The sequence below is a fragment of the Urocitellus parryii genome, chromosome 16 (genome assembly GCF_045843805.1).
Source record: "Urocitellus parryii isolate mUroPar1 chromosome 16, mUroPar1.hap1, whole genome shotgun sequence".
NCBI lineage: Eukaryota > Metazoa > Chordata > Mammalia > Rodentia > Sciuridae > Urocitellus > Urocitellus parryii.
The window spans coordinates 17325703-17873560 of record NC_135546.1 but is presented as its reverse complement, the minus strand read 5'-3'; the positions used below and the strand labels follow the sequence as shown (position 1 = coordinate 17873560).

The 547858-nt window shown below is 44.1% G+C and overlaps 10 protein-coding genes, 2 long non-coding RNA genes and 1 pseudogene across 13 annotated transcripts; 7 read left to right on the top strand and 6 right to left on the bottom strand.

The window, feature by feature from the left end:
• Positions 1-9571: 9571 nt before the first annotated feature.
• LOC113177529 (vomeronasal type-1 receptor 97-like) lies at positions 9572-10525 on the top strand. Its single transcript, XM_026382076.2, has one exon. It carries the CDS (start codon positions 9572-9574, stop codon positions 10523-10525), a length of 954 nt encoding a protein of 317 aa, XP_026237861.2.
• Positions 10526-28189: 17664 nt separating this feature from the next.
• On the top strand, positions 28190-29158 carry LOC144250602 (vomeronasal type-1 receptor 53-like). The gene has a single exon (XM_077793507.1). It carries the CDS (start codon positions 28190-28192, stop codon positions 29156-29158), a length of 969 nt encoding a protein of 322 aa, XP_077649633.1.
• A 21505-nt stretch (positions 29159-50663) lies between these two features.
• Positions 50664-51617, top strand: LOC113177615 (vomeronasal type-1 receptor 53-like). The gene has a single exon (XM_026382173.2). The coding sequence runs from the start codon at positions 50664-50666 to the stop codon at positions 51615-51617; it is 954 nt and encodes a 317-aa protein (XP_026237958.2).
• A 58648-nt stretch (positions 51618-110265) lies between these two features.
• Positions 110266-209676, bottom strand: LOC113177613 (uncharacterized). The gene is made up of 3 exons (XM_077793506.1): positions 209618-209676; positions 180882-181516; positions 110266-111194 (listed from the first exon to the last, which is right to left on the bottom strand). Exons 1-3 carry the CDS (start codon positions 209674-209676, stop codon positions 110266-110268), a joined length of 1623 nt encoding a protein of 540 aa, XP_077649632.1.
• Positions 209677-225474: 15798 nt separating this feature from the next.
• On the bottom strand, positions 225475-340122 carry LOC144250601 (uncharacterized). Its single transcript, XM_077793505.1, has 5 exons — positions 339988-340122; positions 239754-239801; positions 237974-238096; positions 228744-228786; positions 225475-226760 (listed from the first exon to the last, which is right to left on the bottom strand). The coding sequence occupies exons 1-5, from the start codon at positions 340120-340122 to the stop codon at positions 225475-225477; spliced, it is 1635 nt and encodes a 544-aa protein (XP_077649631.1).
• A 25317-nt stretch (positions 340123-365439) lies between these two features.
• Positions 365440-402470, bottom strand: LOC144250600 (uncharacterized). Its single transcript, XM_077793504.1, has 6 exons — positions 402372-402470; positions 387892-388018; positions 387651-387711; positions 385716-386553; positions 385088-385295; positions 365440-365570 (listed from the first exon to the last, which is right to left on the bottom strand). The coding sequence occupies exons 1-6, from the start codon at positions 402372-402374 to the stop codon at positions 365440-365442; spliced, it is 1368 nt and encodes a 455-aa protein (XP_077649630.1). The 5' UTR covers positions 402375-402470.
• Positions 370798-370912, top strand: LOC144250652 (small nucleolar RNA U3; annotated as a pseudogene).
• Positions 402471-415290: 12820 nt separating the features above from the next.
• Positions 415291-423796, bottom strand: Chchd4 (coiled-coil-helix-coiled-coil-helix domain containing 4). Its single transcript, XM_026383033.2, has 3 exons — positions 423594-423796; positions 418493-418591; positions 415291-416508 (listed from the first exon to the last, which is right to left on the bottom strand). The coding sequence occupies exons 1-3, from the start codon at positions 423613-423615 to the stop codon at positions 416192-416194; spliced, it is 438 nt and encodes a 145-aa protein (XP_026238818.2). The 5' UTR covers positions 423616-423796; the 3' UTR covers positions 415291-416191.
• A 190-nt stretch (positions 423797-423986) lies between these two features.
• Tmem43 (transmembrane protein 43) lies at positions 423987-438307 on the top strand. Its single transcript, XM_026383019.2, has 12 exons — positions 423987-424169; positions 426699-426848; positions 427568-427702; positions 428544-428638; positions 429513-429562; positions 429803-429872; positions 430476-430546; positions 431268-431389; positions 431606-431680; positions 432605-432706; positions 435102-435219; positions 436204-438307. Exons 1-12 carry the CDS (start codon positions 424158-424160, stop codon positions 436404-436406), a joined length of 1203 nt encoding a protein of 400 aa, XP_026238804.1. The 5' UTR covers positions 423987-424157; the 3' UTR covers positions 436407-438307.
• Positions 438308-439331: 1024 nt separating this feature from the next.
• Xpc (XPC complex subunit, DNA damage recognition and repair factor) lies at positions 439332-463679 on the bottom strand. Its single transcript, XM_026383108.2, has 16 exons — positions 463478-463679; positions 459470-459668; positions 457255-457370; positions 455290-455419; positions 453795-453879; positions 452891-453048; positions 452259-452379; positions 451701-451790; positions 449249-450112; positions 446367-446527; positions 444695-444776; positions 442852-442986; positions 442602-442771; positions 442071-442164; positions 441095-441184; positions 439332-440195 (listed from the first exon to the last, which is right to left on the bottom strand). Exons 1-16 carry the CDS (start codon positions 463575-463577, stop codon positions 439980-439982), a joined length of 2811 nt encoding a protein of 936 aa, XP_026238893.2. The 5' UTR covers positions 463578-463679; the 3' UTR covers positions 439332-439979.
• Positions 463680-463795: 116 nt separating this feature from the next.
• On the top strand, positions 463796-471013 carry Lsm3 (LSM3 homolog, U6 small nuclear RNA and mRNA degradation associated). Of its 2 annotated transcripts, none has more exons than XM_026383050.2 (4): positions 463796-463879; positions 465894-466004; positions 467658-467753; positions 470635-471013. In XM_026383050.2, the coding sequence occupies exons 1-4, from the start codon at positions 463859-463861 to the stop codon at positions 470713-470715; spliced, it is 309 nt and encodes a 102-aa protein (XP_026238835.1). In that variant the 5' UTR covers positions 463796-463858; the 3' UTR covers positions 470716-471013. The 2 variants fall into 2 exon arrangements, with proteins under 2 accessions (XP_026238835.1, XP_026238836.1); XM_026383051.2 differs by lacking the exon at positions 470635-471013 and adding an exon at positions 467924-468248.
• A 2200-nt stretch (positions 471014-473213) lies between these two features.
• LOC144250590 (uncharacterized) lies at positions 473214-476192 on the bottom strand. Its single transcript, XR_013342517.1, has 3 exons — positions 475714-476192; positions 474411-474632; positions 473214-473461 (listed from the first exon to the last, which is right to left on the bottom strand). It is a non-coding gene; the product is annotated as an uncharacterized LOC144250590 (long non-coding RNA).
• Positions 476193-480514: 4322 nt separating this feature from the next.
• On the top strand, positions 480515-492727 carry LOC144250588 (uncharacterized). Its single transcript, XR_013342516.1, has 4 exons — positions 480515-481209; positions 481692-481832; positions 482429-482561; positions 491604-492727. It is a non-coding gene; the product is annotated as an uncharacterized LOC144250588 (long non-coding RNA).
• Positions 492728-547858: the final 55131 nt, after the last annotated feature.

Below are 547858 nucleotides of genomic sequence, written 5' to 3'. Positions count from 1 at the left end.
ATAGGACTCAGCCAATTCTATGAGACTTTCAAAGAAGAACTAACACCAACCCTCCTCAAATCATTCCATGCAACAGAAAAGGAGGGAACCTTTTCAAACTCACTCTATGAAGCTGGTATCACCCTGATATCAAAACCACACGAAGTCACATCAAGAAAAGAAACCTCAGACCAATATCCCTGATGGACTTAGATGCAAAAATTCTTAATAAACTTCTGGCAAACTGCCAACAAAAATATTTTAAAAATCTAGTGCACTACAATCAAGAGGGGTTCATCTAAAGGATGCAAGTTTGGTTCAATGTAACGGAAATCAATAAATGTAATACATCACATCAATCGACTTAGAGACAAGAATCGTATTATCTCAATAGATACAGAAAACACTTTGATAAAGTACAGCAAGCATTCATGTTCAGAATTGTAGAAGAACCAGGGAAATAAGGAACATATATTGTAAAAGCTATATATGCTAAACCCAATGCCAACATCATCCTAAATGGAAAGATTGAAAGCATATTCTCTGAAATTCTAGTACAAGATAAGGATGCCCTGTGTCACCACTTCTTATTCCACATCATCTTGAGACTCTAACCAGAGCAAGTAACAGAAGAAAGAAACTAAAGGGACATGAAGAGAAAAAGAAGAACTCAAACTATCCTTATTTGCTGGTGACATGATTCTATATTTAGATAAACCAAAAATCTCCACTAGAAAACTTCTAGAACTCACAAATGAATTGAGCATAGTAGCGGGATGTAAAATCAACACCTATAATTCAATTGCATTCCTATGCATCAGTGATCAATTGCCTGAAAAAGAAAGTAGGAAAACTACCCCATTCACAGTAGCCTCAAAAAAATATTTTGTAATCAATCTAACAAAAGAGATAAGAGACTTCTACAATGAAAACAAAGAACCCTAAAGAATAAAATTGAAGAAAACCTTAGGAGATGGAAATATCTTCCATGATCTTGGAGAGACAGAATTAACATTGTCAAAATGGCCACACTACCACAAGTGCTACACATATTGAATGCACTTTCTATTAAAATCCCAGTAACATTTTCCATAGGAATAGAAATAATCAGTCATGAAATTCATTTGGAAAAAAAAAAAAAAACAAGAGGCCCAGAATAGCCAAACCAATCCTGAGCAAGAAAAATGAAGCAGGAAACCTTACAATAGCAGACCTGAAATTACACTACAGAGCTACAGTATGAAAAACGGCATGGTGTATGGGCACCAAGCAGACAAGTAGACTAATGGTAAGAACAGAAGACACAGAGAAGAATCCACTGAAGTACAGTGACCTCATACAAGACAAAGGCGCTGAAAACACACCTTGGAGAAATGATAACCTCTCCAAAAATTAAGTGGGGAAAGCTGGAAATCCACATGTAGCTACATGCAACAAAACCCCTGTCTCTCTCCGTGCACAAAACCCAACTCTAAGTGGACCAAGAACTTAGGCATTAGACCAGAGACCCAGAGGCCCAAATCTACCTCATGTTGGCTTAGGAACCAACTTCCTCAGTAAAACCCCTAAAGTGCAAAAAGTTCAATCAAGAATAAATAAATGGCATGAAACCAAACTTAAAGGCTTCTTTACAGCAAGGGAAATGATCAAGAATGGGGAGACAGGGTTTACAGAATGGGAGGACATCTTGGCCACCCACATCTCAGAGAGAGCACTCATCTCCAGGGTATAAATCAAAAAACTGAACAAATAACCCAATCCATCAATGGGCAAAGAAAATGAGCAGACACTTCATAGAGAGAAAAATACCAATGGTCAACAAATATAGGAAAAAATGTTCAATATTTCTTGAGTTTTTTTTTAGTTTTTCTAGCAATTAGAGAAATGCAAACTAAAACTATACTGAGATCTCATCTCAAGCAGGTCAGAATGACAATTATGAAGAATACAAGTAACAATAAGTGTCGGTGAGGATGTGGGGGAAAAGTTCCACTCCTCCATGGCTGTGGGACTGCAAACTGGTGCAAATCTGGAAATCAGGGTGGGGATTCCTCAGGAAACTGGGAATGGAACCGCCATGTGTCCCAATTACCCCTCTCCTCAGCACACACCCAGAGGACTTAAAATCAGCGTACTATAGTGATGCAGGCACATCAATGTTCACACCAGCTCAACTCACAATCGCTCACTGTGGAACCAGCACAGGTGTCCTTCACCAGATGAATGGGTGAGAAAAATGGGCTACATACACACCGTGGAGTATACCCAAACTAAGAGGAGTGACACGCATGGCCAGTCAGTGGATGGAATGGGGGACTGTCGTGCTAATGGGAGTTATTCAATCCCCCAAAACTAAAGGCCCAATGCCTTCTCTAGTATGTGGATGCTGTCTCACAATAAGTGGGGGGTAGGAAAGAATGGAAGTACATTGGATTTGTCAAAGGGGAATGAAGGAAAGGAGGGGCGATCTGAATATAGAAGACAGTAGAATGAATTGGGCAGATGAATAAATGACCCATGTAATTCCATATCATGTGCCACCAGAAGAGGGGGAACCTGGAAAAAAAATGGAAATCCCATGATCTACAAACCTAAAATAAACAAAAGAATTTTAAGTGCATTTTGCAGTGTTCCAGGTATTGGAATTGGATGATAATTCTCTAAAAAGACTGTGATCAATGTCATAATATTTCATACAGATATACAATAGATGAAAAGATTAGTTATTTCCTGAGAAAATGGAAAATTAAAGGTATCAAATGAAAATGCAAAGAAGTAAAAATAGAGTATCTACAATGTGCAATTTCACATTTAGCTGGGCGCGGTGGTGCACACCCATCATTCCAGTGGCTGGGGAGGCTGAGGCAGGAGGATTGTGAGTTCAAAGCCAACCTCAGCAACAGCAAGGCCCTAAGCAACTCAGGGAGGCCCTGTCTCTAAATAAAATACAAAACAGGGCTGGGGACGGGGCTCAGTGGTCGAGTGCCCCTGATTTCAATCCCTGGAACAAACAAAAAATTCACATTTACTGGACTGGACAGATTGGAAACTGTAGAAGAAAGCTTCTGGGAACTGCAAAACAGGTTACTATGCAACCATAGTCAGGGTGAGAAATTAAAATTAAAAGTTTAGGACCTTGGATGTAGGTTGGTGGTAAAGTCTGGGCTTTGCATGACCAGGCCCTGGATTCAATCCCCAGCATCTATCTAAAAATGTATATAAAAAAAGATCTAAAACGTGAAGTGATCTGACGTGCATAAGCATTCTAACTTACAGATCACTAGAAAGCTGAAATGGGGGCTAGGACTATGGCTCAGCGGTAGAGCACTTGCCTAGCATGTTCACTACCTGGGTTGAATCCTCAGCACCACATAAAAATAAATAAAAATAAAGGTATGGAGTCCAACTACAATTTAACAAATAGATATCCATTATTTTTTATTTATATATGACAGCAGAATGCAATTCAATTCTTATTATACATATAGAGCACAATGTTCGTATCTCTGGTTGTGTACAAAGTATATTCACACCAAATTGTGTCTTTATGCATGTGTTTTGGATAATAATGTCCATCACATTCCACCATCATTAATAACCCCATACCCATTCCCTTCCTCTCCCTAAATGTCAGGAAACCCGGTGGCCCACGTGAAAATGGAGTCACAGGGAGAGGATCTACAGAGCCTCAGGTGGATCTAGGGACCTCTCATCCCCAGAATCCAGGCATCACAACATGTGGAAAGGGTATGGGTTAATTTGAACTTTGAATCCAACTAAGAGAACTTGGAGTTGTCTACAAGATTGGGATGCACTTTTTTTTTTTTTTTTTTTGTCCAGGGAACTCATAGGAAATTTTGAGCACCTCTCCCCAGATGGTTGTTATCCAGAATAGAATCAAATCAAGGGGACAAGCGAAATGTTCCACTGGGGACTCCATAGTTCTGTGCTCCCCAGTGGGATCTTGTCACCTTAGTAGAGACACTAAAATTGCAGGCTGCAGAGAGATGAGCTCACAGCACCTTTCCTTAGACCCATGCAGGTTTTGCTCAGGTGCACCAAGTGCCCTGCATCCATCCAGGTAAGTGCCTCTCCGTTCCACAGAGATAGTGAGTGGGTACCTGGGGCCTGTAGAAGGAGGTTGCATGGGGTGAACTGGGTCTAGGAGTGAGGTTTTTGGTAGCTTGAGACAGCCAGCTCTCAGCCCTATATTTAAGAAGACTAAGGTGCTCTGTGACATGTAGGAAGGAGATCTTCCATGTTGCATCATCTTTGAGACTCAGAAAGTCAGGTGCTATTTTCAGTAGGAAGTGCCAATTATCTTAGGAGAGACACTTGCAGGCTTAGGTTTCTATTTAGTTTTATTGTAGCAACTGTAGCAGTGCTCATGTTACATATGCATTTCCCTGTTTGATATGCTATTTACTCCTAAACCAATAATGATGGATGTAATAAGTCGCCTTGTCTGCTTTGAACTAAATATACACAGGTTCCCTTCTCTCACCTTCCTGAACAAACAGAATATTCCTGCTCTGTGACTACTTGACTTTGAGGAATTAAAAATCATGATTTTATATAGCCCAGAAGGTAATGAGGGCAGCCTCACATGACCACAGGCATCTATTTAACTTTCTCATGCAATCTTTGTTGTCCTACATTTAATAACACAATTTAAAATGGAATGGGGCCACTCCATAGTGGGTGCTGCCCATGAGTGAATTTCAAGTGAGAGGACAGTGGTCCTGTGTCACCATCCCAGGAAATGACTAGTGAATCCGATTGTGGTGTCTTTCTCTTTGCCCCAATGACAAGATAGTTAAGAATATTTGTCCATAGCTAGGTAAGAAGAATATTTGTGTCCATTAATCTTCTTTCTTTTCATTATTCACTTAAAAATTCTCTTTGCCCTTTCCTTAATAATGAAGGTGTCTGAAAGGCCGTTGATTATATATGCCACATTTTTCATCCATGCATCCACTGAAGGGCATCTAGGTTGGATCACAGTTTAGCTGTTGTGAACTGTGCTGCTGTTAACACTGATGTGGCTGTGTCCCTGTAGTGTGCAGTTTTTAAGTCCTTTGGGTATAGACCGAGGAGTGGAATAGCTGGGTCCAATGGTGGTTCCATTTCCAGATTTCCAAGGAATCTCCATACTGCTTTCCAGATTGGCTGCACCAATTTGCAGTCCCACCAGCCATGTATGAGTGTGCCTTTCCCCCACATCCTAAACTCACTCTGTCCTGGTGTATTTTCATGTCCTATTTCATGCAAATGCACTTCCAGAAAAAAGTGAACCTATCTTCTTTTCTTCTTCCTAAAGCAAACTGGACTTGCCTCATGTCATCAGGGGTACAGATCCTCCTGCAGGTAAGTTTGGGTTTCCCAGTGATGACAGCTTAGGGTCTGTGATGAATCTAATTTGCTGTTCCCTATTGTTGTTAGAAGACTAATTTTTCTTTTAATGATTCTGAATACAGACTTTAAAATATTCTCAGGGTCTATCTGTAAGTGTGAACCCTGAGCTGTACTTAAATCCTTCCAAGATACAGAAACAATGGATTATTTTCAGGAAATAGCTGCCATTCATTCACCCAAATATTCTCCAGGATTTTCTCCTCCTTGGTCCTGTGGCTTATATATGTCACCTTGGCTCTGCACCCAGCAGGGCACCTGACTGTGGGTGGCTGTGCCCTCCCTGATGTGCAAGCTGTTTCTCCCTAGTGCTCTTCAGAGTTTCCCAGCTAGATCTCTGCCACAGAGAAGAACTTCCTTCCCAATTTTTCCTGAGATCCTAACCCACTTAAAGCAGGATGATTCCCTTCCCAGATTTCACTTGTCCATCTTACGTTAGCCATGGGCACCGTGGTGGTGAAGTTGAACTAAGTAGCAACCGTGAATCAAAGTGTGCTCCTTTGCTGCTGCTGGTATCATTATTATTTTGGTACCAGGGATGGAACCCAGGAGTGCTTGACCCCTGAGCCACAACCCCAGAACTTTTCACATTTGATTTAGAGACAGGGTCTCAATAACGTGCTAGGGCCTCTTTAAGTTGCTGAGGCTGGCCTCAAACTTGTGATCCTTCTGTCTCAGCCTCCCAAACTGCTGGGATTACAGGTGTGCACCACTGCACCTGGGCCACGTTACTTCCCCTATGACTTATGTCCCTCTGTATGAAAGGGGCAGTCTTTCTAATGTAGTTTGCTTTGACCAGCGTGTTAACCAGACACCATCACATTGCTAAGAGCCACAGCTTAGGAGGCCCCTTGATTACCCTGCAGGGAAGCAGAAATCTCCATCCTGGTCCTGAGCCTCCGGGCTCTTCTGTGCTAGACAGGTGTGAGTGGCAGGTGCAATGGCTGGGAGAGGACACGCTGGACAATGTCTTTTAGCTCATTTTTATGAAGGGTTCTGATTCACCAGAACTCATTCTAATGTCACTGAGCTGTTAACAGAGATGTAGCGACACACTTTTTAAAATCACTTACACATTGTCTGACATTTAAGTGAATCGGTATTCTGTATTGATGTATGATTTGCTGATACATTATGATGTGATCTGAAATTTAGATGGAGGATGGGAATGGTAATCCCAGGGTCCTGGAGGCTGAGGCAGCAGGGTTGTGAATTCAAAGCCAACCTCAGGAAATTAGCAAGGCCCTGGGCAACGTAGTGAGTCCCTGTCTCAAAATAAAAATGAGGATGGACCTCAGGCTGTGTATCAGTGGTTGAGGACTCCTGGGTTCAATTCTTGGTAGGAAAAAGAAACTCTTTGGTCACAGCTGGATAGATTTAGATATATGTAATTGTACCTGTAATTGTATTTTAGTTGTTGAAAGTGTTTGGTCATTCTCCTTCATGCTTTGGAGAAAGGAGACCCATTTTCATGTTGCTACTGTGCAGTTTTGCCTTCAGACAAATAAGACTTTCTGGTCATTTTAAAGCAAATATAAACTGAGGTCTTAATTTCTGAATATTTTGGAAAACTCCTGCCTTCTTCTAATCACTACTTTTCCTAAAACTTTCCTGTTTGCACGACTACATTTTTTGAAGTAAGATTGAAAATCATGTCCTTGAATGCTCTGATCTGAAGTGGTTAGATCATTTAATCATGTTACTGAAAGTTTTACAATGCTGTGTGCTTGCCTTGCACGATTTAACATGAATCAAACACAACGAAAGCAAAGTCTCCATTTCACACAAATGGTTAAGAGAACACCATTTTAGAACTAAAATTTTAAATTTTTATTTTAAAATGTTGTACATAAACAATTATAGTTAAACATAGATGTTTAAGTTATTCTTTAAAGCTTCTTCCGTATATATGTTACCTACATGAAACAGTTGTATAAGAACAGATGTATGTAATTTTATGTATGAAGATGTCTGGGAATAACATCTGTGCCTGTGACCATGTGTGCCTTGTGGAAGATCTTCCTAGTGTCATTTCTGGGCTTGTCATGGGAGCAAACCTGAATATACTGAATAAGTGAAAGAATAAAATTTTATTTTCCCTGATCACCACATCTCAGAAAAGAACTTTTTCCCTAATGGTGTAGAGAATTTCTCTTTTAGACAAACACTGCATGTTCTTACTCACATAGGAAACCTAAAAAAAGCATTGGACACACTCTCCAAGAAATGTTGTTCCAGCCGATCATTCAACAAATTCTCCAGCATAAACTTCAGTCTTGGGCATTTGATTCCAGAAAAATGTCACCTTGAACGTGTAACAGAGATAACATCTTAGACCTCATCTTTCAGAAATGGGCTGAAATTTCAGGAATTAATTTTCAGGAATTAAAACCTTGAAACACCAACTCTGTTTTAAAACAGCACCAAGTCTGTTTTAAATGTAGTTCTATTTACTACTCTGACTGTAAAGTCTTAAAAAGGGAAAAAAAAAATAACTATGCTCTTGGTAATAGTTCCAGAATGTTCTAACATAGGCTAGTTATTCTGGCCAGAGGATGCACAACAATGTGACATGTGTAGCCACCTCAGAGGATTCCAAGGATAGTCATAAAGTTTTGAGTCTTCAGAATAGGATTGTGCAAATGTTCTACTTTGTAGGTTTTTCTATTTTTTTTTCTAGAGTTTGAACACAGGAGCAATTAACCACTGAGCCACATCTCCACCCTCTTTTCATATTGTATTTAGACACAGGGTCTCGCTGAGTTGCTCAGAGCCTGTGTAAGTGGCTGAGGCTGGCTTTGAACTCACATCCTCCTGCCTCAGGCTCCTGACCTGCTGGGATTACAGGCGTGCACCCACATGTCCTGCGGTAATTCCTTTCTACTCTTTCTTTTCAGGCAGGGACACAGCTGATCTGTTATTAAAAGAACTGCATTGATTCTCCCAAGTCTTGTGCATAAAAAACTGTAGAATACTAAAATGAGAAGCCAACATTTCTGAAGAGCTCATTATGTGCCATGAACACTTCCAAGGTTGGTAGGCACACTTTCCTTTTTCCCACACAGTCTCTGCAGGATCCACATAACAGGACTCTCTATGTGGACAGCTGAGATGACTGGACCTCAGCATCCCAGGGTGCTTAAGAAGAACTTATGGTAAATGGCAGCTCTGATTCACAACTTCAACCCAGTCCGACATCAGAGTTCACAGCGACATTTGCTTGTTTATATATTACAAACATTTGGTCTGGTGGGAAATAAGCCAGAGTTAACATGGTGCTGACATGAAGTAACTCCCTGCAAGTCTGGTCTGTAGACACTCTTGTTTGGGAGGGTCTCGCTTCCAGTTTCTTGCAATCAACCCCCTGAAATTTGGCCCAACTTGTAGACCTCCTATGATGTACCTGAAAGACAAGATCAGGAAAATGCAAGTCAGGTAAGCTCCTGTCTTGCCCCAGACAACCTCAGACATGAGGCATTAGGAAGGAAAAATATTCTAAGATAGATGGCACTTGTTTTGAGCCACGATTTTTAAAAAATTCCCGGCTCTTCTTATTTTTCCTTTTGAGACAGGGTCTCAGGAAGTTGCTTAGGTCCTTGCTAACTTGCTAACATTAGCATTGAACTGGTCATTGTCCCATCTCAGCCTCCTGAGCCACTGGGGTTACATGAGTGCACCACGGTACCTGGCTGACAATTCTTAATGTACAAGAAAACTGAAGTATCAATATGTATGCTGCTGTGGAGGTCCCAGTGAGATTGGAAGGCACTGAGATAAGGCGGTTCGTGGAGATGTGTTCTCGAGGGTGTGAATAGAACCTAGTATTTTTTTTAATTTTGTGCTGAGGGCTGCTTGGTGGGTAAGTGCACCAGCCCCAAGTTACACCCGGTCGTTTTGACTCTGTATTTTGAAACAGACTCTCACTAAGACGCCCAGACTGGCTTCACCCTTGTCATCCTCCTGCCTCAGTGACTGGAGTCACTGGGATTTCAGGTGGACACCACTGTGCCCGGCACCAGAACTGAATTTACATGTGGAATAAAAATACAGTTGGATGAATCTTCTTTTTTTCTTCATGGAAGTGGGGTTCATTCGAGATTGGTGAAGGAGATCAGATTTGCAAAAAAAGAGACATTTTTTTGAGTTACTGTGTTCAGGATATTTCTCTTTTCTCCATAAGATGAACAAAGCCAACACACTGTACAGTAATATTCACATGAGAAACACCGTGTACACCGTGACTGGAGTTGGGGTCATGGCCAACACCCTTCTTTTCCTGGTCCACATCTCCTTGCACATTACTGGGCACAGACCTAAGCCCACTGACCTGCCCATTGGTCTCCTGGCCCTGATCCACCTGGTAATTCTGCTCATCAATGGCTTCATAGCTTCAGACATTTTTATGCCTCAGGGGGGCAGGTGGGACGACCTGATGTGTAAATTGCTCATCTACCTGTACAGGTTGATGAGGGGCTTCTCCATCTGTGCCACCTGCCTGCTGAGTGTCCTCCAAGCCATCACCCTCAGCCCCAGGAGCTCCTGCTTGGCAAGGTTCAAACATAAATCCTCTCTTCACAACCTGTGTTTCCTTCTCTTCCTGTGGGTCATCTACTCATCCTTCAGTAGCCACCTCTTCATCTCCATTGCTGCTACCCCCAATTGGACCTCAGACAACTTTATGTACATCACAGAATCCTGCTCCTTCATCCCCATGACCTTCTTCCTCCGGCACAGCTTGTCCATCCTGCTGACCTTCAGGGAAGCCTCCTTTATAGGAATCATGGCCCTCTCCAGTGGGTACATGGTGGCTCTCCTGTGCAGGCACAAGAGGCAATCCCGGCATCTCCACAGCAGCAGCCCGTCCCCAGTGTCATCCCCAGAACTGAGGGCCACCCAGACCATCCTGCTGCTCATGAGTTGCTTCGTGGTCATGTCCATCTTGGACAGCGTTGTCGCCTATGCAAGAATCACACTGAAGGATGATCCAATATTTTACTGTATCCAGATCCTGGTGACCCACAGCTATGCCTCGTTCAGTCCTTTGGTGTTCATTTGTACTGAAAAACGTATCATTGTTATTTTCAGATACATGTGGGACAAGACAGTAAACGTTTCAGTAGCCAGTGGTGGATAAGTTCTGTTTAGGCGAGAATTTGCACTGAATTTGGGGTGATTTATCATGACAGCATGTGTAAAGTCTTTGGTTTCAATGCAATGCAAAGTCTCGCTCCCTCTGTTGAACCATCCAGTTGGACATGTGTGGATGCAACAACAGTAAAGAAAGCTAAACCATGTGCCTCTCCAAGATATTATGGGGATGTCATGTTTCTCACCGGATCCTTAATAGGGTCCTGTGAGTTGGATGTCACTTGTCATAACCTGGATTATTGCAAAGTCTTTTTAGAATAACAGTCCCAATGCTTCTCAAATATTGCATCATCTCCATTATCTGTATTTTTCCAAACTACATTTGTAAACATATTCTACCATGAAATATCACATGATCCAGCGCACACACACACACACAAACACACACACTCACACACACACACAGGTTCTACAGGCAGGAAGTCAAACAATTATTTCCACATTACTGCTCCTAAAACCATGCTTTAAATATTCAAACACAGAAACAACACCTACAACCAGAAGAATATGTAAACAATACACAATGACCTCTGCACACTCTGGAATATCATCAACTCTTAAAATGGAAAAATATTCTGGAACATGGGACCGCAGAGCTGAGTCCTCAAGTTCCTCTACTCAGTGAAGCTGGTTTAGTCAGAAAAGAACAAACATTGTATAAATGTACTTAAAGAAGGTGGGAGTTGGAGTGGGCAGAGTGACAGAGCAGGAACATAAGGGTGTCCAGAGACCAAGACAAGGCTGCAGCGGGGCACTGTCCCTTGGTACGTGGAGAACATCTATTCAGTTAGGAAGTGAGCGCTCTCGTGGGTGGTGGTGACTGTTGTGCAATAATGTGAATAGATTCCAGGCCACTTGACTGAATGCTAAAACATGTTCAGAATGTTTATGTTATATATATTTTATCCTCATAAAAGTGTTTTTAATGATCAACTCAGGTGTGGAAAGCATTCTTTCTGAAACTATAACATAAGGGATAAGACTCTAAACGTGCCGCAGGGTCATTTGGTGAGATTTGAAACATCAGAGCTGATTTGTTACAGTGATTTGAAGATTGGTTTTGAGTAGCTCACTTGGGATCTCGCCTGTCCCAGGAGAGGTGTTCTCCATGCGGATGCTGTTCGGCACCACTGTGGGCCGCTCAGCCTTCTAAAGACTTTCAGCATCGTAGTGGGTAGCTCCCATGTTGAGGCTTCCTGGGTGAGAGGTGCATGTGGTCAGAACACCAGGTTTCGACATGGTGAAAGATCCCACAGAATTCCTTTCAGGATTCTGACAGGCATTCAGCAGAACACAAAGGCAACATCCCAAGGATTCTGTTTTGTTTCTTTACAATTGCCACAAAATATGTGAAAAGAAAATTCAGAAGACAATCCCCACAATAAACCATTATAAAGAGCAAAATACCGAAGCATGAATTTGACCAGAGAAAGAAAACACTTGCACCCTGAAAAGTATAATGATGCAAGAAATTAAAGCAATCAGTCAATCAGAGGAACCATGCATCGTATTCATGATGCAAAGAATCAGTATAAAAATGTCCATAGTTTCAGAGTTACATACAGATCAGATGCAATCCCTTTTCCAAATCTCAGGAGGATATTTTACAGAAATAGGAAACAAGGTAGCTAAAATCCACATGCAATCATAGGAGACCCTGAATAGGTAAATCAACCCTGATAAACAACAAAGCTGATGGAACCACACCCAATTTTTAAATATAATATGAAGTTATAGTAATTAAAACAGTGTGTTAGGGCTGGGGATGGATCTTGGAGATGTAGCACTTGCCTAGTGTATGTGCACAGGCCCCGGGGTTCATCACCAACACTTGAAAAGCACACCTGCATACAAAAGAAATAAAAAAGGAAGAAAAAAATATGGTATAATTACATAATAGTGAACCTATAAACTAGTGGAACAGAACAGGGTGTCTTGGTAAACATCCTCATACAATGTCATGGAGACATCTTTCAAAGCACTGCCATATATAGCCAATGTAGTGTGAATATTCTTGTCAACAGATATTTGTATGCAAAAGAAAAATGATGGAACACACAAGGATCAAATCGAGGTGGATTGAAGAAGTAGATGTGAGACCCCCCCACACACAAAAAAAATAGTTGGAAATCTTCATGGCATTGGAATAGGAAATGATTTCTGGGATATCACACCCAAAGTACAGGCAACAAAGTCAGCAACATGATGACATGAAACTACAAATCTTCTGTACAGAAAAGTCAACAATCAGCTGTTAACAGACGACGTATGGGATGAAGACAACACTTTCGGATCATATATCAGGAAAGAGGTTGATTTTCAACGTTTGGGGCTGGGGATGGAGCTCAGTTGGTAGAGTGTTAGCCTTGTAAGCACAAGGCCCTGGGTTCCGTCCCCAGCACCACACACAAAAACATCAACCTTTATTAAAACCTCAGAACTTAGTAAAAAAATAATAACCTCATTAAAAACAGCACAAGATATGAAGAGATATCCCACCCAAGCAAAAACACATATGTGGCCAATGAGCAATGAAAAGATGCAACATCCATCAATTCTCAAGGAAATGCCAATCAGAGCCACCACGAGGTGGGGTCCTGTCACAGCAGTCAGGAGGGCGTGATGTGAAAGGAAAGGTCACCATGACTGTGGAAGGTGCCTTGTGCCTGGTTGGATGCCTGCCGCAGTCTGGCTGGGCACAATTCAGGAGCCACTTGTCAAAAGAAACGAACTTTATTTTTAGAACCACACACACCAAACAAAACAGCTCCTCAGGAAAAACCCTCAGAGCCCAACTGCCACCACCGGCTTCCCACAAGCCTCTCACACACCAACCCCAGCCTCTTTTCCATTTTTTCATGAGCGCTCATCATATATGATATATGGACATATGTACATTCAAACATATAACACAAAACACAAGTGTGCACACATAATATAATACATACAACACGTGACATAATAGTAAAGGCCTCATAACTTTTTACAGGTGAAATCTTCATTGCAATGTTTAAAAACTCTATAGTCAAAAAAATAGAACTGATCAGCAAAACATTAACCTAGGTCTGTGTGAGCTCAAAAAACAAAATAGAACTTCATGATATAGGAAAGGGCAATAATGAAATAGATATTGAAAAAAGCATCCTGGTTCTGTCGCAGATGTAAGGATAGCCAAACTGGAGTTTTGGATATCAGCTGTTATGGATTTGAGCCAAATCATCTTCTTTTGGTCTGTAGAAATTGCTTTAGTTAATCTCTCTGGAATCCAAATCGGCTGCTGTTCTTCCTGTGGAAACACACAAACAGACCCCCGACTCCAGGCAATCACTGGGTCAGGACCTTTCCATTGTCCTGTTAGAATATCTTTCCAAAGTACCTTGGGCTTATGTACATTTTTTGGACACATATGCCTTTCTGCAGCACTAAGTCCTGATGAATCCAAATTTAAAAAGTTTAGAGTAAAAAGGCTTATTTTAAGTTTATCTTTGGGGAATATATACCTCTTCCCAATTCCGTCTTTTTGCTTTAATAAGTACATTTTAATAGTTTGATGAGCTCTTTCAACTATGCCTTGTCCCTGTGGATTGTATGGGATTCCTGTTATATGAGTAATGCCAAATGATGAGCAAAATTGTTTAAAAGAGGTAGAAGTATAACCAGGGGCATTATCTGTTTTTAACTGTTTTGGAATGCCCACAGTGGCAAAATTTTGTAAGCAATGAGCTATAACATCTTTAGTTTTTTCTCCTGCATGAAGGGAGCCCATCAAAAATCCAGAAGAAGTATCAACCGTAACATGCAAATATTTTAATTTTCCAAATTCTGGCAAGTGTGTGACGTCCATCTGCCAAATATGGTTAGGTATCAATCCTCTAGGATTGACTCCAAGATTAACTTGTGGTAAAAAGGTCACACAATTTTGACATTGTTTTATTATTCATCTAGCTTGTTCCTTAGTTATTTTAAAACGCTTTTGTAAAGTATTAGCATTGACATGGAACCTTTTATGAAAATTTATAGCTTCTTCTAGTGTAGAGAAATTATGAATGTCATGTGTAGATTTATCTGCTAAATCATTGCCCAAACTAAGGGCTCCAGGCAATCCTGTATGTGCCCTGATATGTCCTATAAAGAATGGATCTTTTCTGTCCCAGATTAAACTTTGTATAGTGGAAAACAAGGAGAAAACAGTAGAAGAAGGGGAAATCCTACCAGCATCTTCAAGGGATACTATAGCATTAACTATATACTGACTATCAGAAAATAAATTAAATACAGAATCTTTAAACATCACAAAAGCTTGTAATACTGCATTAAGCTCTACCTTTTGAGCTGATTGTTTGGGTACTAAAAATGTAAAAGTTTGATCAGGTGTAACTACTGCTGCTGTACCATTATTTGACCCATCAGTGAATATATTTGAAGCATTCATGATAGGTGTTTTTCTTGTCATTTTTGGAAAAATTACAGGATGCAATGACCAAAAAGACAATAAAGGATTAGATGGTAAGTGGTTATCAAATGAAACATTAGATTTGTACATGATTATTGCCCAAGTATTTAACTCATTAGCTAATTCATCAATTTGATTCATAGTATATGGAGTAATAATTTTATTGGGAGAAATTCCAAACACTCCTTTGCTGTTTTTATTCCTTTGAGTATTAATTGTCCTACAGCCTCAGGATACCTAGTAAGATTAGTGTTAGGAGAATAAGATAAATGTATCCATAATAATGGACCTTCTTGCCAAAATACTCCTGTAGGAATATTTTTTGTTGGTAGTACAATAAATAATAAAGGCAAACTTATATCAATTCTATCCAAATGCATATTTTCCATATATGTTTCAATGATTTTTAATGCCTTTCTTGCTTCAGGCATTAACATTCGGGGTGAATTTGGATCTGATGGACCTTTTAGGATATCAAATAAAGGTCCCAACTCTCCTGTTGGTATACCTAGATAAGGCCTTATCCAATTTATGTCTCCTAATAACTTTTGAAAGTCGTTAATTGATTTGAGTTGATCTACTCGTATTTGAATTTATGGTGGACGGACCATGTTTGAGGATAATAGAACTCCTAAATAATTAATTGGAAAATTCAATTGTACTTTATCTATTGCTCTCTCTAGATTATAATTTTTTAATAAGTTTGTAAGTGTGGCATAACATTCTATCAATGTGTTTTTAGCCTTGTGTGCTAATAATACATCATCCATATAGTGAAATATTTGTAGTTCAGGATTTTGATTTCTAAGTGCCTGGATTACTTTGTTAACATAAATTTGACACATAGTTGGGCTGTCAGCCATCCATTGAGGGAGTACTTTCCATTCATATCTCTGATCAGGACCTTCATGATTCAGTGCAGGGATAGTAAATGCAAAACGTGGACTATCCTCAGGATGAATTGGAATTGAAAAAAAAAATAATCTTTAATATCCATAACTAAAACATACCAAGTTTTTGGCAAAGCAGACAATTGAGGAATCCCTGATTGAGCAGGTACCATAATAACCATCTCATTATTTTTTAAAAAATATTTATTTATTTTAGTTTTCGGCGGACAAAACATCTTTGTATGTGGTGCTGAGGATCGAACCCAGGCCGCACGCATGCCAGGTGAGCGCGCTACCACTTGAGCCACATCCCCAGCCCACCATCTCATTATTAATGGCTCTTAAATCTTGCAATAATCTCCATTTACCAGATTTCTTTTTGATGACAAAAATGGGAATATTATGGGGAGATACAGAAGGTTGTATATGTCCTTCCGCTAATTGTTCTTTGACCAGATCATGGGCTGCTTGTATCTTTTCTTTAGTCAGGGGCCACTGAGGAACCCATACTGGTCTTTCTGATTTCCAAGTAAGTTTTATTGTCTCAGTGGCCCTTTCTGAAAATCCAACCCATGTCTGTCCGTTCCTTGATCTATTTGTATTGGTGTTGCTATACCTTGTTCTTGTTTTTCTAATCTTTTTCCTTTCCTAAAACCTTGTCTAGTCATAATAGTGGGTGCATTTTGGTTGATGTTATTTGTTAATGTCAAACCTAATTGATCTAGGACATCTTGTCCCCATAAATTTACGGGAAGATGATCCAATACATATGGCTGTATAGTTCCTTCACATCTTTCAGGATCCTTCCAATCTAATACCATTGCACTTCTATGGGGATTAGTTGCCACTCCTAGGCCTTGAAGCGTTTGAGTGGCTTGTTGTAATGGCCATAGTTTTGGCCATTCTTGACAAGAGATGATGCTAAGGTCTTCACCTGTATCCAGTAGCCCATTAAATTCATGTCCTTGAATATTTAGTTTTAACATGGGGCAAGAATCTAAGTTTAAAGAAAGCATAGCCCATACTACACCTGTGGAGCCTAATCCCTTGGAACCTCTCTCTACAGCATGACTGGAAAATTTATCATGTAGGCTGGGTATTATTAGTAACTGTGGTATTCTATCTCCTGGTGAAATTACTGATATATCCTTTGGAGAACCGGCTATAATTTTTATTTCACCTTCATAATCGGGATCAATTACCCCAGGACTTATCATAAGTCCTTTTATAGTAGAAGAGCTGTTCCCAATAATAAGCCTACTGTTCCTTTGGGAAGAGGTCCTTTTATCCCTGTGGGAATGATTTGAACTCCCATCTCTGGAGTTAGTACTGATCTGGCAGAGGCACATATGTCCAACCCTGCGCTCCCTCTGGTTTGTCTGATGAGGGATCTGATGGACAATGTGTCCTGGGCACTACCATGATGGGGTTGCTGGGTTCCTCCAGTGCTCTGTATATTTGTGGTTTTTGGGCCCTGGAGCATTGGGCCCCCCTGTCCATTTTTTGGCAATAGAGCCCGATGCCTTTCTCCATGATATCGTGGATAAACACCTGGTCCTTGTTCATTTTTTGATAATGGAGTACCCTCTATGGTTGTTTGAGAACGGCATTCATTAGCCCAATGTGTCCCTCTACGGCATCGTGGGCAAATACCCAGTATTCTACTCCTTTGATACCTAGTTTTGTTAAACCCTCCTCCTATGGGGCAATTCCTTTTAAAATGACCTGTTTGTTCACAATTGTAGCATGTTCTTGGTCTGGCATCTAAAGCCTGTTTTACTGCAGCTGCCACACTTTGCCCTTGTTCATTAATGTCTCTGGCATCTAAAGCCTGTTTTACTGCAGCTGCCACAACTTGCTCTTGTTCATTAATGTCTCTACATAATTTAAAATATGTGTTTAAATCTTCATGTTTCCATGGTCTAATGATATCTCTGCACCAATGATTCGCTTGGTCATAAGCCAGTTGTTTTATTAATGGCATTGCTTGTTCTGTTTTCCCAAAAACTCTGGTAGGTGTTTCAATAAGCCTATCTACAAATTCAGCATAAGGTTCATTAGCTCCTTGTATTACCTTAGATAATTGACCTTGTAAACCTCCATGTCCTTGTAAAGTCTTCCATGCCCTAATCGCCTCTACAGCAATATGGGAGTATATGCCAGGATCATATGCAATTTGTTGCTGCTGATCCTCATAAGGTTCCTTTCCTAACAACATATCTAGATTTCTCTGAGGATAACCAGCTGCTGCATTTCACCTAGCCGTGTCCTTGCAAAATTCCTCATTGCCAACCTTCCATAACAGGTATTGACCTCCATTTAGCACAGCTTTACACATTCTAGCCCAATCTGCTGGCATCATGTTCAAGTTGTTAATGGATTCGACTAAGCTTACAGTGAAGGGTGCTTGAGGACCATAGGTTGTTACAGCCTCTTTTAGCTCCTTCACTGTTTTGAAAATTAAACCCTGGTAAATTCGCTGCCCTCCTACCTCAAATACAGGGCATGTTAATACTTGAGATCCTGTCTCAGGATCCCAACTATCAACTGCGGGGGTTGGGAGCCTCCTAGCATATGGAGGTGGTGCTGTGATTGGACACTTATGCCCTCTGGTGATAGAATGCTGTTAGCAGCAGTCTCCTGTAGAGGTGGTGCTGTTGGTTGGACACTTACGCTCTCTGAAAGAAAGGTGTTATTAGCAGTCTCCTGTTGTAACTTTTCCCCTGGCTTTTTCTGCTTTACACTTTTTCCTCTGTCTGACTAGTTCGAAAGACCTTCTCTTTTACTTGAATCAATATGTCTTCTCCTTCCTCTAACTTTGTCTGAACTGAAGGCTTTGGACTAAGCAAACCAGATACGAACGTCCACAATGGCAATGTGCCAACTGGCAGAGTCCCTGGGTTGTTCTTTTCTATTCTTTTTAAATCTTCACCATGATGGTCCCACTGTGATATATCTAACAACTCCTCCTTTAAAAGCCATGGGCTACATCTTTGTATTGTATCAACGTATGCCCTGACTGCTCTTGATTTTACTGGGATGCCTCCTTCCTCTAACAATTTACTTAACAGTCTTTCGGTTTGTTTTTTACTAATTTCTGATCCCATATTTCTACTATAATACAATCCAACAAGATGACGCCAAACAAAACTGAGACAGAATCCAATAAAAATGGAACAACAAAAATTCATTATAGCCTTTCTATCCTCCTGACGTGTGCATTGGTCATTTCTCCCTGTCTGTTTCTCAGACACAAATAGTTTTTCCTCAGATCTGAGCGGTTTTTATTCTGTCTCACTCATCTCCAGGGACAGGCAACTTAAAACAAAAATGAAGCAAAACAAAAGAGGAAACATAGAATGGCTACCCATCCTCTTGCCCTGCCCCCTGGGGCGAGCAGTTTACTTACCCTCAGTCGCTCCCGTGGGAGCCACCAAATGCCACAGTCTGGCTGGGCACAATTCAGGAGCCACTTGTCAAAAGAAACTAACTTTATTTTTAGAACTACAAACCCAAGCAAAACAGCTCCTCAGGAAAAACCCCTCAGAGCCCAACTGCAACCATCGGCTTCCACAAGCCTCTCACCCCCACATCAGCCTCTCCACCTCCCACAATCCTCCTGCTCTTGAGGCCGATTGGCTGGGTCGTGTGGGCGGAGCCAAAGACGTCCCCCAATGAGCAGCTGTGTGGTCTGAATAGGCAGGGAAACAGCCCAACGAGCAGCTCCGTGGAGGAGCCAATCAGCTAGATGTTGCTGGGGCCGCTGTGAGCCTATCATCAGCTGGCACTCTGAAGGTCAGGGAAATAGCCCAATGAATATCACCTCAGAGGAGCCAATCAGCTAGATGTTGCTGGGGCCACTGTGAGCCAATCATCAGCTGGCAGCTGGAAGTTTGCTGGGGCCCCTTTGGCTGTGGCTCTCAACACATGACATTCATTTGGAAAACTCAAGAGGCCCAGAATAGCCAAACCAATCCTGAGCAAGAAAAATGAAGCAGCAAGCATATCAAGACCAAACTTTAAATTATACTACAGAGCTAGAGTATCAAAAATGGCATGGTGTATGGGCACCAAGCAGACAGGTAGACCATGGTAAGAAAAGAAGACAAAGAGAAGAAACCACTGAAGTACAGTGACCTCATACTACACAAAGACGCTGAAAACACACATTGGAGAAATGATAACCTCTCCAAAAAATGGAGTGGGGAAACTGGAAATCCACATGTGGCCACATGCAACAAAACCCCTGTCTCTCAACCTGCAAAACCCCAACTCTAAGTGGATCAAGAACTTAGGCATTAGACCAGAGACCCAGAGGCCCAAATCTACCTTATGTTGGCTTAGGAACCAACTTCCTCAACAAAACTCCTGAAATGCAAAAAAGTTCAATTAAGAGTAAATAAATGGCATGAAACCAAACTCAAGAGCTTCTTTACAGCAAGGGAAATGATCAAGAATGGGGAGAGAGGGTTTACAGAATGGGAGAACATCTTGGCCATCCACATCTCAGAGAGAGCACTCATCTCCAGGATGTAACTCAAAAAACTGAACAAATAATCCAATCTATAAATGGGCAAAGAAAATGAACAGACACTTCATAGAGAGAAAAATACCAATGGTCCACAAATATAGGAAAAAATGTTCAATATTTCTTGAGTTTTTTTAGTTTGTCTAGCCATTAGAGAAATGCAAACTAAAACTGTACTGAGATTTCATCTCACACAGGTCAGAATGACAATTATGAAGAATGCAAGTAACAATAAGTGTCAGAGAGGATGTGGGGGAAAGTTTACACTCATCCATGGCTGTGAAACTGCAAACTGGTGCAAATCTGGAAATCAGGGTGGGAATTCCTCAGGAAACTGGGAATGGAACCGCCATGTGTCCCAATTACCCCTCTCCTCAGCATACACCCAGAGGACTTAAAATCAGCATACTATAGTGATGCAGGCACATCAATTTTCACACCAGCTCAACTCACAACTGCTCACTGTGGAACCAACACAGGTGTCCTTCACCAGATGAATGGGTGAGAAAAATGGGCTACATACACACTGTGGAATATACCCAAAATAAGAGGAGTGATACGCATTGCCAGTCAGTGGATGGAATGGGGACTCTCATGCTAATGGGAGTTATTCAATCCCCCAAACTAAAGGCCCAATGTTTTCTCTAGTATGTGGATGCTGTCTCACAATAAGTGGGGGGTAGGAAAGAATGAAAGTACATTGGATTTTTCAAAGGGGAATGAAGGAAAGGGAGGGGCGATCTGAATATAGAAGACAGTAGAATGAATTGGGCAGATGAATAAATGGCCCATGTAATTCCATATTATGTGCAACCAGAAGAGGGGGAACCTGGAAAAAAGTGGAAGTCCATGACCTACAAACCTAAAATAAACACAAGAATGTTAAGTACATTTTGCAATGTTCCAGGTATTGGAATTAGATAATAGTGCTCTAAAAAGACCTGTGATCAATGTCATAATAGTTCACACTGGTTCAATAGATGAAAAGATTAGTTATTTCCTGAGAAAATGGAAATTAAAGGTATCAAATGAAAATTCAAAGAAGTAAAAATAGAGTATCTACAATGTGCAATTTCACATTTAGCTGGGCGCGGTGGTGCACACCCGTCATTCCAGTGGCTCGGGAGCCTGAGGCAGGAGGATTGTGAGTTCAAAGCCAGCCTCAGCAACAGCAAGGCCCTAAGCAACTCAGGGAGGCCCTGTCTCTAAATAACATTCAAAACAGGGCTGGGGAGGTGGCTCAGTGGTCGAGGGCCCCTGATTTCAATCCCTGGAACAACAAAAACAACAAAAATTCACATTTACTGGACTGGATACATTGGAAACTGTAGAAGAAAGCTTCCGGGAACTGCAAAACAGGTTACTATGCATCCATAGTCAGGGTGAGAAATTAAAATTAAAAGTTTAGGACCTTGGATGTAGGTTGGTGGTAAAGTCTGGGCTTAGCATGACCAGGCCCTGGATTCAATCCCCAGCATCTAAAAATGTATATAAAAAAGATCTAGAACGTGAAGTGATCTGAAGTGCATAAGCATTCTAACTTCTGGATCACTGGAAAGATGAAATGAGGGCTGGGACTATGGCTCAGCGGTAGAGGGCTTGCCTAGCATGTTTACGGCCTGGGTTCAATCCTCAGCACCACATAAAAATAAATAATAAAAATGAAGGTATTGTGTCCAACTGCAATTAAACAAATAAGTATTTATTATTTTTTATTCATATATGACAGCAGAATGCATTTCAATTCTTATTACACACATAGAGCACAATTTTCGTATCTCTGGTTGTGTACAAAGTATAGTGACACCAAATTGTCTTTATGCATGTGTTTTGGATAATAATGTCCATCACATCCCACCATCATTTATAACCCCATACCCATTCCCTTCCTCTCCGTCAATGTCAGGAAACCCGGTGGCCCACGTGAAAATGGAGTGGGGAAGAGGGCGTCCATCAGACGTCACAGGGAGAGGATCTACAGACCCTCAGGAGGATATAGGGACCTCACACCCCCAGAATCCAGGCATCACAACATGTGGAAAGGATATGGGTTAATTTGAACTTTGAATCCAACTAAGAGAACTTGGAGTTGTCTACAAGATTGGGACGAACTTTTTTTTTTTTGTCCAGGGAACTCATAGGAAATTTTGAGCACCTCTCCCCAGATGGTTGTTATCCAGAATAGAATCAAATCAAGGGGACAAGCGAAATGTTCCACTGGGGACTCCATAGTTCTGTGCTCCCCAGTGGGGTCTTGTCACCTTAGTAGAGACACTAAAATTGCAGGCTGCAGAGAGATGAGCTCACAGTACCCTTTCCTTAGACCCATGCAGGTTTTGCTCAGGTGCACCAAGTGCCCTGCATCCATCCAGGTAAGTGCCTCTCCATTCCACAGAGATAGTGAGTGGGTACCTGGGGCCTGTAGGAGGAGGTTGCATGGGGTGAACTGGGTCTAGGAGTGAGGTTTTTGGTAGCTTGAGACAGCCAGCTCTCACCCCTATATTTAAGAAGCCTAAGGTGCTCTGTGACATGTGAGGAAGGAGATCTTCCTTGTTGCATCATCTTTGAGACTCAGAAAGTTAGGTGCTATTTTCAATAGGAAGTGACAATTATCTCAGGTTTCTACTTAATTTTTTTTTCTAGAAACTACAGCAGTGCTCATGTTACATATGCGTTTCCCTGTTTGATATGCTATTTACTCCTAAGAATATAATCAGGGATGTGATAAGTCGCCTGTCTGCTTTGAACTAACTATACACAGGTTTCCTTCTCTCACCTTCCTGAACAAACAGAATATTACTGATCTGTGACTACTAGACTCTGAGGAATTAAAAACCATCATTTTATATAGCCCATAAGGTAATGAGGGCAGCTATTTAACTTTCTCACGCAATCTTTGTTGTCCTACATTTAATAACACAATTTACAAGTGAATGCTGCCACTCCATAGTGGGTGCTGCCCATGAGCAAATTTCAAGTGAGAGGACAGTGGTCCTGTGTCACCTTCCCAGGAAGAGACCAGTGAATCTGATTGTGGTGTCTTTCTCTTTGCTCCAATGACAAGATAACACAATTGTGCATAGCTAGGTGAGAAGAATATTTGTGTCCATTAATCTTCTTTCTTTTCATTATTCACTTAAAAATTCTCTTTGCCCTTTCCCTAATAGTGAGTGTCTGAAAGGCCTTTGATTCTATATGCACCATTTTTTTTATCCATTGTTCCACTGAAGGGCATCCAGGTTGGCTCCACAGTTTAGCTATTGCATAAACATTAATGTGGCTGTGTCCCTAAAGTGCTGTTTGTAAGTCCTTTATGTATGGACTGAGGAGAGGAATAGCTGGGTAAAACTGTGGTTCCATCCCCAGTTTTCCAAGGAATCTCCACACTGCTTTCCAGATTGGCTGCACCAATTTGCAGTCCCACCAGCAGTGTGTGAGTGTGCCTTTCCCCCACATCCTAAACTCACTCTGTCCTGGTGTATTTTCATGTCCTATTTCATGCAAATGCACTTCCAGAAAAAAGTGAACCTATCTTCTTTTCTTCTTCCTAAAGCAAACTGGACTTGCCTCACGTCATCAAGTCAATGTATCCTCCTGCAGGTAAGTTTGGGTTTCCCAGTGGTGACAGCTTAGGGTCTATGATGAATCTAATTGGCGGATCCCTATTGTTGTTAGAAGACTAATTTTTCTTTTAATGATTCTGAATACAGACTTTAAAATATTCTTAGGGTCTATCTGTAAGTGTGAACCCTGAGCTGTACTTAAATCCTTCCAAGTTACAGAAACAATGGATTATTTTCAGCCTTATTTTCTGGAAATAGGTGCCATTCATTCACCCAAATATTCTCCAGGATTTTCTCCTCCTTGGTCCTGTGGCTTATATATGTCACACTGGCTCTGCACCCAGCAGGGCACCTGGCTGTGGGTGGCTGTGCCCTCCCTGATGTGCAAGCTGTTTCTCCCTTGTGCTCGTCAGAGTTTCCCAGCTAGATCTCTGCCACAGAGAAGAACTTCCTGCCCAATTTTTCCTGAGATCCTAACCCACTTAAAGCAGGATGAGTCCCCCTCCCAGATTTCACTTGTCCATCTTACTTTAGCCATGGGCACCGTGGTGAAGATGAACTAAGTAGCAACCGTGAATCAAAGTGTGCTCCTTTGCTGCTGCTGATATCATTATTATCTTGGTACCAGGGATGCAACCCAGGAGTGTTTGACCCCTGAACCACAACCCCACAACTTTTCACATTTTAGAGACAGGGTCTCCCTAGCATGCTTAGGGCCTCTTTAAGTTGCTGAGGCTGGCCTCAAACTTGTGATCCTTCTGTCTCAGCCTTCCAAACTGCTGGGATTACAGGTGTGCACCACTGCACCTGGGCCACGTTACTTCCCCTGCGACTATGTCCCTCTGTATGAAAGGGGCAGTCTTTCTAATGTAGTTTGCTTTGAACAGCGTGTCAACCAGACACCATCACATTGCTAAGAGCCACAGCTCAGGAGGCCCCTTGATTACCCTGCAGGGAAGCGGAATGCTCCATCCTGGTCCTGAGCCTCCAGGCTCTTCTGTGCTAGACAGGTGTGAGTGGCAGGTGCGATGGCTGAGAGAGGACATGCTGACAATGTCTTTGAGCTCATTTTTATGAAGGGTTCTGATTCACCAGAACTCACTCTAATGTCACTGAGCTGTTAACACAGATGTAGCGACATACTTTTTAAAATCACTTACATATAGTCTGACATTTAAGTGAATCGGTATTCTGTATTGATGTATGATTTGCTGATACATTATGATGTGATCTGAAATTTAGATGGAGGATGAGCACGGGAATCCCAGGGTCCTGGAGGGTGAGGCAGCCGGGTTGTGAATTCTAAGCCAACCTCAGGAAATTTGCAAGGCCCTGGGCAACTGAGTGAGACCCTGTCTCAAAATAAAAATGAGGATGGGCCTTGGGCTTTGTATCAGTGGTTGAGGACTCCTGGGTTCAATTCTTGGTAGGAAAAATAAACTCTTTGTTCACAGCTGGATAGATTCAGAAAAACGTAATTACTCCTGGGTCTACACTGTTTCTGTTGTTGAAAGTGTTTGCTCACTCTCCTTCATGCTCTGGAGAAAGGAGACCCATTTTTTCATGCTGCTACTATGCAGTTTTGCCTTCAGACAAATAAGACTTTCTGGTCATTTTCAAGTAACAATGAACTGAGGTCTTGATTTCTGAATATTTTTGAAACTCCTGACTTCTTCTCATTCCTACTTTTCCAAAACTTTCCTGTTTGCACGACTACATTTTTTGAAGTAAGATTGAAAATCATGTCCTTGAATGCTCTGATCTGCAGGTGATTTAAACATGTTACTGAAAGGATTTTACCGGTCTTGGTGCTTGCCTTGCACATGTTTTAACATGAATCAAACACAACGAAAGCAAAGTCTCCACTTCACACAAATGGTATAAGAGAACACCATTTTAGAACTAAAATGTAAAATTTTTATTTTAAAATGCTGTACATAAACAATTATACTTAAACATAGATGTTTAAGTTATTCTTTAAAGCTTCATCAGTATATATTTTATCGACATGAAACAGTTGTATAAGAACTGATGTATGTAATTTTATGTATAAAGATGTCAGGGAATAACATCTGTGCCTGTGATCATGTGTGCCTTGTGGAAGATCTTCCTAGTGTCATTTCTGGGCTTGTCATGGTAGCAAACCTGAATATACTGAATAAGTGAAAGAATAAAATTATATTTTTCCTGATCACCACATCTGGGAAAAGAAGAACTTTTTTCCTGATGGTGTAGAGAATTTCCCTTTTAGACAAACACTGCATGTTCTTACTCACGTACGAAACCTAAAAAAGCATTGCACACACTCTGCAAGAAATGTTGTTCCAGCAGATCATTCAACAAATTCTCCAGCTTAAATTTCAGTCTTGGGCATTTGATTCCAGAAAAATGTGACCTTGAACTTGGAATAGAGATAACATCTTAGAGCTCATCTTTCAGGAATGGGCTGGACATGTGTCCTTTAATCAAAACCTTAAAATATCAAGTCTGTTTTAATTGTAGTTCTATTTACTACACTGATTATAATGTTTTGAAAAGGAAAAAAAATAACTATGCTCTTGGTAATTTTTCCAGAATGTTCTAACATAGGCTAGTTATTCTGGCCAGAGGATGCACAACAATGTGACATGTGTAGCCACCTCAGAGGATTCCAAGGACAGCCATAAAGTTTTGAGTCTTCAGAATAGGATTGTGCAAATGTTCTACTTTGTAGGTTTTTCTATTTTTTTTTACTAGAGTTTGAACACAGGAGCAATTAACCTCAGAGCCACATCTCCACCCTCTTTTCATATTGTATTTAGACACAGGGTCTCGCTGAGTTGCTCAGAGCCTGTGTAAGTGGCTGAGGCTGGCTTTGAACTCACATCCTCCTGCCTCAGGCTCCTGACCTGCTGGGATTACAGGCGTGCACCCACATGTCCTGCAGTAATTCCTTTCTACTCTTTCTTTTCAGGCAGGGACACAGCTGCTCTGTTATTAAAAGAACTGCATTGATTCTCCCAAGTCTTGTGCATAAAAAAACTCTAGAATAATAAAATGAGAAGCCAACATTTCTGGAGAGCTCATTATGTGCCATGGACACTTCCAAGGTTGGTAGGCACACTTTCCTTTTTCCCACACAGTCTCTGCAGGATCCACATAACAGGACTCTCTATGTGGACAGCTGAGATGACTGGACCTCAGCATCCCAGGGTGCTTAGGAAGAAGTTATGGTAAATGGCAGCTCCGACTCACAACTTCAACCAGTCCGACATCAGAGTTCACACCGACATTTTCTTGTTTATATATCACAAACATTTGGTCTGGTGGGAAATAAGCCAGAGTTAACATGGTGCTGACATGAAGTAACTCCGTGCACGTCTGGTCTGTAGACACTCTTGTTTGGGAGGGTCTTGCTTCCAGTTTCTTGCAATCAACCCCCTGAAATTTGGCCCAACTTGTAGACCTCCTATTATGTACCTGAAAGACAGGATCAGGAAAATGCAAGTCAGGTAAGCTCCTGTCTTGCCCCAGACAACCTCAGACATGAGGCATTAGGAAGGAAGAATATTCTAAGATAGATGGCACTTGTTTTGAGTCATGATTTTTTAAAAAATTCCCGGCTCTTCTTATTTTTCCTTTTGAGACAGGGTCTCAGGAAGTTGCTTAGGTCCTTGCTAACTTGTCATTGTCCCATCTCAGCCTCCTGAGCCACTGGGGTTACATGAGTGCTCCACGGTACCTGGCTGACAATTCTTAATGTACAAGAAATCTGAAGTATCAATATGTATGCTGCTGTGGAGGTCCCAGTGAGATTGGAAGGTACTGAGATAAGGCGGTGTGTGGAGATATGTTCTTGAGGGTGTGAATAGAACCTAGTATTTTTTTCCTAAATTTTGTGCTGAGGGCTGCTTGGTGGGTAAGTGCACCAGCACCAAGTTACACCTGGTCCTTTTGACTCTGTATTTTGAAACAGAGTCTCACTACCACACCCAGACTGGCTTCACCCTTGTGATCCTCCTGCCTCAGCATCTTGTGTCAGTGGGATTACAAGCAGACACCACTGTGCCCGGCACCAGAAGTGAATTTTCATGTGGAATAAAAATACAGTTGGATGAATCTTCATTTTTTCTTCATGGAAGTGGGGTTCATTTGAGATGGGTAAAGGAGGTCAGATTTTCAAAAAAGATATTTTTGGTTGCTGCTGTGGTCAGGATATTTTTCTTTTCTCCATAAGATGAACAAAGCCAACAGACTGTACAGTAATATTCACATTAGAAACACCGTGTACACTGTGAGTGGAGTTGGGGTCATGGCCAACACCCTTCTTCTCCTGGTCCACATCTCCTTGCACATTACTGGTCACAGACCTAAGCCCACTGACCTGCCCATTCGTCTCCTGGCCCTGATCCACCTGGTAATTCTGCTCATCAATGGCTTCATAGTTGCGGACATTTTTATACCTCAGGGGGGCAGGTGGGATGACCTGACGTGTAAATTGCTCATCTACCTGTACAGGTTGATGAGGGGCTTCTCCATCTGTGCCACCTGCCTGCTGAGTGTCCTCCAAGCCATCACCCTCAGCCCCAGGAGCTCCTGCTTGGCAAGGTTCAAACATAAATCCTCTCTTCACAACCTGTATTGCCTTCTCTTCCTGTGGGTCATCTACTCACCCTTCAGTAGCCACCTCTTCATCTCCATTGCTGCTACCCCCAATTGGACCTCAGACAACTTTATGTACATCACAGAATCCTGCTCCTTCATCCCCATGACCTTCTTCCTCCGGCACAGCTTGTCCATCCTGCTGACCTTCAGGGAAGCCTCCCTTATAGGAATCATGGCCCTCTCCAGTGGGTACATGGTGGCTCTCCTGTGCAGGCACAAGAGGCAATCCCAGCGTCTCCACAGAACCAGCCTGTCTCCACTGTCATCCCCAGAACTGAGGGCCACCCAGACCATCCTGCTGCTCATGAGTTGCTTCGTGGTCATGTCCATCTTGGACAGCATTGTCGCCTATGCAAGAATCACACTGAAGGATGATCCTGTATTTTACTGTATCCAGATCCTCGTGGCCCATAGCTATGCCTCGTTCAGCCCTTTGGTGTTTATTTGTACTGAAAAACGTATAATTAGTATTTTCAGATACATGTGGGACAAGACAGTAAAAATTTCAGTAGGCAGTGGTGGATCAGTTCTGTTAAGGTGAGAAACTGCGCTGAATTTGGGGTGATTTATCATGACAGCATGTGTAGAGTCTTTGGTTTAAATGCAATGCAAAGTCTCGCTCCCTCTGTTGAACCATCCAGTTGGACATGTGTGGATGCAAGTACATTAAAGAAAGCTAAACCATGTGCCTCTCCAAGATATTACGGGGATGCCATGTTTCTCACCGGATCCTTAATAGGGGCCTGTGAGTTCGATGTCACTTGTCATAACCTGGATTATTGCAAAGTCTTTTTAGAATAACATCCCAATGCTTCTTAAATATTGCATCATCTCCATTATCTGTATTTTTCCAAACTACATTTGTAAACATATTCTGCCATGAAATATCACATGATCCAGCACACACACAATACACACTCGCACACACACGTTCTACAGGCAGGGAGTCAAACAGTCATCTCCGCATCACTGCTCCTAAAACCATGCTTTAAATATTCAAACACAGAAACAACTCAACACCTACAACCAGAAGAATATGTAAACAATACACAATGACCTCTGCACACTCTGGAATGTCATCAACTCTTAAAATGGAAGAATATTCTGGAACACGGGGCCGCACAGCTGAGTCCTCAAGTTGCTCTACTCAGTGAAGCCGGTTTAGTCAGAAAAGAACAAACGTTGTATAAATGTACTTAAAGAATGTGGGAGTTGGAGTGGGCAGAGTGACAGAGCAGGAACACAAGGGTGTCCAGAGACCAAGACAGGGGCCATCGGGGCAGTGTCCCTTGGTACGTGGAAAACCTCTATTCAGTTAGGATGTGAGTGCTGTCCTGGGTGGTGGTGACTGTTGTGCAATAATGTGAATAGATTCCAGGCCACTTGACTGAATGCTGAAACATGTTCAGAATGTTTATGTTATATATATTTTATCCTCATAAAAGTGTTTTTAATGATCAACTCAGGTGTGGAAAGCATTCTTTCTGAAACTATAAAGTAAGGGATAAGACTCTAAACGTGCCGCAGGGTCATTTGGTGAGCTTTGAAACATCAGAGCTGATTTGTCCCAGGGATGTGAAGATTTGTTTTGAGAAGCTCACTTCTGATCTCGCCTGTCCCAGGAGAGGTGTTCTCCATGTGGATGCTGTTAGGTGCCACTCTGTGCTGCTCAGCCTTCCAAAGAAGTTCAGCATCCCAGTAACTCCTTTCCCAGGTGAATGGTGCATGCTGTCAAAACAACAGGTTTAGATAGTAAGCAGTTTACCAATCATGACAGCAGTGCTGCGAAAATTATGCACTTGTCACATATTCTATGTAATTAGAAAAAATTAGCCAAATATAAAATATTCTCAAATCAAAGATCTTTATAAAAAATTTAAGTATTAAGGGAAGCAAAGAATATGAGACTAAACATTTTAAAAATCTTAAAAGGAACATAGAAAAGAGGAGAAAAGGGCATCCAGAAGATTACAGGACAGAACAAAGTGACTGTTTAAGTTATTATGAATACATGTTAAGTCTGAATCAATGAAACTCCTCAATCAATTGATATTGTGCTGGTGGCAGGCCTTCCCTGGCCCCTGGGGCTCAGCCCCGAGTTTCTTGTTCTGCATGTCAAAGTGGCCAGCTCACAGGGTCGTGAAGCAGGCTTGCGGTTTCATGTTTATCTGCCTCAGACATATGTGCCTTTTTGGGAACATCTTGGCCTTCTCGGAGCTTTCTGATAAGGGACGGTCATGGTAACCCAAGAGTAGCAGGTGTTATTCCTCTCCTGTTTTGGCTAAATTTCCACTGCAGTTATAGAAAGTATATAAGGGAAAAAACTTGGATAATAAACGGCACACATGCCTCCTCCTCGATGAAGAACCTTGGTGTCCTGTGATTTTTTTTAATTTTTTAACCTCGACGTCTCTCGCCGGACTCGGTTTCCGTTAGCCGGACGCGGCAATATTGGGCAGCTGCGATCACAATAACAGCAACACAATCTTAAGGCTGCACATCAAGGTGTAGCTGTAAAACAAGACCAAAGGACCCAAGAGACATGCAGAACATCCCAGCAAGGGCAGAATCCACTACTCTGATGTGCTCAGAGCAGCACTCACAAGAGGACTCACACCAGGTCACAAACAAGCCTCCTGGATCTTAAGGACACTGATATCCTATCAAGTATATCAACAAGCACCATAGAGTGAAGATAAAATTAAAGACTGAAAACTGTCCATCCCAACTACGTGGAAATGCAACAACACCGTTTAACCAGTCACACATGGAGAACTCACAAGTGGAATCAGAAATTTCCTTGAGAAAAAAACGAGGATCAAAGTACCACCTTCTAGAACTTGGGGGTGCATCAGGAGGATGTCACAAAGACGTGAAGCGACACGTTTCAATTCACAACCAGATTGAAAAAGAGAACCCTAGACACACACAACCTCGGAACACTGAGGTTGGAAACTGGAACTAAACAAGTATTGATGGAGAAGAGTGAACCAGTCACACAAGACACCCCACCCCTCCAAAAAGGAGCCCAGAGACACGGGACTTCATGATGGAGGGCTACACATTGAACAATTAGCACAAAACCATCTTGATCTCCTCCAAATTCAACATGTTGAGGGCATCATCCATGGTGAAGGCCTGGGGTTTACCCATGGCACACGGGTGGCTCAGTACATTATAGGGACACCCAATAGCATACAAATTCCAAGGAAAGAGAGACTCTGTCTCATGAGTGACATGTTCACATATGTGTAAATACTAAAGATCCCACAGAATTCCTTTCAGGATTCTGACAGGCATTCAGCAGAACACAAAGGCAACATCCCAGGAATTCTGCTTTGTTTCTTTACAATTGCCACAAAATATGGGAAAAGAAAATTCAGAGAATAATCCCCACAATAAACCATTATAAAGAGCCAAATACGGAGGCATGAAGTTGGCCAGGGAAAGAAAACACTTGTACCCAGAAAACTATAATCATGCAAGAAATTAAAGCAAACATGAATTAGAGGAACCACACATCCTATTCAAGATGCGAGGAATCAACATCAAAATGTCCATACTATCAGAGTTATGTACAGATGCACTCCCTATCCCAATCTCAGGAGGATATTTCACAGAAATAGGAAACCAGGTAGCTAAAATCCACAGGTGACCCTACCAGACCCTGAATAGGTAGACCAACCCCAATAAACAACAAAGCTGATGGAATCACACCCAATTTTTAAATATGTTATGAAGCTATGGTAATTAAAACGGTGTGTTAGGGCTGGGGATGCATCTTGGAGATGTAGCACTTGCCTAGTGTACGTGCACAGGCCCCGGGGTTCATCACCAACACTTGAAAACCACACCTGCATACAAAAGAAATAAAAAAGGAAGAAACAAACAACAACAAAAAACCATTATGGTATAGTGGCATAATAGTAAACCTATAAACTAGTGGAACAGAACAGGGTGCCTTGATAAACGTATTCATACAATGTCATGGAGACATCTTTCAAAGCACTGCCATATATATCCAAAGTAGTATGAATATTCTTGTGAACAGATATTTGTATGCAAAAGAAAAATGATGGAACACACAAGGATCAAATCGAGATGGATTGAGGAAGTAGATGTGAGACCCCCACACACAAAAAAAAATAGTTGGAAATCTTCATGGCATTGGAATAGGAAACGATTTCTGGGATATCACACCCAAAGTACAGGCAACAAAGTCAGCAACATGATGACATGAAACTACAAATCTTCGTACAGAAAAGTAAACAATCAGCTGTTAACAGACGACGTATGGGATGAAGACCACACTTTCGGATCATATATCAGGAAAGAGGTTGATTTTCAACGTTTGGGGCTGGGAATGGAGCTCAGTTGGTAGAGTGTTAGCCTTGTAAGCACAAGGCCCTGGGTTCAGTCCCCAGCACCACACACAAAAACATCAACCTTTATTAAAACCTCAGAACTTAGTAAAAAAATAATAACCTCATTAAAAACAGCACAAGATATGAAGAGATATCCCACCCAAGCAAAAACACGTATGTGGCCAATGAGCAATGAATAGATGCAACATCCATCAATTCTCAAGGAAATGCCAATCAGAGCCACCACGAGGTGGGGTCCTGTCACAGCAGTCAGGAGGGCGTGATGTGAAAGGAAAGGTCACCATGATTGTGAGAGGTGCCCTGTGCCTGGTTGGATGCCTGCTGCAGTCTGGCTGGGCACAATTCAGGAGCCACTTGTCAAAAGAAACGAACTTTATTTTTAGAACCACACACACCAAACAAAACAGCTCCTCAGGAAAAACCCTCAGAGCCCAACTGCCACCACCGGCTTCCCACAAGCCTCTCACACACCAACCCCAGCCTCTTTTCCATTTTTTCATGAGCGCTCATCATATATGATATATGGACATATGTACATTCAAACATATAACACAAAACACAAGTGTGCACACATAATATAATACATACAACACGTGACATAATAGTAAAGGCCTCATAACTTTTTACAGGTGAAATCTTCATTGCAATGTTTAAAAACTCTATAGTCAAAAAAATAGAACTGATCAGCAAAACATTAACCTAGGTCTGTGTGAGCTCAAAAAACAAAATAGAACTTCATGATATAGGAAAGGGCAATAATGAAATAGATATTGAAAAAAGCATCCTGGTTCTGTCGCAGATGTAAGGATAGCCAAACTGGAGTTTTGGATATCAGCTGTTATGGATTAGAGCCAAATCATCTTCTTTTGGTCTGTAGAAATTGCTTTAGTTAATCTCTCTGGAATCCAATTCGGCTGCTGTTCTTCCTGTAGAAACACACAAACAGACCCCCGACTCCAGGCAATCACTGGGTCAGGACCTTGCAATTGTCCTGTTAGAATATCTTTCCAAAGTACCTTGGGCTTATGTACATTTTTTGGACACATATGCCTTTCTGCAGCACTAAGTCCTGATGAATCCAAATTTAAAAAGTTTAGAGTAAAAAGGGTTATTTTAAGTTTATCTTTGGGGAATATATACCTCTTCCCAATTCTGTCTTTTTGCTTTAATAAGTACATTTTAATAGTTTGATGAGCTCTTTCAACTATGCCTTGTCCCTGTGGATTGTATGGGATTCCTGTTATATGAGTAATGCCAAATGATGAGCAAAATTGTTTAAAAGAGGTAGAAGTATAACCACCGGCATTATCTGTTTTTAACTGTTTTGGAATGCCCACAGTGGCAAAATTTTGTAAGCAATGAGCTATAACATCTTTAGTTTTTTCTCCGGCATGAAGGGAGCCCATTAAAAATCCAGAAGAAGTATCAACCGTAACATGCAAATATTTTAATTTTCCAAATTCTGGCAAGTGTGTGACGTCCATCTGCCAAATATGGTTAGGTATCAATCCTCTAGGATTGACTCCAAGATTAACTTGTGGTAAAAAGGTCACACAATTTTGACATTGTTTTATTATTCATCTAGCTTGTTCCTTAGTTATTTTAAAACGCTTTTGTAAAGTATTAGCATTGACATGGAACCTTTTATGAAAATTTATAGCTTTTTCTACTGTAGAGAAAATATGTATGTCATGTGTAGTTTTATCTGCTAAATCATTGCCCAAACTAAGGGCTCCAGGCAATCCTGTATGTGCCCTGCTATGTCCTATAAAGAATGGATCTTTTCTGTCCCAGATTAGACTTTGTATAGTGGAAAACAAGGAGAAAACAGTAGAAGAAGGGGAAATCCTACCAGCGTCTTCAAGGGATACTATAGCATTAACTATATACTGACTATCAGAAAATAAATTAAATACAGAATCTTTAAACATCACAAAAGCTTGTAATACTGCATTAAGCTCTACCTTTTGAGCTGATTGTTTGGGTACTAAAAATGTAAAAGTTTGATCAGGTGTAACTATTGCTGCTGTACCATTATTTGACCCATCAGTGAATATATTTGAAGCATTCATGATAGGGGTTTTTCTTGTCATTTTTGGAAAAATTACAGGATGCAATGACCAAAAAGACAATAAAGGATTAGATGGTAAGTGGTTATCAAATGAAACATTAGATTTGTACATGATTATTGCCCAAGTATTTAACTCATTAGCTAACTCATCAATTTGATTCATAGTATATGGAGTAATAATTTTATTGGGAGAAATTCCAAACACTCCCTTTGCTGCTTTTATTCCTTTGAGTATTAATTGCCCTACAGCCTCAGGATACCTAGTAAGATTAGTGTTAGGAGAATAAGATAAATGTATCCATATTAATGGACCTTCTTGCCAAAATACTCCTGTAGGAATATTTTTTGTTGGTAGTACAATAAATAATAAAGGCAAACTTATATCAATTCTATCCTAATGCATATTTTCCATATATGTTTCAATGATTTTTAATGCCTTTCTTGCTTCAGGCATTAACATTCGGGGTGACTTTGGATCTGATGGACCTTTTAGGATATCAAATAAAAGTCCCAATTCTCCTGTTGGTATACCTAGATAAGGCCTTATCCAATTTATGTCTCCTAATAACTTTTGAAAGTCATTAAGTGATTTGAGTTGATCTACTCGTATTTCAATTTTGGGTGGATGGACCATGGTTGAGGTCCATAGAACTCCTAAATAATTAATTGGAAAATTCAATTGTACTTTATCTATTGCTATCTCTAGATTATAATTTTTTAATAAGTTTGTAAGTGTGGCATAACATTCTAGCAATGTGTTTTTAGCCTTGTGTGCTAATAATACATCATCCATATAGTGAAATATTTGTAGTTCAGGATTTTGATTTCTAAGTGGCTGGATTACTTTGTTAACATAAATTTGACACATAGTTGGGCTGTTAGCCATCCCTTGAGGGAGTACTTTCCATTCATATCTCTGATCAGAACCTTCATGATTCAGTGCAGGGATAGTAAATGCAAAACGTGGACTATCCTCAGGATGAATTGGAATTGAAAAAAAACAATCTTTAATATCTATAACTAAAACATACCAAGTTTTTGGCAAAGCAGACAATTGAGGATTCCCTGATTGAGCAGGTCCCATAATAACCATCTCATTATTTTTTAAAAATATTTATTTATTTTAGTTTTCGGCAGACATAACATCTTTGTATGTGGTGCTGAGGATCGAACCCGGGCCGCACGCATGCCAGGTGAGCGTGCTACCGCTTGAGCCACATCCCCAGCCCACCATCTCATTATTAATGGCTCTTAAATCTTGCAATAATCTCCATTTACCAGATTTCTTTTTGATGACAAAAATGGGAGTATTATGGGGAGATACAGAAGGTTGTATATGTCCTTCCGCTAATTGTTGTTTGACCAGATCATGGGCTGCTTGTATCTTTTGTTTAGTCAGGGGCCACTGAGGAACCCATACTGGTCTTTCTGATTTCCAAGTAACTTTTATTGTCTCAGTGGCCCTTTCTGAAAATCCAACCCATGTCTGTCCGTTCCTTGATCTATTTATATTGGTGCTGCTATACCTTGTTCTTGTTTTTCTAATCTTTTTCCTTTCCTAAAACCTTGTCTAGTCATAATAGTGGGTGCATTTTGGTTGATGTTATTTGTTAATGTCAAACCTAATTGATCTAGGACATCTTGTCCCCATAAATTTATGGGAAGATGATCCAATACATATGGCTGTAAAGTTCCTTCACATCTTTCAGGATCCTTCCAATCTAATACCATTGCACTTCTATGGGGATTAGTTGCCACTCCTAGGCCTCAAAGCATTTGAGTGGCATGTTGTAATGGCCAATGTTTTGGCCATTCTTGATGAGAGATGATGCTAAGTTCTGCACCTGTATCCTGTAGCCCATTAAATTCATGTCCTTGAATATTTAGTTTTAACATGGGGTGAGAATCTTAATTTAAAGAAAGCATAGCCCAATCTACACCTGTGGAGCCTAATCCCTTGGAACCTCTTTCTACAGCACGACTGGAAAATTTATCATGTAGGCTTGGTATTATTAGTAACTGTGCTATTCTATCTCCTGGTGAAATTACTGATATACCCTTTGGAGAACTGGCTATAATTTTTATTTCACCTTCATAATAGGGATCAATTACCCCAGGACTTATCATAAGTCCTTTTAGAGTAGAAGAGCTGTGTCCCAATAATAAGCCTACTGTTCCTTTGGGAAGAGGTCCTTTTACCCCTGTGGGAATGATTTGAACTCCCATCTCTGGAGTTAGTACTGATCTGGCAGAGGCGCAGATGTCCAACCCTGTGTTCCCTCTGGTTTGTCTGATGAGGGATCTGATGGACAATGTGTCCTGGGCACTACCCTGATGGGGTTGCTGGGTTCATCCAGTGCTCTGTATATTTTTGGTTTTGGGCCCTGGAGCATTGGGCCCCCCTGTCCATTTTTTGGCAATGGAGCCCGATGCCTTTCTCCACGATATCGTGGATAAACACCTGGTCCTTGTTCATTTTTTGATAATGGAGTACCCTCTATTGTTTTTTGAGAATGGCATTCATTAGCCCAATGTGTCCCTCTACGGCATCGTGGGCAAATACCCGTCTTCGATACCTAGTTTTGTTAAACCCTCCTCCTATGGGGCAATTCCTTTTAAAATGTCCTGTTTGTTCACAATTGTAGCATGTTCTTGGCCTGGCATCTAAAGCCTGTTTTACTGCAGCTGCCACACTTTGCCCTTGTTCATTAATGTCTCTGGCATCTAAAGCCTGTTTTACTGCAGCTGCCACACTTTGCCCTTGTTCATTAATGTCTCTGGCATCTAAAGCCTGTTTTACTGCAGCTGCCACAACTTGCTCTTGTTCATTAATGTCTCTACATAATTTAATATATGTGTTTAAATCTTCATGTTTCCATGGTCTAATGATATCTCTGTACCAACGATTCGCTTGGTCATGAGCCAGTTGTTTTATTAATGGCATTGCTTGTTCTGTATTCCCCAAAACTCTGGTAGCTGTTGGAATAAGCCTGTCTACAAATTCAGTGTAAGGTTCATTAGCTCCTTGTATTACCTTAGATAATTGACCTTGTAAACCTCCATGTCCTTGTAAAGTCTTCCATACCCTAATCACCTCTACTGCAATTTGTGAGTATACGCCAGGATCATATGCAATTTGTTGCTGCCTATCCTCATAAGGTCCCTTTCCTAACAACATATCTAGATTTCTCTGAGGATAACCAGCTGCTGCATTTCGCCTAGCCGTGTCCTTGCAAAATTCCTCATTGTCAACCTTCCATAACAGGTATTGACCTCCATTTAGCACAGCTTTACACATACTAGCCCAATCTGCTGGCGTTATGTTCAAGTTGTTAATATATTCGACTAAGCTTACAGTGAAGGGTGCTTGAGGACCATAGGTTGTTACAGCCTCTTTTAGCTCCTTCACTGTTTTGAAAATTAAACCCTGGTAAATTCGCTGCCCTCCTACCTCAAATTCAGGGCATGTTAATACTTGAGATCCTGTCTCAGGATCCCAACTATCAACTGCAGGGGTTGGAAGCCTCCTAGCATATGGAGGTGGTGCTGTGATTGGACACTTATGCCCTCTGGTGATAGAATGCTGTTAGTAGCAGTCTCTTGTAGAGGTGGTGCTGTTGGTTGGACACTTATGCTCTCTGATAGAAACGTGTTATTAGCAGTCTCCTGTTGTAACTTTTCCCCTGGCTTTTTCTGCTTTACACTTTCTTCCTCTGTCTGACTAGTTCGAAAGACCTTCTCTTTTACTTGAATCAATATGTCTTCTCCTTCCTCTACCTTTGTATGAACTGAAGGCTTTGGACTAAGCAAACCAGATACGAACGTCCAGAATGGCAATGTGCCAACTGGCAGAGTCCCTGGGTTGTTCTTTTCTATTCTTTTTAAATCTTCACCATGATGGTCCCACTGTGGTATATTTAACAACTCCTCCTTTAAAAGCCATGGGCTACATTTTTGTATTGTATCAACGTATGCCCTGACTGCTCTTGATTTTACTGGGATGCCTCCTTCCTCTAACAATTTACTTAACAGTCTTTCGGTTTGTTTTTTACTAATTTCTGATCCCATATTTCTACTATAATACAATCCAACAAGATGACGCCAAACAAAACTGAGACAGAATCCAATAAAAATGGAACAACAAAAATTCATTATAGCCTTTCTATCCTCCTGACGTGTGCATTGGTCCTTTCTTCCTATCTGTTTCTCAGACACAAATAGTTTTTCCTCAGATGTGAGCGGTTTTTCTTCCCTCTCACTTATCTCAAGGGACAGGCAACTTAAAACAAAAATGAAGCAAAACAAAAGAGGAAACTTAGAATGGCTCCCCATCCTCTCGCCCTGCCCCCAGGGGCGACCAGTTTACTTACCCTCAGTTGCTCCCGTGGGAGCCACCAAATGCCGCAGTCTGGCTGGGCACAATTCAGGAGCCACTTGTCAAAGAAACTAACTTTATTTTTAGAACTACAAACGCCAAATAAAACAGCTCCTCAGGAAAAAACCCTCAGAGCCCAACTGCAACCATCGGCTTCCACACGCCTCTCACCCCCACACCAGCCTCTCCACCTCCCACAATCCTCCTGCTCTTGAGGCCGATTGGCTGGGTCATGTGGGCGGAGCCAAAGAAGTCCCCCAATGAGCAGCTGTGTGGTGTGAAAGGGCAGGGAAACAGCCCAATGAGCAGCTCCATGGAGGAGCCAATCAGCTAGATGTTGCTGGGGCCGCTGTGAGCCAATCATCAGCCGGCAGCTGAAAGTTTGCTGACTGCTGGAAGTTTGCTGGGGCCCCTTTGGCTGTGGCTCTCAACACATGACATTCATTTGGAAAACTCAAGAGGCCCACAATAGCCAAACCAATCCTGAGCAAGAAAAATGAAGCAGCAAGCATATCAAGACCAAACTTTAAATTATACTACAGAGCTAGAGTATCAAAAATGGCATGGTGTATGGGCACCAAGCAGACAGGTAGACCATGGTAAGAAAAGAAGACAAAGAGAAGAATCCACTGAAGTACAGTGACCTCATACTACACAAAGACGCTGAAAACACACATTGGAGAAATGATAACCTCTCCAAAAAATGGAGTGGGGAAACTGGAAATCCACATGTGGCCACATGCAACAAAACCCCTGTCTCTCAACCTGCAAAACCCCAACTCTAAGTGGATCAAGAACTTAGGCATTAGACCAGAGACCCAGAGACCCAAATCTACCTCATGTTGGCTTAGGAACCAACTTCCTCAACAAAACTCCTGAAATGCAAAAAAAGTTCAATTAAGAGTAAATAAATGGCATGAAACTAAACTCAAGAGCTTCTTTACAGCAAGGGAAATGATCAATAATGGGGAGAGAGGGTTTACAGAATGGGAGAACATCTTGGCCACCCACATCTCAGACAGAGCACTCATCTCCAGGATATAACTCAAAAAACTGAACACCACAAAACCAAATCACCCAGTCCATAAATGGGCAAAGAAAATGAGCAGACACTTCATATAGAGAGAAATACCAATGGTCAACAAATATAGGAAAAAATGTTCAACATTTCTTGAGGGTTTTTTTGTTGTTTTTTTTTTCTAGCCATTAGAGAAATGCAAACTAAAACTATACTGAGATTTCATCTCACCCCAGTCAGAGTGGCAATTATGAAGAATACAAGTAACAATAAGTGTCGGTGAGGATGTGGGGAAGAAGTTACACTCATCCATGGCTGTGGGACTACAAATTAGTGCAACCACTCTGGAAATCAGGGTGGGGATTCCTCAGGAAACTGGGAATGGAACTGCCATGTGTCCCAATTACCCCTCTCCTCAGCATACACCCAGAGGACTTAAAATCAGCGTACTATAGTGATGCAGGCACATCAATGTTCACACCAGCTCAGTTCACAATCGCTCACTGTGGAACCAACACAGGTGTCCTTCACCAGATGAATGGGTGAAAAAAAAATGGGCTACATACACACCGTGGAATATACCCAAAATAAGAGGAGTGACACGCATTGCCAGTCAGTGGATGGAATGGGGACTGTCATGCTAATGGGAGTTATTCAATCCCCCTAAACTAAAGGCCCAATGCTTTCTCTAGTATGTGGATGCTGTCTCACAATAAGTGCTGGGTAGGAAAGAATGGAAGTACATTGGATTTTTCAAAGGGGAATGAAGGAAAGGGAGGGGCGATCTGAATATAGAAGACAGTAGAATGAATGGAATTTTATTTTCCTATGTGCACATGGATAAATAACCCCCACAAAAAATTTGTGAAATTAAAAAATAACTCTTATTTGTTAGGGGTAGTGTTTGATGTCAGTTCTTGTTTTGGTGCCCTGTGTCACAGGCTGGATAATGTGATCTCAAACTTCCTACATTCAAGTCCTAACTCTCAGACCTTGATTCTGAGGTGACATTGGAAGGCAGAACCTTTACCAATATAGTTATGGTACCTTCACACGAGTCACATGGCTTTGTCCTAAAACAGTGTGACTCAAGTCCTTGTAAGATTTGGATTCAGACAACGCTCAGAGGGGAGACCAGAAAAGGATACAACCCCAGGTGGCCATCTGCAAGTCAAGAAGAGAGGTCACAGGAGGAAGCAAATCTAAGGACACATTCATCTTGGATTTCCGACCTTTTGAGCTCTCAGTCTGTGGTATTCTGATCTGACAGCTCTAGCAAACCAGTCCACACAGTAATGCTAAATTTGTAAAATGGAGGATGGATTTCTCCTTCCCAGGGGGAAGATATTTAGGAAATTCCTCTGCTGTTTTGGTACATTTTATGTAAATATAAAAGTATTCCTAAATGACCCTTTTATATTAAATACCTGAATGAATCCAGGTTGGGTGGTGCATAACTGTTATTCCAGCAGCTTGGGAGACTGAGGCAGGAGGATCACAAGTTGGAGGCCAGCCTCAGCAACTTAGTGAGGCCCTAGGCAACTCAGTGAGGCCTTGTCTCTAAATAAAAATGAAAAGGGGTGGGGCTGAGGCTCAGAGGTTAAGCACCCCTGGGTTCCATACTAATGCCCAAAACAAAACAACAGAAAACCAACCAACTGACAATTGGAATGAACACCCTGCAGCCAAAATCCCTCCTCCCCACTTTTTTTTTCATTTCAGGTTTCTTTTAATGGATCGAGGACTTGGGAATAAAACCAGAGACCCTGCATCTAATAAAAGAAAAAGTAGGCCCTAATCTCCATCATGTGGTATGAGGCTCCAACTTCCTTAATAAGACTCCTATAGTGCAAGAATTAAAACCAAGAATCCACAAATGGGATGGATTCAAACTAATTTTTTTTTCTCAGCAAAAGAAACAATCTGTGAGGTGAATAGAAACCCTACATCTTGGGAGCAAATTTTTACCCCTCACGCATCAGATAGAGCTCTAATCTCTAGGGTATATAAAGAACTCAAAAAGCTAAGCACCAAAAAAACAAATAACCTAATCAATAAATGGGCCAAGGACCTGAGCAGACACTTCTCAGAAGAGGACATACAATCAATCAACAAATATATGAAAAAAATGCTCATCATCTCTAGCAATCAGAGAAATGCAAATGAAAACCACTCTAAGATACCAGCTCACTCCAGTCAGAACAGCAGCTCCTATGAAGACAAACAACAAGTGTTGGTGAGGATGTGGGGAAAAGGCACACTCATGCACTGCTGGTGAGACTCCAAATTGGTACAGCCAACATGGAAAGCAGTGTGGAGATTCCTTGGAAATCTGGAAATGAAACCACCATTTGACCCAGCTACCCCTCTCCTCAGACTATACCCAAAGGACTTAAAAACAGCATACTACACATCAATGTTTACAGCAGAACAATTCACAATAGCTAAACTGCGGAGCCAACCTAGATGCCCTTCAGTGGATAAATGGATTAAAAATGTGGCATATATACACAATGGAATATTAATCAGCACTAAAAGAGAATAAAATCATGGCATTTGCAGGTAAATGGATGGTGTTGGAGAAGATAATGCTAAGGGAAGTTAGCCAATCCCCAAAAAACAAATGCTGAATGTTTTCTCTGATATAAGGAGGCTGATTCACAGTGTGGTAGGGAGGGGGAACATGGGAGGAATAGACAAACTCTAGATAGGGCAGAGGGGTGAGAGGGAAGGGAGGGGGCAGGGGGGTTAGCAAGGATGGTGGAATGTGATGGGCATCATTATCCAAAGTACATGTATGAAGACACAATTTGGTGTGAATATACTTTGCATACAACCAGAGATATGAAAAATTGTGCTCTATATGTGTACTAAGAGTTGTAGTGAATTCTGCTGTCATATATAAATAAACAATAATAATAAATATTCATATTTTTAATTGTAGTTGGACCCCATACCATTATTTTATTTATTTTTATATGGTGCTGAGGATTGAACCCAGGGCCTTGAATATGCTAGGCGAGGGCTCTAGCTCTGAGCCACAACCCCAGCCCTCATTTCAGCTTTCTAAATATCCATAGGTGAGAATGCTTACGTATACTATACTACAGATCTTCATTTTCTAAATATTTTTTATATACACTTTTTTGATGCTGAGGATTGATCCCAGGGCCTGGTCATGCTAAGCCCAGAATTTACCACCAACCTATATCCACGGTCCTAAACCTTTAATTTGGATTTCTCATTCTGACTATGGATGCATAGTAACCTGTTTTGCAGTTTCCAGAAGCATTCTTCTACAGTTTCCAATCTATCCAGTCCAGTAAATGTGATATTTTTTGTACCAGGATTTAAAATCAGGGGCACTCGACCACTGATCCCCATCCCCAGCCCTATTTTGTATTTTAATTAGAGACAGGGTCTCACTTAGTTGCTTAGGGCCTCCCTGTTGCTAAGGCTGGCTTTGAACTCACATTCCTTCTGCCTCAGCCTCCTGAGCCGCTGGGATGACGGGTGTGCACCACCGCACCCAGCTAAATGTGAAATTGCACATTGGAGATTCTATATTTTTAGTTCTTTGCATTTTCACTTGATACCTTTAATTTTCCACTTTTCTCAGGAAGTAACTAATCTTTTCATCTATTGAACCAGTATGAACCGTTATTAAATTGATTCCAGGTCTTTTTAGAGCATTATCATCTAATTCCAATACCTGGAACATCGCAAGATATTCTTAAAATTCTTGTGTTTATTTTAGGTTTGTAGGTCATGGACTTCCATTTTTCCAGGTCTCATAGAACTTTCATATAATTTTGTATGAATTACATAAGAAAGAGGGCTGGGGTTGTGGCTTGATGGTAGAGCACTCGCCTAGCATGTGTAAGGCCCTGGGTAAGATCCTCAGCACCCCATAAAAACAAATAAATAAAATAAAGATGATATCGTGTCCAACTTAAAAAAATAAAGTACATAATAAACAAACAAACATTTTGATTGTTCCTTCCAGAGGAAGAGTGAGCCTTTCTCTTGACTCCATTGATAAGGATGAACCTGAGGGACGATCACTCAGGTTCCCAACAGAGTGGAGTCCAGCGCAGACTCTGCCTCACCTGCAACTAGGTGCCACCTGCCTGCTACTCCCTCAAGCCCAGCCTCCAGATCTGCCTCTATTTTTCTGTTTTGCTTCAAGAGCATTTTTATGTGATGCAGTGTGAATCCTGGAATTTTCTGTATGGAAATCATGGAGTACGTGAGCAGGAATGTCAGGAAACCAGGTGGCCCAGTGAAAATGGAGTCACAGGGAGAGGATCTACAGAGACTCATGTGGATCTAGGGACCTCTCATCCCCAGAATCCAGGCATCACAACATGTGGAAAGGATACGGGTTAATTTGATCTTTGAATCCAACTAAGAGAACTTGGAGTTGTCTACAAGATTGGGACGCACCTTTGTTTTTTGTCCAGGGAACTCATAGGAAATTTTGAGCACCTCTCCCCAGATGGTTGTTATCCAGAATAGAATCAAATCAAGGGGACAAGCGACATGTTCCACTGGGGACTCCATAGTTCTGTGCTCCCCAGTGGGATCTTGTCACCTTAGTAGAGACACTAAAATTGCAGGCTGCAGAGAGATGAGCTCACAGCACCTTTCCTTAGACCCATGCAGGTTTTGCTCAGGTGCACCAAGTGCCCTGCATCCATCCAGGTAAGTGCCTCTCCGTTCCACAGAGATAGTGAGTGGGTACCTGGGGCCTGTAGAAGGAGGTTGCATGGGGTAAACTGGGTCTAGGAGTGAGGTTTTTGGTAGCTTGAGACAGCCAGCTCTCACCCCTATATTTAAGAAGACTAAGGTGCTCTGTGACATGTAGGAAGGAGATCTTCCTTGTTGCATCATCTTTGAGACTCAGAAAGTTAGGTGTTATTTTCAGTAGGAAGTGCCAATTATCATAGTAGAGACACTTTCAGGCTTAGGTTTCTATTTAATTTTCTTCTAGCACCTACATCAGTGCTCATGTTACATGTGCATTTCCCTGTTTGATGTGTTATTTTCTCCTAAACCAATAATCAGGGATGTAATAAGTCGCCTGTCTGCTTTGTACTACATATACACAGGTTTCCTTCTCTCACCTTCCTGAACAAAGAGAATATTACTGATCTGTGACTACTAGACTCTGAGGAATTAAAAATCATAATTTTATATAGCCCAGAAGGTAATGACGGCAACCTCACATGACCAGAGGCATCTATTTAACTTTCTCATGCAATCTTTGTTGTCCTACATTTAATAACACAATTTAGAAGTGAATGCTGCCACTCCATAGTGGGTGCTCTGCCCGTGAGCAAATTTCAAGTGAGAGGACAGTGGTCCTGTGTCACCATCCCAGGAAAAGACCAGTGAATCTGATTGTGGTGTCTTTCTCCTTGCCCCAACGACAAGGTAACATTATTATCTATAGCTACATAAGAAGAATATTTGTGTCCATTAATCTTCTTTCTTTTCCTTATTCACTTAAAAATTCTCTTTTCCCTTTCCTTAATAATGAAGGTGTCTGAAAGGCCTTTGATTATATATGCCACATTTTCTTTTATCCATTCATCCCCTGAAGGCCATCCAGGTTGGCTCCACAGTTTAGCTATTGTGAATTTTGCTGCTGTAAACACTGATGTGGCCGTGTCCCTGTAGTGTGCTGTTTTAAAGTCCTTTGGGTATAGACCGAGGAGTGGAATAGCTGGGTCAAATATTGGTTCCATTCCCAGATTTCCAAGGAATCTCCAAACTGCTTTCCAGATTGGCTGCACCAATTTGCAGTCCCACCAGCAGCATATGAGTGTGCCTTTCCCCCACATCCTAAACTCACTCTGTTCTGGTGTATTTTCAGGTCCTATTTCATGCAAATGCACTTCCAGAAAAAAGTGAACCTATCTTCTTTTCTTCTTCCTAAAGCAAACTGGACCTGCCTCACGTCATCAGGTCAATGGATCCTCCTGCAGGTAAGTTTGGGTTTCCCAGTGATGACAGCTTAGGGTATGTGATGAATCTAATTTGTGGTTCCCTATTGTTGTTAGAAGACTAATTTTTCTTTTAATGATTCTGAATACAGACTTTAAAATATTCTTAGGGTCTATCTCTAAGTGTGAACCCTGAGGTGTACTTAAATCCTTCCAAGTTACAGAAACAATGGATTATTTTTAGCCTTCCTTTCTGGACATAGCTGCCATTCATTCACCCAAATATTCTCCAGGATTTTCTCCTCCTTGGTCCTGTGGCTTATCTATGTCACAGTAGCTCTGCACCCAGCAGGGCACCTGGTTGTGGGTTGCTGTGCCCTCCCTGATGGGCAAGCTGTTTCTCCCTAGTGCTCTTCAGAGTTTCTCAGCTAGATCTCTGCCACAGAGAAGAACTTCCTGCCCAATGTTTCCTGAGATCCTAACCCACTTAAAGCAGGATGAGTCCCCCTCCCAGATTTTACATGTCCATCTTACTTTAGCCATGGGAACCGTGGTGAAGTTGAACTAAGTAGCAACTGTGAATCAAAGTGTGCTCCTTTGCTGCTGCTGGTATCATTATTATCTTGGTATCAGGGATGGAACCCAGGAGTGCTGGACCCCTGAACCACAATCCCACAACTTTTCACATTTTATTTAGAGACAGGGTCTCAATAACGTGCTAGGGCCTCTTTAAGTTGCTGAGGCTGGCCTCAAACTTGTGATCCTTCTGTCTCAGCCTCCCAAACTGCTGGGATGACAGGTGTGCACCACTGCACCTGGGCCACGTTACTTCCCCTGCGACTTATGTCCCTCTGTATGAAAGGGGCAGTCTTTCTAATGTAGTTTGCTTTGAACAGCGTGTCAACCAGACACCATCACATTGCTAAGAGCCACAGCTTAGGAGGCCCCTTGATTACCCTGCAGGGAAGCAGAAAGCTCCATCCTGGTCCTGAGCCTCCAGGCTCTTCTGTGCTAGACAGGTGTGAGTGGCAGTTGCAATGGCTGGGAGGGGACATGTTGACAATGTCTTTGAGCTCATTTTTATAAAGGGTTCTTATTCACCAGAACTCATTCTAATGTCACTGAGCTGTTATCACAGATGTAGCTACATACTTTTTAAAATCACTTACATATTGTCTGACATTGAAGTGAATCGGTATTCTGTATTGATGTATGATTTGCTGATACATTATGATGTGATCTGAAATTTAGATGGAGGATGAGCACGGGAATCCCAGGGTCCTGGAGGCTGAGGCAGCAGGGTTATGAATTCAAAGCCAACCTCAGGAAATTAGCAAGGCCCTGGGCAACTGAGTGAGACCCTGTCTCAAAATAAAAATGAGGATGTACCTCGGGCTGTGTATCAGTGGTTGAGGACTCCTGGGTTCAATTCCTGGTAGGAAAAATAAACTCTTTGTTCACAGCTGGATAGATTCAGAAATACATAATTACTCCTGGGTCTACTCTGTTTCTGTTGTTGAAAGTGTTTGCTCACTCTCTTTCGTGCTCTGGAGAAAGGAGACTCATTTTTTCATGCTGCTACTATGCAGTTTTGCCTTCAGACAAATAAGACTTTCTGGTCATTTTAAAGTAACAATGAACTGAGGTCTTGATTTCTGAATATTTTTGAAACTCCTGACTTCTTCTCATTCCTACTTTTCCAAAACTTTCCTGTTTGCACGACTACATTTTTTGAAGTAAGATTGAAAATCATGTCCTTGAATGCTCTGATTTGCAGGTGATTTAAACATGTTACTGAAAGTATTTTACGGGGCTGGATGCTTGCCTTGCACGTTTTAACATGAATCAAACACAACGAAAGCAAAGTCTCCACTTCACACAAATGGTATAAGAGAACAACATTTTAGAACTAAAATTTAAAATTTTTATTTTAAAATGCTGTACATAAACAATTATACTTAAACATAGATGTTTAAGTTATTCTTTAAAGCTTCATCAGTATATATTTTACTGACATGAAACAGTTGTATAAGAACAGATGTATGTAATTTTATGTATGAAGATGTCAGGGAATAACATCTGTGCCTGTGACCATGTGTGCCTTGTGGAAGATCTTTCTAGTGTCATTTCTGGGCTTGTCATGGTAGCAAACCTGAATATACTGAATAAGTGAAAGAATAAAAGTATATTTTCCCTGATCACCACATTTGGGAAAAGAAGAACTTTTTTCCTAATGGTGTAGAGAATTTTCCTTTTAGGCAAACACTGCATGTTCTTACTCAGGTAGGAAACTTTAAAAAGCATTGCACACACTCTCCAAGAAATATTGTTCCAGCTGATCATTCAACAAATTCTCCAGCATAAATTTCAGTCTTGGACATTTGATTCCAGAAAAATGTCACCTTGAACGTGTAACAGAGATAACATCTTACAGCTCATCTTTCAGGAATGGGCTGAGATTTCAGGAATTAATTTTCAGGAATTAAAACCTTGAAACACCAACTCTGTTTTAAAACAGCACCAAGTCTGTTTTAATTGTAGTTCTATTTACTACTCTGATTGTAAAGTCTTAAAAAGGGAAAAAAAATAACTATGCTCTTGGTAATAGTTCCAGAATGTTCTAACATAGGCTAGTTATTCTGGCCAGAGGATGAACAAAATTCCAAGGACAGACATAAAGCTTCCAGTCCTCAGTATAGGATTGTGGAAATGTTCTACTTTGTAGTTTTTTTCTATTTTTATTTTACTAGAGTTTGAACACAGGAGCAATTAACCACTGAGCCACATCTCCACCCTATTTTCATATTTTATTTAGACACAGGGTCTTGCTGAGTTGCTCAGAGCCTGTTTAAATGGCTGAGGCTGGCTTTGAACTCACATCCTCCTGCCTCAGGCTCCTGACCAGCTGGGATTACAGGCGTGCACCCCCAAGTCCTGCGGTAATTCCTTTCTACTCTTTCTTTTCAGGCAGGGACACAGCTGATCTGTTATTAAAAGAACTGCATTAATTCTCCCATGTCATGTACATGAAGAACTGTAGAATAATAAAATGAGAAGCCAACATTTCTGAAGGGCTCATTATGTGCCATGAACACTTCCAAGGTAGGTAGGCACACTTTCCTTTTTCCCACATAGTCTCTGCAGGATCCACATAACAGGACTCTCTCTGTGGACAGCTGAGATGACTGGACCTCAGCATCCCAGGGTGCTTAAGAAGAACTTATGGTAAATGGCAGCTCCGACTCACAACTTCAACCAGTCCGACATCAGAGTTCACACCGACATTTTCTTGTTTATATATCAGAAACATTTGGTCTGGTGGGAAATAAGCCAGAGTTAACATGGTGCTGACATGAAGTAACTCCATGCAAGTCTGGTCTGTAGACACTCTTGTTTGGGGGGGTCTCGCTTCCAGTTTCTTGCAATCAACCCCCTGAAATTTGGCCCAACTTGTAGACCTCCTATTATGTACCTGAAAGACAAGATCAGGAAAATGCAAGTCAGGTAAGCTCCTGTCTTGCCCCAGACAACCTCAGACATGAGGCATTAGGAAGGAAGAATATTCTAAGATAGATGGCACTTGTTTTGAGCCATGATTTTTAAAAAATTCCCGGCTCTTCTTATTTTTCCTTTTGAGACAGGGTCTCAGGAATTTGCTTAGCTCCTTGCTAACTTGCTAACATTAGCATTGAACTTGTCATTGTCCCATCTCAGCCTCCTGAGCCACTGGGGTTACATGAGTGCACCAGGGTACCTGGCTGACAATTCTTAATGTACAAGAAAACTGAAGTATCAATATGTATGCTGCTGTGGAGGTCCCAGTGAGATTGGAAGGTACTGAGATAAGGCAGTGTGTGGAGATGTGTTCTCGAGGGTGTGAATAGAACCTAGTATTTTTTTAAATTTTGTGCTGAGGGCTGCTTGGTGGGTAAGTGCACCAGCCCCAAGTTACACCCGGTCGTTTTGACTCTGTATTTTGAAACAGGGTCTCACTAAGACGCCCAGACTTACTTCACCCTTGTCATCCTCCTGCCTCAGCGACTGGAGTCACTGGGATTTCAGGTGGACACCACTGTGCCTGGCACCAGAACTGAATTTACATGTGGAATAAAAATACAGTTGGATGAATCTTCTTTTTTTCTTCATGGAAGTGGGGTTCATTCGAGATTGGTGAAGGAGATCAGATTTGCAAAAAAAGAGACATTTTTTTGAGTTACTGTGGTCAGGATATTTCTCTTTTCTCCATAAGATGAACAAAGCCAACAGACTGTACAGTAATATTCACATGAGAAACACCGTGTACACCGTGACTGGAGTTGGGGTCATGGCCAACACCCTTCTTCTCCTGGTCCACATCTCCTTGCACATTACTGGTCACAGACCTAAGCCCACTGACCTGCCCATTGGTCTCCTGGCCCTGATCCACCTGGTAATTCTGCTCATTAATGGCTTCATAGCTTCAGACATTTTTATGCCTCAGGGGAGCAGGTGGGATGACCTGAAGTGTAAATTGCTCATCTACCTGTACAGGTTGATGAGGGGCTTCTCCATCTGTGCCACCTGCCTGCTGAGTGTCCTCCAAGCCATCACCCTCAGCCCCAGGAGCTCCTGCTTGGCAAAGTTCAAACATACATCCTTTCTTCACAACCTGTGTTTCCTTCTCTTCCTGTGGGTCATCTACTCATCCTTCAGTAGCCACCTCTTCATCTCCATTGCTGCTACCCCCAATTGGACCTCAGACAACTTTATGTATGTCACAGAATCCTGCTCCTTCATCCCCATGACCTTCTTCCTCCGGCACAGCTTGTCCATCCTTCTGACCTTCAGGGAAGCCTCCTTTATAGGAATCATGGCCCTCTCCAGTGGGTACATGGTGGCTCTCCTGTGCAGGCACAAGAGGCAATCCCAGTATCTCCATAGCAGCAGCCCGTGTCCAGTGTCATCCCCAGAAATGAGGGCCACCCAGACCATCCTGCTGCTCATGAGTTGCTTCGTGGTCATGTCCATCTTGGACAGCGTTGTCGCTTATGCAAGAATCACACTGAAGGATGATCCAATATTATACTGTATCCAGATCCTGGTGACCCACAGCTATGCCTCGTTCAGCCCTTTGGTGTTTATTTGTACTGAAAAACGTATCATTGTTATTTTCAGATACATGTGGGAGAAGACAGTAAACGTTTCAATAGCCAGTGGTGGATAAGCTCTGTTAAGGCGAGAAACTGAGCTGAATTTGGAGTGATTTATCATGACAGAGTGTGTAGAGTCTTTGGTTTAAATGCAATGCAAATTCTCGCTCCCTCTGTTGAACCATCCAGTTGGACATGTGTGGATGCAAGTACATTAAAGAAAGCTAAACCATGTGCCTCTCCAAGATATTACGGGGATGTCATCTTATGGGGATCCTTAATAAGGGCCTGTGAGTTGGATGTCTTTTGTCATAACCTGGGTTATTTCAAACTCTTTTTAGATATAGAACAGTTCCAATGCTTCTCAAATATTGCATCGCCTCCATTATCTGTAGTTTTCCAAACTGTACTTATTCTACATATTCTACTTATTCTACATATTCTACCATGAAATATCACATGATCCAGTACACAAAACACACACACACTCACATACACACACACTCACACACACACACGTTGTACATGCAGGGAGTCAAACAGTCATCTCCACATCATTGCTCCTAAAACCATGCTTTAAATATTCAAACAACTTAACACCTACAACCAGAAGAAAATTCTGGAACATATGGCCACATAGCTGAGTCCTCAAGTTACTCTACTCTGTGAAGCCGGTTTAGTCCATTATTTCTTCTACCTCTTATTCCCCTTTTTTTTTCTTTTAGTTTTGGATCTGTAATTATGCAAAGGTTTGAATGTTTATAGCTTATGCACACTTCTTATTAATTGATTATTTTTCTGTGAGTAGGAGGGATTGAACTCAGGAGCCCTCACCCCCCGAGCCCCATCCCCAGCCCTATTTTGTCTTTTCTTTAGACACAAGGGTCTCACTAAGTGCCTTAGGACCTCGCTTCTGCTGAGGCTGGCTTTGAACTCACGATCCTCCTGCCTCAGCCTCCTGAATTGCTGAAATACATGCATATGTCACTGTGCCCGGCTCACAATTATTTTATTTTATTTGTTTTTTTAAAATTATACATGGCAATCGCGTCTACTTTGACATATTTATACAACCATGAAGTAGGTCTTATTCTAATTAGGTTCCAGCCCTGTATTTGTACAGGATCTGGAGATTTACTACGGCGTATTCGTATATGTGCAGAGCAAAGTCAGGTCAGGTTCATGTCACTGTCTTTCCTTTTTCTGACCCTCTTCCCTAAATTTGCCCTATGACACTCTCAAAGGCATCTTGCAAAACGAAGGCTTTATAGAAGCAAGTGATTGATTGTGTGTATGTACATTACATGCCACAAATGTATACTTTAAATGTATACTTTAAAATGTATTTTTTAAAAGAGGTAAGGCCAGGTGGGACCGTGCAAGCCTGTAATCCCCGCAGCTCAGGGAAGCTGAGGCAGGACAATGACAAGTCCAAACCCAGTCTCACCAACTTACGAAGACCTTGTCTCAAAATAAAATACAGAAAAAAATGGCTGGATATAGGGGTCCGTGGTGAAGCATTTGTGGGTACAATCCCCAATTCCCCCCACCCCCTAAAAGAAATAAAGAAAAAAAAAAGGTGTCATCCACTATTATGATTTTGGATGCAATTTTATTTTCTGATTTCTTCTCAGATAGCAAGCCATACACAGGTTCATGCATTTGAAGTGAAACTTTTTTTTTTCTAGAAACCAGAGCACATGACTTGATCTTTCTGTAGTATCAGTTCAGTAGGACACTAATGGAACTTATCGGGTGGGGATGCTTCTGATTGAAATCTATTTCATGGCTTCTGAAAATCAGAACCCGAAAAAGAGAAGAAAATGGCCCCAACATTGGCGGGGATTCCAGAAGCCTCCTGGTAATGACAGTGGTAGGGAGAGGTCAGGCTGAATTCAGACCCTCGTCTCACTGGGGGTTCTCATTGTGTATTTTGCTTTCTAAGAAGATGGACCCCAAACACTCTGGGCAGAGTGTAATAATCCTCCCTTTCCTGGCGGGAAAATTTATTCCATGCATCAACTTCACTGAGTTACACTAAAACTAGTTGCTGCTCTTAAGAGGAATCCTGAAGGTTTTCCAGGAACCAGGCTCATGAGCCCAGAGCCCAAGGCTGTGGCTGCAGGGAGAGTTTACGCGCAGCTCCGGCGCCACCTCGTGTCCAATGCGCAGCTCAGCACGTCCAACAGGGGGAAATGACACTAAGCCCAGGGAGCAAGCACCAGGTGGGATAGGTTGACAGATGTCCTTGGAAGTTTGGGGGACTCTTGGGGACCCAACTGCAGAAGGCCAGCTCCTGAAGGAGGCCTTTATCTCAGGTAGGAGGGTCTCGGGGCAGCTGAGTGACACGGTGAGAGGTGACAGTGTGACAACTCAGCAGTGGAAACGTCCCCACCCACCGTGGGTGGCTCAGGTCATCAGGGATCTGAAGGAGCCGGCGCCTGTTTGGCGCCTGCGCAGGTCTGGCGCCACCTAGTGTCCGACGCCTGCCCAGCGCCTGGACTCTTGGGCCAGACCAGGAACAGCAAGGGACTCCCCGGGGACACGGGGACTCCTGGCCAGGGGTCTTCCCCTGTGTCCTCACTGTCCAGGGCGGAGCCTGCGACACGGAGTGTCGACTGTTTTATAGAGGACGAAACTGTCCACCTGTCCGTCTCCACGACATCGCTGTCACCCTTGCCCCCTCACCCCCTCACCCCCCGCCATACCGTCCCTTAGAGACCCCGGGGGCTGCGCTGGCCTCTGTCCAGCCTGAGAGGCGGCGTCTCCCGTGTCCTGCTCACAGCTGCAGCCAGTCCCCAAGGTCGCCCTGGCGGGGTCGAGCCCGCTCCCGTCCTCGCTTCTCGCCCTGCCCAGGGCCAGGACGCCCTGCCCGGGTCAGTGCGGGGGACCGCGGGGGCCGGGCCAGGACCAGCGGTGACAGCTGCGCCACACGCCACCCTCTTGGCCTCCAGGTCACGCCGTCTACACCGCAGGCACCAAGAGGGGTCTCCGCGACACGCCGGGACCACGGTCGCGCCCAGAAACCAAGTCTCCAAGGCGACATCCCAGGGCCCTCCCAGAGACCCCCGGACCCCAACCCACCTGGACACACGAAGAGTCCCCCGCGTCCGTGAGGAGGGACGAAGGAGGCTGCACAGCTGGTCCCCAGCCTCCCTCCGCGGCCTCCTGTGTGAGGGGGGAACTGCGGCCCAGCAGAGCAGACTCTGGGGTCACATTTTGGGCCTTGGATCCCCAGGGCCCGCTCCCCGCTGGGTCCACAGCGACCTCTGACGGGATTTCCAGTCACACCCGCCTGTTGGGGTCCTTAGCCTCGTGCGCATGCGCTCACCTCTCCCTCAGCTCCCCTAGAGTCGCCCTGTTCCCGCGCTGTGCTACTCTGGGGAGCCGGGGCTGGGTCACGCCTCCTAAGGGATTCTGCTGGCCCCGCCCCCCGCTGCTCTTAGGGGTGGGGCTCCACTCAGACCCGCTCGGCTCCGCCCCCAGTTCCACCCAATCCCTGGGCTCCCCTCGCTCTGCTCCGCCCCACCTGCTTCCTTAGGCCCCGCCCCGCTCCGCCTGCTGGGGGGGGCTCCACTCACTGTGCCAGGTTCCGCCCTCCGCTCTACCCATTGGCTGGGCCCCGCCCCGCCCACTGCTCCTAAGGGCTGGCCTCCCAGGACCGCTCTGCCCAGCACTTCGGCTCCGCCCAGCTCCTTTTGCTAAACCTGACAGCGGGACAATAATGCTTCTCAATGACTTCTCAGTGACCCTTCCACCCCAGAAGGAACTTGGAGAGGAGTCCCCTGCTCCAGGTCACCAGGTAGAGATGGGAGATGAAGGTGGTGGGAGCCTGCCTGTCTTCTGCTGCCAGTTTGCATCCACAAAGCAGGAGTGAAGCCTGCCACTGTGGTCCCCCAGGTGCTTCCTGGGTGCACTTGAGGTTTCACAAGGAAGCACCAGGGTCTAGACTCCTTATGGCATTACGGGGACTCAGGTATGATCCTTGCTTTGTGAAAGAAAATTTGGACAGAAGCTGGGCATGCTGGCCCTGACCCATAACCTTGGTGGCAGGGAGGTTAAAGCAGGAGGATTCCAAGTTCAAAGCCAGAGCTCAGCATTGTAGGGAGGTAATGTTGCAGGTAAATGGATGGCGTTGGAGAAGATAATGGAAAGTGAAGTCAGCCAATCCCAAAAATACATGCTGAATGTTTTCTCTGATAGAAGGTAATTGACTCATAGTGGGGTAGGGAGGGGGAGCATGGGAGGAACAGACGAACTCTAGATAGGGCAGAGGGGTGGGAGGGGAAGGGAGGGGGCAGGGGGTTAGCAAGGATGGTGGAATGTGATGGACATCATTATCCAAAGTACATGTATGAAGACACAAATTGGTGTCTTTATATACAGTTATGGAAAATTGTGCTCTATATGTGTAATAAGAATTGTAATGCATTTCACTCTCATATGTTTAAAAAGTAAAAATATTTTTAGTTGTCTATGGACCTTTTTTAAAATTTATTTATATTCAGTGCTGAGAATTGAACCCATTGCCTCACACATGCTAAGGAAGTGCTCTACCACTGAGCCACAACCCCAGCCCCATAATTTTGTTTTTTTATTTTGATTGAGTAATATTCCATGGTGAATATATACCACATTTACTTTATCATTCATCTGTTGGAGTGCAGTTCGGTTGGTTCCATAGCTTAGATGTTGTGAATTGAGCCGCTCTAAACATGGATGTGGCTGCCTTACTGTATTACAGTGGATTTTTTTAAAAAAATATTTTTTAATTGTAGTTGGACACAATAACTTTATTTTATTTATTTATTTTTTATGGAGTGCTGAAGATCAAACCCAGCGCCTTGTGTATGCTAGGCGAGCACTCTACCACTGAGCCACAACCCCAACTCCCTATACTATGTGGATTTTTAGTCCTTTGGGTATATATTGAGGCGAGAGATAACTGATTCAAATGATAGTTCCATTCCACGTTTTCTGAAGAATCTCCATATAGCTCTCTGTAGTAGTTGCAAAATTTTTTTAAAAACCCACCAGCAATGTATGAGTACAATCTTCCCCCTGCATCCTTGCTAACATTGATAATTGCCATTCTGACTGGATTGAGCTGGAATCTCCGTGTAGTTTTAATGTACATTTCTCTAATTGCTAGAGATGTTGACACTCTTTCCATGTTTGCTGACCATTGGTATTTCTTCTCCTGTGAAGTGCCTGTTCAGTTGCCTTGCCCATTTGTTTGGTGTCAAATAGATGAGTTCTTTGCATATCCTGGAGATGAATGTGTCTGTTTGAGGGGCAGATGGCAAAGACATTCTCCCATCCTGTTGGCTCTCTCTTTACATTCTTTTTAAAAAAATATATTCATTTTTTAGTTGTACAAAACACCTTTATTTTGCTCATTTATTTTTATGTGGTGCTGAGGATCGAACCCAGTGCTTCACATGTGCTAGACAAGTGCACTACTGCTGAGCCACAACCACAGCCCAAAATTCTTGATTGTTTCCCATTTATTGATTCTTGATCTTCGTTTTGCTCTTTAGGAATCTTGCTAATGGAGTCTGTTCCTATACCAACATGATATTGAGATGGGCCTATATTTTTCTTCCAGTGGACACAGGGTTTCTGGTCCAATACCTTGGTCTTTGGTCATTTTTGAGTTGAGTTTTATGTAGGGTGAGGAGGCATAGAGGTTAAATTTTTTTGTACTACATATGGATGACCAGTATTCCCAGCACCATTTTTTTTTGAAGAGTTGACCCTGGAGAATTCCTGAACCATGAAAAGAAATTGGCTTCAAATGTTTTTTTTGCTTCTTTGATATCGTAATAATGGATATTTTGTTATTTTTATTCACCTGAAACAGAAGTGAAATCCTGGGGCTGAGCTTCAAAGTCCCAGAAGACATATTACCCCAACCACAGTGTGAGAGTGGACCAAGGAAGATGGTCTCACATTTGAGAGAGAGGACCCCCCAGAGCCACTTGGAATCCATGGGAGGAGCCAGGAACCACCCATCCCAGAGTAGAAGTGTTATAATATATGACGTGGGTTTGACCTAACTTGAATATGGGATTTAAAAAGGGAGAGAGTGCTTGTGGGCTACAGGATTGGGAGCCTTCAGATCCCTCACACCGATGTGTCCAGGGAATTAAGAGAAAAGTTGTGAGTTCAGTTCTCCCCAGGTTGCTCCTATCCACCAGAGACTAAAGTAAGATTCAGGCGACAGGTTCCACTGGGGGAAGCCACGGTTCTGTGATCTCCAGTGGCATCTTGTCACCTTCTTGCAGAAGCTAAAATTAAAGCCCTACAGAGAGGTGAGTTAAAGACGTCTTTTCCTTAAAACACTGCAGGATCCGCTCAGGTCCCCTGACTCCCCATGCCACCTGCCCAGGTAAGTGCCTTTCTCCTTCTCAGATACAGCACCAGTGTGTGAGGGGGCTTCTGTGATGGTGATGAAGGATCCAAATAACCAAATGATACTTTAGGTTCTAACATAGCTCTAAATTATGCCTCCAGCTCTACCCACACTCAACAGCTCAGAGGACTTTTTACTCTAGAATTCAGAGGAAAATGTTCTTCTTACTAGATTTTGCCCGTTAATTTGGTGACTCATGAAAATTTGTTAATTTTTTAATAAGAAAAAATATTTTAAGTAAAGCATTTTCAGTTTCTATCCATTTCTCAGACTACAGGGAGTTTAATTTGCTGCTATATTGGTTTTCAAAGTGCATACTAATCAGGGTCCTGGTTATTTTCTGCTTCAGCCTTAGGAATCCATATTCCTATTCTCCCAGGAAGAGAGAAATGTTAACCCCAGAATTTTATTAAACACACTTGGTTTTTTTCCTTCTCTTGTCTCCAAAACTCAATCCAAAATACTTTAAGCATTTTCTTCTAATACTGAGATAGCGAGACATAATAATATATACCAAAATACCTTTTCATTGATCATAAGGAAATGATATGGGTTTTTTTGCAAATATGATACTTAGAAAGAAAGTTTATTCTCACGTTTCAGAGAAATAGCAAATAGCATTTTCTTATGCTGATGTATGTTGTCTCTGTTTTGATCTCACAAAAGTAAACCAATGGTGCTCTGACTGCCCAAAGGTTTTGAACTAGAGCAGGGACTAGGGGTGCAGTTGCTTAATATCACAACCAAGGGACAGTAGTGACCATCCCTTCCTGGCTTCCAAAGGTCCCATGGTGTCCCCCCTCCAGTTCACCAAGGAGACAGGGGATTATAGTGGAGAGGTGATGGTGGAGTTGATCTGTGCGATCACAACAAATGACATCTGCCCTTTCATGTATCGAATGCACATCAGGAAGTAAGGATGCAAATCACAGTATTTACAGGACGGTGAGGGGACAGGCTCAGAGGATTCCTTTTAACTTGCTTTTATGAAATGTCCACGTGTCTCAGGGTGTTTTCTAACAAAACTGATGAATTAGCACAGAAGTAGCAACCTTGCATTCTTTCTAAGACATCTACCTGTGAACCATGGAGGGCCCTGTGGGTCTCACTGATACACACGTGTGTGACCTGCACTGTGTGCAGACGGCCAGCTGCTTCTCTGCCTGCTGTGTCCTGGGGCTGCAGGGAGCTAATGCCTGTGACAGGGGACCCGTGACAGCATCTGACTCTGCCACTTCCCATGATCAGCACTTTACTAAAATGATAAGGTTTTCCAGCTGTAACCAGGAAATGTCTTCTATAGAAAAACTGTTGACAGCCACAGCCAAAGGGGCCCCAGCAAACTTCCAGCTGCCGGCTGATGATTGGCTCACAGCGCCCCAGCAACATGTAGCTGATTGGCTCCTCTGCGGTGATGCTCATTGGGCTGTTTCCCTGCCCTTCAGACTGCCAGCTGATGATTGGCTCACAGCGCCCCAGCAACATCTAGCTGATTGGCTCCTCTGCGGTGATGCTCATTGGGCTGTTTCCCTGCCCTTTCAGACCACGGAGCTGCTCATTGGGGGACTTCTTTGGCTCCGCCCACACGACCCAGCCAATCGGCCTCAAGAGCAGGAGGATTGTGGGAGGTGGAGAGGCTGGTGTTGGGTGGGAGAGGCTTGTGGGAAGCCAGTGGTGGCAGTTGGGCTCTGAGGGTTTTTCCTGAGGAGCTGTTTTGTTTCGCCTGTGTAGTTCTAAAAATAAAGTTAGTTTCTTTTGACAAGTGGCTCCTGAATTGTGCCCAGCCAGACTGCGGCAAAAAAAGAGTAATTTTTTCAGTTGTTTTCAGGCAATGCTCCCCGGAAACCCCAGTTCTCTACCTGTGTTTGCAAGTCCACGGCCCCTCCTGGCTCCGTCCCTCCCTCCTATGACCATGCATGCAGGGTGGCCACCCCCTGGCAGGGCTGAAACCAGAGTCCTGTGCCCTCCGTCCACAGATAACTCAGATGGACTCCTCCTCCCGTTTTTCCAGTGCTGTGCATTTTATTTTCTTAATGTAGTTCAAAGAGAAACCTGCATTGCATAACCCAACAGAAGAGAATCAAGAGTTATTTTATTTCCCATCATTTGTCAAGGGCACCTTCACCTGGTATATGTCTACCTGTACAGGCTGATGAGGAGCCTGTCGGTCAGCACCACCTGCCTGCTGAGTGTCCTGCAGGCCACCACCCTCAGCCCCAGGAGCTCCCATCTGGCCAAGTCCAAGCACACGTCCCCACAGTGCAGTGCGTGGACCTTGCTCACTCTCTGGGTGTTCAACGTGTTCTTCAATGTCCGCGTCTTGGTCTCCATGGGAGGCCCCTCCAATGACACAGCAGCTTTGAGGTTTGTCTCTGAGTCCTGCACTGTTGCCCCCACAGGTCACTACTTCAGGACCTTCTTCTCCCTGATGGGAACCTGGGCAACCTGTCATTTTGTCATCCCACATCATTTATTTCTAAATGTCCACAAACGTTTTTATGTTGGAAAAAAAAGGGGGGGCTGTTTTGTTACTGTGCCTGCACAAGGCTGATACCTTGCACTGTCCAAGTAACACTGCAGATTCTGTCATCGAAATCATACCTGTATTCTCCATGTATTTTTTTCAACTGCATTTTGTATTTTAATTTTGGTCAATATTATTTTATTTTCATCTGAATGATAAACCCATCGTGAGGGTAGAAAAGGAAGCAGTAGCCAATCTTAGCCTGGCTCTTGCACAAGGATTCAAATTTATAAAGCATGCCACAATAAAAAAAAAATAAGTAACAGGTATTATCTGTGCACGCACATTTTACATATCTATTCACCATTAATGACCATAGTCATGTTGAGAGGACAGGGTCTCGTTGAGTTGCTTCAGGCCTTGCTAAGAGGCTGAGGCTGGCTTTGAACCCATGATCCTCCTGCCTCAGCCTCCCATGCTGCTGGGATGACAGGTGTTGGCCACCACGCCCACCAATGACCTTTAGTTTAAGTCGCACACAGGAGTCACAGCAAAGGCTACAGAGAACCCGGAGCTAAAATGCCAACCCCAGTCCTGTCCCCTTCCATCTCTAAAGCACAGCGGATGGCAGGTTTTAACCTGTGGTGACGTGGCCTTAACTCAACAAGTCCAGCTGCTGGATTGAACCCAAGGTCAATGTGAAAGCGGTTCAGTGGCAGCATTTGTCACCCCCTGGTGGACAGCCCAAGACACCACCTTCCCTCTAACTAGCATTTGAAGACTCCAGCTGCATTTCTGGGGGTGCTGTGGGGGCCTCCCATGGTCACTGGTCCCCAAGAATCAAGGAGGCTGCCATTCCTCCTGACTCTCGAAATGTCCACTCTAACCAGAGGAAGAATGTCCGACATGGGGGACCTCCATCTTGCAAGTTACCAACCCTGTGCCAGAAGATACTCAGATATTGTTTTCTGCTTCTCAGGAGGAAATCTTGCTCTGTTGCAGAGGCCGGTCTTGAACACCTGAGCTCCAGGGAGCCTCCTGCCTCAGCCTCCTGAGTAGCAGGACCCACAGCTGGACCTGCTGGGCCCAGCTCAAACATTGCAGCAGATTCAAAGTTGTGCAGAGCCTACGGTATTGCCTGCCCCCCCAGCAGAGTCTTCTGACCTCACACCATGGGCTGTGCCCCTGCACTCCTGGGGCACTGGTGAGTTCTTTCCTGGGCTGGGGATCTAGCTCAGTTGGTAGGGTGCATTCTTTGCGTGCACAAGGCCCTGGGTTCAATCCCCAGCAACACACACACACACACACACACACACACACACACCTCTTTCCTTTTTAGCAATTGGGATAGCCATTCTGGTGATTAGGGGCACTTGGTAAGGTCCTTCCATCTCATCTGAAGCTTGTCTTCGTTACAGGTCTTGATTAAATCCACGGTGCCACGCTGCACGGGATGGATCGTGAACTCGAGGGGAGTTGTCTGAGCCTGAGTTCATAATGAACCCAAGAGCAAACAGACAGACAATCTCGAAACATTCACAGATCAAGTCTGCTCACGCAGGAGGTCAAAAAGGTTGTAGGTGTCAAATGGACTCAGAACAGATGGTGACTCTGAGGAAACTTGTTGTGATGTCCGTCAGGCAGGCCCCTAGGAAAGCCCTTCCTTCACCATCTCCCAGGGCCACTTACTATTGGGTGGACTGACACAAATGTCCATCTCAAGTCACTATCATCTGATCCCATGAATGCCCACGTCTGGCTGGGTGTGGTTGGACTCTCCTGCCAGGCGTCTGAGACCAAGTTGGACCATTTTCCTATCTACTCTGAGATTTGTGGGATTTGGTTTTAAGCATTGAGCAAGTCCGTTTCTGCAGTCTTGAAGAGGGAGTACTGGTCATCATTTCAGTGCATGTCATTTTATAGTGACCCCTTCAACTTAATTGGGGTCGTTGTTAATACTGGAAGTGGGTTGTATCTTCTACCTGAAGGCTGTGGTCTCGACTGAACTCAGGTGTTCTTTTAGATGCAGTGTTTCTGCAAAAACACCAAACAGGCAACAGCTACAAAGTTTTGCAAAGAAAATCCAAAATGAAATTAAGAAGAGTAAAAGCGTGTTCAGATTGTATAGTAGCTATGGACCCAAAAATGCATTTTATCCAAATCTTTTACTTACTTCCATATTATATCTCTGTTTTTTTTTTTTACACCTCAGGAATCTTTACAATAAAAAAAAATGTATCTTGGGAATGTAACATTAATTGTGCTTCATTCTGGCCTACTTTGGAGGCATCCTGACTTGGTGCAAGGTGAGAGGCAGAGCATTATCTCAGGGGAGGTGGGGTCCATGGCAAATTGTAGGTAAAATGCTTTATTTCTGCAGCTGATCTTTGCCTTAAATATTTTCAATGGCAGCCTTCAGCCATTTTCCCCTTGAAGGAGCCCGCCTGACCCCCACTTTGGAGAAACAAATCCCTGATGATTTTGCAGGATCTGGTGTACTCTCCTCTGAGCCCATCAATGTCCACCAGGTGAAGAGGCTTTTCCAGTGAACTTGAGGTCGAGACCATTGCATGGCCATTTTACACTAAGTACCCACGGGTGTGTGTGCACGTGCTTATTTGGATTTTGCTGGCATCAGCATCCCCGGGAGCAGGCCTTGTTCACATCCACATGGCTCCCCCCTCACCCAGTTCAGATGCAGCCCACCTGGGGTGTTACCTGAGCACGTGTGTTTCTAACAGTGTCCAGGAGATGGTGAGGGCCTTCCTTGGAGCCCATGGGAGGCAGGAGTGAGGTCGAGTGGGTCTCTGGCCACCTGACTCTGGAACCCCAGGCAAGCGCTTTGCTCTATCTGACTGCCACACTCCCAGCTGGTGGGATGAGAAGTTTGGACACGTCTAACGCCTCGTCCCAGGGAAAGAGTCAGCCCTGAGTCCCTTTATGCCATAAGGAGTCTAGGTCCTGGTGCCTCCTGTGTGACACCTCGCGTGCACCCAGGAAGCACCTGGGGACCACAGGGGCAGGCTTCACTCCTGCTTTGGGGATGCAAACTGGCTGCAGAAGACAGGCAGGCTCCCACCAGCCTCATCTCCCCTCTCTACCGGGTGACCTTGAGCAGGGGACTCCTCTCTGACTGCATTCTGGTGTGGAAGGGTCACTGAGAAGTCACTTAGAAGCACTGTTGCTCCTCTGTCAGGCTTAGCGAGCGCAGGTGGGCGGAGCCCAAGTGCTGGGCGGAGCGATCCGGCTGAGGCCAACCCTTAGGAGCAGCGGGTGGGGCGGGGCCTAGGGAGAGAGTGGAACCCGAGGAATGGGCGGAGCTGGGGGCGGAGCTGAGTGGAAAGCGTGGAGCCGGGAGAATGGGCGGTGCTGGGGGCGGGACCCAGCAGAGCAAGGGGAGCGCAGTGAATGGGCGGAGCTGGAGGGGCGGAGCCAAGCGGGACCAGGTGAAGCCTAGAGAATGGGTGGAGCTGGGGGCGGAGCCGAGTGGAAAGCGTGGGGCCCGGCGAATGGGCGGTGCTGGGGGCGGGGCCGAGCGGAGGGAGGGGAGTCCAGTGAATGGGCGGAGCTGGAGGGGCGGAGCCAGGCGGGACCAAGTGAAGCCCGGCGAATGGGTGGAGCTGGGGGCGGAGCCGAGCGGGGCGAGTGGAGCCCCACCCCTAGGGGCAGCGGGGGGCGGGGCCAGCGGAACCACGCGGGAGGCGCGCCCCGCCCCGGGCTCCCAGCTGAGCGCAGCACGAGGACCCGAAGCTGAGGGCGGGGCGGGCGCGTCCTTAAGAGGGAAGGAGCCTGACAGGCGGCGGGTCTGGGAGTCCCCCGTTAGAGGTCGCTGTGGACCCAGTGTGCGTTTGGGCTCCCGCGGCCCGAGATGTGACCCCAGAGTCCCCTCCACTGGCCGCAGTTCCCCCCTCACCAGGGAGGCCGCGGAGGGAGGCCGAGGACCCGCTGCGCAGCCTCCTCCGCCCCTCCTCACGGACGCCGTGGACTCTCCGTGTGTCCAGGTGGGTTGGGGTCCGGGGGTCTCTGGGAGGGTCCTGGGCATGTCGCCTTGGAGAGTTGCTTTCTGGGCGCGACCGTGGTCCCGGCGAGTCACGGAGACCCTCCTGGTGCCTGCGGTGTAGACGGCGTGACCTGGAGGCCGAGGGGGTGGCGTGTGGCGCGGCTGTCACCGCTGGTCCTGGGGCGGCCCCCGCGGTCCCCCGCACTGACCCGGGCAGGGCGTCCTGGCCCTGGGCAGGGGGAGAAGCACGGACGGGGAGCAGCCTGGACCCCGCCAGGGCGACCTTGGGGACTGGCTGCAGCAGGACGCGGGTGACGCCGCCTGTCAGGCTGGAGAGAGGCCAGTCCAGCCCCGGGGTCTCTAAGGGACGGTTTGGCGGTGGCTGGGCAGGGATGACAGCGACGTCGTGAGGACGCACAGGTAACATGTAACATGGTGGCATGACCAGGCGACAGGGGGACAAAAGTGGTTGGACCTGGTATGTTTATTTACAGTTACGTGCATGTTCTCCACACGTATGTTCTATGCACATATCCACGAGGCTGTGGGAATATATCTACAAACACGTTTATAATTTTGTCTCCAAAAAGAAGCGGGGATTTGTGACGGAGTGGTGTGGGGGAGGGGCCCAAAGACCAGGGACACTGCCTGAATCTTCATCTGGAGCCAGCTGGGGGGTGGCTGACCCCCCATCCTGGAAAACACTGCCATGAGGCTGAGAGTGACCTGGGGTGAGCACGGAGAGGCGCAGGGAGCCTGGCTGCGTGCCCGGGACCCACCTCTATGGAGTGACTCGGAGAAGAGGGCGAGTCTATAAAGGAGGCAGGGAGCAAGGGCATCCGGGAAGGGCCACGCAAAACTGGGAGATGGAACGACTCAGACTTCTGGGAAAGGCGAGGCCTCTTGTCCTGAGCCCACTCAGAAGTGAACTAGAGGGTGACAAGGACAGAGAGTTAGATTTGGTACCATGGAGGAGTCTGAGGGTCTCAGTGGCCCCCTGTCCGCAGGTGGTGGGAACTGAGGACAAATGAGGGTTAGGGAGGAAGCTGGCCCAGGGAAGGGCAGCAGCTGGAGCTTGTCTTTCTGATTGGAGAAGGTGAGACATGGGCAGGTGCTGACAGGGGAGGTCTCTATGTGGGAGGAGGCCATTCTGGAAAGTGCATTATTCTGTTGTTATAGAAGCTTCCTCCTGGGGTTTCATAAACTGACTTCCAGACCACTCACGTATAATTGACTCAAGCCTTTATTGAAGCACACCCGTGGCGCTGACCAGAACATAAAGCTGTGCCCCTGATCATCCCCGGACAATTGCAAGGGCCCTCTTTATAAGCCTGAAAACCACAAAAGGGATGTTCTGGGGTCCAGCCAATGCAAGCAAGAAGCGGGACAGTGCAGTCAAGCGGAGGGAAGCCTAACCAGTCAGTTAGCACAGTCACCCCAGTTACAGAAACGGAGCCCTGTTACCCTGGTTACAGAAACAATGCCCCATTAGGTAGTTCTGTGTCCTTAAGGTTTCTATAGCAAAAGGACAAGAACATGTTGCCCCAGTCCTGACCCTTGTGCTTGGCCTGGCTGTTTTACAGAATGGAGTCACATTTGCTTTTACTATCACATGGATTTAGTAGGTTTGATGTCAATCTTGCACATCATCAGGCCTCAGTTTCTTTCCTTCCTTCTGTGTCTAAGGGACCACTCTGGGCTCCCAAGCCCATATGTCGGACCTCACCTACATTCTTGTGCATATGGTTTAGGAGGGTTTTTAAGAGGCAGGATCCTACAGGAATCCCAATCAGGAGAAGGACTAGGGCCCAACTGTGGCTGAAATGATGGTACTCAACCAAGGGGACCATGAGAATAGGTTTTGGAACCAATTGCCTGAAGTGTTTTGTGCTTTGTTTCTTTAACCTGTTTCTCATTAGCACCAAACTGTCCTTGATCATCCCAGAGTGGTTTGTATAGAAACAAGTTTCTCCTAGGGCCCTACATTGTTTTAGAAATGGTAATTGTTTTAGGTCCTCCTGGTTTTAGAAAGAGACGCTCTAGACCTCATCTGTTTTGTAAGACTATTTCTGCCCACCTGGGTGGGCACCTCAATGATGGAAACAAAGACATGAAGGCTGAAACAAGATTAACCCAAAATAGCAGTTGTAGCCTCTGGAACCTGTCCACGAATATCATGAAAATGACAGAAATTAATAATTGCTTACCAGGAGGTGGAAGACCTGGGAAATTGTCCTCCTAGCAAGGCCTCTCAAAGCCTATCAAAGCCTTTTACCTTAAAGACTTTTATACCTGAAAGATAGGAGCACATTTAATCTGTAGAGAAGAGTAACGTGCCACACTTTGATTGATGTTTTGATATCGACCACGGTTAGCTTTTAAACAAATCTAGACTGTGTAATGTGTAGGACAATACTTTAAAATAACAGTTGCTGTCTAGCCACAGATGTACCAACCTTAATTTTTCCAAGATTACTTGCTCTAGGGGATAAAACTTAACACACAATGTAACTTATATTTTTAAAAGTTTGTCATTTGAACAAATAAATAGATCAGAACATTAATATTTGCCCTTAGTTAAAATTATTCAAGGTGGTTCCCTATTTGTGTTACATATATAACCAGCTTAGTTACATATAAACCTTTTAATATTTATCTCTTATTTGTAGATCTTTATATTATTAGACCCTTGTTGTTTACTTGGACGTAGTCTAATTATACTTTACCACATAGATTTTTTTTAACCTGGAAAACGTTTTTTACTAAATATTCTTATATTTAGGACTTTTTAATGATTTTAAATCCACTGATCCTTCTTGTTGTACCTTGAAATAACCCTTATGTCTAAATTTAGATAAATATTTTATTAAAATGGATTAATTTGTTATTTACAGTACTTTAATTGAACTGCAGTTGAAACCTCTTGACTCCTTGTATGTAGAATTATACCTATTGGGACTTTTAATTTATAGTAATCTTGTTTTTATGATAACACAAAATAATTTTAATTTTTTTTAGTTAAACAATGTTGGTGTTTTCATAAATTGTGTGTGTGTGTGTGTGTGTGTGTGTGTGTACACCTTATGGAATTTAAGGAGTTAAGAGTTCTTGATATTACATTTAACAGTTAGCATTTTAACTTTGTAAACCAATTAGATGTCTCTAACAAACACGTTCGTGATTAATTTCATATACATTTAAGTGTAATTTACGTATCTTTTTTTAAAAACGAGGTACCAGACAAGTGCATTAAATAGTATTAGTAATCTTTTTTCCTGTTAAAGAAAAATCCTAGAGACCATGGATGTCAGACACTTTATAGACATTAACATTTTAACAGCTGTTTAACCATCTAGAAACAAAACTGTGCATTAGTCACCTTAAAGACATTTGTACTTTTATTTATTTTTCCAATTTAAATTGAACTTTTAAAATCATATTAACCAAAGGTATTTGTACCCATTTTTTTTAAATTTTTAATTTATGAGCTCATATGCCAATTTTTTGGTACCAAATATATACGTCGGTGCACCCACACAGATCAAACAAACCAAAGCCTAGTAGTTTATATTTTAAAACCTGTTAGATTGAGTGTTAACCCTTGTAAGTTGGCCTTAGAATAAACCAGAGTGTAATCAGAAAAAAACACATTAACCTAGGCGTATTGGATCAAAATGATGAATTTAACAAATATAGAATTGTAAGTTTTTCTGACCTTTTCTACTAGGGATTGAACCCAGGGCACTTAACACTGAGCCACATCCCCAGGTCTTCTTATTTATTATTTTATTTAGAGACAGGGCCTCACTTGAGTTGCTTAGGGCCTTGCTAACTTGCTGAGGCTGGCCTCCAACTTGTGATCCTCCTCACGTAGCCTCCTGAACCACAGGGATTCTAGGTGTGTGCCGCTGTGCCCAGCTTCTTTAGGGGTTTTTACCTGGGTTTTGTTAGAGTTCCAGGGTTGACCTCTGTGAGACACGGTGCTCTTCTCAGGTGATGTGCAGGTAACTTCTCTCATTGTCAGCTGGATCCTTTTCTCTGTTCTTGCTTTCCTGGCTGTGCAGAAGCTGTTGGTTTGAAGTTTCACTTGCCTGTTTAGGCTTCTGTTCCTTGTCATAGTGTCAGAGCTAAGAGACCATTTCCTAAAGCAATGTTGTCAAACTTTTCTCTTGTGTTTTCTTTATATTTTTACTCACCAAGTGATTCTTTTCTTTCATTTTAGATAGAAACATCATAACTTGACCTGCTAATCAGTACAGCATGGTATTTGGATCCACATCACACTCTGTAGGGATCCAACTAGAATCAAGATGATACGCATCATTTTAGAAGGATGGGGAGAGATGGGTACATGGGGCCCCAGGATTTTCCTCTAGGAATGTTACAGATTCAAGTCTCACCATTCACATTTTTCCCTTTTGAGTTGGTCTTTGGTATGGGATGGTGGGAGATAAGGCTTTGATTTCTCTCTTCTGCATGTGGCTATCAAGTATCCTCAGCACCATTTGTCACAGAGACTGTCCTTTATCTATTATGGGCTCCCTGGTCAAAGCTGAGCATGCAGCAAGCCCTTGGGGCTCACCCTGGCACTGGTCTGTACATTGCCTACTATTTTAGCACCACAGTGTTTTAATTCCTATAGGTTTGTAATTCTTGGATTCTTTGGTTTTTTTTTTTTTGCATTTGTTATAGTGAGTTACAGTTGACAGTAAAACGCATTGACACATCATATATAAATGGGGTATAACTTCACATCCTTCTTGATATACAGGATGTGAAACTCCACCAGTCTGTGATCATATGTGCATGTGGAGTGGTAATGTCTGACTGGTTCCACTGTCCTTTCCCCTCACACCCCCTCCCTCCACTCCCCTCTCTACTCCAAACAACCTCCGTCACCTCCCAGTGCCTCCCTTGTGATTAGCATCTGCACATCAGAAGACATTTGCTCATATATTGGTTTATAGGTTGTGTTTCTTACTTTGTAAAGTGTCTGTTCAGTTCCTTTGCCCATTTACTGATCGGCTTTGTGTGTGTGTGTGTGTGTGTGTGTGTGTGTGTGTGTTTTGAGTTCTTTATGGATTCTTGAGATCAATGCTCTGAGGTGCATGTGGTAAACACTTTCTCCCATTCTGTAGATTCTCTCTCTGTATGACTGATTGTTTCGTTTGTTGAGAGGAAGCTTTTTACTTTGAATTCATCTCATTTATTGATTCTTGATTTTTGTGTGTGTGTGTGCTTTAGGGGTCTTGTTAAGGAAGTCGGCTCCTAAGCCAACATGGTGGAGATTTGGGGCTAATTTCTTCTTCCATTGGGTTCAGGGTCTCTGCTCCAGTGCCAAAGTCCTTGATTCGCTTTGAGTTGAGTTTGGTGCAGGGTGAGAGGGAGGGATTTAATTTCACTTTGCTGCAGATGGATTTCCTGGTTTCCCAGCACCATTTGTTGAAGACATTCTCTGCTTCAATGTGTGTTTCTGGTGCCTTTGTCTAGTGTGAGAACTGTGTCTATGTGGGTTTCTCTGTGTCTTCTATCCTGTTTTGTTGGTCTGTCTGTATGTCTTCATGCCACAACCATGCCATTTTTGTTACTGTAGCGCTGTGGTATGATTCAGGGCTCGTATTGACCCTGTTCTTGCTAAGGGTTGCTTTTGCTGTTCAGGGCCTCTTATGTTTCCAAATGAATTTCATGACATCTTTTTCTATTTCTATGCAGAACACCATTGGTATTTTAATAGGAATTGCATTCAATATGTACAATGGTTTTGGCAGGAGGGCCATTGTGACGAGATTAATCCTGCCCACCCAAGAATGTGGGAGATGGCTCTGTCTTCAAAGGCCTTCCTCAGTTTCTCTCCTTACTGTTCTGTTCTGTTTGACTTTCACCTCTTTGGTTGGATTAATTTGCCAATATTGTATTTTTCTTTCTGAGGCGATTGTGATGAGGCTAGTTTTCCCAATTTCTCTTTCAGAGGATTCATAAGAGATAACGTGGGAACATATTGGATTGATGGGTCTTGATTTTATGTCATACCATTTTGCTGAATTCACTTGGAGTTCTAGAAGATTCCTGGTGGAATTCTTTTGGTATTCCAGATATAGAATCATGTTGTCAGCAAATAGTGATGGTTTGAGTTCTTCTTTTCCTATTTGTATGCCTTTGATTTCCTCCTTCTGTCTAACTGTTCTGGCTAGTGTCTTAAGGATGATGTGGATTTGAAATGGTGAAAGAGGACATCCCTGTCTGGCTCTAGGTTTTCGAGGGAATGCTTTCAATTTTTCTCCATTTGGAATGATGCTGGCCATGGTTTTGGCATAGACAGCTCTAACAGAGTCGAAGTATGTTCCTACTATCCCTAGTTTTCCAAATGTTTTGAGCATGAATTTTGTTAAATGCTTTTTCTGCATCGATCAAGATAATCATAGGACTCTTATCTTCAGGTTCATTTATATGATAAATTATGTTTATGGATTTCCATGTGTTAAACCAACCTTGCATTCCTGGGAGAAACCCCACTTGATCATGGTGCACTATCTTTTAAACATGTTTCTGTATGCTATCTGCCAGGATTTTTTAAAAAAATATATTTTTTTAGTTGTACATGGACACAATAACTTTATATTTATTTATTTACTCTGTGGTGCTGAGGATCAAACTCGGTGCCTCACACATGGCAGGCGAATGAGTGCTCTACCACTGGACCCCAGCCCCTATTTGCCAGAATTTTATTGAGAATTTTTGCATCCGTGACCATCAGGGATACTGGTGGGGAATTTTCTTTCCTTGTATCTTTGTCTGGTTTTGGTATCAGGGTGATACTAGCCTCATAGAATGAGTTTGGAAGGTTTCCTCCTTTTCTGTTTCATAAAATAATTTGAGAAACTCAGTGTTAGTTCTGCTTTGAAGGTCTCATAGACCTTGGCTGACAGTCTCTCTAGTCCCAGGCTTTTCTTAGTTGTAGGCTTTGGATGGAATCTTGCATTTCATTACTTTAACCTGATGGGTTTAATCCATGTATGTCCTCCCGATTCAGTGTGGGGAGGTCACATGTCTCTAGTAATTGGTCAGTGTCTTCATGATTTTGCATATTACTGGAGTATAAACTTCCAAAACGGTTTCTGATCACCTTCTGTATTTCACTAGTGTCCACCATGATATTTCCTCTTGCATCACGAATTTTAGTAATTTGAATTTTCTCCCTCATTCTCTTTGTGGGTAATGGTTTCTCAATTTCATTTATTTTTTTCAAAGAACCAAATTTTTGTCTTGTCAATTTTTTTTGTTTCTTTTCAAATTAACTGATTTCTTACAATTCCATAATGAGGTGTGGTGTCTGCCATATTTCCTTAGGGATAGTTGGCATCTGCCTTTTGTTGAATTGTCTTTTAATATCTTTCTTTCATTTAAAATAATTTTATTCAGGTGAAACTGATAAGAATACACGAGACATATTTAATGAACAGCTTGTTAGGTCTGCCTCATACATACACCCACGGAACCGTCCCCACAATGAGGACGTGAAGACTAATTGAGTCTCGAAGGTTCCTGGAGCCCCTTGATCATTCCTCCCTTTCCCTCCTCCTCTGTCCGGAAATGACCCTGGACTGGAGTTGATTTTCAAAGACTGATCAGTCTATCAGAGCCCTGGTCTGCATGGGTGACCCTGGGACAATCAGTTTGGTTTCCAGCCCTTGTTTGTTCTCCATAAAGTCAGGATTCCTCCTGTAGGACCAAGACCACTGGGAAAATTAGGATCAAGGCTTAGGAAGAAGCTAGAGCCACACCTGACTCGGCAGAGTAGGTTCTCAGTTCCTGGCAGCCGGTGTTCCTCACAACTCTGAGTCGGTGGTCCAGAGTACGGTTGGGGTCTGCAGCACCACAGTGCCTTCCTGTCACCAGAGTTTATACCCGCCATCATTGAGCAGAATCCCAGCATTTTCAGGGTTTTTTTTTTTTGGGGGGGGGGTTGTTTTTAAATGAGATTCATTTCTCCCAATAGTGTCCATTTGAAAATCGGATCTAGTGATATTTCAAATGGTGCAATGTGATTACAACCTTTCCTTGTTGCACAGCTTTTAATAAACACCAAAGGAAACCAGGTGTCCCTCAGGACAGTCACTAACTGCCCTCCCAGGCCCTGGTCACCAACTTCTGCTCCGTGACTCTAGGGTTTCCATATTCTGCGTACCTCATAAGAGTGGAGTATACAATCTGTGGTTTAAAAAATTTTATTGTTTTTTTAAATACATGACAGTGGAATGCATTACAATTCTCATTACACACATACAGCACAATTTTTCATATCTCTGGTTGTATGTAAAGTATGTTGACACCAATTTGTGTCTTCATACGTGGACTTTGGATGGTGGTGTCCATTACATTCCATCATCCTTGCTAAGCCCCTGTCCCCTCCCCTCCCTCCCCTCTGCCCTATCTAGAGTCAGTCTATTCCTCCCGTGCTCCCCCTCCCTACCCCACTATGAATCAGCCTCCTTATATCAGAGAAAACATTCGGCATCTGTTTTTTTTTTTTTTTTGCAATTAGCTAACTTCACTTAGCATTATTTTCTATATACACAATGGAATTTTACTCAGCAATCTGTGATGTTTTTGTCTGATTTTTCTTAGCTGAATATTTTTGGGATTTATCCATATTGTTGCAGGTATCATTTCTCTTTATGGCAGAGTGATATTCTATCTATAAGTTATATATATACACACACACATACACATACACATACGTACATATGCTTGCATGTTTGTGTATATGGATATATAATGTGCCTGTTCATACACACATCCCCAGCCCCACTGCATTTGTGTATCCATTTTTTTTCTTTTCCTGTAGTTGCTGTGGATTGAACCCATGGCCTGGACCATGCTAGACAATATCTATTCTATTCTTGATGTGCATTTAGGGTTATGGCACCGTCTGGTTGATAGCCATGTTGTAGTCTTCTTTTTAAAAGAGTCTATTTTCAGACACTATAGGGAACAATGTGGCTCTAATAGAACTTCTTTACAAGAAGTTTTCATAAAACAAGAAGAAAATAAAAGGAGACTGTAAAAGTCCGTGGATGTACCTAAAGACACCGATGCAGATATCAAGTAAAACCATACACACGTCATTGTAGTCACATAGGTGACCTTGCCAGACAGAAAATCGGGTTCCCTAGCTGAAATCATTTCAGAAAGAAGTTTGTGTGGATACAGGGGTTTGTAAGCGAGAGTGGAGGAGCTGCTTTAGATGAGTCTTGTCACATCTGAGCTTTGTTCCTCCATTGGGCTCGCACAATGTTCAGGATCTGTGTGTCCGCCCTGAGCAGCACCAGGGGACTGAGCGTGCTGTAGCCGCTGGCCACCGCGTTGTGGATGCTCCCGAGCATGGGAGCAGGGAGAGCGCAGAGTCTCACAGTCCAGGGCAGCGAAGCAGCCGAGCAGCTGCAGGACACTGTGAGTGGCCCTGTGCTTGGGGGAGGTCTGGGGGAACAGCCCAGAGCCGTGGAGGGACAGGCAGCGCTGCTGATGTCTGTGCAAGAGAGTGGCCATTTACCCACTGGACACGGCCATGAGGCCCACGACGAAGATGTCTCTGAGCGTTACCAGGAGCAGAAAAACGCCCCTGTACCTTGGCAGGAAGGAGCAGAGGCTGTTGACAAAGAGAAGACCAGGCTGCGTGGCATTGGGGGTGGCCACCGTGCAGAGCAGCTGGTCGCTGGTAATGGCCATGGTGAGGACCCACAGGAACAGACATGCCCCCAGGATGGGGTTTGCAGATTTGACTTTGAAGTTGGCCAGCGAGGAGCCACTGGGGCTGAGGGTGAGGGCCTGGCACACACTCAGGACACAGGTGGTGCCGAGGGACAGTCCCCTCCTGACCTTGTGCAGGAAGACCAGCACTTTGCATTTGACGTCACCTGGAATGTCCTGCACTTCCCAGATGTCTGTGGATACCAAAGGGCCACAGTGAGGAGCAGGACGGTGTGTGTCAGAGCCAGGTGGGCCATGGGGAGGTCGATGAGCCTGGGCTTGTGCCCCGAGGAGGGCGGCCAGGCGGAGGCAGAGCAGACAGGTGTTGGCCGAGATCCCTGCCCCAGCCTGCAGGTGGAAGGCCCTTCTCGTGACCCTGAGTCCGGCATCTTGGTCCATCTTCATGGGCACATTGAAGCAAATGACGAGTTTCTGCAGAGAGAACCAGAAGTGTTTGACAGCAGCAGAATTTTGTCACTATGTCACATTTTACAGTCACTAGAATCATCATTTACTAAAAAAATTCTTTAGAAGCAGGATAGCCTCTTATTTCCATTATCAATTTAAATTCAAGGGATGGCGTGTGGCTCGGGGGCAGAGTGCTGGTCCAGCCCGCAGGAAACCTGGTCCACCCCAACCCAGACCAAGGAGAAATGTCAATTAAAAATAATTAACTGATTTTAGCTTGTGCACCACTCCTCCTTCAGATCAGTGATTTTGTAGCAGCCCCTCACCCCAGGGAGGTGGCGATGCCTTCCCCTCTGTCTGGTGGACCTACTGCGTTTTCCTTTAAATTATAAATTCCACCACCTCCTTTTAATCCCTCCCTTCCCAGTTCCTAAGATGTGGTCCTGTTCGTCCTGGGAACGGCGTCTCTGAAACATGGCTGCTACGGGGTCATCGCCCAGGGAAAGCTGTAGGCCCCCAGTTGGAGTTGGAGACGGATCCTCTAGGAGGACCACCCTCCTGCTCATCCCACTCCCTTTATAGAGTGCAGAATTGGGAGGAATCGTGTACTTATGTGTCCTGCCCCTCCACAGCTTCCTCTAATCCAGTCACCATCACTCACCCTCAGGGTCAGCCATGTTGCCCCATGTGAGGAATTTCAAGTCCGTTTGCATCCTGAGTCAAAGGGGGGAAAGGTGGCATTTGTGCCCTGGCCCTTTTGGTGTGAACCAGATTGGTGAGAGTCAGTCCTGTGACGGGCGAAGCCAGCATCCTTGTGTTGGAGCTGGGATGATTCCTACCCCAAGGTGTGTGTGTGTTTTGTAAAGTAGGATCAGGAGATGTGGAAACAGGAGTAGTCTGTCGCTCACCCCTTGCTGACATTAGCTGGAGATCCAGCCCAGGGTCATTTGTAGAAAGCAACAAAGGAGACTTTTTTGAGGAAGGGAACTGGTGCTTGGACCCGGGGGTGCCTTACCACTGAGCTACATCCCCAACCCCCAACCCTTTTTATTTATTTTTTAATCTGGGGACAGTTTCTCACTGAGGATCTTAGGACCTCACTAATTCCTTGAGGCTGGCCTTGAACTTGGCATCCTCCTGTCTGAGACTCCCAAGTTCCTGGATCTGTGGTCACATGTTTGCCTGGCACAAGGAGAGTTTAGCCAACACTTTAACTGTTTGCTTGCCTCTCCTCGGATGAAAGAAGAGGTCTTGCACACACTCTTTGTAAATGCAATAAAACTTTCAATTTCAAGGGAAATCAAGTATTTCAAAACTAAGCTCCAGGCACTGGTAACGGGACCAATGAAATTCACCCATCACATTCTAGTTGGCCTGTCCGTCTCCAAGGAGGAAAAGGGAATGTCTGCAATGAGCAAGGTGAAGTCCAGCTGCACGTCTTCCATTTAAATTGTTCCTGTTTGGAAGATGCTGGAACATTCCTGAGCTCAGAAACCTCTAGATGCATATTCACTCAGACCCCAAAGGACACCTGAGTGCTGGGAGCAGATCCATAAGCCATTGAGTGTCCTTCAGGGAATCTGCCCTCCTTTCTCAAGCTTTTGCCATCCTGCTTCCAATGCCTGTGTCCAGACGTTTGAGAACAAGATAGGAATGATCTCCACTATTGTGGTCTTATTGCCATTTATTTTCCTTTAAAATTACATGAATTCCTGTATTCTCTATAATTTGCCTTGATGAATGTGCAAATGTAAATTCTGTGATCCTTCACTGACTGGACAGAAACTGTACTTGGACTATATTTTTATGAAGATCATTTTCATTTCCAAGCATCATTCATCAAGATCAGCATGACGAGAACACCAAAAAAGCTTTAGAAAATGAAATATGTCTCATGGAAGACAAAATAAGTTTCCTGTAGATCATTGGAAGCTGCTCTTCTTTGCCACAGAAACTACAGTGAAATTACAGTAAAGATCTGGTTTATTTCTAGAGGTTTCAGTAAAACTTAACGGAAGCAGAATGTCTTACTCTTTCAGAAATCACTACTTACGCAAAAATTCTTGTCTAAAATTCTCTGTGCTGCCTCACGGATTGGGCATTAGTAAAGAATAAAGCTGATGCATCAGCTGGGGGAGAGGGCAAGGACTCTAGGGATGTTTAGGCACCGAGGAACCATGTGTGTGAACATAGAAGGACGTGAACTAGAGCCAGATCAGGGGCCTGAGGTTCTCTATAATAATATCACTTTGCCCAGTTATATAATTTCTAACTTTACCACGAATTTGAATTTATTCTAGTATTTTGAATGTAATTTTTAGTTATAGATGGACATAAAACCTTTATTTTTATGTGGTGCTGGGGCTGAACCTAGTGCCTCACATGTGCCAGGCGAGTGCCCTGCCCCTAGCCCCTGCCCCTAGCCCCTGCCCCTTCTTCTAGTATTTTAAAATCTCCTTTCATCCCTGGGATTTTTTTTAAATTCAATGAATCTACATGACAGAATTACTTTTTCTGGAAAACTCTGGGTTTAAATCCTGCCCTTTCTCCATGGTGTGCCTTAGTAAAGACTGTAAATCTAAACGTCAGCTAGTGAACCTGACAACAGGTGTCAAGGGACAGCATTTCCAACACGAGCAGGTCCCAACTGTCACCAGATGAATGTCCCTGGCTCTGTGTGCCCACACCACTACAGAGAGATCAGCTGTGAAAACATTGTATATTTTATTTGGTAACAAATTAAAATTTATTCTACTATTTGTCTATCTCTGTGCACCCTTAGGGATTTCCCTTTTTAATTTTGTGAAGTATTTTAACTGGTAACAAACTGTTAAATCACCCCTCTTTTTACTTTTTTGGGATATTATTTTTTACTGATTGTTTTTAGTTATTTATAACATCAGGATACATTTTGACAGAATCTCCAGAGCATGAAACACACTTTGTTCTAATTCAGTCCCTGCACTCCCCTCTCACCTCCCTTCCTTAACTCTACAGATCCCTCTGCAATTTATTTATAGTTTTTGTAAGTATGTATTGTTTAGTTGCAGGTGGACAGTCCCTTTGTTTTATTTTTATGTGGTGCTAAGGATGGGAACTCGTGCCTCACCCGTGCTAGGCGAGTGCTCTGCCCCTGAGCCCCAGCCCCAGCCCTGTTGTCTTTTTTGAGGATATTTTCAAAAGTCCTTAACATTGTCTAAGGTAAAAAAATAACAACTATGTGATAGTGAAGAAGAAATAATTAATCATTCACCTGTACTGAAATTGGGTACATTTTAAAAAATTAAATTTCATCAATTCTTGGTAAGTTTCCATTCTGACTAATATTAGATAGGATTTTTAGATCCTGTGTGTCTGATCTTATGAATTCAAATGATAGGTTTCAAAACATTTTAAGTCCTAGAGATTACTGTAGAGCTATCAATCTCCTGAATTATTACTCCTCCTGCACACTTATACTAATTTACTCATGAACAATAATACTGGTAATAATCTAAATCATACTAATGCTATGAAATAAAGCTGACGCCATAGCATTTCAAGTAAATAGCAATCCTGTGAGTGCCTGGGTTGCAGTTATAATGTGGCAAGAGTCTGACTCCAAAATGCCTTCCTGCAGCACCTCCCTGCCCCCCTGCCTCTGGACCATTCAGACGTGGAGCTGAGCCTCTAGGAGGAGGTTATATGGGACCCAGGGCCTGAGCTCACCCCCCAGTGGACTGGTGACCTTGGTGTATGTATCTATCTCACGTTTTCTTTATTTATTCCTCTGTTGAAGGCCACCTATGCTGGTTTCATACTTAGCTATTGTGACTTGAGCTTCTATAAACATGGATGTGGCTGTGTCACTAAAGTAAGGTGACTTGAAGTCCTGTAGGTGTATACCAAAGCATGGTGTAAGTGGCTCAAATGGGGCGTCCGTTCTCCTTTTTCTAAAGAATCTGCACACTGCTTTCTATACTGGCTGCACCAGTTTGCACTCCCACCAGCAATGTGTGAATGAATCTCTTTCTGCAATCCTCCTCAACCTTTACTGTCACTTAGATTCTTGATAATTGCCACACTGAATGGAGTGACATGAAATCTCAGTGTGGTTTCAGGTTTTTTTTTTTTTTTGGTGGGGGCGGGTATTGGGGATTGAACTGGGAGGCACTTGACCACTGAGCCCCATCCCCAGCCCTATTTTATGTTTTATTTAGAGACAGGGTCTCACTGAGCTGCTTAGATCCTCACTGTTGCTGAGGCTGGCTTTGAACTCGCATCCTCCTGCCTTGGCCTCCAGAACCACTTGGATCACAGGCGTGCACACTGCACAAGGCCTCAGCATGGTCTTAATTTGCATTTCTCTGATTGCTAGATGTTGAACCTTTTCTCATATATTTGTTGACTGTTCCTTTTACTTTTCTGGGAAGTGCATGTTCAGTTCCTTGGCCCATTTATTGATTGTGTGTGTGTGTGTGTTAAGTTTTTGAGTTCTTGGCATATCCTGGAAATTGATGCTCTATCTAAAGATCAGGTGCCAAGATTTTCTCCCATTTTTAGGCTCTCTCTTCATGTTCGTGATTGTTTCTTTTGCTTTGAAGATTTTTAGTTTTATTTCATCCCACTTATAGATTCTGGACTGTATCCTTGAACTTTAGGAGTCTTGTTGAGGAAGATGGTTTCTAAGCTGAGATGATGGAGAGCTGGGTCAACATTTCCTTCTAGAAGGAGCAGGGTCTCTGGTCTGCTGCCCACATTCTTGATCCATGTTGAGTTTGGTTTCTGTGCCAGGTGAGAGTTAGGGGTTCAGTTTCATTTGCTACATAAGACTTCCTATTTTTCCTGAAACCATTTCCTGAAGAGGCTATATTTTCTCCAATGTCTGTTTCTGGCGTCTCTGTCTAGTATAACTGCGCTTCCATGGGTTTGTTTCTGTGCCTTCTAACCTGTTCCTCGGTCTGCATGTCTGCTCTTGTGCCAATACCACGCTCTCTTGGTCACCATAGCTCTGTAGGATGATTTAAGGAACAAATTGTGACGCCTCTTGTGTCCTTGCTAATGATGCTTTTTGATGTTGTATGTTTCCAAAGGAGTTTCACGACAGCTTTTTATTTCTATTAAAAATAAAAATTGTAAGGAAATTTCAAAGAATTGTAAGAAATCTGTAGAGTGCTTTTGGTAGGTATGACCTTATTAATTCTGTCCATGGGAGAACTTGGTGTTTCTCTCCAGCTCCTGAGGTCTTCCATTTCTTTCCTTGGTATTCTCTAGTATTTATTGTAGAGGTCTTTCACCTCTTTTGTCCCACTGATTCCCAAGTATTTTAGTTTTGAGGAGATTATATATATATGTGTATGTATATATATGGGTGTGTGTATATATGTGTGTATATATATATATGTATATAAATAAAATTTGGACACAATACCTTTATTTTTTATTTATGTATTTTTATGTGGTCTGAGGACCAAACCCAGCACCTTGTCCTTGCAAGGGACGTGCTCTACCCTGAGCCCCGGGCCCAGCCCTTCTGAGGCTGTTGTGAATGGGGTAGTTTTCTGTCTCCTTCAGCTGATTCCTCATTGGTGTAAAGGAGCACTGTCGGTTCATGGTGTTGATTTTATATCCTGCTACTTTGCTGAATTTATCAATGAGTGCTAGAAGTGAAGTTTTTGGGGTCTTCTAAAGATAGAATATGTCGACAGCAAATAGGGATATTTTCAGTTGTTATTTGTATTCTTTAACTTCTTTTTATCTGAATTCTCTGGCTAGGATTTTAAAAGGACTATGTTTTTTTTTCCCCACAAAATAATATTCTTTATTCTATTTCATCTTTTTCGAAAATTCTGGTTGTAACCCACTAAATAGTTCAAGCCATAGGGAGCTCACCATGTGTAGTTTGGAAAATGATCAGTGACAAATGTGTGACTATTTTACAAATACAGGCCAATAAGTGAACTGCTGTAGGCATGGTTCCAGTTATTAGTTTTGCTTTTGGTTGCATCACTGTTTTTAAAATTTTACAAAGTTCTTTGGCTATTCTTTTTTTTCTTTTTTATTGGTTGTTCAAAACATTACAAAGCTCATGATATATCATCTTTCATACATTTGACTCAATTGGGTTATGAACTCCCATTTTTACCCCAAATACAAATTGCAGAATCACATCTGTTACACATCCACATTTTTACATGATGCCATATTAGTGACTATTGTATTCTGCTACCTTTCCTATCCCCTACTATCCCCCCTCCCCTCCCCTCCCATCTTCCCTCTCTACCTCCTCTGCTGTTGTTCAATTCTCTCCCTTGTTTCCCACCCCTTTCCCCTCACCATCTCTTATATGTAATTTTGTGTAACACTGAAGGTCTCCTACCATTTCCATATGCTTTCCCTTCTCTCCCTTTCTCTCCCCCCACTCGTCTTTGTTTAATGTTAGTCTTTTCCTCATGCTCTTCCTCCCTGTTCTTAGTTGCTCTCTTTATGTCAAAGAAGACATTTGGCATTTGTTTAAGGATTGGCTAGCTTCGCTTAGCATAATCTGCTCTAATGCCATCCATTTCCCTGCAAATTCTATGATTTTGTCATTTTTTAGTGCTGCGTAATACTCCATTGTGTATAGATGCCACATTTTTTTTTATCCATTCATCTATTGAAGGGCATCTAGGTTGGTTCCACAGTCTAGCTATTGTGAATTGTGCCGCTATGATCATTGATGTGGCAGTATCCCTATAGTACGCTCTTTTAAGATCCTCAGGGAATAGTCTGAGAAGGGCCATAGCTGGGTCAAATGGTGGATCCATTCCCAGCTTTCCCAGGAATCTCCAAACTGCTTTCCAAATTGGCCTCACCAATTTGCAGTCCCACCAGCAGTGTACAAGTGTACCCTTTTCCCCACATCCTCACCAACACTTATTGTTGTTTGACTTCCTAATGGCTGCCAATCTTACTGGAGTGAGATGGTATCTTAGGGTGGTTTTGATTTGCATTTCTCTGACTGCTAGAGATGGTGAGCATTTTTTCATGTACTTGTTGATTGATTGTATGTCCTCCTCTGAGAAGTGTCTGTTCAGGTCCTTGGCCCATTTGTTGATTGGGTTATTTGTTATCTTATTGTCTATTTTTTTGAGTTCTTTGTATATTCTGGATATTAGGGCTCTATCTGAAGTGTGAGGGGTAAAAATTTGTTCCCAGGATGTAGGCTCCCTATTTACCTCTCTTATTGTTTCTCTTGCTGAGAAAAAACTTTTGTTTGAGTAAGTCCCATTTGTTGATTCTTGTTATTAACTCTTGGGCTATGGGCGTCCTATTAAGGAATTTGGAGCCCAACCCCACAGTATGTAGATCGTAGCCAACTTTTTCTTCTATCAGACGCAGTGTCTCTGATTTGATATCTAGGTCCTTGATCCATTTTGAGTTAACTTTTGTGCATGGCGAGAGAAAGGGATTCAGTTTCATTTTGTTGCATATGGATTTCCAGTTTTCCCAGCACCATTTGTTGAAGATGCAATCCTTCCTCCATTGCATGTTTTTAGCCCCTTTATCAAATATAGGATAGTTGTAATTTTGTGGATTGGTCTCTGTGTCCTCTATTCTGTACCATTCGTCCACCCGCCTGTTTTGGTACCAGTACCATGCTGTTTTTGTGACTATTGCTCTGTAGTATAGTTTGAAATCTGGTATCGCTATACCGCCTGATTCATACTTCCTGTTTAGAATTGCTTTTGCTATTCTGGGTCTTTTGTTTTTCCATATGTATTTCATGATTGCTTTATCTATTTCTATAAGAAATGCTGTTGGGATTTTAATTGGCATCGCATTAAACCTGTAGAGAACTTTGGCTAATATCGCCATTTTGATGTTAGTTCTGCCTATCCATGAACAGGGTACATTTTTCCATCTTCTAAGATCTTCTTCTATCTCTCTCTTTAGGGTTCTGTAGTTTTCATTATATAAATTTTTCATCTCTTTTGTTAGGTTGATTCCCAAGTATCTTATTTTCTTTGAGGATATTGTGAATGGAGTGGTTTTCCTCATTTCCATTTAATAAGTTTTCTTGCTGATATGCAGGAATCCTTTTGATTTATGCGTGTTGATTTTATATCCTGCCACTTTGCTGAATTCATTTATTAACTCTAGCAGTTTCTTTGTAGACCCTTTTGGGTCTGTTAAATATATTATGTCATCCACAAATAGCGATAATTTAAGTTCTTCTTTTCCTATTTTTATGCCTTTAATTTCATTTGTCTGTCTAATTGCCCTGGCTAGTATTTCAAGAACTAAATTGAATAGAAGTGGTGATAGAGGGCATCCCTGTCTTGTCCCAGATTTTAGAGGGAATGCCTTCAGTTTTTCTCCATTTAGGATGATGCTAGCCTGAGGCTTAGCATAGATAGCATTTACAATGTTGAGGTAAGTTCCTGTTATCCCTAGTTTTTCTAGTGTTTTGAACATAAAGGGATGCTGCACTTTGTCAAATGCTTTTCCTGTATCTATCGAGATGATCATATGGTTCTTGTCTTTAAGTCTATTGATGTGGTGAATAACATTTATTGATTTCCGTATATTGAACCAGCCTTGCATCCCAGGGATGAATCCTACTTGATCATGGTGCACAATTTTTTTGATATGCTTTTGTATTCGATTTGCCAGGATTTTATTGAGAATTTTTGCATCCAAGTTCATTAGAGATATTGGTCTGTAGTTTTCTTTCTTTGAAGAGTCTTTGTCTGGTTTTGGGATCAGGGTGATGTTGGCCTCATAGAATGAATTTGGAAGAGCTCCTTCTTTTTCTATTTCTTGAAATAGCTTGAAAAGTATTGGTATTAATTCTTCTTTGAAGGTTTTGTAGAACTCCGCTGTATACCCATCTTGTCCAGGGCTTTTTTTGGTTGGTAGTCTCTTGATGGCTTCTTCTATTTCCTCCTTTGTTATTGGCCTGTTTAAATTGTGTGTGTCTTCCTGACTCAATCTGGGCAGATCGTATGACTTAAGAAATTTATCGATATTTTCACTATCTTCTATTTTATTGGAATATAGGGTTTCAAAATAATTTCTAATTATCTTCTGTATTTCTGTAGTGTCTGTTGTGATATTGCCTTTTTCATCCCGTATGTTAGTAATTTGAGTTCTCTCTCTTCTTCTCTTCGTTAGCATGGCTAAGGGCCTGTTGATCTTATTTATTTTTTCAAAGAACCAACTTTTAGTTTTATCAATTTTTTCAATGGTTTTTTTTTGTTTCAATTTCCTTGATTTCTGCTCTAATTTTAATTATTTCTTGTCTTCCACTACATTTGCTGTTGTTTTGTTCTTCCTTTTCTAGGTTTTTGAGGTGTAGTGTGAGTTCATTTATTTGTTAGTTTTTTCTTTTTTTGAGGAAAAAACTCAAAGAAATGAATTTCCCTCTTAAAACTGCTTTCATTGTGTCCCATAGATTCCGGTATGTTGTGTCTGTATTGTCATTTGTCTCTAAGAATTTTTTTTAATCTCCTCCTTTATGTCTTCTGTAACCCACTGATCATTCAGTAGCGTATTGTTCATTTTCCATGTGATGTACGATTTTTCCTTCCTTCTTTTATCATTGATTTCCAGTTTCATTCCATTATGATCAGATATGGTGCATGGTATTATCTCCACCGCTTTATATTTACTAAGAGTTGCCCTATGGCATAATATATGGTCCATCTTTGAGAAGGATCCATGTGCTGCTGAGAAGAACATGTATCCACTCGATGATGGTTGATATATTTTTTATATGTCGGTTAAGTCTAGGTTATGATTGTGCTGTTGAGTTCTATAGTTTCTTTATTCAGTTTTTGTCTAGAGGATCTGTCTAATGGCGAGAGCAGTGTGTTGAAGTCACTGATAATTATTGTGTTGTGGTCAATTTGACTCTTGAACTTGAGGAGAGTTTGTTTTATGAACCTTGCAGCTCCATTGTTTGGTGCATACATATTGATAATTGTTATGTCTTGTTGGTGGATGGTTCCTTTTAACAGTATATAGTGTCCTTATTTATCCCTTTTGATTAACTTGGGTTTGAAGTTGATTTTATTTGGTATGAGTATGGCCACTCCTGCTTGCTTCCAAGGGCCATGTGAGTGGTATGATTTTTCCCAACCTTTTACCTTCAGCCTGTGTATGTCTTTTCCTATCATATGAGTCTCCAGAAGGCAGCATATTGTTGGATTTGTTTTTTTGATCCAGGTTACTAGCCTATGTCTCTTGATTGGTGAGTTTAGGGCATTAATATTTAAGGTTACAATTGAAATATGGTTTGTACTTCCAGTCATGTTTATTTATTTTAGTTTGGCTAGTTTTTACTTTTTGGTTATTTTCCTCCCCCTTTACTGAGATACCTCCTGCTGTTAGTTTTGGGCACTATTTTTCACTTCCTCTTCTTGTAGTATTTTGCACAAAATGCTTTGCAGTGCTGGTTTTCTGGCTGCGAATTCTTTTAGCTTTTATTTATCGTGAAAGATTTTAATTTCATTGTCAAATCTGAAGCTTAATTTTGCTGGATACAGTATTCTTGGTTGGAATCCATTATTTTTCAGCGTTTGAAATACATTGTTCCAGGATCTTCTCGCTTTCAAAGTCTGTGATGAAAAATCAGTCGTTAACTAATTGGTTTACCCCTGAATGTAATCTGCCTCCTTTCTCTCGTAGCTTTTAATATTCTCTCCTTGTTCTGTATGTTGGCTATCTTCATAATTATGTGTCTTGGAGTTGGTCTATTACGGCTTTGAATGTTTGGGGTCCTGTAGGCTTCCAGGATTTGGCAATCCATTCCATCTTTCATCTCTGGGAAGTTTTCTAGAATTATTTCATTTAATATGTTGTCCATTCCTTTGGTTTGCATCTCTATGCCTTCTTCTATCCCGATGACTCTCAAATTTTGTTTTATGACATCCCATATCTCTTGAATAGATTGCTCGTGGGATTTAAGCATCTTTTCTGTGTTGACTATATTCTTTTCAAGTTGATAAACTTTGTCTTCATTATCTGATGTTCTGACTTCTACTTGATCTAGTCTATTTGAAATATTCTCGTTTGAGTTTTTAATTTGGTTTATAGTTTCCTGCATTTCTATGATTACTGTTTGATTTTTTTTTAAACATCTCTATCTCCTGGTAAAGCTCGTTCTTTGCCATTTGAATTTGTGTGTTTAATTCATTTTCAAAATATACTTTTATTGCTTGGACTTGCTGCCCCATGTCTTTAATATTCCTTTCCATCTGAGTTAGGTATGCCTTGAGTTCTTTCCCTATCCCTGTTTCTGATGCTTCTAGGTCCTCCTGTAGAGTTAAGTTGTCCTGCATTGTTTGTAATCCTTTTTTTCCTTGTTTTTTCATGATGTTCACATTACTTTCCAGCTCTATTTGATTGCTGTGTTTCTGCTGTCTTCTGATTTGTTTTGGTTTTGTATATCTCTGTTGTCTCTCCTTTGTGTTGGTAGACTATGCCTGCTAAAGTGGATTCCGCGGGGAAGGAATTCCGACAGCCGAGCTCCAGTGACGTCACCTCTCTGCTATGGCTGGTCCCAGGCTCCTTGCTGGGGTGTCCGAATGGGGGGTGGGACTGGACTGTTTTTGGTTGGTTTCAGCTCCCAGTTGCTGGTGGGCGGGTGGTCTCCAGCCATCCAGTTGTGAGGGCCTGGCCTCTAGTCCCCTGGTTTCTCCTGCTAGTCCTGGTTTCTCCCACTAGACCAGATTTCCCCTGAGTGATGCCTCTCAGCAGTTCAAACTGTACTCTGGGCCTGCCGTTTGTTGGGTGTGGAGGGTGTCTATTGGGAACCCCGGCACTCTATTGTTTTGATTTTTTTTTCCGCTTGCCCCTCCCCCAGCGCTGGCTAGACAGGTTTCATTTTGACCGCTAATGGGAGGGGGAGTTGAAGGTCAGGTGTCTCTAGTTTTCCCCGTGTCTTTATGCAGGCTCGCTCTGATAATCCCTCCCCCGGAAAGCCTAGGAAAGATTTTATGCGAATTCCCCCCTGTATGGGAGATGAGCTGGGTAACACACACCTGTTTTCTTGTTGCAATCTGTCGGAGAGTGGGGGTGGTTACTTCAGCTCTCCAAGATGGTGGCCGCTGGTTTCCTTGGTGGAGTTTCTGTTGTGGGGGATAGAACTGTCCCGCTTCCTTCCCCGTCTGAAATCCCGAACTCAGCCCAGGGCTCAGTGGGGGCTCAGCCGGCAGGATTCCACAGAATCCACAGCCACGTTTCTCCCTGCTTGCTGGTTGCTTCCCGGTGGTGCCCCGCCGTCTGTAGCCGCGGGACAGGCTGCGCGGATCAGTCAGCCCGGATCTCTGGAGGGAACTAAAAGGACTATGTTGACTAGAGGTGGTGAAAGAGGGCTTCCCTGTCTTGTTCCTACTGGGGAGGGACTGATTTCAGTTTTATCCATTGAGAATGATGTTGGCTTGGGGTGTAGCATATACCTTTTCCCATGTTGAGTTTTATTCCTGCTATCCTGATTTTTCTAGTGATTGGAGCAGGAATGGATGCTGTGTCTTGTCAAATGCTTTTTCTGCACATATTGAAATAACAATGGGTTTTGTCTTTAAGTCTGTCCATGGGATGAATCATCTTCATTCATTTCCAGGTGCTGAACTAACCTGCCACCCCTGGGATGAACCCCACTTGATCGTGGTTCATTATCATTTTAAGGTTTTTGTATGTGACAGGCCAGTCATTTTAACTTTATTTTAGTTAATTGTACAGGCACTTTGACACAGTGTACACAGACGGAGCACAACTTCTTCCTCTGACTGAACATGGTTCAGAGTCGCACCAGTGGTGTGGTCATCCACGTAGATAGGGTGATAATGTCTATCTAATTCCACTGTCCTTCCCATCCCCAGGCCCCCTCCCTCTGTCCCTTCTGTGTAATCCCCAGGATCTGACTCCCCAGCTGCCTTCAGGCAGGTGCGCATTAATCCCTGATGGCACCTGTCTCAGCTCCTGGCTGGTGCTGGGTAAGCTCAGGGCATCTTCCCTGGGCAGGTTTACTGAGTCCCACAGCCTCCATGTTGGCCAGGCTAGGCGGCCTTCAGTCTCAGGGTCTCCTGCACTAAGCCTGTTTCTAGAAGTTCTCAGCTTTTTCTGGCCTGTGTGGTATTCCTACTCCTCCTGCAAACAACTTTCTCTCTTTTTTTCCCTTTTTCCTCATTTTATGCACTCAAAGTTTGTATTTTTCTCAGGCTCTTCATCCACTATTGAGTATTAGTTCAATCCATTTCTCATCCACCTTGGGGAGAAGCAAGATTTTCACTGCTGGAGTCCCAAGCAGGTGAACTCCGAGAAACCCTGCTTCCCTGAACCCGCCACCTTGCCTCTCCCTGTGTGCATTATTGGGACTGGGGCTGACCTTCGAGGTGCCTAACTCCTGAGGCCGCTCCCCAGTGATTTTTTATTTACTTTTCATTTTGAGCCAGGGCCTCTCTAATGTGCTTAAGGTCTCACTAAGTTGCTGAGGATGGCCTCAAACTCGGAATCCTCAAACGCTGAATACTCAGCCTCTTGACCTGCTGGCATTAAAGGTGCCACCCTGCAGCCCCTCAGCTGGGCTATTCTTTTAGAGCCACTCCACATCATCTTCTCCTCAAGCCTGGAACACATTGTCCTCCATAGTTAAGGAATTACTAGGTACATTACTGGACAATTAGTAATCACTCTTGGGTGACAGAAGGGTGTGTGAAAATTTGGGGACCTAAGGAACTGGTGTGCTTCCTAGGGACTTTTCTTCATGTTTCTCTTTAATTTTTATATTTTCATTCTTTTTTAATTTGTTGGACCTACTAGTATAAAAGAATCGGCAAAACCTCAAGGGCAAATTCAGTAAACATGAGGCTGGGTGCTGTGCATAATTAACTCGGGTACAAAGGCGTCTCTGTGCCCTGGGTGAGGCTCGTTCTGCAGACGGGATGCTGAGTCCACAGAAGTCCCTGAGCATATCCTGTATGTTGCACTTAATCGACTTTATTTTTTTAATGAGATACCTGGACAGAAAAACACAGACACACTATAGAGTTCCCATACACCTATCCACCTTATTACTTACATCTTGCACTTCTGTCACATTTGTCACAATTACGGGGCCAATATACTAATATTGATGTGGATAGATCTTCATTAATTAAGCTCTTTGTTTTGTATTTCTATAAATAGTGACAAAAGCACATCATTGAGTAGCCGCCATGAGTAGCTTAGGGAGTAGGTCCACCAGGCCAGGCGTCCCCCTCTACAGATGTCCCCCTCCCCATTTCCCAGAATCCCCAGCAACCTTAATGTTTCCATGGTCGACTGTTTCCCCATTTTATTGGAGCCATACAGTTGGAGCCAAAGCAATGTGACATTTTGGACCAGCTGTTTCCCTTGCGGTGCGTCTATGTGCCCACGTGTTTATCAGCTCATCTCTTTTGATGGCTGTGGTTAATCCGGCCCTTGTCCCCCCAGAACTGAGGCAGAGCCCCCCAAGGGGAAATTCCGTGGGGTCGGGCTGCACCCTACTCCCCAGGTGCAGCTCCCTAGGAGGCTCTGGCCACCCAGGTTGGTGGGCAGATCATGGTTGAAGACCCACCCTGACACCTGCCTGTCCCCCATGACTTCTCTGTCCTCAGTGACAAGCGCTCCAGTAACTTCCAAGACATGTCCCCACGACCCAGATCCCCTGAGCCACCTGGCAACGTTTTTTGGCAAGATGTTGCGGTTTGCTGCCCGTTTGACCTGAACAGACAGGAGGTCGGGGTTGGCCCCGTGGTGATGGCCACTCATCCTCGTGGTCTTGTTCCTTCTTTGTAGATTCACACGACAGCAGGACGCAGGCTGATTCTGATTCTTGTGGTCCCACGTGTTGTGGAGTGTCACTGGTTGTGTTCAAGATGGAAATGGGGAGGCTGCGTCCCTTCATTGTCCCCTCTATCCTGTCCCCTTCCCTCTGTCCCTGTCCCTTCCCCCTCTCTCACCCAGGGGACCTCTGTCTCCCCACCCAGTAGCTACTTTAAAAGCTGGGGCTCTTGCTGGTGACTTGCAGCCTCAACAAGCCAGGGCACGTGTCTCCTCGTAGCGCAAAGTGACCCATGCCCCCCCCAAGCCAAAGAGATCAGGGAGCTTCAGACCGAGGGGGTCCCCAGGACTCGTGGGGCCTTGCAGGCCAACAAGGACCCCAAGGGGAGGGGCAGCGCCTTCCTGCGTTCCTCTGGGGCTTCCAAGGGTTGCTAGAAGCTTCCCTCAGGTCTCTTCCTGTGGCAGCCAGACTCTGGTGGTCCTCTTAGTCATGTCCAGGGCTCGAGGGGGAATCCCCCATCATCCGCAGCAAGTGGAGTCACCAAGACAGGAAGCAGACAGGGGCCAGGGGTCAGTGTGGCGTAACTTAAGTTAATGAGATTTTTTTCTATTAAATACAAACCACGTCATGGCGGGAGAGGGCAGGGAGCAAAACCCAGAGAGTGACAGAGAGCAGGGGCAGGGTCCCCGAATCCCACCAGGGTTTGCCCCCAGTGACCTGCTGGGCCCATCTTTTCTTCCCTCTGTGACACTCAGGATGGAGTAGCAGGCCCTTGTATGAGCTCGGCAAGTGCTCGGCCCTGAGCCACGTCCTCGGCTCCCAGGTCCCCCCCTTACGGGTCCCCCCTCCCAGCAGCTCCATCCTCGACCACACAGACATTTGGGGCTGATGGAGTTTAAATTCAGAGCTTTGCTGTGGCTTTAGCCAAGGACACCAAAGAGGGAACCGAGCACCCCCACCCCAGGCCATCCCCACAGGATGCCCGAGGGGCTCTGCCGCCTGTTGGGGGGTGACAGGACATGAGCAGAGTGGTCCCCAAGGGCCTGGGGGGTGCATTGGGTAGCTCCAGGGGAACCTCTGTGGACGGGCCTGTGGGAGAAGGGAGGCACAGGCTGTTTGCAGAGGTGACATACCATGAAATGTCACCATTGACAGAGCCACAGGGAAAACTGAAAGAAACCCCACAGGAACTTTCTCCACAGGAAGACAGTTGTCACCAACGCTCTCTCCAGCTTCCTGTGAGCTCATGGACCTACTTGGCTGTAGCACAGAGCTGGCTTCCCGGCAGCAGAGCCCCCAGCACCTGCGGCCACAGGTGGTGTCACCCCGCGGGACCAGGTGTCTGGGGGCTGACGTGTGGCTCATCTTTGCTGCTCGTGTTGGTGATCACGTGCTGGAATCCTCCTGGGCTAGTCGTCTCCTCCATGCCAGTGGGGCAGCCGCAGGGGTGATCACTGTGCAGCTTGGGGACCGCTGGACGGTGGCTCATCGACAATGACAGATGATTGTGACTATAATGAGGAGGTGATGCCATCGGTAGCAATGGTTTCGTGCCCCTGCATGTGACTTACCGACGTCTCCAGTACTGGTCCACTCCCACTGGGAACCAGACTAGAAACGAGTTTGCATTATATGATGGTGACGACGTTGACCGTCGGGCCTTAGTGCTCTACCCATCCTCCTCCTTTTTAAAAAGTTTATTTCATACATGACAATAGTGGAATGCATTACATTCATAATCACCCATTCACAGCACAATCTTTCATAATTCTCTATATAAAGTATGTTCACACCAAATTATGCCATAATACATGAGATCTTTTTTTGCATTACAATTCTTAATACACCATTATACCCCAATTTATCATATCTTTTTGTGTATAAGGTATGTTGTCACCAAATTCAAATCTTCATACATGTATTTTGTATAATGTCTAGCATATTCCACCATCCTTGCTAATCGCCTTCCCCCTCCCTTTCCCTCCCCACCCCTCTTCCCTATCTAGAATTAATCTAATCCTCCCATGATCTCCCTTTCTACCCCAATGTGAGTCACCCCCTTATATCAGAGAAAATATTCAGCATTTGTTTCTTTGGGATTGGCTAATGTCACTTAGCATTATCTTTTCCAACGCCATCCATTTACCTGCAAATGCCATGATTTTATTCTTTTTTAGTGCTGAGTAATATTCTATTATATATAAATGCCAGTTTTTTAAATCTATCCACTGAAGGACAGCAAGGTTGGCCCAGTTTAACTATTGTGAATTGTGCTGCTATAAACATTGATGTGGCTGTGTCCCTGTAATACGCTGTTTTAAAGTCCTTTGGGTATAGTCCAAGAAAAGAAATAGGTGGGTCAAGTGGTGGTTCCATTCCCAGCTTTCCAGGGAATCTCCATACTGCTTTCCAAATTGGCTGCACTAATTTACAGTCCCACCAGCAGTGTATGAGTGTGCCTTTTTCCCCACATCCTCACCAACACTTGTTGTTTGTCTCCATAATGGCTGCCACTGGAGTGAGGTGGTGTCTTAGAGTAGTTTTGACTTGCATTTCTCTGATTCCTACAGATGATGAGCATTATTCATATATTTGTTGGTTGTATATTCTTTTCTGAGAAGTGTCTGTTCAGATCTTAGACCATTTGTTGATTGAGTTATTTGTTTTTTTGGTGCTTGGCTTTTTTTTTTTTTAAAGAGAGAGAGAGAGAGAGAGAGAGAGAATTTTTAATATTTATTTTTTAGTTCTCAGCGGACACAACATCTTTGTTGGTATGTGGTGCTGAGGATCGAACCCGGGCCGCACGCATGCCAGGCGAGCACGCTACCGCTTGAGCCACATCCCAAGCCCTGGTGCTTGGCTTTTTGAGTCTTTATATACCCTAGAGATTAGAGCTCTATCTGAAGTGTGAGGGGTAAAAATTTGCTCTCAGAATGTGGGCTCTGTGTTCACCTCACACATTGATTTCTTTGCTGAGAAAAAACTTTTTAGTTTGAATCCATCCCTTTTGTTGATTCTTGGTTTTAATTCTTGTGCTATAGGTGTCTTATTGAGGAAGTTGGGGGCTAGCCTCACGTGATGAAGATTAGGGCCTACTTTTCCCTTCTATTTGCTGCACAGTATCTGGTTTAATCCCTAGGTCCTTGATCCATTTTGAGTTAACTTTTTTGCAGGACGAGAGAGAGGGATTCAATTTCATTTTGTTGCATATCGATTTACAGTTCTCCCAGCACCATTTGTTGAAGATGCTATCCTTTCTCCAGTGCATGCTTTTGGCATCTTTGTTTAATATAAGGTAGTTGTAATGTTGTGGGTTAGTCTCTGTGTTCTCTATTCTCTACCTTTGGTCTACCAGCCTGTTTTGGTGCCAGTACCATGCTATTGCTCTGTGGTATAGATTAAGGTCTGGTATAGCGATGCCACCTGCCTCCCTCTTCCTGCTGAGGATTGCTTTAGCAATTCTGGGTCTCTTATTTTTCCAGATGAATTTCATGATTGACTTTTCTATTTCTATGAGGAATGCCATTGGGATTTTGATCAGAATTGCATTAAATCTGTGTAGTGCTTCTGGTAGTGTGGTCATTTTTAATAATATTAGTTCTGCCCATCCATGAGCAAGGTAGACCTTTCCATCTTCTTTGATTTCTCTTTAGGGTTTTGTAGTTTTCATTGTATAGATCTTTCACTGCTTTTGTTAAGTTGATTCCCCAGTATCTTATTTTTTTTTGAGGATATTGTGAATGGGGAAGTTTACCTCATATCCTTCTCAGAGGCTTTGTCACTGATATACAGAAATTCCTTTGATTTATTGGTGTTGATTATATATCCTGCTACTTTGCTGAATTCACTTACTAGTTCTAGAAATTTTCTGGTGTAGTTTCTTGGGTCTCCTAGGTATAGAATCATATCACCAGCAAATAGTGCTAGTTTAAGTTCTTCTTTTCCTATGGTTATTCCTTTAATTTCTTTCATCTGTCTAATTTCCCTGGCCAGTGTTTCAAGAACTATGTTTAATAGAAATGGTGAGAGAGGGCATCCCTGTCTTGTTCAGATTTTAGAGGGAATACCTTCAGTTTTTCTCCATTTAGAATGATGTTGGCCTGGGGCTTAGCATAGAGAGCCTTTATGATGTTGATATGTTCCTGTTATCCCTAGTTTTTCTAGTGTTTTGAACATGAAGGGGTGCTGTATTTTGTCAAATCCTTTTCCTGCATCTGTTGAGATGATCATGTGATTCTTTAAGTCTATTGATGTGATGAATTACACTTATTGATTTCTGTATGTTGAACCAACCTTGCATCCTGGGGATAAATCCCACTTGATCATGGTGCACAATGGTTTTGATATGTTTTTGTATTTGATTTGCCAGAATTTTATTGAGGATTTTTGCATCTATGTTCATTACAGATATTGGTCTGAAGTTTCCTTCTTTGAGGTGTCTTTGTCTGGTTTTGGATTCAGGGTGATATGGACTCATAGAATGAGTTTGGATGTGCTCCCTCTTTTTCTATTTCCTGAATTAAATTGAAGAGTATTGGTATTAGTTCCTCTTTATAGGTCTTGTAAAATTCGGCTGTATATCCCTCTGGTCCTGGGCTTTTCTTGGTTAGTAATCTTCTGATGGCTTCCTCTATTTCCTCACTTGATATTGGCTTCCTCTATTTCCTCACTTGATATTGGTCTGTTGAAGCTGTGTGTGTCTTCCTGACTCAATCTGGGCAGGCCATATGACTTTAGGAATTTATTGATGCCTTCACTGTCCTCTATTTTATTAGAGTACAAGGTTTCATGATGATTTCTAATTATCCTCTGTATTTCTCTAGTGTCTGTGTGATATTGCCTTTTTCATTATGATGCTAGTAATTTGAGTTCTCTCCTTCTCTTCGTTTGCATGGCTAAGGGTCTGTCAATTTTATTTTTTCAAACAACCAACTTCTAGTTTTGTCAATTTTTCAATTGTTTCTTTTGTTTCATTTTCATTGATTTCAGCTCTGATTTTAATAATTTCTTGCCTTCTACTGCTTTTTCTGCTGATTTGCTCTTTGTTTTCTAGGGTTTTGAGATGTAGTGTGAGGTAATTTATTTGTTGGGTTTTTCTTAAGGAATGAACTCCATGCAATAAATTTTCCTCTTAGTACTGCTCTCATAGTGTCCCCGGGATTTTGATATGTTGTGTCTGTGTTCTCACTTACGTCTAAGAATTTTTAAATCTTCTCCTTGATGTCTTCTACAATCCATTGTTCATTCAGTAGAATATTATTTGGTCTCCATCTTTTGGAATAACTTCTATTCTTATCATTGATTTCTATTTTCATTCCATTATGATCTGATAGAATGCAGGGTAGTATCTCTACTCCTTTTTATTTGCTAAGAGTTGCCCTATGGCATAGTATATGGTCTATTTTAGAGAAGGATCCATGTGCTGCTGTGAGAAGAATGTGCATTTGCTTGTTGAAGGATGAAATATTCTACATATGTTAAATCTAAGATATTAATTGTCTTATTGAGTTCTATAGTTTCTCTGAAAGCTTTTGTTTGGAAGATCTATCCAGGGGTAAAAGAGATGTTTAAAGTCACCTAGAATTATTGTATTGTGATCCATTTGACTCTTGAAATTGTGAAGAGTTTGTATGATGAACATAGATGCTCCATTGTTTAGGGAATGATATTTATAATTGTTATCTCTTGTTGGTGTATGGTTCCCTTGAGGAGTATGACATATTATCGTTTGTCCCTTCTGATTAACTTTCACTTGAAGTCCACATTACTTGATAAGGATGGAAACCTCTGCTTGTTTCCACAGTCTGAGTGGTATGTTTTTTAATATTTATTTTTTAGTTGTAGATGGACACAATACCTTTATTTATTTTTATGCTGAGGATCAAGCCCAGGGCCTGACACGTGCTAGGTGAGCACTCTACCCCTGAGCCCCAGCCCGATTAATGTTTTTTTACTGTTTATTTTTTAGTTGGACACAATACCTTTTATTTTATTATTTTTATGTGGTGCTGAGAATCGAACCCAGGGCCTTGCACATGCTCGGCTAGTGTACTCCCACTGAGCACAACCCCAGCTCCCAAGTGATATGTTTTTTCCCAATCTGTCACCTTCACTCTGTGGATGTCTTTTCCTATGACATGAATCTCTGGAAGGCAGCATATTGTTGGGTCTTTTTTTTTTTTTAATCCAATCTGCCAGTCTGTCTTTTGATTGCTGAGTTTTGGAAATTAACATTCAGGGTTACTATTGAGACATGATTGGTATTCCCAGTTATTTCTGTCTATTTTTTGCATTTATCTTGACTTGGTTTCTCTTTGGTAGGTTTTTCCTTTAGTATAATACCTCCCTCTTCTGACTTTCATTGTTGTTTTTCATTTTCTCCTCATGGAATATTTTGCCAAGGATGTTCTGAAGTGCAGGCTTTCTAGTTGTAATTTTTTTTAAAATATATCATGGAAGGCTTTTATTTTGTCTTAAAGATAACGTATCAAAATTAAAATATAATTTGTAATCAAAATTTAGTTTTGCTGGATGATTCTTGGATGCCATCCATTTCTTTCAGAGCTTGGTATATCTTGTTGCAGGATCTTGTAGGTTTCAAGGTCTCCATTGAGAAACCAGAGATCCTAATTGGTTTCCCCCTATATGTAATCTGGTTCCTTTCTCTTGTAGCTTTTAAAATTCTCTTATTCTCTATGTTGGGCATTTTCATTATGATGTGCCTTGGTGTGGATCTGTTGCTATTTTGTACATTCGGCATCCTGTAGGCTTCCCTTATTTGATTTTCCAATTCATTCTTCATGTTGGGATTTTTTTCTGATATTATTTCAGTGAATAGAGTGTTCATTCCTTTGGTTTGGACCTCTATGCCTTCCTCTATCCCAATAATTTTTAAATTTGGACTTTTCATATTATCCCATAATTCATGAATCCTCTGCTCATGGTTTCTTACCATCTTCACTATGGTCAACTTTTTTTTTTCAAGGTTATATATTTTGCCTTCAATGTCTGAGGTCCTGTCTTCCAAAGTGATCTATTCAGTTGGAGATGCTTCCTATTGAGTTTTTAAATTGTTTTTATTTATTTTTCATTTTTCGGTTGACACAACATCTTTATTTTTATGTTGTGCTGAGGATCGAACCCAGTGCTTTGCGCATGCCAGGCAAGCGCGTTACCGCTTGAGCCACATCCCTAGCCCTCCTATTGAGTTTTTAAATTGGTTTACTGTTTCCTTCATTTCAAGGATTTGTGTTTGTTCTTTTCAGAATCTCTATCTCCTTATTAAAGGAATCTTTTGCTTTCTGTATTTGCTTATCTCTTTATCAAAATGATCTTTGCTGCCTATATTTGCTCTCTTATATCATCCTTTAATTCACAGAAAATTATGTACCTCCTCCACTCCTTCTGTCATTTCTCCTGCTGTTCTGACCATGGGTTCTAATAATGTAGCATCTTTGTTTGGGGCACATACTTGCTTGGTTTTTCATGTTGTTCATGCATCTTCCCTTCCAGCTCTGTGTTTTCGAGGTGTTACAATTTTTACCCTGTAGGCTTATAGTGTCCCCAAGGAGTTCCAATACCTTTCTTTTTTGTAAATTTATTTATTTTTTTAATACGTGGCAACAGTGGAATGTATTACAATCCTTATTACACATATAGAGCACAATTTCTTATATCTGTATATAAATTATGTTCACGCTAATTTATGCCATTAAACAAGTACTCTTTTTTGCATTACAATTCTTAGTACACATATATACCACAATTTTTAATCTCTCTATGAAACGTATGTTGTCACCAAATTCAAATCTTCATACATGTATTTTGTATAATGTCTAGCATATTCCACCATCCTTGCTAATCGCCTTCCCCCTCCCTTTCCCTCCCCACCCCTCTTCCCTATCTAGAATTAATCTAATCCTCCCATGATCTCCCTTTCTACCCCAATGTGAGTCGCCCCCTTATATCAGAGAAAATATTCAGCATTTGTTTCTTTGGGATTGGCTAATGTCACTTAGCATTATCTTTTCCAACGCCATCCATTTACCTGCAAATGCCATGATTTTATTCTTTTTTAGTGCTGAGTAATATTCTATTATATATAAATGCCAGTTTTTTTAATCTATCCACTGAAGGATAGCAAGGTTGGCCCAGTTTAACTATTGTGAATTGTGCTGCTATAAACATTGATGTGGCTGTGTCCCTGTAATACGCTGTTTTTAAGCCCTTTGGGTATAGTCCAAGAAAAGAAATAGGTGGGTCAAGTGGTGGTTCCATTCCCAGCTTTCCAGGGAATCTCCATACTGCTTTCCAAATTAGCTGCACCAATTTGCAGTCCCACCAGCAGTGTATGAGTGTTCCGTTTTCCCCACATTCTTGCCAACACTTGTTGTGTGTCTCCATAATAGCTGCCATTCTGACTGGAGTGAGATGAATCTTAGAGTAGTTTTGATTTGTATTTCTCTAATTGCTAGAATGATGGGAATTTTTTCATATTTGTTGATTGCATGTTCTCTTCTGAGAAGTGTCTGTTCATGTCCTTGGCCCATTTGTTGACTGGGTTATTTTTTATTTATTTTTTTATTTTATTTTGGTGCTTAGCTTGGTGAGTTCTTTATATACCCTCAAGATCAGTGTTTGATCTGATGTGTGAGGGTTAAAGATTCACTCCTAGGATGTAGGCTTTCTGTTCACCTCACAAATTATTATTATTATTATTATTATTATTTTGCTGAGAAAAAAAAACTTTTTAGTTTGAATCCATCCCATTTGTTGTTTCTTGTGCTATAGGTTTCTTATTAAGGAAGTTGGGGCCTAACCCCACATGATGAAGATTAGAGCCTACTTTTTATTCTGTTAGCTGCAGAGTCTCTGCTTTAATTCCTAGGTCCTTGATCCACTTTGAGTTTTGTGCATCTGAGTTTTATCTTATATGGTCTAATATAAGATAATTGTAGTTTTGTGGGTCAGTCTGTTTCCTCTATTCTGTACCATTGGTCTACCCTCCTTTTTTGGTTCCAGTACCATGCTGTTTTTTTTTGTTTTTATTATTGCTCTGTGGTATAGTTTAAGGTCTGGTATAGTGATGCCACCTGTTCTGCTCTTCCTGCTTAGAATTACTTTAGCTATTCTGGGTCTCTTATTTTTCCAGATGAATTTGATTGCTTTTTCTATTTCTATGAGCAATGTCATTGGGGTTTTTATTAGAATTACACTGAACCTGTATAGTTTTTTTTAGTATTGTAATTTTGATAATTTTAATTCTGCTTATCCAGGAGCAAGGTATATCTTTTCATCTTCTAAGGTCTTCTTTGATTTCTTGCTTTTAGGGTTCTGTAGTTCTCATTGTATAGATCTTTCACCTCTTTTGTTAAGTTGATTCCCAAGTACTTTATTTATTTTTTTGAGAATATTGTGAATGGGTAGTTTTCCTCATTTCCTTCTCAGAGGACTTGTCAGTGATATACAGAAATGCCTTTGTTTATTTTATATCCTGCTACTTTGCTGAATTCATGTACTAGTTCTAGAAGTTTTCTGGTGGAGTTTTTTTTTGGGTCTTCTAGGGACAGAATCCAATTGTCAACAAATAGTGCTAGTTTAAGTTCTTCTTTTCCTATACTTTTCCTTTAATTTCTTTCATCTAATTGCTTTGGCCAGTGTCTCAAGAACTATATTGAATAGAAGTGGTGAGAAAGGGCATCCCTGTCTTGTTCAATTTTTAGAGGGAATGCCTTCAGTTTTTCTGAGAATGATGTTGGCCTGAGGCTTAGTGTAGTGTAGACAGCCTTTAGAATGTTGATATGTCCTGTTATCCCTATTTTTCTAGTGTTTTGAACATGAAGGGGTGCTGTATTTTGTCAAATGCTTTTCTGCATCTATTGGGATGATCATATGGTTCTTTAAGTCTATTGGTGTGATGAATTACATTTATTGATTTCTGTATTTTGAACCAACCTTGCATCCTGGGAATGAATCCCACTTGATCATGGTGCACGATATTTTTGATATGTTTTTGTATTCGATTTGCCAGAATTTTGTTGAGGATTTTTGCATTTATATTCATTAGAGATATTGGTCTGAAGTTTTCTTTCTTTGAAGTGTCTTTGCCTGGTTTTGGGATCAAGGTGATATTGGCCTCGTAGAATGAATTTGGAAGTACTCCCTCTTTTTCTATTGCCAGAAATAGGTTGAAGAGTATTGGTATTACTTCTTTAAAGGTCTAGTAAAACTTGGCTGCATATCCATCCGGTACTTGGCTTTTCTCGGTTGGGAATCTTCTGATGGCTTCTTCTATTTCCTCACTTGATATTGGTCTGTTTAAGTTGTGTTATATCTTCCTGACTCAATCTGGGCAGATCACATGACTTAAGGAATTTATTGATGCCTTCACTCTTCTATTCTATTAGAGTATAAGCTATTAGAGTATACAGTTTCAAAATAATTTCTAATTATCCTTTGTATTTCTGTAGTGTCTGCTGTGATATTGCCTTTTTTATGACTTCTGGTAACTTGATTTCTCTTTCTCTTTGTTAGCCTGGCTAAGGGTCTGTCAATTTTATTTTTTTTCAAAGAACCAACTTTTAGTTTTGTAAATTTTTTCAATTGTTTCTTTTGTTTCAATTTCATTGGTTTCAGCTGATTTTTTTTCTTGTTTTCTACTGTTTTACCCGATTTTTTTCTTTTTCTAGGGCTTTGAGATGTAATGTGAGGTCATTTATTTGTTGGCTCTTTCTGTTAAGTTCTTTCTATTAAGGTATGAACTCCATGCAGTGGATTTTCCTCTTAGTGCTGCTGTCATAGTGTCCCAGAGATTTTGATATGTTGTGTCTGTATTTTCATTTATAAGAATTTTTTAATCTCCTCCTTGATGTCTTCTGTAACCCATTGTTCATTCCGTAGCATTTTTCGTCCTTATTGATTTCCAATTTCATTCCATTATGATATGATAAAATGCATGGTAGTAACTCTACTTCTTTGTATTTGCTAAGAGTTGCCCTGTGGCATAATATATGGTCTATTTTTGAGAAGAATCCATGTGCTGCTGAGAAGAATGTGTATCCACTTGATGTTGGTTGATATAGTCTATAGATGTCAATTAAGTCTAAGTTATTGATTGTGTTATTGAGTTCTATAGTTTCTTTATTCAATTTTTGTTTGGAAGATCTGTCCAGTGGTGAGAGGTGTGTGAAAGTCGCCCCAGATCATGTTGTGGTCAATTTGACTCTCGAACTTGAGAAAAGTTTGTTTGAACATAGGTGCACCCTTGTTTGGGGCATATATATTTGATTGTTATGTCTTGTTGGTGATGGTTCCCTTGAGCAGTATGTAATGTTCTTCTTTATATCTTTTGATTAACTTTGACTTGAGTCTACTTTATTTGGTATTAGTATGGAGACCTGCTTGCTTTCAAGATTCATGTAAGTGGAATGTTTTTCCCAACCTTTCACCTTTAGTCTGTCTTTTCCTATCAAATGAGTCTCCTGGAGGCAGCATATTGTTGGATTTTTTTTAATCCAGGCTACTAGTCTATGTCTTTTGATTGGTGTGTTTAAGCCACTAACATTTAGGGTTGCTATTGAGACAGTTTGTATTTACAGCCATCTTTGTTTATTTTTGCTAATTGAATTGTTAATTATTGTTTAATTTTTCATTTGTATCTACATATAGGATCCAGCATTTTAATTGAACATGTGTAGTGATCAAATCAGTGCAATTTCTACCTTCTGAAATATCATTTGGATGTTTGAAACCTGCAAAATCTTGTTAGAATGTCCAGAGTCTAATAATTACTTATACAATTCAAACTATGGGCTATAAAACCCTCTTAACTGCTTTTCGGCACTCTTTGCCAACTGTCTCTTATAACATATAAAAAGCTTTTCTCTTTTGTGGTGGTTTGTGATCAACTTTTTCAGCTTCAGCATATGAGTGCAAACATACAGGATTTGTAAAAAATGAAAAATCACTAGAAAAAGACAATCTCCTATGGTAAGTCCAGGGAAAAAAAACAATATAAATTTAAAAATTGTAAAATATAATCCCAGTGCCTTGGGAGGCTAAGACAGGAGGATGGCGAGTTCAAATCCAGCAACAGCAAGGCCCTAAGCAACTTGGTGAGATGCTGTCTCTAAATAAAATATAAAATAGGAGTGGGGATGTGGCTCAATGGTTGAGTGCCCCTGAGTTTAATCCTTGGTACCACCCAAAATATTTTAGGGTTCACATTTAATCACTAGGCCTTAGGTCTTTTTTGGTGAGATCTATATATAAATAGCATATGCCAATTCTTATTTATTTTACATAAGTCAAATATTATATAAATATTTTTTGTAGTATAAGCTTAAATAGATCTATATTAGCATGTAAAAATAACTTAAAATTGTTTTAGGTGAGGCTGAATGCCTGCAATCCCATTGGCTCAGGAGTCAGAAGATTGCAATGCCAAAGCTCAGTAACTTAGCAAGATTTTCCTCCAATATAAAAAGCGGCTGGTGAGATAGTTTAATGACTAAGTGCCCTGGGTTCAATCTGTGGTATACAAAGGAAAGAAACAGGGTTTTTAAATTGCCTTGTCTCAACACCAACGAAATGAAAAACTATTTAAAATGAAAAACTGCATTCTATCACTTTTCTGTGACACACAGAATCGCTTTAATTTGTTTTAAACATTTGAATCTTACACAATCCAAGTTTTCTAACACTCATTAAATGACATGTTTTAATCACGTGCATCTCAAGGCCATTGGATGAATTTAAGGTGTGACTGAGGAATCTGCAGTCATACCTACAGGAGTGTGCAGGTGCCATGAATTTGCAGTAATAGTCAAGAACTCATGGATGGATTGTTCATTGCCTTGAAACTGTTGGAAAATTGTTTTCTGATGGTAAATTTGGATAACTGTATCAGGAAAAATTTAGACCCTTTCCTGATAGTATGCTTCAAAGAAAGGGACACAATTTCATGCAATCATAAGGAGAACTAATCTTCATACAGGTAGTGCCAGGAGAAAGCAGTCTGCAGGATGACCAATCTCCAGTTTTGAACTACAATCATATCACTAAATAATGTGCATCAAGTATATATGATTAAAATTGTGTACATATATCATGGCAATAACGAGGAGAACTAATCTTCATACAGGTAGTGCCAGGAGAAAGCCCAGTCTGGTGATTCTGCTAGCTCCAGTTTTGAACCACAATCATCACTGATGTGCATCAAGTATGATTAAAATTGTGTAAATATATCATGGTAGTGATGTGAAGAGATATCTATAGTAATGTGCCTGCCTGAGGTTCCATTGTTGTTAGGAAGCATCCTGGGGAATGGGAATGATTCATAGATGACTGAAATCCTGAGCTATGTACCTTCCCAGCTGTGCACATTATGCCTGGCACAACATAGTCCAGGAGATCATGAGACATAACACAAGCTCTCTGACATCAAGGAGGTAATCTGAGAAACACCCCTCAAACAAGGGTCTACGGAGTGATACTTCCAGCTTGGTCCACGGATGCCCTATTGTACTGGGCACTCATGTCCTTGATGCACTGGAGAAATCAAGCTGCCCCCTAGAGTGGGCATTCTGTGTGGAAGGATGTGTAAATCACAGGGAATCAAACAGATTTCTGACACTGATTACATTTGAAGAATTCACATGGTAAGAGGAAGAAAAGGCCAAGTGAGGAGATGAGAAAAAACAGATCACACATGAAAAAGAAATTTTCAAAAAAACATCAGAAGTTTTGTTTGTTAGAGCTGATAGTAAAGACTCCCTTTAGTATCTGGATCCAGGAAGGAGTCATGTTAGATATGGTGCTGTCACTAAAGTCAGGGGAGGCTGTATGATACATGCGCCATCATCTGTGTTACAACCATCTAGTGAGGACTGCTCAGGCAGTGGACACGAGCTGGTGGTCAGGACAGAAGTAGAGAGAATTACAGGAGAAGGACACCCCGCTGCAAGTTAGGGTTATTTGGACCCTCTGAGTGGGCACATTCCAGGGTGAAAGTGAGAGGAAGAAGCATCTCTTCTCCCATATGCAGTGTGAGCACCATCCTGCTCATAGGGGTGACAGATCCTATTTCCTCAACCCTTATCAACTCAAGTGCACACTTACACCTTGGGGTTGTCCTCATCACAGAGCTCAGCTTCACCACTACTGCAAACCCTCCCCATGTCCTCTTGGTATTCACTAACAGACAAAAGGGAGATGGAGAATTAAGACTAGACTTGCTTCAAGCAAGTAGGATTGGGACTGATGTCAGCCTCGGCAGAAACCTCTGACCTGTGGCTCTTTGTGTGCTGGGAATCTATGAAGAGCACTAGGGAGAAATGACCGACATCTCAGAGAGGGCGACACCATCACCCAGCACCTCTGCTTCAAAACACACCCTCCAGTTACATGATGAGCAAACCCTGGGCAAGACTTGACTGAATGAATGGCAGCTCTTTGTGAGAAGTAGATATGAGAACCATGGGTTGCTTTTATAAATTGTCAGGGTTTTAAAATACAGCTCAGGGTTCACACGTACATCTATGGTATTTATATAACTATTATTTTAAATATCTCCTGAGAAAGGCCACTAGAAGAGAAATTGTTCTTTAAAGTCAAGAAAGAAGAAGCCCCAGAGGTGCTGCTCTGTGGGCACAAGTGCATGGAGTACTGCATACAGGGCATAGGTTAAGGGTGTCTGCATGGCAAGCCACTCCCCATGCTAGGGGTGTGAGTGGCAAACTGCTTACCCCATCGGCACAGCTCTGGGCGCGAGGCCATGTGTTACAGTCCCACTCCTTGATTGTTCACTGCAAGGACAGTTAGCAGACATTGCATTGGTGGCTGTCTATATTTTGCTTAGGCACTGCCTGAGTACATATACATGGTAACTGCACAATAAAATCAGGCCTGCTTCCTGCTTGGTCTCTGGAGGTCTTGATTAGAGACTCCACACCCACACTCTCCTCTACCCTGTTCTGTGGACCTCCTCAGGGTACGAGAGAGCCCAAGCACTTCTCTACAGACCCCAAGCTCTCATTACTGGGAAACCCACATGGTACTACAGGAGGGTCTGTTTTCCTGACTGATATTGCGATGGAAGATGTTCCAGTTGTAGAAATTGGAAGATAGTTCTTAATCACCACCATTATCAACATGTGAAGGGTTAGTACAGGCATGATAATGAATCAAACATTTGTTCTTTCTAGAGGTAACTGGAAATTTGGACTAAATGGAAATATATAAAATGAAAACTAATATCCACAGACAGAAATTCCACATGGATGGGCTGAAGGAGGTTGTAAAACTGAAGACAAAAGTCACAATAATTCCAAAGCATGAGAACTCCAAAACCACATGAGAGGGAAACATAAAATAGGAAGAGTGCAAGTCGTTGAACAAGTATTTCAGTATACAGAGTTAGGCAAGACACATCAAGGGTGGAGGAAAAGTATCCCCTCAGGCAGCCCCTATCCTGGACCAGCCACATGAAAGTTTTGAGCCTCTGACATGGGCTCTACCTTTAATCCATGGCATGGCCCAATGATCATCAAGGTGCCACCTGAAATACTGTCCCTCATATACACTCACCTCCTGGGAGGCTTCTGGAATGAGCATGGCAGAAGGTTGGATAATACTCCTAACTTTCTGGAGCCAAGAAGAGCTCTTTGGAGAGGTGGAGAACTGCAGACCACACCTTTATTATAATGTGGACTTGCTGTGTAACTAGGCGCTGTTGAATCCAATCTCTTTGTGTAAGTTGCCCTGATTTTTAATAAAGAGGAAAATAATTTCATCTTTAATTGTGAGGATTAGGCCACAATACACTGAACAAGTGGGTTCCAATCAGTTAATGAAGGCTCTCTGGGGAACTAGGCATGGTGGAACATGCCTGTAATCTCAGTAGCTTGGAAGGCTGAGGAAGGAGGATCATGAGTTCAGAGCCAGCCTCAGTGAAAGAGACTTACTAAGCAGCTCAGTGAGATCCTGTCTCTACATAAAATAGGGCAAGGGATGTGGCTCAGTGGTTGAGTGTCCCCAAGTTCAAACTTCATTGTCCCCCCTAAAAAAAAAAAAAAGTCTGGGGAGTGTGTCTCAGGCTTTGGATTTATAACAGCTTTCACGGAGGTTCTAAAATGTAGAACTAATATAGAATAAGTGTTATGGGCCAAGCTCTGGAGTGGATGTGCATGCATTTGAAATCAGGCTTTTATGTATTTTTATATATATAATAGATTTGATGTTGATCTACTGATGGAATATTTCCTACACAAGGCATGTATGTGCTTTAATTAAAGAGTCTGAAATAGTAGATATATATTTCAAATAATCTGAAGCTACATATTGAAAAATAACAGTCATCAGAAAATCATGCATGTGAAGCTAGATCATTTCATGACCCTTTAGAACATGTAGATCTATAAGGCAAGATAGTAAGAGAAACAATAAAAGTGAAACATTCATGAAATTGGGATGCCATTTAAAAATCTGAGGTAAATATTAATCCATAATCTGACATCCATAACAAGACCCCTACAGCACAAGAATTAAAAATAAAGAATCAATAAATGGGATAGATTCAACCTAGAAAGCTGCTTCTCAGCAAAAGAAACAATAATGTGAAGAGAGAACCTACAGATCTGTATAAAATCTATACCACATATACCTCAGATAAAGCATTAATCTCTAGGGTATATAAAGAACTCAAAACTTAATTGGTTTTTTTTTGTTGTTGTTGTTTGAATTAACAAATGGGCTAAGTAACTGAACAGACACTTCACAGGAAGAAATATAATCCATTAACAAGTACATGAAAAACGTTCAACACATCTAGCAATTAGGAAAATGTAAACCAAAATCACTTTAATTTTTTATCTCACTTTAGTCAGAATGGCAAAGATTAATAATACAGACAACAATAAATGTTGTTGAGGTTGTGGGGGGGAAAGGAACACTCACACATTGCTCATGGGACCGACTGCAAATTTGTGCAACCACCATGGAAAGCAGTATGGAGACTCCTTGCAAAACCAGAATGGAACCACCATGTGACCCAGCTATCCCTGTCCTCGGACTATACCCAGAGGACTTAAAAACAGCATACTACAGGGGGACAGCCACACCAAGGTTTATAGCAGCACAATTCACAACAGCTAAACCCTAGAACCAACCTAGGTTTCCTTCAACAGATGAATGGATAACAAAATGTGATTATATATATTCCCCCCACCAAGGGAATATTATTTAACCTTAAAGATGAATGAAACTATGGCATTTGGTGGTAAATGGATGGAGTTGGAGAATATCATGCTAAGTGAAATAAGCCAACACACACACCAAATGTTATCTCTGATAAGTGGATGCTAACTCACAATGGGGGGTGGGGAAGAATAGTTACTTTAGAGTAAGTAGAGAGGAGTGCAGGGAGGGGAGGGGATATGGGGATAGGAAGGATAGTAGAAACAGACATTACATATAATATAAATTATATATACACACACACACACACACGGATGTTAAACCACTCAACGGTGGGGGAGAGAATAGAAATTCACTAGATTATACAAAGTTGGAACGAAGGGAAGTAAAGGGAAATAGAAATAGAAATGACAGTAGAATGAATCAGACACAACTTTTCTATGTTTACATACAAACACACCACTAGTGAAGGTTCACACCATGTACACCTCAAGAATGGAATGCTAACTAGAATAAGTTTTACTCCATGTATGTGTAATATGTCAAAATTTGCTCTACTTTCATGTATACCTAAAAAGAATAAGAAATTTTAAAAATGATGAGGGAAAATTTGTATACAGACAAGTTTTGTGAGTGAAAAACTCTTCAATAAATGCTAATGTCATTAAGGTTAAATAAAAGTACCTTGAGCCCATACAAAATAACAAACATTGGTAAATAGTTGCACAGACTGACTTGGGCAACTCTATTATCACAAAATTTTTGGTTCACAACTCTTTTCTATTTGATTTACAAGGCAGCACAAGAACAATACTTACAAGTTGATCAGAGAGGAAACATTACATAGCAGTGTTATGAATACTATGAATAGTGCTGTGAGCACTCAAAGCATTCTCAATTTCCTCCCCCATGCAATAAAAAATCATGCAGTTGAAAGACACACTAGTTACAGATTAGATAACACATACATGTGTTTGTGACATTAAGTATGTGGGCAGCTGCTCAACTTGGCAGGTCAGGTCCAATAGATAAGGAAGACACTCTCTTCCCACAAGACAGTGTGAAAAGCAAGAGAAAGCAAAAATAACAGACACAGGCAACTGTATTGCCAGACTAGGAAAACCCCACCACTGAACCTATGTACTGGAAAGTCCCAAACAGCTTTTCAGGGTCCTGACTGGGAAGTGCTGGGCAGAGCATTCTCTCCACAGGTGAGAGTCTGAAGTCTTGTTCTAACTTGTATTTAAAGTGGGGCTGAATAAATACAAGTTAGAAACAGCTTGCATGACCTAGTGATCCCCTGAAGAACACTGTCAAGAACAGGTAAGATCTCAAGGAGGGAGTGATAGCCTTGAAATGACCAAATAAATTGGGGTTCCAATGACTGAGCCACAGAGCCAGATGTATTGAGAAATCAGCAATCTTTAGCTGTTTTATAAAGGATATGCAGACTCATACAGGCACATGAAAAGGGAATATTTTTAGTATTTTTCTTAGACCTCTAGTACTGAATCTTCCCTCTGGGCCTAATAATAGTTAAAACTCTCACATGTAAAATGAAGCCAGTTCTGTATAAAATAACATGGTGTGGAGATAAGCATGAAACCTAGAGATTTACCTCTTGGTATAAAGAATGGTGTGAATATTCTTCTAGAATTTATCATTTCAATATTTATTTTTCCAAATAAAGTTAAATGAAATGTTTTTGGATGGTGTTTTCTTGACCCAAAGACATATGCAGAGAATATTGTGTTTTTACTTTTTGAACAGGACTTGTAGATGACAGTCTAGAGGTTTATTTCAATCAAAATTGTGTTTCTCTGTGGTGTCATGGGCTCCTGGAGCTGTTAGATCTGAAGAGGGACAGGGTTAGTTTATAGTATCTTATAATTACTGGGTTGCAGAGGGGTCTGGGAGACCATGACACATGCTATCTATCGTATAATCCAATAAGTATAACAAACATTACATTGTAAGTAAGTAGAACAAAAACGGTCTACAAAATCAAAATATATAATGAAATGAAAAATGTGGGGGCATAAATGCTCCTATAGTATGTCTTTTTCTTTTTACAGTCATCATTTTACATGTATCTGGTTACACTTTTCTACTGGGTATTCAAGACTAAAGAGGTGGACCTATATTGTGATGTTTTTCCAACATTTGAGGTCAGTACAGTCTCCTCAGTGATGACTCTCATAGAATTTATGAGCAACTGCAAGGTTTCTTCAGTCCAAAAATCAGGATGGGCCTTTGGACCAGGGTTTTCCCCAGGAAACAATGAGACTATTTCCCCCTTCTGTAACCCTCCTTTTTCTACCTGAATATGCACGTTGGCTTCTACTCTCTTGGGTCTTTCTCATCTCCCTGATTGGGAGCTTGTGTAACTCTCCAGATTTGTAGAGCCTTTAGGGAGTACTGCAACTCTACAAGATGAAATGTTAAAGTTGTACAACTAGGGATATCTGGGCATTGTTTTAGTATTCCTAGGTCCTTCCTGTACCTTAATTTTTGCATAATTACAAACAACAGTATATAATTTACATAAATATTCCCCAAATAAAACTTGATTAAACATATGAAATAATCCATGGAGACGATGTAGGATTATTTACCCAATAGAATGTTTTGCTATATTTGATTCATTAGCAAAGTGAATAATGGGAGGTATGTGACCTAATATCATTAAATGCATGACAAGGTTAACATTAAGAAATTCACTTTATTTAGTAACAAATTGCATCCGTAAGGCAAATATAAGTAAAAATCCTCTGTAAAACGGACATGGTGGTCCATGCCTGTGACCCTAGGGACGTGAGAAGCTTTGAAAGTTAAAAACCATACCTTGGTGAGGCCCTAATCAACTTAGCAAACCCTATCTCTAAATAAAAATGAAAAAAAATCTGGGGATGAAGTTTACTGATTAAGTGTCCCTAAGTTTAAGTACAAAAATAAAAACTAAAAATTTAAAATTTCACATAACCTTAAGAGACTTCTGAAATAATCAACAATGAGAATTATGTTTTCTCCAGCTGTGAAAAATGAGAATATGTAGTAATTGTTGATTTCTAGTAAAATTATATTCTTTTAGGGATGCACTATTCTATGTTTGTATTTCCTTATTTCTACAATATCACCTAAAGATGTTAAGAAAATTTTCAGCAAATGTCAAAAGCAATTACCCATTTTCTACATTTAAATGATTTTTTCCCTCCTAGGTCCCAAATACTTCAAAGGATGGGCTATAGATAAGAAACTTACTACGAATTTTTATACTTGTCAAGGTGTTTTTGTAAATATTTTGCTGTTATCTAAGGTACATACTTTGGACAAATGGTATTCCACATTTTCTACAGGTATGAGGTAGGAAACTGAAAAATGTCTGAAATTTGAATACAGTCTTGGACACATTCTTTGGAGGATAGAAACCCAGTGTTTCAAAAATGTTTGATCAATGTCCAAAAGCTTTGCAAAAATTTTTCCACATGTCCTCTTACTTGTATGAATTCTGAGGTTTTGAGTAGGGAGTGAACAACTGTTGGAGACTCTGACACCTATTTTACACTTGTATAATTTCTGTGCTATCATCTCTCTGGTGTGAAATAGTGTTGAACTACTGTGAAATAAGGGTTGATTCATCCTTAAAGACACTGATGCAATGTTTTCCTTGTAAAACTTCTCTCCAGTATAAATTCTATAATGTTACTAAGATGTGATCTTCAATTTTAAAAGGTTTGCCATTCTTCATATTTATAGGACTTCTCTCTAGGATGGGTTTTCTGGTGTAGAGTAAGTGATGATTGTTGATGAAAATCCCTGCCACATTCTTCACATTTGTACAGCTTCTTACCAGTATGAATCCTCTTGTGGCAACTAAGACGTGAGATGCTATTAAAAGCTTTGCCACACTCTTCACATTTGTAGGGCTTCTCTCCAGTGTGGATTCGCTGGTGCTGAGTAAGTAATGATGATTGATTAAAACTCTTGTCACACAACTTACATTTGTAGGGCTTCTCTCCAGTATGAATCCTCTTGTGGCAACTAAGATGTGAGATGCGATTAAAAGCTTTGCCACACTCTTCACATTTGTAGGGCTTCTCTCCAGTGTGGATTCGCTGGTGCCGAGTAAGTGATGTTTTTTCACTAAAAGTTTTGCCACACTCTTCACATTTGTACGGCTTCTCACCAGTATGAATCCTCTGGTGGCAACTAAGACGTGAGATGCTATTAAAAGCTTTGCCACACTCTTCACATTTGTAGGGCTTCTCTCCAGTGTGGATTCGCTGGTGCTGAGTAAGTGATGATGATTGATTAAAACTTTTGTCACACAACTTACATTTGTAGGGCTTCTCTCCAGTGTGGATTCGCTGGTGCCGAGTAAGTGATGTTTTTTCACTAAAAGCTTTGCCACATTCTCTACATTTGTAAGGCTTCTCTCCAGTATGAATTCTTTTATGACGGTTAAGTTGTGAGATGCTATTAAAAGCTTTGCCACATTCTTTACAGTTGTAGGGCTTCTCTCCAGTGTGGATTCGCTGGTGCTGAGTAAGTGATGGTTTTTGACCAAAAGTCTTGTCACACAACTTACATTTGTAGGGCTTCTCTCCAGTATGAATCCTCTTGTGGCAACTAAGATGTGAGACGCTATTAAAAGCTTTGCCACACTTTTCACAGTTGTAGGGCTTCTCTCCAGTATGAATCCTGTTGTGGAGATCAAGATTTGAGTTTCTATTAAAACTCATGCCACACACTTTACATTTGTAGGGCTTCTCTCCAATATGAATTCTCTGGTGATTTTTAAGGCTTGGTTTTTGACTGAAAGCTTCACAAAATTGTTTACATATGTGGGGCATCTCTCCAGTGTATGTCCACTGGTGACAAATAAGATTGGAGCTTTTATTTGAAGTTTTTTCACATTCTTTACATGGCATATCTCCTGTATGAACACTGTGATGTTGAATGAAGTTCTTCAGTGTGTTGCATTCTTCAAATTGGTAGGTCTTCGCTGCAGAATAAATTTTTTGGTGTTGAGTAAGAGTTGAACAATCTTTTAAGGCTTTGCTATACTTTTTACATTTACATGTCTTCAGTATAAATCTCCTGAAGTTTAACAAGTTGTAACCTTTCACTAAAGGTTATTCTGCTTTCTTTTAAATTTGTAGGTTTTATCACTGTCAAAGTATCTGCTGTGTTTAAAGAACATATGAAAGTATCGGCTTGCTCAACATCTTCTAAACGTATAGGGCTCTCCTTCTCTATAAATTCTCTTGTATTGAGCAAGCTCTGCACTGTCATTAAGAGCCCTTTCACATACCTTACATGTGCACGTTTTGTCTTGACTATGAATATTTGGACGAGTAATAGCTTCTGAGCACTGAAGCAAGACTTTCCCACATTTTTCATTTTGGTAAATTTCCTTTAGAAAATGACTAGGAGTTTCTCTATATTCGTAATTTTTATCAGCAATGTAAATATCCTGGTAATTACTCAGGGTAGAGACATGGCTAATGGTGTTACTTTATAACATTATCTATATAGTGCACTTTCCAGAAATCTGTATCAGAATTGTCATTGAGCAATAGTGGGGAAGTAGGAACCTTTCTACAATTCTTAATATTGTTTACTTGGGCACAAGGAGAAATAACTGTTTTGTTGCAAAAAAAAAAAATGGACATTTTGTAAAGAAACTCTCCAAAGTATCACTTTAAGTAATTTGTCTTAAATATCTTCTCTGTGCAAATGTTTGACTGGAAGATTAATTTAGTGCTACATTAATAATTGGCCAAGTTAAAAACTGATGCATGGACCATATTTCTTTTCAAATTTTCCACATTTACTTTCAGAGGAAATATAGTCTTTAAAGTGACTGTGGTATATTCTTAAAGACATATAAAGCTCCTCAAAAGTAAGTGGAATAAATTGAATTTTTTTTCAGATATTAATTGTTCCTGGTGTGTTTTGACAATATAATTTTTATCATAAATAGGGACTACTAATTGGTTCTGTCTATTATAATATGATTTTTGAACTTTACTCTCACCTATATTTTCCCATTGTTTTCTTAGGTGTAAATGGTCAAGGTCACTCTTTCCATATCTTCCCTCTCTCTCTTTTATTCCCTGCTCTGGTAAAATTTCTTGAGGATGATGAGAAGTCATGGCTGAAATAAATAAAAATAACCATCTTGATTACTTACGATACGGGGCTGAGCATATTTTGCAAACATAGGAAATTACAGCAATAAAGGAACATCAGCAGGGGAGTGGATTATTAAATCCAAGTCCATCGTTACTGCAGAAATATATAAATCAAATAAAAATGTACACAGGAAATTACTTTGAGAACTTTCCAAACCATCTTAATGTTCACAGTATCCAAGATGAGTACATTCCTATGTAGAGTAATATAGTAGTGGAAGATAAATTGTGTTTCACAGCCTTTCCTCCTTCACAACATATTTTAAAAATCTACCAACTTTCTTCTGTTTCATTAAAAAAAAAGAAATATGAAACATGCAAATATTTGGGGACTGTTCAAAAAGGGATTCCTGCTTACCAACAACAAAAAAATAAACATGGCTAAATCAACTTTAAGTTATGAATTACTCAAAGGGAATAGTAAATTATTTAAAAGAAGTTTACTGAACTAAACCAACACACACAAAATTAAAATAAAGTTTAGTCAAGAATTGTTAATAGTAATAAGCAGAGAATGTGTGTTTAAAGTCTTTCTTTAGAAAATGTCTGAAAGAGTCAGGGGTGGTTGTACACAGCAACATAGGAGGTTGAGCCAGAGGATCCAAATTTCAAGGCCATTCAAAGTAAAAAATGCAAAGTGCTAAATCACCCTTAAGTTCTCTTTCTGGTACTAGTAAACACATTGCACAAAAGAAGAAAAATAAAACATCCAAGTAGCTCAATTATCTCCAAGTTTTAAAACTCAGACTATTGAGAGCATCCAAGAGAAAAAGATGGGTCACCTAGAAATGTGTAACTATATAATTGTGAAATCCTTAGTCGAAACTTCACAACACACAAAGGAATTCAGGGCTATTTTCAAGGGATGAAAGAATAAAATTTTCAACCAAGACATAATATTCACAGCTACTATCTTTCAAAAGAGAAGGAAAATGAAGACTTTGAATACATAAAAATGCACATGCTACTCATCAACACTAGATCTGTTCTCCACAAAGTACAAAAGGTAATCCTTCATACTAAAATGTGTGTACAGCAACACAAGTCATATGAAATTCTAAACATTTCTTGGCACAAACGATTCTATTTTATTGTAATGATGGGTCTCAAAACATGTAATTTTGCAATAGAATTTGAAAGACAAAAGCATAAAAAGGAAACTGTTGATAGGCATATATACCTGTAACAATAATTTTGAAAGGACACATAAATATATTCAATTTTTAAATAAAGTGAAGTCAAGTTGGTACTCAAAGTATGAGTAGGAGATTCTTTATTTTTAGGGTGTTTTCTTGTTGTTGTTGGCAAATGCAAGATGACAAAATTCTGATCAAAACAAACCTTGGCTATCTGAATTAATTCTAAAAATTACAACTGTAGGTGTATTCCACAGGATACTCTAAGTCTAAGGACACACACATGCTAAAAGCAAAGGGATATAAGAATGACACATACAAAAGTGACTGAAGAAAACCTAGGCTGTCTAAATTATAGTACACAAAACATAGTTTAAGACAGTTACAGGACATAAAGGTTTTTTAAAATGTAAAACATCTTCTAAGAGGCAAAATAGAGAAAAGGAACCTTTCCCTAGGTTCTGAATTAAGAGTAAATACATTCACAGTGAACATCCTACTTCCACACACAAAGAAAACATTGAGAGAGTTGAATGAAAACCAAGAATCACTGTCATCCTAGGAGACATCAATCCCCACTTACTGAAAAGGGAAATACAGTGAAGCAAAATGGTAATTGCAAAGCATAAGACTTTGAAAATATTTTGAAACTATTGTAGACTAATAGATCCCTGTTCTTAATCACAAATGGGATATTATGCTGGATAGACAAATTTTATGTATTAAAACAAAGGTTAATTAATATTTAAGTGATAGTTATTTTGTAACCAACATGGAATAAAAATTTGAAGTCAATAGGAATGTTCAAAAATCCCTAAATGTGTGTCAGTTGATTGAACACTATTGGGCATGCCGTTGTTAAAGAATTGAAAGATAACTTTAAGTAGTATAAACATCTTTTAATTTTATCTAAAGGCTCCAGGTAATATTCATCAAACTCCCATTGTTAAATTTTCTTTTACAGAGAGAAAAATTAAATTGTTATGAATATCCCCCAAAATGCAAATAAAATTAGAAGAATATTTTCCTGCTAAAAAAAATACTAAAAGTTACAGCATTCAATTGTAAATGCAGACATGGAGTCAGGTAGACAGACTTTGGAGTGAGTGTGGTAATAAGCCCTGACATCAATAGCAAATTAAAAATATTGAACACCAGTGTTGTACAATGTTATTCAACAGAGCCATCATGGGGGATGCAAACCAAATATCCCTTAAAGAGCCAATTTACAATATTAAACTATAGAACTTTGAAGTGAAAGAATTTATTCTAACTATATATCTTACAAAATGTATGTACACTTGGTTAACTGAAATATGTCACAGAAAGAATGCTGCAGAATTATATGAATATAACATCTCTAACCTAAAAAAGAAGCTTTCTGAAAAAAAGAATGGTTTTGTGATGGGGAGACAGAAATGAGCCCTTGCTTCCTAGGAATTGATTTTTTTTTTTTTGAGATGTAAACTTTTTAGAGATACATTGCATAACAATTTGAATTAATGTTACCGAATATTTAAAATTTTGGAGACAGTAAGTTTTATTGTGTGGTTTTGATTACAATGAAAGTTAAAGAGAACTGCAACATTTCTCAAAGCTACATTTAAAATAATGTGGTCTTTATGCTATAAATAAGAACAAACTCATCCACATACAAATGAGTGGCATGCATGTAATCTCAGCTACTAGGAAGTCTGAGGCAGGAGAATTGCAAATTCAAGACATCCTTAATAACTTAGTGAGAGCCTCTCTCCAAATTTGAGTGAAAAGGAGCTTGGGGTGTAGTTCAGCATGGAAAGTATCACTGCCATTAATCCCCTTTACATTTACATATAGGAAACTTCAATTTCCATGTACATGGGCAGAATGAAAAGCCACTCAAGATAAAATACAAAAGTCATAGACAAAAGAGGCTTAATATTTATACAAGCAAAAGCACACATAACATTATTGGCAATACAAACAAGAGTCATGCATAACTTAATTTGTGAAGCAATTAACTGATATGAGGAATCCCAGTCTATAACATGGATCCTACTGTACACAATGAAAAACTAAGGAAAAAACCCCAACCAACCAAACTGTAAATATCCATTGATGTAGTTGAATAAGAGGATTTGTAAAATAATACAACTTACACCAACTCTCAAAAGAGCAGTCTTTTTCCATCTTGACTTTCATTCCATGGCAGATAATTTCACAGAAAATCCATTACACGTATTCAGAAAGAACTCTGAGGAAGTTTTAGTGAAAAAAAAGTTATGCTTACCCACAAAGACCAGGTTGCTGTAGGTCTCCAAAATCACTTCTCTATATAAATTCTGCTGAGCAGGATCCAGGCATTCCCATTCCTCCTCAGAGAAATCAATAGCCACATCCCCAAATGTCAATGGCTCCTGAAATACAAATTGGTAGATCATATCTCTCTCTGTATCTCTCTCTACACATATCTCTGTCTATCTCTGTATCTCTCTCTACATCTCTGTCTCTGTATCTCTCTTCCTCTCTACATCTCTCTCAATATCTCTGTATCTCTCTACAATCTCTGTCTCTCTCTGTATCTCTACATATCTCTGTATCTCTCTCTACATCTCTCTCTACATATCTCTGTCTATCTCTGTATCTCTCTACATCTCTCTCTACATATCTCTGTATCTCTTTCTCTACATCTCTCTCGATCTCTACAATCTCTCTCTGTATCTCGATCTCTCTCTACATCTCTCTATCTCTGTATCTCTCTCAATCTCTCTCTCTACATATCTCTGTATCTCTCTCTACATATCTCTGTATCTCTCTCTACCTCTACATCTCTCTCCATCTCTATCTCTACAATCTCTCTCTACATATCTGTCTCTGTATCTCTCTCTTTGTATCTTGATCTCTCTACATCTCTTTCGATCTCTCTGTATCTCTCTCTACATCTCTCTCTCGATCTCTGTATCTCTCTCTCTACATATCTCTGTCTATCTCTGTATCTCTGTCTCTCTACATCTCGATCTCTCTCTACATCTCTCTCTCTATCTCTGTCTCTCTGTACAATCTCTGTATCTCTACATATCTCTGTCTCTCTACATCTCTCTCTACATATCTCTGTCTCTCTACATCTCTCTCTACATATCTCTGTCTCTCTACATCTCTCCCTCTATCTCTCTCTACATATCTCTCTCTATCTCTGTCTCTCTCTGTCTCTCTCTCTACATCCCTGTATCTCTGTCTCTCTACCTTTCTACATAGCTCTCTGCATCTCTCTACATGCCTCTCTCTCCATATCTCTGTATCTCTATCCATCTCTCTCCATCTCTACATATCTCTCTCTACCTCTCTGTCTCTCTATGTATCCCTCTCTACATCTCTCTCCATCTCTCTCTGTATCGATCGATCTCTCTCTCTCTACATCTCTGTACACATATATCTCTCTCTACATGTCTCTCTCTCCATATCTCTGTATCTCTCTCTACATCTCTCTATCTCTCTACATATCTCTGTATCTCTACATATCTCTGTCTCGATCTCTCTGTACGTCTCTCTCTACATATCTCTGTCTCTCTCTGTATCTCGATCTCTCTCCATCTCCCTCGATCTCTGAATCTCTCTACATGTCTCTGTATCTCAATCTCTCTCTACATATCTCTGTCTATCTCTCTCTCTACATCTCTCTCTACATATCTCTGTCTCTCTCTTGATCTCTCTACATATCTCTGTCTCTCTCTACACATTCTCTCTCGATCTCTCTACTTCTCTCTATCTCTGTATCTCTCTCGATCTCTTTCTCAATCTCTCTACACATATCTCTGTATCTCTCTCTACACATCTCTCTCTACATCTCAGTATCTGTCTCTCTCCATCTCTGTCTCTATCTCTCTCTGTATCTCTCTCTACATATCTCTCTATCTCTGTCTCTCGATCTCTCTACATATCTGTCTCTCTCTCAATCTCTGTATCTCTCTCTACCTCTCTCTGTCCCTACATATCTGTCTCTTTCTCTCTCTCTCCATATCTCTGTATCTCGATCTCTCTCTACATATCTCTCTCTACAATCTCTCTACATATCTCTATCTCGATCTCTCTACATCTCTCTCGATCTCTTTCTCGATCTCTCTCTCCATATCTCTGTCTCTCTCTGTATCTCTCTCTCCATATCTCTGTCTCTCTCTGTATCTCTCTCTCCATATCTCTGTCTCTCTCTGTATCTCTCTCTCTCTCCATATCTCTGTCTATATCTCTGTCTCTCTCGATCTCTCTACAATCTCTCTCTACATCTCTTTCGATCTCTCTCTGTATCTCTCTATATATCTATATATAGATATATAGATATATAATCAGAATTTTACTCACTAATAAAAGAGGATGAAATCATGGCATTTGCAGGTAAATGGATGGTAAGTGAAGTTAGCCAACCCCCCAAAAAAACAAATGCCAAATATTTTCTGACATGAGGAGGCTGATTCAAAGTGGGGTAGGGAGGGGGAACACGGGAGGAATAGATGAATTCTAGATAGGGATCAGGGGTGGGAGGGAAAAAGAGGGGGCAGGGGGTTAGCAAGGATGGAATATGATGGACATCATCATCATCATCCAAAGTACATGTATGAAGACATGAATTGGTGACATACTTTTTATACAACCATAGATAAGAAAAATTGTGCTGTATACAGTAATAAGAATTGTAATGCATTCTGCTGTGATTTCTTTTTTAAAATCAATAAAAAGAAAATAAATACACTTCAGCCTGCATGAGGATCAAGGAAGAATCTTTTCAACCACTCACCAAGACATTAAATTGCATTTTTGTTCTAGAGGTCAGCTGCAGGAAGAGCAGGAATATATGTGGATTTCAATAATGATACCTACTAGGATATATTTGGGTGAAATACGAGACAGAACATTGATGGTAGGAAAGGTGCAGAAAATCTGGAAGGAAGAAAGTTATCATGAAAGCAATCGAAATTCCCTCAAGCTCAGCAGGTAGTAGCTGTGATGAAATGTCAATCCCAGGCCAATTCTTCCTAGGTTAACACAGACCCTCACTTCATGCATGGGGAATACTGCTCATCAGCAGTTTAAGAAATGAAAGAATGGGCTGGGGATGTGGCTCAAGCGGTAGCACGCTCGCCTGGCATGCATGTGGCCCAGGTTCGATCCTCAGCACCACATACAAACAAAGATGTTGTGTCTGCCAATAACTAAAAAATAAATAAATTAAAAAAATGAAAGAATGATCAAAATCATCATTGGAGAAAATGCCCATTTATTGAGGAACAGCTCTGCATATTTATAGAGCCAGGGGTGGTTTGACAGTTGGCATGGAGAGCTTTCTGATTGGTGGGTAAGGATCATGTGAGCCAGCAAGGCTAGTCCGATTGGTGGGTAAGGATCATGTAAGCCCAGCAGGGCTCACTATTGGACGGCTCTTCTTGGGGGATGGGGAAGTTAGTCTTTGGAGCCAGGGAGACTCCCAACAAGAAATATTTACCCAAATTTAATATCCTACACAATGTATTTTGTTTGCAATGTACATTTTTATCTAAAAGATCACAATTTTTTACTTCAATATTGGTTATTTAATTTTTTGGGCATTTTTATGATTTTTAGAGTCAGCTGGATAATTTTTACAAAATGACTTTTGGGTTTTGGCTTAATTATATTGAATCTGCAGACCCACTATGAAATATTGTGGTTTTAACAAAATCCAATTTTGTTTCCATAGGGTTTTTTTTTGTATTTTACTTTCACCTTTACATTGCAGTGAACAGTTCTTAATACTTTTATTTAAATTATTTTTTCCTATATTTGTGAATGGATTTATGCCTCAATTTTAACACTGCCCATTGCTAGTGCATATAATTTACATGACTTAATGTTGAGCATTTAACCAATGACATTATTGAACCAATTTAAGTCTTATGTTTCATTAGTGCATGGAAATTGCTTAGAAACATAGATATAATAGAATCATCTGCATATGCTGACTTTTGATGTATAAAATTCTATTCAATGTTCTCAGAACAATATTTAGAAGTCAGAAAACCATACTTTTTTTTTCTAAAACTAAATTGTGAAACACTTAGGTTCTCACTATTAAATATGAAAACAGTTCATAGCTGTCCTTTAGTGGATGGAAAAAGAATTTTTCTCTGGTCTTATTTGGCCATAGGTTTTACAGTAATTTGGTAAGTGATCTGCCAAAAACTTTTCTCTATGAAAATGATTTTTTTGGAAACTGACCATATTGTCCCTCTTGGTCATGAAGTCCAATCTTTCTTTTTGTTGTTATTCTCAGTTTGCTAGGGGTTTGAATATCTGGGTCAACATCTATAGGAGGATGGTCTGCCATTTCTATTCTTATGCTGTGTTATCTGGTAATTCTGGCTTCACAGAAAGAATTAGTCCATTTTCTTCTATTTTTAGATGTCATCATGAATTACTGTTACTGATTCCTTATTACATGTTTGGTAGAAATAAACTGTGAAGGCGTCTTTTTAAAATATGATTGCTGTTTGGATTTTTGGTGGGTTATTTTTTTGGAGCTGGGTTTTTGCCAGGTTGGCCTCACATTCCTTAGCCCAAATCCTCCTCCTGCTGTAGCCTCACAGGTAGCTGGGACTAGTGGCATGGCTCCCATATCAGCTTTTCAACTTCTCAAAAATATTTGCAATTAAGTTAAATGTTGATTTGTAGGTTTATTTTATTTCTTCACATCTGGGTCTACTAATGTTTTCTATTGATTCCTGAGGTAATTTTCAAAGTTCATGGTTATTTAGCAATTTATCTATATTTGGTTGTTTTCCAGGCTTGAGACTTTCTTGGCAATTAAGGTGGAATGATGAGCAAGCATAATGTGGGGAAATGAGAACCTGGCATTTTGTGAATTGACCAAGGTATCAGGATGCCCTGTGCAGGACGGAGAGTGTGCACCCATAATACTGTGAGACAAAAGAATAAGAAAAGCTAAATTATCATTTTATTTAGACTTGTAAGTGATCTGGAGTCACTTTTATATGTCTTTACACACTTGTTTAATCTTTAGGGCAGAATCTAAGTATTTTACCATATTTAAATTAGGTTATTAAAGTTTTTTTTTTATTTTTTGGTGAGGCATGTAAGTTAACACCAAACAAAAACAACCCAACAAAAACAATCCTTGTATCTTCCTTTGATATTCTTTTTCTCTTTTCTCTCTCCCTCTTCTTCCACCCTCACATCCAACATTTGTAAAACCAAGAACTTCTCATGGATTAGGCTACTGAGGTCTGGGAGGTCTGAATAGTATACTACAGTTGTGTTGTATATTATTTTATCTCCTATTTCTACATTTTTAATTTAATTTTTATGTTTGTTTTTTGTTCTCTCTGTCTTCCCACCTCCATGTCTTCTCAAAAATCACTTTCTCTTTTCTCCTGCTAGTATCTAACTTCTTTAGATTTCTCTTTCACCCTTCCTAAGATCTAATAACTCTGTATCCTCACCTCCTGACCCCTCAACATCTCATCCTACACACCATTCCTGGTTCTCTCTTTGTCCACACTAGAAACTGCAGATCCTTTTGCAAACATATTGTTCATATTGTAGATATTATATTGTATATTGTGACAAAGCCATGAACACCTTAATAAGAGCTATTTGATTTAAAGCTGCATATTGTTTGTATTGGGAACTGTGAATACCAATCTTCCACTTAAAGGAGAGGTTTTGAAATCTGTTAGGGCACTATAAGCCTATAGGGTAAAAACTGTAACCCCTTCTAGCTCTGTTTTCAAGGTAAGATGCATGAACAACATGAAAAACCACGGGAAGAATGTGCCTCAAACAACCAAAAACAAAACAGAAGAAATAAAACATAAGGCTGCTGAACATTTATGTTTTCACTGTTCCAAATATTTGGGCAAATACTCCCAAGTTCACTTCATTCATCAATTTATAATTGAAATCTCTAGTTATTTGTTCGTGAGAGAAAAGAGAGATGTTCCTGAACTCTGCCATTCCTTTGCTAGTTTCTGCCATAAGCTAGGCAAAGATCTGCCCATTGTGATCCCCAGGGTACTATGGCTCAGTCCTTTCTCTTCATGCAAGGATGCACCTTGAGGAGTGGATGTTGGCTTGACTGCTCAAGTGGGGGAGAGGTAAAAGGGACGCAATGGTGTGGGCGGGGTGTGATAATGATGACTTCTGACCAAGACCTACCCATGATCATTATTAAAAATGTACCCACTAAAAGGTTTACTTTCTTGTGTCTTCTGTGATCCTATAATTAAATGTGAGGGAAACTGTTCTCCATACCCAGGTATCTGAGCATTGATTTTCTCAGTCTGCTGCCTCACAATTTTAAATACCTAGTGCCACTTCCTCAGAGCCTTGACCTCATGTCTCTTTTGCTTATGTTTTTTAAGATCTGGGAAATCTTCAAATTCTAAGTTGCAGGTGAACCCACATTTGATGTTCCCCTTCTAAGGATAAGGATAGAAATTTTCTCTCATTGTGGCCTCTACCTTCTACTCACAAAAATGGGAACATTATACAAGTTTGCCAACCTGTAATATTAAAGTCAGGAATGTAACCCCTGGTGGAGGGAGCTCAGGGGTAGAGCAGCTGCCTAGCATGTGTGAGGCACTGGGTTCCATCCTCAGCACCACATAAAAATAAATATATAAAATAAAAGGTACTCTGTCCATTACAACTAAAGAAAACAAAAAAGACTATAATCCCTGCCAGGGGCTGTGATGGCACATGCATGTAACCCCAGCTGCTTGGGAAGCCGAGTCTGGAGGGTCACAACTTTGAGTCTAGCCCCACTAACTTGACAGGACCATATCTCAAAGAAAAATAAAAATGGGATGATGATAGAGCTCACTGGTAAAACACACCTAGGTCCTATCCTCAGGACCATCACAGGGGGAAGTTTTTAATTCCTGTCTTCTTTCTATGAAGTTAAAGTACTACAAACAAGGAGGTGGCTTAGGGATGATGTTCTATTTTCTGAAAACAAGCCATGTTAAATGTTCAAGTGTTCACACTTCTTGAAAAACTCCCAAGCATTTCACTTTTGATATTATGGTCATTAAAACTGTCTCTTTAATTTTATGTTTGCTATTGATTTTCTTAGGCACATAAACAACTGATTGATCTTGAATTTTGTTACTGTTCTGAGCTCATCTGTTGCTTCTAACAGTAATTAGTGAACTCCCACTTTAAATATATCCATTTAAAACCACTTCTATCTCATACCTTATTTTGAAAACCAAAAACTCGAGAAAGCAAGAAACACAAGTAAGTTGCAATACCTCTTTGACAAAAGGCAGATACTGGTGAGAATATCAGCAAAACTATTCCCTACAAGTCAGAAACCAAGACAACAAGACCATACTCTGCCACAAACACATTACCAGGCAAGGAGATGAGAGACACACCAGCCAGCAAACTTCCTTTCTCAATTTAGAAGAAGACAGAATCAGGAAAGAATTCCACCCATCTCCAAAACTAAAACAAGTGTTATCAGGAAATCTATTTGATTATCAGAATTCCCCATGTTTAAATCAGGGTTTTTCACTGCAATTTTTTTAAAATGTCACATGGAGATTCAGAATATTTCTTATGGCATAAGTGATGAGACAGACTAATCAAAAGAGGGGCTATGTCCTCAGGGTAGAATATCATTCACATCTCTGATGAATTGCAATTCAGGAGAGAAGCATGAAATAGTAATACTTCATGTTGGAGTTGTCTGCCCAACGTCTTGCTGTTTGTTTAAAAAAAAAAAAAGAAACCCAATAAGCTGGTAACCTTCAACTATATTTTGGAAAAGATTTGCACCACTTTGACAAAAGCTACCCTGGATTAGCAATTGTCACATTAGCATGAGCATTTGGTCACATGGTTAATTTAAATTGCAGAAAATAGGGAGAAATCCAAGACGTGGGCTAGAGGGAGGCTGCATGCTATGTGACCTAAGATTAAGATTCAAGCAGTGGAAATACTGTTTCTGAGAGTTCTTAGAGGACCCCTGACCACCGCTCCCATGCAGGAATGCTGGCCACAAAGCCCACACAGGTCCTCCAGCCACCGTGCACAAGCGGGACCACCAGCATTGGCACCCACACAGGACTCCTAGCTGCTCACCATGCAGGAATCCTGGTGGTCACTGCCCCCCAGGGTCCCCAGCTACCACTCCTGTGTGGACCCCCATTACCAACGTCAGACACCCCTAGTTACCTCCATCTTGGAACAATGCAACCTCTTCCATAGTCTCCTACATGTGGTGGCCTATACCTGGGGACACTGGACAGGGTCTGGAGATAGCTGCCACTCACAACACTGCATGCCACAGAGCTGGATCCCAGAACATGCTACCCAATGCCACCACCAGGTCAGACACAAACAACACCCTATCCCTGAAAGCAGTTGTCTCCAACTTGGAACACCTTTGTTGCCATCTTTAGTTAGGGCAACTCCCAGTTTGGGACATAGGCTGGGGCCTAGAAGCAATATCAAGGTACCTATAGTCCCCAAATCCCCCTTTCTCCCCAGGAGCCAGTAACCCCGCACACTGATTGCAGCCACATGACCGGTCCATAGTTTGCAGAGCTTGGGCCTCATCTGCACCACAGCTCTCTGCAACAGGCGTGCAGCCCCCAGGGCACACCCACAAAACCTCTGGGGAGAGAGGTTTCTGATTAGGAAGTAGAAGTGGAGGGCTGAGTGAGAGTTCAGAGACTAAATTAGAGGCCAGGAATTGTGAGGTCTCCAGGTGGGCCCCAAAGGAGATCCTTAGGGTACAGTCTCCCATGGGGACTGGCAAGTGCTACACACCACTTCCAGGAACTCCACCCCCAAGACCAACCCTCCCACCCTAATAAATTTCACCATCCTGAGGAGGGAGACACCAGCAAACAGACAACCCAAACTAGTAGGTGAGAAAAGATGCAGGGAAAATACTGAACTCCAACAAAAACAATCATGTATCTTCCTTTAATAACTTTTCCCCTCCTTTGTCTCTCTCTCCTCCTGCCCTCACATCCCCAACGTTTGTAAAACCAAGAACTTTTCATAGGTTAGGCTACTGGGTTCTGGGAGGCCTGAATAGTATATTACAGTTGTGTTGTATATTCTTTTATCTCCTATTTCTACATTTTTCATTCATTAAATTTTATGTTTGTCTTTTGTATTCTCTCTACTGTCTTCCTACTTGTCTCCCCAAAATCACTTCCTCTCTTTTCTCGTTACTACTATCCAACTTCTTTTCATTCCTCTCTCACTCTTCCCAAGATCTAATAACTCTATATCCTCACCTCCCACCTCCTTAACATTTCATCCTACCCCATTCCTGGATCTCTTTGTCCACCACTAGAAACTGCAGACCCTTTTGCAAACCTACTGTTTATATTGTAGATAATAATTGAACTCACCATTTCTGTGCATTATGACAAAGCCATAAACATCTTAATAGCAGCTATTTGGTTTAAGGCTGCATATCATTTGTATAGGGACCTGTGTATATTGCTCTCCCCCTTAAAGGAGAGGTATTGGAACCCTGCAGGGACACTATAAGCCTCCAGGGTAAAAACTGTAACACCTTGAAAACACAGAGCTAGAAGGCGAGATACATGAACAACATGAGAAACCAAGGGAAGAAAGTGCCCCAAACAAAGATGCTACATTATTGGAATCCATGGCCAGAACAGAAGGAGAAATGATAGAGGAGGAGTTGAGGAAGTACATAATTAAAATATTCTCTGAATTAAGGATTATGTAAGAGAGCAAATACAGGCAAGCAAAGGATTATTTTGACAAAGAGATACATAAGCAAATACAGGAAGCAAAAAGATTACTTCAATAAAAAGATAGAGATTCTGGAAAAAACAAACAGAAATCCTTGAATTGAATAATAAAACAAATTAAAAACTCAATAGGAAGCATCTCCAACAGAATAGATCTCTTAGAAGACTGAACCTCAGACAATTAAGACAAAATATATAATCCTGAAAATAAAGTTGACCATAGTGAAGATGGTAATAAACCATCAGCAGAAGATTCAAGAATTATGGAATAACATGAAAAAGACCCAATTTAACAATTATTGGAATAGAGGAAGGCATAGAAATGGACAATCTATTCAATGAAATCATACAGGAAAAATTTCCAAACATGAAGATTGAATTGAAAAATCTAATACATGAAGCTTACAGGATGTCAAGTGTACAAAATCACAAGAGATACACACCAAGGCACATCGTAATGAAAATGCCAAGCATACAGAATAAGGAGAGAATTTTCAAAGCCACAAGATAAAGGAATCAGATTACATAAGGGGGAAACAATTAGGATCTCCACTGATTCCTCAACCGAGACCCTGAAAGCTACAAGATCCTGCAACAACATACACTGAGCTCTAAACAAAAATTGATACGACCCCAGAATCATATCCAGTAAAATTAAACTTTAGATTTTTATTTCAATATGTTATTTTTATGACAAAATTAAAACCTTCCATGATACACAAAAGTTAAAAGAATTTACATCTAGAAAGCCTGCACTACTGAACACCCTTGGCAAAATATTCCATGAGGAGAAAATGAAAAACAGTGAAAATCAGAAAAGGGAGGTATCACTCTGAAGGAAAAACCTATCAATGAGAAACCAAGTCAAGTTAACTACCAAAAATAAACAAAAACAACTGGGAATATAAATCATGTCTCAATAATAACCCTGAATGTTAATTTCTAAAACTCGGCAATCAAAAGACATAGACTGGCAGATTGAATGAAAAAAATGAAGACCCAACAATATGTTGCCTTCTGGAGACTCATCTCATAGAAAAAGACACCCTTGACTGAAGATGTAAGGTTGGAAAAAATACCACTCATCTGGACTGCAGAAGCAAACAGGGGTTTCCATTCTTATAGCAAATAAGGTGGACTTCAAGTGAAAGTTAATCAAAAGGAATAAAGTAGGACATTTCACACTGCTTAAGGGAACCATACACCAACAAGACATAACAATTATGAATATACATGCCCCAAACAATGGAGCATCAATGTTGAGCCAATAAACTCTTATGTTCAAGAGTCAAATAGACCACAACACAATAATTCTGGGTGATTTTAACACATCTCTTTCACCTCTGGATAGATCTTCCAAACAAAAGGAAAACAGAAACTGTGGAACAATAATATAATCAATAACTTAGATTTAATACACACACACACACACACACACACACAATGTTTCATTCTTCAACAAGCAAAGACACTTTCTTAGCAACAAATGGATTGTTCTATAAAACTGACCACATATTATGCCACAAAGCAACTCTTAGCAAATACAAAAAAGTACAGATACTACCCTGCATTCTATCAGATCATAATGAAATGAAATTAGAAATCAATGATAAAAATAGAAGCGACTCCAGCACCTGGAGACTAAATAATATGCCATTGAATGAGCAGTGGATTACAGAAGACACCAAATAGGAGATTAAAAATTTTTAGAAGTAAATGAAAACACAGATACAGCATATCAAAATCTCTGGGACACTATGAAGGCATTACTAAGGAAAGTTCATTGCATGGAGTTCATTCGTTAAAAAAAGAAAAAGTCAACAAATAAATGACCTAAAATTACATCACAAAGCCCTAGGGGGAAAAAGAATCAACATCAAAAGCAGTAAAAAAAAAACCAGGAAATAATTAAAATCAGAGCTGAAATTAATGAAATTGGAAAAAAGAAGCAATTTAAAAATGACTGGGAATGGAATCACCATTTGACCCACCTATTCCACTCCTTGGTCTATACCCAAATGTCTTAAAAACAGCATTCGACAGACACAGCCACATCAATGTTTATAGGAGCACAATTCACAATAGCTAAACTGTGGAGCCAACCTAGATGCCCTTCAGTGGATTCATGGATAAAAAGTGTGGCATTTATACACAATGGAATTTTACTCAGCAATAAAAGAGAATAAAATGTGATATTTGCAGGTAAATGGGATGGCATTTGATGGCATTGAAGATGGTAATGCTAAGGGAAGTTAGCCAATCCCCAAAACAAATGCAGAATGTTTTCTCTAATATAAGGAGGCTGACTCATAGTGGGGTAGGGAGGGAGAGCATGGGAGGAAGAGATGAATTCTAGTTAGGGTAGAGGGGTGGGAGGGGAAGGGGATTATCAAGAATGGTGGAATGTAATAGGCATCATTATCCAAAGTTCATGTACGAAGATATGAACTGATGTCCATATACTTTATATACAGAGATATGAAAAATTGTGCTGTACATGTGTAGTAAGAATAGTAATGCATTCTTCTGTCATTTATTTTTTTAAATCAATTAAATTTTTTGATGTACAAAATGAAAAGTTGGCTCTTTGAAAAAATAAATGCATTTGATAAGCCCTTATCCATGCTAATGCAGAGAAGGAGAAAAAAACCTCAAATTACTAAAATCCATGATGAAAAGGAAATATCATGAACACTACAGAAATACAGAAGATAATTAAAAATCATTTTGAAAATTTGTACCCTAATAAAACAGAAAATATTGAAGACATCAACAAATGTCTAGAATCATGCGACTTACCCAAACTGAGTCAGGATGATATACACAAGGGAAACAGATAAACGAAAGAAATCCACCCATCTCCAAAACTAAAACAAGTGTCATCAGGAAATCTATATGACTATCAGACTTCCCCTTGTTTAAATCAGGGTTTTTCACTGCAAATTTTTAAAAATGTCATATTTCTTATGGCATAAGTTATGAGACATAGACTAAACAAAAGAGGGGCTATTTCCTCTGATGAGCTGCAATTAAGGAGAAAAAGCAGGAAATATTAATAATTCAGGATGGAGTTGTCTGCCCAAGGTCTTGCTATTTTTTTTTTTAAATAAGATAGTAACCTTCAATCATATTTTGGAAAAGATTTTCATTTGGTCACATGGTTAATTTAAATTGCAGAAAACAGGGAGAAATCCAAGATGTGGGCTAGAGGGAAGCTGCATGCTTTGTCATTCTGTGACCTAAGACTCAAGCAGTGGAAATACTGTTTCTCAGAGTTCTTAGAGGACCCCTGACCACTGCTCCCATGCAGGAATGCTGGCCACAAAGCCCACACAGGTCCTCCATCCACCATGCCCAAGCAGGACCACCAGCATCAGCACCTGCACAGGACTCCTAGCTGCCCACCCATGCAGGAATCCTGGTGGCCACTGCCCTGCAGGATCCCTAGTCACCACTCCTGTGTGGATCCTCATTATCAACATGGGGATCCCCCATTTGCCTCCATCTTGGGATACTTCAACCACTGCCATTGTCCCCTACATGTGGTGGCCTGCACCTGGGGACATTAGACAGGATCTGGAGACAGCTACAAGCAACAACACTGAATGCCACAGAGCTGGATCTCTTAACATGTCACCAAATGCCACCATCCGGACCAACACAACCAACACCCCATCTCTGAAAGCAGCCACCTACAACGTGGGACACCTTTGTTGCCATCTTTAGTTAGGGCAACTCCCAGTTTGGGACATAGGCTGGGGCCTAGAAGCAATATCAAGGTACCTATAGTCCCCAAATCCCCCCTCCCCCCAGGAGCTGCTAACCCCGCACAGTGCCTGTGGCCATACGGCCCGTCCATAGCTTGCAGAGCCTGGTCCTGGTCTGCTCAACAGCTCTCCACAACAGGTGCACAGCTCCTGGAGCACAGCCCATAAGACCTCTGGGGAGAGGGGTTTCTGATTGGCAAGTAAAAAGGGAGGAGTGAGCGAGAGAGTACAGAGACTAAATTAGAGGCCAGGAATTGTGAGGTCTACAGGTGGGCCACAGATGAGATCATTGGGTGTAGTCTCCCATGGGGATTGGCACGTGCTACACTCCCACCTCCAGGAATTCCGCCCCTAAGACCAACACTCCCACCCTAATAACTTTCACCATCCTGAGGGTGGAGACACCAGCAAAGAACAGACGACCCCAACTAGTAGGTGAGAAAAGAAGCAGGAAAGATACTGAACTCCTACTAAAACAATCCTTGTATCTTCCTTTGAGATTCTTTCTCTCTTTTCTCTCTCCCTCTTCTTCCACCCTCACATTCCCAATATTTGTGAAACCACGAACTTCTCAAGAATTAGGCTACTGAGGCCTGGGAGATCTGAATAGTATATCATACTTGTGTTGCATATTCTTTTATCTCCTATTTTTACATTTTTGTATTTCTTAATTTGGGGGTTTTTTGTTCTCTCTACTGTCTTCCATTTACATATTTCCCCAAAATCACTTTCTCTTTTCTCTTGCTACTATCCAACATTTTATTCCTCTTTCACTCTTCCTAAGATCTAACAACTCTATATCCTCATCTCCTAACCCCTCAACATCACATCCTACACCCCACCCCTGGTTCTCTCTTTGCCCACACCAGAAAATGCAGACCCTTTTGCAAACCTACTGTTTATATTGTAGATAATGATTGAACTTGCCATTTCTATACATTGTGAAAACTCCATAAAAACCTTCATAGCAGCTACTTGGTTTAAGGCTGCATATTGTTTGTATTGGGATCTGTGAATATTGATCTCCCCCTTAAGGGGGGAGGCAATGGAATGTATTAGGGACACTATAAGCCTCCAGGGTAAAAACTGTAACACCTCAAATACACAGAGCTAGAGGGGAAGATGCATGAACAACATGAAGAACCCAGTGGAAAATGTGCCCCAAAGATGCTCCATTATTAGAAGCCATGGTCAAAACAGCAGAAGAAATGATAGAGAAGGAGTGGAGGGGTATAATTTTCTTTGAACTAAAGAATGATGTAAGACAGCAAATACAGGTAGCAAAGGATTATTTTGATAAAAAGCTATGTAAGCACATACAGGAAGCAAAGATTCCTTCAATAAGGAGATAGAGATTCTGAAAAAGCAAACAGAAATCCTTGAAATGAAGGAAACAATAAACCAAATTAAAAACTCAATAGGAAGCATCTCAAACAGAATAGATCACTTGGAAGACAGCGTCTCAGACAATGCAGACAAAGTATATAATCTTAAAAAATAAAGTTGACCATACAGTGAAGATGGTAAGAAACCATGAGCAGAATATTCCAGAATTATGGGATAACATGAAAAGACCAAATTTAAAAATTATTGGGCTAGAGGAAGGCATAGAGGTCCAAACCAAAGGAATGAACAATCTATTCACTGAAATATCAGAAAAATTTCCCGGCATGAAGAATGAACTGGAAAATTAAATACAAGAAGCCTTTAGGATGCCAAATGTACAAAATCACAACAGAGCCACACCAAGGTACATCATAATGAAAATATCCAACATACAGAATAAGGAGAGAATTTTAAAAGCCACAAGAGAACGGAATCAGATTACATATAGGGGGAAACCAACTAGGATCTCTGCTGATTTCTCAATGGAGACCCTGAAAACTAGAAAACTAGTTGTTTCAGGAAACAACATTAATCAAGCTCTGAAAGAAAATGGGTGCCAACAAAGAATCTTGTATCCAGCAAAATTAAGCTTTAGATTTGAAGATGAAATAAAAACCTCCTACAATAAACAAAAGTAAAAAAGAACTTATAGCTAGAAAATTGGCACTACAAAACATTCTTGGCAAAATATTCCATGAAGAGGAAATTAGAAACAACAATGAAAATCAGCAGAGAGAGGCAATACCCTAAAGGAAAAACTAATTAAAGAAGAACGTCAGATTAAATAACAAAAATACAGAAATATGGCTGGAAATACAAACCGTGTCTCAATAATAACCCTGAATGTTAATGGCTTAAACTCACCAAAAGACACAGGCTACCAGACTGGATTTAAAAAAAAGATGCAACAATATGCTTCCAACAGGAGACTCATTTACAGGAAAAGACATACCAGACTAAAGGTGAAAGGTTGGGAAAAATCATACCACTCACATGGACAGCAGAAGGAAGCAGGGTTTCCATCCTCATATGAAATAAAGTAGACTTCAAGCCAAGGTTAATCAATAGGGATAAAGATGGACATTACATACTGCTCAAGGGCACCACACACCAACAAGACAAAACAATCATTAATATATATGACCCAAACAATGGTGCAGCTATGTTCATCGAACAAACTCTTCTCAAGTTCGAGAGTCAAATTGACCACAATACAATGACCTTGAGTGACTTTAACTCACCTCTCTCACCACTGGACAGATCTTCCAAACAAAAATTGAATAAAGAAACTATAGAGCCCAATAACACAATCAATAACTTAGACTTAACTGATATATAGAATACTTCAACATGCATCAAGAGGATACACTTTCTTCTCAGCATCACATGGATCCTTCTCTAAAATACACCATATAATGTGCCACAAAGCAACTCTTAGCAAACACAAAAAAGTAAAGATACTACCATGCATTTTATCAGATCATAATGGAATAAAACTGGAAATCGACAACAAAATAAAAATAAAAATTTCTCCATCACCTGGAGACTAAACAATATGCTACTGAATGAACAATGTGTTACAGAAGACATCTAGGAGGAGATTAAAAAATTCTTAGAGTTAAATGAGAACACAGACACAACATATCAAGATCTTGTGGACACTATGAAATCAGTACTAAGAGGAAAATTCATTGAATGGAGTTCATTCCTTAAAAGAAAAAAAAAACAACAACAACAAATAAATGGGGATATTATATTCATTTGCAAACCTAGATATTATCCTGAGCCAAACTTTAACATGAAAGTCAAGAATGTGATCCCTGGGGCTGGGGCTCAGTGGTAGGGCACCTGCCTAGCACATGAAGCCCTGCATTCCACCCTCAGCACCACATAAAAATAAATATATAAAATAAAGGTACTGTGTCCATCTACAACTAGAGAAAACAAAAAAGCCCACAATCCCTGGCAGGCATTGTGGTAACACACACAGGTAACCCCAGCTGCTTGGGAAGCCGAGTCTGGAGGGTCACAACTTTGAGTCAAGCCTCACTAACTTGGCAAGACCATATCTCAAATAAAAATAAGACCAGGATGATAGATGTGTTTTACAAGTGAGCTCTAGGTGCTATCGTCATTACCACAGGGGGAGATTTTTAATTCCTGTCTTGTCTTCTTTCTATGAACTTAAAGTCCTCACAAACAAGGAGGTGGCTTAGGGATGATGCTATATTTTCTAAAAACAACCCATGTGAAATGTTCAAGTGTTCACATCTTTTGAAGAATTCCCAAGCATTTTGCTTTTGATATAATGGTCATTAGAACTGTCTCTTTAACTTTATGTTTGTTATTTGTTTTCTTATGCACATAAACAACTGATTGATCTTGAATTTTGTTACTGTTCTGAGCTCATCTATCACTTCTAACAGTACTTAGTGAACTCCCACCTTAAAAATATCCACTTTAAAACCACTTCTAATTCATACCTCATTTTGAAAGGCTTGTAGTCTTTGAGACAGCAAGAAACACAGTAATTTGCAATACCCCTTTGACAAAGGCAAAGATACTGGTGAAAATCTCAGCAAAACTCTATTCCCTACAAGTCAGAAACCAAGAGAGTAAGACCATAGTCTGCCACAAACACATTAACAGACACAGGAGATGAGAGACACCCCAGCCAGCAAACTTCCTGTTATCAATTTAGATGAAGACAGAATCAGGAAAAAAATCCACCCATCTTTAAAACTAAAAACAAGTGTTATCAGGAAACCTATATGAGTACCAGACTTCCTCTTGTTTAGATCAGGGTTTTTCATTGCAAATTTTTAAAAATGTCACATTTAGCTTCAGAGTATTTCTTATGTCATACGTTATGAGACATAGTCTTAAAAGGGGGGGGGCTATTTCCTCAGGGTAGAATATCATTCACATTTTAAATGAGTTGCAATTAAGGAAAGAAGCATGGAATATTAATTCAGCTCGGAGTTGTCTGCCCAAGGACTTGCTCTTAAAACACACACACACAACAATATTATAGTAACTTTCAACCATATTTTGGAAAAGATTTGCACAACTTTGACAACCAAGACCCAGCTTTAGCAACTGTCACATTAGCATGAGCATTTGGTCACATGGTTAATTTAAATTGCAGAAAACAGGGAGAAATCCAAGTTGTGGGCTAGAGGGAGACTGCATGCTGTGTTGCTCTGTGACCTAAGATTGAAGCAGTGGAAATACTGTTTCTCTGAGAGTTCTTAGAGGACCCCTGACCACTGCTCCCATGCAGGAATGCCAGCCACAAACCCCACACAGGTCCTCCAGCCACCGTGCCCAAGCAGGACCACCAGCATCAGCACCCACACAGGACTCCTAGCTGCCCACCCATGCAGAAATCCTAGTGGCCATTGGCCCACAGGATCCCCACCCATCACTCCTGTGTGGACTGTCATTACCAACGTGGGGATCCCCCAGTTGCCTCCATCTTGGAACACTGCAACCACTGCCACAGTCCCCTGCATGTGGTAGCCTGCACCTGGGGACACTGGACAGGGTCTGGATACAGCTGCCAGCCACAACACTGCATGCCACAGAGCTGGATCTTAACATGTCACTCAATGCCCCAACCTAGCTCAACACAACTGATACCCCCATCTCTGAAAACAGCCACCTCCAACTTGGGACACCTTTGTCACCATCATTAGTTAGGGCAACTCACAGCTTGGGACACAGATTGGTGCCTACAAGCAATATCAAGGTACCTATAGTCCCCAAATACCTCCTCTCCCCAGGAGCCACTAACCCAGCACAGTGCCTGTGGCCACATGGCCAGTCCATAGCTTGCAAAGCCTGGTCCTGATCCGCTCCACAGCTCTCCACAACAGGTGCACAGCCCCCAGATCACAGCCCACAAGACCTCTGGGGAGAGAGGTTTCTAACTGGGAAGCAGAAAGGGAGGGGTACATGAGACAGAGTTCAGAGACTAAATTAGGGCCAGGAATTCTGAGGTCTCCAGGTAGGCCCCAGACAGGAACCTTGGGGTGCAGTCTCCCATGGGGACTGGCAAGTGCTATACCCCATTTCCAAGAATGCCACCCCCAAGACCAACCCTCCCACCCTAATAACCTTCACCATTCTGAGGGTGGAGACACCAGAAAACACCAGACCACCCCAACTCTGTCTCTGGCATTGGCTTTTAAACAGCATGTTCCTGACATCATGCAGCTAGTAGACTGCTTTATATCATGGTACATAAGAAGCAGGAAAGATACTGAATTCCAACAAAAACTATCATTTTATCTTTGAGATTCTTTTTCTCTTTTCTCTCTCCATCTTCTTTCCCCCTCACATTCCCAACATTTGTAAAAACCAAGAACTTCTCATGGATTAGGCCTTTGAGGTCTGGGAGGTCTGAACCATATGTTACAGTTGTGTTGTATATTCCTTTATCTCCTGTTTCTACATTTTGTATTTCTTGATATTTATGTTTTTTTGTCTGCTCTGCTGTCTTCCCACTTACTTGTCTCCCCCAAATCACTTTCTCTCTTCTCTTGCTAGTATGCAACTTCATTCCTCTTTCACTCTTCCTAAGACCTAATAACTCTATATCCTTACTTTCTCCACCCTAAACATCTCATCCTACACCCCACCCCTGGCTCTCTTTGTCCACACCAGAAACTGCAGACCCTTTTGCAAACCTACTGTTTATATTGTAGGTAATGATTTCTGTATATTGTGATAAAACCACAAACACCTTAATAACAGCTATTTGATTTAAGGCTGCATATTGTTCGTATTGGGATCCGTGAATGTTGATCTCCCACTTAAAGGAGATGTATTGGAACCTATTGGGGACACTGTAAGCCTACAGGATAAAAACTGTAACACCTTGAAAACCCAGAGCTAGAAGGGAAGATGCGTGAACAACACGAGAAACCAAGGGAAGAATGTGCCCCAAACAAAGATGCTCCATTATTAGGATCCATGGTCACAACAGCAGAAGAAATGATAGAGAAGGAGTGAAGGGGTATAATTTGCTTTGAATTAAAGGATGATGTAAGACAGTAAATATAGGCAGCAAAGCATTATTTTGATAAAGATCTACATAAGCAAATAAAGGAAGCAAAAGATTCCTTCAATAAGGAGAGATTCTGAACAACAACAACAAAAAAACCCAGAAATCCTTGAAATAAAAAAAACAAAAAACCAAATTAAAAATTCAGTAGAAAGTATCTCCAACATAATAGATCACTTGGAAAACAGAACCTCAGATAATGAAGACAAAATATATAATCTTGAAAAACAAAGTTGACCACAGTGAAGATGGTAAGAAACCAGGAGCAGAGGTTTCAAGAATTATGGGTAACAAGACCAAATTTAACAATTATTGGGCTAGAGGAAGGCATAGAGGTACAAACCAAAGGAATAAACAATCTACTAAATGAAATGATATCAGAAAAATTTCCAAACATGAAGAGTGATTGGAAAATCAAATACAAGAGGCTTACAGGATGCCAAATGTACAAAATCACAACAGATCCACACCAAGACACATTATAGTGAAAACACCCAACATACAGAATAGAGAAATTTAAAAGCCACCAGAGAAAGGAATCAGATTACATATAGGGGGAAACCAATTAGGATCTCTGCCGATTTCTCAACCCAGACCCTGAAAGCTACAAGATCCAGCAACAAGATATACAAAGCTCTATAAGAAAATGGATGCCAATTAAGAATCATATCCAGCTAAATTAAACGTTAGATTTTGATTTAGATGTTATTTTTATGACAAAATAAAAACCTTCCATGATACACAAAAGTTTAATGAATTTACAGCTAGAAAGCCTGCACTACAGCACATCCTTGGCAAAATATTCCATGAGGAGGAAATGAAAAACAATGAAGATCAGAAAAGGGAGGTACCACTCTAAAGGAAAAACCGATCAAACAGAAAACAAGTTAAACCTAAAAATAAACAAAAACAACTGGGAATACAAATCATGTCTCAATAATAAACCTAAATGTTAATTTCTAACTCAGCAATCAAAAGACTGGCAGATTGGATGAAAAAAAAAAAAGACCCAACAATATGCTGCCTCCAAGAGACTCATCTCATAGGAACAGACATCCACAGACTGAAGGTGAAAGGTTGGGAAAAAATCACACCATACACATGGACTGCAGAAACAAGCAGGGGTTTCCATCCTCATACCAAATAATGCGAACATCAAGGAAAAGTTAATAAAAAGGTATAAAGAAGGATATTACATACTCCTCAAAGGAACTACACACCAATAAAACATAACAACTATAAATATATATGCCCCAAACAATGGAGCATCTATGTTCATCATACAAACTCTTCACAATTTCAAGAGTCAAATAGACCACAACACAATAATTCTGGTGACTTTAACACACTGCCTTTACCACTCATAGATCTTCTAAACAAAAGCTAAATAGAGAAATTATAGAGCTCAGTAATACAATCAATAACTTAGACTTAAATGACATATACAGAATGTTTTATCCTTCAACAAGTGAATAGACTTTCTTCTCAGCAGCACATGGATCCTTCTCTAAAATGGACCATATACTATACCACAGGGCAACTCTTAGAAAATACAAAACAGAGATACTACCATGCATTTTATCAGATCATAATGGAAAGAAATTAGAAATCAATGATAAAAATAGAAGCTACTCCAACACCCGGAGACTAAACAATATGCTATTGAATGAACAATGAGTTGCAGACATCAAGACATCAAAGAGGAGATTGAAAAATTCTTGGAGGTGAATGAGAATAGTGATACAACATGTCAAAATCTCTAGGACACTATGAAAGCAGTACTAAGAGGAAAGTTCATTGCATGGAGTTTATTCCTTAAAAGAAGACAAGGTCAACAAATAAATGACCCAACATTACATCTCAAAACCCTAGACAAAGAACAAATCAACACCAAAAGCAGAAGACAGGAAAAAATTAAAATCAGAGCTGAAATCAATGAAATTGAAACAAAAGAATCAATTAAAAACTTGACAAAATGAAAAGTCAGCTCTTTGAAAAGATAAATACATTGGATAAACCCTTATCCATGCTAATGTAGAGAAGGAGAGAAAAAAACTCCAATTACTAAAATCCATGATGAAAAAGTAAACATCACCATGAACACTACAGAAATACAGAAGATAATTAGAAATTATTTTGGAAATTTGTACTCCAATAAAACAGAAAATATTGAAGACATCAACAAATGTCTAGAAACATATAATTTAGCCAAACTTGAGTCAGGATGACATATATAAGTTCAACAGATCATTTTCAAGCAATGAAATAGAAGACACCATCAAAACCCTACCAACCAAAAAAAGCCCAGGACTAAATAAACACAAGACCTCCAAAGAGAACTAACACCAACACTTGTGAAATTATTCCATGAAATATAAAGAGAGAGAACACTTACAAACTCATTCTATGAGGCCAAAGTCACCCTGATTCTAAAACCACGCAAAGACACAAAGAAAGGAAACTTCACATCAATCTCTCTAATGAACATAGATGCAAAAATTCTGAATAAAATTCTGGCAAATCAAATACAAAAACATATCAAAAAGATAGTGCACCACAATCAAGTGGGGCTCATCCCAGGGATGCAAGGTTGGTTCAACATACAGAAATCAATAAAGTTAATTCATCACATCAATAGACTTAATGATAAGAATCATAATGACCTCAATGGATGCAGAAAAAGCATTTGACAAAATACAGCACCTTTACATGTTCAAAACACTAGAAAAACTTGGGATAACAGAAACTTATCTCAACATCGTAAAGGCTATCTACACTAAACCCCAGGCCAACATCATTCTAGATGGAGAAAAATTGAAGGCATTTCCTCTAAATTCTGGAACAAGACACAGATGCCCTTTTCCCACTTCTATTCAACATAGTTCTTGAAACACTGGCCAGAGCAATTAGACAGATGAAAGAAATTAAAAGAATAACTATAGAAAAAGAAGAACTCAAACTATCACTATTTGCTGATAACATGAATCTATACCTAGAAAATCCAAAAAATTCCACCAGAAAACTACTAAAACTAATAAATGAATTCATCAAAGTAGCAGGTTACAAAATCAACACCCATAAATCAAAGGCAATCTGTACATCAGTGGCAAATCCTCTGAAAGGGAAACTAGGAAAAACTACCTCATTCACAATAAACTAAAACAGAACAAAACAAACTTGGGAACCAACTTTATGAAAGAGGTGAAAGCCCTCTACAATTAAAACTACAGAACACTAAAGAAATTAAAGACAACTTTAGAAGATGGAAAGATCGATTTTGCACTTGGATTGGCAGAACTAATATTATCAAAATGACCATACTTCTAAAATCACTATTCAGATTTAATGCAATTCTGATCAAAATCTCAATAGCATTCCCCATAGAAATATAAAAGGCAATGATGTAATTATTCCCAGAAAAATAAAGAGACCCAGAATAGCTAAAACAGTCCTTAGCAGAAGAGTAAAGTAGGGGGCATCATTATACCAGATCTTAAACCACACTACAGAGCAATAGTAACGAAAACAGCATGGTATTGGCACCGAAACAGAGACTAACCACATAAATACAGTTATCTCATAGTAGACAAAGGTACCAAAAACATGCATTGGAGAAAAGATAGCCTCTTCAACAAATGGTGCTGGGAAAACTGGAAATCCATATGCAGCAAAATAAAATTAAGTCCCCATCTCTCACCAAGCACAAAACTCAACATCAAGTGGATCAAGGACCTAGGAATTAAACCAGAGCCCCGTACCTAAGAAAAGTAAGTCCAAATCTTCATCATGTTGGATTAGGCCCCTTATTAAGACTCCTATAGCATAAGAATTAAAACCAAGAATCAATAAGTGGATGGATTCAAACTGAACAGCTTCTCTGCAAAAGAAACAATCAGTGAGGTGAAGAGATGGCCTACATCCAGAGAGTAAATTATTACCACACACACGTCAGATACAGCACTCATCTCTAGGGTATATGAAGAACTCAATCTTAACACCAAAAAAAAACAAAAACAAAAACAAAAACAACAACAACCAAATAACCCAATTGATAAATGGACCAAGGAGCTGAACAAGCACTTCTCAGAATATAATATACAATTGAGCAACAAATATTTTTTTAAAGTTCAACATAGCAATTAGATAAATGCAAATCAAAACTAAGATTTCATCTCAGTTCAGTCAGAATGGCAGCTATGATGATAAAAAAACAAGTGTTGGCGAGGATGTGGGGGCAAAGGCACACTCATACATTGCTGGTGGGACTGCAAATTGGTGCAGCCAATATGGAAAGCAGTATAGAGATTCCTTGGAAAACTGGGAATGGAACCACCATTTGACCCAGCTATCCCTCTCCTCAGTCTATACCCAAAGGATCTAAAACAACATACTACAGGGACACAGCCACATAAGTGTTTAGGGCAGCACAATTCACAATAGTGGAGCCAACCTAGATGCCCTTCATCAGATGAATTGATTAAAAAACTGTGGTGTATATACACAACGAAATATTAGCATTGAAAGAGAATAAAATCATGGCATTTGCTAATAAATGGATGGAGTTGGAGAATATTATGCTAAGTGAAGTTAGCCACTCCCCCCAAATCAAAGGCTGAATATTTTCTGATATGTGGAGGCTGATCCATAATTGGGAAGGGGGATCATGGGAGGAACACAGGGACTTTAGATAGGGCAAAGGGGAGGGAGGAAAAACAGAGGGGGCATGGGGGTAAAGAAGCTGGTGGAATGAGATGGACAGCATTACCTCAAGTACATGTATGAAGACACAAATGGTGTGACTATTTTATGTTTAACCAGAGACATGAAAACGTGTGCTCTATATGTGTACTATAAATTGAAAGGCATTGTTCTGTCATGTATCACAAATAAGAAATCTATCAATAAATAAATTACAGAAAACACACTTTTGTATTACTTTTGAAAGAAAACATCACAAATGTTATCACTTAAAATAATAGTAATGCATTATTTTCTAACTTGAATGTTTTAGGTATCCTAACAATGAAATAATTTCACAGTGTTAACATTTACCCTCCTTCAAGAATTTGTAAAAACAAACAAACAAACAAACAAACCCCAGTTTCTAGTAACTTCTGGAATCTCCTCTCCATATTTTGATGTAGTTTTCAAAAGTGAGATGATGGACAAAGGTCCAACGATGGCTACCCTCAACCTTCACACAGCTTAGTCCCTCAGGAACAGGAGAGGGAAGGTCTCCAGTGAGCTTGTCCTTGCTCACAATATTTACCAGAAAGTCAGAAAATGCAGCTGTAAGCCCAGGGAAAAGAAAGCCCTGGTCTGCAAACTCAGAATGGCAGAGACAGATCCCCAACACAGTGAGATGGGAGTCACCTGCCTGGGACAGTGCCACCAAATACGTAATAGAGGATTTAGAGCTCTGAAAACCTGAAAATTCTCCTAGGAGGGAGGAACACCTAGAAGTTGAGCTGAGAATGGAGCCATGGTTAGATAACTGGTGGGACCGTGACCTCAACTACACCTGATCACCATCCCAGTTGCTGTAACCTTGGGTCAAACCACTTTGTGTTGTCCTCACCCACAGGGAACGTCCCTGGTCACCTCATCACAGGGCACATGGGCCACAGTATTCACCTAAACACTCCAGGGTTTGGATCCACTTCATTCTTCTGATTTTTTTTTTTTTTTTACTTTCTCTTTTCCAAGATTCCCCTCTGAATATTTCTAGGACTTCACCTCTGTGGATTCTACTTTGGTCATTTTAAGTCAGTGGATCTCAATGTTTAAAGGAAGATCTAGGAAGGGAGATGTTGTGCATGAACATTTTTAGTAAAGTGCCTAGAGTGCAGAATATTCAAAGTACTTCACATTTTGGGGGGGGGGACATCCTAACAGAGCCCAGCACAGATGAGAAATTTCAAAAGAGCTTTCACAAAGGAGAAAATATGCAGGTGGCAAATAAATATATGAACATGAGTATCGAGTAGGACTCTTCAAGGAAGCTAATAGTCCAGGCAGCAGAGACTACTGTAGATTCACCAGGAAGGGGAATAGTCACCCCACACACACACAACTGTAAGACTGATGGCCACAGGGACGTTGAGTGATTGGAAAGGCCAAGCCTGCAGTGGCAAAGGTAAATGGTAAAGCATCTTGGAAGATGGTGTGGTGCTCTGTACTCAGGTGTGTGCTATGAAAGAGCAACTCTACCCTAGACAGAGGAGGGGTGGGAAAGGGTTCTATGAGGGTGCTCCAACTGGCCCCCACCACTGCCACCTTTACCACTGGGAAAGGTCCTCCAGTGCCCCCACACTCTGCACTGCAGGACCCTTCTGTCCAGACACAGGGACCCAGTTTTCACACCAGCCCAAGCATGGCCCCAGCCCCAGCTCAGACAAGATCATGAGGCCGTGGTCAATTAGTGTCAAGGACCTGATGATAAGAGGTGAAGGATAAAGCTGGGAAGAGCAAAATAGAGACATGGAACAGAAGGGCCAGGGCTAAGGGGCAGGTCACAAGTCTGGCACGTGTGAGGCACTGGGTTCCATTCTCAGCACCACATGCAAATAAAGGCCCATCAACAACTAATAAAAATACAGACTTATGTTAGCCCTTAAATGACTAAGAATTTATTAGCAAATTATCTATATCAATACTTTGGAAAAAGTAAATTTTATGAAAATACATGTAGAGAAAAAAAAATCCTAAGGAAAGGAGCAAACTTAGAAGATATTGAAAATGAACATATCATAGAAAGAATTTGATGGCAACATTGGCACTTTTAAAGAACAAGCAAAATTGACAGAATCTGGTAGATCTGACAACTAAGCCTTATGTCAGTTATGTACTAGACAGCTGCATGACAATATGTTACATTATGTTAATAAATTGTGTCCCCATTTTACATCTTCTAAGTTTGCTCTTTTCCTTAGGATTTTCTTTTCTCTACATGTATTTTTTAGAAAATTTACTTTCTACAAACTATTGAGAAAGGTAATTTGCTAATGATGGAAATAAGCTCTGGAAAATTTATCCTAAGATGATTCTGCATTTTCCAAACCTCTGAGTGTGATGATAGGAACCCAAATGATACAGACAACTACAGGCTGGGGCTGTTTGCTGTAGCCAAAAAGACTAAACAATATGCTGCCTACAGGAGACTCATATGATAGGAAAAGTCATACACAGACTGAAGGTGAAAGGTTGAAAAGAAATCATACCACTCACATGGACCTCGGAAGCAAGCAGGAGTGTCCATACTCAAATCAAATAAAATAGACTTCAAGCCAAAGTTAAAAGGGATACAGAAGGACTCCACATACTTCTCAAGGGAACCATTCACCAACAAGTCATAACAATCATTAATATATATGCCCCAAACCATGGTGCAGCTATGTTCAAACAAACTCTTCTGAAGTTCAGAGTCAAACTGACCACAACACAATATTCTTGGGTGACGTTAACACTCCTCTCTCACCACTGGACATATTTTCCAAACAAAATTTGAATAAAGAAACTATAGAACACAATAACACAATTAATAACCTAGACTTAACTGACATATATTCTATATATCAGCCAGCATACCCTTTCTTCTCAGCAGCACATGGATCGTTCTCAAAAATAGACCATATACTATGCCACAGAGCAGCTCTTAGCAAATACAAAGGAGTAGAGATACTACTATACATTTTATCAGATCATAATGGAATGAAATTGGAAATCAATGACAAAATAAAGAATAAAAAATTCTGCATCCAATGGAGACTGAACAATGTGCTACTGAATGAACAATGGGTTACAGAAGATATCAAGGAGGAGATTAAAAATTCTTAGAGGTAAATGAGAACACAGACACAACATATCAAAATGTCTGGGAAATGATGAAAGCAGTACTAAGAGAAAAATTCATTGCAAGGAGTTCATTCCTTAAAAGAAGAAAAAGTCAACAAATAAATGACCTCACACTACATCTCAAAGCCATAAAAAAGAACAATTTAGAAGCAAAAGCAGTGGAAGGCGAGAAATAATTAAAATCAGAGCGAAAAATCAATGAAATCTAAACAAACAAAAAAATAATTGAAAAATGACAAAACTAAAAGTTGGTTCTTTAAAAAGATGAATTGACAGAATCTTAGCCATGCTAATAAAGAGAAGGAGAGAACTCAAATTACCAGCATACATGATGAAAAAGGCAATATCACAACAGACAATACAGAAATACAGAAGATAATTAGAGTATAAGGTTTCAAAATAATTTCTAATAAAATAGAAGACAGTGAAGGCATCGATAAATCCCTTAAGTCATATGATCTGCCCAGATTGAGTTAGGAAGATATACACAACTCCAACACACTAATATCAAGTGAGGAAATAGAATAAGCCATCAAAACATTACCAACCATCAAAAACCCAAGACCAGCGAGTTCTACAAGACCTTTAAAGAAGAACTAATACCAATACTCTTCAATCTATTTCAGGAAATAGAAAAAGAGGGAAAACTTCCAAACTCATTCTATGAGGCCAATATCACCCTGATCCCCAAACCAGGCAAAGACACTTCAAAGAAAGAAAACTTCAGACCCATCTCTCTAATGAACATAGATGCAAAAATCCTCAAAAAAATTCTGGCAAATCAAATACAAAAACATATCAAAAAGATTGTGCACCATGATCAAGTGGGATTCATCCCTGGGTTGCAAGCTTGGATCAACATACAGAAGTCAATAAATGTAATTCATCACATCAATAGACTTAATGATAAGAATCAATATGATCATCTCGAGAGATGCAGAAAAAGCATTTGACAAAATACAGCACTGCTTTATGTTCAAAACACTAGAAAAACTAGGGATAACAGGAACTTACCTCAATATCATAAAGGCTATCTATGCTAAGCCTCAGGCCAACATCATTCTAAACGGAGAAAAACTAAAGGCATTCCCTCTAAAATCTGGAACAAGACAGGGATGCCCTCTTTCACTCTTCTATTCAACACAGATCTTGAAACACTGGCCAGAGCAATTAGACAAAAGAAATTAAAGGAACAAATATAGGAAAAGAAGAACTTAAACTAGCACTATTTTCTGACGATATGATTCTATCCCTAGAAGACCCAAAAAAACTCCACCAGAAAACTTCTAGAACTAGAAAATGAATTCAGCAAAGCATTAGGATATAAAATCAACACCCATAAGTCAAAGGAATTTCTGTATATCGGTGACAAATCCTCTGAGAAGGAGATGAGGAAAACTACCCCATTCACAATATACACAAAAATAAAATAAAATAAAATACTTGGGAATCAACAAAAGAGGTGAAAGATCTGTACAATAAAAGCTACAGAACCCTAAAGAGAGAAATCAAAGAAGACCTTAGAAGATGGAAAGATATGCCTTGCTCATGAATAGGCAGAATTAATATTATCAAAATGACAATACTACCAAAAGAACTACCCAGGTTTAATGCAATTCCAATAAAAATCCCAATGGCATTCCTCATAGAAATAGAAAAAGCAATCATGAAATTCATCTGGAAAAATGAGAGACCAAGAATAGCCGAAGCAATCCTTAGCAGGAAGAGCGAAACAGGTGGCATCGCTATACCACACCTTACACTATACTACAGAGCAATAGTAAAAAAAAAAAAAAAAAAAAAACAGCATAGTATTGGCCCCCCAAACAGGCTGGTATACCAATGGTACAGAATAGAGGACACAGAGACCAACCCACAAAATTACAACTACCTTATATTAAACAAAGGTGCCAAGAACATGCACTGGAGAAAGAATAGCATTTTCAACAAATGGTGCTGGGAGAACTGGAAATCCATATGCAACAAAATGAAATTAAACCCCTCTCACCATGCACAAAAGTTAACTCAAAATGGATCAAGGACCAGAGAATAAAACCAGAGACTCTGCATCTCATAGAAGAAAAAGTAGGTCCTAATTTCCATCATGTGGGATTAGGCCCCAACTTCCTTAATAAGACTCCTATAGCACAAGAATTAAAACTAAGAATCAACAAATGGGATGGAATCCAACTAAAAAGTTCCATCTCAACAAAAGAAAATCTGTGAGGTGAACAGAGGGCCTACATCCTAGAAGCAAATTTTTACCCCTCATTCATCAGAGCACTAATCAAGGGTATATAAAGAACTCAAAAAGCTAAGCACTAACAATAATAATAACAACTCAATCAAAAGATGGGCCAAGGACCTGAACAGACACTTCTCAGAAGAGGATATACAATCAATCAACAAATATAGGAAAAAAGTTTCATCATCTCTATCAATTAGAGAAATGCAAATTAAAACTACATAAGATATCATCTCACTCCAATCAGAATGGCAGCTATTTTTAAAGACAAATCTATAAGTGTTGGCCAGGATGTGGGGAAAGGCACACTCACACACTGCTGGTGGGACTGCAAATTGGTGCAGCCAATATGGAAAGCAGTGTGGAGATTCCTTGGAAAACTGGGAATGGAACCACCATTTGACCCAGCTATCCCACTCCTTGGACTATACCCAAAGGACTTTAAAAGCAGCATACTACAGGGACACAGCTACATCAATGTATATAGCAGCACAATTCACAACAGCTAAACTGTGGAGCCAACTAGACGTCCTTCAGTGGATGAATAGATAAAAAATGTGGCATATATACACAATGGAATTTTACTCAGCAATAATAGAGAATAAAATCATGGCATTTGCAGGGAAATGGATGGCACTGGAGAAGATAATGCTAAGTGAAGTTAGCCAATCCCCCTCCCAAAAACAAACAAACAAACAAACAAACAAATGCTGAAAGTCTTCTCTGATATAAGGAGGCTGACTACAGTGGGGTACAGAGGGGGAGCACGGGAGGAATAGATGGATTATAGACAGAGAAGCAGGGTGGGCAGGGAAAGGGGTCAGGGGATTAGGAAGGATGGAGGAATGTGATAGACATTGTTATCCAAAGATGAAGACATGAATGGGTGTCAACCTACTTTATATACAGAGATATGAAATATTGTGCTGTACATGTGTAGTAAGAATTCTAATGCATTCTGCTGCCATTTATTTTTTTAAATTTTTTTTAAGTTTTTTTAATTTTACAAAATGAAAAGTTGGCTCTTTGAAAAAATAAATACATTTGATAAACCCTTATCCATGGTAATGTAGAGAAAGAAAAAAAAATCTCAAATTACTAGAAGCCATGAAGAAAAAGGAAATCTTACCATGAACACTACAAAAATACAGATAATTATTTTGAAAATTTGTACTCCAATAAAACAGAAAATATTGAAGACATCAACAAATGTCTAGAATCGTCTAAAATTACCCAAACTGAGTCAGGATGATATACACAAGTTACACAGATCATTTTCAAGCAATGAAATAGAAGACACCATCAAAAGCCTACCAACCAAAGAAAGCCCAGGACTGGATGGATACAAGACCTTCAAAGAAGGAATAACACCAATACTTCTCAAATTATTTCATGAAATAGAAAAAGAGGGAACACGTCCAAATTCATTCTATGAGGCCAAAACCACCCTGATTCTAAAATCAGACAAAGACACATCAAAGAAAGAAAACTCCAGAGCAATATCTCTAATGCAAAAATTCTGAAGAAAATTCTGGAAAATTGAATACTAAAACATATTTAAAAATATTGTGCATCATAATCAAGTGGGATTCGTCCCAGGGATGCAAGGTTAGTTCAACATACAGAAATCAATAAAGTTAATTCATCACATCAATAGACTTAAAGATAAAAATAATATGATCATCTCAAAAGATACACAGAAAGCATTCAAGAAAATACAGGATCCCTTCATGTTCAAAACACTAGAAAAACTAGGGATAACAGGAACACATCTCAACATCAAACAGGCTCTCTATGCTAAGCCCCAGGCCGACATCATTCTAAATGGAGAAAAATTAAAGGCATTCCCTCTAGAAACTGGAACAAGTCAGGGATGCCCTCTTTCACCATTTCTATTCAACACAGATCTTGAAACACTGGCCAGAGCAATTACACAGATGAAAGAAATTAAAATGATATGGATAGGAAAAGAAGAACTCAAGCTACCACTATTCACTGATGACATGATTCTATACCTAGAAGATTCAAAAAATTCCACCAGAAAATTACTAGAACTAGTAAATGAATTCAGCTAAGTAGCAGGATATAAAAATCAATACCCATAAATCACAGGGAATCTGTACATCAGTGACAAATCCTCTGAATGGGAAACTAGGAAACCCACCCCATTTACAATAGCCTCAAAAAACCCTGCACAATTTAGGAATCAACGTAATGAAAGAGGTGAAAGACCTCTACAATGAAAATTACAGAACGCTAAAGGAAAAAATTAAGAGAGACTTAGAAGATGAAGAGAGCTCCCTTGTTCTTGGATAGGCAGAATTAATATTGTCAAAATGACCATACGAACAAAAGCACTATGCAAATTCAATGCAATTCCAATCAAAATCCCAATGACATTCCTTATGGAAATAGAAAAAGGGATCATGAAATTAATCCTGGAAAAATAAAGAGACCCAGAATAACCAAAGCAATCCTTAGGAAGGAGAGGGAGGCAGGTGGAATCGCTATACCAGACCTTAAACTATACTTCAGAGCAATAGTAACAAAACAGCATGGTACTGGCACCAAAATAGACATGTAGACCAATGGTACAGAATAGAGAACACAGAGAATAACCCACATAAATACAGTTATCTCAAACTAGACAAAGGTACCAAAAACATATTGAAGAAAAAATAGCCTCTTCAACAAATGGTGCTAGGAAAACTGGAAATCCATATGCAGCAAAATGAGATTAAGTCCCTATATCACCATGCACAAAACTCAACACAAAGTGGATCAAGGACCTAGGAATTAAACAAGAGACCCTGCATCTAAGAGGAGAAAAAGTCGGTCCAAATCTTCATGTAGGATTAGGCCCTAACATTTTTCATAAGACTCCTATAGCATAAGAATTAAAACCAAGAATCAATTAGTGGATGGATTCACACTGAACAGCTTCTCAGCAAAAGAAATAATCAGTGAGGTGAAGAGACAGCCTACATCCTGGGAGCAAATTCTTACCACACACACGTAAGACACAGCACCAATCTCTAGGATATAGGAAGAACTCAATACACACACACACACACACACACAAATAACCCCTATAAATATATGGGTCAAGGAACTGAACAAGCACTTCTCAGAATATGATATACAATTGAGCAACAAATATGTATAAAAAAGTTCAACATAGCAGTTTTAATTTGCATTTCTCTAATTAAGATTTCATCTCACTCCAGCCAGAATGGCAGTTATTGTGCATATAAACAATAAGTGTTGGAGAGGATGTGGGGGAACAGGCACACTCATACACTGCTGGTGGGACTGCAAATTGGTGCAGAAAATATGGAAAGCAGTATGGAGATTCCTTGGAAATGTGGGAATGGAAGCACCATCTAACCCAGCTATTATCTTGTTGGACTATACCCAAAGGACTTTAAAACAGCATACAATAGGGACACAGCCAGATCAATGTTTATAGCAGCACAATTCACAATAGCTAAACTGTGGAGCCAACCCAGATGCCCTTCAGTGGATGAATGGATAAAAAAATATGTGGTATATATATACAATGGAATATTACTCAGCACTAAAAGAGAATAAAATCATGGCATTTGCCAGTAAGTGGATGGAGTTGGAGAATATAATGTTAACTGAAGTTAGCCAATCCCTAAAAATCAAATACCAAATATTTTATCTGATACATGGGGGGTGACTCGCAGTGGGATAGGGAGGGAGAGCATGGAAGGATTACACTAATTCTAGATAGGGAAGAGGGGTGGGAGGAAAATGGAGGGGGAAGGGGATTAGGAAGAATGATGGAATATGCTGGACATCATTATACAAAAATACATGTAAGAAGATTTGAATTTGGTGCCATTATACCTTATATACAAATAGATATTAAAAATTGTGTTATATATGTGTATTAGGAGTTGTGATGAAGAAAGAAATGAGTACATGTGTAATGGCATAAATTAGCATGGATATACTTTCTATAGAGAGATAAGAAAAATTGTGCTCTATGTGTGTAATAAGGATTGTAATGCATTCCACTGTTGTTGTGATTTAAAAAAAAAAATAAGTAAATTTTAGAAAAAGAAAGGTATAGGAACCTGTTGTGGACACTATAAGCCTACAGGGTAAAAATTGTAACACCTTGAAAACACAGAGCTGGAGAGGAAGATGCATGAACATGAAAAAACAAGCAAGAATGTGGCCAAACAATGATGCCACATTATTAGAATCCATGGTCAGAACAGCAGGAGAAATGACAGAGAAGGCGTGGAGGAGGTACATAATTTTCAGTGAATTAAAGGATGATATAAGAGCAAATACAGGCAGCAAAGATCATTTTGATAAAGAGCTACATAAGGAAATACAGAAAACAAAAGATTCCATCAATAAGGAGATAGAGATTCTGAAAAAAACAAACAGAAATCATTGAAATGAAGGAAACAGTAAACCAAATTAAGAACTCAATAGGCAGCATCTCCAACAGAATAGATCACTTGGAAGACAGGACCTACGACAATGAAGGAATAATATATAATCTTGAAAAGAAAAGTTGACCACAGACAAGATGGTAAGAAACCAAGAACAGAAGATTCAAGAATTATGAGATAATATTAAGAGACCAAATTTAACAACTATTGGGATAGAGGAAGGCTTAGAGGTCCAAACTACAGAAATGGACAATCTGTTCAATGAAATAATAACAGGAAAATTTCCAAACATGAAGACTGAATTGAAATATTAAGTACAAGAAGCTTACAGGACACCAAATGAACAAAATCACAACAGATCTACACCGATGCACATCATAATGAAAACACCTAGCGTACAGGAGAAGCAGAGTATTTTAAAAGACACAAGAAAAAGCAATCAGATTATATATGGGAAACAAATCAGGATCTCTAATTTCTCAACTGAGACCCTGAAAGCTACAAGATCCTGCAACAACATACACCAAGCTCTGAAAGAAACAGATGCCAACCAAGAATCATACCCAACAAAATTAAACTTTGATTAGCAATTAGATTTTGATTTAGATGTTATTTTCATGAGAAAATAAAAACCTTTGTGATACACAAAAGTAAAAAGAATTTACAACTAGGAACCTGCACTACAGCACAGCCTTGGCAAAATATTCCATGAGGAGGAAATGAACAACAATGAAAATTAGAAAACGGAAGTATCCCTCTAAAGGAAAAACCTATCAAACAGAAACCAAATCAAGTTAAATACCAAAAATAAACAAAAAATAACTGGGAATAAAAATCATGTCTCAATAAAAACCCTGAATGTTAATTTCCAAAACTCATCAATCAAAAGACTGGCAGATGGGATTTAAAAAGAAGACCCAAGAATATGCTACCTCCAAGAGACTCATCTCATAGGAAGACACCCTCAGACTGAAGGTGACATGTTTGAAAAAATATATCGCTGGGGCTGGGGCTCAGCGGTAGAGTGCTCACCTAGCACGTGTGAGGCCCTGGGTTCGATCCTCAGCACCATATAAAAATAAATAAATAAATGTACTGTGTTCATCTATAAAAAATAAATATTAAAAAACATACCACTCACATGGACTGTGGAAGCAAGCAGGGGTTTCCATCCTTATGTCAAATAATGAGGACTTCAAATGAAAGTTAACCAGAAGGGATAAAGGAGGACCTGTCATACTGCTTAAGGGAACCATACACCATCAAGACAGAACAATTACAAATATTTATGCCCCAAACAATGAAGCATCTATGTTCAAACAGACTCTTCTCAAGTTCAAGGGCTAAATAGACCACAAAACAATAATTCTGGGTGACTTTAACACACCCCTTTTACCACTGGATAGATCTGCCAAACAAAAGCCAGATTGAAACTATAGAACTCAATAATACAATCAACAACTTAGATTTAACTGACATACATAGACCATTTCATCCTTCAACAGTCGAAGACACTTTCTCCTCAGCAGCAAATGGATCCTTCTCTAAAATAGACCATATGTCATGCCAAAAAGCAACTCTAAGCAAATACAGAAAAGTAAAGGTACTACCCTGCCTTCTATCAGATCCTAATGGAATGAAATTAGAAATCAATGATAAAAATAGAAGCTACTCCAACACCTGGAGACTAAATAATATGCTAGTGAATGAACAATGGGTTGCAGAAAACATCAAAGAGGAGATTTAAAAATTCTTAGAGGTGAATGAGGACACAGATACAACATATGAAAATCTCTAGGACACTATGAAGGCATTACTAAGAGGAAAGTTCATTGCATGGAGTTCATTCCTTAAAAAAAGAAAAGTCAAATAAATGACCTAAAATGACATCTCAAAGTCCTAGGAAAAAAATGAATCAACACCAAAAGCAGTAAAGGACAGAAAATACTTAAAATCAGAGCTGAGATCAATGGAATTGAAACAAAAGAAGCAATTTAAAAATTGACAAAATGACTGGGAATGGAACCACCATGTGACCCAGCTATCCCACTCCCCGGTCTATACCCAAAGGATCTAAAAACAGCACACTACAGGAACACAGCCACGTCAATGTTTATACCAGCACAATGCACAATAGTAAACTGTGGAGCCAACCTAGATGTACTTCAGTGGATGAATGGATAAAGAAAATGTGGCATTTGTACACAATGGAATATTACTCAGCAATAAAACAAAACAAAATCAAGGCTTTTGCAGGTAAATGGATGGTGATGGAGGAGATAATGCTAAGTGAATTTAGCCAATCCGAGAAAAACAAATGCTGAAAGTTTTCTCTGATATAAGGAGGCTGACTATAGTGGGGAAGGGAGGGGGAGCATGGGAGGAATAGATAAATTCTATTTAGGGCAGAGGGGTGGGAAGGGAGGGGCCAGGGGGTTAGCAAGGATGGTGGAATGTGATGGACACCATTATCCAAAGTACATGTATGAAGACATGAATTGGTGTCAACATACTTTATATATGGAGATATGAAAAATTGTGCTGTACATGTGTAGTTAAGAATTGTAATGCATTCTGCTGCCATTTATTTTTTTAAAGAAATTCAATTTTCAAAATGAAAACTTGGCTCTTTGAAAAAATAAATACATTTGTAAACCCTTATCCATGCTAATGTAGAGAAGTACAGAAAAACTCCAATTACTAAAATCTGTGATAAAAAAAAAGAAATATCACCATGAACACTAGAGAAATATAGAAGATAATTAGAAATTATTTTGAAAATTTGTACTCCAATAAAACAAAATATTGAAGACATCAACACATGTCTAGAGTCATATAATTTACCCAAACTGAGTGAGGATGATACACAAGTTAAAAAAAAGAATATTATCTGTTTAAGATAATTTTTTAGTTTTTTCTTTTAGTTTTTGGTGGACACAACATCTTTATTTTACTTTTATGTGTTGCTGAGGATCTTACCCAGCACCCTGCACATGGCAGGTGAGCATGCTATCGCTTGAGCCACATCCTCAGCCAAAAAACAGATCACTTTCAAGCAATGAAATAGCAGACACCATCAAAAGCCTACCAACCAAAAAAAAAAAAAAAAAAAAAGCCCAGGACTCAATGAATACAACCTTCAAAGAACAACTAACACCAATATTCCTCAAATTATTCCATGAAATAAAAAAAGAGGGAACACTTTCCAACTCATTCTATGAGGTCAATATCACCTTGAATCTAAAATCGGACAAAGACACATCAAAGAAAGAAAACTTCAGACCAATATCTCTAAAAGACAGATGCAAAAATTCTGAATAAAATTCTGGCAAATCAAATACAAAAACATATCAAAAAGATCATGCACCATGATCAAGTGGGATTCATCCCAGGGATATAAGGTTGGTTCAACATACGAAAATCAATAAATGTAACTCATCACATCAGTAGATTTAAAGATAAAAATCATATGATCATCTAAATAGATGCAGAAAAGCATTTGACAAAATTAAGCATCCCTTGATGTTCAAAACACTAAAAAAAACAAGGGATAACAGGAACATATCTCAACATTGTAAAGGCTGTCTACACTAACCCCCAGGTCAACATTATTCTAAATGGAGAAAAACTAACGGCATTCCCTCTAAAATGTGGAACAAGACAGGGATGCCCTCTCTCACCACTTCTATTCATCATACTTCTTGAAACACTGGCCAGAGCAATTAGATGAAAGAAATTAAAGGAATAAGTAGAGGAAAAGAAGAATTTAAACTAGCACTATTTGCTGATGATATGATTCTGTACCTAGAAGACCCAAAAAACTCCACTAGAAAACTTCTAGAACTAAAATTCAGCAAAGTAGCAGGATATAAAATCAACACCCATAAATCAAAGGCATTTCTGTATATCAGTGACAAATCCTCTGAGAGGCACATGAGGAAAACTACCCCACTCACAATATCCTCAAAAAAGATATACTTGGGTATCAACAAGAGATGTGAAGGATCTATACAATGAAAACTATGAGACACTAAAGAGAAATCAAAGACCTTAGAAGATGGAAAGATATAACTTGATCTTGAATAGGCAGAAGAAATATTATCAAAATGACCAGACTACCAAAAGCACTCTACAGATCTAATGCAATTCTGATCAAAATCCCTATGGCATTCTTCATAGATAGAAAAAGCAATCATGAAATTCATCTGGAAAAATAAGAGACCCAGAATAGCTAAAGCAATCCTTAGCAGGAAGAGTGAAGCAGGTGGCATCACTATACCAGACCTTAAACTATACTACAGAGCCATAGTAACACAAACAGCATGGTACTGGCATCAAAACAGGCTGGTAGACCAACAGTACAGAAAAGAGGACACAGAGACCAACCCCAAAACTACAATTATCTTATATTAGACAAAGGTGCTAAAAACATGCACTGGAGAAAAGATAGCATCTTCAACAAATGTTGCTGGGAAAACTGGAAATCCATATGCAGCAAAATAAAATTGAATCCCTCTCTCTCACCATGCACAAAAGTTAACTCAAAATGGATCAAGGGTCTAGGAATTAAACCAGAGCATCTCCAAATAGAAGAAAAAATAGGCCCTAATCTCCATCATGTGGAATTATGCCACAGCTTCCTTAATAAGACTCCTATAGCACAGGAATTAAAACCAAGAATCAACACATGGGATGGAATAAAACTAAAAAGTTTTATATCAAAAATTAAAAAAAGAATAGAGAGCCTACATCCTGGAAGCAAATTTTACCCCTCACACATCAGATAGAGCACTAATCTCTAGGGTATATAAAGAACTAAAAAATATTAACACCAAAAAAACAATTAACCCAATCAATAAATTGGCCAAGGACCTGAAAAGATACTTCTCAGAGGAGGATATACAATCAGTCAAAAAATATATGAAAAATGCTCATCATCTCTAGCAATTAGAGAAATGAAAATCAAAACTAAGATATCTTCTCACTCCAGCAGGAATGGCAGCTATTATGCATACAAACAAATATAAGTGTTGGCGGGGATGTGGGGGAAAAGGCACACTCATACACTGCTGATGGGACTACAAATTAGTGCAGCCAATAAGGAAAGCAGTATGGAGATTCCTTGGAAATCTGGGAAAGGAACCACCATTTGACCCAGCTATTTCTTTCCTCGGACTATAGTCAAAAGACTTAAAAACAGCACACTACAGGGACACAGCCACATCAATGTTTATAGCAGCAGAATTCACAATAGCTAAACTGTGGAGCCAACCTAGATGCCTGGCAGTGGATGAATGGATAAAAAATATGTGGTATATATACACAATGGAATATTAGTCAGCACTAAAAGAGAATAAAATCATGGCATTTGCCAGTAAATGGATGGAGTTGGAGAGTATCATGTTAAGTGAAGTTAGCCAATCTCCCCCCATAAATGCCAAATATTTTCTGTGATATATGGGGATGACTCACAGTGGAGTAGAGAGGGAGAGCATGGGAGGATTAGATTAACTCTAGATAGGGAAGAGGGGTGGGAGGGAGAGGAAGGGGACAGGGGATTAGCAAGGATGGTGGAATGTGATGGTTATCATTATACAATGACATGATCGACACCATTATTCAAAAGACATGTATGAAGACTTGCATTGGGTGTCAAAATACCTTATATACAAAGAGAGGTGAAAAATTGTGATAAAAATGTGTATTAAGAATTGTGATGCAGAAAGAAATGAGTACATGTATAATGGCATAAACTGATGTGAACATACTTTATATACAGAGATATGAAAAATTGTGCTCTATGTGTGTGAAAAGGATTGAAATGCATTCCACTGTTAATTCTGTGTTTAAAAAAATAAAAACTATAATATATATATGTATATATATAAATTTAAATCATGACCTTAAAAAATCCTATAAAAAAAAGAAAAAGAAATAGTGAGATAGGATGCATGTGGTGCTGCAAACTGATATACCCAGTGGTCTGGAAGCTGAGGCAGGGGGATGACAATTGTGAAACTGACCCCAGAAACTGAGTGGAACCCTGCCTAAATTTAAAAAAAAAAATAGGCAGTAGTAATTTTAAAAAATTAAAGAAATAAATTAAAAATTTCAATTTTTAAGTAAAAATTTAAAAAGGGCTGAGGATATAGTTCAGTAGGACATCCTGGAAATTCCGTCCAGAAATAACCATTTCTGGCAATCAGCCACATTTTGTTTGCCATATTGCATACAGTTTGACCAATACTATGAAACACTGTGTCAGCTTTATATTGATGTCACATAAATGTCACATTTCACATATTAGCATGCTTTAAAAGGACACCTGCAGAATTTGAAAAAATACAAATACAGATCAGCACATAAGAGACTGAATCACACACCCTGGGAATAGATGATAGGACTCCTCATTATACAGAGGACGGCTTCCCTCAGGTTCATCTAGGATAACACCCCATCAAAATTTCACCATGGTTTCCTTTTCACCAAAGCAAACAGTTTGAAAATTCTCCTATTTATATTGATATGAAATGAGCCAAGAATTCTGAACTCTAAGAGCAAAAGCAGGAGCTATCATTTCCAGGCACTAATGCATATTATAAAATTATCATAATGCAGTAATTTGAGGACCAAAAAATTTGCACAGTGCAGAAATTTCATAGATGACTCCATATGTATGTAAATGTCATTTTTATTATGAAGTGCACTGAAAAGGCCTAGCTAAATGCCACCATCTCCAGCAGAGGATTTGATGTGAATGAACAAGGCAACCCAACGTGAAGGGAGGAGTGGGAACTGGAGGCGCAGAGCACTGGTAGGGCTTGGGGGCAGGATGTGTGTGGTACTGGATTACACTCCAGCATCCCAAAGAAGCACATAGAGGAGGATTATGTTTCAAAATTATACCAGAATAGGAGGCTCCTGGATTCTCTCCACACATGGATACACCCAATAAGCACCTACTTCTGTTTTGAGTCCCTCTTAAATAAAGTTATAATGGACTGAGAGACCTATGCATTGGACCACTCAGAAAATCTCTACATCCAAAGAGCAGGCAAAGTTGGGGGACACGTGGGCATTAGTCCTGCCTTGAGCAATGTGCCACATAATTGGGACAGAATACCCCCATCCAGTGTCACCCAAAGTAGAGGAAAACTGATTGGGGCCACAAATGAAGCACATTGGACACTAAATGACTTGTAGCTGGAAGCGCAATTCGTCTAGTGCTCATAGAACAAAGAGCTGGATATACTCAAGTATCAGGAAGAGAGAAAGGGGGTGGTTTTCTATGGCTGTGGAGGGTCATGAGCTTTATCCATGGGACCAGGGCAGAAGGGGAGTGAGATCAGGGTCCCAGTTTATCCCTAGAAGAGATTTGCAGCATGATCTGCAGACTGTGGCTGCTAACAGCTGAGCTCCTCTCTAGCCAGTCCCTAAGGGTAGACAGGACGAATGCAGTCCACCCAGCAGCCCTGCCTGAGCCCTCTCCCCCCTACCTCAGTAATAACTCCAGGCCTGACCAGTTCTTTCTAGAAGGAGTAAGTCCAGGCACTCAGGGTTCCAACATTTTTCCCATCTCATGGACTCCATCCTAACCCACCAACCTTTGGGAGCAATGGCAACTGTGCATGTGCATATCTCAGAAAGGAGGGGCTTCACATTAGTGTGCAAGCACTTCCCTGGACTATGATCCCCCCTCCCAGGAGTGAAGCAAAAGCTGTCAAAAGCACAGCTCCCTGTTTCTTTCTAGAATAGGCTCACACCACCTTCCTGCAGTGAGCACAGGCAGCCTGGGTTCTAACCAACTGCATCAGGTAATTCAGCCTCCAGCCAAGTAGGAGAGCTACAGCAGCCTGAGCCCAGCTGTGGGAAAGGCTCCTATCGAACAGGTGAAGGAACCAGTCCTCCAATGACATGGATATGGAGAAAGACCCGCTCACACGGGGCTAGAATATAAGCTCAGTGCAGACAGTTTTAAAAATAGCATGGAGTTCTTTAAAAGCTAACAGTAACGACCATTCTGGACGCATTTCCAGAGGAACTTGAACCAGTGTGTTCATAAATGGCTGCATGCCCATCGCTGCTCCAGGATCCACAGGAGTCAGAACAGGGAACTTCTGAAGTGGCTCTGGAGAAGGAGACTCCTCCCAGCCGCAGGGCAGTCACCTGCTCCCCTGAGAAACTACTTCCCCTCAATGCACCTGCTCATAGGTCCACAGGTGGCTGAGATGTACCAGACGCTCAGGAGACCTCAGATGTGCCAGGTGTGGGATCCTCGTGTCAGGCAGAGCCAAACCAGGACCAGGAAAATGTCACAGAGGGCATGAGACCCCTGGGACATGCAGTCCACAGGGGGGACCCTCAGCCCAAAGACATTCTGACAAGGTGTCTGGCCTGGGAGAGGAAGGGAGAGTACAAATGCACACACACACACACACACACACACACACACGTGCACGTGCACACACACAAACATTTTTCCTGGAAATGGGAACAGAGGACTGGAATTTGAGGAATTCATTGATACATGTGTACAGGTTTCTTCTGGGACATGGGATTGTCGATCTGAAACTTTGATTCCCTTACATTTAGAACATTCATGGGGACCCAGGCAGGAGGGCCACACCTGTAATCCCAGCCACTCGGGAGGGTGAGGCACAAGTTCAAGGCCAGACTCAGCCTCTGTCTCCAGATAAATGATAAGAAGTAGGAGGGATGTAGCTCAGTGGGAAAGGACCTCTGCATTCAATCCACTATGCCCCCCATGCGCCCCCCAAATAAAGTAAAGCTCAGGAGGAAGAAAAGCCTGAGACCCCTGCAGATCCCAGCCCCCTCGGGTCGGAAAAGGGCCCACGGACTGGTGATACTCACGGTCACGACACTCTGAAATCCACCCAGAAGAAATGCAGGGAGGAGACTTGAGCTGCCAATTTGCACAGGAGATACCCATGTGTTCCATAATGAGAATAAAAGAATCCAACATCTTTAGAAACCCAAGAAATGTAAACTAAAACCCGATCAGAGAGAAAATTAAATAGTATCAATGAAGATAGGAAACAAAAGAATTCTAATAAACTCAAGGAGTTTAACTGCTTCTTAACTATTTGTGGAAACTGTTTTGCTATTAAAGACACATGATAGTCCCCTACCACAGGGACTTGCTGCAGTCAGTTCATAGGACCAGGATAATACATCAATAGTCATGGCACATTCAGCTTAAAAATAGTATAAAATACCATGGGTCAGTTTTACAGGGTGCCATATGCAGGTGGTATTATGTGTAACTCTGATGCACTAATAAACCATCCAGCATGCTTTACTCTTAATGCAAGCACCCAGTCCTAAAATTCATCCACAAAGTTAAATATATGTAAACTTAACCAAGAAACTTTTGAATTATAAGAGAAAAAAAAAAAAAGAAGTGATTACCCAACACGTGCATTGGGAAGCTGTACTGTTACAATTGTCATTAAGCAATCAGGAGTCAACAAAGTCCACCCACGAACCCACGTGGATGTGAAAATCATGCACTTAATTGCAACGGAAAAGTCATTATCAATCCAACCCTCACCAGGCCACCCTCAGCAACTTAGCTAGACCCGCGGGCAGAATAAAAGCTAAAAACTACCAGGGACATGGCTGAGTGGAAAAGCACCTTCTGTTAACTACAAAACAAAACAAAAAACAATAAATTCCACGAAACTAGCTCAGGAATAAGCGAGGTCCCCGTTCTCCTCAGCTCCCCTCCTGCAGGAAAACGGGGTTTGGAGATTGGATTTTTTTTTGGGGGGGGGGTACCGGGCATTGAACTCAGGGGCCCTGGACCCCTGAGCCCCATGCCCAGCCCTATTTTGCATTTCATTTCCAGGCAGGGTCTCCCCGAGTCTCTAAGGGCTCGCCAACTTGCTGAGGCCATCAGCGCCCCGCCCCAGCCTCTGGGAGGACAGGTGTGCGCCATCGCGCGGCTTGGAGGTTGGGTAGTTCCAGTGGCGCCACCTGTCAATCACCGCAGCCCTGGAGACGCCTGGCACCGCGCTCCCTGCCACGTAGGACCTGAGCAGGGGCTGAGGCTGCCCCAGGGGAAGGGGAGGCTGCAGGAGTCTCCGCCACGGTCACGCTCCCCACCCGGCTGGCCAGGGGGACTGAGGGGCGCTGTGCCCCAGGGGCTCAGGCCTGCAGACGCAGAAAGCGCCCGGAGTCCGGGTCGGCCAGCTCGGGTGGTTCCCGCCACAGCCAGTCCCGCCCGATGGCCTCCCCTCCCTCGAGCCTCCCTCCCGAGCCTCCCTGTCCAGGCACCAGGTGCCACTGCACACTCACCATTTCCTGGTGCCCAGCAGCCAAGCCTGCCCTGGGGAGCTTCGGCCCCTGCATGGCAGGGCCACCCGGGGTCCCGGGCATGGAAGGAAGCCTGGAGCCCAACTGCAGGAATCTGGGGGGAACCGCGGACCGCGGAGAAATAAATTCCAACTTGAGCGCGGAAGCCCGCCCCCTGCTCGCTGGCTGCACTCAGGATTGGTCAGCGCTCAGCACGAGGGCTTCTGATTGGACAGGGCGTCCGTCAGTCTCCGCTCTCCCCAGCCTGAGCCCAGCGAGCCTTCTTTCTGAGTGACGGGCGGGTGATATCTGCTCCAGGCGAGGAGGAGGCCGGAATGGCAGGGTTGGGCTGCAGGTTTCTTCTTTTCCTTTTAGGGTCTGGGCATTGGGTCAGGGTTAGGGTGACCAGAATTCTGAATTCTGTTGGGTTTTGATGTTAGGAAATTGAAGTCATTTTTTGACAGTTTCACCACCTGGGCCTCCTCCTATAATACGACCACCCAGAACGTCCTAGGGAGGCTGACTTGTCCTCCGTTCATCTGTGCAAAATTCTCCAAGCAGAACTGGCCTTTCCCCCTTGGGAACTCCCCAGTGCATCAAGGCCAGCGCTGGGGGAGGCTCACGGGGACCTGGCAGGCGCCTTGGAGGAGGCTCCCATCCAGTTGGCAGCCTGAGAGCTGATGTTCCTCCAGCTGAGTTGAATCTGTGTCTGGGGCCCACATTGAGCCTGAGCAGAATAAGGAGATCAGCACAGAAGAGAAGCAGGAGAGCACAGAGCGGGGTAAACCCCAGCTGCACCCGGGCTCCCCCCGCTCTCTAGCCACTGGGGGTTGAAATTCAGAAGACCTCTGAGCCCCGTCCCCAGCCCTAGTTTGAATTTTATTTAGAGACAGGGTCTCACTGAGTTGCTTAGCACCTTGCTTTTGCTGAGGCTGGCTTTGAATTTCCCATCCTGCTGCCTCAGCCTCCCCAGCCACTGGAATGACAGGCGTGTGCCCCTCCCTCCCTCCCTCCCTCCCTTCCTTCCTTCCTTCCTTCCTTCCTTCCTTCCTTCCTTTAGAAATACCTGCGGTGGCCACAGGATAACAGCCTTGCACAGATCAAGGCCTCCCTGGTTCCTGACAGTCCCCTGGATCCCAGGCAATGGGATCCTGCCTCCTCCAAAAACCAGAGACCCCCTGCCCAGGTGCGCATCTTTAGTATCAGCTGAAGACTCTGCACTTGACAAGAAAAAAGAAAAAAAAAAAAAAAGACAGACCCTACCTGCTTGTCTTGATGCAAAAAAAAGCCAATGTGTCTCCAAAGAGAGCTCTGGTCTTGTCCCCCCAATTCAGTGGTGCAGAAAGTCACATAATACAGAGAAGACTTCTCCTTAAGAGGGGCTCAAGGGTCTCACTCTTTAAGGAAAAACAATTTGCATTTGATTGGGAGTCCAGGAAAGACAACTCCAGGTTTTCCTAATTTGGAAAATAACTCCATAGACTCCAATGCACCCTGCTCCTCTCTGCCTTAGTTAACCATGGAGGCCTCGAGGTTACCTGCCCCCTGGGACCCCTGCACCTGCAGATGAATGCGGGTGGGGGGGTCCTTTCTACTCCATGCAGCGCCCTGAACCTCCACCTTCGCACAGGCTCCAACACCTTTGACAGCATCCAATGGGGGAGCGGTTTAGAAAATTCTGGAATGTACCTGCAGACATTTCCTCATCCAGATAGGATGCTATCAATTTGGTCCTATGTTCCTTTTCAGTATGTTTTCTCTTTTTCTCTTTTATTGGTTCTTGTTAGTTATACATGCCCATAGAATCCGTTTTGGTAAAATTATCCAAACAAAAAATATACATTATTCTCCTTAGGACCTCATTCTTGTGGGTAGACAACAAGGGCAAACTCACTTAGGAATTTTCATATATTTAAATAGGAACATTATGGTCCATTCATGCTACAGTATTTCCTGTTCTTATCTCCCCTCCCTTCCTGTTGCTCCCCTTTGTCTAATCTACTGAACTTCTCTTTGTGCCAGTTCCCTTCCTTGTGATGTAGATAACACATACCAGGGTAAACATGTGACCTTTGGTTTTGGGGGATTGCCTTATTTTACTTTAGCATGATAATCTCCAGATCCATTCATTAACTGGCCAATGTTATGAGGTCATCCTTTTTTAAAGCTGAGTAATATTCCACCATGTATACATACCACAATTTCTTTATCTATTCATCTGTTCATGGGCATTTAGGCTGGTTCTGTAGCTTAGCTATTGTGAGTTGTGCTGTCATGAACATGGATGTGGCTGTGTCCCTGTAGTATGCTGAGTTTAAATCCTCTGATTTATGCTGAGGAGTGGGATAACTGAGTCAAATGGTGCTTCCAGTCCTAGTTTCTTGAGGAATCTCCATCCTGCTTTCCAGAGGGGTTGCAGCAATGTGCAGTGCCTCCAACAAGGTGTGAGCATTCCCTGTCCCCCACATCCTCACCAATTTATTGTTACTGTATTCTTGATAATTGCTATTGTGACTGGAGTGAAAGAGAAGCTCAGTGCAGTTTTAATTTGCATTTCCCTAATTGCTAGATATGTTGCCTTTTCAGTATTTATTTTTTAAAATATTTTTTTCTATTCGAGTCGGACCCAATACGTTTATTCTATCCATTTCTTTTTCTGTGGTGCTGAGGATGGAACCCAGGGTCTTGCACGTGCTAGGCAAGCACTCTACAGCCGAGCCTCAGCCCCAGCCCTCATTTTCAGTATTTTTTACATTTGCTTCTCAGTAACAGCAGCCCAGGTATTTGGGGAACCAGTTTTGCTGCATTTATGAAATGGGAACATTTCTCTTGAAGGAAAACTGAGAAGGTCAGGCACATGCCCAGGATTCCAGCGATGAGCAGTACACAGTTGTCTTCTCCAGGATGAGGAGAAGATTATGTGGCTGAGAAGAGGGAAAGAGCTGGAGACCCCCTAGGGCCAGAACCCCTTCTTCCCCCATGAGGGAAATGATTAATTTTTCTTGCTGTTAGTTTTCTTCATCAAAATGTGAAATTTTCCTAAACTACCAGTTCCACTAAATTTAGGTCCCTGGATGGAGCTCAGATTTGTCTTGAGAGGCAAGGAAAAGTGAATAACCAACCCAGTGGTTCCAATAACCAACAAGCTAGGCCTTGGGCTACTTGGGGACAAAACACTGGGTTTTACCCAATAATTAACAATCCAACAGCACCTGACATCCAATTAATGGGGGACGGAGAATTGGATCAGTGGGTGTGGGGGTCTGTGGGTGGCCAGCTGCAGGAGCTTCCATATGTTTCCTTTTCTGCATATCCTCTGCAGTATGTGTTACCTACCAACATTTTGAGGATTGAGCCCACAAACGTGTGGTTATATCTCATTGTGATATAACCTGAAAGCATAAAAATTCCAGAAGAAAATGGGAAAATTTTTTTGCCATTGGTGTTGGCAATGGTTTTAGATATAATATGCAGAGACTGGGCAAGGAAAAACGGCTGAGATATTATAAAGCTAAAAATGCTTCTATACAGCAAAGAAATCAATCAATGAAATGTAAAAGTAGACTGGGTTAAAGAAAACCGTTTCTAGCCCCATGTCTGAAAAAGCTCAACATCCAAAATATAAGAAACTTACACAACTCACCAAAATTTAATATAAACCCCTCATAACCTAATATAAATATGGTAAAATACTTGGATTCTGCCCTAAAAATTAAAAAAGCGTGTAAAGACATATGAAAGTTACTCAAGATCACGTATTAGGCTACATAAAATGATAATTTAGCTTTTCTGCTTTATTTGTCTCACAGGATTATGGGTGCACACTCTCCATCCTTCACGGGGCATATTGAGATCAATTAGCAAAATGCCAGGTTCTCATTTTCCCACATTATGCTTCCTCATTATTCCATCTTAATTGCCAAGAAAATCTAGAGCCTGGAAAACAACAAAATATAGATAAATTGCTAGATAATCATCAACTTTGAAAATTACTTCAGAAATCAATAAATACATTAGTAGACCCAGATGTGAAGAAATATAAAATAGACCTACAAATCAACATTTAATTTTACAGCTGCTCAAAAAATACTTGCAGTTATGCTGATTAGGGAGCACATGCCACTAGTCTTGACTACCTTGAGGCCACAGCAGGAGGAGGATTTAGGCTAAGGAATTTGAGGCCAACGTGGCAAAAACGCAGCTCTAAAAATTGACCCACCAAAAAACCAAACAGTAATAACATTTTTAAATGTGCCTTCCCAGGTGATTTCTACGAAACATGTAATAAGGAATCAGTTACAATAATTCATGATCACATCTAAATGTAGAAGAAGAAAACTGACTAATTCTGTATGACCAGAATTACCAGATAACACAGCATAAGAATAGAAATTGCAGACCATCTTTTTATAGATGTTGACGCAGATATTCAAAACCCCTAGCAAACTAAGAACAACAACAAAAAGTATTATTGGACTTCATGACCAAGAGGGACATTGTCATATGGTAAGTTTCCAAAAATCATTTTGGTACAGAAAAGCTTTTGGCAAATCACTTACCAAATTACTGTAAAACCTATGGCCAATTACGACCAGGGGAAAATTCTTTTTAAATCCACTTAAGGGCAGCTATGAAATGTTTTCATACTTTATGGTGTGAACTGAAGTATTTATCAATTTATTTTTAGAAAAAGAAAAAGTGTATGCTTTTCTAACTTCTAAATATTGTTTGAGAATATTGAATGGGATTTTATACATCAAAAATCAAATAGCATATGCAGATGATACTCTTATTTCTATAATGTTTCTAAGCAATATCCATGAACTAATGAAACATAAGCATTAGTTCAATAATGTCATGGGTAAAATGGTCAAAATTAAATCATTTAAATTATATACAGTAGCAATGAGCAGTGTTAAAATCGAGGCACAATCCATTCACAAATATAGGGAAAATAATCTAAATGAAAGTATTATCAAAATAACTGTTCACTGCAAAGTAAAAAGTAAAGGTGAAAGTAAAATGCAAAAAAGATCATGGAAACAAAATGGGAAAACCGTTAATATTCAATGATTAAAAGTTTGATTTTGGGTTTTAAGGGTCGATAGGCTTCCTCCAGATTAGCGCGTGGGGTGGGGCCAGACTTCCTCCTCCAATCTACTATGTATTCTATATATATGAGTTAAGTTATTAATTGTGTTATTGAGCTCTATAGTTTCTTTATTCAACTTTTGTTTGGAAGATCTATCCAGTGGTGAGAGAGGTGTGTTAAAGTCACCCCAGATCATGTTGTGGTCAATTTGACTCTTGAACTTGAGAAGAGTTTGTTTGAACATAGGTGCCTCATTGTTTGGGGCATATATACTTATGATTGTTATGTCTTGTTGGGGTATGGGTCCCTTGAGCAGTATGAGATGTTATTCTTTATCTATTTTGATTAACTTTGGCTTGAAGTCTACTTTATTTAATATAATATGGAGACCTCTGCTTGCTTTCAAGGTTCATGTCAGTGGTATGTTTTTTCCCAATATTTCACCTTCAGTGTGTCTTTTCCTGAGTCTCCTGGGGGCAGAATATGGTTGGATTTTTTAAAATCCAGGCTACTAGCCTATGTCTTTTGATTGGTGTGTTTAAGCCATTAATATTTAAGGTTATTATAGAGTCATGGTTTGTATTTCCAGCCATCCTTGTTTATTTTTGCTACTTGACTTGAAGTGTTAATTATTGTTTAATTTGTAATGTGTATCTACATATTGATACAAGTTAAAAATTAATTTTAATTGAACATGTGTAGTGATCAAATCAGTGCAATTTCTACCTTCTAAAATATCATTTTCATGTTTGAAACCTGTGAAGTCTTCTTAGAATGTTCAGAGTGTAATAATTACTTATACAATTCAAACTATGGGCTATAAAACCCTCTTAACTACTTTTTGGCACTCCTTGCCAACTGTCTCTTGAAACAGATATAAAAAAGCTTTTCTCTTTTGTGGTTCTTTGTGATCAACTTTTTCAGCTTCAACATATGAGTGCAAACATACAGGATTTGTGAAATATGAAAAATCACTAGAAAAAGACAGTCTCCCATGGTAAATCCAGAAAAAAACAATATACATTTAAAAATTGTAGACTATAATCCCAGTGCCTTGGGAGGCTAAGACAGGAGGATGATGAGTTCAAATCCAGCAACAGCAAGGCCCTGAGCAACTTGGTGAGATGCTGTCTCTAAATAAAATATAAAATAGGAGTGAGGATGTGGCTCACTGGTTGAGTGCCCCTGAGATTAATCCCTGGTACCCCCCAAATATATTAGGGTTCGCATTTAATCACTAGGCCTTAGTTATTTTTGAAAGATCTATATATAAATGGCATATGCCAATTTTTATGAATTTATTTTATGTAAGTCAAATATTATATAAATATTTTTATAGTATAAGCTTAAATTGATCTATATTATCATGTAAAAAATAACTTAAAATTGTTTTAGGTGAAGCTGAATGCCTGCAATCCCGTTGGCTCAGGAGTCAGAGGATTGCAAGGCCAAAGTTCAGTAACTTAGCAATATTTTTCCCCAATATAAAAAATGGCTGGTGATATAGTTTAATGACTAAATGCCCTGGGTTCAATCTGGGGTACAAAAGAAAGGAGGAGGGTTTTAAAATTGCCTTGTCTCAACAACAAAAACAAATGTGAAATTTAAAACCAAAAACTGCATTCCAATACTTTTCTGTGACACACAGAATCTGCTTTAATTCATTTTAAATATTTGAATCTTACACAATCCAAGTTTTCTAACACTCAATAAATGACATGTTTTAATCACGTGGGTCTCAAGGCCATTGGATGAATTTAAGGTCAGTGTAACTGAGGAATCTGCAGTTATACAAACTGGAGTGTGCAGGTGCCATGAATTTGCAGTAATAATCAAGAACTCATGGATGGATTGTTCATTGCCTTGAAACTGTTGGAAAATTGTTTTCTGATGGTAAATTTATATATCAGTAATGGGAAAAACTTAGACCCTTTTCTGATAGTATGCTTCAAAGAAAGGGACACAATTTCATGCAATAATGAGGAGAACTAATCTTCATACAGGTAGTGGCCAGGAGAAAGCACAGTCTGGTCATTCTGCTAGCTCCAGTTTTGAACCACAATCATCACTAAATGATATGCATCAAGTATGATTAAAATTGTGTAAATGTACCATGGTAGTGTTGTGAAGAAATATCTATAGTAACGTCCCTGCTGAGGTTCCACTGTTGTTAGGAAGCATCCTGGGGAATGGGAATGATTCATAGATGACTGAAATCCTGAGCTATGTACCTTCCCAGCTGTGCACATTAAGCCTGGCACAACATAGTCCAGGATATCATGAGACATAACACAAGCTCTCTGACATCAAGGAGGTAATCTGAGAAACATCCCTCAAACAACGGTCTACGGAGTGATACTTCCAGCTTGGTCCAGGGATGCCCTATTGTACTGGGCACTCATGTCCTTGATGCACTGAATAAATCAAGGTGCCCCCTAGAGTGCGCATTCTGAGTGGAAGGATGTGTAAATCACAGGGAATCTAACACAGATTTCTGAAATAGGTTACATTTGAAGAATTCACATATGGTAAGAAGAAGGAAAGGCCAAGTGAGGAGATGAGAAAAAAACAGATCACACATGAAAAGAAAATTTAAAAAAAAAAAAACAGAAGTTTTGTTTGTTAGAGCTGATAGTAAAGACTCCCTTTAGTATCTGGATCCAGGAAGGAGTCATGTTAGATATGGTGCTGTCACTAAAGTCAGGGGAGGCTGTATGATACATGCACCATCATCTGTGTTGCAACCATCTAGTGAGGACTGCTCAGGCAGTGGACACGAGCTGGTGGTCAGGACAGAAGTAGAGAGAATTATAGGAGAAGGACACTCCACTGCAAGTCAGGGTTATTTGGACCCTCTGGGTGGGCACATTCCAGGGTGAAAGTGAGAGGAAGAAACATCTCTTCTCCCATATGCAGTGTGAGCACCATCCTGTTCATAACGGGAGAGGAAATAGGATCTGTCACCCCTAACAACACATGTGCAGACTTACAGCTTGGGGTTGTCCTCACCTCACAGCTCAGCTTCACCACTACTGCCAACCCTTCCCATGTCCTCTTGGTATTCACTAACAGACAAAAGGGAGATGGAGAATTAAGACTAGACTTGCTTCAAGCAAGTGGTCTTGGGACTGATGTCAGCCTCGGCAGAAACCTCTTACATGTGGCTCTTTGTGTGCTGGGAATCGATAAAGAGCACTAGGGAGAAATCACTGACACCTCAGTGAGGGCGACACCATCACCCAGCCCCTCTGCTGCAAAACACACCCTCCAGTAACACAACGAGCAAACCTTGAGCAAGAATTGACTGAATGGCAGCTCTTTATGAGAAGTAGATATGAGAACCATGGCTTGCTTTTATAAATTGTCAGGGTTTGAAAATACAGCTCAGGGTTCACACTTACATCAATGATATTTATATTACTATCATTTTAAATTTCTCCTGAGAAAAGCAACTAGAAGAGAAATTGTTCTTTAAAGTCAAGAAAGAAGAAGCCCCAGAGGTTCTGCTCTGTGGGCACAAGTGCATGGAGTACTGCATACAGGGCATAGGTTAAGGGTGTCTGCGTGGCAGGCCACTTCCCATGCTAGGCGTGTGAGTGGAAAACTGCTTACCCCATCGGCACAGCTCTGGGCATGAAGCCATGTGTTGCACACCCACTCTTTGATTGTTCACCACAAGGACAGTTAGCAGACATTACATTGGTGGCTGTCTATATTTTGCTTAGGCACTGCCTGCGTACATATACATAGTAACTGCACAATAAAATAAGGCCAGGTTCCTGATTGGTCTCTGGAGGTCTTGATTATAGAGACTCCACAGCCACACTCTCCTCTACTCTGTTCTGTGGAGCTCCTCAGGGATGAGAGAGCCCATGCATTTCTCTGCAGACCCCAATCTCTCATTACTGGGAAACCCACAGGCTCCTGCAGGAGGGTCTGTTTTCCCTGACTGATGTTGTGATGGAAGAGTCAAGTTCTCCTTTCACTTTTTCTGCTTTATCATGTTCTGTGTGTCTTAGGGTCACATTTATCTGTGCATGCTAATGACATGAGAAATTGAGTTTTGGAAAAAAATTTGCAAGTGCCCAGGACAGGATGGATTTCAAGTGTCCTGATTGTTCCTCTAAGCAAAATTAAATTTACACATTCCCATTATTAGATATTACAAAAGGTTTTTAGTGATTAAAACAGAATGGACTAATACATAAAAATATTCTTCCAAATTCTTGTGAATTATATTCATAAGCCTATAATTTGGCACCATGAATTGGAACTTACCAGCACAATTATTTGATTTTCTAAAATATTTAATGTACTTCCTTCTGATCACAGTCCCTTGTTTGACATGTACCAACTGAAAGTTCTTAACCATGTGAGATTCCATTCTATAAAATGAGGTTTTGAACATAGAACCTCATTTCCCTCTAAAGATTTCAAAATGTACAATTACTCAAACCATAGTTTTACTATGAGTTATGAAGATGACCAAAGTAAGATTATCAATCAAAATATAAAAACTTATTAATTTCCTGGTAATAAGTATACAAATTGTAGTGTTTAAAATCTCTACATGACATACTATAGGTAAGTTATGTCCCATGAAGTTATTAAATTGAAAAATGGAGAAGTAAAACTGACATTCCCTGTAAGAAAAATTGACTCATTTTAGCAGGATCTCAAAGAAGCAAACATCTTTAGAAGACAATATCCTCATTACACCATACAGAACATGGTCCTCTGGGCTCCAACAGTCCTAATGAGCTCAGAGGGCCATGTTGTGTATGGTGCAATGAGGATATTGTCTACTAAAGATGTTTGCTTCTTTGAGAAGCAAAGAAGCTACTGGGAAAGCTCGCTAGTAAACTGAATTTCCTCCTCCAATGCTGTTTTTAGAATCCACACTAACTCTGCATCTGAGGACACAGAGGTACTTTGTCACCTGAATAAGCTGAGCAGAGCACAAACACTTGTAAGTTTTATGGAAAGGATGTGTTTAAGTTCTGTCTCTGCAGATTTGTAATTTTAATGTCTTTAGAAAGGCACGAAGTTCCCAATGGAGAACACAGAATTGTGGCTGCCCTAGTGGGACATGTCATCTCTCTTAATTTTATTGTCTTCTCTGATGGATAACAGCAATCCAAGAGATCTGGGCTTCAGACCCTTAAAGTTTCCTGGCCACATCTGGAAAAGGATCTTGATTGAGATCATTTTCTCATGCTGATAAGGAAACTTAAATTAGTCTAATTCTGGTCCTAAAATCAAATTAGTCCAAACCTGTCCCACAACTTATAATGCCTCTACTTTGATGTGAGGGACTCCTGGCACCCCCATAATTTCCCTGAAGACCTGAAGTATGTGATGGGCCCCTCTTTCCTAGTTTGAACGTTGAGCACACCTTCTTCTGGTTAGTGATGGTTTGGTAAGTCATCCTTTCCAAAGTAACAGTTCTATGGCTCATGCTCTAAGTGAAATGTTAAAATTAAAAAAAGAAGAGGAAGACCTATAGGTCACATGTTGTAGAAATCACAGGCAGATGGAATCTAGTCAGAGCCGAGGCAGAGTCCGAGCTGGAGTCCACTTTAAGAAACTTACATGATCAACTCCACCTTCTCTGAGAGAAAACCATGTAAAAAGCAGGCTCAGTCTCCTGGGTACTGTATATAAATATACATAAAAGCATTAAAGTGCTATATTAAAAAGGATCCATTATCTGGAGTCGAAAGAAAGGACAGTCATTTCAAGCAGACTCATTTATGTTCCAGTTGTAGAAATCAGAAGATAGTTCTTGAATGTGAAGGGTTAGTACAGGCATGATAATAAATGAGACATTTGTTTCTTCTAGAGGTAATTACAAACTTGGACTAAATGGAAATATATAAAATGAAAACTAATATCCACAGACAGAAATTCCACATGGATGGGATGAGGGAGGTTGGAAAACTGAAGAAGAAAGTCACAATAATTGTCAAAGCATGAGACCTCCAAAGCCACATGAGAGGGAAACATAAAACAGGAAAAGAGTGCAAGTCATTGAACAAGTATTTCAGCAAGTGAACAGTTGGGGAAAGACACTTCAAGGGTGGAGGAAAAGAATCCCCTCATGCAGCCCCCATCCTGGACCAGCCACATGAAAGTTTTGTGCCTTTGGTGAATTGGGCTCTGCCTCACTCCCTGGCATAGCCCATTAATCACCAACGTGACACCTGGAATACTGTCCCTCATATACACTCACTTCCTTGGAGGCTTCTGAATGAGCCATGGCAGAAGCTTGGCCAGTACTCCCAACTTTGTGGAGCCAAGGAGAGCTCTTTGGAGAGGTGGACAATTGCAGACCACACCTTTGTTGTAATGTGGACATGCTGTGTAATTAGGTGTGGTTGAGACCAATCTCTTTGTAGCCATGATTTTTCATAGAGAGGAAAATACTTTCATCTCTAATTGTTAGGATTAGGACAAAACATACTGAACAAGTGGGTTCCAACCAGTTAAAGAAGGCTCTCTGGGGAGGTGGGCATGGTGGTATTTGCCTCTAATCTCAGCAGCTTGGAAGGCTGAGGAAGGAGGGTCATGAGTTCAGAGCCAGCCTCAGTGAAAAAAATTTACTAAGCAGATCAGTGAGATCCTGTCTCTACATAAAATAAAATAGGGATGTGCCTCAGGGGTTGAGTGCGCCTGAGTTCAATATAAGCCATTAACAAATATATGAAAAAACATTCCACCTGTCTAGCAATTAGGAAAATGTAAATCAAAATTACTTTAAGATTTTATCTCACTTCAGTCAGAATGGCAATCATTAATAATACAGGCAACAATAAATGTTGGTGAGGTTGTGGGGAAAAAGGAACACTCACACATTGCTCATGAGATTGACTCCAAATTGGTGCAACCACCATGGAAAGCAGTTTGAAGACACCTTGAAAAACCAGAATGGAACCATCATTTGACCCAGCTATCCCTCTCTTTGGACTATACCCAAAGGACTTAAAAACAGCATACTACAGGGAAACAGCTGCACCAATGTTTATAGCAGCACAATTCACAATAGTTAAACCATAGAACCAACCTATGTTTCCTTCAACAGATGAATGGATCAATAAAATGTGATATCATATATATAATTTCCCCCACCAATGGAATATTACTTAGCTTTAAAGATGAATGAAACTATGCCATTTGGTGGTAAAAGAATAGAGTTGAAGAATACCATGCTAAGTGAAATAAGCCCCCCCACACTCACTCACTCACCACACACACACACACACACACACACACCACAAAGACCAAATATTCTCTCCGATAAGTGGATGCTAATTCACAATGGGGGTGGGGAAGAATAGTTATTTAGATTAAGTAGAGAGGAGTGCAGGGAGGGTAGGGAATACGGGGATAGAAATGATAGTAGAATGAAACAGACATTACATATAATACATAATACATAGAGATGCTAAATCACTCAAAAAGGGAGGGGGAGAGAATAGAAATTCAGTGGATTAGACAAAGTTGAATTGAAGGGAAGAAAAAAGAAATAGGAATACAAATGACAGTAGAATGAATCAGACACAACTTTTCAATGTTTATATATAACTACACCACCAGGGAAGGTCCACACCATGTACACCTCAAGAATGGAATGCTAACTAAAATGAGTTTTACTCCATGTATAATATGTCAAAATTTGCTCTACTATCATGTATACCTAAAAAGACTAATAAATTTTAGAAATGACAAGGGATAATTTGTATATCGAGAAGGTTCGTGAGTTAAAAACTCTTCAATGAATGGTAATGTCATTAAGGTTAAGTAAAAGTATAAAAGAGTACCTTGAGCCCATACAAAACAACAATGGTAAATAGAGTTGCCCAAGTCAGTCTGTGCAACTAGCTATAATCACAAAATTTTTGGTTTACACCTCTTTTCTATTTGTTTTACAAAGCAGCACAAGAACAATACTTACAAGTTGAGCACAGAGGAAACATTACATAGCAGTGTTATGAATAGTGCTGTGGGCACTCAAAGAAAGCATTCTCAACTTCCTTCCCCATGCAATAAAAAATCATGCATTGAAAGACACTCTAGTTACTGACTAGATAACACATACATGTGTTTGTGACATTCATTATGTGGGCAGCTGCTCAACTTGGCAGGTCAGATCCAATAGATAAGGAAGACACTCTCTTCACACAAGACAGTGTTTCCTTGAGTAATACTATGAAAGCAAGAGAGAAAGCAAGTGAAAGACACAGGCAACTGCATTGCCAGACTAGGAAAACCCAACCACTGAACCTATGTACTGGGGAGTCCCAAAGAGCTTTTCAGGGTCCTGACTGGGAAGTGCTGGGCAGGGCATCCTCTCCACAGGTGAGAGTGTGAAGTCTTCTTCTAACTTGTATTGAAAGTAAGGCAGAATAAATACAAGTTACAACAAAGAAAAAAACTTCATTCTAACATCTTTCATGACCTGGTGATCCCCTGAAGAACACCAAGTCCTCCCAAGAACAGGTCAGATCCTAGAGGAGGGAGTGATAGCCTTGAGATGAGTAATTAAATTGGGATTCCAACGACTGAGCCACCCAGCCAGATGCAAGGAGAAATCAGAATTCTTTATCTGTTTCATCAAGGATTGCATACATCATTCAATCAAGAAAAGGGAAGATCTTTAGTATTTTCCTTACACCTCTAGGACTAAATCTTCCCTCCTGGCCATATAAATAGTTTAAACTCTCATATGTAAAATGAAGCCAGTTTTCTGCATAAAATAATGTGGAGATAAGCATGAAATCTAGAGATTTACCCTTTGGAATAAAGAATGGTGTGAATATTATTCTCCTAGAACTTATCATTATATTTCAATATTTATTTTCCCAAATAAATTTAAATTAAATGTTGGTGGGTGGTGTTTTCTTGACCCAAAAGGCTCACATATGAAGAGAATATTGTGCTTTTACTTTTTGAACAGGACTTGTAGATGAGAGTCTAGAGGTTTATTTCAATCAAAATTGTGTTTCTCTCTCAGTGGTGTCATGGGCTCTTGGAGCTATAAGATCTGAGGAGGGACGTGGTTAGTTTATAGTATCTTATAATTACTGGGTTGCAGAGGGTTCTGGGAGACCATGACACATGTTATCTATCATATAATCCAATAATTATAACAAACATTATATTGTAAATTATTAAGTAGAACCAAAGGGTCTACAAAATGAAAATATATAATGAAATAAAAAATGTGGGGACATAAATGTTCCTATACTATGTCTTTTTCTTTTTACAGTCATCATGTTACATGTTTCTAGCTACACTTTTTTACTGGGTATGCAAAACTAAAGAGGTGGTCCCAAATTGTGATGTTTTTCCTACACTAGAGGCGTGTATAGTCACCTCAGTGATGAACGTCATAGAATTCATGAGGAACTGCATGGTTTCTTCAGTCCAAGAGTCAGGATGGGCCTATGGACCATGTAGATTCCCCAGGAAACATTAAGACTATTTCCCCCTTCAGCAACCCTGTTTTATTGCCTGAATACGCATGTTGGCTCCTACTCTCTTGGGTCTTTCTCCTCTCCCTGATTGGGAGCTTGTATAACTCTCCGGAGTTGTAGATCCCTTAGGGTGTACTGCTACTCTATAAGGTGAAATGTTAAACTCATAATTCAAACTAGGGATATCTGAGGATTATTTTAGTATCCCTAGGTCCTTCCTATAACTGTCTTAATTTTCCCATAATTACAAACAACAGAGTATATAATTTACATAAGTAATATTATCCAAATAATACTTGATTAAACATATGAAATAATTAATGGAGAGGTTATAGCATTGTTTACACAACAGAATGTTTTACTATTGCATCTATCCATTAGCAAAGTGAATAGTGGGAGATGTGTGACCTAATAACATCATTAAATGCATGACAAGCTTAACATTAAGAAATTCACACTTTATTTATGCCCCAAACAACGGGGCTGCTATGTTCATCAAGCAAACTCTTCTCAAGTTCAAGAGTCTAATAGACCACCATACAATAATCATGGGAGAGTTCAACACACCTCTCTCACCACTGGACAGATCTTCCAAACAAAAGTTGAATAAGGAAACTATAGAACTCAATAATACAATTAACAACCTAGACTTAATTGACATATATAGAAAATACCACCCAACATCAAGCAGCTACACTTTTTTCTCAACAGCACATGGATCCTTCTCAAAAATAGATCATATATTATGTCACAGGGCAACTCTTAGACAATATAAAGGAGTAGAGATAATACCATGCATCTTATCTGATCATAATGGAATGAAACTGAAAATAAAAGATAAAAGAAGGAAGGAAAAATCATGCATCACTTGGAGAATGAACAATAGGTTACTGAATGATCAATGGGTTTTAGAAGACATCAAGGAGGAAATGAAAAAATTCTTAGAGTTAAATGAAAACACAGACACAATATATCGGAATCTATGGGACACATTGAAAGCAGTTCTAAGAGGAAAATTCATTGCTTGGAGTGCATTCCTTAAAAAAAGAAAAAACCAACAAATAAATGATCTCATACTTCATCTCAAAATCCTAGAAAAAGAAGAGCAAAACAACAGCAAAAGAAGTAGAAGGCAAGAAATAATTAAAATCAGAGCTGAAATTAATGAAATCAAAACAAAAGAAACAATTGAAAAAATTGACAAAACTAAAAGTTGGTTCTTTGAAAAAATAAATAAAATTGACAGACCCTTAGCCATGCTAACGAAGAGAAGAAGAGAGAGAACTCAAATTACTAGCATATGGGATGAAAGAGGCAATATCACAACAGACACTTCAGAAATACAGAAGATAATCAGAAATTATTTTGAATCCTTATACTCCAATAAAATAGAAGATAATGAAGGCATTGATAAATTTCTTAAGTCATATAATCTGCCCAGATTGAGTCAGGAGGATATAGACAACCTAAACAGACCAATATCAATTGAGGAAATATAAGAAACCATCAAAAGATTACCATCTAAGAAAAGCCCAGGACCGGATGGATATACAGCAGAGTTTTACAAAACCTTTAAAGAGGAACTAATACCAATACTTTTCAAGCTATTTCAGGAAATAGAAAAAGAGGGAGAACTTCCAAATTCATTCTACGAGGCTAACATCACCCTGATTCCGAAACCAGACAAAGACACTTCAAAGAAAGAAAACTACAGACCAATATCTCTAATGAACCTAGATGCAAAAATCCTTAATAAAATTCTGGCGAATCGGATACAAAAACATATCAAAAAAATTGTGCACCATGATCAAGTAGGATTCATCCCTGGTATGCAAGGCTGGTTCAATATACGGAAATCAATAAATGTTATTCACCACATCAATAGACTTAAAAATAAGAACCATATGATCATCTCGATAGATGCGGAAAAAGCATTCGACAAAGTACAGCATCCCTTTATGTTCAAAACTCTCGAAAAACTAGGGATAACAGGAACATACCTCAACATTGTAAAAGCAATTTATGCTAAGCCTCAGGCTAGCATCATTCTGAGTGGAGAAAAATTGAAGGCATTCCCTCTAAAATCTGGAACAAGACAGGGATGCCCTCTTTCACCACTTCTGTTCAACATAGTTCTCGAAACACTGGCCAGAGCAATTAGACAGATGAAAGAAATTAAAGGCATAAAAATAGGAAAAGAAGAACTTAAATTATCACTATTTGCAGATGACATGATTCTATACCTAGCAGACCCAAAATGGTCTACAAAGAAACTATTAGAGCTAATAAATGAATTCAGCAAAGTGGCAGGTTATAAAATCAACACGCATAAATCAAAGGCATTCCTGTATATCAGCGACAAATCCTCTGAAATGGAAACGAGGACAACCACTCCGTTCACAATATCCTCAAAAAGAATAAAATACTTGGGAATCAACCTAACAAAAGAGGTGAAAGACTTATACAATGAAAACTACAGAACCCTAAAGAGAGAAATTGAAGAAGACCTTAGAAGATGGAAAAATATACCCTGTTCATGGATAGGCAGAACTAACATCATCAAAATGGCGATATTACCAAAAGTTCTCTATAGGTTTAATGCAATGCCAATCAAAATCCCAACGGCATTTCTTGTAGAAATAGAGAAAGCAATCATGAAATTCATGTGGAAGAATAAAAGACCCAGAATAGCAAAAACAATACTAAGCAGGAAGTGTGAATCAGGTAGTATAGCGATTCCAGATTTCAAATTATACTACAGAGCAATAGTAACAAAAACAGCATGGTACTGGTACCAAAACAGGTGGGTGGACCAATGGTACAGAATAGAGGACACAGAAACCAACCCACAAAACTACAACTTTCTTATATTTGATAAAGGGGCTAAAAGCATGCAATGGAGGAAGGATAGCATCTTCAACAAACGGTGCTGGGAAAACTGGAAATCCATATGCAACAAAATGAAACTGAATCCCTTTCTCTCGCCATGCACAAAAGTCAACTCAAAATGGATCAAGGAGCTTGATATCAAATCAGAGACACGGCATCTGATAGAAGAAAAAGTTGGCTACGATCTACATACCGTGGGGACGGGCTCCATATTCCTCAATAGGACACCCATAGCACAAGAGTTAACATCTAGAATCAACAAATGGGACTTACTCAAACTAAAAAGTTTTTTCTCAGCAAAAGGAACAATAAGAGAGGTAAATAGGGAGCCTACATCATGGGAACAAATCTTTACTCCTCACACTTCAGATAGAGCCCTAATATCCAGAGTATATAAAGAACTCAGAAAATTAGACAATAAGATATCAAATAACCCAATCAACAAATGGGCCAAGGACTTGAACAGACACTTCTCAGAGGAGGACATACAATCAATCAACAAGTACATGAAAAAATGCTCACCATCTCTAGCAGTCAGAGAAATGCAAATCAAAGCCACCCTAAGATACCATCTCACTCCAGTAAGATTGGCAGCAATTATGAAGTCAAACAACAATAAGTGCTGGCAAGGATGTGGGGAAAAGGGTACACCTGTACATTGTTGGTGGGACTGCAAATTGGTGCAGCCAATTTGGAAAGCAGTAGGGAGATTTCTTGGAAAGCTGGGAATGGAACCACCATTTGACCCAGCTATTCCCCTTCTCGGTCTATTCCCTAAAGATCTAAAAAGAGCATGCTACAGGGACACTGCTACATCGATGTTCATAGCAGCACAATTCACAATAGCAAGACTGTGGAACCAACCTAGATGCCCTTCAATAGACGAATGGATAAAAAAAATGTGGCATTTATACACAATGGAGTATTACTCTGCATTAAAAAATGACAAAATCATATAATTTGGTGGGAAATGGATGGCATTAGAGCAGATTATGCTAAGCGAAGCTAGCCAAGCCCTAAAATCAAATGCCAAATGTCTTCTTTGATATAAGGAGAGTAACTAAGAACAGACTAGGGAAGAAGAGCACGAGAAGAAGACCAACATTAAACAAGGATGAGAGGTTGGAGGGAAAGGGAGAGAGAAGGGAAATTGCATGGAAATGAAAGGAGACCCTCAGGGTTATACAAAATTACATACAAGAGGAAGTGAGGGGAAAGGGAAAAACAATACAAGGGGGAGGAATGAATTACAGTAGTGGGGGTAGAGAGAGAAGAGGGGAGGGGAGGGGAGGGGAGGGGAGGGGAGGGGAGGGGGGATAGTAGAGGATAGGAAAGGCAGCAGAATACAACAGACATGAGTATATCAATATGTAAATCAATGGAAGTGTAACTGATGTGATTCTGCAAGCTGTATATGGGGTAAAATGGGAGTTCATAACCCACTTGAATCAAAATGTGAAATATGATATACCAAGAACTATGTAATGTTTTGAACAACCAACAATAAAAAAAAGAAATTCACACTTTATTTAGCAACAAATTACATCTGTTATGAAATATAAGTAAAAACGCTCTGTAAAACTTGCATGGTGGACCATGCTTTGACCCTAGGGATGTGAGAAGCTTTTCAAGTTCAAAGTCAGGCTCCATAACTTAGTGAGGACCTATGCAACTTAGCAAACCCTATCTCTAAATAAAAAAGAAAAAAATCTGAGGATGTAGTTTACTGATTAAGTGTCCCTAACTTTAAGGAGCTCTGAAAATTTTAAATTTTAAATTTCATATAAATCTTAAGAGACTTCTGAAATAATCAACTCTGAGTATTATTATTTCTCCAGTTGTGAAAAATGAGACTTTAGTAATTGTTGATTTATACTAAAATTATATCCTTTTAGGGATGCACAATTCTATACTTGTATTTCCTTATTTCTACAATATCAGCTAAAGATGTTAAGAAAATTTTCAGCAAATGTCCAAAGCGATTACCAATTTTCTACATTTGAATGATTTTTTCCCTCCTAAATCCCAAATACTTCAAGGGATGGGCTATAGATATGAAACTTACTACCATCTTTATATTTGTCAAGGTGTTTTTGTAAATGTTTTGCTGTTATCTAAGGTACACACTTTGAACAGATGCTACTCCATATTTGCTACAGATATGAGGTCAGTAATTAAAAAATGTCGGAAATTTGAATACAGTCTTGGACACATTCTTTGGGTTTCTATATGATATAAATCCTCCAGTGTTTTAAAAATGATGGATCAATGGCCAAAAGCTTTGCAAAAATTTTTGCATACATCCTCTCACTCGTATGAAATCTGAGGTGCTGAGTAGGATGTGAACAACTATTGGAGACTCTGTCACCTATTTTATATTTATATGATTTCTGTGCTATCATCTCTCTGGTGTGAAATAGTGTTGAACTACTGTGAAATAGGGTTGATTCATGCTGAAAGACACTGATGCAATGTTTTCATTGTAAAACTTCTCTCCAGTGTAAAATCTATAATGTTTAGTAAGATGTGATCTTCAATATTAAAAGCTTTGCCATTCTTCACATTTATAGGACTTCTCTCTAATATGGGTTCTCTGATGTCGAGTAAGTGATGATTGTTGATTAAAATCTTTGCCACATTCTCTACATTTGTAGGGCTTCTCTCCAGTGTGGATTCTCAGGTGCCGAGTAAGTACTATTTTTTTTACTAAAACTATTGCCACATTCTTTACATTTGTAGGGCTTCTCTCCAGTGTGGATTTGCTGGTGCTGAGTAAATGATGATTTTTGATTGAAACTCTTGCCACACTCTTTACACTTGTAGGGCTTCTCTTTAGTGTGGATTCCCAGGTGATGAGTAAGTGATGATTTGTGACGGAAACTTTTGCCACACACTGTACACATGTAGGGCTTCTCTCCAGTGTGCATTCTCAGGTGTCGAATAAGATCTATTTTTTGATTAAAACTTTTGCCACATTCTTTACATTTGTAGGGCTTCTCTCCAGTGTGGATTCGCTGGTGCTGAGTAAGTGATGATTTTTCACTAAAACTCTTGCCACACACATTACATTTGTAGGGTTTCTCTCCAGTATGAATCCTGTTGTGGCGATCAAGATTTGAGTTTCTATTAAAACTCTTGCCACACACTTTACATTTGTACGGCTTCTCTCCAGTATGAATCCTTTTGTGACAATTATGCTGAGAGATGCTATTAAAAGCTTTGCCACACTCTTTACATTTGTAGGGCTTCTCTCCAGTGTGGATTCGCTGGTGCTGAGTAAGTGATGATTTTTCACTAAAACTCTTGCCACACACATTACATTTGTAGGGTTTCTCTCCAGTATGAATCCTGTTGTGGCAATCAAGATTTGAGTTTCTATTAAAACTCTTGCCACACACTATACATTTGTAGGGCTTCTCTCCAGTATGAATCCTGTTGTGGCGATCAAGATTTGAGTTTCTATTAAAGCTCATGCCACACACTTTACATTTGTAGGGCTTCTCTCCGGTATGAATTCTCTGGTAATTTTTAAGGCTTGGGTTTTGACTGAAACCTTGGCAAAATAGTTTACATATGTGGGGCATCATTCCAGGGTTTGTCCACTGATGACAAATAAGATTTGAGCTTTTATTAGAAGTTTTGTCACATTCTTTGCATTTGCATGGCATATCTTCTGTATGAACACTGTGATGTTGAGTAAAGTTCTTGAGTGCATTGCATTCTTCACATTGGTAGGTTTTCTCTGCAGAATAAATTTTTTGGTGTTGAGTAAGTGTTGAAAAACTTTTTAAGGCTTTCCCACACTTTTTACATTTACAGGTCTCTCCTTAAGTCTAAATCCTCTGATACTTAACAAGTTGTAACTTTTCACTAAAAGTTTTTTCACATTCTTTAAATTTGTAGAATTTATCACTGTCATACTATCTGTTGTGTTTAAAAAATATATCAAAGCATTTTCTGTCTCAATATCTTCTATACTTATAGGGCTCTCTTTCTCTATAAATTTTCTTGTATTAATCAAGCTCTGCACTGTGGTTAAGAGCCCTTTCACATATCTTACACTTGCAGGTTTTGTCTTGGCTATGAATATTTTAATGAATACTAGGTTTTGATCACTAAAGCAAGACTTTCCTACATTTTTCATCTTGGTAAATTTCCTTTAGACAAGGACTAGGATTTCTCTATATTCATAATTTTTATCACCAATATAAATATACTGGTCATTACTCACGGTAGAGACATGGCTTTTTGTGTTACTTATAGCATTATCTATATAGTGCACTTTCCAGAAATCTGTATCAGAATTGTCATTGAGCAATAGTGGGGAAGTAGTAACTTTTCTACAATTCTTAATATTATCCATTTGGGCACAAGGAGAAATTCAACTTTTGTTTCAGAAAAATGTACATTTTAAAAAGAAACTCCCAAAAGGATCACTTTTAGAAATAACTATTCTGTGCAAATGTTTGATTGGAATTTTAACTCAGTGCTACTTTTATAATAGGCTAAGTTGAAAACTGATGCATGGACTAGATTTCAAATTTTCCACATTGCCTTTCAGTTCAAAAATGGCTGTGGATTTATTCTTAAAGACATATAAATCTCCTCAAAATAATGGAATACATTGAATTTTTGTTTCAGATATTAATTGTCTCTGGTGTCTTCTGACCATAAAATTTTTATCATAAATAGGGACTACTGATTGATTTTGTCTATTATAATACAATTTTTGAACTTTACTCTCACCTATATTTTCCCATTGTTTTCTTGGTTGTAAATAGTCAAAGTCACACTTTCCATATCTTCCCTCTCTCTCTTTTATTCCCTGCTCTGGTAAAATTTGTCGAGGATGATGAGAAGTCATGGCTGTAATAAATAAAAATAACAAACATGTTTACTTACTGTACTGGGCTGAGTATATTTTGCAAACCTAAGAAATTACAGCAAAAAATAACATCAGCAGGGGAGTGGATTATTAAATCCAAGTCCATCATTACTGTAGAAATATATAAATCAAATAAAAATACACACACAAAATTATTTTGAAGATTTTCCTAATCATCTTTGTGTTCACAGTATCCAAGATGAGTACATTATTATGGAGAGTAATATAGTAGAGAAAAATACATTGTGTTACACAAAGATTTTCCTCCTTTAGAATATATTTTAAAAATCTACCAACTTTCTTCTGTTTCATTAAAATATAAAAACATAAAATATGTGAATATTTGGGGACTGTTCAAAAAGGGCTTCCTGATTACCAACAGAAAAAAACATGGCTAAATCAACTGTAAGCAAAGTTATGAATCACTAAAAGGGAATAGTCAATTATCATTTAAAATAAGTTTACTGAACTAAACCAACACACAAAAAAACAGAATAAAAATTAGTCAAGAATTGTTAATAGTAATAAGCAGAAAATGTATGTTGAAAAATGTTCTTTAGAAAACGTCTGAAAGAGTCAGGGGTGGTTGTACATAGCAATATAGGAGGTTGAGCTAGAGCATCAAAATTTGAAGGCCAAAGTAAAAAATGCAAAGTGCTAAATCACCCTTTATTTCTCTTTCCAGTACTAATAAACACATCTCAGAAAATAGAAAATATGAAACATCCAAGCAGCTCAGTTTTCTCCAAGTTGTAAAGACTCAAAGTAGGTTTTAGTCCAAGTTTAAAAACTCAGGATACTGAGAGCATCCAAGAGAAAAAGATGGGTTACCTAGAAATGTGTAACTATATAATTGTGAAATCCTTAGTCAAAACTTCACAAAACAGGAAGGAATTCGAGTCTATCTATATTCAAGGGATGAAAGAATAAAATTATCAACCAAGACATTATATTCACAGCTACTACCTTTCAAAAGAGAAGGAAAATGAAGACTTTAAACATATAAAAATACACACACTATTCATCAACACTGGATCTGTTCTCCAAAAAGTACTAAAGTAATCCTTCATAATAAAATGTAAGTGCACAGCATCATAAGTCATATAAAATTTTAAACATTTCTTGGCAAAAACAATTCTATTTTATTGTAATGATGGGTCATAAAACACGTAATTTTGCAATAGAATTTCAAAGAAAAAAGCATAACAACAATACTGTTAATAGGCATATATACCTGTAACAAAAATATAATTTTAAAAGAACACATAAATATATTCAGTTTTTTAATAAAGTGAAGTCAAGTTGATACTCATACAAAGTATGAGTAGGAGATTCTTCATCTTTAGAGTTTTTGTGGCAACTGCAAGATTACAAAATTCTGATCAAAACAAAACTTGGATATCTGAATTAACTCTAAATATTGCAACTGTAGGTACTCTACAGGATACTCTAAATCTAAGAACACACACATACTGAAAGCAAAAGGATATAATAATGACACATACAAAAGTGATTGAACAAAACCTGGGCTATTTAAATTATACCACACAAAACATAGTTTAAGACAGTTATAGGACATAGAAGATGTTTTAAATTAAAAATAACTTTGAAAAGAGGGAAAAGAGAGAAAAGGACCCTTTCCCTAGGTTCTGAATTAAGAGTAAATACATTCACTACGTACTTCATGCTTCCCAAACACACAAAGAAAACACTGAGAGGGTTGAATTAAAACAAAGAATCACCGTCATACTAAGAGACATCAATCCCCACTTACTGAAAAGGGAAATACAGTGAAGCATAATGGTAATTGCAAAGCATAAGACTTTGAAAATATTTTGAAACTACTATAGACTTATAGAATCCCTGTTCTTAATCACAAGTGGGATATTATGCTGGTTAGATCAAGTTTATATATTAAAACAAAGGTTAATAAATATTTAAGTGATAGTTATTTTGTTACCAACATGGAATAAATATTTGAAGTTAAAGTAGTAGGGATTTTCAAAAATCCCTAAATATGTGTCAGTTGATTGAACACTCTTTTGCATGCTGTTGTTCAAAATTGAAAGATTAAATTTAAAGATGTTTATACTACTTAAAGTTAACTAGAGGTTCCATATACTATTCATCAACCTCCCATAGTTAATTTTTTTTTGCAGAGAAATCAATCCTTTAAATTGTGTGAATATCACCCAAAATCCAAATAAGACTATTTCCCTGCTAAAAAAAAAAAAAAACTATACTAAAAGTTACAGCATTCAATTGTATATGTAAACATGGAGTCAGGTAGACAGAGTTCTTAATGAGTGTGGCAATAAGCCCTCACATCAATAGCAAATTAAAAACATTGCACACCAGAGTTGTTACATTGCTATTAAACAGAGCCATCATGGGGACGCAAACCAAATATCCCTTGAAAAGAACAATGAGCCATATTGGAATATAGAAACTACAGAACTTTGAAGTCAAAGAATTTATTCTAATTATATATTTTACAATATGTATGTATACTAGGTTAACTGAAATGTCACAGAAAGAATACTGCAGAATTCTACGAACATGACATCACTAAAAGAAGCTTTCTGAACAAAAGAGAATAGATTTGTGATGAGGAGACAGAAATGAGCCATTGCTTTCTAGGCATTGTGGGGTGGTTTTATTTTTGAGATGTAAACTTTGTAGAGATATATTGCATAGCAATTTGAATTAATGTTACTGAACTGTATATTTACAATTTTGGAGACAGTAAGTTTTACTTTGTGGTTTTGATTACACTGAAAATTAATAGATAAAGAGAATTGCAACATTTTTCAAAGCTTCATTTAAAATAATGTGGTCTTTATCCTATAAATAAGAACAAGCTCATCCATATACAAATGATGAGCATGCATGTAATCTCAGCTACTAGGAAGTCTGAGGCAGGCGAATTGCAAATTAAAGACATCCTCAATAACTTAGTGAGAACCTCTCTCCAAATATGAGTGAAAAGGAGCTTGGGGTGTAGTTCAGCATGAGAGTATCACTGCCGTCAATCCCCATTACACTTATACATAGAAAATTTCAATTGCTACGTACATGGGCAGAATGAAAAGCCAATCAAGATAAAATACAAAAGTCATGGACAAAAGAGGCTTAATATTTATACAAGCAAAAGCACATATAATATTTTTGGCAATACAAACAAGAATCATACATATCTTAGTTTGTGAAGCAATTAACTGATATGAGGAAACCCAGTCTATAACATGGAACCTACTGTATACAATTAAAAAGAGAAAAAAAAACCAAATTGTAAATATGCACAGATGTATTATTTTACAAATCCACTCACTCAAATAAAACTTACACCATCTCTCAAAACAGCAGTCTTTGTCCAACTTGACATTCATTCCATGGCAGATAATTTCACAGAAAAGCCATTACACATATCAGAAAGAACACTGATAAGGAAATTTGAGTGAAAAAATGTACAAATAAGATTAGAGACACTGACTTATGATAGTAATGTATTACAATGGGTGGACCTAGAGGTCTCCAGAAATGTGCAGAAATTTCCTGCAAATAATGGAAGAAGGGCTGCAGTTGTAGAGTAGTGTTAGAGAGCTTGCCTAGCATGTGTGAGGCCCTGGGTTCAATTCTCAGTACCGTATATGGATAAACAGGAAATTCATTAACAACTAAAAATATTTTTTAAATTTTGGAAGAGCCGTCAGATAATATTGACACTCACAAGGCAAGGGGAGTGTTTTGTTGTTAATTTGAATGTATGGAGACATTACTGGAGGAAAAGCAGGATACTATATGATTTTAAAGCACAGAACACAGGACAGGTTTTTCTATAATAACAAGAGAAAGAATTCAAAGCTTCTCAAACATGCTTTCTGCTGGATAATGTATCAATGAACCTTTTTGAATTTAGGCTTCCTCCTCTACCTCAACTATGTCCTCTGCTATATTTGGGCCACAGTATTTGACATCAGTGCATTCCTCTAAGTCAACCATATGTCAAGTGAAGGATGTACATCATACCAACGAAGGAAAACATTAAGGATGAAAGGAAACATCATTAACATTGTCTTGTCAATACCAAGAACTACCCCATCTTCTTTATTGAAAGCATAAATCTGCAACACATTCTTGTGGAGAAGTTCCCAAAAGATATACTTCAAGGGAAGAAAATTAAATAATGATAATTAGGAATTTTGAAGGAAAGTTATGCTCACCCACAAAGACTAGGTTGCTGTAGGTCTCCAACATCACTTCTCTATATAAATTCTGCTGAGCAGGATCCAGGCATTCCCATTCCTCCTTAGAGAAATCAATAGCCACATCCCCAAATGTCAATGGCTCCTGAAATAAAAATTGTTAGATCAATAGAACATGGACCAAACCGTTATTCAGTTTTTAATATGAATTAAGAGTTAGTAGAACTGACTATCATGTAGGAGAGTGACTTTAATTATGTAATAAGATACTTTCCATTATCTAATTCAGAAGAAAATACATAAGTCCAAAAACAGTATATATATTCCATATCAGAGTGAAGTGAAGGATATATACCATAATCCAAGCAATGAATAAAAGCCCAACTCCTAACTTTTCTGCCATCAGTGAATGTGAAATATGGCAGAAATTCCAGATGCAAATCAGACTTGTCAGAGATATTCTCATAAGGTGATTGTGCACAAGGGAGACAAGAAGACTGGTAAAAAGGCTTTTGAAAAATTAACACACATTAAAAAAAAGCATTTCTGTATATAGGGACAAAGCCTCAAGAAGGAAATAAGAAAACCTACCCCATTTACAGTAACTTCAAAAAAAGAAAACATAAGATACTTGGGAATCAACTTAACGAAAGAGGTGAAAGATCTATACAATGAAACCTACAGAACCCTAAAGAAAGAAATAAAAAGACCTTAGAAAATGAAAAGATCTACCTTAGTCTTGCATAGGCAGAATTAATATTATCAAAACGACCATACAACCAAAAGCACTATACTGATTTAATGCAATTCTGATCAAAATCCCAATGACATTTCTCATACAAATAGAAAAAGCAATCATGAAATTCATCTGGAAAAATAAGAAGCCCAGAATAGCTAAAGCAATTATAAGCAGGAAGAGCAAAGCAGGTGGTATCACTATACCAGACCTTAAACTATACTACAGAGCAATAGTAACAAAAACAGCATGGTATTGGGACTAAAACAGGCCAGTAGATCAATGGTACAGAATAGAGGACACACAGACTAACTCACAAAATTACAAGTATCCTACATTAGACAAAGGTGCCAAGAACATGCATTGGAGAAAAGATAGCCTCTTCAACAAACATTGCTTTGAAAACTGGAAATCCATTTTCAAAAAAAAAATGAAATTAAAACCCTATCTCTCACCATGCACAAAACTCAACTCAAATTGGATCAAGGACCTAGGATTTGAACCAGAGACTCTGCATCTAATAGAAGAAAAAGTAGGCCATAATCTTCATCACATGGGGCTAGGCCACTCAAACTTCCTTAATAAGATGCCTATAGCACAAGAATCAAAACCAAGAATCAACAAATGGGATGGATTCAAACTAAAAAGTTCCTTCTCAGAAAAAAAAATCTGAGGTGAACAGAGAGCCTACATCCTGGGAGTAGATTTTTATCCCTCACACATCAGATAGAGAACTAATATCTAGTATATATAGAATTAAAATGCTAAGCACCAAAAAAATCAATAATCCAATCAATAAATTGGCCAAGGACCTGAACAGACACTTCTCAGAAAAGGATGTAGAATCAATCAACAAATATTTTTTTAAAAAATTCATCATCTCTTGCAATTAGAGAAATGCAAATCCAAACCACTCTAAGATATCATCTCACTCCAGTCAGAATGGCAGCTATCATAAAGACAAACAACAAGTGTTGGCAAGGATGTGGGGGAAAAGGCACACTCATACACTGCTGGTGGGACTGCAAATTGGTGCAAACGACATGGAAAACTGTGTAGAGATTTCTTGGAAATCTGGGAATGAAAACACCATTTGATCCAACTATTTCTCTTCTCGGATTATTCTCAAAGGACTTGAAAACAGCATACTACAGGGTCACAGCCATGTCAATGTTAATGGCAGCACAATGCAGAATAGCAAACTGTGAAGCCCACCCAGAGGCCTTCAGTGGATGAATGGATAAAAATATGGGGTATACACAATGCAATTTTACTCAGCAATAATAAAATCATGGCAATTGCACGTAAATGGATGGTATAGGAGAAGTGAAGTGAGGCAAACCCAAAAAATAAATGTTGAATCGTTTCTCTGATATAAGCAGGCTGACTATAGTGGGGTAGGGAGGGGGAGCATGGGAGGAATAGATGAATTCCACATAGGGCAGAGGGGTTGGAGGGGAGGGGAAGAGGCAGGGGATTGGCAGTGATTGTGGAATGTGATGACACCATTATCCAAAGTACATGTATGAAGACCCAAATTGGTGCCAACATACCTTATATAGAACCAGAGATGTGAAAAATTGTGATATATATGGGTATTAAGAGTTGTATTGCAGAAAGAAATGAGTACATATATAATGGCATAAATTAGCATGAATATACTTTCTGTACAGAGATACGAAAAATTGAGCTCCATGTGTGTAATAAGAATTGTAATGCATTCCGCTGTATCTTGTACTTAAAAAAATAAATTTTCAAAAAAGAAAGGTTTTGAAACCCATTGGGGAAACTATCAGCCTACATGGCTATATATCTTAAAAACACAGAGCTGGAAGGGAAGATGCATGAACAACATGAGAAACCAAGAAAGAATGTACCCCAAACAAAGATGCTACATTATTAGAATCCATGGTCAAAATAGCAGGATAAATGGGAGAAGGTACATAATTTTTTGTGAATTAAAGGATGATATGAGAGCAAATATACAGGCAGCAAAGGATCATTTTGATAAAGAGCTACATAAGCAAATACAGAAAGCAAAAGATTCCTTCAATAAGGAGATAGAGATTTTGAAAAAAAAAAAACACCACAAAACAGAGATCCTTGAAATGAAGGAAACAGTAAACCAAATTTAGAACTCAATAGGAAGCATCTCCAACAGAATAGATCACTTGGAATACAGAACCTCTGACATTGAAGGCAAAATATATAATCTTGAAAAAATAAAGTTGGCCCCAGTGAAGATGGTAAGAAACCATGAGCAGAAGATTCAAGAATTGTGAGACAATATGAAAAGACCAAATTTAACAACTATTGGGATAGATGAAGGCATAGAGGTCTAAACTACAGTAATGGACAATCTATTCAATGAAATAATACCAGAAAAATTTCCAAACATGTAGTATGATTGGGAAATCAAATACAAGGATCGTATAGGACACCAAATGAACAAGATCACTACAGGTCACACCAACGCACATCATAATGAAAACACCTAGCATACATGAGGAGCAGAGCATTTCAAAAGCCACAAGAGAAAGGAATCAAATTACATATGGGGAAAACCAATCAGGATCTCAGATTTCTGAACTGAGACTCATAAATCTACAAGATCCTGCAACAATATAAACCAAGCTCTGAAAGAAATGGATGCCAACCAAGAAGCATACCCAGCAAAATTAAATTCTGATTAGCAACTAGATTTTGAATCAGATGTTATTTTATGACAAAATAAAAACCTTTCATCATACACAAATTTAAAAGAATTTACAATGAGAATCCTGCACTACAGAACATCCTTGGCAAAATATTCCATGAGGAGGAAATGAACAACAATAAAAAATCAGAAAAGGGTAGTATCACTCTAAAGGAAAAACCTATCAAAGAGAAACTGACTTAGTTAAATACCAAAAATAAATAAAAATAACTGGGAATATAAATGTCGTCTCAATAATAACCCTGAATGTTTAGTTCTAACTCAGCAATCAAAAGACAGGCAGATTGGATTTATAAAAGACCAACAATATGCTGCCTCCAAGAGACTCATCTCATAGGAAAAGAAACCCACACACTGAAGGTGACAGGTTGGAAAAAAATATGTCGCTCAGGCTGGGGCTGGGGCTCAGTGATAGAGCAGTAGCCTAGCACATGTGAGACCCTGTATTGGATCCTCAGCACCACATTAAACTAAATAATTAAGGTATTGTGTTCATATACAAAAAATAAATATTAAAACACATACCACTCACATGGACTGTGGAAACAAGCAGGGGTTTCCATTGTTATATCAAATAATGTGGACTTCAAGTGAAAGTTGATCAAAAGGGATAAAGAAGGACACTACACACTGCTTAAAGGAACCATATACCAACAAGACAGAACAATTATAAATATACACACCCCCAAAACAATTGATCATCTATGTTCAAACAGACTCTTTTCAAGTTTAAGGGCCAAGTAGACCACAAGACAATCATTCTGGGTGACTTTAACACACCTCTTTTACCACTGGATAGATCTTCCAAACAAAAGCCAAACAGAAACTATAGAACTCAATAATACAATCAATAACTTAGATTTAACTGACATACATAGACTATTTCATCCTTCAACAGGCAAAGACACTTTCTTCTCAGCAGCAAATGGATCCTTCTCTAAAATAGACTATATGTCATGCCAAAAAGGAACTCTAAGCAATACAGAAAAGTAAAGATACTACCCTGCATTCTATCAGATCAGAATGGAGTGAAAATTGAAATCAATGATAAAAATAGAAGCTACTCCAACACCTGGAGACTAAATAATATGCTAGTGAATGAACAATGGGTTGCAGAAAACATCAAAGAGGAGATTTAAAAATTCTTAGAGGTGAATGAGGACACAGATACAACATATCAAAATATTTGGGACACTATGAAGGCATTACTAAGAGGAAAGTTCATTGCATGGAGTTCATTCCTTTAAAAAAAGAAAAAGTCAAATAAATGACCTAAAATTACATCTCAAAGCCCTAGGAAAAACAATTAATCAACACCTAAAGCAGTAATGGACAGAAAATAATTAAAATCAGAGCTGAGATCAATGAAATTGGAACAAAAGAAGCAAATAAAAATTGACTAAGTGACTGGTAATGGTACCACCATTTGACCTAGCTATCCCACTCCCTGTTCTATACCTAAAGGATTTAAAAACAGCATACTACAGGGACACAGTCACAATGTTTTTAGCAGCACAATTCGCAAGAGTTAAACTGTGGAGCCAACATAGATGCCCTTCAGTGGATCAATGGATAAAGAAAATGTGGCATTTGTACACAATGGAATATTACTCAGCAATGAAAAATAAAATAAAATCATGGCATTTGCAGGTAAATGGATGGCATTGGAGAAGATAATGCTAAGTGAAGTTAGCCAAACCCGAAATAACAAATGCTGAATATTTTCTCTGATATAAGGAGGCTGATTCATAGTGGGGTAGGGAGGGGGAGCATGGGAGGAATAGATGAATTCCATTTAGGGCAGTGTGGTGGGAGGAATAGGGAGGGGAAAGGGTTTAGTAAGGATGGTGGAATATAATAGACATCATTATCCAAAGTACACATATGAATACACGAATTGATGTCAACCTACTTTATATACAGAGATATGAAAAATTGTACTGTATATGCGTAATAAGAATTGTAATATATTCTGCTGCCATATATTTTTAATTTTGTAAAAAATTTTCAAAATGAAAAGTTGGCTCTTTGAAAAACAAATACATTTGATAAAACCTTATCCATGCTACTGTAGAGAAGGAGAGAAATATTCCAATTATTTAAATCCATGATGAAAAAGGAAATGATCACTAGAGAAATACAGAAGATAATTAGAAATTATTTTGAAAATTTCTACTGCAATAAAACAGAATATATTGAAGTCATCAACAAATGTCTAGAATCATGTGACTTACACAAACTGAGTATGAGAATAAAAAGAATGCAACATCTTTAAAACCTGAGAAATGTGAAATAAAAGCCTATCAGAGAGAAAATTAAACAGTATCAATGAAGCTAGGAAACAAAAGAATTCTAATAAACTCAAAGAATTTAAGTGCTTCTTAATTATTTGTGGAAAGTGTTTTGCCATTAAAGACACGATAGCCCCTGCCACAGGGACTTGCTGAAATCAGTTCATACGACCAGGATAATACATTAATAGTCATGGGATATTCAGATTAAAAATAGTGTAAAATACCATGGGTCAGTTTTACACGGTGCCATACGCAGGTGGTATTATGTATAACTCTGATGCACTAATAAACAATCCAGCATGCTTTACTCTTAATGGAAGCATCCAACCCTAAATTTCATCCACAAAGTTAAATATATGTAAACTTAACCAAGAAACTTTTGAAGTATACGAGCAAAAAATTATAAGAGAAAAAAAGAATAAGAAGAAGTTATTACCTAACACGTGCATTGTGAAGCTGTTCTGTTACAATTGTCATCAAGGAATCCCGACATCAACAGAGTCCACCCACGAAACCACGTGGTTGTAAAAATCATACACTTAATTGCAACAGAAAATTCATTATCAATCCAACCCTAACCAGGCCAATCTCAGCAACTTAGCTAGACCAGCGGGCAGAATAAAAACTAAAAACTACCAGGGAGAGAGCTCAGTGGTAAAGCACCCTTCTGTTAACTACCAAAACACAACCACCACCAAAATAAATAAATAAATAAATAAACTGCACAAAACTAGCTTAGGAATAGGCAAGGTCCCGCAGCTTCCCTCCTGCAGGAAAATGGTGTTTGGAAACTTGATTTTTTTGGTGGGAGGGGGGTGCCGGGCATTGAACTCAGGGGCACTCCACCACTGAGCCCCATCACCAGCCCTATTTTGCATTTGATTTCCAGGCAGGGTCTCCCTGAGTCTCTAAGTGCCTCACCCACTTGCGGAGGCTGGCCTTGACCTCGCAATCCTCCTGCATCAGCCCCCACCCACAGCAACTGGGAATGACAGGTGTGCGCCATTGCCTGGCTTGGAATTGGATTCTTCTAGTGCTGCTACCTGTCAATCACCACAGCCCTGGAAGACGCCAGGCTGCCTCCCTCACCTGTCAGAGAGATAGGACTTGAGCAGGGGCTGAGGCTGCCCCAGGGGATGGGGAGGCTACCAGGAGTCTCGGCCACTGTCACGCTCTCCACTCGGCTGGCCAGGGGGACAGAGGGGCACTCTCCCCAATGGGCTTAGGCCTGTGGTTGCAGAGTCCCCCGGAGTCAGGGTGGGCCAACTCGGGTTCCCCCCACAGCCGGTCCCGCCAGAGGGACTCCCTGCCCCGCCTCCCTCCGGAGCCTCCCTGTCCAGGCACCAGGGGCCACTGCACACTCACCATCTCCTGGTGCCCAGCAGCCAAGCCTGCCCTGGGGAGCTTAGGCCCCTGCATGGCAGGGCCACCCAGGATCCTGGGCAGAGCGAAGCCTGGAGTCCAACTGCAGGAATCTGAGTGGAACCTGGGACAGCAGAGAAATAAATCCCATTCCCAGCGCGGAGGCCCGCCCCCTGCTGCTGGCTACGCTCAGGATTGGACAGCGCTCAGCACGGGGGCTTCTGATTGGACACGTAATCAGTCAGTCTCCGCTTTCCCGAGTTTGAGCCCAGTGAGCTTTCTTTTTGAGTGACAGGGGGGTGATATCCGCTCCAGGCAAGGAGGAAACAAGAATGGCAGGGTTTGGGTGCAACTTTTTTCGTTTTTCTTTTCCTTTTGAGGTCTCAGCATTGGGTTAGGGTTAGGGTGACCAGAATTCTAAGCTCTGTTGGGTTTGATGTTAGGAAACTGAAGTCAATTCTTGAAAGTTTCATCACCTGGATCTCTTCCTATAATAAGACCACCCAAAGCATCTTCCAAAGGCTGACTTGTCCTCTGTTCATCTGTGCAAAATTCTCCAAGCAGAACTGGCCTTTCCCCCCTAGTGGAGGCTCACGGGGACCTGGCAGGCGCCCTGCAGGAGTTTACCACCCAGTTGGCAGCCTGAGAGCTGATGTTCCTCCAGCTGAGTTGACTCTATTGGAGCCCACCTTGAGGCTGGAGGCAGAGTAAGGAGATCAGCACAGAAGAGACCCCGAGAGTGCAGACCTGAGTAAACTGCAGCTGCACCAGGGCTCCCCCGCTCTCTGGCGCACTGGGGATTGAATTCAGAGGACTCCACCTCTGGGCACTTCCCCTGCCCTAGCTTGAAGTTTATTTAGAGACAGGGTCTCACTGAGTTGCTTAACACCTTGCTTTTGCTGAGGCTGCGGTGGCCACAGGATAACAGCCTTGCACAGATCAAGGCCACCCTGGTTCCTGACAGTCCCCTGGATCCCAGGCAATGGGATCCTGCCTCCTCCTAAAACCAAAGACCCCCTGCCCAGGTGTGCATCCTTAGTATCAGCTGAAGACTCTGCACTTGACAAGAAAAAAGAAACAACAAAAAAGACAGACCCTACCTGCTTGTCTTGATGCAAACAAAGTCAATGTTTTTCCAAAGAGAGCTCTGGTCTTGTCCCCCCAATTCAGTGGTGCAAAAAGTCACAGAATACAGAGAAGACTTCTCCTCAAGAGGGACTCAAGGGTCTCTCTCTTTAAGGAAAAACAATTTGGGTTTGATTGGGAGTCCAGGAAAGCCAATTCCAGGTTTTCCTAATTTGGTAAATAACTCCATAGACTCCAATGCACCCTGCTCCTCTCTGCCTTAGTTAACCATGGAGGCCTCGAGATTACCTGCCCCCTGGAACCCCTGCACCTGCAGATGAATGGGGGGGTTCTATCTTCTCCATTCAGTGCCCTGAACCTCCACCTTCCCACAGGCTCCAACACCTTTGGCAGCATCCAATGGGGCAGTGGTTTAGAAAATTCTGGAATGTACCTAAAGACATTTCCTCATCCGGCTATGATTCTATCAAGTTGGACCCATGATCCTTTTAAGTACTTTTTATCTTTTTCTGTTTTATTCATTCTTTTTAGTTATACATGGCCATAGAGTCCATTTTGGTAAAATTATCCAAATATAAAATATACCTTATTCTCCTTAGGACCCCATTCGTGTGGGTGGCATGATGGACAGATTCACTTAGGTATTTTCATATACTTAAATAGGAAGGTTATGGTCGACTCATGCTACTGTCTTTCCTGTTCTTATCTTCCTCCCTTCCTGTTGTGCCCCTTTGTCTAATTTACTGAACTTCTCTTTGTGCTGCCCACCTCTCTTGTGATGTAGATAACACATGTCAGGGAAAACATGTGACTTTTGGTTTGGCGGGATTGCCTTATTTTACTTTAGCATGATAATCTCCAGTTCCATTCATTTACTGGCCAGTGTTATGAAGTCAACATTTTTTAAAGCTGAGTAATATTCCACCATGTATACATACCACAATTTTTTATCTATTCATCTGTTCATGGGCATTTAGGCTGGTTCTGAAGCTTAGCTATTGTGAGTTCTGCTATCATGAATATTGATGTAGCTGTGTCCCTGTAGTATGCTGATTTTAAGTCCTCTGGATATATTCTGAGGAGTATGATAACTGAGTCAAATGGTGATTCCAGTCCTAGTTTCTTGAGGAATCTCCATCCTGCTTTCCAGAGGGGTTGCAGCAATATGCAGTGCCTCGAACAAGGTGTGAGCATTCCCTGTCCCCCACATCCTCACCCACTTATTGTTACTGTATTCTTGATAATTGCTATTGTAACTGGAGTGAAAGAGAAGCTCAGTGCAGTTTTAATTTGCATTTCCCTAATTGCTAGATATGTTGCCTTTTCAGTATTTTTTTAAAATATTTTATTCTATTCGAGTCGGACCCAATAACTTTATTCTATCCATTTCTTTTTCTGTGGTGCTGAGGATGGAACCCAGGGTCTTGCACGTGCTAGGCAAGCACTCTACAGCCGAGCCTCAACCCCAGCCCTCATTTTCAGCATTTTTTACATTTGCTTCTCAGTAACAGCAGCCCAGGTATTTGGGGGACCAGTTTTGCTGCATTTATGAAATGGGAACATTTCTCTTGAAGGAAAACTGAGAAGGTCAAGCCACATGCCCAGGATTCCAGGGATGAGCAGTACACGGTTGTCCTGCCCAGGATGAGGAGAAGATTATGTGGCTGAGAAGAGGGAAAGAGCCAGGGACCCCTGGGGCCAGAACCCCTTCTTCCCCCATGAGGGAAATGATTAATTATACTTGCTGTCACTTTTCTTCACCAAAATGTGAAATTTTCCTAAACTACCAGTGCCACTAGATATAGGTCCCTGGATGGAGCTCAGATTTGTCTTGAGAGGCAAGGAAAAGTGAATAACCAGCCCAGTGGTTCCAGTAACCAACAAGCTAGACCTTGGGCTCCTTGGAAACAAAACACTGGGTTTTACCCAATAATTAACAATCCAACAGCACCCAGCACCCAATTAATGGGGGACGGAGAATTGGATCAGTGGGTGTGGGGGTCTGTGGGTGGCCAGCTGCAGGAGCTTGCCTCTGGGTGCATTCCTTGCATCTGGGAGGGTTTTCAACTCTAATGAGAGAAGCAGAGTGGCGAGAACACTGGCAAAACCCTCTGCAATATTCTAGCCAGGAAAATTCATGAGCACTTTAAAAGCATCTTAAGGTTTACCCTCAGTCAAATGTGCCTCAATCCGAATGAAACCATTTGAAAAGAGCTGTCAACATGAAAAGTTTCTGAAATCTGCTGGTTTGTGGATCACTGCAAATCCATATGAGTCCATGGCTAAATACATAAGTAAAAATAGAAATCTAATAATGAGCATTCTCTTAAGACTTTCGTCCTGAAAACACTGCACAATGTGCTTTGATAACTAAATGATCATTTAATCGTTCCTCTAGCAACACTTGAGGTCCCTAAAGAACTGTGGAACATGACTGGTTGGGACAGAAATGTTGGGATACCAACAAGAAAGTTTCACTGAATCTCAAAGGAGAAGGTTCATAAATAACCAGAATGCAGGAATGCCCACAAAACTTGAAATAAAAAAAGGGACTGGGGTTGTGGCTCAGTGACAGAGCACCTGCCAAGCACCTGTGAGGCACTGAGTTCGATCCTTGGCACCACATAAAAAAGAAATATATAAAATGAAGGTATCCTGTCCAAATAAAAACTATTTTAAAAAAATAAAGATCAGATTTAAAATAAAAAGAAAAGCAACTCCCTGCAATGGAGCATTTCTCCTAGACCAGCTTCCTGGACCGCCATATACTAGCACGATGTGAGCAAGCTTAGAAAAATGGGTGAGAAAGTACAGAAGTCTGCTCTGGCCCCATCTCTAGTCCAGCCCCACTTAAATGTCCCTCTCCAAATAGCAACACCTCAGACCACGTATTTGCTGTCTCTCCCTTTAGAGCTTTCTCACATTTTTCCTTTCTTTCTTCTTGTGGTGCTGGGGATTGAACTTGGACCTTGTGCATGCAGGGCAAGCACACTACCGACCTCACTGAATCCCTGGCCCCTCACGTTCTTTCCTGAATGTGCATCTGTTTTCTAAATAGGACTGTCCATGTGCCTGACAATGATGAAGTTGTTTTCTGCTTTGAAAACCAAGGAACCTACTTTTACTGAGCTGATGTCCCTCTCTCTCCCTGAAATCCCTTCCCATTACACAACCTCACACAGCAAAAGTCAGACTTGAGCTTTGTAATTGTGTGGGGTTTTTTATTGTTTGGGGTCTGATATCACATATATCACTGGAGGGACGTAACTAGCAGCCATGCAGTATTTTTAATAAGCAAAGGACAAGGTTTGGCAGCACATGTCGTTAAGGCCAGGCATTTGGGAGGCTGCTTCAGGAGGATCACAAGTCAGAGGCCACAGTTGGCCTCTTAGCAAGACCCTGCCTCAAAATAAAATATTCAAAGTTCTGACGCTGGTGAGTCCTCATGAACAATGAAGGGTCAGAGTTCCTGTTTCCACAGTCTCCCCTTAGGATGCTGTGTGTAGGTGTGTGACTGTTACCTTCCAACAGGACCTAGAGCTGTTGCTGGTGTCCACCTGTATTAATAAATAGATCAAATGAAGTAAGTAAATAAGCAATAAAAAATCTGACATCGTTGCTGGTTGTGATCCCCGAGATACAAAGGTTGAGTTGTGTTTCTTGGATCTTGTGTTCTTGCAAGAGTGAATTTTAGATAATACATAAAATGTAATCAAAGTAGAGCAAAGTTTATTGGCCCAGAAATCACTATCAAGAAAGGGGGAGGAAAACAGTGAGGCTTCTCTGACATCTCTAGGCCTCACACCCCCTTGAACCTGAAGTTTATGGGAGATGCTGTGGGTGATTCCAGAATTCTGCCCATGGACCAATTCCTACTCTTAACTGGCAGTAGGATGACATCGTGTTTGTAGGTTCCTACTCCACATGGTCTTGTTCAGAGACACCAAAGCAAAACCCGAGTGTGTGTGTCTTTGTGAATTTTACTATAATAAAAATTTTATTATGGCAGCTATTACAAAGATAAACAACAACAAGTGTTGGCAAAGATGTGGGGAAAATGGTACACTCATACACTGCTGGTGGGACTGCAAATTGGTGCAGCCGATATGGAAAGCAGGATGGAGATTCCTTGGAAATCTGAGAATGGAACCACCATTTTACCCAGATATCCTGTGGAGCCAACCTAGATGCCCTTCAGTGGATGAATGGATAAAAAAATTTGCATTATATATACACAATGGAATTTTATTCAGCAATGAAAGAATAAAATCATGTGTGTGGGGGAGATTATGGTCTTTTTTCTTGGTTTCTGAATTTTAGGGAATAGAGTTTTTTCTGAGATTCTCACCAGTATCTTTCTCTTTGTCAAAGGGGTATTGCAACTTACTTCTGTTTCTTGGTGTCTAACTTTTTTGGTTTTTCAAAATGAGGTATGAGGTAGAAGTGGATTTTAAGTGGATATTTTTAATGTAGGAGTTTACTAATTACTATTAGAAGCAAAAGATGAGCTCAGAACAGTAATGAAATTTAATATCATCAGTTATTTATGTGCATAAGAAAATAAGTAGCAAACATAAAATTAAAGACAGTTCTAATGACCATAATATCAAAAGCAAAATACTTGGGAATTTTTCAAGAAATGTGAACACTTGACCATTTAACATGGCTTGTTTTTAGAAAATATAGCATTATCCCTAAGCCACCTTTTTTTTGTGGTGACCTTAACTCATAGAAAAAAGATAGGAATTAAAAACTTTCCCCTGTGATCCTGAGGAGAGGACTTAGGTATGGTCTACCAGGGAGCTCTATCATCATCCCATTCTTATTTTTCTTTGAGATAGGGTCTTGCCAAGTTAGTGGGGCTAGACTCAAAGTTGTGACCCTCAAGTCTTGGCTTCCAGGGCAGCTCGGGTTACATGCATGTGCCATCACAACCCTGGTAGGGATTCGCCTTTTTTGTTTTCTTTAGTTGTAGTGGACAGAATAACTTATTTTATATATTTATTTTTATATGGTGCTGAGGATTGAACCCAGTGCCTCACATGTGCTAGGCAGGTGCTCTAACCCTGAGCCCCAGCCTCAGGGATTAAATCATTGACTTTCATATTATAGGTTGGCTCAGGACAATATCTAGGTTTGCAAACATGTATAATGTCCCCATTTTGTGAGTAGAAGGCAGAGGCCACAATGAGAGAAAATGTCTATCCTTATCCTTGGAAGAGGGAACATCAAATGTGGATTCACCTGCAACTTAGTATTTGAGGATTGCCCAGATATTACAAATATAAGCAAAAGAGACATGAGGTCAAGGCTCTGAGGAAGGGGGACTAGGTATTTCAAATTGTGAGGCAGCAGATTGAGAAAAACAATGCTAAGGTAAGCTGGGTATGGAGAATAGGGTCCCTCACATTTAACTGTTGGATCACAGAAGATATATAAGAAAATAAACCATTTTCTGGGTACATTTTAAAAAGATGATCATGGGTAGGACTTGGTCAGAAGTCATCATTATCACACCCCACCCACACGCCCACACACATTACTTCCCTTTTACCTCTCCCCCTCTTTAGCAGTCAAGTCACATCCACTCCTCAAGGTGCATCCTTGCATGAAGAGAAAGGACTGAGCCACAGTACCCACAGTACCCTGGGGATCACAATGGGCAGATCCTTGCCTAGCTTATGGCAGAAAATAGCAAAGGAATGGCAGAGTTCAGGAACATCTCTGTCTCCTTTCTCTCACAAACAAATAACTAGAGATTTCAATTATAAATTAATGGATGAAGTGAACTTGGGAGTATTGGGCCAAATATTTGGAACACTGAAAATATAAATGTTCAGCAGCCTAATGTCTTATTTTTTATCTTTGTCTTTGTGTTTAATTCTGTGGATTGAGCCCAGAGGCACTCAACCTCTCAGCAACATTCCTGATTTTTTTTTTTGTAATTTAGTTAGAAACAGGATTTCACTGAATTGCTTAGTCCTTTCCTAAGTTTCTGAGGCTGGCTTTGTATCAGCCTCCAGAGACACTGGGATTACAGTCATGCACCACCACACCTTGCTAAGGTTTTGTTTCATTATTTGCACAAGAGCAGTTTTTCATGTAATATAACCTACTGAGTGCTCTCAAAATATTTCACTTTGTGAAAAATTCAAAGAGAGAGCTTATTAACTTTATGTTAACAAATTTAAAGGATATTATTTTTCTTATGCCTTGGCTTCTTTTCACTTGATAAAATCAAGCTAGGACATAGTTTTCTAGTTTTTTTATTCTTTTTTTTTGATGGGGTATACTAGGGATAGGTCCCAGTATCACTCAACCACAAAGCCACTTCCCCAGTCATGTTTAATTTTTTTTAGAAACAGGGTCTCACTGAGTTGTATAGGTCCCTATTAATTTGCTGAGTCTGTCTTTGAACTCGTGAATTTCCTGCCTCAGCCTCCCAAGCCATGGGGATTGCAGGTATGTGCCCCCACTCATAGTTTTTTCCTTATTTGTAGTTGTTGCTTTCGTTTGTTACACAAATTCGAGGTGAATAACAGTATGTTTAACAATACAGATATAGAGAAAAGCCAGTGGTGTAGGTAAGCAATTGAACATATCCACCAGAAAGTAGATTATATATTCACCATGGTGTATTACTCAGCCATCAATACAAACTCCTCTAATGGTCAGCAAAATAGATGAAATTGGATGATGTCATGCTAAGTGAAGAAACACACAATAGTGTCACATCTCATATGATAACTAATATAATATCATGTGTAAGTACAATAGTGATTAGTATGGCTGAGGAGTATGTGGGGGGCATCAAGGTCAGAAGAGGGTGTTTGGATATTATGAATACATATATCTGCATATATAAACATCACACTGAATCCCATAAGTATGTGCAACTGCTATGTGATGATAAAACCCATCATCTCTCATAATTATCAAATTCTGCACTAAGAACACAATCCTGCTGTCTTTTGGAATTTCCAGTATATGATGCGATATTATTGATGATGCTCCCTGATAACAACCAGGCTCTCCCTACACATCCATTCTATTTTCTTCCAGGCTCTGAACATAGAGTATACAATGCATTTCTGCATCTGGATCATCTCACTTAGCCTAAAGTCCTCCAGCTTGTCTGTGTTCTTGGAGAATATTCTTTTGTTTCTGGGGTTTCAACCCAGGGTTGCCTTCCAGTGAGAGAGACCCACCATCATTTTCTTTTTCAGTTTTAAGACAGAATGTTACCAAACTACTAAGGCTGGCCTTCAAATTTTGGCAACACTGCCATATACACCATCCTTATTTTAAAGTTGAGTAATAAGTGAGGTGTGGAGGCACATTTCTTTTGTCATGCTAGGGACTCAATAGGCAGAGGGAGGAGAATCACTATCTTGGAGCCAGCCTCGCATCTTGGTGACACCCTCTGCACCTTACAAGACCTTGTCTCAAAATAATTATAAAAAAACTGAAACGGTTATATATGTATGTTGATACATTTATGTGTAAACACAATGAAAAATCTCTTTCTCTATTATCTGTAATATACAATAGGTTCTTCTTCCTGAGTTACTCTTTGGAAATTTAGGTTGTGGATAGTACTGTAGTTAACTTGGGAGGGTAGATATTCCTAAAGATGGATTTATTTCCTTCAGTTGTTGAAGTGGTTAATGGCAGCTGTCCATTTGAGTGGATTGAGATACCCAGAGAATTGGTGTGGGCGATCTCTGCAGGTGTCTGTGAGTGTGCTTCCAGAAGGCTGAGTCAGAAAGCATGGGGGATACCTGTAATGAACACATATATTGGTGTTCAATAGGTTTGATTTTTAAAAAAGCAAGAGAAGCAGTCACTCACTTATGCTCCAAGCTTCTTGAAGTCCCCTTTGGGGACTTGCACCATTGGCTCTACCTGGGTCTTTTTAAAAATTTTTTATTTGTTTTAATTAGTTATCCATGACAGTAGAATGCATTTATATACTTTGATATATCATACATAGATGGGATATAATTTCTCATTTTTCTGAGTATACATATTGTAGAATCACATGAGTCATACAGTCACATACATACATAAAGCAATCATGTCTGTTTCATTCTTATCCCCACATCCCCTTCCTTCCCCTCCTTTCACTTTCCTCTACCTAATGTAAGTTAATGAGATTTTTTTTTGCATTAAAATTCTTAATACACATATATACCACAATTTTTGAATCTTTTTTATGTAACATGTTGACACCCAATTCAAGTCTTCATACATGTATTTTGGATGTATGACACATTCTACCATCCTTGCTAATCCCCATCCCCCCTCCCTTTTCCTCCCACCCCTCTGCCCTATCTAGAATTCCTCTAGTCCTCCTATGCTCCCCCTGCATACTTTACTGTAAGTCAGCCCCCTTATGTCAGAGAAATATTCGGCATTTGTTTTGTTTTTAGGGGGGCGGGGCATTGGCTAACTCCAGTTATTATCTTCTCCAACTCCATCCATTTACATGCAAATGCCATGATTTTATTCTTTAATTGCTGAGTAAAATTCCATTGTGCATATATGCCACATTTTTTTATCTATTCATCCACTGAAGGGCATCTATGTTGGTTCCATAGTTCAGGTATTGTGAGTTATGGTGCCATAAACATTGATCTGGCTGTGTCCCTGTAGTATCATGTTTTTAAACCTTTGTGCTTAGACTGAGGAGAGGGATAGGTGTGTCAAATGGAGGTTCCATTCCCATATTTCCAAGGAATCTCCATACTACTTTCCAAATGGGCTGCATCAATTTGCAGTCCCACCAGCAGTGTATAAGTGTACCTTTTCCCCACATCCTCACCAACACTTATTGTTGTTTGTCTTCATAATTGCTGCCATTCTGACTGGAGTGAGATGATATCTTAGAGTAGTTTTGATTTGCATTTCTCTGATTCCTAGAGATGATGAGCATTTTTTCATATATTTATTGATTGTATATCCTATCCTGACAAGTATCTGTTCAGGTCTGTAGCCCACTTTGATCAGGTTATTTGTTTTTTCATCTACCAGGATCATTTAAGTCCTCTTTCCTGGACCACAGATGCTTCATTTGCTTCCTCATATTGTGAAGCTTCCAGCTTCTTGGACTGAGCTGTTACCAGTTTCCCAAGGTTGCCATCCTGTAGGCAAACATTTGGTGACTATTACTCCCATGATTATGTGAGTGAATATAATAAGCTCCCTTCTGTATACACATGTACATTTTTGTGTATTCTACTTTTCTGAAGAATCCTAAAAATACAGGCATATTCTCAATGTCTGGGTCATATGGCATCTCTAGTTCTACTTTTTTGAAAAATCCCCTTATAGTAATTTTAATGTCTATTCAAATTTGTATTCCTGGCAAGGATGTCCAAATGTTTCCTTTTCTGCATATCCTCTGCAGTATGTGCTACCTACCAACATTTTGAGAATTGAGCCCACAAGCGTGTGGTTATATCTCATTGTGATATCACCTGAAAGCATAAAATTCCAGAAGAAAATGAGAAATTTTTTTTGCCATTTGTGTTGGCAGTGGTTTTAGATAGAATATGCAGAGACTGTGCAAGGAAAAACAGCTGAGACTATATAAAGATAAAAATTCTTCTACACAACAAAGGAATCAATCGATGAAATGTAAAGTAGACTGGGTTAAAGAAAACCGATTCTAGCCCCATATCTGAAAAAGCCCAACATCCAAAATATAAGAAACTTACACAACTCACCAAAATTTAATACAAATCCCTCATAATGTAATTTAAATATGGTAAAATAGTTAGATTCTGCCCTAAAATTAAACAAGTGTGTAAAGACATATGAAAGTTTCTCAAGATCACATATTAGGCTACATAAAATGATAATTTAGCTTTTCTGCTTCATTTGTCTCACAGGATTATGGGTGCACACTCTCCATACTTCATGGGGCATCTTTAGATCAATTAGCAAAATGCCAGGTTCTCATTTTCCCACATTATGCTTCCTCATTATTCCATGTTAATTGCCAGGAAAATCTCAAGCCTGGAAAACAACAAAATATAGATAAATTGCTAGATAATCATCAACTTTGAAAATTACTTCAGAAATCAATAGAATACATTAGCAGACCCAGATGTGAAGAAATACAAAATAGAGGTACAAATCAACATTTAACTTTACAGCTGCTCATAATAATACTTGCAGTTATGCTGATATGGGAGCACATGCCACTAGTCTTCACTACCTCGAGGCCACAGCAGGAGGAGAATTTAGGCTAAGGAATTTGAGGCCAAAATGGCAAAAACCTAGCTCTAAAAATTGACCCACCTGAAAACCAAACAGTAATCACATTTTTAAAAAGGAGCCTTCACGGGTGATTTCTATGAAACATGTAATAAGGATCAGTAACCATAATTCATGATCACATCTAAATGTAGAAGAAGAAAATTGACTAATTCTTTCTGTAAGGCCAGAAATACCAGCTAACACAGCATAAGAATGGAAATTGCAGACCATCTTTTTATAGATGTTGATGCAGATATTCAAAACCCCTAGGAAACTGAGAACAACAACAAAAAGAATGATTGGACTTCATGACCAAGAGGGACATTGTCATATGGGAAGTTTCCAAAAATCATTTTGATAGAGCAAAGCTCTGGCAAATCACTTACTAAATTTCTGTAAAACATATGGCCAATTATGACCAGAGGAAAATTCTTTTTCAATCCACTTAACAGCAGCTATGAACTGTTTTCATACTTAATGGTGTGAACTGAAGTATTTATCAATTTATTTTTAGGAAAATAAAAAAAATGTATGCTTTTCTAACTTATAAATATTGTTTGATAATATTAAATTGTATTTTATGCATCAAAATCAAATAGCAGATGATACTATTATTTCTATAATGTTTCTAAGCAATTCCCATGAACTAATGAAACATAAGAATTACTTGAATAATGTCATGGGTTAAATGGTCAACATTAAATCATTTAAATTATATACAGTAGCAATGAGCAGTGTTAAAATTGAGGCAGAATCCATTCACAAATATAGGGGAAACAATCTAAATGACAGTATTAACAAAAGAATTGTTCACTGCAAAGTAAAAAATTAAGGTGAAAGTAAAATGCAAAAAAGATCATTAAAACAAAATGGGAAAACTGTTAATATTCAATAATTAAAAGTTTGATTTTGGGTTTTAAGGGTTGATAGGCTTCCTCCAGATTAGCGCGTGGGGTGGGGCCAGGCTTCCTACTCTGATCTGATATGTATTCTATATATATGAGTTAAGTTATTAATTGTGTTATTGAGCTCTATAGTTTCTTTATTCAACTTTTGTTTGGAAGATCTATCCAGTGGTGAGAGAGGTGTGTTAAAGTCACCCCAGATCACATTGTGGTCAATTTGACTCTTGAACTTGAGAAGAGTTTGTTTGAACATAGGTGCCCCATTGTTTGGGGCATATATACTTATGATTGTTATGTCTTGTTGGTGTATGGTTCCCTTGAGCAGTATGAGATGTTCTTCTTTATCTATGTTGATTAACTTTGGCTTGAACTCTACTTTATTTAATATAAGTATGGAGACCTCTGCTTCCTTTCAAGGTTCATGTGAGGGGTATGTTTTTTCCCAATCTTTCACCTTCAGTCTGTCTTTTCCTGAGTCTCCTGGAGGCAGAATATGGTTGGATTTTTTTTAAATCCAGGCTACTAGCGATGTCTTTTGGTTGGTGTGTTTAAGCCAGTAACATTTAAGGTTACTATGGAGGCATGGTTTGTATTTCCAGCCATCCTTGTTTATTTTTTTCTACTTGACTTGAAATGTTAATTATTGTTTAATTTTTAATTGGTATCTACATATAGGATCCAGCGTTTTAAATTGAACACGTGTAGTGATCAAATCAGTGCAATTTCTACCTTCTAAAATATCATTTTGATGTTTGAAACCTGTGAACTCTTTTTAGAATGTCCACTGTCTAATAATTACTTGTCCGATTCAAACTATGGGCTATAAAACATAAGAGTTACTTTTCCCTCTTAACGGCTTTTTGGCACTCCTTGCCATCTGTCTCTTAAAACAGATATAAAGAGCTTTTCTCATTTGTGGTTCTTTGTGATCAACTTTTTCAGCTTCAACATATGAGTGCAAACATACAGGATTTGTGAAATATGAAAAATCACTAGAAAAAGACAGTCTCCCATGGTAAATCCAGAAAAAAAATATAAATTTAAAAATTGTAGACTATAATCCCAGTGCCTTCGGAGGCTAAGACAGGAGGATGATGAGTTCAAATCCAGCAACAGCAAGGCCCTGAGCAACTTGGTGAGATGCTGTCTCTAAATAAAATACAAAATAGGAGTGGAGATGTGGCTCACTGGTTGAGTGCCCATGAGTTTAATCCCTGGTACCCCCCCCCAAATATATTAGGGTTCACGTTTAATCACTAGGCCTTAGTTATTTTTTGGTGAGATCTATATATAAATGGCATATGCCAATTCTTATGAATTTATTTTATGTAAGTCAAATATAAATATTTTTATACTATAAGCTTAAATTGATCTATATTAGCATGTAAAAAATAACTTAAAAATGCTTTTAGATGAGGCTGAATGCCTGCAATCCCATTGGCTCAGGAGTCAGAGGATTACAAGGCCAAAGCTCAGTAACTTAGCAAGATTTTCTCCCAATATAAAAAATGGCTGGTGAGATAGTTTAATGACAAAGTGCCCTGGGTTCAATCTGGGGTACAAAGGAAAGGAGGAGGGTTTTAACATTGCCTTGGCTCAACAAAAAGACGTGTGAAATTTAAACCAAAAACTGCATTCTATCACTTTTCTGTGACACACAGAATCGGCTTCAATTCATTTTAAACATTTGAATCTTACACAATCCAAGTTTTCTAACACTCAATTAATGACATGTTTTAATCACGTGTCTCTCCAGGCCATTGGATGAATTTAAGATCTGTGTAGCTGAGGGAAATGCAGTCATACAAACTGGAGTGTGCAGGTGCCATGAATTCACAGTAATAGTCAAGAACTCATGGATGGGTTGTTTATTGCCTTGAAACTGTTGGAAAATTGTTTTCTGATGGTAAATTTCTGTATCAGTATTGGGAAGAACTTAGACCCTTTCCTGATAGTATGCTTCAAAGAAAGGGACACAATTTCATGCAATAATGAGGAGAACTAATCTTCATACAGGTAGTGCCAGGAGAAAGCACAGTCTGGTCATTCTGCTAGCTCCAGTCTTGAACCACAATCATCACTAAATGATGTGCATCAAGTATGATTAAAATTGTGTAAATGTACCATGATAGTGTTGTGAAGAAATATCTATAGTAACGTCCCTGCCGAGGCTCCATTGTTGTTAGGAAGCATCCTGGGGAATGGGAATGATTCATAGATGACTGAAATTCTGAGCTATGTACCTTCCCATCTGTGCACATTATGCCTGGCACAACATAGTCCAGGAGATCATGAGACATAACACAAGCTCTCTGACATCAAGGAGGTAACCTGAGAAACACCCCTCAAACAAGGGTCTACGGAGTGATACTTCCAGCTTGGTCCACAGATGCCCTATTGTACTGGGCACTCATGTCCTTTATGCATTGAAGAAATCAAGCTGCCCCCTAGAGTGGGCATTCTGTGTGGAAGAATATGTAAATCACAGGGAATCTAACACGGATTTCTGAAATAGGATACATTTGAAGAATTCACATATGGTAAGAAGGAAAGGCCAAGTGAGAAGATGAGAAAAAACAGATCACACATGAAAAAGAAATTTTCAAAAAAAAATCACAAGTTTTGTTTGTTAGAGATGATAGTAAAGACTCCCTCTAGTATCTGGATCCAGGAAGGAGTCATGTTAGATATGGTGCTGTCACTAAAGTCAGGGGAGGCTGCGTGATACATGCACCATCATCTGTGTTGCAACCATCTAGTGAGGACTGCTCAGGCAGTGGACACGAGCTGGTGGTCAGGACAGAAGTAGAGAGAATTATAGGAGAAGGACACCCCACTGTACGTTAGGGTTATTTGGACCCTCTGGGTGGGCACATTCCATGGTGAAAGTGAGAGGAAGAAACATCTCTTCTCCCATATGCAGTGTGAGCCCCATGCTGTTCATAAGGGGTGAGAAAATAGGATCTGTCACCCCTAACAACACATGTGCAGACTTACGGCTTGGGGTTGTCCTCATCACAGAGCTCAGCTTCACCACTACTGCCTACCCTCCCCATGTCCTCTTGGTGTTCACTAACAGATAAAAGGGAGATGGAGAATTGAGACTGGTCTTGCTTCAAGCAAGTGGGCTTGGGACTGATGTCAGCCTCGGCAGAAACCTCTTACATGTGGCTCTTTGTGTGCTGGGAATCTATGAAGAGCACTAGGGAGAAATGACTGACACTGCAGAGAGGGCAACACCATCACCCAGCACCTCTGCAGCAAAACACACCCTCCAGTTACATGATGAGCAAACCCTGGGCAAGACTTGACTGAATGAATGGCAGCTCTTTGTGAGAAGTAGATATGAGAACCATGGCTTGCTTTTATAAATTGTCAGGGTTTTAAAATACAGCTCAGGATTCACACTTACTTCTAAAATATTTATATTACTATCATTTTAAATTTCTTCTGAGAAAAGCCACAAGAAGAGAAATTGTTCTTTAAAGTCAAGAAAGAAGAAGCCCCAGAGGTTCTGCTCTGTGGGCACAAGTGCTTGGAGTACTGCATATGGGGCATAGGTTAAGGGTGTCTGTGTGGCAGGCAACTCCCCATGCTAGGCGAGTGAGTGGAAAACTGCTTACCCCATTGGCACAGCTCTGGGCACGAGGCCATGTGTTGCAGTCCCACTCCTTGATTGTTCACTGCAAGGACAGTTAGCAGACATTGCATTGGTGGCTGTCTATATTTTGCTTAGATACTGCCTGAGTACATATACATGGTAACTGCACAATAAAATCAGACTGGCTTCCTGCTTGGTCTCTGGAGGACTTGATTAGAGACTCCACAGCCACACTCTCCTCTACTCTGTTCTGTGGAGCTCCTCAGGGATGAGAGAGCCCATGCACTTCTCTGCAGACCCCAAGCTCTCATTACTGGGAAACCCACAGGCTCCTGCAGGAGGGTCTGTTTTCCCTGACTGATGTTGTGATGGAAGAGTCAAGTTCTCCTTTCACCTTTCCTGCTTTATCTTGTTCTGTGTGTCTTAGGGTCACATTTATCTGTGCATGCTAATGACATGAGAAATGGAATTTTGGAAAAAAATTTTAAAGTGACCAGGACAGGATGGATTTAATGTGTCCTGAATGTTCCTCTAAGCAAAATTGAATTTATACATTTCCATTATTAGATATTACAAAAGGTTTTTAGTGATTAAAACAGAATGGACTAATACATAAAAATATTCTTCCAAATTCTTGTGAATTATATTCATAAGGCTATAATTTGGCACAAAGAATTGGAACTTACCAGCACATTTATTTGATTTTCTAAAATATTTAATGTACTTCCTTCTGATCACGGTCCCTTGTTGACATTTATCAACTGAAAGTTCTTAACCATGTGAGATTCCTTTCTATAAAATGAGATTTTGAACATAGAACCTCATTTCCCTCTAAATATTTCAAAATGTACAATTACTCAAACAATAATTGTTCTGAGTTATGAAGATAACCAAAGCAAGATTATCAATCAAAATATTAAAACTTATTAATTTCCTGGTAATAAGTATACAAGTTGTAGTGTTTAAAATCTCTACATGACATACCATATGCAAGTTATGTCCCATGAAGTTATTAAGTTGAAAAATGAAGAAGTAAAACTGACATTCCCTATAAGAAAAATTGACTCATTTTAGCGGGATCTCAAAGAAGCAAACATCTTTAGAAGACAGTATCCTCATTACACCATACAGAACATGGTCCTCTGGGCTCCAACAGTTCTAATAAGCCCAGAGGACCATGTTCTATATGGTGCAATGCCACAGGCTGCCCGGCCCCGGGCCGGCTGAGTCCCGCTCCTGCTGCCGAGCACTGCCTGCCGCACCCCTGCTGAGCGATTCCCTGCTGGGCTGTCAGTGCACGCCGGTTTGCAATCTTGCAACCCGGTTGGGCACAAAAACACAAGCCAGTCAAACTGAGACAAAGTTTTATTTAGTGAGAGGCCGTGTGCGTCCCCTAACAAGTGGGTCCACCACGTGTGTGTTCTACCTGAGCCGGGGGGCTTCCCCTTCCCCCGGAACACCCTCCTACCATCCTTCCCAACGAATGGGAACTCTCCCATTACAAGAGTGACATGAGTAACCTGAGTCCTGAAATGGGCCCAGCTAAACAGCATGAGTCCAATTACCATATGAATGTGAATTGCTGGCTGGCAGTCATTAAATCCAAAGGTGCCTGTATCAATATTTTTGCTGTGGCTCCTAACATCTGCCCCCTTCTGTTTAAATAAACAACAGGCAAATGTGGCTAGGGACCGTGCCTGTTAGGTATGTCCAATTCACATATGGTTCTTACCCGTCATGGGAAAACTGACCTTATTGCGTCAGTCTCCTGGCTTAGGTTGATACCACTGTAACCGAATCATACCCGTCACTGACTACCAGTCCAGTATATAGCCATACCTGTGGAATAGGCCTATGCACCAGTGGGGGGGTGAGGTTCTTGCCTCACCTCTGTTGGCCCCCAAATTTAACCTTGGTGCCAGTGGGGGGGTGAGGTTCTTGCCTCACCTCTGTTGGCCCCCAAATACAGACCATCACTAGCAGAAGGGAGAAAGACGCAGAATTGCCACGACACCAAGCCAATTGACGGCTCCTTTGGAAACACTGGTGACACATCGGCTAAGATATTTAGCACTACCAGTTCGCTGTATCAACAAATAGAGCACAATGCATACAGGTGATACATAGTCCAGGCAAGTTGTGTAAGCAGTTCAAAGTGGAGGAGTCTATCAATATGTCCATTTCCTCCCAAAGTAAATTAAGTCCTTGATTGAGCAGTTCAAAGTGGAGGAGTCTATCAATATGTCCATTTCCTCCCAAAGTAAATTAAGTCCTTGATTGAGCAGTCTTATTGAGTTATTTTGATTGATGTATCAGTTTATACAGTTTATAGTGATGGCTATCATAAAAGTTGTAGTTTGGTCTTAGTCTTCACCGGCACTGGGATGGAGATGGGAATTATGGCCATGTTGCTAAAGAGACATTATCCTGAACAGAATTATGAAATATAATGAAAAGGAAAGGTGAAAGTAAACAAACATATCTGTTAACCACCTTTAAAAGCAAAATTTAATAACAGCTGTTTACCTAAAGTAAATTAAACCATATAAGTCACGTGACTAATTTTTTTTTGAATACTAGTATCTATTTATACATGAGCGCTCCTTGTAAATGAAATATGGACATACATACAGACATACAACACAAAACAGTGCATACATAACATAGAACATATAAGACAATAGTAAATAAAGGCCTTGTAGCTATAGCTAGGTGAAATCTCCATTGCAATGTTTAAAAACTTTACAGTTAAAAAAAATAAATAAATAAAACACAGTCAAAAAATAAAACTGATCAGAAAAACATTAACCTAGGTTTATATGAGCTTAAAAAATAAGGTAAAATAAAATAAAATAAAATAAAATAGAACTTTATGATATGGGAAAAATGCAAATAATAAAATAGATATTGAAAAAGGCACCGTGGTAAATCACTGTCGCAGATGTAAGAATAGCCAGGCTGGAACTCTGGATATCAGCTGTTATGGATTTGAGTCAAATCATCTTCTTTTTCTGTAGAAATTGTTTTAGTTAATCTCTCTGGAATCCAAATTGGTTGCTGTTCCTCCTGTGGAAAAACACAGATGGAGCCCCGACTCCAGACTATTACTGGGTCTGGACCTTTCCATTGTCCTGTTAGAATATCTTTCCAAAGTACCTTAGGCTTATGTACATTTTTCGGATACATATGTCTTTCCGCAGCACTAAGTCCTGATGAATCCAAATTTAGAAAGTTTAGAGTAAAAAGGGTTATTTTAAGTTTATCTTTGGGGGATATATACCCCTTACTAATTCCCTCCTTTTGCTTTAATAAGTACATTTTTATAGTTTGATGAGCTCTTTCAACTATGCCTTGTCCCTGTGGGTTGTATGGGATTCCTGTTATATGAGTAATGCCAAATGATGAGCAAAATTGTTTAAAAGACTTGGAGGTGTAACCAGGGCCGTTATCAGTTTTTAACTGTTTAGGAACACCCACAGTGGCAAAATTTTGTAAGCAATGAGCTATAACATCTTTAGTTTTTTCTCCGGGATGAAGGGAGCCCATCAAAAATCCAGAAGAAGTATCAACTGTAACATGTAAATATTTTAATTTTCCAAATTCTGGCAAGTGTGTGACGTCCATCTGCCAAATATGGTTAGGTATCAGTCCTCTAGGATTGACTCCAAGATTAACTTGTGGCAAAAATGTCACACAATTTTGACATTGTTTTATTATATGTCTGGCTTGTTCTTTAGTTATTTTAAAACGTTTTTGTAAAGTATTAGCATTGACATGGAACCTTTTATGAAAATGTATAGCTTCTTCTATTGTGGAGAAAATATGTATGTCATGTGTAGATTTATCTGCTAGTTCATTACCCAAACTAAGGGCTCCAGGCAATCCTGTATGTGCTCTGATATGTCCTATAAAGAATGGATCCTTTCTATCCCAGATTAGACTTTGTATAGCAGAAAACAAAGAGAAAACAGTAGAGGAAGGAGAAATCCTACCAGCATCTTCAAGAGATACAATAGCATTAACTACATACTGACTATCAGAAAATAAATTAAATGTAGAATCTTTGAACATCATAAAGGCTTGCAATACTGCATTGAGCTCTACCTTTTGAGCTGATTGTTTGGGTACTAAAAATGTAAAAGTTTGATCAGGAGTAACTACTGCTGCTGTACCATTATTTGACCCATCAGTGAATATATTTGGAGCATTTATGATAGGGGTTTTTCTTGTCATTTTTGGAAAAACTACAGGATGCTTAGACCAAAAAGACAACAAAGGATTAGATGGCAAGTGATTATCAAATGCAACACTAGATTTACACATGATTATTGCCCAAGTATTTAACTCATTAGCTAACTCATCAATTTGATCCATAGTATATGGAGTAATAATTTTATTGGGAGAAATCCCAAACACTCCTTTTGCTGCTTTTATTCCTTTGAGTATTAATTGCCCTACAGCCTCAGGATATCTAGTAAGAATAGTATTAGGAGAATAAGATAAATGTATCCATAATAATGGACCTTCTTGCCAAAATACCCCTGTAGGAATATTTTTTGTCGGTAGTACAATAAATAATAAAGGCAAACTTATATCAATTCTATCCAAATGCATATTTTCCATATATGTTTCAATGATTTTTAATGCCTTTCTAGCTTCAGGCGTTAACATGCAGGGTGAATTTGGATCTGACGGACCTTTTAGAATATCAAATAAAGGCCCTAATTCTCCTGTTGGTATGCCTAGATAAGGCCTTATCCAATTTATATCTCCCAATAACTTTTGAAAGTCATTAAGTGATTTGAGTTGATCTACTCGTATTTGAATTTTTGGTGGACGGACCATGGTTGAGGATAATAGAACTCCTAAATAATTAATTGGAAGATTTAATTGTACTTTATCTATTGCTATCTCTAGATTATAATTTTTTAATAAGTTTGTAAGCGTGGCATAACATTCTAGCAATGTGTTTTTATCTTTATGTGCCATTAACACATCATCCATATAGTGAAATATCTGTAGTTCAGGATTTTGATTTCTAAGTGGCTGGATTGCTTTATCAACATAAATTTGGCACAAAGTTGGGCTGTTAGCCATCCCTTGAGGGAGTACTTTCCATTCATATCTCTGATCAGGACCTTCATGATTCAGTGCAGGGATAGTAAATGCAAAATGTGGACTATCCTCGGGATGAATTGGAATTGAGAAGAAACAATCTTTAATATCTATAGCTAGAACATGCCAGGTTTTTGGTAGATCAGACAATTGGGGAATCCCTGATTGAGCAGGTCCCATAATAACCATCTCATTATTAATGGCTCTTAAATCTTGTAATAATCTCCATTTACCAGATTTCTTTTTAATAACAAAAATGGGAGTATTATGGGGAGATACGGAAGGTTGTATATGTCCTTCCGCTAATTGCTGTTTGACCAGATCATGGGCTACTTGTATCTTTTCTTTAGTTAGGGGCCACTGAGGAACCCACACTGGTCTTTCTGATTTCCAAGTAATTTTGATTGTCTCAGTGGCCCTTTTTGAAAACCCAATCCATGTTTATTTATCTCTTGATCTATTTGAATTGGTGCTGTTATATCTTGTTCTTGATCTCTCAATCTCTTTTCTTTTCTAAAGCCTTGTTTTGCCCTAGTAGTGGGCGCGTTAGGATTGACGTTATTTGTTAATGTCAATCCTAATTGATCTAGGACATCTCGTCCCCATAAATTTATGGGGAGATGGTCCAATACATAGGGCTGTATAGTTCCTTCACATCCTTCAGGATCCTTCCAATCTAATACCATTGCACTTCTATGGGGATTAGTCGCCACTCCTAGGCCTCTAAGCGTTTGTGTGGCTTGCTGTAATGGCCAATGTTTAGGCCATTCCTGGCGAGATATGATGCTGAGATCAGCGCCTGTGTCCAGCAGTCCATTAAAATCATGCCCTTGAATATTTAATTTTAGCATAGGGCGAGAATCTAAATTTAAAGATAGCATAGCCCAATCTACACCTGTGGAGCCTAATCCCTTGGAACCTCTTTCTACATTACAACTGGAAAATTTATCATGTAGGCTTGGTATTATTAATAACTGTGCTATTCTATCTCCTGATGAAATTACTGATATACCTCTTGGAGAACTAGCTATAATTTTTATTTCACCCTCATAATCGGGATCAATTACCCCAGGACTTATCATAAGTCCTTTAAGTGTAGAAGAACTGCGTCCTAATAATAAGCCTACTGTTCCCTGGGGAAGAGGTCCTTTTACTCCTGTGGGAATGATTTGAACTCCCATCTCTGGAGTTAATACTGCTCTGGCAGAGGCACAGATGTCCAACCCTGCACTCCCTCTAGTCTGTCTGATGAGGGATCTAATGGATAATGCGTCCTGGGCACCACCTTGATGATGCTGTTGGGTTCCTCCATTGCCCCGTATATTTGTGGTTTTGGGCCCCGGGGCATTGGGCCCTCCAATTCGTTTTTTGACAATGGGGCCTGATACCTTTCTCCACGATATCGTGGGTAGACACTTGGTCTTTGTCCATTTTTTGATAACGGAATACCCTCTATGGTGGTTTGAGAATGGCATTCATTAGCCCAATGTCTCCCTGTATGGCATCGTGGGCAAATACCTGGGATTCTACTCTTTTGATACTTAGCTTTGTTAAACCCTCCTCCTATGGGGCAATTTCTTTTAAAATGCCCTTCTTGATTGCAATTATAGCATGTTTTTGGCTTGGTACTTAAAGCCTGTTTTACTTCAGCTGCCATGACTTGTCCTTGTTCATTAATGTCTCTACATAATTTAATATATGTGTTTAAATCTTCCTGTTTCCACGGTCTAATGACCTCTTTGCAGCAACGATTTGCTTGATCGTAAGCCAGTTGTTTTATAAATGGCATTGCCTGTTCTGTATTTTCAAATGTCTCAGAGGCTGTTTCAATAAGTCTAGCTACAAAGTCAGCGTAGGGCTCATTAACTCCTTGTATTATCTTAGATAGTTGACCTTGAAAATCCCCTTGTCCCTTCAAAGTTTTCCATGCCTTAATTGCATTTATAGCGATCTGAGCGTATACGCCAGGATCATATCTGACCTGTTGCATTTGCCCTTCAAACTCTTCTTTCCCCAGTAACATTTTCAGGTCTCGTTCAGGGTAACCTGCTTCTGCATTTCGCCTAGCTGTCTCCTTGCAAAATTCCTCATTGGCAATTTTCCATAATAAATATTGTCCTCTATTTAGCACAGAATTACACACGTTAGCCCAATCTGTTGGTGTTAAATTCCAGCTGGTAATAGATTCGACCATACTGACTGTGAAGGGAGCGGCCAGGCCGTAGGTTGCTACAGCTTCCTTTAATTGCTTTACTATTTTGAAATCTAAGGCATGGTAAACTCGTTCTCTTTCTTCTCCCCGCTCAACTACAGAGCATGCTAATTTTTGGGGTCCCGCCTCAGGATTCCGTTCATCATCTATGGAGGCAGGTAAAGCTGTTGGTTGAATTATGCCCTCTGGTGGTGGAACGGAGTTAGTAGCAGCCTCCCTATCTGACGACCGTTTTTTCCCTGAGCTTGCCTTGTTCAAATTTTCTTCTATCTGACTAGCTTGAGAGACCTTTTGTTTTGCTTGACCTAATATGTTTTCTGCCATGGCCTGGACCTCTAACAATTTACTTAACAGTTTTTCGGTTTGTTTTTTACTAGATTCTAATCTACTGTAAAGGTAACGTAACCCAATAAGATAGGATAGAAGAAAGCCAAAACAGAATGAAACAGAAACGGAGAGGAGGAAAATGATTATGTCAATTTTCTCTCTCTCAGGGCCGAATAACTTCAAACCTTGAGTTAACCATTTTTCCCAATTCTCCTGAAAAAATTGTAAGGCTAGAGAGCCTGAAATAAAAGCAGAATAAATCAAAACAGAAATACCCATTCTGTCGCCTTTCCTTAGGGGCGAGCGATATTACTCACCTTTAAATTTTGGGCGTTCCCAGTACAGGGGCACCAAAATGCCGCAGGCTGCCCGGCCCCGGGCCGGCTGAGTCCCGCTCCTGCTGCCGAGCACTGCCTGCCGCACCCCTGCTGAGCGATTCCCTGCTGGGCTGTCAGTGCACACCGGTTTGCAATCTTGCAACCCGGTTGGGCACAAAAACACAAGCCAGTCAAACTGAGACAAAGTTTTATTTAGTGAGAGGCTGTGTGCGTCCCCTAACAAGTGGGTCCACCACGTGTGTGTTCTACCTGAGCCGGGGGGCTTCCCCTTCCCCCGGAACACCCTCCTACCATCCTTCCCAACGAATGGGAACTCTCCCATTACAAGAGTGACATGAGTAACCTGAGTCCTGAAATGGGCCCAGCTAAACAGCATGAGTCCAATTACCATATGAATGTGAATTGCTGGCTGGCAGTCATTAAATCCAAAGGTGCCTGTATCAATATTTTTGCTGTGGCTCCTAACAGTGCAATGAGGATATTGTCAACTAAAGATGTTTGCTTCTTTGAAAAGCAAAGAAGCTACTGGAAAAGCTCACTAGTAGATTGAATTTCCTCCTCCAATGCCTTTTTTAGAATCCACACTAACTCTGCTTCTGAGGACACAGAGGTAATTTGTCACCTGAATAAGCTGAGCAGAGCACAAACATTTGTAAGTTTTATGGAAAGGATGTGTTTAAGTTCTGTCTCTGCAGATTTGTAATTTTAATGTCTATAGAAAGGCACGAAGTTCCCAATGGAGAACACAGAACTGTGGCTGCCCCAGTGGGACATGTCATCTCTCTTAATTTTATTGTCTTCTCTGATGGATAACAGCAATCCAAGAAATCTTGGCTTCAAACTCTTAAAGTTTCCTGGAAACATCTGGAAAAGGATCTTGATTGAGATCATTTTCTCATGTTGATAAGGAAACTTAAATTACTCTAATTCTGGTCCTAAAATCAAATTAGTCCAAACCTGTCCCACAACTTATAATGCCTCTACTTTGATGTGAGGGACTCCTGGCACCCCCATAATTTCCCTGAAGACCTGAAGTATGTGATGGGCCCCTCTTTCCTAGTTTGAACATTGAGCACACCTTCTTGTGGTTAGTGATGGTTTGGTAAGTCATCCTTTCCAAAGTAACAGTTCTATGGCTCAAGCTCTAAGTGAAATGTTAAAATTAAAAAAAGAAGAGGAAGACCTATAGGTCACATGTTGTAGAAATCACAGGCAGATGGAATCTACTCAGAGTTGAGGCAGAGTCCGAGCTGGAGTCCACTCTAAGAAACCTACAGGATCAACTCCACCTTCTCTGAGAGAAAACCATGTAAAAAGCAGGCTCAGTCTCCTGGGTACTGTATAAAAAATATACATAAAAGCATTAAAGCACTATATTAAAAAAGGATCCCTGTTATCTGGAGTCAAAAGAAAGGACAGTCATTTCAAGCAGATCCACTTATGTTCCAGTTGTAGAAATCAGAAGATAGTTCTTGATAACTGCCATTATTAACATGTGAAGGGTTAGTACAGTAATGATAATGAATGAAACATTCGTTTTTTCTAGAGGTAATTGCAAACTTGGACTAAATGTAAATATATAAAATGAAAACTAATATCCACAGACAGAAATTCCACATGGATGGGATGAGGGAGGATGGAAAACTGAAGAAGAAAGTCACAATAATTGCCAGAGCAAGAGGCCTCCAAAGCCACATGAGAGGGAAACATAAAACAGGAAAAGGGTGGAAGTCATTGAACAAGTATTTCAGCATATGAACAGTAAGGAAAGACACTTCAAGGGTGGAGGAAAAGTATCCCCTCATGCAGCCCCCATCCTGGACCAGCCACATGAAAGTTTTGTGTCTTTGGTGAATTGGGCTCTGCCTTACTCCCTGGCATAGCCTATTAATCACCAACGTGCCACCTAGAATACTGTCCCTCATATACACTCACCTCCTGGAGGCTTCTGGAATAAGACATGGCAGAGGGTTGGCCAGTAATCCCAACTTTGTGGAGCCAAGAAGAGCTCTTTGGAGCTGTGGAGAATTGCATACCACACCTTTGTTGTAATGTGGACATGCTGTGTAGTTAGGTGTTGTTGAGTCCAATCTCTTTGTAGCCATGATTTTTCATAGAGAGGAAAATAACTTCATCTCTAATTGTGAGGATTAGGCCAAAACATACTGAACAAGTGGGTTCCAACCAGTTCAAGAAGGCTCTCTGGGGAGCTGGGCATGGTGGTATTTGCCTGTAATCGCAGCAGCTTGGAAGGCTGAGGAAGGAGGTTCATGAGTTCAGAGCCAGCCTCAGTGAAAAAAATTTACTAAGCAGGTCAGTGAGATCCTTTCTCTACATAAAATAAGGATAGGGATGTGGCTCAGGGGTGGACTGTCCCTGAGTTCAATCTTCATCATTGTACCACCCCAAAAAAAGAAGAATGTCTGGGGTGTAAGTATCAGGCTTTGGATTTATAAGAGCTTTCCTGGAGGTTCTAAAGTGTAGAACTAGTATAGAATAAGTGTTATGGGCTACACTCTGGGTTGGATGTGCATGCATTTGAATCCAGGCTTTTATATATATTTATATATATATATATTATAGATTTTATGTTGATCAATTGATGGAATATTTCCTACACAAGGCATGTATGTCCTTTATTTAAAGTCTGAAATAATAGATTTATATTTTAAACCATCTGCAGCTACATATTGAAAAATAACAGTCATCAGAAAATCATGTATGTGAAGCTAGATCATTTCATGTCTCTTTAGAACATGTAGATCTATAAGGCAAGATAGTAAGAGAAACAATAAAACTGAAACATTCATGAACATGGGATGCCATTTAAAAATCTGAGGTGAATGTTGGTAAACAATCTGACTTCCATAACAAGACCCCTACAGCACAAAAATTAAAAATCAAGAATAAATAAAGGGGATAGATTCAAACTAAAAAGCTGCTTCTAGCAAAAGAAACAATAATGTGAAGAAAGAACCTGCAGATTTTATACAAATCACTTCAGTCAGAATGGCAATCATTAATAATACAGGCAACAATAAGTGTTGGTGAGGTTGTGGGTGAAAAGGAACACTCACACATTGCTCATGAGATTGACTCCAAATTGGTGCAACCACCATGGAAAGCAGTATGGAGACGCCTTGAAAAACCAGAATGGAAACATCATTTGACCTAGCTATCCCTCTCTTTGGACTATACCCAGAGGACTTAAAAACAGCATACTACAGGGGTACAGCCACACCAAGGTTTATAGCAGCACAATTCACAATAGTTAAACCATAGAACCAAACTATGTTTTCTTCAACACATGAATGGATAAATAAAATGTGATTATATATAGATATATATAGATATATATAGATATAGATATATAGATAGATAGATAGATAGATAGATATATATATAGATAGATAGATAGATATCTATATATATATATATATATATATATATATATAATTTCCCCCACCAATGAAATATTACTTAGCTTTGAAGATGAATGAAACTATGCCATTTCATGGTAAAAGGATAGAGTTGAAGAATATCATGCTAAGTAAAATAAGCCCCACCCTCCCCACACCCACACAAACACAAAGGCCAAATGTTCCCTCGAATAAGTGTATGCTAATTCACAATGGGGGTGGGGAAGAATACTTATTTAGATTAAGTAGAGAGGAGTGCAGGGAGGGGAGGGAATATGGGGATAGAAATGATAGTAGAATGAAACAGACATTACATATAATACATAAATAACATAGATGCTAAAGCACTCAACAAGGGCAGGGGAGAGAATAGAAATTCAGTGGATTAGACAAAGTTGGATTGAAGAAAAGGGAAATAGGAGTACAAATGACAGTAGAATGAATCATACGCAACTTTTCAATGTTTATATATAAATACACCACCAGGGAAGGTTCACACCATGTACACCTCAAGAATGAAATGCTAACTAAAATGAGTTTTACTCCATGTATAATATGTCAAAATTTGCTCTACTATCATGTGTACCTAAAAAGAGTAAGAAATTTTAAAAATGACAAGGGAAAATTTGTATACAGAGAAGGTTTGTCAGTTAAAAACTCTTCAATGAATGGTAATGTCATTAAGATTAAATAAAAGTATAAAAGAGTACCTTGAGCCCATACAAAACAACAAAGGTAAATAGAGTTGCCCAAGTCAGTCTGTGCAACTAGCTATAATCACAAAATTTTTGGTTTACAACTCTTTTCTATTTGTTTTACAAAGCAGCACAAGAACAATACTAACAAGTTGAGCAGAGAGGAAACATTACAGAGCAGTGTTATACTATGAATAGTGCTGTGGGCACTCAAAGCATTCTCAATTTCCTCCCCCATGCAATAAAAAATCATGCAGTTGAAAGATACACTACTTACTGATTAGATAACACATACATGTGTTTGAGACATTCAGTTTGTGGGCAGCTGCTCAACTTTGCAGGTCAGATCCAATAGATAAGGAAGACACTCTCTTCACACAAGACAGTGTTTCCTTGAGGAATACTATGAAAGCAAGAGAGAAAGCAAAAGTGAAATACACAGGCAACTGTACTGCCAGAGTAGGAAAACCCAACCACTGAACCTATGTACTGGGGAGTCCCAAAGAGCTTTTCAGGGTCCTGACTGGGAAGTGCTGGGCAGAGCATCCTCTCCACAGGTGAGAGTCTGAAGTCTTGTTCTAACTTGTATTGAAAGTGAGGCCGAATAAATACAAGTTAGAACAAAGAAAACTTCATTCTAACATCTTGCATGACCTGGTGATCCCCTGAAGAACACCAAGTCCTCCCAAGAACAGGTCAGATCCTAGGGGAGGGAGTGATAGCCTTGAGATGACTAGATAAATTGGGATTCCAATGAGTGAGCCACCCAGCCAGATGCATTGAGAAATCAGCATTCTTTATCTGTTTCATCAAGGACTTCAGACATCATTCAATCAAGAAAAGGGAAGATCTTTAGTATTTTCCTTAGACTTCTAGGACTGAATCTTCCCTCCTGGCCTTATAAACAGTTTAAACTCTCATATGTAAAACGAAGCCAGTTTTCTGCATAAAATAATGTGGAGATAAGCATGAAACCTAGAGATTTACCCTTTGGAATAAAGAATGGTGTGAATATTATTCTCCTAGAACTTATTATATTTCAATATTTATTTTCCCAAACAAAGTTAAATGAAATGTTAGTGGGTGGTGTTTTGTTGACCCAAAAGGCTCACATATGAAGAGAATATTGTGTTTTTACTTTTTGAACAGGACTTGTAGATGAGAGTCTAGAGGTTTATTTCAATCAAAATTGTGTTTCTCTCTCTGTGGTGTCATGGGCTCTTGGAGCTATAAGGTCTGAAGAGGGACAGGATTAGTTTATAGTATCTTATAATTACTGGGTTGCAGAGGGTTCTGGGAGACCATGACACATGCTATCGCTCCTATAATCCAATAAGTAAAACAAACATTATATAGTAAATTATTAAGTAGAACCAAAGGGTCTACAAAATCAAAATATATAATGAAATAAAAAATTTGGGGGGGCATAAATGCTCCTACAGTATGTCCTTTTCTTTTTACAGTCATCATGTTACATGTTTCTAGCTACACTTTTTTACTGGGTATGCAAAACTAAAGAAGTGGTCCCAAATTGTGATGTTTTTCCTACACTAGAGGTGAGTATAGTCACCTCAATGATGAACGTCATAGAATTCATGAGGAACTACATGGATTCTTCAGTCCAAGAGTCAGGATGGGCCTATGGACCATGTGGATTCCCCAGGAAACATTAAGACTATTTCCCCCTTCAGCAACCCTCCTTTATTGCCTGAATACACATGTTGGCTCCTAGTCTTTTGGATCTTTCTCCTCTCCCTGATTGGGAGCTTGTATAACTCTCTGGAGTTGTAGATCCCTTAGGGTGTACTGCTACTCTATAAGGTGAAATGTTAAACTCATAATTCAAACTAGGGATATCTGGGCATTATTTTAGTATCCCTAGGTCCTTCCTATAATTCTCTTAATTTTCCCATAATTACAAACTAGAGAGTATATAATTTACATAAATAATATTCTCCAAATAATACTTGATTAAACATATAAAATAATTAATGGAGACATTATAGCATTATTTACCCAATAGAATGTTTTACTATTGCATCGATCCATTAGCAAAGTGAATAGTGGGAGATGTGTGACCTAATAACATCATTAAATGCATGACAAGGTTTACATTAAGAAATTCACACTTTATTTAGTAACAAATTGCATCTGTAATGAAATATAAGTAAAAATGCTCTGTAAAACGGGCATGGTGGACCATGCCGTGATCCTAGGGACATGAGAAGCTTTGCAAGTTCAAAGTCAGGCTCCAAAAGTTAGTGAGGCCCTATACAACTTAGCAGAACTTATCTCTAAATAAAAAAGAAAAAAAATCTGATGATGTGGTTTTCTGATTAAGTGTCCCTAAGTTTAAGAGGCTCTTAAAATTTTAAATTTTAAATTTCATATAAATCTTAAGAGACTTCTGAAATAATCAAATCTGAGAATTATTATTTCTCCAGTTGTGAAAAATGAGACTCTTTAGTAATTGTGGATTTATACTAAAATTATATCCTTTTAGGGATGCACAATTCTATACTTGTATTTCCTTATTTCTACAATATCAGCTCAAGATGTTAAGAAAATTTGCAGCAAATGTCAAAAGCAATTAGCCATTTTCTACAATTAAATGATTTTTTCCACCTAGGTCCCAAATACTACAAGGGATGGGCTATATATAAGAAACTTACTACAATCTTTATATTTTTCAAGCTGTTTTTGTAAATATTTTGCTGTTATCTAAGGTACACACTATGGACAAATGCTACTCCACATTTGCTACAGATATGAAGTCAGAAATTTAAAAATGTCAGAAATTTGAATACAGTCTTGGACACATTCTTTGGCTTTCTATATGCTATAAATCCTGCAGTGTTTTAAAAATGTTTGATCAATGGCCAAAAGCTTTGCAAAAATTTTTCCACATGTCCTCTCACTCGTATGAATTCTGAGGTGTTGAGTAGGGTGTGAACAACTATTGCAGACTCTGTCACCTATTTTACATTTATATAATTTTTGTGCTGTCATATCTCTGGTGTGAAATAGTGTTGAACAACTGTGATATAAGGGTTGATTCATACTTAAAGACACTGGTGCAATGTTTTCATTGTGAAACTTCTCTCCAGTATAACATCTACAATGTTTAGTAAGATGTGATCTTCAATATTAAAAGCTTTGCCATTCTTCACATTTATAGGACTTCTCTCTAGTATGGGTTCTCTGGTGTCGAGTAAGTGATGATTGTTGATTAAAATCTTTGCCACATTCTCTACATTTGTAGGGCTTCTCTCCAGTGTGGATTCTCAGGTGCTGAGTAAGTGCTATTTTTTGATTAAAACTTTTGCCACATTCTTTACATTTGTAGGGCTTCTCTCCAGTGTGGATTCGCTGGTGCTGAGTAAGTGATGATTTTTTACTGAAACTCTTGCCACACACTGTACATTTGTAGGGCTTCTCTCCAGTATGAATACTTTTGTGCCAATTACGCTGTGAGCTGCTATTAAAAGCTTTGCCACATTCTTCACAGCTGTAGGGCTTCTCTCCAGTGTGAATTCGCTGGTGCTGAGTAAGTGATGATATGTGATTAAAACTCTTGCCACACATTTTACATTTGCAGGGCTTCTCTCTAGTATGAATCCTGTTGTGGCGATAGAGATGTGAGATGCTATTAAAAGCTTTGCCACACTCTTTACACTTGTAGGGCTTCTCTCCAGTATGGATTCGCTGGTGCTGAGTAAGTGATGATTTTTGAGTGAAACTTTTGCCACACAATTTACATTTGTAGGGCTTTTCTCCAGTATGAATCCTGTTGTGGCATAAAAGATTTGAGTTTATATTAAAACTCTTGCCACACACTTTACATTTGTAGGGCTCCTCTCCAGTATGAATCCTGTTGTGGCAATCAAGATGTGAATTTCTATTAAAACTTTTGCCACATACTTTACATTTGAAGGGCTTCTCTCCAGTATGAATCCTGTTGTGGCGATGAAGATTCGAGTTTATATTAAAACTCTTGCCACACACTTTACATTTGTAGGGCTTCTCTCCAGTGTGGATTCGCTGGTGCTGAGTAACTGATGATTTTTTACTTAAACTCTTGCCACACACTTTACATTTGTAGGACTTCTCTCCAGTATGAATCCGGTTGTGGCAATCAAGATTCGAGTTTATATTAAAACTTTTCTCACACTCTTTACTTTTGTAGGGCTTCTCTCCCGTATGAATATTCTGGTAATTTTTAAGGCGTGGTTTTTGACTGAAACCTTTGCAAAATTGTTTACATATGTAGGGCATTACTCCAGGGTGTGTCCACTGGTGACAAATAAGATTGGAGCTTTTATTAGAAGTTTTGTCACATTCTTTGCATTTGCATGGCATATCTCCTGTACGAACATTGTGATGTTGAGTAAAGTTCTTGAGTGCATTGCATTCTTCACATTGGTAGGTCTTCTCTGCAGAATAAATTTTTTGGTGTTGAGTAAGGGTTGAAAAACTTTTTAAGGCTTTCCCACACTTTGTACATTTACAGGTCTTTCCTTCAGTATACATCCTCTGATACTTAACAATTTGTAACTTTTCACTAAAAGTTTTTTCACACTCTTTAAATTTGTAGAATTTATCACTGTCATAGTATCTGCTGTGTTTAAAAAATATATCAAAGCATTTGCCTGCTCAATATCTTCTATACTTATCGGGCTCTCTTTCTCTATAAATTCTGTTGTATTAATCAAGCTCTGCACTGTGGTTAAGAGCCCTTTCACATATCTTACACTTGCAGGTTTTGTCTTGGCTATGAATATTTTAATGAATACTAGTTTTTGATCACTGAATCAAGACTTTCCTACATTTTTCATCTTGGTAAATTTCCTTTAGGAAAGAACAAGGATTTCTCTATAGTCATAATTTTTATCATCAATGTAAATATACTGGTCATTACTCAGGGTAGAGACATGGCTTATTGTGTTACTTATAGCATTATCTATATAGTGCACTTTCCAGAAATCTGTATCAGAATTGTCATTGAGCAATAGTGGGGAAGTAGAAATTTTTCTACAATTTTTAATATTTTCTCCATTTGGGCGCAAGGAGAAATTCATCTTTTGTTTCAGAAAAATGGACATTTTATAAAGAAACTCCCAAAAGGTTCACTTTTAGAAATATCTTTTCTGTGCAAATGTTTGACTGGAATTTTAACTCAGTGCTACTTTTATAATTGGCCAAGATAAAAACTGATGCATTCACTAGATTTCAAATTTTCCACTTTGCATTTCAGTTAAAAAATGGCTATGGATTTATTCTTAAAATACATATAAAACTCCTCAAAATAATTGGAATACATTGAATTTTTGTTTCAGATATTAATTGTCTCTGGTGTCTTTTGACCATAAAATTTTTATCATAAATAGGTACTACTGATTGATTTTGTCTATTATAATACAATTTTTAAACTTTACTCTCACCTATATTTTCCCATTTTTTTCTTGGTTGTAAATAGCCAAAGTCACACTTTCCATATCTTCCCTCTCTCTCGTTTATTCTCTGCTCTGGTAAAATTTTTCGAGGATGATGAGAAGTCATGGCTGAAATAAATAAAAATAACAAACATGTTTACTTACTGTACTGAGCTGAGTATATTTTGCAGACCTAAGAAATTACAGCAAAAAATAACATCAGCAGGGGAGTGGATTATAAAATCCAGTCTATCTTTATTTTAGAAATATATAAATCAAATAAAAATACACACAGAAATTACTTTGAAAATTTTCCTAATCATCTTTGTGTTCACACTATCCAAGATGAGTACATTACTATGGAGAGTAATATAGTAGAGAAAAAATACATTCTGTTACACAAAGATTTTCCTCCTTCAGAATATATTTTCAAAATCTACTAACTTTCTTCTGTTTCATTAAAAAATAAAAATATGAAACATGTGAATATTTGGGGACTTTTCAAAAAGGGGTTTCTGCTTACCAACAGAAAAAAACATGGCTTAATCAACTGTAAGCAAAGTTATGAATTACTCAAAGGGAATAGTCAATTATCATTTAAAAGAAGTTTACTAAACTAAACCAACACACACAAAAAAAACAGAATAAAAATTAGTGAAGAATTGTTAATAGTAATAAGCAGAAATGTATGTATAAAGACTTTCTTTAGAAAATGTCTGAAACAGTCAGGGGTGGTTGTACATAGCAACATAGGAGGTTGAGCTAGAGCATCAAAATTTGAAGGCCAGACAAAGTAAAAAATGCAAAGTGCTAAATCGCCCTTAAGTTCTCTTTCCAGTACTAATAAACACATCTCATAAAATAGGAAAAATGAAACATCCAAGCAGCTCAGTTTTCTCCAAGTTGTAAAGACTCAAAGTAGGTTGTAATCCAAGTTTAAAAACTCAGGATACTGAGAGCATCCAAGAGAAAAAGATGGGTCACCTAGAAATGTGTAACTATATAATTGTGAAATCCTTAGTCGAATCTTCACAACACAGGAAGGAATTCATTCTATCTATATTCAAGGGATGAAAGAATAAAATTATCAACAAAGACATTATATTCACAGCTACTACCTTTCAAAAGAGAAGGAAAATAAAGTCTTTAAACATATAAAAATATACACACTATTCATCAACACTGGATCTGTTCTCCAAAAAGTACTAAATGTAATCCTTCATAATAAAATGTAAGTGCACACCATCATAAGTCATATGAAATTTTAAACATTTCTTGGCAAAAACAATTCTATTTTATTGTAATGATGGGTCATAAAACATGTAATTTTGCAATAGAATTTGAAAGAAAAAAGCATAACAACAATACTGTTAATAGGCATATATACCTGTAACAAAAATATAATCTTAAAAGGACACATAAATATATTCAGTTTTTAATAAAGTGAAGTCAAGTTGAAACTCATAAAAAGTATGAGTAGGAGATTCTTCATTTTTAGAGTTTTTTGTTGGCAAATGCAAGATTACAAAATTCTGATCAAAACAAAACTTGGATATCTGAATTAACTCTAAATACTGCAATTGTAGGTACTCTACAGGATACTCTAAATCTAAGAACACACACATACTGAAAGCAAAAGGATATAATAATGACACATACAAAAGTGATTAAACAAAAGCTGGGCTGTCTAAATTATAGTACACAAAACATAGTTTAAGACAGTTATAGGACATAGAAGACGTTTTAAATTAAAAAAAAACTTTGAAAAGAGGCAAAATGGAGAAAAGGACCCTTTCCCTAGGTTCTGAATTAAGAGTAAATGCATTCATACGTACTTCATACTTCCCAAACACACAAAGAAAACATTGAGAGGGTTGAATGAAAACAAAGGATCACCGTCATACTAAGAGACATAAATCCCCACTTACTGAAAAGGTAAATACAGTGAAGCAAAATGGTAATTGCAAAGCATAAGACTTTGAAAATATTTTGAACCTACTATAGACTTATAGAATCCCTGTTCTTAATCATAAGTGGGATATAATGCTGGTTAGATCAATTTTATATTTTAAAACAAAGGTTAATCAAGCAGAAAGAAACGTGAGCAGCATGAAAAGACAAGGAAAGAAAGGACCACAAGCAATGCAGGTCAACTCAACTTTAGAAGAGGTAATATCTGCAACAGATGGAATGTCAGATAAAGAGTTCAGGATATACATGCTTCAGATGATCTGGAGTCTCAAGGAAGACATGAGACAGCAAAATCAGACAATGAAAGATCACATTGACAAACAAATCCAGGAAGTAAAAGATCAATTTCACAGGGAGATAGAGGTAATAAAAAACAAACAAATAGAAATCCTAGAAATGCAGGAAGCAATAAACCAACTTAAAAACTCAATTGAGAATACTACTAGCGGATTAGATCACTTAGAAGATAGAACATCAGACAATGAAGACAAAGTATTTCAACTTGAAAAGAACATAGACAGCTCAGCAAGACTGCTAAGAAACCATGAGCAGAACATCCAGGAATTATGGGATAACGTTAAAAGACCAAACTTAAGAGTCATTGAGATACAGGAAGGCACAGAGCTCCAAACCAAAGGAATAAACAATGTATTCAGTGAAATAATATGAGAAAACTTCCCAGACTTGAAGAATGAGACAGAATCCCAAATCCTAGAAGCCTACAGGACGCCGAATGTGCAAAATCATAAGAGATCCACACCTAGACACATTATAATGAAGATGTCCAACATACATTATAAGGAGAGAATTTTAAAAGCTACAAGAGAAAGGAAGCAGATTACATTTAGGGGTAAACCAATCAGGATAACAGCTGATCTCTCAACACAGACTCTGAAAGCTAGAAGATCCTGGAATAACATATTTCAAACACTGAAAGAAAATGGGTTCCAACCAAGAATCCCGTATCCAGCGAAATTAAGCTTCAGGATGGAAGATGAAATTAAAACCTTCCACGATAAACAAAAGTTAAAAGAATTTGCAGCTAGAAAACCATCTCTTCAAAAAATCCTTGGCAAAACATCTCAGGAAGAGGAAATGGAAAATAGCATTGAAAACCAACAGCAGGAGGTAGGACAGTAAAAGGGAGAAAGTAATCAAAGAGGAAAACAAAACAGGTTTAGTAACATTAATAAACAAATATGGCTGGAAGATCAAACCATATCTCAGTAATAACTCTAAATGTTAATGCTTAAACTCACCAATTAAGAGACACAGGCTAGTAGAATGGATCACAAAACAAGACCCAACAATATGCTGCCTACAGGAGACACATATGATAGAAAAAGATATACATAGACTGAAAGTGAATGGTTGGGAAAAATCATACCATTCATATGGACTGCAGAAACAAGCAGGAGTATCCATACTCATATCTAATAAAATAGATTTCAAGCCAAAGTTAATCAAAAGGGATAAAGAAGGACACTACATACTGCTCAAGGGAACCATACACCAACAAGACATAACAATCATAAATATATATGCTCCAAATAATGGTGCAGCTATGTTCATCAAGCAAACTCTTCTCAAGTTCAAGAGTCTAATAGACCACCATACAATAATCATGGGAGACTTCAACACGCCTCTCTCACCACTGGACAAATCTTCCAAACAAAAGTTAAATAAGGAAACTATAGAACCCAATAACACAATTAATAACCTAGACTTAATTGACATATATAGAGTATACCACCCAACATCAAGTAGCTACACTTTTTTCTCAGAAGCACATGGAACCTTCTCAAAAATAGACCATACACTATGTCACAGGGCAACTCTTAGACAATATAAAGGAGTAGAGATAATACCATGCATCTTATCTGATCATAATGGAATGAAACTGAAAATAAAAGATAAAAGAAGGAAGGAAAAATCAAGTATCACTTGGAGAATGAACAATAGGTTACTAAATGATCAATGGGTTTTAGAAGACATCAAGGAGGAAATTAAAAACTTCTTAGAGTTAAATGAAAACACAGACACAACATATCAGAATCTATGGGACACATTGAAAGCAGTTCTAAGAGGAAAATTCATTGCCTGGAGTTCATTCCTTAAAAAAAGAAAAAAGCAACAAATAAATGATCTCATTCTTCATCTCAAAATCCTAGAAAAAGAAGAGTAAAACAACAGCAAAAGAAGTAGAAGGCAAGAAATAATTAAAATTAGAGCTGAAATTAATGAAATTGAAACAAAAGAAACAATTGAAAAATTGACAAAACTAAAAGTTGGTTCTTTGAAAAAATAAATAAAATCGACAGACCCTTAGCCATGCTAACGAAGAGAAGAAGAGAGAGAACCTAAATTACTAGCATACGGGATGAAAAAGGTAATATCACAACAGACACTTCAGAAATACAGAAGATAATCAGAAATTATTTTGAATCCTTATACTCCAATAAAATAGAAGATAGTGAAGGCATAGATAAATTTCTTAAGTCTTATGATCTGCCCACATTGAGTCAGGAGGATATAGACAACCTAAACAGACCAATGACAATAGAGGAAATAGAAGAAACCATCAAAAGACTACCAACTAAGAAAATCCCAGGACTGGATGGGTATACAGCAGAGTTTTACAAAACCTTTAAAGAGGAACTAACACCAATACTTTTCAAACTATTTCAGGAAATAGACAAAGAGGGAGAACTTCCAAATTCATTCTACGAGGCCAATATCACTCTGATCCCTAAACCAGACAAAGACACTTCAAAGAAAGAAAACTACAGACCAATATCTCTAATGAATCTAGACGCAAAAATCCTCAATAAAATTCTGGCGAATCTGATTCAAAAACATATCAAAAAAATTGTGCACCATGATCAAGTAGGATTCATCCCTGGGATGCAAGGCTGGTTCAATATACGGAAATCAATAAATGTTATTCACCACATCAATAGACTTAAAAATAAGAACCATATGATCATCTCGATAGATGCAGAAAAAGCATTCGACAAAGTACAGCATCCCTTTATGTTCAAAACTCTAGAAAAATTAGGGATAACTGGATCATACCTCAACATTGTAAAAGCAATCTATGATAAGCCACAGGCCAGCATCATTCTGAATGGAGAAAATTTGAAGGCATTCCCTCTAAGATCTGGTACAAGACAGGGATGCCCTCTCTCACCACTTCTGTTCAACATAGTCCTCGAAACTCTGGCCAGAGCAATTAGACAGATGAAAGAAATTAAAGGCATAAAAATAGGAAAAGAAGAACTTAAATTATCACTATTTGCAGGTGACATGATTCTATACCTCGCAGGCCCAAAATGGTCTACAAAGAAACTATTAGAGCTAATAAATGAATTCAGCAAAGTGGCAGGATATAAGATCAACACACATAAATCAAAGGCATTCCTGTATATCAGCAACAAATCCTCTGAAATGGAAATGAGGACAACTACTCCATTCACAATATCCTCCAAAAAAATAAAATACTTGGGAATCAACCTAACAAAAGAGGTGAAAGACTTATACAATGAAAATTACAGAACCCTAAAGAAAGATATAGAAGAGGATCTTAGAAGATCGAATAATATACCCTGTTCATGGATAGGCCGAACTAACATCATCAAAATGGCGATATTACCAAAAGTTCTCTATAAGATCAATGCAATGCCAATAAAAATCCCAACAGCATTTCCTGTAGAAATAGATAAAACAAACATGAAGTTCATATGGAATAATGAAAGACCCAGAATAGCAAAAACAATGCTAAGCAGGAAGTGTAAATCAGGTGGAATAGCGATACCAGACTTCAAACTATACTACAGAGCAATAGTAACAAAAACAGCATGGTACTGGTACCAAAACAGGCGGGTGGACCAATGGTACAGAATAGAGGACACAGAAACCAATCCACAAAACTACAACTATCTTATATTTGATAAAGGGGCTAAAAGTATGCAATGGAGGAAAGATAGCATCTTCAACAAATGGTGCTGGGAAAACTGGAAATCCATTTGCATCAAAATGAAACTGAATCTCTTTCTCTCACCATGCACAAAAGTCAACTCAAAATGGATCAAGGAGCTTGATATCAAAACAGAGACACAGCATCTGATAGAAGAAAAAGTTGGCTACAATCTACATACCGTGGGGTCGGGCTCCAAATTCCTCAATAGGACACCCATAGCGCAAGAGTTAACAACTAGAATTAACAAATGGGACTAATTCAAACTAAAAAGTTTTTTCTCAGCAAAAGAAACAATAAGAGAGGTAAATAGGGAGCCTACATCCTGGGAACAAATCTTTACTCCTCACACTTCAGATAGAGCCCTAATATCCAGAGTATACAAGGAACTAAAAATTAGACAAAAAGACAACAAATAACCCAATCAACAAATGGGCCAAGGACCTGAACAGACACTTCTCAGAGGAGGACATACAATCAATCAATAAGTACATGAAAAAATGCTCACCATCGCTAGCAGTCAGAGAAATGCAAATCAAAACCACCCTAAGATACCATCTCACTCCAGTAAGAATGGCAGCCATTATGAAGTCAAATAACAACAAGTGCTGGCGAGGATGTGGGGAAAAGGGTACACTGGTTCATTGTTGGTGGGATTGCAAATTGGTGCAGCCAATTTGGAAAGCAGTATGGAGATTTCTTGGAAAGCTGGGAATGGAACCACCATTTGACCCAGCTGCAGCCAATTTGGAAAGCAGTATGGAGATTTCTTGGAAAGCTGGGAATGGAACCACCATTTGACCCAGCTATTCCCCTTCTCGGTCTATTCCCCAAAGACCTAATAAGAGCATGCTACAGGGACACTGCTACATCGATGTTCATAGCAGCACAATTCACAATAGCAAGATTGTGGAACCAACGTAGATGCCCTTCAATAGATGAATGGATAAAAAAAATGTGGCATTTATACACAATGGAGTATTACTCTGCATTAAGAAACGACAAGATCATAGAATTCGGAGGGAAATGGATGGCATTAGAGCAGATTATGCTAAGTGAAGCTAGCCAATCCTTAAAAAACAAATGCCAAATGACTTCGTTGATATAAGGGGAGTAACTAAGGACAGAGTAGGGACGACGAACAGGAGAAGAAGATCAACATTAATAGAGATGAGAGGGGGGAGGGAAAGGGAGAGAGAAGGGAAATTGCATGGAAAGAGATGGTGAATCTCAGGGTTATACAAAACTACATACAAGAGGAAGTGAGGGGTAAGGAAAGAATAATACAAGTGGAAGAAGTGTTTTACAGTAAAGGGGGTTGAGAGAGAAGAGGGGAGGGGAGGGGAGAGGAGGGGGGAGAGTAGAGAATAGGATAGAGAGCAGAATTCATCAGACACTAGAATGGCAATATGTAAATCAATGGAAATGTAATTGATGTAACTGATGTGATTCAGCAATCTGTATTCGGGGTAAAAATGGGAGTTCATAACCCTTTTGAATCAAACTGTGAAATATATCAAAATAGATGTAATGTTTTGAACTACCAACAATAAAAAAATAAAAAATAAAAAAAAATAAAACAAAGGTTAATAAATATTTAAGTGATAGTTATTTTGTAACCAACATGGAATAAATATTTGAAGTCAAAAGTGGTAGGGATTTTCAAAAATCCCTAAATATGTGTCACTTGATTGAACACTCTTGGGCATGCTGTTGTTCAAAATTGAAAGAATAAATTTAAAGATGACAGACAGCAGAATACATCAGACACTAGAAAGGCATTATGTCAATCAATGGAAGGGAAACTGATGTTATACAGCAATCTGTATACGGGGTAAAATTGGGAGTTCATAACCCACTTGAATCAAACTGTGAAATATGATGTATTAAGAACTATGTAATGTTTTGAACGACCAACAATAAAAAAATAAAAATAAATAAAAATAAAAATAATTTAGATCTTCAAAAAAAAATGATTGGTGATAAGTTTTACTGAACGAATGATTTTGGAAATTTATATACTTCCCTAAAAGTTAGGGATACGTTGAATCCTCCATATAAATATATGTAAGAGTGTATGAGGATATAAAAGTTCATTAAAAAGCATATGAAAAATAGGAAAAAAAAAAGAATAAATTTAAAGATGTTTATACTACTTAAAGTTAACTAGAGGCTCCATGTAATATTGATCAACCTCCCATTGTTAATTTTTTTTTTGCAGAGAAATCTATCCTTTAAATTGTATGAATATCCCCCAAAATACAAATAAGATTATTTCCCTGCTAAAGAAATGTACTAAAAGTTATAGCATTTAATTGTAAATGCAAACATGGAGTCAGGTAGATGGAGTTTGGCAATAAGCCCTCACATCAATAGCAAATTAAAAACATTGCACATTGTTACATTGTTATTCAACAGAGCCATCATTGGGGATGCAAACCAAATATCCCTTGAAAAGAATGATGAGCCATATTGGAATATAGAAACTACAGAACTTTGAAGTCAAAGAATTTATTCTAATTATATATTTTACAAAATGTATGTATACTAGGTTAACTGATATGTCACAGAAAGAATACTGTAGAATTCTACGAACATGACATCTCTAAACTAAAAAAGAAGCTTTCTGAACAAAATAGTTATGTGATGAGGAGACAGAAATGAGCCCTCGCTTCCTAGGCATTGTGGTTTTTTTTTTTTTTGAGATGTAAACTTTGTAGAGATATATTACATAACAATTTGAATTAATGTTACTGAACTGTATATTTAAAATTTTGGAGACAGTAAGTTTTACTTTGTGGTTTTGATCACATCGAAAATTAATAGATAAAGAGAATTGCAACATTTCTCAAAGCTACATTTAAAATAATGTGGTCTTTATGCTATAAATAAGAACAAACTCATCAATATACAAATGATGAGCATGCATGTAATCGCAGCTACTAGGAAGTCTGAGGCAGGAGAATTGCAAATTCAAGACATCCTCAATAACTTAGTGAGAACCTCTCTCCAAATATGAGTGGAAAGGAGCTTGGGATGTAGTTCAGCATGAGAGTATCACAGCCGTCAATCCCCAATACAATTACACATAGAAAACATCAATTTCTACGTACATGGACAGAATGAAAAGCCAATCAAGATAAAATACAAAAGTCATGGACAAAAGAGGCTTAATATTTATACAAGCAAAAGCACATATAATATTTTTGGCAATACAAACAAGAATCATACATATCTAAGTTTGTGAAGCAATTAACTGATATGAGGAAACCCAGTCTATAACATGGAACCTACTGTACACAATTTAAAAAAGAGGAAAAAACAACCAAATTGTAAATATCCACAGATGTATTATTTTACAAATCCTCTAACTCAAAACTTACACCATCTCTCAAAACAGCAGTCTTTGTCCAACTTGACATTCATTCCATGGCAGATAATTTCATAGAAAATCCATTACACATATCAGAAAGAACACTGATAAGAAAATTTTAGTGACAAAAAATGTACAAATAAGATTAGAGACACTGACTTATGATAGTAATGTATTACAATGTGTGGACCTCGAGGTCTCCAGAAATGTGCAAAACTTTCCTGCAAATAATGGAAGAAGGGCTGGAGTTGTAGAGTAGTGTTAGAGAGCTTGTCTAGCATGTGTGAGGCCCTGGGTTCAATTCTCAGCACCATACATGGATAAATAGGAAATTCATTAACAAATAAAAATATTTTTTAAATTATGGAAGAGCTGTCAGATAACATTAACACTCACAAGGCAAGGGGAGTGTTTTGTTGTTAATTTGAATGTATAAGAGACATTCCTGGAGGAAAAGGAGGATACTACATAATTTTAAAGCACAAAACACAGGACAGGTTTTTCTATGATAACAAGAGAAAGAATTCAAAGCTTCTCAAAAATATTTTCTGCTGGATAATGTATCAATGTACCTTTTTGAATTTAGGCTTCCTCTTCTACCTCAACTATGTCCTCTGCTATATGTGGGCCACAGGATTTGACATCATTGCATTCCTCTAAGTCAACCATATGTCAAATGAAATATATATATCATGCCACCAAAGGAAAACATTAAGGATGAAAGGAAACATCATTAATATTTTCTTGTTAGCACCAAGAACTACCCCATCTTTCTTATTGAAAGCATGAATCTGCAAAACATTCTTGTGGAGAAGTTCCCAAAAGATATACTTCAAGGGACGAAAACTAAATAATGATAATTAGGAATTTTGAAGGAAAGTTATGCTCACCCACAAAGAGCAGGTTGCTGTAGTTCTCCAACATCACTTCTCTATATAAATTCTTCTGAGCAGGATCCAGGCATTTCCATTCCTCCTTAGAGAAATCAATAGCCACATCCCTGAATGTCAATGGCTCCTGAAATAAAAATTGGTAGATCAATAGAACATGGACCAAATCATTATTCAGTTTTTAATTTGAATTAAGAGTTAGTAGAACTGACTGTCATGTAGGAGAGTGACTTTAATTATGTAATAAGATACTTTCCATTATCTAATTCAGAGGAAAATACATAAGTCTAAAAACAGTATATATACTCCATATCAGAGTGAAGTGAAGGATATATACCATAACCCAAGCACTGAATAAAAGCCCAACGCCTAACATTTCTGCCTTCAGTGAATGTGAAATTTGGCGGACATTCCAGATGCAGATCAGACTTCTCAGAGATATTTTCATGAGGTGATTGTGCACAAGGGAGACAAAAAGAGCGGTAAAAAAGCTTTTTAAAACAGTCTGGTTTTTATTCTCTCTGCTTTCTATCCATGACATAGATTGAGCTCCCCAATACAATTAGTTTCAAGTATCATCCATGACACATTCCCAATGTGTAAAATATTCATAAAATGTTTGGAGACATGTAAAGTGACACTTCCACCTCGTGAAAAGACAAACTTGAAATATCTCAAGTTCTATAAGCAGTTCAACGAGTGAATAAATTTGGTACAATAGAATGAACATGGGTTACAGAAGACTTCAAGGAGGAGATTAGAAAATTCATTGAGGTAAACAAAAACATGGACACAACATATCAAAATCTCGTAGACACTATGAAAGCAGTACTAGGAGGAAACTTCATTGCATGGAGTTCATTCCTTAAAAGAAGAAAAAGTCAATCATTAATCTCATACTTCATCTCAAAGCCCTAGAAGAACAAATCAACAGCAAATGCAGTAGAAGGCAAGAAATAATTAAAATTACAACTGAAGTTGAATTAAAAGAAACAATTAAACCTTGACAAAAAGTTGGTTCTCTGACAGAGCCCTAGCTATGCTAATGAAAAGAAGGAGAGAGAAAATTCAAACTACCAGCATACATAATGAAAAAGGCAGTATCCCAAAAGACACCTCAGAAATAGACAGGGTATTTCGAAATTATCTTGAAAATGTATACCCTAATAAAATAGAAGACACTGAAGGCATCAGCAAATTTCTTAAGTCATATGATATTCCCAGATTGAATCAGGAAGACACGCAATTTAAACAGACCAATATTAAATGATGAAATACAAGATGCCATCAGAAGCTCACCAACCAAGAAAAGCCCAGGACCAGATGGATACACTGCCGAGTTAAACAAGACCTTTGAAGAAGAAATTCAAAAATACCAATATTCTTCAATTTATTTCAGAAAATACAGAAAGAAGCAGCACTTCCAAACTCATTCTATGAGGCCAATATCACCCTGATCCCCAAACCAGGCAGGGACAAATGAAAGAAAGGAAACTACAGGCCAATATCTCTAATGAACATAGATGCAAAAATTCTGAATAAAATTCTGGGAAATTAAATACAAAAACATATTAAAAATGTCGTGCACCAAGATCAAGTGGGGTTTGTCCAGGGATACAGGGTTGGTTCAACATATAGAAATCAATAAAGTTAATTCATCACATCAATAAACTTAAAAATAAGAATCATATGATCATCTCAAGAGACACATAAAAACCATTTGACAAATACAGCACCCTTTCATGTTCAAAAAATTAGAAAAACTTGAGATAACAGGAACATACCTCAACATCATACTGGCTCTCTACATTAAGCCTAAGGCCAACATCATTCTAAAGGGTGAAAAACTAGAGGCATTCACTCTAAAAACTGGAACAAGACAGTGGTGCTCTCTCTCACCATTTCTATTCAACATATTTCTTGAAACACTGGCCAGAGCAATTAGACAGATGAAAGAAATTAAAAAAAAATAACTACAGGAAAAGAACTTAAATTAGCACAATTTGCTGAGAATACGATTCTATACCTAGAAGACCCCAAAAGCACCACCAGAAAACTTCTAGAACTAAAAAATGAATTCAGCAAAGCAGCAGGATATAAAATTAACACACATTTTAAAAAGGCATTTCTGTATATCAGGGACAAAGCCTCAAGTAGAAAATAAGAAAAGCTACCCCATTTACAATAACATCAAAAAAAGAAAATATAAGATACTTGGGAATCAACTTAACGAAAGAGGTGAAAGATCTATACAATGAAACCTACAGAACCCTAAAGAAAGAAATCAAAGAAGACCTTAGAAAATGGAAAGATCTACCTTAGTTTTCCATAGGCAGAATTAATATTATCAAAACGACCATACAACCAAAAGTACTACACTGATTTAATGCAATTCTGATCAAAATCCCAATGACATTTCTCATAGAAATAGAAAAAGCAATCATGAAATTCATCTGGAAAAATAAGAATCCCAGAATAGCTAAAGCAATTATAAGCAGGAAGAGCAAAGCAGGTGGTATCACTATACCAGACCTTAAACTATACTACAGAGCAATAGTAACAAAAACATCATGGTATTGGCACTAAAACAGGCCAGTAGACCAATGGTACAGAATAGAGGACACACAGACTAACTCACAAAATTACAAGTATCCTACATTAGACAAAGGTGCCAAGAACATGGATTGGAGAAAAGATCGCCTCTTCAACAAACGTTGCTTTGAAAACTGGAAATCCATTTTCAAAAAAATGAAATTAAAACCCTATCTCTCACCATGCACAAACCTCAACTCAAAGTGGATCAAGGACCTAGGATTTAAACCAGAGGCTCTGCATCTAATAGAAGAAAAAGTAGTCCATAATCTTCGTCACATGGGGCTAGGCCGCCCCAACTTCCTTAATAAGATGTCTATAGCACAAGAATTAAAACCAAGAAGCAAAAATGGGATGGATTCAAACTAAAAAGTTTCTTCTCAGAAAAAAATAATCTGAGGTGAATAGAGAGCCTACTTCCTGGGAGTAGATTTTTATCCCTCACACATCAGATAGAGAACTAATATCTAGTATATAAAGAGCTAAAAATGCTGAGCACCAAAAAAAACAAAAATCCAACCAAAAAATTGGCCAAGGACCTGAACACACACTTTTCAGGAAAGGATGTAGAATCAATCTACAAATATTTTTTTAAAAGTTCATCATCTCTTGCAATTAGAGAAATGCAAATGACAACCACTCTAAGATATCATCTCACTCCAGTCAGAATGGCAGCTATCATAAAGACAAACAACAAGTGTTGGCAAGGATGTGGGGGGAAAAGGCACACTCATACACTGCTGGTGGGACTGCAAATTGGTGCAAACAACATGGAAAACTGTATAGAGATTCCTTCTAAATTTGCGAATGAAAACATCATATGATCCCACTATTCCTCTTCTCGGACTATTCTCAAAGGACTTGAAAACAGCATACTACAGGGTCACAGCCATGTCAATGTTTTTTTTTTTTTTTTTTTTTTTTTTTTTTTTTTTTTTTTCTTTATAAAATAATTTAATTTGTTAATTGTGATAATATTTACCCAGTTTTTCTTAGAATGAAAAGATGACACCTCTTTACTGTCAGTCTTCTCTCTTCATGTTGATCAGCACACTCTTACCTCAACTATGTTATCTTCTTCAAAGTAGTTGTCCTCTAAATTCTTCTCCCAAAGAGGCTGGTTTTAGGTCAGTGGTAGAGAGATTGCCTGGTGTGCTCAAGGCTCTGGGTTACAATCCCAGCAATACAAAATAAATACGCTCCCCTGAAATAAAGTCTTCCCAAATAGAAATCTATATGCTTGTCTCTTTTTCCTCATCCCTCTCTCTTTAATCCTTTCCAGCCTGACACTTTGTCTATTCTTCCTCCAGTTCTTCCAAAATCACCTACTCAAATGTTATTAGTAACTTCATATCACCAAGGTGCTTTCTCAGTCCCCACATCCTTTGATTTTTGTACAGCATAGTTTCATAGGGTTAATTATCCCAATAGCTGTAAAAATCATACTTCAAACATTGTAGGAAAAAAGCTCTAACTCAAAATGTTTGCACTGCAATCCATTCTGAGTCCCATCATTCATGAAATAAGTAAATATTTAGTGAGTACTAGCTTTGCACTGAAGATCTAGCTATGAAAGGAGAAATGCAATATTCCAGTCCTGGAGAGATGTATGCTTGATGGTGTGAGTTAGACAATATGTGCGGGGTACAGTGATGCATGACTTACTATACCATTGACTTGGGAGGCCGAGGCAGGAGGATCACCAAGTTCAAGGACAGTCTGGGCAATTTAGTAAAAGTAAAATATAAAAAGAGCCGAGGATATAATTTAGTGGTAGATCACCCTTGAGTTCAATCCCCATTTATGAAGAGGAAAATAAAAAGTGGCTTAAACCAGAGAGGTAGGGCCAAAACTGAAAGAGGGGGTTGCAGCTACTCTGAGAGAGGGTTCGATTCTCAGCACCACATACCAACAAAGATGTTGTGTCCGCCGAGAACTAAAAAATAGATATTAAAAATTAAAAAAAAAAAAAAAAGACATTGGAAGCCAGTGACTGTTTTTCCTATCATGGGAAAGAGTTTGTCCTTTAGCATCAAAGAATGAGGCCAACATTTTTTAAAAAAATGTAGAACTAAGAGGAAAAATGAGGAGAGAATAAGTGATTTAACCCCCAGGACTTAACAATAACTAAAGTAAAAAAAAAAACCCTGGATTTTCCAATTATAAGCTCCAGCTAATTCCTTTTATGATTAAATTGGTTTGACTTTAATTTCAGTTGCTTAGAATGGAAAGAGCCCTAACTACTACAGAGTTCAATACTCACAACCTATGTATTAATTAGGCTGGGGGAAAAATAAAGATTAAATGTTTTAGATAAAAGAAATTTAGAATTAGGAATGCAGTACAGTGGCAAGAGTATTATTATGTGCAAGCCCTGGACAACAAAAAAATTGAAAAATATGGGAGCAAAGATAGATTATGAAAGCACATGCCAGCAACTCAGGAGGCTGAGGATTACAAATTCAAGGCCAGTCTCCACAATTTATTTATTTTTTTTTTTTTATTTTTTTATTTTTTTTTTATTGTTGGTCATTCAAAACATTACATAGTTCCTCATACATCATATTTCACAGTTTGATTCAAATGAGTTATGAACTCCCAATTTTATCCCGTATACAGATTGCTGTATCACATCAGTTACCCTTCCATTGATTGACATATTGCCTTTCTAGTGTCTGATGTATTCTGCTGTCTGTATTATTCTCTACTATCCCCCCTCCCCTCCCCTCCCCTCCCCTTTTCTCTCTCTACCCCTTCTACTGTAAATCACTTCTTCCATTTGAATTATCTTGTCTTACCCCTCCTTTCCTCTTATATGTCATTTTGTATAACCCTGAGGATCGCCTTCCATTTCCATGCGATTCCCCTTCTCGTTTCCTTTCCCTCCCACCTCTCAACCCTGTTAATGAAAATCTTCGTCTCAAGCTCTTCGTCCCTACCCTGTCCTTGTTTCCTCCCCTTATATCAGAGGAGTCATTTGGTATTTGTTTTTTAAAGATTGACTAGCTTCACTTAGCATAATCTGCTCTAATGCCATCCATTTCCCTCCAAATTCTATGATTTTATCATTTTTAAATGCAGAGTAATACTCCATTGTGTATAAATGCCACATTTTTTTAATCCATTCATCTATTGAAGGGCATCTAGGCTGATTCCACAATCTTGCTATCGTGAATTGTGCTGCTATGAACATCGATGTAGCAGTGTCCCTGTAGCATGCTCTTATTAGGTCTTTAGGGAATAGACCGAGAAGGGGAATAGCTGGATCAAATGGTGGTTCCATTCCCAGCTTTCCAAGAAATCTCCATACTGCTTTCCAAATTGGCTGCACCAATTTGCAGTCCCACCAGCAATGAACAAGAGTGCCCTTTTCCCCACATCCTCTCCAGCACTTATTGTTGTTTGACTTCCTAATGGCTGCCAATCTTACTGGAGTGAGATGGTATCTTAGGGTAGTTTTGATTTGCATTTCTCTGACTGCTAGCGATGGTGAGCATTTTTTCATGTACTTATTGATTGATTGTATGTCCTCTTCTGAGAAGTGTCTGTTCAGGTCCTTTGCCCATTTATTGATTGGGTTACTTGTTGTCTTATTGTCTAATTTTTTGAGTTCTTTGTATATTCTGGTTATTAGGGCTCTATCTGAAGTGTGTGGAGTAAAGATTTGTTCCCAGGATGTAGGCTCCCTGTTTATCTGTCTTATTGTTTCTTTTGCTGAGAAAAAACTTTTTAGTTTGAGTAAGTCCCATTTGTTGATTCTAGTTGTTAACTCTTGCGCTATGGGTGTCCTATTGAGGAATTTGGAGCCTGCTCCCACAGTATGTAGATCATAACCAACTTTTTCTTCTATCAGATGCCGTGTCTCTGATTTAATATCAAGCTCCTTGATCCATTTTGAGTTAACTTTTGTGCAAGGCGAGAGATAGGGATTCAGATTCATTTTGATGCAAATGGATTTCCAGTTTTCCCAGCACCATTTGTTGAAGATGCTATCCTTCCTCCATTGCATGCTTTTAGCCCCTTTATCAAATATAAGATAGTTGTAGTTTTGTGGATTGGTTACTGTGTCCTCTATTCTATACCATTGGTCCACCCGCCTGTTTTGGTACCAGTACCATGCTGTTTTCGTTACTATTGCTCTGTAGTATAGTTTGAAGTCTGGTATTGCTATACCGCCTGATTCACACTTCCTGCTTAGTATTGTTTTTGCTATTCTGGGTCTTTTATTATTCCATATGAATTTCATGATTCTTTTATCTATTTCTACAAGAAATGCAGCTGGGATTTTGATTGGCATTGCATTGAACTTATAGAGAACTTTTGGTAATATCGCCATTTTGATGATGTTGGATCTGCCTATCCATGAGCAGGGTATATTTTTCCATCTTCTAAGGTCTTCTTCTATGTCTTTCTTTAGGGTTTTGTAATTTTCATTGTATAAATCTTTCACCTCTTTTTTTAGGTTGATTCCCAAGTATTTTATTTTTTGGGGGGATATTGTGAATGGAGTAGTTGTCCTCATTTCCGTTTCAGAGGATTTGTCGCTGATATACAGGAATGCCTTTGATTTATGCGTGTTGATTTTATATCCTGCCACTTTGCTGAATTCATTTATTAGCTCTAATAGCTTCTCTGTAGACCCTTTTGGGTCTGCTAGGTATAGAATCATATCATCTGCAAATAGTGATAATTTAAGTTCTTCTTTTCCAATTTTTATCCCTTTAATTTCTTTCGTCTGTCTAATTGCTCTTGCCAGTGTTTCGAGGACTATGTTGAACAGAAGTGGTGAGAGAGGGCATCCCTGTCTTGTACCAGATCTTAGAGGGAATGCCTTCAATTTTTCTCCATTCAGAATGATGCTGGCCTGTGGCTTATCATATATTGCTTTTACAATGTTGAGGTATGATCCTGTTATCCCTAATTTTTCTAGAGTTTTGAACATAAAGGGATGCTGTACTTTGTCGAATGCTTTTTCTGCGTCTATCGAGACTATCATATGGTTCTTATTTTTGAGTCTATTGATGTGGTGGATAACATTTATTGATTTCCGTATATTGAACCAGCCTTGCATCCCATGGATGAATCCTACTTGATCATGGTGTATAATTTTTTTGATATGTATTTGAATCCGGTTCGCCAGAATTTTATTGAGAATTTTTGCGTCAAGGTTCATTAGAGATATTGGTCTGTAGTTTTCTTTCTTTGAGGTGTCTTTGTCTGGTTTCGGAATCAGGGTGATGTTGGCCTCGTAGAATGAATTTGGAAGTTCTCCCTCTTTTTCTATTTCCTGAAATAGCTTGAAAAGTATTGGTGTTAGTTCCTCTTTAAAGGTTTTGTAAAACTCTGCTGTATACCCATCCGGTCCTGGGCTTTTCTTAGTTGGTAGTCTTTTGATGGTTTCTTCTATTTCTTCTATTGTTATTGGTCTGTTTAGGTTGTCTATATCCTCCTGGTTCAATCTGGGCAGATCGTAAGACTTAAGGAATTTATCTATGCCTTCACTATCTTCTATTTTATTGGAGTATAAGGCTTCAAAATAGTCTCTGATTATCTTCTGTATTTCTGAAGTGTCTGTTGTGATATTGCCTTTTTCATCCCGTATGCTAGTAATCTGGGTTCTCTCTCTTCTTCTCTTCGTTAGCATGGCTAAGGGTCTGTCAATTTTATTTATTTTTTCAAAGAACCAGCTTTTAGTTTTGTCAATTTTTTCAATTGTTTCTTTTGTTTCAATTTCATTAATTTCAGCTCTGATTTTGATTATTTCTTGCCTTCTACTTCTTTTGCTGTTGTTTTGCTCCTCTTTTTCTAGGATTTTGAGATGAAGTATGAGATCATTTATTTGTTGGTTTTTTCTTTTTTTGAGGAATGAACTCCAAGCAATGAATTTTCCTCTTAGGACTGCTTTCAATGTGTCCCATAGATTCCGATATGTTGTGTCCGTGTTTTCATTTAACTCTAGGAATTTTTTAATTTCCTCCTTGATGTCTTCAATAACCCATATGTCACTCAGCAACCTGTTGTTCATTCTCCAAGTGATGCTTGATTTTTCCTTTCTTCTTTTATCATTGATTTTCAGTTTCATTCCATTATGATCAGATAAGATGCATGGTATTATCTCTACCCCTTTATATTGTCTAAGAGTTGCCCTGTGACATAATATATGGTCTATTTTTGAGAAGGTTCCATGTGCTGCTGAAAAAAAAGTGTAACTACTTGATGTTGGGTGGTAAAGTCTATATATGTCAATTAAGTCTAGGTTATTAATTGTGTTGTTGAGTTCTATAGTTTCCTTGTTTAACTTTTGTTTGGAAGATCTGTCCAGTGGTGAGAGAGGTGTGTTGAAGTCTCCCATGATGATTGTATGGTGGTCTATCAGACTCTTGAACTTGAGAAGAGTTTGCTGGATGAACACCGCTGCACCATTATTTGGGGCATATATATTCATGATTGTTATGTCTTGTTGGTTTATGGTTCCCTTGAGCAGTATGAAGTGTCCTTCTTTATCCCTTTTGATTAGCTTTGGCTTGAAATCTATTTTATTAGATATGAGTATGGACACGCCTGCTTGTTTCCGCTGTCCATATGAGTGGTATGATTTTTCCCAACCTTTCACCTTCAGTCTATGGATATCTTTTTCTATCAGATGCGTCTCCTGTAGACAGCATATTGTTGGGTCTTGTTTTGTGATCCATTCTACTAGCCTGTGTCTCTTAATTGGTGAGTTTAAGCCATTGACATTTAGGGTTATTATTGAGATATGGTTTGTACTTCTATCCATATTTGTTTGTTAATGTTACTAAACCTGATTTGTTATCCTCTTTGACTACTTTCCCCCCTTTACTGTCCTACCTCCCATTGTTGGTTTTCAATGTTATTTTCCATTTCCTCTTCCTGCAATGTTTTGCCAAGGATTTTTTGAAGAGATGGTTTTCTAGCTGCGAATTCTTTTAACTTTTGTTTATCATGGAAGGTTTTAATTTCATCTTCTAACCTGAAGCTTAATTTTGCCGGATACACGATTCTTGGTTGGAACCCATTTTCTTTCAGTGTTTGAAATATGTTATTCCAGGATCTTCTAGCTTTCAGAGTCTGTGTTGAGAGATCAGCTGTTATCCTGATTGGTTTACCCCTAAATGTAATCTGCTTCCTTTCCCTTGTAGCTTTTAAAATTCTTTCCTTATTCTGTATGTTGGACATCTTCACTATAATGTGTCTAGGTGTGGATCTCTTATGGTTTTGTACATTCGGCGTCCTGTAGGCTTCTAGGATTTGGGAATCTGTCTCATTCTTCAAGTCTGGGAAGTTTTCTCGTATTATTTCATTGAATAGGCTGTGTATTCCTCTGGTTTGGAGCTCTGTGCCTTCCTGTATCCCAATGACTCTTAAATTTGGTCTTTTGATATTGTCCCATATTTCTTGGATGTTCTGTTCATGGTTTCTTAGCAGACTTGCTGAGCTGTCTATGTTCTTTTCCAGTTGAAATACTTTGTCTTCATTGTCTGATGTTCTCTCTTCTAAGTGATCTACTCTGCTGGTAGTATTCTCAATTGAGTTTTTAAGTTGGTTTATTTTTTCCTGTAATTCTAGTATTTCTATTTGTTTGTTTTTTATTTCCTCTATCTCCCTGTGAAATTGATCTTTTACTTCCTGGATTTGTTTGTCAATGTGATCTTTCATTATCTGATTTTGCTGTCTCATGTCTTCCTTGAGACTCCAGATCATCTGAAGCATGTATATCCTGATCTCTCTATCTGACATTCCATCTGTTGCAGATATTACCTCTTCTAAAGTTGAGTTGACCTGCATTGCCTGTGGTCCTTTCTTTCCTTGTCTTTTCATACTGCTGGCGTTTCTTTCTGCTTGGTGAAACTGTTGTGTTTTGAAATTTTCCCTCTATTTATTTATATTGCTCTTGTATAGTTGAATAATCACCCTTGCAGGGCATGTAGTGGCTGTGATCCTCCTCCAATTGGTGTGATCCGTCTACCACGCTGGGAGGCCCTAGGTCTGCTCTGCTGGTCGGTCAAAGGTCCGCCTACCCAGCAGGTACGAGGGGCACCTCTATCACTCCGCAGGTTGCTGGGCCTAACCTCCCGATGGGTCAAAGGTTCCCCTAGCTTGCAGGGGGCTGCTCCCGGAGCGAGAGCTAGGCCTCCCGGGGGAGCCCGGATGGTGGAGGCCGACTGCCGGTTCAGGCGGGGTGGGCCAAGCCGCACTGGGTGCCGGCGGCTTGCAAACGCGGCTGGTATCAGCAGGACTTAACTCCTGCACCCGCTGTGGGGGCACCTTTATCGCCGAGTAGCTGCGGTCGCGTGGTTGGGACCCGGGCGGGTGGGGCCGCTTCTCCCAGGGCGAGAGCTGGGCCTCCCGGGGGAGCCCGGATGGCGGAGGACTGCCGGTTCAGGCGGGGCGGGCCAAGCCGCTCCGGGATCCCGCGGGTTGCAAAGGTGGCTGGCGTCTGCAGGACTTAACTTCTGCACCCGCCGCCGGTTCGGGCGGGGCGGGCCAAGCCGCTCAGGGTTCCCGCGAGTTGCAAAGGTGGCTGGCGTCTGCAGGACTTAACTTCTGCACCCACCACGAGGGCACCTTTATTGCCGAGTAGCTGTGGCTGCCTGGTTAGGAACCGGGCGGGTGGGGCCGCTTTTCCCTGGGCGACAGGTAGGCCTCCCGGGGGAGCCCGTATGGTGGAGGACTGCCGGTTCGGGCGGGGCTGGCCAAGCCGCTCAGGGATCCCGCGGGTTGCAAAGGCGGTTGGCGTCTGCAGGACTTAACTTCTGCACCCGCCGCCGCTTGGGCAGGGCGGGCCAAGCCGCTCAGGGTTCCCGCGGGTTGCAAAGGCGGCTGGCGTCTGCAGGATTTAACTTCTGCACCCGCCACGTGGGCACCTTTATTGCCGAGTAGCTGTGGCTGCCTGGTTAGGAACCGGGCGGGTGGGGCCGCTTTTCCCAGGGCGAGAGTTAGGCCTCCCGGGGGAGCCTGTATGTCGGAGGACTGCCGGTTCCGGCGGGGCGGGCCTAGCCACTCAGGGATCCCGCGGGTTGCAAAGGTGGCTGGCGTCTGCAGGACTTAACTTCTGCACCCACCAGGAGGGCACCTTTATCTCCAAGTAGCTGAGGCCACCTGGTTAGAAACTGGGCGGGTGGGGCCGCTTCTCCCGGGGCGAAAGCTAGGCCTCCCGGGGGAGCCCGTATGGCGGAGGACTGCCGGTTCGGGCGGGGCGGGCCAAGCCGCCCAGGGATCCCGCGGGTTGCAAAGGTGGCTGGCGTCTGCAGGACTTAACTTCTGCACCCGCCACGTGGGCACCTTTATTGCCGAGTAGCTGTGGCTGCCTGGTTAGGAACCGGGCGGGTGGGGCCGCTTTTCCCAGGGCGAGAGCTAGGCCTCCCGGGGGAGCCTGTATGTCGGAGGACTGCCGGTTCCGGCGGGGCGGGCCTAGCCACTCAGGGATCCCGCGGGTTGCAAAGGCGGTTGGCGTCCGCAGGACTTAACTTCTGCACCCGCCGGTTCGGGCGGGGCGGGCTAAGCCGCTCAGGGTTCCCGCGGGTTGCAAAGGTGGCTGGCGTCTACAGGACTTAACTTCTGCACTCGCCACGTGGGCACCTTTATTGCCGAGTAGCTGTGGCTGCCTGGTTAGGAACCTGGCGGGTGGGGCCGCTTCTCCCAGGGCGAGAGCTAGGCCTCCCGGGGGAGCCCGTATGGCGGAGGACTGCCGGTTCGGGCGGGGCGGGCCAAGCCACTCAGGGTTCCCGGGGGTTGCAAAGGTGGCTGGCGTCTACAGGACTTAACTTCTGCACCCGCCACGTGGGCACCTTTATCGCTGAGTAGCTGTGGCTGCCAGGTTAGGAAGCGGGCGGGTGGGGCCGCTTCTCCCAGGGCGAGAGCTAGGCCTCCAGGGGGAGCCGCCTGCCGGCTGATGGTTGGGGGACTAGACCTCTGTGCCCGCGTGGCCTTCCAAGATCCACTTCTCTGGGGCAACCTGTCACTTCGAGTAAACCTACCAGTTCACGGCAGCTCTCCTCTTAAGGAAGTTATGGTAGAAGTTCCTCCGTAGCTAGGCTGCAGCTGTTTCGATGAGTCTTTCATATCCCGTTAAAGTGGAGACGTTGGAGACGCTGCTTCCTCGCCGGCCGCCATGTTGGATTCCTGCCATGTCAATGTTAATGGCAGCACAATGCAGAATAGCAAACTGTGAAGCCAACCCAGAGGCCTTCAGTGGATGAATGGATAAAAATATGGGGTATACACAATGCAATTTTACTCAGCAATAATAAAATCATGGCAATTGCACGTAAACGGATGGTATTGGAGAAGTGAAGTTAGGCAAACCCAAAAAATAAATGTTGAATGGTTTCTCTGATATAAGGAGGCTGACTATAGTTGGGTAGGGAGAGGGATCATGGGAGGAATAGATGAATTCTACATAGGGCAGAGGGGTTGGAGGGAAAGGGAGGAGGCAGAGGATTAGCAGTTATTGTGGAGTGTGATGACACCATTATCCAAAGTACATGTATGAAGACACAAATTAGTGCCAACATACCTTATATACAACCAGAGATATGAAAAACTGTGATATATATGTGTATTAAGAGTTGTATTGCATAACAAAATGGGTACATACATAATGGCATAAATTAGCATGAATATACTTTCTATACAGAGATACGAAAAATTGTGCTCTATGTGTGTAATAAGAATTGTAATGCATTCCACTGTTGTCATGTATTTAAAAAAATAAATAAATTTTTAAAAAAGAAATGTATTGAAACCCATTGGGGACACTATAAGCCTACATGGCTATATATCTAAAAAACACAGAGTTGGAAGGGAAGATGCATGTACAACATGAAAAACCAAGAAAGAACGTGCCCCAAACAAAGATGCTACATTATTAGAATCCATGGTCAGAATAGCAGGATAAATGGGAGAAGGTTCATAATTTTCTGTGAATTAAAGGATGATATGAGAGCAAATACAGGCAGCAAAGGATTATTTTGATAAAGAGTTACATAAGCAAATACAGAAAGCAAAAGATTCCTTCAATAAGGAGATAGAGATTTTGAAAAAAAAACACAAAACAGCGATCCTTGAAATGAAGAAAACAGGAAACCAAATTAAGAACTCAATAGGAAGCATCTCCAACACAATAGATCACTTGGAAGACAGAACCTCTGACATTGAAGGCAAAATATATAATCTTGAAAAAATAAAGTTGACCCCAGTGAAGATGGTAAGAAACCATGAGCAGAAGATTCAAGAATTGTGAGATAATATGAAAAGACCAAATTTAACAACTATTGGTATAGATGAAGTCATAGAGGTCTAAACTACAGTAATGAAAAATCTATTCAAAGAAATAATACCAGAAAAATTTCCAAACATGTAGAGTGAATTGGGAAATCAAATACAAGGATCCTATAGGACACCAAATGAACAAGATCACTACAGGTCTACACCAACGCACATCATAATGAAAACACCTAGCATACAGGAGGAGCAGAGCATTTCAAAAGCCACAAGAGAAAGGAATCAAATTACATATGGGGAAAACCAATCAGGATCTCAGATTTCTGAACTGAGACCCTGAAATCTACAAGATCCTGCAACAATATAAACCAAGCTCTGAAAGAAATGGATGCCAACCAAGAATCATACCCAGCAAAATTGAGTTTTGATTAGCAATTAGATTTTGATTCAGATGTTATTTTATGACAAAATAAAAACCTTCCATCATACACAAAATTAAAAGAATTTACAATGAGAAACCTGCACTACAGAACATCCTTGGCAAAATATTCCATGAGGAGGAAATAAACAACAATAAAAAATCAGAAAAGGGTAGTATTACTCTAAAGGAAAAACCTATCAAAGAGAAACTGACTTACTTAAATACCAAAAATAAACAAAAATAACTGGGAATACAAATGTTGTCTCAATAATAACCCTGAAAGTTTAGTTCCAACTCAGCAATCAAAAGACAGGCATTTGGATAAAAAAAGACAAACAATATGCTACCTCCAAGAGACTCATCTCATAGGAAAAGACACCTACAGACTGAAGGTGACAGGTTGGAAAAAATATATATCACTCAGGCTGGGGCTGGGGCTCAGTGGTAGAGCACTCACCTAGCACATGTGAGGCCCTGTATTTGATCCTCAGCACCACATAAAACTAAATAATAAAGGTATTGTGTTCATATACAAAAAATAAATATTAAAACACATACCACTCACATGGACTATGGAGGCAAGCAGGGGTTTCCATTCTTATATCAAATAATGTGGACTTCAAGTGAAAGTTAATCAGAAGGGATAAAGGAGGACACTACATACTGCTTAAAGGAACCATATACCAACAAGACAGAACAATTATAAATATACACACCACCAAAACAATGGAGCATCTATGTTCAAACAGACTCTTCTCAAGTTTAAGGGCCAAGTAGACCACAAGACAATCATTCTGGGTGACTTTAACACACCTCTTTTACCACTGGATTGATCTTCCAATCAATATCCAGACACAAACTATAGAACTCAATAATACAATCAACAACTTAGATTTAACTGACATACACAGACTATTTCATCCTTCAACAGGCGAAGACACTTCCTTCTCAGCAGCAAATGGATCTTTCTCTAAAATAGACCATATGTCATGCCAAAAAGGAACTCTAAGCAATACAGAAAAGTAAAGATACTACCCTGCATTTTATCAGATCATAATGGAATAAAATTAGTAATCAATGATAAAAATAGAAGCTACTCCAACACCTGGAGACTAAATAATATGCTAGTGAATGAACAATGGGTTGAAGAAAATATCAAAGAGTAGATTTAAAAATTCTTAGAGGTGAATGAGAACACAGATACAACATGTCAAAATCTCTAGGACACTATGAAGGCATTACTAAGAGGAAAGTTCATTGCATGGAGTTTATTCCTTAAAAAAAAAGAAAGTCAAATAAATGACCTAAAATTACATCTCAAAGCCCTAGGAAAAACAATTAATCAACACCAAAAGCAGTAAAGGACAGAAAATAATTAAAATCAGAGCTGAGATCAATGAAATTGGAACAAAAGAAGCAAATAAAAATTGGCAAAGGGACTGGTAATGGTACCACCATTTGACCCAGCTATCCCACTCCCTGTTCTATACCTAAAGGATTTAAAAACAGCATACTACAGGGACACAGTCACAATGTTTTTAGCAGCACAATTCACAAGAGTTAAACTGTGGAGCCAACATAGATGCTCTTCAGTGGATGAATGGATAAAGAAAATGTGGCATTTGTACACAATGGAATATTACTCAGCAATAAAAGAAAATAAAATCATGGCATTTGCAGGTAAATGGATGGCATTGGAGAAGATAATGCTAAGTGAAGTTAGCCAAACCCGAAATAACAAATGCTGAATATTTTCTTTGATATAAAGAGGCTGACTCATAGTGGGGTAGGGAGGGGGAGAATGGGAGGAATAGATGAATTCTATTAAGTGCAGAGTGGTGGGAAGAATAGGGAGGGGAAAGGGATTAGCAAGGATGGATAATGATGTCTATTATATTCCACCAAAGTACACGTATGCACACACGAATTGATATCAACCTACTTTATATACAGAGATATGAAAAATTGTGCTGTATATGTGTAATAAGAATTGTAATATATTCTGCCATATATTTTTAATTTATTAAAAAATTTTCAAAATGAAAATTTGGCTCTTTGAAAAACAAATACATTTGATAAAACCTTATCCATGCTACTGTGGAGAAGGGGAGAAATACTCCAATTACTAAAATCCATGATGAAAAAGGAAATATCACCATGATCACTAGAGAAATACAGAAGATAATTAGAAATTATTTTGAAAATTTGTACTGCAATAAAACAGAATATATTGAAGTCATCAACAAATGTCTAGAATCATGTGACTTACCCAAACTGAGTAAGTTAAAGAGATCATTTTCAAGCAATGAAATAGAAGATACCATCAAAAGCCTACCAACCAAAAAAAAAAAAGCTCAGGACTCAATGGATACAAGACCTTCAAAAAAGAACTAACACCAACACTCCTCAAATTATTCCATGAAATATAAAAAGAGGGAGCACTTCCAAACTCACTATATAAGGCCAATATCTCCTTGATGCTAAAATCAGACAAACACTGAAAAGAAAGTGCACTTCAAACCAATACCTCTAAAAAGCAGAAGCAAAAATTCTGAGTAAAATTCTGGCAAATCAAATACAAAAAAAACATATAAAAAAGATGGTTCATCATGATGAAGCGCTATTCATCCCAGGGGTGTAAGGTTGGTTCAACATACAGATATCAATAAATGTAATTCATCACATCAGTAGATTTAAAGATGAGAAACTTATGACCATCTCAACAAATGCAGAAAAAGCATTTGACAAAATACAGCACCCCTTCATGTTCAAAACACTAGAAAAACTAGGGATAACATGAACTTCCCTCAACATTTTAAAGGCTATCTATGCCAAGTCTCAGGCCAACATCATTCTAAATGGAGAAAAACTGAAGACATTCCCTCTAAAATTGGAAACAAGACAGGGATGCCCTCTCTCACCCCTTCTATTCAATATAGTTCTTGAAACACTGGCCAGAGCAATTAGACAGATGAAAGAAATTAAAGAATAAGTATAGGAAAAAATGAACCTAACCTACCAGTATTTGCTGATGATATGATTCTGTACCTAGAAGACTCAAAAAACTCCACTAGAAAACTTCTAGAACTAGAATTCAGCAAAGTAGCAGGATATAAAATCAACACCCATAAATCAAAGGCATTTCATTATATCAGTGACAAATCCTCTGAGAGAGAAATGAGGAAAACTACCCCATTCACAATATCCTCAATAAAAAAAGATACTTGGGAATCAACAATAGGTGAAGGATCAATACAATGAAAACTATGAGACACTAAAGAGAAATCAAAGACCTTAGAAGATGGAAAGATTTAACTTGATCTTGAATAGGCAGAATTAATATTATCAAAATGGCCCTACTAACAAAAGCACTCTACAGATTTAATGCAATTCTGATCAAAATCCCAATGGCATTCCTCATAGAAATAGAAAAGCAGTCATGAAATTTATCTGGAAAAATAAGAGACCCAGAATAGCTAAAGCAATCCTTAGCAGGAAAAGGGAGGCAGGCGGCATTGCTATACCAGACCTTAAACTATACTACAGAGCCACAGTAACACAAACAGCATGGTTCTGGCATCAAAACAGGCTGGTAGACCAATAGCCCAGAATAGAGGACACAGAGACCAACCCACTAAACCACAATTATCTTATATTACACAAAGGTGCTAAAAAAATGCACTGGAAAAATGAGAGCATCTTCAACAAATGGTGCTGGGAAAACTGGAAATCCATATGCAGCAAAATAAAATTGAATCCCTCTCTCTCACCATGCATAAAAGTTAACTCAGAATGGATCAAAGATCTAGGAATTAAACCAGAGACTCTCCTAATAGAAGAAAAAGTAGGCCCTAATCTCCATCATGTGGGATTAGGCTACAACTTCCTTAATAACACTCCTATAGCACAGGAATTGAAACCAAGTATCAACACATGGGATGGATTGAAACTAAAGATTTTTATAAAAAAAAACTCAATGGAATAGAGAGCCTACTTTATGGGAGCAATTTTTTACCCCTCATACATCAGATAGAGCACTAATCTGTAGGGTATATAAAGAACTCAAATGTCTTACCACCAAAAAAAAAATACTAATAATCCAATCAATAAATGGGCCAAGGACCTGAACAGACACTTCTCAGAAGAGGATATACAATCAATCAACAATTATATGAAAAAATGCTCATCATCTCTAGCAATCAGAGAAATGCAAATAAAAACTAAGATATCATCTCACTCCAGTCAGAATGGCAGCTATTATGAAGACAAACAACAATAAGTGTTGGCGAGGATGTGGGGGAACACCCCATCAAAATTTCACCATGGTTTCCTTTTCATTGAAGAAGGGTCCAAAGCAAACAGTTTGAAAATTCTCCTGGAAGGTTGAATTGATATGAAATTAGACAAGAATTCTGAACTCTAAGAGCAAAAGCAGGAGCTATCATTACCAGGCACTAATGCATGTTATAAAATTATCATATTGCAGTAATTTGAGGACCAAAAAAAATCACAATGCAGAAATTTCATAGATGACTCCATATGTATGTAAATGTCATTATGAAGTGCAATGAAAAGGCCTAGATAAATGCAACCATCTCCAGCAGAGGATTTCATGTGAATGAAAAAGACAACCCAACGTGAAGGGAGGAGTGGGAACTGGAGGCGCAGAGCACTGGTAGGGCTTGGGGGCAGGACGTGGGTGGTACTGGATTACACTCCAGCATCCCAAAGAAGCACATATTGAGGATGATTACGTTTCAAAATTACACCAGAATAGGAGGCTCCTGGATTCTCTCCACACATGGATGCACCCAATAAACACCTACATCTGTTTTGAGTCCCTCTTAAATAAAGTTATATACGGATTGAGAAACCTATGCATTGGACCACTCAGAAAATCTCTACCATCCAAAGGGCAGGAAAAGTTGGGGGGACCCTTGGGCATTAGTCCTGCCTGAGCAATGTGCCACATAATTGGGACAGAATACCAAAACCCAGTGTCACCCAGAGTAGAGGACAACTGATTGGTGTCACAAATGGAGCACATGGGACACGAAATGACTTGTAGCTGGAAACAGAATTTGTCTGGTGCTCATAGAAGAAAGAGGTGGATATACACAAGTATCAGGATGAGAGAAAGAGGGTGATTTTCAATGGCTGTGGAGGGTCATGAGCTTTATCCATGGGACAATGGCAGAAGGGGAGTGAGAAAAGCGTCCCAGTTTATCCCTAAAAGGGATTTGCAACATGATCTGCAAACTGTGGTTGCTAACAGTTGAGCTCCTCCCTAGCCAGTCCCTAAGGCTAGACAGGACAAATGCAGTCCACCCAGCAGCCCTGCCTGAGCCCTCTCCCCCCTACCTCAGTAATAACTCCAGTCCTGACCAGTTCTTTCTGGAAGAGGGATCTCCAGGCACTCAGGGTCCAAATATTTTTCCCTTTCCATGGACTCTATCCTAACCCACCAAGTTTTGGGAGCAGTGGCAACTGTGCATGTGCAAATCTCAGAAAGGAGGGGCTTCACATTAGTGTGCAAGCACTTCCTTGGACTATGATCCCCCCTCCCAGGAGTGAAGCAAAAGCTGTCAAAAGCACAGCTCCCTGTTTCTTTCTAGAATAGGCTCACACCACCTTCCTGCAGTGAGCACAGGCAGCCTGGGTTCTAACCAACTGCATCAGCCCCCAGCCAAGTAGGACAGCTTCTCAGTCTGAGTGCAGCTGTGGGAAAGGCTCCTATTAAACAGTCAAAGGAACCAGTCCTCCAATACATGGATATGGAGAAAGAGACCTGCTCACATGGCGCTAGAATATATGCTTAGTGCAGCCATTTTCAAAATAGCATGGAGTTCTTTAAAAGCTAACAACCACTCTGGACGCATTTCCAAAGGAACTTGAACCAGTGTGTTCATAAATGGCCGCATGCCCATCGCTGTTCCAGGATCCACAGGAGCCAGGACCAGGGAACTTCTGAAGTGGCTTCTGGATAAGGAGACTCCTCCCAGCCACAGGGCCATCACCTGCTCCCCTGAGAAACTACTTCCCCTAAATGCACCTGCTCATAGGTCCACAGGTGGCTGATATGTACCAGATGCTCAGGAGACCTCAGATGAGCCAGGTGTGGGATCCTCGTGTCAGGCAGAGCCAAAACAGGACCAGGAAAATATCACAGAGGGCATGAGACCCCTGGCACATGCAGTCCACAGGGGGGACCCTCAGCCCAAAGACATTCTGACAAGGTGTCTGGCCTGGCAGAGGAAGAGGGAGTACACATGCACATACACACACAAACTCACACATTTTTTCAAATGTCAAGTGGTTTTTGCTGTACTTTTCTCTCATGTAAAATGCTCATGAACAGAAAACAAAACCTTTGCTTCTTATTCTATTACAGTGGGGACAGGGGACTGGAATTTGAGGAATTCATTGATACATGTGTACAGATTTCATCTGGGAGACGGAGTTGTGCATCTGACATTTTTCTTCTCTTACATTTAGAACATTCAGGGCCCCAGGCAGGAGGGCCACACCTGTAATCCCAGCCACTCAGGAAGCTGAGGTATAAGTTCAAGGCCAGACTCAGCATCTCAGCATCTGTCAGGAGATAAATGATAGAAAGTACGAGGGATATAGCTCTATGGGAAAGGACCTCTGCATTCAATCCACTATGCTCCCCATGCCCCCAAAAAAGAATGAAAACCTCAGGAGGGAGAAAAACCTGAGACCCCTGCAGATCCCAGTCCCCTTGGGTAGGAAAAGGGCCCACGGAGTGGTGATTCTCATGGTTCCAACACTCTGAAATCCACCACAGAAGAAATTCAGGGAGGAGACTTGAGCTGCCAATTTGTACAGGAGATACCCATGTGTTCAATAATGAGAATAAAAAGAATTCAACATTTTTAGAAACCCAAGATATGTAAAATAAAATCCTATCAGAGAGAAAATTAAATAGTATTAATGATGATAGGAAACAAAATAATTCTAATAAACGGAAAGAGTTTAACTGCTTCTTAACTATTTGTAGAAACTCTTTTGCTAATAAAGACACATGATAGACCCCCCGCCGTAGGGACTTGCTGCAATCAGTTCATAGGACCAGGATAATACATTAATGGTCATGGCACATTCAGCTTAAAAATAGTATAAAATACCATGGGTAAGTTTTACACGGGTGCCATATGCATGAGGTATCACGTATAACTATGATGCACTAATAAACAATCCAGCATGCTTTACTCTTAATGGAAGCACCCAATCCTAAAATTCATCCACAAAGTTAAATATATGTAAACTTAACCAAGAAACTTTTGAAGTATAAGAGCAAAAGAGTTATTACCTAACATGTACATTGTGGAGCTGTACTGTTACAATTATCATCTAGGAATCACAACGTCAATAAACTCCACCCATGAACCCACCTGGATGTGAAAATCCTATACTTCATTGCAACAGAAAAGTCATTATCAATCAAACCCTAACAAGGCCAATCTCGGCAACTTAGCTAGACCCGCGGTCAGAATAAAAACGAAAAACTAAAAACTACCAGGGAGAGAGCTCAGTGGTAAAGCACCCTTCTGTTAACTACCAAAACACAACAACCACCAAAAACAAACAAACAAAAAAAAAACACAATAAACTCTACAAAACTAGTTTAGGAATAGGCAAGGTCCCTGTTCACCGCAGTTTCCCTCCTGCAGGAAAATGGTGTTTGGAAAATTGATTTTTTTGGGGGGGAGGGGGAGTGCTGGGCATTGAACTCAGGGGCACTCCACCACTGAGCCCCATCCCCAGCCCTATTTTGCATTTGATTTCCAGGCAGGGTCTCCCTGAGTCTCTAAGTGCCTCACCCACTTGTGGAGGCTGGCCTTGACCTCGCAATCCTCCTGCATCAGCCCCCACCCCCAGCCTGGGAATGACAGGTGTGTGCCATTGCCTGGCTTGGAGATTGGATTTTTTCTAGTGGTCCAACCTGTCAATCACCACAGCCCGGGAAGACGCCAGGCTGCCTCGCTCACCTGCCAGATAGATAGGACTTGAGCAGGGGCTGAGGCTGCCCCAGGGGATGGGGAGGCTGCCAGGAGTCTCCGCCACTGTCACGCTCTCCACCCGGCTGTCCAGGGGGACAGAGGGGCACTCTCCCCAATGGGCTCAGGCCTGTGGTTGCAGAGAGCCCCCGGAGTCAGGGTCGGCCCACTGGGATTCCCCACACAGCTGGTCCCTCCAGACGGCCTCCCTGCCCCGCCTCCCTCCTGAGCCTCCCTGTCCAGGCACCAGGTGCCACTGCACACTCACCATCTCCTGGTGCCCAGCAGCCAAGCCTGCCCTGGGGAGCTTCCGCTCCTGCATGGCAGGGCCACCCGGGATCCTGGGCACAAGCGAAGCCTGGAGTCCAACTGCAGGAATCTGAGTGGAACCGCGGACCGCGGAGAAATAAATCCCATTCCAAGCGCGGAGGCCCGCCCCCTGCTGCTGGCTACGCTCAGGATTGGACAGCGCTCAGCACGGCGGCTTCTGATTGGACAGGAAATCAGTCAGTCTCCGCTCTCCCGAGTCTGAGCCCAGAGATTCTTCTTAGCCTTCTTTTTGAGGGACAGGGGGGTGGTATCCGCTCCAGGCAAGGAGGAAAGAAGAATGGCAGGGTTTGGGTGCAACTGTTTTCATTTTTTTTTTCTTTTCCTTTTGAGGTCTCAGCATGGGGTTAGGGTTAGGGTGACCAGAATTCTAAATTCTGTTGGGTTTGATGTTAGGAAATTGAAGTGAATTCTTGAAAGTTTCATCACCTGGGCCTCCTCCTATAAAGACCACCCAAAGCATCTTCGAAAGGGTAACTTGTCTTCTATTTATCTGTGCAAAATTCTCCAAGCAGAACTGGCCTTTCGCCCCATAGGAACTGCCCAGTGCGTCATGGCCAGCAATGGTGGAGGCTCACGAGGGGCCTGGCAGGCGCCCTGGAGGAGTTTACCACCCAGTTGGCAGCCTGAGAGCTGATGTTCCTCCAGCTGAGCTGAATCTATTGGAGCCCACCTTGAGGCTGGAGGCAGAGTAAGGAGATCAGCACAGAAGAGACCCCGAGAGTGCAGACCTGAGTAAACCGCAGCTGCACCAGGTCTCCCTCGCTCTCTGGCCACTGGGGGTTGAATTCAGAGGCCTCGACCTCTGAGCCCCTTCCCCAGCCCTAGTTTGAATTTTATTTAGAGACAGGGTCTCACTGAGTTGCTTAACACCTTGCTTTTGCTGAGGCTGCGGTGGCCACAGGATAACAGCCTTGCACAGATCAAGGCCACCCTGGTTCCTGACAGTCCCCTGGATCCCAGGCAATGGGATCCTGCCTCCTCCTAAAACCAAAGACCCCCTGCCCAGATGTGCATCCTTAGTATCAGCTGAAGACTCTGCACTTGACAAGAAAAAAGAAACAACAACAACAACAACAAAAGACAGACCCTTCCTGCTTGTCTTGATGCAAACAAAGTCAATGTGTTTCCAAAAAGAGCTCTGGTCTTGTCCCCCCAATTCAGTGGTGCAAAAAGTCACATAATACAGAGAACACTTCTCATTAAGAGGGGCTCAAGGGTCTCTCTCTTTAAGGAATAACAATTTGCATTTGATTGGGAGTCCAGGAAAGCCAATTCCAGGTTTTCCTAATTTGGTAAATAACTCCATAGACTCCAATGCACCCTGCTCCTCTCTGCCTTTGTTAACTCTAGAGGCCTGGAGATTACCTACCCCCTGGAACCCCTGCACTTGCAGATGAGTGGGGGGTGTCCTATCTTCTCCATTCAGTGCCCTGAACCTCCACCTTCCCACAGGCTCCAACACCTTTGGCAGCATCCAATGGGGGAGTGGTTTAGAAAATTCTGGAATATACCTAAAGACATTTCCTTATCCGGGTAAGATTCTATCAAGTTGGACCCATGATCCTTTTAAGTACTTTTTATCTTTTTTCTATTTTATTCATTCTTTTTTAGTTATACATGACCATAGAGTCCATTTTGGTAAAATTATCCAAACATAAAATATACCTTATTCTCCTTAGGACCCCATTCGTGTGGGTGGCATGATGCACCGATTCACTTAGGTATTTTCATATATTTAAATAGGAAGATTATGGTCGACTCATGCTACTGTCTTTCCTGTTCTTATCTCCCCTCCCTTCCTGTTGTGCCCCTTTGTCTAATTTACTGAACTTCTCTTTGTTCCCCCCACCTTCCTTGTGATGTAGATAACACATGTCAGGGAAAACATGTGACTTTTGGTTTGGGGGGATTGCCTTATTTTACTTTAGCATGATAATCTCCAGTTCCATTCATTTACTGGCCAGTGTTATGAAGTCATCATTTTTTAAAGCTGAGTAATATTCCACCATGTATACATACCACAATTTCTTTATCTATTCATCTGTTCATGGGCATTTAGGCTGGTTCTGTAGCTTAGCTATTGTCAGTTGTGCTATCATGAACATTGATGTGGCTGTGTCCCTGTAGTATGCTGATTTTAAATCCTCTGGATATATTCTGAGGAGTGGGATAACTGAGTCAAATGGTGGTTCCAGTCCTAGTTTCTTGAGGATTCTCCATCCTGCTTTCCAGAGGGGTTGCACCAATGTGCAGTGCCTCCAACATGGTGTGAGCATTCCCTGTCCCCCACATCCTCACCAATTTATTGTTACTGGATTCTTGATAATTGCTATTGTAACTGGAGTGAAAGAGAAGCTCAATGCAGTTTTAATTTCCATTTCCCTAATTGCTAGAATACATTGCCTTTTTAGTATTTGTTTTTTAAATATTTTTTCTATTGGAATCGGACCCAATACCTTTATTCTATCCATTTATTTTTCTGTGGTGCTGAGGATGGAACCCAGGGCCTTGCACGTGCTAGGCAAGCACTCTAAGGCTGACCTCAGCCCCAGCCTTCATTTTCAGTATTTTTTACTTTTGCTTCTCAGTAACAGCAGCCCAGGTATTTGGGGAACCAGTTTTGCTGCATTTATGAAATGGGAACATTTCTCTTGAAGGAAAACTGAGAAGGTCAAGGCACATGCCCAGGATTCCAGGGATGAGCAGTACACAGTTGTCTTGCCCAGGATGAGGAGAAGACTATGTGGCTGAGAAGAGGGAGAGAGCCAAGGACCCCCTGGTGCCAGAACCCCTTCTTCCCCCATGAGGGAAATAATTAATTATTATTGCTGTTACTTTTCTTCTTTTGATAACTAAATGACCATTTAATCATTCCTCTAGCAACACTTGAGGTCCATAAAGAACTGTGGAACACGTCTGGTTGGGACAGAAATGTTGGGATACCAAGAAGAAAGTTACTCTGAACCTCAAAGGAAAAGATTCATAAATCACCACAATGCAGGAATGCCTACAAAAACTTGAAATTAAAAACAAGGGACTGGGGTTGTGGCTCAGTGACAGAGCACCTGCCTAGCACCTGTGAGGCACTGGGTTCAATCCTCAGCACCACATTAAATAGAAATATATAAAATAAAGGTATCCTGTCCAACTAAAAACTATTTTTAAAAATAAAGATCAGATTTATATTAAAAAAAAGCAACTCCCTGCAATGCAGCATTTCTCCTAGACCAGCTTCCTGGACCCCCAAATACTGGCATGATGTGAGCAAGTTTAGAAAAATGGGTGAGAAAGTACAGAAGTCTGATCTGGCCCCATCTCTAGTCCAGCCCCACTTAAATGTCCCTCTCCAGATAGCAACACCTCAGACCACGTATTTGCTGTCTCTCTCTCTAGGGCTTTCTCACATTTTTTCCTTTCTTTCTTCTTGTGGTGCTGGGGATTGAACCTGGGACCTTGTGCATGCAGGATAAGCATGCTACTGACTTCACTGAATTCCCGGCTCCTCACGTTCTTTCCTGAATGTGTATCTGCTTTTCTAAATAGGTGTATCCATGCGCCTGACAAATGAAGTTCTTTTCTGCCATGAAAACCAAGGAACCTACTTTTTCTGAGCTGATGTCCCTGTCTCTCCCTGGAGTCTCTTCCCATGACACAACCTCACACAGCCAGAGTCAGACTTGAGCTTTGTAATGGTGTGGGGTTTTTTATTGTTTGGGGTCTGATATCACATACATCACTGGAGGGAGGTAACCAGAAGCTATGCATTTGTTTAATAAGCAAAGAACAAGGTTTGGTAGCACATGTCTGTAAGGCCAGGCATTTAGGAGGCTGCTGCAGGAGGATCTCAAGTCTGAGGCCACAGTTGGCCTGTTAGCAAGACCCCACCTCAAAATAAAATATTCAAAGTTCTGATATTGGGTGAGTCTTCCTGAACAATGAAGGGTCAGAGTTCCTGTTTCCACAGTCTCCCCTTAGGATTCTGTGTGTAGGTGTGTGACTGTTACCTTCCAACAGGACCTAGAGCGGTTGCTGGTGTCCACCTGTAATAATAAATAGATCAAATGAAGTGAGTAAATAAGTAAAGCAATAAAAGATCTGACACTGTAGCTGGTTGTGATCCCAGGGATATGGAGGTTATGTTGTGTATCTTGGCTCTTGTGTTCTTGCAAGAGAGGATTTTAGATAATACATAAAATGTAATCAAAGTAGAGCAAAGCTCATTGGCCCAGAAATCACTATCAGGAAGGGGGGAAGAAAACAGTGAGTCTTCTCTGACATCTCTAGGCCTCACACCACTTTGCTCCTCAAGTTTATGGGAGATGCTGTGGGTGACTCCAGAGTTCTACCCATGGACCAATTCCTACTCTTAACTGGCAGTAGGAAGACATCATATTTGTAGGTTCCTACTCCACATGGTCTTGTCCAGAGATAGCAAAGCAAAACTGGAGTCTGTGAGTGTGTCTGTGTGTGTGTGTGTGTGTGTGTGTTTGTGTGTGTTTGTGAATTTTACTATAATAAAAATTTTATCATGGCAGCTGTTATGAAGACAAACAACAACAAGTGTTGGCGAGGATGTGGGGAAAATGGTACACTCATACACTGCTGGTGGGACTGCAAATTGGTGCAGCCAATATGGAAAGCAGTAGGGAGATTCCTTGGAAATCTGAGAATGGAACCACCATTTTACCCAGATATCCTGTGGAGCCAACCTAGAGGCCCTTCAGTGGATGAATGGATAAAAAATATGCATTATATATACACAATGGAATTTCATTCAGCAATAAAACAATAAAATCATGTGTGTGGGGGGGAGATTATGGTCTTGTTCTCTTGGTTTCTGACTTTTAGGGAATAGAGTTTTTCTGAGATTCTCACCAGTATCTTTGCCTATGTCAAAGGGGATTTGCAACTTACTTCTGTTTCTTGCTGTCTAACTTTTGTGTTTTTCCAATATGAGGTATAAGGTAGAAGTGGATTTTAAGTGGATATTTTTAATGTAGGAGTTCACTAATTACTATCAGAAGCAACAGATGAGCTCAGTACAGTAATAAAATTTAATATCATCAGTTATTTATGTGCATAAGAATATAAGTAGCAAACATAAAATTAAAGACAGTTCTAATGACCATAATATCAAAAGCAAAATACTTGGGAATTTTTCAAGCAATGTGAACACTTGAACATTTAACATGGCTTGTTTTTAGAAAATATGCCATTATCCCTAAGCCACCTTCTTTTTTGTGGTGACCTTAACTCATAGAAAAAAAAGATAGGAATTGAAAGTATCCCCTGCGATCCTGAGGACAGGACTTAGGTATGGTCTACCAGTGAGCTCTATCATCATCCCATTCTTATTTTTCTTTGAGATGTGGTCTTGCCAACTTAGTGGGGCTAGACTCAAAGTTGTGACCCTCAAGGCTCAGCTTCCAGGGCAGCTGGGGTTACATGCATGTGCCATCACAACCCTGGTAGGGATTCACCTTTTTTGTTTTCTTTAGTTGTAGTGGACAGAGTACATTTATTTTATATATTTAATTTTATGTGGTGCTGAGGATTGAACCCAGTGCCTCACATGTGCTAGGCAGGTGCTCTAACCCTGAGCCCCATCCCCAGGGATTAAATCATTCACTTTAATATTATAGGTTGGCTCAGGATAATATCTAGGTTTGCAAACGTGTATAATGTTCCCATTTTGTGAGTAGAAGGTAGAGGCCACAATGAGAGAAAATGTCTATCCTTATCCTTGGAAGAGGAACATCAACTGTGGATTCACCTGCAACTTAGTATTTGAGGATTTCCCAGATCTTACAAATATAAGCAAAAGAGACATAAGGTCAAGGCTCTGAGGGAGGGGGACTAGGTATTTCAACTTGTGAGGCATCAGACTGAGAAATACAATGCTAAGGTAGCTGGGTATGGAGAATAGGGTCCCTCACATTTAAAAGTAGGATCAGGATCCCAGAAGATATATAAGAAAACAAACCATTTACTGGGTACATTTTAAAAAGATGATCATGGGTAGGACTTGGTCAGAAGTCATCATTATCACACCCCACCCACATGCCCACACACAGTACTTCCCTTTTACCTCTTCCCCACTTTAGCAGTCAACATCCACTCCTCAAGGTGCATCCTTGCATGAAGAGAAAGGACTGAGCCACAGTACCCTGGGGATCACAATGGGCACATCTTTGCCTAGCTTATGGCAGAAACTAGCAAAGGAATGGCAGAGTTCAGGAACATCTCTCTTTTCTCTCACAAACAAATAACTAGAGATTTCAATTATAAATTAATGGATGAAGTGAAATTTTGAGTATTGGGCCAAATATTTGGAACACTGAAAATATAAATGTTCAGCAGCCTAATGTCTTATTTCTTTTTTATCTTTGTTTTTGTTTTTAATGCTGTGGATTGAGCCCAGGGGCACTCAATCTCTCAGCAACATTCCTGATCTTTTTTTGTAATTTAGTTAGAGACAGGGTTTCACTGACTTGCTTACTCCCTCCCTAAGTTGTTGAGGCTGGCTTTGTGTCAGCCTCCAGAGACAATGGAATTACAGACATGCACCACCACACCTTGCTAATGTTTCATTTCATTATTTGCACAAGAGCAGTTTTTCACGTAATATAACCTACTGAATGCTCTCAAAATATTGCACTTTATGAAAGACTCAAAGAGATAACTTATTACCTTTATATTAACAAACTTAAAGAATATGATTTTTCTTATGCCTTGGCTTCTTTTCAATTGATAAAATCAGGTTAGGACATAGTTTTCTAGTTTCTTTATTCTTTTTTTTTGGGGGGGGGTATACTAGGGATAGGTCCCAGTATCACTCAACCACAAAGCCACTTCCCCAGTCATGTTTAATTTTTTTTTAGAAACAGGGTCTCACTGAGTTGTATAGGTCCCTATTAATTTTCTGAGTCTGTCTTTGAACTCGTGAATTTCCTGCCTCAGCCTCCCAAGCCATTGGGATTGCAGGTATGTGCCCCCACTCCCAGTTTCTTCATTCTTTTGTAGTTGTTGCTTTCTTTTGTTACATAAATTCAAGTTGAATAACAGTATGTTTAACAATACAGACATAGAGAAAAGCCAGTGATGTAGGTAGGCAATTGAACATATCCACCAGAAAGTAGATTATTTATTCACCATGGTGTATTACTCAGCCATCAATACAAACTCTTCTAATGGTCAGCAAAATAGATGAAATTGGATGATGTCATGCAAAGTGAAGAAATACACAATAGTGTCACATCTCATACGTTAACTAATATAATATCATGTGCAAGTACAATAGTGATTAGTATGGCTGAGGAGTGTGTGGGGGCATCAAGGGCAGAAGAGGGTGTTTGGATATTATGAATACATGTATATGCATATATATAAACATCACACTGAATCCCATTAGTATGCGCAATTGCTATGTGATAATAAAACCCACCATCTCGCATAATTATCCAATTCTGCACTAAGAACAGAATCCTACTATCTTTTGGAATTTCCAGTATATGATGCGATATTATTGATGATGCTCCATGATAACAACCCGGCTCTCCCTACAAATCCATTCTATTTTCTTCCAGGCTCTGAACATAGAGTGTACAATGTATTTCTGCATCTGGATCTTCTCACTTATCCTAAAGTCCTCCAGCTTGTCTGTGTTGTTGGAGAATATTCTTTTGTTTCTGAGGTTTCGACCCAGGGTTGCCATACCAGTGACAGAGATCCACCATCATTTTCTTTTTCAGTTTTAAGACAGAATGTTACCAAACTACTAAGGCTGGCCTTCAAATTTTGGTAACACTGCCATATACATCATCCTTATTTTAAAGTTGAGTAATAAGTGAGGTGTGGAGGCACATTTATTTGTCATGCTAGGGACTCGATAGGCTGAGGGAGGAGAATCACTATCTTGGAGCCAGCTTCACATCTTGGTGACACACACTGCACCTTAAAATTCCTTGTCTCAAAATAATCATAAAAAAATTGAAAAGGTTATATATGTATGTTGATACATTTGTGTGTAAACACAGTGATAAATCTCTCTTTCGCTATTATCTGTAACATACCATAGGTTCTTCTTCCTGAGTTACTCTTTGCAAATTTAGGTTGTGGATAGTAAGGCGGTTAACTTGGGAGGGTAGATATTTCTAAAGATGGATTTTATTTCCTTCAATTGTTGAAGTGGTTAATGTCAGCTGTCCATGTGAGTGGATTGAGGTACCCAGAGAATTGGTGTGGAAGATCTCTGCAGGTGTCTGTGAGTGTGCTTCCAGAAGGCTGAATCAGAAAGCCTGGGGAATACCTGTAATGAACATATATATTGGTGTTCAATAGGTTTGATTTTAAAAAAAGCAAGAGAAGCAGTCACTCACTTATGCTCCAAGCTTCTTGAAGTCCCCTTTGGGGACTTGCACCATTGGCTCTACCTGAGTCTTTTAAAATTTTTTATTTGTTTTAATTAGTTATCCATGACAGTAGAATGCATTTATATACTTTGATATATCATACATAGATGGGATATAATTTCTATTTTTCTGAGTATACATATTGTAGAATCACATGGGTCATACAGTCACATACATACATACATAAAGTACTAATGTCTGTTTCATGCTCTTTCTTATTCCCACATCCCCTGCCTTCCCCTCCTTTCACTTTCCTCTACCTAACGTAAGTTAATGCGATTCTTTTTGTTTTGCATTACAATTCTTAAAACACATATATACCACAATTTTTGTATCTTTTTTATGTAACGTATGTTGACACCCAATTCAAGTCTTCATACATGTGTTTTGGATGTATGACACATTCTACCAGCCTTGCTAATCCCCATCCCCCTCCCTTTTCCTCCCACCCCTCTGCCCTATCTAGAATTCATCTATTCCTCCTATGCTCCCCCTGCATACTCCAGTGTAAGTCAGCCCCCTTATGTAGGGAAATATTCGGCATTTGTTTTGTTTTTTTGATGGGGGGCATTGGCTAACTCCAGTTATTATCTTCTCCAACTCCATCCATTTACATGCAAATGCCACGATTTTATTCTTTTATTGCTGAGTAAAATTCCATTGTGTATATATGCCACATTTTTTTATCTATTCATCCACTGAAGGGCATCTATGTTGGTTCCATAGTTCAGGTATTGTGAGTTATGGTGCCATAAACATTGATCTGGCTGTGTCCCTGTAGTATCATGTTTTTAAACCTTTATGCTTAGACTGAGGAGAGGGATAGGTGGGTCAAATGGAGGTTCCATTCCCATATTTCCAAGAAATCTCCATACTACTTTCCAAATGGGCTGCATCAATTTGCAGTCCCACCAGAAGTGTATAAGTGTACCTTTTCCCCACATCCTCGCCAACACTTATTGTTGTTTGTCTTCATAATTGCTGCCATTCTGACCAGAGTGAGATGATATCTTAGAGTAGTTTTGATTTGCTACATAAAATGATAATTTAGCTTTTCTGCTTTATTTGTCTCACAGGATTATGGGTGCACACTCTCCATCCTTCAGGGGGCATTTGAGATCAATTAGCAAAACGCCAGGTTCTCATTTTCCCACATTATGCTTCCTCATTATTCCATGTTAATTGCCAAGAAAATCTCAAGCCTGGAAAACAGCAAAATACAGATAAATTGCTAGATAATCATCAACTTTGAAAATTACTTCAGAAATCAATAGAATACATTAGTAGACCCAGATATAAAGAAATGTAAAATAGACCTACAAATCAACATTTAACTTTACAGCTGCTCAAAAAATACATGCAGTTATGCTGATATGGGAGCACATGCCACTAGTCTTGACTACCTTGAGGCCACAGAAGGAGGAGGATTTAGGCTAAGGAATTTGAGGCCAAAATGGCAGAAACCTAGCTCTAAAAATTGACCCACCAAAAAACCAACAGTAATCACATTTTTAAAAAGGAGGCTTCACGGGTGATTTCTATGAAACATGTAACTAGGATCAGTACCAATAATTCATGATCACGTCTAAATGTAGAAGAAGAAAATTGACTAATTCTTTCCTTAAGGTGAGAAATACCAGCTAACACAGCATAAGAATGGAAATTGCAGACCATCTTTTTTATAGATGTTGATGCAGATATTCAAAACCCCTAGGAAACTGAGAACAACAACAAAAAGAATGATTGGACTTCATGACCAAGAGGGACTTTGTCATATGGGAAGTTTCCAAAAATCATTTTGATGGAGCAAAGCTCTGGCAAATCACTTACTAAATTACTGTAAAACCTATGGCCAATTATGACCAGAGGAAAATTCTTTTTCAATCCACTTAATGGCAGCTATGAACTGTTTTCATACTTAATGGTGTGAACTGAAGTGTTTATCAATTTATTTTTAGGAAAAGAAAAAAATGTATGCTTTTCTAACTTATAAATATTGTTTGAGAATATCAAATGGTATTTTATACATCAAAAATCAAATAGCATATGAGATGATACTATTATTTCTATAATGTTTCTAAGCGATTTCCATGAATTAATGAAACATAAGAATTACTTGAATAATGTCATGGGTTAAATGGTCAACATTAAATCATTTAAATTATATACAGTAGCAATGAGCAGTGTTAAAATTGAGGCACAATCTATTCACAAATATAGGGAAAATAATCTAAATGAAAGTATTAACAAAAGAATTGCTCACTGCAAAGTAAAAAATTAAGGTGAAAGTAAAATGCAAAAAAGATCATGGAAACAAAATGGGAAAACTGTTAATATTCAATAATTAAAAGTTTGATTTTGGGTTTTAAGGGTTGATAGGCTTCCTCCAGATTAGCATGTGGGGTGGGGCTAGGCTTCCTCCTCCAATCTGATATGTTTTCTATATATATGAGTTAAGTTATTAATTGTGTTATTGGGCTCTATAGTTTCTTTATTCAACTTTTGTTTGGAAGATGTATCCAGTGGTGAGAGAGGTGTGTTAAAGTCACCCCAGATCACGTTGTGGTCAATTTGACTCTTGAACTTGAGAAGAGTTTGTTTGAACATAGGTGCCCCATTGTTTGGGGCATATATATTTATGATTGTTATGTCTTGTTGGTGTATGGTTCCCCTTGAGCAGTATGAGATGTTCTTCTTTATCTATTTTGATTAACTTTGGCTTGAAGTCTACTTTATGTAATATAAGTATGGAGACCCCTGCTTGCTTTCAAGGTTCATGTGAGGGGTATGTTTTTTCCCAATCTTTCACCTTCAGTCTGTCTTTTCCTGATTCTCCTGGAGGGAGAATATGATTGGATTTTTTTAAATCCAGGCTACTAGCCTATGTCTTTTGATTGGTGTGTTTAAGTCAGTAACATTTAAGATTACTATTGAGGCATGGTTTGTATTTCCAGCCATCCTTCTTTATTTTTTCTACTTGACTTGAAGTTTTAATTAATTTTTAATTGGTATCTACATATAGGATCCAGCATTTTAATTGAACATGTGTAGTGATCAAATCTCTGCAATTTCTACCTCCTAAAATATCATTTTGATGTTTGAAACCTGTGAACTCTTTTTAGAATGTCTACAGTCTAATAATTATTTGTCTGATTCAAACTATTGTCTATAAAACCTAAGAGTTACTTTTCCCTCTTAACGGCTTTTTGGCACTCCTTGCCATCTGTCTCTTAAAACAGATATAAAAAGCTTTTCTCGTTTGTGGTTCTTTGTGATCAACTTTTTCAGCTTCAATATATGAGTGCAAACATACAGGATTTGTGAAATATGAAAAATCACTAGAAAAAGACAGTCTCCCATGGTAAATCCAGAAAAAAGAATATAAATTTTAAAATTTTAGACTATAATCCCAGTGCCTTGGGAGGCTAAGATAGGAGGATGATGAGTTCAAATCTAGCAACAACAAGACCCTGGGCAACTTGGTGAGATGCTGTCTCTAAATAAAATACAAAATAGGAGTGGAGATGTGGCTCACTGGTTGAGTGCCCATGAGTTTAATCCCTGGTACCCCCCCCAAATATACGAGGGTTCACGTTTAATCCCTAGGCCTTAGTTATTTTTTGGTGAGATCTATATATAAATGGCATATGCCAATTCTTATGAATTTATTTTATGTAAGTCAAATATAATATAAATATTTTTATAGTATAAGCTTAAATTGATCTATATTAGCATGTAAAAAATAACTTAAAAATGCTTTTAGGTGAGGCTGAATGCCTGCAATCCATCGGCTCAAGAGTCAGAGGATTACAAGGCCAAAGCTCAGTAACTTAGCAAGATTTTCTCCCAATATGAAAAATGTCTCCTGAGATAGTTTAATGACTAAATGCCCTGGGTTCAATCTGGGGTTTAAAGGAAAGAGGGAGGGTTTTAAAATTGCCTTGTCTCAACAACAAAAAGACATGTGAAATTTAAAACCAAAAAATGCAATCTATCACTTTTCTGTGACACACAAAATCTGCTTCAATTCATTTTAAACATTTGAATCTTACACAATCTAAGTTTTCTAACACTCAATAAATGACAAGTTTTAATCACGTGTGTCTCCAGGCCATTAGATGAATTTAAGATCAGTGTAGCTGAGGAAAATGCAGTCATACAAACTGGAGTGTGCAGGTGCCATGAATTTGCAGTAATAGTCAAGAACTCATGGATGGGTTGTTCATTGCCTTGAAACTGTTGGAAAATTGTTTTCTGATGGTAAATTTCTGTATCAGTATTGGGAAGAACTTAGACCCTTTCCTGATAGTATGCTTCAAAGAAAGGGACACAATTTCATGCAATAATGAGGAGAACTAATCTTCATACAGGTAGTGGCCAGGAGAAAGCACAGTCTGGTCATTCTGCTAGCTCCAGTCTTGAACCACAATCATCACTAAATGATGTGCATCAAGTATGATTAAAATTGTGTAAATGTACCATGGTAGTGTTGTGAAGAAATATCTATACTAATGTGCCTTCTGAGGCTTCATTGTTGTTAGGGAGCATCCTGGGGAATGGGAATGATTCATAGATGACTGAAATCCTGAGCTATGTATCTTCCCAGCTGTGCATATTATGCCTGGCACAACATAGTCCAGGATATCATGAGATATAACACAACCTCTCTGACATCAAGGAGGTAATCTGAGAAACACCCATCAAACAAGGGTCTACGGAGTGATACTTCCAGCTTGGTCCACGGGTGCCCTATTGTACTGGGCACTCATGTCCTTTATGCACTGGAGAAATGAAGCTGTCCCGTAGAGTGGGCATTCTGTGTGGAAGGATATGTAAATCACAGGGAATCTAACACAGTTTTCTGAAATAGGTTACATTTGAAGAATTCACATGTGGTAAGAGGAGGGTAAGGCCAAGTGAGGAAATGAGAAAAAACAGATCACACACCCTAAAAAAGAAATTTTTAAAAAAAAAAATCAGAAGTTTGTTTTTGAAGCTGATAGTAAAGACTCCCTCTAGTATCTGGATCCAGGAAGGAGTCATGTTAGATACGGTGCTGTCACTAAAGTCAGGGGAGGCTGTGTGATACATGCACCATCATCTGTGTTGCAACCATCTAGTGAGGACTGCTCAGGCAGTGGACACGAGCTGGTGGTCAGGACAGAAGTAGAGAGAATTACAGGAGAAGGACACCCCACTACAAGTTAGGGTTATTTGGACCCTCTGGGTGGGCACATTCCATGGTGAAAGTGAGAATAAGAAGCATCTCTTCTCCCATATGCAGTGTGAGCACCATCCTGTTCATAACAGGAGAGGAAATAGGATCTGTCACCCCTAACAACACATGTGCAGACTTACAGCTTGGGGTTGTCCTCATCTCAGAGCTCAGCTTCACCACTACTGCCAACCCTCCCCATGTCCTCTTTGTATAAACTAACAGACAAAAGGGAGATGGAGAATTGAGACTGGTCTTGCTTCAAGCAAGTGGGCTTGGGACTGATGTCAGCCGAGGCAGAAACCTCTTACTTGTGGCTCTTTGTGTGCTGGGAATCCATAAATAGCACCAGGGAGAAATGACTGACACTGCAGAGAGGGCGACACCATCACCCAGCACCTCTGCTGCAAAACACACCCTCCAGTTACATGATGAGCAAACCCTGGGCAAGACTTGAGTGAATGAATGGCAGCTCATTGTGAGAAGTAGATATGAGAGCCACAGGTTGCTTTTGCAAAATGTCAGGGTTTGAAAATACAGCTCAGGGTTCACACTTACATCTATGGTATTTATATTACTATTATTTTTAATTTCTCCTGAGAAAAGCCACTAGAAGAGAAATTGTTCTTTAAAGTCAAGAAAGAAGAAGCCCCAGAGGTTTTTCTCTGTGGGCACAAGTGCATGGAGTACTGCATACAGGGCATAGGTTAAGGGCGTCTGCGTGGCAGGCCACTCCCCATGCTAGGCGTGTGAGTGGCAAACTGCTTACCCCATCAGCACAGCTCTGGGCACGAGGCCATGTGTTGCAGTCCCACTCTTTGATTGTTCACTGCAAGGACAGTTAGCAGACATTGCATTGGTGGCTGTCTATATTTTGCTTAGGCACTGCCTGAGTACACATACATGGTAACTGCACAATAAAATCAGGCCTGCTTCCTGATTGGTCTCTGGAGGACTTGATTAGAGACTCCACAGCCACACTCTCCTCTACTCTGTTCTGTGGAGCTCCTCAGGGATGAGAGAGCCCAAGCACTTGTCTACAGACCCCAAGCTCTCGTTACTGGGTAATCCACACGATCCTACAGGAGGACCCATTTTCCCTGACTGATATTGCGATGGAAGAGTCACATTCTGCTTTCAGCTTTCCTGATTTATCTTGTTCTGTGTGTCTTGGGGTCACATTTATCTGTGCATGCTAATGACATAAAAATTGAATTTTGGAAAAAAATCTGAAAGTGACCAGGGCAGGATGGATTTCAAGTGTCCAGAATGATCCTCTAAGCAAAGTTAAATTTACACATTTCCATTATTAGATATTGCAAAATGTTTTTAGTGATTAAAACAGAATGGATTAATACATAAAAATATTCTTCCAAATTCTTGTGAATTATATTCACAAGCCTATAATTTGCCACCATGAACTGTAACTTACGAGCACATTTATTTGATTTTGTAAAATATTTAATGTACTTCCTTCTGATCACAGTCCCTTGTTTGACATTTACCAACTGAAAGTTCTTAACCATGTGAGATTCCATTGTATAAAATGAGGTTTTGAACATAGAACCTCATTTCCCTCTAACGATTTCAAAATGTACAATTACTCAAACCATAATTGTTCTATGACTTATGAAGATGACCAAAGCAAGATTATCAATCAAAATATTAAAACTTATTAATTCCCTGGTAATAAGTATACAAATTAGTAGTGTTTAAAATCTCTACATGACATACCATATGTAAGTTATGTCCCATGAAGTTATTAAGTTGAAAAATGAAGAAGTAAAACTGACATTCCCTATAAGAAAAATTGACTCATTTTAGCAGGATCTCAAAGAAGCAAACATCTTTAGAAGACAATATCCTCATTACACCCCACAGAACATGGTCCTCTGGGCTCCAACAGTTCTAATAAGCCCAGAGGACCATGTTCTGTATGGTTCAATGAGGATATTGTCTACTAAAGATTTTGGCTTCTTTGAGAAGCAAAGAAGCTACTGGAAAAGCTCACTAGTAGATTGAGTTCCCTCCTCCAATGCCCTTTTTAGAATCCACACTAACTCTGCATCTGAGGACACAGAGGTACTTTGTCACCTGAATAAGCTGAGCAGAGCACAAACATTTGTAAGTTTTATGGAAAGGTTGTGTTTAAGTTCTGTCTCTGCAGATTGTAATTTTAATGTCTGTAGAAAGGCACAAAGTTCCCACTGGAGAACACAGAACTGTGGCTGCCCTAGTGGGACATGTCATACACTCTCAATTTTATTGTCTTCTCTGATGGATAACAGCAATCCAAGAGATCTGGGCTTCAAACTCTTAAAGTTTCCTGGACACATCTGGAAAAGGATCTTGATTGAGATCATTTTCTCATGTTGATAAGGAAACTTAAATTACTCTAATTCTGGTCCTAAAATCAAATTAGTCCAAACCTGTCCCACAACTTATAATGCCTCTACTTTGATGTGAGGGACTGCTGGCACCCCAATAATTTCCCTGAAGCCCTGAAGTGTGTGATGGGCCCCTCTTTCCTAGTTTGCATATGGACCACACCTTCTTGGGGTTAGTGATGGTTTGGTTAGTCATCCTTTCCAAAGTGACAGTCCTGTGGCTCAAGCTCTAAGTGAAATATTAAAATTAAGAAAAGAAGAGGAAGAGCTATAGGTCACATTTTATAGAAATCACAGGCAGATGGAATCTACTCAGAGTTGAGGCAGAGTCCGAGCTGGAGTCCACTCTAAGAAACCTACAGGATCAAGTCCACCTTCTCTGAGAGAAAACCATGTAAAAAGCAGGCTCAGTCTCCTGGGTACTGCATATGAATATACATAAAAGCATTAAAGTGCTTTATTAAAAAAGGATCCCCGTTATCTGGAGTCAAAAGAAAGGACAGTCATTTCAAGCAGACCCACTTATGTTCCAGTTGTAGAAATCAGAAGATAGTTCTTGATAACTGCCATTATCAACATGTGAAGGGTTAGTACAGGCATGATAATGAATGAAACATTCGTTTTTTCTAGAGGTAATTGCAAACTTGGACTAAATGGAAATATATAAAATGAAAACTAATATCCACAGACACAAATTCCACATGGATGGAATGAGGGAGGTTGGAAAACTGAAGAAGAAAGTCACAATAATTGCCAAAGCATGAGACCTCCAAAGCCACATGAGAGGGAAACATAAAACAGGAAAAGGGTGCAAGTCATTGAACAAGTATTTCAGCATATGAACAGTAAGGAAAGACACTTCAAGGGTGGAGGAAAAGAATCCCCTCATGCAGCCCCCATCCTGGACCAGCCACATGAAAGTCTTGTGCCTTTGGTGAATTGGGCTCTGCCTCACTCCCTGGCATAGCCTATTAATCACCAACGTGCCACCTGGAATTCTGTCCCTCATACACACTCACTTCCTTGGAGGCTTCTGAATGAGCCATGGCAGAAGGTTGGCCAGTACTCTCAACTTTGTGGAGCCAAGGAGAGCTCTTTGGAGAGGTGGAGAATTGCAGACCACACCTTTGTTGTAATGTGGACATGCTGTGTAATTAGGTGCGGTTGAGTCCAATCTCTTTGTAGCCATGATTTTTCATAGAGAGGAAAATAATTTCATCTCTAATTGTGAGGATTAGGACAAAACATACTGAACAAGTGGGTTCCAACCAGTTAAAGAAGGCTCTCTGGGGAGGTGGGCATGGTGGTATTTGCCTGTAATCTCAGCAGCTTGGAAGGCTGAGGAAGGAGGGTCATGAGTTCAGAGCCAGCCTCAGTGAAAAAAATTTACTAAGCAGATCAGTGAGATCCTGTCTCTACATAAAATAAAATAGGGATGTGGCTCAGGGGTTGAGTGCCCCTGAGTTCAATATAAGCCATTAACAAATATATGAAAAAACATTCCACCTGTCTAGCAATTAGGAAAATGTAAATCAAAATTACTTTAAGATTTTATCTCACTTCAGTCAGAATGGCAATCATTAATAATACAGGCAACAATAAATGTTGGTGAGGTTGTGGGGAAAAAGGAACACTCACACATTGCTCATGAGATTGACTCCAAATTGGTGCAACCACCATGGAAAGCAGTATGAAGACACCTTGAAAAACCAGAATGGAACCATCATTTGACCCAGCTATCCCTCTCTTTGGACTATACCCAAAGGACTTAAAAACAGCATACTACAGGGAAACAGCTGCACCAATGTTTATAGCAGCACAATTCACATTAGTTAAACCATAGAACCAACCTATGTTTCCTTCAACAGATGAATGGATCAATAAAATGTGATATATGTATGTATATATATAATTTCCCCCACCAATGGAATATTACTTAGCTTTAAAGATGAATGAAACTATGCCATTTGGTGGTAAAAGAATAGAGTTGAAGAATATCATGCTAAGTGAAATAGGCCCCCCCACACACACTCACTCACAACACACACACACACACACACATACACACTACAAAGACCAAATATTCTCTCCGATAAGTGGATGCTAATTCACAATGGGGGTGGGGAAGAATAGTTATTTAGATTAAGTAGAGAGGAGTGCAGGGAGGGTAGGGAATACGGGGATAGAAATGATAGTAGAATGAAACAGACATTACATATAATACAGAATACATAGAGATGCTAAAGCACTCAACAAGGGAGGGGGAGAGAACAGAAATTCAGTGGATTAGACAAAGTTGGATTGAAGGGAAGAAAAGGGAAATAGGAGTACAAATGACAGTAGAATGAATCAGACACAACTTTTCAATGTTTTTATATAAATACACCACCAGGGAAGGTCCACACCATGTACACCTCAAGAATGGAATGCTAACTAAAATGAGTTTTACTCCATGTATGTCAAAATTTGCTCTACTATCATGTATACCTAAAAAGACTAATAAATTTTAGAAATGACAAGGGATAATTTGTATATTGAGAAGGTTCGTGAGTTAAAAACTCTTCAATGAATGGTAATGTCATTAAGGTTAAGTAAAAGTATAAAAGAGTACCTTGAGCCCATACAAAACAACAATGGTAAATAGAGTTGCCCAAGTCAGTCTGTGCAACTAGCTATAATCACAAAATTTTTGGTTTACAACTCTTTTCTATTTGTTTTACAAAGCAGCACAAGAACAATACTCACAAGTTGAGCAGAGAGGAAACATTACACAGCAGTGTTATGAATACTATGAATAGTGCTGTGGGCACTCAAAGAAAGCATTCTCAACTTCCTTCCCCATGCAATAAAAAATCATGCATTGAAAGACACACTAGTTACTGACTAGATAACACATACATGTGTTTGTGACATTCAGTATGTGGGCAGCTGCTCAACTTGGCAGGTCAGATCCAATAGATAAGGAAGACACTCTCTTCACACAAGACAGTGTTTCCTTGAGTAATACTATGAAAGCAAGAGAGAAAGCAAAAGGGAAAGACACAGGCAACTGTATTGCCAGACTAGGAAAACCTAACCACTGAACCTATGTACTGGGGAGTCCCAAAGAGCTTTTCAGGGTCCTGACTGGGAAGTGCTGGGCAGGGCATCCTCTCCACAGGTGAGAGTGTGAAGTCTTGTTCTAACTTGTATTGAAAGTAAGGCAGAATAAATACAAGTTACAACAAAGAAAAAAACTTCATTCTAACATCTTTCATGACCTGGTGATCCCCTGAAGAACACCAAGTCCTCCCAAGAACAGGTCAGATCCTAGAGGAGGGAGTGATAGCCTTGAGATGAGTAATTAAATTGGGATTCCAATGACTGAGCCACCCAGCCAGATGCAAGGAGAAATCAGAATTCTTTATCTGTTTCATCAAGGATTGCAGACATCATTCAATCAAGAAAAGGGAAGATCTTTAGTATTTTCCTTACACCTCTAGGACTAAATCTTCCCTCCTGGCCATATAAATAGTTTAAACTCTCATATGTAAAACGAAGCCAGTTTTCTGCATAAAATAATGTGGAGATAAGCATGAAATCTAGAGATTTACCCTTTGGAATAAAGAATGGTGTGAATATTATTCTCCTAGAACTTATCATTATATTTCAATATTTATTTTCCCAAATAAATTTAAATGAAATGTTGGTGGGTGGTGTTTTCTTGACCCAAAAGGCTCACATATGAAGAGAATATTGTGCTTTTACTTTTTGAACAGGACTTGTAGATGAGAGTCTAGAGGTTTATTTCAATCAAAATTGTGTTTCTCTCTCTGTGGTGTCATGGGCTCTTGGAGCTATAAGATCTGAGGAGGGACGTGGTTAGTTTATAGTATCTTATAATTACTGGGTTGCAGAGGGTTCTGGGAGACCATGACACATGTTATCTATCATATAATCCAATAATTATAACAAACATTATATTGTAAATTATTAAGTAGAACCAAAGGGTCTACAAAATGAAAATATATAATGAAATAAAAAAAGTGGGGACATAAATGCTCCTATACTATGTCTTTTTCTTTTTACAGTCATCATGTTACATGTTTCTAGCTACACTTTTTTACTGGGTATGCAAAACTAAAGAGGTGGTCCCAAATTGTGATGTTTTTCCTACACTAGAGGCGTGTATAGTCACCTCAGTGATGAACGTCATAGAATTCATGAGGAACTGCATGGTTTCTTCAGTCCAAGAGTCAGGATGGGCCTATGGACCATGTAGATTCCCCAGGAAACATTAAGACTATTTCCCCCTTCAGCAACCCTGTTTTATTGCCTGAATACGCATGTTGGCTCCTACTCTCTTGGGTCTTTCTCCTCTCCCTGATTGGGAGCTTGTATAACTCTCCAGAGTTGTAGATCCCTTAGGGTGTACTGCTACTCTATAAGGTGAAATGTTAAACTCATAATTCAAACTAGGGATATCTGAGGATTATTTTAGTATCCCTAGGTCCTTCCTATAACTGTCTTAATTTTCCCATAATTACAAACAACAGAGTATATAATTTACATAAGTAATATTATCCAAATAATACTTGATTAAACATATGAAATAATTAATGGAGAGGTTATAGCATTGTTTACACAACAGAATGTTTTACTATTGCATCTATCCATTAGCAAAGTGAATAGTGGGAGATGTGTGACCTAATAACATCATTAAATGCATGACAAGCTTAACATTAAGAAATTCACACTTTATTTATGCCCCAAACAACGGGGCTGCTATGTTCATCAAGCAAACTCTTCTCAAGTTCAAGAGTCTAATAGACCACCATACAATAATCATGGGAGAGTTCAACACACCTCTCTCACCACTGGACAGATCTTCCAAACAAAAGTTGAATAAGGAAACTATAGAACTCAATAATACAATTAACAACCTAGACTTAATTGACATATATAGAAAATACCACCCAACATCAAGCAGCTACACTTTTTTCTCAACAGCACATGGATCCTTCTCAAAAATAGATCATATATTATGTCACAGGGCAACTCTTAGACAATATAAAGGAGTAGAGATAATACCATGCATCTTATCTGATCATAATGGAATGAAACTGAAAATAAAAGATAAAAGAAGGAAGGAAAAATCATGCATCACTTGGAGAATGAACAATAGGTTACTGAATGATCAATGGGTTTTAGAAGACATCAAGGAGGAAATGAAAAAATTCTTAGAGTTAAATGAAAACACAGACACAATATATCAGAATCTATGGGACACATTGAAAGCAGTTCTAAGAGGAAAATTCATTGCTTGGAGTGCATTCCTTAAAAAAAGAAAAAACCAACAAATAAATGATCTCATACTTCATCTCAAAATCCTAGAAAAAGAAGAGCAAAACAACAGCAAAAGAAGTAGAAGGCAAGAAATAATTAAAATCAGAGCTGAAATTAATGAAATCAAAACAAAAGAAACAATTGAAAAAAATGACAAAACTAAAAGTTGGTTCTTTGAAAAAATAAATAAAATTGACAGACCCTTAGCCATGCTAACAAAGAGAAGAAGAGAGAGAACTCAAATTACTAGCATATGGGATGAAAGAGGCAATATCACAACAGACACTTCAGAAATACAGAAGATAATCAGAAATTATTTTGAATCCTTATACTCCAATAAAATAGAAGATAATGAAGGCATTGATAAATTTCTTAAGTCATATAATCTGCCCAGATTGAGTCAGGAGGATATAGACAACCTAAACAGACCAATATCAATTGAGGAAATATAAGAAACCATCAAAAGATTACCATCTAAGAAAAGCCCAGGACCGGATGGATATACAGCAGAGTTTTACAAAACCTTTAAAGAGGAACTAATACCAATACTTTTCAAGCTATTTCAGGAAATAGAAAAAGAGGGAGAACTTCCAAATTCATTCTACGAGGCTAACATCACCCTGATTCCGAAACCAGACAAAGACACTTCAAAGAAAGAAAACTACAGACCAATATCTCTAAAGAACCTAGATGCAAAAATCCTTAATAAAATTCTGGTGAATCGGATACAAAAACATATCAAAAAAAATTGTGCACCATGATCAAGTAGGATTCATCCCTGGTATGCAAGGCTGGTTCAATATACGGAAATCAATAAATGTTATTCACCACATCAATAGACTTAAAAATAAGAACCATATGATCATCTCGATAGATGCGGAAAAAGCATTCGACAAAGTACAGCATCCCTTTATGTTCAAAACTCTCGAAAAACTAGGGATAACAGGAACATACCTCAACATTGTAAAAGCAATTTATGCTAAGCCTCAGGCTAGCATCATTCTGAGTGGAGAAAAATTGAAGGCATTCCCTCTAAAATCTGGAACAAGACAGGGATGCCCTCTTTCACCACTTCTGTTCAACATAGTTCTTGAAACACTGGCCAGAGCAATTAGACAGATGAAAGAAATTAAAGGCATAAAAATAGGAAAAGAAGAACTTAAATTATCACTATTTGCAGATGACATGATTCTATACCTAGCAGACCCAAAATGGTCTACAAAGAAACTATTAGAGCTAATAAATGAATTCAGCAAAGTGGCAGGTTATAAAATCAACACGCATAAATCAAAGGCATTCCTGTATATCAGCGACAAATCCTCTGAAATGGAAACGAGGACAACCACTCCGTTCACAATATCCTCAAAAAGAATAAAATACTTGGGAATCAACCTAACAAAAGAGGTGAAAGACTTATACAATGAAAACTACAGAACCCTAAAGAGAGAAATTGAAGAAGACCTTAGAAGATGGAAAAATATACCCTGTTCATGGATAGGCAGAACTAACATCATCAAAATGGCGATATTACCAAAAGTTCTCTATAGGTTTAATGCAATGCCAATCAAAATCCCAACGGCATTTCTTGTAGAAATAGAGAAAGCAATCATGAAATTCATGTGGAAGAATAAAAGACCCAGAATAACAAAAACAATACTAAGCAGGAAGTGTGAATCAGGTAGTATAGCGATTCCAGATTTCAAATTATACTACAGAGCAATAGTAACAAAAACAGCATGGTACTGGTACCAAAACAGGTGGGTGGACCAATGGTACAGAATAGAGGACACAGAAACCAACCCACAAAACTACAACTTTCTTATATTTGATAAAGGGGCTAAAAGCATGCAATGGAGGAAGGATAGCATCTTCAACAAACAGTGCTGGGAAAACTGGAAATCCATATGCAACAAAATGAAACTGAATCCCTTTCTCTCGCCATGCACAAAAGTCAACTCAAAATGGATCAAGGAGCTTGATATCAAATCAGAGACACGGCATCTGATAGAAGAAAAAGTTGGCTACGATCTACATACCGTGGGGACGGGCTCCATATTCCTCAATAGGACACCCATAGCACAAGAGTTAACATCTAGAATCAACAAATGGGACTTACTCAAACTAAAAAGTTTTTTCTCAGCAAAAGGAACAATAAGAGAGGTAAATAGGGAGCCTACATCCTGGGAACAAATCTTTACTCCTCACACTTCAGATAGAGCCCTAATATCCAGAGTATATAAAGAACTCAGAAAATTAGACAATAAGATAACAAATAACCCAATCAACAAATGGGCAAAGGACTTGAACAGACACTTCTCAGAGGAGGACATACAATCAATCAACAAGTACATGAAAAAATGCTCACCATCTCTAGCAGTCAGAGAAATGCAAATCAAAGCCACCCTAAGATACCATCTCACTCCAGTAAGATTGGCAGCCATTATGAAGTCAAACAACAATAAGTGCTGGCAAGGATGTGGGGAAAAGGGTACACCTGTACATTGTTGGTGGGACTGCAAATTGGTGCAGCCAATTTGGAAAGCAGTAGGGAGATTTCTTGGAAAGCTGGGAATGGAACCACCATTTGACCCAGCTATTCCCCTTCTCGGTCTATTCCCTAAAGATCTAAAAAGAGCATGCTACAGGGACACTGCTACATCGATGTTCATAGCAGCACAATTCACAATAGCAAGACTGTGGAACCAACCTAGATGCCCTTCAATAGACGAATGGATAAAAAAAATGTGGCATTTATACACAATGGAGTATTACTCTGCATTAAAAAATGACAAAATCATATAATTTGGTGGGAAATGGATGGCATTAGAGCAGATTATGCTAAGCTAAGCTATCCAACCCCTAAAATCAAATGCCAAATGTCTTCTTTGATATAAGGAGAGTAACTAAGAACAGACTAGGGAAGAAGAGCACGAGAAGAAGACCAACATTAAACAAGGATGAGAGGTTGGAGGGAAAGGGAGAGAGAAGGGAAATTGCATGGAAATGGAAGGAGACCCTCAGGGTTATACAAAATTACATACAAGAGGAAGTGAGGGGAAAGGGAAAAACAATACAAGGGGGAGGAATGAATTACAGTAGTGGGGGTAGAGAGAGAAGAGGGGAGGGGAGGGGAGGGGAGGGGAGGGGGGATAGTAGAGGATAGGAAAGGCAGCAGAATACAACAGACATGAGTATATCAATATGTAAATCAATGGAAGTGTAACTGATGTGATTCTGCAAGCTGTATATGGGGTAAAATGGGAGTTCATAACCCACTTGAATCAAAATGTGAAATATGATATACCAAGAACTATGTAATGTTTTGAACAACCAACAATAAAAAAAGAAATTCACGCTTTATTTAGCAACAAATTACATCTGTTATGAAATATAAGTAAAAACGCTCTGTAAAACTTGCATGGTGGACCATGCTTTGACCCTAGGGATGTGAGAAGCTTTTCAAGTTCAAAGTCAGGCTCCATAACTTAGTGAGGACCTATGCAACTTAGCAAACCCTATCTCTAAATAAAAAAGAAAAAAATCTGAGGATGTAGTTTACTGATTAAGTGTCCCTAACTTTAAGGAGCTCTGAAAATTTTAAATTTTAAATTTCATATAAATCTTAAGAGACTTCTGAAATAATCAACTCTGAGTATTATTATTTCTCCAGTTGTGAAAAATGAGACTTTAGTAATTGTTGATTTATACTAAAATTATATCCTTTTAGGGATGCACAATTCTATACTTGTATTTCCTTATTTCTACAATATCAGCTAAAGATGTTAAGAAAATTTTCAGCAAATGTCCAAAGCGATTACCAATTTTCTACATTTGAATGATTTTTTCCCTCCTAAATCCCAAATACTTCAAGGGATGGGCTATAGATATGAAACTTACTACCATCTTTATATTTGTCAAGGTGTTTTTGTAAATGTTTTGCTGTTATCTAAGGTACACACTTTGAACAGATGCTACTCCATATTTGCTACAGATATGAGGTCAGTAATTAAAAAATGTCGGAAATTTGAATACAGTCTTGGACACATTCTTTGGGTTTCTATATGATATAAACCCTCCAGTGTTTTAAAAATGATGGATCAATGGCCAAAAGCTTTGCAAAAATTTTTGCATACATCCTCTCACTCGTATGAAATCTGAGGTGCTGAGTAGGATGTGAACAACTATTGGAGACTCTGTCACCTATTTTATATTTATATGATTTCTGTGCTATCATCTCTCTGGTGTGAAATAGTGTTGAACTACTGTGAAATAGGGTTGATTCATGCTGAAAGACACTGATGCAATGTTTTCATTGTAAAACTTCTCTCCAGTGTAAAATCTATAATGTTTAGTAAGATGTGATCTTCTATATTAAAAGCTTTGCCATTCTTCACATTTATAGGACTTCTCTCTAATATGGGTTCTCTGATGTCAAGTAAGTGATGATTGTTGATTAAAATCTTTGCCACATTCTCTACATTTGTAGGGCTTCTCTCCAGTGTGGATTCTCAGGTGCCGAGTAAGTACTATTTTTTTTACTAAAACTATTGCCACATTCTTTACATTTGTAGGGCTTCTCTCCAGTGTGGATTTGCTGGTGCTGAGTAAATGATGATTTTTGATTGAAACTCTTGCCACACTCTTTACACTGGTAGGGCTTCTCTTTAGTGTGGATTCCCAGGTGATGAGTAAGTGATGATTTGTGATGGAAACTTTTGCCACACACTGTACACATGTAGGGCTTCTCTCCAGTGTGCATTCTCAGGTGTCGAATAAGATCTATTTTTTGATTAAAACTTTTGCCACATTCTTTACATTTGTAGGGCTTCTCTCCAGTGTGGATTCGCTGGTGCTGAGTAAGTGATGATTTTTCACTAAAACTCTTGCCACACACATTACATTTGTAGGGTTTCTCTCCAGTATGAATCCTGTTGTGGCGATCAAGATTTGAGTTTCTATTAAAACTCTTGCCACACACTTTACATTTGTACGGCTTCTCTCCAGTATGAATCCTTTTGTGACAATTATGCTGAGAGATGCTATTAAAAGCTTTGCCACACTCTTTACATTTGTAGGGCTTCTCTCCAGTGTGGATTCGCTGGTGCTGAGTAAGTGATGATTTTTCACTAAAACTCTTGCCACACACATTACATTTGTAGGGTTTCTCTCCAGTATGAATCCTGATGTGGCAATCAAGATTTGAGTTTCTATTAAAACTCTTGCCACACACTATACATTTGTAGGGCTTCTCTCCAGTATGAATCCTGTTGTGGCAATCAAGATTTGAGTTTCTATTAAAGCTCATGCCACACACTTTACATTTGTAGGGCTTCTCTCCGGTATGAATTCTCTGGTAATTTTTAAGGCTTGGGTTTTGACTGAAACCTTGGCAAAATAGTTTACACCTGTGGGGCATCATTCCAGGGTTTGTCCACTGATGACAAATAAGATTTGAGCTTTTATTAGAAGTTTTGTCACATTCTTTGCATTTGCATGGCATATCTTCTGTATGAACACTGTGATGTTGAGTAAAGTTCTTGAGTGCATTGCATTCTTCACATTGGTAGGTTTTCTCTGCAGAATAAATTTTTTGGTGTTGAGTAAGTGTTGAAAAACTTTTTAAGGCTTTCCCACACTTTTTACATTTACAGGTCTCTCCTTAAGTCTAAATCCTCTGATACTTAACAAGTTGTAACTTTTCACTAAAAGTTTTTTCACATTCTTTAAATTTGTAGAATTTATCACTGTCATACTATCTGTTGTGTTTAAAAAATATATCAAAGCATTTTCTGTCTCAATATCTTCTATACTTATAGGGCTCTCTTTCTCTATAAATTTTCTTGTATTAATCAAGCTCTGCACTGTGGTTAAGAGCCCTTTCACATATCTTACACTTGCAGGTTTTGTCTTGGCTATGAATATTTTAATGAATACTAGGTTTTGATCACTAAAGCAAGACTTTCCTACATTTTTCATCTTGGTAAATTTCCTTTAGACAAGGACTAGGATTTCTCAATATTCATAATTTTTATCACCAATATAAATATACTGGTCATTACTCACGGTAGAGACATGACTTTTTGTGTTACTTATAGCATTATCTATATAGTGCACTTTCCAGAAATCTGTATCAGAATTGTCATTGAGCAATAGTGGGGAAGTAGTAACTTTTCTACAATTCTTAATATTATCCATTTGGGCACAAGGAGAAATTCAACTTTTGTTTCAGAAAAATGTACATTTTAAAAAGAAACTCCCAAAAGGATCACTTTTAGAAATAACTTTTCTGTGCAAATGTTTGACTGGAATTTTAACTCAGTGCTACTTTTATAATTGGCTAAGTTGAAAACTGATGCATGGACTAGATTTCAAATTTTCCACATTGCCTTTCAGTTCAAAAATGGCTGTGGATTTATTCTTAAAGACATATAAATCTCCTCAAAATAATGGAATACATTGAATTTTTGTTTCAGATATTAATTGTCTCTGGTGTCTTCTGACCATAAAATTTTTATCATAAATAGGGACTACTGATTGATTTTGTCTATTATAATACAATTTTTGAACTTTACTCTCACCTATATTTTCCCATTGTTTTCTTGGTTGTAAATAGTCAAAGTCACACTTTCCATATCTTCCCTCTCTCTCTTTTATTCCCTGCTCTGGTAAAATTTGTCGAGGATGATGAGAAGTCATGGCTGTAATAAATAAAAATAACAAACATGTTTACTTACTGTACTGGGCTGAGTATATTTTGCAAACCTAAGAAATTACAGCAAAAAATAACATCAGCAGGGGAGTGGATTATTAAATCCAAGTTCATCATTACTGTAGAAATATATAAATCAAATAAAAATACACACACAAAATTATTTTGAAGATTTTCCTAATCATCTTTGTGTTCACAGTATCCAAGATGAGTACATTATTATGGAGAGTAATATAGTAGAGAAAAATACATTGTGTTACACAAAGATTTTCCTCCTTTAGAATATATTTTAAAAATCTACCAACTTTCTTCTGTTTCATTAAAATATAAAAACATAAAATATGTGAATATTTGGGGACTGTTCAAAAAGGGCTTCCTGATTACCAACAGAAAAAAAACATGGCTAAATCAACTGTAAGCAAAGTTATGAATCACTAAAAGGGAATAGTCAATTATCATTTAAAATAAGTTTACTGAACTAAACCAACACACAAAAAAACAGAATAAAAATTAGTCAAGAATTGTTAATAGTAATAAGCAGAAAATGTATGTTGAAAAATGTTCTTTAGAAAACGTCTGAAAGAGTCAGGGGTGGTTGTACATAGCAATATAGGAGGTTGAGCTAGAGCATCAAAATTTGAAGGCCAAAGTAAAAAATGCAAAGTGCTAAATCACCCTTTATTTCTCTTTCCAGTACTAATAAACACATCTCAGAAAATAGAAAATATGAAACATCCAAGCAGCTCAGTTTTCTCCAAGTTGTAAAGACTCAAAGTAGGTTTTAGTCCAAGTTTAAAAACTCAGGATACTGAGAGCATCCAAGAGAAAAAGATGGGTTACCTAGAAATGTGTAACTATATAATTGTGAAATCCTTAGTCAAAACTTCACAAAACAGGAAGGAATTCGAGTCTATCTATATTCAAGGGATGAAAGAATAAAATTATCAACCAAGACATTATATTCCCAGCTACTACCTTTCAAAAGAGAAGGAAAATGAAGACTTTAAACATATAAAAATACACACACTATTCATCAACACTGGATCTGTTCTCCAAAAAGTACTAAAGTAATCCTTCATAATAAAATGTAAGTGCACAGCATCATAAGTCATATAAAATTTTAAACATTTCTTGGCAAAAACAATTCTATTTTATTGTAATGATGGGTCATAAAACACGTAATTTTGCAATAGAATTTCAAAGAAAAAAGCATAACAACAATACTGTTAATAGGCATATATACCTGTAACAAAAATATAATTTTAAAAGAACACATAAATATATTCAGTTTTTTAATAAAGTGAAGTCAAGTTGATACTCATACAAAGTATGAGTAGGAGATTCTTCATCTTTAGAGTTTTTGTGGCAACTGCAAGATTACAAAATTCTGATCAAAACAAAACTTGGATATCTGAATTAACTCTAAATATTGCAACTGTAGGTACTCTACAGGATACTCTAAATCTAAGAACACACACATACTGAAAGCAAAAGGATATAATAATGACACATACAAAAGTGATTGAACAAAACCTGGGCTATTTAAATTATACCACACAAAACATACTTTAAGACAGTTATAGGACATAGAAGATGTTTTAAATTAAAAAAAAAAACTTTGAAAAGAGGCAAAAGAGAGAAAAGGACCCTTTCCCTAGGTTCTGAATTAAGAGTAAATACATTCACTACGTACTTCATGCTTCCCAAACACACAAAGAAAACACTGAGAGGGTTGAATGAAAACAAAGAATCACCGTCATACTAAGAGACATCAATCCCCACTTACTGAAAAGGGAAATACAGTGAAGCATAATGGTAATTGCAAAGCATAAGACTTTGAAAATATTTTGAAACTACTATAGACTTATAGAATCCCTGTTCTTAATCACAAGTGGCATATTATGCTGGTTAGATCAAGTTTATATATTAAAACAAAGGTTAATAAATATTTAAGTGATAGTTATTTTGTTACCAACATGGAATAAATATTTGAAGTTAAAGTAGTAGGGATTTTCAAAAATCCCTAAATATCTGTCAGTTGATTGAACACTCTTTTGCATGCTGTTGTTCAAAATTGAAAGATTAAATTTAAAGATGTTTATACTACTTAAAGTTAACTAGAGGTTCCATATACTATTCATCAACCTCCCATAGTTAATTTTTTTTTGCAGAGAAATCAATCCTTTAAATTGTGTGAATATCACCCAAAATCCAAATAAGACTATTTCCCTGCTAAAAAAAAAAACTATACTAAAAGTTACAGCATTCAATTGTAAATGTAAACATGGAGTCAGGTAGACGGAGTTCTTAATGAGTGTGGCAATAAGCCCTCACATCAATAGCAAATTAAAAACATTGCACACCAGAGTTGTTACATTGCTATTAAACAGAGCCATCATGGGGACGCAAACCAAATATCCCTTGAAAAGAACAATGAGCCATATTGGAATATAGAAACTACAGAACTTTGAAGTCAAAGAATTTATTCTAATTATATATTTTACAATATGTATGTATACTAGGTTAACTGAAATGTCACAGAAAGAATACTGCAGAATTCTACGAACATGACATCACTAAAAGAAGCTTTCTGAACAAAAGAGAATAGATTTGTGATAAGGAGACAGAAATGAGCCATTGCTTTCTAGGCATTGTGGGGTGGTTTTATTTTTGAGATGTAAACTTTGTAGAGATATATTGCATAGCAATTTGAATTAATGTTACTGAACTGTATATTTACAATTTTGGAGACAGTAAGTTTTACTTTGTGGTTTTGATTACACTGAAAATTAATAGATAAAGAGAATTGCAACATTTTTCAAAGCTTCATTTAAAATAATGTGGTCTTTATCCTATAAATAAGAACAAGCTCATCCATATACAAATGATGAGCATGCATGTAATCTCAGCTACTAGGAAGTCTGAGGCAGGCGAATTGCAAATTAAAGACATCCTCAATAACTTAGTGAGAACCTCTCTCCAAATATGAGTGAAAAGGAGCTTGGGGTGTAGTTCAGCATGAGAGTATCACTGCCATCAATCCCCATTACACTTATACATAGAAAATTTCAATTGCTACGTACATGGGCAGAATGAAAAGCCAATCAAGATAAAATACAAAACTCATGGACAAAAGAGGCTTAATATTTATACAAGCAAAAGCACATATAATATTATTGGCAATACAAACAAGAATCATACATATCTTAGTTTGTGAAGCAATTAACTGATATGAGGAAACCCAGTCTATAACATGGAACCTACTGTATACAATTAAAAAGAGAAAAAAAACAACCAAATTGTAAATATCCACAGATGTATTATTTTACAAATCCTCTAACTCAAATTAAACTTACACCATCTCTCAAAACAGCAGTATTTGTCCAAGTTGACATTCATTACATGGCAGATAATTTCACAGAAAATCCATTACACATATCAGAAAGAACACTGATAAGGAAATTTTAGTGAAGAAATGTACAAATAAGATTAGAGACACTGACTTATGATACTAATGTATCACAATGGGTGGACCTCGAGGTCTCCAGAAATGTGCAAAACTTTCCTGCAAATAATGGAAGAAGCGCTGGAGTTGTAGAGTAGTGTTAGAGAGCTTGCCTAGCATGTGTGAGGCCCTGGGTTCAATTCTCAGCACCATATATGGATAAACAGGAAATTCACTAACAACTAAAATATTTTTTAAATTATGGAAGAGCTGTCAGATAATATTGACACTCACAAGGCAAGGGGAGTGTTTTGTTGTTAATTTGAATGTATGGAGACATTACTGGAGGAAAAGCAGGATACTACATAATTTTAAAGCACGAAACACAGGACAGGTTTTGCTATGATAACAAGAGAAAGAATTCAAAGCTTCTCAAACATGCTTTCTGCTGGATAATGTCTCAATGAACCTTTTTGAATTTAGGCTTCCTCCTCTACCTCAACTATGTCCTCTGCTATATGTGGGCCACAGTATTTGACATCACTGCATTCCTCTAAGTCAACCATATGTCAAGTGAAGGATGTACATCATGCCACCAAAGGAAAACATTAAGGATTAAAATAAACATCATTAACATTGTCTTGTCAGTACCAAGAACTACCCCATCTTCTTTATTGAAAGCATAAATGTGAAACTCATTCTTGTGGAGAAGTTCCCAATAGATATACTTCAAGGGAAGAAAATTAAATAATGATAATTAGGAATTTTGAAGGAAAGTTATGCTCACCCACAAAGACTAGGTTGCTGTAGTTCTCCAACATCACTTCTCTATATAAATTCTGCTGAGCAGGATCCAGGCATTCCCATTCCTCCTCAGAGAAATCAATAGCGACATCCCTGAATGTCAATGGCTCCTGAAATGAAAATTGTTAGATAAAGACAACATGGACCAAACCATTATTCTGTTTTTAATATGAATTAAGAGTTAGTAGAATGGACTGTCATGTAGGAGAGTGACTTTAATTATGTAATAAGATACTTTTCATTATCTAATTCAGAGGAAAATACAGAAGTCCAAAAACAGTATATATATTCCATATCAGAGTGAAGTGAAGGATATATACCGTAACCCAAGCACTGAATAAAAGCCCAACTCCTAACTTTTCTGTCATCAGTGAATGTGAAATTTGGCAGATTTTCCAGATGCAAATCAGACTTCTCAAAGATATTCTCATAATAATAATAAACCTTTTGAAAACAGTCTGGTTCCTCTTCTCTCTGCTTTCTATCCATGAGATAGATTTAACTCCCCAATACAATTAGTTTCAAGTATCATCCATGACACATTCCCAATGTGTAAAATATTCATAAAATATTAATGTTTGGAGACATGTAAAGTGACACTTCCACCTCACGAAAAGACAAACTTCAATTATTTCAAGTTTTATAAGCAGTTCAAAAAGTGAATAAATTTGGTACAATAGCATGAACAATGGGTTACAAAAGACTTCAAGGAGGAGATTAAAAAATTCTTAGAGGTAAACAAGAACATAGACACAACATATTAAAATCTCTTGGACACTATGAAAGCAATACTAAGAGTAAACTTCATTGCATGGAGTTCATTCTTTAAAAATAGAAAAAGTCAATAATTGATCTCATACTTCATCTCAAAGCCCTAGAAGAACAAATCAACAGCAAAAGCATTAGAAGGCAAGAAATAATTGAAATTAGAACTGAAATTGAATTAAAAGAAACAATTAAACCTTGACAAAATGTTGGTTCTCTGACAGACCCTATGCTAATGAAGACAAAGAAAGAGAAAACTCAAATTACCAGCATACATGATGAAAAAGGCAATATCCCAACAGACACTACAGATAGACAAGATATTTAGAAATTATCTTGAAAATGTATACCCCAATAAAACAGAAGAAACTGAAGGCATCAACAAATTTCTTAGGTCATATGATATGCCCAGAATGAATCAGGAAGACATACACAATTTAAGCAGACCAATATTAAATGATGAAATAGAAGATGCCATCAGAAGCTTATCAACCAAGAGAAGCCCAGGTCCAGTTGGATACATTGCCGAGTTAAACAAGACCTTTGAAGAAGAAATTAAAAAATACCAATATTCTGCAATTTATTTTAGAAAATACAGAAAGAAGCAGCACTTCCAAACTCATTCTATGAAGCCATTATCACCCTGATCCCAAAACCAGGCAGGGACAAATGAAAAAAAGAAAACTCCAAGCTAATATCTCTAATGAACATAGATGCAAAAATTCTGAATAAAATTCTGCCATTTTAAATACAAAAACATATTAAAAAGGTCGTGCACCAAGATCAAGTGGGGTTTGTCCAGGGATACAGGGTTGGTTCAACATATAGAAATCAATAAAGGTAATTCATCACATCAATAAACTTAAAAATAAGAATCATATGATCATCTCAAGAGACACATAAAAACCATTTGACAAATACAGCACCCTTTCATGTTCAAAAAATTAGAAAAACTAGAGATAAGAGAAACATACCTCAACATCATACTGGCTCTCTATATTAAGCCTAAGGCCAACATCATTCTAAAGGGAGAAATACTAGAGGCATTCACTCTAAAAACTGGAACAAGACAGGGGTGCTCTCTCTCACCATTTCTATTCAACATATTTCTTGAAACACTGGCCAGAGCAATTAGACAGATGAAAGAAATTTAAAAAATAACTACAGGAAAAGAACTTAAATTAGCACTATTTGCGGACAATAGGATTCTATACCTAGAAGACCCCAAAAGCACCACCAGAAAATTTCTAGAACTAAAAAATGAATTCAGCAAAGCAGAATATAAAATTAACACACATTAAAAAAAGGAATTTCTGTATATCAGTGACAAAGACTCAAGAAGAAAATAAGAAAACCTACCCCATTTACAGTAACTTCAAAAAAAGAAAACAAAACATACATGGAAATCAACTTAACGAAAGAGGTGAAAGATCTATACAATGAAACCTACAGAACCCTAAAGTAAGAAATCAAAGAAGACCTTAGAAAATGGAAAGATTACCTTAGTCTTGCATAGGCAGAATTAATATTATCCAAACGACTATACAACCAAAAGCACTACACTGATTTAATGCAATTCTGATCAAAATCCCAATGACATTTCTCATAGAAATAGAAAAAGCAATCATGAAATTCATCTGGAAAAATAAGAAGCCCAGAATAGCTAAAGCAATTATAAGCAGGAAGAGCAAAGCAGGTGGTAAAACTATAACAGACCTTAAACTATACTACAGAGCAATAGTAACAAAAACAGCATGGTATTGGCACTAAAACAGGCCATTAGACCAATGGCACAGAATAGAAGACACACAGACTAACTCACAAAATTACAATTATCTTACATTAGACAAAGGTGCCAAGAACTTGGATTGTTGAAAAGATAGCCTCTTCAACAAACGGTGCTGCAAAAACTGGATGTCCATTTTCAAAAAAAAAATGAAATTAAAACCCTATCTCTCACCATGCACAAAACTCAACTCAAAGTGGATCAAGGACCTAGGATTTAAACCAGAGACTCTGCATCTAATAGAAGAAAAAGTAGGCAATAATCTTCATCACATGGGGCTAGGCCGCCCCAAATTCATTAATAAGATGCCTATAGCACAAGAATCAAAACCAAGAAGCAAAAATGGGATGGATTCAAACAAAAAAGTTTCTTCTCAGAAAAAAAATCTGAGGTGAACAGAGAGCCTTCATCCTGGGAGTAGATTTTTACCCCTCACACATCAGATAGAGAAATAATATCTAGTATATAAATAACTCAAAATGCTAAGCACCAAAAAACCCAATAATCCAACCAACAAATTGGCCAAGGATCTGAACAGACACTTCTCAGAAAATGATGTAGAATCAATCAGTTTTACTTCTTCATTTTTCAACTTAATAACTTCATGGGACATAACTTGCATATGGTATGTCATGTAGAGATTTTAAACAACACAACTTGTATACTTATTACCAAGAAATTAATTAGTTTTAATATTTTGATTGATAATCTTGCTTTGGTCATCTTCATAACTCAGAACAATTATTGTTTGAGTAATTGTACATTTTGAAATATTTAGAGGGAAATGAGGTTCTATGTTCAAAATCTCATTTTATAGAAAGGAATCTCACATGGTTAAGAACTTTCAGTTGATAAATGTCAACAAGGGACCGTGATCAGAAGGAAGTACATTAAATATTTTAGAAAATCAAATAAATGTGCTGGTAAGTTCCAATTCATCGTGCCAAATTATAGGCTTATGAATATAATTCACAAGAATTTGGAAGAATATTTTTATGTATTAGTCCATTCTGTTTTAATCACTAAAAACCTTTTGTAATATCTAATAATGGAAATGTATAAATTCAATTTTGCTTAGAGGAACATTCAGGACACATTAAATCCATCCTGTCCTGGTCACTTTAAAATTTTTTTCCAAAATTCCATTTCTCATGTCATTAGCATGCACAGATAAATGTGACCCTAAGACACACAGAACAAGATAAAGCAGGAAAGGTGAAAGGAGAACTTGACTCTTCCTTCACAACATCAGTCAGGGAAAACAGACCCTCCTGCAGGAGCCTGTGGGTTTCCCAGTAATGAGAGATTGGGGTCTGCAGAGAAGTGCATGGGCTCTCTCATCCCTGAGGAGCTCCACAGAACAGAGTAGAGGAGAGTGTGGCTGTGGAGTCTCTAATCAAGTCCTCCAGAGACCAAGCAGGAAGCCAGTCTGATTTTATTGTGCAGTTACCATGTATATGTACTCAGGCAGTACCTAAGCAAAATATAGACAGCCACCAATGCAATGTCTGCTAACTGTCCTTGTGGTGAACAATCAAGGAGTGGGACTGCAACACATGGCCTCGTGCCCAGAGCTGTGCCAATGGGGTAAGCAGTTTGCCACTCACTCGCCTAGCATGGGGAGTGGCCTGCCATACAGACACCCTTAACCTATGCCCCATATGCAGTACTCCAAGCACTTGTGCCCACAGAGCAGAACCTCTGGGGCTTCTTCTTTCTTGACTTTAAAGAACAATTTCTCTTCTTGTGGCTTTTCTCAGAAGAAATTTAAAATGATAGTAATATAAATATTATAGAAGTAAGTGTGAATCCTGAGCTGTATTTTAAAACCCTGACAATTTATAAAAGCAAGCCATGGTTCTCATATCTACTTCTCACAAAGAGCTGCCATTCATTCAGTCAAGTATTGCCCAGGGTTTGCTCATCATGTAACTGGAGGGTGTGTTTTGCTGCAGAGGTGCTGGGTGATGGTGTTGCCCTCTCTGCAGTGTCAGTCATTTCTCCCTAGTGCTCTTCATAGATTCCCAGCACACAAAGAGCCACATGTAAGAGGTTTCTGCCGAGGCTGACATCAGTCCCAAGCCCACTTGCTTGAAGCAAGACCAGTCTCAATTCTCCATCTCCCTTTTATCTGTTAGTGAACACCAAGAGGACATGGGGAGGGTAGGCAGTAGTGGTGAATCTGAGCTGTGAGATGAGGACAACCCAGAGCTGTAAGTCTGCACATGTGTTGTTAGGGGTGACAGATCCTATTTTCTCACCCCTTATGAACAGCATGGGGCTCACACTGCATATGGGAGAAGAGATGTTTCTTCCTCTCACTTTCACCATGGAATGTGCCCACCCAGAGGATCCAAATAACCCTAACGTACAGTGGGGTGTCCTTCTCCTATAATTCTCTCTACTTCTGTCCTGACCACCAGCTCGTGTCCACTGCCTGAGCAGTCCTCACTAGATGGTTGCAACACAGATGATGGTGCATGTATCACGCAGCCTCCCCTGACTTTAGTGACAGCACCATATCTAACATGACTCCTTCCTGGATCCAGATACTAGAGGGAGTCTTTACTATCAGCTCTAACAAACAAAACTTGTGATTTTTTTTTGAAAATTTCTTTTTCATGTGTGATCTGTTTTTTCTCATCTTCTCACTTGGCCTTTCGTTCTTCTTACCATATGTGAATTCTTCAAATGTATCCTATTTCAGAAATCCGTGTTAGATTCCCTGTGATTTACATATTCTTCCACACAGAATGCCCACTCTAGGGGGCAGCTTGATTTCTTCAATGCATAAAGGACATGACTGCCCAGTACAATAGGGCATCCCTGGACCAAGCTGGAAGTATCACTCCGTAGACCCTTGTTTGAGGGGTGTTTCTCAGGTTACCTCCTTGATGTCAGAGAGCTTGTGTTATGTCTCATGATCTCCTGGACTATGTTGTGCCAGGCATAATGTGCACAGATGGGAAGGTACATAGCTCAGAATTTCAGTCATCTATGAATCATTCCCATTCCCCAGGATGCTTCCTAACAACAATGGAGCCTCAGCAGGGACGTTACTATAGATATTTCTTCACAACACTATCATGGTACATTTACACAATTTTAATCATACTTGATGCACATCATTTAGTGATGATTGTGGTTCAAAACTGGAGCTAGCAGAATGACCCGACTGTGCTTTCTCCTGGCCACTACCTGTGTGAAGAGTCCTCTGGGCTCCAACAGTCCTAATGAGCTCAGAGGGCCATGTTGTGTATGGTGCAATGAGGATATTGTCTTCTAAAGATGTTTGCTGCTTTGAGAAGCAAAGAAGCTACTGGAAAAGCTCACTAGTAGATTGAATTTCCTCCTCCAATGCCCTTTTTAGAATCCACACTAACTCTGCTTCTGAGGACACAGAGGTAATTTGTCACCTGAATAAGCTGAGCAGAGCACAAACATTTGTAAGTTTTATGGAAAGGATGTGTTTAAGTTCTGTCTCTGCAGATTTGTAATTTTAATGTCTATAGAAAGGCACGAAGTTCCCAATGGAGAACACAGAACTGTGGCTGCCCCAGTGGGACATGTCATCTCTCTTAATTTTATTGTCTTCTCTGATGGATAACAGCAATCCAAGAAATCTTGGCTTCAAACTCTTAAAGTTTCCTGGAAACATCTGGAAAAGGATCTTGATTGAGATCATTTTCTCATGTTGATAAGGAAACTTAAATTACTCTAATTCTGGTCCTAAAATCAAATTAGTCCAAACCTGTCCCACAACTTATAATGCCTCTACTTTGATGTGAGGGACTCCTGGCACCCCCATAATTTCCCTGAAGACCTGAAGTATGTGATGGGCCCCTCTTTCCTAGTTTGAACATTGAGCACACCTTCTTGTGGTTAGTGATGGTTTGGTAAGTCATCCTTTCCAAAGTAACAGTACTATGGCTCAAGCTCTAAGTGAAATGTTAAAATTAAAAAAGAAGAGGAAGACCTATAGGTCACATGTTGTAGAAATCACAGGCAGATGGAATCTAGTCAGAGTTGAGGCAGAGTCCGAGCTGGAGTCCACTCTAAGAAACCTACAGGATCAACTCCACCTTCTCTGAGAGAAAACCATGTAAAAAGCAGGCTCAGTCTCCTGGGTACTGTATAAAAAATATACATAAAAGCATTAAAGCACTATATTAAAAAAGGATCCCTGTTATCTGGAGTCAAAAGAAAGGACAGTCATTTCAAGCAGACCCACTTATGTTCCAGTTGTAGAAATCAGAAGATAGTTCTTGATAACTGCCATTATTAACATGTGAAGGGTTACTACAGTAATGATAATGAATGAAACATTCGTTTTTTCTAGAGTTAATTGCAAACTTGGACTAAATGTAAATATATAAAATGAAAACTAATATCCACAGACAGAAATTCCACATGGATGGGATGAGGGAGGATGGAAAACTGAAGAAGAAAGTCACAATAATTGCCAAAGCATGAGGCCTCCAAAGCCACATGAGAGGGAAACATAAAACAGGAAAAGGGTGGAAGTCATTGAACAAGTATTTCAGCATATGAACAGTAAGGAAAGACACTTCAAGGGTGGAGGAAAAGTATCCCCTCATGCAGCCCCCATCCTGGTTTAGCCACATTAAAGTCTTGTGCTTTGGTGAATTGGGCTCTGCCTTACTCCCTGGCATAGCCTATTAATCACCAACGTGCCACCTAGAATACTGTCCCTCATATACACTCACCTCCTGGAGGCTTCTGGAATAAGACATGGCAGAGGGTTGGCCAGTAATCCCAACTTTGTGGAGCCAAGAAGAGCTCTTTGGAGGGGTGGAGAATTGCATACCACACCTTTGTTGTAATGTGGACATGCTGTGTAGTTAGGTGTTGTTGAGTCCAATCTCTTTGTAGCCATGATTTTTCATAGAGAGGAAAATAACTTCATCTCTAATTATGAGGATTAGGCCAAAACATACTGAACAAGTGGGTTCCAACCAGTTCAAGAAGGCTCTCTGGGGAGCTGGGCATGGTGGTATTTGCCTGTAATCGCAGCAGCTTGGAAGGCTGAGGAAGGAGGTTCATGAGTTCAGAGCCAGCATCAGTGAAAGAGATTTACTAAGCAGATCAGTGAGATCCTTTCTCTACATAAAATAAGGATAGGGATGTGGCTCAGGGGTGGACTGTCCCTGAGTTCAATCTTCATCATTGTACCACCCCAAAAAAAGAAGAATGTCTGGGGTGTAAGTATCAGGCTTTGGATTTATAAGAGCTTTCCTGGAGGTTCTAAAGTGTAGAACTAGTATAGAATAAGTGTTATGGGCTACACTCTGGGTTGGATGTGCATGCATTTGAATCCAGGCTTTTATATATATTTATATATATATATATATATATATATATATATATATATATATATATATAATAGATTTTATGTTGATCTATTGATGGAATATTTCCTACACAAGGCATGTATGTCCTTTATTTAAAGTCTGAAATAATAGATTTATATTTTAAACCATCTGCAGCTACATATTGAAAAATAACAGTCATCAGAAAATCATGTATGTGAAGCTAGATCATTTCATGTCTCTTTAGAACATGTAGATCTATAAGGCAAGATAGTAAGAGAAACAATAAAACTGAAACATTCATGAACATGGGATGCCATTTAAAAATCTGAGGTGAATGTTGGTAAACAATCTGACTTCCATAACAAGACCCCTACAGCACAAAAATTAAAAATCAAGAATAAATAAAGGGGATAGATTCAAACTAAAAAGCTGCTTCTAGCAAAAGAAACAATAATGTGAAGAAAGAACCTGCAGATTTTATACAAATCACTTCAGTCAGAATGGCAATCATTAATAATACAGGCAACAATAAGTGTTGGTGAGGTTGTGGGTGAAAAGGAACACTCACACATTGCTCATGAGATTGACTCCAAATTGGTGCAACCACCATGGAAAGCAGTATGGAGACGCCTTGAAAAACCAGAATGGAAACATCATTTGACCTAGCTACCCTCTCTTTGGACTATACCTAGAGGACTTAAAAACAGCATACTACAGGGGTACAGCCACACCAAGGTTTATAGCAGCACAATTCACAATAGTTAAACCATAGAACCAAACTATGTTTATTTCAACACATGAATGGATAAATAAAATGTGATATATATATATATATAGATATAGATATAGATATAGATATAGATATAGATATAGATATAGATATAGATATAGATATAGATATATATAGATATATAGATATAGATAGATAGATAAATATAGATATAGATAGATAGATAGATAGATAGATAGATATATAATTTCCCCCACCAATGAAATATTACTTAGCTTTGAAGATGAATGAAACTATGCCATTTCATGGTAAAAGGATAGAGTTGAAGAATATCATGCTAAGTAAAATAAGCCTCACCCTCCCCCCACACACACAAACACAAACGCCAAATGTTCCCTCGAATAAGTGTATGCTAATTCACAATGGGGGTGGGGAAGAATACTTATTTAGATTAAGTAGAGAGGAGTGCAGGGAGGGGAGGGAATATGGGGATAGAAATGATAGTAGAATGAAACAGACATTACATATAATACATAATATACATAGATGCTAAAGCACTCAACAAGGGCAGGGGAGAGAATAGAAATTCAGTGGATTAGACAAAGTTGGATTGAAGAAAAGGGAAATAGGAGTACAAATGACAGTAGAATGAATCATACGCAACTTTTCAATGTTTATATATAAATACACCACCAGGGAAGGTTCACACCATGTACACCTCAAGAATGAAATGCTAACTAAAATGAGTTTTACTCCATGTATAATATGTCAAAATTTGCTCTACTATCATGTGTACCTAAAAAGAGTAAGAAATTTTAAAAATGACAAGGGAAAATTTGTACACAGAGAAGGTTTGTCAGTTAAAAACTCTTCAATGAATGGTAATGTCATTAAGGTTAAATAAAAGTATAAAAGAGTACCTTGAGCCCATACAAAACAAGAAAGGTAAATAGAGTTGCCCAAGTCAGTCTGTTCAACTAGCTATAATCACAAAATTTTTGGTTTACAACTCTTTTCTATTTGTTTTACAAAGCAGCATAAGAACAATATTAACAAGTTGAACAGAGAGGAAACATTACAGAGCAGTGTTATACTATGAATAGTGCTGTGGGCACTCAAAGCATTCTCAATTTCCTCCCCCATGCAATAAAAAATCATGCAGTTGAAAGATACACTACTTACTGATTAGATAACACATACATGTGTTTGAGACATTCAGTTTGTGGGCAGCTGCTCAACTTGGCAGGTCAGATCCAATAGATAAGGAAGACACTCTCTTCACACAAGACAGTGTTTCCTTGAGTAATACTATGAAAGCAAGAGAGAAAGCAAAAGTAGCAGACACAGGCAACTGTACTGCCAGAGTAGGAAAACCCAACCACTGAACCTATGTACTGGGGAGTCCCAAAGAGCTTTTCAGGGTCCTGACTGGGAAGTGCTGGGCAGAGCATCCTCTCCACAGGTGAGAGTCTGAAGTCTTGTTCTAACTTGTATTGAAAGTGAGGCCGAATAAATACAAGTTAGAACAAAGAAAACTTCATTCTAACATCTTGCATGACCTGGTGATCCCCTGAAGAACACCAAGTCCTCCCAAGAACAGGTCAGATCCTAGGGGAGGGAGTGATAGCCTTGAGATGACTAGATAAATTGGGATTCCAATGAGTGAGCCACCCAGCCAGATGCATTGAGAAATCAGCATTCTTTATCTGTTTCATCAAGGACTTCAGACATCATTCAATCAAGAAAAGGGAAGATCTTTAGTATTTTCCTTAGACTTCTAGGACTGAATCTTCCCTCCTGGCCTTATAAACAGTTTAAACTCTCATATGTAAAACGAAGCCAGTTTTCTGCATAAAATAATGTGGAGATAAGCATGAAACCTAGAGATTTACCCTTTGGAATAAAGAATGGTGTGAATATTATTCTCCTAGAACTTATCATTATATTTCAATATTTATTTTCCCAAACAAAGTTAAATGAAATGTTGGTGGGTGGTGTTTTGTTGACCGAAAAGGCCCACATATGAAGAGAATATTGTTTTTTTACTTTTTGAACAGGACTTGTAGATGAGAGTCTAGAGGTTTATTTCAATCAAAATTGTGTTTCTCTCTCTGTGGTGTCATGGGCTCTTGGAGCTATAAGATCTGAGGAGGGACTTGGTTAGTTTATAGTATCTTATAATTACTGGGTTGCAGAGGGTTCTGGGAGACCATGACACATGCTATCTATCGTATAATCCAATAAGTAAAACAAACATTATATAGTAAATTATTAAGTAGAACCAAAGGGTCTACAAAATCAAAATATATAATGAAATAAAAAATGTGGGGGCATAAATGCTCCTACAGTATGTCCTTTTCTTTTTACAGTCATCATTTTACATGTTTCTAGTTACACTTTTTTACTGGGTATGCAAAACTAAAGAAGTGGTCCCAAATTGTGATGTTTTTCCTACACTAGAGATGAGTCTAGTCACCTCAATGATGAACATCATAGAATTCATGAGGAACTACATGGTTTCTTCAGTCCAAGAGTCAGGATGGGCCTATGGACCATGTGGATTCCCCAGGAAACATTAAGATTATTTCCCCCTTCAGCAACCCTCCTTTATTGCCTGAATACACATGTTGGCTCCTAGTCTCTTGGATCTTTCTCCTCTCCCTGATTGGGAGCTTGTATAACTCTCTGGAGTTGTAGATCCCTTAGGGTGTACTGCTACTCTATAAGGTGAAATGTTAAACTCATAATTCAAACTAGGGATATCTGGACATTATTTTAGTATCCCTAGGTCCTTCCTATAATTCTCTTAATTTTCCCATAATTACAAACAAGAGACTATATAATTTACATAAATAATATTCTCCAAATAATACTTGATTAAACATGTAAAATAATTAATGGAGACATTATAGCATTATTTACCCAATAGAATGTTTTACTATTGCATCGATCCATTAGCAAAGTGAATAGTGGGAGATGTGTGACCTAATAACATCATTAAATGCATGACAAGGTTTACATTAAGAAATTCACACTTTATTTAGCAACAAATTGCATCTGTAATGAAATATAAGTAAAAATGCTCTGTAAAACGGGCATGGTGGACCATGCCGTGACCCTAGGGACATGAGAAGCTTTGCAAGTTCAAAGTCAGGCTCCATAACTTAGTGAGGCCCTATACAACTTAGCAGAACCTATCTCTAAATAAAAATGAAAAAAAATCTGATGATGTGGTTTTCTGATTAAGTGTCCCAAAGTTTAAGAGGCTCTTAAAATTTTAAATTTTAAATTTCATATAAATCTTAAGAGACTTCTGAAATAATCAAATCTGAGAATTATTATTTCTCCAGTTGTGAAAAATGAGACTCTTTAGTAATTGTTGATTTATACTAAAATTATATCCTTTTAGGGATGCAAAATTCTATAGTTGTATTTCCTTATTTCTACAATATCAGCTCAAGATGTTAAGAAAATTTGCAGCAAATGTCAAAAGCAATTACCCATTTTCTACAATTAAATGATTTTTTTCCACCTAGGTCCCAAATACTTCAAGGGATGGACTATACATAAGAAACTTACTACAATCTTTATATTTGTCAAGCTGTTTTTGTAAATATTTTGCTCTTATCTAAGGTACACACTATGGACAAATGCTACTCCACATTTGCTACAGATATGAAGTCAGAAATTAAAAAATGTCGGAAACTTGAATACAGTCTTGGACACATTCTTTGGCTTTCTATATGCTATAAATCCTGCAGTGTTTTAAAAATGTTTGATCAATGGCCAAAAGCTTTGCAAAAATTTTTCCACATGTCCTCTCACTCGTATGAATTCTGAGGTGTTGAGTAGGGTGTGAACAACTATTGGAGACTCTGTCACCTATTTTACATTTATATAATTTTTGTGCTGTCATATCTCTGGTGTGAAATACTGTTGAACAACTGTGATATAAGGGTTGATTCATCCTTAAAGACACTGATGCAATGTTTTCATTGTGAAACTTCTCTCCAGTATAACATCTACAATGTTTAGTAAGATGTGATCTTCAATATTAAAAGCTTTGCCATTCTTCACATTTATAGGACTTCTCTCTAATATGGGTTCTCTGGTGTCGAGTAAGTGATGATTGTTGATTAAAATCTTTGCCACATTCTCTACATTTGTAGGTCTTCTCTCCAGTGTGGATTCTCAGGTGCTGAGTAAGTACTATTTTTTGATTAAAACTTTTGCCACATTCTTTATATTTGTAGGGCTTCCCTCCAGTGTGGATTCGCTGGTGCTGAGTAAGTGATGATTTTTTACTGAAACTCTTGCCACACACTGTACATTTGTAGGGCCTCTCTCCAGTATGAATCCTTTTGTGGTAATAGATATGTGAGTTTGTATTAAACCTTTTGCCACACACTTTACATTTGTAGGGCTTCTCTCCAGTATGAATCTTGTTGTGACAATTACGCTGTGAGATGCTATTAAAAGCTTTGCCACATTCTTCACAGCTGTAGGGCTTCTCTCCAGTGTGAATTCGCTGGTGCTGAGTAAGTGATGATATGAGATTAAAACTCTTGCCACACATTTTACATTTGCAGGGCTTCTCTCTAGCATGAATCCTGTTGTGGCGATAGAGATGTGAGATGCTATTAAAAGCTTTGCCACACTCTTTACACTTGTAGGGCTTCTCTCCACTGTGGATTCGCTGGTGCTGAGTAAATGATGATTTTTGAGTGAAACTTTTGCCACACAATTTACATTTGTAGGGCTTTTCTCCAGTATGAATCCTGTTGTGGCATTGAAGATTTGAGTTTCTATTAAAACTCTTGCCACACACTTTACATTTGTAAGTCTTCTCTCCAGTATGAATCTTGTTGTGGCGATCAAGATTTGAGTTACCCTTAAAACCCTTGCCACACACTTTACATTTGTAGGGCTCCTCTCCAGTATGAATCCTGTTGTGGCAATCAAGATGTGAATTTCTATTAAAACTTTTGCCACATACTTTACATTTGAAGGGCTTCTCTCCAGTATGAATCCTGTTGTGGCGATGAAGATTCGAGTTTATATTAAAACTCTTGCCACACACTTTACATTTGTAGGGCTTCTCTCCAGTGTGGATTCGCTGGTGCTGAGTAACTGATGATTTTTTACTGAAACTCTTGCCACACTCTTTACATTTGTAGGACTTCTCTCCAGTATGAATCCGGTTGTGGCAATCAAGATTCGAGTTTATATTAAAACTTTTCTCACACTCTTTACTTTTGTAGGGCTTCTCTCCCATATGAATATTCTGGTAATTTTTAAGGCTTGGTTTTTGACTGAAACCTTTGCAAAATTGTTTACATATGTAGGGCATTACTCCAGGGTGTGTCCACTGGTGACAAATAAGATTGGAGCTTTTATTAGAAGTTTTGTCACATTCTTTGCATTTGCATGGCATATCTCCTGTACGAACATTGTGATGTTGAGTAAAGTTCTTGAGTGCATTGCATTCTTCACATTGGTAGGTCTTCTCTGCAGAATAAATTTTGGTGTTGAGTAAGGGTTGAAAAACTTTTTAAGGCTTTCCCACACTTTTTACATTTACAGGTCTTTCCTTCAGTATACATCCTCTGATACTTAACAATTTGTAACTTTTCACTAAAAGTTTTTCCACATTCTTTAAATTTGTAGAATTTATCACTGTCATAGTATCTGCTGTATTTAAAAATATATCAAAGCATTTGCCTGCTCAATATCTTCTATACTTATCGGGCTCTCTTTCTCTATAAATTCTGTTGTATTAATCAAGCTCTGCACTGTGGTTAAGAGCCCTTTCATATATCTTACACTTGCAGGTTTTGTCTTGGCTATGAATATTTTAATGAATACTAGTTTTTGATCACTGAATCAAGACTTTCCTACATTTTTCATCTTGGTAAATTTCCTTTAGGAAAGAACTAGGATTTCTCTATAGTCATAATTTTTATCATCAATGTAAATATACTGGTCATTATTCATGGTAGAGACATGGTTTATTGTGTTATTTATACCATTATCTATATAGTGGACTTTCCAGAAATCTGTATCAGAATTGTCATTGAGCAATAGTGGGGAAGTAGAAATTTTTCTACAATTTTTAATATTTTGTCCATTTGGGCACAAGGAGAAATTCATCTTTTGTTTCAGAAAAATGGACATTTTATAAAGAAACTCCCCAAAGGTTCACTTTCAGATATATCTTTTCTGTGCAAATGTTTGACTGGAATTTTAACTCAGTGCTACTTTTATAATTGGCCAAGTTAAAAACTGATGCATGGACTAGATTTCAAATTTTCCACATTGCCTTTCAGTTCAAAAATGGCTATGGATTTATTCTTAAAATACATATAAAACTCCTCAAAATAATTGGAATACATTGAATTTTTGTTTCAGATATTAATTGTCTCTGGTGTCTTCTGACCATAAAATTTTTATCATAAATAGGGACTACTGATTGATTTTGTCTATTATAATACAATTTTTGAACTTTACTCTCACCTATATTTTCCCATTGTTTTCTTGGTTGTAAATAGTCAAAGTCACACTTTCCATATCTTCCCTGTCTCTCTTTTATTCCCTGCTCTGGTAAAATATGTCGAGGATGATGAGAAGTCATGGCTGTAATAAATAAAAATAACAAACATGTTTACTTACTGTACTGGGCTGAGTATATTTTGCAGACCTAAGAAATTACAGCAAAAAATAACATCAGCAGGGGAGTGGATTATTAAATTCAAGTCTATCATTACTGTAGAAATATATAAATCAAATAAAAATACACACAGAAAATTACTTTGAAAATTTTCCTAATCATCTTTGTGTTCACAGTATCCAAGATGAGTACATTACTATGGAGAGTAATATAGTAGAGAAAAATACATTGTGTTACACAAAGAGTTTTCTCCTTCAGAATGTATTTTCAAAATCTACTAACTTTCTTCAGTTTCATTAAAATATAAAAATATGAAACGTGAATATTTGGGGACTGTTCAAAAAGGGGTTTCTGCTTACCAACAGAAAAAAACATGGCTAAATCAACTGTAAGCAAAGTTATGAATTACTCAAAGGGAATAGTCAATTATCATTTAAAAGAAGTTTACTGAACTAAACCAACACACAAAAAACAGAATAAAAATTAATGAAGAATTGTTAATAGTAATAAGCAGAAAATGTATGTTTAAAGACTTTCTTTAGAAAATGTCTGAAAGAGTCAGGGGTGGTTGTATATAGCAACATAGGAGGTTGAGCTAGAGCATCAAAATTTGAAGGCCAAAGTAAAAAATGCAAAGTGCTAAATCGCCCTTAAGTTCTCTTTCCAGTACTAATATACACATTTCTGAAAATAGGAAAAATGAAACATCCAAGCAGCTCAGTTTTCTCCAAGTTGCAAAGACTCAAAGTAGGTTTTAGTCCATGTTTAAAAACTCAGGATACTGAAAGCATCCAAGAGAAAAAGATGGGTCACCTAGAAATGTGTAACTATATAATTGTGAAATCCATAGTCAAAACTTCACAACACAGGAAGGATTCGAGTCTATCTATATTCAAGGGATGAAAGAATAAAATTATCAACCAAGACATTATATTCACAGCTACTACCTTTCAAAAGAGAAGGAAAATGAAGACTTTAAACATATAAAAATATACACACTATTCATCAACACTGGATCTGTTCTCCAAAAGTACTAAAGGTAATCCTTCATAATAAAATGTAAGTGCACACCATCATAAGTCATATAAAATTTTAAACATTTCTTGGCAAAAACAATTCTATTTTATTGTAATGATGGGTCATAAAACATGTAATTTTGCAATAGAATTTGAAAGAAAAAAGCATAACAATACTGTTAATAGGCATATATACCTGTAACAAAAATATAATTTTAAAAGGACACATAAATATATTCAGGTTTTTAATAAAGTGAAGTGAATTTGATACTCATACAAAGTATGTGTAGGAGATTCTTCATTTTTAGAGTTTTTTGTTGGCAATTGCAAGATTACAAAATTCTGATCAAAACAAAACTTGGATATCTGAATTAACTCTAAATATTGCAACTGTAGGTAGTCTACAGGATACTCTAAATCTAAGAACACACACATACTGAAAGCAAAGGGATATAATAATGACACATACAAAAGTGATTGAACAAAACCTGGGCTGTCTAATTATAGTACACAAAACATAGTTTAAGACAGTTATAGGACATACAAGATGTTTTAAATTAAAAATAACTTTGAAAAGAGGGAAAAGAGAGAAAAGGACCCTTTCCCTAGGTTCTGAATTAAGAGTAAATACATTCACTACGTACTTCATGCTTCCCAAACACACAAAGAAAACACTGAGAGGGTTGAATGAAAACAAAGAATCACTGTCATACTGAGACATAAATCCCCACTTACTGAAAAGGGAAATACAGTGAAGCATAATGGTAATTGCAAAGCATAAGACTTTGAAAATATTTTGAAACTACTATAGACTTATATAATCCCTGTTCTTAATCACAAGTGGGATATTATGCTGGTTAGATCAATTTTATATATTAAAACAAAGGTTAATAAATATTTAAGTGATAGTTATTTTGTAACCAACATGGAATAAATATTTGAAGTCAAAAGTGGTAGGGATTTTCAAAAATCCCTAAATATGTGTCACTTGATTGAACACTCTTTTCATGCTGTTGTTCAAAATTGAAAGATTAAATTTAAAGATGTTTATACTACTTAAAGTTAACTAGAGTCTCCATGTAGTATTCGTCAACCTCCTATTGTTAAAAAAATTTTTTTGCAGAGAAATCTATCCTTTAAATTGTATAAATATCCCCCAAAATACAAATAAGACTATTTCCCTGCTAAAAAATATATTAAAAGTGACAGCATTCAATTGTAAATGCAAACATGGAGTCAGGTAGACGGAGTTCTTAGTGAATGTGGCAATAAGCACTCACATCAATAGCAAATTAAAAACATTGCACACCAGTGTTGTTAGATTGTTAGTCAACAGAGCCCTCATGGGGGACGCAAACCAAATATCCCTTGAAAAGATGATGAGCCATGTTGGAATATAGAAACTACAGAACTTTGAAGTCAAAGAATTTATTCTAATTATACATTTTACAAAATGTATGTATACTAGGTTAACTGATATGTCACAGAAAGAATACTGCAGAATTCTACGAACATGACATCTCTAAACTAAAAAAGAAGCTTTCTGAACAAAAGAGAATAGTTTTGGGATGAGATGACAGAAATGAGCCCTTGCTTTCTAGGCATTCTTTATTTTTTTTTGAGATGTAAACTTTGTAGAGATATATTGCATAAAAATTTGAATTAATGTTACTGAAATATATATTTAAAATTTTGGAGACAGTAAGTTTTATTCTGTGGTTTTGATTACAATGAAAATTAAAAGATAAAGAGAATTGCAACATTTCTCAAAGCTACATTTCAAATAATGTGGTTTTATCCTATAAATAAGAACAAGCTCATTTATATACAAACGATGGGCATGCATGTAATCTCAGCTACTAGGAAGTCAGAGGCAAGTGAATTGCAAATTCAAGACATCCTCAATAACTTAGTGAGAACCTCTCTCCAAATATGAGTGAAAAGGAGCTTGGTGTGTAGTTCAGCATGAGAGTATCACTGCCATCAATCCCCATTACACTTATACATAGAAAACTTCAATTTCTATGTACATGAGCAGAATGAAAAGCCAATCAAGATAAAATACAAAAGTCATGGACAAAAGAGGCTTAATATTTATACAAGCAAAAGCACATATAATATTATGGGCAATACAGACATGAATCATACATATCTTAGTTTGTCAAGCAATTAACTGATATGAGGAAACCCAGTCCTTAACAGGGAACCTACTGTATACAATTTAAAAAAGAAAAAAAACAAGCAATTTGTAAATATCTACCAATGTATTATTTTACAAATCCTCTCACTCAAATAAAACTTACACCATCTCTCAAAACAGCAGTCTTTGTCCAACTTGACATTCATTCCATGGCAGATAATTTCACAGAAAATCCATTACACATATTAGAAAAAACACTGATAAGGAAATTTTAGTGAAAAATGTACAAATAAGATTAGAGAAACTGACTTATGATAGTAATGTACTACAATGGGTGGACCTAGAGGTCTCCAGAAATGTGCAAAACTTTCCTGCAAATAATGGAAGAAGGGCTGGAGTTGTAGAGTAGTGTTAGAGAGCTTGCCTAGCATGTGTGAGGCCCTGGGTTCAATTCTCAGTACCGTATATGGATAAATAGAAAATTCATTAACAACTAAAAATATTTTTTAAATTATGGAAGAGCTGTCAGATAATATTGACACTCACAAGGCAAGGGGAGTGTTTTGTTGTTAATTTGAATGTATGGAGACATTACTGGAGGAAAAGCAGGATACTACATAATTTTAAAGCACGAAACACAGGACAGGTTTTTCTGATAACAAGAGAAAGAATTCAAAGCTTCTCAAAAATATTTTCTGCTGGATAATGTCTCAATGAACCTTTTTGAATATAGGCTTCCTCCCCTACCTCAACTATGTCCTCTGCTATATGTGGGCCACAGGAGTTGACATCACTGCATTCCTCTAAGTCAACCATATTTCAAGTGAAAGATATATATCTTGCCACCAGAGGAAAACATTAAGGGTGAAAATAAACATCATTAACATTTTCTTTCAGCACCAAGAACTACCCCATCTTCTTTATTGAAAGCATAAATCTGCAACACATTCTTGTGGAGAAGTTCCCAAAAGATATACTTCAAGGGAAGAAAATTAAATAATGATAATTAGGAATTTTGAAGGAAAGTTATGCTCACCCACAAAGACTAGGTTGCTGTAGTTCTCCAACATCACTTCTCTATATAAATTCTGCTGAGCAGGATCCAGGCATTCCCATTCCTCCTCAGAGAAATCAATAGCGACATCCCTGAATGTCAATGGCTCCTGAAATGAAAATTGTTAGATAAATACAACATGGACCAAACCATTATTCTGTTTTTAATTTGAATTAAGAGTTTGTAGAACTGACTGTCATGTAGGAGAGTGACTTTAATTATGTAATAAGATACTTTCCATTATCTAATTCAGAGGAAAATGCATAAGTCCAAATACAGTATATATATTCCATATCAGAGTGAAGTGAAGGATATATACCAAATCCCAAGCACTGAATAAAAGCCCAACTCCTAACTTTTCTGTCATCAGTGAATGTGAAATTTGGCAGACATTCCAGATGCAAATCAGACTTCTCAAAGATATTCTCATAAGGTGATTGTGTACAAGGGAGAAAAAAGACTGGTAAAAAAGCTTTTGAAAACAGTCTTGTTCCTATTCTCTCTGCTTTATATCCATGAGATAGATTGAGATCCACAATACAATTAGTTTCAAGTGTCATCCATGAAACATTCCCAATGTGTAAAATATTCATAAAATTTTATGTTTGGAGACAGGTAAAGTGACACTTCCACCTCGTGAAAAGACAAACTTGAAATATCTCAAGTTCTATAAGCAGTTCAACGAATGAATCAATTTGGTACAATAGAATGAACAATGGGTTACAGAAGACTTCAAGGAGGAGATTAGAAAATTCTTAGAGGTAAACAAGAACATAGACACAACATATCAAAATCTCTTGGACACTATGAAAACAGTACTAGGAGGAAACTTCATTGCATGGAGTTCATTCCTTAAAAGAAGAAAAAGTCAATCATTGATCTCATACTTCATCTCAAAGCCCTAGAAGAACAAATCAACAGCAAATGCAGTAGAAGGCAAGAAATAATTAAAATTAGAACCGAAATTGAATTAAAAGAAACAATTAAACCTTGACAAAAAGTTGGTTCTCTGACAGACCTTCATTAGCTATGCTAATGAAAAGAAGGAGAGAGAAAATTCAAATTACCAGCATACATAATGAAAAAGGCAATATCCCAACAGACACCTCAGAAATAGAGAGGATATTTAGAAATTATCTTGAAAATGTATACCCCAATAAAATAGAAGACATTGAAGGCATCAACAAATTTCTTAAGTCATATGATATGCCCAGATTGAATCAGGAAGATATACACAATTTAAACAGACCAATATTAAATGATGAAATACAAGATGCCATCAGAAGCTTATCAACCAAGAGAAGCCCAGGCCCAGATGGATACACTGCCGAGTTAAACAAGACCTTTAAAGAAGAAATTCAAAATACCAATATTCTTCAATTTATTTTAGAAAATACAGAAAGAAGCAGCACTTCCAAACTCATTCAATGAGGCCAATATCACCCTGATCCCCAAACCAGGCAGGGACAAATGAAAGAAAGAAAACTTCAGGCCAATATCTCTAATGAACATAGATGCAAAAATTCTGAATAAAATTCTGCCAAATTAAATACAAACACATATTAAAAAGGTCAAGTGGGGTTTGTCCAGGAATATAGGGTTGGTTCAACATATAGAAATCAATAAAGGTAATTTATCACATCAATAGACTTAAAAATAAGAATCATATGATCATCTCAAGAGACACAGAAAAGCCATTTGACAAAATACAGCACCCTTTCATGTTCAAAAAATTAGAAAAACTTGAGATAACAGGAACATACCTCAACATCATACTGGCTCTCTACATTAAGCCTAAGGCCAACATCATTCTAAAGGGAGAAAAACTAAAGGCATTCCCTCTAAAAACTGGAACAAGACAGGAGTGCTCTCTCTCACCATTTCTATTCAACATATTTTGTGAAACACTGGCCAGAGCAATTAGACAGATGAAAGAAATTAAAGGAATAACTTCAGGGAAAGAACTTAAATTAGCACTATTTGCTGAAAATACGATTCTATACCTAGAAGACCCCAAAAGCACCACCAGAAAACTTCAAGAACTAAAAATGAATTCAGGAAAGCAGCAGGATATAAAATTAACACACATTTAAAAAAGGCATTTCTGTATATCAGTGGCAAAGCCTCAAGAAGGAAATAAGAAAACCTACCCCATTTACAGTAACTTCAAAAAAAAAGAAAACATAAGATACTTGGGAAACAACTTAACGAAAGAGGTGAAAGATATATACAAGGAAACCTACAGAACCCTAAAGAAAGAAATCAAAGAAGACCTTAGAAGATGGAAAGATCTACCTTACCCTTGCATAGGCAGAATAAATATTATCCAAACGACCATACAACCAAAAGCACTATACTGATTGAATGCAATTATGAACAAAATCCCAATGGCATTTCTCATAGAAATAGAAAAAGCAATCATGAAATTCATCTGGAAAAATAAGAAGCCCAGAATAAATAAAGCAATTATAAGTAGGAAGATCAAAGCAGGTGGTATCACTATACCAGACCTTAAACTATACTACAGAGCAATAGTAACAAAAACATCGTGGTATTGGCACTAAAACAGGCCAGTAGACCAATGGTACAGAATAGAGGACACATAGACTAACTCACAAAATTACAATTATCTTATATTAGACAAAGGTGCCAAGAACATGCATTGGAGAAAAGATAGCCTCTTCAACAAACAGTGCTGTGAAAACTGGAAATCCATTTTCAAAAAAATGAAATTAAAACCCTATCTCTCACCATGCACAAAACTCAACTCAAAGTGGATCAAGGACCTAGGATTTAAACCAGAGACTCTTCATCTAACAGATGAAAAAGTAGGCCATAATCTTCATCACATGGGGCTAGGCTGCCCCAACTTCCTTTATAAAATGCATATAGCACAAGAATTAAAACCAAGAATCAACAAATGGGATGGATTCAAATTAAAAAGTTTCTTCTCAGAAAAAAATCTGAGGTGAACAGAGAGCCTGCATCCTGGGAGTAGATTTTTACCCCTCACACATCAGATAGAGAACTAATATCTAGTATATAAAGAACTCAAAATGCTAAGCACCAACAAACCCAATAATCCAACCAACAAATTGGCCAAGGATCTGAACAGACACTTCTCAGAAAATGATGTAGAATCAATCAACAAATATTTAAAAAAATGTTCATCATCTCTTGCAATTAGAGAAATGCAAATCAAAACCACTCTAAGATATCATCTCACTCCAGTCAGAATGGCAGCTATCATAAAGACAAACCACAGGTGTTGGCAAGGATGTGGGGGAAAAGGCACACTCATACTCTGTTGGTGGGACTGCAAATTGGTGCAAACAACATGGAAAACTGTATAGAGATTCCTTCGAAATCTGGGAATGAAAACACCATTTCACCCCACTATGCCTCTTCTCGCACTATTCACAAAGGACTTGAAAACAACATACTATAGGGTCATAGCCATGTCAATGTTTATAGCAGCACAATGCAGAATAGCAAACTGTGGAGCCAACCCAGATGCCCTTCAGTGGATGAATGGATAAAAATATGGGGCATATATACACAATGCAATTTTACTCAGCCATAATAAAATCATGGCAATTGCAAGTAAATGGATGGTATTGGAGAAGTGAAGTTAGGCAATCCCAAAACATAAATGTTGAATGGTTTCTCTGATATAAGGAGGCTGACTATAGTGGGGTAGGGAGGGGGAGCATAGGAGGAATAGATGAATTCTACATAGGGCAGAGGGGTTGGAGGGGAGGGGAAGAGGCAGGGGATTAGCAGTGATTGTGGAATGTGATGACACCATTATCCAAAGTACATGTATGAAGACCCAAATTGGTGCCAACATACCTTATATAGAACCAGAGATATGAAAAACTGATATATATGGGTATTAAGAGTTGTATTGCAGAAAGAAATGAGTACATATATAATGGCATAAATTAGCATGAATATACTTTCTGTACAGAGATATGAAAAATTGAGCTCTATGTGTGTAATAAGAATTGTAATGCATTGCACTGTTGTCATGTATTTAAAAAATAAATTTTTAAAAAAGAAAGGTATTGAAACCCATTGGGGACCCTATAAGCCTACATGGCTATATATCTTAAAAACACAGAGCTGGAAGGGAAGATCCATGAACAACATGAGAAACAAAGAAAGAATGTGCCCCAAACAAAGATGCTACATTATTAGAATCCATGGTCAGAATAGCAGGATAAATGGGAGAAGGAACATAATTTTCTGTGAATTAAAGGATGATATGAGAGAAAATACAGGCAGCAAAGGATCATTTTGATAAAGAGCTACATAAGAAAATACATAAAGAAAAAGATTCCTTAAATAAGGAGATAGAGATTTTGAAAAAAAAAACCACAAAACAGAGATCCTTGAAATAAAGGAAACAGTAAACCAAATTAAGGACTCAATAGGAAGCATCTCCAACAGAATAGATCACTTGGAAGACAGAACCTCTGACATTGAAGGCAAAATATATAATCTTGAAAAAATAAAGTTGACCCCAGTGAAGATGGTAAGAAACCATGAGCAGAAGATTCAAGAATTGTGAGATAATATGAAAAGAAAAAATTTAACAACTATTGGGATAGATGAAGGCATAGAGGTCTAAACTACAGAAATGGACAATCTATTCAATGAATTAATACCAGAAAAATTTCCAAACATGTAGAGTGAATTGGGAAATCAAATACAAGAATCATATAGGACACCAAATGAACAAGATCACTACAGGTCTACACCAATGCACATCATAATGAAAACACCTAGCTTACAGGAGAAGCAGAGCATTTCAAAAGCCACAAGAGAAAGGAATCGAATCACATATGGGGAAAACCAATCAGGATCTCAGATTTCTGAACTGAGACCCTGAAATCTACAAGATCCTGCAACAAAATAAACCAAGCTCTGAAAGAAACGGATGCCAACCAAGAATCATACCGAGCAAAATTGAATTTTGATTAGCAATTAGATTTTGATTCAGATGTTATTTTATGACAAAATAAAAACCTTCCATCATACACAAAATTAAAAGAATTTACAACCAGAAACCTGCACTACAGAACATCCTTGGCAAAATATTCCATGAGGAGGAAATGAACTACAATAAAAAATCAGAAAAGGGTAGTATCACTCTAAAGGAAAACCTATCAAAGAGAAACTGACTTAGTTAAATACCAAAAAATAAACAAAAATAGCTGGGAATTCAAATCTTGTCTCAATAATAACCCTGAAAGTTTAGTTCCAACTCAGCAATCAAAAGACAGGCAGATTGGAGTTAAAAAAGACCAACAATATGCTGCCTCCAAGAGACTCATACCATAGGAAAAGACACCCACACACTGAAGGTGACAGGTTGGAAAAAAATATATCACTCAGGCTGAGGCTAGGGCTCAGTGATAGAGCAGTAGCCTAGCACATGTGAGACCCTGTATTGGATCCTCAGCACCACATAAAACTAAATAATAAAGGTATTGTGTCCATATACAAAAAATAAATATTAAAACACATACTTCCACTCACATGGAATGTGGAGGCAAGCAGGGGTTTCTATTCTTATATCAAATAATGTGGACTTCAAGTGAAAGTTAATCAAAAGGGATAAAGAAGGACACTACATACTGCTTAAAGGAACCATACACCAACAAGACAGAACAATTATAAATATACACACCCCCAAAACAATGGAGCATCTATGTTCAAACAGACTCTTCTCAAGTTTAAGGGCCAAGTAGACCACAAGAGAATAATTCTGGGTGACTCCTCTTTTACCACTGGATACATATTCCAAACAATATCCAGACAGAAACTATAGAACTCATAATACAATCAATAACTTAGATTTAACTGACATACATAGACTATTTCATCCTTCAACAGGCAAAGACACTTTCTTCTCAGCAGCAAATGGATCCTTCTCTAAAATAGACCATATGTCATGCCAAAAAGTAACTCTAAGCAATACAGAAAAGTAAAGGTACTACCCTGCATTCTATCAGATCATAATGGAACAAAATTAGAAATCAATGATAAAAATAGAAGCTACTCCTAGACCTGGAGACTAAATAATATTCTAGTGAATGAACAATGGGTTTCAGAAAACATCAAAGAGGAGATTTAAAAATTCTTAGAGGTGAATGAGAACACAGATACAACATGTCAAAATCTCTAGGACACTATGAAGGCATTACTAAGAGGAAAGTTCATTGCATGGAGTTCATTCCTTAAAAAAAGAAAAAGTCAAATAATTGACCTAAAATTACATCTCAAAGCCCTAGGAAAAACAATTAATCAACACCAAAAGCAGTAAAGGACAGAAAATAATTAAAATCAGAGCTGAGATCAATGAAATTGGAACAAAATAAGCAAATAAAAATTGACAAAGTGACTAGGAATGGAACCACCATTTGACTCAGCTATCCCACTCCCTGGTCTATACCTAAAGGACTTAAAAACAGCATACTACAGGGACACAGTCACAATGTTTTTAGCAGGACAATTCACAAGAGTTAAACTGTGGAGCCAACATAGATGCCCTTCAGTGGATGAATGGATAAAGAAAACGTGGCATTTGTACACAATGGAATATTACTCAGCAATAAAAGAAAATAAAATCATGGCATTTGCAGGTAAATGGATGACACTGGAGAAGATAATGCTAAGTGAAGTTAGCCAAACCCAAAATAACAAATGCCAAATGTTTTCTCTGATATAAGGAGGATGACTCATAGTGGGGTAGGGAGGGGGAGCATGGGAGGAATAGATGAATTCCATTTAGGGCAGTGTGGTGGGAGGAATAGGGAGGGGAAAGGGATTAGCAAGGATGGTTTAATACAATAGACATCATTATCCAAAGTACACGTATGAATACACGAATTGATGTCAACCTACTTTATATACAGACATATGAAGAATTGTGCTGTATGTGTAATAAGAATTGTAATATATTCCGCTGCCATATATTTTTAATTTTTTAAAAAATTTTCAAAATGAAACGTTGGCTCTTTGAAAAACACATACATTTGATAAAACCTTATCCATGCTATTGTAGAGAAGGAGAGAAATACTCCAATTACTAAAATCCATGATGAAAAAGGAAACATCACCATGAACACTAGAGAAATACAGAAGATAATTAGAAATTATTTTGAAAATTTGTACTGCAATAAAACAGAAAATATTGAAGTCATCAACAAATGTCTAGAATCATGTGACTTACACAAACTGAGTAAGTTAAACAGATCATTTTGAAGCAATGAAATAGAAGACACCATCAAAAGCCTACCAACCAAAAATAAATAAATAAATAAATCCCAGGACTCAATGGATACAAGACCTTCAAAGAAGAACTAACACCAACACTCCTCAAATTATTCCATGAAATAGAAAAGGAGCGAACACTTCCAAACTCACTCAAAAAGCCAATATCTCCTTGATGCTAAAATCAGACAAACACTGAAAAGAAAGTGTACTTCAGACCAATACCTCTAAAAAGCAGAAGCAAAAATTCTGAGTAAAATTCTGGCAAATCAAATACAAAAACATATCAAAAAGATGGTTCATCATGATGAAGTGGGATTCATCCCAGGGATGCAAGGTTGGTTCAACATACAGATATCAATAAATGTAATTCATCACATCAGTAGATTTAAAGATAAGAACCTTATGATATTCTCAACAAATGCAGAAAAAGCATTTGACAAAATACAGCACCCCTTCATGTTCAAAACACTAGGAAAAACTAGAGATAACAGGAACTTATCTCAACATTTTAAGGCTCTCTATGCCAAGTCTCAGACCAACATCATTCTAAATGGAGAAAAACTGAAGGCATTTCCTCTATAATTGGAAATAAGACAGGGATGCCCTCTCTCACACTTCTATTCAATATAGTTCTTAAAACAATGCTGATGATATGATTCTGTACCTAGAAGACTCAAAAAGCTCCACTAGAAAACTTCTAGAACTAGAATTCAGCAAAGTAGCAGGATATAAAATCAACACCTGTAAATCAAAGTCATTTCTGTATATCAGTGACAAATCCTCTGAGAGAGAAATGAGGAAAATTGAATAATATTCTAGTGAATGAACAATGGGTTTCAGAAAACATCAAAGAGGAGATTTAAAAATTCTTAGAGGTGAATGAGGACTCAGATACAACATAGCAAAATGAGGAGAATTGAACAACAGCAGAGGAGGTAGAGAGGGAAGATGGGAGGGGAGGGGAGGGGAGGGGGCATAGTGGGGGATAGGAAAGGTAGCAGAATACAACAGTCACTAATATGCCATCATGTAAAAATGTGAGTATGTAACAGATGTGATTCTGCAATCTGTATTTGGGGTAAAAAAGGGAGTTCAAAACCCAATTGAGTCAAATGTATGAAAGATGATATATCATGAGCTCTGTAATGTTTTGAACAATCAATAAAAAAACAGCTCTTTTCCCTTCTTGATTTTATTTTTTTAAATACACGACAGAGGAATGCATTACAATTCTTATTACACATATTGTAAAGGTTAAATTTAAGTTTTTCTCTCCTGTTAAGTTTTGCTTTTCTGTAAGTTTAAGTTTTGTCTTCCTGGAACCCGAAACTTATGTTAAAAACAGTTACTTATGTCAAAATGTACCCTGACCCAACACCCCCTGACAAAACACATGATTATTCTGTAATGGATATTTTGTAACAATCCCACTCTCGCACCCTAACTGCCATATGAACTTCTCTGTTTAAACACTGTATAAAAACTCTGCTTAAGCTGTACTCGGGGCTCCAGTTTCTCTCAGGAGAACTCTGAGCCCCAGCATGCTGGTTTCCTCCAATAAACCCTTTGCTTTTGCATGAAAAATAAAATAAAATAAAATCAACAACCTTAAATCAAAGGCATTTCTGTATATCAGTGACAAATCCTCTGAGAGAGAAATGAGAAAAACTATCCCATTCACAATATCCTCAATTAAAAAGGATACTTGGGAATCAACAAGAGGTAAAGGATCTATACAATGAAAACTATGAAATACTAAAGAGTATCAAAGACCTTAGAAGATGGAAAGATTTAACTTGATCTTGAATAGACAGAATTAATATTATCAAAATGACCATACTACCAAAAGCACTATACTGGATAAAAAAATGTGGCTTATATACACAATGGAATATTACTCATCATTAAAAAAGAACAAAATCATGGCACTTGCACGTAAATGGATGGAGTTGGAGAAGATAAATCTAGGTGAGTCAGCCAATCCCCCCCCCAAAAAAATGCCCAATGTTTTCTCTGATATAAGGAGGCTGACTCATAGTGGGTTAGGGAGGGGGAGCAGGGGAGGAATAGATGAATTCTAAATAGGGCTGAGGGGAAAGGGAGGGCACAGGGGATTAGCAAGGATGATGGAATGTGATGGACATCTTTATACAAAGTTCATGTATGAAAACTTGAATTGGGTGTCAACATACCTTATATACAAAGAGAGATGAAAAATTGTCATATATATGTGTACTAAGAGTTGTAATGCAAAAAAGTACATGTATAATGGCATAAATTGATGTGAACATACATTATATACAGAAATATGAAAAATTGTGCTCTATGTGAAATAAGGATTATAATGCATTCCACTGTTGTTGTGTATTTAAAAAAATAATAAAAACCATTAAAAAATTATGATCTAAAAAACATCTAGAAAAAAAGAAAACAAACAAACTAACTAACTGAGATAGGATGCATTTGGTGCTACATACCTGATATATCCAGTGGTCTGGAGGCTGAGGCAGGGGGATCACAATTGTGAAGCTTACCCTAGCAACCGAGTGAAACCCTGCCTAAATTTAAAAATAAATAGGCAGTAGTAATTTTTAAAAATTAAGAAAAAATTAAAATTTTTAAATGAAAATTTTAAAAGGACTGAGGATAGTGTTCAGTAATAGGGCACCCTGGTTCCAATCCCCAGTTTCACAAAAGGAAAGAAAGAATGAAAAAAGGTCCGTTTCAAAGTTACAGAATAAATATTTTTAAATTTATAAATTGTATATATGAAAACAAAAATTCTATTCCTCAAATGACTCCATTAAAGAGAACAAGGAGAAGTGACAGATGAAAGAAACCAATTGCCTCACCTTTAACCAAACTCTTCTAAGAAAGGAGAACAGAGACTGCGAGAGAAACGCAGGCAAGAGCCGTGAACAGCCCCTTCAAATAGCAGGTATCTAAATGTCCCTTCATCACAAAGCAATCAACGTCTTTAGAAAGGAGGGACTGTACAATAAAGTCACATTGTACACAAATTGAGACAGTGTTGAAGAACATGTGGGGTTAACATGAAAGTCCACAGAAACAGATGTGGACCCCACAGCACCTGTCCATGTGGGGACACAGCACGCTCCTCCAGAGTCGAGACCTAGGGCCTGGTGACAGAGGATGTCCATTTGGCAATAGATAAATAATAAACTATGGAAAATAACCATTTCTGACAATCAGCCACATTTTGTTTGCCATATTGCATACAGTTTGACAAATACTATGAAACACCATGTCAGTTTTATATAGCTGTCACATAAATGTCACATTTCACATATAAGCATACTTAAATAGTACATCTGCAGAATTTGAAAAAATACAAATACAGATCAGCACATAACAGACTGAATTACACATCCTGGGTATAGATGATAGGACTCCTCATTATACAGAGGACAGCTTCCCTCAGGTTCATCTATGACAACACCCCATCAAAATTTCACCATGATTTTCTTTTCATTGAAGAAGAGACCAAAGCAAACAGTTTGAAAATTCTCCTGGAAGGTTGAATTGATATGAAATTAGCCAAGAATTCTGAACTCTAAGAGCAAAAGCAGGAGGTATCAATACCAGGCACTAATGCATGTTATAAAATTATCATATTGCAGTAATTTGAGGACCAAAAAAATCACAATGCAGAAATTTCATAGATGACTCCATATGTATGTAAATGTCATTTTTATTATGAAGTGCATTGAAAAGGCCTACATAAATGCCACCATCTCCAGCAGAGGATTTGATGTGAATGAACAACGCAACCCAACGTGAAGGGAGTTGTGGGAACTGGAGGTGCAGAGCACTGGTAGGGCTTGGGGGCAGGACGTGCGTGGTACTGGATTACACTCCAGCATCCCAAAGAAGCACATATTGAGTAGGATTAGGTTTCAAAATTATACGAGAATAGGAGGCTCCTGGATTCTCTTCACACATGGATACGCCAAATAAGCACCTACTTCTGTTTCGAGTCCCTCTTAAATAAAGTTATACATGGACTGAGAGACCTATGCATTGGACCAATGAGAAAATCTCTACCATCCAAAGGGCAGGCAAAGTTGGGGGACATGTGGGCATTAGTCCTGCCTTGAGCAATGTGCCACATAATTGGGACAGAATACCCCCATCCAGTGGCACCCAGAGTAGAGGCAGACCAAATTGGAGTCACAAATGGAGCACATTAGACATGAAATGACTTGTAGCTGGAGAAGCAATTTGTCTGGTGCTCATAGAAGAAAGAGCTGGATATACACAAGTATCAGGATGAGAGAAAAAGGAGTGCTTTTCTATGGCCGTGGAGGGTCATGAGCTTTATCCATGGGACCAGGGCAGAAGGGGAGTGAGGTCAAGGGTCCCAGTTTATCCCTAGAAGGGATTTGCAGCATGATCTTCAAACTGTGGCTGCTAACAGTCGAGCTCCTCCCCAGCCAGTCCCTAAGGGTAGACAGGACAAATGCAGTCCACCCAGCAGCCCTGCCTGAGCCCTCTCCCCCCACCTCAGTAATAACTCCAGGTCTAACCAGTTCTTTCTGGAAGGAGTATGTCCAGGCACTCAGGGTCCCAACACTTTTTCCCATTCCCTGGACTCCATCCTAACCCACCAAGCTTTGGGAGCAATGGCAACTGTGCATGTGCAAATCTCCCTGGATCACAAAGGAGGAGCGTCACATTGATGTCTGAGTTTTTCCCTGTGCTACAATCCACACCAGGAGTAAAACAAAAGGGGTCAAAACCCTGTTTCTTTCTAGAATAGGCTCACACCACCTTCCTGCAGTGAGCACAGGCAGCCTGGGTTCTAACAAATTGCATCAGGAATTCAGTCACCAGCCAAGTAGGAGAGCTACAGCAGCCCGACTCCAGCTGTGGGAAAGGCTCCTATCAAATAGGCGAAGGAACTAGTCCTCCAACGACGTGGGTATGGAAAAAGAGACCCACTCACGTGGGGCTAGAATATCAGTTTAGTGCAGCCATTTTAAAAAATAGAATGGAGTTCTTTAAAAGCTAACAACCACTCTGGATGCATTTCCAAAGGAACTTGAACCAGTGTGTTCATAAATGGCTGCATACCCATCACTGTTCCAGGATCCACAGGAGTCAGGACAGGGAACTTCTGAAGTGGCTCTGGCTAAGGAGAGTCCTCCCAGCTGCAGGGCCATCACCTACTCCCCTGAGAACTACTTCCCCTAAATGCACCTGCTCATAGGTCCACAGGTGGCTGAGATGTACCAGATGCTCAGGAGACCTCAGATGAGCCAGGTGTGGGATCCTCGTGTCAGGCAGAGCCAAAACAGGACAGGGAAAATACCACAGAGGGCATGAGACCCTGGGACATGCAGTCCACAGGGGGGACACTCAGCCCAAAGACATTCTGACAAGTTGTCTGGCCTGGCAGAGGAGGGGAGAATTCACATGCACACACATGCATACACATGCACACACACACACACACACTCACACATGTGCACACATATTTGTACTGGAAATGGGGACAGGGGACTTGAATTTGAGGGATTCATTGATACATGTGTACAGGTTTCGTCTGGGAGATGGGGTTCTGGATCTGACATTTTGCTTTCATTATATTTAGAACATTCAGGGGGAACCAAGCAAAAGGGCACACACCTGTAATCCCAGCCAGTCAGGATGCTGAGGCCCAAGTTCAAGACCAGTGCCTGCCTCTGTCTCAGGATAAATGATAAAATGTAGGAGGGATGTAGCTCCGTGGGAAAGGGGCTCTGCGTTCAATCCACTATGCCCCATGCCCCCCCCCAAAAGAAAGAAAAGCTCAGGGGGAAGAAAACCCTGAGACCCCTGCAGATCCCAGCCCCCTTGGGTAGGAAAGAGCCCACGGAGTTGTGGTTCTCACGGTCCCAAGACTCTGAAATCCACCACAGAAGAAATTCAGGGAGGAGACTTGAGCTGCCAATTTGTACAGGAGATACCCATGTGTTCAATAATGAGAATAAAAAGAATCCAACATCTTTAAAACCTGAGAAATGTGAAATAAACACCTATCAGAGAGAAAATTAAACAGTATCAATGAAGATAGGAAACAAAAGAATTCTAATAAACTCAAAGAATTTAAGTGCTTCTTAATTATTTGTGGAAAGTGTTTTGCCATTAAAGACACGATAGCCCCTGCCACAGGGACTTGCTGCAATCAGTTCATAGGACCAGGATAATACATTAATAGTCATGGGATATTCAGATTAAAAATAGTGTAAAATACCATGGGTCAGTTTTACAGGGTGCCATATGCAGGTGGTATTATGTGTAACTCTGATGCACTAATAAACAATCCAGCATGCTTTACTCTTAATGGAAGCACCCAATCCTAAAATTCATCCACAAACTTAAATATATGTAAACTTAACCAAGAAACTTTTGAAGTATAAGAGCAAAAAATTATAAGAGAAAAAATAATAATAAGAAGAAGTTATTACCTAACACTTGCATTGTGAAGCTGTTCTGTTACAATTGTCATCAAGGAATCACGAGGTCAACAGAGTCCACCCAGGAAACCACGTGGTTGTAAAAATCATACACTTAATTGCAACGGAAAAGTCATTATCAATCCAACCCTAACCAGGCCAATCTCAGCAACTTAGCCAGACCCGCGGTCAGAATAAAAACTAAAAACTACCAGGGAGAGAGCTCAGTGTTAACTACCAAAACACAACCACCACCAAAAAAATAAATAAATAAATAAATGAACTCCACAAAACTAGCTTAGGCAAGGTCCCTGTTCACCGCAGCTTCTCTCCTGCAGGAAAATGGTGTTTGGAAATTTGATTTTTTTGGGGGGAGGGGGGTGCTGGGCATAGATCTCAGGGCCACTCGACCACTGAGCCCCATCCCCAGCCCTATTTTGCGTTTGATTTCAAGGCAGGGTCTCCCTGAGTCTCTAAGTGCCTCACCCACTTGTGGAGGCTGGCCTTGACCTCGCAATCCTCCTGCATCAGCCCCCACCCACAGCAACTGGGAATGACAGGTGTGTGCCATCGCCAGGCTTGGAGATTGGATTCTTCTAGTGGTCCCACCTGTCAATCACCACAGCCCAGGAAGATGCCAGGCTGCCATGCTCACCTGCCAGAGAGATAGGACTTGAGCAGGGGCTGAGGCTGCCCAGGGGATGGGGAGGCTGCCAGGAGTCTCCGCCACTGTCACGCTCTCCACCCGGCTGGCCAGGGGGACAGAGGGGCACTGTCCTCAATGGGCTCAGGCCTGTGGTTGCGGAGAGCCCCCGGAGTCAGGGTCGGCCAACTCGGGTTCCCCCCACAGCCGGTCCAGCCAGAGGGACTCCCTGCCCCGCCTCCCTCCGGAGCCTCCCTGTCCAGGCACCAGGGGCCACTGCACACTCACCATCTCCTGGTGCCCAGCAGCCAAGCCTGCCCTGGGGAGCTTAGGCCCCTGCAATGGCAGGGCCACCAGGGTCCTGGGCACCAGCGAAGCCTGGAGTCCAACTGCAGGAATCTGAGGGGAACCGCGGACCGCGGAGAAATAAATCCCATTCCCAGCGCGGAGGCCCGCCCCCTGCTGCTGGCTACGCTCAGGATTGGTCAGCGCTCAGATCGGGGGCTTCTGATTGGACAGGGAATTAGTCAGTCTCTGCTCTCCCAAGTCTGAGCCCAGAGAGCCTTCTTTTTGAGTGACAGGGGGTGATCTCTGCTCCAGGCAGAGGAAACAAGAATGGCAGGGTTTGGGTGCAACTTTTTTCTTTTCCTTTTGAGGTCTCGGCATTGGGTCAGGGTCAGGGTGACCAGAATTCTAAGTTCTGTTGGGTTTTGATGTTAGGAAATTGAAGTCATTCCTTGACAGTTTCACCACCTGGGCCTCCTCCTATAATAAGACCACCCAGAGCCTCCTAGGGAGGCTGACTAGTCCTCTGTTCATCTGTGCAAAATTCTCCAAGCAGAACTGGCCTTTCCCCCTTGGGAACTGCCCAGTAGTGGAGGCTCTCGACTGGGCATGGCAGGCGCCCTGGAGGAGGCTCCGACCAGGTTGGCAGCATTAGAGCTGATGTTCCTCCAGCTGAGTTGAATCTATGTGGAGCCCACGTTGAGGCTGGAGGCAGAGTAAGGAGATCAGCACAGAAGAGACCCGGAGACCCGGTAAACCCCAGCTGCACCCGGGCTCCCTCGCTCTCTGGCCACTGGGGGTTGAATTCAGAGGACTTGACCTCTGAACCCCTTCTCCAGCCCTAGCTTGAAGTTTATTTAGAGACAGGGTCTCACTGAGTTGCTTAGCACCTTGCTTTTGCTGAGGCTGCCTTTGAATTCCCCATCCTCCTGCCTCAGCCTCCCCAGCCGCTGCAATGACAGGCGTGCGTCACTTTTTTTCTTTCTTTTTGAGAGAAATACCTGCGGTGGCCACAGGATAACAGCCTTGCACAGATCAAGGCCATCCTGGGTGCTCTCCCTGGCTCCCGCCAGGCCCCTGGATCCCAGGCAATGGGATCCTGCATCCTCCTAAAACCAGAGACCCCCTGCCCAGGTGTGCATCCTTATATCAGCTGAATACTCTGCAGTTGACAAGAAAAAAAAAAAAGAGACAGAGACCCTATCTGCTTGTCTTGATGCAAACAAAGTCAATGTGTTTCCAAAGAGAGCTCTGGTCTTGTCCTCCCAATTCAGTGGTGCAAAAAGTCACATAATACAGAGAAGACTTCTCCTTAAGAGGGGCTCAAGGGTCTCTCTCTTAACGAAAAACAATTTGCGTTTGACTGGGAGTCCAGGAAAGCCAATTCCAGATTTTCCTAATTTGGAAAATAACTCCATAGACTCCAATGCACCCGGCTCCTCTCTGCCTTAGTTAACCATGGAGGCCTCGAGGTTACCTGCCCCCTGGGAGCCCTGCAGATGAAGGGGGGGTCCTTTCTTCTCTGTGCAGCGCCCTGAACCTCCACCTTCCCACAGGCTCCAACACCTTTGACAGCATCCAATGGGGGAGTGTGGGAGGCCAACCTTACAGGTGACTGAGTTACACTCCCCAGCTGGGTGCTGAGGCCCTCAGTCACAGAAATGGGTGTATCTTCCTACAGCCCCATGGGTGCAGCTATGCTCACCTGTTCCTTTGTAATAGAACCCCTTGCCCTGTTTAGGATAGAATCTTCCATGGAAGTGCCTTGTGTGTGTCCCCTTCTCTTACTGTGCCCTTAGGTGTGGCCTACCCAGGTGTCAGTCAACCTGCTGACAGTGGACATCATGAAGATAGACTCAGCCCCCTGAAACCTGACCCCTTGCCTCATTTGAATAGCTTCTCCTCAATAAAAGGGGTCAGCTCGTGCTCTCGTTCTCTTTCCGCAGACCATTAAGGTCAGAGGAGCCGGCACAGCGACCCCAAAGAAAAAGGTATTTGTGTCTCTTGTGTGGTTATTTCATGCAGCCCAGTTTGCCCAGTTTAACTAGAGTGACCCCTGAGCCTTTTAGTCGAGAGAACAGAAACCCAGCAGGGGGGCGGTTTAGAAAATTCTGGAATGTACCTAAGGACATTTCCTCATCCAGCTATGATGCTATGAATTTGGTCCCATGGTCCTTTTCAGTACTTTTTATCTTCTTCTGTTTTATTGGTTCATCTTAGATATACATGACCATAGAGTCCATTTTGGTAAAATTATCCAGACATAAAATATACCTTATTCTCATTAGGACCCCATTCATTTGGGTGGGCATCATGGGTGGATTCACTTAGGTATTTTCATATATTTAAATAAGAACATTATGGTGGATTCATGCTACTGTCTCTCCTGTTCTTATGTCCCCTCCCTTCCTGTTGCTCCCCTTTTCGCTCATCTAGTGAACTTCTCTCCTTGACCCCCATTCCTTGTGATGTAGATAACACATGTCAGGGAAAACATGTACCCTTTGGTTTGGGGGGATTGCCTTATTTTACTTTAGCATGATAATCTCCAGATCCATTCATTTGCTGGCCAATGTTATGAAGTCATCCTTTTTTAAAGCTGAGTAATATTCCACCGTGTATACACACCACAATTTCTTTATCTATTCATCTGTTGGTGGGCATTTAGGCTGGCTCCATAGCTTAGCTAGTGTGAGTTGTGCTATCATGAACACTAATGTGGCTGTGTCCCTGTAGTATGCTGATTTTAAATCCTCTGGACATATTCTGTGGAGTGGTATAACTGAGTCAGAGGGTGGTTCCAGTCCTAGTTTCTTGACGAATCTCCATCCTGCTTTCCAGAGGGGCTGCCCCAATGTGCAGTTTCTCCAACAAGGTGTGAGCATTCCCTGTCCCCCACATCCTCACCAATTTATTGTTACTGTATTCTTGATAATTGCCATTCTGACTGGAGTGAAAGAGAATCTCAGTGTAGTTTTAATTTGCATTTCTCTAATTGCTAGAATATGTTGCCTTTTCAGTATTTTTTAAAAATGTTTTCTATTGGAGTCGGACACAATATATTTATTCTATCCATTTATTTTTCTGTGGTGCTGAGATGGAACCCAGTGCCTGCACGTGCTAGGCGAGTGCTCTATAGCTGAGCCCCAGCCTCAGCCCTCATTTTCAGTATTTTTTACTTTTGCTTCTCAGTAACAGCAGCCCAGGTATTTGGGGGACCAGTTTTGCTGCATTTATGAAATGGGAACATTTCTCTTGAAGGAAGACTGAGAAGGTCAAGGCACATGCCCAGGATTCCAGGGATGAGCAGTACACGGTTGTCCTGCCCAGGATGAGGAGAAGATTATGTGGCTGAGAAGAGGGAAAGAGCTGGAGACAGCCTGGGGCCAGAAACACTCCTTCCCCCATGAGGGAAATGATTAATTATTCTTGATGTTACTTTTCTTAACCAAAATGAGAAATTTTCCTAAGCTACCAGTGCCACTAAATATACATCCCTAGATGGAGCTCAGATTTGTCTTGAGAGGCAAGGAAAAGTGAATAACCAACCCAGTGGTTCCAGTAACCAACAAGCTAGACCTTGGGCTCCTTGGGGACAAAACACAGGGGTTTACCCAATAATTAACAATCCAACAGCACCTGACACCCAATTAATGGGGGACAGAGAATTGGATCAGTGGGTGTGGGGGTCTGTGGGTGGCCAGCTGCAGGAGCTTGCCTCTGGGTACATTCCTTGCATCTGGGAGGTTTTTCAACACCAATGAGATAAACAGAGTGGTGAGAACACTGGCAAAACCCTCTGCAATATTCTAGCCAGGAAAATTCATGAGCACTTTAAACGCATCTTAATGTTTACCCTTGGTCAAATGTGCCTCAATAAGAATTCAACCATTTGAAAAAAGTGCCAACATGAAAAGTTTCTGAAATTGGCTGGTTTGTGGACCACATTTGTGGATGACTGCAGAAACCATATGAGCCCATGGCTAAATACATAAGTAAAAATAGAAATCTAATAATGAGCATTCTCTTAAGACTTCCTTTCTGAAAACACTGCCCTATGTACTTTGATAAGTAAATGACCATTTAATCTTTCCTCTAGCAACACTTGAGGTCCATAAAGAACTGTGGAACACATCTGGTTGGAGCAGAAATGCTGGGATACCAAGAAGAAAGTTACACTGAACCTCAAAGGAGAAGGTTCATAAAGCACCAGAATGCAGAAATGCCCACAAAAAAATTTGAAATGAAAAACAAGAAACTGGGGGTTGTGGCTCAGTGAGAGAGCACCTGCCTAGCACCTGTGAGGCATAGGGTTCCATCCTCAGCACCACATTAAAAATAAATATATAAAATAAAGGTATACTGTCCAACTAAAAACTATTTTTAAAAATAAAGATCAGATTTTTTTTTAAAAAAAGCAACTCCCTGCAATGCAGCATTTCTCCTAGACCAGCTTCCTGGACCCCTAAATACTAGCATGGTATGAGCAAGCTTTGAAAAATGGGTGAGAAATTACAGAAGACTGCTCTGGCCCCATCTCTAGTCCAGCCCCACTTGAATGCCCTCTGCAAATAGCAACACCTCTGACCTTGTATTTGCTGTCCTTCCCTTTAGAGTTTCTCACATTTTTTTTTCTTTTTTTCTTCTTGTGATGCTGGGGATTGAACCTGGGACCTTGTGCATGCAAGGCATGTATGCTACTGCCCTCACTGTATCCCGAGCCCCTCACTTTCTTTTGTGAATGTGTATCTGCTTTTCTAAATAGGTCTTTCCATGTGCCTGACAAATGATGAAGTATTCTTCCTTGGGTGACGACTATAGCATTTTCCTATTGGACAGAATAAGGGGCTCCAGTGGCTCTTCATTATGCCCAGGGACTGATACCTCATCCCTCAGATCATTGTGGCATGCGGGGGGAGGGGTTACCTTGCATTGTCAGATGAAATCAGGTTCCATCCTGGGAGTTAAGCATGCTCCAGACTGCCTTGTTTACACACAAGCCATTCTTAAAGGACACTTTGGCATACAACCATATACTATGGAAAGGAGGTTCAACTTCCTTCCTGGTGGACATTTTAGCATTACAACGAAGTAGAATTGACTTCCTAGTCACCGGTACTTTATCTTGAGGTTATTTGTGAAAGAGGTTTGTTCTAAACTTATTAAACACATCTCAACTTCTTGGGACATAGTCCCATGGGAAATCATGTTTTCCATTAGGAGAGGGTCAAGGTGTGTCTTCTATTCTTAGGCTCCAAGGTGCTAACATGCAACATGGACACAAACAGAATGTGGTGCATGAGTAATTGGAGACATGTTCTCCAATAACAGTTCCTTTTGGTGGAATGGTCTGGTGCAAAATAAAAGCTAAAAAAGGTAAAGCAGGGGAAAAAAAACCCACGGGACACAGGAAGTAATTTTAAAAGTGGGGGTGGGATGGACTAGCCTATCTTAAGGATGAAGCTTCCATACTCAAAGGAGCAAAATGGAGCCCATGTTTGCTTTATTTATATCAGGAAATATCAAAGGTTTTCCATGGACTGTTCTTTGCCAAATAAGGTAGAAGGTGGGCTTTGCAGTTTCCAATGGGTTATCCCCAATTTTAGAACTAGAAGAGGGGTCTTCCTAGTAGAGCAGAGATAGGGTCATGTGCCTTGGGCAATCTAGTGCACTCTGGGGAGCTGCGGATAGTTCCCAAGGTGAGACCTAAATCTCCATGGCTCCATACCCAGAGAAGACCCTGAAGAAATTCACAGGTTGCACCCTGAATACTCCCCCTTTTTTCTTTGCAAAAGAAAATGATGAGCTCTTATTTCAAATTCCCAGACTCTTGTTCTGAGTGTGTGACAGCCTATTATCACAATACAAAAATGAACGAGTAGCAAACACCTCATTCCAATCATATACCATGCAGAGTGTTTCAGTGTGTTTCCAGGGTTAAAGCCTTTTCATTCTTGAATTATTTCCAGTTAGAGAGGGAGGATCGATAAGATCGATTTTGCTTTTTTGAATATCCTGGATGTTATGATGTAACTCCATAAGATCAGGGCTACTATTAATTGCTATACCAAATACCCATTAGCTGATGTAACCTTTTCTCAAACCGATTGGGAAGCATTATATTTGGCTGCAGAAACACAGACATTCAGAGTGAGATGGCATTTAAACCTTTCCTGAAACTTGAGAGCAGAAAGCTCATTACCAATATTTATGACAGAAGTTTCTAAAGCATTCAATTTTTTTTTCAATATTTTCATCAATATTTATGATTATTGAGGGATTGGGAAGTATATTGAACCAAATTATTAAGAAATTTTGCATGTTGAATATTCTGAGATCTAGCCACTGAGGCTGTAACTGTAGAAGTGATGAATGAAATTAAATGAAATTTTAAAAATTATAACGAAGAATTATGAGTCCAAGAGCTCACTTAAGTCTAGTAACCTGAGCATACGTTTGTTGTAAAGCCTGAACACCAGCATCAGCATGCCATGGCTCTGAAATTTTGACTGCTAGTAAGACAAAGGAAGACTGGTGAAGGATTACTGCTCCTTTCCCTTGTTATATCTAGAGATGCAATTAGGTAAATTGAACTTTTTACAGGCTACAAGATATTTATCAACCTTTCTCTTAACTCTCACATTTCCAGTAAGTAAAGCATAAGGAGATTGAACCAGGCCTGCAGCCATACCAGGAACCCTCTTTACACCCCCTGCCTACAAAGTCAGGCATAGGGCTGTCAGTGTAATATAGGAAATCTGAGGCTGCAATTAAGCTCCAAACACCTTTCTGGATACCGCCTTCACTGAAGGTTAGGATATTACCAACAAAACCTCCAGGGATCATGGCATCCTTACGTGATTGTCTTTTGTCAATTCTTGGAGACCAGTCTAAAATATATCTACTATTTCTAGAACCTTTTTGTTGTACTGGCAAGACATCTGCACAGTCTATCCATTTAGGAAAGGTGCCAAATTCTATTGCAGAATGATTACGACAGTAAGGTATTGGCAGACGTTCTGTGGCAATGACTAGCATGTTATGAGAAAGTCCCATTTTAATAACTGTTTGGACATACTGCTTAGAGTCCCAGGATCCTCTTCCTCCTTTGTAGCTTTCACTTCCTGCTGGGGGTCAGGGCTGACATCTCTGGATCAATCTTAAGTCATATGAACCTCGGTTCTTGGTCCTCCATGTCTGATAGCATGTTCAGGTACCCCAATAGGATGAGAGGCACCTTCTGGGAAAACACAAGCATGACCTCTACCCCACATTATCACTGAATCCGATCCTTTCTGTTGTTATGTTTCTAAGTCATTCCACCAAACTTGGACCAAGGAACCCGTTGCTGTGGAAGATGTGTCTTTCAGCTACAGTGTTACTATCAGAGTCACAATTTTAAAAAAATTAAAACAAAGCATGATTAAGGTTATTTTGTGGGGCCTTATCCCCCCTTTTTTGTAACTGTAGCTTAAGAGATAAATGAGCTCATTCTACCAATGGCTGGACCTTGAGGCTTATGGGGAATACCTGCTTTATGATCAATACAAAATTGATGGCAAAACTGCCGAAAAGAAAAATTAGTATAAGCTGGAGTATTATCAATTTCAATCTGTAAAGGACATCCTAATGCTGCACAAGTAGCTAGACAGTGAGAAATAACATGCTGAGTATTTTCTTTTACACAGGCAATGTCAAAAATAAATCTAGAGTAAGTATCAAAAATAACATGAACTTAACACTGTTTGCCAAATTGACCAATGTGAATTACATCCATTTGCTATAACTGATTTGGTCATAAACCATGAGATTAACCCCCATTGGTGAAGATAAAATATGTATAAAACATTCTGAGATTTGATGAACAATTTGACAAGTTTTTCCCCAGGAATATTAATTTTTTATGAAAAGAAGAAGCATTCTGATGATGTAAAGAATGTGAGGCTTATGCAAAATCATATAAAAATATTTATTCACAAATGGCAACAAGTTGATCAATCTTATCACCTGATTCTAAAGGGCCTGCAAGATTAAAATGTGCCCTTATATGGCTAATGAAACATGGATGGTGACACATTTGAATTGTCTTTTGTAAGGTCTGAAACAAATTAAATAACTCTTGCAAAGGTGTGTTCCCATTAGTTGATGTTTTAATATTTTGTGTGACTCCAACTGCAATATAAACTATCAGAATAAATATGGATTGACTCATTTGCAAAATGAATTAAAGCCCAAATGAGAGCTTAAATTTCTGCTCATTCTGCAGAAGTATTTGATGTCTCTATTATCTCTGTATGAACATGGCTATAGAAACCTGCTTTTCCTGAACTCGATCCATCAGCATATACTGTTAGTGCTCCAACTATTGGTTAAGCACATACAATTTTAGGGAAAAGTAAATGTAGTCACAAGAGCAAACTGAATAATTTTATCATGAAGGTAATGGCTTTCCATTTGACCAGGGAAATTAGCAAAAGCTATCGGCCAAGAATTAGAAGATTGCCAAAGCCAATCATGCTCTTGTGTAGAAAAAGTTGCAACAATAATATTAGGCTACTACCCAACTCTGCAAAAATCCTGTTCTTCCTTTAATAATTAACTGAGCAATAAAGCCATGGAATAGAGTTGATGACTTTTGAGGAGAATGAGGTAGGCAAGGCCATTCAATAATTCCCAATTATTGCCACATTGCTCCTGTAGGGGTATGAACAGTGGGAAATGTTAATCCATATATAGACTCTTGTGTATTAACTCTAGTAAGCTGTGCAGTCTTCATGGCAGATTCAACCTTTGTTATGGCAATCCTTTATTCTGCCAATAGTTGATGAGAAGGTAGAGAAGGATCTCCCTGTACAATCTGGAACAAAGGACACAAATCTGCAATGGCTAGTTTCAAACTTGGTCACAGCCAATGAATATCACCTAGTAACTTTTAGAGGTCATGTGCCTTGGGCAATCTAATGTGCTTTGAGAAGCTACCTATAGTTCACAAAGTTAAATCTAAATCTCCATGGCTCCATATCGAGAGAAGACTCCCAAGTAATTCATGGGTGGTTCCTTGCATCTTAGTGAGGCCCTACCTCAAAATAAAACATAAAAATATTTGGAAATGGTCTCAATGGTAAAGTGCTCCTGGGTAAAACCTGCAATACAAGACAAAACAAGCAAATAAACACAATAAAGAAAACAGCTGGAGAACTACACAACTGTCAGATAAAATCAGCTGTAACAGAAATTGTTAGATAGAGGCAAGAACATTATATATACTTGTAATTACATGTATTAAATTATATATATGATATATATGCATATTTATGATAAAAATTAAAATATAATAATACATATCAATAGAGTGGGCAATCTCACAAACTAAGTTATAAATGTATACATGTAAAAAAAACTTCCAAAATATGTGAATTGAAAACTATCAGGAATAAAGGAAGAAACATTTCTACAAAAAGGGGTGGATAATTTGTGATATCTCACTTTCAAGAAAGAATGAAATGACTAGTAAAAAGTCCATGAAAACAAGATGACATGAACAACAATATAACTATACTAGGTCTAGAGGTCTATACAGAATATTCTGCCCCAAAGAGTAGAATACACATTTTACTCCAGTGTGTAGGAAACATTGTACAGAACTTGCCATTTTAAAGCCATAAAAATGTTAATAAATATAAAAACACTGAAATCAGGACAAGTATCTTTTGTAACTACAATGAAATTAAGTTAAAAAACAGAAAATTTAAAAATCTGCTAACATGTAGCAATTAGACAGTGTACACTTTAGGAAGAAAAAAATGGAAAATAGTTTAGGTAGATAAAAATGAAAAAAAAACATGCCTAAACTTATGAGGTGCAGCTAAAGTAGCTCCCAGAAGAAAATTCATAACTACAGAATCCTACATTTTAAAATAAATAACATGTTTAGCAGCAAAATACAACAAACAAAACATGAATTTACACAGTAACTAACTACACAAAGGGAAGCAAGCTGTAATCAAATTGCACAGATGATAAATTTTAATAAAGAATTAAGCAAGAATAAAAGAAATAGACAAAAGAAAGAATTAAGAAAATATCTTGATTGTTCAAAAGATTTACAAAATTGATTGTTCAATTAACCAAGAAAAAATATTGAGAGAGTACTCAAGTTAATAAAAATCAAAAATAAAAGTGAGACCATCAAAACAGACTCCACAAAAAACTTAGAGAATTTTAAGAGCATACAATGATCAACTGAATGTGAACAAATGCCTAAAAAATCCATCAAAACTGACATAGACATAGAAAATCTCAAAAGACTCAATAAGAGACTGAATCAGTATAAACAGAATAAAAACATCCATATCAGAGCTGAAGATGGTTGGCGCACACCTGTATCCCAGTGACTTGGGAGGCTGAGGCAAGAGGATCGTGAGTTCAAAGCCAGCCTTCGCAAAAGCAAGGCACTGAGCAGCTCAGTGAGACCCTGTCTCTAAATAAAATACAAAATAGGGCCGGGGATGTGATTCAGAAGTCAAGGGCCCCTGAGTTCAATCCCTGGTACCCAACAACAACCACAATCCATATTAGAAATGTGAAGTGAACCTATCAAACTATATCTAACTCTAACAACAGATACATGGCTTTATGTGAATTAAATCCTAAGCTCTCTATGAAAGAACTATTTAAATAAAAAGTTCAGCATTTGTGCAAGATATAGCTCCAATATATCAATACAATTTTTGTAGCTGAGCAATAAATATTCAAAGCAAAATTATTAAAAAATTTCTTTTATGGTAGAATCAAACATTAAATACATAGCAAAAAACTTACAAATGTGTCTTGTAAGCAGAAAATACTAAAGAAAATGTTTAAAAGAATAAATAGGCATCAACTATTTATTGATAAGATTAATATTGCTGAAATGGTAAAATGCAAATAGATTTACATATCAATGTAAACCTTACCAAAATTCCCACATGCCATTTTTGAAAAAGATTTAATGGTAAGCCTAAAGTGAATATAGAAGTTCAGTCAACCTCAAATACCAAATATAGGTTTTTTCCAAGAAAAATATAAAGCACAAAATTGGAAGGCTCACACCTCCCAATTTTAAAGCTCAGTATAAAGTTTCAGTACTCAAAGAAACTGGATCCCTATTCCTCACCCTGTTCAAAATCAATTCAAAAGGAGTAAAAGACCTGACTGTGAAACTACAAAATAAACAAGGGAAAGCAATTTAAGACTCTGGTAAGGACAACAAATGTTTTAGACAGAATTTTAAAATCACACAATAAATAAATAAATAAGGCATTAAACTAAAATTCTGATGTACAGAAAAGAAAAAAAGTAGAATCCCTATAAAATGTCAGAAAATCTTTGCCCAGTATGCATTTGATGCAAGCTTCATATTTAGAATATGTAAAGAACAAAAAAATTTATAACACCAAACAATCAAAAATTAAGTAATGCCATTCAAGTGGGCAAATGAAGTAGACAGTTTTCAAAAGAAGAAACAAAAAGTTCCAGTAAACATATAGAAAAATGTTCCATATATTAGCCTTCAGGAAAATGCAAATCAAAAATACAATGAGGAAGGCTGGGGAAACAGCTCAGTTGGTAGAGTGCTTGCCTTGCATGCGCAAGGCCCTGGGTTCAGTCCCCAGCACCACAAGAAAAAAAATACACAAGGTATCACCACACCCCAGTCAGAATGTATAACTTATAAAAGTGACAAACAGTGATGTGGATGTGGAGAAAAATCAACACTTATGCACGGGTGTGTAGCCAATATGGAAAACTGTGCATATTACTCAAAAAAGTAACAATAGCTGGGATCATGGCACACAACTAATCCCATATATTTAAGAAGCTAAAGGAGGAGGACTACAAAGTTTAAGGCCAGCTTGTGCAAGTTCAAGGTCAAACAGTGCAAAACCCTGTCTCCAATTAAAAAAAAATGCTGGGGGACCAGGAATGGTGATAATTGTCATGGGTCATTCAGAGGGGCTTCCCACATGTCCGTCCTTCTTTCTTTGAAAAAGCAAGTGATGGGTCATTATTTCAAGTCCCTGAATTCTTCTTCATCTGGCACAAAATCCTACAATTACAACACAAGAGAGAATTAGTAGCAACGAGAACAATACAATGATATACCATGCAGAGTGTTTAAGAATGTTTCCAGGGTTAAAGCTGTTTAATTCTTTAAGTATTTGATCAGCTAAAGAAATAGGATCTGAAAAATCAATCTTACTTTTCTGTATATCTTGAATCTGATGATGCAGCTCCAAAAGATCCAAGCTGTTATTATTCTGCCAAATATCCAACAAATGGTTTTGAACCTTCTCCCAATACCATTAAGAAGCATTGCATTTGGCAGCAGTGACACACACATACTTATAGCTAGCAGGACATTTAGGTCTTTCCTTGAATTTCAAAGCAAAAAGTTCATTACTTATATTCATGACAGCAGCCTCTAAGGCATTTAGCTTGGTCTCAATCCTTTCATCAACATTTATTTGATTGTGAAGAGCCTTGGAAGTATTCTGAGCCAAATTATTAAGACAATTTGCATGTTGAATATTTGAGATATGGCCACCAAAGCTGTCACCATGGAAGCAATAAAAGAAACCAAGGGAACAACTCCCACTATTATGAGCCCAAGAGCACATTTAGGTCTCCCTCGCTGGGTGTGTATTTGTTGTAAGACTTGAAAACCAGCATCAGCCTACCATGGCTCTGAAATATTTCCTGGTAATAAGACAAAAGAGGGCTGATGAAGTATCATCGTTCCTTTTTCTCTATAATTTCTGGTGATAGAATTAGTTAAATTACATTTACTACATTTTACAAAATATCCATCATCTTCCATTATTAACTTTCACATTTCCAGTAATTGAAGCATAAGGAGATTGAATACAGGCCTATAAGCCATAGCAAGAATCTTCCTTCTAATACTTGCTTACAAAGTCTGGTAAAGGTTTGTCAGTAAAATGTAAGAATTCGGAGGCAGCAATTAAGCGCCAAGCATCTTTCTGAATGCCACATTCGCTGAAGGTCAGGATGTCAATAAGTATGGAGACGCCTTGCAAAACCAGCATGGGACCACCATTTGACCCAGCGATCCCTCTCCTGGGACTATACCCAAAGGAGTTAAAAACAGCATACTACAGGGACACAGCCACATTAAGATTTATAGCAGCACAATTCACAATAGCTAAACCATAGAACCAACCTAGATGTCCTTCAACAGATGAATGGATAAATAAAATGTGATTTTATATATGTATATATTACCCCCACGAATCGAATATTACTTAGATTTAAAGATAAATGAAACTATGGCATTCAGTGGTAAATGGATGGAGTTGAAGAATATCAGGTTAAATTAAATAAGCCCCCCAAACACACACACACACACACACACACACACAAACACAAAGGCCAAATGTTCTCTCTGATTAGTGTATGCTAATTCACAATGAGGGGTGGGGAAGAAGAGTTACTTTAGATTAAGTAGAGAGGAGTGCAGGTAAGGGATGGGGTATGGGGATAGGAAGGAAAGTAGAATCAAACAGACATTACATATAACACATAATATATGTGGGTGCTAAACCACTCAACAAGGGAGGGGGAGAGAATAGAAATTCAGTGGATTAGACAAAGTTGGAATGAAGGGAAGAAAAGGGAAATAGGAATACAAATGTCAGTAGGATGAATCAGACACAACTCTTCTGTGTTCATATATAAATACACCACCAGGGAAGGTCCCCACCATGTACACCTCAAGAATGGAATGCTAACTAAAATGAGTTTTACTCCATGTATAATATGTCAAAATTTGCTCTACTGTCATGTATACCTAAAGAGAGTAAGAAATTTTAAAAATGATAAGGGAAAAATTATACAGAGAAGGTTTGTGAGTGAAAATCTCTTCAAATATGCTAATGTCATTAAGGTTAAATAAAATTATAAAAGACTACCTTGAGCCCATAAAAATAATAAACAATGGTAAATATAGTTGCCCAAGTCAGTCTGTGTAACTATGTATTATCACAGAATTTTTTGTTTACAACTCTTTTCTATTTGATTTAAAAAGCAGCACAAGACAAATATTTACAAGTTGAGCAGAGAGGAAACATTACATAGCAGTGTTATGAATACTATGAATAGTGCTGTGTGCCCTCAAAGAAAGCATTCTCAGTTTCCTTCCCCATGCAATAAAAAAACCCATGCAGTTGAAAGATACTCTAGTTACTGATTAGATGACACATACATGTGTTTGTGACATTAAGCATGTGGGAAGCTGCTCAACTTGGCAGGTCAGATCCAATAGATAAGGAAGACACTCTCTTCACACAAGACAGTGTTTCCTTGAGTAATACTATGAAAGCAAGAGAGAAAGCAAAAGTAACAGACACAGGCAACTGTACTGCCAGACTAGGAAAACCCAACCACTGAACCTATGTACTGGGGAGTCCCAAAGACCTTTTCAGGGTCCTGACTGTGAAGTGCTGGGCAGAGCATCCTCTCCACAGGTGAGAGTCTGAAGTCTTGTTCTAACTTGTATTGAAAGTGAGGCCGAATAAATACAAGTTAGAACAAAGAAAACTTCATTCTAACATCTTGTATGACCTGGTGATCCCCTGAAGAACACCAAGTCCTCCCAAGAACAGGTCAGATCCTAGAGGAGGGAGTGAGAGCCTTGAGATGACTAGATAAATTGGGATTCCAATGAGTGAGCCACCCAGCCAGATGCATTGAGAAATCAGCATCCTTTATCTGTTTCATCAAGGATTGCAGACATCATTCAATCAAGGAAAGGGAAGATCTTTAGTATTTTCCTTAGACCTCTAGGACTGAATCTTCCCTCCTGGCCTCATAAATAGTTTAAACTCTCATATGTAAAATGAAGCCAGTTTTCTGCATAAAATAATGTGGAGATAAGCAGAAACCTAGATATTTACCCTTTGGAATAAAGAATGGTGTGAATATTATTCTCCTAGAACTTATCATTATATTTCAATATTTATTTTCCACAATAAAGTTAAATGAAATGTTGGTGCGTGGTGTTTTGTTGACCCAAAAGGCTCACATATGAAGAGAACATTGTGTTTTTACTTTTTGAGCAGGACTTGTAGATGAGAGTCTAGAGGTTTATTTCAATCAAAATTGTGTTTCTCTCTCTGTGGTGTCATGGGCTCTTGGAGCATTAAGATCTGAGGAGGGACAGGGTTAGTTTATAGTATCTTATAATTACTGGGTTGCAGAGGGGTCTGGGAGACCATGACACATGCTATCTATCGTATAATCCAATAAGTATAACCAACATTACATTGTAAATTATTAAGTAGAACCAAAGGGTCTACAAAATCAAAATATATAATGAAATAAAAAATGTGGGGACATCAATGCTCCTACAGTATATCTTTTTCTTTTTACAGTCATCATTTTACATGTTTCTAGTTACACTTTTCTACTGGGTATCCAAAACTAAAGAAGTGGTCCCAAATTGTGATGTTTTTCCTACACTAGAGGTGAGTCTAGTCACCTCAGTGATGAACGTCATAGAATTCATGAGGAACTGCATGGTTTCTTCAGTCCAAGAGTCAGGATGGGCCTGTGGACCATGTGGATTCCCCAAGAAACATTAAGATTATTTCCCCCTTCAGCAACCCTCCTTTATTGCCTGAATACGCACGTTGGCTCCTAGTCTCTTGGGTCTTTCTCCTCTCCCTGATTGGGAGCTTGTATACCTCTCCGGAGTTGTAGATCCCTTAGGGTGTACTGCTACTCTCTAAGGTGAAATGTTAAACTCATAATTCAAACTGGGCATTATTTTAGTATCCCTAGGTCCTTCCTATAACTCTCTTAATTTTCCCATATTTACAAACAAGAGAGTATATAATTTACATAATTAATATTCTCCAAATAATACTTGATTAAACATGAAATAATTAGTGGACACGTTATAGCATTATTTACCCAATAGAATGTTTTACTATTGCATTGATCCATTAGCAAAGTGAATAGTGGGAGATGTGTGACCTAATAACATCATTAAATGCATGACAAGGTTTACATTAAGAAATTCACACTTTATTTAGCAACAAATTACATCTGTAATGATATATAAGTAAAAATGCTCTGTAAAATAGGCATGGTGGACCATGCTGTGACCCTAGAGATGTGAGAAGCTTTGCAAGTTCAAAGCCAGGCTCCATATATTAGTGAGGCCCTAAACAACTTAGCAAAACCTATCTCTAAATAAAAAAAAATCTGAGGATGTGGTTTACTGATTAAGTGTCCCTAAGATTAAGAGGCTCTTAAAAATTTAAATTTTAAATTTCATATAAATCTTAAGAGACTTCTGAAATAATCAACTCTGAGTATTATTATTTCTCCAGTTGTGAAAAATGAGACTCTTTAATAATTGTGGATTTATACTAAAATTATATCCTTTTAGGGATGCACAATTCTATACTTGTATTTCCTTATTTCTACAATATCAGCTAAAGATACTAGAAAATTTTCAGCAAATGTCAAAAGCAATTACCCATTTTCTACATTTAAATGATTTTTTTCCTCCTAGGTCCCAAATACTTCAAGGGATGGGCTATAGATAAGAAACTTACTACAATCTTTATATTTGTCAAGGTGCTTTTGTAAATTTTTTTTCTCTAATCTAAGGTACACACTTTGGACAAATGCTACTCCACATTTGCTACAGGTATGAGGTCAGAAATTTAAAAATGTTGGAAATTTGAATACAGTCTTGGACACATTCTTTGGGTTTCTATATGCTATAAATCCTGCAGTGTTTTAAAAATGTTTGATCAATGGCCAAAAGCTTTGCAAAAATTTTTATGCATGTCGTCTCACTTGTATGAATTCTGAGGTGCTGAGTAGGGTGTGAACAACTATTGGAGACTCTGTCACCTATTTTACATTTATACAATTTCTGTGCTATCATATCTCTGGTGTGAAATAGTGTTGAACTACTGTGAAATAAGGGTTGATTCATCCTTAAAGACACTGATGCAATGTTTTCATTGTAAAACTTCTCTCCAGTATAACATCTATAATGTTTAGTAAGATGTGATCTTCAATATTAAAAGCTTTGCCATTCTTCACATTTATAGGACTTCTCTCTAATATGGGTTCTCTGGTGTCGAGTAAGTGATGATTGTTGATTAAAATCTTTGCCACATTCTCTACATTTGTAGGGCTTCTCTCCAGTGTGGATTCTCAGGTGCTGAGTAAGTGATGATTTTTTACTGAAACTCTTGCCACACTCTTTACACTTGTAGGGCTTCTCTCCAGTGTGGATTCGCTGGTGATAAGTAATTGATGATATGTGATTAAAACTCTTGCCACACACTGTACATTTGTAGGGCTTCTCTCCAGTGTGGATTCGCTGGTGATAAGTAATTGATGATATGTGATTAAAACTCTTGCCACACACTGTACATTTGTAGGGCTTCTCTCCAGTGTGGATTCGTTGGTGGTGAGTAACTGATGATTTTTTACTGAAACTCTTGCCACACACGTTACATTTGTAGGGCTTCTCTCCAGTATGAATCCTGTTGTGACAATTACGCTGTGAGATGCTATTAAAAGCTTTGCCACATTTTTTACACTTGTAGGGCTTCTCTCCAGTGTGGATTCGCTGGTGATAAGTGATTGATGATATGTGATTAAAACTCTTGCCACACACTGTGCATTTGTAGGGCTTCTCTCCAGTGTGGATTCTCAGGTGCTGAGTAAGTACTATTTTTTGATTAAAACTTTTGCCACATTCTTTACATTTGTAGGGCTTCTCTCCAGTGTGGATTCGCTGGTGCTGAGTAACTGATGATTTTTTACTGAAACTCTTGCCACACACTGTACATTTGTAGGGCTTCTCTCTAGTATGAATTCTGCTGTGGCGATCAAGATTCGACTTTGTATTAAAACTTTTGCCACACACTTTACATTTGTAGGGCTTCTCTCCAGTATTAATTCTCTGGTGATTTTTAAGGCTTGGTTTTTGACTAAAAGGTTTGCAAAATTGTTTACATATGTGGGGCATCTCTTCAGTGTGTGTCCACTGGTGACAAATAAGATTGGAGCTTTTATTAGAAGTTTTGTCACATTCTTTGCATTTGCATGGCATATCTCCTGTATGAACACTGTGATGTTGAGTAAAGTTTTTGAGTGTGTTGCATTCTTCACATTTGTAGGTCTTCTCTGCAGAATAAATTTTTGGTGTTGAGTAAGAGTTGAAAATTTTTTAAATCTTTCCCACACTTTTTACATTTACAGGTCTTCAGTATAAATCCTCTGATGCTTAACAAGTTGTAACGTTTCACTAAAAGTTTTTCCACATTCTTTAAACTTATAGGGTTTCTCACTGTCATAGTATCTACTGTGTTTAGAAATGTTGAGCAAGCCGATGCTTTGATATTTTCTTTAAAATTATGGGCTCTCATTCTCTATAAATTCTCTTGTATTGAGCAAGCTCTGCACTGTGATTAAGAGCCCTTTCACATACCTTACACTAGCAAGTTTTGTCTTGACTACGAATATTTGGATGAGTAATAGTTTTTGAGCACTGAAGCAAGACTTTCCCACATTTTTCATCTTGGTAAATTGTTTTTACAAAATTACTAGGAGTTTCTCTATATTCATAATTTTTATCACCAATGTAAATATCCTGGTAATTACTCAGGGTAGAGACATGGCTAATGGTGTTACTTATAGCATTATCTATATAGTGCACTTTCCAGAAATCTGTATCAGAATTGTCATTGAGCAATAGTGGGGAAGTAGAAATCTTTCTACAATTCTTAATATTGTCCATTTGTTTTGTTGCAGAAAAAATGGACATTTTGTAAAGAAACTCTCAAAAGAATCACTTTTAGAAATTTGTCTTAAATACTGTCTCTGTGCAAATGTTTGATGGGAAGTTTAACTCAGTGCTACATTTATAATTGGCTAAGTTAAAAACTTATGCATGGACCAGATATCTTTTCAAATTTTCCACATTTCCTTTCAGAGGAAATATAGTCATCAAAAATGGCTGTGGATATATTCTTAAACATATATATATATATATGTATGTTTAAGAATATATATATATATGTATCCTTAATACTAATAGGAATACATTAAATAATTTTTTCAGATATTAATTGTTTATGGTGTATTTTGGCTATAAAATTTTTATTGCAAATACAGACTACTAATTGGTTTTGTCCATTATAATACGATTTTTGAACTTTACTCTCACCTATATTTTCCCATTGTTTCCTTAGTTGTAAATAGTCAAGGTCACACTTTCCATATCTTCTCTCTCTCTCTTTTATTCCCTGCTCTGGTAAAATTTCTCGAGGATGATGAGAAGTCATGGCTGAAATAAATAAAAATAAATAAAAAAATCATGTTTACTTACTGTACTGGGCTGAGTATATTTTGCAAACATAGGAAACTACAGCAATTAAGGGACTTCAGCAGGGGAGTGGATTATTAAATCCAAGTCCATCGTTACAGCAGAAATATATATGAATCCAAGAAAAATCTACACAGAAAAATACATTGAGAAATTTTCAAATCATCTGACTGTTCACAGTATCCAAGATGCGTACATTGTGAAGAGTAATACAGTAGAGGAAAATACATTGTGTTACACAAAGCCTTTCCTCCTTCACAATATATTTTAAAAATTTACCAACTTTCTTCTGCTTCATTAAAAAAGATATGAAACATGCAAATATTTGGGGACTGTTCAAATAAGGGGTTCCTGCTTACCACCAGAAAAAAAACACAGCTAAGTCAACTGTAAGAAAAGTTATGAATTAATCCAAGGGAATAGTAAATTATCATTTAAATGAAGTTTACTGAACTAAACCGACACACAAAAACAGAATAAAAATTAGTCATGAATTGTTAATAGTAATAAGCAGAAGATGTGTGTTGAAATAATTTCTTTAGAAAATGTCTGAAAGTGTCTAGGAGGACACAGCAACATAGGAGGTTGAGCCAGAAGGATCAAAATTTCAAGGCCAGCCAAAGTAAAATGAAAAAAAAATGAAAAGTGGGAAATAATCCTTAAGTTTTCTTTCTAGTACTAATAAACACATCTCAGAAAATAGGAAAAATAAAACATCCAAGCCACTCAATTATCACCAAGTTGTAAAGACTCAAAGCAGGTATTCAACTAAGTTTTTAAACTCAGAATATTGAGAGCATCCAAGAGAAAAAGATGGGTCACCTAGAAATGTGTAACTATATAATTGTGAAATCCTTAGTTGAAACTTCACAACACAGGAAGGAATTCAGGGCTACTTTCAAAAAATGAAAGAATAAAATTATCAACCAAGACATTATATTCACAGCTACTATATTTCAATAGAGAAGGAAAATAATGACTTTAAAGATATAAAAATGCACACACTACTCATCAACACTAGCTGTTCTCCACAAGTACGAAAGGTAATCCTTCATACTACAATGTAAATGTGCCCAGCAACACAAGTCATATGAAATTTTAAACATGTCTTGGCATAAACTATTCTATTGTATTGTAATGATGGTTCACAAAATATGTAATTTTGCAATAGAATTTGAAAGAAAAAAGCATAAAAACAAAAGTGTAAATAGGCATATATATCTGTAACAATAATATAATTTTGAAAGGACACATAAATATATTCAATTTTTTAATAAAGTGAAGTCAAGTTGAAACTCATACAAAGTATGCGAAGGAGATAATTCAGTTTTAAGATTTTTTTGTTGCCAAATGCAAGATTACAAAATTCTGATCAAAACAAACCTTGGCTATCTGAATTAACTCTAAAAATTACAACTGTTGGTAGTCCGCAGGATACTCTAAATCTAAACACACACACATACACGGAAAGCAAGAGGATATAAGAAGGACACATACAAAGGTGACCGAACACAATCTGCGCTGTCTAAATTATTGTACACAAAACCTAGTTTAAGACAGTTATAGGACATAGAAGACGTTTTAAATTTAAAAATAACCTTTGAAAAGGGGCAAAATAGAGAAAAGGAACCTTTCCCTAGGTTCTGAATTAAGAGCAAATACATTCACAACAAACATCCTACTTTCCAAACACACAAAGAAAACATTGAGAGAGTTGAATGAAAACCAAGAATCACTGTCATACTAAAAGACATCAATCCCCACTTACTAAAAAGGGAATTACAGTGAAGCAAAATGGTAATTGCAAAGCATAAGACTTTGAAAATATTTTGAAACTACTATAGACTTATAGAATCCCTGTTCTTAATCACAAATGGGATATAATGCTGGATAGACCAATTTTATATATTAAAACAAAGGTTAATAAATATTTAAGTGATAGTTATTTTTTAACCAACATGAAATAAATATTTGAAGTCAAAAGTGGTAGGGATTTTCAAAAAATCACTCAATATGTGTCAGTTGATTGAACACTCTTGGGCATGCTGTTGTTCAAGAATTGAAAGATAAAAATAAAAGATGTTTATACTACTTAAAGTTAACTAGAAGCTCCAGGTAATATTCATTAAACTCGCATTGTTAAAAAGTTTTTGGGGTATTTTTTGCAGAGAAATCTGTTAAATTATATGAATATCCCCCAAAATACAAATAAGAAGACTTTTCCCTGCTAAAAAAATATACTAAAAGTTACAGCATTCAATTGTAAATGCAGACATGGAGTCAGGTAAAAGGAGTTCTTAGTGAGTGTGGCAATAAGCCCTCACATCAATAGCAAATTAAAAACATTGCACACCAGTGTTGTTACAATGTTATTCAACAGAGCCATCATGGGGGATGCAAACCAAATATCCCTTGAAAAGAATGGATGAGCCAATTTGAAATATAGAAACAATAAAACTTTGAAGTCAAGCAATTTATTCTAATTATATATTTTACAAAATGTATGTACACTAGGTTAACTGATATGTCACAGAAAGAATACTGCAGAATTCTAGAACATGACAACATCTCTAAACTACAGCAGCAGCTTTCTGAACAAAAGAGAATGGTTTTGTGATGGGGAGACAGAAATCAGCCTTTGCTTCCTAGGAATTGTTGTTATTGTTGTTGTTGTTGTTGTTTTGAGATGCAAACTCTTTAAAGATATATTGCATAACAATTTGAATTAATGTTACTGAACTGTATATTTAAAATTTTGGAGGCAGTAAGTTTTATTTTGTAGTTTTGATTATAATAATAATTACAAAATTTCATAAAAGAGAATCGCAACATTTCTCAAAAAGCTACATTTAAAATAATGTCTTTATTATTTATTAAGGTCCTTATCCTATAAAAAAGAACAAACTAATCAATATACAAATGATGGGCACGCATGTAATCTCAGCTACTAGGAAGTCCGAGGCAGAAGAACTGCAAATTCAAGACATCCTCAATCACTTAGTGAGAACCTCTCTCCAAATATGTGTGGAAAGGAGCTTGGGGTGTAGTTCAGCATTCGAGTATCACTGCCATCAATCCCATTACATTTACATATAGAAAACTTCAATTTCTAAGTACATGGGCAGAATGAAAAGCCAATCAACACAAAATGCAAAAGTCATAGACAAAAGAGGCTTAATATTTATACAAGCAAAAGCATATATAATATGATTGGCAATACAAACAAGAATCATACATATCTTAGTTTGTGAAGCAATTAACTGACATGAGGAAACCCCGTCTATAACATGGAACCTACTGTACACAATTAAAAACATATTGAAAAAATTAACCAACCAAATTGTAAATATCCACAGATGTACTATTTTACGAATCATCTTATTCAACTACAACTTACACCAACTCTCAAAAGAGCAGTCTTTGTCCATCTTGACATTCATTCCATGGCAGATAATTTCACATAAAATCCATTACACGTATTCAGAAAGAACTCTGATAAGGAAATTTTAGTGAAAAAATGTACAAATAAGATTAGATAAACTGACTTATGATAGTAATGTATTACCATGGGTTGACCTAGAGGTCTCCAGAAATGTGCAAAAATTTCCTGCAAATAATGCAAGAGGGGTTGGAGTTGTAGACTAGTGGTAGAGTGCTTGCCTAGCATGTATGAAGCCCTGGGTTTGATCCTCAGCACCATATATAAATAAATGGGAAATTCATTAACAACTAAAAATATTTTTTAAAGTTATGGAAGTGCTGTCAGATAATATTGAGACTCACAAGGCAAGGGGAGTGTTTTGTTGTTAATTTGAATGTATGGAGACATTACTGGAGGAAAAGCAGGATATCACATAATTTTAAAGCACAAAACGCAGGACAGGTTTTTCTATGACAACAAGAGAAAGAAATCAAAGCCTCTCAAAAATCTTTTCTGTTGGGTAACTTCTCAATCAACCTTAATGAATTTAGGCTTCCTCCTCTACCTCAACTATGTCCTCTGCTATATGTGGGCCACAGGATTTGATATCAGTGCATTCCTCTAAGTCAACCATATGTCAAGTGAAGGATATATATCATGCCACCAAAGGAAAACATTAAGGATGAAAGGAAACATCATTAACATTTTTTGTCAGCACCAAGAACTACCCCATTTTCTTTATTGATAGCATAAATGTGAAACTCATTCTTGTGGAAAAGTTCCCAAAATATATACTTCAAGGGAAGAAAATTAAATAATGATAAATAGAAATTTTGAAGGAAAGTTATGCTCACCCACAAAGAGCAGGTTGCTGTAGGTCTCCAACATCACTTCTCTATATAAATTCTGCTGAGCAGGATCCAGGCATTCCCATTCCTCCTCAGAGAAATCAATAGCCACATCCCCGAATGTCAATGGCTCCTGAAATGAAAATTGGTAGATCAATAGCACATGGACCAAACCATTATTTAGTTTTTAATATGAATTAAGAGCTTGTAGAACTGACTGTCATGTAGGAGAGTGACTTTAATTATGTAAAAATATACTTTCCATTATCGTTTCATTATCTAATTCAGAGGAAAATACATAAGTCCAAAACAGTGTGTGTGTGTGTGTGTGTGTGTGTATGTATTCCATATCAGAGTGAAGTGAAGGATATATTCCATAATCCAAGCACTGAATAAAAGCCCAACTCCTAACTTTCCTGCTATCAGTGAATGTGAGATTTGGTGGACATTACAGATGCAAATCAGACTCTTCAAAGATATTCTCTTAAGGAGATTGTGCCCAAGGGAGACAAAAAGAGTGGTAAAAACGCTTTTGAAAACAGTCTGGTTCCTATTCTCTCTGCTTTCTATCCATGAGATAGATTGAGCTCCCAAAACAATTAGTTTCAAGTATGATCCATGACACATTCCCAATGTGTAAAATATTCATAAAATATTAACATTTGGAGACATGTAAAGTGACACTTCCACCTCGTGAAAAGACAGACTTGAAATATTTCAAGTTCTATAAGCAGTTTAACGAGTGAATAAGATTGGTACAATAGAGGCTCAGACAACAGCACATATGTGTTCAAAAGACTGAGGCAAAGAAATGGTTAATAAAAGAAAAAATACCTTTTGATATAATTGTTATGGAAAAATAATAGTAACAATAAGTTACTTAAGACTCATACAACCAAGTAAATATAACCAAGGAAAACGATGGTTTTGAGAAATACATAATAAAATTATTAGTCATAAAAGGCACAGGACTGTCAACATCTGTGTGTGCAAAAGGAAGATGAGATCAGTAAGACACACCAGAAGTGTCCGCACGGGTTTTCTGCATGTGGATGGATCCTAATTCCTTAAACATACCTACTTTATTGGATCAATTACCTTGACACCAGAGCATAATCACCCCATCTACACAAATAACTAAGTAAAAATCTTCAATAGCAAAATGTTTAAATAACTGAGCGAATTGGAATTGTATGGTATCAAGATTTTATGAAAGAACAACCACAAGAAGACAAATCAGGTTAGTAGATGATTAAAGTCACTGTTCGCAAAACACAAAAAATAAAAATCCTGACATGTTAGAATAAATATATTTTCCAAACTGTGGAGCACCCTCACTGTAACACTGTAGCCTTCTGTGGCTCATTCCTAAGAAGTGAGTGAAGTAATTCTGGACAGCTAAGAAAATAAAGTCCACACACCTCAGATACCTTTGGCAAAGAAAGGAAATGCTTAGTGTTCCAGAGTCACAATTCTCACCAGTTAACAGACACATAGCTGTAGTCAGTTATAAGTCACTTAGAAGTCTGATGTCACTTATAAGTCCCAGAATGTCATCTATACTGCTGATCAACTTCCTGTAAGTTGGTGGACCCTACAACTACCAAACACAGAAAGGAGCATTCAATATTAAGTGTTAGGTATCTACAACTCTAATAAATGATTAAACACAACCATGATAAAGTCCTAACAAGTTTTTGCATAAATATTGAAAAATTGGCTTCTAAAGGCTATATGGAGAAGGCAGGCATATAGAGTGGTCAACAAATCTGCAGAATAAGTTTACAGGACTGAAATATCGGATGCTGAGATGTACTATGAACTTAAAGTAACCCAAAAGGTGAGCTATGTGGCAAGGAGTATACAAACAGATTATTGGAATAGAAAAAAACCTAGAAAGAAACTCAAAAAAAAAATACAAGAAATGGGAGGACTTCACTGGAGATGATATAATATTTTTAATTAATTATGAATAACTTGGCATCTGTATGCAAAGAAATGAATTTGACACAAAACTTGCAACTTTTAAAAAATGAAATCATTCATCTGAAAGAAAATGTTAAATTTGTAGCTTGTGTCAGACAACATAGCAGAAATTCTATATGGCTTTGTCCTTGACATGAACATTCAAAGCCAGAAGCAGCATGTATAAATGAGAAACTTAATGAATTTTTATTCTGTTGAAAACTATTCTGTATTTTGAAGTATGCTAAAAACTGAATGAGAAGAAACTAGATGAAGTGTTTGATTATATATATATTATATATAGCACTGGGTTTGATCTTCAGCACCACATATAAACTAACAACAAATAAATGTCCATTGATAACTAAATAATATTTTTAAGAAACACTGAGCAAGGAAACAATGAGTTTCAAAATGGCACTATCACATATAATGATATTAGAAACTCATAAGGAGCAATAGTAAGAATAATATAATTAGAAACTATAATATATACAGATCCGTGGAGATGAGATTTGTGTATCTATTTACATCTGTTTTTCTTTAGACTTCTGTATATGTACATACTTAGATTTATAATTATTGATATATAAAATACAGAATTACATAGTTTAAGCATGTATCTTAAAAAACCTTTATTATACTTCATTCATTAATGACTTGTATATAATTTATGCATAAATACAGAATACCTTGTAAGGTTTTCACTTAGAGATATTTACACAATAATATTTTATGGAGTTATGGTTGTAGTTAAGTGGTGCAGAATTTGTACAGCTTGTGCAAGACCTTGGGTTTGATTACAGCAGCACAAAAACAAATGGAATAGTTTCCACTAAGGCCATGATAACACAATGACATTTGACAGATATTTCAGTCATTTTCTTGGAAAACCACAGAATTTAGTGGGTTTCTGTGTCTCCTATATGTAGTAGAAAGTTCAATGTCTGAAAACTTCTACTTGAAATATTTTTTACCAACCCCCATTAATTTCTTTTTTTTAATTTTTTTTTTTTTTTTTTTTTTTTAGTTTTCGGCGGACACAACATCTTTGTTGGTATGTGGTGCTGAGGATCGAACCCGGGCCACACGCATGCCAGGCAAGCGTGCTACCACTTGAGCCACATCCCCAGCCCCCCCATTAATTTCTAATGTCATTAAGTTAAAGCAATCAATCATGATCCTAGTGTACCTTAAGCATAATTTTTATTTAAACTTTCATTTTTATAAATCTGTTTTCTTACATGTAAGAAAACAGATTTATAAATGACAAGGGATGCAAAAATTAAAAATAATTCTTTGGGAGAATGTAAATAGGTGTTAGAAGGAACTGATTTTTTATGTATAAAAATATCAGAAACTAAACACTGGTGATCGTTTTACAACATTGTGACTACTGTATAAGCTGTGGGATTGTAACCTTAAAAATTGTAAATTAGGTTTTAACTATATTTTGCCAGAAGAAAAAAAAAGTTTTTGTAAGAGGAACAAGAAAAATGTCAAAACCATAGCAAAAATAATAATTATAAAATAAAAGATTTCAAAAGGCAAACAAAAATGCAAGTGATATTTGCCCAATAAATAACACTATTTCTATAATGAGAAACATTTATTTGAATATGCTACTGCCTATACATAATGATCAACAGTGGATTGTTCTCTTATGCCTGACATATTTGTATCAGAAAAGCATGTCCGAGTAGCCATGAATATTGGCTATCTGTAATTTCAATTAATAGTTTATTTAGATAGAGCCACATTTTTCCCAGCATCCAAATTCACCATAGCCAGATTATGGAAGCACTTCCCATTATGGACGCAGTTCCCAATAGATGAATTGAGTAATAAAGTGTGATACACACAATGGAGTTTTTAGTCAGCTATAAATAATATTATTGACAAATGTCACAATTTAAATGGACAGAAATTAACAACATCATGCTATGTGAAATAAATCAGACTGATCAAGGGTCAAATGTTTTCTTTTACTTGCAGCAGCTACAGCAAAACAAAGGGAAAGGAGAGTTGGATATCATAAATATATAGGGAAGATTAGTGGAGTTTGAGGAGATTGGGTGGGAGTGACCAGAAAGGAGAATATCAAATGTCATACACACATACCACTGTGAATTCCAGCTTCCTGTATATGTAGAAAGCATCAACCATAAATGAATAAATAGATTAATAAAATAGAAGAAGGAGAATATTGGGGGGAAATAATGAAGGGGAAAAAATAAGGTAATGAGAATTGAAAGGGATTAAATTAATTTAACAAAAGAGGTGAAAGCCTTGTACAATGAAAAGTACAACATGCTAAAGAAAAAGAATTAAAGAAGACCTAGAAGATAGAAAGTTCTACCTTGTTCTTAAATAGGTAGAAGTAATATTGTCAAAATGATCATGCTACCAAAAGCACTGTACAGATTTAATGCAATTCCAATCAAAATCCCAAGACATTCCTCATGGAAATAGAAAAATAAATAAAAATTAATCCTGGAAAAACAAAGAGACCCAGAAGAGGCAAAGCAATCCTTAGAAGAGGAAGGCAGGTGGCATCACTATACCAGACCTTAAACTATACTTCAGAGGAATAGTAACAAAACAGTGTGGTACTGGCACCAAAATAGACAAGTAAACCAATGGCATAGAATAGAGAACACAGAGAATAACCCACATAAACACAGACATATCATACTAGACAAAGGTACCCAAAACATATTGGAGGAAAAATAGCCTTTTCAACAAATGGTACTAGGGAAAGTGCAAATCCATATGCAGCAAAATGAATTTAAGACCCTCTCTTTATCATGCACAAAACTCAAATCAAAGTGGATCAAGGACCTAGGAGTTAAACCAGAGACCCTACACCTAAGAGAAGAAAATATAGGTCCAAATCTTCATCATGTCTGATTAGGCCCCGACATCCTTAATAAGACTATTATAGCATAAGAATCAAAACCAGGAATCAATAAGTGGACCGATCAAAACTAAACAGCTTTTCAGCAAAAGATACAAGCAGTGAGGTGAAGAGACATCCTACATCCTGGGAGCAAATTCTTACCACTCACATGTCAGATACAGCCCTCATGTCTAGGGTATATGAAGAGCTCAATCTTGACACCAAAAACAAAACAAAACAAAAACAACAACAACCACCCACCCACACACACACACACACACACACACACACACACACAACCATATAACCCAATGGATAAATGGACCAAGGAACTCAACAAGCATTTCTCAGAATATGATATACAAATGAGCAATAAATATGATTCAACACAGCAATTAGAGAAATGCAAATCAAAGCTAAGATTTCAACTCACTCCAGCCAGAATTGCAGCTTTTATGCATATAAACAATAAGTGTTGGCAAGGATGTGGGGGAAAAGGCACATTGATACATTGCTGGTGGGGATGCAAATTGGTGCAGGCAATATGGAAAGCTGTATGGAGAGTCCTTGGAAATCTGGGAATGGAACCACCATTTGACCCAGCTATCCCACTCCTCAGTCTATACCCAAAGGGCTTAAAAACAGCATACAATAGGGACACAGCCACATCAATGTTTATAGCAGCACAATTCACAATAGCTAAACTGTAGAGCCAACCTAGATGCCCTTCAGTGGATGAATGGATAAAAAATGTGGCATTTATACACAATGGAATATTAGCACTAAAAAAATAAAAACATTGTGTTTGACAGTAAAGGAATGGAGTTGGAGAATATTATGTTAAGTGAAGTTAGCCAATACCAAAAAACAAATGCTAAGTATTTTCTCTGATATATGTGGGGTGACTCACAGTGGGGTAAGGAAAGAGGACATGAGAGGATTAGATTAATTCTAGATAGGGAAGATGGTGAAAGGAAAATGGATGGGGAAGGGGATTAGCAAGGATGGTGGAATATTATCAACATCATTATTCAAAAACACATGTATGAAAATTTGAATTTGATGCCAACATACCTTACATACAAACAGATATGAAAATTGTGTTATATAAGAGTTGTAATGGAGAAAGAAATAAGTACATGTATAATGGCATGAATTAGCATGAACATACTTTTTTATACAGAGATATGAAAAATTGTGCTCTGTGTGCAATACGGATTGTAATGTATACCACTGTTGTCATGTATTTAAAAAATAAATAATTTTTTTAAAAAGAGAGTTATTGGAACCCGTTGGGGACACTATAAGCCTACAGGGTAAAGATTGTAAAACCTTGAAAACACAGAGATGGAAGAGAAGATTCATGAACAACATGAAAAACCAAGAAGAATGTGCCCCAAACAAAGATGCTACATTATTAGAATCCATGGTCAGAACAACAGGAGAAAAAACAGAGAAGGAGTGGAGGAGGTACATAATTTTCTGTGAATTAAAGGATGATATAAGAGCCAATACAGGCAGCAGAGGATCATTTTGATAAAGAGCTACATAAGCAAATACAGAAAGCAAAAGATTCCTTCAATAAGGAGAGAGATTCTGAAATAACAAACAAACAAACAGATCCTTGAAATGAAGGAAACAGTAAATCAAATTAAGAACTCAATAGGCAGCATCTCCAACAGAATAGATCACTTGGAAGACAGAACCTCCAACATTGAAGGCAAAATATATAATCCTGAAAAAATGAAGTTGACCCCAGTGAAGATGGTAAGAAACCAGGAGCAGAAGATTCAAGAATAATGAGATAACAGGAAAAGACCAAATTTAACAACTATTGGGATAGAGGAAGGCATAGAGGTCCAAACTACAGAAATGGACAATCTGTTCAATGAAGTAATATCAGAAAAATTTCCAAACATGTAGAGTGAATTGGAAAATCAAATACAAGCAGCATACAGGACACCAAATGAACAAAATCACAACAGATCCACAACAAGGCACATCATAATGAAAACACCTAGCATGCAGGAGAAGCAGAGTATTTTAAAAGCCACAAGAAAAAGGAATCAGATTACATATGGGGGAAAAAAAATCAGAATCTCTGATTTCTCAACCAAGACCCTGAAAGCTACAAGACCCTGCAACAACTTATACCAAGCTCTGAAAGAAACAGATTCCAACCAAGAATCATATCTATCAAAATTAAATTTTGATTAGCAATTGAATTTTGATATAGATGTTATTTTTCTGACAAAATAAAAAACCTTCCATGATACACAAAAGTTAAAAGAATTTACAACTAGAAACCTGCACCACAGCACATCCTTGGCAGAACATTCCATGAAGAGGAAATGAAAAACAATGAAAATTAGAAAACGGAAGTATCCCTCTAAATGAAAAACCTATCAAAGAGCAAGTTAAATACCAAAAATAAACAAAAAATAACTAGGAATACAAATCATGTCTCAATAATAACCCTGAATGTTAATTTCTAAAACTCAGCAATCAAAAGACTGGCAGATTGGATTTTAAAAGAAGACCCAATAATATGCTGCCTCCAAGAGACTCATCTCATAGGAAAAGACACCCACAGAGTGAAAGTGAAAGGTTGGAAAAAATATATATATCACTTGGGCTGGGGCTGGGGCTCAGCGGTAGAGTGCTCACCTAGCACGTGTGAGACCCTGGGTTGGATCCTCAGCACCACATAAAAATAAATAGTTAAAATAAAGATATTGTGTCCATCTATAAAAAATAAATAATAAAAAACATACCACTCACATGGACTATGGAAGCAAGCAGGGGTTTCCATCCTTATATCAAATAATGTGGACTTCAAGTGAAAGTTAATCAGATGGCATAAAGGAGGACCTTTCATACTGCTTAAGGGAACCACACACCAACAAGACAGAACAATTAAAAATATTTATGCCCCAAACAATGGAGCATCTATGTTCAAACAGAATCCTCTCAAGTTCAAGGTCCAAGTAGACTATAAGAAAATAATTCTGGGTGACTTTAACACACCTCTTTTGCCACTGGATTGATCTTCCAAACAAAAGCCAAACAGAAACTATAGAACTCAATAATACAATCAATAACTTAGATTTAACTGACATACATAGACTATTTCATCTTTCAACAGGTGAAGACACTTTCTTCTCAGCAGCAAATGGATATTTCTCTAAAATAGACCATATATTATGCCACAAAGCAACTCTAAGCAAATACAGAAAAGTAAAGATACTACCCTGCATTCTATAAGATCATAATGGATTGAAATTACAAATCAATGATAAAAATAGAAGCTACTCCAACACCTGGAGACTAAATAATATGCTAGTGAATGAACAATGGGTTGCAGAAAACATCAAAGTGGAGATTTAAAAATTCTTAGAAGTGAATGAGAACACAGATACAACATCAAAGTCTCTGGGACACTATGAAGGCATTACTACGAGGAAAGTTCATTGCATGGAGTTCATTCCTTAAAAAAAAGAAAAAGTCAAATAAATGACCTAAAATTGCATCTCAAAGTCCTAAAGAAAAAAAAATGAATCAATACCAAAAGCAGTAAAGGACAGAAGATAATTAAAATCAGAGCTGAAATCAATGAAACTGAAACCAAAGAAGCAATTAAAAATTTGCAAAATGACTGGGAATGGAACCACCATTTGACCCAGCTATCCCACTCCCCAGTCTATACCCAAAGGACTTAAAAACAGCACACTACAGGGACACAGCCACAATGATTTTAGCAGAACAATTCACAATAGCCAAACTGTGGAGCCAACCTAGATGCCCGTCAATAGATGAATGGATAAAGAAAATGTGGCATTTGTACACAATGAAATATTACTCAGGAGTAAAAGAGAGTAAAATCATGGCATTTGCAGGTAAATGGATGGCAATGGAGAAGATAATGCTAAGTGAAATTATCCAATCCCCCCCCAAAAATTGCCCAATGTTTTCTTTGATATATGGAGGCTGACTACAGTGGGGAAGGGAGGGGGAGCATGGGAGGAATAGATGAATCTATTCAGGGCAGAGGGGTGGGAAGGGAGGGGCCAGGGGATGAGCAAGGATGGTGGAATGTGATGGACACCATTATCCAAAGTACATGTATGAAGACATGAATTGGTGTCAACATACTTTATATACAGAGATGAAAAATTGTGCTGTACATGTGTAGTAAGAATTGTGATACATTCTGCTGCCAGATATTTTTAAAATTAATTATTTTTTTTTTAAATTTTCAAAATGAAAAGTTGGCCCTTTGAAAAAATAAATACATTTGATAAACCCTTATCCATGCTAATATAGAGAAAGAAAAAACTCCAATTGCTAAAATCCATGACAAAAAAGGAATCACCATGAACACTAGAGAAATAAACATAATTTGAAATTATTTTGAAAATTTGTACTCTGATAAAACAGAAAATATTGAAGACATCAACAAATGTCTAGAATCATATAGTTTATCCAAACTGAGTGAGGATGATATATACAAGTTAAACAGATCATTTTCAAGCAATGAATTAGAAGACTCCTTCAAAAGCCTACCAACCAAAAAAAAAAAAAAACCCCAGGACTTAATGGATACAAGACCTTCAAAGAAAAACTGACACCAACAATCCTCAAATTATTCCATGTAATTGAAAAAGAGAGAACACTTCCAAACTCACTCTATGAGGCCAATATCACCTTTATTCTAAAATCAGACAAAGACACATCAAGAAAGAAAACTTCAGACAAACCTCTCTAAAAAACAGATGCAAAAATTCTCAATGAAATTCTGGCTAATAAAATACAAAAACATATCAAAAAGATGGTGCATCATGATCAAGTGGAATTCACCGCAGGGATGCAAGTTTGGTTAAACATACAGAAATCAATAAATGTAATTCATCGCATCAGTAGATTTAAACATAAGAAGCATATGATCATCTTAATAAATGCAGAAAAAGCTTTTGACAAAATACAGCACCTCTTCATGTTCAAAACACTAGAAAAACTAGGGATAACAGGAACTTATCTCAACATTGTAAAGGCTGCCTACACTAAGCCCCAGGCCAACATCATTCTAAATGGAGAAAAACTGAAGGCATTCCCTCTAAAATCTGGAACAAGACAGGGATGCCCTCTCTCACCATTTCTATTCAACATAGTTCTTGAAACACTGGCCAGAGCAATTAGAGGAAAGAAATTAAAGGAATAAGTATAGGAAAAGAAGAAATTAAATTAGCACTATTTGCTGATGATATAATTCTGTACCTAGAAGACCTAAAAAAATTCAACCAGAAAACTTCTATAACAAGAATTCAGCATAGTAGCAGGATATAAAATCAACACCCATAAATCAAAGGCATTTATGTATATCAGTGACAAATCCTCTGAGAGGGAGATGAGGAAAAACTACCCCATTAACAATATCCTCAAATAAAAGGTACTTGGGAATCATCAAAAGAGGTGAAGGATCTATACAATGAAAACTACAGAACACTAAAGAGAAATCAAAGACTTTAGAAGATGGAAATATTTAATTTGATCTTGAATAGGCAGAATTAATATCATCAAAATGCCCATAATACCTAAGCACTACACAGATTTAATGCAATTCTGATCAAAATCCCAATGGCATTCCTCATGGAAATAGAAAAGGAAATCATGAAATTCATCTGGAAAAATAGGAGACGCAGAATGGCTAGAGCAATTCTAAGCAGGAAGAGTGAAGCAGGTGACATTTCTATATCAAACCTTAAATTATTCTACAGAGCCATAGTAACAAAAACGGCATGGTATTGGCACCAACACAAGCTGGTAGACCAATGGTACAGAATAGAGGACACATCAACTAACCCATAAAATTACAACTATCTTATATTAGACAAAGGTGCCAAAAACATGCACTGGAGAAGGGATAGCATCTTCAAAAAATAGTGCTGGGGAAACTGAAAATCCATATGCAACAAAATGAAATTGAACCCCTATCTCTCACCATGAACAAAAGTTAACTCAAAATTGATCAAGGACCTAAAAATTAAACCAGAGACACTGCATCTAACAGAAGCAAAAGTAGGCCCTAAACTTCATCATGTGGGATTAGGCCACAACTTTCCTAATAAGACTCCTATAGCACAAGAATTAAAACCAAGAATCAACAAATGGGATGGATTCAAACTAAAAAGTTTTTTTATCAAAAAAAAAACAGACTAGAGAGTCTACTTCCTGGGAGCAAATTTTTACCCCTCATACATCAGATAGAGCACTAATCTCTAGGATATATAAAGAACCCCAAAATCTTAACACCAAAAAAATATGATAATCCAATCAATAAATAGGCCAAGGACCTGAACAGACACTTCTCAGAAGAGGATATACAATCAATCAACAAATATGTGAAAAAATGCTCACCATCTCTAGCAATCAGAAAAATGCAAATCAAAACCACTCTAAGATACCATCTCACTCTAGTCAGAATGGCAGCTATTATGAAGACAAACAACAATAAGCATTGGCCAGGATGTGGGGGAAAAGATACTCTCATACACTGCTGGTGGAACTGGAATTTGGTGCAACCAATACAGAAAGAAGTATGGAGACTCCTTGGAAATCTGGAAATGGAACCACCATTTGACCCAGCTATTCCTCTTCTCAACTATACCCAAAAACTTAAAAACAGCATACTACAGGGACACAGCCACAGCAATGTTTATAGCAGTATAATTCACAATAGCTAAACTGTGGAGCCAACCTGTTTGCCCTTCAGTTGATGAATGCATAAAGAAATGTGGTATAGATACACAATGGAATATTACTCAGCACTAAAAAAGAATAAAAACATTGCATTTGACAGTGAAGGAATGGAGTTGGAGACTATTATGTTAAGTGAAGTTAGCCAATCCCAAAAAACAAATGCCAAATATTTTCTCTGATATATGGGGGGTGACTCACAGTGGGGTAGGGAGGGAGAGCATGGGAGGATTAGATTAATTCTAGATAGGGAAGAGGGGTGGGAGGGAATTGGAGGGGGAAGGGGATTAGCAAGGATGGTGGAATGTGATGGTTTTCATTATACAATGATATGATCAACATCATTATTCAAGATACATGTATGAAGACTTGATTTGGGTGTCAACATATCTTATATACAAAGACATGAAAATTGTGATATATTTGTGTATTAATAATTGTAATGCAGAAAGAAATGAGTTCATATATAATGGTACAAGTTGATGTGAACATACATTATACACAGAGATACGAAAAATTGTGCTACATATGTGTAATAAGGATCATAATGCATTCCACTGTTATCGTTTATCTTTAAAAATAATAAAAATATTTAAAAACATAAAAAATAAAAAAATAAATCATGACTTTAAAAAATCTGAAAAAAAAGAAATTGTGAGATGGGATGCATGTGGTGCTACACACCTGATATATCCAGTCTTCTGGAGGCTTAGGCAGGCGAAATCACAATTGTGAAGCTGACCCCAGCAACTGAGTGAAACCCTGCCTTAATTTTTTAAAAAGTAATAGTAATTTTAAAAAATTAAATTCAAAAAACATTTAAAAATTTAATTTTTAAAAATAAAAATTTAAAAAGGGCTGAGGATATAGTTCGGTAATAGGATACCCTGGAAATTCCATCCAGAAATAACCATTTCTGGCAATCAGCCACATTTTGTTTGCCATATTACATACAGTTGGACAAATACTAGGAAACACTGTGTCAGTTTTATATTGATGACATAAATATCACATTTCACACATAAGCATATTTTAAAAGGACACCTGCAGAATTTGAAAAAAATACAAATACAGATCAGCACATAACAGACTGAATCACACACCCTGGGTATAGATGATAGGACTCCTCATTATACAGAGGACGGCTTCCCTCAGGTTCATCTATGACAACACCCCATCAAAATTTCACCATGGTTTCCTTTCCATTGAAGAACGAACAAAAGCAAATAGTTTGAAAATTCTCCTGGAAGGTTGAATTGGTATGAAATTAGCCAAGAATTCTGAACTCTAAGAGCAAAAGCAGGAGCTATCATTACCAGGCACTAATGCATGTCATAAAATTATCATAATGCAGTGATTTGAGGTCCAAGAAAATCACAATGCAGCAATTTCATAGATGACTCCGCATGTATGTAAATGTCATTTTAATTGTTAAGTGCAATGAAAAGGCCTAGCTAAATGCCACCATCTCCAGCAGAGGATTTGATGTGAATGAACAAGGCAACCCAACGTGAAGGGAGGTGTGGGAACTGGAGGCGCAGAGCACTGGTAGGGCTTGGGGGCAGGATGTGTGTGGTACTGGATTACACTCCAGCATCCCAAAGAAGCACATGTTGAGCAGGATTATGTTTCAAAATTACACCAGAATAGGAGGCTCCTGATATAATTTGGAATAACTGTTACAATTCTCATCAAGGAATCATGACGTCAACAGAGTCCACCCACGGACCCACGTGGATGTAATAATCATACACATAATTGCAATGGAAAAGTCATTATCAATCCAACCCTAACCAGGCCACCCTCAGCAATGTAGCTAGACCCGCGCTCAGAATAAAAACTAAAAACTTCCGGGGTCAGAGATGAGTGGTAAAGCACCCTTCTGTTAATTACCAAAACACAAAACAAATAAACTCCACAAAACTAGCTCAGGAATAAGCAGGGTCCCTGTACACGGCAGCTCCCCTCCTACAGGAAAAAAAAAGTGTTTGAAGGATTTTGCATTGTATTTAGAGGCAGGGTCTCATCTAGCTGGTCTCTAAGTGCCTCGCCAAGTTGCCAAGGCTGGCCTTGACCTCGCAATCTTCCTGCATCAGCCTGTCCCCCACTCCCCAGCCTCTGGGATGACAGGTGTGTGCCATCGCTGGGCTAGGAGATTGGATTCTTCTAGTGGTCCCACCTGTCAATCACCACAGCCCGGGAAGGTGCCAGGCAGCAGCGCTCACCTGCCAGATAAGGACTGGAGCAGGGGCTGAGGCTGCCCCCAGGGGATGGGGAGGCTGCGAGGGGTCTCCGCCACTGTCACGCTCCCCACATGGTAGGCCAGGGGGACTGAGGGGCGCTGTCCCCTAGAGGCTCAGGCCTGTGGATGCAGAGAGCGCCCGGAATTGCGGTTGGCCAACTGGGTTCCTGCCACAGTGTGTCCGGCCAGACAGCCTCCCTGCCCAGCCTCCCTCCTGAGCCTCCCTGTCCAGACACCAGGTGCCACTGCACACCCACCATTTCCTGGTGCCCAGCAGCCAAGCCTGTCCTGGAGAGCTTCAGCCCGTGCATGGCTGGCCCACGCGGGATCCCGGGCACGGAGCGAAGCTTGGAGTCCAATTGCAGGAATCCTAGAAGCCCAGACCTGGGAGAAATAAATCCCATCCCAAGCGCGTAGGCCCACCCCCTGCTCGCTGGCTGCGCTCAGCATTGGACAGAGCTCAGCACGGGGGCTTCTGATTGGACAGGGCATCAGTCAGTCTCTGCTCCACCCCCCCCAACCCGAGCACAGGGTGCCTTCTTATTGAGTGACAGTGGGGTGATATATGCTCCAGGCAAGAAGGAGGCCAGAATGGCAGGGTTGGGTAGAGCTTTTTTTCTTTTTTCTTTTCCTTTTAAGGTCTGGGCATTGGGTTAGGGTCAGGGTGACCAGAATTCTAAGTTCTGTTGGGTTTTGATGTTAGGAAATTGAAGTCATTTCTTGAAAGTTTCACCACCTGGGCCTCCTCCTATAATAAGACCTCCCAGAGCGTCCTAGAGAGGCTGACTAGTCCTCTGTTCATCTGTGCAAAATTCTCCAAGCAGAAGTCCCCTTTCACCCCTTGGGAACTGCCCAGTGACTCATGGCTTGCGCTGGTGGAGGCTCACAAGGGGCCTGGAAGGCTCCTTGGAGGAGGCTCCCACCCGCTTGGCAGCATGAGAGCTGATGTTCCTGCACCTGAGCTGACTCTGTATCTGGAGTCCACATTGAGCTGGAGGCAGAGTAAGGAGATCAGCACAGAAGAGACCCCCAGAGCGCAGACCTGGGTAAACCCCAGCTGCACCCGGGCTCCCTCGCTCTCTGGCCACTGGGGGTTGAATTCAGAGGACTTGACCTCTGAGCCCCTTCCCCAGCCCTAGCTTGAAGTTTAGAGACAGGGTCTCACTGAGTTGCTTAGCACCTTGCTTTTGCTGAGGCTGCCTTTGAATTCCCCATCCTCCTGCCTCAGCCTCCCCAGCCGCTGCAATGACAGGCGTATGCCACTTTTTTTTTTCTTTCTTTTTGAGAGAAATACCTGCGGTGGCCACAGGATAACAGCCTTGCACAGCTCAAGGCCACCCTGGCTGCTCTCCCTGGTTCCCACCAGTCCCCTGGATCCCAGGCAATGGGATCCTGCCTCCTCCAAAAACCAGAGACCCCCTGCCCAGGTGCGCATCCTTAGTATCAGCTGAAGACTCTGCACTTGACAAGAAAAAAAAAAGACAGACCCTACCTGCTTGTCTTGATGCAAACAAAGCCAATGTGTCTCCAAAGACAGCTCTGGTCTTGTCCCCCCAATTCAGGGATGCAGAAAGTCACATAATACAGAGAAGACTTCTCCTTAAGGGGGGCTCAAGGGTCTCTCTCTTTAAGGAAAAACAATTTGGGTTTGACTGGGAGTCCAGAAAAGACAACTCGAGGTTTTCCTAATTTGGTAAATAACTCCATAGACTCCAATGCACCCTGCTCCTCTCTGCCTTTGTTAACTGTAGAGGCCTCGAGGTTACCTGCCCCCTGGGACCCCTGCACTTGCAGATGAGTGGGGGGGGGTCCTTTCTACTCCATGCAGCGCCCTGAACCTCCACCTTCCCACAGGCTTCAACACCTTTGGCAGCATCCAATGGGGGAGCGGTTTAGAAAATTCTGGAATGTACCTGCAGACATTTCCTCATCCGGCTAGGATGCTATCAATTTGGACCCATGGTTCTTTTCAGTACTTTTAAGTCTTTTTCTATTTTATTGTTTCTCCTTAGTTATACATGGCCATAGAATCCATTGTGGTAAACTTATCCAAACATAAAAATATACCTTATTCTCCTTAGGACCCCATTCGTGTGGGTGGGCATGATGGGTGGATTCACTTAGGTATTTTCATACAATTAAATAGAAACATTATGGTCACTTCATGCTACAGTATTTCCTGTTCTTATCTCCCCTCCCTTCCCGTTGCTCCCCTTTGTCTCCTCTACTGAACTTCTCTTCTTGCCCCCAACCTTCCTTGTAATATAGATAATGTATGTCATGGAAAACATGTGACCTTTGGTTTTGGGGGATTGCCTTATTTTACTTTAGCATGATAATCTCCAGATCCATTCACTTACTGGCCAAAGTTATGAAGTCATCCTTTTTTAAAGCTGAGTAATATTCCACCATGTATACACACCACAATTTCTTTATCTATTCATCTGTTGATGGGCATTTAGGCTGGTTCTGTAGTTTAGCTATTCTCAGTTGTGCTATCATGAACATGGATGTGGCTGTGTCCCTGTAGTATGCTGATTTTATCCTCTTTATGCTGAAGAGTGGGATAACTGAGTCAGAGGGTGGTTGCAGTCCTAGTTTCTTGAGGAATCTCCATCCTGCTTTCCAGAGGGGTTGCACCAATGTGCAGTTTCTCCAACAAGGTGTGAGCACTCCCTGTCCCCCACATCCTCACCAATTTATTGTTACTGTATTCTTGATAATTGCCATTCTGACTGGAGTGAAAGAGAAGCTCAGTGCAGTTTTAATTTGCATTTCCCAACCTGCTAGATCCAGTGCCTTTTCAGTGTTTTTTTTTTATATTTTTTCTAGTTGGAGTCAGACCCAATACCTTTATTCTATCCATTGATTTTTCTGTGGTGCTGAGGATGGAACCCAGTGCCTGCACGTGCTATGGGAGTTCTCGACAGCTGAGCCTCAGCCCCAATCCCTATCTTCAGTATTTTTTGCTTTTGCTTCTCAGTAACAGCAGCCCAGGTATTTGGGGGACCAGTTTTGCTGCATTTGTGAAATGGGAACATTTCTCTTGAAGGAAGACTGAGAAGGTCAAGGCACATGCCCAGGATTCCAGGGATGAGCAGTACATGGTTGTCTTGCCCAGGATGAGGAGAAAATTATGTGGGTGAGAAGAAGGAAAGAGCTGGGGACACCTTGGGGCCAGAACCCCTCCCATGAGGGAAATCATTCTTGCTGTTAGTTTTCTTAAAGAAAATTAGAAATTTTCCTAAGCTACCAGTGCCAATAGATATAGGTCGCTGGATGGAGCTCAGATTTATCTTGAGAGGCAAGGAAAAGTGAATAACCAACCCAGTGGTTTTTGTCTTGTTATGACAAAAGGACAAAACTAACAAGCTAGACATTGGGCTTCTTGGGGATAAAACACTGGGTTTTACCCAATAATTAACAATCCAACAGCACCCGACACCCAATTAAAGGGGGATGGAGAATTGACAATCCTAAAACAACAAATTCCAAATACTTTCTCTGATATAAGGAGGCTAACTATAGTGAGGTATGGAGGGGAACCATGGGAGGAATAGATGAACTCTAGATAGAGCAGAGGGGTGGGAGGAAAAGAGAGGGGGAAGGGGGTTAGCAAGGATGGTGGAATGTGATGGGCATCATTATCCAAAGTACATGTATGAAGACACGAATTGGTGTCAACATACTTTATATACAGAGGTATGAATAATCGTGCTGTCTATGTGAAATAAAAATTGTAATGCATGCTGCTGTCATTTAGTTTTTAAAAATCAATAGAAGAAAACTTAGTATGAAAAGTTTAAGATGATATTCTAAATATATAAATACAACTCTCAAGTCACCTTGCTCTGCACTGACCAGTTCTAATTTGACCTTTTCTGGGACCAGTAGGAAAATAGGGCCCAACATACTATCAGAGAGGACACTCCAGCTTGAGAGTGTCCTTCCTTCCCTTCCCTATGTCTTTAAATAAACTAATACTAGCTAGAGTGAGGGGTGTGTCTGAAATAGTAGTTAGCAGGTGCACACTAGTGACAGGAACAGGAAGTTGACATGCCAAAGATCCAGGACAACTCTAGGTCGCTTTGGCCCACACTGGTCTGGAACGGTTCTTACATATTTGATGGTTAGGTGCAATCATCCTATCTTCTTGAGTTCTGGAATCTAGTCTGTGAAAGTGTCCCAGAACTTGTCCCCACCAGCGTAATTTGTGATCTCACTGGTAGAGAGATCTATATTGCTCACATAAATCACAGGTTGTTGGCTGAGGAATGGAATCTAGCACATCGACGTGACCCAGGCAGGGCTCTAGGTAAATTACATTTCTAAAAGAAAAGTGGGGGTCTGCACAGAGGGCAGGTTTATAAAATGACTCCCTGATCTGCATGATCCCATCAATGACGTCTGCATGCTACCTGTCTCTATCAGTATGCAGCTGAGTGGTAGAGCTACCATGAGCACTGAAAATAGATAAATAGATAGATGGATGGATAGATAGATAGATAGATAGATAGATAGATAGATAGATACGTAGATCAAGGCAGGGATGAGCTGCATCTTTGAGAACCAATTATGTATCACCCCATAGAGTTCCCTAATAATTTTGCATTTTAAAAATACAATCATTGGCTTATAAAATTTAGTATCCACTGGTAGGCCAGGTGTTAGATAGTCATCAAAAATGGAAAAAAGTAGAGACCAATATTGTGTGACCAGAAACTCAAGAAAACTTTTATTCAAGGGCCATAAATCATCTTTCAAAACCAGTGAACATTTTATCAGTTTTCTAAAACAAACAGAAAAACAAAAACAAAACAAATAACCCCACTGGGCATTCTGCTCAGAAAGGGGAATGCAATCTTGTGGAATGGAGGAGGAGTTTGCAGGTCAAAACTTTCTGAGCCTCTAAATCTCTTCTGTCCCCATTTTTTATTTTATTAACGGTGACATCTTTTTTCTCTGTCTGCTTCCCCAAGCACTCAATGTTTCCAGGTCTCAACATCTGTCCATGCCCCTGTGTCCCCAGAGGTTCTCCCTGTCCTCTTTGCCACCCGCCACTCATGGCTCCACCTGTCACCCCCTGCTTGCCCAGGTGTCATCTCTGACCCTCTACTTGCCTCTCTCTCTGGTCCGGATGTTATTGGAATTGTTTCAACATATTTCTAAGCCTTTTTTAGACAATCTGCCCATCCATACCTGTGGCCATATGCATGGATTCTGCACCCAAGGTCTCAAACCCTGGTGGATGGGAAGGATTTGAACATGAATTGCTCGTGTACCAAGTAAATGTACAGATTTTCTCCCAAGTAAGGACAATGGCATAATGGCTACTTACATAGGGGTTACTTTGTACCAGTTTTTTTAAAAAAATATTTTTAGTTGTAGATGGACAGAATAACTTTTTTCTATTTATTTATTTCCAGGTGTTGCTGAGGATCAAACCCAGTGCCTCACAAGTGGTAGGTGAGTGCTCTGCCACTGAGCCCCAGCCCCAGCCCTGTAGCAAATTGTACTAGTGACCCAGAGATCATTTAAATTATAGAAGGAGGTGAGCAGGCTGTCTGCAAACTGTATACATAAATTGATGCACTTGGCAATGCTTTGGGGATTGCTGGCCTGGAACAAGTCACCCACCTATGGTGAATGAAAACTGCAAGACATCTCCACTGCTGAAATCAGTCTTCACTTTTCTCCTCCCACAAACTTGTTTTTTAATCTGGGTTCTCACATTTTGTCACCAAGAACATTGAAGTGGCTTTGACTCCTTGTCCTTGGTCAGCTATCTATTCTATTACTTGCAATCATTCACATGGAAGTTTTTCTGCAACTCTCTCTCATCCAGCACTGGCACGAACCCTTACTGGCTCTTGCTTAAACTGGTGGGGACCAAAAAACAAATCAAAAACAACTTCTCTCTCACTTCTTGACTTCAACCCTCATCATGGAAACAATCATTATTTTTATCATTAAAGAAAATTAACTGAGCCAGGCAGAACATTGCATGCCCATGATCCCAGCAACTTGGGAGGCTGAGGCAGGAGGATCACGAGTTCAAAGTCAGCCTCAGAACTTAATCAGGACTAAGCAACCCAGGGAGACCCTGTCTCTAAATAAAGTATATATTTTTAAAAGGGGGGGGGCTGGGGATGGGGCTCAGTGGTTAAGCAGCCCTGGGTTCAATCCCTGGTGCCAAAAATAATTAAATAAATTATGATAAGACTATACTTTCAGGGATCATTTCTATAGTATGTTACTAAATTATGAGCAGAATTGACCACTAAAATTCCTTCTAAGAAGCTTTCAAACTCTCACAGCCTAGTATTCAGTAGAGGTTGCAAAATGTTAGCCCAGGATCATGAGAAATATGTGCTTCTGCATGCATTCTATTGTATGAGAATGAGGCTTAAATTCTTCCATGGATGACGACTACAGCATTTTCCTTTTGGAGAGATCAAGGGCCTCCACTGGCTCCTCATTATGCCCAGGGACTGATACCTCATCCCTCAGATCATAGTGGCACTGGGGGGGAGGGGTTACCTTGTGTTGTCAGATGAAATTAGGTTCAATCCTGGGCGTTAAGCATGCACCGGACTGCCTTGTTGACACATGAGCCATTCTTAAAGGACACTTTGGCATAAAACCATATACTATGGAAACGAGGTTCACCTTCCTTCCTGGTGGACATTTGAGCATTACAACGAAGTAGAATTGACTTCCTAGTCACTGGCACTTTTTCTTGGGGTTATTTGTGAAAGGGGTTCGTTCTAAACTTATTAAACACATCTCAACTTCTTGGGTCAGAGTCTCATGAGAAATCATGTTTGCCATTAGGAGAGGGTCAAGGTGTGTCTTCTATTCTTAGGCTCCAAGTGCTAACATACAACATGGGCACAAACAGAATGTGGTGCATGAGTAATTGGAGAGACATTCTCTTCTACATAAGTGGAGCACTATCATGACAGTCAGTCTCTCAACAAAGATGGCAACTTTATAACTAATAGGAAGGTATTCCAGAAACAGTATATCAACTGGGAAACTGCTGGAGAAGGCAGAGGCTCCTGCCCCTGGAGGGCTGGGGTGGGGTGGGGTGAGATTGCATCATGCTCCTCAGAACACTTTGCAATTTAAAACTCATGAATTGCTCATTCTGGAATGGTCTATAGCTTACAGAAAGGGAAATCATGGGTAAGAGGAGCTATGATAGTCCAATTTCTGTAAAACAAATACCAAGAGGCAATCTCGTGAGTGGTCAGAGAGAAACAGTTGTTCAGGTACAAGACAGCATTAGTGGGTTTCCCTAGAGAATCTAAGAAGCTGGAAGGCAGGGGGAGGACATGATGGAACTTGTTTTTATAAACAATCAATAATTTTATATCTTGCAAAACTGTGCTTCAAAAGATAAGGGGAGATTTGTACAAGGAAAGGTTTGCAGAGAGTAAACAACTCTTCCAGAAATGCCAATAGAGCCATCAAGGATAAAGGAAATGAAAAAAGACAGAACTTTGAGTCAACACAAAATAATGAGAAATAGTGGTAGATATAGCTCAGTAGCTCAATATGGTAGCTAAATGTAGCCAGTGTCATGGAGTATTTAGTTTCTAACTCTTTTCTATGTGTTTTAAAAATATAAGTGTAAAAAATTGTACTCTATATGTGTAATAAGAATTGCAATGCATTCCACTGTCGTGTATTTTAAAAAATAAAATTAAAAACAATTAAGAATAAATGAGTGCAAAAGTAACACTTAGAACACAAAAATAACGCTTATAACATAAAAATTACACTTAGAACCAAACAAACATTGATGTTGAATGATTACAAGACTCCATTTTTCATTGCTATCAGGAAATACTTAAGGATGCGTAGTTTGTGAATAAAAAGTCATTTAGGTCAGAATTTTAGAGTCCAGGATAAAGGCATGCCATCCACTTGGCTTCTGGGGAGTACCCACTTTGCTCTATTCCAGCATGGTGGCTGTCATCAGAGTGGGGACAAGTGGAAGAGGGAAAATCATATGGACCAATACAAGCCACAGAGCAGAGAGGGGCAGACTTGAGTTTTCATAACCACTCGTTTTCTCAAAAACTCATTCCAAGAGACTAGTGTCCATTCCTCCTGAGGGTGGTGTCCCCAATGACTGAATTAACGCCCAGTAGACAACACATTTGTAAGGTTCCCCTGCCTCAGTGCTACCATAAGGAGGACCAAGTATCCAAAACCTAAGCTTGTTTGTGGAAAAATGATATCCAAGCCATCAAAGACACACGATGCATGAAGTTATAGTCTATGACAAAGATAGAAACCAATTCTGAGGGACAAATCTGTAAGATCAGCAAAAATTTCCTATACTATTGAAACTAATTTGTCATGCATAAAAACTGATTGTCATAAATTTAAGATGTTAGAGTTCCCAGCACAATCACTAAGGAAAAACTAAACCATGTGCCAAAAGAAGAAAATGAAATAAAAATGGTACAGAAGAAAAATGAATCATTAATAGGCAATAATGGAAAAATTGATGAACCAAAAACATACAGGTAGAAGACAAGTGGCAACATAGAAGAAGCATTTGGTTCATTACTGTTACTTTTTTCATTACTATTACTGCATATAGATCCAATTTGTTCCAATTTTAGAAAACATATTGATCAAGTTGGGCATGCAGCACACATCTGTGACTCTAGAAACTCAGGAGGCTGAGGTAAGAGGATTGCAAGTTTGAGGGCAAATTTGATGACTTATGGAGAGCCTGTCTAACTCATCATCATCTGGGCACAGTGGTGCAATGCTGTCGCTAACCTACTTGTGAGACTGAGGCTAGGGTATCACAAGTTAGATGCTGGCTTCAGCAACTTAGTGTAACAGTGTCTGAAAATAAAATATAATAATATTAAAAATTGGCTGGGGATGTAGCCCAGTGTTACACCCTTGGGCATAAGACCTGGAACCAAATAAAATTATTCTGCTGTCTACGTCAGATTCACTTTAGATTCCAAGACAAAGAAAGGATGAGAATAAAAATAAATATTAAAAAATATAAAAATAGCAATCAAGAGCCCACCACAGTAGTTCAGTGACTCGGGAAGCTGAGGCAAGAGGATCATGAATTCAAAACTGCAGGTGGTATAAATAGAGTTCCTCTTGGTGGAATGGTCTGGCTGCAAAATAAAAGCTAAGAAAGGTAAAGCAGGGGGAATAACCCACAGGATACAGAAAGTAATTTTAAAAGCGGGGTTGGGGTGGGCTAGCTGATCTTAGCGATGAAGCTTCCACACTCAAAAGAGCAAAATGGAGCCCCTGTTTGCTTTATTTATATCAGGGAATATCAAAGGTTTTCCATAGAATGTTCTTTGCCAAGTAAGGTAGAAGGTGGGCTTTGCAGTTCCCAATGTGTTATGCCCAACTCCGGAGCTACAAGAGGGTCATGTGCTTTGGGCAATCTAGTGCACTCTGGGGGGATGTGGATAGTTCCCAAGGTAAGACCTAATTCTCCATGGCTCCATCCCCAGAGAAGACCCTCAAGTAATTCATGGGTGGCACCCTGCATATTCCCCCTTTTTACTTTGCAAAAGAAAATGATGAGCTGTTATTTCAAGTTCCTGGATTTTTGTTCTGATAGTGTGACAACCTACTATCACAATACAAAAAAGAACTAGGAGCAAACACCTCATTCCAATAATATACCAAGCAGAGCGTTTCAGCGTGTTTCCAGGGATAAAGCCATTCCATTCTTGAAGTATTTCCAGTTTGAGAGGTAGGATCCATAAGCTCAATTTTGCTTTTTTGAATATCCTGGATGTTGTGTTGTAACTCCATAAAATCCAGGCTATTATTATTTGCTATGCCAAATACCCATTAGATGATTTAAACTTTTCCCAATCCCATTAGGAAGGCTTATACTTGGCTGCAGTAACACAGATCTTCATAGTCAGATGGAATTTAAGCCTTTCCTTAAAGTTGAGAGCAGAAAGCTCATTACCAATATTTATGACAGTAGTTTCTAAGGCATTCAGGTTAGTTTCTATATTTTCATCAATATTTATGATTATTGAGGGCTTTTTGAACCAAAGACATATAGGTAGTATTTTGGAAGTATTTTGAGCCAAATTATTAAGAAAATTTGCATGTTGAATGTTCTGAGACCTAGCCACTGAGGCTGTAACCATAGAAGTGATGAATTAATTTAAATGAAATTATAAAAAATATAACCAAGAATTATGAGTCCAAGAGCTCGCTTAAGTCTGGTCACCTGAGCATGCGTCTATTGTAAATCCTCAACACCAGCATCAGCATGCCACGGCTCTAAAATGTTGACTGGTAGTAAGACGAAGGAAGACTGGTGAAGGATTAATGTTCCTTTCCCCTCTGTTATATCTAGTGATGGAATTAGGTAAATTGCACTTTTTACAGGCTACAAGATATTTATCATCCTTTCTTTTAACTCTCACATTTCCAGTAATTAAAACATAAGGAGATTGAACACAGCCGGCAGGCCATACCAGGAACCCTCTTTACACCCCCTGCCTACAAAGTCAGGCATAGGGTTGACAGTGTAATATAGGAAATCTGAGGCTGCAATTAAGCACCAAACATCTTTTTGGATACCGCCTTCACTGAAGGTTAGGATATTACCAACAAAACCTCCAGGGATCATGCATCCTTATGTGCTTGATTTTGTCAATTCTTGGAGACCAGCCTAAAATGTATCCACTATTTCTAGAACCTTTTTGTTGTACTGGCAAGACATCTGCACAGTCTATCCATTTAGGAAAGGTGCCAAATTCTATTGCAGAATGATTAGGACAGTAAGGTATTGGCAGACGTTCTGTGGCAATGACTGGCTTATTAGAGAAAGTCCCATTTTAATAACTGTTTGGACATATTGCTTACAGTCCCAGGGTCCAGGACGATTGGCTGGTCTAGACCCCAGATATGCTGTATTTTCTTCAGAAGATACCCCTAGATAGCCAGCATGCTTATCATGGGACCAATATATACGTGGTTGTCCACTGTAACCAGTATAACTAAATCCAGTCACAGGGTTGGGTGTAATCCGAGTTATCTGTAAAACCACACAGTACATGAGTATCATTCGTAAATTCTGGGATGGATTCTCTGGTCCACACCACTGGGTGTACCAAAGGTGGGTCTGGAAATATGTCCAATTGGTTTCTCCCTGGACCCCATTTACTGGACACTCAACAGAGCTAACATGGCCACAAACATTGTGGCTGCAGAGTTCGTTCCTCCTTGTGTCAAAGTATCTGTTGAGGCTATAGCGTTAGATTCTACAGTTGCCTCCATGATGGTAGATTCAACATTCAGTCTCTCAGGGCCTTCTTCATCCTCTTCCTCCTTTGTATCTTTCACTTCCAGCTGGGGGTCAGGGCTGACATCTCTGGATCAATCTTCAGTATCTGAACCTCGGTTCTAGGTCCTCCATGTCTGATAGCACATTCAGGTACCCCAATAGGATGAGAGGCACTTTCTGGGAAAACACAAGCATGACCTCTACCCCACGTTATCACTGGATCTGATCCTTTCTGTTGTTATGTTTGTAAATCTTTCCACAAACCTTGGCTCAAGGGACCGGCTGCAGTAGAAGAAATGAGTCCTTTGGCTACAGTGTGACTTTCAGAGTCACAATTAAAAAAAATTAAAACAAAGCATGATTAAGGTTATTTTGTGGGGCCTTGTAATTGTAGCTTAATAGATAAATGAGCTCATTCTACAATGGCTGGACCTTGAGGCTTCTACGGAATACCTGTTTTATGATCAATACAAAATTGATGGCAAAAATGCTGAAAAGAAAAATTAGTATAAGCTGGAGTATTATCAATTTCAATCTGTAAAGGACATCCTAATTCTGCAAAAGTAGCTAGATAGTGAGAAATAACATGCTGAGTATTTTCTCCTACACAGGCAGTGGCAAAAATAAATCTAGAGTAAGTATCAACAATCACATGAACTTAACACTGTTTGCCAAATTGACCTATGTGAGTTACATCCATTTGCTATAACTAATTTGGTCATAAACCATGGGATTAACCCTAGTTGGTGAAGATAAAATATGGATAAAATATTGTGAGATTTGATGTAGAATTTGACAAGTTTTTCCCCAGGAATATTAAATTTTTATGTAAAGAAAAAGCATTCTGATGATGTAAAGAATGTGAGGCTTTTGCACAATCACATAAAGACACTTATTCACAAATGGCAACAAGTTTATCAATCTTATCATTACCTGATTCTAAACGACCTGGAATATTAGAATGTGCCCTTATATGGCTAATGAAACATGGATGGTGACACATTTGAATTGTCTTTTATAAGGTCTGAAACACTCTTGCAATGGTGTGTTCCCAGTAGTTGATGTTTCAATATTTTTTGTGACTCCAACTGCAATATAAACTATCAGAATAAATATGAATTGACTAATTTGCAAAATGAATTAAAGCCCAAATGAGAGCTTAAATTTCTGCTCATTGTGCACAAGTATAAGATGTCTGTATTATCTCTGTATAAACATGGCTATAGTAACCTGCTTTTCCTGAACTCGATCCATCAGCATATACTGTTAGTGCTCCAACTATTGGTTAAGCACATACAATTTTGGGAAAAATAAATGTAGTCACAAGAGCAAACTGAATAATTTTCTCATGAAGGTAATGGTCTTCCATTTCACCAGGGAAATTAGCAAAAGCTATCTGCCAAGTATTAGAAGATTGCCAAAGCCAATCATGCTCTTGAGTAGAAAAAGGGCCAACATTAATATTAGGCTGTGACCTAACTCTCTGCAAAACTCGTGTTCTTCCTTTAGTAACTAACTGAGCAATAAAGCCATGGCATGGAGTTGATGACTTTTGAGGAGAATAAGGTAGGCGAGGCCACTCAATAATTCCCAATTATTGCCATATTGCTCCTGTAGAAGTATGAACAGTGGGAAATGTTAATCAATATATAGGCTCTTGTGGATTAATTCTAGTAAGCTGTGCAGTAATCCTTGCAGATTCAACTTTTGTTATGGCAATACTTTCTTCTGCCAAAGTCGATGAGAAGGTAGAGAAGGATCTCCCTGTACAATCTGAAACAAAGGACACAAATCTGCAGTGGCCAGTTTTAAATTAGGTCATAGCCAATGAATACCACCTAGTGACTTTTAGAGGTCATGTGCCTTGGGCAATTTAATGTACCTTGGGGAGCTGCAATACTTCCCAAGTTTAAATATAAGTCTCCAGGACTACATAGAATATTCTGCCCGAAAGAGTAGAGTACACATTTTACTCCAGTGTGTAGGAAACATTGTGCAGGACTTCCCATTTTAAATCCATAAAAATGTCAATAAATCTAAAAGCACTGAAATTATGACAAGTATCTTTTATAATTACAATGAAATTGTTAAAAAAACATAAAATTTAAAAAGTTGCTAACATGTAGCAATTAGACAGTGTATTCTTAGGAAGAAGAAAAAGAAAATAGTTTTGGTGGATAAACAGAAGACCCCCAAGTAATTCGCAGGTGGCTCCTTGAAAGTCAGTGAGGCCCTACCTCAAAATACAACATAAAAATGGCTGGGGATAGGTCTCAGTGGTAAAGTGCTCCTGGGTAAAACCCCCAGTACAAGTAAAAACAGATAAAAAAAACAACAAAGAAAACAGCTGGAGGGCTATGCACATGTCAGACAAAATCAGCTATAACAGAAATTGTTAGATAGAGGCAAGAACATGATATATACTCGTAATTACATATATTAAATTATATATTAAATACATATGCATATTTATGCATCTAGAATCAACAAATGGGACTTACTCAAACTAAAAAGTATTTTCTCAGCAAAAGAAACAATAAGAGAGGTAAATAGGGAGCCTACATCATGGGAACAAATCTTTACTCCTCACACTTCAGATAGAGCCCTAATATCCAGAGCATATAAAGAACTGAAAAAATTAGACAAGTACATGGAAAAATGCTCACCATCTCTAGCAGTCAGAGAAATGCAAATCAAAACCACCCTAAGATACCATCTCACTCCAGTAAGATTGGCAGCCATTATGAAGTCAAACAACAAGTGCTGGCGAGGATGTGGGGAAAAGGGTACACTTATACATTGTTGGTGGGACTGCAAATTGGTGCAGCCAATTTGGAAAGCAGTATGGAGATTCCTGGGAAAGCTGGGAATGGAACCACCATTTGACCCAGCTATTCCCCTTCTCGGTCTATTCCCTAAAGACCTAAAAAGAGCATGCTACAGGGACACTGCTACATCGATGTTCATAGCAGCACAATTCACAATAGCAAGACTGTGGAACCAACCTAGATGCCCTTCAATAGATAAATGGATAAAAAAAAACTGTGGCATTTATACACAATGGAGTATTACTCTGCATTAAAAAATGACAAAATCATAGAATTTGGAGGGAAATGGATGGCATTAGAGCAGATTATGCTAAGTGAAGCTAGCCAAGCCCTAAAAAACAAATGCCAAATGTCTTCTTTGATATAAAGAGAGTAACTAAGAACAGAGCGGGGAGGAAGAGCATGAGAAGAAGACCAACATTAAACAAGGATGAGAGGTGGGAGGGAAAGGGAGAGAGAAGGGAAATTGCATGGAAATGGAAGGAGACCCTCAGGGTTATACAAAATTACATACAAGAGGAAGTGAGGGGAAAGGGAAAAAATAACACAAGGGGGAGGAATGAATTACAGTAGATGGGGTAGAGAGAGAAGAGGGGAGGGGAGGGGAGGGGGATAGTAGAGGATAGGAAAGGCAGCAGAATACCATAGACATGAGTAGGTCCATATGTAAATCAATGGAAGTGTAACTGATGTGATTCTGCAAGCTGTATATGGGGTAAAAATGGGAGTTCATAACCCACTTGAATCAAAATGTGAAATATGATATATCAAGAACTATGTAATGTTTTGAACAACCAACAATAAAAAATAAAAATAAAAATAATAAAAAGAGAAAAAATAAATAAATTATATATTAAATACATATGCATATTTATGATAAAAATTAAAATATATAATACATATCAATAAAGGGGGCAATCTCACAAACTAAGTTATAAATGTATACATGTCAAAAAAACAATGCTCCAAAATATGTGAAGTGAAAACTATTAGGATTAAAGGAAGAAAAATTTCTCCAAAAAGGGGTGAATAATTTGTGATATCCCATTTTCAAGAATGAATGAAATGTCTAGCAGAAAGTCCATGTAAAACAAAACAAAATGACTTGAACAACAGTATAACTATACTAGGTCTAGAGGACTATAGAGAATATTCTGCCCCAAAGAGTAGAATACACATTTTACTCCAGTGTGTAGGAAACATTATGCAGAACTTGCCATTTTAAAGCCATAAAAATGTCAATGAATTTTAAAACACTGAAATTAGGACAAGTATCTTTTGTAACTACAATGAACTAAAGTTAATAAAACAGAAAATTTAAAAATTTACAAACATGTAGCAATTAGACAGTGAACTCATTAGGAAGAAGAAAAAGAAAAAATAGAAACTAATTTAAATGGATAAAAGTGAAAATCAAACATGAAAATGAAAGCAACCATGCCAAAACTGATGAGGTGCAGCTAAAGGAGCCCTCAGAAGAAAATTCATAACCACAAAGGCCGACAGTATAAAAGAAAAACTGCCCAAACAAAAACCTAAATTGACACAGTAACTAGACAAAGAGAAGCAAGCTGTAATCAAATTTCACAGAGCATAAATTTTAATAAAGAATGGATCAAGCATAAAACAAATAGACAAAAGAATTAAGAAAACAAACTTGATTGTTCGAAAGATTTACAAAATTGATTGTTCAATTAACCAAGCAAAAAGAGAGAGAGAGAGTACTCAAGTTAATAAATATCAAAAAAAGTGAGACCACAAAAACAGACTCCACAAAAAAATTAGAAAAATTTAAGGGCATATTATGAACAACTGAATGTGAACAAATTTTTACATAACATCCATCAAAACTGACTTAGACATAGAAAATCTCAAAAGACTTAATAAGAGATTGAATCAGTAAAAAAAAAAAACACAATAGTAACATCCATATCAGAGCTGAGCATGGTTGGTGTACACCTGTATCCCAGTGACTTGGGAGGCTGGGGCAGGAAGATCGTGAGTTCAAAGCCAGCCTCAGCAAAAGCAAGGTGCTGAGCAACTCAGTGAGACCCTGGCTCTAAATAAAATACAAAATAGGGCTGGGGATGTGGCTCAGGTGTCAAGGGCCCTGGAGTTCAATCCCTGGTACCCAACAACAACCAAATTCCATATTAGAAATGTGAAGTGAAACTATCAAACTATATCTAACTCTAAAAACAGATAGATAGCATTAAATTTCTGAGGCAAGTGTGTTATATTCCAGGCTGTCAAGTAGCTAGAAGAAGAGTGTACTGTATTTTCTGTGGTGAAACAGGAATCTGATTCCTAACACATTTTTAACCCTACTGCTGCAAATTTTACTTTCTGGAAGTAGTTACAAACAATGCAAATCCAACTATTTGTAACGTATGAATATTTGCACATGCTCAGACTCTGTTGCTTATAGAAATTGGATGTTTAGGATATACTCCCTGGAACAGAAGTCACTAATTTTAGATGCTCAGTACATGGAGAAACTACTTCTGAAAACAACTGGAAGGCCTGGAATTATTACTGGGGTGAACAAGGGTAGGTCAGGGCTCAGAAAGTGCTCAAATATTCTTGAGTCTATCGGCAGTTTGTTTAATTCTCCCTTTTGGTACCTATAATTGAGTTGAGAGAGAAGCAATTCTTCCAGCAACAGAAGTTAACAAAACCACTGGAACTTAGGCCTAGTGCAGATGACTAGAAACTTTCTCTAGAAACTTCCAGATGGCTGGAAGCAAAAAGTAACAATTAGCATTTTGAAAATCATTCTCAGAAAACACCATAAAGAGTAGCAGAAATATCTGAAGGGTTCACAATTTGGAATTCATTTTTTAATTTGTTGATCATTTTATTATGGAGTCACTAGAGTTCCTTTTATAGTCTGAATACTATGAGATAATTAAATATGTAATGTAAAATATTTTCTCCTGCTCAGCAACTTGTTTTTTTAAAACAATATTTTCACAGGGAAATTGCATGGAAATGGAGGGAGACCCTCATTGTTATATAAAATTACATATAAGAGGTTGTGAGGGGAATGGGATGATAAACAAGGACGGAAATGAATTACAGTACATGGAGTAGAGAGAGAAGATAAGAGGGGAGGGAAAGGGGGATAGTAGAGGATAGAAAACGTAGCAGAATTCAACAGTCACTAATATGGCAGTATGTAAAAATGTGGATGTGTAACCGATGCAATTCTGCAATCTGAATTTGGGGTAAAAATGGGAGTTCATAACCCACTTGATTCTAATGTATGAAATATGATATGTCAAGAGCTTTGTAATGCTTTGAACAAACAATTTAAAAAAGGAAAAAAATAAAGATGAAGTTTTACTGGATGGCTTATGCTGTATTTATCAAAAAGAGAAGGGTCACAGCACACTCTTTTGGCCTTCCTTTCCAAATGAGCACTAAGATACAGCAAAAGGCAGGAACAGAGATAGCAGTGACAATCAACCCATCTTTGGCATGTTGGCAAACTTCAATATTTGGACACAAGTATGTAAGGAACTCTTACCAATGATCACACAAGATCCATGACACCTGAATAGATTGTGGGTGAGGTTTTGCTCAGGAGGCTTTGAATCCTTAGGACAAGTAACTGAATCCTTCAGCCTGAGCAGAAACAGCTCTCTCCACAGAAAGTACTGCACAATATCATCTGGTTGGAGGCTGTAGCTTTATTAGTGATGTAGGGCACATGAGGCTAGAAACCCAAGGAATGTTCCAGGAGCACATTGATTAGCTGCAGGGTTCTGAGGGGTATCACAAAATTTTTTGGTTCACTGCTTGGAATTTCATTGATCTTTATTTACATCCAGTGGGACAGGGATAGAGGTTTATATTTTTTGTAGGAGTATACATAAAGGTGTTCTTTTGTTGTTGTTGTTTTGATTAGTTCACAGAAAGTGCTTTGTGTACCAATTGTAAGATTGGTCACAGGTCTTCCAAGCTTTGCCACAAAAGCAGAAGTCTGTGTTATAACCCACATTGAGATCTTTGCAAAATCTTTTCCTGACATTCTGTTAAAAGAAAATTATGGTGAAGGTCTCTTGAGAAGCTTATTTAAGATTATTTGGTGGAGAAGGGAGAGCCGCTATATTAGGACATCAGAATGGGATGCTCCTTACCAAGCCTTTGGTCATGTAGTGTGTGTTAAGAAAACCATCACACAATTTTTTCCAGGGCTACTGAGGTACTCTAAAACACAAAGAGAAATCAAGCCTCGGTTTTCTGGCATATTCCACCTAAGTATTATTCATGGGGAGAAAACCTAAGTTGGATGTAGTTTTTTTAAAAAAAATTCACTGGTATAAAAGACCTTTAAGAAGGAAGAGATCAGCTGCAATTGTGGAGGAAACACCTGCAGAGCTACATCTGCTGATGTGGTTATCCGTGGGGTCCACACTCACAGCTGCAGCAAACTCACCACCTGAGCTACGGAGGGTTCAGTGCTAGAATGCCAGCCTAGCATGCACAAGGCAGGATTCAGTCCCCAGAACTGGGAAAAGAAAAGAGAAAGCAACTCAAGTATAGGTCAAAATATATTTTGAGAAACTGCCTCTCTAAACAATATACACAAATGACATTATTTTATAATGCTCTTTAATGTGCCTACATACAGCACAATACATGACCTTAGAACAAGCACAAGTGACAAGAGTGGTGGTCCCAGAGTCCTCAACAGATCAATAAGCAATCAAGGAAAAGGAAGAGGCCAGCTGCAGGGTACACAGACACATCCCTATGGTCCCAGCTGCCAGCCTCACCCCATCTCAAAACATAACAATTAAAAAGGTCTGTGGAGAAACTCAGTGCTGGAGCACTCCTGGGTGAAATCTGAACAAAGAAAGAAAGGAAAAAAGTTCAGAAGAGCCATTTCACCAATCTGTACCAAAGGCTGGAGTGGAGAGGCCTAAACTAACATACACAATATGTAATGAAACATTAGACACAAAAGACTTAAAATACAGGAAAATGGAATCTAACAATAAGAGAGATTTAACCCAGAGAAACATGTTGCTTTCAAATCTTCATGCTGATGCAATGCTCCCCTCCAACCCAGGGTGCAGTTTTGTTACCTCTGAATACATTTTTAAAAAAAAGAAGAAGAAACAAATGAAGGCACACACCATTTTCACACACCTACAGTGGTTATCTCAAAATAAATAAATAAATGAAATAAAACAAAATTTTCCTCAAGTCTGAACAAGTTCAAATGGATCTGAAACAAGCAAAGTTCTCACCACATTTCTACATACAGGGCTTTTCTCCAGTGTGATTTCTTAAATGCTGTTCAAAGGGACCTGGAAAGTTGAAAGTGTTACTGCAATTTTTAAAGATAGAAAAAGGATTTTCACAGATGTGAATTCTTTTGTGCCCTTGGAGAAAACTCTGAAAGCTGAATACTGCCCTACATGGCTTATCCTGAGCATTTTCTACAGTATGAGTCCTTTCATACAACTGAACAAAACTAGAACAGCTGAACCCTTTATATTTCTTACTCGCATAGGATTTATTCTTTTTATTCCAAAACAATATTCCCAGCCCTTAGGAAAAAAATTAGAAAACTAGAAGATTTCCCACATTTCTCACATTCACAGGGCTTCTCTGAATGAGTGTTTTCATATATAAGAAAGGAAATGAAGGTGACAGAATGTAGCAAATCCCCCAAATTCAGAGGGTTTATTTTTCAATGTGAGTGAAATGGCTTTGAAGGCAACAGGGACAATGGAATGATTTGTGATATTTCTCACATTTAAAGAGTTATTCAGTTGGATGTGGTGGTGTATGCCTTTAATTCCTGAGACTCGAGAGGCTGATTCTGAAGAATCAATGTTGGAGGCTACCCTCAGCACCTTAGGAAGACCCTAAGAAACTCAGCAAGTCCCTGTCTCAAAATAAAAAGTAAAAAGGAACTGGAATGTAGCTCAGTGGTAGAGCACCACCAGACTAAATCCCCAGTGGGTCGATTGATTGATTGATCTCTATCTCACACATATACACACACACACACACACACACACACACACACACAATTTTCAGCTGTGTGAGCCTCTCTTGTCTTTGAGGATGACATGAAATATTGATTTACCATATTTCACATTCAAAGGATTTTTCTCCAGTAAACTTCCTACATGTATATGAGTGAAACAGTAATAACAGAAGAGTTTACCAATTCTTTTCATGCATACGATTTCTATGCAGTATGTGTTCTTTCACATGTGTGAAGCAGACAAGATGTGGCAAAGGCTTCTCCACGTTGTTGACATTCATTGGGCTTCTCTCCAGTATACATTCTTCCATGTCTGTGAAGGTCACTGGATCTAGCAAAGGCTTTGCCACACTGCTTACATTCATAGGGCTTCTCTCCAGTATGAGTTTTTTCATGTGAGTGAAGGTGAGAGGACTGAGTGAAGGCTTTGCCACACTGCTTACATTCATAGGGCTTCTCTCCAGTATGAGTGTGTTTATGCATCCGAAGGTAAGAGGCAGTACTGTAGGCTTTTCCACATTCTTGACATTCATAGGGCTTCTCTCCAGTGTGTGTTCTTTCATGGCTCTTCAACTTATAGAGTGTAGCAAAGGCTTTGCCACACTGCTTACATACATAGGGCTTCTCTCCAGTATGAGTTCTTTCATGTCTGTTAAGGTCACAAGATCTAGCAAAGGCTTTGCCACACTGCTTACAATCATAGGGCTTCTCTCCAGTATGAGTTTGTTCATGTGAGTGAAGGTTAGAGGACTGAGTGAAGGCTCTCCCACACCACTTACATTTATAGGGCTTCTCTCCGGTATGAGTTCGTTTATGTACCCGAAGGGAAGAGGCAAAACTAAAGGCTTTTCCACATTGTTCACATTCATAGGGCTTTTCTCCATTATGCATTCTTCCATGTATGTGAAGATGACGGGAGGAAGCAAATGTTTTCCCACATTGTTGACATCCAAAGGGTTTCTTTCTAGTATGTGTTCTTCCATGTACATGAAGCTGATGGGACAAAGCAAAGGCTTTTCCACATTGTTTGCATTCATAAGGCTTCTCTCCAGTATGTGTTCTTCCATGTGCACGAAGGTGAGTGGATGTAGCAAAGGCTTTTCCACATTGTTTGCATTCATAAGGCTTCTCTCCAGTATGTGTTCTTCCATGTGCATGAAGCTGACGGGATGTAGGAAAGGCTTTTCCACACTGCTTACATACATAGGGCTTCTCTCTAGTATGAGTTCTTCCATGTGTGTGAAGGTCACAAGATCTAGCAAAGGCTTTTCCACACTGCTTACATTCATAGGGCTTCTCTCCAGTATGAGTTCTTCCATGTGTGTGAAGGCCACCAGATCTAGCAAAGGCTTTGCCACACTGCTTACATTCATAGGGCTTCTCTCCAGTGTGTGTTCTTCCATGTCCCTTAAGCTGATAGGATGTAGCAAAGGCTTTTCCACATTGTTTGCATTCATAAGGCTTCTCTCCAGTATGTATTCTTCCATGTTTATGAAGCTGACGGGATCTAGCAAAGGCTTTTCCACACTGCTTACATTCATAGGGCTTCTCTCCAGTATGAGTTCTTTCATGTGTGTGAAGGTAACGAGATCTAGCAAAGGCTTTGCCACACTGCTTACATTCATAGGGCTTCTCTCCAGTATGTGTTTTCTGATGTATTCTAAGTAATCTGGGATAAGCAAAGTCTTTCCCACATACCTTACATTTGAAATGTGCATTCCCTGTGTGTGTGATCCTGTGCTTTTGAAGACTTGTCTGTGAAATAAAGGTTCGACCATCTTGTTTACATTCAGAGAGTTTCTCTCCAAAATGAGTTCTTTCATGTCTTCTAAATAAAGAGGAGAAATGAAAGGCTCTCCCACATACCTCACATTGAAAACGTTTACCTCCACTGTGTGTTATCATGTGTCTTTGAACACCTGGTAGAGAAGAAGAGGCTTCACCACATTGTTGACATTCATAGGGTTGCCCCCCAGTATGAGTTTCTTCATGTCTTTGAATGTCATTGGAACAACTGATGACTTTCCCACAAACTGTACTTTCATATGGTCTATCTCCAGTTTGTAACAACATTTGTGTGTGAACACTTTTGAGAGAAACCAGAGATTTCCTATATTGTTTAAATGCACATGGCTTCTCTTCACATTCTTCATGCTTATAGTATTTGTGTCCAGAGTGAGATGTGATGTGCCTATGAAGGAAAGAAGGACATATGAAATCTTTTGCACACATAATGAAGTCACATGGATTTTTTTTTTTGAATTTTTAATATTTATTTATTTTTTTAATTCTCGGCAGACACAACATCTTTGTTGGTATGTGGTGCTGAGGATCGAACCTGGGCCGCACGCATGCCAGGCGAGCGAGCTACCGCTTGAGCCACATCCCCAGGCCCAGTCACATGGATTTAATCTATTAAAATTTGTCTTTGTTTGATTAAGAATTGGAATTGATTTGAAGGTTTCCCCACACTATTCTGTGATGAAAGTTTGAAGTTTACCATAGGACTTCTTTGAAGAAGAAGTGACCAGCACATAATTGATACCTAACTCATTCACAGTTTTCTATTTATTTATAGGTCTTTATATTTCTACCAACATCAAGTAAAGGCTAGATTTTTCTGACTTGTTAAAGTTGCCTGAAAATAAAGAGATTGAAAGGAAACAATCCTTTGCAACACAGCTTCTCTATGGCTATTATTCACATAGTCATATTCACATATGCAATTTCATAGTCCTTTTTGCATGTCAAATACTTTGAAAAGACTGAATACCTGTTACAGATAAGTATATATTTCTGGTAAAAAAATATTATAAGAATAAATACATTTCAAATTATGCATACTTCTTCGGTTTGTTTGCTTTAAAAATTATATGACAGTTCTCAGATTCCCTCACGAATTCCTCTTGTGGGTACAGTTACCTTAGGTTACTTCCTGAGTTTTCAATCTGATCTTCAGTGGTCTTGTCTTCCCACTTGTTTCCTAAAATGAGAGAACATAACAATCTTCATGAATATTTAGGAGCTAGAAATGCTTTGCCAAATTGTAGGTGCCATTTATGCTTCAATAATTCATCAACTGATTTCCTTTTCACTTCTACATAAATGACCAAAATAAACATGAGTTCTCCGATTTGATTAATTTTAAAACCAACATTATTACCTATACAAGCCAGGTTTCTGAGGACTTCCAGCATCACATCTCTGTAAAGGTTCTTCTGGGAGGCATCCAGAAAAGCCCACTCCTCCTTGGTGAAGTTCACAGCCACATCCTCTAAGGTCACTGAGATCTGAAATATCCCACAAATGTATAGTGGAGGCCAGGAAAGATTGACAGCATGAGAAATCTGCATTCAACATGCATGATGTTCACATGATTCCCTGGCCTCCTGATTAATTCCATGATTTGGTCCATCAAATCTTTACTGCACTCAATTTCTTACACCCATTCCAACACTAGAAATTGGCTACTCAGAAGGCAAACATCATAGTGATTTATACCCTTCCTCTGGGGAGTTCACAGGAAGTAAGACAGGCTCCCAGATTACTACTAACTTCTTTAATGGTTGCACCTCTATTACATGTCCTACAAATGTCCTGTGTGGTACAGAGCTAATATAAGCACTTCTGATAGTACTCATCTTTAGAAAAGAAAGGTGATGAGTAGAAAAATGCAGGAATCATGAAACTAAGCATTTGAGAGAGATTCTGCCAACTACAGTGGCTCCCTGTACCTACAAGGTTAATGTAGGCAACATGGTATTTACTGATGTCTTGTTTCCTCTGAAAGTCTATGGTTCCATACTTAAAGAAATGCCTAGAGCCAGCCCCCACTCCACCCTCTGGGCATGGGGTCACTAAGGAGATTCCTTCATAGACAACATTTAGACAACATTTCATACAGGTGGTCACAATGTGTTAACTGGAGATTGAGCTCATTCTGTGTGATTACACTAAGAACAACTAGAAGTTTGTAGGTGCTTTACTCCAGAACAAATTTAGTCAACTAGCTTACTATTAAATGACCAAAACAAACATGAGTTCTCTATTTGATTAATTTAATGTATTTATTAATAAACCAACAATTTGATAGTTTCTTGTGGTTACTGTCAAACCAGAATGGGGTAAGTGGAATGATGGCATGTGTCTTAGAAATAACTCAATGAGGACTGGGAAGATGGCGGTGTCTGGAGTGCATCACCCCCGCGTACTGCGTCACTGTGCGGGTGAATGACGAGTTAGAACGGCCAAAAGCTATCTTGTTAGGAATTTCCAGCAAAATTAGGGTGCACCAAAACCTAGAGGAAGGATTTCCATCTACTGAGGATCGGTTACTGGGGCTCAATAGAGAGCGATTTGTCCGCACGGAGATTCAAGCTGCTTATTCAGCGACTTGCCCCACTGCTAGAGACTGCGGCGCTGGCCAGGAAACGGCGAGCTAGCAACGCAGAGATACGGCGCTGCTGATTCTGCCCGACCTCATCATAAAATCCTAAGTTCAAACCTCAATTCTATACATGCCATCAAATTCTGTAGACCTCTAATGAAACTAATGAATTTACCGTAAAGCACAATTAAACCCAACATCTCTAAACATTGTCTCCCAACACAAAGGAGATATATTGAAACTATGAAAACCAAAACAAATTTAAAGAAGAAAACAGAAACAAAGCAGTCAAACAGAGTTGGAAAGCAATGTGAGCACCATGAAAAAACAAGGGAAAAAAGGATTACAAACAATGCAGGAAAGCTTAAATTCACAGGAGAACCTAGAGGCTTCAGAAAAATGGACAGAGAAAGAACTCAAGGCATACCTAACTCAGATGGAACGGAATCTTAGAGAAGACTTTTGACAGCAAGTCCAAACAATGAAAGTATACTTTGAAAATGAATTAAATAGGCAAATTCAAATGGCAAAGAATGACCTATACCAGCAGATAGAGATTTTTTTAAAAAATCAAACAGTAATCCTAGAAATGCAGGAAACCATAAACCAAATTAAAAACTCAAACGAGAATATTACAAATAGACTAGATCAAATAGAAGTCAGAACATCAGATAATGAAGACAAAGTGTATCAACTTCAGAAGAATATAGTCAACACAGAAAGGATCCTAAAAAATCACCAGCAATCTATCCAAGAAATATGGGATGTCATAAAAAAGAAACAAACTTGAGAGTCATCGGGATAGAAGAAGGTATACAGATTCAAACCAAAGGAATGAACAACCTACTGAATGAAAGAATCCTAGAAAACTTCCCAGAGATGAAAGATGGAATGGATTGCCAAATCCTGGACGCCTACAGGACCCCAAACATACAAAACCCTAATAGACCAACTCCAAGACACATAATTATGAAGATATCCAACATACAGAACAAGGAGAGAATATTAAAAGCTAGGAGAGAAAGAAGGCAGATTACATTCAGGGGTAAACCGATTAGGTTAACGGCTGATTTTTCATCACAGACGTTGAAAGCAAGAAGATCCTGGAACAACGTATTTCAAACGCTGAAAAATAATCAATTCCAACCAAGAATACTGTATCCAGCAAAATTAAGCTTCAGATTTGACAATGAAATTAAAATATTTCACAATAAACAAAAGTTAAAAGAATTTGCAGCCTGAAAACCAGCACTGCAAGGCATTCTGAGCAAAACACTACAAGAAGAGGAATTGAAAAACAGCTCCCAAAACTAACATTGGGAGGTAACCCAGTAAAGGGAAGAACAAAAAATATAACCAAAAAGGAAAAACGAGCCATATTAAAATAAATACATAAATAAGCATGTCTGGAAGTACAAACAATATATCAATAGTAACGTTAAACGTTAATGGCTTAAATTCACCAATCAAGAGACAAAGGCTAGTAACCTGGATTAAAAAAACGAATCCAACAATATGCTGCCTTCAGGAGACTCATATGATAGGAAAAGACATACACAGGTTGAAAGTGAAAGGCTGGAAAAAATCATACCACTCACATGGTCCTGGGAAGCAAACAGGAGTGGCCATACTCATATCAGATAAAATCAACTTCAAACCTAAGTTAATCAAAAGGGATAAAGAAGGCCACTATATACTGTTAAAAGGAACCATCCACCAACAAGACATAACAATTATCAATATGTATGCATCAAACAATGGTGCTGCAACGTTCATAAAACAAACTCTCCTCAAGTTCAAGAGTCAAATGGACCACAACACAATACTTATCAGTGACTTCAACACACTGCTCTCTCCTTTGGACAGATCCACCAGACAAAAGATGAATAAAGAAACTGTAGAAATCAATAGCACAATTAATAACCTAGACTTAACCGAAATATATGGAATATATCAACCATCATCAAGTGGATACACTTTCTTCTCAGCAGCACATGGATCCTTCTCAAAGATGGACCATATATTATGCCATAGGGCAACTCTTTGTAAATATAAAGGGATGGAGATAATATAATGCACCTTATCTGATCATAATGGAAGGAAACTGGAAATCAATGATAAAAGAAGGAAGGAAAAATCCTGCATCTCCTGGAAAATGAACAATATGTTACTGAATGATCAATGGGTTACAGAAGACATAAAGGAGGAAATCAAAAAATTCTTAGAAATAAATGAAAATACAGACACAACATATCGGAATCTATGGGAGGACACAATGAAAGCAGTTTTAAGAGGGAAATTCATTGGCTGGAGTTCATTCCTCAAAAAAAGAAAAAACCAACAAATAAATGAACTCACACTTCATCTCAAAACCCTAGAAAAGGAAGAGCAAAACAACAGCATATGTAGCAGAAGGCAAGAAATAATTAAAATCAGAACGGAAATCAACGAAACTGAAACAAAAAAAAATTGAAAAAATTGATAAAACTAAAAGTTGGTTCTTTGAAAAAATAAATAAGATCGACAGACCGTTAGCCATGTTATCAAAGAGAAGAAGAGAGAGAACTCAAATTACCAACATATGGGATGAAAAAGGCAATATCACAACAGATACTACAGAAATACAGAAGATAATTAGAAATTATTTTGAAACCCTATATTCCAATAAAATAGAAGATAGTGAAGATATCGATAAATTTCTTAAGTTATATGACTTGCCCAGATGGAGTCAGGAAGACACACACAATTGAAACAGACCAATGACAAAGGAGGAAATAGAAGAAGCCATCAAAAGACTACCAACCAAGAAAAGCCCTGGAACAGATGGATATACAGCGGAGTTTTACAAAACCTTCAAAGAAGAATTAATACCAATACTTTTCAAGTTATTTCAAGAAACAGAAAAAGAAGGAGATCTTCCAAATTCATTGTATGAGACCGGGCTGGGGATGTGGCTCAAGCAGTAGCGTGTTCGCCTGGCATGCGTGCGGCCCGGGTTCGATCCTCAGTACCACATACCAACAAAGATGTTGTGTCCGCCGAGAACTGAAAAAAAAAATATTAAAAAAAAAAAAATTCTCATTGTATGAGACCAACATCACCCTGATTCAGAAACCAGACAAAGATACTTCAAAGAAAGAAAACTACAGACCAATATCTCTAATGAACATAGATGCAAAAATCCTCAATAAAATTCTGGCGAATCGAATACAAAAGCATATCAAAAAAATTGTGCACCATGATCAAGTAGGATTCATCCCTGGGATGCAAGGCTGGGTCAATATACGGAAATCAATAAATATTATTCACCACATCAATAGACTTAAAGAACCACATGATCATCTCGATAGATGCAGAAAAAGCATTCGACAAAGTACAACATCCCTTTATGTTCAAAATACTAGAAAAACTAGGGATAACAGGATCTTACCTCAACATCGTAAAAGCTATATATGCTAAACCTCAGGCTAGCATTATTCTGAATGGAGAAAAACTGAAGGCATTCCCTCTAAAATCTGGAACAAGACAGGGATGCCCTCTATCACCACTTCTATTCAATATAGTTCTCAAAACACTGGCCAGAGCAATTAGACAGACGAAAGAAATTAAAGGCATAAAAATAGGAAAAGAAGAACTTAAATTACCACTATTTGTGGATGATATGATAATATATCTAACAGACCCAACAGGGTCTACAAAGAAACTACTAGAGTTAATAAATGAATTCAGCAAATATAAAATCAACACGCATAAATCAAAGGCATTCCTGTATATCAGTGCCAAATCTTCTGAAATGGAAATGAGGACAACCACCCCATTCACAATATCCTCAAAAAAAATAAAATACTTGGGAATCAACCTAACAAAAGAGGTGAAAGATTTATACAATGAAAACTACAGAACCCTAAAGAGAGAAATAGAAGAAGACCTTAGAAGATGGAAAAATATACCCTGTTCATGGATATGAAGAACTAACATCATCAAAATGGCAATATTACCCAAAGTTCTCTATAGGTTCAATGCAATGTCAATCAAAATCCCAAGGGCATTTCTTCTAGAAATAGATAAAGCAATTATGAAATTCATATGGAAAAACAAAAGACCCAGAATAGCAAAAGCAATTCTAACCAGGAAGTGTGAGTCAGGCGGTATAGCTCAAACTATACTACAGAGCAATAGTCACAAAAACAGCATGGTACTGGTACCAAAACAGGCGGGTGGACGAATGGTACAGAATAGAGGACACAGAGACCGATCCACAAAATTACAACTATCCTATATTTGATAAAGGGGCTAAAAGCATGCAATGGAGGAAGGATAGCATCTCCAATAAATGGTGCTGGGAAACTCAAAAAAAATAACAATAAGAAAACAAATAAGGGCTGGGGATGTGGCTCTAGTGGTAGCGCGCTCGCCTGGCATGCATGCGGTCCGGGTTCGATCCTCAGCACCACATACAAACAAAGATGTTGTGTCTGCCGAATACTAAAAAATAAATATTAAAAAAAATTCTCTCTCACTAAAAAAAAAAAAAAAGTCACCTTGTCCAAACAACAGCCATACAAAGTTTTATAACTCTCAAAACAATCTTCTTAATAAACAGCAGGCACTACTTTTCTAAGTCTCACAGCAACAATGAATGTCCAATGATTGTCAAACTCTTCTTAACAGCAGCCGGTTCACTACCATAAAATACAGTCATGAGACACATACCAATGTTCTGCTCAAGGACATTTTGATCAAGGGTGGACCACATATGCAATGGTTGTCTGTGGTGAAAGAGATTCATCGTGCCTGTAGCAATGGTGGTGCAAACAAACCTAAGGCAGAAGCTCTTCCAGAGTGTGCAAAGCAACAAGTTTGTAGCCCAGAATTCTGAACTATCCCACACATCTGCGTGTGAAAGAGGCCACCATTCACATCTGTAAGCATGCTATGATGTCTGCACAGACAAAGAAAATGTCCCTGCCACTTACACAGAAGCATACTCAAGGACTGAAACCATACAGAACCACCCCAAACAACGAAGAATCCACAATTACCCTCAGAGACATCAGCCCAACTCTGTCAGGACAATGATGCAGACAGGAGGGCTTCATGGACCTTCAACCAAACGGGAAGCACACTGAGGTCTCGGGGTCACAGCAACACTCCACAGGACATAAACCACACCCCTACAAGTGCACCACCAGTGAAATCCCATGTATGCTCAAAGAACATGAGAGCTAAAACAGAAATCAGATCAGAAGAAGCTAAAAAGCCTCCAGGGAAGGGGACAAGAAACACAGGGCTCTGAACAGACACAGGACAAAGAGGTGACTCAAGAGAAAAGGTGACCATTTTGAAAGAAAAAAATGTAAAAGTCCATCATAGGAAATTCATAGAGAACACCAGAGGTGGCGCTGTATTGGTATCTAAGTCATCCAACACACATTCCAGAAAAGAACAGCTAAAAGCAACCAATGAAACTGCCGCTTCAGAAAACCAGAGAAAGAAGAGCAAGGTAAACCTAAATTGAGGGCTGGGGATGTGGCTCAAGCGGTAGCGCGCTCGCCTGGCCTGCGTGCGGCCCGGGTTCGATCCTCAGAACCACATACCAACAAAGATGTTGTGTCCACCGAGAACTAAAAAATAAATATTAAAAAAAAAAAAAAAAAAACCTAAATTGACCACAGGTAGGTGACAGAGAAGGTGTTGGTGAAACCACAATCAGGAAATCCGCAGTCTGCAAATCAAGTTCTTCATGAACATCAGCATCACTGATTAACTAACAAAAGGCTAAGAATACAGAGGACAAGGACTGGGGTTGTGGCTCAGAGGAAGAGTGCTTGCCTAGTGCTTGGGAGAAACTGGGTTCCATCCTCACTGCCACATAAAAAGAAAGAAATTAAAAGTGTAAAATATACAATAATATTAAAGAAAAAAACAACGAGGACCGAAAACCTACTAACAGATTTAAAAGTGTCATCGTCAACAATGCATTGGGACTTCAGATTATCATAAATGTGCTTGACACAAATTAGACAACTTACAGAAACTGGACCATTTCTTTGAGAGAGACAATCTCCTACAACTTACACACAAGGGGAAATACTCAAAACAGATGAGCCCATGGCTGCTGAGAAAAACAGACTCAATAACTAATTACTTCCCAACAAGGCAAGGCAAGGCTCTGACATCTCAAACAGGCTTCCATGAGACACATAAGAACTGCCACCAGTTTTCTACTTTTTTTCGAGAACATAGAAGCTGAGTTAACACCTCCTAAGTCTTCCTGAGGCATAAATTACCATATTATCCAAATTAAATAAAGAAAAGTATTAAATAGAAGACTATGAATGATGCTCATCATCATAAATGCAAAATTTAATCATAAATGCAAAAAACTGTACAATTGAGTCATCACACTCCAGTTGTCTACGCAAATGATGTGAAAATTATGGGCACAGGAACCCTCACTGCAGTGACTACAGCAGCCGTATCCACAACGGCCCAAAGCTAGATGCAAGGAAGATGCACCTTTCAATACTGAATGGACAAGCTGCAGTTTAACCACACCAAAGAGCATCACCCAGAAAATGAGCTCTGCAGCCTGGAAACATACAGCACCCTTAAAGGCAGACTGGTAAGTGAGAGAAGCCAGTTTGAAATGGTCAAGTGCAGTAAGATTCCCAGTCAAGAACATTCTGGAAAAGACAACATTATAGATGCACTAGCAGAACTGATGGGTGCCAAGGACTTAGGGAGCAGAGAGGGAGGAAAGAAAGAGGAGGAGTGATGAACAGGTGGAACACAGGATTCCCAGAGCAGTGAAACTCTTCTGTATGACATTATCTTGTATACGACGTGACACACACAATCACATCACAAGGAAGAGGAACCCTAAAGTAAAGGATGAACTTTGGCTTATCATAACTTGTTGCTTCATCCATTCTCTTTATCAAATGTTCAAAACTGGTTTAGTAACTAACAAACACCCTACACCAATTCAATATGTTGAAAACAGTGGAGACTATCAGCTGGAGAGAAGGGGCATTTGATACTATGTGTAAGGGCACGTTTAACTGTCACCTTGATTGGCATAAACGATGCCAATGATTAATGAGCTTCTGGGTGTGTCCATAAGGGTGTGTCTAAAAATGATTGGCATATGGGGTAGTGAGCCAAACTGGAGAACCTCCTTAAGCTAGGCAGCACCATCCAATAGGACGGTGTCTTGGGTGGAACAAAATTCTTCACTCTCCCAAAGTGGACTCTGCCAGTGATTCTCTAGTGAGTTTCCAGAATCTTTGGTCTGGACTAGGGCAGCACCATTGATCCCCCTTGTTCTGAGGCTTCAGCCTCTAGGACTCTGCAGCTACTACTTCTCAAGCTCTCCAGCCTGCAGATGGCCACTGTGGACATCCACCTTCGGGTCAATTAGGCCAATCTAATGAATCCCCTTTGATAATCACACTTCCTCTTGATACTGTTCCTCTAGAGAACACTGACTAATAAACTATGTAAGCCTAAAATTGCTCATAAAAACAAAGTTTATCTAATAAAGAAGTAAATAAACTATCAAGCCATGAAGTTTTAAAAATGTATACAAAAGAAACAATATGATATGCTAAATACCTTTTTCATAATAATGCAACAAATAAAGCAAAGAGGAAGAGTCATAGTTACAAATTTCAAAAGTATGAACAAAAGCAAGAAAACTGATTTTCAATACTATTTTCATCTGCAAAGAAATTGAATGATAAGTCTTCAAAACTCATTCCAACTGCTGGGTAGTGGTGTGCACCTGTAATTTCAGCCACTAGGGAAGTCAATGCAGGGAAATGGCAAAAGTTTGAGGCCTGTCTCAGCAACATAGCAAGACACTCAGAAATTTAGTGAGACTGGTCTTCATCAAAAATAAAAAGGGGGTCTGGGACTGTAGGTGAGTGGCAGACCACTTGCTAACATGTGTGAGGCACTGGGTATGATCCTCAGGACCACAGAAAAATAAATAAAATAAAGGTATTCTATCCATCTACAACTATACAAAATAAAATTAAAAAAAAGAAAAAGAAAAAATAAATAAATAAGAAGGGCTGAGGATGTGCTCAGTGGTCAAGTGCCTGTAGGTTTATTCCCCAGTAAAACACCTGCCCACCTCCAGAACGTTGCTCAGAAATTGAAATTCATTTCTGGGAGATAACTAAGCATGAGCAAATCCATGGCATCAATTCCCAGCACTCAATAAGTAAGCAAATAAATAAACAACAGTCTACAATACCAATTCTCTTGGGCTGGAGAGTAGTTCTTGGTAAAATACATGTAATGAGAGATAAAAATGATTATAATACAAAAAGCACACAATTAGAGGCATAAAAACACAACAAAATCAGTGGAAAGACACCACACTTTCTCACAAAGAAGACTGAATGTTCCCATGATCTAAACTCTCTGAAAAAACACTGAGTGTTTCAACAAATTATGTGAAATTTAGGGCACGGTTTACTGTATTTTGGAGGTATACTTAAGAAAAACTACATCTAAAATTTTAAATAGTTGGGTTGGGATTCTGGCTCAGCAGTAGACTGCTTGCCTAGCACATAAGAGGCCCTAGGTTTGATCCTCAGCACCACATAAAAATAAATAAATAGGTATTGTGTCCAACTACAGCCACAACAAAAATACTCTTCAAAACATTGGAAATAGTAAACTCTATCTAAGACCCGCCAAAATGTTGTACAAGGCAGAGAGAATAGAGAGAGCATTTATGTTACTCCCAAGTTTCATAAGCTAAAAGGCTAGCTCCCAAAGGGGTGGCCCTACGAGGAGGCAGTTGGGAGGGAACAGGAATTAGGTGACATGATGAGGGGATCAACACCCTTATTTAGACACATGGATCTCTCCTTTGCAGAAAACAGGTGTCATTTACTCTTTCACTGATATTCAGTGATTAAATGATTACAGTTGGGTATTCAAGGCATTGCCAAAATTGTCCTTAAAAATTACAATGAAGACTGGTGTGATGGTGCACACCTGTAACCCCAGCGGCCCTAGATGATGTAGCAAGACTCTGTCTCAAAACAAAGAATCTAAAAGGGCCTGGTGGTTAAGCACCTCTGGGTTCCATTCCTGATAACAAAAAACCACACAGTTAGCATGAACCTGCCAAGCTCAGACGACAACAGTGAAAAACTGTCATCCTTTGTCAAATTCATCACCTTGTTAAGGACAGATACTAGTTTTCATGAAATCACATTCATAAATTTGTCCACCACTATTTTTGTAGAATTGGACTCAAATTCTGCAGCAATAATACAAGACAGAGTTTCTCTGTATCTTACGTGGTATTTTGGAATCGAGGGTTGGATTTCAATTTGAAACCACTGAAAAGACAAATCTGAATCTTACAAACTTTCTACACATACTCAGGGGTAGCAAAAGGTAAATTAGGCAATTAGATGTTGTCTTTTTCTTTTTTCCTTTTTTGTTTGATGCCCCTGAGATTAAACCCAGAGATATTACTACTGAGCCACATCCGCAGTCATTTTTATATTTTATTTTGAGACGCAGTCTCACCAGGTTGCATAAGGCCTCGCTAAGTTGCTAAGGCTGTCCTCAAATTTGCAACACTCCTGTCTCAGCCTCTGGAGCAGGAAGGATCACAGGTGTGCACCACTGTACCTGGCTGTAAGCTGGGATTTTTAACAACAAAAAAAAAAAGGTGGATTTTAATCCGCCTCTCTCTTGCCTCTTTAATAATAGTCCATCCCATTTGGCTCTGAATAAATAAACCTGGGCCTCAGATAAGTGAGCACATCATTTCAAAGTGATACTCAGAAAGCTTTGGTGCTGAGGGAGCACAGATGTGTCAGGCTCAAGGGGCAGGGAAGGTCCCTGACAGTTGGGACATGCTTCCTCCTGGTCTTGCTCATGGAAAGCATCCAGGATCACCCTCGCAGGCACCTGGACCATGACTCCACTCTATGAGGCTTTACAGGTCTGCACAGCTCTGCACTGGGGTGGGTGGTCCTTATGCTCTGGGAGAGGTTTTGCTCCTTCACACTGTGAGAGACTAAAAGGGCAGGAGTCACTGCTGACCTGGCCCCTCAGCACCAGCATCCACAGGCTGACTGTCCGCCTGTCTCTAAGGAATGGGAACAGAGCTTGGGGAAAACAAGGTCCCAAGGAAGTAGCGGTTTAGATGAGGCCTTTTCCAGGAGATTCCTCAGCCCAGGGCCCCCAGCAGCTTTCCTGAGAGGCTTCCCCACACATCAGGCTGCCCTCTAGGAGGAGCTGACCCAGGGCCTGAAATTCTGTTCACCCTGCAAGGCACACGGCAGCTGTGGGCACTCTGTGGCAACTCCAGGAGAGGACAGTGGCTGAGGACATGGGACTCTGGGAGGTGTCCAAAGGGAACCTCTGCCCAAGAAATCTGACATGGTGTCTACACCTAAGGAACATAAAAGAAAAAGCACAAGATTTTTACAGCTGTGAACTCAAGTTCTCTATACAGTTGCATCTACATCAAAGAACCTTCGGAGTACTTGACTTTAGCTAACTAGACCACCATGAGGGTGGAAAGGCAGGGTTCTGTATGGAGAGCAAACATTATCTTGGGCTACCTTAAGCCCCTTAATAGCCAATCATCTTAATTTCTGTATCAGACCACAATCTCAAAACTTCTCAGAATATATCACTAGCCTTACCAGACGTCTCCAAAATCTACCAAAGCTCACAATGCAATAACAGACATACAGAACAAATTTTCTTTATTTTTTTTTCTGTACCCAACCAATCTGATGTTCCTACCAATGCAATTGGTTAATGCAGTGATACACAGTTTCTTTTATAAAAGTTCATGGAGGCCAGGCACAGTGGCACACAACTGTAATCCCAGCAGCTTGAGAGGCAAAGATAAGAGGATTGCTAAATTCAAAGCCAGACTCAGCAATTTAGGGAGATCATGTCTGAAAATATAATATAAAAAGGGCTGGGGATGTGGCTCAGTGTTTAAGTGCCCCTGGGTTCAATCCCTGGTATATTAAAAAAAAAAAAAGAAAGAAAATTAGAAAGAAAGAAAGAAAGAAAGAAAGAGAGAGAGAAGTGATGTAATACCTTCCAAAAAGGGACACACACATCATTCAGGGTAACTTGAATCCATGTTCCTTAGTATGATAATTAATATTTGGGTTAAAATGAACTATTTTCTGTAGCTGGGGTTGTCGATGCCTTTAATCCCAACAGATTGGGAAGCTGAGGCATGAGGATCACAACTTTCAGGCCAGGCTGGGCACCACAGCCAGATCCTTTCTGAAAATCATACTGAAAAGAGCTGGGGATGAAGGACAGTCAAGGAATCAGACATTAGTATAGTGGCATCCCCTCTTTTCACAAAAAATTGTAACTGGGTTTCTCCAGAAATCTTCACCATGGCTAATTTTAGGACTGTCAACAAAAGAGTGTCCACAAAAAAGTTCAGTGTAGATAAACTTCCTATTTTTGAGTTCCCCTATTTTACTGGGCTGCTAGTCTGGAAGAAATCAGCACTCCAGGGGCTGGACTCCCCCTTACTAGTTTTTTACACACTTGTATCCAGCATAGTAGTTTGTAGAAATGTGCAAACAAGGCCTCTGGCCTTCAGCTGGGCTTCACAGACAAGTCACCAACTGGGCTCCATGGTAACAGCTGGTGGGGGAGGAAAGAAAGGGGAGAAGAAGCTCTCCCCGCCTCAGGTGCTGTCCTTGAAGGGTTAACTTGGCCAGAACAGAGAAAGAAAAAGCTGCTTTTATGTGTGTGATGTGACAACTTGACTATGGTGACTCCACTTGGTGAACTCAGCCATGACACTGAAAAAGCTCATGACTGGGGCCGTTTGGATTCTTTTGTTCATGAAAATTCCCCAAGAACACAGAATGATCGATGGGGCCAACTGGAGACTAACTGACCACAACTTTCAGGCTTGCTTACGTTGCCTGGACCCCCAGACTTCCCTTTTGTGGTTTTTGTGCTTAAATATGGAGCCAACTGAAGGCAGGGGCACCACTCTGACCATCTCATTCTTTTGGGAGCACAGTGTCTGCCACTGGCCAGCAATAAAGGCTTAACTGGAATGAGGCTGTGTGGTCAGAGTTATTTGGGGGTCCCGGTATTACAATGTGAACTTCTGAGCCCCTCCCCTTACATGCTGGGTGTAAAATTCTGAAACCACCTGAATTCGGGGTTCAGGGGATGGATGGATTGATTACAGCAAAAGCATTGCCCTCTGAGACTGGCTACAGCCAGATAAAACTGTCTCCAGCTACCTTCAGTGCCTTGCCTCCTTTGTCCCTACATCATTATTACCCCGTGTGCTTACCTAACTACAGGACTGGTGTGACTCTACATCATGGACTCTCAGAAAAAGGAGCACTTATACTCTGTTGATGTAGCCCAGGATTCCATATCCCTGGGATCTACAAACAACCCCCTTATTCCCTTTAAAGCAGTTATTTTGACCAAACACAAGGAAGTGTTAAGTGATCATTCTTTCCCCTCAAGGATAATATTCAGAAATAGAAAACAAATGCTTTCAAAAGTGTTCTTCTTGCCAGGGACATTGGCACAGGCCTGTAACCCAAGTTAAGCGGGAGGCTGAAGCAGGAGGATCACAAATTGGAGGCCAGCCCAGATTCCAACACAAGGGGAAGGGAGGAAGGGAGGGAGGAAGGGAGGGGGGAAGGGAGGGGGGAAGGGAGGGGGAAGGGAGGGGGGAAGGGAGGAAGGGAGGGAGGGAGGGGGAAGGGAGGGGGAAGAGAGGGGGGAAGGGAGGGGGAAGGGAGGGGGGAAGGGAGGGGGGAAGGGAGGGGGGAGGGAGGGGGGAAGGAAGATTGATTGATTCTTTCCGATATTTCACTACGCGATAATGACAATTAGCAGGCGGTGTCCATTTGAAATGAGTGGGAAGAAGAATGGCTGAGCTGGAGGTGGAGGGAGGTGGCCTTTTAGAAGGCAGGAGGCGCCTGCAATTTGGAGAACGTCCACTGGGTGGAGCTCCACTGGGAGAAGGAAGGTGCACTTTGGGTCCTGCTTCCTACACGTTGGGAAAAGTGAGTGCGGGCCACAGGTAGGGAGCAAAGGGGACACCTGGGACCTGAGCCTCCCTTCCAAACCCAGGGAACCAGGGGACGGGGCCCAGGGCCACCCGACAGCGGGACTCCGAGCGCCACTCAGCAGCTCGCCCGCCCGCCCGCCGGGCCCCAAGGCAGGTGCTGAACGCCTACCTTCAGCGAACTCACCATTGTTGGCTTCTCTGGTGACCTGGCGTCCTCTGGAGGAACCTGCGGGCACCCGAGATCCCCGAGAACATGGCAGCGCAGTCACCGGGTCCCTGGAGCAGAGAACTCGGCGCCCGGAGCAGGAGCAGCCCAGTCGGTGAGGAAGAAAAGCCCGCGAGCTTGCGGGAGCCCGCCCTTCCCCTGCCTCTGCGCACTGATTGGACAGTTCCCCCCAGCGACCCGGATGGATGGCCTCCAGGCCCGCCTCTGAATCGTGACTGACAGCTAACGTCATCCAATCATTGGCTGAATTTAGGTAGAGTGACAGATCCTTGGCCCCAGCCCTTTTCAGGAGGAGCTTCCCGGCTGTGCTGGGAGCTAATCCAGGTGGGAAGCCTTGGCTTAGCCTCTGGGACAGAGGGGACACCTGGCGCTGAGCTAGGCTTCAGCCATAGAGTGCTTTCCGAGCATGGCGAGGCCCTGGGTTTAACCTCAACACAAAAACAAAGCACAGCTTCTCCAGGAGGCTGGAGGTCAGGTCTGCATCTGCAAACAGTGAGTCCCTGCCTTAAAATAAAATGAAAAGGTGGGGATGGAGCTCAGAGGTCGGGGTCAAGCCCCACTGGGTTTATTCCCCAGCACCTTAAAAAAGAAAGAACGATATTTTATTATATATATAAATAATATATACTTTATATATTTTTGTATATATAAAATATATATATCATATATTTTTATAAAATATATATATTATATATTTTATATATAAAACATGTATTTTATATAATATATTCTATATATAATGGATATTTTATATAATATATTTTATATATATAAATATATTAAAATATATATATATAATATATAATATATATATATTTCTCACACCAAGTACATCTAATCAGAATATTATCTATAATATAAAATATATATATTATATATATAATATATATATATATTTTTTTTCCCCCAGCTGATGCGACCTCAAGTGACTTAGAAAGACACGGTCTCCAAATATTTGAAACACTATTTAAAGATATCATATATATGACCCATATATAATATCTAAAAATGAAAACAATTGAAAACTGTTTAGTAATTCTCCTCACCTCCTGGCCTCTGTTGCTTTGAGGAGGCTCCTGATCTATGAAAGACAGCAACTGGGGTTGGCTCTGATGCCCAAGGCCCCCTCCCCAGCAGAAAGGGTGGGGGAGGAAGGAGGGCGATCCTCTAGGGCAGCAATGTGGGGTGGAAATAAAATGGGTGCTTTGTGCTTAGTGTGGATGTTCTACTTCGACTGTTAGGAAGTCTCCTGCAGAGATGTGACTCTGGTGACCCCACAGGTCTGGTCAGGTGTTCACCCAAAACCAAACAGAAAAGGTTATGATGCAAAGCAGGAAAGAAACTTTGACCAGTGCAGCTCCACCAGGAAGACAAGGAAACCCTGTCCTTACCCTGTCTTCAGATGCTGACAAGGACTTTGAGTTTTGTAGAAAGCGTAATCATAGGCATGTATGGGTAGGGGAAATTGTATCTAGGATTTAGTATTATCTGTAGGATTTAAGCTTCAGGCATCTGTGGTCTTATAACTTGTCTGTGAGCTCACACTCACTTGCCCCCTGGTCGCATGTCACTCCATTGCACAGAGTGACCTCACTTTGTCAGGAGGAAGTCCCCCTCCAGTGTATTCTTTCCATGTCAAGGTTTTCAAGAAAAGCCACAAGCCCTCGGAAGCAACATAACCCCTGGAGCTGACCCAGCACTCTCAGCATCCTGGGTTTCAACCTATAGTCCAACCAGAAAGAAACCAAATCCCTGCTCCACTGTGCCCATTAACTCTGCATATAAACCATAAAACATTGCCACTGGGGGCCAACACTGCCTGTCATGTCTATCCCCCTCTTGGAAATTAAGTACAACTTTATTCTCTACTCTTAAGTTGGGCTTTGTGAAGTCTTTCACATCCTGCTCACTGGCCCAAGTTCATTCTACCTAACAATATTGCCCAAGGCCAAGAGGGGCTATTGTGTAAAAAGTCCTATTTCCACAGGTGTGGAAAAGTGGACCCATAGCTGCCCAGGGCTGAGAATTGAATTCCAGGTGCCTTTATTGTCCCCCATGGTAGAGACTGAATGGAGGGCAGGGGCACTTTGCCACTGAGCATCCCTTTTATTGTGGTTCAGAGAAGGTGCGTGTGACATAACTGTACTGGGCCTCAGAGAATAACTCTGGATGGTGACTCCAACCTACTCTCAATCCAATGAAGAAGCTGACAAATCAGAGGGTGAGACCCAGCATGGTTGTTCATGCCTGTAATCCCAGAGGCTCAGGAGGCCGAGACAGGAGGATTGCTAGTTCAAATCTAGCATCAGCAAAAATGAAGTGCTGCTGAGGGCCATTACCAAGTAGGTATGACGCATCATAATCCTTGCCAGTGTACCCCATGTTAAATGGACTTGCCTTGGAAATTTGCTGCGACCTTGCTTGTGTGTTTGAGAAAGGTGACCCTGCTCAATCACCAGGGTGGATCCAGGATTAGGGTGTATTCCTGCAGGAAGTATCTCGGTCCTTGGGTTTAGGGCGTGACAATAGGAGTTTTAGGGAAGTTGAGGTTGAAGATTATTGCTGCTGGGATTAGGGTGTTCCTGCTGCTTGTTCCCATTGAGTTCTCGTGAGATTCAAATGGGATTTGGAAAAAGCCTCGTGGAGTAGGATTTGGGATCGGACAAATTGAGACTGCTCCTGAACGTGTGTGGAGGCTGGTGTGAGATCCGGAATAAAGAATTGCTGTTTGAACCTTCAAAGCTGTGTGGTGCCTCCTGATTCTGGTGCCCCCCAAGACATCGGCAAAGTGCTAAGCAACTCAATGAGAGCCTGACTCTAAATCAAATACCAAACATGGCTGGGTATGAGAATATAGTATTTTGCCTTAAATGTAGAATTGAGACATAAGAAAGGCAGCCTGAGGGCAAGGAGAGCAAAATGGAGAGTCACGTGTACAGCCTCAGACTGTGGATGTGGCAGATCCCGAGTCCGTGCACCTGAACCACCCTGGACACACAGGAGGTCGGGAGGGGTCACCCTGACCAAGAGAGAAAGAAACAGTGTTGATTTAGGAAAATTCAAAAGTGTCTACGTCCAAGATGCACTCAACCCAAGAAGACTTTCCCGGCACAAAAGGACAAAGGGAGTTGGGGACAACTAAGGGTGTATTGCTTTATATACAAATATGTGGGGGTTTTGATACCAGGGATTTGACTGAGCGCTGCCTAGCCACTGAGCCAAACTTCCAGCTCTTTTTGACTTTGACACAGGGTCTGGCTCAGTGGCTTAGGGCCTCCCTAAGCTGCAGAGGCTGGCTTCCAACTTGCAGTTTTCCTGCATTAACCTCCCAATCCACTGGGATTTCAGGCATGTGCCACTCTGCCCTGCAGCGTGCTTCTTTAAACAGCCCAGTGGGACACAGGGAAACCCAGGTGAAGATCTGGAAGTTGGTGCACCCCATAGTACTTTGCCAAAGAGGAACTGGGGTGGAAAGCGGGACCCTTGTGAACCAGAAGATAGAATGCTGACTGCAACCTGCCTGCTCGCCCAGATGTTCCATCCTGAAACACTGTCAGCAAAAGCTGTGCTTTTTCTGTACCTGTGTCTCTTAATCACGCAAGAATGGTGGGAACAGACGGTTAAGAGAATAATCCTGTAAAATGGGCCCGCCGTGCTGACCTGCACATGCATTCTTTTCCAAAAAGCAATTTACCTGCAACTCTGCCTGGCCCAAGTGGACAGGAGGTGTCACATCCTCAGCAGACTACCTGTGATCTGCAGGAGAAATGCAGGCAGGAAACCCCCTAAGGGGAACCCAAGTGACTATGCGGGGACAGACTTTGTGACTCTTTCCACAGACCAGATTTTGGAAGAAAGGATAATTCTTTGGATAAGAATCCAATTAGAATGGCGCAGCGTGGGCCCAGGTGACATACAGTTGCCATGACTTGAAAGTATGATGTCACCCTGCTGTCAAAAGTCAAAAAGTGCACCTGGGCAGGAGTCTCTGGAAATTTCCCAGGGACTCCAATAAAACTAGAGTGCAGAAGAGGCACAGGGTCCCTCTGCTTTCTGAGAGGACCCACTTTCGCCCTTGAGAATGTCCCCTTCCCCTTCAAGAAGTTCATGCCTGTTACAGGGCGACATGTGATTGCAAAAATCAAGGGTTCAAGGGGGTCTTTTCACTGCCTCAGTTTCTCAGGAGGTCCCAGCTCTATAATGAGTTCATTCTCTCTAAAAAAAAAAAAAATCAGAAACCTTCATTAACAAACAGCAAAACAAAACAAACAACAACAACCAAAAAAATCAGTAACCTGCTAGAGCAGCCTCCTCAATTTAGCTTCACTCTGTCTCTAAATAAAGCTTGCAATAGAGATGTAGTTCAGAGGGCGGGGCATGGTGGTGCACACTTCAAGTCACAGCAGCTTGTGAGGCTGAGGCAGGAGGACCGTGAGTTCAAAGCCAGCCTCAGCCATGGTGAGGTCCTAAGCAATTTGGCGAGACCCTTTCTCTAAATAAAATACAAAATAGGGCTGGGGATGGGGCTCAGTGGTGGAGTGCCCCTGCGTTCAATCCCCAGTCCCCACCACCTCCAAAAACACATAAGAAAATAGAATGTAAAAGGGCAGATATCAATCTAACGACATCAACAGTGACATTATATGGGAATTGACTGAGCGATCCTATCCAAAGGTAGAGGTCATCAGAAAAAAATAAAAATAAAAACAATGTCCAATTCTACGCACCTGAGACCCAGATCAGGAAATGTAATGAGCAAACTAGTCCCATCTTTGCTCCAGATCTCCCTCCTGGCTGCCTGATACCTTTTTCTTTGGGTTCTATGATGTCTCCTCTGACTTTAAGGGTTCACAGAAAGAGAGAACGAGAAAGAGAGAGAGAGAGAGAGAGAGTTTCAGAGGTTGATGTAGTGATCGGTCAGAGCCTCTTGCTTCAGGACTGGAAGGCGGGGAGTCATTCAGAGTGGCTCCCCACATATTTCCTCTTCCTTAATATTTGAAGGCGATTCAAATATTAATCGGATTCTTGGTCCGAGGTCATCATGGTCTACTATTGAAACACAAAAGGCATTAGTAGAAAACATACTATCTCTGGGACAAAACCAACTTGGAAGATCCAGGTTATTATTATTATTATTATTATTATTATTATTATTATTCTGCCAAACACTCACCAGAAGATTCTTCATCTTTTCTCGATTTTATTGGGAAGCATTGCACTTGGCAATGGTAACATGGACATTTTCATTTGGCATGGCGCTTGTGCCTCTCCACAAACCACAGAGCAGAGGGCTCAGTCACAATATTTATCACAGTGGCCTTTTAGAGCATTTTAACTCAGTTCTGATTTTTCCATCAGCATTTATCTGACTAGGAAAGCTCTTGGAAGGAATAAGTCCAACGTTAAGAGAATCTCTATGTTGTAAGTTTGAAACAGAGCCATAAAGACTGTATCAGGGAAGCAAAGAATAATATTTAAAGTAGTCACTTCAAAGATATGGGACCAGGAGCTGGCCTAGGTCTGGATAACTGGCATGCACCTGTTTCAGACCTGAACCTTAACTTCAGCAGAGTGTAGCTCTGAAATATCAGCTGATGATAACTAAGATGAGCTGTATTCATACAGGCGACAGGATAGTCATCACCCTTTCTCTTAATTCTCACATTTAAGGAGTCTCTTAGGTCTGTCAGTGAGGTAGATATTCTGACGGCAGAAGACAAACATCCTAACATCGTTTTGGGTGCCATCTCATGAGGGTTAGGGTATTACCAATAAACCTCCAGGTGACAGGCATCCTCCTGTAATTGTTCTTGTCCATTCTAGGAGACCAGCCTAAATGCATGCACTATTTCTAGACCTCTTGAGTGGTCCTGACTAGACATTTGCATAATACTCAGGAATACTCAGGAATCATACTTAGGAAAGGTGCCCATTTCTATTGTAGAATGATCAGGGCCACCCTACATTGGTGGATACCTTGTGTAAATAACTGGCCTGTAGAGAAAGATTCTATTTCAACAATCTTTCTCTTTGGACAACGGTCCACATAAGGAGTCTTAATTTCTAAGGGCAGCATGATTGTCTGCTTTAGGTTTCTCATATGGTGTCTATTCCTCAAATAGAATCCCAGACAACCTCTTTGCCATAGGATCAACAGATAACTGGCCACTACAGTCAGTAGGATTAATCTAGTTTCATGGGTGGACTTTCCAGTCCACACTACAATGCACATTAAAAATGGATCTGAGGGCTGGGGTGGTGGCTCGGTGGTGGAGCGCTCGCCCAGCACGTGTGAGGCCCTGGGTTTGATCCTCAGCACCACATGAGAAAATAAACACAATAAAGGGATTGTTTCCATCTACAACTAAAAAACAAATTAAAAAAATAGATCTGAGAAATGGGTCCATAGAAGTCTCTTCATGATTTTTGCTTACCTGATAAGCTCATGAAGCTGCGTGGTTGTAAACTCTGCAGTTGGAAGATTTACCTTCCTGTGTCAGGTTTTTCGGTCATTTCCATGACAGGCTTAAATTCTATCTTTTCAAATCTGATTTAATTTACTGAATCATGTTCAGCAGCCGTGAACATGATTCAGTAAAGTCAGTCTCGATTTTTTTTTTATGCTGGTGCTGGGGATGGAACCCAGGGCCTTGTGCATGTGAGCAAAGCACCCTAACAGCTGAGCTATATCCCCTGAGATTCTCAATATTACAATTCAGAAAAAATTAAATATTTTGTAAGATCCAGTGTGTGTCTCTGGGGTCCTGTGTTCCCCCTTTTCTTTATTTAATAAAATTGAGTCAAGACTTGGCATAAGCCATGGTATCACCAGTTTAAGTTATAGATAGTAGTACAAGTATTTAAATGATCACATTTACCTTGTATTGATTATTGTAATTTCCCAATATATATGCTAGTTGATCCATCCTAACAATTTAAAAGGAATCCTCAATCTCTTTCTGAGAGAAGGTCTCAACATATCTTTATGTCTCAGAATATTATCCTTTAAATAGGTGTCTCTCGATGGTCTTTTAAAAAAATGTCATTAAGCATTATATAAATCCTACCATATTTTTATGGATAATAGTTCCAGTCAGAGAACTTCTATAATTTGCAACTTTTATTGCTCAAAACTAACTTACAACTTTAATTTGGAGAACCTCAGTCCTAATAAAATTCCCAGAACTCAAGATGATTCAACAAACAAAATACGCAGGAATGGACAGACTTTGAATCCATCAAATTTAGTCTCGAAGGAGAATTTAAAAATTAGAATCGAAGTCAGCAGTTTAATGTATTTAGTGTTTAATCAAGGATGTGAATTTATTCACCCAAATTAATCTTTGCCTTAAACAATAAGAATCATTTGGCAATAAAGACCTTGCTTAAAGGAATTAAACTTAATATTTTAATAGGTCTTTATCATGTCAAAATATGAACAAAAATATTAGCTCAGTATCGGCATAGAGAGTAAAATCAGGAAAATAGCCTGAAATATCCTTGAATTAATCAGTTAAAACTTTTAGTCAGTCCAGTACATATAAATCTTTTTTTCCCATTTCTATATTCTCTGTCTAATTAATAATATAAATATATTTCTATTTAGGAAAATATTTTTATCATAAAAATCTAGAATATAAAGATCTTGGTTTACCCAAAGATGATTTCTTTCTTCTTAGGACCCCCAATGTCTGCTTATCCTCTGTTGAAATTCCTTTTAGAATTTTTCCTGGTTACACTTTGAAATGATTTCTGAAAATAATATCTGAAAAATAATTATCTTTGTACCTTGATAAAAAAGAAATATCAATGAGGGCTCGGGTTGGGGCTCAGTGGTAGCCCGCTTGCCTGGCATGCATGAGGCACTGGGTTCAATTCTTGGCATTGCATACAAATAAATGAAAAAAGTAAAGGCTCATCAACAACTTAAAAAATATATTTTTTTAAAAAAAAGAAAAGAGATATCAATGAAAATATAGTTAAAGTCCTTGAATATTTCTGTAGATAAGGGCATAACCTATAATTAACACAGTAGAATTGATTAACTTTATGTAACCACGTGGTTCTTAAGATATTTTGGATCCATTTCAATTTGTTTTTAACTAGGAGTGCACGCCTGCATGTGACGTCACGTGATGTAGCTGATGATCCTTGTGTATACATTTATTTATTTCTTGTAATTATAAAGTCAGGAACAAGAAGAAGGATTTTGGGGGCCATCCCAGGAACATGGATGGCTTTGTTTCTGCGATAAGCAAATGCATCCCCGAGTTACAGCCATCTGATCCGGTAGGAGGTTCAGAAAATACACACACACACACACACACACACACACACACACACACACAGGCTGAACCCTTTTATTGAGGAGAAGCCATTCAAATGAGGCCAGGGGTCAGATTTCAGGGGGCTGAGTCTAGCTCCCTGATGTCTTGTCCACAAGAGGCTTGGTTTCAGCTTTGGAGTTGTTCTGTATCCTCACTTGCAGGGAAAGCATGAATGAGAGTCAGACCCCATCATTCCTCCTCCAATTAAAAAATCCTGCAGGAGAAGGGTGGAGTGTGTGGGAAGGGCGCCCCCTGCCGGGCTCCTGCAGGAACACACGGCTGCAGAGTTCTTAGGGTCCCTGTTAGCCTCAGATTGTGTCACCTGAGCAGCAAGTGGAGACCTACTCTAAGATGCCCCAGATTTCAGAGATGGGGGTATTTGCACAGGGCATATCAATAACCTTTGGAAAACATTCATTAGTAAAATCACGTTATATGGATGTATGCATAGATTTTGGAATGCTTCAGTCTAGAGACTGTTTTCACCTTCTTTATGGTGTTTGAAGAGAAAATTCTTCTCAATTTGATGAGGTACTCTTTATCAAATTTTCTGTTCTTGCTGGTGTAGTGGTTCATGCCTGTCATCCCAGCAGCTTAGGAGGCTGGCGCAGGAGGACTGCGAGTTTCAAACCAGCCTTGGCAACTTAGTGAGGCCTGAAGCAACTCAGTGAGATCTTGTCTCTAGATAAAATATAAAGAAGAGCTGGGCATGTGGATCAGTGGTTAAGTGCCCATAGGCTCAATCCTCCATACCAAGAAAATAAAATAAAAAATAAAAAATTTTTAAAAGTGGTTTCTGATTGTACCTTCAGTATGATTCTAAGACATCTTTTCTCTCTCAAGATCCCCAAAATTCCCTCTTGTTTTTTGCCCTGGTAATTTGAGTAATTTCAGTATTTGCATTTCTGTGTGTTCCATGACACTAGAGTATATTTGGACACATTATACATACATGGAGTGTAACTTATTCTGATTAGGATCCCAGTCCTTTAGTTGTACATGATGTGGAGTTACCCTGGTCTGTAGTTATATATGAACATAAAAATGTGTCCCATTCAGTTTACTCTCTTTCCTATACCATTCCCCTCCCTTCCCATAATTTCCCTTTATCTAATCCAATAGACTTTTATTTTTTCCCTCCTCAATCTCCGTGTGTGTATGTGTGTGGGGGGGCAACTAGGCTGGTTGCATCGTTGAGCTCTTGTGAATTGAGTTGCTAGAAACATTTTTGTGGCTGAGTCACTGTAGTGTGCTGATCTTTAAGTCCTTTGGCTATAAATCGAGAAGTGGCATCGCTGGGTCAAATGGTGGTTCCATTTCAAGTTTTCTAAGGAATCTCCATACTGCTTTCCAGAGTGGTTGCACCAATCTGCAGTCCCACCAACAATGGGTGAGTGCCGGGTTTCTGTTCTCTCGACTAAAAGGCTCAGGGGTCACTCTAGTTAAACTGGGCGAACTGGGCTGCATGAAATAACCACACAAGAGACACAAATACCTTTTTCTTTGGGGTTGCTGTGATGGCTCCTCTGACCTTAGGAGTCCACAGCCTTTGACCTCTGGGCCACACAACAGACCAGATGCGAGTGGCTTGAGATTGGCAGGAGATTACCTACTGGCTGAGGAAGAAATATAGGTGGAGAGTTCAACAGCTCAGATGGTTGCATCCAAATGGACGACGATAGACAAGAGTTAAGAATGCAGCCAACAACACAAGAGAACTGGCACTTGTTCCTACTAGAAGGGCATCCAAGTGTGGGTCCCCATCATGCTTTTGGTAGATTTAAAACCTTCACTGGTGTGGCGGGTGTTCTGCTGCCACGTTTGGCTCCACGGTGCATTGAAACTATGGGGTCCACTGAAGAAGCTGCTGTGGAAACGATGACATCAACTAAGGTTCTGGCCTTCTAGAAGGCTTTAAGCCAAGATAATGGTAATGATGCTCTTCAGTTTAAAGGATTAAATGATGGGGAGCATCATTAAAGGGGGAATTGAGCTCTCCCCTCCCCAGGTGTTGTCCTTGAAGGGGACACATAGATGACATTCACATACGTACCTGATAACATCAGATGATGTCAGACACATACTCATTACTTCAGATATCATCAACATGTTCCTCGGGACCCACTAACCCTCCATCTGACGCTGAAACAAATCTCATCAACATCATTTCATCAGCAAAAAGTCAGCGTGTTCCTAGCTCGTGTCGGACTTGTCTGGGAGGACAGTCTCTGATCCCAGCGACTTGACTGAGGCAGCAGGATCACCAGTTCCAGTCCAGACTGGGACATGTCAAAATCAATGAAAAAATACTTCACGGCCTGGGGACATCACTCCGTGATAGAGCACTTGCCTAGCCTGTGTGAAGCCCTGGGTTCTGGCAGCCACAGGAAGAGATGTCTGTTCAGAGCCAACAGGAAGTAAGTGGCCACTGGTGGCCCAAACCAAACCAAACCATAAATAACACTCGCTGGGTGGCTGAGGGGACATCTAGGTGGCCACAGGGGTCTCCCAGGGAGGTGCACCACGGGAGTGCTGGGCAGCACTGTGGCCAAAGGCTCTGTCAGCTCCAGGTGACCTGGGGGAATCTTTAACAGGTGACACCTACATCAGTGGGTCAGTGTAAGTGGCTCAGAGGTAGAGCGCTTGCCCAGCACGTGGGAGGCGCTGGGTTCCATCCTCAGCACCACATACAAATGAACAAAATGAAGGTCCATTGACAACTAAAAATTAATAAAAAAAGACTCCCAAAACCTTTTCAAGTGATTATACCCTCAAGAGTTTTTCTAAGTTAAATTAGATGTTATTCATGGACGACCCAGGTCATTTCTAAATGCAGCGACATCATCAGTACTCAACACAGGTTTAAGCTTATTTACCTTTGGTTTCTTAAATCTCATGTAGAAATAAAACACATTTGGATCCTCAGTAAGTATGTCCTGGGTATCACTGAAAAGACTCTCCTATGAGTAGACACACATTTTTAGGAATTACACAGTGTGTATTTATAAATCGGACTGGTTCAAACTGCTCACCTCCTAGGTTTTAACTAGAACTTATAGCGACTAAACTTAGAAATCCTACTTAATAGAATTAAAATTGCTAGCAATAAAAGAATTCTATATGCAAAGTGTACAAAGAAAGCAGGAAGTATTTTTCATGAAAAACCATTAAAAACAAAATGTATTTTGGTTGAAAGAGAATCATAAGAGTGAATAAAAAATTAGGTAAGATTGATGGGTTTTTAAAAAGGTCTTTATAAAATTATGAAAATCTCGAGTGGTCAGAGCCAACACTGATGGATTCATTTATAAGGTTTTATTAAAATTAACTTTTGTGCCGGCACCGTGGTGCACGCCCGTAATCCCAGTAGCTCAGGAGGCTGAGGCGGGAGGATTACAAATTCAAGGCCAGCCTCAACAACTTACCAAGGTCTTAAGCAACTTAGCAGGTCCCTGTTTCAAAATAAAAATAAAATAAAATAAAAGGGCTGTGGATGTGGCTCAGTGGTCAAGTGTCTCTGTTCAATCCCCAATACCAAAAAAATTCACTTTTTTTATCAACTATACACTGATCCCTGTGATCCTATTTCAATAAAGCATTTAAATTTTTGTTTTAACCACAAACTAACGTTTGAACACTTCAGAAGGCTTATTTGATATGCTAAAATCATGTGGGAAACATCATCCAATAAGAAATGATATTCAAATTTGAGTTCCATTTGTCAGGTTAGTAATGTACATTACAAAACTGCATGTTATCCGTCAAATTGTTGTTTGCCACAGAAATAACCAAAATTTCCAGTCATCCTTATTATTCAAACTCTCATCAGACCTTTATATCATGGTCATTTGAGGGTTTTTCTGTTAGTTTTTTTCAAGACAGTCTATGTTGCCAAGCTGGCCTCCAGCGGTTGGTCCTCTGCCTCAGCCTCCCGAGTAGCGAGGACCACCGTGCCCAGTTCTGAAGTCTTCTTGCTTTCGCTAAAACTTCTTTGCAAACAACATAACCCTAGAGTGTCATGTCTCTAAGAAGTTTCATGGAAAAGCTGCACAACTCTCATCAAACAGGCTTCTGATAACGTGAGACCCTCCAAATGGCGTGGACTGAAATTTCCAGAATCTTAATGGAAAAGCTGGACTCATAAAATCACAACATTGACATCAAGCAAAACAGGAATCAATGACACAGGACCCGGCTGATGACAGATGATGGTGTGGGACTGCTTGTTCGAAGCAGTGGTGAAGGCAAGGCCCATGTGGCAAAGAACTGAGGCCTCTGGCCTTCAGCCAGTGGGGAACACTGACCCTGGATCCAACGACCTACAAAGACAACCCACCGAATCCCACCCCCAAATCCCTTGGGTGATTCTGAATGGCCTGGCGAGCCGGAGTTGCCCACAAGGATGACCACTTCATCTGACCCGGCCAGGCAGGCCAGGGAGGCAGGGAGGCAGGGAGGCCCGGAGGCCAGAGAGGCCAAGGAGGCCAGAGGCTTTGGTTTCCTCTTTCCACGTGGGAGGGAGCATCCCCCACTCAGGGGCTACTGCGATGTCTGGAGGAAGACCAGGAGCTGGCTTTGAACTCACGGTAGAAAATTTTTAACACACTCAACCCGGTTTGTCAGGATCTTTAAAAGAGGAATTTCAACTGCAATTTCCCAAAATTCCTATTTCCTTATATCCAAAGTATGCCCAACTTGTGAAAAGAAGAGACACGCTCAGACGCAGGTAGGAATCACATTTCCTTTTAATTGAGCACTTCATTCACACCATGTCCTCTCTTGGCCACAGTTAGGTCCCGACGTGTCAAGAAGACCGCAGCGGACCAGAGTGAGAGCCAGTGTGAGCAGGCCGACCAGGGCTCCGGGCAGCACAACCAGCAAAAGGTTGGGAAGCCACATCCAAGTCTGCACCTTCTAACTGTGGGGAACCTCAACGCCAACACGGAAACCAAAATCCATCAGGAATGAAGTCCGTCCTCACGCACCCAAAGGCAGACAGACGGTTGGAGAAATCCAGCCCTGACCATCTGGCCTCTGCTACCAGGGATGGCTCCACGCCGGCATTTTTATAGAAAGAGGTTTTTTTTGGTTTTTATTTCATTTCCCAAAGAGGAGTAAGATCTACTAACAGGGACAGAATGGATCAGATCACATCAGCTCACTCACAGGGACATTCTGGGGTGGTGACCTGGGGCTGCTGAGAAGGTTCAGCACAGTGTGTGACAGTGGGAAAGCTCAGGGCAACGTGACAGAGCAGTCACCTACCTGGGACCCCATGTTGTCAGGGGGCCAGGTCACCCGGATCATCGACAGGAGTCATTTTGTACATTACAGTGCACACAGCAGGACAGGAAAGACACTTTCTGAGGGTGGGTGACTCAAAGGCTCTCTGCACAAGGTCCACGTCACCCTGCAGACAAAAAGCTGGAACCCGGGGCCTCAGGGCCTGCATTAGCTGGAGTCCACCCCGTCTTTGGTCACAGTGGCCTCGGGGGGAGCTGCTGGCTCTCCGAGTTCCGCTGCCTTCTCCTTCTCCTTCTCCTTCTCCTCCTCCTCCTCCTCGTCCTCCTGGGGATAGAGATCCGGGTACTTCTGCATGCATTCCTGCATGGCCCGGAACTGGTCCACACAGTCCGAGCCCTTGATGTCCTGTGTGCTATAGTGGAAGCAGGAGAAGGCCGATTTGAACTGTTCCCCACAGGGGCCGCTGGCCATGCCCCCCAGGCACGGGCAGTTCCAGTTAATGTCTCCGTTTGGCAGTATCAACCCTGCAACAGGAAGTCGACAGGAAGACGTGAGAGGTCCCCTAGGGTCTTAGAAAGTGCCATGTCAGCCACCCCCCAGGCCTGGCAGGCGCTCCCCTGGGCACCCACCTTTGGATCTGGATCAAGCCCAAATGCTTAGCACGAGTCCAGAGTTCCCTGGTTCAGCTGGACAGAGTGACCATGGATCCCTCTCCACGGGCAATGCTCATCTCTATTCTAAAACCTCCCAGCACAGGAGGCCACACTCCAAGAATTAAATATTGCAAACCGTTTCATCCAAAGGAGTGAGCACTTAGGTGGTGAATGAGGTCACTGGAAGGGCGGGGTGGTGCACACCTGTCATCCCAGCAACTGGGGAGGCTGAGGCAGGAGGATCACAAGGTCGAGGCCAGCCTCAGCAACTTAGTGGGGCCCTGAGCAATTTAGCAAGACCCTGTCTCAAAGTAACAGGAGCTGGGGATGTGGCTCCGTGGCAGAGCACCCCCTGGTCCTCTGGTACTAAGGACTGAACCCAGAAGCACTCAACAACTAAGCTACCTCCCCAGCCCTTTTGACACCATTTCTGGGTTTCACGGGCTCCAAGTCAGGACTGTGGCCAGAGCCCAGTGTGACCCCATCTCCCCATTTCTCCCCACTTCTCAGGGACCTGGGGGCTGAACAGGTACAAATGCTGCCCCCTGGAGGCTCAGTCTGGTAAGACACCTGCGCCCAGTCGTCCCTGAGAGCGAGTTTGGTGACATTAAGGATCGCAGCCAGGCCTGCAGATGCTCCTGTCCTTAGAGGGGGGCAGCAGGACAGGGCAGGGGCTCACAGCCGGGGGGACATGTTTAAACCCCCCCAGGAGAGCCCAGAAAGCCTGGCCCGTGGCCTCCCGAGTCTTCATGGATCAACAAAATCTGCTCAACTCGTTTGGAACTAAAGGCAGACACACAGCACTGGAGGTGACAGAGCTCCGACTCAAGTTATCCCTGTGGCTGTCCTCCCTCCTCAGGACACGGACACTCTGCGTGAGAGCTGTCCCTGCCACTGTCCCCGACAGGGTGCCACACAGACATCCTGAGCTTTAATCTGGGAAACGGAGTTTCCCGCCCAGCACTATCTACACTTGTGACAGCAAATGAACCCCTCCCACCAGGACGCCCCACTCCAGGGCCAGCTGCCAGCTCTTGGGTCCTTTGTCACCGATTCACACCACCAGTCGTGTCAGGGCTCAGTATGAACGTCAGAAAGGGTTTGGGCCTTTTATTGTTGTTATTTTCAGGAGTGGGTTTTGGTGGGCAAACTGGGCACTACTGACTGGTGAACTGGCTTAGTTTCCTCCAAGTCCAACACCCAAAGCCTTGGAGTGGACCCAGCTGGCACACGCCTGTCATCCCAGCAGCTGGGGAGGCTGAGGCAGGAGGATCACAAGTTGGAGGCCAGCCTCAGCAACAGTGAGGCCCTGAGCCCCTCAGTGAGACCCTGTCTCTAAATAAAATACAAAATAGGGCTGGGGACGGGGCTCGGTGGTCAAACACCCCTGGGCTCAATCCCTGGTACCAAAAAAAAAGAGTGACATCCTAGCATCCTAGGCCCAGTCATCCCTGTCCATGGCTCTGACGGGTGAGCTGGATCCTGCTGCTGGAAGCTGCCCTCTGTAAGTGACCCTTCCACGCCAGGTGCTTGCTGGAGCACTTCACAGGGGACAGCAGGGATTGCAGCAGCCTCACAGGACGATTCCCACAACGGCTTGCTGATAAGGGTGGCAGAGGTGGCAGAACGCAATCTGGTCACTCGACAGAGCACACAGATCCCCGTCACCCCTCTCTACCTACAACTGCTGGAATCCGACGTCCTCCCCTGAGACGTCATCCCCGTGGAGCGTCATCCCCGTGGAGCATCGGCCACCGAGGCCACAGCCACACCCCAGGAGGGCAGAGGCAGGACGCGCTGCCTGCAAGGCCGACCCGGAGGCGCCTGTGGGTGGCCGAAGGCCCCCATCACTCACCGTGTTCCTCGTATGGATCGTTGGGGTCATCGGCCACCAACTCTGCATTACTGGGAGTTTCGTGGTCTTCTTTGGTCACAAATATGATGCGATCTTTCCCTGGTGTTTGGACACAACAGGAGGAAAACGTCTCACTCAAGAGCAGCGACTGCACTGGGTGCCCCAAAGAGCCACTCAGACCCCCGCCGGGGACCTTCAACCTGGGGCGCATCACTCACTCTGGGCATGATCCAGCAGCCACTCGAACCAAGACCAGGAGCGCGACACAGTCCCACTGGGATGGGGGCGCAGGGAGACACACCCCACCTCGCAAATCCAGGGGACACAGGCCCCAGCCCAGGCAGATGTGACGGTGCCAGTCTCCAACAGTCACCAGCACAAGCCTCCCTGGCCACCAAGAAGGAGCGCAGCCCAGGACCCCCAGGAACCCAGACGGGACAGCGCCTGTGAACCCCAGGGCTCCGTCCAGTGTCCCCCAACCTCGGCCACGCCCCCACCCACCCTGCTGGCCCACAGCGCCAGAGAAGCCACCTGATGGGAAAGGGCACCTGAACCTGCCACCGAAGGCTGACACACGGTGGCCTGAGCCCACCAGGGTCAAGACGCTGTGGCCTATTTCCCAGCAAGTGCAGTGCTGGGGACAGGAGGGATCCAGAGGGCTGGAGTGTTGACGTCAGTGGCCAGCACGGGAGCCAGGCTTCGACCCTCATCCAGGGTCGCAGTCCCGGGCTGGCTCTGATGCTGGGGTCCCCAGGCCTCCAGCCAAGCCAGGGCCACCTCACACTGCGACCTTCTCCTAACGGAGGGCGGTGAGCACAGAGGGGACAGAGACAGCCAGCCTCCAGTGACCCTGACACAGCACAGCGTCACCAGCACCCGACCCACTGAGGACAGGGGAAATCCCAGGCCCAGAGGGAGGTGACAGCTCGAGATGACCAGGGGACACCCACTGTGACCCCAGCAGGGATGGCAGCCATTTCCCCTGTGCGTGGGAGCACCTTGTCCTCAGCACTGCCTGGTGGGTCATCCATGGCCCCACGGTCCCCGAGGGCAGGCCGGCTTGGTCCATTTCTGGTCCTGGGCGTCAGCTGGTCTCTCCACCCACCCCACCCTGAGAGGGGGACAGCAGCACCCTGTCCTGGTCGCGCACGGCCTGGCCTCGCTGAGTTTCTGTCCTGTCCTGGTCTTGTCTTGGGGGACAGGAGGGTCTTCAGGTGGGCTGGCTGGACCTGGCCAGACCAAGGTAGCTGCCAGTGAGGCCGGACGACCTCCAGCTTTATTCTAATCCATGAACACCCCCTGTTAACCTGGCCCCCTCATTCCTTTAGCCCTCTATCTGCAACCTCCTCCCACAGGGTGCAACACACGGGACGGTTGACTTCCCTCTTCTCCTACTTCACCCAGAATAAAAGTCTCCTTTGGCTGGAGCAGGGCACACACCTGTCACCCCAGCAGCTTGGGAGGCTGAGGCAGGAGGATCACAAGTTGGAGGCCAGCCTCAGCAACAGCGAGGCCCTCAGCAACTCAGGGAGACCCTGTCTCTAAATAAAGCCCAACACAGGGCTGGGGAGGGGGCTCGGTGGTCAAGGGCCCCTGAGTTTAATCCCTGGTACCAAAAAAAATAAAAATAAAAGCCCCCTTTGCTCCCCAACTGGTTCCCCAGTTCTGAAAGAGAAAAGGACCCCTCTCAGGCTTACAGACTGCTACAACTTGATGGGGCTGACCTGAAGCTCTGGGTAGAGACCAGCTCAGGCTCCCAGGGCTGAGGGCTCCAAAGTCCATCAGACCCTGTCCAGACACCACGGTCCCCTCCCCCAGCAGGCCCCGTTGTCCTGAGGGCTGACCATGGCCTGGCACCACAGGGCACTGCCTGCCGGGGCTCTGAAGCCCAACCCCCGTCCCTGCCGAGAATGCAGTGAAAAGCCTGCTGAGTGAACAAGGAGGATCCTTCTAGAAACTTCTAGAAAAAGTACAAGGCCAAATTTTGCAGCCCTACTGACTACCCAGCAGATCGCAGGACAGCTGGGCTGAGGGGACCCTCAGTGGGGCCACAGGAGGTACACAGCGCTTTAAAGGCCTCCTCCAGGCTGGCGTGGTGGTGCTCGCTGTCAACCCAGCTGCTTGGGAGGCAGAGGCGAGGTGGTGGCCAGGTGGTGGCCAGCCTCAGTAGCTCAGACCCCGTCATAAAACAGAATTTAAAAAAAATACAAAGTAGCTGGGGCCTCCTTCAGCCAGGCGTGGTGGCACAGGCCTGTGATCCCCGTGACCCAGGAGCCTCAGGACGGACAATCACAACTGGAGGCCAGCCTCAGCCTGAGCCACTCAGCAAGACCCCGTCTATAGGGCCAGGGCGTAGCTCAGCGGGACAGCACCCACCGGGGTCAATCCCAGTGCTGGGTGGGGGAATGCGTGTCCAGGGTACGTCCAGCAGTGCCCCTGGGCTGGGCCTGAGTCGGTCAGCCTCTGTGGGGACACGGGCCTGCCCAGCCTGCAGACAGGGGCTCTCTGGAGGGTGAAAGCCAGAGTCTGGTGACACGTGTATGAGGACAGTTCAGGGGACACAAGGACAGTCCACTGTGCTCTCCTCCCCACTCACACCTGCGCAGGGTCTCCAGGACCAGGTGAGCAGTACCCATGAGCCTCCCTGTGACACGGGCTGGGACCTGCACCCGCCTGGATTTTGTCCGCACAGGCCGTCTGGACCTCAACACCTCACCTGTCCTTCTGCCCTGGGGCCCGGGGACGATGTGAACCTGGCCAGGCCATGTCGGCACACCCGGTAACCCTGGCAACGGCCGCCTGCAGCCGTGCTGCACAGGAGAGCGGATGCACACTTTGCAGCTGGGCTCTGGCAATTTTGTTGACCAAGATCTGATGCAGAGGCCCAAAAGGTCCAGACCCGGGTCACGTTCTGGAAGCATCTGTGGAGTCTGCAGTGCATACACAGGCCCCAGAAGCCAGGCCTGGCTGAGTCAAGCTGCCTGGCATGTCCGTGCTTCTCAGGGGACAGGGACACACAGCGGGTGAGGGGTCACCAGCCCAGCACAATGCACGGAGGACCCCTGTCCCTCCCCAAGGGCGAGGCTCCCTGCGCACCCCTGACACCCCCTCGCTCAGAGGGGGGACAGCTGATCCCTGCAGGCCTGCACCCTATGCAAAGTGCTCCTCCTCCAGGACGTCCCCTGTCCGCCCACCAACAGGGGCAGAGCGTCTTCGCCCAGAGAGGCTCAGCTAGCACGTGCCCAGGCCCAGGGACAGCGCTCGCCCAGCAGTGCCAGGCCCAGGGACAGCGCTCGCCCAGCAGTGCCAGGCCCGAGGGGCAGCCTCAGCAGCAGCAAGAAGAGCACAACTAAAATGTGCTGCAAAGTCAGCCTGAGGATGGAGCTAGAGTCACAGATGGCCACTAGTCAGGTGACCAGCCAGGCCAGGGCTCCACGAGCTCTCCCGGCACCTCCCTGGAGAAATACAATATTCCAAGGCTCAAGTTCATTTCCAGGGTGAGAGGACCACACCGAACCAAAGAGGAATCCGAGGAATCCGTGACTCCAGGGCGTGGCTAAGCGACTCCAGGGAGTGGCTAAGCACGGGACACCCTGCAGGGCACAATGACATCGGCCATAAGGTGCTAGCTCTCAGGTTGGCGGGAGAAAAAAACGCTCAGAGATCAGAGGACAAAAAATAAGATGATTTTTGAAAATTTAGGATGGGGAAGTCACAAAGGGTCAAGGTCTCTTTTAATCCTTACCAGCTACCACCGGATTTCTCCACCACTTACCCAGGGGGCAGGTCAAGTTGAGTGGTCTCCCCCATGGGAGCTGATCTTACAGGACAAGGAGCCAGTCACAGGGGGAGGGAGGAAGGACAATAAACCCAGAGGGGAGAGCGGCCAGGCAGGGGGCAGAAGAGGCCGGAGGGACACGCAGCAAGTGGGAAAGGAAGGCTGTGGATAGGAAGGGGTTTAGATCATTTTCCTAAACCCCAGAATCAACGGATTTTTTAAAGGATCAAGAAAAACGTTAATCCCTAGTTGAGTTCTGATTCTCTCCACGGGTGTCTCAGGCACCCCCCAACCCCCTTCTCTGGCCCCGAGAATGTGCCTGGTGACCTCTCCGGAATGAATGGAGCCCAGCCTCTCCACCTCCCAGGCTGGACTCAGGACTGGAGGAGGGGGTTAGGTGGCAGCTGCGGTGACCACAGGGCCTTAGCATAGAGGGGGATGCTTCTGAGCCACCGGGTACAGGTGGAAACAGAGAGGAAGTGAGGGGCCAGGACACTCTGAGAAGGGCCCAAGGATATTTCCTCCCAGCAGAGAGGTCCACACCGCGCTCCGGGTTGAACAATGTGGTTCTGGAACCCGATCGCCAGGTCTGGGAGTCCTCCAGCTCTCTGGTTCTGCTCAAGCCACCTGTTTTAGTTTTACTGCTCCATAAAATCTGGGCGGTATAACAGAGCCTGAATGATCAAGGTCGCTGAGAGGTCAATGAGACCGGACGTATAAAGTGTAAATGGCGCCTGATATACAGCTGGAGCTCAATAAATGCTCCCACTGCTGCCACTACCCCAGCACTGCACGGTCTGGCCCACGAGGCAACTTTCCAGGACAGTTAAAAAAAAAAAAAAAAAAAAGCACGTGCAGCCCTGGCGCGATGGCAAGGAGGCTGGGGAGGCTGAGGCAGGAGGCCCGCGAGGTGGAGGCCAGCCTCGGCAATCTGTAGTGAGCAACTAAGCAGCTCAGGGCGACCCTGTCTCTAAATAAAATAGAAAAGGGGGCTGGGGTCGGGCTCAGGGGTGAGCACCCCCGGGTTCAGTCCCTGAACCGTGCCAACGGGACCACGTGGGTGCTCCCAGGGGACCCCCCACGTGCAGGCCCCTCTGGGGTCCGGGTTCGAGCGTCACCGTGACCTTGGGCCACCCCAAGTCCCCCCCGGGGCTCGACCTGGTCGACTTTACTCCGGGGCTGGACGACCCCGCCGCCCCCGAGGGTCCCACGGGGGCACATGCGCGTCGCCTCGGTGGCCCGCGCCGGGGCCTGCGGGGCCTGCACCGCCCGCGCGTCGCCCCCGGGCCTCCCGGGCGGTCTCCATGGCAGCGCGCCTCCTACCTTCCTGCCGGCAGTAGGCCATGGCGGCGGGCCTGGCTCCTCGGCCCCTCGCGAGCGGCGGCGGCGGCGGCTCCTACCCCTTCACGCCGTGACCTCGCTCTCCTCCTCGGGCAGGGCGGGCGGCTCTGAGGCCCGCGCGGACCCGCCCCCTCCAGGCCTGCCCGCAGCGCGCCGGCCTCCGCGCCTTCCCAGCCACAGCCCGGCCGCCTCAGCCAGGAACTACACTTCCCAGCAGGCCGCGCTCCCCCTCGGCAGCAGGAACTACATTTCCCAGAAAGCTTGCAGCGCGCAGGCGCACCGGTGAGGCACGGCGCGGGGCGAAACTTTTGTGGCGAAAGCGCCTGACCCTGGACTACAGTTTCCAGAAGGCCTTGCGGCGCGCAAGCGCAGGAAAGTTGGGTCCCCGCGGGGCGGTAACTCCGTAGCAAGTTCATCCCGATCCTGGACTCCGCGCGGGTGTCTTTTTCTGCAGCTCTGCCACCGGCGGGAGGCCACCAGATTCCGCGCTCCGGTGGTCATTCCAGCTGAGCCGAGCGAGGCGGCGGCCGAGAGCCGGCTCCTACCATGGCCGCGAATGTGAGTGTCTCCGGGCCGCCCGGCCACACCCAGGCTGCCCCATCCCCCGGGCCGCCGCAGGTCCCCTCCGCGATCGGACGCCCGCTGTCCCCCTGCACGCCGCTGGCGGCGCCCCCCGTGCAGCGCCTGCGGCTCCTGGGTCCGCGCTGCCCGGTCCGCAGTCCTCGGCCGACCCCATCCCCACTCGGGCCCCTCGGGAGGCCTCGCCCCCAAGCCCCGCTCCTGGACCTGGGTCCTGAGTGTCGTGGGATCTGGGAGCCAGGCGGGCCCTGGGGGCTAAGCCCGTCCATCGGGAGCGCGGGGAGGCCGGTCCCGCCGGTGGAGCTGTCCAGCGTGGGGACGGGGCCGTGCCCGCCGTCGGGGGTCCCCGCCGGCTGCAGGGGAGCTCGGCCTGGGGCGGGGCGCTGCCCCCTGTGCCCGTCCTCCTGCGCGCGATCGGGTAGGGACCGGGGTGACCGTGCCTCCGGCCCCCTCCTCCCCGAGCCCCGTCCTCCTGGGCACTTTCCCTCCATTGGGCGCGGGCAGCACCGCCCACGGGGTGCGGCGAGGAGCCTTGACTCACCGCGCTCCTCGGAGAAAGTGCTTGGAGCCAGGCTGGGAGCCCGCCAGCCCCAGACACGCCCTCCCCGGCCTGTTGGGCTCCCTTTCCAGGTCCCTCCTCTGTCCCCAAGCCTCTTAGCTGCCTCCCTCCCCTCCTGAGAGGCCAGGGCTTGTGTCACCCTCTGCCTGGGCACGCTCTGCCTGGTGTCCCGGGGAAGAGGGGTGTGGAAAGTCCCCGAGGTGGTCCACGAGGAGCAGGGCAGGGTGGCCTCCAAGCCACCTCCTGGTCACAGATGGGGAGTTTCCCTGGCAGAAGGCACCTGCCCAGGGTCTCTGGGCCAGCTTGGGGCTGCAGCATGGGAAGGTGTCAAAAGGGACAGCGGGGATCCAGAGACCTGGGTGGGCAGGAATCCAGACCCCTCCACTGCGCCTCCTGTCTCTGGGTCTGTCTCCTCCTGGGGTCCCTGACTGTGACATTGAGGGAGGGCTGATGGCCCTGGTGGGCAGAGAGCATCCTGAGTATGTTGGGATCTGACCCCCCCAGTGAACAGCATTGACCATCTGGGCACCCTCTGCTGCCCAGCCCTGTCAGCTCATCCAGTAGCTGGGGACACGTTTATGGGGCCACCAGGCCTCAGCAGGTGAGGGAGAGACCTGAAGACAGCAAGGTGGAGCAGGCAGGCCACTGAATTCCACCTGACAGCTGTCCTGTGATGAGTACATTCTTTCCATCAAGTGAGCAAACAGGATCAGAGAGGCAGAGCAACTTACCTGGGGTTGTTCAGCAATTGATTGGCAAAGCTGGAATTCTTTTTTTTTCCTAATATATTTTAAATATACTAAATATATATTTTAATGGAGCAAAGGGAAAATATGTGTGTAAGTTCCAAGCTATTTGACAAAGAGATTGTAAAAAATGTGTATATATATATATATATATATATATATATTTTTTTTTTTTTTTTTTTTTTTTTTTTGGTACCAGGGACTGAACCCAGAGGTGCTTAACCACTAAGCCACACCCCCAGCCCTTTTGATTTTTTTTTTTTTTTTTTTTTTTGAGACAGGGTCTTGCTAAGTCACTGAGGCTGGCCTCAACTTTATGATCCTCCTGCCTCGGCCTCCTGAGTGGCTGGGATGACAGGCATGCAGCACCATGTGGGGCTAGAAATGCATTTTTAATTAAATTCAGTAACGAGGAGCTGGGCTTTTGGAGGGGCATGCTGGTTCCTCTGGGGTCTGAAGAGGGGTAGATAGCCCCAACAACACTAGGAGGTCAAGTGAGAGAGGGTGGCCCGGGGCTGGAGTCCACCTTGCCCTGGGGTACCCAGGCAGGCTCCCTGGAGGAGGGGGATCTTGGAGGCAGACCCTGGGGATCTGGGGGAGCAGCATCAGGGATGTGGAGGCTGGGAGTGGTTCTGGGGAGCAGCTGGGGCTGGCTGTGGGGAGAGGAGGGGCCGGGCATGTCTGGGCAGGATCCAGGCTCCCACCCCAGGGCCAGGGGATCAGGCCTTGCCCAGCCCATCACAGCACAGGGTCTGGGTGGGTTCCCACTCCGTCACCCAGGCCAGGGTCCTTGGCCAAATGATCTGCACCCTCGTGCCCTCCGTCTTCACTGGTTATGGGGGTAAGAGTCCATGTGCAGGACGGGGTGACAGCCCCAGGGCACAGTGTCAGTGGCTCGGTGCCCTGGCGAGGTACCCATCTGGGCGTTAGCTGGCAGGAGTGTTATCAGATGTCCCCATAAGTCACACAGCGCCACCTCCCAAGCTACAGGTGAGCCGACGGACTGGCTCCTGGGCCCCTCAGACCCCAGGATCTCTGTCCCCACCCACTGAGGCTCACTGAAGAGCTCTGCGGCTTTACTATATATGATCAAACTCACTCGCCATTACATTCATGCTCAATAAACACATTTTAAGTAGCAGGTTCCAGTGTATCTTTAAAGGCTGATTTGCATTCTGCTGTCTTTTCTGGTTTTCCCTTCAGTACTCCAACACAGGCAGCAGGAGGGAACACGTCAAGGTCACCTCTGAGCCCCAGCCAGGCTTCCTGGAGCGGCTGAGCGAGACTTCGGGGGGCATGTTCGTGGGGCTCATCACCTTCCTCCTCTCTTTCTACTTAATTTTCACCAATGAGGTACAATGGCTCGTGTCCCCGTGGATACAGCGAATCAGGGAACAGGGACTATAAATCCAGAGGCTGCATTTGGCAATAAAGGACCTCGGTTTTTATAAAAGAGAGAGAAGAATACTGAACAAATCCAAATTCATTTTGTGGTGACCTACCTCCCCCTGGTGTAGGCACGACTCCTGAAAAGCCTGCTTCAGGCATGGCTGGATCCAGGCGTTCGTGCGGGGTCACCCGACTCTGCGTTCCTTCAGCCCTTCCCTGTGTTTCTGGGCTGTGGCATCTCTCTTGGGCAAGGCCCTCCTTTGGCAGGCAGAGGTGGCTCAGCAGTTCCAGTTTCACGTCCAAGTAGCTCAGAGATCCCAGAGAAAGAAAAAAACAAAAAAAGGAACCAAGTGTTTCTACAGCAATTCTGCAGAAGTTGCAGAAGGATCGCTCAGAGTCCGGGTTTGGGTGTCAGGCCTCTGAGCCAGTGCCTGAGGCCAGGGTCAGAAAGGCCTGTGGGGACCGCAGGGACCAGGAGAGGACGGGGCGGAGAAAGGGGAGGGGAGTCCAGGCAGACAGGGAGGCCACTGAGCCCACGGGAGGCCGAGAGCCGGGGCTGAAGGGAACCCGCGGGTGGCGGGAGAGGGGAGCCTGGGCGCACAGGGCCTGGCCCAGTCCCGCGGCCTCCGTCCCAGCAGGGAAGTGGGTCGCCCTGAGGTGACGTCCCCTGCTGTCCCCTGCAGGGCCGGGCGCTGAAGACGGCCACCTCGCTGGCGGAGGGGCTGTCCCTCGTGGTGTCCCCCGAGAGCATCCACGTGGTGGCCCCTGAGAACGAGGGGAGGCTGGTGCACATCGTGGGGGCCCTGCGCACATCCAAGGTAGGACCTGCCGCAGACTCAGCGGTGGGCCCTGGGGGGTGACAGACACGGGGTGACCCCCAGCGCCACCTCTCGGCCGCCGTGCGCACTCCTGGCATGGGACTGGGCTGACCGCTTGGCACAGTGCCTGGCGCGTGGTAGGAAGGTCACACACAGGTGCTCTCGCGGTGACTGTCCGCATGGAACGCAACGACTCTGGTTGTCAGAGCTCTGCTGACATATGTCTAATTTCTTTTCGTACTGGGGATTGAACCCAGGTCACATAACCACTAAGCCCCCCCAGCCCTTTCTATTTGGAGACAGGGCCTCCCTAAGTGGCTGAGGCTGGCCTCGACCTTGCCATCCTCCTGCCTCAGCCTCCAGAGTCACTGGGGTTACAGACGTGCACCGCCCACCGCAGCTGGGCTGTTATTTGAGTGTTGGCGTGACACAGTGGGGCCTGCAGCCTGACCTTGGGCATTAAGGGTTAAGGACTGGGGACACCCAGGCACGGAGGTGCAAGCCCTGCAGTTTGGGAGGCTGAGGGAGGGGGATCGTGAACTCGAAGCCAGCTAATTCAGCCACTTAGCAAGGCTCTCAGCCACTCACTGAGACCCTGTCTCTAAATAAAAAAAAACACAGAATAGGCTGGGGAGGGGGCTCAGTGGCTGAGTGCCCCCAAGTTCAACCCCTGGTGTCCCCCCCAAAATATCCAAGAGTTAAGAACTGGACAGGCAGCTCCACTTGACGCCCCCACCTGTCCCTGTTTTCCACCTCCTCCCAGCCCACCTCCCCGAGCCAGGGTTTCAGGGGGATGTGAGGGTCACCTGTATTTTTCTGGTCCCTTGACTCTCTTCTGAAGCTCTTGTCTGATCCCAACTACGGGGTCCACCTTCCGGCCGTGAAACTGCGCAGACACGTGGAGATGTACCAGTGGGTGGAGACGGAGGAGTCCAGGTGAGGAGCCCGGCAAAGGAGGTGCAGGCACCTAGACAACGTGCAGCGGCTTTTGTTTTTTAGGGGTGCCAGGGATTCAACCCAGGGCCCTCAACCCGTGAGCCCCCTCCCCAACCCTATTTTGCATTTTATTTAGAGACAGGGTCTCCCTGAGTTGCTTAGGGCCTCACTTTTGCTGAGGCTGGCCTCCAACTGGCGATCCTCCTGCCTCGGCCTCCAGAGCGGCTGGGATGACAGGCGTGGGCCACTGCGCCCAGCAGGCCTCTCATTTTGAACCCTCTGAAATTCAAAGTATAGACTCTTCTACCAGAAAAATATCAGATTATCCCAAAGTTAAAAGCCGCTGATCTTTCATTTGGGGATGGCCAACACCCGCAGCAGAGTAGCTCCAAAGTGAAAGGGGGACTGAGCAGCTCCCTCCCAGGGACATCCCGGGGAGCACACGTTGGGGATGTTCCTGGATCCAGGTCTCCAACGATGCTGGCACCGTGTGGCCCCCGTTCCAGCCTCTGTGCCCACTTTCCCTTCCTGGGGTCCACCTGGCCCCATGGTAGCAGAGGTCACCTTCCCGCTGACAGCCTGTCGGGAGTCCAGGGCGTGATGGCACCGGCCAGCTGGGCTCAGTCCCCCTGAGCGACTGCGCAGCTGGGTGTGAGGGGACGGTGGCCTGCGGGCCCTGCCCAGGGCTGTCCTGACCAGAGACTGCGGCCATCCAGGGGGCAGCTGGCCCTGTGCCCCGAGCAGGCCTGGCTCTGGCTGGGACCCACCAACCCTCTCCTTCCCTTGGGGACTGTGGCCCTGTGGCCCTGGGGGTGCCCGGATCCTGGGGGGCCCCGGGTGACCGGGCTGTGGTGGCCCCTGTGCTTGTGTGCAGGGAGTACACGGAGGACGGGCAGACGAAGACGGAGACGAGGTACTCCTACAGTGAGTACCGCCCGGCCACCAAGGGCCCTGCTGGCCGCATCCTCCGTCCACTGTCCCCAGCCCGTGGCAGGGCGGGACCCGTGGGTGGAGCTGGGGACAGGCACAGCACTGAGCCCAGGAGTCCTCCCCTCTGGGGGCGCCAGGACTGTCCCCTGGCCTCTGGTGTCACGGGCTCAGGGTCCGCTGGCCTCGGCCGTCGAGGCCATGGGTACAGCTGAGCTGTCCCCTGTCCCTGAGCAGACACCGAGTGGCGGTCAGAAGTCGTCAGCAGCAGGAACTTCGACCGAGAGATCGGCCACAAGAACCCCAGGTGAGCAGCCGGGGCCTGCCCGCCTCAGTCTCCCCGTCTGAGCAGTGGGAGCGGGCCTTCTGCCCCGGGGTCGAAGAGGACGTGGGGCAAGTTAGGGACCAGGGCACCCACGAGTCACCCTCTAGAGGCCTGACCAAAGGGCGGGAAGGGACGGGCGTGGACAGACCAGGGGAGGACCCTGTTGCCGGCCACCTCTGGAGGACCGTCAGGAAGGGCCTCCGGGGCAGAGGCTGGTGACCTGGTGTCCACAGAGGGGGGTCAGCTCAGCCGCACAGGGCGGTGAGCCCACGTGTCCCTCGAGTGCCACCAGGGCCTGGGCCGTGGGCCACCATGGGCAGGGCTATGCCAGGAAGAGGGCGGGAAGGGGTCACTGAGGGGTGCGAGTCCAGGGGAGCCCCCACCACGGCTCAGAGGGCCACCAGAGGTCTGGGGACAGGGACAGAGCGAGGGGGCAGGAGCCCTGGGGACGGCAGAGGAAGACGTGTGTCCTGCCTGGTCTCTGGACTCGCAGGAGCCCCTGGGTGGGACCTGCCAAGCCCAGGCCACCTAGGGACCCACGCAGCTGCCCTCCTGGTCCCTGTCACCAAGTCCCTGTCCCCACAGCGCGATGGCAGTGGAGTCCTTCACGGCGACGGCCCCTTTTGTCCAGATCGGCAGGTTCTTCCTCTCGGCCGGTAAGTCCCAGCCCTGGTGACCGGCCGGTGCCAGCCCAGGCCCTGTCCTGCCCTCGTGGCCCCCCAGGGCCAGCAGTCCCTGGCCCCCGGCCCTCGGGGGTGGAGGCCAGAGGACAGGCGGGTCCCCAGGAGGTGGGGACTCCACGCAGCCCCGCCCCCACCCAGCCAGGCCCCAGGACACCAGGTTGGTCCAGGGAACAGCCCCAGCTCCCTGTCCCCTCCTGGGCCACTCCTGGCCTGTCACATGCTCCCTCCGGGACTCCAGAGAGGAGCTCCCAGGGGATGAGGCCGCGCCACGGGCCACAGTGACCCCGAGACACCCCCATGGGCCTAACCCAGGAGGGGACGAGATGGGCGGGGTCCAGTGTCCAAGGGAGGGGAGGCCCAGTGACAGGGCTTGGCCTCCCGCCCCGTCCACCATGTGGCTCAGCTGCTGCGCAGTGGGAAGGGCCGGGCCACTCTCGGAGCAGGGGACACTGGCCCGGCAGGGAGAGGGGACGGAGCAGCCCTCCTGGGGGGGGGGTGACACAGGCCACCAGGAAGCTCTGGAAGAGCCCTAGTCAGGAAGGGGCCTCCTGGGGGAGAGGCCAGGTGTGAGGCCGCCGAGGTGAGGCTGGGTGGTGGTGCTCGGAGGGCTTGGGCACCCTGGGAGGGACATCAGGGTGGCAGGTGGCAGGTCCCCAGCGGTGCCCGGTTGCTGAGCGCGGGGCCTCTCTGTCAGGCCTCATCGACAAGATCGACAACTTCAAGCCCCTGAGCCTGGCCAAGCTGGAGGACCCCCACGTGGACATCGTGCGCCGCGGCGACTTTTTCTACCACAGTGAAAACCCCAAGTACCCGGAGGTACGGGGCAGCCTGGGGTGGGGACCGCGGAGACCTGCCGCAGAGGGCTCGCTCTGTTGACCCACAGCTGCGCGTGGCCAGATAGAGTCAGAGGGGACAGGGCCTCGAGGGGACAGCCCAGCCCGGGCACAGGTGGAGGGGGGGACCCGCCAGACAATGAAGGAGCCGAGGCCCAGCCCCATGGCCACTTGCTGACGCCCTCCCGTCTGCCCCCAGGTTGGAGACCTGCGCGTCTTCTTTTCCTACGCGGGACTGAGCAGCGACGACCCCGACCTGGGCCCGGCTCACGTGGTAACCTGGCCTCCCCGGGGGTGGACTCTGAGTCAGGGCGTCAGGGCCTCCCCAGGCGCAGACCCCGGGAGAATGTGGTGACCGCTTTGTCCCCTCCCCCTGGGGACGCACGCGCTCACCCACACGAAGTCCCAGGCTTGGCTTCTGAATTCCATGCCTCCCTGCCACCATCCCCAGACCCCAGGCCAAGAAATGCACGTCTAGGCCGGGTGGTGGCCCACGCCTGTCATCCTAGCCGCTCAGGAGGCTGAGGCAGGAGGATCGAGAGTTGGAGGCCAGCCTCAGCAACACGGAGGCCCTAAGCAAGTCATTGAGACCCTGTCTCTAAATAAAACACTGGGCTGGGGACAGGGCTCAGGGGTCGAGGGCCCCTGAGGTCAACCCCTGGTACTAAAAACAGACAAAAGAAAGAAACGTCACCTTGGATGGTGGCCTCATGGTGTCTAAGGAGAACCGCTCAGTCACAGGTGGCTTCCCCGTCTGTGGCCTTGGTTCCTGGCCCTGGGTGTGCACTCAGGGACTCCATCCTGGCTGGCCCAGGAAGGTGGCAGGAAGGACCTCTGGGACCCAGGTGGCCAGGGAGAAGGGGAAGCCACGTGACCTCGATGTGGCCTGGCTGCAGTGTGGCTCAGCTGGGGCCCCGTGGCAGCCAGTCCTCCCCTGAGCTCTTGGTCCAGGACGTGCCCAGCCCTGCTCCGCCCGTCACCTGCCTCTGGCCCAGGGTCCTCCTTGGAGCTCTGAGTGAAGCAGCTCAGCCAGAGCCCGGGGGCGGGACAGCCCAGGGGGAGTCCCAAGGGACAGACACGCCCAGGTCCCCCCACTCACTCCCTGGCCGCCACGGAGTCCCAGGGAGAGAAAGTGTGGCGGGCAGTGGGGGTCCTCACCTTGTGCCCAGGGGCCTCTGACGCTCATTTCTTGGACTAGGTCACTGTGATTGCCAGGCAGCGAGGTGACCAGCTCGTCCCGTACTCCACCAAGTCCGGGGACACCCTGCTGCTGCTGCATCATGGAGACTTCTCGGCAGAGGTGAGTGGCCGCTGCCCCCTGCGTGGAGGGGGAACAGGTGTGTCGGCCCTTCCTCCCTCCCAGGGGCTGTTCCAGAAACTTCCCCTGCTAGCGATCGTAGCCACTGCAATGCAGCAAGAAAAAGAAATAAAAGAACAAACACCCAGACGGACGGATAAAAAGCCACGCGGTGCTACAGGGGTCGAGAGCTGCTTGGACACCTGGGCTCCTACGCGGAGACCAGTCTGCAGCCACCGAGGGCTCCCAAGGAGTGACATTTGTGCAGAGGCCACATAAAGAGGGGGTATCAGCCCTGGAGGAATCGGGCCGTTCAGGGGCTGGGATAGGAAAGGGCCCCTCAGCAGGGCGCACTAGGAACAGGGGGCAGAGGCCACGCTGAGGTGCCCTGGAGGCCATCAGGAGGGCAATGGAGGGGTTTGAGCTGGAGTATCCGGGCCTGGTGAGTGGGGGCAAGTGCCCTGGAACAGTCCCCACGGCCATCGGCATCCCTCTCCCCATCTGCACCAGGGAGGTCATGCAGGAGGAAGGTGCAGGGGGTACTCAGCCCCAGAAGTCACCCCTCTAGACAGGAGTCACCGTGTGTCAGCTCCGCTGAGGTGGTGGACACTGGGACTCTGGCGGGGACGCACACTTGCCTTAAATCAGGGGCCAGAGGGGGCGAGGGCAGGAGCAGGCCACAGGGACCAGCTGTGACCCTCTGTTCCTGGGCCCTTGGCTCCGTCTGTCCCTCGTCCCCGTCACCCTCCTGCACGGTGGTGCCTGGCCAGGACCTGGGGAGTCAGGCTCTCCTGCAGGAGCCCGGGAGTGGCTTCAGGGCGGGGCGCCCCTCCCAGCCTGGCACCCGTGAGTCACCCTGGGGACTTGCTATAACTAGGAGCCTGGTCCAGGCCCTGTTCTCCCCCCTGGCCACAGGCCCAGTCCCAGGCTTCCTTGGGCAGCGTCCCAGGTCCCAGGCTGCCTGCAGGGAGGAGGGTGGGGCGTGTGAGTGACTTGGGCCCACGGGGAAGGCCCTGGCCCAGGAGGGTGCGCGGCCTCCACGCCCTGGGCCTCCTGCCTCTACCCCCACGCGGGGTCTCTGCCGAGTGGGAGAAAGGCCCTGAGCCAAGGACACCCCAGGGCACTGAGAACAGGCCCAGAAGGCAGGAGGCTGGGACAGGAAGGGCAGGGGACCAGCCGTGTGGGCCCCGGGAGCCACTCACCTGCCCCGGGCTCAGTGCACAGCCCGCGGGGCCCGGGGCTTGTGAGTGGCTCATCCTGCACCGTCTGTCTCCCCTGTGAGAGGGGACAAGTGTCCCTGCCTCCCTGGTCACCTGGAGGACCAAGCAGTGCTCTCCTGACTCGTGGGAGACAGTGACGGCCACGTGGGGTGGGAACAGGGTCAACAGACAGGGCCTCCCTGAGCGGCTGAGGGCCTCGCTGTTGCTGAGGCTGGCTCTGAACTCGCCATCCTCCTGCCTCAGCCTCCAGAGCCCTGCGATGACAGGTGTGCCACCACACCTGGCGTGACAGATGTCATTGTGCAGTGAATGTCACCTACTAGATTGTGACAGGGCCTGGCAGAGATCTGGGGCTCGGGGAAGGCTCTGGGGAAGTGGCATTTAAGCCAGGACGAGAAGGATGTGGATGGCCGGGCAGAGCCACCCGCCTGGACCCAGGCCCGGAGGTGACAGGACACTGACCTGGTCTTGGTGGGACCTCAGCAGGTCAAGGTCATGGTGGGTGAGGGAGCAGGAGCCCCAGAGGTGGAGCAGGTGGGGGGAGCAGGCCGCCGTGCCCGCCAGGGCCCAGCTCCAGGGTGGGTGGGTGGGTGGTGGTCCCCGCTGCTGAGGTGCGGATGACAGAGTCGGGGTGCAGGCTGCGGGGCCCGAGCCCCTGTGTCACCAGGCCACGGGCAGAGGTGCTGGGCAGCCAGCGGAGGGGCCGAGGCTGCGGCCTTATGTGGGCGCCTAGAGGTGGAGGCCAAGAGGCGGAGGGAGGCCCTGGGCAGAGCCTGGCCCATGGAGGCCACCCAGGGGGCCAGGAGAGGGTCAGGGAGGCCCTGAGACCCCAAAGGTGCATCCTGAGATGCAGGGAGAAGGGAAGGAGGGGAGGGTCCCCGAAGCCAGGAGCCGTGTCCCAGGGCTGGTGGACGCCACAGGCTGAGCAGCGCCCAGTGCCTGTCACGCTGTCCGTCACCACACACATGAGGGTGGCAAGAGACACCGGAAAGGTCCCTCAGTGTCACTCCAGAGATGGCCCACCGAGGCTCTGTGCCGAGACGGGCTTATGCCTTCCAGAACCTTCTCTCCACTGTGCCAGGTTGACGGGGGCTCCAGAGCTCCCGAGCCTCAGGTCCACCCGTGGCCCCTGCCCTGCCCACTGGCTGGCTGGTGACATCCCCCTGTCCTGTCCACAGGAGGCCTTCCGCAGGGAGCAGAAGAGCAACTCGATGAGGACGTGGGGGCTGCGGGCGGCCGGCTGGATGGCCATGTTCACGGGCCTCAGCCTCATGACGCGCATCCTCTACACCCTGGGTAGGTGCCACCCCTCAGGCCACCCCTGCCTGTCCCTCCTGGGGCAGAGTCCAGGCCTGGGCCATGTCTGTCCCCTGCTGTCCTGGAGTGGACGAGAAGTCACGAGTGAGCAGCGTGGTGACCGTGGGGCCACCTCCCAGGGGCTGCTCTGGCTTCTGAGACGGCAGGTCTGGCCCCACCGTGTCCCCGTGTCCTTCGCTCCCCCCTGGGACAGCCCTGTGAGGAGGCCGGCCTCCCGAGTGAGCTGACCAGCCTGTCTGGGGTCAGAGCTGGGGGCGCGTCTGGGCTTGGGCCGCTGGTTAGGGAGACAGGGACCTGACCCCAGTGTGTCCCTGCCCAGGCTCCTCTGGCCCCCACAGGAGCCCTTCCCCGCCGGCTCTGGCTGGGGACCTCCTCCCTGGTCCCAGACAGCAAAACCGAGGCCCGAGAGGGGAGGCCGAGTCCTCGAGGCGCCGTGGACAGCTGACCTGGGTCCAGGAGACCCGGATCTGTCCTGGGCACGACAGGGAGAGCTCAGGGCCCAAGCAGCCGCCATCGGGGCCAGGAGTCAGGACGCACCCGTCCCCCGGGCCTGCCTGCTGCCCCTCTCCGGATCTAGCTGCCCACGGTCCTGGTGACCCACAGGCGGGAGCAGGAGGCCCGCACCCCTCCTGCCCTCAGTGACTCACCTCCTACTGGGCAGCTCAGCTGGGGTCCTGTCCCCTCCAGGGTCAGCGCAGTGGTGACCTGGGCCTGGGCAGTGGAAGTAGACATCGTGGTCCTGAGTCTGCAGGGAGCAGGGGGATGTCTGCCCGTTGGCCTCAGGTGGTCACAGTGTAGAGTCCAGGTTACAGAGTTGACCGCATCGAGTTTCCTGGTGCTGGGCAGAGCGGGTGGCTCACAGGGGAGGCCTGCCACCCAGCTCAGGGCCCCAGTCCCCTGCCACCCAGCTCAGGGCCCAGGGCCAGGCTGCCGCGCGCCCACACTGACTGTCCCTCCCCGCAGTGGACTGGTTTCCTGTCCTCCGGGACCTGGTCAACATCGGCCTCAAAGCTTTCGCCTTCTGCGTGGCCACCTCGCTGACCCTGCTGACCGTGGCCGCCGGCTGGCTCTTCTACCGGCCCCTCTGGGCCCTCCTCATCAGCTGCCTGGCCCTGGTGCCCATCCTCGTCGCCCGCACCCGGGTGCCAGCCAAGAAACTGGAGTGAGGAGGCCCTGCCCGGCCGACACCCGCGTGGGCTCGGGCCCGGGTCCCCTCACTCTGCCTGGCGCCACCCACGCTGCGGGCTCCACTCCCCTGTCCTCGCCTCAGGGCCCAGGGGCCGCGTGCGTGTGGCACTTGGGGTCCTTCTGTGCACCTGTCCCCACCCCTTGCCTTGCCAGTCTGTCGCTTTGGTGGGCAGAAGCAGCTCAGGGACAGTGACCCCGCGAGCCCTGTCCGGCTTCCTTCCCCCTCCCCTTCCCCTGGGCCTGAGTGGCCGTCCAGGTCTCGAGTTTGGTTTCAGTCACCTGATCTGTCCCCTCGCGACGATGTGGAGCAGCTCCACAGAGACCTGGTGACACAGAGCTCGGCCTGGTCATTGTCCTCTCTCATCCCTGAGAACAAGGGCCACGGCCCCGTCACACCCCTGACCCCAAAGGCACCCTTTACTGCTAGGCTGCACTGGTGACCCGGGTGACGACGAGGCCCCGGGAAGTGGGTGCGTCCCAAACCAGGTCTGCAGACAGGACTCCGCTTGGAACTTCAGCAAAAACCACCAGAGACGTCCAGGGGACAATGGCCGCTGTTGGGACTTCCGTGTATTCTGTGCCCAGACCTGCCACCATCCAACGTAGGTCTTCCTCTGTTACTCCCCTCCTTCCTGTGTCCCCTCCTGTCCCAACAAGGAGGTGTCTAAGATTTTTTAAAAACTCCTGAACGATCAACCTTTTGGACTGTTACAGAGAACACCCTGGACTCTGTCAGATGAGGTTGATTCAGAGCAAGAAGGGTGTTAAATTGGGGGAGGGCACCACGGGACATTGGGGACCTTTTAGATGCTTCTGAAATCAGTGTTCAAAACTGCGCTGCCTGGTGCAGGGGGACGCGCCTGTCATCCCAGCGGCTCTGGAGGCTGAGGCAGGAGGATGGAGACTTGGAGGCCAGCCTCAGCAACAGCGAGGCCCTGAGCCACTCAGCGAGACCCTGTCTCTCAATAAAATGCAAAATAGGGCTGGAGACGGGGCTCCGTGGTCAAGGGCCCCTGAGATCAATCCCTGGTCCCAAAAAAGAAAAGAAATTAGTGTTTTTAGCAAAAGAGTTTGTTCTCCCTCTGCGAGGACCTAGGAGGCTCAGCAGGTGGAAGGCAGCATTCCTTTTCTGAAAATCCTGGCATCACAAACCACCTGTTCCCCTGGAGCTGGTCTTGAAATTTGAAGTCACTCATGAAAAGGTGGGAAGCCTCGTAGTAACAGGGCTCCTCCACCGCGACCCCAGGACACCCGCCTCGGCCTCCGCTGCTGTCCCTGGGGGTGTGTCACTTCTGGGCACCCTGTGCCTGCTGGGCTTGGCTCTGCTCCTCCGACTCACCCCACTGGATCCACGTGACCTCAGAGTGTCCCTGTACGCTGTGTGTCACGACCTTCGCATCTTAACAGCCTTCGTCCGTCTCCATCTTGGTCACAGTGACAGCTGCTCGGTCCTTGCTGGGGGTGGTTGTCTGCATCAGAATGTCCAGGGGGGATCGGGGTCAGGACTCCTGACCCCAGTGTCTGTCCTTGTTCTGAGCTACCCGGGCTGTCGATTGGGGACCCATGGTAAAGACAGAGGTGGCACCAGAGGTGACGTGTCTGCATTTACAACTGAGACAGGTCACTTCCACTTAGTCCATGGGCCGACCCCCTCCGTGGACCCTGGAGGATGCCAAGGCCAGACGCCTGTGGGCATCTTGGGGGTCTGCCTTGTGCCATTTCTTTCTCGTGAGTTTTAACGGTCGGCTTTAGGATGGATCCTAAATAGCAAAACAATGTTAAAATAATCGGGAAGCTTTGGAAAAACACCACGGAATTCGTATTATCTTTGTATTTTCGATAAAATTTGTGAAATAAATGTCTGGATCTTTTGCTGTGACCCTATTTTGGGTTTTGAAGTTGGTGGCTCCTTTTCAGTGGTGGTTACTTGGCGTTTGTTCAACAATCCAACCACCAGGTTTCGCTGAGCAGTGTGGATTTCTAGAAATCCGTTCCAGGTGGCTCTGAGTGGCTGAACTGGTCTCAGGTCTTTTAAAAAGAGCGACTCAAGATGCCCAGCACTGTCACCCACCTGCTCTGTCTTGACCGTGTTTAAAGTGAATGACTCCTGCTTCACCGTCTTCAGAATGTGCTAGAAGAGAGTGGACAGTCCAGACGGCGCTGGCTCTGGGTCCCGCTCACACAGACCTGAGTTTGGGTTCCCAAGTCAGCCACTGAGTGGCCCTGACGTTGGGCAACTCAAGTCTCTGGGGCTCAGTTTTCTCATCTGCAAAATTAGGACAAAGACTTTTTTTGGGGGGGAGGGGTATACTGAAGATTGAACCCAGGGGTGCTTGACCTTGAGCCCTGTCCCCAGCCCTTTTTTATATTTTATTTAGAGACAGGGTCTTGCCAAGTTGCTTAGAGCATTGCTAAGTAGCTGAGGCTGGCCTCCACCTTGCGATCCTCCCGCCTCAGCCTCCAGAGCCGCTGGCATGACAGGTGTGGACCACCCTGTTTCCCTCCATTGCCAGGCCTCCGAGTAGCTGCCTGAATGGGTTATTTCTCCAAAGAAATGCAACACCCTTGTCATAAAGCCTCAGAAAACAAGTGGCTCACCTCCAGGCGGCTCAGCAGACTGGTGCGGGGTGAGAACGCGGTTTCCATGGCGACCTGGTCTGTGGCCAAGCCGGGCTCCCTGTTTTCTTGGATCAGAGTGGGTCAACACTTGGAGGGCTCCTCTCGTGGGCACAACCAAGAGAAAGACAAACCCCACGTGGGACCAGACCCTGGCTGAGCACAGAGGCTGGCCTCCGGGGAGTCCCATGTGCCCAGAGACCACTGTGTCTGGGTGCCCTCAGCTGGTGGGAGATTGGAGACAAAACGTGGAGCCAAGTGTTTTTAGATAAATGCTTTATTTCTTTCTCAAATGTTTATAAAAATGATTTCTCCTGAACATCCTCAGCACAAGCAGCTTTGCCAGTTCATCCAGCCGTGGGGGCGCCGAGGCGAGCGCCACCCTGCGTGACGCATGGTCCCTTGATCCTCCATTGGCTTTTCCGTTTCTTTCCTGACCTGAGCTCTGTGTTCAAGTCTTCTGTCATCAGAAAATGGGACTTCAGAACAATAGACCCCAAATGCCATCATGGGTGGTGGCCTGCAGTCCCTTGTCCCCTGCTCTCCACTGAGCCAGCCTGAGCGGGGGAGGGAGAGGCCTGCAGGGAGCAGCCCCTCCGTAGGGGACAGAGGGACAGCACAGAGTCCCCCAGAGGACACCTGGGGGAAAGGGCGGCTGCGTTCCTAAGGGCACGTCCGCCCAGGGACCCCGGTGTTTCTGCATTTAAAAGAAAGGCCACATTTCCAAAGGTGGGAGGTCGGTGGGGACTCAGGGGGTGTCTCCTGGGAAGGCCCCACAGCTCAGAGAGGGGTTGGCACCAAAGAGCTGTGAGTCACCCGGGGGTGTGACGGGGTTCAGGCCACGGCCTCCACGGGGCCCGCCCTGTGGGGATCGCCACTTCTGTCGGCCTCCTCCGCAGAGGGACACGGCCCTGGGACCCAGAGCCGGGCCTGGGTCACATCTTCTCAAAGGGGAACAGGTGGGCGTCGGCCGCCTTCCTGCCCCTCCTGGTCTGGGGGCGCCTGGGCTTCTGCTCCTCGGCCTCAGCCCCCCGGTTCTGGGGCCAGGAGGCAGCCAGGATCCGGGCGGCTTCGGCTTGAGAGCTGGTCCCCTCCTCCTCGTCGGATGACAGGCCACCTCCTGCGTCTGCGGGGGAAGCCACCGCCTCCTTCTGCAGGGGACAGTCCAGGGGCGCCACAGGCCACCGTCAGCACGCAGCCACGAGGACGTGCCCACGGGGACAGTGACGCTCTCGGCCCCTGCCCCCGCTGCAGCCTGGCCAAGCCCTGGGCCTAGAGGAAGAGGGACCACAGGGGAGGGACCAGCAGGGCACAGGGCCCGGTCACTTCTAGCCTGGCCCAGGGGCTGGAGCAGGCAGGGCCCTGAGAACGCGCTGTGACACTCGCTCTGGGGACACCAGACGGGCTCCACAGCACGGCCACGTCCAGGGTCACTGCCGGCCGCTCTGTCACCCCACGTGGACAAACGTGCCTGTGTCTCTGAGCCGCACAGACGTGGGGGACCCTCCTCAGGGCTGACTGGCCACAGGGGACGCCCCAGGAAGGCTGGGGCCCTGGTGGGGGGCCCTGGTGGGGGGGCACTGCGCACGGGCAGCCTGGTCCCCGTCAGGACAAAGCCAGACGCAGGCCCCTGACGGGAGGGTGCAGCACGGGACAGGAATATTCTCTAAGAGCGAACATGGGGTGGGGACGGGTGGGGGCTGCAGGGTCCCAGATCGCCCTCCCCTGGGCCTCCCGCAGGACCCATCCCACCCACCACAGATCCCAGGGCCTGTCTGGCACGTGGCAGGCGCCGTGACAGCTGTTCTCAGGTGTGCGGGTGGCTGCAGGTGCAGGGAGGGACGCGTCCCCAGGACACCTGCAGCCTCCTGGCCAACCCCGCCTGCGGCGGCTGCCCACAAGGACAGGGACACCCGGCTGCAGAGCCAGGGGGGGCCTCCCTCCAGCAACACCCAACATGTAAGGCCAGGCCCGAGACACAGGGTGTCCACGCTCGTGGAACCTTCTGGAAAACCCACCGGCTGCCCCCTGGGCGCAGGCGCACACTGACCTGGGCCCCGTATCTGAGCTTCAGCCTCTCGCGGATGAGCAGGCCCTTGGTCAGCAGCTTCCAGTGCCCCAGCGCCCGCTTCTCCCTCTTCTGCAGGGAGGACCATGGAGGGAGGGAGGGACGGTCAGCGCCACCTCGGACAGGTCTGGGGGCAGACCTGGGGGACGCGCCCAGGACACTGCAGACCAGAAGGCCCTCCCCCGTGCCCAGCCCCATTCCCCAAACCCCGGTCTGACCCAGGGCAGGGGCTGGGCCCAGCGGTGCGCACTCCCTGGCATGTGGGGACACTGGGCTCGGTTCTCAGCATCGAGTATGAACAAGTCAATAAAGTAAAGGTCCAGCCACAAGTAAAAAGAGTTAAAAATAAAAAAACCTGGTGTGACCCAAGAAAAGTGACATTCTGCAAAGCCACCAAGAACAAGGACCTCTTCTGAACTGTTCCTGTCCCTGTGGATAAGGTCGTCCAGGACCTGGACCTGGGCCACTCCTTTCAGGGCAGGGATGCCTGGTGTCGGCAGCAGGCAGGGCTGGCTGTCCCTGGGGCCTGGGCAGGCTGGTAGGGACAGTGGCGGTGGCTGTGGGTGGGTGGCAGGAGGCTGTTTCCCCCAGAGCTCACTTCATGGGGCACTTTTCACGAAGTCAAAGAGAAACAGGGGGAATCTCAGCTGGTGGCCCAGGCCTGTCATCCCAGGGGCTCGGGAGGCTGAGGCAGGAGGATCGCAAGGTGGAGGCCAGCCTCAGCCAAAGCGAGGCCCTGAGCAACTCAGGGAGACCCTGGCTCTAAATAAAATGCAGAATAGGGCTGGGGACAGGGCTCAGGGGTCGAGGGTCCCTGGTGTCCCCAAAAATACTATTATCAGAGAGAATTCTGAGCACGGCTGCTCCTCCCTCTCCCTGGAGCCTGGGGCCAGAGCGGGGCCAGCTCACCAGGGTGTCCTGCCGCCCTCTCCCCGTGGCCGGTCCTGCCTGGGCTCACCTCCTTCTCCCTCTTCTCGATGAGGGCCTGCTCGTTCTCCCAGGCCGTCAGGAGCACGTCTTTGAATTCCTCGCACACGATGTAGCCCTCGGTTCTGTGGGGACACAGTGTGGGTGACCTTCCTGAGCCTGCCATCCCCTCCTGCTCCCCTCTGCAGGGGACAGGGTCCCTCTGCGCACTCAGGGTCCTGGGCAAGCCGGTGACAGGCAGCAGAAAGGCTCTGGAAACCGACAGGACCACTTTGTCCCCAGACCCTGCCTGAGAGGCCCCCGGCTGCCGGCCAAACCCGCAGGGGACACAGCTCAGTGACCAGCAAGGACACTGGCCGGCTTTGGGCACCAGCTTGCGACGACCCCTGGGGACCTAGCATCATGAGGACACTAATGTCCCTGGTTCTGCTGCCCCTGGGCAGCTGCCAGGATGGGGCAGGACCGAGGCCTGACCTCCAATCCAGAGCCAAGTCCTGCCCAGGAGAGGCCGGGCCTCCCCGCGCCAGCGGCCACCCTGCCCCCATCAGGGCCCTCCACGCACACGGGGTGGGAGTAGCCTCCGTGGAAGTCGAAGCCCGTGACGGCCTGGACACAGTCGATGTCCAGCTTGCGGGCCACGCGGTGCAGATTGGGCAGGTTGAGCTGGACGCAGCCGATGGGCATCATGCTGGGCAGGAAGAGGTACACGTTCCCAAACTCGTTCCGCGGCACCTGCGGAGGGGGCACAGCAGGATGTGGCTGGCGGCAGGACAGAGCCGCCTGGTCCCCAGCCCCGAGGCTGCCCACCATACCTTGCCGTCCACGGCCACCGGGGGCTGGTACTCCTCCGTCTGCCAGCGGCCGAACAGGGCCAGGTCACGGTGGTCCTGCAGCTGGGGCTCGGCCTGGCGGGCCTGGCGGGCGCGGTTGGAGAAGCCCTTCACCATCTGCCCAGAGACACGGCCACGTCACGGCGCGGGCTCCCAGATGGAGCCTCGTGACAAACGGGACCTCGGGTGCCACCAGCGAGAAGTGCCCTGGGCCTGATGTCACGCAGCGTGACACGGCCAGGCCTGAGCTTTCAGCCACCCCCACTCCATCCCGCACTCGACCACCACAGGAAAATCTGGACTCAGAGGTAAGGTCACCTGCTTAAGGTGACTGTGACCATGACAAGCCACAACTCACACCCAGGTACTGTCCTCTCTACTGTCAGCCACCACATGACCTCAGGTCACCTCTGGAGGCCCGAGAGGTGCAGGGTTGCTCAGCAGAACAGGGTGGGGAGAAGGGCACCTGACACCCACAGGGCACAGACGTGTGAGAACCTCTACCTGGAATTCTGGACATAGTCCAGCAGGGAGGAAGCAGGTGCCACAGCAGCCCTCGTGCACCATGAGGAAGGCATGGGCCTCTATATCAAAGGCAAGGGGAGGCTGGGTGGGCTGAGGGTGGGCTGCACTGGGTGGTGTGGAGCACAGTGTTGTGTTTCAGAAAGATCCGCACGACTGTGACACAGCCACCCGGTTCAGGCTGGGAAGGGAGTGAGGCTGTCATCTGAGAGGGAGACGGGGAGGCAGGATGTGGACGGCGGGGTCAGAACAGAGCGTGGATGTGAGACCCAGGGTCACCTAGGACTAAGACACTGGATGTAGCCAGGCACGGGGGGAGCACCTGCCATCCCCGCAGCTCGGGAGGCTGAGACAGGAGGATCTGGAGTTCAAAGCCAGCCTCAGCCAAAGGGAGGCCCTAAGCCACACAGGGAGACCCTGACTCTCAATAAAATGCAAAATAGGGCTGGGGACGGGGCTCAGGGGTCAAGGGCCCCCGAGTTACTCCCAGGTACCACAAAAAAAAAAAAAGAAGATGCGTCCCAGTCCCGCCTGTCTTGTGGGTCTGGCCCACCTCTGGAAGGTACTGAAGACTGTGAACTGAGGCTCGTGTTCTGTCCCTGCCGGGCAGCACTGTTCCAGAAAGAGGAAACTGAGCAGGCGTGGTCCAGGGACGACGTGGCCCTCAGGACCGGCAGACGGCACCGTGCTGTTGGCCGCCCCCTGCCACCAGCGCCTGCGCCCTCCCCTAAACCCAGGCCCTCCCTCTGCACCCAGCGCCCGGCCCCCAGGGCCACTGCCGGGAGCTGGCAGAGAGGTCCCTGCTTCTCTGTGGCCGTCGCCGCCCTCTGCCAGCCTAACTGCGCTGTGTCCTCAGAAAAGTCTGTGTGGGTGACACCTCGCTGCGCCTCGTCCCTCACGGGGGACTGCCCCACACACAGCTCCGTGGGAGAGGAAGGGGCCGGCGACAGGCTGGGCAGGGCTCCTGCTGGGCTCTGCCCTGTTCCTAAGCTAAGGCCTGGCGGGCCACCTGCCCCCGCAGGTCCCCTGTCTGCCAAGGCCCTGGCTGAGTCCCCAGAGGGGCACACGCAGAGGCCTGGCAGGCTGGGCCCAGGGACAAAGGGACCCAGGCGCACACCTGTGGGGGCTCAAGGGCCCGGGAACAGGCACCTGCAGGCCCAGGGCTGCCCAGGGCTCAGCTGCTCTGGGCCAGGCTCTTCCCATCCTCCCTGGCGAGTGGCCCTCAGGGACCCTCGATCCTGCCACGGTCCTGCCCTCCGCCCCAGCTCCGACCCGCCCCCTCCCCTGGGACACCCAGTGTCACCTTGTAAGGCACTTCTCCCAGCCGCACCACCCGGGCCTGCTTCAGCCACGTGTCCCTGGAGTGCAGCGTGTGCACACAGTCCCTAGAGGGCGACAGAGGGGACAGACGTCAAGCCAGGGCCACAGGCCACCTGGCCACCAGGGCAGCCCAGGACCCAGCGCCTCCTGGCCCCTGGCAGGTGGGAGAGCCCCGTCCCCAGCCCTTTTTATATTTTATGAGAGACAGGTTCTTGCTGAGTGGCTGAGGCTGGCCTCCAACTTGGAATCCTCCTGCCTCGGCCTCCTGAGGAGCTGGGATGAAAGGCATGCACCCCTCTGTCCAGCTTCTTTATCTAAGAAAATATTGTTTCCAGTTGTTGGTGGACCCTGGTTTCATGGATCTACTTCTAGGTGGTGCTGAGGATGGGACCGTGCACCCAGAACCTCCGGGCTCTGCTCCTAAGGCACCCGCGGAGCTGCGGGAGCCAACAGCCCCAGCCTGTCCCTGGCACAGCCCAACAGACGTGACTGAGCCTCTCTGTGCCACCTCCTGGCTGAGCTGCCTGGGCCTCGGGGTCCTCAGGGTCAATGTGGGGTGAGGAGCCCTGTCCTGCTCGACCTGTGGTTGCTAAGAGGAGACGGAGCTGGGGTGGTGGCTCAGGGGTAGACGCTCACCCTGCACGTGAGGCACTGGGTCCCATCCCCAGCTCCACATAGAAGTAAATCAATAAAACCAGGCTCCATCAACAACTGGAAACAATATTTTTTAAAAAAGACAAAGAAGCTGGACACAGGGGTGCAGGCCTGTCATCCCAGGAGCTCAGGAGGCTGGGGCAGGAGGATTGAAAGTTGGAGGCCAGCCTCAGCAACTCAGCAAGGCCCTGAGCAACTCAGGGAGACCCTGTCTCTAAATAAAATAGAAAATAGGGCTGGGGACGGGGCTCAGGGGTTAAGTGCCCCTGGGTTCAATCCCTGGGACCAAAAATAAGTACATTAAGAAAACAAATAAGTAAAGGCAACCCTATTTTCTTGGTCTTACATTAAAGCATTTTTTAAAAAAATAATCACTTTTTTCATTTGCTTTCTATTTCTCAAAAATCTTGCTTCTGTTTTTTCATCATGTCCAAGTTTTATTAATATTCCTTCAGTTTTAATTTTATATATATATGTCATCCTTCATTTTTTTTTTTACTTACTCCTTTCTTTCATTGGTACTGAAGTTAACCACGTGATGTAAAACATTCCATTTTAAAACATTCCATTTTAACTGTTTGTCTTATTTTGTAGTCTTGTTCTTGGCCGTTCTGGGGCCTGAATCCAAGGGTGCTCTTCCACTAAGCTACCTCCCAGCCCTTTTGACATTTTGAGACAGGGTCTTCCTAGGTTACGGAGGCTGGCCTCCACCTTGTGATCCTCCTGCCTCAGCCTCCCAAGTCCTGGGGTGACAGACATGCCCCACCACAGTGGCTCTAGCTGTTTTTATTTTTCCAACTCTTTCATCCCTGGTCTGTTAACCCTCCGGGGTTCCTCCCAAGCTCTGCTCTCTTCTTCACGGCGCAGGTACAACCGCAGCTCACCCCTCAGTGCCGTTCACTCAGCGAGATGAGCCGACGTGAACGGCTCCTGGCCCAGGGAGGGGGTGGCGGGTTCCGGACCACCAGGAGCCCCAGGAGGCCACCAGGCCGCCCACGCACCTGGAGTAGACAGCTTCCCCACGACAGTAGCCCAGGATGGCCGCCGACTCGGGGTAGATGGCCTCGTACTTGAGGAGGTGCCGCTTCAGGGCGTACAGAGGGTGGTTCTTGTAGGTGCCGATGGCCGTGGGCAGAGGCTGGCCCAGGTGCTTGGCCTGAAACTGCAGAGGCCAGACAGACAGCGGTGAGGCCGAGGGGTAGGGGAGGCCGAGGGGGCAGGGAGGCCCAGGGGGGCAGGGGAGGCCCAGGGGGGCAGGGGAGGCTGAGGGGGGCAGGGGAGGCTGAGGGAGGCAGGGAGGCCGAGGGGGGCAGGGGAGGCCGATGGGGGCAGGGGAGGCCGAGGGAGGCAGGGAGGCCGAGGGGGGCAGGGGAGGCCGATGGGGGCAGGGGAGGCCAAGGGAGGTAGGGGAGGCCGAGGGGGGCAGGGAGGCCGCAGCAGAGACCCCTCACACTGCTGTTCTGCCAACAGGTGGCGGGTTCCAGGGACACTAGCAACAGCAGGAAAGACGGCAGAATCAATGGGACGTCACCCTCCGTGCGCACCCAGGGACACTCGACCAGCGAGACCCTAACCACGTGCAACCACAGGAGGGGATCCCAGCTAGAGCAAGCCGGACCCTGCGTGCGCGTGACAGGAAGGAGCAGAGGGACACAGGTGACTTCCTCATGCCTCACCTGCAGCTCTGGTGGTGGGGAGGCTGCACAGTGATGGGAAGCTCTGAGGAGTTCAATCCCCCTGTGGTTTGCAGTGACTCCAGGGAGTCCCCGACCTGTCCCCAACCCTCAGACCCCTTATCCAGCCCTAGGGGACTGGGGCCTGCTGCCTGAGCATCTTCAAGGAAGAAAGTCATTTCCTCAGTAAGAAGGCCTTATCCCAAAGTGACGTCACTGTCCCAGAATGCGGGCTCAGTCGCCTCTGCTCTCACAGGAAATTGAAATGGCAGTTCACATCCTGTTCCTACATTTTCTGATTTTTCTTTCTTTTTTTTTTTTTTTGGCACTGGGAATTGAACCCAAGGGTGGTTGACCACTGGGCCACGTCCCCAGCCCCGTTCGGTTTTTACTTTGAGACACGGTCTCGAGGCTGGCCTCCAACTTTCAATCCTCCTGCCTCGGCCTCCCGAGTTGCTGGGATGACAGGTGGGCACCGCTGTTCCTGGCTCCTGCAGTCTCTCTCTTCCCCCCGTAATTAAGGATTCTGGGTTCTCGGGGGCAGACTCACTGCTGTGTTCTCAAACTTTCCTCGACACCCCTTCAGGGATCAGTCGGCCTGGCGTGTGAGCTGAACAGGGAGAACCCGGAGCAGACGCTCCACGTGGAGGGACGCACCCTAGAGAGCAGCTGCTGAACTCCAGCCCCACCGAGGCCCAGCCACGGGAGCAAACCTCTGCCCTGGTGAGCAGCTCGGCTCCCCTTCCTGGTGTCAGAGCTGGTTCTAGACCAAGGGACACGCTGCCTCACGTCTGGGAAGTCCCTGCTTCCAACAGGCCTCCTCCAGACACGGAGGACGCTGCCTCATCCCAAGCCCCACCCTTTCCAGGAGATGCATGTGTTGCTACGCCTAGGCCGTCTGTACACGTGTGGGCCGTCTGTATACGTGTGAGCCGTCTGTATACGTGTTTGTGCCCACGGGATGGAAAATGAGCAACCCCCAGGCGCAGCAGCTCAGACCTGTACTCCCAGCTACTTAGGAGGCTGAGGCAGGAGGATCTCGAGTTCAAGGCCAGCCTCAGCAACTTACGGAGACCTTGTCTCAGAATGAGAAAAAGAGGGAGGGGACACTGGGGCTGTAGCTCAATGGTAAAGTGTCCCTAAGGCCAATACCCAGGACCACAAAATTTTAAAAAACAAGAAAGAAAGAAAGAAAAGAAAAAGCTAGCAGTAGTGTTAACTGTGTGGATGAGTTATTCCCTCTGTCCCTGGGCCCTGTTTTGTGAGTTTCTAGATTACTTTAAAGCTGCACATGTACAATGGGACAATGACTTAAAAGTAAGCAGGTTCCATAAAGAAAACGTGGTGCACATACACAATGGAATATTACACAGCCCTAAAGAAGAATGAAATGATGGCCTTTGCTGGTCAATGGGCAGAGCTACAGACGATGGTGCTGAGTGAAATCAGCTGATCCCACAAAACCAAAGGCCAGACGCTCTCTGTGATGTGCAGATGCTGACTCACATTGAGGGACGAAGGATGGACAGAGTTCATTGGATTAGACACAAGGGAAGGAAGGGAAGGGAGGGGTGGGAATGGGAAAGACAGTGGGATGAACAGGCATCACTGTCCCACGTTCACAGAGGAACACGTGACCAGAGACACCCCACATCATGTCCAACCACAAAACAGGGAGTCACACTCCGCGTGTGTACGACGTCAGGACACTCTGCTGTCATGCGTATCTAAAAAGAATAAGTAAATAACACAAAGTAAAAGTATCCAGGCTCCAAAGCGACATGGACCTGGGTTCAAAGACCTCATAAGATAACAATAAAATAATAATAAAATAAAGATATTAAAAAAAAAAAGACCTAGTCACTTAGTCACTCAGCTCTGTCACATTAAGGTAGCACAACCAAGGCTATAGGACCCCAGCTTTCCAGTATTTGACGAAATAAGCTAAGGACACGGTCCTAAGGACACCCAACACAGCACTGGGCACTAGTGACTTTAAATGGACTTAGCTGGGCACAGTGCTTACACCTTTGGGAGGCTGAGGCAGGAGGACTGTAAGTTGGAGGCCAGCCTCAGCAACTCGGTGAGGCCCTAAGCAACTTGGCGAGACCTTGTCCTCAAATAAAAACAGAACAGCGCTCCTGGGTTCAAGAAGGGAGGGAGTGAGTGACCGCAGGCTGCAGGGCGGGCGGGCAGGTGGCAGGCCTTACCTCCGAGTCCTCCTTCTTGTCCCTGTCCAGCTGCGGGCTCTGGTAGGGCCTCAGGGTCTCGGCCCACCACTCGGGGTCCACCCGGCACTTGCGGGTGGCCGTCATCCAGGCGGGGTCATACCTCTGCGTGACGTCGCGGACCCAGCCGTCGCTGTCGATGCCCACGACGTAGGCCACGGGCCTGGTGGCGAACCTGTAGCAGGCCAGGGGCTGGCCCACCACGCCGTGCACGCAGTCCACGCACACCCACCGGGACTCGCGCTCGCAGAACACCTCCAGCCACTGGTCCACCCCAGGTGGGCCCCTGCCCGCGGCTTCCGCGGCCTCCTCGGCCTCGCCAGCGGCCTTCTTGCCTCTCTTGTGGCTCGAGGAGGCCGACGACGCTGCTGGGCGCTGACAGTGGTCACTCTTGGGCCCAGACTTTGTCCTCCGAGGGGCGGGGGCCTTCCTCCGCTTCGGGGGGCCGGGTTCAGAGTCCTCCCCTGAAGAGCCATGGGCCTCCCCGCTGGAGAGCTCGAAGTCAGAGCTGCTGCTGGACCGGCCACTCCCGCTGTCCTCTTTGTAAGAGACCCTGGAGGTCACCCGTTGCTGACGGCCACGAGGACGCCCCTGGGCCTTCCCGGGCCGCTGCCCTTGGCTGCCCTCGGCCTCCTCGCTGGAGGAGTCGCCCCGTTTCCTGCCGGGCCGGGTCGCTTTGGTCTTCCTGGCCTTGGCCGCCCGCTGGCCGGGGCCCTTGGATGACGCTCCCTCTGGTCCGGCTCTTGGGCTGCTCTTGGGTGTCTTTGGGTCTCCTGGGACTCGGCGGCCGGCTTCTGAGGAGTGTCCAGCACCTTCTGCGGCTCTCTCCTTGGACAGTCTCCTTCCCTGAGTGCGACAAGGAGCTCTGGTCTCTTTTGGCTTTTTCACTATTGATCCCACAAAGATCCTGACCTCAAACAGGGCCAAGGCGTGGCCCGAGAATCAGTGCAGCAAGAAACCCCGGATCAGACACGGTCCCCCCTTTAGGGCTGGACAGGAGCATCAGCTCAGATCTGTACCCCTGAGATGCAGACCCCGCGATCCCTTTGTCACTCTGACTGTGGTCAGAGAAAGGGTCGGGACTCAGGAACAGAGGCCCCGGGTTTCCACTGAAGGTCACGCGACTCGGGGACCGTACTTCACTTCCCATCTCAGTTTGCTCTGCAAGAATCATACCCACCTTGCACACAGGAGCCCTGCAAGAACACACTAGGGACGATGGTTTTAGAAATTCAGAGATTATTGTCAGGCGCAGTGGCGCACACCTGCCATCCCAGTGGCTAGGGAGGCTGAGGCAGGAGGATCGAGAGGTGGAGGCCAGCCTCAGCCACTTAGTGAGGCCCTAAGCAACTCAGGGAGACCCTGTCTCTAAATAAAATACAAAATAGGGCTGGGGACAGGGCTCAGGGGTCGAGGGCCCCTGGGTTCAATCCCTGGTACCCCCCAAAAAAAGAAAAATTCAGGGGTTACTAAAATCCACCTGTAGCCTGTCGCCCGGGGAAACGGCCCTCGGTCTCCTTCCTGCAGCACAGCAAGCCGCAGGGTCCTTGGGCTGGGGCCAGCTCAGTGCTGGAGCTCATGAGGCCCTGGGCTGGATCCCCACCACCAGCACCCCCAAACACAGAGGAAAGCGTGCCATCTCCACTCGCTGCTCAGAATGCGCGTCGCGCCACCTGCTTCACGGAACAGAAACCTCAGCACCAGAGACCAGGCCTCCCACAGGGCACTCTGTGCACCACGCACCAGGTGCCAGATGCCCACTCATGTGCCCTCTCGCCCTCCAAACTCAGGTTATACGAAGGCAGCCTCCAAAGGACTCAGCCTCCAGAATAGCAGCTCTTAAAAAAACTTTTTTGGGGGGACAGGGGATAACAGAGATTGAATCCAGGGGGGCTTAACCCCTGAGCCCCCTACCCAGCCCTGCTTTGTGTTTTATTTAGAGACAGGGTCTCACTGAGATGCTTAGGGCCTCGCTTTTGCTGAGGCTGGCTTTGAACTCACGATCCTCCTGCCTCAGCCTCCTGAGCCTCTGGGACGACAGGTGTGCACCACTGCGCCCGGCTCTTAAAAATATAATATTGATGCTGGATGTGGTGGCACACGCCTGTCATCCCAGAGGTTCAGGAGGCTGAGGCAGGAGGATCGCGAGTTGGAGGCCAGCCTCAGCAACTTAGTGAGGCCCTAAACCTGTCTCAAAAAAATAAGTAAAAAATGAAAAATAAAAAGACTGGGATGTGACTCAGTGGTAAGTGCCAGTAAGTTCAACACCTGGTACCAAAAATCAATAATAAATAAGTACAAAATGTTACAGGTAAATACACACACAGCCACATACACACACATATATATATACTGACTGATCTTTTTTTTGATTTAACAATTTCTCACTCCTGCATGTTGCCTGTCCCTTTCTCTGGACGCCCCAGAACCTCACCTTTGCCACAGATAACTTCAGAGGAATTGGCTGCAGAGAGAGCACCAGGCGGGTCAGGAGCCGGAGAGCCCGGAGAATCAACAGAAATATCTACGAGGGAAAGAGAGAACACATTTATCCTCACACAATAATTCAGGATGTAGGTGATTCCCTGTTGCTAGCGGCTTGTTCACAACAGCGAGGAGCTGTTCCTGTCAGGTATGTTAGTCACAGTGACAGAAAAGCCGACACACCGAGGCTCCTAAATTTCAGTACATGGGTTAATAGGCACCTTTCAGGGATAAGATCATTTTTTTAAATTTTTTTGGTACCAGAGATTGAACCCACGGGAGCTTAACCACTGAGCCCCGTCCCCAGCCCCTTTTTTGTATTTTATTTAGAGACAGGGTCTCCCTGAGTGGCTCAGGGCCTCCCTATTGTTGAGGCTGGCCTCCAACTTGTGATCCTCCTGCCTCAGCCTCCCCAACTGCTGGGATGGCAGGCGTGGGCCACCGCGCCCAGCTGCAGACTCATTATCATGGTGGTACTAACACAGCAGTGCCACCAGGGGTGACTCACATGGACCAGCTCCTCATCATCTCGCGCGGAGTAGATGGCAAACCTCCTCTCGAGTGTCGTCTGCAGGTCATCCTGCTCGTTGGTGGAGAGGTCCGGATTGACCGTGAAGGTCCCGATGAACCTGGAGAGGAAGCAGCGTCCCCGGGCAGTGTCAGCGGAGGGGACATTCCGTTGTTTCACAGACAGGAAAATCAAAAGGAGGGGGGACCATGAGCCTCACCGGGCCCGTTCTGCTCTCCCCATGTGGCTGAGAGCCAACTCTGACGTCACTTCCTGGGGTGGCCTTCCCACACCGCCCCCCTGAGGTAAGCGCCCTGCTCCAGGTGCCACCGTCCCCACACACCATGACCTGGCGTGCTCCTCTCCCCCAGCCCGGGGAGCACGCCTGTGTCCCCCATCTTCCCCACCAGGTCCCCTGCCTGGCGCGGCCCACCTCAGGGAAGGCTCGCAGGACCTGACCCTCACCCAGGAGAACCTCAATCCCTTTCTTCTATTTGATTTAGAGTCAGGGTCTCGCTGAGTTGCTGACGGCCTTGCTCAATTGCTGAGGCTGGCCTCCAACTTGCGATCCTCCTGCCTCAGCCTCCCAAACCCCAACCACCCTGCTGCAGAGCACCCGTGCGTGGCCTCACCACTTCACCAGGTTGGAGAGGAAGCTGACGTCCACGTCGCGAGGCGGCACTTTGGTAAAGCGAGTGGGGATGATGGAGAGGCCAATGGCGAGCAGGTCTGGCTGGCTGCAGACGCTATTTCGATAGAAGCCATTGGCCAGCAGGCACAGCAGGTGAACCTGCAGACAGGGAGGCAGGAGAGTGGAGGCCTGACGTTCACTGAAAAAGTTTCCAATTTTGAAGCATTTAAGACATTGAATTTTGGGGGTTAGGAATGTCTTAACCTATAGAAGTCTCTGTCCAAAGTGCCATACGATGACCTTGCCAGGTCTGTGTACACATTCCGGTGACTACCAGCAAAAGCCAAAAGCCACTGCACTATATCTAAGACCAGAATCAAGGTTCAGAAATGGCTGAAGCCAGGCGCGGTGGCACAGGCCTGTCATCTCAACAGCTGGGGAGGCTGAAGCAGGAGGATCACAAGGTGGAGGCCAGCCTCAGCCACTTAGCAAGGCCCTAAGCAACTCAGGGAGACCCTGTCTGTAAATAAATACGAAATAGGGCTGGGGACGGGGCTCAGGGGTAAAGTGGCCCTGGGTTCAATCCCTGGAACCAAAAAAAAAGAAAAAGAAACGGTTGAAATGAGAGACGAGACGGAAAGCAGTAACCTGGTGCTCAACCCCTGCTACCTGCCGGGCAACTGGGCTGCAGCAATCTGACAGGTGACATCTGCCTAATGGTCACAACCACCCTGCAGCCAGCCACTGCCCACCCCGACCCCCACCCCACACACACGCGCTCTTCACAGACAGGAAACCAAGCTCAGGGGGCTAAGAATCGCGCCAGGGTGGCCCCGGGTGAAGCCTGACTGCGGAGACACAGGGCCAGGCCTCCCAGGGAGCGGAGCCTCCTTCGCAGCCTGTACCTTGTGCGTGTTCTCGTGGACTTCTTTACTGAAGCGCTTCATCATCCTCCGCAGGTACGTCTCAAATTCCATCTTCATCTTTTCCCTGCCACGCAGAGCGGAAGGTCTGAGACGGACACTGTCACCAGACCCCACTCTCTGTCCACGCCACCGCCCCTCACCAGGATGCGTCCACCGTGCACCCTGCTGGCCCCACGGCTGCGCTACTCAGGCAGGCTGCAGGCCAGGTATTCCCTGCGTGTTTTCCCACTCTTCCCTCCCTGCACACCTGAGCTAGGACAGGCCCTGCGAAGTCTTCCCTGACCTTACAACTACTCAGTCCTTCCTAGCAAGTGCGACCTTTTTTTTTGGTACTGGAATTGAACTCAGAGGTGCTCAATCCCCGAGCCTCGTCCCCAGCCCTATTTATATTTTATTTAGAGTCAGAGTCTTGCTGAGGTGCTTAGCGCCTAAGTTGTGGAGGCTGGCCTCAACTTGTGATCCTCCTGCCTCAGCCTCCCCAGCCACCATGCCCAGAGCAAGCACTACCTTTATGTTCAGTCAGTGCACGGTCATTTGAGGGGGGCCATGAATGAGTCCCGGGTTTGTCTGAACCACCTCAAGGTGGCGATGTTGCTCTTCTGGGAACCCTGGGTGAAGTCCCCCATTCGAGACCACAGCTCAGTATGAGGCGGCACCCTGCCCTTGGCTCCCTCAGCCCTAGGTCCCCAGGAGGTGGGCAAAGCCTGCTCAGCCCCCACCTGGCTGCCCTTGCCACCTGCTTCCTGTTGTCCTCGGGAAGGTCTTCATCCGGAACCCCCTGGGGTTCCTCCACCTAGAAGCCCCGGCCCTGGGCTGCAGTCAGCGATCAGACCCGGGCCCGCCGCATTGGCCACCTCCTGGGCCTGCATTGCCCTTATTTCCGTGTCTTCAGTCCTTCAACTTCTCACAGCTTTAAGGTTCCTAATCTGACTCCTCGCCCCACTGCAGGGGCACTGAGTCAAGGTCACATCCCATGGTGTGACCGTCATTTGTGTGACGCTGTTCTAGTGCAAAACCTTCAGGAGTCTTCGTGCATCTGGGATCCTCAACACAGGGGACAACTGACCACTCAACAGTTCCACTTCCCAAGTCATCAGAGGCACCAGGGCCCGGGGGTGGGGGGAGGGCAGTGGACGGGACACAGATATGACTCCCAGGCGCCTCTGCTCACTGCTGAGTGACTCCGGGAATGTGACCTGACCTCTCTGGGCCTCTGGCCCATTGCAGTCCCACCCTGCGGATGAGACCCGATGGCGTAAGATCCACCTGCTGGGCCTCAGGAGCTCCCTCTGGCCATCGCCTGTCCCCAGGGCTACCCAGGGTCCTCCTTCAACTCCTCCAGGGAACCCGGGCTCGCTCACCTGACCTTCCTGACCACGTGCATCCCCAGCCCTGGTCCCCCAGGTCCCTGTCACCAGGTTTCCCTCGTGGACCTGCGGCCCTGGTGGGGACAGACCCAGGCGCCTGCGCTTACCTCCGCTCCCTGCTCTTGGCCTGCTCCGGGGTCTCAATCTCGATCTCCACGGGCTCCACGGGCACCGCAGACGCAGACACAGACGAGGCTGGGCCACCTCCCACGACACTGGGCCCAGGCTCGCTGAGCTCTGTCGACAAGGATGTTTCAGATCAATGACACGAATCACTGCTGACTAAACCAAGGCAGGCGCTGGGGGGCAGAGCAGGGGGAGAGTGGGGGCAGACCCCCAGAACACACGTCACCATGCTCAGTCCCTGACGTCTGTGTGTCTCATGTAACCCACACGGCAGCACGTGTCTCGCCTTCAGATGAGCAAACTAAACCACAGAGAGAGCGAGGTGAACCCAGGACACCCCTGGGGCCAGTGGCACGTGCCTGGAATCCCAGCAGCTCGGGAGGCTGAGGCAGGAGGATCTCGAGGTGGAGGCCAGCCTCAGCCACTGAGTGAGGCCCAGAGCAACTCTGGGAGACCCTGTCTCTAAATAAAATATTTAAAAAGGGCTGGGGACAGGGCTCAGGGGTTAAGCATCCCTGGGTTCAGTCCCTGGTACAAAAAAAAAAAGATTTGTCAAGAGCTCACGTATGGAGGCTGGGGCTGGGGCTCAATGGTGGAGCGTTTGCTTTGCACACGTGAGGCCCCGGGTTCCATCCTCAGCTCCACATAAAAATTCAGTTATTTAAAAGTATGGTGAACTGGGGGTGGAGTACAGTTTAGATTAAGAGACACTTAAACATGACAGCAGCAGCCAGGCACAGCGGGGCATGTGATCCTGGTGACGTGAGAGGCTGAGGCAGGAGGATCCCAAGTTGGAGGCCAGCCTCAGCCACTTAATGAGACCCTGTCTCAAAGTAAAATAAAAAGGGCTGAGTAAAGAGCCCCCAGGGTTCAATTCCCAGTACGAGAACAAATAAAGAGCTCTGACAGCCAACTACAAGGCTTCTACCCACTGGAACCTGAGTTAGAATAAAGACAAAGACACAGCTACAAGGAGAGGTTTGTGACAACTCAGGTGGGACACTGTTGCTCTGTAAACTTCCACGGGAAAGAAACCTTCCAGGTGGCAAGATGTTACAGGGAGGAGCCTGGGTCAAGGGTACGAACTACTGTCTCAATGTTTTGCAAGTTTGAACATTTTCAAAATAAAATGCTGGGCTGGGCTGTGGCTCAGCGGTAGAGCGCTCGCCTGGCATGCGTGAGGTTCTGGGGTCGATCCTCAGCTCCACATAAAACACAATAAAGATACTGTGTCCACCTATGATTAATAAAACAAAATACAATGCCAAGGAGAAACCCTACTCAGCAGAAAGGAATCCGGGACACGACCATCAGTGCTGTCTACTGGGAGTGCGCGATCCGGCCCCAGGACACCTGGGGTCCTGTTTTTCCACAACATTCCAGAGCCCAGACTGCAGGCTGGTAAGCAGCCAGTGTTCAGAGAGGGCTACCAACAAAAAGTCACTTGCCTGATTGCAGACCTGCCCTGAACCCAGCTCTAACGTCATCCAAAGCCCGAGCTGTTTGTGCAACGCACTGCTGCCTCTCTACTTATGGCTACTCCACTGATGGTCACCAGAGGAAGAGAATACACATGACCTTCTTGGATAATCTGGTCGTGGATTTTTCATTATATCAAAAGCAAGTCCCTGGCCAGGCGCCGTGGCGCACACCTGTCATCCCGGCGGCTCAGGAGGCCGAGGCAGGAGGATCGCAAGTTGGAGGCCAGCCTCAGCCACTGAGCAGGCCCTGAGCCACTCAGCCAGCCCCTGTCTCTAAATAAGACATTTTCAAAAAGGGCTGAGGATGTGGGTCAGTGGGAGGGGAAAAAAAAAAGAAATCAGGAAGTCCTTCACCGCAACCTTATCTTTGGTTTTATCAGATTCAAAAGAAAATGTCAGAATTAGAGCAAGTGGCCGGAGTCCAGGAGAGTCACCCAGCTCGGGGGACAAGGAGAGGAGCCTTACCTTCCACCTCCTCCCAGTCCTCCTCACTTTCCTCGTCATCGTCTCCTTCGCTGCTGGTGCTGTCCACGGGGGCCTCCTTCTTCACACGTGCCTTCTTGACGTCCCTTGAACAGCCCCTGTGTGGGGACACGGGAAGGAAACAGAAGGCTCAGACGTCGCAGTGTCACGTTCAGGATGAAAAGGCGACTCCCCCTGTGAATCCGGAGGCTGTGGCAGTCCCCTATGTGGAGGTGGCTACGCCAAGGGCCCAGTCCCATTCCCTCTCCCAGCGTGGGTCCCCAAATCTCCTCAAGCTGCCCCTGGACGGTCTGATCAACCTAGACATCTGTGTGTGCACGTGCAGGCCGAGGCCAGAGAGCGGGGAAGGGGTTCCCGCTTGTTGATCCTCCTGTAAACCAAGTCGGAAGGGGTCTCCCTCCACCTTTAAGAAATAAGACAGAAGACACTGGGCGCGATGGCGCACGCCTGTCATCCCAGCGGCTCCGGAGGCTGAGGCAGGAGGATTGCAAGTTGGAGGCCAGCCTCAGCAACTCATCGAGGCCCCTCAGCAACTCAGGAATAAGATACAAAATAGGACAGGGGTGTGGCTGAATGGTTAAGCACCCCTGGGTTCATCCCCAATACCAATAAAAAATAAAAAAAGAGGAAAGAAAAGATGTAAGTGAACCAAAGTTGGAAGGACTCTAATTTCCAGATTAAGTGAGAACATGACTATACACAGGTACGTCAGCCAGCTAAACAATCGCTCAAGACTGAATGCTTGCTAACATGAGATAAATACACACAAATTCATATAGAAACATGCTCTGGGTTACTTTTAGGTTGTGTAAACTATGACACGACATTGAATAAGATTTTTGCACAGACATTTAAAAAACCACCGATTCTCAGTCTTCAGTTGTAAGAAGACACACACTGAATCTGGCCTATCGTCTTTTCCAACACCTCACCAACAGAAACTTCCTTACAATACGCACAGGAGAAGTGACCGTGTGCTATGGCTTTGGACATGGTCAGTGCCCAGGACACCAGAGCAGCCTCCTGGCCTGTCTCTGTGTAGGGGTCAACGGGACTCCACCAAGCAAAGGAGCCAGGGAGGAAGCAGTAGTTCAAAGGCTTTTTTGTCAGTACCAGGAATTGAATCCAGGGGCACTTGACCCCTGAGCCCCGTCCCCAGCCCTTTTTTATGTTTTATTTAGAGACAGGGTCTCCCTGAGTTGCTCAGGGCCTCACTTTTGCAGAGGCTGGCCTCCAACTTGCGATCCTCCTGCCTCGGCCTCCTGAGCCTCTGCACCTGGCTCAGAGGCAGTCTTCACAGAGTCTCAGGGAACAGAAGAGATGAACGACGGTGGCCCACCTGCCAGCTTCCCCCACGCCCCTGAAACTCCCGCCCTCTCCTGGACTTCTCCCCCATGCCTGGATTAGAGGTTCTAGAAAAGTCCACACCACAACTGAGATTCGTTTTGAAGCAAAGATCAGACGAGCACACCTCTGTGCCTCCTCTAAGCACCCACCAACTTCCTCAGGGGGCAGACAGTCCACCAGGCTCCTGTCTGCCGTTGCCACGTGTGAACCCGAGTGCTCACCGCTGCCTGCCAGACCAGGGCCCAGTGCGAGGTCCCACGGAGCCCGCCAAAATGAATCCCGGGTGGCCCCAGCCCTCTCTGAGCTCACAGGGTAGTCAGCCCTGGCCTGTGGCAGGGTCACAAGCAGCTGGGACACCAGGCAGAGACACGCTGTGCTCTTCAAAAACATGACAGGAAATCCAGGGAGGCAAGGGGAGGAATCAGTGGAAACTTCTAGAACACATGGCTGTGGGCATGATCTCCAAGGGAAGGAAGGTTCTCCTCGTGGAAGGAGGAAACATGAGCAGCGAGTGCCCAGGCCCGAGGTACAGGGACGTGTGGAACCAGGGCGAGAGGTCCAGCTGGGCCTGGGCCACATGTCCCCAAAAAGGTGGCACAAGAGGAAGCCAGAGTGGCGGGTACCCCCTATCTACGGGCCACAGTCAGTAGCCCTGGGCCTCTGGCGAGTGTCCCCCCGGCTGACTGCATAGATCAGTGTCCCCGCTGTCCCCTGCTCCTACTGTCTAGAAGACTCTAGAGACTCCTCCCTGTCCCTGGACCCTGGTGACAAGTGAGAAGAGGGGGTCTCACTCTCCACGCTGCCCGATGGGAAGGGTGGACACGGAGTCTGACGCCCGCCGGGCCCTCACCTGACCTCTGCCCCTTCACCCAGGGCTTCCTCCTTCACGGGGACGCTCTCAGACGTGACAGTCGCCCTGGCCACCTTCTTTCTTGCTGGGCGATCTGCGGAGTCCCCAGGGCGACTGCGACCTCTCTTCTTCTTTCCTGGGGAAACTCTGGGGACGAGGCTCTTCTTGGGGGCTTCCGGTTTCTTGTCTTCACTGACACCTGGGGGGCCACACAGAACAAGAGTTGGGGACGACAGGAACGTGGACACAGAGTGGCTTAGGGACAGGGTCTGCGACCTCTCTCCAAAGCGCGTCTCCACTGCGGCTCACCATCCCGCCTTGGCCCAGCTCGGGCCTCGCCCCCTGCAGCCGTGGGGTCGCAGCACCAGACGTGGAACCCAGGGCTGCTCTGACCCTCGGCTGCCTCCTGCTGATTTTTCAAGACAGGGCCTCCAAGGCTGGCCTCCAAGGCTGGCCTCCGACCCACAAGCTCCCCTCCTGCATCGCTGGGGTGACAGGTGAACCCCTGACCCAGCCTTTATTCTATTTCTCCTGAGACTCTGGAAACCACCAAGGACTCAAATAAAATCAAAATTCTGTATCTTAAACCTTCAGCTCCCCCCAGCAAGCAAACTAGCTGAACCCCCTCCTGGAGACCTGGCTTCCTGACCCTCTGATCTGTCGCGAGGGTAGACCTCAGGAGTGACAGGTTTCAAGTTCAGCTACAAATCCAAGCTTTCCCACGACCTTGGTTTTACGAATATGTCTCTGCCATAACTAGACGGGAGCCTGGTCAAAACCCATCCTGCGGCAGGATCTCTCCCACCTCACCCCAACTCTCCCACCAAACTCAGAGGTGGACAAAGACAGGGCACACACAGGTGGAGTCTCCTTTCCAATCGGAAGTGCTCACATACCACGTTCTGTTTTTTTTTCTTTTCAGATTCTGAAACACTACCCATTCCTAACCCAAAAGTCCAAAATCCAACATTTTTGCCATGTTTCAGACATCAAAATGTTGGGGGCGTCAGATTTTCAGCACACAGTATTTCAAAAACACCACTATCTTCTTAAAATGGGTATTCTTGATTTCAGTTCAAGGGAACTATTCAAAATTCACAAGCTGTTGATTTTAGTTGGACAGGGTGTCTAAACATATCATGTTTCTGTATGATGATATCATTACTTTAATAGTTTATAAATAAAAGGGCCAGAAAAAAATATTATCCCGCTTTGCAATGACATTCACACAAATAAACCTTCCTTCGATTTTGTATGACTCTGCTTCAATTAATTTTGGAAAATAAAAATATTATCGCTTTTATGTAGGTCCTAAAAGGGAATGCAGTACTGACCTCAAATATAAAATCAATTCATCGCTTTGGCTCGTAGATAGTACATGCTCAATAAATAGCTGTCAGAGGAATTGATGAGTTAGAGCAATAGAGGCCTTAAAATACAGCACCATGAAGAAACCACAGAGTCTTCACCGCAGCAAGGAAGCAATGGGGGAGACTACTTTGTTCCTGACTGTCCAGAGCAACACACCGTCACCTTCATTTGCATGCACAGAGGTGCTGTGACAGTCTACACTGGGGGCTGGGGCTGGGGCTCAGGGGTAGAGGGCTCACCTAGCAAGTGTGAGGCCCTGGGTTCGATCCTCAGCACCACAGAAAAATAAATGAATAAAATAAAGGTATTGTGTCCATCTACAGCCAAGAAATATATATATTTTTTTAAATCAACGCTGGTATAATGTTAGAAATGATGCTGAACATCAAGTTAACTTCAGGTTATTGTCACCTGCATCTAAACCACAACTAGCAGGTCTGTGCTCCTCAACCCGACCACAACAAAGGTTCTAAGCCTCCAGACCCTGCAGCTTGCCTTGGAAATGTACTGCTCACACCTCTGGTTGGCAAGAGCTCACCAGCTGAACTGCAGGACACCCTTCAGCCGAAGTGCTATGAGCTAGTCCTACAATGTCCCAACAGGGACATGCCCAGGGCTTCCTGCATACCTCGCTGGAAACTCACAGCCTCCCCAAAGGGCAGTTTTGTTTCCCAAAGGAGGTTCAGAAGGGCTCAATTATTTGACCAAAATAACTTCCCCAAGTGCACACAACTACTAAGTGTTGGAGCTGCATGAAACTCAGGCCCAGGTGACTTACTGATCTGGGCCCAAGCATTTTCATCCGATTAAAACCTTGACTTTTTGAATTGCTACCTACCAAGAACACAAGCCGAGTGGATCACCCACTTCCTGTCATGGTCCCTTTGCTGAAATAATAGCCATCTTTAAAGGGGCATATCGAACGACTCCTTCACAGAGTATTTTCCAAACTCTGGAGTCAAACTTGATTATTCCTTGGGAAGGGAAAAAGGCTCACACATTCTCTCGCGATATTTAACATGCTCTTCCTTGGATATTTTACAGCATGAGTTATGTCTACATAATATTGTAAGTTCCTGCGAGACATCTCTACCTTCTATGTCATCCAACGGATGGACAGCACATGCCAGGTATTCAAAAGCAAAAACAAAAAAAAGTTATCTGAATAAATTGTAGGAACAATATGAAACTCATAATATTAAGTGTGGAGTAAATCACCTCCTAAACTTAGGATTGATGACCCCATTTGATTCACTCAATGGATCGCTATTCATCCAAATGAATTTGTAATGTGTTCAAAATTACATAATCTCACGTCCTGGAGGCAAACAAGTGTTACCTAATCTAATCTTCTACCAGGCTATCTCAGAAGGTCCACACACCGCTACTACAACATGCATTTTGCACAAATTGATGCTATTTATTGATTATATGGTGTCAGGGGGGACTAGTTGGGGAGAATGTTAGAACATAGTTGTTGTTTTTTTTTTTTTTTTTTAAACAAAGGCATGCTTTCATGAAGCTTAAATTCCAGAAAGACAGTCAAAAATTAACAAGATCATTACAGATTGAGAAAGGGGGGTGGGAGGGAACCACTAGGGTCCAATGGGACAAAGTACGTGAAAAACCAAGAGATGAGCCCCACCAAGAGCCCCTGGGGCGAACATTCTAGGCAAAAGGAACATCAACAACAAAGGCTTCCAACATCAAAGGGCAGACAACTTGGCATCCGCATTTGGGGAAGGGAAAGAGGGCCAACCAGGAAGCTGCCTGGCACGCAAAGAGTGGTAGGAGCCCCATCCAGGTCGTCCAGGGGCACGCAGGCCCCGATAAGGGCGGCAGATTTTCCATTTTCCAAGAAATGGGAAACCCAGAAGGTCTGGAAGCAGGAGCAAGGCACATTTTTTGCTGTGAACATCCTGAGGGGCTGCCTGGTGGGCACCTAGTGCAGAGGGCGGAGGGGAAGCAGGAAAGGAGGCAGATGAGGAGGGCTTGGACCGGGGTGATGGACATGCAAATCAGGTGGACAGACAGGAGGGAGGCACAGTTGCGAGGCTGAGCTGGTTGGAGTCTGCAGACGGACTGGGAGCAAGGGAGGAAGCAGGGACGGGGCTGGAACAAGTGGGTGCAGCGATCACTTACTCAGATGGAAGGAAATGGGACCAGGACATGTTTAAGGAGGAAAACTGGATTGCTGTGCTTTGGGGACAGTGAGGCTGAGCTTTGGGGACAGTGAGGCTGAGCTTTGGGGACAGTGAAGAGGCCCGTCCGACACCCACGCGGGGCAGCGCAGGGGCTCAGACTCGGGATGGAACTTGGTGGCACTGACTATCCTGGGAGTCGCCACTAACCACGTCCTGGACCCTCTGACTTCTGGGGACCCACTTTTTCCCGCGCTGACCTGAGCACTGCCCAGAGGCTAAGCGGCACCCTCGGGGCGACGGGGACAGGGAGGAAGGAGGCTCCGGGGGCTCGTGGCAGGTGGCAGCCGGCGCGGTAAACAAAGGCACGGGACGTCGCAGGGCCCCCTCCCGGCGCAGCCACCAGCTCCGTCCCCGGCGCAGCCCGGCTTCCGCCCTCCCGCCGCCGCCCGCCCGCAGCAGCGCCCCGCGGAGCCCGGCTCGGCCCCGCTCTCACCCGCCGCCTCCTCACGCGGCGCCGCATTCTTGCCCCTGGCGCTCCGGCCGCTCGGCTCGCGTCCCCGCGGCTCCCCTCGGGCCCCGCGCCTGCGAGCCATGCTGCCCGGGCAAATCTCCCCGCGCGCGTGACGCACTAGGACTCCCCAAAACAGCCGCGCGAGCGGGGCCCGCCCCCAGGCGGGGCGAGGCCTGGCCGCACCCCTTCGTGCTGGGCCAAGCTCCTCCCCCAGGAGGAAGCTCCGCCCAGTTCCGAAGGGCCAATACGAACCGACTATCATCACTACTTCCGGAGCGTGGCGTCATTGCGCTTCCGGTTCTCCAGTCCCGGAGACGCTGGCGTGTTCTCGCGAGAAGCGGGAAAGGGCGCAGGGTTTGAAACATGGCGGACGACGTGGACCAGGTGAGTGGGTTCTAAGGACCCGACTCCAAAACAACGTCCCCGCCCCTTGCGGCCCTGGCCCTGCTCGGCCTCGCGTACCAGGGCTGTCTCCTTCCAAGCCCGTGGGAAGGCGGCCCGCCGCGGTGGCTCGTCCCGGTCGCCGCTGCCCCTTGTGCCTCCGGCCGTCGCGCCCCCTCCGGACTCGGCCGGGACCCCGAGGTCCTTGTCAGCCCGCCCGAGAGGGGCCCGTCGCGCTCGCCACCTCTGGGCCCTTGTCTGTAGGGCGGAAGGAGCCGGCCCTGCCTGCCTCCGCAGGAGGCGGGACCGGGCGGTCAGGGTCCCTGGGGCCCGTCCTGGGCGCCGGCCGAGGGGACGCGCCACTCGGGAGGGACACGGCTGTGGCCCTGGGGACGCTGCCAGGCACACAGCGACGCCTGTCTGCCTGCCCTGGAGCCCGTGCTCTGCAGGAGGACTGACAGGTGCAGGTCTGTGACCGAGGAGCTGTGACAGGAGCCCTGGGCCCCGGGTGGGGAGGGCGCGACCCGCCCCTGCACCTGCCCCTGTGCCTGCCCGGGTCCCGCTGTGTCCAGGGCCACGGCTTCTGCAGCTTTCCACTGCGGGGGTCTCCGCTGCAGAAAGAGGACTTCCCGCCACTTACGTAAAGTGGCCCTTGGTCTCTTTTTTTTTTTTTTTTTGCAGCATTTTTTATGTTGAACGTGGGCTGCTTCCTTTAATGTGCATCTCCCACCAGGAGAGCGCAGGGCCATAGACCGACTTGTTTTGTCCACTCTCCTGAAGGGTGGAAGCGCTCACCGACTATAGACTGAGTGAATGAACCAAGTGATCGGGGACTGGGGTGCACCGTGGGCATCCTGGGCCCGGGTAGCAGGAGGATGGTCGTGTTTTTATGGAAGTACCATTACGTATTAATGTGCATTTCTCCACAATAATATGAGCTCCCTGGGCTGGGATCGTGGCTCAGAGGTAGAGCGCTCGCCTAGCACGGGCAGGACCTGCGTTCGATCCTCAGCACCACATAAAAATAAAAGCATTGTATTGTGTCCGTCTACACCTAAAAATGAATATTTAAAAGTAATAATAATGATATTCTGAGCTTCCTGTGATCAGCCAGTCTTTAAACAGCTGTTCAATTGAGGTGAGGAACGTACCAACTGATGTCAGGGGTTTTTTAGTTGTTTTTTTTTTACCGTCTCATTTGTCCTTTTGAACCTTCTGTCACCTTCTTCCACCAGTTTCGTGTACTCCCTGAAGCAGTTCTTGAATGATCTTACCAACTCCTCCTGGCTGCAGCCATCCCGTCCATGAGGATGACCCTAAGTCATCCAGCCCTGTCCTCTGAGGCCTGTATGTTGAATGGTTCTCTAACAGTGATAGTGGAAACCATTTATCTTGTTCACCAGGTATCAGGTCATTCAGTCCTCGTAAGAACCTAAAGGGAGGTTATGGCTTCCTCGTGTTACAATTGAGAAGTCTGAGGGTTGTGATGGCAGGATTTGTGATCCGAGTTCAGGAGAGTCCGCTCAGGGGTCAGGAGATGGTCACAGACTGCCTGACTCCAAAGCTGGTGCTTTCAGTCCGTATTCTATACGCCTGCCAGATTCTGCATCTTCCTGACCAGTTCCCACCGTAAACTCCACCTGCCCTGTGCTTGATTCATGATCTTCCCTTAAATCTGCACCTGTGGTAGCATTCGGAATTCACAGAGACGTTAGGTCAATGGTTTTTAAGTGACTGAGTGAGAGCTGGATATCAAGGAAACAAAGTCATGCTTATTTGGCTGAATAATTCATATATATATATCTGTCTTAGTGCTCATTTATGTCACAGGTGTTATACAAGAGGCACTGTACTAAGCCTCCCAACAACAGAATTAGGTAGACACTATTGGTTTTCTTGTTTTGCAGACTGAGGCACAGAGGGGTTAAGTAACTTGCCCCCAGTGACACAGCAGGGCAGTGATCCAAACTCCGCGCCCCCTCTAATATCCCATCCTAAGCCTGTTTTCCTTTACCAGCAACAAACCACCAACACCGTAGAGGAGCCGCTGGACCTCATCAGGCTCAGCCTGGATGAGCGCATTTACGTGAAGATGAGAAATGAGCGGGAGCTTCGAGGCAGGTTACACGTGAGTACATCCGATGACCTCGAAATCAGGCTGTTTCCTGCCACTCCTTCCTGCCTCGCTCCTTGTAGCACAGGACTGTGCAGGACGGGGAGAGCGTGTTTTAAAATGCAGGAGAAAGGGGGTAGAAAGTCGCTCCTGTTTCTATGAACCCAACACAACTGCGCTTTACTCGTTTTTAGCGATTTTGTCTTTAGCAATTTCAGCAAGGATGTTTGTTAGAGTTCCTTCTCCTCCCCTTCATTTCTCACTTTTATTTCTAAATAAATTTGTCCTCCATTCTTACTTAAATATATGCATATATACTCATTCAGATCTTTCCTGTATATTTTCTCAAACACACAAGTGTAAGCATATGTGTGCATACGTGTGCACACATACATACACGTACACACGTCTGTGTGTAGATGCTTATATTTGCACCACCTCTAAAAAGAGTGGAATCCTGTTATACATGTTTTTCAGCACCAAAATAAGTCTCCTTTGCTTCCACTAGGGAAGACTTGGATAGTGAATAACAGTGCTATGTGAATGAGCGCTATTTTATATTGTAGATCGTCCTTGTGTATAAAGGTGACTTTACCTGTATGACGGTGGCATTTAGACTATCTCCCATTTCTTGCTCCTATAAATGAGGCACATATTTCTTTGTGCACGTGTGCAATTCTTTCTGTAGAATTGGCCCCTTGAAGTGATCCTGTTTATTCATAGAATACCTGGTAGATGTGGCCTCTCCTTGGTCACCTCCTAACTGTGCTGTTTTCGTCACTGTTTCTGTCCCCTGAACTGGTTAAAGACAGCTGACGTTTACTGAGCACCAGCTGCACGTCAGGTCCTGTTGTTCTGAGGTGTCTGCCTCTCGCCGTGGCCCAGGGGGGTTTCTTTTCCACTCCTAAACTGTATACTTGGCCCTGGTTCGTGCTCCCTGCCCAGCACCTCCCCACGTGGCCTCTGGGCTGTTTATTCTGAGGGGGGCACGTAAACCATCCAACACTGTTTGGAGTCCGTGTGAGGAGATGCTGAGCGGGGACCTGGGGCCCACGTGTTGGCGTGAACTCCCAAGGCCGCATTGAGTGTCCTGGTCACATTTATTCCCTCGGCCCACAGATGCCAGTCACGTCCATGTCCTGGACAGATGCTCCGCCTACCTGCCCTTTGTGGTATCCAGTCCACCCCAGGACAGGGCGGGTCTGATGACTGTGTCCTGTGCCTTTAGAGAAGTGCAGTGCCGTCATCTTACCGTTGAGGAATTTCTTCTCTCAGTTCCTGTTTCTTTCCTTTCACACTGTGGCTGGCTCCATGGGAACGAGTCTGCTGATCAGTGATAATATGCTCCTTTTCCTAATGACATGACATGGCCACGGTGGGTAAGGAGCAGGGTGGACACTCAAGAAATCATTCCAAGTCACTTTTAGTGAATGCATTTGGGGCCGTGATAGACAGTGCTGTTTTTATTGGGTCAGGTCAGCTGTCGCTGCGATCATGTGTGAAGAGGTAGGGTAGCAGCAGATTGTCGTCACTGGTAGGTGAAGGGTGTGGTGTGAGCATCAGGTGCAGTACCTGTGGTGGTCCAGGTGACATGTCGTGGGCCCTGCTCGTGGTGGTCTCTCCATGGGATGGGTGCGTGTTTTCTGATCCCTCGCCCTCCCACTCCAGGCTTACGATCAACACTTAAATATGATCCTGGGCGACGTGGAGGAAACCGTGACCACAATAGAGATCGATGAAGAGACGTATGAAGAGATCTACAAGGTAAGTCATCCCATTATCTCAGCTCATCACTTTGAACTTGTCACTTGTTCTCGGCATGCCCCGGCTCGGGACACCTACTTATGGACTTGATGGAGTGTGGCAATTGAAAGGAGAGCCCAGAGGTCAGGCGGATCTGGTTTCTGCCACTGACTTGGCCACTACCTATCCAGGCGCCCTTGGGCAAGAGAATCCACTGAGTCGGCTTGTCGCCAGGGTCATCGTGACAGTGCGAGGAGCGGCCTGTGAGCCGCAGACAACAGGAATACCGGACGGTGGTCTTCCACGTCATGTGGACTTGGCCTGGTGATCCTAATGTGTCAGGGACAGTTCACAGAAGTATCCACTCATTCATACACACACGCATATCCATTGTGAATACAAGTAACACCGTTACGGGGCTGGGGTTGTGGCTCAGAGGTAGAGCGCTCACCCAGCACGTGTGAGGCCCTGGGTTTGATCCTCAGCACCCACATAAAAATAAATAAACAAAATAAAGGTCTTGTGTCCAACTAAAAAAATATATATTTAAAAAAAATAACACTGTCACAAACAACCACCGTTTTCTAGAACAGTGTTTGGTGAAGTGCATTTGCTGTGCAGTTTGCCAATGTCTTTGCAAACCTCCTTACTGCCTGGTGCAGCTGAGGGCAGGTTTGCGTGCCCTTTACCTGCATTTCCTCCATCGTGATCTTTTGTTGGAGTTAAAGAGAATCTGACCCCACAGACGGGGATCTGGAAAGGGAAGGGTGCATTTTTACAGACGCCTGCTGCAGTCAAGGTGGATCGCCCTGCGGCATCGGAAACCGAGTCCCTGAGCTGTTTTTCATGCTTATTCCCTGAACACGGACTGCTGTGTCTTGCACTTTAGTGGGCCTTGGTAAGAAGCATGATGTGGTGACCTCGAATACTGCTCATTGGACATCCCCAGTTCACCCAGTCATGCGCACACATTTCACTGCTTCATATTTTAATACATTTGTTAATGTCTCCTCCAAAAAGTCTTTGACTATCACAAAGCCAGTCTCTGGCCTGTTGGACTCTAGTGGTGGAAAATAACAGGCTCAGATCTCAGAGTTCAGACCTGGATCCCGCTCACCACTGATATAATGGAGCCAAAGCACCGACCCCAACTGTGACTGTGTCCTTGTCTATCAGACAGGGCCGATGGGGGTGTCTGCTTCCTGGGGCTCTGGAGGGTCCCCTGACGGACCACACGGAAGCCTTCAGGGGTCTGGGGCGGGGCAAGTGGTGGAGCGCTCGCCTGGCCTGCATGAAACACCAGGTTCGATCCTCAGCCACCTGAAAATAAATGAAGATACCGTGTGTGCACTACAGCTAAAAAACACTTTTTAAAAATATTTTTTAAGAAAGGCCTTCAGATTAGGGACAGGCGACTAGTGGGTGTCCCAATGGTAGCCTTTGAAGGTCTTGGCGGTTCTGCCCGCCCTGGCTCCTGCCCTCTGCTCGCTCCTCTTTGCCAGGGTCCCTTCCTCTCCCTCCTGCATCATCTACGCATTTCCTACCAAGGGACCCGTTAGTAGTGAGCAGAGCACATGGGCCTCGCTGGCTTCCAGGCGCAGCTGCAGGGGAGTGTCGCGCTCTGCTCAGCCACAGACGCAGTCCTGACTGTGGGACTTCCTGGAGGAGTGTCAAAATGCCTTCCCTGGATGCTCCTGTTCAACACAGGAAACTGGGCTAAATGCCCCTCCACCCCCAGGCCCAGCGTGTGCCTCTCCCTGTGCGTCTACTGACATAACGGAGGGCCGTCTGTCCGCAGCGCCAGGACACACAGACCGGAGGTGTCTTGTAGGTCTTCCTGTGACCTACGTGACCAACTCCTGGACAACTCAGCCGACTGCTGACCACTAACGGGAAGGCAGAGCGGCCAGCCTTGCTCTTTTCAGTGTCGCTTTGCAGCTGAGAGCCGCTGTGCAGGCTGCTGACAGTGGCCTGTGCTCCGGGTCCCCAGGCACCTTCCCAGCTGTCCATCCTGTACCGCGTGGTTGCTCCCAGGACACCGGCCCCTCTGCCCAGGGCTCCCTCCCCTACCTTAGGGACCAGAGGCCTGGAGTCCACACAGGGGATGTCTGTGCCCCTCCCTCCAGCCATTGCCGACCACTGGCCTCGTAGGTTCGGGTGGACGGACAGCCCCCTGCCTCCGCTCCTCGCGGGGCTGAGCTGGCTGAGGAGCTGGCCTCGCCCATCCAGGCTTCCTACCTACACGTCTGCTGTTCGGCTTCAGCACGTCTGACGCCGTGGGTTCTGCTCCTTCTCATCTCTGCATGAAAACCAGCCAGGTTCTGCCCGAGTCCACCTCCTTCCTGGGTCTGTCTGCTGGACACAGCGTCCCCCAGAGTGAAACCCACTCCCATTTGGCCCTTTCCCCTCTAACCCTCCAAGGCCTGCAGGTTTGGGAGCCTGAGGGCTACTTTCCAGTTCTATCTGACATCTACCCGAGGCTCACACAGGTCTCACACAGTCCTCGCTCCTGGGGCCCAGGCCCGAGCAGTCAGCGGACGCCTCAAGGTGTCCATTCTGTACGTGCCCCATGCCCCCTGCAGCCCCCGTGAGCAATGCCCAGTGGGGAGCAGAGAAGCAGCTCACCTCCTGCCCCTGCGACTGTCCCCACCGTCCCCAGGAGGCCGCCACACCAGCATGCTCTCAGGTGGTTAATCGGGGACCCCAGCTGCTTCTAGTGGCTCTGGTGTCCCCTGGGTTTTCGGGTCACCTGAGTCACCCAGTGGTGAGGGGACAACCCCAGACAGGCCCTCGGGGGAGGTTCGTGGGTGGCTCGAGTATATTCTAAATGATGCGTCTCTGTGATGATGTTAACGTTATTCCGTGTCATTCAACGTGGCGCGGTTGGCTTGGTGTCTTGCAGTCGACCAAGCGGAACATTCCGATGCTGTTTGTCCGGGGAGACGGGGTGGTGCTGGTCGCCCCTCCGTTGAGAGTCGGCTGACACCGAGGGTGGACCCCAAGGAGAAGACGGAGACCGTGGACAGCTGCCCCTTTGAATGTCCAGGACGTTGACAAGACACTGCTGCTGCGTGTGTCACTAAGAAATGGCTGCGACTCCTCCACCCCGAGTGAGTTGGTTTGCAAACAACTTGCAGCCTCTTGAGCTCCGTGCACTGTCCCCCCGATCCCCCCAGGTGCCCGCGTCTTCTTCAAGGGTCAGTTCCCCCGTTGTCCCTGCACACACGTCCTGATGGTCTGTTTGGTTTTTTTTATTAAATTTGGTGTTTGTTTTGGGTTTCTTTTTTAACGCAGCCTCCTGTCTTGTGAACCCAGCGTGTGTCTGTGTCGCACAGCGCCCAGGAGCAGGGCCCCTGTGGTGCCAGAGGCACAGCTGGCAAAGCAGGACCTAGGATTTTGTCCCTGTGCCCTGCCTGTCCTCTGCAGTTGTCCAAACCAACAAGTGCAGGACAGCAGGGTACACAGGTGACACAATGATATACCTACAGGGTGCCGTAGGAGCTCAGGTGTCATTTTAAATGTTGACGTTCCCGTGGGCCACAAGGTGTGATTCCTGGTACCAGAGCTACACTTAGAGAACACACTTTCCAGCCTGGCACACACCTGTCACCCCAGGGCTCAGGAGGCTGAGGCAGGAGGATCGTGAGTTGGAGGCCAGCCTCAGCAACTTGGTGACATCCTAAGCAAGTCAGCGAGACCCTGTCTCTAAATAAAATAGAAAGGGGGCTGGGAGGGACTCAGTGGCTGAGTGACCCTGGGTTCAATCCCCAGTACCAAAAAATAGAGGCCACTTACCACTCTTGGGTCATCGGAGGCCAAGTCTGAATCGCTCCTTAGTGACACCTGAAGGCAGGGGGTGGCTAAAAGCCAAGCCGTTCTGATTCCCAGCACTTGGTGCCCTAAACACAGAAGAGCGAGTCCCTGCCCGCCCCGCGCCTGCCCTGCCCTCAACTGTTCATCCACACGGCCGAGCCCCGGGCCCTGCGCCAGCGTGGACTCTGAAAAGCAGAGTCTGGTTTTGGGCCACCCACCTGGAGACGGGGTGCTGTTGGCACATCCACCATGGGCCCTGCCGTGTGGTCACGAGGGACGCGCACTGAGCCACAGGCCAGGGATGCCTTTAGTGGGTATCCACAGGTTCCATTGTCATCGTTTACTGCCCTGTCCCCAAGCTAACAGGGAAGGACAGAGTGCTGAGCCCAGGGCGCGGGGGACCCCAGCCTCCTGCAGCCACCCCTGGGCTTGGTCCTCGGGGTCAGTGGTCCCTGGAGGCAAAGGCTGTTCGCTGCGGGAAACGGGGACCCAAGACTCTGGTGGGTGGCCAGCCAGCCGCCATCCTGGGAGCCCTTCCTGAGCAGAGCTCTGGCCTGAATGACGAGGACAGGGGCACAGGAGAGTCACCACCCTTGATGGAACAACATGCGCAGGCCAAAGGCACTCTGTATCCTCAAAAACCTCTGCAGGGTGTTAAGGAGAGCTCAGGGCACCAGGGGGCTAAGGGGCAGCAGGGCCCCTGCAGCCGGGGGTCACCCTGCCGTCCCCAGCACCTCGTGCCTCAGTCTCTGGACACCTCTGCTCCGCCCTCGGTCCCCCTCCTCCTGGAACCCACAGCCCCGCGGGATTGTTCACCCCTGACTTTAAAACACAGGACCCTGCCATGTGACCTGGGGACATTGGCACAGGACAACCGCAGCCCACGCACGCCCCTCATCTAACAACCGGGACCCAGGGACGGGGACAGGACAGGGGAAGGGCAGGGCAAACGCGGCCGACGGGAAGACGGGGAGGCACTGTGAGTTGGGGGGCCTTGGGGAGCTGGGCTTCAAGTCCCTAGAGCTCAACCAGGGCCTGGCCACGGTCCCCAAGGCTGCAGGAGGGCTGTCCCCGGGGCCTCTGCAGCACACAGCACTCAGGCCCAGCCACCAGCTGGTGGCCACGTCGCGGGAGCTGGGGACTGGTGGTTTCTGTCACGTGTTGTCACATACCTGGAGGGGAGCCTTCTGGTGATGTCACACTCCTCTGGAGACCTTGTCAGCAGATGCCACACCTAGATCCCCGTCTTGGTGATTTCATGAGGACACTTACAGCAAGGTAGTGGGCACAGGGACCCTGGTGGCCCTCTGGATGGCTCCCATGGTGCTGGGGAAGTTCAGAGTGAGTCCCAGGACTGTCCTCATAGAAGGACCAAGTTTCCAGAAAACAAATTGAAGCCTGCAGAGAACTCAGTCCACACAGAGTCACGTTAGAACAGCATGGCGCACCCCGGTCATCCCAGCGGCTCGGGAGGCCGAGGCAGGAGGATCGCCAGTTCAAAGCCAGCCTCAGCCAAACGGAGGCCCTGAGCCACTCAGCGAGACCCTGTCTCTAAATAAAACACAAAATAGGGCTGGGGACAGGGCTCAGGGGTCGACTGTCCCCAAGTTCAATCCCCAGCACAAAAAAAAAACCTGCCAGATACTGTGGATGACTCTACGAGGCCAGGTGAGCTGACCCACGAGTCACCTCTGACACAGGGTCCACTTCCCAGTCCAGGTCGCACTCATGGTTTGTCAACAAAACTCCAAAGCTGTTGTCACAGTCCACAGCACTGTGCAGAGGGAGTGGTCAGACGTGCCCAGCCCTGACCACTGACCACAAGAGCTGCGCTGTAGAGACAGGACCCCGTGGGCAGCCTGGCCAGGGTGAGAGCCGCGGTAGAGGACGTCCACCTCAACTGGACGGCGTCAGTGCTGCGGGGACCAGAACCTTCTGTCACTCATGAGACGGCTGGGCCACATCTGGAGTCCCTCAGTCACCTGCTCAGTGACTCGAGGTGAGACAGTCGGACTCCTGAGCCCTGACTGTGAGCCCACGGTGACCCTCCACTGCAGACCCAGGCGCCCTGGCTCCTTCCCCCAGTGGGCACCTGTCTTGTTCTCAGGAGATTGTCGGAGGACATTGTCGCTAACCGGGTGTCACGGAACACGAGAAAATATGGGTGGGACTCGGTCAGACTCAAAGCAACTCAGATTCCCTTACACGGCCATAAGGAAAGGAGGAAATGGTAGGGTTATCTCCATATTCAGAAACGGTAAGAGGAACTTTTTACTTATTTTTTATTGGTGCATCACGGCTGTACCCCGTGGTGGGGTGTGTGCTTGCACATTCTTACACACACGCTCTGACGACATCATTGGGCCAATGCCACTCCCTGGCACTGTCCCCACTTTCCCACACGCTGACTCCCTTTCCCTTAGGGTCCCCCTTGGATTTTCATGAGGGTCCCACCCGCCACACACACTTTTCTTTTCCTGTGAAAAGAACTTTCTAAGGAGTTAGGGACTCATCTCCTGCTTTTGATCATTCATCAGTTGAAATAATGACTGCACAGTAAATGGGAACAGGACCAGTCCAGAAGCGGAGAAATCCATGTCACCTGTGTGTACAGGACTTTCATCTATTAGGCAAAATACACCCAGGTAGGGTGGCCCACGCCTGTCATACCTGCAGCTCAGGAGGCTGAGGCAGGAGGATGGCAAGTTGGAGGCCAGCCTCAGCAACTTAGCGAGACCCTGTCTCTAAATAAAATAGAAAAAGGGGCTGGGGACGGGGCTCAGTGGCTAAGTGCGTGCCCCTGGGTTCCATCCCCAGGACCAACAACAACAACAAAAAAGGGTCAGCCAGATGAGAGATACTTACAGTCGCTCAGGACCCTCTGCCGCAGGTTCTCCTGGGACCCAAACTGTCAACAGCAATGCAATAAAGACACCCGTGTGTTAAATCAGGACGCTGTGCACCTCTGTCCCCGTGTCCCATCACATTTCACCTGACCGACGCTGAGAGATCCTCTAGCACGTGGATTCTGAGGGCCATCTGGGTCTTGACCTGCTCTTGGTGTGACAAACACCGTGGTTCATCTGCCTTCAGGTAAGGAAAGGTGGTTTTGAGTCAAGTCCACATCAGCACTTTGTGTCCACCATCACGTCAGGGTCAGGGCTTTCCTAAGCACCTACTTAGTCCTACTGTCGTAGTCAGCCATGGACTTTACAGAAGCTCAGTTTGAAATCCTGTCACCATTTTAAAGATCCTGGGGCTGGGGTCCGGCTGGCGGTAGAGCACTTACCTGGCCCAGGTGAGGCCCTGGGCTCCACATTAAAAATGGACAAAATGGACTTTACCCAACTTGCCCGTGGACCCAGCTGTGGGAGGGACCCTCATGAATGGCCACCACCTGCCACACCTTTGAGATGAAGGGGCCCTGAAGTCCACCCAAGTCACTTCTGAGTGTCCCCAGTGGAGCTGAAGTCCTGAGCCACAGAGGGACAAAGTCTCAGGACTGTCCACAGGGACCAGAACTGTGATTTGGGCACAGCTTCAAACGTCACCCGGAGGCGGGCCGTTCCCTTTGACTCACTCTTACAAATGACACCGAGCTGCTGCTTTAGCCACTGTCGGGAGGGGACTGTCCCCTGGGTGACAGCGGCCATCTGAGTGGCTCTCCGCGTGTTGATCACAGAAAACATCTGCAAGGTCAGGGGTCGCCCTGGGCCCAGCCACGAAGCTCAGCGGCCACTCTGGTCCCCTGCTTCCCCTGGGCCTGTCCTGCTGCTGACCTGGGCCAGGTGCCCTGTGACCACCACCTGCCAGAGGTGACAGATGTGCCAGCTGCGAGGCCAAGCCCGGCCTCCCTGACCCCAGGAAGAAGAGGCCACGCGTGTTCTCAATTCCCTTCCGCCCGTCGCTCCCTGCGAACACTCCAGAGCGTGTAGATGCCTATTTTCTTGGCAGCTTCTAGAAGTTTCCAGGGCGTGGAAGCCACCTGGCCCCTGGGGGTTTGCCAACGATGACTCTGGAGGAATTTCTTCCCGGGCTCCTCCCTGCCAGCCCCACCTGCCTGCTGCACTGTGGGCATCCAGGCTGGGGATGTGACAGGGACCCTCCTGTCCCCGGGAAGGTGGGGAATGACAGCAGAAGGAGGAGCCCGTGGTGGCTGCAGACTCACCTGGCTCCCGACTCACTGGGACCAGGGAGGTGCCCCGAGGTCACCTAAGGATGGCAAGGCCTCTCCAGGAGCAGCCTGGGGTGGTGCGGGGATGTCCCTGCCCCGTCACCAGCAGCAGGTCACAAGGCTCAGAGGGAACAGGGCGTGGGGAGGCCCTTGTGGTCTGCCAAGCCTCCATCTGACTTACTCCAATGTCCACTCTTATTCTCTCCCCTGATAGCTTTCAGGAGACTCGTGGCTTCAAAATAATGTGATTCATTCAACACCTGCCCCCTCCAGGTGTCCAGTACGTGCCAGGTGTGGAGGGACACTCCAGGATCCCTGCGACTCGGGAGGCCGAGGCAGGAACATCTCACGTTTGAGGCCAGCCTCCACCAGTCTGCAAGACTCCGTCTCAACATAAAGAGGCAGGTGGCGGGAGGCTAGGAGCGAGGCTCGGTGTCGGGGCCCTTGACTAGTGGGGACGGGGCCCTGGGTCCCAGAACTGAGAAAAAGAAAGAAAAAGGAAAAAGGAGGCTTTTTGGTGGATCACAGATAGGCAAGGGGACAACAGCCCCCAGAAGACTAAGCCCAGGAGGCCGGGGGACAGTGAGGTGGGAGGGGAACGGGGTCCAGGGGACCTCAGAGGTCCAGGGAGGCCCTGAGTTCCACCCTCAGCACTACATAAAAACAAACAAATCAAATAAAGGTAGAATGTCCATTTATGACTAAAAGTATTTTTTAAATATGATAATAATCTATCCCAGCGGCTCGGGAGGCTGAGGCAGGAGGATCACAAGTTGGAGGCCAGCCTCAGCCACTTAGCAAGGCCCTAAGCAACTCAGGGAGACCCTGTCTCTAAATAAAATAGAAAATAGGGCTGGGGACAGGGCTCAGTGGCTGAGTGCCCCCAAGTTCAATCCCTGGTACCCCCCAATAAAGTAATGTATAGTAACAATAATCTAAGAAGCCCGGAGAATGCACCTAAAGTTCACGTCTCATTCTTTTTTCCAATTAAATGTGGATTATTTTTTTTATTTTGTTTTTGTTTTACTTATTTTTGGGGGTACTAAGGATTGAACGCAGGGTCACTCAGCCACTAAACCCCATCTCCATTCTTTTATTTTATTTTGTATTTTGAGACAGGATCTCACCAACTTGCTTAGGGCCTCACTAATTTGCTGAGGTCGGCCTCCAACTTGCGATCCTCCTGCCTCGGCCTCCCAAATCCCTGGGGTAACAGGCGTGCACCCCCAAGCCCCCATCAATCACACATTTTTTAAACTGGTGCATGAAAACATAAAACTGGTTTTTTTTATCCTCAAATACTTATCATGGGCAGCAGTTTTCTAGATCTTTTCTGGCAGACTTCTGAAGTGGACAGCCCATGACAGCACATGACGTATTGTCCCTGCTGTCCCCGTGCAAGAGCGCACCAGCCTTCTCAGCCCCACTTCCTAATCTCAACTGGGACAGCAGGTGGCGCTCTTCTGCCTTCGCAGCGCCCTTGGTCTGTGTGCAACATGACCCACGTTGGCCTGCGAGCTCTGGCTCCTTACCCCCTTGAGTCTCGGTGGTCGGTGAGAGTCCATTCGACGCGCTGCTGCTGCTGCCAAAAGCAAAGAACAGAAAACATTCTTTGTTCCACATGGAAGTTGTAAGGAAAGACGGGCTTCTGGTGCTGCCCACGTCCTGTGGGGCTGAGGATGAGACTCCCAGCCAGAGCCTCCTGCCAGCATGCAGGGGCCTGTCCCTGTCCCCAGCTGCCAGCTGGACAGAACGTCTGTGAGCGGATCCCTGTTCCGTGTCACAGTCTCAGTGCCCTCCTGTGTCCAGGGTCCTCTCAGCTCAACCGAGGTAGGTCCCGAGAAAGGCCTGGAATCACTGAACTGGACTCACAGAGGTGAAGTTTGGAGTGAAAATAAATAAAACATTGGCCTCACTTGGACGGCTCACATTTCTTAAGATGTGGATTTGAGCCCTGATCCAGAGCCCAGCACCGTGGCTCCAAAGATGGGAACCAGACTCAGCTTCCCCCACCCTCAGTTTCCTCCTCCAGGAAAGGGGGACAGTGAGCCTGGCCCACACCTGTCATCCCAGTGGCTGGGGAGGCTGAGGCAGGAGGATCGCAAGGTGGAGGCCAGCCTCAGAAACTTAGCGAGGCCCTGAACCACTCAGGGAGACCCTGTCTCTCAATAAAATAGAAAATAGGCCTGGGGACAGGGCTCAGGGGTGGAGGGTCCCTGAGTTCAACCCCCTGTACCCACAAAAAAGAAAAAAGAGTAACACTAGCAGGGCCCAGATTTTCAGGCCAAACTAGGAGGACCAGGCTGCCTGGTGAGGACCCAGGACTCGTCGAGGGGCCAAGCGACGTCCCCTTTGCAGCCTCCTGTCCCCCACCTCGGTTCTCAGCGATGTTGTCCCCTGGGCAGCTTTAAGGGTGCGGGAGAAATAAGTGGGACCGGCTCAGGCAGCAAGGTCACCCAGGAGCATCACGGGACGGTGACATCACTGTCAGCTTCTGCCCAGGAAACTCCAGGGCTCGGCCACCAAGGGGAAGGGCAGGTCGCCGTCAGGCAGGTGGACAGGCTTCGGGGCAGGTCTCTGTCCTGGGTGAGGGGCCGCCAGAGCCCCCAAGGGCCCCGGGGCCACACCTGTCCCTGCTCAGTTTGCCCTGAACGGGGACAGGCTGGGGACGGAGGAACCCTACCAACAGGTCCCCCCCTCCTTTCCTAGAAGAAATGTCAACAACTGCCAGAGTCAAAATAGACGGTGACGCGCGTCCCAGGAATCCTGTCCCGGCCAAGCCCAGGCCCGCTGCGGTGCCCTTGGGGACAGATAAGCAGAATCTCCAAGTCACCAGCCCTGGGGTGGAGGTGACGGCCCAGGGGGACAGCAGCCAGGCCCTGGCTCCCGGGGGCGGTGTCCACTGAGCTGCGTCTTGGTGCCCTGGAGGGACCCTCTCCTGAAGGTGACTCGATTCAGGGCCATCGGGGACAATCCCCTTGTCGTGGCCACTCGGGGTCTTCAACCCGACCCCACTGCAGCTCCGCAGCCCTAGGGGGTGCTCTGGAGTCCACCGCACACAGGCTCCAGGTCTCCATGGTGGGACGCCGTCTTCCGGGGGGAGAGGGGACCTGGGGCCTTTCCCACTGCACAAAGGAAAATGGGAAAAATATGGAGAGGCCAAAGCTTGGCTGCTGGTCGTCACCTGTGAATGACATTGTCCTCTTCTCTAAAGCTTTCATTCCACCTTGGTGAACTGGACCGTCTCTTGCTGCCCTTTGACATCTTGAGAACCGCCCAAAATGTGAGAAATGGGCACAATTTGGTCGACCTCCATCAAATTTCTTTATAGTATCAGCTTTTCTTTATTTTTTAGATTTTTCTTTTATTTTTGAACTCAGGGGCCCTCAACCCCTGAGCCCCGTCCCCAGCCCTATTTTGAATTTTATTGAGAGACAGGGTCTCCCTGAGCTGCTCAGGGCCTCACTAAGTTGCTGAGGCTGGCCTCCACCTGGCGATCCTCCTGCCTCAGCCTCCCCAGCTGTGGGGATGACAGGCGCGCCTCTCTGCACCCAGCTTATTTTTTATTGTGGTCAAACAATTGCAAAAATGTACCCTCTTCCCATGTTTGAGGGTATAGTTCACAGATGTGAAGGTGTTCACACAGAGGTGCAGTACGTGGGGACTTTTCTTAACGCAGTGCCCTGCCTCCTGGGTGTCTCTGAAGTGTTGAAGATGTCCCCTGTCCACCATGTCCTTGTCCTAGTCGCAGGGCTTGATTGCTCTGCCTAAACCTGATTCCAAAGGTCTCAAAGCCTTGGAAAGTCACTCTGCACAAACCCACGGGCAACACGAGGGTGGCTCTCGGCAGACTGTGAAGCATCCTTTCCCCACCAGAAGCCAAAGTCCTCTGGGCAGACAGTCCTCTGGAGGCTGAGGCAGGAGGATCGCAAGTTGGAGGCCAGCCTCAGCCACTTAGCGAGACCTGTCTCAAAATCACAAAACAAAAAGGGGCTGGGGATATAGCTCAGTTGTAGTGTCCCTTGGTTCAGTCCCTAGTGCCAAAGAAAAACAGAAAGGTCGAGTTTCAGTCCCCCTCCCAAAGTTGCTGGAGACACAAATGTTAGCGTAGGACCCAGGACTCTGCGTGGCCGTCAGGTTGATTCCGATGCCCCCAGGTTTGGAGAACCGCTGTATTCCATGTGCCCTGGGGACGGACAGCCCCGGCACACCCAGGGAGCGGGTCAGATGTGGGGACCTCTGATGCAATCCCAGCTGGCACTGAGTCAGACCCTGCCCTGGAGCAAGCGCCTGGGTGACTCACGCGCATTCTATATCCAGAGCTTCCTGGGGCTGGGGCTCGGTGACAGAGCGCTCGCCCAGCACGTGGGAGGCCCTGGGTACACTCTCGGCACCACATAGAGACAAATAAATGAAACATTGTGCCCGTCTACAACCGGGAAGGAATGCAGCGGCACCTCCTGACCCGTCCCTCGAGGGGCCTGGAAGCCATGACATATTGGGAGCAGGAGCTGCCCCCCACCAGCAGATCATGGATCCTCAACATCTTTGAGCCCCAAAAGGATCCAGGCTCATGGGGAGATGGCTGCTTCCAAGGCTGAGGCAGGGAATGTCCCCCAAGGCCCATGTGTTCAAAGCCTAGTCTCTGGCCTGTGGCACGGCTGAGAGGGGGTGGGACCTTTAAGAGGCGGAGCCTAAAGGGAGCAAGTGAGGTCATTGGGGGCGGGCCCTTTCCCTAGAAAGGGCTATCAGCACCCTGGCCCCTTCCTCTCTCCTCACTTCCCAGCTGCCACGAGGTGACAGGTTTCCTGAGCCACATGCTTCTGCCACGAGGTTCTGCTCTCACCACGGACCCAGTCAGCGGCCATGGGGCCCAGCAAAAATGGGTCGAAACCTTTCCTCTGTGTAAGCTGCTTACCTCGGGTGTTTTGTCACAGCAACGGAAACGCCGACGACTAAGTAGGAGCAAAGACGGAGAAATTAAGAAGATGGCCTGTGGATCCTCCAGGTATTGACCCACTGATGTCCTGCCCTTACCCATGGGGACATTGCAAGTTCTGTGCCGTCCTGACAGAGAAAAGGGCACGTGCTGAGCCACTGAGCCCCGTCCCCAGCCCTTTTTGTATTTTATTTAGAGACAGGGTCTCACTGAGTTGCTCAGGGCCTCACTAAGTGGCTGAGGCTGGCCTCCAACTTGCGATCCTCCTGCCTCAGCCTCCAGAGCTACTGAGATGACAGGCGTGGGCCACCGTGCCCACCTGGAGGAGACAGGAAATGAGACCAATGTATGAACAAGACTGGTTCAACCTCCACAGCACAGCGACCATGGGAAAACAGAACAGATCCAATGCTCAGAGACGTCAGCCAAACCCGAATAGAGGAATGTTCCAGAGAAGAATCAGCGTGCACTCTGCCGGGGTCAAGGAACACAAGCTGACCAGGGAACGGCTCCAGGACAAAGCTGGCCAAGACGGGACGGGAATATAATAGGTGATGCTGGGCCTGAGAGACCCGCGGGGTGCCAGAAGGTTATTCTTGGAGCCACTGACCAAATCCAAACCTGGGCCGATTAGCTGTGGACACGGTGATGTCAGGGAAGGGCCATCTCCTTAGGAGGACGTGGGGCCACCCAGGAAATCGGGGTGCCTTGTGCAGTCCCAGGTGGCTCTGGGGACAGTGCGTGTGTGGCTGTGTCCCTACTGAGTCCATTCACAGGTCCCCAGGGCCTGCTCTCTGCCCTACCCACAAGGAGTCCGCCAACCACGTTAGCAAGGGCTGCCCGAGAAACCAAGGCTCAGAGAGGTTGCCCAGCTAGCTGAAGTCACACAGCAAGTGCCCAGCCGAGCTGGGAAGCTCCCCTGCTCCCTCCACCCCAGTGACAAGGTCACACAGACCCGTGACACTGGGGGGTGGCTCCCTCAGAGCCGTCACACCTACCTGCACTCATCCTCGCTGTTCCCTTTTCTTGGCAGAAGAAACCCAGAACGTGCTGTATCTCGGCCATTTCTGCTGGTGGTTTTCATTATCCACGTTCCTTCTCGGTCCAAGTTCAAGATAAGCAGGAGCCATTCTGCTTTCCTGGGCAGCAGGATCTGAGCCGGAGATGGGATCGGGTAACCTTGGCAGCACTGAGATCTGGGGGGGAGGAAGGAACAGAATAAAGACCCACATCAAAAATGTCTCCTGAAGACACGGAGCATGAAGAATCCTCGTCCCCTCAGGGAGCAGGCAGCTCTCAACCAGTGGCCTCAATCCTCGTCCCCTCATGGGGATCCTGTCCCTACAGAAAGCTCCCTGCTGCTCAGCCCTCAGCTCATTAGCAGGCCCCGTTTCCTGGTCTCTGGTCTGGTGTGTCCAGTCCCCTCCCAGGGCCACCGTGAACCTCCCCGGAGACCGGGACAAGTGCAGGTCTCAGGAGGCCAGTGCCTGGGACTAGTGCGGGGCCACTTCTCTGCCTGGACGCTGAAATGTCCCAACCCAAACCCTGTGACCCTCACGTCCCGTCCTGAGATGGTTCGCCCTCGTCTTGGGCCCAGGACAGGATGGATCTGTGCCCATCGATGCTCCTCCTCCTGGCAGCAGCGAACTATGTCGGGAATCGCAAAGGCACTATCTGTGGGCTTTGTCCTTTGGAACTATTATTCACAGATAGCTCCCTCGGGGGAAAGGCCTTTCTTGTTGCTGATGAATGTCACTTTTTTTTTTAAAGTGTGTCACACAGCTAAACTGGCAAGCGAATGATGAGGAGATTCCAGCCACCCCAAGAAGGGACAGCTTTGGTTGACACCCAGCATGAGCTACGACACATGATCCAGAAGGAGCATCGCAGGAGAATTCAGTCAGTAGGTGTTTCAGTCTGTTTTCTGTTGCTATGACACAATACCAGAGGCTGGGGGATTTATGAAGTAAAAAGGTTCTCTAACTCGTGGTTCTGGAGGGTGAGAAGCCCAACAGCACGGCAGAGGCTTCTGGGAAAGGCCTTCCTGTCTCATCATAACAGGGCGGAAGGGCAAGTGAGCGTGTGTGAGACAGAGTGTGCAAGGCGGCCAGATTGATCACAAACCCACTCTTGTGATCATCAACCCACACTCACACACTAGGGCTTTTCTTCAGCTCGTACAAATCTCTTGCTTTTTACCAGTCCCTGTCCCCAGTGATTGTAGCAACTTGGGGGCATCACCTGACCTCTTGACACTGTCACAATGGCAACTAAGTCTTGACACGGGCTTTGGAGGGGCTGCTCAGACCACAGCGGGAAGGGCGTGGTGCGTCTTTGAGAAGCGTCTTTAAGGAGGACGGGCAACATGGGCCGTGCACTGTGCAGCGTGACAGGGATTGGGGCAGCGCCTGGGATTGCCCTGGGTACAGCTTCGAGCCACAGGAGGCTCCATTACTGCTCAGAGGCAAGAGGAACCCCAATGCCCAGAGAAGGTGAGCGTCGTGGTGGAAGTTGGGGCGCTGCCGGCTCACCAGGCCCCCATTTTAAATCCTGATCATCAACGTCCTCCTCTGTGCAGGCGTGGCCCGTGGCCTGACCCACTGGCAGCGACAGTCCTTCGAGGTGGGTGCTAGAGACTCGTTTGCAGATGAAGAGACTGAGGGTCCCAGAGACAGGATGTGACTAGCTGTGCCAAATGGCAGAGCCAGAATTCGAAGCCAAGTCCACCCAACGCAAGATCCATGTTCTGTATTTATTGATCATTAGTATTATTTGGTCCCAGGGATTGAACCCAGGGGTGCTTCACCCCTGAGCCCCGTCCCCAGCCCTTTTTCTATTTTATTTAGAGACAGGGCCTCGCTGAGTGGCTCAGGGCCTCACTGAGTTGCTGAGGCTGGCCTCCACCTTCTGATCCTCCTGCCTCAGCCTCCTGAGCTGCTGGGGTGACAGGTGTGGGCCATCACGCACAGCTAAGATCCTTGTTCCTTCCGGGTGTCCACAGTCTCCACTCAAAAGTAGGGGTCGTTAACCCCATTTTTCATAGAGAGCCAAACTGAGCCAACCGTGTGCTCACTGACCCCAAATCTCTGCCAATGGCTGCTCTGTAAGAATCTCTGGACTTTGTACAGTGCCAGAGCTGGGGGCCGCCCCGAGGACACCCCAATCCATATCTGCAAATCCATGTCTGAGTCCAGAGTCATGCCCACTGCCCCCCACCATCTCGCGGCTTCCTGAGAACTCCCAGGATGGGAAAAATTCCATTTTTAGAGTGCAAATCCACTTAGGGGCCCCCCACCCGGGCTGGATTGATGAATTCCTTTCCTGTGGGTACTTTCATGGTCACCAGAACACGACAATAAAGGGAGCTTTCTGGACGGGGGTCAGTCCGACTGTGCACATTTTTCTGATTAGCAATTAAGCCTGTTGTGGGATTCATGTCCTCCGGGCCCAGTTCCTCCGGGAGCTGCCTGTGGGCTGGGCTTGCTCTCTGCCTCTCCTGCGGGGACCAAGCGCACCAGGGGACATTTCTTTTCCTGAGCCTGATTCTTTCTCCAAACGTTCAAAGCCTTTTTGATTTTGCAACTGAGAGTCTCTGAGACACACACCTCGGGCTGGGAGTTTCTGAGACTTTAGACATTCCCCAGACTTTGTGGGACAGGGGGACAATGGAGGTGGCTCCCGATTTCTAAGAGTGGAGAGTCCCACCAAGGTCAGCTGACAGGGGAGCGCCCTGTGTTAGGAATCACGGTCAAGTTCACGGGAGGTTCTGTTGGGGGAAACCTAGGGTCACTCGACCCCTGAGCCCCGTCCCCAGCCCTATTTTATATTTTATTTAGAGACAGGGTCTCCCTGAGTGGCTGAGGGCCTCGCTTTGGCTGAGGCTGGCTCTGATCCTCCTGCCTCAGCCTCCCAAGCAGCTGGGATGACGGGCGGGCGTGCACCACCGCACCGGCCTTGCACTCATTTTTAGCAACTGGAATTCTAAAAATTCCCTCTGCAACCCCATGTAAACATCACTGCTGCCCGTGATTGGGGTGGTGATTATGAATCAGGATGTGGTTTAGCATCTCCGCAGACCCAAGTCAAAACACTGCATTTTGAATTCCAACCTCTCTGGATGGAAAGGGAGCCTACAGACTCCCCCAAATCCAACTTTCCCTAAAGTTCGTTTCACAAAACGCCTCCCCAAGATACTGTGCCCAGGAACCGTGCAAAATGTTTCCAGGTCCTGTAGTTCGTATGTTTTGTTCAACTTTGTCCTAACAAGGATTGCCAAAATGTCTGCACCTGGGAATTCGTGGGTGGTGGCCGAGGTGGGAGCCTGTCCCCAGCCCCTGCCCTCCCTCCCTCTCTCTTTCTCTCTGTCTCCTAAAAAAGCCTACTGGAAATACTTTGGGAAATATCATGCTGATCAGACCAGCCCTGTTTCTATTTTATTTAGAGACGGGGTCTCCCTGAGTGGCTCAGGGCCTCACTAAGTTGCTGAGGCTGGCCTCCACCTTGCGATCCTCCTGCCTCAGCCTCCTAAGCCACTGGGATGATAGGCATGGTCCACGGCACCCAACCTGGTGATTTTTGTTCCCTGTTTGTCCTTGATGTGACATTCTTGGCTACGAGGAAGTCGTACTTTTCCAACTTGCAGTAAAGTTGGTCTGATAGGTGCTGCCAGTTCATTCACTCTTTTGGCAGGGGGTGGGCAGGACGAGCTTCCGTAGTTCCCCACGCTGACATTTTTACTCTGAGATGCTGTAAGATGCCACACAGTCCCACAGGGCTGGGGCCCAGCCGATGACCTCATGGGGCACAAGGATGGAAGCTGGGTGGCCTGTCACCACCACTCACTTGCTGGACTGGCACTCTGGGCCTCCTGACATGGCCAGGGGTAAGCGAAGGGACCTAGTCCTCCCAAGGACACCTGAAGTGACCACTCACCCGACCCTGTAGGCTCCCGGTGCCAAGGGAGCAGTAAGCAAAACTCAAACATGAGCTCCTGAGCGTGTAGGGACGTTAAATCCCGATCAGCAGAGGAAGTTGGGACGCAGCTAGATGATGGGGTCAGGAAAGAACACGCAGGACTCAGGGGTCTGCTCCTCCTCTTGGTGTCCCTCTGTCCAGGGACAATAATCATGGGCAACTACAGTCTGCCCACAGCACAGTGACTGGGGAGTCCACCCCCAGAGACAGAGGTCCCATTAGTCACCAGACCCACAGCCCCATTAGCAGGAGCGCTGGCCACAGGGAGGGCTTTGGGCCACGTAGGGTGGCCCACGCCTGTCATCCCAGCGGCTCTGGAGGCTGAGGCAGGAGGATCCCAAGTGGGAGGCCAGCCTCAGCAAAAGTGAGGCCCTAAGCACCTCAGCGAGACCCTGTCTCTAAATAATATACCACACAGGGCTGGGGACGGGGCTCAGGGGTGAAGCGTCCCCGAGGTCCATCCCAGTACCCCCTCCAAAAAACAGAGGGCTTCACAGGCTGAGGAGTCACAGGAGGCCAGAGAGCAACGGTCGTGACCTGGGAACCTACTGCAGCGACGTGACCTGTAGCTAGTCCCACAAACGCCCCCTTCATCTTCTTGGTAGAAACTGTGACTCCTCAGTGTCTCTTGTCCAATCAATGGCCTCCAGGAAGGGCCAGCAGCGGAAGGGACTGTCCTTCAGCAGGTCTCCTGTTCCTGCCCCCTCAGCCAGCCCTGGACCTCTGGGCCATCGGACTCCAGCCTGTCACCCCACGGCGGCTTCCAGGTTCCCCCCTTAGAGCCTCGGCCACGCCTTCCTGTCACTGTCCCCTGGAGACCTGGTCCTCAGACCTGAGAGGTGACTTGGTAGTGACACTCTCTGAGAGCCCCCTCCAGGCCCTTCGTGCAGACGACTCCGCCCTGTTTTCTTTCAGCCGCTCCCTCGCTCCTTCCTGCTGGGGCCTGTCGGCTCCTGTCTTGGTGGATTAATCCACTTCTGCCAACTTGTCCACACAGAAAGTGGACGCAGGCCCTGAACGTCCCCCGGGCAGGTGGAAGGGGACGGGAGGCTGTGGGTCAAAGGACGAGGCCCAGCCTTCCAGCCTTGACCTTCAGTCCTGGGAGGGAGGGAAGGGGCTCCCCAGCCCTCGCCTGAGCCCTGAGCCTCTGGCTTCTCCTGGCAGCAAGTCGCCTGCGTCTCCAAACACTCTCCTCCTCGGCGTCCAACCCCTGCGTCTCCAGAGCACCCCCAGGACCCTGCAGCCTCTGGTGCCCTGGGGGGAGGCGTGGGACCTTTAAGAGGCGTGGCCTATTGGGAGACAGGTCATTGGGGGCGTGCCTTTGAAGGGTGACCTCCAAGTTGCTAAGTCACGTGGTCAGTGGTCACTCCTCACCATCTCTTGGCCAATCAGCAGCAGTGGACGTAGCTGCTGACCCCCTTTCCTGAAGCACTCGCTGCCCCTTTCCAGAAGACCATTCCCCTGGGTTCTCCTCCTCTGTCTCCTTGGCTGCCTTGACCTAGGGCTGCTGGGCCCAGGCCCGACTCCTCTTCTTCTCCCACCGCACTCGTCCTCTTGATGAGCGACGTCATCCTGTCCTGTTAGGTTTTAAGCACCTTGTTGAGGTTAACAACGCTCAAACCAATATCACTACTACCTTGGGCCTCTTCCCAGGGCCCAAGGTAGTGATAGTGGTTTGAGAGTCAGGATCAAGTCACGGATAAAGTGTCCCTGGACTTCACTCTATATTCAGGTGCCCCTGGCAACCTCCTCTTGGATGATTATAGGTGTGTCAAACTCATCTTGTGTTAGTCGGCTCTGTGATACTGTGACAAAATACCCGAGATAATCAGCTTAAAGGAAAGAAAGGTTTGGATACAGTTTCAGGGGATTCAGTCCCACTACAGGAATGAACTAGGTGGGCTCCGTGACAATCGGCAGATCCAATCAGTGCAGTTATTTAAAATTTCTCTTTTCCCGTGTATCTCAGGGATATGTCCAAGACGTCATCTCATAAGTAGCTATGAACTGGGATCTAAAGAACTCGCTCACTGCGGGCTGCTGACGGATTTTTTTTGTATGTTTTTGGAACAAATACTTCAAGCATGACGACCCTCAAGACTCATCATCTGTACCCTCTCTGATCCAGCTCACTGAGGGCACCAGGGCCCTTGTCTTGCTCTCAGGAGCTCTGCGTCTCGGCCATGATCCCCCCAGATGACCCTGGTCAGCCCTGCTCCTTGCACTGGGCTCCGTTTTCCCACGGTGAGGCCTGGCCCCCCGCGGTGTCTTTCTCCTGGGACGGCCCTGACATTGACTTTGTCCCTCCCTGGGAAAGCGAGTCACGTCAGCGGGTCCTGCTATCTCAGGAGCCTCCTCCACAAGAGAGCCCGCCCCCGAGTTCATTGATAAAGTGTCCCCAAACTTCTCAATGAGCCACAGGCCGCAGAGCCGTGATAAGGGGCTATATGTGGCCAGGCCTGCTATCTGTCATCTGTCCTCTGTGAATGGCCACAGGCAGGAGCAGCCAGGAGCCGTCCTGGTGAGGAGTGGAGGTGACGACGGATGTCACCCCCGGGTCCCAGCAGGACGCAGGACGCAGGCTGACAGCTGCCCGGCTCCACACCACCCTCAGCGCAGCCGGAAACACTGACTCCAGGCTCTCGGGCCTGTCAGCAGCTCGGGCTCGCGGATAAGGCTGTCGGAGGAGGGAAAGGACGGTCCCAGGGAGGGGTGAGCCTCCTGTCCTTGGAGGCACTGTGTCCAGGAGGGCAAGGTGGACGGCGCTGCCGCAGGGGCTTCTCCTGCCCTAGGGAGTGGGCACATCGGCCCTGTTCCCACGATGGCACTGGGACCAAGCCTGGCCATGGTCAGAGAGAGAGACAGGGCCAGCGCTGATCTGCGTGGGCATCGCTGGGGACACAGGACACAGGGGGAAGGGGATGTGGACTGAGCAAGCTGGGCTGAACTTCTAGAAGGACAGCCAGGACCCAGTGTCATCAAACCAGAGACAACGGAGGATGGAGGATTCACGACCAGGGCGGGAAGTCACAGAGGGGACACGAGATCAGGAGGAGATGAGCCAAGGTCAACCAGGGTCAGAGGACCAGGGGACCAGGAAGAGCCTTCCTCAGGAGGACACAGGGCGACGCCCCGGGCACGGGCCCGACTTTAAAAACGACCAGAAGTGGGGTGCGCATCCCCTCTGTGGAGGTCACAGCACGGCAGAGCCCAGGGCCACCAATTTGGCCAAGTAGAAAGGCTCACGGGCCACAAGCACAAGACCTGGGGTCCCCTGTCAGCTCGGAGGGAAGGGGGGGGTGCTTGGAACTTGTCACCCGCTTTCTGTGACGTCACTGGGGAGCTCCTGCTTTGGGGCCACTGGGCCCAGGGTCACCCAGCAGTGACAGTGTCCCCCCGACAGAGTCATCGAGCACAATGGCAGCTGTGGGGGAAGCAGCAGAGACTCTGGGCACGCGAGGCGCCCATGACCGCGAGACCCCAGTCTGGTGACAGCCCTCTCTCTCCCCTTGTCCCCTGCCACGTGTGGCCATTTCGACCCAGGCCACAGAGAGCACTGAAGGCCCTCCCCCCACCCCGGCCTCCCACGGCTTGGGCCCCGTGCTCCTGGCATTGGTCTGCAAAGGTCACGTCCTCTGATTCTGCCCGTCACAGCAGAGAGCCTGACCCGGGTGGGGTGACACGAGGAGACGGGATGGCGTCCCAGCCTCTCACCAGTCGGGTGTCTGTGGCCTCGGTCTTTGGTCCAAAGAGAATTCCTGGAACATCACCCGTTTTCTGATATCGGTGCAAAGACACCTCCAGCGCCAAGTGGTGTCCTCTGGGGTCACCTCGGTGGACCCTACGGGCACCTCTTCTTCAGGATGAGAGATGGGCTGCCGGCAGCAGATGGGGGTCCACCTTTGCAGGGTCTCTGTGTCGTCAGAGCAGCTGGGAGCTATAGAGGGTTTGGTAGAGAGAGAGGTCCATTTTAAACAGACGTCTCTGTCACCAGGTGGCCCGGAGGACAGAGCGACTCAGGACAAGGCAGGCAGGCGTAGCATGTGTCCCTCCACGACATTGTTCATTCCCAAATATCCGCTGTGCTCCAACCCTACGGGGACAAGAACCCAGAAATGAGTGCCCGAGCCCCCCTGGAGTTGACGGGGTGACACACGGGAAGCAAATAAACAAAGAGGCCATTTCCAGCCAGGTCAGGGCTGGGCAGAGGATGACTCAGGGTGCCCTGGTGACGAGTGGCCAGGGAGGGAGGCCATGGTCCCTTCAGAGGTCACAGGCTTGGCCTTTGGGGGAAATGGCATTTGTGCTGAGACCCACAGAGCGGGAATGGGGGCGTCCTGTGCAAACGTGGGGTGCAGATGAGGGTCAGGCTGTGGGCAGAGGGACAGCCAAGACCTTGAGGGACGCATGAGCTTGGCATGTGGCTGCGGAGTGGCCAGGGACGCTGGAGGCCCACTCCAGGGTGGAAAGGCCAGCAGGGGCCACCCAGGCAGCTCCCGGGGCCCAGGTCAGTTCTTCTGTGCATCAGATCCTGGGGGATGTGTCCCCCCACCACAGGGTGCGTCCCCTCCCTCTGGATGCTGGGGACAGACGCTGCCTGGAGCCCCCGCCAACCCCAACCGCCTGTCCTTCGTCTGAGGCACCTCGTCACCCCCCCGGGGGCCTGGGAGGCCGCCCGAGCCAGGCAGCTGTTCCCCATTACCTGACGTCCCGTGGCTGGGCCCTCGGTGACGGCCAAGTTCGCCCACACCACTCCCAACAGGGCAAGGGACCCTGTGAGGACCGGGTCGGGTTTCCCAAGGAAAACATGAAATCAGGAGAACAGCTGAGCTCCGCGTTGGAGCAGCCGACCCAGGCATCCGGGGGTGTGTGCCTGGGGACTTATTGTCATTCCTTTGGTCCTAACTGATAAAGAGTCCCACGATCATTGAGTTAGCATTTTTTTCAAGGATGGAAACCATCCCTGTTATGCAAAAACGCGGTGAGGGCGAGGGCAAGGACAAGGACACAAGGTCTGGGTGGCCCAGCCACTGTCCCCAAGTAGCCCCTCTAGTTGGGAGGACAGATTTACTTCCCGATTGATTTGGGCAAGCACGGATTGGGCGCCTACTCTGTACCCAACACTGCTGAGTGCTGGGGAATTCAAGTCCCTGGTGCCTGGGGACTTGTGGATCTGTTGACAACCAAGGTGACGGTGACACTGGGACACTCGGGTAGCAGAAGCAAAGCCCTCTTGGGTCTCAGGTCTCAGGACACCCTCTAATAGGTACTGTCCTTTCTGTTTGGGCCCCAGGGATGGAACCCGGGGCGCTGAGCCACAGAGCCACAGCCCACCCTTCTTATGGTCTGAGGCAGGGTCTTGCTGGGTTGCTGAGCCCCTCTCCTCGCGGAGGCTGCCTCTGACCTCTCCATCCTCCTGCCTCAGCCTCCCCAGCCGCGGGGATGACAGGCACAGGCCGCCACTGTACCCAGTTGTCCTTTCAATTTCAAAAAGCAGCTCTCTCCCCACGACTTGGCTCCACCCTCTCCTGGTGTGACTTCACTACCAAGCAGGACCTCCCGTGGGGACACTGGGCTGTCCCCAGGACATCCAGGCTCCCACTCTGTGCATTTAGAGAAAGGCCCATCCTTTCCCTAGAGTTTCAGAACCAGCCCCACGATCAGCTCTGATTGGTCCAGCTGGAACCACACGCCCATCTCTCAGCCAATCCCTGCAGACATGCAAATGTGGGCCTGGCGCTGAGAAAACTCAGCAGACCACGTGGACTCAGTCCCCACCCTCTGCCCCCCAAGGGTCCCTACATGGGAAGCTTGGGCCCCAGTGTGTCTCCTCATGTGATCTCCCCCTCCCACAAGCCACTGTCATGTTGAAATACAGAAAAGGGGACCCTCACCAGTGGCCTGAAAGGGTTGCCTGATTTTAGATTCTAAGTGTTCAGAACTTAACACTAAACTTCTCTTCTTTTTAAAGTGTCCGGCCTCTGGTATTTTGTTACAGCAACGCAAAACAGACTAGTTCAGCCCTCCCTCTTCCAAGTTTCCCTAAAGGCCACTCCTCTGAAGGACACACAGAAGCTGGGCTCTTTGGACGGGAGACCATGGCATCCAGTATGATGGAAGACGGGTGGACGTGGAGCTCAACAGGCCTGGCTGGTTTCCTGTGTGACTTTGAAGAAGGATCCTCCTCTGGGCCTCATGTGTCAACTAAGAGATCACAGAACCTTCCTTGCTGGCTTCAGGGATGACCAAACAGATGCCCATCATCGTGGCTGGCCCAGGAAATGATGCCCCACCTTCCCCGGAAGGGATTTATTATGTAGGAGAGGCTGAGCGTGCCAGGGCCACCTGGGGGAGGGGACTGAGGGTGGGCATGGGGCTGTGGGTGGCAGTGACTCAGCCAGGTTGACAGGCATCATCAGGAGGCCGAGTCTCCATACTGAGCTCCTGGGACGGGGCCACTTGGATGAGCTGCTGTTTGCAAAGTCCTGGCCAAGCCTGTCACCTCTCCAGCTTCTCCACGTTCCCAGAAGCCACTGGCCCAGAGCCTCCGCGCAGCGCTTCCAGAACAGAGCAACCAAGCTCTGCCCCTGGCTGCTCAGGGGTCTGCGTGGGACTCGGGGGAGAGGGGGAAGTGGACACGGGGCGGGGAATGGCGGGTCCCTAGAGGTGAGCATGAGACCCTGCAGCCAAGCCATGGAGATCTGAGTCCTGGCACCGGAGGTCACCACCCAGAGAGCTGTCCCCTCCTGTGGGATGGGGTGACGACTGGGAACTGAATCTGTTGTGCACCGTGGAAATACACATGTGCACAACGTGGCCACTGTGCAAAGAAGGAAGAGGCCCTGTGGGGTAGGTGCGTTAGGGCATCTCTCGATTCTGCCTGTCCTCCAGGGAAGAGCCACGACCAGCCAGGAACATGCACATCACAGGGGGCCCGTATGTCAACAAGACCTCTGACAGGCGCCCCCGTGCTCCTAGGGCCCCGCAAACACAGCAGGACACGACACCAGGCAGCGAGTGGGGAGAGATGGATGCCCAGGAGGCCGAGGCAGGAGGATCCCAAGTTTGAGGCTAGCCTCGGCAACTCAGTTTGGCCCTAAGCAACTTGGTGAGACCCCGACTCAAAATAAAATATAACAAAAGGGCTGAGGAGGCGGCTTACGTGGAGCTTCTCGTACTTTCTATTTCCTTCCTGAGGATTTCCATTTCTTCTCTTTTCCTGCAGTTGGCTCCTGACGGCTCTTGGGTGCCGTCTTAATGGCTGCTTTAGGGTCAGGTCAGGTCCGCCAGCCTCCTGATGGCCTCCACCTGCCATCGTCCTGGCTCTTGGTGTGACAGTGTCCTGGGCTCTGCTGCTGTTGCTGGACACCTCTGTTGTCCTGCTGGACCTCCCTGAGCCCATGCCCACAGGGGCCACGGGTGGCACCTGGTGGTGACTCACAGGGAAGGTCCCAGTCCAGGGTCCCTGTCTGGCCTTCTCAGCACCCAGGTGGGGGCTTTCCTGACTGTCACTGGGGGTGACAGTTCCGGTTCCCTGGTCCTTTGATAAGGGGACCTCACTACGGGGACAGTGCCCAGGGTCCCACCTCTCCTGGGCCTGTGACACTGCTCCCAGGGAGAGAGGTGCCTGTCGTAGCCCCCGAGTCCCACAGAGGGCGACTCCAGGGTGGGCGAGCAGGGAAAGGGGGACCCGCTGTCCAGCCCTTGAGTGGCCCCCCGGACCCCATCCCAGCAAGACCTGGAGGTGCCTCCGTCCAGCCTCACGTGGACAGAAGGGAGGTCCCTGGTGTCTGGACAGGGTGTGAGCATGTCCCCGGGGCTCACAATGCTGGGTGGTGGCCCCCGAGGGCCATGCTGTGGAGGGACACACCCCAGGAGACAGGGCCTAGAGGTCACCGGGGGCCTCACCCTTGGAAGTGACTGATACTGGGCTCTGGGGACGCTGGTCAGTCCCCAACGTGCCCCTGTATAAAGAGCAAGCCTGGCCTGGATCTCTCTGGCGTCCCACTCAGCCTGCGACCCCTCCACCCACCACCCTCTCGCACCCAAGATGCCATCCACACGTCGTGGGGTAGCAGAGCGCCCGACCCAGAGTCACGCTGATGCCACGCCCCTGGGCCTCCAAGACTGTGAGCTAAACGGACCCTTTTTCTTTGTAACGCTCCCAGCGTCTGGTGTTCTGTCACAGCAACAGGCCACGGACCGAGACAGCCCCCTTGCCACCTGCTGCTTGGTCTCTGTGCACAGGGAGGAGCCTCCTGTCCCCGACTGCCCACCTGGTCAGGGTGCCCTTCCTCCCACCAGGCTGCAGAGAGCGGGGTCACTGGACTTGGCTGATGTCCTCCTTGGCCCCGATTCTCCTCCCAGGACCCCCTGGATTCTTGGTGAACTGCGAGGTCTGTGCCCACGTCACTCAGGGGCACGGCGTCACCAGAGGGTGGACTTCCTGGTGCTGTCTGCCCCGGGACGTACTCTGAACAGAGGGTGGACCGTGCTCTGCCCCTGGTCTTGGGGTCCCCGGGGGAAGCCTGGTCACTGGCGTCCACCTCGAGGCCAACACCCCCTCTCCCTCTGCACATCCACCCTGGATGCTGACCTCCCCAGACAGGACGAACTCGGTGAGAGTCCCAGGAAATGCTGGAAACTGGGAATGGAGATGGAGAGTCTAGGCCAGCTGCCGTGGGACGGTTGACAGAGTTAACAATGACTCCACAAGTATGTGCCGAGCCGCGGGCCCCCCTGAGAGCGCTGCTCCTGCCAGGTTTCTGTACCCAAGTTACGCTGGCTTCATAAAAGGAATTTGGAAGGCGTCCCTCTTTCCCTGCGCCCAGAAATATTTTAAATAGCAGCAGAGTTCTCATTTCCCCAACGACTCAGTTGGCTTCCCTCCTGGGCCTGGTGGTGTCCCCTGCTTTCCTGGGTGGGGTGGGAGGGCACTGTGGAAGGAACCAGGGGCACTTCACCCCCGGGCCACATGCCCAGCTCCTTTTATTCTGTTTTCAGACCGGGTCTTGCCAAGTGGCTGAGGCTGGCCTCCGACTTGAGATCCTCCTTCCTCAGCCTCCTGAGTCGTGGGGATGTCAGGCCTGGGCCACCCCACCCAGCTCGGTCCGTCGTTTCCAACTTGGGGCTTGTATAAATACAGCTACTACAACACTCAGGCCCAAGTCCTGGGTCGACATGTGTTTTGTCCTCCTGGATGGACACTGAGAAGTGGGGAGACCAGGCCACGTGGTGGGTACGGCCTGTTTTCTCACGCTCTCATGGCCCAGCAGAAGGCTCCAGCTGCTGCGCCTCCTGGCCAGCTCCAGGTTCTCCAGCCCCGCCATGTCTGGGGATTGCAATTTGGTCACTTAGACCCAGCGGCGGAGAAAGAGCGAGAGCTCCGAGGTGCACCCTGGAGCTGGCGGTGAGCTGGGGACCCGCTGCAGACACCAGGCACCGCCAGAAGAGCCGCCCGCGGAGCCCAGCCTGCTGCCGAGCCCTGGGCGAAATATGAAGTCCTTCAGTTTAGGCTTCCAGGTTGCCGAGCGACAGCTGACCAGTACGGCAGGTCACGGGCTTAGCCTGGTCATCACAAGCCGATGAAGAGGCCTGATGATGGTCATCGTCATGACAGTGTGGGCCACGCCCTGCTCAGACTTCCTGCTGGACACATGAGAAAGGCTGTTTCCTGGCCTCTTCCCTAAAGAAGAGCGTGATGTCAAGACAAGGCGACAACTGGGACCCTCCAGTGAACCCTCAGGCCCGTGTTTATTCTTCCAAGTTGAGACCAGTTACGAAGACCTCAAGACTGGGGTCCTCCTGCCTCGGCCTCCCAAGTCACTAGAGTGTGGGTCCACACTGAAGCCCCTGGCTGAGGAGAGGGGATAAGAGGGATTTTGCAAAGACCGCAGTGGGCAGGAAGGACCCGAGGAAGAGAGCTGGGAGGGGGTCTGGCCTGGTGCTCCAGGGAGGCAGCCATGCTGGCCTCCTGCTCACACCTTCCATAGCTGCTCATGGCTCTAGAAAAAACTCCAGGGTCCTCCAACTCCACTTGCCCTTCCCCCTCTTGAGCTGCCCTCCCCCAATCTTACTCTGCTCCAGCCACACCTGCCTCCTGGGTTCCTCAAGCAGGCCCTGAGCCATCCTTCCCCAGGGCCTTTGCACATGCCCTAAACCATCCTACCCCAGGGCCTTTGCACATGCTGTCTTGTTGCTTTCCGTCCCCTTCCATGTCACTGCACTCACCCTTCAAATTTCTAGGGTTATGATGCCACTAAATCATCAATCTACACCAGGTTACTTGTCATCCCTACTTAAAACCCCATGTGTTTCTCTGGGTCCTGCTCAGCAACTCAGCTACACTGATTATGGACTATATATTTGTGCTGCCCTACAACTCACACGTTGCGTCTTTCTCTCCACCCCATTTTTTTGGTTCTGGGGATTGGACCCAGGACCAGGGGTGCCGTACAGCTGAGCCACATCCTCAGCCCGTTTTATTTTTTGAGACAGGGTCCTGCTAAATTGCTGCGGCTGGCTTTCAACTTGACTCCTCCCAAGTCCCGGGGATCACAGGTGTGTGCCACTGCACCTGGCACCTGGGTCACACTCACACACTGCCTGACTGACCATGTGACGGACAGCTGTCCCCCACCTGTCTCTGGGTCCGTCTTGCTCTTTGCTCTGCCCCAGAGCCTGTCCAGGGCCTGTCCAGGGCCAGACACGAAGGAAACACTAAAGTGGACGTAGGCCCAGGAGGACGGCCTCGGGGACACACTGTCCGGGGCTCATCCAGAATCTCTGCTCCCGAGGTGGGGGGTGGCCACGGTCCTGAGAGCCCTCCCCTCAGGGACAGCTCCGTCTCACCCTGGACACGGGCAGAGGACTCTGGCCCCCGCTTCACCGACAGAGGACACCGGGGTCTGGTCAATAAGTAACCCATGCCCCCCGCCTGGTGGCTGGGCCAGGTGCTGGGGGAGAGAGCAGGAAGGTGGAACACGCAGTCCCCACCCCAGGGACAGGGACAGGGAGTTCTCCACGGGGCTTTGGTGTCTATTTGAACAAGGAACGTCTCCTGAAGTCGTCTGTAAACAAGTCTGAGAGCAGAAACAAACAAATCCCCGTGTTTGGGAGATCTTATCTGCGCAGGGCAGGAGGACGCCAGGATCAGCAGCAGTCAGCCAAGTCCCTTCAGCCCCAAAGGGGACACAGCCCCCTTCAGCTCCGCCCTCAGAATCCCTCCTGTCCCTCGGGGCTCCAGGGCTGTGTATGGTCACTCGTGAGCTTATCTGTCCCTCTGTCATGTGTCCCACAAGAGTGCAAGTCGCGTGAGGGCAAGGACAGATCCACTCCCTCACCGCGTCCCACTCACGGCTGGTGCTTGGCACAGAGTCACCTCCATAAATGCTTTGATCCAATAAGCACAGGACAGAGGCCGAGCCCCAGGTGGGAGGGCAGAAGCCCACCAGGCTGAGGGTGGGCTTCTGCATACAGCACAGGAGGGCAACGAGTGGACGGACGACGAGACTCGGAGGTCCTGGATCAAGCCATTCCTGAAGTCCTTGCCTCCACTGGAGTTTCCAGTCACATGGACACGGGGCGCAGGGTGAGGCTGAGCATGGGGCAAGGCTGCGGGGGGACCCCTTGGGACCGCTGTGGGCACAGGTTGGGCGTGTCTCTTGCACAATTTTCCAGTGGTCAGTGGCACAATGGGCTTAGTGACCAGATCACGATGCTCCTCCCCCACCTCCTCCCAGCAGCCGGGAGGCTCAGGGTTTCCAGGGACGGATTAGGCACCAGCCACCACAGAGGCCACCAATTAGACACTTCAGGGATGACACCAAGCCTGGGTTCCACTAGGGCCTCTCTCATCCACCGCCAAGTGCATGTCCTTGGAGGACAGCCCTGACCACATGCTGGCCAGGCCTCGGCGAGGTGTCCGGCAGGCCTTTCCTTGTGTCTTCGCAGCGCTCAACCACACAGAGCAGCCCGGGCCCCTCTGGGGACTCACACTGCCCTGAACGTCCCCCTCAGGGACCTGGGCCTGCTCCCTCCTTCTGCTCCCAGATGACCGGGTCCCAAGCCCTGGACTCTGCGCTCTGCCTGCCTGTGTCCTGGGGACAGCACTACCCAGGCCTGCCTTCCGCTTCTCCCCGCTGGGGCACTCTGCTGAGAGTGGGGTGTCCTGAGCATATTCCGGTTGGATTTTGGCAGCTCCCCTGCAAGACAGGGCCCAGGCCGGGGTCTCAGCCCGCAGGGAGGCTGGTCTTTCAAGAACCGGAGGAACCGGGCTTGGTCTTCACTCTGCCCCCTCCCCACCTCCATCCAGCAGGGGCCTGAGGTGCGGGGATCCAGTCTCATCCTTGCACGGGTTCTGTTCCTGCTAAGTCGCTGTGTGACCCAGGGCCTCCCGCTTGCCGTCTCTGGGCCTCAGACTTCCCAGTTGGTGACTCCTGGCTTCTCTGAGCTGCCAATCTCCCAGTCCTTTGGGAGAAATCAGAAGTCCTCCGGCTTTTCGAAACACAAAGGACGAGAGCTGAGGACGATCCTTCATCGCCCCCTCCTCCTCAACGGTGGCACCTTGGTCTCTGTGACTTGGTGGCTCGTCCCTCGCAGGCTGCAGGGGGACACACGCACAGCAGGCTGCAAAGAAAACCTGCAAACGATGTAAATACTCATGGCAGCGCTGGCCTGAGCGAGCACCAGCTCCGGGCACTGGATGGGGTCACAGGTTTGCCAGCTGCCCACATGCCACCCAGGGCCTGTTCCCAGGGTCCTCCGTCCACAGGGGCCAGCTGTAATGGCCGCCCTGCTAAAGGTTGTGTGCGACCACGGCTCTGGGAGGCAGGGACAGGGCCACCCAAACCTCAGCCCGAGGTTCAGGAACAGGGATCCCGAGCTCTGTCTGAGGTCACAGTCGCCTACACCCCTGGCCCTTTTTTATTGAGACCAGGTCCAGCTAAATTGCTGAGGCTGGCCTTCAACTCGTGATCCTCGTGCCTCAGCCTCCCAAGCTGCTGGGGTGACAGGCGTGGGCCCCTGCGCCGGTGCCTTTGTACCGTCTCTGAGTGCGGCTGCTGAGGCAGCAGCTCAGGTGACCTTCCGTGTGGGTGGTGTCCTGGGACCCTGCTTTATTGATCTATTTTTCTGGCACCCGGGGAGTGAGACTCGGAGCCCGGGTCACCGAGGCCCGTGCTCTCCGCCGAGCCCCATCGGGCCTCCCATTAACTCTGCACCTCGCAGATGCTTCGGGTCTTCCCCACCCAGCACCTGACCTGGAGTGACAGTGACCGTGACAGCCAGCCTCCTTCCCATCGTCACTCACCTTCCTTCCGTATGTGGCTTCTTGAGCCCATCCGACCGCAGAGCCGTGCTGAGCAGAAACGACAGCAAGGGACAGGCCTCCTGTCCCCGTCCTGTCCCCAGGACGAAGGTGTCGCTGTGCGAGCACACGCGTGTGGGCAGCAGACATGCTCTACACACTAAGAAACTTCTAGAAGCCGTGATCCTGAAAGGCGTGGATCTCACCGACCTCCTTCCCTGTGGCTGGTTTTGGCCCACGGTGGCACCTGCAGGCCCCCAGGTGAGGAGGGTGGGTGGCTGGTCTCAGGCCACATCCTCCCAGAAGGGCACCCTGCAGGCAGCCCAGATGGACAGGGGCAGGGGGACACGCCCTGGGCCCCAGCCACCCCCCAGGGGCCTGTTTCCTTCCAGAACCAGCGAGCCCAGAGCAGGGGCTGCGGGGCCGTCACAGGAGAGCCGGGGTTCCAGATTCTGGCTCCAAGTCCCACAGACGCCTCAGGCCACTGGGCCAAAGCTCTGCCTCCAGAAAAGAGCCACAGTACTTGGGTTTCTGCTGCGTCTGTTCAGCCCCACACCCCAGGGCAAGTCCCTGTTCCCACCAGACCAGGGGACGTTGGGAACCTGAGTTACCAGTGACAGACGCCAGAGGAAAACCACTTCAGCCTCCCAGGAGGGGATTTCTTGGTTCACAGATATAAAGAGTCTGGGGGGGGAAATGCCTTCAGGTGTGGCTAGATCAAGGTGCTCAGACACCTTCCCCAAGATGGTGACTTTCCCCAAACTTGGCTCTGGTTTCTCCTCTAGGGGGAAGGCACACTCTTCCTTTGGGGGGACAAGAAGTCTGGAATCACACCTCCCACCTGAAGCAGGTGAGTCCAGGAGAAAGGCAGCAGCCCTTCCAACTGATGAGGTGAAACCATAGGACCCCGGCTCTCAGGGGCCAGTCGATCCACACACCCAAATGGACACGCCACTGGGAATATATGGTCCAAGTCGCTGGGGCTGGGGCTCAGGGGCAGAGCACTGGCCTGGCACGTGTGGGGCCTGGGCTGGATCCTCGGCACCACAGAAAAATAAATAAGTAAATAAAGGTGTTGTGTCCCCCTATTAAAAAAAATGCGGCAAAAGTAGATCCTGAGAAGGAAAATGGGCATGGCCCAGTGTCATCCTAAAAGACAAGTGATCTGGTAACTTCCTTGCATCTTATCAAAGTGACACAGCTCCCCAAACAAGCCAGAAGTCACAGCGACATGCTCCACATCACAAGATGCTCCCAGGGGCGCAGGCACGGGGCCATCAGGGTGACAGAGAGCTCTCGTTCCTGCCCGACCCACTTAGGACCTGGGTAGCTGCCAGACGGGGCCTTGGTCACTTGTCCCTTCAGCTCCATTCCCACTTTGTGGGAACTGCACGGTTGGGGCTGCTTCTGTCGGTGCCTGCGCTGGCCACCAGGTGGCGCTGTTGCAGTGTCCAGTGGGGGGGGCGGGGGTCCAGCCCCGGGGACTCCCCTGGGAAAGAGCACCCCACTTCCAGCCCCCGACCTCCACCCAGAGAGACTGGGCGGCCGAGGGGCCTCAGGACACGTCCTCCTGCGCCTGTCACTCGGGCGGCCTCCGGTCACTGTGCGGGGCTGATGGGCAAGTTGAGGCCCTGGGGCCCGCCGTCCAGACGGGACCCTGAGCGTCCTTCACCCACTGCCCACCCTGAGCCTCGGTTTGGCCCCTGGGAAGGGGGTGCAGAGTGGACGGGGAGGCTCCCGCTCGCTCCTCCCTCCTCTCCGCGGCCAGGTGTCGGTGGGCAGAGGGCAGAGCCAGCTCCAGAGGCGGCCACGGGAGCAGAGCTTCCCCAACTCAGCCCAGGCGCCACCTCCTCCGCGAAGCCCTCCGGGACCACTCCTCCACACAGCTGCGCATGCTCCAGGGGCCCCCACGGGCCTTCCAGCTGGACGCCCAAACTTGCTGGTCACCATCACCCCGGGCTGACTGTCGCCCGTCCCCTCTCCTCTAGGGCCAAATGAAGCCCTTCAGATTTGAACCCTGTGCCGACACCCGGGGAACCCTGCTCGGGCCCTGGCTGGCCGGGTGACCTGGTTCTTGCCGTCACAGGAGGAGGGAGGACTCTGGCAGACGGGCGGCTCTCCTGCTGCTGTCACCTGCCACCTGCCAGAGCGTCTAGAGTCCTACCCTACTGAAGGCCTGGGGCAGAAGTAATGTGTCACTTTCAAACACGTCACTTCAATTCTTGGACACGGGTTCCATCAAAAGGCAAAAGGTATAGGGCTGAGGCTGAGGCTCAGAGGTAGAGGACTGGCCTCGCATGCGTGAGGCCCTGGGATCGATCCTCAGCACCACATACAAAAATGAATAAAGATGAAAAAATAAAATAAAATAAAGAATAAAAAGGCAAGACATTAGCTGGGTGCAGAGGCCCAGGCCTGTGATCCCAGCAGCTCAGGAGGCTGAGGTAGGAGGATCCCAAGGTAGAGGCCAGCCTCAGCAACTAAGCAAGGCCTAAGCAACTCACTGAGGCCCTGTCTCTAAATAAAAGGGGCTGGGGACCGGGCTCGGTGCCTCTAGGTTCAGTCCCTGGTGCCAGGACAAAGGGAAGATGCTGTGGGTCCTGTAGCCCTCCGTCCCCTGGAATCTGGATCCTGTGGTCACCTGACTCCTGAGGAGGACCAAAGTACCCCCATGCCAGCTCCTGGGTCGCTGGCTCTTGGCACCCCCACACCCTGCCCTGAGGAAACCCCCCAGCGTTAGGGTGACCGTGGAAGGACGGTGTGGCAGGGCAGTGGGGCCCCGCGCAGGTCAGCCCCTGGGACCTTCCGGCTGGGGGACAGCTCAAGGCTACCCGGGCGGCTCACGCGCAGGACAGACAACTGGACTGGGAGCGAGGCTGACGGACAGGCTTTACTCACAGCCCTTCACGTGACTGCATCACAGTCCTGCGTGGCCACCAGGAGGGACCGCAGGCGAGGCCGAGGCGGGACAGGCTCCAGCCCTGTCTCTGCAGTCCCTGCCCCTCAGGCCCAGGCAGGTTCCCCACTGTCCCCAGCTGTCCCCAGCCCAGACTCAATGCGCTTTGGCCGGCTGAGAGGTCCAGGAGCCAGGCCCAGGGAGGACGGGAGGCAGGGAGGGGGGACCAGGACCCGCCCAGGGCGCTCAGGAGGCAGGGGCCCGGGGGCTGGCACGCTGGGCCAGGGTACTGCGCCCGTCCGAGCACGGGCCTTCACAGATCAGCTCCCCTGAGACAGGGCCACCAAGGCCCACCTGGTGCCTGCCCCCGGGGGACCCCTGGACAGCAGCCAGCTCCAACTGGACAGCACACCCACCAGGCGGGGCCTGTGACCCCAGTTTACAGAGGAGCAAAAGCTGAGGCCCAGAGAGGTCAGGTAACTGCCCCAAGCCACACAGCCATGAGCGGCAGGGCAGGATTCCACCCCAGAATCCTGGCCCCAGGCCCCCAGGCCCCAGGCGGGGCCCATCACCCCAGGAAGAGGCTGAGGGTGAAGGGCGTGGCCCTGCTCCCTCCTCAGGCTGGGATCTGCACCCAGGGCCAGGCCACTGCGAGGGCTGGGGGGACTGGAGCAGGACAGTGCTGTCCCATCCCTCTCCTGGGGCGCCCCAGGCCCCCGACACCCCCACCCCCTCCCCATCCACAGAGCAGAGGGGCTCAGACCTGGGAGCTGCTCTGATCCGATGGACCAGGCAGCACTGCCCAGGACTGAACGCAGCACTGGTGATGGTCCCCAGAGGTGACAGGAGGCTGCCTGGGGTGTTGGGAGGTGGGGCACCGGGGACCTTATCTGCCAGGAATTCCAGAGGAGTGGCACTCTCCAGCTCAGCCCTGCCCTGGGAGGCCCCGGGCTCTCTGGCCATCAGGTCGAGGGCCTGCTGGGGTCCACTGTGAGCGCGGGCTTCCCTTCCTGCAGGACTGGGCCTGAGGCTCTCCCCACCAGGGGGCTTCAGAAGCCCACAGCCCGCCCACCCACTTCCACACCCACCCCAGCACCTGCCGCCATCTGGTCCCAGAACGCCCCGGCAGGAAGGACCGCAGGTTCCAGCCACCTACAAAGTGTGGAAATCGCGGCTCGGCCAGGCACCACCTGGGGTCACCTTCTCATCCAGTTAATGGGTTGTCACAAGTGAGCGCACCAGTGTGACCGTGGCCCCCAGAGTCCTACCCCCAGTCCCCATAGATGAAGCTGATGTCAGTGGGACCACGAAGCCTGCCCCCTTCCCCTCCCAGCCACTAGCTCCTCCAGCTCGGCACTTGGGGAAGTTCTTCTTCGCATCTGGCTGCGGTTGCTCTTGTTCCCTGCTCCATATGATATTCCAGGGAGGGACCTGCCCCCCGGTCACCTCTCACCTGCTGATGGACGCTGGGCAGCTGTCAGGCGTTGAAGCCCGTTGGAGACTAGCAGGGGGCCCAGGCAGGCAGGTACCCCCATGGTCCCCATTTCTGAGAAGAAAGCAGCAAAGAAAGACTGGCACCTGTCTGGCACGGTGGCGCATGGCGCACGCCTGTCATCCCAGCGGCTCCGGAGGCCGAGGCAGGAGGATCGCAAGTTGGAGGCCAGCCTCAGCAAAAGAGAGGCCCTGAGCACCTCAGGGAGACCCGTCTCTAAATAAAACATAAAACAGGGCTGGGGACAGGGCTCAGGGGTCGAGGGCCCCTCGGTTTAAGCCCCAGTGCCCAAAAACAAAGCAAGAGTGCCACCTTGATACACCTGGGAGTCCCTTGATTTAGTCGACTTCTCAAATATATTGTTTTGGTTTGGTTTTTGGCACTGATCCACATCCCCAGCTGCTTTTTACTTTTTATTTGGAGACAGGGCCTCACTAAGTGGCTGAGGCTGGCCTCCAACTTGCGATCCTCCTGCCTCAGCCTCCTGAGTTGCCGGGATCATAAGTGGGCGCCACCTCACCTGATTCATTTATTATTTCTGAGACGGCGTCCCACTAAGTTGCTGAGGTGGTCACGAACTCCCAGTCCTCTTGCTGTGGCCTCAGGTCACTAGGATCACAGGCATGCACCCCTGCACCCAGCCAAATGTCAGTTTCCTGATAAAATCTCTGTCCCCAGGGTAGTGTCCCTTTCCTTACTGGACTGGCTTCAGGATCTCCGAGTCAAAATGATGACTCCTGGGATCCCCCACGGCCTGGGTCCTGCTCCCAGCTTTACAAAGTCAACTCCGGGTTTTTAAGAGGTGATCACTGTCGCCTGGTTATCACTGGGTCCCACCAGAGTCCCTGTGTTGAAACCCTCTCTCCTGCAGGTGACGGTGACGGCAGGACAAGCTGAGGCCTCTGGTCAGTGGGCAGGCGGGTCTTGAGGGTGGCCACCTGACATCCGGAAGCTCCTGATGATCTGTCACCCTGTGGGGACACGGCGGGAAGGTGCCACCTGCGGCCCAGGAGGTGGCTCACGCACACGTCCCCCGCGCAAGGCTCCGCCGACTGGCACCGTCATCTTGGGCTTGGGACCTGCAGAACAGTGAGCGGCAGGTTTCTGCTATTTATCAGCCACCAACTCTATGACACTCTGCCACAGCAGCACAGGGACAGTGACAGGTGCTCACAGGGAAAAGTTCCAAACTCTCAAAATGCAAACCCGCCCGCCTGCCTTCCCTTGTCACCTGTCTGTGCCCCTGTCTGTCTGTCCTGGTCTCTCACAGGAGTCACCCTCTCACCCACAGGGTCACCTCAGCACTCATCTGTCACACGGATGACACCGACTCACTTTCTTCCTCTTGCTCTTTGTTTTTATGGGAAAAAAAAAGTCTGGATGGCGCACCGCCACTCTGGGCCATCGCTGCTTGTCACATCCTCATTTTGAAACCGTTTAAGACCCACACGAAGTTGCAGAAACGGCAGGGCCAGCTCCCGAGTCCCTGTCACCCTGCTCCTCCCAGCGCCCTGTGACCCTCTTGCGTAAGTCACCAGGGTGCACCGTCAGAACCAGGGCGCTGACAGGGGCTACCGTGAACCTCCAGTCCATGTCCCTGGGCGTCCCCAGGCTCCCCGGCACAGGGGTCTGGGGTGGCTGATCTGGGCGCACAGGTCTCCAGGAGGTTGTCACCGACCAGCTCTGTGACCCCGGATGTGGAGCTGCTCGACTGCCCCCGGAAAGGACCTGGTGTCAACACGGGACGGCAGCCTCCCCAGCCCTGGTCCCTGGCAGCTGCAGATCACACAGACGTGGCTCTCGTCACCGTGATTCTCTTGTCACCTGACACTTGTGGAAATGGGAGCGCACAGGAGGTGACCGTTTGATGCTGGCATTTTTTCCCTCGGTACCATTTCCCTGGGTCAGTTCACACTGTGTCTATCCACAGCCCTTTCTTTCTTTTTTGGGTACCAGGGACTAAACTCGGGGGCCACAGAGCCCCGTCCCCAGCCCTCTGCATTTTCTATTTGGAGACAGGATCTCGCTGAGTGGCTCAGGGCCTCACTAAGTGGCTGAGGCCGGCCTCTACCTTGTGATCCTCCTGCCTCAGCCTCCAGAGCCGCGGGGACCATTTCTTTTATTACTGTACACAATTCCACTGTCTGGATGATGGCATTTTTCAGTCACTCACCTACGCAGGGGCATGTGGGTGTCTGCAGGTTGAGGCCATTATAAATGAAGCTATTAGGGATGTGCAGAGTTTTTTCTGCAAGCCGCCTTCATTTTTCAGGGACAAATACCCAAGAGTACGATTGCGCAGCCACGTGGTTCTAACCTGAAAAGCAAAAGCCAAACCGCTTTCCAGAGCAGCACGTGATGCACAGCGTCTCAGGGCTCTGGCAGGTGGGGTCCTGGGCAGCACTGGCTACTTTGGTCACCTACGTCACTGTCAAAAAAACACCTGAGCTCGTCAACTGAAAAAGAGGCCAGGTCTGTTGTGGCTCCCGTTGGAGAGGTGCCAGTCTAGGCTGGCTGGAATGTGGCTTTGGGGCGTGGAGGGTGGCCCAGGGTGGTGGCAGCAGGCACAGAGAGCAAGAGGACGGGTTGGGGTCCCAGAACCCACTTGCAACTGCAGCCTCCACAGCCCCACAGCCTCTGCTTTCCCACAGCCACCACGGCCTCCACGGTCCCTATGGCCAGGTTCCAGGTGAGCGCCGTCCGCCCTGCGTGTCCCTGTGTGTCAGGTCAGCGTCTGTCTGAGTTGCTGCTCTCTGTCCCACTGGACCGTCTGTTTCTGAGTTGAGATCCACACTGCCCTTCTGGACACAGGTCCCTGCTGCAGATGTGGCCTGCAGACACCTCCCCGCGGACGGTGGCTGGTCCTTCCCTCCGGGCAGAGCTTCTGTGGAGCGCGCACTTTTAGTAGTGGTGACGTCCAGTTTGTCCGTGTGCCCATCTGGGGGTCCGCAGTCTGGACGCTGGGTTGTTCTTTCCGTGCGTCTTGGGACAGGCCCCGGGAGCGGGGAAGGGCCTCCTCAGGACACGGCTGTGCCAATCAGGCACCGTCCACCTGGCAGCCCTGGGGGACACGCCTGCCGCACCTGCGAGGCTGGACATGGGCGTCCACCAGAGGGTCCCGTCCTGGCCGACCTGAGACGTGCAGGGTGGTCCCTGGGCAGAGGACCCGTGTGATCCTCTCGAAGGGCGACCGCTGGGCCCAGCTCTGGTGCGTCTCCTGGCAGGAGCCCACACGGCCCTTCTGAGGTGGGCACTGCCTGCAGGGACATCCTGTCCCCCACACAGCAGACCCCGGGGCCCTTTTCCAGAGAAGACGGGCATGGGGACCGGGGTCCAGCAGGGAGGACAGCCCCGCCCAGGGGCAGTGGGCACTGATCAGCCCGAGGCCTGGGGAGGACGGCGCCCACCCTCCCGCCCTGGGCACCAGCACACGGCCCCGGGCTCCCGGCCTTGGGTCTTGGCTAGAACCGCCCAATGGCCCTTCAGGTTCTGAGGTCCCCAGACCCGCTCGGAGCCACCGCGCTGCTTCCCGGACACTCCAGCTTGTGCTGGGCCTGCAGTGGGACCTGTCACCCTCCGTGTCCCATGACCCAGTCCCCCCGTGTAGCCACGCACACCTCCACCCCCTCCCCCTCCCCGTCCTCGCTGTCACTGTCTGGGGCGCGCTGACCCTGGAGCCCTCGGGGAGGCACCCAGCGCCCTCTGCAGAATGACCCTCTGGTCCCTCTGGGGTGGAGGGACCCGCCCACCCTCACCTTGAACCTGACGGCAGGACCTGCTTTGTCCACTGGAATGAAGTGACGATGTGACAGGCCCAGGCCTGGCCCTGAGGGCCTTTACCTGCCCGTGCCTTTGTCACCAGCTGGTCCCAAGAGGATGCCAGGCGTGAGGAGCGGAGCGGCCACAGATGCGCGTGGACCCCGGGTTGGGACAGAGCCACCAGCAGAGCCCCGCAGCCTGCCACCTGGCGCCCTGCTGACCCTTGGTCTGGTCCTCGGCAGGGACAGTCGAGTGGTCTCCTGCTGCTGACAGGCACAGGCCCCTGGAGACAGCGTCGTCACCACCGTGCCCACGACTCCCCCCACCTGGCCCTCCTTCCAGTGCAAATCTGTCCCATAATGAGGAGGTCTGGGGACTGGGACTCACCTGTCACACGAAAGCGAAACCAGAGCGACCTCCTCTCCCTCCTTCCCACAGCCACCCGGGTGCACGACCCTCGAAACTGAGCATCGGGGGCAGACACAGGGACACCCGGGCCACTGAGCAGCCAACACAGTGGGGCTGGTGGCCAGGGGTGGCGGTGGCCGAGCTCTGGCTCCCTGTGCCTGGCTGTGCGGCCTCCCTGGGGACCCCAGGACTCACGTCCCCCTCTCTCCCTGAAGCTGTGCCCGGCCTAGAGCCATGAACCTGGGGACAGCACCAGAGGTTGACCGTCACCTGCCTTGGTGTCCACAGGGAAGCGTGGGGTGATGAGAGGGCCGAGAGGGGACAGCCGAGAGGGGACAGCCGGAGGGGACAGCTTTTGGGGACCTCAGGGGGACACCCAGGGCTCCCCAAGCTACACAGGTGCTGTCTCCCTGAAAGTCACCGTGGAAACCCAAAAGGTAAAGGGCTCTGAACCAGTGGTAGTGACAGTGGTGACAACACAAGCCACATGCCGTGGCCTGTCCACTGCCACATGATCCGTGAGCGCTGCTGGGCTCTGGCCCTGGGTCAGGCTCCAGGGTCCACAGAAGCAGATGGAGCCACAGAGGTCACAGTGGCCACCGCACACAGGGCTCCCCCAGGTCCCACAGCCCCGTCCTTATAGGTCCCCCCAGGCCCACGGGGGCCTCCACCATGCCCACTGGTCCTTGGCCCACAAGTGGCTGAGCTGGGGCCACCCGCCCCGTGGACACTGCAGGTGCTGGCCCCCACAGCCTCCCACCCCGACCTCTCAGCGGGGGGCTCCACCTGTCCCCTGGCCCCGCCTGGCTGTGCCCAAAGGACGCGTGTGGCCTGTGTCGGGGGAGCCCGGGTGACGGCGGCTGGGGGGTGCCCCGAATCCAGACAGTTTTACCAATCGGTGACACTCAGGGGGTTTCAGCTACTCAGAGCCAGGCCCTGTGCACGGACGTCACCTCGTCTCCTCCACTGTCCTCGCAGGGCGCGACCGTTCCCCCACGGTGACAGTGGAGCAAGTCAAGGCAGGCGGGCGGGGGGGGGCAAGGTGACAGGAGCGCCATCTGTCCCCTCCCCCCTCCTCCTGACGGGGTCCCAGCTTCTCCTCAGAGAGCCTCCCCCACCCCCGCTGCGACAGAGTCCCCTCGGCCAGTCACTGTGCCCTGCCACTCAGATCTCTGCCCTGGGACGCTGGCCCTTGGCTCCTGTGACGAGGACCCGTGCACACGCCACAGCCAGGTGCTGCACCTCGAAGTCCCCGTCTGCCAGCTAAGAGGGGTCACAGGGGGCCTCCGAGTGCCCAGCACCAGCCCGAACCCTCACCGTGGACGTGATCCGTTTCCCTGTGAGGGAGCTGATGTCCCTTGATGAGGGCCACGGCCTGGGCCACACACATCTCAGAAGGTGCACAGAGAGAACAGAGAGGGAAAGGGTCTTGGCCGAGGTCACACAGCACCCCCCAGAGACACAGCCTGGAGGCGGCGGCCCACCCCCACCCCACGCGCCCTTCTCGCAGCACCTGGCTTTGTCCCTTTAAAGCTGCTGCGCCCCTCCCCTGACTCAGGCAATGGCAAGGCCCCACTGAGGTGGATGGCGCAAGGCGTCCATCCTCTGGAGGAGCGCAGTACGTTTCTGGGAATGGGCTGGTTTGTTTTTTTCTTCCTTTAATGAGCAGAGTTGCGACTTCTCATTCAACCATTAAGTGTGACTTTCCCAATGAATGCAACTTCTTCTAAAGCATGGATCTGCTTGCTCTAAGTGCAGTGATTCAGCTGTGGAGCGTCAATTGTTAATGTCTGATGAGAAACTCCCTGTCTTCCTGTCAAGGAGGTTTTTGAGAAATTAAACTAAAATCTAGAGAAGAAGAATCAATGTGAAGAAGACAGAGGAGTGCTTGGGACTGGGCAACTCGCTCTTGTTCCTGGGCACAATGGTTTGTGCTCTGACTCCTGTTTGATCAAAATTAATAACAAGCCAACCACTTGCCGTGGCCATGGCACCGGTTCCAGTCAGTAAGTCAAGAGAGAATAGGCAAGGTGTAGGCCAATAGTTGGGACCTTTCTCACTATTATTAAAAGTTAACTCAGCAGAAACAGCTCAAAGCAAAACTCGTCCTGAAAGGAAAAAGGCTGGCTTATGCCTAAGCCAAGAGACATTCTTCTATCCTAATTGTAGCTGCGTAATATCTTGTTTCTTTGAATCCTGATTCCTGTTTTGTAACCACAAAGTCCTGTGCGCCTGCCTGCGCCTGCCCAAATGAAAAGTCTGCATGGCCAACTTCGCAGGTAAAGATGGGGGTCGGCACCTGCACTTTGGTGTCTGTGTGTCTCCACCCCCTTTCCCTGACTCCTCTCCATCTGTCCCTCTCCTGAGACCCCGGTTGGAGCTGGACTGGGACAGAAAGCCTTCAGAAGCTGCGGGCCAGTCCCCATGAGCTGGGAGCACATTTTAATCTCGGGCGGCCACTCCCCTCCCGTCTGTTGGGCTGGGCCTCCTCACCCCTCACGCCTGGCACCGGGCGCCAGTTGGTGTGGGCTCCGCAAACGCGAACTCATGTAAATGTCAGCTGCAGAAACACAGAGCTTAGAAAGGCAAACAGGTGACAGAAATAGACGTGACAATCACAGTATCCTACACTCGCAGCGGCCACTTCCAGCCCCTCTTAACCCTTCCTGGGGCGGGCGGCCTTTGGAGAATCCAGATGACCACAGACGCCCCTCCAGGGAAAAGTCAGGCACGTGACATCGTTGTGTCTGTCAGGTGAGTGGGGTCACAGGGCCATCCCACCTGGACAGCTTGGGTTGTCACTCTGTGTCAACAGACTGGGGCTCCAGGATTGTTTTTGTAAGGAGCCATCTGGATCACCGGGCACAGGGCACACGCCTCAAGTCCCAGTGACTTGGGAGGCTAAGGCAGGAGGATCGCAAGCTTGAGGCCAGCCTCAACTGCTTAGCAAGTCCCTGTCTCAAAGCAAAAGATTAAAAACCAGAGGCCCAGTGGCTAAGCACCTGGGTTAGTCACCAGAACTGGGGGAAATCCTGATGCCAAGAATCTGGCTGGCCCTGTGACCTCCCAGGCGGCCCCCAGCTAGTGAGCCAGGCGGAGGCTCAAGTCCACTGCGGAGCAGCGCGGTTCAAGGTCCACCTTCAACCAGAAACCCAGCCCCATCCTGGGGGAGAGAGCGCCCTGGGGTCTGTCTTTGAGTTCGGGGCACTTCAGGGGTGTCAACAGGACCCTCTGCCCACTATGGAGAAGGTTCAAGGCTGAGTCTCCACAGGTAGGGAGGACGGCCTCTGCTCCCAGCCTCCACGGCCCCTCCCCACCTGGCCCAGTCACAGCCACCATCGGACACTTGAGAGGCGACCTTGTCCTGCGCCTCCCTCAGAGGTCCTGGCCCAGGTCCCGAGTGGCCTTAGAGCTGCCTGGCCTTTGTCCTCCACAGCGTCCCCCTCTTCACCAAAGGAGACGCCGATGGCCCTGCCAGAGGCCAGCCCCGGGCCCTGCCCCCCCTTGACTTAATGTCCTTGGAAGATCTTGTCACGTCCGTCCCATGTGACGTCCACTCGTCCTGCTGGCTCCTGTGTTTAACAAGGGGGGTGTCCTCCTGGGAGGACGAGGTGGGGACAGCGGCTGAGCAACAGGCTGGAGAGGGGCCTCTGCGCAGGAGGGGACAGGGCCAGGTGGCTGGGAGGTGGCCGCAGGCAGGAGACCAGGAGGACTGCCCTGTTCCCGCCAGAACGGCGCGTTGGGCCTGCAGGGCAGCTGGCAGCGCGGGCGTCATGTGGTGGAGAAGGGCCCCGTCCCCGTCACTGGGGCCCTGTGGAACCCCCAGGAGGCTCACGGCGTGGCGCTGCTGGTACCAGGGACGGGCACCGCAGGGGACAGGCCATGAGCCCAGGTCCCTCCCAGCCCCTCTGGCCCTCGGGCCTGTGCCCTGGGTGGGTTCTAGAATGTTCTCTGGCCAGGAGCATGGGCTGCGATGGGCCACCCAGCAGAAGGCCGAGGAGGGGAGTGGCCCCTGGGTGGCTGCCAGGGGACAGCTCCGCTTCCCACGGCGGGAATTAGGGGGCGGGAGGGTCGGCCAGGGGGCCCTGACCCCGCACCCCACCTCAGACCGTGGACCCAGCTGTCCGTGGCCTCTGGAGTGACGGTCCCCGAGTGTGTGGGGGCAGAGTGTGCGATGACCAGGGACACAGCCCCTGGGCAGGACGCCTGGGTCCGGATCTTGGGCTCAGCAGACGCAGGAGCTCGGGAATCCCAGTCACCTGCTTATGCAGGGACACATAAGTGACAAGGCACATCAGTGGCCCACACACCTCCCGCTGGCTTTCTTGCACCCAAGGCGGACGCTGCTCATCCACCAAGGCCTCCTCTCCCACTGCGCCTCAGAGTCCCCGTGTCCCTCAGGCAGGACCTGGTATTGGGGAGGATGCCTTGGCCATTCCTGCCAGAGCAGGGCACTCGGGGGGCTCTGTATGGAGGCCAGTGCCACTCAGGCTCTGCCAAGGGCAGGAACGCGCAGCCACTCTCCCCGACGGCTGCTTACTCACCTCCAGGGACAGGGAGCTCACCACCTGCCAGGCCACCAGGGCGCTGGGCGGTTCTGTGGGAGGCTCTTCTCTGGCCTCCTTCTCCGGCCTCCCTCTCCAGCCTCCCTTTCCGTCCCTCCCCCCTCTCTGCGGCAGGGAGCCCCCTCCTTGCTGAACTAGCTGTCACTTCAGATGGAGGTGATTTATTTTTAGGTGATAAACTTGAACCTCCCGTCGGCACAGCCTCTCAGCTTGCAGGGGCTGCACCCCAGACGAGCCTCCGCAGCGGGGATGTGGAGGGGCAGCCTCCAGGGGGCGGACCTGAGGCTGAGGAGGCGAGAGGGGGAGACGGGCAGGCGACAGGGGGACAGGGAGGACGCATTTCCAAGGGTCATCCCACACCAGGCCAATGTCACTCCTTATATAAGCCCCGCAGCTTCCCAGGGATTGGGGCTGCGCGGCCTCTGGGCCTCCTCCTCCTCGTTAGCTGATTAAGGCTGATTACTGCGGGGGCGGGGCGGAGGGCTGGGGGGGCTGGAGGGGGGAGGGCTGCGGGGGGAGGGCCGTGCGGTTACGTAACTCCGTTTCCGTGGATTCCATCCACGCTGCTAAATTTAGGAGCTGGAAGACTCCAAAGACGAGCCCCTGTCATCTGAAGGTGATGCTGCTGGCCACACAGGGTGACGTGGCCCAGGAAGCGGTGGGGACACAGTGTACAGGCTGCGGCAGGGTCGTCCTTCCAGGGGCTTCGTGTCACAGGGGGACATGTCGTAGGGTGACCTGGTGCCACCCACGCACTCGGCTCTGCAGCAGGTGTGGGCCGTGACACGGGGCGGGGGACAACACGGGAGGACCTAGAACTCCATGTCCTGAGGCTGGCAGCTCTAGGAAAACCTGGACAGTCGAGGTCACCCCGGGTGTGACACGTGGCCCTGCGCAGGGCCAAGTGCAGCCATTTCAACACACTTCCTCCCCAGTGGCTCCTGGGCTCTGCCCTCCCAGCACCGGGCGACGGGTGGGAGTCCTGGGGCTCTCCAGGCTGCGCCCCCCCAGGCCCAGAGGGGACCCCTCAGGGGAACACAGGGCAAAGGGGATACTGTGCAGATGGCTGCCAAGGACGGGCCAGGGACATCACTGTCCCACTGTGTTGATGGAGGGTGGGAATCAAGTGTCTTAATTGAGGTTTTTGCACAAACGTCAGGTAGCTCAGGTGTCTCCTGCCACCTCATCCTGTTTTCATTTTCTGTCTTATCCTTCTTGATCTCTTACTGTCTTTCTCTGCTCATTTATTTTTTTTTGTTTGTTTTGTTTTTAGCACCAAAATTTAAGCTCCAAGGGGGCAGAGAGCCTGGTCTGTCTCACTCACTGCATCTCATGCTGCAGGTGTATGAGCCAGCTCTCCGTTACTATGACAAAATACCTGAGGTCATCAACTTAGGAAGGTCTATTTTGGATCACAGTCTCCAAGGTTTCCATGTGTGCGTGTTTGGCCCTGTTGCTTTGGGCAACGGGACATCAGTGTATGAAAACACATGGCAGAGGAGGGCTGTCACCTCGTGATGGCCAGCAAGAACACAGGGAGGGAGAAGGTCCCAGTATCTCCTCCAAGGTCAGCCCCTCCCCTGGGGACTCAATCCTTCCATCCAGCCCCATCTCCTAAAGGCCCCCAGCTCTGGGCAGCACCTCAGGCCGGGGACCCAGCCTAACACCGGGGCCTCCAGGGGACCCGAGATCCAAACTCCAGCAACAGCCGTCCAAGGCGAGCCGCTGTGAAGGTCATGTGCAGGGGGCTGGCCGGAGGGCTCTCCGGGGCTCACTGAGCGGAGCTGTCCGCACCGCACCTCACTGTCCTGCTCTCGCCCCTCGCGGGTTCAAGGTCAGGGTGACTTCGCCCTCCACCCTGCTCCTCTTTCTGAGCATCTGTCACTCGGGTCCTCGTCTCCTTGCCCTTGGAGACAAACGTGGGAATCCTGGCTGATCTGAAAGGTCCTGGTCACCAAGAGGAGACTGCCTGCAGCACCAGGGGGCCCTGGCCCTGAGGTCAGATGGAGGGACCGAGACAGGTCACTGAGGAGCAAGTGTGGGGTGGTCCTGGACAGCAGGGTGGCCGCAGGTCTCGTCGTATGACATATGTCATCAGCAACCAAGGAGGAAGGAGTCTGGAGACCCCCAGTGGGAAGAAGTGACCAGGAGGCTGGAGCACTGACCACCTCCTTGACCCCACACCCATCACCACAGCGCCCCGACACAGCGCCCGACACACCAGGGTCACCACGATGTCACAACGTTTTAACTTGAATAAAAATAAAACCTTTCCAAATGCAAGTTGTGAAACTAAAACTAACAGTCTGAGGTTTAAGAAAAAAAAAAGAGAACTATTTCACGGAGCACTGGAGAGCCACAGCAGGGCGACCAGGCCACCACTCGACAGAGGTGCCCAGCAAACCACGGGGCCCACAGCAGGTGGCGGAGCCCATGGGGCCAGGGCGTAGTCTCCCTGGGTGGCGGGATGGTGTGGCATCTGTCAGCTCCGGGAACTCGTGCTCGCCCTTCACGTCCTCTCTGTGACCCAGATGTCAGGGCTTTCCCTCAGGTCCCCACACTGCACAGCGGTGCTCCCCATTGTCCCCCCACAGTGCCCAGCTGGGAGGGGTCTCTCCGCAGACACCAGCCCCCAGGAAGGGCCTGGTTTCTCCCCCACGCGGGCTCAAAGGGCGGTCACTACTGTCCCCCTTGCGGCTGTGGCCCTGGGCAGGGGTGCAGCCACCCCAGGGCCGGGAGCGGAGGCTGTGGTCTGGGGACAGAGGTGCTGGACGTGGGGTGGGGTGGGTTTAGAGAGACAGGCGACGCCAGGGTCCTGGGGGCCAGGCGGGAGGGGCGCCCAGGATGCTCTGCAGCTGCCCCAGGTCCCCAAGCCGGTTCCAGGTTCCCCGCCCTCCCCGCCGGCGACACCCAGCACGGTCCCCAGAGCAGCCCCTGGGCCCACGCAGCCCTCGCAGGAGGCCCAGGAAGCGAGCCCGGCCCCGGCGCCAGGGCCCGCCGCAGCCCCGACCCTGGCCTCCGGCTGGGCAGGCGGCCCGGCGTGGGCGGCCACGTGCAGGGCTGGCGCACGTGCGGCCCCGCGTGCTCCCCTGCCGGCTGCTCCCCCGGCCGCTCCCCGCCTGGCCCCGGGCTGAGGCCAGCAGGCGGGCGACCCTGCCCACCAGGGCTGTGACCGCGGAGGGAGGGGCGAGGGGCTCCCGGTGACCTGGGAAGGGGCCGGCCGCCAGGAGCCTCCCTCCCCCATCGGGCACAAGGAGGGGGCTTCCCTGGGCAGCCCGCGGCCAGCAGCCTTGCCAGGACCCAGTCAGCCACGGCCACAGCACAACAGTCGGCAGGGTCCCCATCACCACGCTGCGCCCGCGTCCCCACGCTCTAGCTCATTCCGTCACCCAGCCACCCCGTGAGCTGGTGGCCCTTCTTACAGGGGGACGGTGACGGCAGAGAGGGGTGCACAAGACAAGGCCTGCGCAGGCTGACCCCAAGGCCATGCCACTCACACTGACAGCCACACCTCCACCACTCCTTACTGAGGGCTGGACAGTGCCACAAGTGACCCACAAGATCCCCTGTAACCGGCCCGTCCTCCCACATGGTGGGTGGGGCTCCTGAGCCTGCCTCCTGGCTGTCACCAGGCGCCCAGCGGCACCCCCCATGCCCTGCCACCAGGAGCTCCGCCTCACCTGGGGCCCGGGGCCACTGACTCCACGGGGCCACCCGGGAGCTGAGACTGGAAAAGCCAGACCTCAGGGGAAGGGGGCCTCTGCAGGGCAGGGACAGAGCCCCCACGAGACGCTGGCCCTGCAGGACCTTGACCCTGGGCTTCCCCGGCACCTGCCCACCTGGGGACAGTGGATCTGAAGTCCCCACCACTAAGGACAGGAACAGGAAGAAAGGACTCGAGTCACCCACCACAGTGACAGGGAGGCGGGTGGCAGGGCTGGACTCTGGCCCAGGACGAGGTGAGGGAGCCCAGGGTGGCTGAGGGCTGGAGGAAGGGCTGGACCTGATGCAGGACCTCAGGGGGCCATCTGGGGGACAGGCTGGCTCTCAGGACACTGCGTTCCCTCCAGAGCTCAGGGGTCCTCCGTCAGAGGGGCAGAGAGCTGGCCCCGCGTGTGGGGCCCCGGGCCCTGCCCCAGCAGCACCAGGGAGGACAGGGCTGGCCGAGCTCCAGTCCCTCCAGGACCCCAGGCCTCCCCCAGACCCTGGCTCCCTCTGAGCGCCCGGCCTCTGGCACAGGGGCACCTGGGGTCAGACCAAGCCCAGCCCAGGGCCTGGCCCCAACTCCCTGAGCCCCAGGCGCCCTCACAGCGAGACGGAGACCACGGTCCCACTGCCTGGACGTCCTGCACGGACCCGAGGCCCTAGACCAGGTGCAACTCGAATCACCAGAGTCCTCCAAACCTTAAAGGGGTTTTTATTGATCTCATATTGCAGATGGGAGACAGGGGAGGAGGAGGAGGAGGGGGAGGAGGGGGAGGAGGGAGAGGAGGGAGAGGAGGGAGGGGAGGGAGAGGAGGGAGAGGAAGGGGAGGGGGAGGAGGGAGGAGGGAGAGGAGGGGGAGGAGGGGGAGGAGGGAGAGGAAGGGGAGGGGGAGGAGGGAGAGGAAGGGGAGGGGGAGGAGGGAGGAGGGAGAGGAGGGGGATGGGGAGGAGGGGGAGGGGGAGGAGGGAGAGGAAGGGGAGGAGGGAGAGGAAGGGGAGGGGGAGGAGGGGAGGATGGAGAGGAGGGGGAGGGGAGAAGTGGAAGGGGAGGAGGGGGAGGAGGGGGAGGAGGGGGAGGAGGGAGAGGAAGGGGAGGGGGAGGAGGGAGAGGAAGGGGAGGGGGAGGAGGGAGAGGAAGGGGAGGGGGAGGAGGGAGGAGGGAGAGGAGGGGGATGGGGAGGAGGGGGAGGGGGAGGAGGGAGAGGAAGGGGAGGAGGGAGAGGAAGGGGAGGGGGAGGAGGGGAGGATGGAGAGGAGGGGGAGGGGAGAAGTGGAAGGGGAGGAGGGGGAGGAGGGGGAGGAGGGAGGGGAGGGAGAGGAGGGGGAGGGAGAGGAGGGGGAGGGGGAGTGGGGAGGGGAGGGAGGAGGGGGAGGAGGGGAGAGGAGGAGGGGGAGTGGGGAGGGGGCAGGGGGGAGGGAGAGGAGGAGGGGGGAGAGGAGGAGGAGGAGGAGGAGGAAGGAGGACATGCAGGAGTGGTTCTGAACTGACAACATGGGCACAATATCTGGGAGATACCCCCCGACCTAGGGCGCACCCTTTCACCCTATTTCCCCCCATCGTGCTGGGGCCTGACCCAGGGTCCGGTGCATGCCCGGCAAGAGCCCCACCACTGGCCACCGCCCCTGGCCCCTCGGACTTTCTATATACAAAGAGTGGCCAAAGGACCGCCAAGATGATTTTTTTAGGGGATGGGGCACACTGAGGGCTGAACCTGGGGACAATTAACCCCTGGGCCCCTCCCCAGCCCTTTTAATTTTTATTTAGAGACAGGGTCTTCCTGAGTTGCTGGGGGCCTCACTGAGTGGCTGAGGCTGGCCTCCACCTTGTGATCCTCCTGCCTCAGCCTCCTGAGCCACTGGGATGACGCCCTGTTTTGATCTGAGCACATAAAGGAAGAGCTGGCCTGAGGCCGGAAACCACGCAAGTGACTCCAGTCACATGGGGCATGTCCAGGGGGTCCCAGGACCCCGAGCCTGGAGCCTCTGCTGGGGTCAAGACAGAGGTGCACAACTGGGGCCACAGGCACAGGACGGAGGAGGTCACTAAGGACCCAGAGTCAGAGGAGCACAGGAGTCCCAGAGCACCCACAGTGTCAGGACGGCACAGCAAACAACGAGGGCAGTGGGGACCAACGGCCACAGCCAGGCGACAGCGGCCACGGCCACGCAGGGCTGAGCTCCGGGAGGCAGAGGGCCCGGGAGGAGAGGGGCTGCGGGGAGGGTCCCCTGTGCGGGGAGAGGGCTCCAGGACGGCGTCCCCCGCCACACACAGCAGACTCAGCTCCATAACCGCCCCAACGCCAGCTCTCCCTTCACTTCTCCTGCAACAGGAAAGTGAGTGACTGACATCTTTCCAAAAGGAACCAAAAAAAAAAAAAAAAATCATAACACAGGGACGGAACCGCAGCAGCACACATCTCCCACACCCGCGACTCGTGGGTGGTCTGAACCAGCCCCATCAGCCCCTGCTCCCAGCAGAGGACGGCCACTCGCACAGGATGCTGGCCACGGCGCCAGGCTGACCTGTGGGTCCTGCAAGCCTTTGCTTCCAGACTGCTGAGCCCACTGGGTGACTGTCCCTTTGCCCACAGTGGCTCCTTTTATGTTATTTTGGAACCGGTGATTGAACCCAGGGGCGCTTAACCCCTGAGCCCCGTCCCCAGCCCTTTTAATTTTTTATTCAGGGACAGGGTCTCACTGAGTTGCTGAGGGCCTCACTAAATGGCTGAGGCTGGCCTCCAACTGGCGATCCTCCTGCCTCAGCCTCCCAAGAGTCCAGGATTACAAGTGAGCACCATGGCATCAGTCGAAGGTACTCTTCTTACTGAGCCACGTGCAGGACACTGAGATGCTCCTGATCCTTGGTCACTGTACATGTGCTCCCTGAGTATGTGTGGGAGCCGATGTGGAGATTTCAGGTGGGTAAAAGTGCCCTGGGGGATTTTCTTGGTACAGAGAATGGGAGCTTTTTGGTTTGAATAAGGAGGTCTTTTGTTTGGTTTTAGCTGTAGTTAGACCCAATACCTTCATTTATTTTTCTGTGGCGCTGAGGAGGGAACCCAGAGCCTCCCACGTGTGTGGCGAGCGCTCTACCCCTGAGCCCCAGCCCCAGCCCAGGGACAGGGTGGCCCTGCTGCCCGACAAAGCCCCAGGCACAGCACAGACAGACATCCAGGGCAGGGATGGGGAGCTTCCCCGGGGTTCACTCCTCACCTAACCCCTCCATGATCTGAGCAACTACAACTGCAAGGTCACCAGCCTGTGGGTGGCCCTGTGCCGTCACCATGGCCCAGGTACCCACACCAGGTCCTTGCCAAACAGCTTCCTTCAAGAAGTGGGACACATTATCCTCCTAAAGACAATAACTTTCCCAGTGCTGGGAGCCTGCATCTTTAAACCAGCCAGATGAACAGAGATCTTTCTGAAGGACGTCGGGGCGTCATGTTCTAGAAAGTTCTCTCCTTTCTTCCTAAGCCTCTCGACCTGACACCCGCGTCTCCCAGCTTCACGAGGTTTCCCGAGTGAGTGGGAGGACAAGGCCACACACCTGACCCCACAGAGGTTCACTGTGCCACACGCCTCCAACTCTGAAATGCAGCCTGCGTCCCCACCACGTGGGAGCTCGAGGCTGGCCTTGGTGGCTGGCGAGACCCTGTCTCAAAACAGGAAGTACAAAGGGCACAGCCCAGTGGTGGAGCCTCTGAGCCCCGTCTCCCGTCCTGGGGCGGGTGGGGGGTGGCCTGGGCACTGGCTCAGGGGAAGGTGCAGTGCCTCGTCAGGTGCCCTTGGGAAGTCCCTGTCTGCAGGAGGTGACGGTTTGCTTAATGACAAAGGAGGGGTCAGGAGGGACTAAGACCTGGCATCTTAAGCTTCTAAATCAAGCTAATCTCTGCGCTCTGACAGCGCCCCTGCCCCTGGGCGCACTGGGTGCCCTCTCCCTCGGTGGGCCTTAACTGCAGGGGACACGTCATCGCAGACTCAGGTCTCAACTCTGCGTGAACCTGCCGTGCAGATAAAGCACCTAAAGGGATAAGAGGGACCTTCAGGAACGCTTGCCTGAGAGAGTGCCAAAGCCCAGGCTTGCCAATCGCATTGGCCCGCGAAGGTCCCCTGGCACGGGCTGCGGGCGGGGCGGGGCGGGGCGGGCTGGGAGAGGCCCAGGGTGAATTCGCATTTCTCCCCCTGGCACCGGACCAGGGATAAAGGCGCCTCCCGCAGCTCCCAGCAGGTCGGGAGCAGGAAGTGGGCTGGTTTGGGCAGCAGGAATCTGGCTCCACACAGGCCGCTGACAAGCCATTGTTCAGGGCTTAACTGGGGGCCTGCTGCTGGCTCCCCGAGTCTCCACGGGAGCCAAGGCCTTCGCCAGACACAGATAAACAACAGGCCTGCGTGGCTCCTGGCCAGCCGGCCACTCTCCTGCTCCAGCACCCTCCGTGGCTCCCCAGTGCCCGCCCGCCCTGGTCCTCCCAGCTGACCCTGATCGGGCCCAATCACCGTCTAACTATTGTCATTTCATTCCTGTTCCATTGGAAGCCCCTGGCCACTCTGCCCTCTCGCGGGCCCCCGTCTTTCCTGTCCCCTCTTCCTCGTCTCTGGCTCTGCCACCTCCTGTCACTTGTATCCTCTCTTCTCTGAGCGCCCAGCACCCCCTCTCACTGTCACTGTCACTGGACTCCATGATGTCCAAGCCGCGTGTCCTGAGACGTCCTCTTCCGGAGGTCAAGGGGGACTTCAGAGTCCGTGCCCTTTGGTAGGGCTTTGAGGGGTGAGTAGAAGTCCGTCGGTGGGGACGGGAGGCAGCGGCCACCAGGACGCCTAAGCAGAAGGCCAGGTCCTCGCAGGCGGGGACCTGGGACGAACCACAGTCCCTCCCAAGCCTCAGTCACCCTCAGCACAGTGGGGCCCCGCCTCGTCTGAGGCCAGGACGGACGGCGGAGCATGCTCACGGGCTCACGGGGCCCAGGACGCACCTCTCTGCAAACTGTGCACTCGGTGAGACGGCCTTGGTGGCGTGGGACCCACTGCCACGGAAGGTGACGGACCTATGAAGAGGGCTTCCCCCTGCAGAGGGCCAGACCAGCCCCACAGCCGGGAGCTGGGAAGCTGGACTAGGACTAGAGTTCTAGAACCTTCCACAGCAAGACCTGGCGACGACCTGTCATCATGGACTTCAGAGACAGTCTGGCCCTCCCAGCCCAAGAAGATCTCCTCTTTTTTTTTTAAGGAAGTAAAGAGGCTGTCACAGGGCACAGCACACGGCTGGAACCCCAGGTACTCAGGAGGCTCAGGCAGGAGGATCACGAGTTTGAGGCCAGCCTCAGTAACTTAGTGACACTCTGTCTCAAAATAAAAAGAAGGCTAAGAATATAGCGCAGTGATAGTGCGACCCTGCACTCAACCCCCAGTACCAAAAATAAATGTGCCAGGGGCTCAGGAGGCTGAGGCAGGAGGATGGCGAGTTCACAGCCAGCCTCAGCAATTTAGCGAGGCCCTAAGCAATTCACCAAGACCCTGTCTCTAAATAAAATACAAAACAGGGCTGGGGACGGGACTCAGTGTTAAGCACCCGGGTTCAATCCCCAGAACCCAATCAAAAAATAAACTCACACACACACCATGAATCTCAGTTTCTAAACCTCCTGAACATATCATCCGACTATATTCACACACTGATTTATAAAAGGTCCCCTCGGCCAGCTGAATTCTTAAAACATTTCCTTCTATTGAACTAGCAAACCTTCAATGAGAAAATCCCCACATTTCCCAAATTGAAAAATGGGGAGCCTGTGTAATCGGGAGAAGTGGGCAGAGGAGTCCTGCTACAGGGCAGGATGCTGGCCCCCGTCCTGCCAGTGGGGAGGGCAGAGGCAGACAGGGGCTGGCCCTGGATTCTGCCCTGACCAAATCCTTCTGGCCGTTCTGTGTGGAGTGGATGTGGGGAGCCCAGCGAGACCCGGTGAGGACGGGCAGCCCATCTCTGGGGAGACTGCACACGCTCACCTCAGGCCCCTGTCCTGGGGCTCCCTGGACTACATATCCCAGGCTGCTCTGCAGGTGGGTGGGGCTGTGGCTTAGTTTTGCCCAATGGGATGTGGGCGGACCTAAGGCGCTCCCCGACCTGACCCTAAACCCCCAGGCCAGCGTGCCAAGCTGTTTCTCCTGCCTTTCTCGGATCCAGAGGACTGATCCAGAGGTCAGGAAGAGGGGGGCCAAGGGCCGAGAAGGCCTGGATGGTGTGAGTAGTGTGCAGCAGAGGCCCCGACTCAGAGTGAGATCTGGACAGAGCTGGAGGTGGCTCCGTGGCCCTAGGAGTGGGAGAGAAGAATGCTGAGGGCTGCTCCAATAATGACGCTGAGATCACAGTTTAGTGAGCACTTACTATATGCCAGACACGGGGCCAAGCACTTGACCCCACGATTTTACGTGATCTCCACAGAGATGGGAAGAGCTACGCAGCTCCCTTGACACTGAGGAGACCACAGAGACCGCGCCTGTCACCCAGCACGCGGCCGACTACCTGAGCAGACAGCCGGGTCTCTAGGAGCTGGGCACGGCCCCATCTGGATCCTCCCAGGGCCGGCCCCCCAGTCCTGTCCTCTGCCACCCCGCACGGTGACTCTCCCTCTTCCTTTCTCTCCAGGAGGCATGCAGCTGACACCCACATGGCACGCTCTCCCTGAACACTGTCACTGGGCCAGGTCCTCGGGCCCTGATTCCTGGCCTAACCATGTTGGTATGGCAACCAGATCCTGAGAGCCAGACCATGGCCCCTGGTGGGCACAGAGTCCCCGGCGGCCACTGCTCCGAGCCGGGCCATGGCCCAGCGTCCAGAAGAGCTCCCAGGCTGGTGTGGAAACCCACTCCAACCCCCGAGGCCAAAACCAGGGCCTGAGGCTTCGGAGAAGCCACGGGGAGGAGAACTCCATCCAGAATCAGCACCAGATGCCACACAGCCCTCCCCTCTGTCTCTCTGCTCCCTGAGGAGGGGACACAGGGGGTGGCTGCCCACCCATCCAGTGTCCCTTGTCATTTAAAAGGGGCCTGATATTCTTCAACCAAGTTCTTTGCCCAGCCTCCTTTGCTGCAGCCGTGAGGCAGCCTTGGTGAAGGAACTGTAACCAGACACGTGCTCTGAATTCTGGGAAGAGCTCTGTTTTCCTGATCACAGGTGGCCTAGACCTTCACCTGTTCATTCTCCCTTGAATGCAGATGTGATGGCTGGAGCGGGAGCAGCCACCTTATACCCTTGAAGGAAAGGCAAAAGCGTCACAACAAAACTCCAACTGTTGCCCACTGCGCAACTAAAGCAAGGCCTAGGTCTGCGTTTCTGGTTGAGTAGGAAAAGTACAACTTGACTTGCTAAGCCACAGATGCTCAGGATTACTGCCCAGTGAAAGCTGCCTTGACTGAACCCTGAGCTTCGCATTTTACAGCCTCAGAACCCTCCTAGTCTCCACTCCTCACCTCCCCCCAAAAAATAACCCTCCCAGTCGGGCCTCACTGGCCCAGTTCAGATCAGCTGGGCCTGTGCCAACCGTGGCCAGGGCTCACAGGCTGCAATTGGCCCGGTTGGTGCCACCGTCCTGCCAACCTGCGGTGGCCGGGAGGAGCAGGAGGAAGCCTCCGGGCAGTCTGGCCAGGGCGTCAGCGCATCACCAGGTCAAGGGCACTGATGAGGTCGTGGGCACTCGTCACCCCGCCCCCAGCCTCCACTGGTGACGTCACCTTACCCGACTCCACTGCTGGCCCTCGGGGCCACCTGTGCCAGCCCTGGGCTGGCCACACAGGCCTGGCTCACCCTGGCCCCTCTGCTGGCTGGAGGGTCCCCTCACGGGTCAGGTGCCATGCCCAGCCCTACCCGTCCAGGCCATCAGCCCCCCACAGCCCTTGGGTACCCTGACCATGAGCCTCTGCCCGGGTTTGGGGCAGGAGGATGCGCCTCCCGGGAGGCACCCAATAAAATCTAAAAATAGCGCTCAGCGGCCAGCCCCGAGGGCACCTGTGACACCTCACAGGCTGGCGACCCAGGAGGAGCTGGGCACCAGTGGACACCAGCCCCCACCCCGGGCCCTAGTGCCCTGCAGGGGACACAGCCCACGGGGGTCTCTGCACCCGGCCCCACACTGCCCGAGTTGGCGGGCTGCTGGCGGATGTGGGTCAGGGCGCCTGCCAGGCCCAGGCCAGGACAGTGGCAAGCTGTCCCTGTCCATCTGAGGGCTGGCAGCCACAGGACCGTCCACACAGGACAGAGACCAAGGGCAGCTGCGGGCCTGTCCTCACAGCTGCCACCACAGAGGAGAGATGACCTTCTCTCTGTCCCCTGGGGGCGGGGCAGGCTGGGTGGGGGGCGTCAAGGACGGGCCACGCCTCCTGGCCACTGCCCCACCAGGCCCTGGCTCTTCTCTGGCCACAGACCAGGGCAGCCTGGGACACGTGAGCCACTACATCCGGGGACCAGCCAGTCCCAAGGTGGGGGCTGCAGGCCACACTCACAGAACCACGGGCCTGGAGCCGCAGGGGACCTCAGAGACCTGCTCATCCCCAGCAGCACTGCCCCACACCCACTAGGACGCGTCCTTCCTGCTCACGATGGCCCTGGGAAGACAGAGGACCTCCATCTGGCAGAGGAAAACAGAGGCCAGAGAGGTGTCACGCAGGAGGAGGTGGGGACTGTGACTCCACATCCAAGCTGCCACCACATAGGGCGGCCTCTGCTCCTCCGGCCTCGTCTCCAGGAGACCAGCCAGCCAGGTACCCAACGGCTGGAGTCCCAGCGCTCGGGAGGCCCAGGCAGGAGGATGGCAAGGTGGAGGCCAGCCTCAGCAAGAGTGAGGCCCTGAGCTACTCAGTGAGCCCCTGTCTGTAAATAAAACACAAAATAGGGCTGGGGAGGGGGCTCAGGGGTCGAGTGCCCCTGGGTTCAATCCCTGGTGACAATTAAATAAATAGCAGAAAGAGCAAGATGGCGCCTGGTGCCCTGGGGAGCAGCTGGGGTGGGCGCAGGAGAGCTGACCCTAGTCCCCAGTGCCTGGCCTGGCCTGACGGTGTGCCTGGAGCCGACCCCTCCCCACCCAGCCAAGCCCCTCCCTCCACCTGCAGGTCCCCACTGAGAGGCTGCCTCCTCAGGGAAGCCCCCTGGGTTTCTCCTGGGCGCCTCTCAGCAGACCCCATGTGCTTCCTCCAGGAGACGAGAGCGTTCCTGTCACCACCCTACAGTGTCCCCAGGGTGCCGCAGGGGGCCTGGCACAGGGTATAAACACTTATGGACTGAATGGCGGACCACAGGCCTCACCCTCCCCTGACAGGACGGAACAGGGACCCTTCTCTGGGGCAGGGGAGGCACCTCAGGGCCACAGGGACCTGGACAGGACAGACCCCGCGAGTCCCGAGTGGGGACTCGGGGTGCGGCGTCCCCAGAGCCGGGCCCATCACATTCCTTCCTGCCGACTCACCGACTCCTGCCCGGCCTGGCACCCTGGACCGCGAAGGCCACAGGCCTGGTGCTAAGTTTAGTGACTGTCAAATGTCCCCGTGAAATTCCAGGCAGAGCCCGCGGCTGGTGACGCATTCCTCAGGGCTTCCTGGGGCCCTCCCCCGGGCACTGGGCTGTGGAGGGGACCGAGCAGCCTCCCTGTCACCAGCTGGAAGGACCGGGTCCCTGTCCCAGGACCCTGAGCAGCGGTCACAGAGCTCAAGGACAGAGGTGTCCTGCGCCGTCCAAGGAGCCGGGAACAGAGGGCCAGGGTCCTGAGGAGGCTGCGCCATGGGGCATTCTTTTTTAATCTGTTCTTTTTGGTTACATGTGACAGAATATTTAAGTTGTTTACAAAAACCTGGAGTACACCTTGTTCCAATCAGGACCCCGGCCTGGTGGCTGTACATGCGGGTCACCGTGCTGTGGTCACCTGTGTTCACAGGGAAGTTATGATAAAGTTGCCTTAAATTCTTGGTTTTGGTTGAGCTTGTGGTCCACTGAGACCTTGAGATCTTGTTCACAGGAACATGTTCCTGGGAAGCCTGCCTCTGGCGACTGGTGTCCATCAACTTCTCCTCCACTTGGAGGAAACCACGGACACCTCATCACTTGAGTCAGCAAACCCAGTCCCATCAGGGGACTGTCACCTGCACAGGAGCTGGGAGAGGCCACCATACTGACAGAATCCCCAGGGTTGAAGACTATGTCTGCAAGAACTGCACCGAGGCCTTTTTACAATGTTCCCCCCCCCCCCTCTCTCTCTCTCTCTCTCTCACACACACACACAAAAGAGGATTAGAACTATTTAAAGAACAACGCTTTTAAAACATAAAGCAATAAATATTGAAAAATTCTCTCTCTCTAAAAAAAATTAGAACATAAAGCAAGGCAAATTAAACTAAGTCACTGAGGAAAGAAAGACACTTTTAACAAATAATGTGGAACAAAGGGGAATGTGCCTCGCCTGCCAGCTCACCGCTCCACAAACTCACTTCAAAATGGATCTAGGTACAAAAAGCAGGAAAAAAACAGACAGGGAGCCAAAGATTTCCTGATCAGGAGACAGAAAACCCTAACCCCAGAAAAAAAGAGGAAGTGGACTATATCCAGATGCAAATGTTCTGCTCATTAAAAGGCACCTTTCAGGGCTGGGGCTGGGGTCAGAGCTAGAGCGCTCGCCTCCCATGTGCAAGGCCCTGGGTTGGAGCCTCAGCACCACATAAAAATAAAGAAATAAAGGTATCGTGTCCATCTGCAACTAAAACAAATTTTTTTAAAAGGCACCATTAACAAAATTAATAGGCAAACCAGAGACTGGGGACAATTTTTTTACTACACCCGTATGTATGTGACAAATGACTTGTTACCAGAATAAACAACTACAACTCAACACAAAGTAATGACAAGGAGGTGGAAACATTCATTGACCCTGATTTGATCAGTAGATGTCATACCTGCGTGTGGAAATACCACACCACACTTCAAAAATATGGACAATCATTACATGTAAATAAAAAAACATTTTAAGCCATGCCCCCAGCCCTTTATAAATGGATGAGAGTCGGCCAGGTACAGTGGTACACACCTGTCATCCCAGCAGCTTGGGAGGCTGAGGCAGGAGGATCGTGAGTTCCAAGCCAGCCTCAGCAAAAGTGAGGCCCTGAGCAACTCAGGGAGACCCTGTCTCGAAATAAAATACAAAACAGGGCTGGGGACGGGGCTCAGTGGCCTAGTGCCCCTGAGTTCAATGCTGAGTACTTCCCCCCACCCGCAAAAAAATGTTGCTGAGAGTCTCACTAAGTTGCTTAGGCTGGCCTCGAACTTGCCATCCTCCCGCCTCAGCCTCCCACACTGGGATTACTGATATGCACGGCTGTACCTGGCTGATTTTTTTAAATGTTGGAGATGGCAACGTCAACCACCCTGATTGGCTCAATACACGCTTGTGAACACACCCTGAATCATCCCACGGTACCCTCCAAATCTGCACAATGGAAACAGATCCAAAAAATGAAAGACCACCACAAAGTACCACGAAACAGAAGCAAGATGGACCCTCAGGGCATAAGCCATGCTCCAAGACTCCACCAGACCCAACTTAAGATCTACCACGGGCTGATCCGTAGGTACAAATCCATAAAATAATGCCCAACACCAAGCAAAGGCGAAATGTTAAAAAGATACCCGGATGTCATTTGACTTTTTTTTTTTTTTTTTTTTTTTTTTTTTTGAGGCAGGGTCCTGCCATGTTCCTGGGGCTGCTTTCAAAGTCCAGGGCTCAGGTGACCCTCCCGCCTCAGCCCCCTTTAGAGCTGGGACTGCAGATAAAGACTCATGACACCTGGCTTTTCAATGACACTTTAGACCAAGTAGATAAGCAGATAAGGTCTATTCTTATTTCATTTACTTATTTTATTACTTTATTAATTTGATATTTATTTATATGCATGATACATAAATACCATATTATATTATATGTAAATAATCATTACATGTTCATATGTGTGAAAATTAAATGACATATTGTGCTTTATGTGTAATATTTTTGTTATAAATTTTTACTGACTTATATTTATTTATATCAGATATAAAATTTTATTATAAATAAACTTTTTATTTTATTTTTCCTTACTTTATTTTATTTTTATTTTGTCTTATTTTATTTCTTCTTACTTTATTTTATTTTCTTATTTTATTCTGTCTTATTTTATCATTTTATTTTTTCTTATTTTATTTTCTGATTTTATTTTGTCTTATTTCATTTTATCCTGTCTTATTTTATTCTTACTTTATTTTATTTTTTCATTTTGTCTTTTTTTATTCTTATTTTAATTTATTTTATTCTCTCTTGTCTTATTTTATTATTTTATTTTTTCTTGTCTTATTTTATTATTTTATTTTATTTTGTCTTATTTTATTTTGTTCCGTTTTATTTCATTTCCTCCTCCCTTGGGCGCCCTCGGGGCGAACCCAGGTCCTGGCCCGGTCCAAGCAGGTGCTCTAACCACTGAGCGACAGCCCTCGCCCTGAGACACACTTTGTCACCTCTGTGTCACTCACTGCCACAAAACACCTGAGACAATTGACTTAACGGAGCAGAAAGGTCCATTTGGACTCACGGCTTCAGAGGCGGCAGCCCGGGGCCCCTTGGCTCCGTCGCTCTGGGTCTGAGCCCAGGCAGCGCATCATGGCGGCCAAACGCCCTCCAGACTGCGCAGCAGGAAGCGGGAAAGCAGGAACCGGAAGGGGCGGGTTCAAATACAGCCCATGACCTCACTTCCTCTGCTCTTGGCCCCGCCTATTAAAGGTTCTGCCTCCTCCTAGGGAACATGCCTTTAGTACGTGAGACTGTTTTTTTTTCTGTTTTCTTTTCTTTTCTTTTCTATTTTTAATGGGCACCGGGGATTGAACTCAGGGGCACTCAACCACTGAGCCACATCCTCAGCCCTATTTATACTTTTTTTTTTTTTTTTTTAATTTAGAGACAGGGTCTCATTGAGTTGCCTAGGGCCTCGCTCTTTCCTGAGGCTGGCTTCAAACTCACAATCCTCCTGCCTCAGCCTCCCAAGTCTCTGGGATGACAGGCGTGTGCCACGGCGACCGGCGCACATGAGATTTTTGAAAGACAATTAAGGTCCAAACCACGCCAGGTGCATGACCAATGTCTGCAATCCCAGAGGATCGGGAGGCTGAGGCAAAAGAATCCCAAGTTCAAGGCCAGCCTGAGCCATTTAGTGAGATACTGTGTTAAAATAAAAAGGGCTGGGATGAAGCTTCTGGTGCTTGCTTAGCATGTGTGAGGCTCTGGGTTCAAACCCAAGAACCACCAAAGAAAGAATCCAAACAACAACACTCACACTGTGTCTTCACTCGTCATCCATATTGTGAGTAGATCTAATTCAGTCATTTTCATCACTGTATAGTACTCCAGTGTGAAACTACCTTATAGCTCATCATCTTCCTGTTAATGGACATGGGGCTGTTTCTAGGTGACATCAAATAGTGTTGATGCATGTCTTCTAGGGCATAGGGACCTTACTAGATAGTTTCCAAAATGACCCAATTTACACTGAAGATGAAAATTCCAGTTGCTGTAGATTGTCCCCAAACCACACAATGATCAGATTTCCATGGGTTTAAAATCAAAAGACAACTCTCACCAACTCCCCTGGCTCCGAGGCCACGAAAGGAACCAGTATCTGGACTGAGGGTATCCTAGGGAGTTGGGGGGACTCCAGAAACCTGGAGCGCACCCCCCTCATCGGAAAGAGGGTGGCCTCGGCTCGGCTTCCCGACTGTGGTTGGCAGAGAACACAGACCCAGGGCTTCGAGAGCTCTTGAGTTTTCCAAAGATACCAGAAATCCAGATTTTTTTTTTTTTTTAAATGTGAAATCTGACTCTGAAATGTCAGCAGGGATTTCACATTTGTTTAAAGCCCTGTCTGGACCAAGCGCCTTCGTGAGCAGAGCCCAAACCATTCTGTTAAGTGGGTTTTGCTACCATTCCATCCAATTCGGAGGCTGGGCCTGGAGCTCAGGGGTAGAGGCCGGGTTTAGCAGGCACGGGGCTCCGGGCTCCGTCCCAGCACCTCCCAACACACACACACACACACACACACACCAAGAAAAGTCAAGTTCAACTTCGAGCCACTGGAACTTCAGCAAAGACCTTAGTTCCTCAAGGCCTATGTGCCCTGTGCCCTAGAGACTGCCACTCCTTATTGGCATGAGTGGGTCGATCCTTCTTCCTTCTGCTTTGTAATTCAGAAAGCTCCATTTCCCAGAAGGAACAAGGTAATGAGGCCTGGCTCTGGTCACCTCAGCCTTACTCATTTCCGGTGACTTCGAAGATCATTCCCTCATTCCCCCATGGGTCCCCTCGTACCACCTACAACCCATTCTCCACGGTCAGAGACTTTTGTTCTTTTTCTTTTCTGTTTTGCCCTTTTAATTTTTTTTTTTTAAATTTAGAAACCAGGTCTCACTCCGTTGCTTAGGGATTTGCTACGTGGCTGAGGCTGGCCTCCCACTTGCGATCCTCCTGCCTCAGCCTCCAGAGGGTCGCTGGGGCCACAGGCGTGGGCCACCACGGTGCCTGGCCAGCTGGAATTCTTCAACCCCTAAATCGGGTGCTTGAATCTTTCCCCGGATCCCTGGGTCGCCATAGGAGAATCCAAACCCTGGACCCAGGACTGGTCCCAGCCTCTTTTCCACAGACTCCCTCTGGCAGGCGGGCACATAGGTCAATGGCTGTGCTGGGGACCCAGAGCCAGAGCCACAGCCCGAAGACATGGTGTCAGAGGCCCTGAGTCAGCCGGGTCACATCTGTCCCCTGGTCGCCCACACTTGTGGACATTTTAATTTCCTCTTTTCAACTCTTGCTAGAGAGGAAAGGGCACCGGGGCCAGAGGACCATGGGACAGAGAGAGTCAGAGGTCAGCTATGTCCCCACCCCTCCCCCCAAGAACCACAGGACCTTGGGGAAACCTCATCCTGGAGGAGGGGGGAAGTCAGCACCCCCCCACCTCACCCCCCACTCCCCCCCACCTCACCCCCCACTCCCCCCCAGCCTCACCCCCACCCCCTCCCCCACCCCACCCCCTCCCCCCCATCCCCCACCCCCTCCCCCCCCATCCCCCACCCCCTCCCCCCCCATCCCCCACCCCCTCCCCCCCCATCCCCCACCCCCTCCCCCACCCCCTCCCCCACCCCCCCACTTCCCCCACCCCAGCTCCCCACCCCTCCCCTGCCCCTCCCCCACCCCCCCACCTCTCCCCCACCCCCAGCTCCCCACCCCTCCCCCCTGCCCCTCCCCATCCCTCCCCCACCCCCTCCCCCACCCCCACTTCCCCACCCCTCCCCCACCCCCCAGCTCCCCTGCCCCTCCCCCACCCCTACCCTGCCCCTCCCCCGCCCCTCCCCCACCCTCCACTTCTCCAACCCCTCCCCCACCCCCACCTCTCCCACCCCTCCCCCACCCCTACTTCCCCCACCCCTCCCCCACCCCCACTTCCCCCACCCCTCCCCCACTCCCCAGCTCCCCACCCCTCCCCCTGCCCCCCTCCCCCACCCCCCTCCCCCCACCCCCCTCCCCCCACCCCCCTTCCTGGCAGAGAACTTGACCCACACCGGGACTTATTTGGCGCCCACCCAGGGACTTATTTGACTCCCGCCAGACCAGGAAGGGGACAGAGCGAGGAGACAGAGTGTCCTTCTGGCCCCAGAGTCAGGAAAGGGGGCATGGAGTAGGGGGCACAAGGCCTCGCCCCCCCCCCAGACCTCACACAGATCTCATTGTGTCCCCTCTGTCCTCTGACCCCACAGGGACTTTTCTTCCCCGCCGCCCCCCAGTCCTGGGGTTGGAACCCGGGCCTGGCGGGTGCTAGGCAAGCCCCCTGGGACCTCTGGATGCCACCCTGGGTTCCAGGGACCATTCGTGGGAGCACGCTTTAGACATCAGAGAAAGGAAGCGGGCGCCGTGGCGCACACACCTGTCATCCCAGAGGCTCGGGAGGCTGGGGCGGGAGGATCGCGAGTGGGAGGCCAGCCTCAGCCAAAGGGAGGCCCTGAGCCGCTCAGGGAGACCCTGTCTCTCAATAAAATGCAAAATAGGGCTGGGGACGGGGCTCAGGGGTTACGTGACCCTGAGTTCCATCCATGGTACCCTCCCACCCCCCCAAAAAACAGAGCTGGCTCAGGATGTGGCAGCTGCCACGGGGGTCAGGGGGGGTTAGAGGCCTGAACTGTGGGAGCGCCACAGAGCCCCGCCCAGCCCTGCCCGCACCTTGGGGTGGCAGGGACCTCTCCAGAGCCAGGGCTGGGCGTGCCAAGGAGCTGCCCGGCAGCCAGCAGAGCGGAAATCATCCCCGTAATGAGCCCGAGGGCTGCGCTCTGTGCACTGGGCACATCCAGAGAGGCCCCAGGAGGTGCCAGGCTCTTGTCCCCGCAGGGGCCACGCTGGGCCTGGCTGCTTGGTGGTGCCTGGGGATAGGATCCCCAGAGTCGGCTGTGCCTCCATTTCCCTTTCTGCCCTTTGACCTCTGGGGACCTCCGAGGTGCCGGGCACACTCTGACCGCGGGCTTCTTCTCTATTCCCAGCCTGGCTTCGTTCTTTCCAGCTGTGTGCCATGGGGCAAGTTACTGAACCACTCTGTGCCGAGGTCCTCCATCTGCTAATAAAACAAAGTGAATTACAGGGCCCAGTGGGTTAAGAAAAGCCACGGGGCCGGGCACAGGGGCGCACACCTGTCATCCCCGCAGCTCGGGAGGCTGAGGCAGGAGGATCGAAAGTTGGAGGCCAGCCTCAGCCACTTAGCAAAATTAAAAAAATATATAAAAGGGGCTGGGGATGGGGTTCGGGAATGAAGCACCCCTGGGTTCAATCCCTGATATTAAAAAAAAAAAGAAAAATGAAAAGCTACTGGAGTCAGACACACACCTGCCTTGGCCCAGCTCAGAGCAGCCGTGGACCATGGACTCCGTCTCTCAGCCTCCATTCCTCTGCCTCTACGTCCACCCAATCGCAGCCCTACCTACGGCTAATAGCAGAGGCTGCCCTTCCCTGCCCACCCCGCTAAGCCCGGGGCACGCCTGGCCGTCTCCGTCCTCCCAACACCCCTGGGCAGCCAGGGCTGTCCCTGTCCCCTCCGTCAGAGCAGAAATCGAAGCCCGTTGCTAAGCAACGCGTCCACTTTGGCCCAGCTGTGCAGCTGCCCAACGGTGACGTCTGGACCCAGGCTGTCCGTCTCCACCTGCAAGTTCTTAAAACACGGTGTCCCCATGACGCGGCACCGGAGCCTCCTGCCCAAAGCATCCAATGCTGGGGCCTCGCTCAGTGGCAGAGCCTTTGGTGAGCAAGCGTGAGGTCCCGGGTGCTGTGCCTAGTCACACACACACACACAGGCAAATGCCAAGGGTCTAGTCCTGTGCCTGGTCCAAAGTCTGGAGGAAATGCAAACAGAATGAGCACCGGAGGAGGGTCAGGGAGGCCGCACCTGGCATCCCAGTCACTCGGGAGGCTGAGGCAGGAGGATGGCAAGTTGGAGGCCGGCCTCCGAAATTTAGCGAGGCTCTATCTCCTATTTAAAAAAATAATAATAAAAACATGAAAAGAGCTGGGGATGTGGCTCCGTGGTCCAGAGAGGGCCCCTGGGTTCAATTCCTAGTGTATAATGAGCATCTCCGAAGTCCCCCACGTGTCCCCTGCTCCCAAGAGTGGCCTCTCCCCTTGTCCCCAGCACCCTGGATGGGGCTGGATTTGCACTTTCTGCAAATGGGATTCTGGCATGGTCTTGGCATCTGGTTGGTCTTGCATGGTCTTGTGCTGCAGAGGGGGCTCCCTGCCGCCCCTGGGCATGGACTGTCCTGCTGGTGGCCGCTGATCCCTGGCGGGCCCGGGGACAGTGTGTTGACTCATTCTTGTGCTGTTGAACTTGGGAGTTATTTCCAGACTTGGCGCCATGTCAGACGGGCTCTTGCACATTCTTGAACGCGAGCTCCCGGTGGTGAGAAGTCCACATTTCTGTGGGGTAAACAGCTGGGGGCCGGAATTGCTGGGTCATGGTGTGCGTTGGGCCCTGGCGGAGGCCGCCAGACTTCCCCAACGTGCCCGGACCAGGACATGCACCCAGCCCAGGTTTGCAGGGGAGCGTTGACTGTCTGTTGGCAACTCTGGCCCAAGTGGGTGTTATCTGTCTCTCTGCCGACGCCATTGTGACCGGGATGGGTGTGCCCGCGGTGTTTAATCTTTGCAGAGAACCTTGTTTCCCAGGTCTCCCTTTGGAACATGTGGATGAAGCTCCCAGAGCTTCCTATTATCTCATTTAATCCTCGCGAGTGCATTTCACAGATGAGGAAACGGAGGCCCCAGGGAAGGAAAGAGCTGTCCCGAGGCACAGGGGACGGTGCCACTTAGCAAGAAAGTGTCCAAGGCAGAGCTTCAGCCAGGCGCGGAGGCCCACGTCTGTTCATTCCAGCGGCTCGGGAGGCTGAGGCAGGAGGATCGCCAGGTGGAGGCCAGCCTCAGCCACTGAGCAAGGCCCTGAGCCACTCAGCGAGACCCTGTCTCTCAATAAAATACAAAATAGGGCTGGGGACGGGGCTCCGGGGTTAAGTGCCCTTGGTACCCCAAAATAAAAGTGCCAGGCTCTATGAAAGTGTCCCCAGATGGACACTCATCCTCGCCGTGTGACCTTGACCAGAACTTTCTGTGTCACCAACAAGGAAATAGGATTTCTCAATCACTCTCACCTGGGACTTTTTATTTCTTGGCTTTGTCTGTGCCACTGTTGGGGGGTGGATCCCCAGACGCTGTGCACGCTGGGAAGGTGCTCTACCCACCCATCCCCCTCCCCAGTCACCCTCTGTCCTCTGAGGCCATTGGAAAAGGTGACCCTGGGCTGGAAATGAGTCAAGGTCCTTGGAGAAGCTCCCCGTCCGGGTAGAAATGGGGATCACCAGATGACCCAAGAAAGAATGTCCCCCTCCCACACCCTGGGCCATTTGGGAATTTCCCATAATCCACCAGTGTCTCTCTCTGGAGCATAAGTATAGCCCACACCACCTTTGGGATGGACTTATGCTGCAAAATAATTTTTTATTTTTTTTTCTGAAATTCCCCGGGTCCCCGGGGTGTGTGGCCTTTGGTCAACAGCCCCAAGTGGGGTAAAGGGCCACGGGTTGTCATAAGACATTGTCCTCAGCAGACAGGCAGGGCCTCCTGGGGCCTCTTGTTGGGTGTGGGTGGATTTTTATTTTTATTTTTATTTATTTTTTTTTCCTGATCTCGTGGTTTTGAACTTCATCCCTGAGGTTTGGTAAGAGCTGGCACCAGGAGGCCCCGGGCACTGGAAGAGACATGATGTCAGATCGGCCTTTGTTATCAGATGGGCAAGGTCCGGGGTGGCTGTCCCAGACGTTGGGGCTCAAGGTGGTGGTGGGATTGGTAGAGCCCAGAGGCAGATTCTGGGCCACCAGCTCCTGATCCCCAACCCCAAGACCCATCCCCGGGGTGGAAAGCTCTCCCTGTCCCCGGTGGTCCACGCCGGTCATCCCAGCAACTCGGGAGGCTGAGGCAGGAGGATCGCAAGTTTGGAGGCCGGCCTCAGCAATGAATGTGGCCAGGCCCTCAGCAACTCAGCGAGACCCCGTCTCTGTAGATGATATTTTTTAAAAAAATGGTTGGGGACGTGGCTTAGGGGTAAAGCACCCCAGGATTCAATCCTGGGTTCAAAAACCAGAAAAGATAAAAAGGAAATTCTCACTGGGTTTTCTGAAGAGGCCAGGGTTCTGCAAAAGGGTCATTTGCAAGGGGGTGACATGGTCCCAGCCCCTGGCAGGGGGTACGGGGGGTTCTGAAAGGGGTGCCCAGGTGAGGCACAGCCAGGGAGAAAGGAGGGGACAGCTTTAGCGGCCACCACCCCGTCCCCACACCCAGTGCCAGGTCCCTCACGGCTTAATCCCCTTCTCTGGCAAGGGCTGCAACCAAGGTGCTTAAATGTCACGTGGGAGCTCAGTCCCCGACCTCCTGCGGGATTAGCGAGCCCTCCTGGGCTCCTTGTGACCCCGGGAAGGGAGGGAGGGTGACCTGCCCACCAAACCTCGGGCCATTGGAATCCTGTGGAGTCCTTCCACCTGACCCAGGATGAGGTGGGGGAGCAGAGAGGGGACGAGAGCCTGCAGGTCTTTATGGACCTGGAGCCCCGGACCGTGGCACACACACACCTGCTATTCCCGTGACGGGGGGAGGCTGAGGCAGGAGGATCCCAGGTTGGAGGCCAGCCTCCGCCATTTAGCAAGGCCCTGAGCAACTCAGGGAGACCTTGTGTCAAAAGAAAAATAAAATAAAATAAAAAGGGCTGGGGACAGGGGCTCAGAGGGTTAAGCGCCCCTGGGTTTCATCCCTGGGACCCCCCCCCCCAAAAAAAAGGGTAGATTTTACTATTACAAGGTTTAACCCACAGCAGGCCAATGGCAGATGGTGGAGGGTTCTGAATCCTGCGCCCCAATGTTGTGTCCTGCCCCACATCTCCTGGGCTGGTCAAGAAAGATATCTCTGAGGACAGGAGTCGAGATCTAGGGGAAGAGCATTCTGGAGCAGAGGAAAGAGGTCGTGCAAAGGCCCTGAGGCAGGAATTCACTGGGTGTGTCTAGCTGGAGGCCGCCCTCTAAACCCTGCAGGATGACCCAACTGCTCTCCTGCCCCTAGGGGGTAGGGGACTCAGTTCTGACCAGAAGAGAGATCCTTGGGCTGGTACCAGGTGGCCCCCCAGCAGCTCCCGAGCAGGTGCCTCAAGCCCGGAGCAGAAGCAGGATGTTCTGGGACCCACAGGGTGGAGGCCACGGGAAAGGACCGGCTTGTACCCTTTGGTGCTGGGAGACTGGGCTCCCCGTGTTCCGAGGTGACAGATCAGGTGTCCGCAGGATTTGGAAGCAAAGGTCAGTCCCCGTGGGACAAGCAAGCGCCTCTCCAGGAACAGTCATGTGACCCTGAGCCACCACCACCCCTCCCCCTCCCCCGGAACTGCTCCCTCCCTCCCTCCCTCCCTCCCTCCCCCCTCCCTGGTTCATTCATTCAAAACTCCTCCAAGGCAGGTCCAGCGTCTGACCTACTGGAGGCCACAGGACATCAGAGGCCATGACCAAAAAAACCAAGACCAAACAGGATACCTCCCAGGGGACTTGACCTGGCCCCATTTATAATCCCAATGACCCAGGAGGCCGGGGCAGGAGGATTGCAAGGTGGAGGCCGGCCTCCGCAAATTATGGCCTTTGAGACAGGACCTGGAGCCCGGACCGTGGAATTCCCGGCACCTGGTCCTGCCGGGCGAAAACCTGAGGCAGGGCGCCTGGTGGCTTTGGGTGGCAGGGGACAAGGCCCTTTGGAGGGCAGGACCTTCTCAGGGTGCAGCATTTCGGGGGAGGGGTGTGAACAGGGTCAGGTTGGAACTTGATCCCGGTCCCTGGGAGCCACTAAGCGAGTCATATTCCCCGGCCCCTGGAATTCAGGGCCACCTTGGGGCTGGCTCCTGGGCCCTGGGCCCGATGTCCCCTTGGGCATCTCCCGCCTGGGCGTCACCATGCCCTGCTGGCTGTCCCCGGAGCTCCGAGGTGGCTTTTTTTCCTTCTTCCTGCACTGGCCGGTCCCCAGAAATCCCCTCTGCTCCTCCCAGAGTCGGTCCCCCCCCCCCCCCCGTGGGGACGTGACCTTGGACACACTTGGCCTGGGGACAAGAAGGGACACCTGCTCAGGGATCTACTCACCCCACCAAGCTCAGACGGGTCTGGGAACCTCCCTTCACTTGGATCAGCTCAGCCCCGGAGCCCGTCCCCAGCCCTATTCTAATATCTTATTTAGAGACAGGGTCTCGCCGAGTGGCGGAGGCCGGCCTCCAACTCGAGATCCTCCTGCCTCAGCCTCCCCAGCCGCTGGGATGAGAGGCGCGTGCCACCGTGCCCGGTGGGTGCAGGGGGTGATTTATGAACCACCCTCCACTCCCCACTCGACGCCGAGGACTTGGCGTTGGGTCAGGCAATACCCGGGATTAGGGATCAGATCAGCGCTGGATTTAGGGCTCCGGCTGGGACCAGGGCTCAGTTTGGACCCGGGATCAGGGGCCCACTCAGGGAATCCAGTGAGAAGCCGTTGACAACCTGGATCAGGGTTGGATCTGGGATTCAGCCTGGGATCCCCGGCTGGGCTCACGCAGGGACCAGAATCAGGTCTGAGTACCCAGGATCAGGGATGAGTCCATCCGTCCCGGGAAGCGGGATGACAGAGGAGCGGATGGATGGTCGGGGTCGAGGCTCTGAGACCAGGATCAGGAGTAAGTCGATCGCCAGAGCAAGAGCCAGGGCCCCCCCGTCTGGGAACAGGATCGGGGCTCAGCCTGTCACCCCACCTTCAACCCTTCGGATAAGGATCAGGGCTCAGCCAAGGAAAAGAGGATCAGGGATCAGTCTATGAGCAGTACTTGGACTTAGTCAGGCCTTAGGCTCGGAGGAGGAAGAAGACTCAGGGTCAGTCCAGGGTCAGTCCAGGGTCAGTCGGGAGCCGGAGCCGGAGCTCAGGGGTCACGGGAGGTTTACATCCAGGTTAGGAGGACAGGAAGGAGACCCAGGATCCAGGCTCAGCCAACCTCCATGGGGAAACTTCTCCACGGTCCCTTTAGGTCACAAAAGAACCACTTCACACCCTCCCCAAACCCAGACCCCCGGAGACAACCGAGTTCTCCTTCCGTTTCTTACCAAACCCGGCTTGTTTGAATGCACGTCCCCCCACCCCGGGTGCTGCCCACCCAGCCTCCGGCCTCAGCCTCCTCCCCGCCCGCCGGCCGGGGGAGGCTCCTGACTCCAAGGTTATTAAGGGAGGAATCTGTGGGAAGAAAACAGTGAACAGAAATCCGCCGGCCCCTCCTGCGGCCTGTGGGCTGGCGGGAGGGGAGAGGGACGTGTTGACAGGAGCCTTAATGAAACCCAGAGGGAGGCTCCTGGCACAGCCCACCTGGAAGGAGGCCCAAGAGGGTGATTCAATCAACGGCGGTGTGTGTCCCAACAGGCAGGCCGGGGGGGACGGGGCCAGGGAGTCTGTCCTGAGCACCCAGAAAAATCCGTTTGGGAACTTACATCACCCCCACCGTGCGGGCCCCCGCGGGGTCAGGCCCCTGGATGGCTCTTGGCCTCCAAAATCTGCACATCTCCCTAAGTGGCACCTGCTGACCAGGGTCACCTTGGAGGGCCCCTGGAGGGCACAGGGCAAGAACTTGGTTTCTTTTTTTCTTTTTTTGGGGGGGTACCCCCCAAAAAAAAGAGACAGGGTCTCCCTGAGCGGCTTAGGGCTTCGCTAGGTTGTTGAGGCTGGCCTCCAACTTGTGATCCTCCTGCCTCAGCCTCCTGAGCCCCTGGGATGACCAGGTGACGGGCTCCACCCGTCGTCCCAGCAGGAAGCCAATTGAGCCTGCCCAGGGGGGTATGTAGGAGTGTCCCTAAGTTCAATCCCTGGTGTCCCCTGAGCTAGAGGCAACAGACCTGGTAGCACAGAGAGGACAAGCAACTTATTGGGTGTCACACAGCACGATCCAGGTGGGCCTCCTGAACATGTCACCTCCAGGGATGTGACCGGGGCTCCACTCTCAGGGCGAGGTCCCCTCGTCTGGGGTCACAAGGTTCTTGGAATCACCCCTAATCAGGAAGGAGCGTGTTTATTTTCGGTTGAATATTTTCCCAACCACAGACGAGACAGGACGGGACTGGACATTCCAGAATCCTGGCAGCCTGGGGAGACCGCACGAGGGGCCCTGCCCGGTCACCTCGCCTCCTCCTGGTGGCCTGGTGCCCACCCCACCGCCCCCCACCCCACCCCACCCACCGAGGCCCTGGGTTCTGGCTGCCGGCTTGGGTCCCAGCCATATCTGAGGCAGGGGAGTTGGCTACAGCCCGACCCCTCAACTTCCCGCCTCCTTCCACGTCCCCTCTCCCTGGACGCTCACCCCAGTCCCCCCTCCGAGGGGTCCTGGGAGTCTCCCCAGACACGGTGAGGACAAGCATCTCAGGCAGGGGAACAGCATATTGTGTGGCTCAGAGGCGTGACCACAGTGTGGCCTCTTTTGGAGAAAAAGGGGTAGGTGATCCGACAGAAGGACAGGGACGGCCAGTTTTTGCCAAAAACCCAGAGAACCGAGGTAGAGAGAGTGGAGCCGGGAAAGATCCGGGATCCGAAATGTGTTCCAGGCCTGCGCCTGTCGTCCCAGCAGCTCAGGAGGCTGAGGCAGGAGGATCGCCAGTAGAGGCCCGGCCTCAACCCTTCAGGGAAGGGCCTCAGCGACTCAGCGAGATCCTGTCTCTAAATAAAATTAATAAATGAAAAGGGGCTGGGGACGGGGCTCAGGGACGGACTGGCCACGGGGCTTATGGATGTGAATATTGGGGTCCCCACTTACAGAAGAGGAGACCGAAATTTGAAAGGAAGAGAAGGGACACCCCACAGGCACAGAGGGTCAGGGACCCATTTGAAAGTCACAGAGCCAAGGTCAACTCCCAGCTCCGCCTCTTGCGGCCTGGGGGTGGTGGCCTCGGGATTTCCACTCCCTGACCCTCGGTCTCCTCTTCTATTGACCCGTGGTCGACCCTCCTGAGCCCGCAGCCTGAAGAGCGAGTTGGGCAACACCGTTAACCGTGACGGCGGAGCCACTGAGAAGGTGATCCATGAAGCCAAGACCCAGGTTCGAATCTTGGCTCAGCCACTTACCCGCTGTGTGGCTTTAGGGAAGTTACTTGACTGCGCTGTGCCTCGTATCCTGTTTTCTCAGCGCCCATCTCTCGCGGGGCTGTTTCTAACGAGGAAAAGCATCCAGACAGCGACTCCCCGATATCCTCTCGCCCTGCACCCTGCACAGCTGGCCGCTGGACCCCGACATCTGAACCTCGTCCACAGGGGTCCGTGTGGCCGGGCACAGTGGCCCACACCTGTCCTCCCAGTGGCTCGGGAGGCTGAGGCAGGAGGATTGCAAGGTGGAGGCCAGCCTCCGCCACTGAGCAAGGCCCTAAGCAACTCAGCGAGACCCTGTCTCTCAATAAAATGTAAAGTAGGGGACGGGGCTCAGGGGTGCTGAGGTGTCCCTGGGTTCAATCCTCAGTAAATAATAATAATAATAATTAATAATAATGATAATTTAAAAAATAATAATATTAATATTAATAATGATAATGAAGGGTTGGGGACAGGGCTCAGAGCACTCGCCTGGCAACACGAGGACCCAGGTGTCACACGGAAGGAAAGACAACCACAGGGACCCTGTGGGATCCCAGGGACGTGCAGACACCCTGGGAACCCTGGCAGGGGCCACCGGCCGCACCCTGGGAACCTGCGGTGACCTGCCTGGGTTCCTGGCACGTCCCTGGCAGCGCCGCCGTCTTCTTCTGCGAGACGGTAAACGCTGGGGAGATTTCCCGTCCCCGGCCTGTGCCTTCCCCCAGGTCTCAGGCCCCAGCCCCTTCATGTCACCAGCTCCTGCCCACCCAGCTTTTTTTTGGGGGGGGACACCAGGGATTGACCCCAGGAGTGCTCAACCCCCGAGCCCCGTCCCCAGCCCTATTTTGCGTTTTATTGAGAGACAGGGTCTCCCTGAGCGGCTCAGGGCCTCGCTAAGTTTGCGGTAGAGGCTGGCCTCCCACTCGCGATCCTCCTGCCTCGGCCTCCCCAGCCGCTGGAATGACAGGTGAGGGCCACGGTGCCCCCGGCTAATCCCAAGATCTTTCTTGGGGGGTTTCGTATATTTTTCCCGTTGTCATGGACCCTGAGGTTCTTTCTGGGGGGTGCTGAGAACCGAACCCAGTGCCTCCCAGGTGCTAGGTAAGTGCACTCCAGCCCTGACCCCAGGACCTTGATGCCGCCTGTCCCCTGTCCACTCAGGGGGAGCCCTGTCCAGCCTGGCCTCCTCACCGTGGGGTCCTCTGGAAAAAGACCAACCACCATGAGGGGGTCCTGGGGGACGGACCCATGGGGAGCCCTGGGCTCTCAGGAAGCTGCACCTGAGCGGCCTCCCCCTGGCCGCGGCCTCGGCTCTGAGCCGCTCTGGGGGGGAGTGACGTAAACCAGCTCTTCCTGCAGGGTCACGTCCAAGCCGGTGCCTGGTGCCTGGGCGCCGTGAGGGTGGGCAGGGTCCCCTGGCAGCAGCTGCCACCCGCGGAGGACAGGGGGGGGCCTGTGCCAGGCACAGGGTGGACGGTGCTGGGGGAGGGGGGCAGGAGGCAGGAGGAGGAGGAGGCCAGGCCCCAGGGGGGCACCCAGGAGGAGGGGGAGGGGGGCTTCCCCTGGGGCCTGGCCTGGGGGGGACGTGCTGCCTGTCCAGGGCTGCGGCCGACCCAGGGCCCGCCCAGCGTGGCTCTAGGATGCCTGAGGGACCTTCTAGAACCTTCCGTCAGCCTGGGCAGTGCCTCACCAGATCAGGAGAGGAACCCGGGGCCCAGGGTCACACAGCCACTTCCCTGTCTGGGGCTGACGGAGGCCACACCTGCTGCCCATGGTGGTGACTGTTCCTCTGTCGCCGAGGCTGGCCTCCAACTCACGATCCTCCTGCCTCAGCCTCCAGAGCTGCTGGGATGACCGGCGTGGGCCGCCCGGCCGGGCCACACATTTTGCTTATCTGATTTAATAGAAAGGAGCACGGAAAGCGCTTCATTTGGGGACCCACCCGGGGTTTTCTGTCACCACTGAGACGTTCTGGTGATGATCTCAGTCCCCTACGTTTTTTTATTTGCAAACAGGATTTCGCAAAGTCGCCTAAGCGGACCTCCCATTGGCCATCCTCCTGCCCATCCATCACTGGCTGATCCTATACCAGCTCCTTTATCTGTCTGAGCCCATTTTTCCCCCGTCTGTAATATGGGAACAACAACAAAAAATCCCATCACCTGGGCTGGCGAGAATAAAACAGGGGAGTACTATACAGCTGTGAAAAGGAATGGATGGGACCTACCCATTACCAGCGCAAAAGAACCTCAGGAACATGAGTGGAGGGAGCAAAGCAGGTTCCAGAAGGATGCGTCCAGCACAAACCTCTGTGCGTGAACAGTGACAGAGCGCTGGCCTGGCATAGACAAGGCCCTGGGTTCAATCCCCAATAATGCAAAAAAACAAAAACAAAAAACAAAAAAAAAAAAAACCACAAAAATCAGAAAATACATAAAGACAAAAAACACAGGACAACTGGGACCGATCATTCCTAGGTACAGATATAGGTATCAATAGTAAAAGAATCAAAATTGTACTCCAGGCCGGGCACAGTGGCCCACGCCTGTCATCCCAGCAGCTCGGGAGGCTGAGGCAGGAGGATCGCCCGTTGGAGGCCAGCCTCCATAATCCGTTGAGAGACAGAGATCCTCAGCCATTCTTCGAGACCCTGTCTCTAAATTAAAAATAAAAAGGGCTGGGGACGGGGCTCAGGGGTTAAGCACCCCCCTGGGTTCCATCCCCAGGACCAAAAAAACAGAAAGAAAATGGAGGCTCAAAGCACGGAGGACCCGGAGCCAGGCCTATGGCGAGGCCTTGCACAGAGACTCTGGGCGCTCGGGATCGCCCAGGGCCTCCCTCCTCCACGGGCCAGAGACCTCCCAGGCCCAGGGCCTCCTGTCCCTGGGAGGAAGTGGCCTGGTCCTGGGCTGAAGGTCAGCCGTGTGACCGATTAGTGGGTCCTGCGGGTGGCACCGGAGGGATTTCCAGGGATTGCCCTGGAGCCAGTGTCTCCGGACTCCCCTCCCTCCCTGGAGGGTGGGGGACGGAGAGGCCAGGCCCCTGGGGGGTCACAGGGGGTCACTGTGGGCGTGCCTCGGGGCTGGTGGCCTCTGGCTGCACTAAACCTGAGGTTCTCCTCGCAGAAGGCACTTCCCCATTTTCAAAGAAGGAGGCCCCAGGTGAAGTCCACGGCCAAATGCATGGGCCAGCTCCAGAGCAAGACCCGGGGGACACTTCGAATCCTCTCGGCAATTCAGGAGGCTGAGGCAGGAGGATCGACAAGTGGAGGCCAGACTTGGCAATTGAGGGAGGCCCTAAAAAAAAAAAAGAAGAAGAAGAAGAAGAAGGAGGAGGAGGAGGAGGGCCGGGGAGGTGGCTCAGTGGTTAGGTCCGAGCCCTATTTTGTATTTTATTTAGAGACAGCGCCTCACGGAGTTGGTTAGGGCCTCGCTAAATGGCTGAGGCTGGCCTCCAACTTTAGGATCCTCTGGCCTCAGCCTCCGGGATCACAAGGGGGCACCCCTCATTTTATAGACGGGACAAACTGAGACTCATCGGGGGCGGGGGAGGGGGCCTGATCCTAGGTCTAAGGTCACAGCAAACCTACGGTCACCGGAGCCCACACCTCTGCCCCGCAGCTGGGAAATACACCGGGACCTTCCCAGCAGGACTGTGCGTCCTGGGGACAATCCGTCGCCCTTTCTGAGCCCGTTTTCTTGTGGAGGTGCCTGAGATCCTGTAAGGACTGAGGGACCCTGGCCATCGGGGAGCAGTGGGTAGCGGGGAGGGGACTCCACCCAGACTCCAGATGACCAGTCCCCAGGGCCCAATCAGACCTGCCTTGGGTCAGGCCATAAGTGGGAACAGGCTCTCCCCGGCCTCTCCCCGGCCTCTCCCCGGCCTCTGCCCGCCTCTTGGCTTTGTGGATTGTCTGGGAGCTGAGAATATTTTGAATTGTTGTGTTTGGGAGGGAGGAAAAAAAACAAATACTAAGAAAGCACACACCCAGAGGCCTCCGCAAGAATGCCAAGGGATCCGGGCCGCCTGGGGACGTCTGGGCCACTGCGAGGCCAGGGGTGTGGGGCTCAGAGGGGACATCGACCACCTGGAGAATTTATTTACAAAAAAGGGGGTGGAGATGGGAGCCGTGGTCTTGGACCACACCTGGACCACGGAGCCACGTCCCTAGCCCTTTTTATTTTTTTTCGGTCTGGAGACAGGGTCTGTGTCAATGGTGGAGGCTGGCCTCCCACGGGCGATCCTCCTGCCTCAGCCTCCAGAGTGGCTGGGATGACAGGTGTGCCCCACGCCCGGTGTCTCCCGGGTGACTGCCGTGGGCAGCCGTGTGTGAGCACTGGTTCTTAGACCTGGACCGCATCAGGAAACCCCTGGAGCGCTGGACAGAGGTTCAGAAGCTCAGAGCTGTCGGTTTCAGGGGCTCAGGAGGCTGAGGCAGGAGGATCGCAAGGTGGAGGCCAGCCTCTGCAAAAGCGAGGCCCTGAGCCACTCAGGGAGACCCTGTCTCTCAATAAAATACAGAATAGGCCTGGGGACGGGGCTCCGTGGCGGAGGGCCCCTGAGTTCCATCCCTGGTGCCTAAAAAAAAATATGGAAATTCAGCAGCTCAGTCCCACCCCGCGACCTGCTGAGTGGAATCTGCCTGTTAATTAGCAACCCCCCACCGCGCCCCTAGGAAGTGAAATGCACTTTTCCCCTGGGGGAGGGCAGGGCAGGGTGCAGCCAGGTCACACCCTGGGTATGTGGGGTCCTTTGCTGCAGATGAGGAAACTGAGGCCAAGAGAGAGGCCGGGTTGGAGCCACTGAGGATCTTCTCCAGGTGACAGGAGAGGGGGGACTGTCATGACGCGCGGGGCTGGTCCCCTCCCCTCCAGCTCTCCTTTTGCTGTCTGTGGGGGCAGCTGGGCGCTCCCCGAGGCTGCAGGCCCCGCCCACCGCGCCTGCGCAGTCTCGCGGTGCAAACAGGCTGAGGCAGGAGGGTCTCGCTCAGAGCCAACCCTGAGGAAGACAGACGGGGATTTTTTTTCTTTTTGGGGGGGTACCAGGGATGGAACCCCGGAGTGCTTCACCCCTGAGCCCCGTCCCCAGCCCCTTTTAATATTTTATTGAGAGACAGGGTCTCGCTGAGTGGCTCAGGGCCTCGCTCAGTGGCGGAGGCTGGCCTCCACCTTGCGATCCTCCTGCCTCAGCCTCCCGAGCCGCTGGGATGGCAGGCGGTGCGTGGCCTCTGGTGTGGACAGACCATCTCATCTGAAATTGCCAGACTGTTTCCCAAGGAGGGTGCTGGGGTGGAGGTGGCCTGGTGGTGACCTGGGGTGGCCCTGGAGCAGGTGGGCAGCTGCCCCTTCAGGGAGCACACGGTGGACGTGCTAATGTCCTGCAGCCCGTGGATCTGCGTCTCCCACTGTCACCTGCCCCGTCTGGCCCTGGAGCCCTGTTTGCTGTTTCCACCGAGAGAGAGGAGGAAGTGAGCTTTGGGGACTTGCCACTGGCAGACCACATCCGGCCACGGTTTCCCAAGGTCCTCTGCGCTCCCAGGGCCCAGGCTGGGCACCCAGAGGGAGCCCTGCGTCCTGGGGGGTTCCGTCTGCAGCTCCGAGTGGGGCTGAGACCCAGGCTGTCGGCGTCCATGGGCACCGGGCTTTGGAGGGGGGGGGACAGCAGAAATCAGAACCCACACCACCAGGGTCCCTCGACCCCTGAGCCCTGTCCCCAGCCCTATTTTGCATTTTATTGAGAGACAGGGTCTCCCTGAGTGGCTTAGGGCCTCGATTTGGCTGAGGCTGGCCTCCCACTTGCGATCCTCCTGCCTCAGCCTCCCGAGCCACTGGGATGACAGGCGTGGGCCAAAGCGCCCAGCATCCGGGGCCTCGTTCATGCTGAGAACCTGAGCCGCAACCTGGGCTTGGGTTCATTATCTAGCAATCGCCCCTAAAATGGACCCAAATCCACCCCCCCCCCAGAACCAGAAGATTTGGATTCTAGTCCTCTTACTCACCGACCGAGTGACCCAAGGCACATTGCTTCACTTCTCTGTGACTTTCTTACTTCTTCATTAAAATGGGTGTGTGTGTGTGGGGGGGGGGGGATCAGAATGCTGCTGTATTTAAATGCACTGAAGCTGGGCATGACATCAGCCATGGTCCGCCTTTCCCAGAATCCCGACCATTCAGGAGGCTGAGGCAGGAGGATCGCAAATTGGAGGCCAGCCTCAACCACTTGGCAAAACCCCTGTCTCCAAATTAAAAAAAAAAAAAAGAAAAAGAAAAGAAAGAAAGAATGGGGATGTGGCTGCTGCTGGGTAGAGCTCCGGGTTCTGTCCCCAGCTCTGCCAAATGAAAGTAAATAACAGAAATGCACTGAACTGTGCCGAGCATATGGTTAGGACGCGCTATAAAAAGGGCATGTTCAATCAGATAAATGCAGCCAGGCGTGGTGGCTTGGTGGCGCACACCTGGAGTCTCAGTCACTCGGGAGACGAAGGTACTAAGATGTGGCGTGAGCCCGGGGAACATATTCAGAACCCCCATCTCAGAACGGAATAAATAGAATAAAACACAGCACCTGTTTGTTGAGCATCTACTACGAGCCAGACTTGTGACAAGCTCCTGGATTCAAAGCAAGGACCAGATCCATCCCGATGGTCCCCAAGTGTGCACCTGGGGGTCCCTAGAGAAGGGTACAGAAGGCACTGGGCGAGGGCCACGAGGGGACAGTGCGTCGTGGTGCTGGCTAGAGCTGGTATTGCCACCAACCCCGGGGGCTTGCTGAGGATGCCCAGGAGAGCGGTGCACAGAAGGAGGCAGAAAACGTTGGGGGATCAGAGAGGGAAAAGACTTTGCCATAGGTCACACAGCGCCTCCTTGGTCCCCGCCAGGGTGTGGATGCGCAGGATGGTCTCTGAGGAGCTGCTCATTCCAATAAGAGCAGTAATAAGGGCGCCGTCTACGGCTCCATTTAAAAATAGTCGCATTAACTGACACTCGCTTGGCACTTCTTGGGTGCCAGGAGCGGTTCTGAGCTCTTTGAGCGGTTCAGCTTGCCTCTCTTCTCTCTTGGCTGCCCGGGCGGGAGATACTTGCCACCGTTTTTTTGGTGTCTATTTTAGAGGAGGAAAAGCAAGGCACAGAGACTCTGAGTGATTTGCCCAGAGTCACACAGCCATGGCAAAGCTACGATTCTGGAACGTCACCTCCCTCCACAGCCCCCAGACCCTGGGGATGCAATCTGGGGTGGGGTGGGGGCACTTTGCTCTTTAGCCACATCCCCAGCCCTTTTGACTTTTTTTTTTTTTTTTTTTGTAAATTTTGACACAGGGTCCTGCTACATGGCTCTGCCTGGACTAGAATTGGGAACCTTCCTGACTCGGACTC

Excerpts from the sequence above, each read along its gene's own strand:
- Lsm3 (XM_026383050.2), top strand. The coding sequence starts at position 463,859 with ATGGCGGACGACGTGGACCAG. Across the intron at positions 466,005-467,657 it reads AGCTTCGAGGCAGGTTACAC|GCTTACGATCAACACTTAAA; the intron begins GTGAGTACATCC and ends CTCCCACTCCAG. Across the intron at positions 467,754-470,634 it reads CGTATGAAGAGATCTACAAG|TCGACCAAGCGGAACATTCC; the intron begins GTAAGTCATCCC and ends GGTGTCTTGCAG.
- LOC144250601 (XM_077793505.1), bottom strand. The coding sequence starts at position 340,122 with ATGCTGGTTTTGCAAGGCGTCTCCATACTTATTGACATCCTGACCTTC. Across the intron at positions 238,097-239,753 it reads AGAGCCAGTATGATGTTGAG|GAGCCATTGACATTCAGGGA; the intron begins GTATGTTCCTGT and ends TTTTTATTTCAG. Across the intron at positions 226,761-228,743 it reads ATATAGTTACACATTTCTAG|AGAAGACCTACCAATGTGAA; the intron begins GTGACCCATCTT and ends TTTATTCTGCAG.
- LOC144250600 (XM_077793504.1), bottom strand. Across the intron at positions 387,712-387,891 it reads CAGAAACCTGGCTTGTATAG|GAAACAAGTGGGAAGACAAG; the intron begins GTAATAATGTTG and ends CTCTCATTTTAG. Across the intron at positions 365,571-385,087 it reads TGGAGAGAAGCCCTATGAAT|CTCAATGTGGACTCCAGATA; the intron begins GTAAGCAGTGTG and ends CTCTGCCTCCAG.
- Chchd4 (XM_026383033.2), bottom strand. The coding sequence starts at position 423,615 with ATGGCCTACTGCCGGCAGGAAG. Across the intron at positions 418,592-423,593 it reads GGCCTACTGCCGGCAGGAAG|GGAAAGATCGCATCATATTT; the intron begins GTAGGAGGCGCG and ends TCCAAACACCAG. Across the intron at positions 416,509-418,492 it reads CGATCCATACGAGGAACACG|GGTTGATACTGCCAAACGGA; the intron begins GTGAGTGATGGG and ends TTCCTGTTGCAG.
- Xpc (XM_026383108.2), bottom strand. The coding sequence starts at position 463,577 with ATGGCTCGCAGGCGCGGGGCCCGAGGGGAGCCGCGGGGACGCGAGCCG. Across the intron at positions 459,669-463,477 it reads GCCGCGTGAGGAGGCGGCGG|GTGTCAGTGAAGACAAGAAA; the intron begins GTGAGAGCGGGG and ends GTGGCCCCCCAG. Across the intron at positions 442,772-442,851 it reads CGGTGGCCGTGGACGGCAAG|GTGCCGCGGAACGAGTTTGG; the intron begins GTATGGTGGGCA and ends CCCCCTCCGCAG.
- Tmem43 (XM_026383019.2), top strand. Across the intron at positions 430,547-431,267 it reads CAGGTTCTTCCTCTCGGCCG|GCCTCATCGACAAGATCGAC; the intron begins GTAAGTCCCAGC and ends CCTCTCTGTCAG. Across the intron at positions 432,707-435,101 it reads ATGGAGACTTCTCGGCAGAG|GAGGCCTTCCGCAGGGAGCA; the intron begins GTGAGTGGCCGC and ends TCCTGTCCACAG.
- LOC113177615 (XM_026382173.2), top strand. The coding sequence starts at position 50,664 with ATGAACAAAGCCAACAGACTGTACAGTAATATTCACATGAGAAACACC.
- LOC113177529 (XM_026382076.2), top strand. The coding sequence starts at position 9,572 with ATGAACAAAGCCAACACACTGTACAGTAATATTCACATGAGAAACACC.
- LOC113177613 (XM_077793506.1), bottom strand. The coding sequence starts at position 209,676 with ATGGGGAGGGTAGGCAGTAGTGGTGAAGCTGAGCTCTGTGATGAGGAC. Across the intron at positions 181,517-209,617 it reads GATGAGGACAACCCCAAGCC|GATTCATACTGGAGAGAAAC; the intron begins GTAAGTCTGCAC and ends TTGCCACAACAG. Across the intron at positions 111,195-180,881 it reads ATGTAAAGAATGTGGCAATA|CTTTTAATAGCGTCTCACAT; the intron begins GTTTTAGTAAAA and ends AGTGTGGCAAAG.
- LOC144250602 (XM_077793507.1), top strand. The coding sequence starts at position 28,190 with ATGAACAAAGCCAACAGACTGTACAGTAATATTCACATTAGAAACACC.